General features: G+C 36.9%; 12 protein-coding genes across 23 annotated transcripts; 8 read left to right on the top strand and 4 right to left on the bottom strand.

Moving 5' to 3' along the window:
- The first annotated feature begins 2,161 nt into the window (after nt 1-2,161).
- Nucleotides 2,162-8,692, top strand: si:dkey-191g9.7. Of its 2 annotated transcripts, none has more exons than XM_043256391.1 (3): nt 2,162-2,339; nt 4,477-5,010; nt 6,196-8,692. In XM_043256391.1, exon 3 carries the CDS (start codon nt 6,203-6,205, stop codon nt 7,535-7,537), a length of 1,335 nt encoding a protein of 444 aa, XP_043112326.1. In that variant the 5' UTR covers nt 2,162-2,339; nt 4,477-5,010; nt 6,196-6,202; the 3' UTR covers nt 7,538-8,692. The 2 variants fall into 2 exon arrangements, with proteins under 2 accessions (XP_043112326.1, XP_043112325.1); XM_043256390.1 differs by having other exon boundaries at nt 6,193-8,692.
- Nucleotides 8,693-9,225: 533 nt separating this feature from the next.
- Nucleotides 9,226-11,965, top strand: sprn (shadow of prion protein). Its single transcript, XM_043256017.1, has 2 exons — nt 9,226-9,377; nt 10,919-11,965. Exon 2 carries the CDS (start codon nt 10,930-10,932, stop codon nt 11,326-11,328), a length of 399 nt encoding a protein of 132 aa, XP_043111952.1. The 5' UTR covers nt 9,226-9,377; nt 10,919-10,929; the 3' UTR covers nt 11,329-11,965.
- A 341-nt stretch (nt 11,966-12,306) lies between these two features.
- mtg1 (mitochondrial ribosome-associated GTPase 1) lies at nt 12,307-14,760 on the bottom strand. 2 transcript variants are annotated; one of them, XM_043256014.1, is made up of 11 exons: nt 14,490-14,760; nt 14,008-14,072; nt 13,831-13,935; nt 13,638-13,724; nt 13,480-13,536; nt 13,316-13,406; nt 13,169-13,230; nt 13,005-13,101; nt 12,834-12,915; nt 12,619-12,731; nt 12,307-12,539 (listed from the first exon to the last, which is right to left on the bottom strand). In XM_043256014.1, the coding sequence occupies exons 1-11, from the start codon at nt 14,590-14,592 to the stop codon at nt 12,442-12,444; spliced, it is 960 nt and encodes a 319-aa protein (XP_043111949.1). In that variant the 5' UTR covers nt 14,593-14,760; the 3' UTR covers nt 12,307-12,441. The 2 variants fall into 2 exon arrangements, with proteins under 2 accessions (XP_043111949.1, XP_043111950.1); XM_043256015.1 differs by lacking the exon at nt 14,490-14,760 and having other exon boundaries at nt 13,831-13,931; nt 14,008-14,055.
- Nucleotides 14,761-16,362: 1,602 nt separating this feature from the next.
- Nucleotides 16,363-20,031, top strand: elovl6l (ELOVL family member 6, elongation of long chain fatty acids like). The gene is made up of 4 exons (XM_043256016.1): nt 16,363-16,582; nt 16,677-16,808; nt 17,801-17,952; nt 18,225-20,031. The coding sequence occupies exons 1-4, from the start codon at nt 16,488-16,490 to the stop codon at nt 18,650-18,652; spliced, it is 807 nt and encodes a 268-aa protein (XP_043111951.1). The 5' UTR covers nt 16,363-16,487; the 3' UTR covers nt 18,653-20,031.
- A 2,908-nt stretch (nt 20,032-22,939) lies between these two features.
- mxtx1 (mix-type homeobox gene 1) lies at nt 22,940-24,705 on the top strand. Its single transcript, XM_043254663.1, has 3 exons — nt 22,940-22,958; nt 23,172-23,356; nt 23,968-24,705. Exons 1-3 carry the CDS (start codon nt 22,940-22,942, stop codon nt 24,703-24,705), a joined length of 942 nt encoding a protein of 313 aa, XP_043110598.1.
- A 2,971-nt stretch (nt 24,706-27,676) lies between these two features.
- On the top strand, nt 27,677-34,903 carry tspan14 (tetraspanin 14). Of its 2 annotated transcripts, none has more exons than XM_043255337.1 (9): nt 27,677-27,821; nt 29,645-29,731; nt 30,595-30,645; nt 30,852-30,998; nt 31,233-31,403; nt 31,565-31,690; nt 32,189-32,242; nt 32,671-32,784; nt 33,047-34,903. In XM_043255337.1, exons 2-9 carry the CDS (start codon nt 29,651-29,653, stop codon nt 33,113-33,115), a joined length of 813 nt encoding a protein of 270 aa, XP_043111272.1. In that variant the 5' UTR covers nt 27,677-27,821; nt 29,645-29,650; the 3' UTR covers nt 33,116-34,903. The 2 variants fall into 2 exon arrangements, with proteins under 2 accessions (XP_043111272.1, XP_043111273.1); XM_043255338.1 differs by lacking the exon at nt 27,677-27,821 and adding an exon at nt 27,922-28,592.
- On the bottom strand, nt 33,200-46,981 carry sh2d4ba (SH2 domain containing 4Ba). 2 transcript variants are annotated; one of them, XM_043255336.1, is made up of 9 exons: nt 46,730-46,981; nt 44,665-44,908; nt 43,503-43,662; nt 43,114-43,261; nt 40,939-41,077; nt 40,168-40,462; nt 39,467-39,594; nt 38,093-38,313; nt 33,200-36,568 (listed from the first exon to the last, which is right to left on the bottom strand). In XM_043255336.1, the coding sequence occupies exons 2-9, from the start codon at nt 44,837-44,839 to the stop codon at nt 36,476-36,478; spliced, it is 1,359 nt and encodes a 452-aa protein (XP_043111271.1). In that variant the 5' UTR covers nt 44,840-44,908; nt 46,730-46,981; the 3' UTR covers nt 33,200-36,475. The 2 variants fall into 2 exon arrangements, with proteins under 2 accessions (XP_043111271.1, XP_043111270.1); XM_043255335.1 differs by having other exon boundaries at nt 44,665-44,882.
- Nucleotides 46,982-96,728: 49,747 nt separating this feature from the next.
- On the bottom strand, nt 96,729-340,507 carry LOC122357079 (pro-neuregulin-3, membrane-bound isoform). 3 transcript variants are annotated; one of them, XM_043256271.1, is made up of 10 exons: nt 339,335-340,507; nt 338,434-339,203; nt 185,324-185,453; nt 134,495-134,568; nt 118,363-118,389; nt 113,033-113,135; nt 111,766-111,892; nt 107,120-107,229; nt 104,277-104,456; nt 96,729-99,822 (listed from the first exon to the last, which is right to left on the bottom strand). In XM_043256271.1, exons 2-10 carry the CDS (start codon nt 339,128-339,130, stop codon nt 99,252-99,254), a joined length of 2,019 nt encoding a protein of 672 aa, XP_043112206.1. In that variant the 5' UTR covers nt 339,131-339,203; nt 339,335-340,507; the 3' UTR covers nt 96,729-99,251. The 3 variants fall into 3 exon arrangements, with proteins under 3 accessions (XP_043112206.1, XP_043112205.1, XP_043112207.1); XM_043256270.1 differs by having other exon boundaries at nt 338,434-340,507; XM_043256272.1 differs by lacking the exon at nt 104,277-104,456 and having other exon boundaries at nt 338,434-340,507.
- Nucleotides 340,508-347,339: 6,832 nt separating this feature from the next.
- Nucleotides 347,340-453,019, bottom strand: ccdc172 (coiled-coil domain containing 172). 3 transcript variants are annotated; one of them, XM_043256416.1, is made up of 8 exons: nt 452,894-453,019; nt 452,043-452,128; nt 450,492-450,608; nt 450,069-450,234; nt 449,252-449,353; nt 449,044-449,146; nt 447,271-447,358; nt 347,340-347,472 (listed from the first exon to the last, which is right to left on the bottom strand). In XM_043256416.1, exons 1-8 carry the CDS (start codon nt 452,940-452,942, stop codon nt 347,449-347,451), a joined length of 735 nt encoding a protein of 244 aa, XP_043112351.1. In that variant the 5' UTR covers nt 452,943-453,019; the 3' UTR covers nt 347,340-347,448. The 3 variants fall into 3 exon arrangements, with proteins under 3 accessions (XP_043112351.1, XP_043112348.1, XP_043112349.1); XM_043256413.1 differs by lacking the exon at nt 347,340-347,472 and adding an exon at nt 423,752-424,103; XM_043256414.1 differs by lacking the exon at nt 347,340-347,472 and adding an exon at nt 446,246-447,120.
- si:ch1073-126c3.2 (uncharacterized protein LOC555816 homolog) lies at nt 443,379-446,097 on the top strand. 2 transcript variants are annotated; one of them, XM_043256417.1, is made up of 7 exons: nt 443,379-443,433; nt 443,612-443,776; nt 443,883-443,971; nt 444,107-444,221; nt 444,479-444,591; nt 445,547-445,661; nt 445,826-446,097. In XM_043256417.1, exons 2-7 carry the CDS (start codon nt 443,740-443,742, stop codon nt 445,999-446,001), a joined length of 645 nt encoding a protein of 214 aa, XP_043112352.1. In that variant the 5' UTR covers nt 443,379-443,433; nt 443,612-443,739; the 3' UTR covers nt 446,002-446,097. The 2 variants fall into 2 exon arrangements, with proteins under 2 accessions (XP_043112352.1, XP_043112353.1); XM_043256418.1 differs by having other exon boundaries at nt 443,415-443,433; nt 443,673-443,776.
- Nucleotides 453,020-456,530: 3,511 nt separating the features above from the next.
- On the top strand, nt 456,531-517,360 carry gfra1a (gdnf family receptor alpha 1a). Of its 3 annotated transcripts, XM_043256318.1 has the most exons (10): nt 456,532-457,128; nt 457,680-457,982; nt 458,511-458,594; nt 467,685-467,822; nt 504,302-504,653; nt 506,605-506,714; nt 507,809-507,943; nt 511,405-511,610; nt 514,395-514,439; nt 515,177-517,360. In XM_043256318.1, the coding sequence occupies exons 1-10, from the start codon at nt 457,089-457,091 to the stop codon at nt 515,318-515,320; spliced, it is 1,557 nt and encodes a 518-aa protein (XP_043112253.1). In that variant the 5' UTR covers nt 456,532-457,088; the 3' UTR covers nt 515,321-517,360. The 3 variants fall into 3 exon arrangements, with proteins under 3 accessions (XP_043112255.1, XP_043112253.1, XP_043112254.1); XM_043256320.1 differs by lacking the exon at nt 457,680-457,982 and having other exon boundaries at nt 456,531-457,128; XM_043256319.1 differs by lacking the exon at nt 467,685-467,822 and having other exon boundaries at nt 456,538-457,128.
- A 582-nt stretch (nt 517,361-517,942) lies between these two features.
- apcs (amyloid P component, serum) lies at nt 517,943-518,958 on the top strand. The gene is made up of 2 exons (XM_043254667.1): nt 517,943-518,083; nt 518,238-518,958. Exons 1-2 carry the CDS (start codon nt 518,026-518,028, stop codon nt 518,906-518,908), a joined length of 729 nt encoding a protein of 242 aa, XP_043110602.1. The 5' UTR covers nt 517,943-518,025; the 3' UTR covers nt 518,909-518,958.
- Nucleotides 518,959-523,522: the final 4,564 nt, after the last annotated feature.

Here is a 523,522-nt window from a genome sequence, read left to right as displayed (position 1 = left end):
TGTATATTTTTGTAATAAAAAAGAAAATGTCTTTACTATCACTTTGTCAATTTAACAGTCTCACTGTATGAAATAACGTGATAGTGAGTTATACATGGATGATGTAGAAAATGCCATTGTCCTTTTAGCCATTTAAACAGAATTATTCTACATAACCACTAGATGGAGACAACAGAAACATTACTTTGACCAGAAGGCGGGCTGTCACTGAAAATAGTGTGCGTTAACACTTGTTTGCAGCACAGATCTTTTCACTGGCCCTAGGGAGAAAATCTTCATTACCTCAGTAAAGAAAAATCTAGAGAATGAGTTCAGTAATTATCACTTTGCTGTCTAATTTCGTGTCATCTATCTATTTGCCATTCATGCTAGCCTTATATATTAATTAACTTGCGTAATGAAGTCAGCGTTTCTATTTTTTCCCCCCTTCGTTAAAGTGGTTTGCTTGAAGTGTATGCTGTGTAATATTCGGACGGCCATTTCTTTACTCCCGTTTGACAAATCTTTTTCTGTGTACATGTTTGCATTAAACAAATGGAGGCCGAGTGAAACATATGGGTAGTCTCCGCAGGAGATTGGTACTACAGGCCACATGCCCAGAGTTCATCCACTCTCATCTGTCCACATTACACAAGCCACAGCACCCAGCTGAGCCTAATCAGTGTGTCCCTTCATCATCCACTGAGTGGACCTCCACCTCCTACGTCACAGCAATAAACAACCTCATCGTAGTATGGAAAAACGACCGTGGAAGCCAATGGCTACCAGGAACTGTTTGCCTACCAGCATACTTCAAAATAAGGCGGTAAGCATAAAAAAAAGATTTGAAACGAGGTAAATAAATGATGACCGTGCAGGCACATTTGCCGTTGCTCGGTGAAGTTTCAAAGCTGAAATCCAGTCACAGCAATAGGAAAATAACAAAACGGCATTTCTGGATGCATCTATTAACAGGGACATTTTATGATATTGTGACATGGTCATGAAATTTTAATTATTGATTTGTGTTCACTTTTTTTCCAACAGGGATATCTCCGACCAATTTCGCGACAGACTGGGTTGTTTGTTTATACATCACTATGTTGTTGACAATTTACAGTACCATCGTGGCCACAACATTACGCTGTGACTGCACCTTTTGGTTTGTGTCTTTTTAAAATATTAGATTCTGACAAATTCTACAAAATATAATATTAAAACCTAAAACAGTTTGTTATAAATAGTTACAGTGCAATCCCACAGTAAAAAAGTTTTTATAGACATACTTTAAATTGCAACACCGGTATATTCCTGTTTTAAAATTCACAGAGCTGGTACTGGATACTGCTGAACAGGAATTACCAGGCAATTCAAGTAGAGACCAAATATTGATTCCAAACCTCAAATGTGAGATATGAACATGCTGATTTATGTTAATTGAAGGAAAGCAGCTGAGCTGGTTTTCCTGTCCTTGTGGTGCATTAGAGAACCACAGCTGTGGCACTCATGTCACGGCTGTAATCTGTCATTGCTGTATCTGAAGCATTACAAATACCCAAAACCCGCACAGAACAGGTCTGAATGAACACTGCAGCTCATTCCAGGAATGCTGTAAAGGCTATAACGTCAGAATCTATGTATTTCAGCAAGATCATCCTATTTCTTTATGCTTGCTGTTGTGGAACGTACATGATTTTTACAGATTACAGATCACGCGGAGGTTAATCTGCTGATGCTTTAGTGTTCCCAACCTAAACAAGAACGCAAAAGTGACGAAGGAGAGAGATAAACAAAAAATGACACTTTGATCTGTGTTTATGGATCAATCCACAGAATCTGCACATTTCCAGAAAACTGATAGTTATGCACAAAAAAGTACTCGGCCGAAACACAGCTAGAGCATTATATATGTACTGCAGTACAAATACTTTACATACAGTGTCTGACAGAATATACTACAGTTTAGCAAAAACTCTCCTCCGTTTAAGTGATGAACTAATACATTTTAATTAGTTTGACTTTACAAAACCAGAAGCACACGTCTGCAGTGTTTATGAAACTGAATCATTAGGGAGCACTGGCACTGACTCAGTTGATCTAAAGTTGACACTTTAACATCCAAAGGTGATAATGTAAATATGCTGGTGTGGGTGTGACTGGAGTTCAGGTAGGTGTGTGAACAGTAGACAGGAACAAGTGCTCCGGGGAAGAGACAGGGAACAATAGTGCCCTTTGGAACCGCCATGACTCATGCTTGAAGCTTTCATATCAGAAAGTTCAGAGTCCCATTAAAGGACACCTGAGACAGGCACAAAAAAGTCATCCAGGACCAACAAAAGCACTGATTTCAGCTATGCCAGGTCAGTACATAAAGATCTTGATCAATGTAAATGATTAATTTTCAAAATAAGAAAATTGAGTGACGGTCCATATAATATCTAGATGTGTTTTATCACTGAGCCTGGTTTAAATAAATGTAGTGCTACATTCTTAATGATATAGATTCAATTTAAATTATATTTACTGTTTCTGATCATGTTGATACTTAAAAATGCATTCAAGTGCTACACACTTTCTGTTCATTTTCATATAACTGGTGTGGGTGCGCTTACTGTAAGTACAAAGATCAACAATGGAACATTTTATTGTGAAAATTATGAGTCAAGTGAGCTTTAATGCTTTTTCTTCTGCTTGCCTATAGACTTGTTGTGCATAAAATATATATTTATACATGAATATATTTGCCGTAAATGATTAGGTGTATATATCAACACCTTTTTTTAATATTTCTGTATTCAATTTTAACCCATTTCGTAAACATGTCTATTATTTTGAGCATTTTTTCTCTTGTAAAAAATACATTTTCTCATACCGAGTCACTGAATGGCTGTCAGCAGTTTCTTTGTTTATTAGACACAGCTACATTGCTTAACCTTGTTCCTATCTTTTGCCCTTCATTGCCGGGCCAGCATTGTTTTCTTATCAACAATGCAGCTCAGAATACACTCTCTGAGCATGTTGCGGCTTTTTTTTCTACGTCTTACAGAGCAGAATTTGAAACTCTCTTTTAATAAGGTCAGATCTCCCATTTTGCCGGAGCGGAGCTTGGTATTGTGATGTTGTTCTATAATGTGAATTGTCAATAAACCTATGAAATTGTGTCAGCGGCACAAGCAAAGCCCGATTTCATTTTGATAAATGGACATGTCGATAGTAGCCACATCCGTCTTTAACGCTCCGACAAAAGGAAGCATCAATCCTCAGACAAGACTGATGATTGGTGTCCGCTGCTTTGTGCCTCTTGGTCCATTTCTGTACTTAATCTGTGTGCTTATGGCCACATCCTTGTCCAGATGTTGAGTCTTAGGATTCTCTCCCTCTGCACAGATAGATAGATATATAGATAGATAGATAGATAGATAGATAGATAGATAGATAGATAGATAGATAGATAGATAGACGGACGGACGGATGGACAGACAGACAGAAAGCAGAAAGATAGATAGATAGACAGACAGACAGACAGACAGACAGAAAGATAGAGATAGATAGATAAATAGATAGATAGATAGATAGATAGATAGATAGATAGATAGATAGATAGATAGATAGATAGATAGATAGATAGATAGATAGATAGATAGATAGATAGATAGACGGACGGACGGACAGACAGAAAGCAGAAAGATAGATAGATAGACAGACAGACAGACAGAAAGATAGAGATAGATAGATAGATAGATAGATAGATAGATAGATAGATAGATAGATAGATAGATAGATAGATAGATAGATAGATAGATAGATAGATGGACGGACGGACGGACAGACAGACAGAAAGATAGACATACAGACAGATAGGTCTTCTTCTCTCCTACTAGCCTTCTTTCAGTAGTATTATAGTGGACAGACAGATTATGGCCACCATTTTTGTTACAGATTACAGAGCCTGACAAACACTATTTCAAATCTACACTAAAGCACTTATATAGAAATCTCTAAAAATAATTCAAAGAGAGTGCTAAATTATATATCCTCTGTTAACTAGAGCACCCAGAAATCAAGAAATAAACTGATGAATGAACAGCTGAATGAACTGTCTGCCCACAAATAACTCTCAGAGGACCAGTGCTTATTCACACTTTACTGCTGTGATCCCGTGCTAGTGCATGGACATATAGAGAGACAATACGTAATATCATGGTATCACAATAAAAGAAGAGTCATCTCAGCCCCATTGAGAAATGTTGTTTCCATAGCAACAGGGGGAGAATGATGGTTAAGCCAGAGAGACCTAGAGAGGGAGTGGCACTGATTTATAAAGAAAGAGGTGAAAGACAGAAACACATTTCCACTGTGATTGTGTGTGTACAGTCATTTGCAACAGACAGCGAGGACATTTAAAGGGACCAAGTGAGGGAAGGAGAGGTAATTCAGCCGCCCATCCATTCATTTCCTTTACATTCATTCAAGTGTTTCCTCTTTATTTTCTCTCAGATGCATGAAGTGGCATCAACGCCTGCGGCTTAACCACCGCTGCACCTCCTCATCTCCATATTCTCCTCCTCCTCACAGTATCCAATCTCCTTCAGCCCTCCACCACATCACACATGTAGTCTTTCCCCACAACACCCACACAAACACAGGCACACACATTCCTTCTTCCTTTTCTCTCTTTCGTATACACACACACACACACACACACACACACACACAAGCCCTCCTGCCTAGGGATTTGAAGATGTGACTGAGGCTGGTTTGTAATCAGATGAAAGAAGAGTATAATCCCGAAGCTCCCTCCATCTTTTTTACTGCTGGAGTGGGGATGCTGAAGGAGAGGACAAGGGCCAGGATGGGTGACGTGTGACGGAGAGATCTGTGCCGACGGATCCTGCCTTTATAAGGACCTAGACTGACGCTGCACTCTTAGGAGTCTGGGATGACCGCAGAGATCACTGAAGAGAGAGTGGACGGGTAAAGACCGGGCAGAGAGGACATCAAAGAGAGCTTCGTCTGTGACTGGGACACAAGGTAAGCATTTCATTTGAAAAATTGTCTGCCATTATTTCTCTTGCGTGTGTGTTCGTGGATGGCTTTAGGTTTGGAGTTCTCACCTAGACAGGTATTTTTGGATTTAATGGAAAAGAGATGCACTCGGCCTTTAATGAATTAATAATGAGAGGCTGTTTCATCCCACTGTGTCTAAGTAGCACATTCCTGTCATGTGTGACATAGAAACTTCATAATTCATCAAAGATATTTGAACTATGATCAAAGATTGTAATAGAATTTTAATTGAAATATTGAACACGTATTAATGTTGCTCGCTATATTTGGTGTTTTTGTTTTGTTTTGTTTTGTTTTGCTAGTAGATTACTTTCTCACCTGTTGACAATTTATAACCTAAACCAAAGCAAAGGCTGGAATAATGTGGAAAAACAGTCTTTGACCCACTTTTAGAAAGCTGTACCAAAAGGTTTTTCACAATTTTTATCCTGTTTCAGAATAACAATGTTTCAGTTTTAGAATAACAACGACATATTGTAATGGATGCATATAGGGACTTTAGAATGGGAGATTAACTCTTGTGGGATTGAGTCCCTTGTTGCTAGATATAGTTGGTTTAGCAGACATTTCTACCCACCCCACCTCTCATCATGCAAATAGTGTTGCCACTAACTCGTTACTGGTCCAGCCTGACCAAAGGTTAAACATTTGGGAGATGTAATATTTTATGTTTATTTAAAGAAAAAGTCTTTATGCTCACAAGCCTGAATTCTACACTTATTTAATAAAGTTTAAACTATTTAAATACATTTTATTCTATTTTATATATTTTAAAATGTATATTTTCTTCTTGTGATGAACTGCCAAAAGTCTTTACATGTGTCGCATGATTCTTTTAAAATCATTCCAATACGCTGAATTTTAAAAACGTTTCAAAGAACAGCTTTTATTTGTAGTACAAATCTTTAGTGACATGTTTTTACTGTCACTTTTTTTTTCTTTTTTAATGTTTTTACTTTCAATCTAACCCTTGTTTTTATTCTCTTTGGTAACGCTTTATTTTTTATGACATTCTATGAGTTTGCAAGTAAAAACACTCTACTAATACATTAATGAGAATTAGTCGACATCATTCTTACAGTCAACAGAATTTCCAAAAAGGACAATCAAAAGTTTAACTGATATTTTTTTCACATTCAATTTCAGCAGATATCCAATGGCAGAGGCTGGGCGCACTGTGTCGACCCCTTCAGACCCTGTCACAGCTGAGTGCAGTTCAGCAGAGGTGAAGTCTGGAGATGTACCACTGAAGAGCTCCAATGAAGCATCACACTCCCCAAAAGACCTCAGAGACAGCAGCCAGATTGATCAACGCACTTCGAGCGGTCGCTGTATTTCCGAGGCCCATGTGTCTGGTGGTGTGTGCTCACAGCCGGCGAACCATCAAAATAAGCACACATGTAGGGGTCCGCTGACAGTGCACAGGGAACATGCCTTATCTCCTCACAAAGTCCTACAAGACCACAGTCTCTTATCAATACAAAGAAGCCACTCAGACAGCTTGCAGATTTTTAAACAGGCCGCAGCTTCTCCTCTCTACTGTGAAACGGGTGCGTCTTTTTGCCAAGGACGAAACCAGGATGCGCAGTCGTTTCCTTCTTTAGTGTGTAAACAGGCCATGCCGCTTCAGCAGAACAATACGATGACCACGTCCACCAGAGCAGGAAGCAGCGGATCGGGCAGCCCAACTCAACCAGCCAAGCACGGCTTCATTCAGATCTGTGAAGTCATTCCAGAATCCACGTGCCCAAAATTCGAGGAAGCTGTTTGTTGTAACTCGCACTTCCACCATGGAGCTGTCGAGGACACCTTTGCGGCATATTGCCACCCGCAACCGATTCCTGCCCCGGCCCAGCTGATTCCGCACTTGATAGGAATGGAGGAGAACTACAAGGGCCAAGTATCAGCAGGCAACCTGCTCGCTCTCCCTCGGCTCATCTCTTCTGTCAGCGAGACCGGATTGGACGGCAAGCGACTCCTCCGCTGCTGCAATCCGGACTGCTCTTGGCCTGCTCCGCTCCGTCCAATCGGCGCCCAACAGTGGGTGGATGAAACGTCCAAGAGGGAAGCGGGGACCATGACCGCAGAAAAGGAACTGAGAGATGTAGGAGTGCAAGTAGGTCAGGACTCTGAGGAACAGCCCCAGCACGTGTTCCCAGAAGTGTGCCTGGTTGAGGAGAAGACGAATGCGAGCGGCAAAGCGCCGTCAAAGAGTCAAAAGTCTCCTGTGAGGGAGGTAAAATGGGATGCGGAGGGCATGACCTGGGAGGTGTACGGAGCCTCGGTCGATCCTGAGGAACTCGGCCTCGCCATTCAGAAACATCTAGAGATACAGATCAAAGAAACTAAGGGAATAGCGGCAAAGCTCACACGCCAGAACACAACAACATCCCAGCACAGCTCAGGATCGACCCAGAAGAGAAAAAAGGGGTTGCTGGGGTTTCTGCACCGCCCGGGCTGTTGTTCTCGCACCACCGGTGCAGTGGACTAAAGGACCCCAAAAAGACATTTGAAATATTCAACCGCCAAGTAAAGATTAAAAATAGAGATTTTTTTAGCAACTGTATCTTCTTTTTCCTTGTATATTTTAGAACTGGGTAATACTTTCCAAAAAAATCATGTCTTCCCTTACTTTCTAACACCTCACGTAAACGCTGTAGTAGTTTGCGCAGTAGATTTAAGAACTTTTTATAATTTAGAGTAAGATTGTGGGCTATTTTATAATAGTTAACTGCTCTTTGGTTTTTGTTTTCCCATCAGCAAATTATAACGATTATGACATTAAGTTCCTGTCTTGCATTATTGTATGTGGAATGTCCATTAAATGAAAAGATTTTATTGTATAAATCTGTGGAAGCACTGTGATGGGGTAAAACACAGTAACTGTGGCGCTATCTGCTGGTGAAAGCGTGATAGTTAGACCGAGGGTATCAGATCTTATGTGCAAATACTATTTACAATACACTATTTTTCAAAAATTTTGGGTTTTCGGAAATAAATTTAATATGTGATTTGGTGCTCAAGAAATATTTATTGTAAATGGTTGTGCTGTTTAATTGTTGTCAGGATTCTTGACTAGAGAGGTCAAAAGAACAGTATTTATTCGAAATAGAAATCTTTTGTAACATTACATGTCTTTACTGTCACTTCTGACATCCTAACTTAATGAAAGCAATGAAAGCATCTATTTCTTTCAACATATATGACCCCAAGCTTTTAAATATAGCGTATATTAATATTGAAGAATAATATTAATGAAATGTAAACAGTAAGATATTAGATGTAGCAGGTGACCTAATTATTTCAGTTCTTACTTGTAAGTACATTTCAATATATATATATATATATATATATATATATATATATATATATATATATATTATATATTTCTTATATCATTTCTGATCAATTTCACATTTAATGAAAAAAATTGCACTTGATTTTACTACAGCATCACATAAACGGTTATTGGGAGATAACAAAGAAGACAGATTAAAGTGTATTCGGAGTAACACATTTTGACTCTTGAAAGTAGAATAAGGTTTGTTGAGTTATTTGTCAAAAGCAAATTAAATGTCTCACCAGCAGCATTGTTTTCATTGTTGTATTCTGTAACAATAAAAGCAATATGGCACTTAACTGAAAACACTTTTTGTGTTTTGATGTTTTTGTGACCACATCTTAATTATCCATGCATAAGTGCTTTCTATATTGCTTTACATGAACTAACAACATGGTTTCATTAGCTTCCTTAATGACTCTGGTACCAACTCCGCCATCCATTTTTCCATATGTTTGTGCTCTTCATCGTCCACGTTGATAAGCAATACATTTACAGGCAGATGACTGAACATTTAAAGCATGCACCACCTGAACATAGGCTACAAAAAAATCAAAACATGGATTTGAAACTAGTGCCTAGTACACGTTCCTTAATATCCACTTTGCCTTGACAAAGCCTGCATATCTATACATTAATAAATATTTAAAAATGTACACAGTTCGTAAATTTGCTCATGTCCATAGACATTATTTCCAAATTGCGTGTCTTCAAGCATTTTTAAAAACTAGGCAGTATTTTAAGATCGTTCATCATTTTGAAAAGCTTTTAAACAACGCAATATCCAACGCATTCAGCTGCTTTTCTTAACATTTTTTTTTTTTACTACAGCAGCAAACCTGATGACTACACCTGCCATGTTTTAATTCATCTCCAGCAGCAGCGCGCATTACGAGCAGTGCCGCCTTACATAACGCCTGCATTTTTATTTGATCTCACACATGATAGTGAGACGTCGCGGGATATTCTGCGGACACGGACGCTATCGGAGGTAAGTACCTCGACGTGGCTAAAGATGCAAAGATTTCAACACGCATGATGACGGCTAAACCCAACAACACACGTACTACTACACGGGCACGAGACCCCACAGAAACGCCTCGTGTTCGTGCGAACATCAGTCGACGTCGCGTGAAATACAGTCGTGTTATCAGACGCGTCCGTGTCTATCCTCACAGGAGCTGCGTGTGATAACAATGGGTTGAATTTACGTGTTCTGAAAAACCAAAATCAATTATTGATACCGTGACCATTTTGAATTTATGACCAAGCAAACGCTGTGCATATCGTATTTTATCCTCCTTATATATAGTATTAAGCGTCCTGCGTGTATTAATAATAACACAAGATCAAGGAAATATAGTCTTCTGGCCTCTCTGGCAGATATTGCGAGCCGTGAATGGCTGTATTTCTAGTGACCTAGTTGGAGAATAGCCTGATTTACCGTTTCATCGCTTCGTTAAACAGACTACAGTAAATTACACGTTTTTAAAGCACGATTAAAACTACATTTATTAATAATACGAGCTCATCGGCCATCGGTATATTTTTATTTGGTGTCAATGTTGTAGGCTGTCTGCACGTAATGGGTAGGCTAATCTAAACTTCTTGAACCCGAACACATAAAAAAATACCAGTCTTTGTTAAACGCTTATCTTATAGTTTGCAATTTGATACTTAAGCAGCCCTAAGTAGCCGATTCATTAATGCATGTTTATTGGAAAAAAAGCGATCTCTAAATGAAATGTTATGCATGTAAAAAAGTGTTTTTTTTAATGTATGCCTTTTATTTAATTTATGTTTTTACCGTAATAAATGCTCTGAAGAAAACAAATAATAACGACGAAGATACCCACACAAACACTACTAGGGTAAAACAAGAAAGTGAATCTTTAAGTATAAAACACATGTAATACATTGCAGTAGAATTTAATTTAGATAAAAATATTTTAAAAAATATTTGAGAGTAAAATAAAATAATAATGGTAAGCAAAATAGTTTCTGTAGCATTTTAGATTTTTTTTTCCAGTGGAAGTGGCATTATTTGCACAGCAACGTTCCCTTAAGTTTAGAGGTGTAATCAATCACATGAACTATGCACCATTTCCACAAAGTATGACAAACAGCAGTCTTCAAATACTTTTGGGAGTTTTAAATATTTTATCTAATGCAGTGGTTCTGTTTCGTGATATTCCTCCAAGGCCCCCTATCGACCGAAACATCAAATGCCCCATGATTTATTTACTTATTGTTTGATTATTGGATACAGATTTTAAAAGAAAAAAAGAAAATGTTTTTGAGTGGTTGAAATAAAATGTCTTACGTTTGGCCCGTTCGAGCCATTTTGATCCCCCCTAAGCTGGCAGTTCCCAGACTTCCGGGCTGAAAACCACTAATGCAGTGTCAAAGTAAATTTTAAGTGGGACTTAAAGTGTCCAAATAAAATCGGGAACCACTGTATATACAAAAGATGCTTAGCAGAACCTTTACGTATATTCAGAGAGCATCTCCGTGCTTTTCTTCCATTCTCAGGGTGATCCAGAATGAACAGGGCTGTTGCCACCTGCTGGATATTTCTCCTGCTTTCGGCATTCCTGTGCGATCAGGTGATATCCAAAGGTGGCAGGGGAGGAGCCAGGGGTTCAGCACGGGGCAGCGCTCGAGGAGGCCGGACGTCCCGCACCCGTGGCTCCCCCGCTGTGAGGGTGGCAGGGGCGGCGGCGGCCGGGGCTGCGGTGGCGCTGGGAGCCGGAGGGTGGTACGCGTCGGCCCAGCGTCGACCGGATGACAGCTCGGAGCATGGAGATGATTCCTACAGTAACAGAACAGACTGGGAGCTCTACCTCTCCAGGACATCAAACGCAATAGCGCACGACTCCGCTGCCACTAGATTTTCTGCCTTGCTCTTACCAATAAACTTTGTGATGTACTTTGCCCCTTGATGCGGTTTAAGACGGTTTGGCACAGCTTAATAAGCTGCTCATGTATGTTACTGTGCAACACCGATGTTTAATAATGTGTACTTTATTGCACAACAAAGCAGATACGAAGATGAAAGGAGGATTTAAAACATCTCTATTTAGTTTAGTAGACATATAGGTTCTGAAAGGTTAGTTTGCTTCAACAGAAGCATTAGTATCTATACAACTATAGACTACTTAAATTATGCTGGTCACATCATGTACTGGATGGCAAAAATACTGTGTTATTGTTGTGCTGCTGCACTGTTGGTAAAACTCCACTGTTCTTGACATTCGCGTAAACCTTTTTTATATGAACCTTTGTATGTTCAATAATATTTATGTTCACGTTTAACTAATAAGTGTATGTAGATCGAAGAGGTATGCTGTAACACATTTAGAATTAGAAAACAGTATTTCTAGCTGTACCCGTACTCCCCATTGCTTCCGGTGTGAAAATGTCCTCTTTCTACATCATTTATAAATGACTTGATGTATTTAAACAATTTTGTATTTCCAGTAGAGATTTTTGATAACCCACGAAAAATGTGAATGCGGTGTGTATTAAGTGCACAGGTGTTTTAAGAAATTAAAGAGGTTTTATTTATATACGTGTTAACCAGTACACAAGCCCTCTTTTCCAGCTGTTGTTAGATATACTTAACAAATTATGAATTTTAAGCGTCAAAGCAATTGCCAAATATTCTATTAAAATATCTAAGTTTGGGGAAAAACAACAAAAAACAAAAGCGACGTGGTATTGAAGATAATCAAATTGTTTTGTGCTGCCATTTGACTGCTGGGTTGAAATATTTGGTTTTCATATAAAATATACCAATGCTGTTTCAATAAAAATCAATAATTTATTGTACCTTCAATTCCAGTTAAAAAATAAAAAATGGTACATTCAGTGCACCTTTTCTGATAAACTCACAATAAAAATAAGACATGCACCAAACACCTGGGTCACCACCTTTTAATTAAAACATTAAAAGTAATAAGTGCTTTTATGTGCTCAGTGTCCAGTCTTGGACGTACATCGAGTAAGGTCGAGCTTTCTTTGCAATAGTTACACATCAGCTGTTTAAAACACTGTTAATCAAGCATAACTTTTCCAAGTTGTCCTCTGCGAAACGCTCTGATGAAATCATAGGCTGCTGCGCTGTAGTCTGGCAACTTGACAGTGATGTTCCCTAAACGAATGATTGTACATTTAATGATTCGTTAATAGTTTGAAATAAAATGAGAATCAAGGGGCTTGAATGAACTCACCAACTCCAGTGATGGCCTTCACACGCCTGGTCTTGCCGAGCTTCACCGCTATACACTTCAGCACATGCTGGATATCATCGCAAGGCTCTTCAAGACTGTACTTTTCAACGTAGCTACATAAAAAAAATTGTCACAAGCGTTATTGATTATTCTCCTATGCACTCAGCTTTGTAAAACGCACAACAAATCCTTGCTTGTCGATTTGCTAAACCTACCTAAATCTTTCCAGTCTGTTCAGTGAGAAAAGCAGATAATCTGCTATGATATCCTCTCCAACTAAATGGTCCAAAATGGTACCTATTTGTAAAAGAGACACCTTACAATAAAAACAATATTACAACAACTAAACATTTTATGATTATTTTCCAAGACGTTTGCGGACTTACCACATAAAGCAAGTTTCATGCCTGTCTCTATGTTCTCTATTCTAGGTGGAAGGACTCCTGGGGTGTCCAGTAAATGAATTATGGGTCTCTCACAAACCTAGTATAAAAAAGAAAAATTAATAATAATAATAATAATAATAATAAACATTTAAAGCTATTAATACCTGAATTTTTGTCAGAACAGCTTTTGTAATTCCTGGTTCACCTCCTACTTTTGAAGCTTTACCTGATAGAAAGAAAATTTAACATTTAGGCCTTGTTTGTTTATTAAAATCAACCGACTGTAAAAGGCAAAGGCACAAAATAAACACCTTTTTTCAAATATGCCCTCCTTACAGCATTAATCAGAGATGATTTACCCACGTTTGGCACGCCAATGACCATGAGGCAGTAGCTTCTGTCCTACACAGAAGAACAAGAACGTCAAAAAACATCAAAAAGCTAAAAGTAAACTACTGAAATAACTGTAACTAACCTCTTCTCTGTGAAAACGAGACCCACTTTCTATCAACTCTGTCACAAGAGGAACAATCTGAAACACCAGACATCGAAAATTAGGTTTAAAATGATAATGCGCTAGGTTTTCCTGTCTTTTATTTAGAAATATCTGATGTAACATCTTATACTGCTTACCTTTTTTAGATTCTCATCTCGTTGTTTTAAACAGTCTGTAAACAAAACATTCCTCACACCTTCGCTTTCCAGCTGCTTCAGAATACTCTGGCAAAAATAAAAACAACAGCAATATTGTTTTTATTTGCACCTCGTTTAAGCATGCGTGTTAATGGAGTATGAAACAATAATGAATCAAATAAGACCGCAACACCTGCTTTTTTGACGTGTCTGCCAGATCCATCTTGTTCAGTATAAGTATGTGTGGCCGGACGTCAAGGCTCTCTTGAAATGAGGGATTTCTTCCAGAAAAGGGTATGTTGGCCAGTTAAAGAAGGTCTTAGAAAAATACTGTTTAATCCTTTTAAAATGTCTAAAATAAAAAGGATATTCTAGCATCATGGATCTCTATAATGCAATCGACCCTCCTTAGACTGGCTTTCATCTGCTTGAGTCCTAAAAAAACGAAGAGGTCACTACGGTGAGCATATATATATATATATATATATATATATATATATATATATATATATATATATATATATATATATATATATATATATATCTTCAGGACAACATTTAAATATCAAGAGAATAGATTCAGGCCCAGTTTCATAGACAGGACTTAGCCTAAACCAGGATTAGTAGATCAATTAGGTTATTTTTTTTTAATAAACATGCCTTAGAAAAATGATTTAAGTTCATTTAAAGTTTCTCTCAGTTGAAACAGTTTATTTACATTTTAGTCTAGGACTAAGCTCAAGCCTCGTCTGTGGGTTAGACATCTACAGCACTTGTTTAGATTGGCCCAAACGAGATAAACAGCGAAAGCTGAATGATTTGAACACACTGGTTTTAGCACGAATCACGCACCTTTAGCCATATGCCCAGGGAACCAATGCGCCACCTCCAGCTCACCAAAGTCAAACGCTTTCCTGAACTTGGCGGCATTGAGTAAAGAATGAAAAATCCTCATCGTAGCCGCTCGCTAGGGCTGAATACAGGATGAATGCGCTCAACCGAGACAGCTACTTGCTAACAAAATGGTATAAACAGAGACTTCTAAAGGTTTTAAAACAATGTAGCACACATCACTCTCCTACAGCTGCCATATTTCTTCTGCGCTATGAGCATACAGGAAGAAACTCTAGTATCGCCACCTAAAGGATTGGCGGGGGACAGACAGCAAAACCGCATAGATACTGTCATACCATTATAGCAAAAATATATTATTTTGAAAAACTTCATAACAACTACCGTCTCATTGTTAACTATTTTATTGTTAACATTGTTAACTATTTTTTCAATTTTTTCCAAAACATGTAAAAGTGGGATGATAAATAGCTTAAACCGCTGGCCGAAATAAATGTAGCCAGCTGAAATTCTGTATTACGCTGATAATATAATCTTCCTCAGAGCAAGTCTCGTGTAAAACATATTCCAACTAAGAGACCCTTTATTTTGGATCTCTTGAGTGCTAATGATTGCTGCAACAGTGTAGCAATAGCGCCCTCGCGCGCCGCTTGAAAAGTGAAATTTGGTACGATGTAGGGTACATATTGTTACATTATATGCTAAAATTCGGAATCTAAGAAAATAATTTCAGTTCATCAGAATATGTGAAAAGGGAACTGGAACTGGAAAAGCAGAAATTTTAACTTTGCAAAGGCCAATAATTTCAAGATGTTTGGATTAGGAGGGCTAAATTACTCAAAATGAAATAAATATATATTGTAAACTTCCGCATCAATGGTACAAGATCGGTTGTTCTTTGACATGTTTTTTCCTAATATTGTTGTTGGTAGTATCAATACGATGTCATGTATTTTCCAGTCGAACTTAGCTCTCGCGTGAGTGACAGGCGATCCGACCAATCAGATCGCGAATATTGTGTGCCGCCGTTGCCGTCCGCCATCTTCGGCCTGTTTCCATAGAATTTTACGTTAAAACGGGCTAAGAAAAATCGACTGAATTGAAACTTTTTCAATGTGGGCCAACTAAATATAAAGATGTGGCGGAGAGGTTTAACCTGTGCTGTTGTTGTCTGCTACAGTAACGTTAATAAGCTTAGGAATTCCGTGAACTTCGCCCGGGATCTGTTTGTTGATCTGCGCTCATCTGTTTTCAATGCAGCTCTTCTCACTCATTAAACTACAACAGGTCCTTCACTACAAAAAGACCTACACTCTAAAGTGATTAAATGATGGCGCCATGTGCCAAGAAAAAAAGAACAGATTGTTTTCTATGAGCGTATGGCGCCATTCGGCGTCTTCCCACGGTGCTCGAGACACTAGTGAGCGGAGGCCTTTGGGCCTGTGCAGCATTCCTAATAAAATATATAAGAAAACGTGTCAAAGACACAACAACTGATCATGCACCAAGCTATATTTTTTCAATTAATTAATTAGAAATGAAAAATACATCACTGAAGTTATGAAAACTAGAACTTAAAATATTTAATTGTAACCATAGTCGCTATTATTTGCATAGGCCTGCTGAACTGTAGCTAATTGGTTTTCATCACAGCTCTGGGTATGGCTTACAATAACGAAACCTCAGTAATTTCAATCAGCTTCTTCCTCTCTCTATCTATATTTTGTATACAACGCATAAAGACCGCTCTTTTGTCCACATCGATATTCGCGAAACTGTATTCCATTCAGGCGACACAAAACTAGGTTTTGGCTGAGAGTCACTCCCTAAACCCCACTATAAACTCCACCCTGATTTACATACGACAGGTGTGTGCACAGGTGTGCGTTTGAGCTCGACTCGTTAACTGGAGGCTACCCTGCCGAGCGGACGGTAACCGGAACGGACAGCAGCTCCTTCTTCACTTTTATCTCGCAGTTAGCTGTAGGCGACTCAAACATGAACGCGACTGAATTTGACTTGCCGCTGGCCGAGTATGATTTCGAGCGCCGCTTTGATGAGAGGTTTGCTATTGAATGGATGCAGGACAACTGGTAAGAACTGTTTTGATTGGTAATTGTCCGTCGTTGAGCATGAGACCAGTGCTTGGAAGTCCAGCGTAATTTTTTAATGCTTTGTCTTTTTTAGGAAAACGTCGTTTTTGTTTGGTGCCGTGTATGTAGTGCTCGTGTTTGGTGGGCAGCACTTCATGAAGCAAAGACAAAAACTTGATCTGCGTAGAGTCTTACTGCTGTGGTCCCTCAGTTTGGCCGTCTTTAGGTAAGAAACCGAACATTAGTTTTTAATCAGACTTCTTTTTTCTTCTTCTATCTAATTAAATGTTATGACCTAGCGCTGCATTTTTTAAAAAAAGAATAAATAAATAAACCCATGCAATCTGAAGATACTCGCACTTTTAGCGCACTTCACATATGATTGTGTGTGATGGTTATCACAGTTAACTATAAACAAAATTTTTTTGCATACATTCAATCAAATACAACATAAAAACACTTTTGATGCACTGCAGTTACTAAATATAAACAAAAGCCCACAGAGAAACAAACCATCAAGAAACTAAACATGAACTTGAATAAATTGAAATGAAAGTGCGAAAAAAAAAATACTAAAATGGCGTTTAAGTGCACGCACAGTTTTCTTATGACATCTGAACCATGATCAAAGTGGTGCACCTTTGCATCTTACGGTGTCGTGGAGGTTTCGCACCAGTTTTACTTTTGCTGTTAGATGTTGGGTTACATAACATATGGTTGTACCATTAGGAAACAATATCTATTGTTAACTGCAAAAATGCAGTTTGAAACACGAGCGTGCCAAAATGCATGAGATTTATGAAGTCTTCAGCGGCTATTGTTTCAAGTTGGGTTTGGTTTCATTTGGAATGGGGGAAGGCGTCTTAGTCCCATCTTGAAAGGACAGAGATGACGGCGAGCACAAAGTAACTGTTTGTGAAAAGAACAATAGAATATTGTGATCGGACGCCAGCAGTGACCCCTGGTCACATGTTCTTTAGATCTCCACAGCAACTGGACTTTCACCACCTAGTGAATGTTTTGATATTGATTTGTTTGACACAGAAACTGCCTGCTACCATAGCAAAGTTTCTATTTGACATGCCCAACATACAAGTCTTTTCTCCCCCCTACCCCCTCCCCAGAGTTCACTAGGTCTCCTTTGTTTATCACGAAAACCATCGTTTTACAGCCACGATGGACGGTGTTCTTGTACAAATCTTGCTTTTTATCTTTCAGTATGATTGGAGCGGTGAGAACCGGGTGCTTCATGTTGTACATTCTCCGAACCAGTGGTTTTAAACAGTCTGTTTGCGATCAGAGCTTCTACTACGGGCCGATAAGCAAGTTCTGGGCTTGTGCTTTTGTGCTGAGCAAGGCCCCCGAACTAGGTGAGCCTTTTTCCTTATTCATTTATTTTGGGAGCAATCACCAAAAATGACCTTGCTCTGTTGTTCCAAACCGGAAGATCATTTGAATGTTATAATGAAAATCAGTGGAGTTCAAAACAACATTGGGCCTCACTGACTTTTATTGTAAAAGACCCCAAAAAACTGACCCGTTTTTGTTGCTAAAAGTTGACACAGTTTTCTAATAAAGTTGGTTATCTTGTGATTCTGCGTCTACATTCCATCCCCTTTTACACGCATCCTCGCTTTTTCAGGGGACACCATGTTCATCGTCCTGCGCAAGCAGCGGCTGATCTTCCTGCACTGGTACCATCACATCACCGTGCTGGTTTACTCCTGGTATTCCTACAAAGACCAGGTCGCTGGTGGGGGCTGGTTCATGACCATGAATTACACCGTCCACGCACTCATGTACAGCTACTACGCGGCTCGAGCTGCTGGACTCCGCGTGCCAAAACCCTGCGCCATCATCATCACTTCCTCCCAGATCGCTCAGATGGCCATGGGGCTGGCAGTAAGTGCGCTAGTGTACAGATGGATGCAGGACGGAGATTGCCCTTCTTACATAGATAACATAGTGTGGGCTTCACTCATGTATCTCAGCTATCTGCTCCTCTTCTCTTCTTTCTTTTATCAGTCTTACGTAAAGGGTTCAAGACCCACAGGCATCAAAACCGAGTGATCTACAGCTCTGAGGTTTAAATACGAGGCTTTTATTTCTGATGGTTTACCTTGTTAAAATGCATATGTATTTGACGTTTTAAAGGAAGGTGAACAATGAAGATGCGCGTGCAATTTTATATTTAATTTTTTTAAATAATAGCTATGTTTCAGGGCCATTTTTTTTTTCTAGTTGATATTAGCTGAGCAAAGCGCATCAAATACAGCTCTTGATTTTGCTGCTGAAAACTTAAATGGTTTTGTAGAGCTTCTACTCACTCTTTGCACATGGCCTGAGCTTGGCTGAAGCGTAGGGTGTATGTTGCAGCATGTGCCAAGTTCCTAATAATCTGCGCTCGTAGTCAAAGAACAAGCTTCCTAATCTAAAAGTACAACTTGAGACGTTTTAATTTGGCCACCTTTTGTAAATTTTCATCCGTTCTGTGCACGCTCTCTTGGGTGTTGCTTGTTCAGTGTTTCCACCTCATGATGTCACAGAAACATGAATTATCTGTGCTGACTGGTTGGACTGGTTTCCAGACATTTTAAATTGGGCATTTTTTTGACTGGAATTCTCTAGAAGGACGACACCCATGTTCTCGCTCTCATTCTGTGCGTGCTTCTGTCATGAGTTCACTGCGGCTGACATTGAAGTTACAGCATGTAAAACCAGCTTAGGAACGATCGATTTTTAAACTCTTGTTCACCTTTTGATTAATGCATGGGTCATTATGAAATGGTTCCTTTTTGCGTTTTTGTGGCTGTACTGAGTTCTGGATTGGTGCTTGACAGAACCGTTAACTGTCCTTATAATGGTGTTTGTTACCCGAGTCATTAGTAATGTGCACAGTTTTATTTATATATTTATATCCGAGTCACATTTGGGAGATTTGGGGTATTTATTTTCCCACTGCAGTTGCAATGAAAAGGTTTCTAACTAAATGATCTTTTAAAAAAAGATATTGTTTTATGTGATCAAGAGCAATCAGAAACGAATGTAGTATCATTGGAAATGTTGCTGCTAACGTCCAAGATTTTTGTTGTTGTCTGTCCTCTGGTCTCTCTTGTCTGTTCCTGTTCAAGACTGTGAAAGATTTTGTCTATCCATTTAAAGGACATTTTGATTAAGAGATTTTATGATTTTTGTCTTAAAATGTTGAAGATGGCAGCCATATGATTACTTTGTTTTATTAGGAACATAAAAGGTGAATGTGCTGCCTCTAGCTTACGTTACAAGGTATAGACATACTTCTGTATTTTAAAAAGGAGAAAAATGTAATGTAATAGCGCTGAATGTAAATATTTATCTTTCCTGTCTCATCACCTGTACAAGTTCTTAGCTCCTATGAAGAATGAGTTTTGTATTTATTTTTGTCATTTAAATAAAACTGTTTCTATAAATTATTTGTTTGAGTGTCATTCTGTTCAACTTTTCAGCTGACTGGTTTTCCAAGCTATGCTGGCATATTTTCTGCATTAACACATGCATACTTTTGTTACCTGGAGGTTTACATATTTTCAGCTCTGACTGTGATGGATGTAAACCTAGATGCGTGTTGCTGTCATTTCCTTCATTCTTTCAGTTCAAGTGGGCCATGCAGTCCCTTTTATATATATCTCTTTAGAAGCCTCTTCAGAAATCTTATCTCCCATTTTAAGTCTGAAGTTTTATATTCAATAACTTGACAACAACACTCTCTATAGAAATATTCTGGACTCATTTTTCCACTAGCAGACAAAAATGTGGCTAGGCACTATAAACAGAAATACAATGACCTTTTTCATGAAGTCGGTCAGTTACTTGCCATCATGTGACACTTCTCGTCGCCCCGCTGAATTATGGGTTAAGTGACTTGCTCGTGTTCACAGCAGCGGAGATGGTGTGAAATTGAAGTCTTATTAACTCTTAAGTGTCTGGTTCTTCTTTAACCCGCCGCACGCGTATATGAGCGATGTGTTTTGCCACATAAACCTGACAGAAACCACAGGATTATTTTCATACTTCTTTTACATGTGAAAATTCAGCACTTATTTTATTGCCTAAAATCATGTGATCTGTAATATTTGAATGCGTCTGATTTTAGAAGGCAGTATCAGCCAGAAATCATGCCACGGTCCTAATTCTATTAAAGCTCAATGCTGCCACCTACTGTTCGACAAATAGAGCAGAAGAGCAAAAAGATAAAGGAATAATTCACCCCAAAATAAAAATTCTGTCATCATTTACTCACCCTCAAGTAGTTCCAAACCTGTATGATTTTTTTTTTTAAGCTTTGAGTCACCCATTATATTTTTTCCCCTATTGAAATCAGTGATTAGCAGAACAGCCTGGTTACAAAATTAAATATATTCCTTTGTGTTTGGCAGAACGACTATCGTTGAAATATGCATAATTTGTCACTCGTCACTATATATTTCCCTGTCATTATACTGTACAGTGCTTTGATGCAACCTGTGAGTAAATGATGACAGAATTTTTTGAATTTTTTCATTTAAAGTTTCAAATATGGAAATAATGATGCAAAGAAAAGTAACTCTTTGTATAATTGCTTCTACATTTCTATTAAAAAGATTATTATTGTTTTATTATTATTATTGGCAATGCCATTGGCATTCTGAGCTCCCCAAAGAATGTTGCCAGGTAATTGTATACAAACAAAGGAAAACGCTCAGATTTGCACATTTATCTTAAAATAACGTAAGTTGATTGGATTTAGACTGCAGCAGAATGCAGTATCGGCTAAGAGGGTGTGTTTGATTAATGGGGGGATGTAATGCTACTTGTTTTCTGATAAAGAAAAAACAACAGCAACTGCAAAAAAACCAAAACCAGAAATACATTCAATACATACATACAGTAATACATTCAAGTCTTGTCAAATTATTTAAAAAACCTTTGAGATCTCGCATCTTTTGCATTGAAACTTTATTCAGCAACCTTTATTAAATGACATCAGAATACGAAAAAAGATCAGATTATGAACCTGGACTTGTCTTAATTTCTAGTTAGCTAACCAGATAGTTTATTGTTGGGTATATTTAACTTGTCGGATATAGGCATGGTTTATTAATTCATCCTGGAAACACCATCAAAACGATCTTATCATCTACAGTATTTCATTTCATGTTAGGCTCAGAAAGGTCCCTTTTGTGATTGTAGGGTTCAGTGTGCAGCTCATCTGCATTGACAAGCTTGGCGGCCACCTTGACTTTGAAATGACTGTTATCCCCGCCGGATCCTCTCTGGAGCAGAGCGAGCTGGAGCGACAATACTCAAACATGCAAACTGTCCTATTAATCATCGCAAATCGCTCTCCTTGTTTTCCCTGGTTTCCAACCGTGTTTCTTTTATGTTTCTTCTGAGAAGAGATCAGTTGACACAAAGAGATATGTCCATTCACAGCCTTTTGCTTGAGCTCATGTTAAGCGTGTTGTTAATGTCTTAGTTGGTTAATATTTTCTTGGGTCTGTTGTTTTACTGATTACAGCGCTTGAATGGAGGGCAGTTAAGGAAAAGTCGCAATTCATTTACACGCTTTTCCAATACTTGTAATTCTATACAATATGTTTGATTAACGTGCCGAAACAGTGCTTCTGTATTTGCATACAGTCTGTTTTTATTTTTAGCCTTAGCATATACGGATATAAAATAAAATATTAACATTGTTTTGAATTACTTTATAAAAATATAAAAGTTTGTAATTCATTTATTATTCATATTATGTTTAAAATGGTAAATGCAAGGCATAACCAACCAAACAATAAAAGAAATATGATATGTAAAATGTGATATGACGATGTGATATGAAACGATGAGTAAAACCACAGGCAAGTAATATGAAATTCAACTTGAATTGTGTTTTTAATGTAACGTAAGCTGAAATTATTTGTGGTTATACTCTGGATATTTTTTTTTGCATACATAAATAGCATGTTAATAACCAATACAGCTAATTTGTCTCTCAAGATTTTGAAAAGATATTTGAAAAGAACGCTTTTTAATGCTAGTGCTTAGACAAAGACAAAAATACAACTTTTTTCTCACAAAGATGTGTTTGAACGCTTCATATTTTGGGCTGGCCTTCAAAGAGTGTCCCTCACATCATTCCCGTTTCACATAATAAGCACTTCTGACTGGGGGAAGTGGGGGTGAAAGGGGGGTCATGGGATAGGGACACAGGTATAAAACAGTGCTGAAGGCGGTCAGAAATCATATCCCCGAGGAGCATCAAACACAACAGACCTTCACTGGCAGCCTGAGAACCCTGTAACCCCTTTGGCCTCTAAAATTTGGCATTAAAGACACAACATGTGGAAAGACAGTATCGGTAAGCGTTACTGAATGCTAAAAGCTTTGACGCATATGCAAGATCTCTTAAGAAAAAGCTAGTTTTTCCAAGCTTCTGCGTCTCAGACTGTTAGTTTTTTGTATTATTGTAAAAAGTATTCAGTCATTGAATTGACAGCGTGTTACTAATATATTACACTTTTAGTTTATTTTGCACTGAATGAATGATGACACTCATTTTGATCTTTTTCAGACGCATCTGCTAAAACATCTGGAAGCGGTGCTGTAGCAAGAAGCGCAAGTCGCAGGAAGAGAACAAGCTTCTCAAAGGAACATGTTGAGCTTCTCCGTGCCACATTTGAGACAGACCCTTATCCAGGAATCAGCCTCAGAGAGAGTCTCTCCCAAACTACAGGCCTACCGGAGTCTCGCATACAGGTGGGTTACGCACTCAATTTACTACAATTTAAAAGGGTTATAACGTTTTTTTTCATTTTCATCCATATAATGAGAGCCAGCGGGGTCTAAAGCAACACCGTACGCTGTTAACTTATAATATACATTTTTTAAATGTTCTCTTTTGTGTTCCACAGAGAAAAAAATATATATGAATACAAGTTTGAGACATTTATTATCTTTTGAAACTACGTACATAAGGAAACATTCCCCTTTTCTCGTCTTGTATCTCTTATGCATTTGCAAAATGAGCGGATAAACATAAAACCGGCTTAAGTGATATGCTAATAAGGCCTTATATGAAAACATACAGTTTGCTGTCGCTGATACCAAAAATCAATATCTGAGATGACGTAAGTTCTTGTGTTTATCTGCTGTTTAGTTTAGAAACCATACAACCTGTAAACAATAGACATACCAGGCGTAGATAACAATCCTGACTATGCCACCATAGCTGCATGTCATCTCACAATGATTAACCCGAATCTTTAGACAGGGAAGCTCTTATCTGTATGCGAAAGATGGTTGAGTCTAATCTATCAACTGTATTCTTATGAGTCTGACCCTCTCTATCTCGATGTCTCCGTTCGCAGGTATGGTTTCAGAATAGGAGGGCTCGCACGTTGAAATGCAAGGGTGGAAAGAAGCCGCTGTGGCAGTCCGAATCACCGTATAGTGCAATGCAGAATTCGCCGCTTCAGCTACACTCTTCTAATAGCAACAACAGCGAGTCTGGTGCAGGTGTCGGGCCTTTGTGCACTCCACCACCAGCGTATCCCAATCACATTAAGGAAGAAATGGAAAGGGATGGACTTTATGGATGTGACACTCCATCTTCCTTGTCAGTCGGCGACGATTCCGGCTACTGCACCCCTTCATACGGACACCATCAGGCCAGAGCCGTGAACTCTCACTGCAGCCCTCCTTTGCTGAGCCCAGAGCATCAGATACCTTCAAACTGGGCTAACAGGCATGACAGGAGGTCACCTATGAGCTCCACGTGGAATTCATATCATCTTGACGCCTATGGCTGCAATCCCACCTCCATCCAAGGCTTTTTTTACTCTCCGTCTGAAAAACGCAACAGCCTTCAGCCGCTGACCCCTGTTACCCCAGACTCGGGCTGCTGGGAGGGTGGTTTGGAGAGAACTCCTCCAGCCGCAGATAACCCAGACGTTCAGAGGATGGAGGAAAGCAGGATTCACCACGGGCCTCTGCCTGAGCTGCCGGCCCTGTCCCTACAGGAGATCCTGGGAGAGCTGCAAGGAGACTGGTGGCAGGGTGAAGGACTAAACAGCCAATCTTCTGAGGACAAGCACGTGTATGGCTGAATTGTGCTGCGTGCAATCTATTTATGACTATTTATTTGATGTATTTATTTACTAAAGATATGGATGAACAATAATGTATTATTTATCTGATCTGAAAGTAACAACAAAAGATTTCAGATGTTTTAATTAAATGTTTTTTTTGGCCATTTTGATATTTATTTAATGATTATTGTAAAAATCTGATTATGCAGCTACATACATCTTTATTGACTTTGTTTAATTGCTGCACTTGCATTTAAATAAAGATGTGTTTCCCTATATGTTCTTTGAAATGTCAGATTTGTATGTGATTGTTCTGCATATGCTGCTATCATTTTTTTTTCTTCCTTTAAATAACTTCAGTGCATTCAGCGAAAACACTGGAAATCATCAAGCTATACTGAGTAATGTTGCACAACATTTTTTTTTAATGCATGAGGTGAAATATTTCTGCTTGATACTACTGCTTTTCTGTTCTGAATCAAATGTATACACTACAATTCAAAAGATTGAATTTGGTAAGATGTCTTAATTTATGTTTATTTATTTGATTAAAACGCACAAAAAATAGTCGTGTTGTGAAATATTACATTTATATGTGAAATATTACATTTTAATCTGTAATATGTGGATTTAATATGTCGATCTGCTGCTCAGGAAAAAATTGGAAAGCATAATTTTTTTTAAATCAGTTTTTTTTAAAAAGAATTTTAGCAATAAAAAATCTGCTAAAGTATCATAAATGTCTTTACTGTCAATTCTAATTGATTTCAGGATTTCTGTAAAATACAAGTATTAAAAAGAAAAATAATAATAGTAATTTAAAAAAATAAAAATAATACAAAATTATATATATATAAAAAAGTGAGATATTATTCTCTTCAGGCAGACTCTTCACAGCTGTTGCTGGTCAATACTATCACTTTCCTAACATAAATCAGAAAACAGCAACATACCTTTTTTTCTCTCCACTTTTACTTGGTTTCAGATTTGAGACAATAAAAAATCTTGTTAAAAATATTTTCTGAACAAGAATTCTGTATTAACTTTTAAAGTACTTCTTATTTGTCTCTTTAATTGCATGTTCAAAATGTGTATATTTGGTATCATAATAGACACCACCCTCGAGCGCTCCACAAAATGCAAATAGCATTGTACAAATGTCAATGCATTCAAAAGATCCGTAATAAACTAATAAATATTGATCTCGTATCAATAGATCTGGCAATCTCCATGCACTGGCTGCTTTTACGTGGCTTGCATGAATTCATTTGTATGTGTGGGGTGGGGGTGTTTTTAGAAAGAGTAATGTAATAGAAGGAGGAGATAAGCGATTTGCATAAAATGAACAAGACCTGCTTGCAGATCTTTGATCAACCAACAGAGACGATTGGTTTGAAGAAGGATGGAACTAGCACTAATTAGGTTTTGTGCTGTAGTATAAAGACTCGCATGATCAAGATATATTTATTGTACTGTTGGATTGTTAAAGTCCAACCCCCCTTGGATTCCTTGGATTCACATCTGGACTGTATAAACAAGGGATTTTATTGTGCTTTTGCAAATCCCTGGTAACTAAAATATGTCTCCGTTATCTTCTGGAGATGTCTCCACACTCTTGTTCCATCTGCAGGCCTTGTACACTTGCCAACAGCACTTTCTCTCCCCATAGGTTTTCAAGTCTCTACTCTTTTCTTTAGAAACATTCCTGTCTATCTCCGAACAATATAAGTCACGGTGCAACCAGCTGAAAGCCATGTGGAGCTTTTAGACAGTAAAGTATGGTCAACAAACCAGATACTTCACAATATGGTGGTAATTTACACAATTTGGATGCAAAAACGGGCTTGTGGGGAGTAGTATGGGTTATTGCGCGTTCTTTGTTTTTAAAATGAGTTTTTATCTGTAAGCTGTAATCATTTACAGAGAATTGAAAGTGTCTTGGAACTAAACAAAATATGTACCAAGTTGTTTTTCTTTCTTTTTTTTTCCCCATTGCGTTTTGTTATCCCAGTTTTGTTAATATTTTGTGTCACAGTGCTTTGGTTTCCTACAGCAGGATGTGCGACTTTTTTTTTTAAACATTTCAAAACAATAAACAAGAAGGAGGAAATGGTTCTTGTGATACTTCTTTTCCTTTCAAAGAAATGAAATTTGATGTGTCTCATACTGCTAAGTGCAGTTGTTTCAGTCATGTTGGACGTGTGTGAAAAGAGATAAAAGGTGATAAAGAGAGTAGGAGGAGCAGTAGCAAATCATTTTATGACTTACTATTTATACATCCTAATTTAGACTAAAGAATAGCAGATGTGGCAAGATTACCCTAAACCTGCATTGCACACATAAAGTAGTTATATATTCATAGGAGATATTACAATGTTTATTATTATTAGCTATTTTTAGGCTAGGTTATTTATGCTTTTAGGCCTATTATTATTACTACTACTACTAGTTATTACTATAATAGTTAATGTCTTGCTTAAACAGTAGACAGATAAAATATAATAGTCTAGTAAAATAAAGTGACTCACTAGATATTTATAAAATACTGCTTGTCTTCAGTACTCAATATTTGCTTGTCTAATAAATCGGTTGAGATCCCCACTGAATAATCGTAAAAGAGATTGGTTTGTTTTTGAAGTTCATTCCTCTCATAAGATGAAAGCAGGGATCCGTAAAATTACGGCAAAAAGACTGAGAATAGTGTACATAACTGTAATCAAAATACACTTCGAATTAAATCAAGCACAGGAAAACTGTTACTCTTAAGTGTAATTCGTGTATTGTGAAACTGCAGCTTCATGCTAAGGCAAAACAAATGTGATCTGCATTCTTATAATTTCCGTTTTACCAGCGTAACATTGCATTAAGTTGTGTAGCATTAGGCCGTGTGTTCATACCGAATTTATTTTACGCTTACAGTCTTGTGTACACTTTCACAACTCATTTCTAATCTTTTTAACGTAATTTAACCCTCATATGCTTCCTCGATGATGTCTCACACTCACACGCCAAGTCTTGAATGCGTGTGTGTGTGTGTGTGTGTGTGTGTGTGTGTGTGGGGTGGATGGGTGGTGTGTTGGAGTTTTTCAAACTGTAAGTACTAGGCGGAGGCATTGTGTGACATAAACAAAGAGGTAAGCCTTTCAGATTGCATAATTTAACTGCTTATTTATGTATATTTCCCAACACCCGATTAAATATTTTTAAAATCGCCAATATACTGCTTCGCTTTGTGCTTTTTTATTGTAAATACGTAAACGGACGTGAACTACCGAGCGCTGCGTTTCACGCAGAGATACGGCGCGCTCGCGCACTCTCCTTTCTTGTAAATAAATAAAACTGCGGCTTATTTTGACTTGCTGTAAAGATTGTATTTTTTTGTACGTTGTACGTTTGTAATAAGTAGGCAATTGTGAGTAAATTATGTTTTGACAGGTCTTGAGATGGTAAAGTTTGTTGGTTAGCCATATTGTGATATCTAGCTATTGGCATTGTTCTAGCTTTTATCGAAGAAAAACAATTCATATTATCATAGGACTGAAGGTGTTCTCTGCATTAACTTCCTAAAATCTCTTGAATGAGAATATTGAATGTTGTGGTAGACTGAGAGTTGCCTTGGCAGCTGGTTTTATAAAGTGAGCTGACAACTTTGCTAATCAACTAGCCACTTAGCTAACTAGTAAGAGGAAGAAGAAAGTGTAGGGCAGAGCTTGTGAGCCATCTTGTGTGTATTCGCTTACGATTTTTCATTATTGGATGGATGTATTTTATTGTAAGTTGTCTGTGGGGCATTCAAATATCCCGAGCCCATACCTGATGTGATAATAAAAAGAAAACAATTGTACACACGGATTTTTACCCCAGAATTACAGAACTGAACGTATTCGGTGGTTTGCAGCTGGAAGGTAAATAATTAATTCATAATAGGAATTATTATGATTACATAACACTGAACCGGGATGTTTAACCAGCTGTTTTATTATTATTATTATTAATGTATTTATTTAGCGAGACTTGTTTACAAATAACGGAAGCAAAATCTCAGTTCATATAGTTTTCTCTGTATGCTGCTGGTTAGTATTAGGGCATTTAATTTTCTTAATAAGGAACGGTTTTATTAATTATCATAATCATGTGATACATTAATCAAGATTTTAGGTTGTGAAATGTGAATAGTAGATGTTGTACATGAAGTAAAGCAGGCATTCCCAAACCTTTCAGTCAGCAGAACAGTTTTGATCTGAATGTTTGCTAGTACTCCATATGTTTATTTGAATGAATTAACAACATATCTGTGGTTCTGGTGTCATTTAATGGTCCCAGGGCATACCAGTAAACATGTGTAAAGAAGTTAATATTTTGTAAAAAATTATTTTTATTTGTACATTCATGTTTATCCACTTATGAACTACCCGCAACTACATACATGCTACATAGTTTTATGTAGACCTCAATTTTTGCTTGTAAAAAAAATACATTATAACAATATACAAAATATATTTATAAAAATGCTTTTTCTGAAAACATTTTATTTGTATATAATATAAATGATACAAAATATAAATGTATGTACATGTAAATATTTAGACACCACAAACACACCTTTTATTAAACACAAACTTTTATTAACTTTTATGCCATCTGTATGCTATTAATCGAGTTTAATCATTTAACAGCCCTTAAATAGGAAGTGTTTTCTTAAAGAACCTTTACCAACTTTTAGGGAAGTTTTTTTTCTTTCTTTCTATAAACGCACAGGAAGTTAACTACAAACTTTGGTCTTTTATTACTGGCATCGACTTGACATGTGGTGAACTGTGAATTTTGTAATATAACTCTTGTGCAATCCACTAATCCTCAGGATGTGACGTATTTTGGCATATATATTTTGGAGAATACGATAACGGCTCTCTAGATGTGTTACTGTGCTAATCTCAAATGTTCTTTTACGTTACAGAAGAAAATGCACTATTACAGATATGAAAACGCAGAGGTCAGCTGTTGCTACAAATACCTCATGTTCAGTTACAACATTATTTTTTGGGTAAGCTGATGTTTGATGTTCTTCCACCGCAAATCATGTTTAAATGGCCACCCTTCCACTTTTAACATTAGATAACATCTTTTTTTTACAACTCTTGCTCAGATGAGATGATCTGTAGACCGGCCCCACATTTTACGATTACTTGTTCCACTTAGTTTCACACTGTGTGCACAGATATTTCATACTTTCTGTGTTTTCGTTACTGGGTGGGTCATTTTGTAGCAAGTGAACACCCACTGCTGACACTTCACATATCAAGAGAAAAAGTCAGCCAGATGACGTTCGAGTGTTCATATTTACGTCAACAGGAAACAGAGTAACTCTAGCGTATTGCTGCAGTAGTTTGTCGTGTCCTCTCTGGGAAACATGGGAGGTTTCTGAGATAACCGCTTGTAACCTATTTTCCTGTTTTCAATACTGAACATGGCTTCTGTGAAACAAGTATTGTTATTATTGCACAGTGTGTTATAATTATATAATGACCTGTTTTAGATATGAATTATAAGTCTAACACTTTATTTTAATTTATCGTTATCCATACTTTAATTCACTTTAATTCACTTAATTTTAAAGCTTTTTATCTGTAGTATGTTTATAAACTGTATAATGTAATGTTAAAATTTTGGGGTTGTTAAGATTTGGTTTGAAAAATATTGAGCTTACAAACCTCAAACGTTTGAGTGGTTGTGTATTTCAACTTTATTAATGCAAACAGTGTTGCTTTTTTCAAATTTCTTGGTATTCTAGACATTAGTCACATCTGCATCATCTAAACACACATTCAGTTGTTTTGTCTAAACTTGACTATTCTATAATGCAACGTTTATTCATTCAATTCTTCCTGAAACTCTTCTGGTTCTCAGCTGGCTGGAACAGCATTCATTGCAATTGGCTTCTGGGCCTGGAGTGAAAAGGTAAGTAGACACTTGTTAAACTTCCTGTATCAGTTATCAAAAAATGCAGAAACGTTGCTATGTTTTTGATCTACTAAATGCAGAAAGATTTTATTCAACATCATTAAAAAAACTTATCACCTTCAAACTTTTGAATAGTAGTCAGCATGAATCATCATAAAATGGTGTGAGTTATGTGGCTGTGAATGTGTTTTTGTGGCTCACAGGGTGTTTTATCGGATCTGACACAAGTTACACGTCTACATGGTTTTGACCCAGTTTGGGGGGTGCTTGTTGTGGGCACAGTCACTTTCATTTTGGGATTTGCTGGGTGTGTTGGAGCTCTCAGGGAAAACATCTGCCTCCTTAAGTTTGTAAGTACTCATTCGATACTGAAGCCATCACATATGTTGGTCAAGTTCTAAAAAAAAAGAAAAAGAAAGAAGTTTCCAAAGGTAGTTTTTGCATGCCTTGCAGTGCCGGAGCTGTACAAGATTAGATCTCTAATGATGTGTTAATGTTTCCAGACATAAAAATGAACATATTATTATACTGTCAGATTATACAGATTTTTTTTTTTCTCTTTGCATCTTGACCTTGTCTTTCAGTTCTCTGGAGTCATCGGCTTCATCTTCTTCCTGGAGTTGACGGCTGCTGTGTTGGCGTTTGTGTTCCAGGGCCAAGTTAGGGAATGGATCAATGATTTCTTTTTGGCCAATGTAAAGGCTTACAGGGAAGACATTGACCTGCAGAATCTGATTGACTCTCTCCAGAAACTGGTGAGTCTAAGAGAGTTTTTAAGTATAAGCAAATATTATTAAATAAAATTCATGCTATGTACTCAATTTGCCATTTTAAATGTAAAAAACTATGCTTCATCACTCACTTTTCCATGTCTGTTTTCAAGTATTTGCGTGTTTTGTTTTATTTCTTTCCGCAGAATCATTGCTGTGGAGCTAAAGACCCCAACGACTGGAATCTAAATGTGTATTTTAACTGCTCAACTGATAACCCCAGCAGAGAGAGATGTGGAGTGCCCTTTTCCTGCTGCATCAGCGACCCTGCTGTAAGTTCTTCTCTTATTCACAGCAGCACTCCACAGAATAAAGAGATCTTTTCAGCATGCTGCACAGTCGTAAAAAATACTGTTTAAAAGAACCCATTGTGCTTTAAAGTCAAGGGCCAAGCATGTGAAGGACTCCCTCTGTTCGTGGTGGCCTTGTGCTCACTGCACGTATGTAATACCTAAAGGAATAGTTCACCCTTATGGCATTCTAAACCTTTATGACAGGTGTATTTACAGATGCTCAAAGAATGTTTACTTGTATTTTCACTTTTTAAACTATTTAACTGCCATTATATTATTAAACCGCTAATGTATTATTAAAAATGTCTTCCATGGAGCAAAAAAGGCATGCGGTTTTGTAACAACGTGAGACAGAGGAAGTGATGACAGAATTTAGATGTTCTTGTGAATCCCTTTCAACATGCTAAATGGTTCATATAGACCCTAAAAGTACAGTGAATATATGCCTTTGAAGGAACCTATGGCTTTTCTTTACAGGATACAGTGGTGAACACGCAGTGCGGATATGATATTAGAATGTCTGCCACACCGGTAAGTGCATTTTGAACAGTTGTACTAGAAAGACAGGTATTCTATTATTTGTCATTGTTGACCAAAGTTCTGCTTCAGTAGACGTTTCCTTACAAATGTTGTAGAGTGAGTTCTGCAGAAAGTGGAATAAATTAAAACACTTGTTAACTTCTGCGTGCCAGAAAATGTAGTAGTAAATGTTGAGGTTTTTAAAATTGAAGTTCAGTTTCTCTGATGGCAGCACTAATCTCTGTCAGATCGCATTTTCACGAATGTGGCACGTGTACAGTTGTTTTGTTCTTCTGCTCTCCACTCATAATCATTCTCTGTTTTTGCTCTGTTGGCAGTAGGGGAAATTGCATTTGGGAGAGCAGAATACCTGCAGAGAATAAACTTGTATATTGCTGCTATGTAGATGTAATAAAATGCACCATTTTCTTTTCCCCCAGTCTCACTGGAGCAACACCATTTATGTCAAAGGATGCATGATGGCTTTAGAGGAGTGGCTTCCACGCAATCTGTACATTGTGGCTGGAGTCTTCATAGTCATATCGTTGCTACAGGTATTGGATGTACTGGGGAAAAAAAATATTTTACAGCTAGATGTCACTCTCAGCACTTTCATTTTCCACAAAGCAACCAAAGGTTTAAAAAAAAAATCTAAACTACATTTTAAATGGTTAAAGTCATTTAAATCACGCTAAGCATGATCATTAATCATTAAAATGAAGTTGTAGGTCCTGGAAAGACATTTGCATTTTTACAGTATGTGTTGTTTGGAAGTTCACCTCAATGTAATGTTGTGTCTTGTGATTTTGCTTCTAGATGGTGGGAATCTTCTTGGCAAGGACACTGATTGGAGACATTGAAAAAGTAAAGTTTAATTATTACTGAGCTCTGATGTAACTGAAAGGGAGCTAAGGGCAATGGAAAAAGACGTGGATCTACATTTAATTTTCTACGTCTCTTTTTGTGGAGAAGAGGACTCTACACCATTCACTGGACCACCTTTTCAGCAATTCTATAGACTACATATTGAATACGCGGCTGCCTAAGCTCAGTTGGATACTGTCACATGTGTGCCTTGTCTCTTCTTCAAGTTTACCTCCAGTCCACTCCCTATTTTTATTCAAATATTTGTTTTTTTTAATAGGACAACCATTAACCAAACATTTGTATTTTTGCGACCACTATTAACCAAGCGGAGTATACTTAAGTGGCAACACGATGGGACCATAACCTGTAAACTAACCTGAAGTGTAATTTGTTATAAGTGGTCAACCAAGCTTTGATTACTGAAATGTAATGTATCTTACATGGTCCTGTTACATACACTCCAAAATCTTATGCGTACTTATTTGTTGTTATTGGGAACTGAATTAAGAATTGGTACAAAAGCACAAACTGGAACAAATTTAGGATGTTTTTTTAGAAGCATGTTTATTTTTCCTTGAAGATGAAAAAAAACGTGTCCTCTCACAGTAAAAAGTCTTATGAAAGAGAACAGTTTCACGCAGTTTTAACTGCAGTAAACGCATATCTTTTAATGTTTGTTGAGTTTTGTTGAATTTATTACTTAAGTCTTTCCGCGGACAGAAGGTCTGCATTTAATGTCAACCGCAAAGAGTGCAGAAGAAAATGATCAGGATCTGACCGGAAGTACTCGCATGTAAACGGAACACATCGGGAATACAGCTGCTTAGAAATCAAATGCCAGTGAGCCGATCCATTAGATCCTAAATGATAGAGGTAAGATACATCAGTATGTATCCTTTATATTACAGTAAGCAACTCATATGTGCTGTTATTTGTTCATTCTGTTTGATCATTTTTAACAGAATGTCTCACATTTGTAAATGGTCACTTTCTGTTGGACCTCTGCTTAACTTTTAAGATTCACTGGAAATTCACGTAGTCACCATATGGCTTATACTGATGTCAACATTGCCTTGAGATGCCAACGTTTACCTCCTTTTTTTCTACTCTTACTTCTTGACTTTTTTACGAAAATGCAGATTTTTGTGCCTTTTCTCTGGCATTATAAGGTTTCATAAAATGTATTGTATACCGTGTTAAAGCTGAATAGAATCATATCCATGATTAACCTTTTTTTACGGGTGCTTAAAGAATATTTACTTGTGTTTTCAATTAACAATTTAACTGCCAGCACGGCACAAACTACTTAAAATACATACCATTAATAATATTAATGTCTTCACACTTGAATTAGCCAAAAAAAACCCAATATGCATTCTGACATAAATGCAAACACCTGCCCGTCTTCACTCTTTCTACAGCCCAAAGACTTATCATTTTGAAGTTCTATCTTAGTATACTTATATGACATGACCTCTGAAATCTCATCAATGCAAAAAGAAAATTATTTAACAAGAAAAAGAAAGCATTTAGTTGATCTTTTTAATTCAGAGTGCACTATTTTATCCCTTTTTGGAGTGTCTGTCTGTGCCACTGTGTAGTGTTAAAGCTTAATAGAGTATTTACTAAAATGCAGTACAGTTTCCCTGACTTTGCTGCAAGAGCCTCCTTTTTTCATGAAGGGATGTTTTTTTTGTGTTGGATCTAGATGTTATTTGTTGTTGGATAATTGTTGTCTTTGTAAATATTTTCTGAATTCTTTTCAGCATTTTTATATTCAATAAAAAAAAAAGTTTGACATTATCAGCCACACTGTCTTTCGTCTTCTAAATGAAAAATGCTGGTTTATGAATTATGCTGGAATTATATTTTTAAAATCTTTATCCCATTCATATTTATATTTATATTCACATTTAATCACAAATACAGTTCACAAATCATTCTAATATGCTGAAGAGATTCCAAAAAGCCCTGATTTCTTTTTTTCCATGATTCTAAAATGAATAGAAATAGAATTTGTCAATTTTAAGTGTCCTTGCTGAATAAAAGTATTAATTTAAAATTAATTTAGAAACGGCTTAACCTGGTGGCTGATAATCCTCGTTTCTAGTAACGCTTACTATCCCAATCTAGTCCTGTTCCACATATTTTTGAAGTTATACGTGTTGCCAATATCTTCTTGCCCTGATATTTATGCACTTATACAGATTACTTTCCTTCATAAAGAAACAATTCATTGAAATAATCATGTTGTAAAAGTATGTTTTCCCAGAAAACTGCCTGGAGCAGGGACAAAAAACAAGCCAAACTATGTAACATAAAATCAGCCACCGATCAATCAATGATATCCGAGCTTCAGACTTCAGACAGGTCAGAAAGCTCCATTTCTTGAGAAAACCTGCAGTGAGGTACATTTGCCACGATCCTTGTGCGACTTTTCAGCCCATAAAGCTACTTATTTAGTTGCTGCATTTTCCAGTTCAAGTGATTTACAGCACACTAATTACAAGCAGAGTCATCCTGGAGAAACCTGGGGTGTCTTGCTCAATGGTGATAAAGCAGAAGCGGGATCTTGGTAACTTCGCCATTTCACGGTCACCTCTACATTAGATTGAATGCCTTTGACAATCCGTCCTAATAAAAAGTCCCATTATGGCCTTTTCTGGCAGTGCAGATGGAGTGGGAACATATTGCGAACAAATAAAAAAGACCATTGACCCTCTGTAGGATGATGTGCACATTTTGCTGGGTAAGAAGAAGTATAGAAGATCCGATTTCTCTCAGTGGAAGATGGCAAAAGCTACAATACAATAAAAGGATGGACTGAGGAAACAGTCTTTTCCTGTTGTTAAATCAGACCTTCCTTAGTTAAACTTTCTCTGGATGCATTGTTCCAGTGTCCACACTGGTTCTTATTTATCTTATCTTACGCCTCAAAGTTGTGTCTCTGCTTCACATAACATGTTTTACGAAAACCAGAAAGCTGCGTATTTTCCTTAAAAATCAGCACAGAACGCAAAAAAGGTTTTATGCATCTCTGTATACTTCGTATGTTCTGCTTCACGTGACACAATTTACCATGTTCAAAACCAGATTTTGTTATTTTTAATCAAACATCAGCGCAGAAAATGAAAAAAAGTATCACAAAGGTCTACCTAATTAGTATGACCTGCACCATTTAACAGATTCGCAATGTTTAAATCCTTAGTAAATAAATTTGCACAGGAAAAAAAACAACAACTTTCCGTTGAGGCCAGATCATAAGGCACTGTAACTCAGACGCAGAACATGTTATGTTTATTTTTGACCATGTTCTTTTAAATGCAGTGAACACCCTGCTACAGAGATTCGCCTCGGGAGTCTTTAGCGTGCAGGGAGTCACAGGAAAAGCCCTCCGAAGTCCACAGAGGGCCCAGTCCGCTTGCAGGCCTCCAGCAGCAGCTCTTTCCCTGTGGTTGTAATGATTTCCTCCTGAGAACAGACAGATGTTGCCATTTTCCAGCGTACTGTTCATTCTAATAAAATGAGCACGAGATTTGAAGACTGTTTTCTGATACACAAACGGCTGAAAATGATCTTATGCTAAAAAGGAGCTTGCTGTGTGTCATTCGATCTATTTTACATATTCAAACTCTTGTCAAACGTGGCCCGAAATAGCGAGGGCAGTCTTGTTTCCAGCGCTGCTGTGTAAATCTGACTTGCTTTTTTATTCATTCAGTGATTGTCATTGAATTCTGCGTGTTTTTCTCTCGGAGCTAAACCCGTTGTAATTTTCATATATATGTAGACAGGTTCTCTACAGTGTTTTTTTATTTATTTTTACCATATTGCAGAGGCGTGAAGCGGGAACGCTTGTTGACAGTTGTACAATGTCGCCTGCATTTGCATGTAACTAATGTCAGAGATTTCACAGCTTGTGACTCCAACTTTGACAGCATTCCAGAAAGTGAAATACGTATCCATGGTTACGCGGGCTATGCTGAAGGTTTGTGCAGATGCCAAGGCAAGCTCTCAGCTATTGAAAGTTGCTTTAGTACAGATTACATTACAGTGTTTGACTCCTAATCCATTCCTCAAACGTTCTGATGTTACAGCACTTTTAGAGATACAGAGACTTTAAGATGGACCAAACTTTAATCCTGCACATGCTGTCATGTATCTGGGCATCAGAGCTTCTCCACAGTAAAAACGTCGCTGTGGTTAATGCTGAACACTTACATCTGAAGCTACAAGCCCTAAATTGCTGCACAAGAAAGTAACTGTTCATTCCCAAACAACTAAAGGCAATTTATTGGCAAAGGCACTTTCTGTCATCATTTATTTACTTCACAATACGTGTCTAAACCTTACATTTTTCATGGCAAATGATAGGATGTTGTTTTACTTGATTGTGACATTTGCTTAATAAAACCCAGCTGCCAACGACTTTTTTTTTTTTTTTATATTTCTACTGAATTGTGAACCAGTTCATACCCTAAAAATATAGGCTACCTACTGCTACTCCATCAGAAAAATGTAAATTCTCTCATCATCTAATCACCCTCATGTCACCCTTAATATATAGCCAATGATTTCTTTCTTCAGATGAATATTAATAAAGATTTTAAAAACTAAAACATTCCATCACTTTGAGTGAGGGACTCCCAAAACTGATGTTTAAAAAAAAACCAAAAAAAAAAAAAAACACCCATACACACAAAAAATTACATGACAGGGATACTACCCCAGGAAATAATAAAAAAAAAATCTTTAAAGAGTACTTTAATCATGCCTTTGTTAATTGAGCCTTGAGCCTCACCCGTTTAATTTCATTAGACACAAAAGAGCAGTCTGGACACGCGCCGCTTCGGAACAACATGGTGAGAAAATTGCGTTATTTTCTAATTGTACTTATTGTAAGCGATTCACATAAACTATTTTAAAGTTTTATTTTGTACTTTCTGAGGCAAAAAAACCAATTGCCCCGCGTGTCCCACACCCTTACTGGTCTTTTACCTTGTGGAAGTTGATGAGGTCGGCGAGGGTGGCATGACGGTTTTGATCCACACCCAGAAAACTGTAATAGTCCCCAGAAGCATCGATAAGGAAATGCTTGAAACCGCTGGCTGTGCGATAGGACAGTGTGTAGCCCCATATCCTCTCACTGACCCGTACCAAGAAAGAGCCCTCGGCAGCATTCATAAGCAGTGTCTCTGAGTCCTCTCGGGAGATGATACCTTCAGCGTAGACATCACGAGAAACCGTCAGCGGAGCAGCCTTATAAACATTGATTTTGAATGCTGTTAATTATGTGTGCGCTAATTTTAAACTGTGGCCTGTTTGCCCAGTGTGTTTAAACATTAGCTGTAAGCTAATTTGTATGGTTAAAATATATTTCTTTCAAATGCAATAACTTACCGAATAGCGCTACAATTAAAATTCTAATCAAGTACTTTAAATATGATTTACTACGTTAGTCAACAGGTCAAAATAAGCGACTTTATTACAAAGTGCGCTTAATTATAGTCATTATAGCTTTTGAAGTACGCTCAATACAGTTAAGTAAACTTCTTTTTCCACGTGGATAACAAATTAAGAGTAGTTGTGTAGTTATTTCAGCATTGTTTCCGTTGTAATCTTGTTATCTCTGTAACGGAGTCATCAAGTGCCAGATAGAAAGTGGTATAGTATGTTTTTTCCATGTATCTCTCCCAGCAGTGTTGGTGTAAATGGACACCGTGGCTTGTGTATGTGTGTGTCAAGGGTATGATCGAGTGTGCGTCTGTTCTCCTATCTAGACGCATCTATTCAGAATCGCGCAGGCTGATGTGTGGCCCACATTTCGTTGGAGTTTCCGACACTCGCAAGCCTATTAATCTGCTCTCTTGTCATTTAACCAGGAGTCACACACTGTAACCCATTCTAACGTGACAAAGCTGCAGAACTCATGCCAGTAATTAGCCTAGCAAAGCCGTTGAATTATTGAGCACTCCCCCTCAATTTCTCTCTACTGTCTGTCCGTGTACAAGTAGACGCAGACACACACCGCCGCTCTCCATCTGTTGGTCGGCTAGTTTCTGGTTTCAAAACAAGGGCTGCATATTCCACACTCCATTTCTCTCTCCTTGTGGATCTGGGTGACAGTGTGTACAAGAGGGTAAAAGGGCAGAGATCTGTTATCTGCCTGAGAGGTGCTAGCATATGTCTGCTTCGCTGAAACTACTCTTGTTTTCCACTTGCTTGCGGGACGCTAGTCGCCAGCCACATTCTGCAATTAATGCTGACGTTGGAAAGCTATTCATGTCGCACACAATTTAACAGGTGATCATGGATTTTAATGCTTCGTATCGGATAACGGGAGACACCAGAGAGGTCATTAAGGAACCTTACCGTGGAACCACGGTGCGATAGCGTTGCTATTCCGTTCGTGTCCCGCTTGTTTTGGTTTCTGCTCTTCAGTGAACCAGAGAATAACCATTTCCCTGGAACTGGGCCGTGGTGTTTGCATCCATGCGGGGCTAATGGGAAAGAAAAGCACTAATTTACAGAATTACACAGTTCTTGATCTAAGGCATTCTTTTGAAAGGACCAGCCTAAGATGGTTTAGTGGTCTTAGATGGTCTCCCGATCAACAAGGTCTGGTCTGCCTATATTAGATCATGTAGGGCTGGATGAGCAGCTAAACCAACTGAACAATCCTGGTCTAAAGCTTCTTCTTCAGTAAGGACTTTTTTATGCACACATATGTAAGCGATTAAAATTATATTTCTACTGCCATATTGTTGTTGTATGATATTAGAGACTTTATATTAGAGACTATATTGCCAAAAGTATTCGCTCATCTGCCTTTAAATGCATATGAACTTAAGTAACATCTCATTATAAATCCATAGGGTTTAATACGATGTCGGTCCACCCTTTGCAGCTATAACAGCTTCAGCTCTTCTGGGAAGGCTTTCCACAAGGTTTAGGTGTGCGTTTAAGGGAGTTTTTGTCCATTTTTCCAGAAGCACTACTATATTCAAAGCACTTGAATATAGTATATTCTATATTCAGTGTCACATACTGTAATTTCTCTACAGAATGGTTACCTGTCCATTAGTGGTTGTGCTGCTGTTGTACTATGTCTGCGGCTTTGTCTTCGCCGGTACAGAGGGGGTTCTGCACGCTGAAGGCCGGGCCTGGGACGGACTTCATTGCCAGAAACAGGACTAACAGATGGTTCAATGAAAGTGCTGTGTCTCCGGTGGGATTGTTTCTGGAAATGGCCACTCAAGCCAGCTACATGACCTTTCTCTATAGCCCTAAGTGACTGACGCTTATACTCATCTCTTGCCCAGCGAGCCTTTCTTGTCATCTCCTCATCAGCTTCTTTGGAGCGACGTACTAAAGAGAAAGAAATGGAAAAAATAGATGATTGGATGAAGAAAAAAGATATATCGCATGCAACTTTAATGGAAAATCCAGCTAACTTATATAAAGCTTATAAATGCTGTGGAAAGTGGGTTTTGGTGCAGGTATCTGGTTTCTAGTTGGTCTAAGTTAGATTGTCTTTGTCTTTGTAGCAACAAACTAGCTGCTATACAGTTATATTAGAATGTTGACTAGGTAAACTAATTGAACATTGACTAGATAGTTAGTCAAGCAACTAGTCTCTATCTCTATCTCCCTGTCTATATATATTTGTATATATAAACATGGTAAATGGTATTTATCAGGTTACATTTGATTAATTTTAATTTACTTTTTTTTTTTACATTCACACAACAGGCTAAATAGATATTTGTAAATGTTAAAAAGAGACAGAAGAAGGGGGATGACAGATGAAAAAATGTAGATGAAGCAATAACATCTTCACTCACATTGTTCCTCCCACTCTTTGTCACGTTGTTCGCTTCTTTTTTGTTCTTGCTCAAGGGACATATATAGCTCCTTCGCCCTTTTTTCCTCTGCACGCCGTATCTCCTCCTCTTCCCTCTGTCTTTCCTCTTCCTCTTGTTTCTGTGCGAGAGTAACACAGTTTTTTTTTTTTTGTGCCAGAGAGTGTTGACAAATCAAATGCACCTCAGTCCTTACTTAGCCTCAGTATGTTGTTCTAACTCTTGCAGCACTAATGAATTAGCACTAGTGGCTCATTAGATGTGTTGAAATGGAAATCATTTGGTTGAATAATTAATCCTCTAGGACACTAACATGTGGCAGCATGGTTGTTTGAGATACTTAAGCCATGTAATTATTGGCATAAGGTAATTACCAATGATGCGTTATCTGAAAACAGACACTCCTTGTCTAGTCCAAAAAAGATGACTGCTGTTTAGGTCATGAAAGTTGCTATGGAAAATATTGTTCATTCTTGTTCATTTAGTGTGGAGATCTTTGTCTTTGAGTTTGCTGACATAGTTGATCTTTATTGAAGTGTCTTCGCAAATAACCGAAGAACGTCTACCTAAAACAACTTTTAAAAGTTTCACCCATTTTCCTTTCGCTCTTTTCTTTACATTGTGCCTCAACAGCCTTTTTAAAGATTTCTTAAGGAGTATTGTGAGAGAAACACTTCAAAGTTTAATGACTCAGCACTTTCCAGTAAGAGGGATGATATGTGGGCTGTGATAAATGAGCTCTTTAATATTTGACAAGTTTCTTTAGAAGGTCTCATTACCAGGCCGCAAATCATGGCTAACCATCAAGGCCTCTTTGGGAATCTGCAGTGTGGATATTGAAAAACGGTCATGCCGTCACACTCGTCTGCCCTGACTCCTCCTACATTCTGCCATTTTCTTTTCTTCCTCTTTGAAAAGATATTGCCATCAGTGCAACTTCTGAATAACTAATCCTGAAGCACTGGAGATGACTTTAGGATCTTATCTCAAAGATTAATAGACTCTGCCCTCGCTTTCCCACAGCTAAACATTCTTATTCGTCCTTATAAAGTTGACATGTTTTTGACTTGTCACAGTACTATGCATCTAGATTTTGGGTCAAAGACATCATTTTAAATATGCCTTAAAATATATATTCACATATATACAATGGTATATTTTCTTTCTTTTCTTTAAAGTTTGATATGTTTTGGAAGGCATAAATTAAAAAAGTGTGATTCAACAAAACTTCACTGTTAAAGAAGTTGAAGTTAAAGAAGACCCATGACATGAGAATTTGACATTCATCAGTTTGTGTCATGTCATGTCATGTGACTCCCCAAAAACATATGATATTTAATAATGAAGAATTGTAATAAAAATAAAAAAAAGTTCAAGATGTGTTCGCTCAGATGTAGATGTAAGCAAATAGTATTGTATAACATGTTTCTTACATTTGAATAAGTTTCTAGAAAATACTATAAAAGTACTCTGAAACTAACATTAATTCACAAGTACGTTTTTAAATGCTTGAAATGTGTTTTAAAGCAGGTTTTTAATAGATTTTTCCTATTAATTTTCCTGTGCGCTCTTATTTGTTATCGATCCTTTTTAACGACTGCTTTTCACAACAACCAAAAGCAGCTTCAGCATTGTGTAATACATTTTCCGTTTCGTTTAGCCTCAAAATGGGAAGCAACTAAGACATGACAAAACAAAAGTCCATAGTTTTAGGAAACTAAAAAAACCCCACTCGGCCTTGGTTTTTGTCGTTGATGCACTAAGTTGCCCTCCTGTTGGTTTCAGATTGAGTATTGATTGCCTGGTTGTTTTCCTTATTGTTCTCTGTCTTTCAAAGGGAGGTAGAGAGAATAGAAGTACAAGGCTCACCTCCACATACTGCAGCTATTCCACACACTTACCTAAATAATTTACAGACACTTTGGTGGAAAACAACATCCACCAAACGAATGTTAGGCCCTGAAGGTGGACAACATTGCAGGTCTCCAACAAGTAATTGATCACTTGACTCCTACTGCTAAGTTAGTCCCCTAACTTTCAGGCAGATGGTTTGGATCTTTGTGGAACGCTGGCAACCGTTTTATCTTGCTGAGGCCAATTAGTGCATTCTCATTTTGCAGCACATTTAGAAGTTTGAGGGTTTTGTTGATCAATCACCTTTAGTTTCTCCCGTATCCGTTCCTCCTCCTGTTTTGCTGCCTTCCTGTCCTCAGCTTCTTCCTTCCACTTTCCTGCAACTAAGCGTGCTTTTTCCTTTGTGATGGCATCTCTGAACTTTTGCTTTATTTCTTCTTCTTTCTTTCGCCTTGGCAGAAAATGAAGTGGAAAATCTTTTAATGAACCAGATTGAAAAAAAACTGAAAAAACCCCAAAACGATTTAAGTTTAGAGGAATGAAATGAATTTTCTATATAAACAAAATCTTATATTTCTTTGTGGCACTCTGATGCATGATGCTAAATCTCTACAGGAAAATATTTAATATTTTATGTTTTTATTTTGGAAATAAAAGAACTTTCTAATCTAGTCAGTTGATACAATCCTCACCATAGCTCCTGGGCTTCTAGCTGAGCCTGTCGCCTGGCTCTCTCCTCCATCAACTCTTTGACAATCATCTCATATGATTTGTCTCCAGGGGCGTCCCCCATTACCCAGACCCAAACCTCGCCATCTCTTCCCTGCAGCCACTGTACACTCTTTCTGTTTTCTGGAGACAGTGATAAAGGCAGATGTGAAACCAGACTAGATTATATTTTAAAGTGATAGTTCATCTCAAATTAAAGTGGTCATCATTCACTTACTCTTGTGTTCTTTCAAACCCATGAGATTTACATACATTTTAAGCAATTTAGAGCTTCTGTCCATTCATAAAAAGTCTTTGTACTGTTTCCATACAGTATTTGATGTGCTCAATGTGTATATCAATGTTTATCTAAATAAAACACAGCCTAAATTAAATCTGTATCTTATGTAATCTTATGTCAATTGATTATGCTTTTTTTAGATGACTTGGATTAAACTACAATGTTACATAACAGAACTATGTTACATGCAAATAAAGAAGATTTGACACAAAGAGTGTCAGTAGAGATGTTGATATATTCATTCGCATTTTGTCAATAAAGCAAGATTTTCTGCTAATCAAGAAGCCGCTTTACTGATGAGATGTTCATGAATATATCAATGAATATATCGCCCAGCCCTACTGTTAATATGTTGTTTAGCTGTAAGTGTAAAAATACATTGCACAGACAAATATAAAAAAATTATATATTTTTATATATTGCTGTTTTATTACCATATTGACACATTCGTTGCGTGAGCTCAGAAGAGAATAGATGAACAAGAATAGCACAAATTAAACTAAACAAACTAAATAGGTTAGTTTTACAACAGATATATAGGACGTATTGGGCTTTAAAATAATGGCCACTGTCCCACCAGCATTACCAAGCTTGCAAGAGCCAGGAAAAATATTTTAAAAACTTTCTTACGCTGTTTTGGACACTAATTTCTTTAACGATTTATTAAAAGTAAATTGGGGTTTGTTAGATTTTTCAAAAGTTTTGAAGAGTACAGTAGCACACCATGAGTGTATATTAGCACTGCTAGAGTGCTTGTTCACTCTTGGGATCTGATAGAGCACTCGGACTCAGATTTGGCAGACACAATCTGATTACATGAGCAAAGTTAGCCTCGCCAGACTCACCATCTCTTTCCTTGGTCAGGGGTCTTTCCCAGCTTCCTTCTTGGCTTTCATGCTCTGTCCATCGTCGCACCTGCTCCTGACGTATTTTGTAGAAAAGAATCTGCTTCTGCTCCTCATTTAGTTCAGCCAGAAGCTCTGGATCTACAAACATGTCTCTCAAGATCTGTTGCATCATTCTGGACTGCCAGAATCTCCTCTCCAGGAGCACGCTGGGAGAACTGCCAGATATATTTGGAGCAGAATTCTTTGAGTCAAACAAGGTGAAGAGTTAACTACCATTTCAGGATGCTTGCCTGGAACAGTCTGCAACGTTTTAAACCTAAGTAAGTCTTCAACTCCAAATGCCATGAGACAGTAACATAGTTTCAACTTTATTCATATTGACTTTTATGTGTTGGTTTTATGAGAATTTTTTGCTAGTTGTGGCAAAACATTTTGCAGGTTGTATCAGAATACAAGTCACAAACCTACTGTTCAAAAGTTTGGAATCATTATAAATTGCAATAAATTGTTACTTTTTGAAATTATAACTTAAAAATTTAGTACCAAGTCATGTTTGTATCCACTTGTAGTTTTAAACGCTCCTGTGTGTTTTTGTGCGCATGTTTTGGTTTCAAATGACAAAACCACAAGTTTACATGTTTTTTGCAGCATTGAGCATTGTAGTCAATTACAGGTATCCCTGTGGAAAACAGTGGCCAGTCGGAGGTGTTTTCCGTAGGTCAATCAGAATTGTTTCATAGGTTTACACCTTTAGACGCTTGCAGATCTACCTAATAAAATCAGAGAGAAAAAACGCATACACACAGTGTAGTTGGCCATTAATCGACACAATTTTCTCATGCGTAAGCTTTGTCACTTTGTCACAAATAAGAGGTTTGCTTTCTCTACAATCTCTGCATAATCCATTGACAATTTGAAAAGCTCATGTGTACTATTTCAAGAGTGACAAACAAGTGTAAAAAAATCAGATAAATTATTCTGTCAGTCTTTGCTTGCACTAGCTATATCACTTCCGTGCAGTACAGTGCTAAAATACATTGAAATTATTATAAAATGATGATTTTAAAGTCCTGAAAATTAGTGAGTGAAAATGCAGCTATTGAGTGATCCTCTGCCATCATCTACTCATCCATCCCTCCTACTATTTTATTTTCATTTACCATTCTTTGTTATTCTGCTCATTCTATCTATTTCTTTTTATTTGCCAGTATCAGATGTTATATTTTCACTAAAAGGCCAGTGTCTCAGAGTCTCCACTAAAGTAGATGAAGCTGGTCTGTGTCTGTGGTGAGTACTGTTCAATGAGGCTGCCAGCTGAGCTCCAGTAAGAGCTCGGTTTCTCAAACTTGGGACTCTGATGTGCTTGTAATCTTGTTGTACATCTGGGCCATCCACTTCTTACTTCACGCTGGTTAGATCCTGCCTTTCTTCTTTTAAAATAGTAGGGTATGTAAGAACCTCTCTTGAAAGAACAGCAGACTCATTAGTTTCTAGAGTATTTTTTGAAGTCTTTAAAAGCCTCACTTTATGATAATAAAGATTAATAAATAAAATAGTTATTTCATTTAAACATTTTGATAATACTTTACCAGTACACTTGGTAAGTACTTACATTTGTCACATTAGTTAAAGCATTTTGCACTTTAAGACATTTTAAATCTTTAATTCAACAATGATGAAATTGTATAAAGAAACTTTAAAATAGGAAATATTAGCAGATAAATGCTGTACTGTTACTTCTTTTTTGCTCTTTTCTTTAAACAATTAAATGTTACTATGGTGAATCGATATATAAATGTGATTCCAAACTTGTGAAAAGTGGTGTATTTTTAACGTTTTTATTCCACTGTATTCTTTTCATTTATCAGTTACAGAATACAAATGTTTTCTCAACATCTTAAACAAGAAATACAAAAAAGAGAATCAAATACAAAAAAGAACAAGTGTCATAAACTCTTAACAGTTGTTTTCTACACAGAAAATCAATAGCTATAGCATTCGTCAGCACTCTGCTGTCTGTGTTCCTAGGTCAGTCTTTTTCTGCATTATTCATCTTACTGACCTGCTCTGACTCCTTCAGATCCCTCTGTGTCCTGCCAGCATGGAGCTTCTCGCTGTGTCATTGAAGAGTCGAGCACAGCCAGCTGATTGCTGGTGAACACAGTGGTGCGGTATAGTGTCCCATCAGATCCATGATGAGGGTTTGTCTGGTTGCATCTATGTTGTGACGGGCCTCTGGTGTGCTCTGAAGGTCAGAAGTGTCCCACAGGTGAATGGACAAGCACTGCTGTCAACCTATAATGCAACTGGATCTCTCTCGCTCGCTTTCTTTTGCTCTCTCATCTCGGTGTGCAAACAGGCACACGCACCGAGAGAGAGAGAGAGAGAGAGAGAGAGAGAGAGAGAGATACTGCTAATGTAATTAGAAACCTCTCTGTTGTCCTATCTAGGGTTCATCTGGGCCTATTGCTCTCTTCATTAAGTCTGTCCTCCTGCGGTGCGCTACTAATGCCTTTGCAAGACAGACTTTGAATTATACTAGAAGAAAATATAACGCTGCTGGCTTATTTGGCATGAATTAATAAATGCTTTTTTAAATTGCTCATTTAATATCCGTGTAAAGCATCACCTTAAACACAGATTGAACGTAGTAAATCCTTGTGACTTGTATCTGTGCATCTGGAGAAATGACTGAAAGTGTGTTGGTGTATTCGAATAGTGTCTTAGTGCTTTTAATGTTCTCAGCTGGGCACCACAAGCAACCACATGGTGCATAGTTATCTCTCCTTTCGCTTTCTCTCTCCTTCCTTTATCTTTGTGTGTCAAGGTTATAGTTCCTTTTCAAAAGATCCTTGCGTGTTTTTCTCGTACAGCCTTGATGAATGTTAAACAGCAGTGCCTATTCATGCAAGTGTTTAGCTCTGATATATTTATTTAAATAATCTATTTTAACTGTATTTATATAATAGTGTAAGCCTATTTCTATGAAACTTTAAAGAAATGTTATAAAACTTTGATTTATATACTATGGCATTTTCACTTGCCTACTTCTCATTTTCAATTTTTATGAATGTTATAAATGCAGACAACTTAAAAACAATACTGATACTTTCCGGCGGGCAAAACTAAAAGTTTACACTCTCACACTAGCTTTCTCCTCTTCAGTACTTTTTAAAAGGTCAATTTATCTCCCAGCAAGCTTAAGCCCCAGGCATCAAGACAGATTGTTTTAGGTCCTTTCTCAGCTGTAATGACACATGAGATATCGACTAGCAGAACCGAATGTGTGGATGAGTGTGTTACACCATCTGTAGGTTTTGTGTGTATGTGTGTGTATCATCAGACGTGACTGGATGAAATTGATCAAGTGCTACTAGACTTGTGGGCCACTGGCACCAGAAGTTCTCAGTATAAGTAAGACCCCCTTGAACTCAGGGATTTATGTCTAAACCTTCTTGTTTCTTCTTCAGAGGTTTCATGACATTCCCATTACAAACTTGGCATATTTTTATAGGCCAGCCCGAAAGATAGCATCACTCTGCTTCTCTCTACTAACAACCCTTAAAAAAAAAAGAAAAAAAAAAAAGATTTTTCATTGGCTTTTAGATTATTACAGAAAATAAGTTTATGTGTCCAACAAAATCATGATGATGATCTACACCACTAAATACAGCACATTTATGAATTTTGAAGCATGAATACAATTGGCAGAAGTAAAAAGCTATACATAGGCTATAAACACCACCACCAACATTAAACTTCCAACACCATTTTCCAACTGAAAGCTTTAAAAAAAGCTTTCCATTCAAAGAGCCCATTGACTTCAGAACAATGGAACCGGAAAAGATAAAATGCTAAAGTCTTCCTATGTTTTGTCCCACAAAAATACATAATTCCCCTCGGACCTTAGCTCTGTTTCATATGCCTTTGAAGAGTCACACGCTACAGTTATGTGACATGATAACAGACAGGGGGCAGTGTTGAGCTAAAGTTAAGTGAGCCATTAGAGATTACTTGGTCTTTCAAAACAACACTAATCAAGAACAAGGCATCCAAACGGGAAGAACCAATCAGAGCCAAGGCTGCCGCAGCTTGCTTGGCACTGGTCTACCTGTCGGTCACAGTCTGCTGTCAGGCTTTGACTAATGGTGTCTGCCAGTCTCGTATTCACACTCTCTTTCGCTCACTCTGTTTCCCTGACTCTATTCTTTCTCCTTTATGTTGCTTTCTTCCCTCCAGTGACTCGTCACTCCTTTCTCCCCACATTTTCATCCGTCGTCCTTCTTTAGTTTCTATTCTTATTCCTTACTAATGCTAATTTATCTAACGATGGTAATAAAATGCCTGCTTTTTTTGCAATTAAGGAATTATAGATGAGTGGGAAAGCTTAATGGTGAGCTGCAGCAAAAATACATCCACCCTCAGACAGTCTCATGGACACAATCTCGTTCGTGTTTAGAGATACGCACAGCCCACCTGCAATGCCCACGTTGCCTTGGGCTATGCACAGCAGCACATAAATTAACACAACAATGAGAATCTTCAGTGATCGCATCTGTTGCGCGGTGGGCAGAAAGATGAAGGCTGTATGGATCAGATATAACAAGTAGAGGGAATTAAAGGACTGGATCAGACACGCGGTGAGAGAAGAAGACAGCAATCAATCGGGCTGTTTGAGTCACTCTTTACTGGTCCAGATAGATTTGCTGGGGTTATGACAGGTGTCCCTGTTGTGTGATCTCTTTCTCGCCTCCTCGCTCTTTTTCCATGCCGCAATATAGCTCTATTATAGAAGCTTAAGTGGAAGTGTGGAGACATGAGGATTGACATCGAGATTTCTGTGAGTGTCAGAGAGATGCATTGCCTTGGGTGGAGAAGTGCTAAAACATTGTTCTAAGCAGACACCATATGCACCATAAAATTATATGTATTTGTAAGTGGTATGCGTGTATACACACAAGCATTTATATAATGTTCATAAATATAGCCTCAGACGATCAAGCCAAGCAGCAGGGGTGCCTGTAATTTGAGTCAAAGTAAATTCCCCTTTAAAAAAATCCTCCTCCTGCTGTTTGTGTGGTACAAGAAGCCACATTACTGGAGGTTGAGTCTCCTCAATCACGGCAATTTGTGTCTTTGATATTATGTTCCAGAAATGTGTTTGTTTTATCATATCAGTACCTTTTTACACATTAAAGATCAATCAACTTCGTAAGATGCTCTGAGACATGAAGTGAAATGTGCAGAGATGAACATTTTTCACTGTGTGTGGGTGTTTACATGCGGCACGCATACCTCTCGAAATGTACAGCAACAGTACAGCTTAAAATAGGTTTCATAAACTTCAGAAAACATGCTGGAACCTAGAATATGTTGTGAAAGTACATAGAGTTTAATCCTGCATGATATTCTCAACAATGAATAAAGCTTAAAAAAATTATTCTACCAAATATTATGAAATATTTTGTATTTTACTACATATGCTGCAAGTAAGCTTTCGATTTCTATCTTTTCTACTTAAAAGAGATTTTTACTGATGTATTACTTAATGTATTTACTGATCAGAATGGACAGAAGGACAACCGAAACAACATGGAGCAATAGATGTGTGAAAAACTGAATTTAATACGAGGAAGATGAGGGCTTAAAAAACTATAACTTTTGATCTAAATAGGGTCACTTTGTTTTTATGACAACAGATATTTGCTTTAGTGTATTGCTGTATCCCTGAAATTCCTTCATTTGGCAATGCAGTGCGCTTCAGAGATTTGACACGCTTTCATAATGGTGCGACTGGGCTTGAGTTCATTTTTGTTATTTGAAGTCTCAGAGCAGCTCATCCTGCCCCCTCCCCTAATGAAACCACAGAGGTGCCCTAATTCTGAACATAAAACGCTCTGGATGCCATATTACTGGCTTCTCTAAACCTTGAGGTGGCATGTAATAGGCAAAGCCTATTGTCTTCTGTCTTGTCATTTGGCTCAATGAACAAAACAGACACTAGGGAGAAGACCACGCCTGCAACTCTGCACAGTTCACTCTCTGTTCTCTCTGTTTGAAAGGCGAAAAGATAAACAACATTAATATATAAAGCTGTTATTATGCATCTAGGGCACTAGAGTTAGTATGGTAAAAATCACAAGTATTCTAGTTGTTGTAGCTCCAGTATACAGGGGGATGATTAGTGTATAGTATGCTCGGCTTGATAGCTTGTCTTGATCATTGTTAGTAAGCCCAGTACAGATGTCGGTCTCACAGGAAGAAAGCCATGGCTAATCAAAGTTTTAAATAGACATAAAAATATAAACATAACAAAACATAATGAGCCAGTATTGAGAAGTGTACTGACAATAATGTCATTGTCACCTTATGCAGAACTTATGCAGATGTCAAGAGTTTATGATGGGAATGGGAAGGGGGCCAGGACCGAACCCTGTGGAACTCTAGTGTTATTCCCCCCATCATCTCAAGCACACAAGTCTTGAGCTTCATGAACTGCTGTCTGTCGGTAGGGTAATGTGTGATCCAGGCTATGGGAAGATTCACTTACATTGACGTGAATTTAATCTCAGGCAGAGCGATGGAAAAAAAGTACTATATAAGTCAACAAACAAAATACTGCCAGTTGTGTTAAACTTATTTAAGTGTGAGGTCGTCGATCGAGTTCTCGTCAACATCTATATGAAATAAACCTAGTTCTGGTCAATTTGAGAGATATTTCCTCATATGTCCCCCTCTGACAGGCAATTGACCATAATCTGCAGGGAGCTTTCTAACCATTAAAAAGAAACAGGAGAAAAATTAAGTGGAGCTAGAAATGACAAAATGGTGATCCTAATTCCAACCCATCTTAAACTAAGAGAGGCACTTCCTTCTCCTTTTAAAAAGCTATTATATAACACTGATTCTTACAGATGAATAATTATTTAATATGATGCAGTCCCTGCTCAATCTTTGACTGATATGAACTAAAAGTGTTATCTTCTGAGAGGAGAAGTCAGAAGAGGGAATTGAGGACAGGTCTGCATGATTGCCATTTTAATAGGGTCACCCCCAGGGCCACTGTCCTTTCAAATGCGCTTACTGCTCATCCTTATTCAGCCTGACTGCAACAGACACCTTAATAATCTGCTGTTAATGGTGCCCATTTATACTGTATCTCACCTGCATATGCATATTCACTTTGTCATTGATCAGTGCTCACGTAGCTGCTATTTTGCTAGAAACTCAAGTAGAAAATATATATATATATATATATATATATATATATATATATATATATATATATATATATATATATATATATATATATATATATATATGCATGCTCTACTTGAGTTAGTTAGAATAGTTCGCCCAAAAATGAAAATTCTCCCATATTTTACTCACCTACAAGCCATCATAGGTGTATATAACTTTCGTGTTACAGACAAACACAGTTTTTAAACAGAATTTTAAAAAAATTAATCCGGTCTCCTCCAAGCTTGGTAATGCTGGTGGATAGTGTCTCTTTGAAGCTCCATAAACTGGATATATCCTGTATATATCCACCTGAATCGATGTATGATGTAAGCTAAATTGTGTCAGTGCTCAGCCAAGAAGAATGCGCATATAGCCATTGCTGAGTTATAATTTTTTAAATATTTTTGTTATAAAAACCCATCAATGCTTCAGAAAATGTGTTAAACCCCGAAGGCATATAGGCTAGTTTTTTTGATGGATATATACGATTTATAGCACTTCGAAATAATGGCCACTATCCACCAGCATTACCAAGCTTGGAAGAGCCAGGATACATTTTTGAAAAAATCTGTGTTTGTCTGAAAGAAGAAAATTATGTACACCTAGAATAACTGTACCTTTTTTTTGACAACCCTTTGTTTCATGTATATTGTCGTAAAAAGCTCTGTATTTTTAATAATTCTATGAAGAATAGCTTTGTCTCAGCAATCATTTTGATTTAAGAGTGTAATACAAAATGTTTCCCTTTTAATATAAATGCTGTTTTGATGTTTTTTTTTAACTTTATATTCATTAAAAAAATGTGAAAAAAAAGTTGTTTTCCAGTACAACTGTTTTTACTGTATTTTTAATTAAATAAATGCAGTCTTGGTAAGTGTACAAGAAAAATCAATCCAAACCTTTGAATAATAGTGCATATATCCGGTGGAAAGACATAATTTCAGGTTCCAGGAGCTTTCATTGAGGTGAACAGAAGGCACTTCAGGCACTTTAAGCACTTTAAGTCATCACTATAGTAGTTACAGCTCTGCAAAAATCATGGCAAGTGATCTCTTTGGTGACACGCATCCCACTTAGGTTCAAGAAACTCTGTGAAATTGAGAAATGTTGGTTGGACTGTTCTTACCAAAATGAGCGAAAGAACAGATTGAATCCATTTAAGGTTTTGGGAGGTCAAGCTAGGTATCATCTTCAGTAGTGTGTGTGTTTTTGTTTGTTTTTTAAATTTGCACAGACTTGCACTGATTTCATGAGTGTGGCAGACCGCCAGTGGGTGGACTTCATTCTGGATGAGATGTCTAGTGTATAATTCAGCCAGTAACTGAAACTGTAAGACTGAGACAAGGAATATTAATGTACATGGCTGGCACCTAACAGGTGGTAGAACTGATTATTGGAAGAGGGTAATGAAGGGGTATATTTCTTTTGACAGCTCTCTCTGAGGCTTTCGAGATGTCTATTAGCGGTTGTCTATGTTTCTGTGAAGCAAATGATGAAATCTTAAATGAAGTATGGTGTACATTCTTCAATTACAGGGGTACTTGGCTTGTAACGCAGGCCTGAAGCTTCCTGTGGACATCTGTTGGCGCTCACTGATTTGTTCATTATGAATTCAATTATTTTAGCGCTTTATATCGTTAATGTAGAAAATTATTTAATACGGTTTATTGTTTTAATGACTTTTATGGAGTTACGCTGTATTAATTAATGAGCTAAGCAGATTTCCAGCACATCGTTTTATGATGTCTGTGAATTATGGATGTTCCAAAGAAAAAAATATGCAGAGGATGCAAATAGATGCTGGTCAGATGAAGTTTACGAAACGTCGAAAAGGAAAAGCAGTACTGTTATTGTTACCTTGAGTGCATCTTTTACTTTTTCAATAGAACCATCATAAAAACGAGTTTCATCTTCCCTCAGCAGAAATTGATTTGTGGGAACAGGAACAATAGGAGGAATATTGCATTTTCACCCGTTCAGACAGGTCAACACAAGGTCCCCGGAAAGTCTTACAAACTTTTTCTCAGGCACTGTAGGTAGTTTGTGATACATTATGCTTTGTATGGAGCTCGTTCGTTCTCACATCCCTCGTTTTACCGCTTTCTTTTTGCAGGTACTTTTTTCCCCCCGTCTCTTTAGAATAAAAAGAGACACTTCTGAATCAAGAGACTGGCTCTTGCTGTTAGTATGTGCATTTGCAATGTTGCTTAGCAAGCCAAATTTACCACAAAGAGTTGCTTTTCCTGCTGGATAAACAGACAAGAACAAGAAAGACTGATGACTTTTGGCAATGAAATATTTAAGTCATTATGGGTTTTGTACGTTCACAACTAAACAGAAAGTGATAACTGCATGTGTATCAGCTCTGACACAAGCCTCCCATGGTCACAGAATGCCTCAGAAAAAGCAGACAGATTTACACAGGCGGATACATCTCGAGGGTAATTGCAGTTTTCCGGTGACTAAACGGATCTTGACTACAATTACAACTCAAATTGCCAGCGCTTCTCCGAGGCACACTTTTGGATTTGATGCAAAAAATGAAACCTCAATCACGGTCTCCATAATGGGCTTGACATATGACTCTCTGGCTGGGAACCAAAGGCTTGTGTGGTAATTGTGACCCAGGGTAAAAGCTGTTCGTGTAACTGAAATTGCCTGGACAATGTTAAAGGGAGGATTAATGGCGAATGAGTGAATGGTCATAAATATGAATAGCGTAATTCTGCATCTAAACCAAGTACAGACAACATTTGGGGTGGATTAAAGTTGTTCTAAAGCTTAAAACCAAAATGAATTAATGTCTTAAGACAACTTTGATGAACTTTTGTGATCCACTTTAAATGATGACTACTTTGAATTAAATGAATATTGCTATTCAATTTTTTTTCAGTGTTTTATTTTTTATTACCATGGCACACATTTCAATTAAGCATTAATGTTATAAGCAATATAATATAATATAACAATATAATGCACCATAAACTACCTGATTTTATTACATAAATGTCAAAAAAGTATCGGCACAGACAATATACTTCCCTTAAAATACATTAAATGAACTATATATTTTTAAATATATAAACAATTTTGTCTTTTTTTTCTTTCTAGAGAACAGATTAATAATCTCCATCAATACACATTCTGACCTCATTAACTTAATAGTACAAACAGAAGAGCATTTCATTCACATATCTCACATAGAAATAACAAGAACACATAAATGGAGCTCACATGAGATATGCATGCAATCATCTTCAAGGAGATGAGTGGATGGGGCTCTTGTAGCTTTGTGAGAGGAAAAAATGTGCCCTTCGCATCTCAGGCATCACTTACAGCACCATGGCAGATTGCTGAATGATGCATTTTGCAAAGAATGTAGCTGGAAAACATTCTGCTTCAAAATGGACAGAGTCAGACATTTCTGATTCGACTATGTTTAATTTTGCTGAAGGTTTTATATAAATGAGTCCTTTTTGTTTGGGCAAACCATTTCAGAAAATTGAATGGATGCTTTGAGGCTCTCAGTCACAATGACTCATGCAATTAGCAGCTACGAGGGATAACGGAAATGGAATTTGTTTAGCCTGCACATCTCCAGTCGCCCGTCTAACTTGAACTGTTATTCAAGGTAAAATCTGAGACCAGAAAATACCGACAATGAAGACAGCTATTGAAGTTTGAAAGGATGTCCTTTTCCATTCACAGGTCTAGTTCAATGCAGCCCATTTAGGCACAAAATGCTTTTCATATTTCCTGCGAGGATCACAGGGTCATGTTGGTATATTCAGTAATTTTTTAAATGAAGATCAATACAACATTTGTGTGATTTTAATACATCAGGAAATACAGTATCTTAATGACTCACAAAAATTTTAAAAGAGATACAAATCTGTTCTTGATATTTGATCTTTGGTAATCCTATATTATGTAAAGTATATTCTGAGTCTTGCTCTACACTGTCTAGGTGTGTGACTGAAAAAACTTTGAGCCCTGAAATGGTGTCTTTCATTGATGCAGTTCGTGATGTTTATCACCAGAGGCCACTGTTTCACTGCTTTGGCAAGAATGAGGCGAGTTCATACCTAAGCTAGTGGCTAATTCCATGCTATTCAAATCCTTTTATGTTTTAAAAGTAATGTTCTTCAGTATTTTATGAACATTGTGGCTTTTTATTTACTCATGCAGTGTAATTCATAACTGAGCATAATGTTTTAATCGGGTGTGCATTCTGAGATGGTCCTTCAGGGTGGAGTCCTCGGACATGACAAGGAAAGACAGTTCTGTCAAGATAAACTCCTTCAGTTCTATATAACATTTTTTTATTTTTGTTTACCACTTAAAAAAAGGAAAGAGAAGACACAGAGAAGACTTGTGGGTATATAATAATCTGTCTAACACAGCACTCTATTTACATCCCATAATACAATACATGGTCAAAAGTATTATTGCTGTGAACGTATTTGACTGTTTAGCTTAGTGCGCAAAATCAAGCAAAGAGCCACAGACATCACCTTAGACAAACAGAATATCAGCAAAATGGAGGGAAGCAGAAAGAGCTTAGTGATTTTCAGAGTAAAATGGCACCGAAAAGCTTGACTAGCCTGAACAAAGCACCAACCTAAATCCCAGTGAACCCCTTTGGGATGAATTGAAACACTGACTGTGAGCCAGAACCTATCACCCAACGTTTGACCTCGGTGATGCTTATGTGTCTGAATGGGAGCAAATCCCTACATCCATTTCCCAACACCTTGTGAAAAACCTAAAGGGGAAAAGCTTTGATGATTTTAAATTTTTAAAAAGATAGTTCACCCCAAAATTCAGTCATTAATTACTCACTCTTATTTCATTCAATTCCCTTTAAGACCTTTGTTTCGTCTTTAGAAACAAAAAATGTCTTACCCTGCATAGTCAGCATCACATCTATTAAGAGTTGGTTCAGGCAAAAATTAAAATTAGCCCATGTTTTACTCACCCTACATTTTGTAACAACGGCATGTGTAAGAGTAACTGGAACAGTAGGTTGAAATAATAATAATAATAAAGAGTGTAACATTCTGGACACCAACCACAATTTATATGTAAAGCCTATTTTACTGGCTGCTGCTGTGTAACATCAGAGTAATAACATGGTAAGTACATACTTAATATACTTAACATTCACATGTTACTCGTGTGTAGTTAAGCAAACATTACAACTGTAGATACGCTGTACCGATATGTACTTACACTATGTCCACATCTAAAAATTCTGTACATGTTATCTGTAATGTGGAATGAACTTACTGCAAAAAGTTTTCTACAATATATATAGAAACGTAGTTAACTTCAGTTGATTCTGTTGTTTTTGTCACAGATGTTACTGGTTCTTGTAGTACCCCAGCAATCAATTGGCTAGTTATTTAACAGCCCCTTCAACGGTCTTACTGACCGTGACAAGTGCATGGTCTGCAGAATAATATGAGAACAGTCATACGAGCACCAGGTTGGTTTGCGGACATTTGGCTGTAGTTCACTGTGTTCTTCCAACAGGATTAATGTGCCAGCTGTGTCACCACGGTGGCTGCGCATTTGCTAGTGGAAGCTGGACAGAAGCGTGACCATATAGAATGATATGTTTTAGACCCCAGGCAACACTGGCTTTCTGTACGACCGAACCTGCTGTTTTGAACAACAGGGAACTTTAATGGAAGGAGTCACAAATATGAGCTCCCTTATAAAGAGCTCTTGTTTATAACCTTTAGAGAGTTCTGCTACCTGATCCTTCAAAATATTCAAGAATAAAGCAACCAATGATACTTTCTCTTGATGTATTTTATACAGAGGGCCCACAAAACCTGAGGGTATTTGAACACTTAAGTCACACTTGAATTATTTATCAAAGCAAATGTCAGTGCTAACAAGTGATACTTGACATTCTTTCAGAATTAACTTCCTTTTTTGTGGACAGGTTGGCAATTAGGATTAGGATTAGAACCAATCACAAGTTCATTCGTTTCTCAAGGTTGCGATCAGAAAGTGTGCAAATTGTTTGATTTTCATTTTCAATGGTAAAGCTTGTTTTGTTTTGTTTTTTTTGTCAGCCCTAATCTTTTGAATGATAATGGTTAATGATTGAGTGGAAGTGTGATTCTTATGATCAATTTCAGAGTCTTTACTTATTTCTCAAAGGAACAATTATAGATTGTCCTTCAGTTAGATGAATGGAAAGGCCTTGAAGAAAGCATTAATTAAGTCAAAGCATTTCTGGGATGTGCATAAACCAATGGCATACATTCAGAGATTTACCCAAATAAACCTTTCTACTTTATTGGATTGCTCTTGAACGCTAATATACATGCTTTCTTTTGATGTAGATTGCTGCAAGCATGATTGTTTCACCTTAAATTTTAAAACAATGATTTTGCTAAATAGCAGATTTTGTGAGCTTCCATTTTGGAGAATATTTATCAGATGAAGCCGCAATACACAATTCATTATAATTAAGCATGGTTGGATGTTTATGTTAACAGGACACAAGCGTCTGTGATTAAGAGCTTGCTTCATATTTTGCACTGTTCAGCTCACACAGGGCACTTTTCTCATTTTGACTGTCGGCAGTAATTTTATTGATAAACCCATCTGAGAGAATAAAGGGGTACAATCCATCTGATGTGTGACCCTTCAGTTAAAAGTATCAATTTACACGAAAAATCACTTGGATGATTGCGCTACTCAAAAGTAACTTACTTTACTCCACGAAAAGCTAATACTAATATTGTCAGCAAAGTGACAAGCAAAAAACGATCCAAATCTCTGTTGTTATTTCCACTTGCAGCATGAGAGCATTATTGGAAATTCCTGCTGGGCATGATTTCGCTTTAGTTGTTCCTCTCTTTGCTTGAGAGCTCCAAGTGCAATTTTGTGTGTTCTCATGTTTCAATCAGAATAACAGATTGAAATCATGACATGACCTGACAATATAATTGGGATGACATCGACTCTTTTTACTTACAACACTTAGATACAACACTTAATAATGTTTTTTAACGGAAGCCATCGCAGTATCATTATGACCGTAATGGGACTCAAAGACGGCTCACAAACAGTCTCACAGACAAGCCTTCCATTTACCTGAAAGACAACAGACACCCCGCTGAAATAATGAGGGATATTTTAACCAGAAGAATTGGGAAGTAAATGGGAAAAGTAAATCTTTCAGGCTTCCGTTTCGTCAGGCACAAAACAGTATTTCCAGACAAATATTTTTTTTATGTTATTTGGCTCTTATTAAAATTTGTATGTCCTTGAAATTTTTTCATAATTAGTCAATGCATAAAGTATACTAGTTTCCTATAGTTTTGAATTATTAAAATTATGAAAAATAATATGCACGGTGGCTCAAGACAAGTTCAAGACAACGATTTAAGTATAAATTTATCTTTTGGGTTAGTAACTTTTTCTTTAAATAAACTAAGTGAGATTTTGTGAGGCATTTAAAATAGATAGCATCAGCATCACATCTATTAAAGATTATCTTACAAGCAAATGGAAGCTGAGCCCTGTTAGGGAATTCTGAGCAGTTGTTAGTCATGGCTGAACACACAACTACTACAGGATCATGCTTCATTACGACAGGGTTGGGAGGTCAGTATATCATATTATTTCAGCATGCACTCTTCTGTTGTCTAGAAAAGAATATAAGTAGCATGGACATAGCTAAAATTAAAATGGACAAATGTTATGCATAGTTTTTAAGAGAACTGATTTAAACATCAAATAGTTCAGACAAAAATGAAAATGTATTGCCCTCAGACCAGTCAAAAGTAGATGAGTTTGTTTCCCGTTCATCAACAGATTTGAACATATCTGAAATTTAGCATTACATCGCTTGCTCAACACTGGATCTTTTGTAGTGAATGGGTAATAAAAAAAAACTGATAAAAACATCTCAATAACCTGTCCAGTACATCAGTTAATGTCTAGGGAAGTGAGAAGCTGTTTGTTCATAAAAAATAAATCCATCATGAAGGCATTTTATCTTTTAACTATTGTTTCTGGCCAAATTACAAGTCTATAATCCATAATAGCATCTCCTCAAGTAAAGAAGTCTATTCCTTGTTTAGAATCCATCAAAACGTATCCATCACAATGTGACTTGGGCATTTTTCTAAATTTTAGGGTTAGAGGACTTCTTAGACAACACTCATTCAATGGTGAATTGTTAAATCTCTCCAAATATGTTTCGATTAATTAGTTTCTATGATTTTTCCCTGATATGTGCATGTTTTCATTGACCATATGGACTGTAGAGCCATATTACTTATAGCACCGTATACATATTCAGTGGCAATGGACGAAATTTCCATTTTGTGCAATACAGTAATTCTTTGCTGTTAATGTCAACAAGTTTGAATTGGTTTTGAAATATATAATGGAACATAGCTTTAGTATAAGCATTTTAAATGGTTGTATCCAGTGTTCGTTAAGATGATGGATTATAAAAGTAGCTGCATAATGACAACTTTCAGTGACTGCACAGTTTATTCAGTACAGCAGACACAGTCACTTTCAGTTATTATGACATCTCCTGTTGATTGCTGTGGAACGGCTAAAGCAGAGTGCTGTCAGATTCACAAATATGGCCATAATTTCTTTTTTGATCAAGCAGTTGTACATCATCACTCTCTAAGGCTCAACTTTGATGAATTTCAGTAAGCTTAATTGAGATAAAAAGCCATACTGAGAGAGTGTGATAATGGTAGAAAGGATGTTTGTGGGATTCTACAGAGAAAAAAAAAGATGTCCTTGAGTTGCTAAAGCATAAATAAATACACACACACACACACACACACACACACACACACACACACACACACACACTATTAATTAGTTATTAACATGCATATTACATAGTATTAAAAGCATATTGGCTTTTTTTCATTCTTATAAAAGAACATATTCCTACATACATCTTATTCTGCATGACCGTATTTTAGATTTTTATATAAATGTTTTGAACAATTCACTTTCGGTTCTATGACATGCTTGAGTTGCAGAATATCTGAAATTTCTTTGATGTTAATATTATTAATGAATATGTGGAACTGTCAGGGTGTCTGCACATTCTTTTTGAGCCTGATCACCTTTAAACAGGCTTCGTCTAATATAATCGTTTGTTTCATGTTTTAGGTGTTTCAACCTTTTTGGTCTTTGTGACAGCAAATTACTGGGCTTCTAGTTTTCACTGGAACAAGGACCACCCTCAGACCTTCTTAGAGAAGCCTCTAGAAGGTGCACCAATGTTGTGAAAAAAAGAGACAAAATGGGTTTTTCAGATATTGAGAAGCACTGCTCTGAGATCAAGTCAAAAAGAAATGCATGTCTGTACGCTTGAACATGACCCCTTGGTATCACTTTTTGATGCACAGGGTACCCCTTAAACAAAATTTTTCGACATGCTTTAAATAAGAAACCCTGGCGCCAATATGCCAACAAGAGATACTGGAAATTTTATCATCATGATTAAATAATTTATTGGGTGATTTTTCATTGTTAACATTCACAACAGTTTTATTTATATTACATTATTTACAAATTTATGAGCACGTAACCTTACCCCCGGCCCCTAAACCTACCATTTGTCAATAAAACACAAGATATAACAGCCAGACACAGCTACCATCATTATTTATTCAAAAAGGATTAATATTCCAAGTATTCTGAGGCAAAAGGATTGATTTGTGAGAGGATTAGACGTGATCACTGTCTCCGTCCACTGTAAACTTCTTTCTGTTTGCTGCAGTCTCTGTGCGCAAATGAAAAAAATGCCGCCAGAAGAAGCCTTACATCAGCCTTGGTTGTGAAATGCCACTGGGTCTCGTGTGTCTCGTGACAGATCCCGTAATGCTGTTGTGAAATGCTATTGGCTCTTGTATGTCTAGTAATTGATTGCGTGATTCTATGGGACGTAAGTTTCTTTTTGAATAAGATTTGAGCACATTAACGGAGCGGGATCATTTTCAGTGATTAAAACCTTGTGTTTTGCTCACTTCTTCATCATACGGCTTCCAAAGGTCTTGAAATGCTTTTACATTGCAATGGTCAGTTAATGATGCAATAAATACACATGAATGCACTCATATTTGCTTGTGTGTTTTATATTGGTCAGAAGTGGGTAGGTTTAGGGTAGGGGTGGTGTTAAAGGTCCAGTTAAAGTATACATTTATATAAAATGTATATGTATATTTTTTACAAAGACATGCAGATCATTAAATTAAGACAAACTATGATGGCTTTCATGTCGAAAAATGTACTGACCAAGCAGCAATATGCGACGACTGTGTGAGAAAGTGTTATCTCATGAGCCTTCAGGTGACTATAGATTTCACCACATCCCTGTGTAATGACATTCCATCAATAGTTGCTGCAAACCTTTGGGAGTGCAGTGCCCCGATGACTAGGGAGGACTCAGTGGATCTAACCCCTCTTCATTTTAATCAGCCATTACCTGGCTAATGGGGCAGGGAATTGGACTCAACATCAGCTCTCAGTCTATTATGCCATTACCATTTCTGCTGTTTGCCTTACTTTTCCCAACTTCCTTCATGAGAAGCCAACATATGACCCCGTGTGCTGCCAATTGAGGAAACCTTTATGCATAATTAGGGTGTTAAAAATATGGTGGGATTAAAGTATTCGTGGATAAAGCCTTTGTTTTCAAAAGATAAATCTTATGCTTGCCCAGAACACATTCAGTCAGAAACATTAGTACTGGGAAATGCTATTACAAATTAAAATAACAATTTTCTATTCTAACGTATTCTAACATCTAAAATGTCATGTATTCTTGTGATAACAAAGCTGAATTTTCAGCAGCCATTACCTCAGTTGGTGTATGTATTATTATCAGTGTTGAAAAATGAATGTCTTCTCAAAATCATTTTTCACAATTTGATTAATCAAAATTAAAAAAGAACAGCATTTATTAATATAAAACTTTTACTTTACTTTTTACTTTGTCTTTTGCTACATTTATTCAATCTTACAGCATTCATTTCTTTTAAAAAATTCTTACAGACCACATACTTTTAAACAAAAGCTAAGAGCATTTTGAGGCAGTTTTCCTTAAACTGCAGTAAATATACGTAAGCTTTTGGAGTTTTGCAAAAATGTTGGCATTGGCAAGTTTTTCCAATGAACTATGTTTGACAAAATGAGTCTCAGTGTCAAGGCAGGAATAAACTGTTTTGCATGTACTGAGCTTCCTCTTTTCACCCATCATCATTTAAATCTCTCATCTTCTCTGATGTTGCTGTGGTGTGTGTCTGTCTGCCATCTTGGATTACAACCAAGCTGCTGCATTTGAGATTTCTTTGACAGCAAGCATGCAATCCAGCATGCATTTCATAATAAAAAATCTGCTAAAATTAGCCAGACATGATATCGCACATAAATAAAATAACGTTTTAGAAGAGCGAGTTTGATTGTTGCCTCATTGTTTGTTTGTGAATCTGTGGGTGAAATTAAAGTAGCATATAAAATAATCATCATTTCCGAAGCGCAACTGCAAAATATGGTTAAGTTGCAAACCAAGCTGAGTTAGGTTTGTTGCCCCCAACACTGACTGAGACAAACGTCCATATGTAGATGCGTGCGTGAACAGTCATTAATGCATGTGCTTTCGCTGTGGTATTTGATAGATTGAATTTCTAGCAGAGATAGGAGCTTTTGGAGAAGCTAGCTGTTTGTGGAGAAGTAGGCTGACAGGAGAATTGTGTAAAGATGGACACTACCATTCATCTGCATTAAGGGCTTGTATTAAAAAGCAGCGATTCGTCTTCTCTTTTAGCTTGGAGCAGAAAGAAAAGGAAAACATAGTCTGGAGAAGAATTGATTTTGTAGAATAAATGGAGCTAATGTGCTGTAATATTTATCTCCTCTTGATTAACGAGCCAGTTGGTGGTGGTGAATAAACTTAATTGAATGTTCCCCCACACATCTGCATGCTTGTATTTCTCTCTCCCGAGCCCTCTTTATCTTCAGGACACTGACTCTCTCTCTCTGTCTGTAGATGAGGGATGATGGTCCGGTATTACTTGCACTGGCGTCATGTTGAGCTGATGTGCATTTCGAGTGCCCTCCCACTCACATGAAAAGTGACTGTAATGAACTGATCTGGCAACCTTTAATATGATCTCTCTCGCTCTGGGTTGTATTTTGTACTCCGTCTCTTAATCTCATGCAGCATTCAACAATTGCGGTACATTTGAACTAATTTCTGCGTATTCTAATCGGGCTTCCTTCATTTTGTCTTGTGATCAACTGTCTTTGATGTCTTGTGTATAAAACAGTGATAACCACGAAGAGAGTGGTTTTAGATTTTTGGCTTGCGAAGTTAGTTTGTAAAATTTATATATTTCAGCACAGGTTTCTGTAATAAATCATAATTTATTGCAGCTAACATTGGAATTTGTAATGATAAGTCGATTTTCACATTGAATCTCCAAGATAAAGTAATTTGAATATTTGCTATTTTGTACCTTTGTTTTAAGTACTATACTGATAAAAATACTGATACCGATGCCTTTACTATTATTTTTTACATTTATTTAATAATTTCTTTTTAATCTTTAGTTTGACGACCCTGCCTTTTCTTTTTCTGCCTGTTGGAGGCAGCGTAACATTAATATGCGTGTGTTATCACTGCTAATTAAAGATGTTATGGCAGAGTGTATAAAAGGTGCTCCTGATCTTTTCAACAATACACCCTAAGGTGGAACGTGGTTCTCCAGAGAAGTCCCTTTGTTTGCTTATTCCTTCCTCATTGTTCTTTTTCATTGTTCTTGTTCATTTATCTTTGGATTTAATCTTCTTTTTTATTTCTGCGGATAAAATTAGTCATCATAACAGAGGTGTGTGCAGAACCACATGCAGCGTTTTTAAATTCTGTGATTAAATTCCCCAGAATTTGTAAAATATTTTCTTGTCATGTGACGTTCTGTATTTTTCAACTTTCTTCACGTCCATTTTTGTTCACAGTCTCTTCACGTCCATGTTTGATGAGCGCCAGGCTTTTGCTCCGGTTGATTTTCAATACGGACAGGGCTACAGGTTAAAGAGTCTAAAAATAGAAAGGACAAAATGTATCACTAAGTACAGAATGAGCAATGTTTTTTTTTTTGATACTGCAGTTTCAATAAATGTTATTTTCAGACGGTTTAAGGAAGAGGAAGGTATAAGGTATTAAAACTGCAGTATATTTCATAGTGAGTCAGCCTTTGTAAGATCAAGGAAAATTTGATTCATCGTGATAGGACCCCTTTAAAGAACCTGGTTCCACCTTGAAGTCAAATCAAGGATCTACAGAACAGATTTATGCTGAAACTAGTGACATTCATGGATTCTGGCTGTGTTTGTGTCGACGGAGCTGATAAAATCAGTAATTAACATGTCAAAAATGTGTTGATCCAAGTTAAAAATGAATTCCAATTATTTTGGCTCACCAGCCGCCTGTAGCCAACACGAATGCCATAGCGTGCTTTCCAAACAGGACGTCTTATTTATTGCGTGGCTGTGTGGAAACCTGCACGTCTGGAGAGAAGGTTATTATGTGAGCATCAGCATGTAGTGCAGCAGGGTGTCTGAATAACCTCCCTTCCCACCTTCATAATTAGAGGCAGAAATGAGGCAGTGGAGGCTCCGGGAGGGCAGAGACCCCCTACTTGTCACCACGGGCACTGTGGCTCAGCCATATTGTGTAATAATTCAGTTTAAGAGAACTTATAATTAGGACCCGTGGATGAAGATCACAAAATGGTGCTAGTTCTGTTTAATGACAGTATGTGGTGGTGCATGGTAAAGAGTTTTATTGAATTTCCAGCTTTAGAAAAATACAAACGAAACCTTTAAGCTGTTAAAAATCAGCTGCAACCACTGTAGACGTGTTTAAACACTGCATTATAGAAATTTGTTATAAGGTTCATACTTGTAACAGAGTATGTTACGCAGCTGCTTATGTAACCAAAAGATTGTCGCATATGTGTTGCAGACTTTATATAACGTAATTATAAATTCAAGTACACAGACATAAGCTGCTTAAAGTGTATCAAGACTGTACATCAAGTGTACTTCATGTGTATCTATACTGTACACCTTAACTAGCTTCACTAGTTTGATTTAACCCATTAGTACACAGCTTAAATACATATAATACCTTTCTAATAACATTAAAGAAACATAATATTACACAAGCTTAGCCCACGTAAAATAAAGTGTTAAAGGGATAGTTCACTTTGAAACTAAAATTTGAAGTTTATCAGCTTACCCGAAGTGCATCTAAGGTGTAGGTGTTTTTTTTTTTCTTTCGATTTTTAAATCAAACTGTCATACAGTATAATGGTCGGTATAGGGAACTTTCTCTATGAAAGGGAAAAAAACATGCACAGACAAATCCAAATTTTGGATAACCCATTGTAACGATATATTGATGACCGAAGACACAAAACAAGTGGGCTGCATTTATATCATTTTTTTTCCTCTAATATACCTGAATACAGATACTGAATTTCTCTGTTTAGTTTCTCTTCAGTTAGTTTTTTCATTGAGCTTCAGCTACAAATCATGAATTCAAAGTAACGCAAGCTACAAGATTGCGCTTCCTAACTTCTCCTAGTTGTGACTTGAATGTGAAGAGAAAATTTTTAAGGATTCAATAGGTCAGAGGCATTCTATCATTTTCAGTAAATTTCACATGCAGCCGCTTCACTACCCTTGGCACTTCTCAGATGGCACTTCATCTCAGATTTCTCTGTCATAAACGATTGTAAACGAGCCTTTGATCAATGGATTTTGTCTGGTGATTGCATTCCAGGAAGGACTTATTTTAATCATAAGTATGAGAAATTAATCAGCCCCGAAAATAAAAGGCAAAAACTGGAATGAGTTCTCACCTGAAAGCTTTGATGTTTCCTCCTCCGTGTCTCTGAGAGTTCAGTCTGCTCAGTATTCCTGTCACCCGCTGTACATTATGTCTGTCTTTGCTGTTATCCTATGGCTGATCCTGTGATTCAGGGGAAGGAGAATGGGGAACGCACTTAGGATTTTAGATGAGTTTCACTGTCAGGACATCGGTCAATCGAAGGCTTCGCTCTGACGGGTCTGTGTGTCTGGCCTTCCCCTGAGCAGTCGTAAGCAAGAGATGCAGTAAACTTTCCTCAGAGTCAAATACATAAGCATACATTGAAGGTGCAATCAGTTTTTGCATGTTGGTTTTGTTCGATATCGCTGATTTTTTTATATTATTTGTTATCATCTAACACAAGGGATAGCAGTCGATGGCGACAAAGACTTAATTGTAAGAGCAGTATTTTTTTGAAGAATGCATTTATGTGATTATAATAACACCAGGGACTTTTTCAACTCTTGATTTGTAATCTCGACTATTAATCTCAAAATTAATAGCCCGATTAAATTCAACGTTAAATTCACTTAAGCATCACAGCATTGATTTTTTTCCTTGACAAAACTACAGAGGTAAGAGGTTTCATTTAAGCTGGTCTATTCGTATTGTATTATTTTAATTGTGTTATTTTTTTTAATTGGCCAGCAGAAGTAGCATACATTTATTTTTTCAAATATTCTTAATGCAATTCTTTATCCTGAGTGTAGGTTAGATTCTTGACAGTTCATGGGCACACACTGTGGTAGTTAACCATTCATTAACCATTCACAGACAAAATTTGCACAGAAAATGACACGATGACTTTATTTAGATTTTCACTGTAACTTTTATGTGCAGCTTTAATGTAAACCATTGTCAAGAATTCTCAGTATTCCCATTTGTAGAATAATGTATGTTTTTTTTTTTGAAAGCTTATGTTCCCTGAAACACATTGAACCAAGCCAAGGCTATCATGTGCATGTTCATTTCAGATGTCTTTTATAATGCTTTTCCCCCCATTCACTTTTGTTTTGCCTGTTGTAATCCACTTTGGTCTTCAAAACTAAAGCTTACCTGCCCTTTTGATTCATTAGAGCGCTGTAAAGAGCTGGATCATAGATGGAATTCTTTTTAATATTTTCATTTACTCAAAGTTGTAGTCGTAGTAATAAGTATAACAGAAACCACAGAGGGCAGATGCATTCACTCAGAAGAGAGAACTTTATCTTGTCTAAATGCTATTTTGAAGGAGTTTGATGAACATGTCTTATTTTTATGGGCCTCAAGGATCTATCCATAAATCCTTTGATTTCCTCAAGGTGAGATGATGCCCACAGGATGTGGACCTCATGGTCAAAAACTGTACAGCCAAATGAAGTATAGAGACAAAGACCCTTCCAGGTGCGCTTCAATAAGTGTAACCCTGTGATGATGATGAAAAGCTTTAGTTCAAGCATCATCCTCAACATTCAGTGTGCTCGCTGAAATATAAAGGCAAATCCTTGTCCTTCATTTCTCTTTCTCAAATAGCCAGCTTGATTGTTTGAACTCGGAATCATACCACTCGATGTTTTCAGTTCCATTACTTCTGGCAAGAATGAGACCATGGTCTAGACAGAGAACAGTAACCGGAAAGAGATCTCCCAAGCGTGTTTGTCTTATTGTGTTCAGAATCATTTTAAAATGGCTAATTTAGCTTACCCAATCTCACGAAAGTGTGTATAAATAGTACGGCAAATAAAAACGGCAAATCGTGGTATTTATGAGCAAAAATAGACTTTGGCGTGTATATGCTATGCGATGGGTAAGATTAGGGTTGTGATGTAGATGTGCATCACATGTATGTGAAAACTGCATATTATACACACGCCAAAGAATTTGAAGGCAGGCTTTATTTTACGGTTCACTTCTTGGTATTAACAAATCACTAGTTAGTAGTTAGTGAGTATTTAGTAATTATTAGTTAGTAAGGTAGTAGTTAAGTGTAGGTATTGGGTAGGAATGGCTATGTAAAATATGGTCATGGAGATGTTGTGTTATATAATATAGTATGTAATCATGCGATCCCAGAGAATGCATCTTTTACTTATGTTATATGCACTATAAATCATGATTTTGCACTATTTCTGTAAGGGGTAGGTTTAGGAGAGGGTTAGGTGTGGTCATTCGTATGAATAGCACCTATTAAAAAATGTACAAATTACTCTGAGATCAACGGAAAAAGCTCATTCATTATTGTTACGCCCACTAGAGGGCATGTTACTTTAAAGTGTCACAAATCCGTGTTATGAATTTTCATCCATTCGCCACCAGAGGTCAGCCCTGTTACAATAAGGTGCTTGCACAAACAACCAATCCACTTTTTTCCTGAATGCGGAAGTAAACCTATGGGTGAGGCTTCCAGTTCGTCAAAGCTATAGGTAAAAGATGAGGAAAATAACGATGTGCAGTAAATGGTCAAATGTTTGCACTACAAACCAGTGTGCTCATAATTAAGACAATGCATTAAAATGACATTATAAGCCACTAATTTTCAATATCAAGCAGCAAAACTTTCTCAAAACTTTTCTTTTCTTTTCACTAATTATTTACCAATTAAGCAGAGCAACATCTTGCCAAATGCTCATGAGAAATATTTTCACATCACATTATTGCATGTCAGCAGTCCAAGCAGCACTGGATAAGTCTCTGTATTCTCTGTGACAGCAGCCATGTCGTACAACATGAATTAGATTAATACTTGTCGTTCGGTTGTTTTCATTTGCAGACACACTTACTGCTTCTGAAAAGACTTTCATGCTTGATAAATCACGTTATGGGAGCAATCGAAACTATTTCCACTGGCACACCCTTTTTTGTTTTTTTTTTTGGTGGCAGTCCCCAAATTGCATAAATAGGAGATTTGTTATTTTGCTGATTTGAAATGTGTTCTTTTTTTTGTGTGTCTCTAAAGCAGGCTCTCGGAGTCTGGGGTAGTTGATAATCCTCACAAACCACTCACATAGACAGGTAAAAAGCTATAAGTAATAGGCTTTTTTAATTTGAAGGTAACAGCTTAAAGCTGTTTTTATTATATGTAATTTATTGGTGGAAAGTAAGGAAACAAGTTTCCAAACTCTGACAAGAGCTTGTCTCTCACCGAACAGGTGACACCAGCACAGACACTGTTTGATGAGGCTGAGCTAATGGGGTCCTGTGATGTATAATAAGACAAATGACTTTGCCTCTCACTGACTTATCTCTGCTAATTATAGATAGCCCAATATTAGCTTTAGTTTTAATGTCCTCGTTCCACAGGAGTTGCTCTCCATTAATTAACAACCACTTTGGATGGATACAGCATGTGTGCTATGTTGTGGGTATACGCAGCATTAGTGTTTGTTGTGGGTGGGTGATTTTTGAGAGAGCAGTGTTCACTTGTACAGATTTGCCTGAGCACTGGGACCAGGTCTCAAGCCGAAGTTTAGCTTAAACATTATTAATTACAGCGTATTATTGTGTCATGCGAGTTCCCTTTTCTTTTGGCTTCTAGACATCTTATGATTAGACTCATTCATTCACCTTGTCAGAAAATAATAGCCTTAGACCAACATCAAAAAGCACAAAATTCATTTTCTAAGAGCATATTAGAAATATCTGCTTTGATGAATCAGATTCGGTTTCTTTGGAAATGGCACAGATGTAAGTTCTGTGCTTGAAATTTACTGATCTTTTGGTGATAATTATAGGTTGCGGGTAGAATGTAACACATGTCTGGCTTTAAATGCTTCTGTGGACACAGACACAATCTATTTATGTGTGACAACAAATACGAAATTAGGTTAAGTTAAAAACCATTTGTTAATGAAGTTGAGTTCTTTCTTTAAAAGCTTATTTCAGTGTTTAGATACTAAACTATTTTGTTGTGTATTCTGTTTAGATGATGAAGGCTGACACGGTTGACAGATTTTTTTTTCTATGAGAAGAAATACAAAAATAAGTTGTGTCATAAGATCTGATCTCAAAAGTCTAAGCCTATTTTTCATTTATTTAATAATTTTTTTGGTAACAATTCCTGACCTTAAGCAATCTATGGCTACTTGGTACTTTTTAAACATAAAGTAATGCGTTTCTGATATATTCCTTGTTATTACTGCTTCAAGGCAGATCTTATGAAGAAGAAACAATTGAAGCATGAAATTAGCTCATGCCATCTACAAGAAAACGTCAATATAGACTCCAAAAATTAAACCGGAGGATTGGTCTGGGTTGGCTGAACAAGTGGAAGAAGCAAAATAACCCGATTCAGTTTAAGAACAATTTAAAGACCATTGCTGGAGGACTTAGAGATTGCACACTTGTTTTCTTATCTCCTCAGCCAACCCATTGGTCTTACCAGAGCACAGCTGTGCACAGACAGCAGAGAAAATTGTGACTCTAAGAGCATCTAATATAAAGTTAGCTCTAGCAAAGTTTATAAAGGTCTGTAAGTCACAATTACAGTGTTATCATGATACAGTATCGTCACAATTATTTACCTCTGCAACATGTTGTATTGTTTTCATTTTTCAGTTCTCTAGCAACAAATGGCTGCAATTTCGATTATACAGATTAACAGAAAAATAAGTACATTATAAAATGTTCTTTACACTTGTCACTTTTATTTTTAAACCAGATAGTTAATTGATTTGTTAAAACTATTTGTCATAATATGATATTACATTTCCCGCTATATGCAAATAGATATGCATTGCGTTATATTTATTTTCGGCCGATTTCAAGATCAAAGACCACAGTAGGAGAGACAGCGGCTTTAGCACTGTCTCCAAAACAAGTGAAATGATGAAGAGTAGTGAGTTTCATTTGCGGCAATTTGCACATTGGCTTGCCGAAGAGAGATGCTCATTTCTAACGGGCCATATCTGTGGAGATGTGTGCTGCAGTACTGCAGTGCCTAAAGCAACAATAGCACGCTCTCACACCTTTAGTTTTTGCCATTTTGGCTTCAACAACCAGATGCTGTACAGTCATAGTTGCATCTAATTGCATCTTACCCCTTTAAGCACAAACATTTTTATAAAGCCTGGAATGTTTAAACATTCATATAAATTCAGCAGTCTGACAATATGAAGAAGCATTTACAATGCATTCGAAGAGCAGAGACAGCGTTTGACTGCAAATTGTTAGGAGCTTGCCAAATAGCAGTCTGCAACATTGCACGTATGACTCAGCCAGAAAAAAAAAGTATATTGCAATTACTACTCATTGATTCTGTGCTTAATTTATATTCAAATGACTCGAGACAGTTTTGTAATTGCTTCTCTTTCATTGTTCTGATCAATTGTAATTTTGCACTTCTCAGATGTATATCGAAAAATAAGCAATGTATGTCAAGAGCATTTGCCACATCTGCTGGCCAGCAAAGTCTTTAAAGAGAAATTGTACAAAAAATGTATACTAATATATTTACCTATACTAATATAACCATATATTTTTCCACCATGATCAACTGTAAAATGTTTTACAACGTTACAGGCCTGGCTCCAGCAATATTGCTACGCACGATCTGTTAACATACAGGTTTAATGAAGATATTTATCTATTAATTAAAAGGTGACACATTATTTTGATAGTATTATTACTTTTGGTAATGATTGTCACAGACAAACTGCATATTGACAACTGCAATTATCAGATTTTTTTTATCTGTAGTAAAAAAATTTTTTGTAGTAGTCACTATATTTATATTCTTATTCAAAGATCACCTTGAATTGCTTACACAACTGTACTCCTTGTTTTCGTTTTAGGACAGATGAATGCTGGCAAAGTGCAGCTACTTTTGTGAAGAGTGTGGCAGGAATTGTAGCAGGAATAAAAGCTTAAAGCTCCTTCTGTGAAAATGAATCAAAGCTCAGGCTGTGAGAGTGTCCGTATCTCTATTACCCTGTCTGTTCCCTGTCACATACTCTTTTAGTATCTTTCACTGTCTCTCACTGGCTCAAAGAGAGTATGCTGAAGTGAGGGCTGTCATCACTTTTTTTTTCACCTAGCTTCCTAGAACTAAACACTTTTAATGCTCAGCTTGACTTTAATTCAGAAGAAAAAATCTCAAATTGAAATGTGGTCTGGTCAACAGTTTTTTTCTTTTAAACATGCAATTGCCATCTGAAAGTAAAACAACATGATATTTGTCATCTTTCATAAGTCTGGAAAAACTGTAGTAACTGTATGAAAACATTTCAAGAATCTATGTAAGAGTTAATTTGCAAAATCAGATAACTCTTTTTTTAACTTTGCTTTGGATTTGCTGACTCGGTCTATGTTACTCACACTATTATTCCAAACTCTTGGAATTGAAACTTTGAATAGTTTTTAAATAGACTTTTGGCATAAGTCTGGTCCAGTTTGCATCTCATTCTGGCCAAGAACCACCCACTTAGACAGGAAAGAATCTGTTTGACCAACATGAAAAAGGACCGTTTTTATGAGCTGTTTAGAAAGCGGATTTACCTGAAATAGCAATTAGCTGAAAAAGTGATTACCAAAAGTAATATGCAGAGATTATGGCACCCACATTATGCAATTTAGCTATTTTACTTGCTCTTAAGCGCCTCCAGCTAAACTCAGTGATCTGATGATGACACTAACCTGAAAAACTTTGTCAATTTGTGACTGGTTCTTCCTCAAAAGCGATCACCCAGAACCTTGTTAACACAACTTTGTTTCTTATGTGAACTGGTGAAGACTATGAGCCAAGAATAAAATATTGGAACATATGTTGCTGTTTGTTTGTGGAAGGAAAGAATGAAGGAAAGGAAAACGTCCAGACAGAATTATGATGATAATGTCTAATTTATAAAGGTAGATCCACATAGAAGGTGGGAGGAATAGATGAGACTGATTTCCACTTTGCTAAGAGGGTTATATCCTGTTTCCTATTGAAGCAGATGATGTAGTGGGAATAAGACGTTGACTGCTTTATTTAGATTGGAAGAGGGGAGATATGTATGCTAGCCTGAGTAACACACAGAAGGAAGTCTCATTGTCTGAGACAGTCAGGCTCCTGCAGTGCCCGACATTCAGGAACCTGCTGAGAGTGTGTCAGCACATTATTCACCCGGCGTATAGCACATCCCTTACAAAATGCATGTGGCAAATCATAGCATATGCATTTTTGTCTTGTTTATTCAGAGACAATTTATCTGTTTAACCATTTGTAACATATGCATGAATCATTGAACAGCCCTGCAAGCAATGGTACGTCTGAATGTAATCACAGCTTAGTAAGCTTCAAAGCATCACAGAGAGTGCCTATTGATTTGTGTGTGTGTGTGTGTGTGTGTGTGTGTGTGTGTGTGTGTGTGCGTGCGTGCGCGTGGGTGCATGTATGCATCAAATGTATTGGCACAGGACAAACAGGAAAATGCATAGAGCAGCTAACCACAGGCCAATGGAGGATGCAGGCCAGATACCTGCTGCTATTTACAGGCAAATTAAAACGGAGTTGTGTTGAATATATGTGTTTCATTTATAATACTGCACACAAGCTTAAACATACTTCATTAGCAGTGGCTACAACCCCTGATTACAGAAATGTTCACAGCTTTCTTCTCACTTCAAATTATTGATTTCTTTGTGTCAGAATTGTGCTTTGAGCCCATTTGTGTGTCATGGATTTTTCTATAATCATTTTAGTTATGGTTAATTTTGAACACAACCTTTCAAAAATAAAACTGTGATTGTGACTAGCAACAGATCGGCTTATATATATATATATATATATATATATATATATATATATATATATATATATATATATATATACACAATATATATATATTCTTGCTCTAGACTACAGTTATGTAGTCACTGTCCAAGAAAGCTTAAAATATGTGCATGATTTCAGTCATAGACTCCTATCTTATCTCCCTTTTATTTTGTTCCTTCCTTCCTTTCTGTCATATTTTACAAGGCCACAACACTATTATTTTAGTAATAAGATTGAGAAAGAACTCAAAATAGGATATAGGTGTATAATAGAAGTGCTTTTCAATCTTTTCAAAGGGACACAGGTGAAAAATCCTATTGTATATTATCCGGTTGACCTTTTCAGTCTTCAAATTCCTCTTCAAGACAAAACAACTGAAGTCATGGTTTCTGAGATCTATTTTGTTTGAGTCTTAGCAGATCCTGCCCTGTTCCATTCAATCTCCTCAGCCTTATGATTTTTGAGATGGGGGACGGGGGCCCGTTGGGGGCTGAAGGGTGTGACGTTAAAATGCTGAATCCTCAGCATAACCATGTCAGCTGTACAATGAATGTCGGAAACATCTTCTCCTAAAGACATGGGCAACATATATTTATTTGTTTGTATAGGCATTTTTTACAATAGTATTTCTCAGTTGTACAACTAATCTTTAACAATGGTTGAATTAATTATCAGCTCTGCTAAATTTTGTTGAGGTGGTTTAATGCTCTTATGGATTAATGCTCTTATGCATGTAATTCCATTCAAAAGAAAAGCATAATCCTATGGTTTATTCTTTCATTCCATTAGTTTCTCATCACGAGTATCTGTAAACTTTTAATTAACTTCACCAAAGATTACCCCAGTTAAAGCTTTTGAATGGTGCATTTGGGAGAAAAACAAAGATATTTTGACTCTCCCCAGTCAGGTTTCCAGCGCATTTGATGCATCGTTGCCATCGTAAGCAGAGTAGAGGATGTTTCCTACAAGCTCACGTGCGGTTATTATTGCGGTGTCATGCCGCAGTCCCATCAAGATGGAAATGGCATGCAGATGGGGTCCTCCCATGGCTATAGTGTCATTAATCTAAAGCAAGTTACAACGTCTGGGGATCAATGACTGAGCCATACGGCCCTTTCATCAACGTCGAGGCATTTAGATACTGCAACATTCATAAAGCTCCTGACAGCCTGGCGTGTTTCAAAAAAGTGATAAAATCTCTGTATTGATGGCGCTTCTCCGAGTGCCTTATTCTCAAAAATACATGAATGAATAAATGATGGGATATGAAACAGTTGGAGCGTATGGCGGAATAAGATGACAGTGAAGAGCTCCGAGGTGGGGCTCATCTATACACTTTACGACAATAGACATGGAGTTCATTTATTTAAGCCTCTAAGAACAAATGTAGGAACAAATTGAAATATGTGATGGAAAAGTAATAGGAAATAAACAACTGAAATAATGTATAGTATGAGTATGAAATTGACATAATTAATGTAGCTCAGCTGAAATCTGTCTGATGGGTTTACATACATCAGACTGAAAACGGAGATAAATATTATTTGTTCTATCTAAACAATAGAGCAAACTATGAAAGCCCTCCTCTGCCACATAACATTTTATCTCACAACTCAGACTTTTTTTCCACACAGATCTGGGTCAGAATAAGGCTTTCTTTCCGAGAAGTCGGAATGGTTAGATATAAATCCAGAATTGCAATAATTATGACTCGATATCTTGTAATTCTCAGAATTATGAGAAACAAAGTCCAAAAGAGATAAAAAGTCACTCTTACCTTATCTGCACTACAACTTACTAAAAACAATAACCATCAAGCTGTTTAATCAGTTAATATATTATTAAAAGCTAAAATGATCAGATTATCTGATTAATTTAATGAGAGAACAAATATTGATCTGCAACAAATAGCTAAATTACTAAATCACTGAAAAACCTGCTTAAAATTTAAGCTAAAATTGGTTAAATTATTTTGATGAGTACTGAAATAACATATTCTATCATGATATTGATTTTGCAGTGCACATATTATAGCTCTAAAGATCTTTTCCCTAAAGATTGTAACCATTTTCCTTCAGGATGAGACTTTTTCCAGCTAATTCATTAGTGCTGTTTCAGCTCTGCACTTGTCTCATGTTGAGGGTGCCACAAGTCTACTTTCATCCGTTCACTAGCAGGTATCAGGACATATTTCTCCCTGTAGAGAACTATTGATTTCTTTACTGACTTCCCTTTGCTTCGATATTGATTCAGTGGCTTAGCTTGAAGGTGTTTCTATAGCAGTTTTATTGTGTAACCTTTGTCAAAAGCATTTTATATTTAGATGGAAATTCATACAGTGCCAACAAATGCCACATTAAAACCTCAACACCGCTTAAATTACACAATAGAGATAAAACTTCATAAAAAAAGATTAAATCCTTCTCTTAGGATTTCTGCTGGAACAAAAACTGGGTCTCAGCAATATTTTGTATTACCTCTGTCATGAGAACCAAGGATATTTAATAATAAAAAATGACACTTCATAACATTTTATTGCTTAAATGCAAATTTATGCTCAAAAATGTTGACATGCTCTGGACGAAAGACTTAATAATAATCTCATGTCTCCTCAAGACCTTTCTGCTCATATTTCTGTTGTTTCTGCCTGTCTCTTTACCTCTCTTGTTCAAAACTAAGAACACAGATGCATTACAAAGAGTCTGTGATTTACACCAGCCTTCAGCAGCACCGCAGGCTTCACTGCTTATGACATTTTCCTCCACATGGAGAGATGACATCCATAACAACGACGCAGAACTGCGTATAAATCGTGACAAATAAAAAAGGGAATGGTAAAGAAGGTGCAGACACTGATAAAAAAGAGGTTGCTAAAATTATTACACATTGAAAGTGCATATTGGAAATGTATTTGCAAAATATGAGTTTCATGTTTCTCGTATTGACTCTCTGACTGTCACTCAAGCAGGAGAGTTGAGTGACTTTGGAGTTGTGCACTTTGGTTAAAATTCAAATTTTTGTGTAAATGCTGTCATTTTCTAAGCAACAATGTGACAGGACCATCGTGGATAATGTTTATCCTTTTCTTGCAGCCTTAGTGTGGATGTTTTTGGCAAACCTCTAATATATGCTTATATACACGTATATTTCCAAAATTTATGTTTCGTATATCGACCTAATGGAGAGTTAATGGGTTGATAGATAGACCTCTTTACGCATAAATTGGGTTAAATCTAGAGTGCCACACAGTTTATGATTTTATGAACTCTGCCTCATAAAGGCAAGGGGAGATGTTATTGTATGAAAAATGAAACAGTTTCATGAAAATGATTTTGAGGGGGCAGATTGGTTCACTGTGTCATTTATAGTGTTTGTATAGGGCATGGCAAAAAATTTTAGCAGATCAGAAAAGGCAGAGCGCAACCGCTGGGTTCCAAAGGTAAAAAAACCCAAACAAAACCCAAACAAACAAAAAAAAAACCCATTGGCTTTCTCTGTAGAGAAATGGATTTTTAACAATAATGTGAAAAACTTTCAAGAAAGAAGTACCTTGAGCTCCAAGGTTGTTTTTTGTAGAACCTACAAGTCAGTGTGATTTGACAACTTTTCTTTAAACTTATTATGTTGTTTAATAATTAAAGAACTGAATTCACAACCCTGAGTCTTGTCACTTTATTTATTTTGGTGGGAAAATGGATTTGGTATGATTTTTTAGAAGTAGGTAGTTTTAATGATTTAGTAAAACTCTTTATTGAAGATTTTGAAAGACCTATTGAGAAAATTAATGGGAAAGGTACTTTCTTATAACCAAGATTACTAAAAGGTGAGCTGTCACTTTTGTGCTCTCTCTCTTTTTTTTTTTAACAAAGGTACATCTAAAGCCTTTTTCCACCCTTGTAAAAGTAAAATGAACACACTGTATTCTCAATTTGGGCTTTGCATGTACGAGTGATAATTGATGACAAACACTCTCAGATGGAGATGGTTTTTTTCAACAAGAAAGCAATGTTCATGTATTCAATAGGAGTCTGAAGAACATGAGAGGGATAAGAAATACCATTTTTGTTGGTAAAAGGATTGACCCATGCAGTCTTTTTTGGCCCTGGTCGCAGTGTGACAAGGAAATGAAGGGCATCAAGAGAGGTTTGTTTGCGCTCTTGTTCTCAGTTTAACAGAGGCGGGGAAACTGTGGCTGGCAGGCTGAAGTTGAAGGAATAGCTAGTCATTGATTCGACAGATTACATGACGCATGGTGCTGTGGCTTTGTAGTATCAATCATAACAGTGGTTGTAAAAGTACAATTTGCTTTTCGACTGGTTTAAAGTCTAAAACAAGGCAAACAAAAACACCTTTCAAAAATGTGCATACAGAGAGTGCTTGCATTCAAAATCAAAGACACTGCACTGTAAAACAACGGCTTGTCATTAATAAATACTAGGGTACCATATTGGTTACCTGTGATATTAGAGTTTTTTTTAATTAATCATGGGCCAGTATTAGATATTTAATTTTGCCAGCTCAGATTTATTGAAAGAAATATGGCTGTAGTAACAATTTTGCAATATATTATTAGTGACACTTGAAAGTGAAATGACCAGTGAGTGCAGCTAAAAAGCATGTTTAGTTTTATCCAAAACAGACGAAACAAGAATTTGGCAGTGTTTGCTTTGTTGTACACATTGTGACAGTGTGGAAATTAAATGTCTGGCACGTTGCGCCAGAATTTTAATGCTCAGTTATTTCTAACGTTTCACAAGACTCATACCTGAGTGGTCTACAACGTAAGCACAATGCTGTACCAGGTGAGCCACCAAGCATGTTTACTACATCAGAAAACATCATATGAAGCTTTGATCTGATTTAAACTTCAACATGTTTAAGTTTACACATCGTACACTATGGTAAAAGTTACTGGTTTCTACAAAAACTCATTCTTCAAAAGGTATAGAACATGCTGTGAAAATGTGACTTCGATATCTTTAATATTGACTGACTAAGACCGTGTCAAAGATTAAAGTCATAGTGAAATTAATGGAATTGAAATCAAACTTTGATGCTTGTTATCTCATAATTAGATTTTGAGAGGGTAACAAATATACATTTATCATACTAAAACTGTTGCGTTTAGCAAGATTAACATTTTTAGTTTGACAAAATAAATAAAATGTTAATACTAGCCATTAAAAAAATGATCAGCTTTTTGATATAGGTTGGAATTGCAATGTTGCAATCCTAGTAAAAATCTATATTTAAGTCTAATATTGTACATTAATCTACTTATTAACTTGGTAAACCGGTAATTGGGGTTTACTTTATTTTGATGGTCCCTCACGAACATTTTGTTGACAATAAGTAACTTTGTACCTACATGTCAACTAACTTTCATTAGAGTATAGTAGAGTATAGTAGACTGGTAGGGTTAGACTACAATAAATTGGCATGTTCTTGAAAAGTTACCTATAGTCAGTAGAATGTCTGCTGGTGGATCATCACAATAAAGATTTAGCAGATAATAATCAGACAGTCTACTTATACTCTAGTGAAAGTTAGTTGACATGTAGGTGCAAAGTTACTTATTGTCAACAGAATGTTCATAAGGGACCATCAAAATAAAATGTTACCGCTAAGTGCATTAAAACATGTTTCATAAGCACAAGAAGCATGTAGATTAGATCCATTGTGTATTATATAGATTTAGATACAATCCAGTAGTTTTTCAACGGGTGACCATTTGTGGGCATGCTACCATATGCATATGTTAGCTGTTTCTTAGGATAGGTGGGGTGTGGGGCAGAGCTCAAGTAGGTGTGCAGGGACTAGTTGCTTATGACAGCTTCTGCTGAAATGGCCTCGCATGAGATTTTTTTCTGGTTAATCCAGATCCCCTGTTGAATACATCTAAGCACTTGGGGTGACGGGAAAAGATGCCTCCCACAGAGGGTGGTGCCATCATCCTGAGTCATATTAAGAAGCTATTATATTAAACCCCAGGGGGTCTCCAAATCAAACAGACATGAAATTGAACTTGTACTTGCAATTAATTATCTTCATTCCTTTTGGTTATAGGCAGTGTTTAACACATTCAATCCAGAACTGAGTGTCAGTATGGCAAAAAGTCAGTGGCTAACATAGCTAATCTGGATCCACCTGTTCAGCTGGTCTCATGGCATAAACGCATCTTGGTGCACTTTCTAGCGAGACATGAAATATGTACCAACAAGGACGTATCACTGCAGTTTCCAAAACAAATGAACACTAGAGGCAGTAAAACACCTTTTATTCATTGTCACTTAACAGTTTTAATTAATAAAGCGTAAGTTTCACATAATTACTTAACTAAAATCATGGTATGACTTCAAAATGTTATTACCATGATTGAGGGTTTTGAAAACTGATGCTTTTGAACGTTAACATCACACATACCCAGCTTCATATCTATTGGGTTTTATAGGCACGCAAAAACGGTGTTGCACAAAAAGCGCACTTTGGACTAGAACTTTTGCCACTCAAATATCTTCATTCCCATATAGCTAACAGAGAAAAGTGGAAGGTTTAAGTTTGTTCTCTTTGAACTTCAGTTGAATTAGGGGTCATTCAGACGCTTACAACACATGCGCTTGTTTGATCTTCAGGTATGTCACTCAGAAACACTTTGTAAGTGCTAATATGCGAATATCTACGGTCTTCCATATAAGTACCTCTAAATGCGCAATTTTGGATAATAAAAGTTTATTAGCCAAAGACCACTTTACGCACAGTGATGTACTGCCGCACCCCCTGGAGACTGCACACCTGTCTGCACCTGCCTGCAGCCTTAACTGAGAAGGTGGAACAGCTGAAGAACTGTATGAGAAAGCACCAGCGTGCCAGCTCTAAATCCTCTCTGAATAAAAATTGATAGCACGGTGCTGTTTCTCAAATTGACAGCTGAAGCAAACAAAACATGTCCACTCCCATCTGGCACAGACTCCCACTGAAAGTGGACAAGAACCACACTTTCTTTCCCTGTTAACAAGCAGTGGAATCATATTTTCTTCCACACGCACAGATGGCTTGTGAGTTTTACTTAACATTAGCACCGTAGGATGCTGTTCAACAGTGTATCAGAGATCTGCATCAGAGAACTTGGTATTATCTGACCTAACTTGATTTGAGTTATATTTAACTTTGCACAAGATTTGTGTGAAGTTTATACAGACAAAAATAAAGACATAACTAATAGCTCGGGAAATATACACTTGGAGATAAAAAAAAAAAAATAAGGAAATAAAACTACTTATGTGAGTATTAATCACATATAAAATTGTGTGTTTGTCTACATTTTAATACAGTATGTTTGTGTAATAGTGACGCAATGAAACATATTATTAATTGACCTCATTTAAATGTGATTTTACATAAAAAAAACTGAATTCATGTAATTAGTAGGTTGATTTATTGTATTTATAAATTAATAAATATGTAAGTCGTCATGTGTATTTAACACTAATTTCACTTAGACAGATAGTTTAGTGTGATTTGTGGTGTTTGAACTTTAGTTAAGCTTACAACAATACTAATCAAAATGTGACCCAATCTTATACTAATAGATACTAACTCTAATGTGAATTAACCTGTTTAATGCTCATTATCATGTCTTCATCAGTTCTAACATGTCTGATTGACTGACTTCAACAGATCTCTTGTTTTCTAGTCTGGCTTGCAGTGAGTTTTGCTTTTAAGGAGCTACAGACAATCACAATAACCCTGACATCAAGTCCAAATAGTCAAAAAGCCTTTCAGTGAGGCTGTGTTGCTATAGCAACCTGTGTGGTCTTCATAGAGAGAAGTAAAAGGGGTTGCTGTAAAACTCAACTCTGACTGGCATCCAAGCCATGCTGAATTCTTTGGCTTGCTGTCTGTTATCTGTTTAAACAAGCAATACAATTAACCTCTGTCCTGCATGCACACGATAATAATTCAGTATTTTCTGAATATGATGCTTAGTCTGAGTTCAGGTTGTAATTTTGGCTATTATATATGATATTTTTTCTCATCCTGAAAGACTACGTATATCTTTATTTCCACCGCATGTCACTCACTTTCAGACAAGCAGAGCGGTTGCTTTTCTGACATAGCAGACATGCATTTTCCACTCTGTTACACTTTTTTGTTTCTGAATCTCTCAGATAATTTCAATGTGTTTTCCAGACTTGCTTCAAATTAGTGACAGTTCGCCCAGGGATTTGAGAACCCAGGAAAAAGTACAAAGTAATGAAAAAATGTGAAGCAGAAGGCGAGACCACATCCCAGCAGATTCAGTTACACAGGGAGAAGAGCTCTGACAGGTAGAATGTGTGGAGTTTGATTGCATTGTTGACTGAGGACTGAACTCTCAGTGGAGTGTTGCTTAGGCCGCGTAAAAAATGAAAAGGATATTTGCAGAAGTGTACATGTATGAGTACTTTCTGCTCTGTGAAGATACATTTTTAAAGCATTTCACAAAAGGCTTTTTAATAGCTTATTGTTTTGACTGTGACTCAACTGGTACCCATACACATACTAAGACTAGAGGAGCTTTTTTTCTTTTTCTTTTTTTTTCGATAACTGTCTCTGTGTGAGAATATATGAATCAATGCTTGTGTAAAATCATGAATTCTAATTTTGAAGAACTTTTTTCTTTCTTTGTTATTAATGTGTAAAACATAGTTACATTTACATAAAGTAAACATTTTTAAAGGTTTATTATGCTGACCAAGGCTGCCTTTAAAATATGATATTGTGAAATATTAGCAAATTAAAGTAACTGTTTTATTTTAAAATATTTAAATATTTTAAAATGTAATTTATTTCAGAGATGCAAAGCTTAATTTTCAGTAAACTCTAGTTGCCACGATTCTCCTGAAAACATAATATTATGTTCAAAAGAATGTTTTTATTTGAAAGATTTTAATTATTTGTAACATTATAAACATATTTATTGTTAATATTATTCAATTTACTGCATCCTTTCTGACTTACCTCACACTTTTAGTGATAGTGAATATATATAAATGTTAAATGTTTTAAAAGTGTAAATCACTTTTCTTGAATAAGCCCAGCAAAACAGCAGCTGCTGCAAAAATATCCATTTCAACTATTAGTATAGTGAACACTTTGACTTTTCACTTTCCTCCAAAGCTTCCTTCCAATACTGAAATGAATCAACGATCTTTTTCAAACACCATGGAAATGCAGTCCTATATGGATTGCCATACCTCCTCTGTACAATACATCGAGTGCCACCTTTGCACCTTGTTGGCAGAATTCACTCAGCAGCTGATGGAAACGACTGTGGTTAGCTGACTACAGTGTCTGTGTACCCTCCACAGATGCCTCTACACCTATGTGGTGACCTGAGATCACAGCAGAGCTCATGGTCTGTCACACCCCATTATGTCAACAACTTACCACTCCATATGGTTTAATAGGGTCTCTCTGTATCTCTCACCCTTCAGCTCTAACACAAACAGAGGGGAGGGTAGGAAACGAGTAAAGGGGTCCTGCTCCACTATAAGGGACTGAACGCATGCAGGGACAGTAAAGGACATCTGAAAGTGTCAGATTTAAGCATTTTTATGCGTGACGCATTGTAAATGATCGCATTTAGAATATGCACCGCTCATTTATATTCCAGCTATTTATTTGAATTCATTTCCAAAGTGATAAAGCGAACACGTTTTCAATAATTTATGATGTTATTCACAGCATCGGAATACTGTATAATTATTTCTTGTAGCGTTTCTTTAAAAGGGCACCTGATGTAAGCATTGCATCACCCGCAGACATTAACTGAGGTCACTGCTCACAATGATCCCCTCCAAACGTCTTTATTGTTGCGTTTGTACCTGATTCGACTCACTTTTAAAAGCTTCCAGAAGTTACCCAGGGTTCTTTGCAAAGCCTCCAGTGACTAAAGCAGCAATAAAAAATGCTCTGCCTGAGGCAGTGAAGGTGCTTTGCAGTTTGAGGTGTGGGGGGAACAGCGGGTTTGGATTTCTTTTCACTTTAACATGAACTCTGTGCCGGTATGGCTTTGGTAGAATAGTGCATGGATGTCTTTTGTGCTTAATCTATAAATACGTAAAGCTCTGAGCACCCTAAGGATGCCAGGAAGACTAACGAGAAAGGATGAACTGTTCATCTGGTGCTACTCCAGACACTGCTGATGACCACCACCAATAAAATCATATTTGAAAACATATTTGTTGAGGATTTCGAGGTAATGAAGCTGGGCCGTGGTGGACACTGGTTCCGTCACTATGGTGACAACTCATATCACACCGTGTGAGAAAGAAAGATTGTACTAAACTCAGATGCATTCCATGGGGAATGAGGTGAAGAGGATGTTCTTAAATAAAAGATTTCCCAGTGAGAGAAAGGTCTGTTCATAAGAAACGACAGGAAAACATTGCAGCTACCACAGAAAACGAGAAGAGGATTAATATGATATACTACTTTGATTACAACGGATGTAATGATTATTATTTAGATAATTATTCCATAATGATTATTTTAAATAATTTATTAAGCTTATTTAAAGAGGAGGGTGTAATTACGTTGCACCGTACTCATTTGAAAAAGTAATTATTCTAGATTAAATCTAACAGTAAATCTAAACACTCGTTTCGTACATTGTGCAAAAGAACTACCGGCTTGTCTCAAAAAATTTAAGATTTTGCCAAAGTCTCTTTTTATTATGTGGAGTCCCATGACTAAGTGAGTAAAAATAAAATATGAGTGGAAAAAAAAGGAAAATGCAATTAATCAATATATTGCCCAAATCTCTTTTTATTGTGTAGAGACAAGTGACCCTGCACAAATCAGGTGATCAGTAAAGCACTCGGCTCTGAAACACTTTAAACTGTGAAAACACTTCATTTTAGAGTAGCCATCTTAATGCCCACTACAGCTACTCTGGCGTTCAGAGATCAAAAGCTATCAAAAGCAAACCTGCTATCACCACACGCTGTGCAGCTGAAGCTGAAGGGCTTTAGGAGAACCCGCTCCAACAAGACATTTATGATGATATAATACTCCAGGATCTCTATATAGCGTTTTTACTACACTTTTTTTTTTATATTTGTTCTTTACTTTAGAACAACAAAGTGTTATTCTCATTATTTTCCACAGCGTGCGTTTGCTTTTCATCTGTCTTGCTGTGTTCTTTAGTCTTTTTGTGTTTGTTGTTGTTCAGATTCACTCAGATTTTAGTCCTTTTCAATTTGTATTTGAATATGAAAAAGCACATCCTGAAAAAAAACTGCGTAATTCACAAAAAAAATGTGTGTGTGTGTACATACTTTTTTAATTTATTAAAACATATTTACAGATATCTTTTGCTTTTTAAAAACAGTCAGAATTCTCTGTTCTCTCTGAAATGCATCCACAGTGATTTTAGTGATATTGCACCTTCGCCATCAGGTTGCAGTTTCTATAGTGGTGAACACACTGTGAAAATAATCACCACTATAATGGTTCAGAGACAGTTAGAAAATTACCATCATTTGTCAGCATCAACAGTTGTAATCGATTTGGAAGCTGAGCAAAGAGTCACACACACACACACACACACACACATGATATGTGACTAGCTTTAAAAACCAGCAGCATACAGAAAAGCTATTCATTTTCTCCATATCCCATATTTCCACCAATAATGCAATTTGGACACTTCAGAGACATGTTTTTGATATTAAACCGTCACTGTTAAAGGCAAATCACATAAAACTAAAACACCCCTGATGGAGATTTAAATCAGCGACAGGAAGCAATGCATTATTGTGGAATATTCCTCAAGGATAAGGTTGGCTCTGCCACATTGCAGTTGTTTTTAATGTATCCTCTTCATCGTTGTTCTTTGTGATTAATTCAAGAGTATTACATCTCTTATCTCATCTTGCATACTGTCAAACAACTGTATCAATCTGCAACACTCAAACAAGAAAAGAGTCCACTCCCCAAGTGCACGCTACCATAAACAGTGAAGAACAAACCATTATCATGATCCTGATTCTCGGCAATTAAACACGGTGTTTGACCATGAGCCTCATTATTCTGTTCTAAACAAGCAGACGGCAGTGTGGAGCTGAGTTGATCTGAATAAATCATAGAACAGTACTGGTAAAGATGCCTTTCATCTTTTCGTAATCCCTGTTTTCGAGTCCCTTGGGCAAGTGGGGATGTAATGAAAAATGCCACGGGCTGGAAGCCGACATCACAAATGAGGAAACACATGTGTTTGAGAAAAAGATAAGCATGGACTTCAGGCATATGCTTTTAGACACCAGTATACACACTGACTTTACTAAAAATAAAGCTTCAGCACATTTTATTTTAATGTTAGAAAAACATGGACGTGAATAAATAATAATTACAGATTAATTTTTTTTGGCATACTTTTAAAAAAAGAGAACTAAGAAATTAAAAATTATACTTAAGTGCAAGTTGAGTGTAATTGTTTCAGACACATGTGAATGTTATTTGTAATTAAATGGAAATGTACAAGTATTAAATGCAGTTAGATAACAAAACTGTCTGAACAATCTGTATAAATAAAGGTGACTTGACCTGATCTTTAGAATCCTTTTTGACCTGTTTAAGTGGTACATCTTTATATGTCATTTCATGATTACTTCTATACTGTTGTTAAAACATGGTTGCACTGTCAAATGTATTGAAGAATATTTCTATTTAAAGTTGTCTCATGTACTTAAAAATATTTGCAATTAAGAACAGAAAATATATAAACTTTAACATTAAATATTAAAAAACAATTCACAGTTAAAATTAAAAGTACGCTAGTCTGTATGTAACTTAGTATCTCCATCAACACATCAAAATAAGTGTACTTGTAAAACTGTCACTAAGGAGTATTTTGGTAATCTTGACGATTAATCAAGTAGTACGATATTTTTTTGTAGTAATAAAAATAGACATAAGCCAATAATAAACTATAAATTAACTTAAAATACATATATAATAGCAACAAGGAAATAAAAATTGGTTTATTATGGCAATATGCTTATGATTTTAATATTTCATGTAGCCTTTTAAAAATGGTCTGATAAGCAGTATAATGGATTCTCATGGTATTTCTCTTGAGGTATTTTAGTTGGCACAATGCAACCGCGACTGTCACGTTTGTGGTTTGACGCAGGAAGGAGCACTTGAGAAGTAAAATAAACTTAAACGGATTTAATCTTCTTAAACGGGCAAAACAAATACATACAAGCAGTCAGGACATAAACCACGTAGGGCCATCAACAATCAGACCAACGTGAACTGAAAACACAGGACTTAAATACACAAGGTAATTGACTCAATTAACAGGGAACAGGTGAAGACAATTATACTATAAACACGAAGGGAAGGTAGGGCACAGAGAGCACATGGCACGAGACAAAAACAATAACACAGTCCAGAGACGTGACAGCGACAGTCCTACTGTATTTTGTAAAATACAATTTGACATTACAAAGTGGCATGACATTACTTACAGTATGTTAAGTGTAACAGTCATGAAAGTCTAGTCTCTTTAAGTTTCTGAAAACTTTTTTTTTATAAATATACCTTTAAGATTTCATACAGACAGAGTTTTCGGAAGACAGGTGATGTCAAACAGACAAGCAGTGCTCAAAAGCTTGTGAGCAGCAACTGCAACTGGGAAATGCCACATAGTGAATCACATCCCTATCTGAAAACCAGGAATGTATCTTCCCTCAGTCCCTCAGGTCCTGCTTCTTTGTGGAAACTCCAGTAGGACTCATCTCTATATCCAGAGGTGGTGGTGATCAGTCTATAAATTCTATTTTCAGTGCTACTTAATTGACACTGACTTTAATGAGGAGGTGTAGATTGTATGGGTGATTTTCTTATCATTAAAGTGCTGTAAGTGATGTTAGTCATTTCACTAACTTCTGCCAGGCTTGAGTGAATTTAGACCGCCCCCTCTCCCTGTCAGCAAACCTGAATGCTCAAAGTGACTGACAGCCAGAGAGTGTCTCGAAGTCTTCTGAGTGGCTAAACAATAGCTTCCTGTGGTCACATTCATTTTTGCAGTTTTAGAAAGCCTAGGGCTGTCACAACGACAAGTGTGATATCTCTGGACACCTCTTTCTGCAATATCTGTCAGGTACTTGGGACATGTTCTGTGCTGCTCCATAAAAAAAATGCAACGGTGCTTTTATGAATCTGAATGAACTGATGTTCCTGGAACTGAACTTGTGGATGGCGGGAAGTCAGTGAGTCTGTATGTTCAACCAAATCCCCTTTCACAAGGGTTACTTCAATCATGTGAGAGGACTTCTGTCATCCCTCTGAAACATTAATTTTACCTATATGTTTATTAATTTGTAGACACACCAAACTGATATGAAGAGCTTGCAACGAAAGCCAACCGTGTTGTCATCTCACACTGCTTACATCTGTGCTGAAAAGTTGCATTTGAACACACAACAAAGACAACAGCCAACGGCCAACTATCACATACATTCTACGACTGATTATGAGGAAATAACCGTCTTTTTTAGCAGGTGGCAGTAATTAGAAAACTAAGACTGCGAATATACAAAATGCAAACAATACAGCGCTTAATTTGAATATAAATAAATCAATGAATCATGTCGATCACTTTCTTCATTCAGATGGCTGCGTTATTGTAAAAAATATTGACCTACTGAAATGTGAAATTAAAACAGCCTTCTTTGTGACTCATCTTGACTTTGTAGTTTATACCCTTTTCAGTTTAGCTTTTCTTCTTGTGCACTGGTTCACTGAGATGAACAGCCAATCAGACTGTCTCACGGACTGGCCGATGCCGACGGTGCGGAACACACTGCAAAAACCGAGCTGACAGGCACGCAATGATGGTCCGGCATTGGCCGTCAACTTGGTGTGGGCTAGCATTTACATGCCGAATTTTTGATCTCTTTTGGAACACAAAAGAATATATTCTGAAGAATGTTTTTAAACTGTTTTATTCACACAATGAAAGCCAGTGGGGTTCCAAAACAACATTGATAGAATACCGTTGACTTTTATTGTATAGTTTAATTTAATTTTTATTTTTTTTTTAAACAACTTCCACAGAAGAGAAGGCAGCATACAGGATTGAGGGAAAGTAACTGTTAGCTGAATGTTCAGTTTCCCTTTAATTTTTCCAGGGGAAATGTACAAGTCGAATCTCATCCTTGAAATCATGGTCAACAAGCAAAGTATGTTTAGATTTTCTCTAGAACTATATAAAACTTGTGAAATTTTGAACATATTGTGCCAGTGGATGTTTATTAATTTAACTAAAAAAGTTTCCTACAAGCAGAATTAAAGAGTTTGTGTAATCCTAACAGGAGTGGGATCTTAGCTATCTGTAGATTTGAAGCCGCAGGGTGAGATGGTCTCTCAGACATATTCGATAAAATCATATATTTTGGTGAGTGTAGAGAAGTAGGGTAAAACCGATCTCATTATTAGTGTGATAATATGTACTGGTCTAGCATATTGCATGTGAAAGAAGGCCGAAGTGTTTAATAAAGTTAAGAAAAATAAATTCTCCATATGTAACAAGGATTGTAACGCACAAGTGACCCCGGTAACCACCGACAGTCCGATTCTGACTTACAGGTGTTGGACAATGAAACTGAAATACTGGCCAATTTAGTGTTGGAGGTTTCATTGCTAAATTTGATCAGCCTGGTGGCCAGTCTTCATTGATTGCACATTCCACCAGTAAGAGCAGAGTGTGAAGGTTTAATTAGCAGAGTAATAACACAGTTTTGATTAAAATATTGCAATGCACGCAACATTATGGGTGACATATCAGAGTTCAAAAGAGGAGAAATTGTTGGTCTTGCTGGCACATCTGTGACCCAGACAGCAAGTCTTTGTGATGTATTAGGAGCTACGGAATCGAGGGTTATGGCAGCATACCACCAAGAAGAACGAGCCACATGCAACAGGAGTAACTGTGGACGCAAGAGGAAGCTGTTTGAAAGGGATGTCCAGATGCTAACCTGGATTGTATCCACAAACTTAAGACTTACTTTGGTGCAAACAGGAGAGTTAAGGTGAACATTTAATTCACCAAAACTGTCAGTCAGGAGCTCCACAGGGTTAATACACATGGCCATGCTACTATAGTCCAACCTTTGGTCACTCGTGCCAATGTCAGATGTCGGTTTCAATGGTGCCAGCAGCGAAAATCTAGGGCTGTGGACAATGTGAAACAAGTATTGTTCACTGATATGTCCACCTTCACTGTCTTTCTTGATGGTTTGGGCTGCAATATCATGGCATTCCCTAGGAAGAATGGCTCAAAATCCCCCTGGTCACTGTGCAGGACTTGTATCTGACTTGTATGCTGTATTGGCTGCAAAAGGAGGCCCCTAAACCATACTAATGAACCATTGTTTCAGTCTCTTTGTCCAACCCCTGTATATCTCTGGGTAGGTGAGAGTTGCACTAATACTTTTTTTGAAAACATTTAGAAAAACCAGAAACCAATCAAAAATGCAAAAATAAAATGGCTATTAACATAAGCTAAGTACGCAGAAACACAAATGGCTTGCAAACACTAAAGTGGTCCTTCTGGACAGCTGTGTATCAACACATTCAAAGAAGCGATTGCACACACAAATTGAATTGACTGTAAATTGTGCAACTGCTATATAAGGATTTATGACCATTTAACCATGCTGATATTTACATATGACAGTTTATGAATCAGCAGGCTCATTTGCATCACAGATGCTGTGGTGATTCAATGTTATTCATAAAGAAGGGTGCAAACTTGATTTACGCCCTTGGACCACCCACAGATATTGAGGCATCAGATGAGTAATGGAAGTGATGGAAGATAAGAGTAACTGAGTCAAAAATATTTCAACTATGGTTATGTCGTTGCTCAACTTTGTAAATGCGCTTCTTTGTGCAATCAGTGAAAGAAAATCTACACTACACAAAGTAATGCTTGAACACACCTACTCGTCCTTTGCACTTTTTTTTACCTTACTATGTGCCATATTTTAGGATAAAAGCAAATTACATAATATTTTCATCATTTGATATAAGGGGCTTGCCAGTAAAGTAACGAAACTGCACTTGTCCACTTTATCTCTGCGTTTTGAAGCATGATTTCTTCTCGCCATTTCTCCCGTTTCAGATGATCAGAACACATCAGCATTAACTGGTTTACACAGTTTTATTTGTGACCCAAATTAAAAATTTCTAATTGTCTTTAAATAGCAATTCCCTCTCATTTTTTGATTATTAAAGAGCTCTAATTATTGTATCTAAAATTGTTCACGATGATGTGATAGATTAGCTTAATTATGATGACTTCACTGAATATGCATAAACACAAGGTATAAGACTCTGTGCAGTATATAATAATATAATGACTCTACAGTCAAGGCTAAAGGGTGTTATTATGCATGAGGAGGTAGAGGGAGGCTTCATTGCATCTTAAACATTGCAAGGAACTGCTTCTTCACTGCTGTCAACACAGTTATGTGATTTCTTCATAAGTATGTTTTATATTATTTTGCATGAATGGGTAAAAGACAGTGAAAACAATCACACTATGAGAACGTATTATTTCTGTAGTTTTCAGCACGACCCACTGAATACAAGTACAGTATATACCTCCAAAGCACTTCAAATGGCAAAAAGAAGCCGAGACTTGCTCTGCCAAAAATCTATATTTCTCGAACAAATAAACTTAAGGGGAAGCCAAGCAATTTGTTTGAAAACTAATTATTTTCGCAATTTTCTTTGATGCCAGGAGTCTCAGAAATTATGCAGTTCACCTGCAAATAGAATTACCGAGCATATTAAAATACAGGTAAATCTTTGCAGGCTTAATACTGGAAGACCTTTAATGTCTGTTTGTTTTTTTCAGTTTTCAGAGACAGCGAAAGCTGGCTCACTTGGAATTTTGTAGTTGATCCGAAATAACAATGCATTATTCATATACTAGTTCAGAGTGTTGCAGCATTGTGCCTTTACTAATGCATCCATTTATTCTGTTTGAAAAGCAGCATGAGCATGTTGTAGATCAAGCTTGAAATGTAAAAATTTGAAAGTGTAAAACCAACGTAACATCATGATAGCTTCAGATTTGTTGTGCAATTAAGTAACAAGTTTTTACGCAAAAATATATAAGATCTTGCAACACTTCAATAAGATCACATTAGAGTTAAAATGCCTCAGATGGTGCAGTCACAGCCACTGCCAGTGTAATTTATGCATGTAGCTGCAGTAAAAACAGTATTACAAACAAAATTGCACTCACTGAAGCCACATCCATCTTCCCTTTTTGCAATTGTGTTGTCAGTATGTAGTGATAAGCACGGTTAATAGTGAAATACCCCTTATTTGTGTCATTCTGAGAAGAAACCAGAAAAACTAAGACCCATGAAGCCTGATCATTACTAATTTAATTGAGTAGCCACAAGTACACAGTAAACACTTAAAGCAACTCATGGTTGTCAAATTCAATTAACTGTTGTTTCAAGATTAATCTTTAAGTCCAGTTTTGATACTTGAAACTGAAATAGCACAAAACCATTGTGCAAAGTCTGCAAAAATAAAAGATTACATATGAACAGAAAGAGCAATTAATATGCTAGAAAGAATCTGCCTACTTTTCAACATATTAAGAATATGGCATCTAGATTCTCTTATTCAGAGAAGCTTATAAAAGTACTTAGGATCATATTCAAGTTCACACAGATCAACAGATGGCAGCCATGCATTTTGGCTACAACCTACTAGAAAATAAGTGCTTCCTGTGTGAAATGTAAACATAAACAAGTGCAATGAGCATAATAAGCTTAATATAGCTAGTACACAATTTAGTGAGAATAAAGTACTTCTGAAAAAATTGATTCTCGTCCAGTGTCACACCAAGATTTTTGGCTTTCTGAGTGGGTGAGATGGCTAAATTGTCTATTGAAATGACAAGGTCTTGGCAAGGGTGCTTGTTGTCCAGATGAGCAACAACTCGGTTTTTGATCAATTCGGCTTCAGATGATGGGTGTTTATGCAGGCAGAAATGCTTGGCAGACATGTAGTGATTCATGATGGTATCTGGTTGTCAGAGGGTGGAATAGAGAAAACTAATTCAATATCATCTGCAAAAGAATGATGGGAGAATCTATGAGAGCTAGCCATGAGTGATGACTTTACTAAGTGGTTTGGTGTGAAAGGGGGTATGAGTGCTGGTCCCTTTGGAACTACAATGGTGGAACTATAGTTGGTTTGGAAATAAAGCGGATGCTTTCTGTGATATCTGGTGGGTTCTGTTTACCGAGTTCACTGGGAGGAGTATTTGGTGATTCATAGTAGGGCTGCAAAATAGATTTCAATTCTGAACTGTTTAAATGTGTGACCAGACTTGAAGGCGATGGGAGTTAAAATGATTATGTGTGAAGAAAAAACGAAGTATGCACAGTAACCCTGATGTCAACTGACTAAAACAAATTTTGTGCATTCAGACTTGATTATGTTGCCATGGATGTATTGTTTGGGGCAGGGTAATGAATGTGTGTTGGATATCTACAGCACTGGATGCTGGACTCGTTTCTTGCATGTGCCACGGCATGAATAAATCATGCAAATCACAGCCTTATTGTTTTACTACTTAGAACTTTATTTTCACTGCCGTTGTTTGTTGTTGTTTTTTGAGTTATGTGGCAATGACTGCATCTCTTTCTTTCATGGTTTGATTTTTACTGTCACTATCATTGTGTTTAGTGTGTGGAAAGTTAAAGATGTTGCTTGTCGAATTGAAATGTCTTCATTTTGCATGTCCCAAGATGTTTTCTTCTGCAGAAATCCTATATTAGATCTCATTACTAAAAAGCATTATTCTGAATGTGACAAAAACAGACTAAACTACATCACTGTGACCCATTAGCTAACCATTAGTTGAGCAGTGGTTTGCGAGGATAATCTGTCTCTGTTGTGTTCTTCAACAGTTTTTGAAGCGATTGGCTTTCCCATGGAGGTCATGAAAAAAAAAAATAATTTGACTTTTCTCAAATAAGCACTTAATATCAGTTTATCTTTTATTATAGCCTATGTGGCAGTGATTATCTGTTGGTGTTCCACCATTGTGCCAGAAGTTTTCAACCCCCTGATGTAATGCTTAATGTTCTGAAGTGGTCTAAGATTTTCAGACATTTAATGCTTAATGCTGACTAAAATGAAAGGACTCGTTGATTAGAAATCTTGGTTATAGTTAATTCACAAACATCAACAGCTAAAAAAATAAATGGCAGTTTGGCTGGCTTCAGTGTAGTTTCTGGGAGTGGCGAGTGCGTTTTTATTATTCAGCAAGGAAATAAATGTTCAAACACCCACAACAAGGTTATCCTCTTGTCAACAAAACCTTCCCTTTACGGTTTCTTCAGCTTCTACACTAAGGATTTTCTTTGATAGCGGTCACTGTTGACCTTCATGACAGCCTCATGTTTCAGACTGTAATCATGCTCTGCATCGATTGCCTGACTCTCACAGCAACAGCATGGACTCAGTGCATCAGGGTCTGCCGTTCCCCAACACTTCTGGGACTGTTCAAGGCTGTTGAAATTAAATCCTGCTGCTTCTACATCTCGCGACTGGTGGTAGATATCATATTGGACTGTGTGGAAACAATACAAACAAAACAAAACAGAAAATCTTTCCTCCTTTCAGACATACATTTCTATTTATATATAATTGGGTTTTTTAATCCCTTTTATTGACAGTTGCAATAATAAATGCTCATCTCTACCACCAAAATAATGTTTTTTTCTTCCCAATCATTGTATGCTGCTCTTCACCAGCAGGGGGCGAACAAAGATTTGCTGCAAGTCTTTCTCATTTACGACTACAACCCCCCCTCCCCCCCAGATTATGGATTATGAGCTCATTCATAATGTGCTTAGATGGCTGGGTAGAGCGTTTTCATTCATTGAAATGACACTAATTCAGATTATTACCATTTTTCTGAGTCGCTTTGGCACACTCCTTGAATCATTCTTAACACTAGCAAACCAGTAAGGGCTTTTCTTGAAACTGAACCACACAGCGGATTACCAGCAAAAGTAATTTTCTCAAAATCTTTAGTCTCAAAAGTAAGTATTTTTGTCAATAAACACACCGGTGCCTTCTGTTAGTGTTCACAAATAGGACAATCAAATTGCTTTTGTTTAACAAATTGCCCATGTTGTCACATCTAAGTGTACTCTTCCTGATGTAAAGGTATGCGAAATGCTGCACTTTTCAAATATGGCATTTATCAATTTTAGTAGCACATACAGTACAAATTACTGTATGTGGGTTACTGATTGCAAGGGACTAGACAAGATTTACAAATAAGTATTTACAGGTGATCTGACATCGAATACAAAGCCATTGCAATAGAGAACAGAAAAAGACAAAAGTCTTTAGCACTCTTTGTGTACACGTGTGTTACAGTATGTATCTGTATAAAGTATATTCACGGTATAATTTAAGTGGACTTCTGTTTCTGAAACATTACAGTACATATACAGTATTACCGCACAGTGTTGCCTTTAAGGGCAAAAGGCTGTTTTGTTTAGCAAATTACCTTTTTTTGTCTATAAAACTGCTTGAGAAAACTGGCTATGATCACTGATCTAAACTTTATGTTCCCATTTCTTTTGTGAAATTCAAGATTTACCTGTGTAGTTCATCAATTCAATTTCATAACATATCTACATAGAAATGTACTAAAAATATCCTAGAAATAGTTTATGTAAAGATACATTTTTGCATCTAATTTAATTTAACTAATGCAATAAATGTAGATGTTTTGTGGAGTAAGGCTATTTAATAGAACCTGTGTAATGATGATACAATATAAGTGACTGATCATGTAAGAAACATCAGCTGTATAAAATGTAGTATTAAACAAAATTAGCTTAAAAAATTAGATTTTTTGATTATGCAGTTTTTTGTTTTTTTTAAGAATTTCAATTACGATCGTAGAAATGTAGAAAAGCTATGAAGAAAAACGGCAATAAATATTACTATATAAATAATACTAAAATAACACTATTTTAATCTGATGATTTATATTTAATAATAATTTATTATTTCATTAAAAAACACTCATTCTAACATTAATTAACACTGAAGATTCATCTTTATTGAAAAAATAAAAAAATGAACTAAATGAAAAGAAAAACTATTTCAATTGGAAGGGCATTAATGCAGTTTCTCACATACAAGAATGAACAGAAATTTCATTTCTCGATTTTGAAATTGCACATTAAAGTACATCAAGGGGCTGTTATACAGAACCATGAAGTTTCGGTTGTGCTCGTGTTACACCAGTTGCAGTTTGCGCATTCTGTCAAAACATGTCTTGCAATATACTGTCTTCTGTAATGAACTCACACACCTTACATTCTGGAATAATGACAGCATAAATTACCATACATTGTAATTACTGTGCAAAAACAATTTAATATACTTAAGCACTAGTGTACAAAATATGGTCCAACTCGAATTAAACTTTCTTAAACCATTTCGACTGAAAGGAACATTAAGAGCTGTAACAGATGGACAGTTTATATATCTGCTGCTATGACCTGCATATGAATTAGTCTGCCGTTTTATAGATCACTTAGCAGTGTGGTATCATCTTTGTTGTGTGTGTGGCATTTCTGGTCATCTACTGTATGGCAATAAAATGAGATGCACATAATTTGAAAAAAGAAATAACCATGAATGCTCATACTAACAAACATGCCATTTTAATTGGTTGAAAAAATACAAAATGTCACAAAAACAAAACAAAAAAACAAACGGCTCAAATCAAACTGATGCCTGCTAAATAAAGTACTAACTCTGTCATGTTTTCTAATATTAAAATTGTATTTGTTTGATAAAGAAATAGAACTTTAAGATCTAAATCTATCCTGTCTTTCCCTTACAGCAATATTGTCACATTACTTCTGATGCATGATTATCTTGATAGACATGCCACCCCACTGCAATTCACTGATGAGGTCAGTGCTTTTGCCAGGGGAAGTTGTTAGACGAAGTGAGAGTCTTATCTGACTGCCCTTACAGCTGCTTTCTGCCACAGGCTAACCTTTACTTTGCTTTCTTTTACCAGGAGATGTTTCATTTCATCTTTGCCTTGAGTTATGGCTGGCACGGTAGACATCTGATGGTGGGCAAATGCAACATGCTTTGAAGAAGGTGTAAAAATCAAACTACAGGTGGCAGTCTTAAGATAGATGCTTGAGAAGAAACAACAGCACATAAAAAGTCAATTCAATATAATGCAGCCATTGAGCATTTCTCAGAAATGGGTCTATTAGGACTGATCTATAAAACTCAGCAGACCACTCATGTGTTTTTATGCCAATTTGGGTTGAAATCAGCAGACGTAGGTCAATCATAATACATTTTCTTCTTCGTGGAGCTTTTTCTTTAAATAATTTGAACTATCATGGCTTGGTTCTGCAAAACAATACCATCAACATGCACGACTGTGAATTTGGGGTCTGAAAAAAACCAAACAAAACAAAACTAAACAAAAAAACATTGGAAACAAAAAAACAGCTTCACTAAAGATTTGTTGTTAATTTTTCTTTCTTACCACATTTGGTTGTTAATTCACAGAAATATTATGTCCCAATTCAAAGGTAGCATACAGACTCATAGTGACTGCTGTTTCCGCCCACCTTCCCAGAAAGCAGCAGATAATTCCATAAGAACCAAAACTGAAAAAAAAAACCCACAAAAGCTCCTTGTGTTGGCCAATCCTGCTCTCTGTTATCTCCTCAGTCCATCCAGAGAGGTGCCGACGGTCTGTTTGTGCATCTCGGGTGGTGTGCAGTACGATGTGCTCTGTTCCATTAGCTTATCTTTACTCATATTCAAACCCAAATGAAGAGTGAACGCACCGAGGCACAGAAAACAAAACGCAGATTGCTCCACAAACGGACGAACACATCAAATTCTTCCAATCGATGTCTTGGAGGCAGTGCTTAACTATCAGTTACCTCATGCCTGGATACGATTAGCGTTTAGTCCAATTGTAAGTTTAGTCCAATTGTAATCCACGTTCCACTGTTTTCAAAGGCAGATGGAGCCATATTCCTTGGCAGGATAGAGGACATTGACTGGGACGGTGATAGTAAACACAGCTGCTGCAGGTGCAAAACACAAGATTGTGTGTCGGACAAGCTTAGATTGACTGGAAATGAGTGAAACGAGTGGAAAAACTCCTTTTTTATAACTTTTTTTTTTTTTGAACCACCAAGCATCGAGGACGTGGAGCTGATACGTTACAAAAGAAAGTTTCTCATTCCCATATTCCTTTATTGTACTTGGTCACCAGTTTGAATTCATATATTTATATCCATTTATATATATTTATGTATATTTTATACAGTTAAAAACACCATGGAGATGACAGACTATTTGGTTTCTTTTTCTAAGTTTCTCCTTAAATAAATGCATATAAATAAATTATCTTTTCACATGTTCGAGACTGTCACTCTCCCACGCTTCCACCCACAGCAGGTCCTCAGAAATTCAACCGCAGCTTTCAGTGGTATCCCAGTGTTGGCGGGAGTATTCTGAAGCCCCAGGACACTCGGGACATTTGTGGTTAGTCCTGTCAATCCCTTCTCATTGGCCAGGCTTTGTGGCATCTTTGTGCGTGTCTCTGGGGCTCACTAACTGAGTCTCCGTAGGCCCAAAAGAGGCCACTCCCCCTTGTCCACCCCCATTTGCTAAAAGGATGCACACAGTCTCTTTGGCCCCCTGAGGGACAGAGCTACTGATGTCCTCCTGTTTCCTCTGGGCATGTGCTAGCGCTCTGAGCTGTTCCTGAGCCTCATCAAGAAGTGAGGCCACATCCTCCCGTCTACCAGCCACACGGTTGGAGACCGTTAAGTTGGACTGTTGTTGATCAACGGCCGAAGCTTCCGCTGTGCTTTCTAGAGGACTAGAACGACTGCTTCCAGCAGTAGGGGCGGTTTGCATACACGAGACCTCATCCTGGTAGGAGTGGACAGAGGGGATGATTGGTATAGAGCACGGACGATAGGGAGCAGGAGGACTTTGGCTAGAACCACCCGACCTGAGGCTCCTAGCGCACCTGTGGTCTAAATGGCTGCTCCAAGATTTTGAGGATTGTGAGGCTTGCATATTGTAAAAGGAATCCTGATGTAGGTCGTTACCTGGGCCGGAGAGGTTCCTGTAGAGACAGAGAAAAAGATGACAGACTGAAATATGGGGGATTAAGGAAAGACAGGGATATATTGAAAATGATTAGAGTGCCAAGAAGGAGGTTTGTTGAATCTCAAAAAGTATTGATACATATTCTGAAAGCCGAATAAAGCTCAAGTGGGTAATTTCTGTGTCTGTAGCATCAACAAACAGAATTTTCAAAGTAATGACTGGTTCAAACAGGTTCCCAAATACTCTGTCACTCTTGTCGACAGAAAAGTCCCTTTTCAAGGAAAGCCAGTTTACTTACTGTAGCAGCTATACTGGCAACACCACCTAGAATCTGATCTGATTAATACACTTTTTGTTATGAATTGCATACTTAAAGATCTCTGCTAGGATACAAGGACACATTTCATAACATAAAAACAAGAATTTGACCGTCTCAGCACAGCAAACAATGTGTCTTATAATGTCTTACATAATTTATGACAATTTTATATGGCATTTTTAAAGAGGCATGTAAAACAAAGCAAGGATTTTTGTACATTTTGAGACTATTAAATGTTGAGGAAATAAAACAATTACTACATACTCAGGTATCTCAGGTTATTAGCTATTCAGCGTTTATTTGATCTGGCTGGTAGCCCAGTGTCTTCTCTGGCTCATAATCGTTTAGTTCAGCTGGGCATTAGCTGGTTTCCTGATTCAGAACTTGCTGCTCCCATGGCAGTCATTCTTAAGTTAATCTTCTGACGATTTGCATGCAAAATTCTTTTAAAAGGGATGAAAGCAGTATTTCCATCTATCCAGACCTTTGGTAAACTAATCTCTCAATTTAGGAGCAATCGGTATTGTTCCCCTGATTCATTATCTTTGTGTAATAATTCATAATCCCTAACAAAGAATGGCTTTTCTCATAGCATCAATATTTAACCAAGCACTGCTTTTTCTGATAATGACCCGAGTCAGAGTTAAGCCTCAATCAAGGGTAGGCAAATTGTCTTATTCTATTTCTATAAAACAGACGATATGACAGCAATGTCAAGTATTTCCACAGGCCATGGATCATCATTCCTGGAATATCAAGATTTGGAAACAGTTAAGGATGCATGGGTATAGCCTGAGTTTGTGAGATTTTGCTTAAGATTAGAGATCATGATTCAACATAATGTGATCACTTATTGAAATCCTCAATGTCAACAGAAAAGAGAGCTTGTTTGAAGGCGGCTAGAAATTCATGTGATTTTCATGAACTCCTGCTGTCTGAGCACGTCTCTCCAGTAACCCTCTCTCCAGCTCTCCTCCAGTTGCACATATCAAGACCTTTGACTTTACGATGAAAAGTCTGGTCTGCAACTTATTCTGCCCACAGAGAGGAAAAGACTGTCATTTAAGGGTGGGTTTCCCTCAAAAAACAATGAAATATGCATAGACTGGTACATTTTCTTTGGCCTACCTCAGAAAACATGTTAGATGGCTGCTGCCAAAAACATGCCAAAAACAGGAGTGTGTTGTGCCTTGTTTACAATGTGTAGTGGTGCTGTTGAAGAGATCACTGAATAAAGTTAGTTTTATTTTCTTTGCAAACAAAAAGTATTCTCATAGCTTCATGACATTACAAATGTACCACATGGACTATTTTAACAATTTGTCTTCTGGGCCTTGTACGTGGTAGCAACCTTGCTGTCTATGAAGGGTCTGAGGGCTCTCAGATTTCATAAAAATATAGTGTTATCCAAAGGTCTTATGAGTTTGGAACGACATGAAAGTGTCTTTTAATTAATGAAAGCATTGTCAATTCATTTTAAAAATTATCAACCAATCGGATTGAAAGCTTGCCAGATTGAAAGAAACACTGTGGTCTTATAAATGCAATGCTCTCTGCATCCCACAAAAAGACAAGCATCTCCTTCTATTTTAATTGTTACAGTGTAAACAAGCAGGAAACATCACTTTTGAGGGTTAGTTGGTACCGTCTGAAGAAAATGATACTGCTGTGCCACTCTGTGCACACGATGATTTATAACCTTATTTTTTGCAATGCTGTTAGTCCTCATCGTATCACGTAATAATTTCAGATACCTGCACGAAATGTATTAGGCTGAAAGGAAAACAGCTCGAAGGGTGTCATTGTACTGGAATATTTACTTAGGGCATGTTTTGAAGTATAATGAACAGCCTGCATCTTTGAAAGCCTCGTACTGAAAACACTTTAATGAGCAAACATTCGCTGCAAGAGAGAAATGCAGCTGATGAGGTCAGGCTTTAGAGCCGACTTCAGCTGCTGGGAAAATATCCTTGTGTCGCTGATCAGATAGGAGGTACACTGCAAACTGCAAATTTAAATCCTCCATTTAGTTTTATACATAACGGCAGGGCTTAATGTGAGTAAGCAATTATAAACGTCTATATACTTGCTTAAGCACTCAGCTCGAGGGAAATCCAGACGACCCAGAGGGGGGTTGACAGGTACCTTTCTATCTAAAAATACTTGGAACAATAACACCGTGTGAAATCTGTTCCCTGCGTAAGCCATTTTAGTGAGATAACAGCACACTTTCTGGGACGGAAGGAATGAGACGGCCAAGATTTTTTTTCTGCTGTCATATGCAAAACAGTTCTATCTCTGTCTCTCCCTTGCTCTTTTTTCTGTCACTCCTCTCCTGTCTCGCTCCCACTCTCTCCTTCTCTTTCCTGTCCCGTATCCCAGCCTGTCTCTATGGTAACAGAGCTCTCTCCGGCAGAGGAATATTCTTATGCAGGCTGGAAGGCTGGAAATAGGTCAGTGCTGAGACCCTGTTGGAGATTTTAAGGCGAGGTGGAGTCTTCCACACTACAAAGCTATCCTGTATAGCAAACGAGGACTAACTGGGCCAGGATAGCCTATAGTGTATGAGGGTTGATGGCTGGCCCATTCTAGCAAACTCATCCAGGACTGCCCATTCCATTGATATATCACTGGCTGTTTAATTGGCTATGACAGTGTGGTTTTTATTAGCTGTGCTGCTCCTGGAAAAGGCAGCACTCCCCAGTGCCCTCCTGTCTCAGTGAGTCATGCCTGCATACAGAACTTCAATAATAGAGCTCAGACAAGCTCGCTTGTTGCTCTTGCAGCCTGCATAGAAACAAAGGCATATGCACACCACTGAAAACTTGGGAGCAATTATAAAACGAGCTTTATGGCAAAACTTGGGAGCAATTATAAAACGGGCTTTATGGCACACGCACACAAAACTATTAAAGAAATACTCTTGGTAAATGTATTTTAGCATGCATTAAAAAGCCAACCCTGCAAGTGACATCCCACCAATCTCAGAAACATGAAACTGAGTTTTATAAGTGGCAATGTCATGCTGTAAACTTTGCACTTCGGTGTTGAATTCGTTTTGTAAGTGGAGATGTTATTTTGGCAAAATTAGCCCTTTTCTAAATGCTTTTCTTTTTATGTATTATTTTATGTGTTGCTGTTTATGTGTATCTTTTCTTTTGTTTTCTTTTCTTTTTTGTACATCCATCTGTTACAGCAAGTACAAAGCTGGTTTAAGGTGTTGGAGATGAATCAACTGTGTTATAATGCCATTAGAATGAATAATTGTATATTGTATATTAGAAATGCAATGAATAATGTAAATCAGACCACCCCCTTCCCCAAAAATACACCTAAGAACAAGCTTTTAAGAATCTGTTGTTTATGAATCAGTCTAAAGCTATTCACTACAAAGAACCAGCTCATAATAGTCAATCGTTTATGAATCAGTCTAAAACTATTCACTACAAAGAAGCAACTTGAGTCATTTGCTTGTGAATCTGTATACACTGGTTGAATTGCATGTTTGTTTTTGCAGCTCAATAGAAAGACATTTCGTGTCATTATTTTTTGATACATAACATTTTAATAGCATCACACCGAATGCAGACTGTGTGCTCGCATTCACAATTCCAATATGAAATATGATTTCTTTTACTGTGACACTGAAGATTCGGAGGTGGTGGTATAGATTTAGCAGCGGGGGAGTGCTCCTGCTGAAAAGTGGTGAGGGAAACACTGATACGCAGAAAACAAGCAAACAATTAGATAAATCTTTATATATTGAACCCGGAGAAAACAAATACAGATCTAAGATGCAGCAGCAGAAACAGAAAAAATGACAAAGGTTAAGTGTAAGAATGGCCTCTGCCTTGGGGGTTGTGTGGCAGAAGTGGTTGTTTAAAACTACAGATTGGCTCATAAATCAGAGGATAGAGAAAGCAGACAGAAGGGTCCTGATAGAGGCAGAAACCGACCACCAAAACTGACTCACATGCACACCACCAACTCTTTGCATGCAATTTTCATTGCATTAATGCATCCCATCCCTCAGAGAATCACAGACTAGAGTTAAATCCATCGGGTTAATCCATTGGGTAGGACTACGCGCAAGCATTAAATAATTAGCATTAAGCTCATTGACCTGTAGCAAATGAATGTTGCTAGCTAACCTTCTCACTGACTCCCTCTCTGAACTGTCTACTTCCTGGAGATGTTGGTAGGCAGGACCAGAATCTCTCGATCCACCAATGGCATTGAGACATCCTCTGGTTATGGGCGGTGTTCTGCGACATGCAGGTCGAAAAGCAGAACGACTCCTCTGATCTGGACTATGAGAGAGGGAAGCGCTCCTGTAAAATAAAATACATACTTATCACTACTGGATTTCTGTTATGGCTAAGGTCATTTTGATGCCCAGAGAGAAACAATACAAATCTGTGATCAAGCGCACGTTTACTCGGGAGTAAATAATAATAATACGTTTGCGGAGCTTTATGTCAGAATTTAAAGCATCAGAAAACGAATGATAATAATAATTAATTATTATTTGTTTTTTTTTTTACATTACTGAGGAGTTCAAAAAACAACCCACAAACTAAATTAAAGTTAAAAGTTAATAAAATAAAGTTAAAGAAAAAATGATCTATTTTACATAAATACAGTTGTGAATAAAATAATAATTAAATGCACCAACACTGACATTTTATAAACTTTTATATACGTCCTGTTTTTTTTTTTGGAGACGAAATCCTTGAAAATAGCAAACATGACTGAACAAAGCAAAGCCTCTATACTAAAACTAATTTTTTTTTTTAGAGATTTTCTGCCCCAGTCATAGAAATCCTTATGTTAGAAATGCTTTACGCTCTCACTTTCTCTCTGTCTCCATCTGGTGTGCTGAATGTTTTACAAAGCAGGACGTGTTTTCATAAAGCTTGCCGAGAAAGACACTGGGAATAAACAACACTCAGGAATGCAGGATTTAGTCTACACACCTGTTGGCTTCATAAAAAATTATTTTCTAGATGTATTTCCTCTATCATTAAAAAATGGAGCACAATACCAACGAGTCGCCTTGTTCCCAATTAGATATTTATGTGATACTGCTAGGCAAACTACGGGGCGATGTTGTACATATGTTTCCACTGAATGGGGCCACATTAACATAGAGATTAATTGACCTATCAGACCGATGGCGGTAAGGAGCACACATTTGACTATTTGGTAAAAATAGCCTGAAGAGGAATTCATGCTCGATTTTAGATGAGCCTCCAACAGAGCGATAATTCACTGCATATTTAAATCCTTCCTTACCCCGAGTCAAGAGCAATCAGTTAGATTGTGATGATCATTTGAAGACATGAGCATTTGGGGAAGGGTGGGACAGGGGGCAAAAGGCTGTTTGCAAACAAATTACATGTCATCACAGAAAAAAAAAAACCTATATATGATTGCAAGAGTGCACTGAGCCACAAACAAAAACAGAGTGGAATCAGGGCTTAACGTTTAGATTGGGGAAAGTATAAGGCTTAAACAAGGCTGAAAGGATTTGTGTCTCTCCTATCACAGACCATTTTCACCCCTCCACACATTCCAACTCTTCTCATTCATATTAAAAAACATTCAATAAAATAAAAAAAAAATAAAAAATGTAATTACTCTAAAATGTCCAAATATGTCAATTTCAGTTGACTAAAACATCTTTTTGACCAATCCCATGTTAACAACTGTTGCTGACTATTATTTCAGACATGCCTTTTTGACTTCTAGATACAATTTTACAGATATTATTACAAAATGCTTAGAAATGCTGCTTCTAGGTCACCTATGATAATGAAACTAATTACACAACGTATGTATCCAAATGCTCAACATTTGTATCCAAATAAATTGTATGCATTTTGTGGATGAAAGTGTTTTTCCCTCATTCCTATCAATGGGAACATATCCAACTCCAAGGTAAATTAACTTGATACATTAAATTAACATATTTTCTTTCATGCTTTGATTCGTGTTATTTTCGTTTTTCTAGTAATTAAAGAGTTTCTGAATGTGTTTTGTTATCAGTCAAATACACTTTGAATGCAAGTTTATAATCATGTTATTGTGCAACAGTTTCTTTAATAAAAAACAGCATATAAATCACTTTGCAATGTCATAAATCATTCCCACCAATAGTATCCAATTAACCTTCAAATTAACCATTTAACAATTGTACATTTTACTAAAAATCACACTGCTCACAGAAATGTCCAGTTCAATTGAATGTGATGTTCTGTAAAGATTTTTGGAGCTCGGCAAGTTTAGATTTATTTTATTTCAATTTTTTTTTTACTTTTATTCATCAAGTTCAAATTAAATTGATTGAAACTGACAATAAATGCATTTTTAATATTACAAGTTTTCTATATCAAATAAATGTTTTTATACTTTCTATTCATCATATAACCTTCTCAAAAAATATTTTCAACATTGATCATAATAAAAAATGTTTCTTGAGCAGCAAATCAGCATATTCAAATTGTTTCTAAATGATTATGCTACACTGAATTCACTGAAATTCTGCTTTGCCATCACAGTAATAAATACATTTTAAAATGTAGTCAAACAAAAAACCTGCAGTAATGTTTCAAAACATTACTGTTTATGCTAGGTTTTTTTTGGGGTCAAATAAATGCAGCCTTAGAGAGAAAAAACTCAACATAAAGCTGCCATTTTGTATTGCTCCCCGAAAATTGTTTATAACAAGCACTGAGCTGGAAAATTACATGACCTCCCAGTGAAATTTATTTCCATGTATTGCTGCTCTGCTATTTATATTGTTACAGACAAGCATATTAATACCAATTAGAATTATTACAATTTTCTCACTATAATTAATTGTACAATAATTACTAGGTGCACTGTAATGGATGGAAATGTAATTTTTTGCATGGATTTCAAAATGCATTGTTACAATAATCGTTGTCAAAAGTTCTTTTAATGTCATTAAATGAGCTTGAAAAATTCATACCTGGGGTGTTTCACTGCCAGTGTGCCCTGTGGATTGGTGGAGGCAGCAGTGCTTTGTACGAAAGCAGACTCTCGAACATGCGGTGGCGAGAACCTTGTGGGCTTATAATACTGCAAAGGACACAAAAAGGAATACACATGTTAAACATTCTATATTTTATTCTATGGGCAATGCTGTTCGCAGTCATCTAAACTTTTAATTAATACGTTTTCAGTCCCAGTTGGATAACGTATCCAGCATGCAAAAAGAGCTCAGGCTTCTGCTTGACTCTTCGCCTCGATTCTTGTCTCTGACAAAGAGTCAGTGGCTGGGGTTCCACTGATGTTCAGATAATCCAACAGACCTCTATGAAACCTGCAGACAAATCCAATTTAAATTTCACACCTTGAAAGACTTCCTCATAAAAAGCCATTTCTGCTTCGGGCAGAATGCACACAATGATCTAAATGTCAGAGAGATACTTAATCTCCTCCACTATCCCACCTTCACTCCACAGTGTCGAGTGGAAGAGAAGAGAGAGAGGGAATGTATGGGAGAAAGAGAACTGATGGCTCAGAGAAGGGCACTAGAGTCACTCTAATTGGATAATATAGCACTTTCAGGACTATGTAAATCCAAGAAATGTCCCAATAGCTTCCTCTAATGGAACTCGTGTGGGAACAATATGTGCAGCACAGAACAGACCTTATTGTTTTTTCTGCTTTTACTTTCCTCATTTACGTTTGGCAGATGCTTTTTTCCCAAAGCAACTTACATCGCACTCAAAGTATACATTTCAACAGTTTATGCATTCTTTGGGAACCCAGTCCATGACTTTTTTTCGTTGCTATATCGCCGCGCTCTAATGTTTGTGCTACTGGGGACACTGAAACTTTATTGTGATTGCTTAAAAATATGCAGTGTATGTGCATAATTTAGTAACTCATTATGTTCTGTTCTGCAAATTATGGCTGAAAGCATCTTTACAGTATATGATTTGAATGCATCATGTAACATCCCAGCCTACAGGACTTTATTCATTCGTGATGTAACAGTAACTTGGAGGAGACCTCTTGTGTCTGTGAAATATTGACACTGTCTTGACAAAGAAATGACATTTGCAGTAAGCTTGACATTTTTTCAAACCTGGGCTGAAGTAAGATGACAATACATATGTGAAATGTAACCCACGCTCAATACCGTGGGCAATTTTACTTTTTTTTTCTACTCCATTGAAATTCGAGTGAGTCATATGTTTAAAAACACTTACATAAACCGTAATACTTTAACTCAAAATTAAAACTTGGTCTTGATTACTTGAGCCATTTATATATAGTTGACAGACAGTGAGCATGCTTTGTTGTTATGTTGCATCCATCTCTTGCTCTATTTAAAAATGAACCACATGTGTTTTAGTCAGTCACAGTAAATGTGCTATTGAAAATATCAGGTGAGTGGGAAGGAGCTAGAGAGTAAGAAGACAAGGAGGAAAAGAAAGAGTAGCAATAAAACTGTGGGAGGAAGTGTTGGTAAGACATTCTGACTAATATCAGGTTCATGTGAATTCAGAGACAAACTAAAAGCCAAATATTCAAAGAAGGTATGGTTTGTTAAAATTGTCATTTTATAGTCCATGGTGTGCAGTTTGAAATGAACAGTTAGTTCACTGTGTTTTTTACTCAAACCCAAACAGCCATACTGCTTCACAAAAGCAAACTCATGACTCAGAGCACTTCAAAAGTCTTGAAAATCATTTCCCACAACAGGTCTGAAAAAGCTGTCTGATTCATTCAAAGACAGAAATGGTAATTTCTGAATTTAAGGTCAACCCTTTATCACATGGGTAACTAGTATTAGAAAAGCTAGAAGCCTATCATTACCGAAGCAGTCAATTTCTTTTCCCTTAGAGATGCACTTTGACCACACTCAAAAGAACCTGTTCAGGCAATCAAAAATGACTTTATCCCAAATCTTTTGAAAGCACGTCTTTCTAATCTTTGAAGATGCATTTTCTTCCTTTTTTGAAGCACAGCCACCTACATTTCCAGAAAATGCTTTTAAACAAACAGGCTTGAATAGACTACTTAGCTGTTAAATTAATCAGGTGAATTCAGCCAAAAAATCCTAACATTTAAAGAAAAAATACAAAAAATTTTATATATAGCCTGGATTCCCATTTTTAAGGCAACAAGCAGGTTATACTGGTTTCTAAAACATGTTGATGTTTTATTGAGGGTAATTCACAAAAAAGTGCTCACAATCTTGAACCATGCAAACAACAAACTGCTTAAAATGTGTGGAAAAGAAGGTCATCAAACTGATACTGAAATCCTATCAATGCATCTGAGGAGCAATACGCAGTGAGCAGGATATGTGATACCACATATCAAAAAGTAATGGGCATATTAGAGACAAAGGTACTATACAAAATAGCTGAAAATTGAGACTTATAAAAGAGTAATCCACAAAAGATTATTTCGAAATAGTACTGTAGAGACCACCTCAGACACATATGAAAGCTGTACGAGTGAGCTCCTCACAGCATGACTTTGTTATACAGCTAACGGGCGAATATATTGGATGTATAGGCAATAATGAGCTATTACCACATGTCTGCGTTCAAAGGTTTTTGATGGAGCTGCTTTGAACAGAGTTTCATAAGGCTGAAAGCATGCTGGTTAGGAGTATTTTAGTGTAATGGATGTTTTAATTTAGCCTTAATGACATGCAAGACCATCACTTACTGAGTGTGTGTGATCTGCATGATCTGTCCAAAGCTACTGTCGAAAGTAATTGTTTTAAATGTCACTGAAGGAGTTTCTGTGGTAAATGTGTTACATGTGACGGCGTTCGGAGGGCTGTGAATTGTTCTTCTTGCTCAACCTCATGTCAGCTGCAAGTCAACAAATATTTCACACCTATAATAATCAGAATCGTTGTGGTATGCAGGGGCAAAGCAAAATTCACATTTATCCGGCGCATCTTGCCTAAAATATCATTCTAGACAAGGCAAGCTGTGTGTTACCTGTGTATTAATAAATGCTTGTTTATATGCCCATGGGCTGAACTTTCAGCGAACGGTGCACAGGAAAGAGCGAGATGCTTATAAAATATATATATAGTAGGAAAGGCTGACTGAATATGGGATGCGATAGAAACATATCTTACAGACATTGCTACCAGAGGTTTCTCTAATGCAGATATGTAGAACTCCATGCTTAATTCAAGGCAGTTCTAATGATTACCGATGAAAAGCTGTTTTCATGGAAAAAAGAACTAACATCATGTGTCAAAAGCTGGTGTATCCTTGTCACTGGACTAGTTTTGATTGCTTTGGCTGGCATTTGCATGCTTTCTGACAGTGGCCGATTGCTGTAGAGATTAAACATCTCACTGGGTTTGAGTGACATTTAAATTACCACTGTGTTTGCCATGCAAATAGCCTGTATCGGCTTATCTGTGATGGATCTGCTAGTTGGAGTGATTGAGAAAGTGATGAATATTAACCAAATCTCCCAAAAGGATGCAGGAAAGACAACACACTGCCTACAGTCTCTAGGACACTGGACTGGCACACACTTTCTAAGCTGGAAAGACAAAGAATGATGCAGTAATCACAAACCCTCAATGATGGACTAGCGTGACTACCATTATTAGTGTGTCTGTCCACAGAGACTTGCACACCCTGAATAGCTGTGACAGAGCCTTGTTACAATGAGCTGAGCGATGTAAAGCATCAGCTGCTCTTGCGTCTAATTGCCGATGAGCAGAAAAGCAGGGGATGTGACGGGATTTGTCTCCGAATCCTTTTTAACATGAATTTCCAGCGATCACGCCATAATCAGATAGCACTTGACTACATTAATGACTCCATGAGTTTTGTAGTCTGACGATATTCAACTTCTAATATTCGAAGGTCTTGACATCTAATCTGATACGTGGCTAAAATGTCATTTTTAATGCTTTTCTTTCGGAATTTTAATAAAGATCCTATCAATATAACATACCTAAAAAAATAAGAATGTTCAGGGTCCTGGAGTGGGTTCTGAACCCTTTTTTTTAGCTTTTGGACCATCTGCATGCTAGCTAAAAGTGAACAAAATAAATAAATAAATGCATTAAAAATATAGTATAGCCTCTTTTTGCAAAAGTGGAACAAAAATAATCATGACGCTTCACGCATTAAAAATGTATGGTTTATCAAATCCTTTTCTAAATGTGAATGCTCTTCACACTTACAATGCCTGCCAATAGAATGTAGTAAATCCCCCAAAATTGGTCTGCCCACTAAATCTACCTAATATAATACAATATGTAGGATGTGTTTTTAAAAACTTTTATAAAATATTAATACAGGTTATAGGCTAAGCTAGCCAACAGATTGGCTCACAATAAGCTAATGATAATAATCATAATAATTACGCAATCTATAGCTTTAGGTTATATATGTAACAAAAAAAGGACCCATAATAACAGTTCAGATGCAACACAACATAAAGTGTCCTCCCCAGGCTTTCTGTTTCAATAAGCAGTGAGTCATCACAGAAATTAATTTAAAGTCTGATCACACTAGTAGAGACAGACTAGAAGATGCATATAAAATCCACTGCCATCCAGGTACAAACCATACATTAATGTGAGGTATAAAAGGGGCCAGGGGTGCTTACTTTCTGGAGTTGCAGGCCTTGCTGAGGCCTAAGGCTGGGTTTAGGAGCCAGGCTGGAAGAGTTGAGGTTGTAGTTTTTCTGGCTACGGCTTTCTTTTAAGTGCGCCTGGAGCTTTTCCCTTCTTCTCCTGTAGGGGGCAGCATAATTAGATAAGAATCCAAAATACCATAGGCTATGAGGATATTTATTTACATAAACACACGAGCAGACTCATTCACATGCAAACACATCACCCATCATCTGTAAGAATACGTTCTGACAGTTAAGACAGCCAATAGTTATTTTCCGGGGAGATAAAATAATTACTGGTGCACTTAAATGTCACTACATCATTGTTTGATTTTTCTTCTGTCAGTTCGCTCACTCATTGTATCATGTGTTGTATTTAAATTGCTGGGCTGTTCCGCACACACCCCTTCTTGCTTCAGAAGCTCTGACTTGCAGTCAGTTGTTCTTTCTGACGCTTATCTCAACTCATGGGTAAAATATGGATATATATACTCAACCGCATAGATCAGATCAATCGCAATTTCAGTGTAATGTGAGTATTATTACCCTTTTTCTACATATGCCTAGATAGTGCAGAATTTTGAAGCATCATAGATAAATTTGGCCAGATTACAAGGCAGCAACACATGCATCCATTGCAGCATATATATATTTGCAAACTAAATAAGCCAATATAATGCTTCTAATTAAACACACACAAATAGTTTGAACTTTTTCTGTAAAAGAAATAACACTTTTAAAATTAGATGCGCTTGTATATTCAAAATAGGGGATGAACAAAATGAAAAATGTTCCTAAATACATTAATTAAATTTAAGTACAAAAAATAAGTAGGCAGCTCACTAGAACATCTTTTGCATCTTTTAACAAATGCATTTTTAAATACACACAACAGGCAGCTCTGATGAGTTAAAGGGGGTAAACAGTCATCTTGGGCCTATAATGACTGTGAATATATTTGTCTCAATTAAATACTTGAATCAGGCCCTTAAAAGCTGAATAGTAAAAGCACCAGCAGCAGAGCATTCAATGCATGCCATGGGCCAAAAATGTTTTAATTCATTCCTGTTGGAAAAAGTGGCCAGTAGAGCTGAGGGTGATTTTATGAGAAAGTAATTACGTCCCAACCTCCAGTCATTATGTTTCTGGGTTTCCATAGCAGTCGCTCTTTCTTGTAGCTTGTTATATTGTGCCCTTCTTTCAAATGATATGCTCTGGGGAACAGCTCAAGCTTTGATTAATTCTGAGGTCCACTTACTTGTTCCGACAGTACAGAGCCATGCAGAGGGTGCCTAGAAAGCTGATCCCCATGGCGATACATGTGATAGACATCACTTGTCTTTTGTACACCTCCTTGCTCTCTGTTGGGACAGAAAAAACAAGGGAGACAAACATGAACAAAACATTCGCTGCTATACAAAAGCTAGTTTGTAGCACATATGCACAAGCTGCATCAACAGAGAAACAATGACTGAATTCAGCACAGCACTAAAGATTTGATGTTGTTATAGAACTGGCCTAGAATAAGAGAATAAAACATGGCTGGCTGCACTACTGGGAGCTTGATTATCCAAAATGCTAGTTTGCAATGCGGCAAAAACCCCTATGTAACTGTCAGGAAGTCATGAAACTGAATGGCTGGAAAGAGGAGAGTAATAGATGTTGTTATTTATTTATTTATCTTATGGGGATGGATGGTACAGGACAAGTGTTTAAACCTAAATGGACACTATTAAGTGTGAAAAATCGCAGCTGTCATTTCTCATATGAAAGAGTAAATCACGCTTGTCTTCACAACTGTTAATAGGCAATCAATCAGATTATACTCAGACACAACACACTCTACAAGAGCCGCCGCTAACTTCACACTGAACACATTGGACTATAATGAATGTGTCGCCTGCATGACTGTGAGTCTGACTAGTAATAAAGCAGTCGTGAGCTTCACAAGGTCAGACCCAAAGCAGTGTTAACCTTGCAGGTGAAATTAACACGGTAAAGTCATCATGGCTACCCAAAGTAATATCATACTCCCTTGAGTGCATTTTAGTAACCTCCCCAGGCAGTTATTTTATATGTAAGTAATACAGATCTAAAAGGATAAGGACCAAAATCTATAAAAATACAAGTCAGGATTGTGTTTCGGTAAAGCTGTATTATTTTAATCAGGCAGTAAAATCATGCATGCAAAAAATTATTATTTTTTATTTTATCATCATATTGAGTTCACTCATTCATATTTCCATGCGTGGTCACCCTCCTCCCCCTTATAGTGTCGCTGGTAAAATACATATAATAGATTATCCAATGTATAATCACGATTCATATAAGCCCGCTAACTTGCAGAAACGCTCAATAAATGAAAGTGGAAAACCTTGTGAAACTAATCAAGCATTGCTCAGTTTTCATTATTTATTCACTGTCATGCTTCACAAATTGACTTCTTATTCCCATGCCATTGTGTGTCCATCACATAATTAAAGTGATTGGAAACCCTGGGATGCAAAAAGCATAAAAAAGGCAGGAGGAGAGATAAGAGGAGGTGGGATGCATTATCATATCCTCTCTCCTACACATTACCTCATCCTCTTCCACATATCATTGATCCTCTCAAAGAGAAGAGAGTGATGGGTAAGAAAAGTGGGGTGTTATGTTAATTTATCCATTCTGCTATTAAAGCCCATGCTTTTACACATATCATCAATGCTCTTGAAAAATACAAGTATAACGTGCCTACATACAGTGCAAGGAAAAAAAATATTTCTACCTCAAACTGAAAACTCTATCGTGCGGAAAACACAATACTGTTTGATTTTACATTTATGCAGTACATTTGATTAATTTTAAAAATTCAAATCAGCAGCAAATAGTAAAGATGATTTTTTTTAAACACTGGAGTCTCATTGGTCAGCTTCATTAATGATAGGTTTTTCCACATTTAAGAAAAATATATTTTTTTGGAAAAGCATAGCAATGATCTCAAGTATCTATGGTAATTAGGGCAATACTTGGGGAGCAACACGTAATTTATCTCAATTGTAACTAGTGCAGGGCTGTGAGAAATACACTTGCCTGCCATTGATTAAGGCACCCACAAACAGAAAATGTAACCAAGACTACAAGAAGTGCATCCTACTAATGACACCCACTGCACTCGATATAAAACCTTCAGTCCTCAGCACATCACTTTGCTTGAGATGAATATTACTAATGACTATTGGAGTAAAAATAATTCCAGTTCCAACAAAAAACCCCCCCAAAAAACAGTTATTGTGTTTCAGCACCAAATCAGCATATTAGAATGATTTCTGGACAATGTGATACTGAAGACTGGAGTAATAAATGCTGTAAGTTCTGCTTTGCATCACAGGAATAAAATAAATAAAATCTATTAAATAGAAAAGTTATTTAAATTATATCACAATATTACTATGTCTTTAATCAAATCAATGCAGTATTGTTAAGCATAAAACCATGAAAGCTTTTAATGGTATTATAGAGTGTATTATAAATACACATTGTTTATAAAGAGACACTCCTAGATAAATAGATAGATAAATAAATAAATAGTCATTATATGAGTTCTATAGATTTAGTTCCATCGCCCTGACAGTTCTGTCTAGACATTTCTTCTTTGACTTGAGATACGCACCACTGAGTGACAGCAAAGCAGTAGAATCTGCTGGTTTTCTTTTTATCTTTACACATCGGTACATAGAGCTCGTCTTTTTTTGGGGGGGAAGCATGCTAAACTGTCAGGTTTGAAAGTAAACAGAAGTATGGTATTTTTCAGAAGTAATCAGGTTTGCGTGTGACCTGAGTGTGCACTTTTTTTTAGCAGAGGTACTGCAGATTTATTTATTTTTTTACCCTAATTTATAACTACAAAACATCTACTGTAGGGGTTTAAGACCCAAGGAGAATTCACTAAACATCGGAGTCATATTTGTGCGAAACCTTGTGTATTATGTACAAAACACCCACAGTCCAGCATAGAATGTGAATCTGCAAATGTAAATTAACCAATTATTCTTTTCAGAGCAAACATTCATCCTTTCTATGCAAATCAGGCTTATTATAAAATGCATGCTATTTGCCTGGCATAATTAATATTTTACTATAAACTTTTTCAATTTTTTATTTAGAAGAGATATTTGTGTACATTTTCTTGTGATCATGGCAGCAGTAATTAAAAAAGGATGGAGAAGATCTTTATAAGCGGCATCTATTCAGACACAAGTTGTTGCAGTGCTGTATGGTTCCAGCAAACTATGCCAGCGGAAGTCATCTACAATATAGCACTTTGGGAATTGCACTATGCAAACAGCACCCGGCACTAATTTTCTTAGGCGCTTTTGTGCTGTTATCTGCTTTGAAAAACTGCTTTAGTGAACAGGTTGTAAAACCTTATAGACAGCAAATGCAAACCAATGATGAGATTAACAGGCACAACTCATTTCTTGTGAATTCCCCTTAGAAATGACCCACAAAACAGCTAATCTATAGAATTTACATTTGCATCATATGACTGAATTGTAACATGGTTTACCCAGATAAGATTCAGTAGTCTATTTAAAAGGAAAATATCTTATAAAATGAGGCCCATTGAAATCACCCAAATCACCCAAGTAACATTATGTAGATAGGCAACGCATTAATTATAAATAAATAAATGCTGTGCATCACGTGACCGTGCCGCAGCATATGAGGTTCTTTGAGGTTTTCTCAAAGAAAACTTATCGTGGCAAATATTGTCCACAAATTATTTTTAAAGGAACGGCAAGCAAAAGTCAGAACTACTTTAATGCTGAGTCATGTTACGTATTCATAAACTCACTGGTTCTGACCTCTTTCCAGATTTTTACTACCTAAAACCAGAAAAAATTGGTAAATTGCCATTCTCACCCCGAAACATCTGCCTTTTTTCTGTACTTCTGTCATCTCATCCCTGTGCTCGCTAAAGGAAAAGCCATGCTCGGTATGTGGTCTTAAAAGGCCTGCAGGAATCACTCTACTCTCTTTTATCAATGTAGTCCACTCATTGCCTCTAACGTTAAGAGGAAGTGACACTGACTTCACAGGTATCACTCTGAGCTCTGAATGCGTACATGGCAACTATCAAACCATCACATAGAAAATAAACGCTTAAACAATGTCTTAAACAAGCTGTCACGCTCACAGCTGTGTGAGATAAAGCAAGGCATGAAAGCATGTCTCAGCCTTCATAATGTTCTTTTTTGCAGCCGGCAGAATCAGGCCCCGTTTGAAATCACACACTTCATGTGGTCTCAGGATGTCCACAAGGCTGTAGGGTGCCCCATTTGATCTTCAACAATTCAGAATTTATTAGATAAACAGACAGAGATATAGACATCATAAAATGAAATGAGTTGCTGGGAATTCAGTCATTAACTTGATGAAATCAGGTGCTCTGACCGCTCTCAGCTTGTCTACAATTGTGCTGACAGAAGTGAGTGCATCTATCTTGTAGAGTTTGGCTGGACAAAGAGAAAAAAGGAAAAACAATCGAAATCCAGATATCAAAGTGAGTGAAGAGCCGGCCCCTCTCAATCAGGAACCTTCTGGAAGAGGGCCGCTACAGGCTTCAGCAATGGAAATTGGAAATCAACGTGAACAAAATCCATCTGCCTGTTACCCTTCCTCGTCCATCGATCTACAGCTCTGGGAATCATCCAAGCTCTATAATCAAAATACTGATAGGCAATTCTCTTTCTAGGGCAAAAGATGGTGCCACAATAAAGTCGCATGAAATGCCACTTAATAATGGGGTAAAAAGTCGAACGTGGAGTAATTTGATTAGATTATGTCATGCAAGAAATAAGCGTATTTGTATTTGTGCAAAAAACTAAATATTCGTTATTGCACACTCAAACTCTCGCCTAAATATGCAAATGTCAATACAAGTTACTAACTACAAATATGTTACAGACACTGAGAGTGTTACCTTTAAAACTGTGACAATATGAATTCACCCTCACTGTCTCCTGTCACTGTCCTCTCAACATTTCAATGCCGTTTCCAAGGAGACCAAAGAGCATTGGAATTCTGCAGTGGAATGCAGGCGAGTGATTGGAGGAGAGGGAAGAGTAGTTTGAGAGCAAATGAAAGGCAGTGAGACAACACCTATGATCTCAAGCGTGTGCATTTATAATTTACTAACCACAGATTGCAAAGGGTGTTTTTTTGTTACAACAACTACTTTAAGTGCATATCCCTGCACCACAATGCTTTGGTAAATAGCAGAATAACTTCTAATCCTGTCAAATGTGAATGAAGCAACCTTATGTTTTCAATGTTACATCTCTACAAATGTGAATGCATTCGTGAAAACTCTGGGGGTATCTTCATAAGAGCTGTTTGTTGTGAAGAGTCAAGAAGGGAAAACAACATTTTAGCCCACATACAGTGCACAGTCAAAAGAAATAGCAGGAACGTTCACATTCAAACGCATGCAATGAAAAGAAAAGCATGGCTGCACAAAGCAGATACACAGCCGCCTCGGCACATAGAAACTCTGTAAGCATGATTCATCGTTCTGCCAATAAGAAAACGCTTTCTTTTTCTTACCCATGAACTCAATGCCCAAGTGATCCACTGCTCCGGTGAAGATAGAAGAGGGCAGCGTTGAAGGAGTAGGGAGGGAGGAAAGAGAAGAGAGAGAAATAAATGTTAAAGACACTCATTGTGCGCATTCTATTCTCATTGCATGCATAGATATTGTGGGTTACTATTTACGTAAGAAAGTACTGTGATAGCTATTTGTGTGTACAACTTATTATGTAAAGTGAAAACATGCTGAAGTCTTGAGCGAGTTTTCCTTTTACCATTCGCAGATAAAACAATACTATATATTGCTTTCATCTGTAATTGTGGATCAATGTCTGGAGTTCATTCAAAAATATATGATATTCGTGAAGGATTTCTTTGCTTTGGATCAGGATGCAGACCAGCAACAAAAAATGCAACGTTAAATCATTTTATTTATTAATATTTTGTTCTTTTATTTATTTTGCCCCTCTCACGCACACATATTCTACTTCAATGAGAATAAGAAACATAATAATAATAATAATAATAATAATAATAATAACAATAATAATAATAATAATAAGAGAAGAATAATATATACTACAGCTAGCAATAAAATAAATAAAAAAAAAATTATAAATACAATTAATTTCTTAATACTTTACAATACTGCTTCAGGCAAAGCATCATTTGAAAAGAATATTTAGATACTAAAACATTAAAAGGATCTTTGCAGCAAGAGCCTGATTTAAGAAGTGTTCAGGGTATAAGTTGATATATTAAGTTGTGCGATCACTGATTTCATGATATTATTGCCTGCGCCCCGTGTACAGAGTCTGAGCATATTCTAATGTCTCCTGTAAATCAAGCCGCAGGAATACATCTTCATTCTGTCAGAGAATTCCCAGGAGCTTGGAAAATGGAAGCTGTGCTCCTTCAGGTATGCTCTGTCGCAGATTTAAGAGTGCATGACATTTATTTTTGCCTCTCTTTAATGCAGTGGAGTAAACAGTATGAAGTCAGAATACAAGACTGTATCTCCTGAGGATCTGCGAATGTGTTGACAGCAGTAGGATAAGAACCGAAGCTCTTACACAAAGACAAATATAGATACCATTTCTGTGTTCTTTGGTCAGACTCTTAAGATTTTACTCTATTTCTTATTTATGAGAACGTATCCTTCTCCTTCTTCCTCATCGTGCCGTCAAATTTGGCTAATTTGACTCTGGGAGTTTGGACGATTGTAAAGGGCTCTATAAAAGATGTTGCTTCAGGTGAAAAGATTCAAAACCTCCCACCTGAATCTGAAGTCTGACAGGAAAATGACGGCATAGTTAAATTTGGAAGGGAATGGTAGTTGCAGTCAAGACGTATGTGTGTTTGGTGCCCTTGGGAGTCTGTGTTTGGAAATGCCAACAAACTCATCAAATTTTCCTCTGAATCTCCTCAAAAAACTGTCAGCATCCAACAACAGAAATAAACATAACCTGTAGGCGTGTAAGTCTCTATAACATAACACTGTGAGTGGTCCACAGTGAGATGTTCTTCCATCCATAACAAACACAGGGCTTTTTTTTGCATCATTGGCTCCGTGCCGACGATTCTGACCTATCCAGGAAGCGATATGGCTGGAGCGTATAGTAGTGGCTGTGCCTTGATGTCATAATGTGAGCAAAGACAGACTGTGAGGCAGGTGCAGACTGTGGGGTTTCAAGCCCATTTACTTCCCCTATTCAAACGCACACATGCAGACGGAGCCAAAAATAAGACCTTCTACCTGTCTGGAGCTGTTTGTTTAAAGCTACGAGCCTTTAGGGAGGCTTTCTCCTTCTAAACTGCCCTCAAAACAACCAAGGACTCAAACACCCTAATTGCACACCTTCTGTTACCGGCTACTCAGAATAAATGCCCAGTCGCTTGACTTTTACCATAAGTGGCTCATATATTACAGTACCCAATCGCTGATTTTACACGCTGCTCAGTATCTCAGATGGGATCAGTTGTGTCCCTGAGACAAGAAGGAAGACAGACAAGGCTACTGGTACTTCTCTTGTCGTCCTTGAGAAAACACTCATATTAAACCGCCCCAGCCACAGGATCACTGGAAATGTGCCTCAGATTGTGCTTACTGTCCCTTGAAGTCGACCTGGGACGAGGGCTAGCGATGAAACATAAATCTACTGAATGAGACTGTCTCAGGTATTTATCTGTCGTACTGTGGAGGAAGTTTAAACACTCTTTCTGGAACTCGGCAGTATCTGTCTCTCTATCAAGGAGAAGTGAGGCGATTGTGCTCGCTTCTTCTAAATGTAATTGCACCCTATAGCCTTGTGATGCCTTGTAAATCCTGAGGCTTAGTGTTATGCAATATAAGAATAAACACTGCTAGACTAATGCTGAGAATTATGACTGTTTTTCGTTTTTTGGCTGGTAACCATTGTAGTTGTCTGCAAGTCTGTTTGCTTTGCTCTGTAGCAGAGAGAAAACCTGTTTTATTCCTGATGCATTTTACATTTACATTCCTATGTCACTTTTCATCAAACTTAGCAAGCATCCATAATGTAAGAATTTATCACTTACCACTTTTATTCATACAGGTGAATTTAGTTCGGGCTCAGAGGAAGAACTATCTTATGTATTCTAATGCTGTTTAAACTAGTGCATTTTTGTTTTAAAATGCAGAACGTTTGCTATGGTATTATACTCTGACGTTTTCCACCCTCAAAAATGGAAACTTTTGAAAATGCTGCAGACCTTGCGTTTGCATTTCGGTGTAAACGAACCAAATCTGAGACTTTTGAACACATTCACACTGCGACCTTGTAAACAATAACGTCATGCTGATTGTTATATACCCATAGATACTTGACTGCTCCAATCACGTACTGCAGATGTGTCTGCCATCTAAAAAGGAAATCTACATACACATATCTGTGGTTGTACCTGTCTGAATGGTCATGTGACGTGTGTTTGTATGGATAGAGACTTTCTGAAATGCAGTGAAAACGCCAGTGTAGACAATGCCAGTTTTCAATTTATAATACCATTTTTTTAAACTAGTGTAAACAGGGCCTAAGAGCTACAGAGAATATAAATACATCTAGTATCTGCTAAGTCCAATTTTAGATAGAGAGAACATGACCTCCAATATTAAGGTCTGTAAGAGCTGATAAAGGGCTTGGTTGAAGGGTCGCAACATTGCCAATCACAAGATGATATCGCTTTATCTCGAGGAGGACACCTTTCAAAATCTACGCTTTGCAAGTGAGAACTTGACATCTCATCAAAAAATAAAATCTGCCTTAGAGTTGGGGGATGGGACAAGGGTGTCTTGTCACTATCCTCCTTACTCTCACTCATCAAGCAGAAATGTGTCCTTCAGAGTTCTTGAACCATGTCCTTGACTGTGTCCTTTTAAGCTTCCCCAGTCACACACACGCGCACACACACACACAACCTCGCTGAGCCTAAATCAACTACTGTAGGAAGGCGTTTCATTTCTTCCCTTTCATTTTTCTTTTATTTTGTCAGCAGACAGACACACCTCCACTGACATCTCCCTGTCAGAAATAAGATGGATTCCATTTTTCCTGTGGATTCCATTTTGCCAGTCCCAGACAAATGTTATACGCTGTCACTTTCAGACCTTAAAGATGTAACTTGAATATGACAATGAATAAATTATTTACTTCAAATACTCTGTGATGTTCAATAGTGTCTCCTCAGCTACTGCACTGATCATCCCTTTCTTTACTGTCAGCAAAGACAGGTTCTTGAGTTGGCTATAAGGTTCTTTGAACAGCATTTTGGTTTCTGGGTTCTTTAAAGATTCAGTACATAGATATAAATTTAAAAAAGTAAATAAATCTAAGTGCAATGCAGTGGCTTGATGTAGTCTATTCTGGAAGCGTCAAAGCTGCACATTACCTCGGACCACATACCAGACCAGACCAGGTACATATGGATAAAAACTAAATATAATTAGAGTAAAAAAAAGAATATTGACTTGAAAGTCAGAAGATAATACATGCATCAACTAAATATATTGAATTAGAGATTTAAATTCTGCATGGATGCATTAAACTGATCAAAGGGGATTGAAAAGAGATCTTATAATCTTACAAAAGATTTCTATTTAAAATAAACTCTATACTTTTGAATGCAATATGTTACGCATTTTGTTGCTATTTATTGATCTTGTGATACTAATAACGCTGAATATTAATTTTACTTAGGATAAAAAAGCAGTTAAATTTCAATATCATTTCATATTGTTTTGGATGTTTTTTGGATCAAATAAATGTTCCCTTGGTGAGAAAAGACTTCACAAACAAAAAACAAACAAGTCAGACAACCAGGGAAAAAATGAAATAGTCAGCCAAAAACAGAAAAGCAGTAACAGGTTCTTCCAGCACAGACAACACAACTGATTCTAATGGGAGCGATTTAGTTTTTTCGCATTGTGATGCACCACTCACCCTCTCACCTCACAGGGGTCATGAACGAATCTCTCAGTCTAAGCTAACATGTCTATATTAGCCTGTATCACACAGCAAAGAAACAGAAATAGAAAGGCAACGATTTTTTTCTCCACTCTTTTCTAAACTCTTTTCAGATATTGACAGCAATTTTAGACATTCACACTCAGTGAGCGTACAATTACAATGAGAAGAATAAAAGATGCAAAGCACAAAGAAACGATCAAATGAGATCATAGGATAAGAAAGGAAGATCTTCCTGTGAGTAAAATACAAAGCAGGAAGGAGTACATTGAATTTTACTGAATTTCCTCTGATGTTCTGTTAGAAGTGTTCTGCTTTTCTCCACTGTTGTTCTCTGGTGATGTGATGCCGAATGGAAGGTTTCCTCAGCCAGATGGCAGCAAACTCCCTGAGCTCCAACTAGAAGGTCCTGTAATGCACATTCTGCTCAGTGTAATGGGTGAATTAGACGGCTGATTAGATCTATGGGTTCTTTACACTTCACCGCTGAACTTATTTTGACATTTCCAGTGAAACAGAATTCGCTAATCATTCTGTCTTCAATAATGAGATAATAACGATAATGTCATAATGTCATATGCAATTTAAAACCAGTGAAAACTGAACTCAAAATGTTTCATAGATTTTCTTTGATGAAAAGTGAAATGAAAACATTAAGAATCCTTAAATGTTACAATATACATAATACCTGCAAAATACATAGTTAAATATTAAACATTTACAAAATGTTGCAATATGCACACTACCATTTTAAAAGAAATGAACACCTCTATTCAGTAAGGAGGCATTAAATTGATCAGACATTGAAGACATTTACTGAATAATACTATAAAAGATGATATTTCAAATAAACGCATTTTTAAACGATAAATAAATCTTGAAAAAAGTTTCATGTTTGCCACATATTAAATTTCATTAAAACACAATATGTTAAAACAAAGGCAAAAAATATATAATTTAAAAATAGTTATACCGCCTCTTTTTATTTAATTTTTTTATCAAATAAATGCAGTCTTTGTGAGCATAAAAAATTTGAATTTGGATGTTTTTTAAATGTTATCATTCAGTGAGTCACGATAGTGAAAAGTGAGCTTCAAAAACAGCTGAGGCAGCTCTCTGTCTAGGTTAACTCCCAGTGCACCGTAAGTCATGAATTATAGCTCTGAATCTATAAAATACAAAACAACCATTTCTAAGATTTGATTTAAAGATGATTTATGCAGTGGTTGTGTCAGAATCTAATCTTATCTTTGAGCAATACTACTCTATGAGGCTTAATGAGACCCCACTGAGCGACTGTGCATTGTTAGCTCAATGTTAATGCTTTACCTAGCTGCAGAACCTTTAACACAAAACTAAACACATTTCTGCACTCCTGATCCGAAAAGAAAGATGTAAATGAACCCACGAGAGACCATAAACTTTCTACCCATAGAAAGCCTGAGGCTACAAACGACCAGCTGAACCCCATTTACTTACACCAACAGCATCTGAGTCAATGGCTGGATGAGTTTTGGATGCATATGTGCATGTGAGCTTTCACATGTGAGTGGGTGGCTTTGAGAATGCCAAGGCAGTAGATTCACATCTAAAGTAGAGAAAGCCCCTGAGCAGTCTAGGAGTCATTCGGTTGTACATCCTTGGAATACTCAACCAGAATGTTTTATCCCAACATTAATTAGTTGTAGATTTAAAGATACACTAAAAGCTTAGGAAGCAATGCATAGATTAACACGATAAGTGATTATTCATGAAGAATACTGTGCATAATATAATGAAAATTCCAATATTACAACCACATCTGCTACATTTTCTGACTATATGTGAGCAAATTCATTTCCAAACCTGGTTTCTAAGTGTTACAAATGTGCACTTATCTATAAATGTCACATTGATGATAAATTGGGGGTTTCCTCAAGAAAAAAAATGTTTTTCTCTCTCTTTCCTAAGACACATAAAGGTCATCTCTGGTCTTTATCTGATCACCCCCTCCTGTTTGCTCCTCCTCCACGCAGTGAAGAATTAATGGAAAATGCAATGGATATCTTCGAGATGGTCTGCAGACTTCAGATGTCCAGTTGGGCTCCTGCGCCACAACAAGCAACATGACTGTTTTTATGAGATCTGCCATTTTAAGGATGATCATAAACTACAATAACTCTCTAAAAGAAAATGGACAATAACAAAGCCTAATCAAATATCTCCACATCCCGTAAAGCTGCTTCTTTCTCATAAATGTTGGAAATTTAATACAATCTAATTTGCTCATAATCTTGCAGCTTGTGCATAACAACATGTACTATTATGCTGTAAGCTTTTTCAATACTCTTGTCCAAGCCTCAGATAAGTACAGTAACTATAGAGTATGTTTGAGTTGGGCAATAATACCTATTCTGAGATCATTCTCATCTGGTTTTCACTGCATTATTCAGTGTCTGCCATTATAATAACTTTAGTGATATGAGGCATCTGTGACGTGAAATCAGCTCTCATCACACCAAGAAAACCTGCTGGCAAAGATACAGCTTCAGTTTTATAACCATAATCAATTAACAAAAAATAAAACTGGAAGAAGGAGGAAAAAAACAAAACACATTCTCTCCATACTCTCGTTTTACTGGATTTCCTTGCCCTTTTCTCTAATATAAATAATAATTACAAGTGAAAAATATCAGAAATGGTCACACTGGACTGGCTATGCAGTCACAGCTGGACAGAGAAAGTGTTTTGCCACCGTGCTTTACAAATCAGAGATTAAAGTAAGCTCCTGAAAGGCCAGCCACAATGTTCACCCAAAACCCCCTCCTGCTTTCACTCAGAATGCCACCGAATTTCACACACAGACTTTGTGGCTCCAAAAAAAGAGATGAGTGTGAGATATAGAGGATGACAGAGAGAAAGAGTGAGACGGTGAAAGACTTTGTAAAAGGGAGGTGTAAAAACTAACAAAAAAAGCTTTTTCACACCAAATGCAAATGTATTCTAGTGAAATATTTCTAAGGTTTTTTCAACCTTTTTTGGTCTATGACCCATTTTTTAAGTTCCAAGATACATTCAATCCTCACAATGGATAAGCTATAGTCTCAAAGACAGAAAATTAAGTTGTAATATATAAGAAAACAGTTTGCCAATTGTATAATTATTGACTCTGAAGCTGTAACAAATAATTTGGGCATCCCTTCATTGGCACTCATCCTGTCTAATGGGAGGATTGAGGGTTGTGTGTCGCACTGCAGCTTGTCAAAGTCCGACATGATAATTAAAAGCGTATTCATCTCATCTCCGCTGTTCTGGCCAACTTGGAACAATATTTGGTCCTGCAAAGTAATGTAATCAAGAGCGCAGAGTCCTGCTTAACACAGTGCTAGCGAATGGTACACACATCTTAAGAGTATTCAGTAAATGAAGTTTATGCATATTCAACTTTTTTGCACATTGTGAGATGTGTTTGGATCTATATATATATATATATATATATATATATATATATATATATATATATATATATATATATATAGATCTATGCAACTCTTCTTCTGCTCAATTATTTTTATCACTGGTGGGGATAAAATGATTAGTGAAACGTGCTATGAATTTCCATTTTGAAACAAATCATTCACAAAATGCGCTTTGAAATCCCGTTATGAATCAAATGATTCATGATATGTGATCTGAGTTTCGAATCCTTTTGTGACTCAGTTGTTCAATTAACTATGAGTTTCAAAAAGCTTTATCATGGTTTTATCATTAGTTAACAGATCATTCTAACATTATGCTATAATTAACTTTGGAGAGAAAAGAAAGCTTTCAAAAGTACCCGCCCTCCGTGTTTTTTTCACAAATCGCACCCGCATATATACACGCACACACAGACACCCCATATGCATCTTTGGTGAACCAGTGAGGGGCTGTAACCCCAAGGTTGAAATCCTCAGCCTCAGAGATAATTGAATGCCATTACTGGTAAACATCTTCTACATCTAGTTTCGAATAAATACACCGAAGCACAAAGCACCTGCAGCGCTAATTTCACTTCATGAAGTCTGTCAGGATTTTATCTACAAGTTGTGTGAACAACAGACCCTATTAGCGTTCAGGTAAGAGACCTAATAAAAAGTTCACTAAAAGTTCACCAAAGCTGATGAGTCAGTGTTACAGGTAGACTCCTGCAATACCCACCTGCCAATCAGCGTTAGGGTATGATGTCAAACAGCACTTTACCTGTCTTTCTCTTTCCGCGCATTTGCAAGCAAATGCACATACACGCGCACTAACACACCCAAGGACTGACTAACACACGTCTTTGTGGGCACACTGGATGTGGGTGACTCCTCAGTTTAGCTGCCTAAGGCTACAAACGGTCTCAAGGATCTTTTCTCAAGCTTTTGAGACAGTTTCATGACATACCAGTAGATGACACAGCCAGAAAAAAAAGCAATGTCTAAATTGGACAGCTGTATGCGATGAGAACAGGCAGGGCCATGGGATCCCGACAGTCATGAATAATGACTATAGCGGGTGCAAAATGGTCTCTCACTGGCTCATAGGTCATGTTCAACCAGAGCTATACTAAGGATATGGGTGAGTAAAAATGATTTGTGGCCTGTGGTCTTCAAATAGGATCAGAGGAATCTATGAAAAGCAATAGGCCATGTTTAATATAAAGGATATCTGTTCCTATGCTATTCTATATCTCCAAAGCGCCTTCCACAAAAAATCTTGAGTTATGTTAAACAAATGCAGGCTGGCTATGTAAGTTGCACTCCAATGTGAGCAAACAAAATTAGAAGTGAGTACAGCTTGTTCACATTTTATACAATCGTTACACTGTATGTCTCCGTATCGAGCGAGTGTATCACACGCTGTCAGCGTCATCAAATGTGCTACAATGAGCCATTAAGATATCCATTTTCATCAATCCACTACCATTAAATCCATACAAGCATAAAGCCTTCTGCTGAAGCGCTGCCGTGACCTTTATTTTCACTTGGTGGTCAGTATTACCATCAGTTTAAGCAGTAACAATGAGACATTTGCCGTAACAACTGCCATTACAAGTGAAATGGCAAAGTTTGTCCAGTATTCTGAGGTGGAAATGATCATTGGATACACTGAGACAGCTGGTGGACAGACGCAGCAGGATAGAACCAATTACTGTCCTTTTCTCCTCCCTTCCCTTCTGTCTTTACTTTCCTTTGCTATTCATGTTACATCAGAGTTACAAAAAGTCTTTTATGAATCGCCAGACAGACTGTACCTGTCAGCGCTATCTCAGCTCCCCATTGTTTGTCATTGTGAGGATGATGCTGTGGTCCTCCCAGGGAATTATGGGTAATAACGCTGAAGTGCTCGTGGCTTGTGAATAAAGGTGAGGAGAGGATGCCTATGAGGCTGATTGACAGACTAAGGGACACTGGGGAGATTGAGAGGCTTAGGAAGAATTATTAAAGGAGAGCCTCATAATGTTTAGACACTAAGGAGGCCGGAGGACTGACAGAATCCAGCACTGTAAAATGAGAGGAGGAGGTCTGCCAGCACTGACAGATCTGAAAAGCTGCAGTTGTGTGTAAAGACCTTGAACAGATGAGATGAGACAAGATGAGAGTGTTAGTTACAAAGAGCAAACTTCATAGTTTAAACTTTCGGAGATATTGTGTGATAGAGGAGATTCTGTAGAATCAAAGAATCAGATGAAATGAAATTGTGGACTGGGCCATTCCATGATTCCATTTTCACAAGACATATTGATATTCATATTATTCGTGTAATATATTTCAGTTACATTATAAATAAATATATTTAATATATTTGAATGCAGTTGTTGTTGAACAGCACTAAATATATAATGTAATTTTCACAGAACACCCTCACCTGAGTACCGAGTACAGTTGCACCTTGTCACCTCATCAGTCAGTCACAGCACAAAAGCACACGCCTCAGTTTCCTCAATGTCCGATCTCATATCTACGACGTGTACTTCTTTTACTCTCACTCAAAGATTTCTCTGCCTTTCCTTTGCTTCGTGAGCTCATCACCTATTTTCCTCCACAGTCTCTGTTTCCTCCAGAGTCTCTGTTGAGGTGTGTGCTGTTCATCCCTCTGTGTGTGTCTCCACGAGCTCTGGTGACCGACGACACCTGCCCCTCTCTCTGGGGAACCCCCTGGACCAAGTATACCCGTTCAGCACCCCTCTGCTTGATAGTGATTTGCCTTCCGGCTAATTCCGCAAATATAAACCTCTGTTTGATTCCAATCCTGTTGCGTGAGCCTGCTTCTATTACAATAATATAATATAAATATTATTGCATATTAATGTTTGCATAAGGAATATATGGTTCCTTTTAATTGGGAAGTTAATCAAGAATAAATTTGGAATTGTATCTTGGCTTTAAACTAAATCGAATCCCAAGGTATCTAAAGTTGCTTGTAATAGTGAGTGGGTGACATTTCCTGGTGATTGCAGAGAAATTATATCGGCTCGATTTACATAATCTTCTGCACAGAGATTCACGTGTGAACATGATGCCACTGTCTTTGATAACTAATCATGCCTGTGACTTGCCCTTTAAATGAAAAGTTACAAAAGGCCAATAACACTGTCATCTAGTCAGAGAGGCTGAAATAATGACAAGAACCTCTTATAGCTGAAATCATTCAAATATCAGCAGCCCACTGGCTGCGAGAACCCTCTCTAATCAGCAAGTCTGACAATTACTTACCCCCTCTCACCTGCTGCCTTTGGCATAGCCATCATCACAAAGAGACTGCTAATAACCACTGACTCACTTTTCAGTAAACAGACACTGCGATCAGCAGGGAATCTGGGCAACCAAAATGAGGGATCTGTTCTCGTAAAGCTTTGAAATTAGGAGGAGGCCTTCAAAGTAACAATAACAAACAGATAACTCCACAAATAAACAGCAGGTCTCTTCGGAGGCGCGTGAAATTGAGAGCTAATAGGTCGCTGTCAATCAAACAGAATAGAAATGTACACGGCACAAAGTGGTGGTGTGTATTAAACCCTGAGTGCATAAATCATGTCGTACATGATTGCTGTAAATCAGATGCATTGAACACTCTTGACATTTGCCTGAATTGGTGCCAGATGGATGCTAAATTGAGTTATCACAGGAAAATGCGAAAAGATGACCGTCTTCAGGCAGGTAGCTAATAGAAGCTTAACAGGTTAAAAATTAGCTTCGCTACATGCATTTTATTCTCAGCCAAGGTACGTGAAGAAGAAAAATAGCCCTTATAACCCTTTCTACGTGGCGTGTTGCCAAGGAGACTGTAACATAAGAGAACACAGTGAAAATCAGCATACAATTCACATATTGTTCATTATGAAGAGGGCTGACAAGATCTGGATCTCACTGTAAATGACCCATCCGAAAGCATTACCTCAGACCTGGATTAATATTTTACAAGTGTGAACAAGCAGAATTGCACAGGGTCTCAACAGATGAATTGCAGCAATCACTATAAAGTTTCCCTTTACGCTTGTGTTATAATTCCCCCACGCTGTAAGGTAAATTGGCTTTAGCGACTGCAATCCATTAGCATGTTGCCCCAATGATACCGCAATTCCCTTTTGCCCATTTTGTGTGATGATAAAGGCAAAATAGACACCTAATCAAATAACATGCACTTTTTGTTCTGGAAAAAGTCAAACAACGAGGAGAAATATTTATGCAACGAAAAGGTAAGATACTTTAATAACATTTTGAAACCATCAGTGCGTCAAAGTGCAAAAGTTCTGAATAGGCAAAATAAAATTCATTCTTATTTCTAAGCCACAGGGGTGGCATATCTGTACAGCTCGTAATGCTTGGCTAAAAGTAGTTTCCATTTCAGTCAGAGAAAAATTGACTAAAATGAATAAATGTTATATATAGTTGAAGTATATTTATGTTAAAATGCAGTAAAAATGAATACTGCTTGAATTTTACTGACTTTTATGTGGTAACTGTACAAAAACAAAGATGATCAAGAAGGGTGAAAAGATAAAGAACTAAATTGCTGGGTTCATGTTTTTCTTTTAATCTCTTTAAATGCACAATAGCAACTGATGCTGCAAGAGAACATTCACTAATGTTTTAAGAGAAAACCCTTCATCCCGTCCTATGTAGTGTGAAGGAGTGAAAGGCATATTTGACTTTATAGTGTGTACTTCTTTCCATCAAACGGATCAAGAACTGACGGTAGATCAAGAAAGTACGAGTTATTTTAACTTAAACTACAGATGAAAATGAATTTGTTTCATACAGGAGGTTTTGATCTTGAAAAAATCATATTCAGAGAGGTCAACCACAGAGACGTGCATGTTTCGTAGCATGTCTGTCATTATCTTCGAATGGAATAAAAAGAACATTTCATTCTTCATAATTCACTTCATTTTGTAATGCAGACATGTGGTGTTTTATCTTGCAAAGTTTGGCTTTGGCTGCTCGATTATTGGTGCTATCCAGAAAATGACTGTAATAATTCAGAATATATGTTCTGCTTGACCCAGGGTCAGGTGCTCTGATGAATATACATGACACTGTGAGACATATTCAAATGCAAGCAAAAGGCAGAAAAATGCAGATAAAAGAAGATCTAACTTCACCTTATTTTGTCCTGTGAACGTACTAGGAACATAACTATTCATAAACTGAAACTCTACCCAAAAGAAATTATATAACTACAGAGCCTCCACCTAGAATTACCCCAACCTCAAAAAAGACAATTCAGACAACATTACATCTGAAACTACAATTTTAATAAATGTGTTTTAACAAAAATATACTGCTTTCAAACCCTCAGGCTATCTAGCCTCTTAGGCTTTTACTGTAAGTGCATTACTACAAATGCATTTCCTGTTCTATTTGACAAACTGAGGGATGAGCTAAAAAATTTGTAATAACCCACAAGCCACCATTTTTTTTTTACTTGAAGCTTAACTTGAATTGAACTCAAAATACTTTTAGTCATGTTGACCTTTGAAATAAGGTCTTCATGAAGTTTAGATTTTTAGATTTTTTTGAAATATAATTGAGCTAAACTGAAAGTAAATTACCCCAAAATAATATTTAAAGAAATAGATCACCTATGCAAAATTAAAAAATCTTTTACTTTTAAAAACATGCCAAACATGCAAAAAAAAAAAAAAAAAAAAAAAAAGTGGTGCTTTTTCTTTTCCATAATAACAGCAATGTTGTTTGGGGCCCCAGTGAATTTCATTTCATGGACAGAAGAAATAAAGTCATGCAGGCCTGGAAAGACATTAGGATGAGTAAATGATGACAAAAATCATTTTTGATGAAACATTCATTAGGGTGTAGTTATTGGTGTAATTGTTACCCATGAAGAAAATCATCTAGAGGTTAGAGGAACAGTGACACAACGGAAAGGGAAAGAGATTGAGAGATGTGTGATAAAAGCCTTGGCCGTGTAACTCAAGGACACCTTGACCCTGGGTGTCCCTGCCTTCTCTGAATGTTGCTTTTAAGAGCGCAGGCACAGGAGAGACTCTGGCTATGTGTGTGCCTGTCCTGTCAGTGAACCCATTACTGGCATCTCAAACTTTAAACGCTGAAAGCCTGTCTACTTTTGTTTCTGAACTGATGAAGATTGTGAGAATCTGAAGAGGCAAGAGCACCATCTGAACAGAAGGGATACCAGTGAGATTACGGAAAATTTAAGAGCTTTTAAAAGCCCAGTAAGTCATCCTGTGTACGTGACCTGTACGTGTAAGGTCACATGTATAAAACGATGTGTCGTGTCTAGTTGGCCAACATAAAATATGTGTGCGGCTTTTATTTCACAATAGCCATTTGTCACGGCACTAAATTCTCCTTCAACAGAGCTATTATTGTCTGAATTGAGTGGTAAGCTCATTATTCACAATTTGCTGTTGTGACATGTCTGAAATTGGTTACTCTGCTGTGCTTAATTCTATTTTTCGTTTGCCCAATAGGTGGCTCTTCGTCTCTGTGCCAAAAGTGATAAGAAGTGGCTAAGACTTGGCAGACTTGTGGAGCAAATCTGTGCCAAACTCTGTCAGGGTGCCATTCAGAAAATTACAGTGTTGTTCATTAACCTTCAAGTGAAGTAGAAGAAACAGAAACAGACCAGAGCAAAAAGATTTTTATGAACAATGCCACAGACACTAATGTATGTCATCATGCTACCGGGTGACTTTGTTGGAAGCAAATCCAAAAAAACCTGCAGCTAATTCATACACTATCAACAACCATGTTTAAAGGACTGCTAAATATGCTAAAATAGAGCCGCAATGTATTAAATTGAAGTCATTGTCTTTCTTTGCAACACAAACATGCGTTTTTTTGTATGTAAATGAGGGTTTTGGAATTGGATTGCATTTATGGAGTGATGCTGTATAGTTCTAGTAAAGTATGTCAGTGGCAGTTTGCCGCATCCTCCACATCCTAAGCTCTCAAAATCAGGCTTACAAGATGAGAAATTGCACTGTAACCTGATTTTTGCAATTCCTTTAGACAACTGGAAGCATAAATAAATGTAAGCTTAAAGAAAAATACAATGTGTGCGTATAATATTTTAACACTTTTTCTCTATCTTCTAATCTGCAGAAATATGAGTTTTTGGCTTGGTATCACAGACAGAGCTTAGACTAAGCCAGGATTAGGCCATTGTTCAATTAGGACATTCAAGCATTTTGTGCCTTAGAAAAAACATTACTGGTGCATCTTGAGAAAAAAATACAAAGGTAATGACATGTTTTAGGAAAGTGCATGTTTTCAGATGAAACGGCTCAGACTTCCATTTTAGTCTGGGAATAGACTTAAACCTTCTCTGTGAAACCGGGGGTATGTGATAAAACAGATCAATGTGCTGTACTGATACCTTCTCTGGATATAAAATATGAATGTTATCCTGTGATACGTGGGTACATGAGTGTGGATGCATAGTGTATATGTTGGTTTTTGTTCCGTACAAGGGTGTGTTCTTTACATTCTCAGCTGGTAGGATTCACCAATGTGCATACAGCAAATTCTTAAGCAGCACATTTTTATCTTTCATAATAAAACGCCACTGATAGATCTGTACAAGAAGGTCAACAAATAGAACCCCTCATAATCATGCTCCATTTGTGACTCATCAAGTGGGCTTACTTAATGCACACAGCATTCAATCACTACCTGTACATGTGTGCTTTTTTGTATGCATGTAAGAGAGTACACACTCACTGCCTTATTCGATAAAATGCTATACATCATTCAGAAAAGAGACATTCAGATTTGGTAGAAGCGTATGAATATACAACCATTAGCTGAGTGGGCGGGAAAATCTAGAAATCTGTTCCTGTCAGGAAAATACGAAAATGTTGTGACACTTTAGTAATGACAAGGTTTCTATGACAACAGTGCCTGTAAGACTGCAAACTGCAAAGCGTTGTTGTTATTGGCAAATGAATGCATAAATGCATTATGGTTCACAGAGGTTAAGCATTCATTTGGGTTAGAAGCTGAAAGTTATATAGCCATTTCTCTCTATTCACATCAGTGACCCTGTACACTAATTTCAAAACAATTTCAAAAGGGCTGTATAATCCATGGTATAACATGTGGTATTTTCTGTTAACTTCAGCAGAGTTGTATGCGTTTACAAGCGTCTGATTTATTAAAGCAAAATGCAAGTTCACTCACTTGGGTCAGACAGGATGGAATCGGTCTTGGGCAGGAACTGGTCACAGCGAATGCCCTGGAAACCCTCTTTACACCTGATTTGGAAAAAAGAAAGAAAGACACAATTAGTAAGCAGTTTAACAGATGCTTTTATCCAAAGCAATGTATTTTTATGAGGTTAAGAACCGTAATTGGCTTGTTCATTGTGGGGAAAAACAGCTACTTTTCGGCTAGTCTGATGAAATAATGAGCATTTTAACATTTCTGGACTAACCCTATGAAAAACTAGCAGAAAAAAAAATATTGCTGAAAAATCAAAGCTATTTTAAAATATCAATAAATACCAAACGGTATATGAATGATATTAAATTAATACCCTACTGTAATCATGGCAAATGGAAATTAATTTTTGTGGTAATCAACACTGTCCCAAGTGTTATTGATTCAGCTTAACATAAATTAATCCTGGAATATTACTTTAAACCACTTGGTCACTCCTCCACTCTAATTAAAACACTTTCAGGGGCCAGGCCAGTCCCTGTGCAGTTGATAACAATGAAACTTCTAGACGTAAAAAAGCCAATCAGAGTGAAAAATGTTCGAGGGTTTTCTGGAAATCAGATGGGAAACCCAGACGTGCCATGTCATGCATCTGTTGCAGATGGCAGTAGATTGATTTGGAAATACATGGGCACAGCGAGTTTGCAGATTTTCTACCTCAGCAAAGCCCTGACTGCTTGAATAAGCTCTCTCGGTGTTCACTAAATATGGAAATGAAATGCTTGTCTTTTATATATGAAATATGTATGCCATGTCCCTCCCAGCCAAGCTGTTTGCTCTCTCTCCAGCTCTCTTGCTCATGTAACTGCCCATGTGTTTCTGCCTGTCTCGCTCTTCCTCTCCCTCTCTCCATCCTGTCATCACTTTATCCTCATTTTTCCCTCACTTCTTGACTTTTCAAAGACACTGGAGGCTAATCCCGCTTTCAGCTGGTTGAGTCAGGAGAGCAATGTGACAAAGAAAAATGTCCCTGGCTCTAAATGGCAGAGTACAAACAGAGCATATGCATATGCCATGCGCACGAGCCTCGGCAGATAGCATAAGCCTTTGTTGGTTATACAGCGCATTTCATCCTTTTACAGAGGATCAAGAGCTCAATTTAATGCTGCATATTGCTTAGGCTGTACGTTTCCAAGTTTTCAACTGAAAAATAAATACATTTTAAAGACTCTTTTTTTTCTTTTTTATATTATATGCAACATATATAAAATTGCACATTTCATTGCATCAACTGCTTTCTGAGATATTTATAGGTAGAGTTTGATATAGTCATTTGCACACCTGTTCTGAAACAAAGATATATAAATGCATACTAAAAAAAGGTAACATTTTACAATGAGGTAATGTTTGCTAACATTAATTAATGTATTAACTAACATAAACAAACAATGAACAATACATTTATTGCAGTATTTATTAATCTGTATAAACATTAGTTAATGAAAATGCAATCTTTCATTGTTCGTTCATGGTGCATTAACTAATGTAAAAAAAAAAGAATATTGTGATTAATTGCAACCAAAAGTAAACATTTTCTTTAAATAATGTTTGTGTAATGTGTATATTTATTATGTATACATAAATACAAAAGCATGTATATAGATAAATGTTATGTTTATATATGAAAATATATGTTAATAAATCTAAAATATAAGAATATATAAATGTATATGAATAAGAACTATGTAAATATTTTGTGTGTGTCTTTATATATACTTAATAAATAAACACACACACACACACATAATATGTAAATAAAACGTTTATTCTGGATTTTATTTTGACAGCACTATACACACACACACACACACACACACACATATATATGAATGCACAGAGTATGAATGCTTTGTGTGTGTAGTATTTTTACAATGCACCTGTTTCAAAGAAAAGTCATAAGAAGAGCTGCTCTTTGGTTTTTTAATTGAAATAATAAGTGTGCTCAGCCACATTATGAATTATAATATAGCTCGGTTCATTGGTCCATTGGGTCAGATTGCTTTCTTACCACAAGCAACCACTCTAGGCTACCTCATTCAGGCAATCTTGGGTCGATTGTTTAGGTTTGAATTCGAATGTGATTGCAGTTTTCATATATGCCAAAATGAAGTAAACCAAGGGAGAAATGCGCCAGATTCAGAAACAAATGCTCCAATCAAGCCAGGTGTGAAAATGTTGTTTTTGCTTCGCCAACAACAATAGTTTGAAACAAATTTGTAGTATACTAACTGCATCATAAACAGTAGTGGTGTTTTGTCCCTAAATGAATCAGTATTTTGAATAAATTAATTGAATGAATGATTCAATAATAAAGACTGTTGCTTGCATTCTTCAAGAATGCTAAACATTTTTTTTTTGGTTAATCAGATGAACTAATTATTTAATCTACTCAAAGACAGGCACTTGTCGCCACCTACTAGCATAACGTTAATTTGTAATTTGTAAAGGATTCATTCCCAACACTAACGGACAAACTGACAGTCAGTACCTCGCAAACGCAACAAGCACAGTGATAAAAACAGTGAAAAGTCCCAGTTCTGGCTAACTACATTGTATAATTCACTACATTTCCCAAGCCTCAAGTTCTCTGAAGTGAACAGTTTTCAGTGTAACTGCCTTTCTTTTCATCATGTACAAACTAAGCACTGTTACAAATGTGTTGCTGTGTTCATGAAACAGACTTACTTTCTGTTTCGTTCCATTTTTTCCCCCTTATTACCAGAAGAAGCAGCGAAAACTGATGAAATTGAATAATTTGGAATACATTTGAATAATTGTCTTTTCCCAGTCAAAACCCCAAAATCCTAAGCGTGCGAACAGCAACAAATATTCATTGGGCCTCATTCAAGACACACAAGAAGAACAAATTTCGATGTAAATTGTTCATAAAACCGTTCTTACGTTAACTGGTAACATGCCAATTTACATAAGCATGATTTTACGAATGATTTACACAGAAAAATGATAAAAGACAGAGTCTACTATAAATAGCATCACAGCGCTATAATTTTTTACACCCTTGTCAAATCTGATGTTAACAATTATCACTATAGCAGAAATCAGCATAAGACTAATTGAATGTAACTGTCATACGTATCGCTAGTAAAGATTTTACACTAATTGCACACAGGGAGCTATAGAGGGCTGCGAGTCAGTAATCAAATCAGCAGCGCAAATGGGTGACTCTGCGCTTTACATAGCACATAGGTCATGCCTGAAGGATCCGTGGTCAATTAATCTCTCCCCAATTAATGCGTCTGCAGGCAAGTAGAGCTGATAAAGATCTGTGAGATAAGAGACTAGTGCAGTACAAATTTACAGAAGGAGGATCATTAAAAGAGAGATCAAGTGCTCTGGCTGCATTGTGAGGAACAGTCATTATGGGCACAGTATGAGCTGTGGCAATTGGCAAACAGTGGCAATTAAAAAGTGGGGAGTGGAAGGAAAGAGGTGGAGGTGTGGAACTGTACCCAAGAGACCGCATTTGGGCCACTTGCATCCTTTTATCTCGCCCTGCACAGATATTTTGTTCACAGCCTTGATTTATGTGAAAAGATGATACATGTTTAACGCAGTAGGAGGCTTCCTGTTGCTCAGCATACGGCCAAAGCGAAGGCCTTTTCTTTCGTACAAAGCTTTTTTTCCTCTTGTGCGCATGGCATAGTGTTTCAGTTATGGCAACATGAAATACTGAAACACCTCTCGGCCTGTTGTGACAATTTCTTTTAATTGACTGGGCTACATTCAGATCTTTTGTTTCTAATGTTCTGTTCTTGTTCTTTACTCCATGGGGCCTTGTCGTGTTACAGGACCCCCTACGTGAAATCATTAATTTCTTCTGTATAATATAGGTCTATATGTAAGATACGTCACTTTCATGCTCCTCCCAACCCTCTAATTTTCCTTTGAAATTTTGCAATAGAATATTCTCGGAGACCTGCGAACGAAAATGCTAATATTTCTCAAGGACCCAGAATGTATTGAGTGTTGCCTGGCTTTTAATTAGCGCCACACTCATTAATTAGCAGGAACAAATGGGGGAGGGGGATGGGATGCTGGAAGGAGGTGTAGATCATTCTAACTAAGAGGCAGCTTTACAGGCACAGATAAATATAAATACCAAGCCTCCAGCTGTCAGATTTTTGCAGAATGTGAGAAGAACATGCACATTTAACTATGCACTGCTAATGATCAGGCTTTGGTGTGTTTATCACAACCAGAAAACCATGTGAACCCATTTATGGAGTTCATAATTTCATAATGGAAAATGCAACAGACAACAGTACAGAAGCAGCACGCATAAATACCAATTAAAGCAACCTGATAGTTTATCACGAGAACCTTTAATTAAAAGGAATGAGATCTGGTGTATGTTCCCAGGCTACTCACATAGGCATTTGGAGATTTAGAGCAAGTTACTGTGTTTAATCATGTTATGTTTACTCTGGCTTCTCAGCTGTTCTGTTTATATGTTGGAAGCAAATCATAGCCTTAGCCAGCCTGGACAATTGCGGTATATGCATTTATTGTTCACACGAAACTGTAATTCCATCAGAGAGTGGAAGCATCCAGATAACCTGTATATATTTACATCAACGGCCTTTTTGCAGGTTATATTGTTACATCAGCAGGCTGTCTTTATGAATCCGTAATAGATTCTTTCACATTTTGAAACAAGCAACTGTCTGCATGAATGAGCCACTAAAATATTGATTCAACCAATTAGTTCAAAAACGATAATTCAACAAGGAACAAAACAAGGGAGGGCATTTACGAGCAAGTCAATGAATCATTATCTTAACAGATTTGTTCAAAACACTGATTCATTATGGAACACACCACCACTAAAAGGTGTTGCTTGGAAACGCATGGCATTTGAGGTTTTGGTGGCTTAGCTAAATTAGACAAAGTAACTGGAAAGAGTGTATTTAAATCACACAGTCCTATTGCTGCATTAAAGCAATATCCCAGTAATAATAGTCATGTTTTCTATAAATATCAGAATTACCTGCAGAACAACAACAGCCCGTAGGTGATGGCAGGAAATTAGATTAAGCTTTTGAAAGCGATCTTTGTGTATCTCTTGTCTTAAACAGTAAGCAGTATTTGAAAAATGTGAATTGTAGAAAAGGCATCTAATTTAATGAGGCAGAAAGTGAGGCAGCTTTTGTTTAAAGTACGAAGTTTCTTATGTACCAAACTTTTAAAAGCACTAGGAGGGCATCGATTCACATTGAAGATCTGACATTTGAGAGAGCCAATATCCTGGACCTCAAACAAAGCAGAAACTATGGATTTCCTTTTTGTAACCTTTGACCATTTTTACATGATCCTACCTGTGGCCACTTTCAATATGCGCACAAGACGACGCAGAGTCAATAGATGTTTAGTGGTGTAAAAGGGTATTTACATGCCAAGCCATTTCCCAAGCCCTAAAATCACGCTCAAGCAAAGACCAACGTATATCGCAGCAACTTGTTCTGTTTAAACTATCATCATCACACATCCACAAGGCATCATCCAATGAGCCTGGCAGTGCACTAGTGAAGTATCCATTATCTTTAGCACAGAGGCTAGCATTCACCTGCTGTGATCTGCTGAATTGAGTGAAGAGAACTGTGAGAGGGTACAGGTACTCTGAAGTGCTCTCAGAGAGCCATTTTCTCTGTAGTTTTGCACCCCTGGTCAACCTGGCAGTATGCGGGAAAACGTAGACAAGAGAGAGACTCTTAAGAACATCTCAGGCATCTCTGTCACTTGCCTTTATTTCTGCGATTAATGTAAATGAAAAGGTTAGTTTTACTGTGCATGGAGCTTGAGAAAAGTTTACATTAATATTCATTCTTATATTTGACTTTGTGCTATCGGTTTTTGAATATTGACTTACATACCTCAGTATAAATGGCTATAATGCGCTTTTATTAAGGAATTGACTTATGTTAATACAATATTTGCTCTTCAATCTCTGAGTAAAATGATTATCCCTCTCCATGATATTCAGCCTTTTTCTTTCTTTTTCGTCTTGACCGCATTGGTTCAGCAATAACCTTGTCTCTGAGCTGATCGAATAGCACTTATTAACACTGCCAGAACAGGGTCTGATTTCATGTTGGCTGTCTGAAACCTACTTTCAGACACTGGCATATGCACTATCCTCAAATGATGAAAGTTAGAAGATAATAGGAAAAAAAGGGAAAGTAATTCAGATCCATTATATGTGTTCAGGAACTGATATGTAACACGATTTAGGGAAACTACAACCCAGGCTTTCTGAGAAATAAGTGCCTTTTCTTATACTTTTCGCAACATGTTCAAAGTGAAATGTCTGTCCCACTTTATATTAGGTTGTCGTAACTGCTTTGTATTTACATCAAAAATAAGTACAATGTACTTATGTTCATTGTAAATACAAATAACAGTTTTTTAATATTTGTGTTGTCGTTACACGTTACATGTAATTACTATTATAATAACAGTAAATAATACATACAGTAATTACCTGCAAGTAACCCTAAATCAAACCATACATATGGCTGCATTTAATTACGTTCATTGTTTGGTAATTGGCACTAAAAGGTTAATGCTCTGTTACATTTGAAACTAATGTAGCACCCTAAACCTAACCTGATATTGGCAACAAAAGCAAATGTAAGATAAAATGCATATGCTAAAGCAACAATGCTATTTCAGCTTGCTTCCACAACTTTTTAATTCTGGTTTATCAAGATGGCTGGATGGAATCACACATGATTTGTACATGAGCCCTGCAACTCAAGTTCAACACTGTACCAGGTGAGCTACCAAGCAAGTTTACTTTTGAAGAAAAATAAAAATGTAGGCAGAGACACATTTATCCAATGAGCCTAAGTTGCTTTACTCTTATGCAGGGATAAACTGTGATATACTGACAACCTATAAACTATATACCTAGAAACTATCCTTTACCTGTACCCTTAAGTAAAGAACAATGCTGTCTTGCCTAAAATAATCCTGGAAATATATATCACTTTTGCTCAGATTTTTTCCCAAATTTTATATTTATCAGAAAACTGTGTTGTAAATTTGAATCTGCACAGATTTTAAAAATCAAGTAGTGCATTACAGCCTTTAGGTATGCCACATATCATTTGTACACAAGAATGTGTTGACCTCTCTTACTCCCTTTTTTTTGTCGGCATGGCCTCCTTAAATAATTTACATTCTGTTGTCAGCAACCCTGAAAATAAAAGATAGCGAGTTGTCTCGCGTTCTTATGCTCACCTTCGGCTGACCCTCCTCATTTCAAAACACGAGTGGAGATGCATGGAAAGCTAATTCCTCTTTTTCCTTCCTGAAGAAGTGTAAGGGCCTCTTCTAGCAGCTTGACTCAAGCTGTGCATGCACTCGTGTTTATGTTGCCATCAACTTCAAGTCTGTGACAGGTGTTCTTTTAACTTTTAACATGCAATTTCAGCGGATGCCGGCAGATGTGAGAAGAGGCGAATAAAATGAGATGACTATTGCACAACATAAATCAAAGATCCAACAGAGGAATCCAACAGAGAACATACGGTAGAGTTGAAAAGCCTTTTTAGCAGCTTTGCTCAAATCTACCCAGCCACAGCAACTTACTCTCTATTATGGTGTATATACAAATAGCTAAACACCATGACATACTGACATAAGGTTGCGACATGTTTCCTCTATTCCTTTATTTGGTAACCGTACTGCAGGGGATAAGCTTAAAGCAAGTTCTCTACCAGCATGAAGAATGAATGGAGCCACTGGTAAATACAAAACTCAAGCCTGCCATGCTGTCACCGGAGTTATAAGACCGAGCTAAGGAGACAGACGATATGATTTTGTTACCTAAGCTGTACAAAAAAATTGCTGAATGATGGTAAATAAACCCTTAACTTTCGAAGGTCAGGTTCAGTTGCATCAAACTTTTTGTTTGTTATTCAAGGGTTACTCCACCTCAAAATGAAAGTTTATCATTAATTGCTTCCCCCCCCATGTCATTTCAAACCTTTAAAAGCTTAGTTGGTACTCAATTTAAAGAAATTCTGGATGAAAATCAGGAGTCCCACTGACTGATAGTAGGGAACACTGTCAAAGCCCAGAAAAGTATGAAAGACATTGTCGAAAATAGTCCATCTGCCATCACTGGTTCAATCATAATGCTAGGGAGCTATGAAAATACATTTTATAAAAATACATTTATTTAGCAATTACTTTCCTATTTGTCTCTTCGCATCACCATAGAGCCATTTTGGAGAGTATGACAGAATTTAAAAAATTGCAATTTTATTAATGACAAAATATTCATTTTGATGTAGAGTAACGCTTTTACCACACAGTTCTGGTGAGTGCTGAATTTGGTAACGCTTTATTTTAAGGTGTAAAGCGTAAAATAAAGTGTATCAAGATTGTACTTAAGCGTACTTCATGTGTATCTATACTGTACACCTTAACTTTGTTTGATTTAACCCATTAGTACACATCTTCAATAAATGTAACACCTTGCTAATTACATTAAAATTACAGAATATTACACAGGCATAAGCTTAAAAAAAAGTGTAACAAGATTGTACTTAAGTGTAATAAGCCGTGTAACAGACTCGTTCTGTAACATGTGGAAAAAGTAGCTGCCTACATAATTGGAAACTTAAATTTTTACAGGCTGCTCCATAATTTAGTTACCTGATAAGTACATTTTATTTTATGTAAGTTCAATGGAGACTACTGAGTACCTAATTAGATAATTACTCTGTATTATGACAATATATGGACAAAGAAAAAAAATCAGATTTTTGAAGAAGCAAATGCAATTTTAAATAAACTGATAAAATATCAAAGTCAAACTTTAAGCGGCACAACAGTTTTTCAATGCTAATAAATGTTTCTTGAGCATAAAATCAGCATATTATAATGATTCTGAAGCATCATGTGATATTAATAACTGGAGTAATGGCTGTTGAAAATTCAGATTTGCCATTACAAGAATAAATTACATTTCTTTTAAATTTTAATAATATTTCACAATATCACTGTATAAATTATATATTTCCATCGTACGGAAAGAGCATATGACCTTTTGCCCTCTTCAGTATGTTGCTTCTGGCAGTACCACAGTTCTGCTTTTCTCTTTATGTGTATAAAATTGAGAGAAATCTAGACCGCTAAGGCCTAGGTACATTCACTCCAACATGTAACAGAGCCTGACCACAGTGTGAGCTCTAAATACATGCAAGAGCTCCAGCCGCCACAAGTGTGATGTGACTGTTGATACACCCTTTCAAAATGAAACGCCAATGAAAGCTTGATAAGCGAAGCATTAAAATTCCCTGCTTATCACCCAGCCTCCTCCAGAGCATTCAAACACCTTTATAACCGGTCCTCTTATCTCTGCTTTTTAAATAACGCTAACCACTGGCATTTTTTTTTTTTATCAGATTAGATTTTTCTATTATTTATTTTAAGTAGTACCATGAAAAATGCCACTTCTATAAAGCATTTTGTCAAGTGGATGTTATCAGTTTAGATTTCGTTGAATCTAATCTCAAGTGATGCTAGTATGTTATAGTAAAATGTCTTGATCCCTTTGGTGTACTTGTTTGATGGATTTGATTTTGACTCAAGCTGTGAAATCAGATTGATCTAAGGATCTAAACACAGGCGTTTCAGTGATCAGTGACAGCGTAGATCAACATCAGAGAACATTTGAGCTGTATTTAGATTTAGTTAATGGAGACAAATCATACTGTTTAAAAACAAATATAAAAAAAAATATATATATATATATATATATATATATATATATATATATATATATATATACACACATATATATATATATATGTGTATATGTGTGTTAAATATATATATATATATATATATATATATATATATATATATATATATATATATATATATATATATTATGCATTTATCAAACTCAGAAAATGTATCAAAATATATCACAAACTTTTAAAAAACAGAATATACTGTAGCAGAATGACTGGTTTGATGCGCTTTTCTTGTCTTGACAAAAAACAGTAGTAATAATAATTATTTGCATTGGGTTAAAACGAGAGAAAAAAAAGCACAGATTTTCCATGCTCAGCATGCTGAGCATGCTTTTCAATGATGTGTGCAAATTATATGGTAATAAACTTTGGAGTTGAACATTTTTCCTCCTTTTATCTTTTTTCATTGTACTGTAATTATACATGCATACACAAATGCTACACAAGAATAATTATGACTCAGTGTCTCATGTCAATTGCTGTTAAATGAAGCCTCAGCACATTAAGTCAAGCAGTAGTGAGAAATGAGCTTAAAATAACTTGTATGTAACAGAACAGTCTTGTGAACAGCGTTTCAGTCAGTGTTAATTACAGCACAACATGTGTATTATAATTAGAAAGTTTTTACACATTTAATGCAGAAGTAATTTATACATCTGGAACGGTACATCAAGTTGGGAAACGCAAAACAACTTTCACAAAGCATGACGTTATAAACAGTTTTCTCAAACTGTTCTTTCATTAAAATCAATCATACAAAGTGATCGTGTAAATTCAATAAATGAAATACAAATACACAAAAAAGGCAACACTTTACATATACAAAATGTTCTCATGATTTTCATGATTTATCAATTAGATTAATCATTTTAAAAATATTTCTCAGGTTGCATTTATGAAACTTCTATGCAATTATAAGATCTAAGATTGAGAAAATGTTAGTAACCAAACAGTTGCTGCTAACCATTGATTTCCATAGTATGAGGAAAAATACCATGTAAGTTAGAAGATTAAGATTAAATGAAGACAAACATTTTTAGGTGAACTATCCCTTTAATTAGGGCAACTCATGAATCATTTTAAACAATGAGGTCAACAAACTATTCGTGACAACAGAACCAACAACAACTGTGCAAATAAAACTGGCAAGGAGTTAACAAACAATGCATATTTTTTTTAATGCTCCAGTGCACAGTGCATTCTGGGAAATGGTGAACTGGCTTATTTGAGTTAGGTTTATCCAACTCAGCCTCTATGACTCCTGGATCAATTTTAAAAAGCAGAATATGCTGAAAGCCTAGTTTGATGCCTAGTATTACTACAAAAAAGTAGTAGTAATAATAATAAACATACATTTAATATTATTCTTTATTCTTATTATTATTTTACCTTTTTTTTGCATTCACCACTGGGGGGTAAAAAGTTTTTCAAAGTTTTAATCTTGACTTCCAGTTTGATTCTAAGAAGAGCAGGGAAACTCATTAAGGTGACAGTGCAAAGCAGGGAAGAGGGTGAAATAATTAGAACATCAGAAGAAGACACTTACACAGCTGCTCTAGCCTGCCTCGGGACTGGCTCTGCGGTTTGATATTAATTACAGGCACTCCAACACAGACACGCAACACACACACACACACACACACACACACACACACACACACACACACGCGTACGTATCTTCACACACTCCACTCACAAACATCTAAGGCACCTTTCTAAAATAAGAACTGCAAATTCATGGTCTTTAGGGTTTCAAGTGAGAGAAAAAAGGAAAGTGTGTCCTGGGAAAAGACAAGCGAGGAAAGGAAAATTAAAGCAGTCTGTTATGTGGACTGTGTTTTTCAAAAACTTCACACACTACTCGAAGGCCTTTGTAAGGTATTTTCCAAAAACCATCCTGCTCATTCATCCTCGTGTTAAATTAGAAACATTTTTAGCTTTTACGTTTCAATGATATCAAAGTGTGACCTGTCTGTAAAATATGAGAGCCAACGTCCAGAAATTGTTTGGGGATGTTTTGCTTCATTAGTCTTGGTTTGAACACAGAACATTTCTGCAACCAAGCTGATTTTTTTAAAAAGTGTTAAAACTTACCACAATCAAGGAGTTTATTATTCCGTCACTGATCCCAAAGTTGTGAACAGTAGTGTATTATAAATGTATAATACACTACTGTTCAAAAGTTTGAGATCAGTAGTATTTTTAAGGTTAATGCTTAGCAAGACCATTCTGTATTTGACCACAAATACAGAAATCAACAGCAATATTGTGAATTATTATAAGAATTTAATTACATTTACTTGATTTTAATATATATATTTTTATGTATTACTGTATGTATTACTGTGATAACAAAATTAATTAATTATTATTATTTATTTTATTTGTTTACTCCAGTCTTTAATGTTGCACTATTCCTTCAAAAATCTTTTAAATATGTTGATTTGATGTTAAAGTAACATTGTTACTATTATGTAACATTACTTTTATTATTTAAAAAAATTCTGAAAGCTGTTAAAATATGAAATATGAAAATATGAAAATATTATTTGAAATATGTTCTACACAAAAAATATCTTCACAAGCATTTTAATGCAAACTTTAGAACATGAGCATATTGTATATCAGGAAAATATTTTGTGGGAACAATTAAGTTGTAATTAAGAAAAAAAATATTGAATTTAACAGAATAAGATTTTATTGGTTTACGCTATAAAAATGGATTTCGATTTTTTTAAAGTAGAAATTTAAAAGGTTAAAAAAATGGCACAAAACTAAATTTTTACACAATAGTTACCAGCTTTCGGTCGTGTGACTCCACATGAGCCCTCGAACTGTACAACGGTTTGGGGGCGTAGTAAACCAACATCACAGATGAAGAAGGGATGGGAAAGAATCGTGGGAGAATAAAATGTGTGTGTGTGTCAGACAAAGAAAGAGTGGGGGGATAAAATGCTTGAGTTCCCTGCATATTGCCTGGGTGCTGGTTTGGCTGGTGCCAAGTGAGCCCAGGCTCCATCTGGCCATGTTAGTACAGGCCTCTGAGGGGAGAACTCCACTGATGAGTCCCTGTTCATTCCAGCACTGACAGATGCCTATGGCGAGAGTGAGAGAGAGAGAGAGAGAGAGAGAGAGAGAGAGAGCGGCAGAGAGAAAAGAGAGTATTTCTCATTACCTAACTAGAGCCAGGAACTTACACAATAACTCACGTGCCAGCTTGCGTATTGATGGGCTGAAGGCTCGGCCTCTCTGACAGAAAAACAAAACAAAACAAAACCAAAGAACTGAGTGAAACTTGGCATGAAAGTATTTCGCGGTGATTGGAAAATATCTACCCCTACACCTGATGGTGCATGAAGGCATCAACCATGACAAGCGTCGGACGCAAATGCCCTGCTGAAACATCAAGCGCGCTCGCACTGAAAGCCTGATTCAGCAGCAGCTGTCACGTGTGTCAGGAGAGAGAGCTAGCTATACAGCAACGCTTGGGGTGACATCATGAACAAGCAGGAGAATATCTTATGAGGAAAACTAAAAAGATAAGTGTAACGCGGCAACTTCTAAATCAATGATTCAACTCAAAAATATTGACTTGATATCACTGAATCAACTCGATTATACAGTATGTTACGATTTACCTTTATTTGGATTTTTATGTTAATAATTTACATTAATTAACATGAATTTACATACATAGAACATAGCACAAGTGAAACAAATGTAGGCTATGCAACAAAAGATTTCCACTTCAGATAAATGATAAATGCTTTCTAAAATCTTTTTGCTTTTTGAAAAAATAAACATTTTCAAAAAATCTGATTTTGTTTTCAAAGCAGATAATAAGAAAAAATAATATCGACAGATTTCTGAAGAATCACTTGACAGTGAAAATTCAGCTTTGCCATTATAAAAATAAACTGCATTTTAAAATATAAACATAGGAAACAAGGTATTTTTAATTTTAAAACTATAACTGTGCTGTCCATGTTGAACTATTTTCAGTTTTTACGTTTTAATTAAATAAATGTATCATTGAAGACTTATTTCAAACATTATTAATAATAATCTTTCAAAACTTTGGAACAGTAGTGAAAATTCTTTATTTCAAAGATGTTTAGATCTTGAATGTCTGTTTTTTTAATTTTCTTTTAGTCAAAGTTTTTGACCAATTTTAAATTCACAAAGAGCATTCCAAATCCCTAACATTTTGTACTTTGTACAGTTTTTTCCCCCCTTGAATAATATCAAAGTTCTCACTAGGACTTAGCTCAAATATCTTCAAAGCTAAAATGGCTTTACTGTTTACTCTGTAAGACTTCCTGGTTTCTTGCTAGCCTGCTAAGAAAAATCAGTCTGCCTATCTATCCGCACTGAATCACACGGAGGTCAGTGTGGTAAATGATGCTTATTATACAACCATGAGAAATTGCTTACAATTTCTGAATATGACTAGTGACAGAATGAGCGTGTAGGTTAGACTGGACGCCAAAGAGATGGATCCAACTGTGTGGGGGTTTGCTATCTGGAATAGCTCCGTTCAAAATCTGCTCTGGTCCTGAAGTGGGCGGTCTGCTGCTGGTGATCCACTCCATTTGAGTGGGCCGGAGTCTCCCCTTCTGCTGATGCCATGCTCATTATCACAGCTCTAAAACAGCCGGTGAACATCTGGTACTGGTAATGCAATCAAATGCATACTGCCCCACACTTATATTTACCATAGCTTGTGCACTGATATCTGGAATAAGGACATGCACAATGAGAGAGAGAGAGAGAGAGAGAGAGAGAGAGAGAGAGACAGAGAGAGAGAGAGAGAGAGAGAGAGAGAGAGAGAGAGAGAGAGAGAGAGAGAGAGAGAGAGAGAGAGAGAGAGAGAGAGAGAGATTTTGAAAAGCTCCTAAATAACATGTTCAGGACAATTAATGCTTAAAACCAGCAGTGTCCTAATATGCAGACATATAAATTATAGACCTGTTATATAAACAGAATAGGATTTAACACATCTTGAATAATTAAACATAGAATAAGTGTAAATAAGAGTAAACAAACACTAAGAGCCTCTGGCATCTAAAAAACCGATGACTTAAACTGAGACTATTTGCATTTGAAATGTAAGGAATACAAACAAACCCCATCAAAAATATATATTTTTTAGAACTTTAGATCTATCTATCTATCTATACATACTGTATATATATTTATATACACACACATATTTTTAATATTTAATTTACTTATAAGCCAAAGAACATTACGTAATGTTTTTTTTTTATAGTATTACACTGTGTTCTGAGAAATGAAGTCAGACCCTCAAGTTCCATGCATTAAAAGTTTTCGAGGTCCATTATAAAGGTTACATATACGCACAATGGTCATTTGTACAACTTAAAATACCTGCTTTATCTTTGCTGTAAAATTGTGGCTAGACTTTCTGCACTATGTAGCAGCTCATACAGGTACACTGTAGCTATTTTTATTTAAATGTCAAAAGCCATTTTTGGGTTCATCGTCATATATTCATTAAATAATGTTCGTTTAAAATAAAAAGGAACAGCACATTTTAATATGTAGCTAATCATTTAAATACAAGTATGTACACAGTACAAATACATTGTAATAAACGAATAAATACTAATTTATACAATGATTACATCATTACAGCTATAGGAGGCAACAGCTTACTGCCTTTATAAGTGACTGAATTGTTCAACTGTGAGAATAAGAGTGTGAAAACACTCATTCATTTAGGAATGAAGCAAGTGACTGGCTACATCCAAAATTACATACTTCCCATTAAGATGGTGTGCAAAAAAAACAGTATATATAAAGAATAGTATATCTGAATTCACGGTATTTGCAAATATGTGTGTGTATACATATTGTATATAATATTCTGTATAAATTGTGTACATAAATAATTATTAATCTAATGAATGACAACAATCATTTTGTTAGTACTATATCTGATAGAGGCTTAGCAGATAAAAGATGTTTTCCAGAAACCATCACACACAGCTGGAGCTTAGTTAGCGGTCAGTTAGCGGAGCCATTGTTAGATTCAACAGAGAGTCACCTACACCTTTTCACAGTTTTTGACAATTTGGTTGCTTTTGGTGATAGCAACTTTAATATTTGAGTTCTATTGTAACTTAAGTGCTGTTGACTGTGTCAATTACATTTACAGAGCCACTGATGAAAACCTGTCAAGTCTGCTTGTTTTTTCTTTTTAATAAATAGGTTTTTAAGAAAATCTGTGTGCACTCTTCAAAGCCTTTGAGTGTACATATTTACAGAAGAGGTGCCAGGATGTTTAGCCTCAACATGTTTTCATGAACTAAGAGCCCTTTTTGATATTCATTTACAGACGTAATGGGCAAGAGCAGAGCTATGTCTTTACAGGCACTCCAGAGCAGTAATTCAACAAAAGGCACATAAATACAGATGCTAGTTAAGAGAGGGATAGAACTTGTGAATAAAAAAAAGGTAATAAAATGAAATGTTCCTTCCAGTCCAATCCCACAGCGCTATGGATGTGTTTATATGTTCATATCTAAGCCTTTTTAGGCGTTTTTGGAAATGTATCAAAGATAATTTACACTGCATACCTGGGACTTATTGCCAATAAATGTATTCCTTTTCAGTTGCTCAGAAAATATTACAGTAGTAAAGGTTGTTTTGGAGAAGCGCCAGCAAGTAAAATTAGACTAGTATTAAAAAGCAGCTTAAAACCCAAGGGCTGTTTACTGCCAAAAATCTTTGTGTGAGATTTAAGTAATAGTCCCAACATCAAGTATTCATCAAAAAAAAAAATTATCTAAAATATTTTTTTACACCCCATAATAACAAAAATATATATAAATAATTTGGTTGCCAGGAAGCAGAAGACAGGGTAGAGACTGTTTATGGACAAATCATAAAATGGCAAGCAATAAAATGTTTCCTATGGTGCATTAAATGGATAGGGTCTGTATGCTATAGTGGACTTCATATTAATAAATATACAGAGAGTGCTGAACATGCAAACATTTCCATCAAGATAAAAAAAAAGCCTGGTTTCACCTGAGCTTTGGGAATTTCACAGAGAACTTTGAAAGGCAGAGGGCAAAAATGAAGGCTGCAACCTTCAAACAAATAAACAAGGTTGAAAGAAAAAGCAGCACGTTCTATGGTAATTCAACTGTTTAGTCAAAGCCTTTTTATTTCAAATAGACTGAGGTGAGCAGATAGAGCAAATAAAAGAGTGCTGACCAATGTTTATTCTCCTCGACTGATACCAAGATGAAATGCCCTTGGTAGGCATATGCCCTCTCAGCTCAGTACATACAAAACAACAAGTCTGATTCTTTTGTTGTATTGTTAAAACTGACATTCTTGTCTTCTAAAGTCTGCATGAAAAAAATCTATTACATTCATCTGCCGAGGTTCATTTGCTCATGCTGTAGCTCCGGTTTCTCCTTGGCCTTCTGTTTCCCCAAGGAGCGTCTTCCTCACTTGTTCTTTGAAATAACCTTCTGTCTAATGAACCAGCATGACCTTAGTCGGGTTTAATTAAATAATAAATGGCCGGATTCCTTTCAGCCGAGTCTCTGCGCGGTAAGAAGCTCTGAAGAGTCACATGAGCGCTTCCCATGACTGTTTCTCATTCCTGCACCAGCTATCCAATAGACAGCGACTAACACAACACCTATAAATGCCTTTATGAGCACAACACTATGAGCTCAGTATTGATGTGGGTGGCTGAACTAATGGAGCTGCCCGGTTCCTGCTGCTAGTAACGGCGGTTGTAGATTTAAAAGCTGCATTTATTGGTATCCGTGTCAAAATCCGTTCCAAACGAGGTGTAAAAGTTTAATGAAAAATACAGTACAATGAAAGTGTTATAGTAGAATCAAATGGTGAAGTAAAAGTTTTGACAAATGCTGCTGGCACAGAAAGCTGCCGTTCTGTTTAATATTTTATGTGTGTGTTTGTGTGTGTCTGTTAGCAGTGTGCTGCGAATCTCAGAATGCCCATTTTGCAGCTGAAGTAGCAGAAAGAGATTGGGCTTTCTCTAAGCAGCTCAGAGTCCTATTGCTGCCCCGTAGCCGGATTTCCAGCCCTTCTCAAATGTAATGGATGAATGGAGGAGGCTTTGGACCCGCATGCCCTGGCCAAACACGGCAAAAGGCCACCAAATCCCCACTGAATGACAGGCCAAGTGTTTTGAGACTTGGTCTCAAGGCTATAAGAGCCTCCGAGTCTTCTATATTCTTCAGCCAAACAAAGCTAATGCTAAGGTTAAATCTGTATTGCGGTGCATATCTGTAACATTTATACCACTTTAATCTGCAGTCTGAATAAATAGTGTAAGCAAAGTCATTTTTTACCTATATGCTTTAGTTTTACAGTGATCATATAAAATGTGGTGAAAAAGCTTAAAAAAGATTTAACGGAAGAAGGAAATAGTAAATTTCGCCAGGTTGGATTTGATTAGATTTCGATTTTAAAGTGTCCTTGTTATACATTACATGTACTTGCTACTATAATAATAACAACAAAACATACATAATTACTTAGTCAAGCCCTAATTGTAACCCTAACCATATAGTAAGTGCATGCAGTTTATTAATATTAATATTAATATTAATATTGCTCACTGCTTAAATGTATAATTACACTGTAACAAGGAAATCAGTGTAACCTTTTTTCTTTTATAAATACACATAAAATATTTTAAATATTTTAAATTCATAATTCCTAATCAGCAAGGATGCTTTAAAATGATCAAAATTGACAAATGCTGCATACTAATTTATTCATTAAAAACAGAAAACAACTGAAATTTGTCATGTATTCAGCATGACTTCACAGGAATAAATTACTTTTGTAAAATATTTTACGACAGAAAAATTTCATTTTAAATTGCAATAATATTTCACAATATTAGTGATGGTTTCGGTGATTTTGAACAATTATATGCAATTTTGGAGATCTTTTATAATTAATAAAACCCAATTAACATTAATAAAACCCAAATGTATAAACGGTTGTGTATTTGCATTATATTATATTTTCCAATATGTCAAGCTCACTTAATGATTATAGCAGCTGACTTAGAATGTAAATCAAATCGGTTAATTTAAGCCTGGCTTCATTAGTGTGCCGTTCTCTTCTGTGGTCCTTACAGACCACTGAACTACAGCTCTACTGATATATTTTTTCTTTGCTCTAGCCACCTGGTAACCAAGGAAACAACCTCTGTACCATATGTTTCTATCGACAAATCAGTCTCTAGAAATGCGTCCACCATCTTGTTACTGTTCCCTTTATCTGAAAAGAAGCTGCTCCTACACAGTTAATGATGTCAGTGGTCACAGAACTCAGAGGCCACAGATCACTACACTGCCAATAATGTGCTTATCAGCTTCAACTGGTCAATCAGAAGAGATTTGTAGCTGTAAATGAAGACCTTAACCGTATTATAGGCAAATCCACTTTAAATGGAACACATCTGACGTGCACAGTGATCTATATCTTTCTCCAAGGATAGAGGCATTTTTTTTCTTAGTCTATAACATTACTGAACTAAATTTATTTGGCTTCAATTTTACATATCCAGCTTTCGAAGACTCTCAGTATGTACACAGATAACAGCGAATGCCAAATATTTGAAGACCTTTACCCATAGCAAAAGAAAAAAAAACCCACTGATCTACAAAAGATAGTTTTCACTTGATATTGAAAGTGGAAAAGTGGAAATTGAAATGAAAATGTAAAAAGTAATTATGAGAAAATGAAATCGCATTGTAAGTAATAAAGTCAACCGAGAGAAAAATTACATATATTACAAAATACAATTACCTTATTTATTTTAGTTTTTCTATTTATTTATGTATTTTCCTTTATTGTAATAGGACAGGTGGGGGGTGGTCCTTTTACTCAGGATTCAAAGTCAGGACCCCCGTAGTGTGATGACAATGTATATCAGTACGCTGCCCACAAATTATACAGTTATTTAAAGCAGAAACGAAACTATAGGGCATAACATAAAAAATGCTACAAGGCATAACATAACTTTCAATACATAAGTTATGAGATTTAACACATATAAACCCATTACCCAATCAGAGACATAACATTATGCATGTAAGAGTTTGTGAAGACGCGGTGAAACTTGCTTAGCATTTTCTGAATCCATCATAATGCATCATAAATGACATGCACACATCGAACCACATGGATTTTTGTGCCTCAGGTCTCCTGAAATTTTCTCTTCGCTGCTTTAAAACACTGCGCGTATACAGCGCATATAGCATAAGTATCTATTTACATGCAAATAAGCAGTGTGGGGATCTTCTCTGCTTATCTGTATTATGTATATACAGCTCATTCATGTCAAAGATCTTCACTGTTGTGTTTTACTTCATCTCAGAGCAGGAAGCAGGTACCTGGCGCAAAAATCTTGAACACAGAATGGACTATTAGTTGTCTCACCTTGGCTAGAGGGTTAACAAAAAAGGATTCAGAGAGCAGATAGGACAGGAAAGCACGTCCATTCACAGGTTAAGCTCCTCAACAGAATTATGATTTGTAGTTACTTTCTGTAGTCATGGCAACAGACCCGTAAAGGCCAAACAATCAGTCAAAGCAAGTATAATAGAGGACAGTTGTGAGCCCCCAGAGAGGAAACCTACAGCCCTTGAGCTGATTGGCAGAGACAAGGGATACAAAGCCAATTCTCTGGTCAAGCAAGCGGTTGAGGATTTAGACAGAAAAATCCTCCCATAACTATGACCTCTTGGGCCACGGAGGGGTTTTATTTGCATTCGTCTGTGGGGGTTTAGCGTGCCGAGGATTTGAGATAGTGCGCTGAGAGGCAGCATTGTTGCAGAGGGGGCTGTTAATTACTAGGATTAATTGATGTTTTGATTTACGTGTAAATAGGGGAAGCTGTCAGTACTTGACACCCAGGGAGAGATGGCATGAAAGTGGATTAGCGTTGTAGGAGCACCCAGGCTCTCATTAAGCGTGAGAATTCTAATGTAATGTAATGAGAAGCAGCTTAAGCAGGCTAATGCTCGGGCTAAAATATTAGCTCCTTTGTAGCATGCTAAAGTCATTACCCACATTGCTGTTGCCATAGTTACGGTAAGACAGGTAACTGTTGCGTTACCCATGCGAGATGTTTTAGAAAATACAACGTGATGGCTGCGGTGCACAGAGAGGCCACATAAGGAATCTTCCAAAGAAAAAACATGAAATCTCATTTTGTGGAACAAAAAATAAAGCAGGGTGCACGGGACGCCCCCACAGCCTTCGCTGTGCAGGTGGGCCCCCAACCCTATATGTGGGAGCCCCTTTACGGCATTTTGCGCCAATTGGATTATGGTTACACGGGCCTAGAGCTGTTTTTATAGCCACATCTAAACTGTTTATGCAGACACACATAAGAGGTAAAAATTAATTTGCACACATTCACAATCACAAACTTTGCTGTTCTGTGGGAAAAAAAAGCTATATTTAAATATATTTCACTCTGTGAGTGATTTGCATGGGGCATGAACATATGTACATATGCTTGGCTTTGGTGGACAAGATCTGTTGCTGTGGTTGCAACTGTCATTGGGCAAGTACTAGGATTTGTGAAGCTTAGTTAAAATAAAATACATTATAAGGGAACATGGGTCATTCATAATTTTGATGTCAACTTTGCACTATTAATAAACTGTTAACTTCGACTATTGCCTCAATAAATTCCTAGTTTTCTGTTTATTATTTTTTAGTAAGGTAGGTTTTAGTTTCGGTATTGGGATAGGGATGTAGAATGTGGTCATGCAGAATATGTGCTTTTTAAGTACTAATAACCAGACAATATGCTAACAAAAGCCATACTAATAAGCAAGGTAATAGTGAGAACTGGAGTCTGAATTAAAGTGTTCCAGAAACATGACCCAGCTGATCTCTACAGGTGGAGCTAGGGAGCAGGATGGTAAAAAAACACCATTTAGACAACAAAATAAATCATTAAATGAATTCAGAAGTAATTCTGATTGGTTACTGCCATGGTGTTGGAAGAACCAATTGTTGCATGACTGAACTGTGGATATATAATCAGTGATAAACAGATTACTTTTCTGTCAAGTTAAACACCTGCGCTGTCAGCCGACTTAAGCAGATGTTCTTAGCTTTCCAAAAACGTTTGTTTTTTTTAGAAATCTTTTTGTGTTATAACAGCACTCCATCCTGGTATAATACTTTTGCTGTGAAATGACTTTCCTCAATTATATCAAATTATATCTGATTGTTTTAAAATTGAAATCTCCAGCGTTAACAAACTGTAAGCAAAGTTTCAAAGTTCCTAAAAATAATTTGGCATTGAGAAAACAAACAAACCATTTTTTCTTTCTCAAAACGGGCACTTGGGAATTAAATTAAATTAAATTAAACTGTTTGTAAGCAGGGCCCCCAAGATGCAGTGTGCTGTTTTGTTGTCATAAATGAATATAATCATCTAAGGCCAAGTAATAACAGATACCTGTCCTGTCGCTTTAAACACCCCTTGCTGACGGATGACTTAAGCAGATGTTGTATTTCACATTGTAAAAAATGTTTTTTGTTTGTGTGTGTGTTTATTTATTTATAAGGATTTTGACTTTCATTTCAGCGGAGTTGAGAGACACAGGAGTCCAGTAGAACACCCCCTGTGCCACATCTCTGACACCTTCCAGTAATGCTTAGAGGTATAGTTATGCTACATGAACAGCATGAACATCTGCCTTTCACTGCCCGGCTGAGCATTAACAAACAGCAGAACAAAGGGATTGTGCTGAGGAAGGAAAATGAATGCTAGAAAAGACAATGAAATGCAATCAAGGGCAAAATTGGAGAATGATTCAGTGCTTGCTGTGCTTTCCCAAGTGAACAAAGTAAAGGCTTTAAATCAACCATAAACAATGTTTTTTCCCCCTAGTGGATTCATTTAATGATTGGATAAATCCATATGTATTAAACATTCCAAATATTTTACATGCTCCATAACAAATGAAGCAAAATGCATTAAAGAGGCTCGCATTTCTTCTGTAGAAAACCAAAAAAATGTTACGTTTGTAGGGTCCAGTATTGTTTTGGGCCCGCTGATGCAGCAAGTTAGTCCAAAAGTGAAATATGTAGCATATGGATCAAGTAACTAGTTTAATTGATTTCTGACAGAATCAGTCTTAATACCCGCTCAGTGAATGTTTAGTGAGAATATCTACAGACTATATTAAAACATTATTCTCTCGGTCATAGATCATAATATCCTCATAATACCATAATACTCACTCAAGGGTCTTGTAACAGGCGTGTAGCTCTAGTTACGCAATACTTTATTAACTACGCTAAACACATAAACTAGTCTAACCCACACACTGAGAGTTAGGAGGGTTAAACAGAGTGAAGGATAACAGCATAAAGTTATGGCAGTATTTGATATTCGGCAGATCTAAAGCCTGGCGGAAACATCAGTTTCTTAGTTCTTACAAACTTTTGTAAAAAAGAGGTAGGTGATTATTATACGTATCAATTAAGAAAAATAAGTTTAGTACTTGTACATCTTGTCTTTTTGAGAGTCCTGAGGCAACTGGTTAAGCCTCCAATTGATTTTTTGATGTGGTTTTGTTGACTAGGCTGCAGCCAGGCACAAACTTAGTGGCTTCTCTTCAAAGCTCAGCATCATCTTCACCAACTTTTAATTTTGCAAGAAGAATAATTTCTCTCTGAAGAAGAATCTCTGCTGCGCTCTTTTAGAGCATGAAAATATCACACCCTCAGGAGGTAAGTGAGCCTATGAGGAATTGTACTTTCAGAGGAAAAGTTTATGAGCCTTTGTCTTCTAGCAAGGCTTAAATATGAAATTTAAGTGGGTGATAAAGGACAAACCTTCCAGATTCTTACAGCACTAAAATGTAACAAAGCAAGCTTAATATAATGTAAATTAATATTCAGAAAACTCATAGATACGAATATATGCTATATAATAGATGCTATACGTTATATGCTGCCTTGATTAACTACAGTAAGCAATTAATTTAAAGAGACTTCGGATTTCAGAGGTTTTAGTTGCAGTTTGAAGAGCAACAAGAGAGAGAACAAATTTTAGAAACTATCCTTTTATTAAGAGTAACCAATTTAGAATTTTCCCAATATTAAATGGAAGAAAATTGTGGTTGTGTTCAATTGTTATTTTGGATCCATCCATTCAACAGGAGCCACTACCAGAAAAAAAAAAAAATCTAGTTTTGTTTTCCAGGACTTTGTTTCTTGGATACTGTAAAAAGCTGTGTTAAAAATCAATTTACCAGGAAAATAATGTTAAATAATTCAAACTAAAGGATATTTTCAAATCAGACAAAAAGAAAGGAAAAAGAGAGCAGCAGCAGGTGTCATATTGTTTAAGAGCACATGAATATTTGAACAGGACCACCAACTTTGCTAGAGCCGGCCTCAATATATTTATTTAATTAGTGTACACAGCAGCAATAGCAACACCATTCTCATACTAATTCGTGTGTGTGTGTGTGTGTGTGTGTGTGTGTGTTTTCTATCCCTCTTTAAGTACATTGTCGACCATAAGCTGATGGACAACATTCTAACTAGTAATATAGGGGAAACAAGATATTGAATATGCATATATATATATATATATATATATATATATATATATATATATATATATATATATATATATATTTTTTTTTTTTTTTTTTTTTTTTTTTTTATTATATTTTTGGCCTAAGTTTTGTATTTATGCATTTATGCATTTCACCATTGTTTTGCTGTTTAAATTTAACAGAAAGAAGAAAGAATGTGAACACAATGCTATTCTTCCAGATTCATTTCCTGTTTTCTGATGCTGTCTTCCCAAGTTTTTAATTTCCAACAAATATCATCTCCAGCAATGATAAAGTGGCAAGGGAGCAAAACAGAAGCCTTGAGCTGGCTATCACCCCAGATAGAAGTGGAATACGTCCCTAAAATCTGATATTGTGGGAGAGGCTCATATCAAGAAAAAATGTGATGCTCTGGCGTCAGCATATCTGTCCGTGATTGGGTGGAGAAAGGAAAACAATAATAGGATTCTCAGCTTTATATCTTGAAGATTTTAAGATTGATGTTAATGGCTGAGTGTGATGCAACTTTATAGCAGGCCGCCCTCAGCCAACAACCCAGGGAGAAAAAAGAGGGACAGAGAGGCACACTGCAGAGTGTTTAGAAAGAGAGAAAAAATTATATTTTTATTTCTAAATGCCAGTAAAGGAGATGTGTCCGTAAGGCAAAGTCACATTAGTGTCATGTGAAAAACTCCTCCACCTTCACTATCTGCTCAGTTCTTTTCTCTCCCTCATATTTGTTCTGCATATAAAATCAGTTTATTTCTGGCCTGCAAAGCAAAAGTGCCCATATCTGTATCAGTGCTTTATGAGAGCTGTATTAGCGGAGACTTCATTATTTTTATAGCACAATGTCTCTTTCAATACTGAATAATTAAAACATTTTATGCAGTCATATTTGACTCAGCGTGAGACTTTTTTAAATTAAGTATTAAGCTAAATGTCTCATTCAGCCAAAGTATTAGGGGAGAAAGATGCATTAATATTACTAAAAGTCTAAAATCTTATTAGATGAGCCACATTTAAAACCATTGTGAAACTGAATGTACACACACCTGCAGCCGTTAATTGAATGCTATAAATTACCAACTTTGTTTTTTACATTCACTCAGACTCTATCAGATGCAGCGATTATATTAAAAACACCAAAAATATGATACAAGTAACTAGGAGACTAGAAACTCTATCAGATGTTAAACTCTCAACAGATTTCAAACTCGATCAGAAACTCGATGAGATGCAGTAACTGTAATAAAAACACAAAAAATTCAATACAAACAAGCATTTAGAAGACTAGAACAAGAAAACAATAAGAATAAAAATGAATCTGTCTTAGTTTAAATACAAAACATGAGACAAGCTGGAATCGCATCAGAAATATAAATAAAAATGCTGACGTCAAAAGCAAAATCAGCTTTAAAAATGGCCTCTATACTGTAAGGTTGGCTATATGAACTCCTCTGAGAGTCACCGGAACAGTGCAATTCCTCATGTTTTCCTCATGGACCACAAAAGCTTTCTATTTAGTACGTCACATATTGTTGTAAATTAATATAGAACATAATGACACAGCAAGTTAACATGTCGAGCTAAAGAAAGACTGTAAAGTTTACAGTCAAGTTCAACGTAGGCAGTTTACTGATATATAGAAACGAAAGACTGGGTGAAAGTTAATTTAAATATGCAAATCAATGTTGACTTTTAACTCACTTTAACTGGAAACCTTTTTTAATTGTGCTTGCATTATTGAAAAACTATTTTCCCATTTAACAAAGCTTCGGCACAATCTGTATTATATAAAGCGCCGTACAGTTTAAATAAAAGTGACTTGATATGTAAAGACATTAGTATAGTGCTTGGAAGCATTACTGTTCACATTTGTGATTTCACGGCTTGGTTGGCCAAATTTCCTTAAAATTGAAATTTTTTTTTATCCATGGAGCTCATAATTCATCAATCTGGAAGCCCAGCAGTAATGACAGTGAGCCACAAGGACATTATTAACCCTAAAAATGTGAATGCGAAGAGTTCACAGTAAGTGTCACATGCTCTTTTACTTGATATTTGGTTCACTGACCTTCAGCGAAAACTGTGGCTAGTCCAACGTACAGAAGTCAACTCTACTTCCCTAAAAGAAGATTGAGACTATCTTAAGGTCAGGGCAAGGGCAAGGTCAAGAACACGGCCACAGCGTATGAAAGGGTGAGCTGCAAGAAACTCCAAAAATGGCTGAAAAGAGTGTGCGAGAAAACCCTTAATAACCAAGCGTCGTCAATTACATACAGAGGACATGGCAGCAGACTGAAGTCATTTGTTCTCCATTTCATTGTGTGCTTGAAAAGTGATCTATTACAGCTCTTTGTAGGGGAAATGCACCATATTACATACCTTTCATCTGAGACTGAAGGGTTGTATGCATTGTCGTCTCAGACGAATTCCCAACTGAAAGAGCTCTTTAAAGTCCACTTGATAAACTCCTTAGATCAATACTATAATAGCTGCAGAAAGAGCCAGGATCATAAAATATTTACTTTACACCCCTTCACCCTTGCAAGGCCATAGCTGTTTGCCTCACATCTGAAGAGAGTGACACTATGGGAAAAAGTTTGTGACATTGAAGCTTAGTTTCTTCGCTTGATTTTAATTGCAAGGACGGACAGAGAGGCCTTTGACTTCTTTAAGGGGCTTTCAAAGGACCGCTATGTGAAATTGATGCGCTCTGCTTGCTTCAACCCACAGGAAAGGCTCCCAGAGACCTTTCATTCCCTTTGAGACCGAAGAGGGCCCTGTCCCTTTTGGTGGTGTAATTAGAATAATAGCCATGTCAAAACAGGAGGAAGTCCTTTCTCACGTGGATGTAATCCCACAGCAGTACCGCCAGCCGACAACAGGAGGAGGTGTGGAGATGGAGAAGAGTAGGAGAGCAGGAGAAAGAAAACAGTGCGGTGCAGGATGAAGGAGACAAACAGGAAAGGAACAGATGAAACAGCAAATGAACAAACAAATCACGGCTGAAGTCAAAGACGTTAGATATATTATTGCATTACATTTAGAAATTACATGAGGCTGTAGACTGTTTGTTTAGTTTGTCACAGGCCTACAGTCCACAGGAATCCATTTTGTGAGAGTTGCATTGTTTGGATGCTTAAAGTAGTTCACAAAACTTTTTTTAGAATTGTCTTGAGACCCCTGCGTTCTGTCTGTACTGGAAGACTTTGAAAGCATTTGTTGTTTTTACAGAGAAACGCAACTGTAAAAACCTGCCAATTGGTTAATCGCATGTAACTATTTACCCTAACATTTACAGAGAAAAACATTTTTTCAGGGTGGAATTGTCAAATTCATGATTTTGCAAGTAAAACTCTCTATATAAGTTGGAATATATTTATAATGAAAAACTTTGTTTGGTGGCTGTAAATTTAATTGCGAGCTTAAAGAGGTAAAAAAACAAAAACAAATGACAACAAAAATCTTCTATTTCTGGTTATAAAAAAAAAAAAAAAAAAAAAAATATATATATATATATATATATATATATATATATAAAAAAAAAAAAAAAATATATATATATATATATATATATATATATATATATATATATATATATATATATATATATAAATTCTATGATGAAAAATTAACATATGAGTAAAAACATTTGTGTTTGTCATAGCCTAAAGGAGAAACAGTGAAGATGCAAGTGTGAGGGAAAAGCACAAGAGAAAAACTGTAGCAAGTAGATATAGATAAAGCTCTCATGAAAGGTGGGGGGGGTGGGGATTAAATGAATATTAAATTAGCCTTGCATATCGATCGCACGGCTGCAGCTGAAATGGCCACGCTGCATATCAGAGGGATTCAATTACAGTCACATAATCGCCTCTAATTCCCTCCACACTCTGAGTAAGACAGACAGAGCAGCAACCTGCCTTATTTTCCTTCTGCCTAAGAATATCTTAAGAAATGTATTCTGGAGCATTCGGATATATTTTCCACTTCTAAAACAACACGGCTAGTATTCTACAATGACCTGAATGACTCAGAATTGTTATCGATTTGCCGGGTCATTCCTGTTATGCAGTAGCTTTCAAACTTCGCAATGGTTTTCCAAAACAAAACAAAACAAAACAAAACTGCTAAATAAAGAGTCAATGTTATGAGGGAGTCAATGTGAAATTAAAAGTGATTTTTCTATACCATTTACTGTAATTTTGATGGCATAATTCAAGGATAAAGTGTTTGTTGATTCATATTTTGCAAAATGGCAGATCTGTAAATTAGTTTTTACCTTTTTTTATATTTCATATTCAGATTGCATAATAAAAAACAAAAACACCAACTCAAACCAAATGAGTGAAAACACCTTTTAAAATTCCAGACATCCTCTGTCTACCACAAAACACTTGAAAGAGACAAAACAGTCTATATTTGGCCACTCAATTTAAAAAAAAAAACAAGCAATCTTTCTGAACGTCCTTCGTCATTCTCATCCAATTTCCTCTCATCATTTATTCATTAGCCATATTTATTTAGGCAGCAAACCCTTATAGGCCGATCAATGGCTTATTTACTGAGACGGGGGATCTTAGGGGCCACAGTTTTATTAAGGGCACTGCAAGTCAAAATTAACTAGACTCTAAAATGAAACCAATAACCAAATGGATTAGGGATGAAGTAATTTGGTAGTCAGTGAGCAGATGACAGCACAGAGCCAGGGGTGAGGAGACAATATTGGACAGTTGTCACAAACACAAGCATATTTTCTCTCTCATCTTCCTTTTGGTTCAGTACTTTGATTTATTTATATTTTCAAACTTTCCCAGCTTTTGACCAGCAAGATTAGCAATAATTCATGTACATGTTTTCAAACCTTTGAGTTGCAAGGTTCATTCATGGCCACATAATCACTTTCCATCCCTTAGGCTTAATGTGTCCTCCGGTAGAGGGTTAAAAAAACCCCAGTTACTCTTTAACCTTGACTACTTCTCTTTTTCTTTCATAAAGGCTATAAGTGTGCTCAAATATGCATATATTCACACAAACACTTGGCTTAGACATTATGCATGTGTTTATTTAATGTGTATATATATATATATATATATATATATATATATATATATATATATATATATATATATATATATATATATATATATATATATATATATGTTAAATGCAAACTCTAACACAGTAGTGCGATTAAGTGCATGCACTTAGATGGGAGAGATACATAACATACATAAGTTGAAGCAAGAACATGCTTTTTCCAATATGGAAAAACTGTGGCATTAAAGTATGACTGTGATACTAATGTATATCATAACTTAATCTCTAATTAAGTCTTTTTTTAGTCATGTCCAGCATTTTAATTTTGATTAATTTTAATATTTATTATCTTGGTGCTCCTGTAATTTTAACAGAAGGGCAGCAAGCAGCATTCATGTATAAAACACAAGAGCATTACTTAGTCCTAAAAAATTCCCATCTCTCTCATTACTGAGTTTATGATGTCTGCTAAAGTTTAATTAAAAAAAAAAAATTCTTTCATCTTCTACTCAATGTTCGTATCGGTAGCAAAGCTATGACAGCAGTTGCCAGGCAACTGACTTGAGCTATTGTACCTTGAACAGTGATTTTCAGGATCTCTGCAATAATTTAAAACAAGAGACTTCATTCTGCACATCTGGTTTAAAAGAAGTTGTAGGAGAACTTTCATACAGCTCGTTGCACATTTCAGTCTTTATAAAAACATAGCACATATATGAGCTACACAACATGACAATGTTATCAGGCTTCTGAACAGCTGGAATCCTTATCTCCATCCTCTATCAATAAAGTGTGCTTCACATATGTTTAGGGCTAGGTTTGACACACAATTTGATGATCTGGTTAGATTCTGACACACACGTTTTCTATTTGAATAAATTTTCAGTTCAGTTTGATTCAGTATTGATTAATCTGGATACGTACATGTAAAATAATAAAATGTCAGTTGGTATTACATTGTTTATGTCTTTGCATTGCTGAAACCCTGATTAATTGATCACATAGGACATCCATCAAGATGTGGATTTCGGTAAATTATACAAATCTTTCTTTTAACATACCTTTGGATGATTATTCATTTTAATTTTGTGTTTAAACTGGTATTATAGCAGAGGAGATGATCAGTTCACATGCAGGTCAAGCTACTGCTTCCCTAGAACTGTAAAATCTTGATTAATTATGATTTATTGGAAGGGATGTGCACTACAATGTTATGACATAGCAAAACAAAAAAGACAACATTGAAATGAAACGTTGGCAACTGCCTCTTCAAAAAAAGGCAAATTCTGCATTAAAGGAGTGTTATGATTGTCCTAAAAAGATTATAATTTTGTGTATTTGGTGTAATGCAATGTGTATATGTGGTTTAAGGTTAAAAAAAACGATTCTTTTTACATTACATCACATTATTGTTGCTGATCTAAGTGTTGCGTTGCAGTGTGCCATATAAACCTAACACCATGTCTGCATTTGTGATTGAAGAAATGACTAACAACAAGCACTACTCTACACTCCTTATAACTATCGTTTGAATAGTAAGCAGCAGATTCCTTACTTACAGGTTGTGAGTCAGAAGCGCCAGACTGTCCTTGCAGAGTTGGAATTGTCTCACTTTATAGTCTTTGTGCACAGCCAGCATAGGCTGCTCTGAACACACTCTAATATTTGCTTTGAATGTTCCAGTGCCTTTTATTGCCTTTACAGAAAAAAAAAATAAACCAAAAAAAACCCTGTTGCCTTATAGCACTTATATATGCAATAAAGCCACTCCAGCTCCACTTCTGGTTTTTCATTTTTCCACTCTTTCCATGCTAACTGATAAAAGAAACCCTGCTCTGAGCGATCCTGAAGCTAGAGAAATCACCAACACTTCAATATTTAAAAAAACAAAAAACAAAAAAACACTCTTTGCTCCAGGCAAAATCGCAAAGCTCTACTCGGCAATACTCACAACTCACAAACACCAGACAAGCATATTGATACGAACAGTGAAGAGTCCCAGTGTTGTTATAATAAATGTCAAACCTCACGGAACACTGCTTGTCCAATTCAATTAGAGAAACATAACTAACTTGTTTAATTAAAGACAGCACAAGGATATCTCTGGTATGGAAAATAAAGCAACGGCACAGAGCCATATGGTGACAAGTGAGAAAAACAATTTCATCCATTTAAATCTGAGTTTTTACTTTAACAAGCCATCGCCAGAATAAGTGACACAACATTTTCTACTTGTTTGGTACTCATCCACATCATTCTGATTAGCTGTGATCTTGATGTGTTGCACCATATTTTCTCTTTTAGTGTGGACAAACAAATTGCTTGTTGCCAGAATCTTGTCGGACATGATGTAACAGACATAAAGGAAGCAGGAATCGAAGTGGAGGGGAAGAGAGAAAGAGCATGGAGAATATCAAACCCAGAGCTGGAATCTGTGATCTTAGCAAGCCATAGCACATTTGCTGTTTAATCAGTGCAGCAAAAGTTTCAGAGAAAATGAGAAACAGACAAAAAAAAAGTTACAGCGAAGCAATCAAAAGCAGCACATCTTCTGGAATGAACAGAAAAACAATGACTTGCTGATATGTCACATTCAAACCCTGATTGCAACTACCCCTATATTGCCATGTCAAAGGGCTGAAAGTATCTACCAAATACTCCCAGAACATAATTCTGCAGTTTTATTTTATACTTCCATAACAGTGATGTAAATCTCCATAACTGAGAATACAGTGATATTATGCATTAAAGATATATTTAAAGCAGCTGCCGATGCAATACGTTTCACTCCATTGCGAAGCAGTGTAATCCGATTTCAATTCAGTTCAACACTGTTAGATTCAATGCAATACGTTGCAATGGAAAAGAAATACGATGCTAGGCAGTTCAACAAATCATAAGTGACTTCCAACGCCTCGGTCTTCAAAGTGTTGTTCGATGTCATATTCAGTAGTGTTAATGGGACAACGCTCTTAAAAAGAGTTTAGAGTGGGAAATGTATGTTAAAAATATCAGTCACAAATAAATAAGTAATAATACCTCAACTGAAAATAATGAATACACAAGAATAGACCAACGTGTATACATTTAATTTGTTTATTTTCCCTCTTTATTGATGCATTTCGATATGACCAGAATACTACGAAAGAGTGCAACTAACATACTGTGGTGTACAGAAAAAAAAGTGAAACGGTTGAATATGATGTTATAAGATAAATAATAAAAGCCATAAAAGAATCCATAATATGCGACAATACAATAAAAAATGAATTATTAAAAAAAGAAACAACATTGGACAATGCTATAGATTGTAAGCATTACTGCTCTTTATACTGTATGTTGACAAGCACTGCGGCAGAAATACTATATAAGCCCACTGCTGCTTTTGTAGCTTGAGCAAATAATGCTACAGATTGGCCCTCTTCATTACATTATTTCCCAATAGAATAACCTAGTGACACACAGTATCAGGCTCCCATAAGTCCCTGGAAAATATGACACAAACAATGGTGCTTAAATTGGTATACGAGGCCATAATTACATGGTGCTGTTTGTACAAGAATTAAATATCCTGAGAGGCATTGAGCAAATTACATGAATCCACACATCTTTCTAGAAGCCTCTGGTATAGTAATTATGCCCACAGACATCTGTTGTGAAATGGGTTTTCATATTAAGCTATAAAGTATGTTATCAACCTCATGTATGTTACCATAAATACAGATAAAACATTGCACAGTGCTGTGCTCAAGATCCCCGTGCAACAGACAGGAGAGAATAATCTATATGTGAGTATAGTGTGAGCTTTCATGTGTTTAGACACACAAGTTAATGGCTCAGGAGGGTTTAACTTCCCTCAAAGACGCTCAGATTTATTAAACTCATTGCAGGTCATTCACTTTACCTCTCACCGCATCGATCTGCCCTTTTACATCTCCATAAGCCTCCATGCTGTACACTAATAAGGAGTAATAAAGTTACTTTGTCACCACAGTAAAACCTGCAGTCTTTGTCCAGCAGCTTAAGACCATGCAGTGAAAACAAGCAAACCCCTCTTGACTGCTCCTTACAGCTAAGTACTCTATCAAAAATAAAGTGATCTATAACATAATAAGACACAAAATGATGGTGTAACTTATGTAAATACACAGTAAGAAGAACCTCAGGCACGTAACAGAAAGTCTGACTGCATTTTTTAGTACAAGAACGTATACAGCCGTGGCAAATAAAAGAGATCAGTTCGTTATTTATTTATTTAGCAGTTTGTGAGCGTGGTAAAAAATTAACCCTGAAGTTATGAAATTGCAATATACTTTGTAAGATTTTTCACAAGCATATATACAGACAAACCGAGTTGTACAATCTAACACTGCTCCTGTTATGTCTAGTCATGATCTCCCTTAAGAGAAACAAAGAGCAGAGAACAATTTAATGATACAGTAAAAGGTATAACATAACGGCGTATCATACAGAGCCTGCTCTCTCTCTCTTTCTTTAAAGCATCATTAGGCCATTGGCTACCAATTTACTGCACTCTCATAAACATTCTTGCCAGCTGAGACGATGCAACATGGCCTAAAAGAGATAGTTCAACCCACCACAAAAATTCTGATATCATTTATCAATACATTCTCGTGGAATTCGTAACATGAACAATCTTATTTTACAAATACAAATCATACAAATTCATATGAAATCGACACCTTTAAAAATAATTACATTTTCTCATAGTAACTGGTTGTCTGGTTAGATTTAGACAGGATAAAAGGCTCAGTCACTGTTCAATCGCATTGATTTTTTTCTGGAAAAAGGATGAAATAAAAATGAATGTTAACTGAGGTGGTTAGTTCATTACCTAAAATATAGATTTTGTGTTGCACACGAGCAAGTAAGTCATACAGGTTTAGAAGAACATGAGAATGTAAGTAAATGATAACAGTTTTCATTTTGGGGTGAGATATCCCTTCCCCATTTCCTGGAAGTGAAGTTTCTTCTGTAATAAACCTAATGGTTTTATAATTATATCAGCAGTTGCACTGTTGGTGAAGAGAGATGTAAAAGCTTTCAACGCCTGTAAACTCTGGTTTAAATTCTTTGAAGGGCAAAATTATTCTTTTGATGTACTACCAATAGTAAAAACTACAGATTTTTATTATTGTTTTTGTTCTTCTTCATATGTATTGCATAACATTTATAATTCTTTTTAACAGTGTTTAATCATTGTGTACAATTAGTGGTCATATAAGGTGACCGACCTTCAAGGTAAAGCATGCCTCAGAAGACTCATTTGCTGACAGCTATCTGAAAATGAACTCATTCAGAAGCGTGAGGCACAAATAACCTCAATTTAATACGCTAGAAATGCATTCATTCACATCACACATAAAGTAGAAAGAAGCTGTGAGGCCAAGATTTCATAACTGTTCTTCATTCTGTTTTACTAATGTATTTTTAATGGCAGAAACAGATACTGTTACCACTTGTGACGCATTTGAGCTATTATTCTCTTTTTAGAGTAGAGTGGGTGAGGAAAACTGAGAGGCGTAATTAGGCACATTTAGACTTCTTCACTTCAAGCTTATTCCACCAGCTAAGCAAAAGGACACATATTTCTGCTGTTTCATGTCTTGTCATTGGGTCATTATTCTCTGATTTGCTCATATTATTACAAATGCTCTTCTGGATTACACAGGCTGTGGTCTTTTTATGCCTTGTTAACAACACAGATGATCGAGAAGACTCTGGCAAGACAGAAAAAGTGATGATGTGTAATTGTCAGCGGGATCTGTCTTTAGGGTCACACCATTGACATTGTTGTACCCACATGCTTTACCGGCAAGGAAATCCATTGCAGTAGGCCCTGCGCATGTCAAGAGAAAAACAAAAGTCCTGACAGATGTGGAAAGCGGTGAGATGAAATGAGCCATATTTCAATGCGAGGTGAGAAACTGTGTGTTTGTTTTCCAGCCGTGTCTGCAGGCTATTGCGCCACCTCTGTGAGCTCTTCAAATCTCTGTTGATTCTATAAATTCCATTATGTCAGTCTGCTTGGCCTGCAGGTTTGAGGAAATATAACTTAGGCCAGCCTGCTATGCGGGAACGGGTGCAAGGTCGCTAGTTTTAGCAACTTTCATTCCAAAAAGAGATCTGGAATCGAGCCACGCGTTTACCCGCCAGTGTTAGTGGTCAAAATAATATCGCTTATTCCCTGCGCATGGAGGAACCTTAAATGTTTTTCGTTTTCCTTGAGGAAATGTTTAAAACAAATACAGTAGTTTTTGGGTGTATTGTTTGTACATGTCTGTAGCGCAGACAAAATTGGGGCCAAAAGGGCTGTTCAAAATACATTGATTTATATCTCAAGGCATAAAGCGTGAGTATACGCCTTATTTAGAAGCAGTTTTATGCGCTGAACGACCAAAATAAATATAGAAGAGTTCATTGTTAGTCAAGAAGACTAGTCAGAATAGCATATAAAACAAAAGATTAAACTAAATCCAAACATATATACTGCATTTGTGTGTATTTATGTATACACATAATAAATATACACAAAACACACAAATACAAACATGCAAAGCTTTTATTTAAATAGCAGAAGATTATTATAATAGGTAAGTTATCAAGTTAATTTCATTTAAAATAAAAAAGGAATGTATATAGTAAAAAAATAAACCCTCTAGCCCATAGCTCTCTGTGTTTTAGTTCTTTTTTGCAGTCTTTTTATTGTCATGGCAACAGTTCAATTACATTGTAACAGAAAATAAGAGATTTAAATCCTTTAGCTTTGGAAAACAGAAAAAAGCATTAAAGTTAGATGAATACAGTTGGTGTTGGTAGGAACAGAGCGGTTCTGTGAATCAGACTCATGAATACGCTTGATGTCCTGTCGTGTTCGTGAATAGAGAGGTTTTGTGGTGGGGTTCAGTGATGGATGCCAAGGCTAGTGGCGTGACATGCTTGCCATTACTCACAAGCAATGAATTCCCGGGTTTGAGTTAAGACAGAAAAGATCCTGGACTGCATCAAAAGCTCTTCAGTGTGCAATAAAGCAGATGCCTCTCTAGAACAAAATGAAAAAGAATGACACAATTGCACTGATGTCCCTATATATAAAGATATTATGCTTTGGTATTGGTGTTTGCTAACTCCAATTTAGCTGATGTTTGATCATAGTTTTGACTGCATTTGAAGTGAGTTGAAGGTTTCAATAATCACACACAACTACTTCCACTTCCAATCCTCTTGAGAAGCAAAAAGTGATTTCAAAATATAGGAAGCGATAACGCATCCACACTAGACAGGGCTATTGTGCTGTACTCTCACTGATATAGTCAGGTTAGTGTGTTGAATATATATGAAAACGCAATGAGATTTTAGTTATGGGAATGCCTCAAACCGTCTTTCATTTCCTCTCATGAACTTTCCAGATACGACAAATTGTTCTGCATATTGCATGCAGTCTGGGTACTCTGCTCAGATTCTCTCACATTGATGCTCCATTATTAAGTGCAATAGGCATAGAGAACTAGAGCTTGATGATTTGCAAAGGGCAGTGCTCTTATCAACACTTAGTGTCATGAGGATCATAGAAATATGATTTATTTGGCTTTTAAAGGGCTTCATCCAATTAGAGTCAGGTGAAGTTGCTTCCATACAAGTTCTCTTTATCTAAGTCCTTTGAATACATACGAATTCAATAATGGAGGTGCTGCTGTTATTGCAATGCAGTGGCATCCTTTGTGCACTTCATATAATGGCTCAAAGGTCAAATCTTTCATTATGTCGCTTATGCATTCATGAAGTATGTTAAAGACCGGACTTCTATAGTGCTCGGGCATATTATGAAAACGTATTATCACTAACAGCGATATTGCTGTAGGACATTGAACTAGAAAGGGAACTCATTATGAGCAGTATTTTGTTGTATTTAATATAAGGCATGCAATTATTTATTTAAATATCGAGTCTTTAAAGATTTAAATAAAAGTAAATGCAATTTCACATGCGGTTTTTACTTTCATTGTTTTCAATTTCACTTCAAATTCAATAAATTCAGCAATTGTATTGGGAACCTCTTTTTAAATTCCAATTCAGTTTCTGAATTTAAATTGCAAATGCTCATAGTATTACCGTTTAGGATTATGCGTAAAGTTGTCAAAAGTTTAAAATAAATTCCGTTAAAACCTGAAGACCTTGAAAAGTGTCACTATAAACTCTCCTTGGAGAAAAAGTGTGCATGAGTGTGTCTATATGAGGGTTTGTGTGTGTCTGTCTGTACGCTTATTCTCAACAAGCTAAATAATGGGTTCAGAATAAAACGAGCAAATAAACAAACATCTCTGGTGCAAGGTACCTTGGCAACAGCTCGCTGAATCGCTAAGAGATGTTGACATGATGCGAGAGGGCGTTGAGAGGCAAACACCTGCATAGGGGATTTTCAAAACTTTTAAACTGTAAACATTTAACGCTTGACAGGTTGAAGCGTTACTAAAGCAAAATATCTATAAACCCAGAATACTTAAATGTGTTGCGATGTCTCCAGGCTATTAAGAACAGCAACTGTTTATTTTACTACTAAGGGGAAGCAACTTTACAGTTCATATCGGAATGCTGAGAGCTGAAGTGCTTTCAAGCAAAGTCTGAGATGGAAAGAAAAATGTAAAAACAGAAATGCAAAAAGTTGAAAAGAAAATGTCAGAGCTGTGGCATAATAGTAAATAGCCCAGTGGCATGAAGAAGTTTTTAAACTTTTGATAACATATTTCAACATGATGATTATACGAACTCTCATAAACCTTATTTATGCCAACAATATGCATATTACATATAATTTTACATATAATAAATTTACATATAATTTATTAATTATAATATATATTACAATTTACAAAGGAAAATGACAGTAAACGCCGCCAATTTGAAATTACAAGAGAAAATAAATACATTACATCTGAAGAACAGCACAAAACAAATCATCTAGCAGGCAGTTGGTTGTCAGTAAGACGCAGAATAACAATTACATCATCAAAGTGAGACACACTGACAGATCTATATTGTGCAGGAAAAAGATGAATACAACTTCCCAGATAAGAGGACAGGATAGGTAGATGCTGAATGCCCTCTAGACTCCAAAAAAAATCAATATCATTCTTATGTGCTGAACTATAAATAGATTGATAGATAGACGCAAGCAGAGACAGACATGGCTAACCTTTCAGTGACATACTACTTTAATAGTAATAGCTCAAATGAATACATTCATCACTGTATTTGTCCTTGGGGTTAGCCATGCAAATCACTGCAGCCCTAAACTACATCTGGCATTACTCCTCTACTTCTGATTCCTTTTAAATCCTTGTTTATGATTTTACCTTTGCTTTTGCATTTCTGCGTTGCTGGAGACTGTCTCATCTAAAGTACATCTCTTAATAGCAAATAACATTTTTCAAGGTTTGAAGGGGTTTTTTTTTTTGGGGGGGGCGGCCAATGGAAGCCTGCCCACACTTTTTTTTTTTTAATTATCTTTTCATTTGCCTCTGATTTAGTTATTTATAGAAGAAAATCACTGTGCTTTTGCATGGTTCTACACAAACGAAAAACGAATTTGGGGGGAAAGAAGGGTTCATTTGCATTCATTTGCATGCAATTAGCATATCAAACTTCTTGACTTGAAAGGGATGCCTTGCTTAGAAACTGTATTTCTCTCACCCTCATATACACCAGCAGCTTGGGGGTTATGTTACTTTGTTTGCACATTAACAAAGAGGTTTCTCATGTTATTTGTGTGTAATGCACTTTCCCATCACCTCTCATTTTCTCTCTTGGCCCGTCAGTAAAAGCAGATAGCGGTAAGACTGGGAGATGAACAAACCCGATGTGCCAATTGTCAAGTTTCAGCGAATGTGAGTGGCGTTATTACAGTAAATGTGTGTGGATATGTAAATGTGTAGGTTAGTGACTCTTTCTGATCAAACCATACACTAAGACTTGCAGATGATGTTTGTGCAACAAATTGCATTCACTCATCTAGGTGTATTGTGGGTTATTTACTAAAAAAGAAAAGGGTGATAACACCTAGATTAAAATGCTCACTTGTAGTATAGTCTAAATATCAGGGGTTCAGAGAGTTTCACATCACAATTTCTGTACTGAGTGAAATAATTTATTAGAGTCAATCTGGTTTCAGGAGGCTTGCCTGAAGAAGTTGCAGTATTCTTCACACTTCCACTGAACTATGTATTTATACAAAAACAAACCTCTTTTAACTAGCTCTGTCAAATCTGTGAAAACGAAATTCGCACAAGAATAAGAGGTAACCAGATGGTTTGGGAATATTTAAGGAGATCACAAATGATCAGTATTTTTAGTAATTTAAGCAGTTTTAAAACAATCTATCACGTTTTGCGTGTGTAATTGCGTGTGTAATTGCGATAATTGCGTGTGTGTGCATGTAATGCGTGTTAGCAGATTGACAGTATAGGATACATTTACATATGTTTCAATCCAAACGCATTTTTTGTCGCTCAGTATATATTAGAATAATGCCTGTTAAATTATTATGTGCACAGTAGTTTTGGAAAAGACTTTCAGGCATAAAAAAACATATTTGCATTGACACATTCTTTTTTTATTTTTCTTATTCATATAGGCCCACCCCAAATCAGATATTCACTAAGAAAAAACCTGCTGGAACTGCAAGATACACTATTTTGTGCATCTGAACGACGTCCTCAGCAGACCCTATTAATCAGACCTTTTCTTTTTAGATTTTCCAAAAATTTAATGTGTGTTTTATACGCTTTTTTCCTCATGGGGACCTAAACAACGTCCCCACAAGGTAAAACATTTACTGGTATTCCTATCCTTGTGAGTGTGTGTGTGTGTGTACCAGGTGCACACACACACTCACAAGGATGGGAATACCAGTAAATGACCAGCACACGAGATCTGTACATTTGACCCATTCTTTACAGCCGGAAAGAGGAACTGCACTTTGAATTGTACAGGTTGCATGCATGTTAATTGGAAATTCCCTGCTATTTATCAGGCAAAGCTAGCTAATACAATTGCACAATTATCTTGTTAAACCATATTAATTAGAAATAACAATGGAGTCAACACAAATCAATTGAAACTTCAAGAGGTAAGGAAATTGCATTCTGACTGAACTCTTGCCTTGGGCGAGAGCGGGGCTAGATTAACAGAGTGATCCTAATCATGACTTAATCAGGGAGAATTATTCACTAAAGTGGGCTTTAGAGAAGGGCTGGTCACGATCAAAAGATCCCACCACAGCTCTTTGGCTTACTGTGAGAGAGTAAGAGTTCAGCAAGTGGTTAGAAATGAATAAAAACACAACAGCACACTTAAGGTAGACAATTGAAAATGTTCAGTTCTGTTAATCATCCTAATACTTCTCCCGTGGTGCTGCAATACCCAGTGAATGGCACAAAACAGATACGTTTGGACTGACTCACAAAGAAATCATTCTAATGAGTCTGTTCTTTCTAGTGAAAACCATACAGTGAAATCAGCCATGATTTACAAGCTAGTGCTTTTTAGGAAATCAAACATATGATAATATGCATGGCAATATGATTCCTGAATGAATGAATTCAGCAAATCAAAAACATAGGTTTTTTTAAATTAATCCTAAAAACTGTACAACAGGAGTGGGGAATGTTGATCCTGGAGGGCTGGCGTCCCTGAAGAGTTTAGCACACCTGAACCAGCTAATCAAGGTCTTTAGGATGCAGGTAGGTATTTTTTTCCTCAGGGTTGGAACCAAACTCTACAGAAGAGTGGTCCTCCAGGATCAACGTTCCCCACCCCTGCTGTACAACCAACTTCCCTAATTAATTATTCCAAATGATCAGTTACTGAACCATAAACATGCAGCAAAAGTTTCTTTTTAATAAATCAAAAACATTCTGCAAAACAAGTGTAAATTCCTGCCCTTTTTTGTGACTCATACTCATAATATGATTCCTGACTAAATGATTCTTATAAGTCATTTTTAACTAATCACTGCACAACCTGTAAAATTATAATCCTGAATAAAGGATTTCAATGAGTTTTCTTTTGTAAATCCAAAACATACCACATAACCAGTTTAAGACTCCTTAATCAATGATTCTAATCGAGTCATTTTTTTAAAAAATCAATCATGCACAACCAATTAATATATAATATAATTCAATTCCTAAAAAAAACTAAATATATAAAATTAAAACAGATTCCAATGAGTTTTTTAGTAAAACGTAGCCACATAACGCACAACAAGTGTTTTTCCTTCCCTGAACAAATGATTCTAATGAGTTGGTTCAAACGGGTTGTTCATATGACAAGATTAGTTGCTAGTAGTACTTCATAAAAAAATAATGAAATATGTAACAACATTTTGTGTTTGTTTAGTGCTGTTATTTAGCTTACAGTTAAAGCCAATTACTAGACCGCATTCATGCTGATTTTAAAAAAGACATCATTAAATAATAAGAATCCCTAGCCTTTCGATTCATCTCCTCAATTTTGAGCGCCCATGCAAAACATGCTACACATTAGGATGCGGTATATATAAGGCAGAGCCCTAAGGGTGTGTTGGATTACTAGCACGCTTGTGAAATGAGCTGTCATTTTGGAAGACAAAGTGCACAAAGGTTGAGTACATAATGTTTTTCTCTTATTCTCTGCTTTCTCTTTCCGCTGTCATTGTTTGACTGAAACATACACGCATAAGAAAACTGAATGATTTATCCACCAGCATAAAGTAGATTGCACTTCACATCAGAGCTACAAAAGTCTCCTACATTTATCATGATAAGCGTTTGCTGTTAACTGGCTGTCCTTAAGGAAAATGTAGACCTTGAGAACAAGGCTTTATAGGACAAGGCTGAGCTTTGGCTGTTTGTATTGTTCCACTAGATCTTTTATCAGGGCTGCATGGAACAGAGTTTGTGGGGGCAACTGAAATATCTAAACCCCACATACGGTATAGAATAAGAGAGCGCTGATTGGCTGACCGCTGGTGAAGGTAATGCATCTGTAGCAGAGAAAATGAAAAAGAGAAAAGAAAATTATTTCATTTAGGCTTTAGAGTCTCCCCTTCACAAATCCTCATGCATTTCCATTTGATGCTGAAAATTAATGATTTTTTTTTTTTGTTGTTTTGGTTGAGTAAGGCTGCGGTTTGACATGCGACAAGTGCTTGAAATGAATTATGAAACAAAATTTACATTCTGATTCAAGTGTGTGTGCATGCGGCCTCCTGCACGAGTGATTGAAATTACAAGTGCCTTCAATTTCCAACAATTTCAACCTCGTTAAGAAGACGCTCACCTGCAAGAGCGAAAAATGAGCCCTCTAAAAACAGAAGTGCTCCTCTGCCATCCAAACCTCTTTTCACCACTTGTTTCCTTTCTTTCTATCCTTGCAAAATATCTCTTATCCTCTCGTATCATTCGGCACATTTTCTTTCAAACCATCCCACATCACACGTTTGTGTTCTCCACCATATCGCTTGCAGATACCCATGTCTTTACCAAAGATCTCAAAACCTTTCCCAGTTTTCCTTTCCTTGATATTGCTCTTACTGTGTTTCATGTCTTCTGTTCTGTAAGGGCTCTTTATTATGTGTCTCTGTCTGGCTTAAGAACATTTACTTTTTCTATTTCCAGTCCTGCTTGAATTTCCCAGCTGTTTCGCATATAGATACCACTTCAAATAATGCATACTGACATGCTATAATCCAATTAGAAATGCCTATTAAAAACGATCCATCCACAGCAAAAAATTAGGTGTCGTAAAATACTTTCCTACTATACTCATAAAATGATTTTTAATTTATTCTTGATTAAAAACGTTAAAAAAAATTATAAATCATCAAAACACTAAAGACATATTCATTTGAAATTTTTTAAATTAATTAAATTATATATTTTTTTAAATGTTCAAAATGTTGCTATGTAGCAAAAGAAATACTACGCTGATATGATTAACAGGTCATACAGTAGCTGTAACTGTAAATACAGCTGGAACTGCAGAACTATCTATTTTATAATAGGAGATCACGGCTTGGTCAGATACGCCAAACCTTTATCCAGTTCTGGAAAATAACATTGGCATTAAAATGTGATAGAAACTAATTCAGATTCATTTTACTTTTCTTTGCACTTCACAGCAGAGCTATCTAACACTCTCTTTTCCTCTCTATCCCTCTAATCTGACCTGCCAGAGCATTGAGTCTCAGGATAGCTTCTCATGGATGAAGTGCTCTGAAGCGGCGTAAAGAAACTCTTTTCTCTACACACAGTTATAACTTTTACCTTGGCAGATATCACATCATCGCTATCTTATTCCATAACATGGGTGGATGAACATCACATGGAAACCTACTGTTGTGCTTCGTTCAGCATGGGAAGGTCATGTTGAGCCTGATAAGAGGAGGGCTTTTCTATGCCTCAGAATTGGCACAGAAACATCTTGCCTCATCCACAGTGGCAGAATCTTCAAAGGCAAACGTTATGTGTATCAAATAGTGTAGCACATTTAGTGAAAAGAAGGCAAATCAGAGGAAAGCACTGCAAAACATCTGCTGAGGTTATAGGGCTGTGAGGTTAACGTAATCTTTTTTTCCCTCTCTAAATGGCCAGTCCAGTGGGTGACAGCAGTCTACCTTCAACTCTCAAGGCAACAGTGGTTGTTGTAGTATATTATAGCAACATAATGGCCGAAAGGAAAGGCTAATTTTTTAAATGTTTGTATTAGAGGCATGCAAAGCTACTAGAATAGATGTCCTTTTGGGGCTCTATATGCCTCAAGCATTGACTAACAGGATCCCCAATGCTGCTAGTTGGGTTCTTGAAAAGAACGTTCACAAAACGTTTTAGTGTTTAGTGCTTGATGTTTTTATCTCTAATAAGGTGAACATAATCATCTGGATTACGTAATCAGATCCTAAAAATAGCACTTGTAATTAGATTAAATAGCATGCTGCTTCTTATTATTATCATCTATGTAAAAAGAGTGGTGCTGATTTATAGTTTTGTGGATTTTTTTTTTTCAGGATTCAAAACAAACAAACAAGCAAACAAAAAAAAGCTGTACTCTAATTTGAAAAGCATTTAAAATGTATTTTCCTATCCTAACAGTGGTGCTGATTTATATTTTTGTAGAAACTGTTACTGTATTTTTTTTCCTCAGGATTTGTACAGAAAGTTCAAAGAACAGCATTTACTTGAAAAGTTAATCTTTTGAATGAATGTACATATTTATATAAAAATAGATATAACGATATAAAATGTACTCTCACTTTAAAATGCAATTGAAACTTATTTTCCTATCCTAATGGTGGATGTCTGTGTAGCATTGTTCTTTTCTGATGTTCATCCCCATCAGACACATTTTTGGGTGCTGATCAACCAATCAAGAGCCACTGCATCAGATGTAACGTTCTCTAGTCTAACAAAATAGGCCACTTGTCGGTGAACTGGACCAAAGACTAGAGAAAAGCCTTTTATAATGTCTGGGGAGCGCCAGCTTTCACTGTTCCGGATCAATGAATTGCAAATTGGAAGAAAGAGACACGAAAATGGCTTCCATCTTTGTGAATTTTCCTCTCATTGATTCTAGACTTTCGGCGGCAGGCATTTTGTTTCATATGATGAGTTGTGATGTTTTAACAATAAAATCAGTATCACAAGCATACTCAATAATACATCCATTTCTGTTTCTCTCTCTCTCTCTGCTTATTCATGAGACAATGTTTGTATGCATATTTGACAATAAATCTGCTTTGCATGCATTCATAATCCCTCCCCTGACAAAACCCATTGCAAATGCTCCCTATATTTGCATCATAGCTTCAGGCTATAAGCTGTAACCACAAAATTCACATCCAATTTAAAACCTTACAACACCACAGCCCATTGAAATTAATCTCACGATCTCGCTCCCTCCCAACAGTCCTCTTAGACCAGAGGCCTTTAGCAGAGCGGCCATGGCCCTTCAGCTGCAGTGATATTGGCAGGGGGCTTCGTGAGGTCTCAACTCGTGTTTCGGCCCCATGTGGCGGCACACTGACAGGTGGGATTGCTGCAGTGTTGCTGTGGCAGTAGAGGCTTACCGTCTCAACGCTAACAAGAGTCAAATACCCAGCAGCCGAGGAGAAATCCAACACCGACCTCCAGGATAGGATAAGCGAGCAGTGACTTACTTAGGCTTTGGCAGTGCCAGCTTGGCTGATTCACAGATTTCCTTTCATTTCTTTCATTTCACACCTTCTATTGTTCTTTTATTCATGCATCTTTTTCAGTATCACTATAAAAATACGCTGTATGCATGTCAGAACTCGAAGCTTTGTCTACAGAGAAAAAAGATCATTTATTGAAACAAAGATGCAAAAACAACCTGTTCCATTTCTAAAACTTTCTGAGCATAGACTGACACACAAGAATACAGGACTCACCTAACCCCACCAAAATTTACATACACAACTTCTATTTCGTATTCACTTCAAATTCTACTTAAAATTTAGGCTTTTTTTTGTTCAACTTTAGCAGCTGTAGAAAAAATGGATGGAAAAATGGATGGGTTTCAAGCTTTATATATCTGAACTGAAAAATTACTGGATGTGAATGACATGTATTATTAAAATAATAAAATAAAAAGAAATGTTAAATTTAAATGTTAAACATATTTCAGGTGCTGAATTTATACCTCACATGGATCTGAACAGGTTGTGTTTTTATGTCTTAGTGGTCGAATTAAAAAAAAAAAAAAAAAAAAAAATCGGGGTTTTTGTTATATAAAAATTATGTATTTATTATTAACTATTATTTGTAAGGTTTTGCCTCAAATTAAGGAATTATGGGCAATATTTATAAATAAAACTTTTTGCTGAATGTTTTTTTTGGCAGATTTAGGTCTATCATGGATTAAAAAACGGCAACAAAAATGGTCCCTGTTTAAAAAAAATCTATTCAGCTGATTCAATAAGAAACGAAACAAGTGCCTGTGTCCCAATGTGCATACTATCCATCTTAAATTATATGTGATATTAGTAGTTTTAAATACTATTTAGGGAGAGTGGATAGTAGGCTATACACATTGGGAAGCAGGGAGTGAGTCCATCTGAATGAACGGTTGAATCACTGGATCACTTGATTCTTTCAAAAACAGATTTATTCAAGGAACAGAACACCATGCTGCTCTGAGCTATTGTGTAAAATTAATAGCACAATTTTTTTCTTTCTTTTTTGCGAAGTTGGATAACGTCAGCTCACCTATCGTCTCTCAGTCCCTCACAGTCACACACAATATGTCAGGGGAATGTATCAATATCAAATCATACCTTCTGTCTTTTTAAACAACTTCAGAAACATGTTGCGCAGAAAATGATGAAGATTTGCTTCATCATTTTTGGAGTATTTGGGCGCTTGTTACATTAACGAGTTCTCAATGGCCAGTCCTAACATAACTACAATTTTAACATTTCATGTGCATGATAAGTTTCATGTAATGCACAAAATTAAACATTTCAAAGGGGATGGTAAGGGGGATGGTCATTTTACAGAGGGGATGCTTTTTGTCATTTATTTCGACAATGGGAAAAAAAAACCCTCAATTCGAGCACTGGCGACAGCACAGGTGAGGAGGCATTTTTTCTTTCCAAGAGTTAGTAGAAAGCAGCCTGTCCTCCAACAAAAATAACGACCTTATAGGCTCCCTGTGACTGGGTGTTATAAGCACTTACTCTGTCTGTTTGTCTCTCAAAAAATGAATCGCTGTTGTACTCTCAATTGTAAGTCGCTTTGGATAAAAGCGTCTGCAAAATGACTAAATGTAAATGTTTTGCACCTTATACGACCTATATTTACGTTTGTATGTTAAGTGCCCTCTAGCACACGTAAAAAATAATGACAGTGTTGTGTTGCGTCTGTCGTCATGAAATGATGTATGACTGTCATTACCAATCAAAATGTGTGTTTTGTTTAAATGCAGTGTGTGAGTGTGTTCTTTACACCGATCTCACAGCAATTAAAACAACGGGTGTAATTCATACGAATGACTACACCTAACCTCACACCTAAACATACCCTATTACAAAATTCCTGCAAAATCATAAATTATAATGCGCATGTACGCTCACAGGTTTCAAACTCATGTGTCGAATTGTATAACACAATGCTCAGATTACATCGCGCATAAAATAGTACAAAACAGTGTAGGGGCCACACAATGCTCTGATGGGTCGTATTTCAGATTTCAGGGTTATTGGTTGGAGGACATGTTGGTAGAAAGACAAGACAGTGAATCATAGATAGACTTCTCACAGGAAAAGAAACCGACGCAATAGAAAAAAATTTAGAAGCAGACCGAGTGGCTTTCTGCTCTTTTTGATGTTTTGAGAGGGACCATGAACTGAATTTGATACAGAGAGAGAAGTGGGCAGTGTAATTTAAAAGCCAACCAACATATATTTTCACCATCTAAAAATGGTTTTAATTCAGTTATTTCTATCCTTTGCTGTAGTGTGGAAATATCAGTTTATATATCCAGATATTTCCAAAACCAGCCAGTGCTCAACACAGAAATCTGATCTCTGACTAAATCCAGAAGAGGCAACGTCTCCAAGATGTTACAAAAGCAACCTGAAAAAGTATGTGGAAAATGTACCTAGGGCACAAGCTGCTTTTAAACGCAAAGGATGGTCACATCAAATGTTGATTTAAAATTAGTTAATATAAGTTGATCGACAAAGAAAATCATATATTAAATATTTTCGGTTTTTGACAGCATCTTCATTTTATAGTACTTTTACACAAGTGCCTAAAACAGTACTGTTGCTTTGCAGGTAGATCTTTTGAAGCAAATTTGATTTAGTCTGTCTCAGTTGGTTCTGTTTCTTCATGTCATTCCAGACAGATTGGATGATGAAGAGATCAGATCTCTGTGTGAAGCACTGGTTGTTGTCAGACTGCTTGTGCAAACAAACTGTATTATTATAATTAATAGCAAAATGAAAATTTGGAAATGTAAACTGATATTTCCTTGTGAGACACTACATTCATTCTCTGTCTGTATTCCTAATAATCCTTACCAGGACTGTGATAACATAGGGTAATGAAGAAATTCTAATTTTGATTGATCATACAAAAATATTAACTTTGATGGGCCATAATGAACTTTCAATACTTTGAATCCCCCATATGGAGTTTAAATCTGTCAGCTTGAGTCATGGCTTGCTCCAACAACTGCTAAAACACATGGTTGGGTTATGATGAACAACCGTCCTCAATTTATGTAATCACATTGATGTGTATATAGGTCTACAGACCAGATGAAGGAGCTCAACTAAAAATCCACATGCTCTATGAATCTAGGTCAACAGACACAAAGGGATTGTTTAACTTGGAAGAGCCAAGAAAACGGGATTCTCTACCGGTCATGCCTATTGCTCATACATGCGCAAGCAGAGTTATTTTAATCATTTGATATCCTCGTAGTAAGCAGCATCTACTGGTTGCCATGTTGTGCCTGTTTTAACACGGTTTTGACTCCCTCCCCCCTCATAGACTCACTCGTGTTTGGAGGACATTGTCTGTACATGGTACTTATAGCTTTTAGATCTTTGAACACAATGGTACCCTTAAAGTGATAGCACTTCAGCAAATTGGTGAGACCAAACATGAGCTTATTGAGAAAGTAACTGGTTGCACAGTTAAAACACAATGCTTTATGTTCAATAAGAGCCAGTAGACGTAAAATGAAGCACATAACCATCTAATGTAACATGTGTAATGGGTTATTGATGCAGCACTGCATATCTAATTTTAATACAAAAACTACACTGCCAGACTGTGCTAGACTCAAAAAGGGCAGTCAGTTACAAGCAGCCAGGCTTTTTATTTAGATATAATGATATAATGGTACATGAGCCATTAGTCAATCATTACATCTAGAAAAAATCAGGGCACACTTACAAAACACTATTAAATCTATTAATACAATAACACGACACTCTTCGGGTGAACTAGATGCATTCACTGGGGGGCACAAAAAAGCATCAAGGACAGTCTGGAGGAAAGAGCAGTATATAACATGCTGAAAAGCAGGGGTCTCAAAACACATCTAAAGCAGCATAAAGCATCAATATATAGTTTATATAGACTCCAAACACATCAAATCAGTGCCAGTCACTTTTTGTTAGACTAAAAGCACAGATTTACGCAACCATGAATCATTCAGGTATGCAAACTTCTTGATTTATCAATAAAGAGTGGAATTCAGCACAAATTGCTTAGCTTTATGTACAGTAGATGATTAAAAATGCAGTGAAAAGCCCTGCCATGCAAATAGATTTAATAGCCTTATCTTTCTATAGAATCCACCCTCTCCAGTGAATTGTTCCTTTGAGACCATCATCACCTTGTTTTGAGGAACAGACAGATGCATGGATGTCCTTGGCTTTAAGTTGGGAGGGAAGAGCATTCAGGGAATTAATCAGAGCCAGAGCATTTGAACTAGCTAAGCTTCAGTCAAATAAATGGGCCACCTAAAACAACACCACCAATTACCACTGATTAAAATGAGGACACTTGGCTTCTGCTCCTTCTTGGCTCTCCAGTTTCAAACATGCAATGTCTCTGTGTTCCATTAGGCAAATGAGGAAAAGACTGCTCATGCAAAACCTACAGCAGTGAACCCTCACATCCAGGAAATGTTATTCGAAATGGTGCTCACGCTTCGTACAAAAGGTGAACACATCAGTGTCAGAAATTCTCTGCCTCCATTTTGTGAATCCTATATTCAACCTTGAGAAAAAGCCCACAGAGCCGAAACAAGCCTTTAATGAACTTCTGCAAAGTGCCACTTTTAATTAGCAGAGAAGGGACCTTAGACAGCTCTCAGGCTATGACAAAGCTGTCATCGTTAGCATGACTAAGAGCTTCATGCAACAGCGAGAGTCCCAGAGAGGAGGGCAATGAGACACAAGAGTAGGAAAAAGGAGGTGGAAGAGAAGAGAGAGAGAGAGAGAGAGAGAGAGAGAGAGAGAGAGAGAGAGAGAGAGAGAGAGAGAGAGAGAGAGAGAGAGAGAGAGAGAGAGAGAGAGAGAGAGAGAGAGAGAAAAGGCGAAGACAAAAATAAGAGAGAGAGAGAGATTTACTGGCAGATTGTTCCAGAAGGATCATTCTAACAGAAAATGGGACATGGAATTGTCATCGGCCTGAAACCGAAGAGCCTCCCATCCGTAGTGATTCTATTTATTTCTTAAGCGAACACTAGGCCGACCCTTCCCTCCATTGCAGAAACAGGAAGTGCAGTCATACCTGCAGTGTTTGTGTGGGCCGCTCAGGGTCTCGATGACAAAACACTCCCCGTCATTCAGACAATAGGCCAGGTCTTTCTCCTGACACGGCTTGAAATGCTCCGATTTCAAAGGCGGTAGAGTTGGTGATGCTGAAGGATAAAACAGAAAAGAGGAAAGAAAAATTATGCCATGCAACAGATTAAAAGGATAAATCTGTCAGCCAGGTGAGCAAAAGGTTAGCAAGTCAGTCAGAGAGATCAAAAAAAAAGTGAGGAAATCTTATAATATGGGGGATAATGTCACATATTTGCATAATGTCACATAATAGCGTAGATGTTATTTTGAATTTCATTATGACACAAAAGTTAGAAATATCTCTAACACAATGTTACACAAAAAATTTACAGGTTTGAAATGACATGAGGGTGAGTTCACCCAAAAATGAAAAATCTGTCATTATGTAACTAGATCATAACATATGTTTTTTAATATCTTAGCACATAACCTACCTATTTTCTATATGGATTACACCATTTTAAGCACTGCCAAGAAGTACAAGAACTCTGAAGTACAAGAACTCTTTTGGTAGAGTATTTCATCACCATTAAAATCGATAGCTTTCAACAGTTTTCCTTTCACTGTACTTGACAATCTAAGACACCTCCTCAGATGACTACCAAAAAAACCCCAAAAAAACAAAAACAAAACACAAGCACACACTTTGAAGCAACATCAAAGATCATCAAATAACTACCAGATAATGCAAGAGACATCATCTATACCTTTCTGAAACAGGCAACCAAATGTCGTCTTATTACTCTGCTAAATATAGCTTGTTATTACTTCTTGTACAGTGTGCATGAATTTGTTTTGCTCCTGATCCATTACTGAAGGATGATGAATGAGATCAATGAAGTAATCACTCTCTCTGGCTTCTTAGAATTAATACAGGACTCTACTATTTGGGAAAAAAGACTTCATTGTGATTAATGACGCTAAGTATACTTTGCCAAAGCCAACATGGTAAGGTAACCTTGCACTTATTACAGTCCTCACAATGTTTGCAAGCTTGCCTGAAAAGTATGCCTGAAAAACTTTGACTCACAATATGACAATATCAATAGCATAAGAAGATTTTTTATATATATATATATATATATATATATATATATATATATATATATATATATATATATATATATATATATGTAAACCGTTTCATTGTTTTTGTCATTCTATTATTATTATTATTACTATATATCCATATCTAATATTGCTGTATATAAAACTCAACATGCATACATACAGGCAATATATACGACAATATACACAGCACATCTCATTGAGATACTATTACATAAACATCATGATTTTCTGTAAAGCTGCTTAGAAACAACATGTACTCTAAAAATGCTATTCAAATAAAATCGACTTGCCTTGTTTCTTTGCACAAACATTCAAACTACCCTTGCATTTGTGAAATTAATTACAAGTTGTCATGATTAATTACACAAATTAATTGCATATATCAATATTTGGTAAGAAAAGCCCCCAGTTGCCAATGACTGTGGAGTAAAAAAAAACAAAAAAAACATTAACATTAAAGCTTAAATTACTTATAGAATTTATGTACGGGTCGGGGAACATGATTAATTAAATTTTCTAGAATTGCAATATACACATCAATAACTAATTAACATTCATTTTGCGCAATTCTTTTGCAGTCACTAATAACGTTGTTTGAGTATCACCTGCGAAAGATATCAAATTCACACTCATTAATTTTCAGGATATTCATCGGGTCCTTCGAGGCTAATTTGGCATGCGTTCAGGCTGCCAGGTGACAGAACGGCCCCGAGAAGGATCTCAGGACCTTAATAAATAAAACTATAAATGTTTTTAATAAAAACTCCCTTCATTTTCCAATAATTGCATCTGAATGCATAGCCAGACCTTTTGACAAACGGCTGTCGAAATCAATGCAAAGCGCTTGTGCTTTGTGTTCAAAGCAAAAACGGGTTGTGCAGTGAACAAGATCTCCATTAGTCATCCCTCAGAACACTGATGATATTGATAACAGCTTAGTAGACCATCAGCTTCATTACTGAGCCCTTTTCTTTGGATTCACAGAGGCTGCTTTCCTGCAGACTGTCAGTTTTCTCTGTCAGGAGGTGAGATAGGGCCAAGTGTCTAAGAGATTGGAGATCTACTCAGACCCTGACATCCCCTCTATCTTAGTTTGTTTCCGTGGGCCGAGGCAGGTGCGGGGTGTTAAGGGATGGGATTCCCCTGGGCCAAGCACTGATGCCGTCTCTCAGATGTGACATTCCCCCAGAGTGCCTGGCGGCTTGACATACAGTGAAGGTCACAGAGAATCGATTAGCTCAGAGACAGCAATACAGAGAGACTCTGAGGGGACAGACAGAACGCGAACAACACTCTCAGAGTTAGCTGATGATTTATGCGTGTCGCTGAAATGTTAGCTTAAAGAGATAGACCACCCAAGAATCTTTTAAATATACTGTCATAAGCACTTCATGACAAGACGACCAACCAACCATAAATGAATGAATGAATGAATGACATTAAATCATATTTGCATTTATTTTTTTGAATAAAGAGTACGCACAGAACATTGCATATGTTGGCAGATTAATGAAATATGTTTAAATACAGAGCTGTGTAAATGGCAAATATCCTACTGTCGAAATGGTTTTATATAATCAGTGAATGATCTACAGCAGATAAAACACCCTTTCATGCATTTAAGAGCCTTGACATATCAAGCTGATGCTTAAAAGACTTGCAGCAATTTATATGGAGACTAACCGACCTTTGGCTGAAGACCAAGCACTTGGTGTGTCAAAATGTAACGCTTTTAAATAATTAAGCATAATCACATGATCTGCTGTGTTGTGCAATTTAGGCTTTTGACAACTATTTTTCAAGAACCCAGTATCCATGAGTCAGTTACTGTGTCCAGTTGTGAAGCTGAGCCACTTGATCTTCCCTTTCTGTCACAAAATGTATCAAAAGCTTGTGACATGAGAGAAGCAAGTCAACAAAATAGCTGCTTATCTATGAATACTCATATTTGGCGAAATGTCAAATCTCCGATGGAGCTTCAGCAATCCAGCAGCAGAAATTTCCTGATACAGATCTTTTCAAAAACAGATCACAGTTTACAAGCTGAGGCTTCAGTAATTTGTTTTATCAAAGTCGTGATGTAGTGAATAGCTGTGGCCCTGTCCTTGTAGATTTGAATTCCCTCATTACAGAGCACTTGTTGTTGGCTAGAAATGTCAGACAATACTGACAATCTCTTTCTGGCCATCTCACTCGTCTCTCTCCCTCCATTTCTCATCTGAATGCAGAGGTCAATGGCAATTTCCTGTTACTGAAAGAGGACCACCTCCCATGCCATAGTTCTCCAGGCCACTCTGTGCTTTCGGTCTCTCCGTTGGCTGATAGGCTCAGGGCGTTCTTACTTTGGCCAGTCATTTACAGCGGCCCCCAAGTCCCCCACAGCACAATGTTCTGGTCTGCTGCCACGCCAAGGTGCAAGTACAGAGCAGGGCCAGTAGGGAAAAACACAGGGAATAAGTGACAGCAATGATGGATGTGACCAGAAGAAGAGGCATTCAGTGGAAAACAATACAGAGAGCAAAGGAAACTGGGAACACATTTTCCCAAAGGAAGGGAAAAATCACAAATGGGATCTTTAATGCTTCTTTCAGACAATAATGATGACATTTTAAAAATTACAGTTTTTTTTTTTTTTTTTTTTTGCTGAAGCCTCCTGCATTTCACGTTTCTCTTGAGTTGAAGATTATTATTATTATTATTATTGCTATTATTATTATAATCTCTAACTATTCCGGTATATCCAGATCATACTTAATAAGGGTCACTAGGGGGTGCTAAAAGTTCTGTGAAATAATAAGAAAAGTTGGCAAAAAATATATTTTTTTAAATATACTTTTTAGGGTAAAGTTATTATGCACTTATTAATAAAGCACATAGTTTGTACTAGTAATATTATCTGCATATCAGATAATAATCAGATACTATTTTGGTTTCTAAATACTAAATAAAAAAGAATTGTGATTGTTATTCAGTTTTTAGCAGTAAAAAACAAGTGAATAACACAATTAAAAAAAACAGTTATTAACACGCAGCTAATTGTTACATTCAGAATAATACTGATAATATACAGATAATATTGCACAAAATATTTATCTCACACAGTATTAATAGGATGTCAGATGGCAGAAAACATACAGTTTATCTGCCCATATCTCAGAAATCTTTAAAGTAACCCTTAAAATAGTCATTATATTTTTTTTTATAATAAAAAAAGGGCTAATTTTCAAATAACAGCCCCTCAAATGCACATAGAACAAGCATCCATGCCATGTAAAATGATCCTCTCACTGCTAGCAGAGATATGCATGAATGCATGTTGTGCCTTATCCTGTCCAGTACCTGTACGATAGCCACACCCAGGAGCCTGATACACATATCAGCACACAGTATGACGCAGGACTGATGCTAGCGCCCTCAAGAGTTATTCAATAAAGATAGCAAGTCTCCTTCACCCCCTCCTCTTATGTAACATCATTTATCTGCACAATAAAATCAGTTAAGCACCCAGCATCCTATCAGGCATAAAGGCTGACCACAGCTGGTGTGGTACATATGTATCACTGTGTGTCCGTGTCTGTGCGTGTAGCCCTGTGGTGAAGCACACTTCTCCCTGCTTTATATTCCGATCAATGGCAGTCATGCAGTGGAGTAAAGGCAATCGATGGACGGCATGCAGGCAAGCTGATACACCAAAGGATACAGAGCTATGTATACAGAGCACAGTTAACCAACAGCGAGAGAAGAAAGGAAAGAAGCGAGGGAAGGAGTGTGCAATATTCCTGAAAATGACGGCTTCAGACATGATTTGGTCAAAAAGATAGTCATTTTTTAACAAACGTTCTGAATGCAATTTGAAAAGCAACGTGGCAAGCATGTAACTCTCTTTCCCACGTTGATTTGGTTTAGAACCACAACAGGGTGTGCATTAAAAACAAGTATTCTTCAAATGAGTAAAAAAAGAAAATATATTAAAAATTGCATTCTCACTGTGTAAGACTCAAATCTCTTCCCACCCTGTTTTAGTTGTGTAATCAACATAAATACTGTATTATTTTTAAATAATACAAGTGTATTCATTTAATAATAATTGAGATGACAATAACAACAACAACCAACATCATGTAACTCATCTCATGTTGATGCTGTTTAAGCATCCAGGCTAAAAGCCACAAAAACGCATTTAGAACCCTATCAAACACCCGGTGCAATGCAGCTAGTTCCAGCTCAACGCAGTTTTTTATTTTCCCATCCTGCTCCACGTTGTTAAAATTGCAAAAGCATTTCCGCTCATGGGCGTGCTGGTTTAAAACAGAGGTGTGGTCAGGCAAATTGTTGCTATTTTGCTATTTTGAGGAACAGAAAATAGACCGACCCAATCCTGGTCTAAAGTCTAAAGTGGGCCATTATGTCTTCAGTGCGCAATCACTTTTCTTGTTACACACAGGGACGAGCAGCAGCACACAGACATGACGAATATTAAAAATTAAAGGATTACATTTAAAATGAAAGAATATTATTGTGTAGGCTACATAAATATAAAAATGTAATAATAGATAGTCATTGCGTGTGTCAGAATTTGCTCATGCATAAGCAGATTCGCTTGCTCTCTGTCAGTCTGTGCACTTCATTTTAGTCATTTAAATAGCAAAATTGTTGTTATTATTATTATTATTGATAACTGCAATTTTTTTCCTCACTCTAGTTTTGACAACATATATTTTAAAATAATTGTACTTTTATAATAACAACAACAACAATCATCATCATCATCATCATCGTTGTTGTTTAAATCTTTTTTTAATAGCTTTAGCAAGGGACAATTGCCTATTGCTAATTTATTGCAATTCATAATAATTCACAATTAATATTTTTAACTGCATGAGGAGCATTTAAAGCTGTTCTCAAATTAAAATTAATGTGCCAAGTCGCTATGTTGCCTGGCAACCACAAACAGTCTACAGTTAGTCTAATCACAGATAATTCTAATAATTATTAACAAAAATTTCACCTATTTATTCAACACTGGTTTTTATTATCATATTGATATTGCTAGCATTTTAAAAGCAACTAATCAGCTATAACACAAAGTAAAGCAAAGCCTCTGGTGGCTCATTGCTTTAACATCACTCAGAGCCTAGAAATGGCGTCTATCTCCTCTGCTTGCACACACACACACACACACACACACACACACACAAATTCACATACTCACAATGGCTGCCGTGAGTCGGGTGTGTGCTGTGCGCTGCTGCATTGCAGATGTTTGGAATGGCAGTGGAAGTCTCTGCTGTGACGGAGGACTTCTACACGCACTGATTAAACTGACTGTAATGTCTCGCATGACACGTGAAGCGCCTGCACGACTGAAAAGAGAGCACTCTTATGTGAGGAAAATCAGCCGCTGCTAATATGATCTTTAATAACAGAGAGTCTTATGTTACTTTGGGCCAGCATCTCAATAGCTTGAGCCATCAGCTCTTTGTGGGCAGACAGTCTTCAGTGCCCAGCTGCTGTAGGACAAGAAAACGGATCTCTCTGTGCGTTATGAAAACACCCCTTTTTTTGCAGTGCATCTCAAATGCCTGCTCTCTCACTTCTTCTCTCTCTCCAGAACTCAGAGCTGGTGTGAGCTGGCGCTCATCCAGTCTAAACATAACCCTCTTTTCATACATTCTGTCCCCTATCACTCGCTCTCTGTCCGTTCATCCATCCATGCCATGCTCTCCTGGCCCCGGCCCAGTCCAAACAGCGTGTTCTGTCTTGATTAGCATTTGGGGTAAATATCCACAACTCCAGTCCCACTGCTAAAGCGCATTAGCCTCTTTAACAAACAAACATGCCAGGGAGTCTATGAAGCACTCATCTATAGGTGCCAGGATGAAAGCAAAGCTGTTGGGACCCCAACCTTTCGAGCCTTTCTCTCACTCTCACTGTCCCACTTCCAGTGTTTCTGTCTATTTCATCTGCTGGCTTTGTAACGCTTGGCTTTCATCATAAAGCACAGAATTAGACAACCTTTCACAAGAAAAGCTTGACTAAACATACATTTTGGCGAAAATAAATGAAATGCGTACTAAGTACAAATCGCTGCAGTTGTACTAAAAGTGTGTTACAGGCTCAACATACTTACAATAATCCACTGGCTTAAACATATACGATTATATTGCCTCATGTCATATTTTAAATGCCATTTTATCTGATTTGAAAGTAAAATGACAGGTTTTTTATGCTCATCAAGGCTTATTTACTCAAAATATAAAAAAACAAACAAACAAAAAAACTGTAATATCGTGAAATATTATTACAATTGAAAATAACAGTTTTTTAATATATATAAAATAAATGCAATTATTCCTGAGGGCAAAGCTGAATTTCAGCATCCATCACTCCAATTGTATGTGTCACATGATCCTTCAGAAATCATTATAATATGCTGAAAATACTTGTCTTTTAAGGAAACTGTGATGAATTTTTCACGGTTCCTTTACTGTCACTTTTAATCAATTTAATACACCCTTGTTAAATGAAAGCAGAAAATTCTTAATGTATAGAAAATGTATAGTTTCTGTCTGATTGCATTTTTTCTTTTCAGTTAAAAATGAGTTTAAATACGTAAAAATATGTCATATAAATGAAGGACCTCTCCCATGTGTAACAGGGGATTCAGAGGCGAGCAGATCCATGTGCAGGGCTTTATTAATAGATCGTGGTCAAAAACAGGCAGGGTCAAAACAGTGGCAAACAGGTACACAGAGGGCAAGCAATATAAACAGTTCAGTAAGCAGGAACGGAATCCAGAGGGTTAGATAGGAAGGAAAATCCGAAAAGAAGTCAAATCCAAAACTGCAGGCAAGGGGTTATTCTGAAATAGATGGGCAAGAGGTCAGAACACGAATAAAACAAACTAGGGCTATGAACAGATAAAATAGTCTTAAACTAAGAAATACGAGATGGCTCTGTATCGCAGCTATCACTTGGAAAACAATAAACACAGGACAATACTCGTCGTTGAATAATGTCAAACAAATAAATGTTTCATATGCTGTTTATAATGAATAACAATGGCCTTATTTTGTGTTTGATTTTTTTAAAGTTTAATATATAATTTTAAAAGTACTTATTTTTCTTTTTTGTTCTGTTCTGAATAGCGTTAAATGTGAAATATTTATATTGTAGAGTGAGGGAAAGAGGCTATAATGTTTATTCAGTGCCTTGAAAAGTATTCATACCCCTTCAGGTTCTTTTTTTTTTTCTTGTTATGTTTCTGCCTTATGTTAAACTTATCTTAACACGGGGTTTTTAACATCTTTGCTAATTGATTAAAAATAAAAAGCTAAAATGATTCCATTGCACAAGAGTCCATACCTTTATCTGGGACAGCATTCATATTGTTTGTATATGTTACTACACTTGAAGGGAACCTGTGACAAATCGAATCGAATGGGTATAATTTGGCTCTGATAATGCATATCAGAGCAGAAACCATTCGTTAAGGTGAATAGAAACTGCCTGAAGAACTGAAAAACAGGTTGTTTGCTCCAAGCCATGCATCTGTGGAAAAGTAACAAAAGTTCTGCTTCACTGAAGGGTCACAGAAGCATGTAGTCTTCGTAAACCTTAATGTAAGAAGTTTGACACAGACTCTTCCTTGATCTAGCCTCCTGGCCAAACTGAGCATCTGAAGGAGAAGGGCTTTAATTAGAGCGGTGACCAAGAACCTGATGGTCACTCTAGTACAGCTTCATGATCATATGTGGAGACAGAAGAAATCTCCAGAAGGACAAAAATCACTGCAACACTTCATCAATTTGGGCTTTCTGGCAGTTTGGTAAGGCTCAATTCTCTCATCAATTAAGACACACACAGTTATGGTGTACGGAGTGTAGACTGATGTGGAAAAAAGTAATTTAAAGCAGTTCAACATAAGGCAGCAACATATCCAACTGTGAAAAAAAATTAAGGGGTATAAATACTTAAGCATGGCACTGTCTTTAGGAATATTTCATTAAACATATAAATTACATAAATTAATGTAACAAAATTGCTTGCAATTAGAAGGTAAACTGACGTTTTTGTGGTAGAACAAAATTTGTCTTTCTCCTTTGAGATCGTTTCTAAACCGGGTTGTTTTTGAGAATGATATTACCACAATTTGTATCAAAGCACAATCATTTGTGTGCTGAGATTGACAGCATACGAATGTTTAATGAAATACATGTGATCTCTGTCATAAAACTGATTCGTGCACATGGATTATCGCTCATTTCTACATTAGATTGAAAACGAGGTCCAATGTGTTGTGACCGTCCAACCTTATCTGTTCTTCTAAAACATCTTTGAAATTACCTTAAATTTATTCAGATACATTTTCCGCACTGTTTGACTTGACTTTCAAAGTGTTTTGTAATACATAAAATTGCAAAGCATTTGTATTTATATTTCCATCATATACTTTATAAAATATCATGTGATGCGACCATCAAAAAAGTACCCTTTTAGTTCAACTTTTACTTTGAAATCCATTCAAACATAGGACTTTGCATTTTATACCAATTTGCTAAGGACCCACTGAAGAATTAAGCAGGTAAGTCTTTTGAGAATTTTGAGAAAAACTACCTTTTTAAGGACTGGTATGTAGTTCCCACATTTGGATATCACATGGTAAAACATGAAACAAAAAAACAAGAAGAAACATTATGTTATTATACATTTCATAGTAGGAAGCTAGCTTGTTTTATTTAGGTGGCCAATTCTGTAAATTTTGACTGAATTTGAAAATGTCACGCGGTACGACCAAATATCATGTGGTACGACCACTGCAGATTCTTTTCCATTATAGATATATGTCCCAGATTGCCAGATTTATATACATAAAATACTTGCAATACAATGCAATTAATTCAGAGCATGTAATTTTAGCTTTAGTAATTTATTAATAACTATTGTAATTTATTCTACCAGATTACACTGCCATGCAAAATAAAATAAATGCTCACAATATAGCATGGTAAATCTGAACCTGCAGTCAAACACAAACTCCATATGCCATCTTAGGACCTGAGCCAGCAACTTCCTGCTGCACTGAATTATATTCTGATGTCTCTTTAAAAAGATTTTTTGATATAAGGTATTTGTGTTATTTGGAGTGACCGCTCATCATGTTGCGCGACCAATAGCAATAAAAAATAAAATATCTCAATTCTGTGGCTGAAATATGAATAACTGCTACAGTATAGTATGCTTACGTGAATTGTACTTTTAAAAACTTTTAATTTAGTATCAGTTTTATGAAAAAAATAATATTTAAACTAAAATTAAAACTCTGAAATTATAAAACAAAAAAAAGATCATTATTTACAAAAACTCAGATTAAATGCGATGTTTCTAAACACTTTAATTACAGAGAACCTCTAAAAACATTAATCCTGTTAAGGAAATTATTTAATTTAAATATGAATCACGGTCGCACGACATGACATTTTTTAAAGGCTACGACCAATTAATTTAGATGAAACACTAAAAACACTAAAATCATTAATGTTACATTTTGAATATGAATTCATGTGTACACAGCATTCATATATTTATTTGCTTATTTTAAATCCATGCTGTAGAACTTGTGTCCAGATTTAGAGGTATTCTGGCTGCCAGTCATGCATGAGCAGAACAGAATTGGGACCCTTTGCCCTTATCTGAACCTTCATTGCGTAATTCGTCTCTTCCCTGACAGAGGACCACATCACCTTTCATTTGAAGAGCTAGGTGAGTGGTGCTTGTGACTAATGCTGAGATACTGTTGTGATAGACACAGCTGTAAGTGAAGAGCAAACCAAACTGTACACCTCTGAAAGAAAATGTCCTATCTCTGGAGTATGATGTGTGCTCTCTAAATGTCACACAGTGCGCTCTATGCACACAGAGACAGGTGGCACTGCAAACGATTTGCTTTGTGAGGGAAACTGGGAGCTTTTAAAGGGGAAACACTCCTGCTAATTAAATCATAGATTGCTGAATAAAGTGCATTTTGAGAGCATTAAATATGCTCTATTATCCAACAATGGGAATTTTCATTGTGCATTATACCAAAACGGTTAAACAAGATGAAACGTTAAAACAGCGAATTGTATGCCAGATGCGGCTGTACCGTACCCAAAAGATAATTTCCCCTTTTCAGATTAAATGTGACATCACGTGTTAATTTATTTGTGCCCCTGTATAGCATTTTTTTAATGCCTGATACAATTTACAATTAGCATAGCCTAAGTACTGATGTTACAGTGAAGATATTACCCTTCAAAACTCGCTGCTGCCAAAAATATGCATCATCAAGCACTTTTACTCTAATATAACAGATACTATTATCCAGTGGTGTAGGTTTCAATTAAACCTGGGGGTAAAACACCACTTGTGAGTTGTGCCATGAAATCTGATCATTACAGCTTTACATCCAATATCGAGGTTTCAGGCTGTTTATGCGTAATATTCACACCCTAGTTGGTTTTCTCACCAATGCTGCATTTATATTAACATTTCAGCAATGCAGTGATATATCATTCCAACAATAACTGTTTTCTATTTTGTTACATTTTAAAAGCTGAATTCTTAGCAGCCATCACTTAGTGTTACACGATCCTTTAGAAATCATTTTAATATGCTGTTTTGGTGCTGAAGAAACATTTCTTACTATCATTATTGAAAACAGTCGCTAAATATGCTTAAAGAAATCATGACTCAAAGTTTTCATGATTACTAAAAACTACAAAATAAAAGCATTAATTTTAAGTCTTGTCTTGAACACTGATATCTGTCTTATCTAAATACAGATATACGAGTGACTCAAAAATTATTTTCTGGGTTTTTTTGTAATTTCAGAAAACCATGCACTCGTTCTCTAATCGATGAGTCATTTAAAGTTCAGCATCACCTGCGTGACTCAGAAATTCTCACAAATCCTGTTGGTGCTTAATTTACTGACATCTCCCACTAAATTCAGTATTAATTACATAAAAAGACAAATGGGTGAGAGTGATAGTTCACTTCTTCCTAAATACTGAGGGTGGGAAATACTCCCAAAAACCACACAAAAACGTCTTTACTATTATTAACACAAAATCATAAATTTGGAATGATATATAATATCGGCTCAAGAGTGTTTGAGCACCAGTTGTCTTCGCACAATCATTCAAAACAGCGTCAAGTCATTTACAAGATGTTTGTTTTTCAATCAATATTTCAGGGCTTTTGATGTTTTTTTTTTACATATTGATCTATTGTGAATCCTCTCTCTAGAGAAACACACATCATAGGACTATATCAAACTGAAAGACATCAGAGTGTCAGTATCTGTGTAAAAGCAGAAATCGTTCCTATAATCTGCTAAAAATCCTCTTACGCTGTACCTGGTATATGGCTACGAGATGACACCGCATAAGAACAGCATATCAATTGCGATCCCTCTCCACCTATCTTCCTCTCCCTGCTCTCAGCACCAAGCATACATCACTGCGATTTCCAGGTAGGACAAAATACAGTGTCCTGTCACCATTCATAACAGGCAACACCTTAAGGAATCTTTCAACACACGTTCACGACTTCTTCACCTTCCCGAAAGCATCATCAAAAATGACAGAGGAATTTTTCTGTTTGAGCACACATCATACCACATGCTATAAGCTCTGGGCGTGAGAGGCTTTATTTGACTGGAAATGTATAGAAATGTAAACATAACACGTTTTATGCAATTTTTTTTCCTTTCGCTGTAGGATGCAAATGTGTCCGATTGTGCAGTTTGGCTGACATGTGAGACATGCGGACGTCAGCCAGAGGCCATGATGAAATCATCCTAACAAATCTGAGAGGAAACCGAGTTTCATTTCATCACCTCCATAGTCCTTCCTGAATTCCCTCACGGTTGTGTTGGCTGTCTTCGCATGTGAGCAACAGCGTGAATTTCTTAATTAAGCTCAAGAGGAAGTTATTACTTTTGAGACGAGCACAGCTCTGTACTTACTGGCATTACCTCAGTCTCTTTACACATGCGATTATAGCAAGATGGAAAATGAGAGAGAAAATTAGAAAATAATAGGATGTGTGTTTTCTGTTGTCGTTTTTTCTTCCTAACAGGTTGCGTAAGTAAAGGGAGCGCTGTTTTTTTTTTTCTGACGGTAATGTGGAACAAGCATTCTGGGGCTCTTCTGATTTAGGATAGGAAGTGACACATGGAGAGGTACTTGCTGTGTTGTGTGTGGAGATAGTGTGCTGGATGATGATTTGTGCTGGCAAACCTAAGGACTGGGGGGAAGCTCTGCTGCAGCAGAAAAACCGCTGTTTCCCAATGTGTAAAAACCAGCACATCTCTGCGATAACAGCTCTGTTTGCGTGAAGCGAGAGTTCATTGAAGTGCATTCTGGGATACGTTCTCTGAGGAGCAAGAGAGGGAGGGCACATGAGCTCAAAGGATTCTGTTTTCATAGAAAAGCAGCAATCCAATAACAGGCCTGCCGTATATGTTCTGGATTCTATATAAGATGGAATGGCAATTTTTATTTATATTCAAAAACACATTTCGACCCTAATCACTTTCTGGTCTGAATGTGCACCAGTGACCTCCTACACAAGCTTGAGTTCACTGAACAATCAAAAAGAACACAATGAAATAAGGGTGATGGATCAAAAGCAATAAGCTGAGATTAAAAGTTCAGGTGGTGGTTACATAAAAATGAATATAAAGCAATGTAGGTCAGTCTTACTAGCATGCACCAACACGTCACTCTTATGTTTTCTCATTTCAGAGGACTCAACTGGTTCACACGAGGCTAAACTTTTCAAGTATGGTAAAAGCTGTCACTCGACTTCGTGTCATGTATATTCAAAGTCTTCTGAAGCCGTACTATTAATTTAGGTGAGGAACAGAACAACATTTAAGTCATTATACATTGTCGTCTCAAACATTCACAATTTTTCTAGGCCAAGATGCATTCTGGGTCGACGGAATAATATATTCATAATTAAAACATACTATATAATTAAAATGTAATATTATCATTATATCATATAACATAACCAGGTCATGAAAATAGCAAAGAAACTTTACTATAGAATCAGCAGAAAAAGAAGACATAGTGTTTGTTAAATCTGTTTATCACATGGCTAATCACAATATAGATGATATACAGTCCCTTTATAACGTGCATTTGAGTTGAGTACCAATGCAAAGTGATTTAAATTATATCATAAGTATTAAACAAGAGGCAAGTGCCAAATACCTCTGGCAAATGTCCTTTCCCCTAAACGCGAAAAGCCATTTAACAACTTCAAACAATCTCAAGCATGAGCTGCTTCATTTTTGATAAGGGGCGAGATGAAATCATTTTTTTCTCAATTAGATTTTCTTTCTACTCTCATTTCTGCGTGAGAGATTGGGTGGAGGCTGACATGTCTCATGCTTTCTAAGTTTCTCCCTCCTGAGCCCTGATTCTTGCGTGAGGCAAACAGAATCTTTTAACGCAGTGGCTTCATTACACAGAATTATGAATCTATCAGAAAATGTGATCAAAACAATCTTAATGAGACAGAAGATTTTAAATATGTGCTGAAGTACTACTAATACCATGAGCAGATAATGAATTATATCTACTCTATCCGACAGCATCTGAAAAACGAAACATGCATCTAAAATTGCAATACAGGTTTTAAATAAGGGTAAGGCCGCGTCTGCTTCAGTTTACGTTTTTGCGCCGTCTACTAGCTATGACAAGGAAGCCTCAGACTCTATGTGTCACGCTGGCAAAGGACAGCAGTCACCAAAAAATAAAACAACAAAGGCGCCTGGGAAGCTGAGACCTGAAACAGGACATGGCTGGCGGGGAATTATGAACGACAGCTGTGTACCATCACTTCCTGCCAACATGCCTTAAAAAAGATGTTCAGTGATCCTGAAGTTTTTCGGGAAACAAGCAGTTTGTCGTGTTCTCATTTTGCAGCATTCCAGTAGATTCAAGGAAGGATTTGACAAGGTCTCCCGTCACTCAATGATCATCTTGACTTGACTCACTGAAGGGCCATCCTTACTAACTATTCCCAATCAGCCTCTGAACCCTAAAACTGGGGTTGCTGTCAAACTGCTGCACTTGGTGTTAGGTTTCATTCTCATCCACTGAAAATACAGCAGGAGTTACATAAAAGCAGAAACAGCCTTGGAAATGTTTTCGGTGCTTTCTAAATGGGGACCTATTATAGATGGTTAACTTTTCAATAACAACAGGAAAATCCCTAGTGAGTAGATTGTTTTTGTTAACAAGAAAAATATGTCCGCTGCGAAAATCAGACAGGTATGAAAATGCAGTTTTATTCTCTGCCAGCAGCAGACGCTTTTGGTGCGGCAGAGATATGGGTTTCCTCTGCACTCACAAACACTGCTTTATCAGACATTATAGCAGCATTGGTAAAAATTGGGCTAATTTAATACTCTTTCTGCTGGACGTTTTTTAAGGCCATGTGGTGAAGCTACCCGAATAATGTGATATTTAGCCCCAGGAATGCATCTTTTGTCAGATGAAAAAAAAAGTGTTTTTACCCCCAGACCTGATTTGGACTAGTTACGGGTTAGTTTTGAGCAGCAATTGGGTGAGTTTTGCTGTCAAAACATGGCAACCCTGTATTACAGGCGAGACGAAATGAAAAAGACACTAAAAATTTTCTAAAGACAGTCAGTATCCTTCGAAAATACAGCGACACAAAAACACCCGCACCGCATTTTGATTCTGAAAGGTGCAGTGCTCATGTTTATTCAACGAAGTCAAAGCCTTTTGAAAAATCAGTTTGAGGCGGTCAGTTTTGATATTGTAGCTGGTCACCACAAATAAATAAATGTATGGGAAACACATCCCATAGCACAACAATCTGAGCCTAACTTCAGTCTACTCATCACCTTAACTTTAAATGCGTTTGTAGTCGGTGCCACTAGCCAGAATGATAAACAAACACAGTTCAGGCCAGGTGTGTGCAGCTGATGAAACAGTCTATGGACATCTATTGATGTTGTGTTATATATACAATGTAAAAAAATATATATAATAATTCCCTAACCTTAAACCTAAACCTACATAGGATGCAACCTTTGTCACATTTGCGGATGTTGTAAATCCATTTGTCCTTTGTCTCAGAAATAGCACAAGCGATCAGAATACAGTATGACAGAAATAGAAAGCAGCATCAGTTTACTGAAGGGATTTGATGTTTTGCTTCACTTCGTATGCAATGTAGACAAAATCGCTGATTATAATAGGTTCTATTGTCTTTTGCCACCTTTGTTTTTATTTTTATAATGTCTTTATATACGAGGACACACCAAAATGAGAATATGTCAGATTTAGCTCGCTTCTGGATACAAAACTTACCATTGTGAATCTATGTCTCTGTATTGTGTTTTTTCTGTTTCCCTATACAGCTCTCTCTCGTCTTACCATTTTTCTTGTATGCTGTGAAAATCTGATCACCTAAAAACACATATATATATTAATGTTTTAACAAATTTCAGGAAATTTGAGAAGCATTGCAAGTTGATGCTGCTTTTCAACAACAACATACAACAAGCACAGCAGGTGAATTCGGCTAATGTATTTTCTTCTTATTGTTAAAATGGGCCTATACAACAACAGATGATTTTATAGCTCAGTTCCATTCACAATCTTTCCACAGTGGACTGGAAGAGGAAAAAATAACAGTCAAATTCACTGTTTGCTTGTGTTATTTACACAGCTGTTATTGATTTAGTCACATTTGGGATGTCAGGGCGAGTTTGTTCCTCTACTTCAAATAATCAGTTATTTTATTTTAACCCTTATAAGAATGATAAAAATATCACCCTTATTACAATTTCATCTACCAATGGTTTAACTCAATTTCAATCAAAAATGCCTCACCAGTTATATATACACATGATCAACACATTCGCTTAAAGTCAGTGTGAACCGGAAGTTTGTGACTGATTTTATTTCTGTATTGTGGCGTACTTCTGAGAGAAACGGAATATTGAATGAGAAAAAAGAGGGAGTGGCTTGTTTTTTATTCTGCAAATTGATTGGATGTAGTACAGTAAGCATTTAATTCAGGAATGATCACTGACAGCTGGAGGGGCGTGGTTAAGGATATCACGCTCATGCCCATTTTAATTTCACGCAGACTTTAAAATAATGAAATAATGACATGCATTTTTTTTTATGCACTACTTTTCTAGCGCATTTTATGGTTGGGAGATATGATGGTTGGTTGCGTCAGTTCCCCTCTGCTGCTTTTCTTTATCATGGCGCTGGGATGATTTAAGTGCAGAAGATAGAGAGACTTGTATTTCTAAAGGAAGCCCATAGGGAACTCAAGAGCGCATGCCTGTCTTTGTACCAGTTGGCAGTTCAGGGCTCAGAGAACAAAACAGGGCTAAAGAGAGTGGAGCAGCGCCTAGAATCATAACAAGCAGTCAATAACCATTATAAGCTGATAACAGTCCCCATGTCCTCTGTGACAGATGTCTTTTTTGAACAGAGAGCCACAGGGGGACATGACAGGAGCTAAGAGTGTGGCAACAAAAATAACGGGTCCAAGGAGAGCAGGTCCAAACGGACCACAGGATTGTGGTGTGACTTTGTTGTCTGTGGGTCAAATAGAAAGACCAGCTTAATATCCTTAAAATAAGCTGTTCAACCAAGTTGAGCCCGTCATAAGTTCTGCACATGTCTGTAAAGGGTTTCAGAGTGTTTGGGAAGAAATGGTTATGAAACGTAAAGTTAAAACTCTGTAAGACTTTATAGTATATGGACCAATTCTACTACTTACTACTACTGCATGCCTATTTTTAACATTTATTAGTACTTATAAATATTCTGCAGTACCATATTCGATAATCCTACCCAATACCAAAACTTTACAAGTACCTTGCTAACTATTAATAAGTGGGAAATTAATAGTTTATTGAGGCAAAAGTCACAAAAATGGGACGTTTATGTGCTAAAAAACATTCACAGACGAAACCAAATAAAACCCTACAGCTCGTGACGATACATTGTGGTTTTAAGACATGAAACCATCGGTCAGTGCAAAAAACTTAAAAGTAGTTCTATCATTTTTTACCTTTTATACACCGCAATCTTTGGCTGTCCTCAGCTCATTCACATCCGCCTGATGTGTCAACGTGCTCTGGCACATAGATCCTTACGTATCACGGCCCATAGAAACTAATGAGGCATCTATATATAGATATCTATGTACCAGAGCACTGACTCGTCACGTGCAGGATGTTTGGAAAGTTTAGTAGCCATTGACTACCATTATATGACTGACAGACTGCAACGATTTGAGTTAAAAAAACCTTTTAGTTGCATACATTTTGGATGCCCCTTGTGTAAGCAGATAAACAGCTCATTTGAATTATTAGGTGAACTGTTCCTTTAAAATAATTAGACCCAAAACTAGTAGTAACGAGTAAAACAGCTCATTAAGCAACAGGTAAAGCAATCACTATTAAAGTTTGTCAGACTGTAAAATCTAATTCGATGTAATTCAAATAAATACCAAGAAAAGGAATAGGAATTGTGTTACTATTATCATCTTTTTGTACTTGTAATAAAATAACAAATAAAATAAAAACTAATTTGTAGTGTTTCACTGACTTCTTTAATCATCACAATGAAGCACTTGATTAACATGGAAAAAGGAAGAGCTCATTGATGCTCACTTGCTAAAACACATGAATAGAGACTGATTAAAACTGGATAGCTAAATGAAGTGAGTGACACAGAGAGATAGAGACTATAATTATACTTATAATAACTTATTGCTGTAGACATTAAACTACATAACAACAAGAGCCCAGTGACAAAGCCAGATGAGAGGTGAGAGATGGTTAGAAGAAAAAGAAAGCACACACACACACACACACACACACACTCAGACCCACCAGAAACGTGCAAGCGGCATACTCTTTAAACCGTCTTCTCCCCTGGAGATTCAAGTTATTTATTTTCCCAGCATTCCCATCATCAAATCTCTCTGTGAGCAAAGCCTGAGAAAAATTACCTCTAAATAATTCCAACGGTCTTCCGTAGAAAGGTTAATGAAGCAATTAAAAGTCTCTTTGGAGAATTAAGAGGAAAGAGAAATCAAGAGTGATCAAACAGAAGTCAGCAGACTCCGCTTCCTGCTGCCGTATCAGGCCACAGGTACACACTCACGCCTGCTGTGCAGGGACACGGAATGTTTCAGTGACATCTGAGAAGTTTGTCATGCGTATAATCTAATAGAATTAATCTGATGTCATTTCATTAATTGTATATGAACATGTTCGTATTCATTCCAGACACCGATTAGATGAGAATTTAACACCGATTTAACCTGGACGTCAGAGAAGTCTGGAGGTGACGTTGCATGTTTGGAAGCATGTAGGTTGGATCTCGAGCTGATAATATAGCAACTGTATCATGCATGCAGTATGCAGAATAAAGCCCCCAGATTGAGAAAAAAAAAGCTGTAATCCACAGAAAGTAAAAACGATGCATAAAAGCAATATGGATATTTAGAATGTGCTTTAACCTCTGCCCTTCAGAAGCTATTGAATTTGATTGCAGCTTGATCTCTTTCTCCATTCATAACATACAGTAGAGCCTATACAAACACATACAGTAGTTTGTGATGTAATAGGAGGCTGCCACAGCTGGTGAGCCCCCTACAGAGAGTTATAATTAATCCCCTGTATGGGGCAGCCAGGTCTCCGACTTTAGAGGAAGGAAATGGGGGACGTCCTAAAAGACTGCAAGCATCTTACAGCGCACACACACACAATCATCAATGAGGCTTTCGTGTAACATTTCACATCCTAAAAAGATGATAATAACGGTCTGATTCCTGCTGATTGATATTTAAAGGCTGAGGGTGCTGATTATTTGTAAAGTTGAGAATCTTCTGAAAGCAAAAAAATACTAGTACTCAGTCTCCTTTCTTAAGACACGTTGTGCATCAAAGCCCCGTTATATCTTGTCCTGTTGAGCAAATCTGATTTTTCCCCCCTCTCTCTCTCTGTCTGTCCTAATTCCTAAATTAAATGAAATTACTTATGTCACAGAGTGTCATTTTTACCATGGGCAACAAATATAAAGTATAATAAAATATGTCAGTACAGCAAGGGACACAAATGTAAATAAGCACAGAATGGAAAGGTGGATCAGCAATATCTTTTTATATATTTCTTCCTAAAGCAGATGAAAAACTCTCTAGACTCACCAGGTAATGTGATCAGAATATGGAGACACCGCAAATTAATGAAACACTTTTTTTTACAGAAATATAGCACTTGTACATAGAAAAATATAAAATCATATTTGACATAATAAAATAACATTTGGGCTTGAAAAAACATGCTGGTGAGTAAACGAAGACTCATATATCTAATTTTTAAATGAGATATCCCTTTTTTCTACACATACCTTCATGCAAACACATATTCATAATCACATGCAGGTAATCTCTATCTTTTCAAACAAATGCTCTGAAATCCTCTGGAAAGGACTTGTTTGATCTTTTAAGTGACCTTTACACACATGAAGAGAAAATATCTATCCATATAATTATTTGCAAAGCTTGCTCCATTAGCATAGATTTACCAAATACAGACTACTGATCCTCTTATTTATTTATATATATATATATATATATATGAGTGTGTGTGTGTGTGTGTGTGTGTGTATATTATATATATATAATTTTTAATGTTATCTTTTTTCTCTTTTTCATATGTCTTTGTAAAAGAATGGCATCCCACACCTCTTGAACCGTTGCTATGGTAATAAATTAATTCCACGAGGAAACGTTTCATTCATTTGATAAGACGTATACCTTGAAATTGCTTCAGCAATACCTTCCTACCTTCTGTGAAAGTTAAAAGCTTCAGGGGTTAGGCTCAGATTGAGGACACTGCTAGGGAAATGATATAGCTATATTAAGTGAATGTGTGTTGAGGACTGCTATGTTGCTAACGGAACATGAGTTTAGGATACATATTATAAAACAGGAAAAAAATTGTGCTAATTTATGAGATTAATTAAAAGTTAAACTCAATTACATACAACATATTAGAAAACTGACCTAATTTGACATTGCGTCCTCCTGATTCTGTTGTGTTCTCGTTCTGAGGAACAGTTGTAAACAAAAGAGGTTAATAATGGCTAATAAACGTGTAGTAATTAGCAATCTTTGTACGATGGGTTAATTAATATTGTAAGTCTGACATATCACCTTTAAACACAGCGCGGCCGATGACAATATACAAATGGGCTGCTGAAATTTAAATGTTTTTTATAGTATGTATATAAACGGATGACAAACAGTGTTTTAAAAAATTTTATGCATGTGGCTTTTATGTTTGTATAGGCACTTTTTCAATTTCCCAATTACCGAATTACCCAAACATAAAACAGAACACCTATTTAAAGTTACAGATGTGCGAAACGCAAAAATTGTGAAAAGAAAAATTTGATATTTGGAGGTAAACGTGATCAAATTTGGGATTCGTTCCGATAACAAACATTTAAAGTTACGGAAACCATTAAACCCTGCAAACATTAAACAAGCCACAATGCAATACTCCAAGGGCTGTATGTACGCTGCCTCATCTAGCTCCTTGACTAAAGAGCTGTATGCTGCTGGAGTAAATGATCGTGTTTTGTTGATGTACTAACATGAGTCAACGCATTAAACGCCATCATATTTGTAAACATCTTAGTACAAGCAAGGGCATTTGTATATGTTGAATACCATAATCATAATTACTAACTCAAGCATGTATAACAACTCAATCTAGTAAAGCCAATGCATAATGTAATAAAATTAAGTGCTCAAACGGGCAATTTTACATTCTCGATTTAGTAGTACAAACACTTGTAAAATAAGTGGGTGGGGGGGAAAGGGGACATGTTTGGCATAGCTTGATCAAATATTAATGACTGATGATGGCAGTCAGCGTTATTAGTGTTTTTTTATACCTAAAACTTCAAACGGTGACTGAAATGGAAGCATTAACAAATTGGTGTGAGAATCAGCTCAGTGGAAGAGTAAACAAAGAATTTTATGGTTGGATTTAGGTTGGGGTCATACATGTTTGCATGAGGCAACTTGTACGATTTCTTGCGATTTCACCATCATGGCTTCTCATGAGTCCGCACTGAAAACATAACGCCTGTGCTGAGTGAATATGAAAATATTGTTTTGAGCCTTTGTTTTCAAGTCTCTCAGCTCTCGGTATACTGTGAATATATGCATTTGATTTGCGGCAGCATAGAGCATCAAAGACTGATGGCCCTCACGGCTCTCTGACCCAGACTTAGAAGTGACCAGATACAAAGCCAATAACTAAACAGGCAGGCAGGCAGACAGACAGATTGACAGATAGATAGAGAGATAGAAAGATTTTTTTTTTTTTTAAAAAAAGCATATGAATAAATGACAAAAAAATATATTTTATTTCAATATTAAATATTTACAGCAAAACAAGGGGAAAAAACTACTGATCAAGAAAAGATTTTCTTTTCAGCAAAATGAACAGAGTGAGCAAGAGAGCGAAACAGACAGATTCCTAGTATCAGTGTCAGGAGCCAGCTGCAAATGAGTGTATCTTTCATCATGGGCGTCATTCAGAGAACAGCGACTCCCATCATCCTCGTCTTTAACTGCTCCCTCTCTGTCCTCTCTTTACCTCACACCGCCTCATCTGACTCACACGAGACATTATTCTTTCAGCGCGGAGAATGAAACGCACAGATGTCACACACTCGCATCTATAATTGGAGTGCTGATTTTTCGCACATCATCTTTGCAATCACTAATTAATGCTGCAGCCATGCTTGTCTTCCCCTCTCTCTCTCTCTCTCACGCTCCTGGTTCCCCAGCAGGAGAGAAGGAGCGCATGATACCAGGCATGGCATATTGAGGTCAGAGAGTAAAGGAAATGGATGGAAGGGAGGGGATCTGAGTGTAAGCAGAGATAGGAGTTGATTGAGATGGTCTAGAAAGGTTTTGATGCATTTTTAGAGCTGTGAGCAAGTATGGAAGTCAACTATAACTGGTTAAAGACATTTTCTTGCCACACCATCTGCACTCCACACACACACACACACACACACACACACACACACACACACACACACACACATACAGAACTGAAATGATCCCTCCCTTTCTGTTTATTCCACTGGAGAAAATCAATAGCTATACTATTAACTAGGGGCCTCAGGGTTGAAAATCTGCTGTGCTTATGTGGATCTGACAGTAGCAGATTTGCCTTGATTCAATTTGCCGTTCCCTCCTGTGGAGCCCGCAGAACAGAAAGGCTCATCTCACGCAGAAGCCATTCATCCATAACCAATGCACGGAGGAAGAATGGAAAACATGCACCTAGCGTTCAAAGCCCCTTACATGTCTGTCCAGCATCAAGACCGTTTGGAAGTGTGAAAGTGGGTTTAGAGAGCCGCTTTAAGCTTATAAAAGAGAAGAAGAAAATGTGTGAAAACGTAGTAAAGAAGGAAGGCCAAGAGCCTAGTTTATCTGTGGATGCATTCACTCGACGAGCTGCTCTGGGGTTAGCAAATACTCCATGAATAGTATAAAGTTTGCTTTCAATAAAACGAATAACGCATATAGTAGTTTTCATAAAGTAAAGTTTGATTTTAATTAGATATGTATTGTAATATAATATAATATAATATGATATTTATCAAGATTTTTTCTAAAACCCTAACAGGGAGCTAAAGGTGCCTTCCGCAAAAATATCAATTAAAATCCCACAAAAATGTTAGAAATTTAACAACTCAATGCTAAAACAAGTCTTTAAACAAAAACAAATTCTCAACTTTAATACAAATTTTAGTGCTAACTTTACGTGGGTAGTTGATAAAAATAACCTCTAATGCTGAAGATAAACCTCGCTTATGCGTTTTGTAACTCTAAGAATGAAGATACATGTTTCTCATGTTATTTGCACGTTAAGTTTTTTGTTGGTTTTTTCCCTACATTTTTGCGCTGGTACATCATGGGACACAGTCAGCTAACCACAAGCACGACACACCAAAAGTATAAAACATTTATAACATATAATTTTATAAGCAGTATATTAAAATTTTTTTACGTTGCATTGCTAAATATCACACAAATATGGCTTTTAAACTGTATTAAAATCTCAACAATGGGTTTGCACAAACTTAATTTAAAATACCCAGACAACAAAAAAGCACATTAAATTGACAGTAGTTTGAGTTCCTGAGCACGACAGTCAGCTTTTTTCAAGGTTAAACAACATTTGCTGTATCTTATTCATGGAAAGCTATGTTTGGGACCTGAGCTAAACCATCAGCTTAATAGCTCTAGATCAGAGTTTAATATCTGAGCCTCGACTTTCTTCCATTAGTCAGTTTAAGTGACTCCGCATCCGAACTGTCCAGTCCCTTTGAGGCCGCGCTGCTTCATTATTTAGTAACCTTTGTTCTTTTGCAGGGGGATCTGGCAAGCTCTGATGGTCAGAATGATCTGTTTCTCTGCTGTTTCACACTAGGAGTGTTTGTTTGTTTTTGTACATGCAACGCTGCAGTTTATCCTGCTGTGTTTGCACTCTCAGGATTATCGGGTTGCCTCTGGCAGCCATCTTGCCTGTGAGTGTAGCCAATAAAGGATCGGCGGGTAAGCAGAGATGTACAGCACATGCAGAACTGCATTGTTAAATAAAAAAAAAAAAGTACTTTTCCATAAACGTGTAAACACACCTATGCTAAAGCAGAAGCTGGCAGGATTCGTACATGTTGGTCTGAGAGTAAAACCTGCACAGCATTAACAACCGCTTATGCTCAAAGGTCTTGCAGCATATATATACCTGCGTCATTCAGATATATCCTTCAAGCACATAAACATGAAGGACTGTTAGAAGTTACTCCAAAGAATAGTCATACACAGTCAACACTGCCAATCATCTTAGCTAATATAATAATATAAGATAATATAATTTAATATTCATTAATAAATAAAATAAATTAAATTAAACTACATTAAATTACTACAAAAAAAAAGGAAGGTCAGTTGTTAATCAAAAATAAATATGCAAACACTATCTTTTTCAAAAGACAGATAAAATGCCAATATGAAGCTTGCTGCAATTCAGGAAATGATGTTAATTGCCAGATACACACATCTCTTTTCTTATTGGAACATGAACACACAAATCAAAACATCAATTAAACATTTTTTCTCTCATCATGGGCGGTCTGCCAATTTATCTGTTGCACGAGTGAAAATAACACCTCACGAGCAGGAAACGCGTGTGAGCGGGACAGGGAGGGAAACGTCTGCATGCATGTTGACAGCGCCATTCTGCAATTATTGCTATAATTAACAACCATCATTATTGTATAACAACACTCCTCCCATGAACCCCCCGCTGCAAGCAGTGCTAAAAATACCCCAAAATAAAGGTGAAATATGTCTTTGCATCGATTAATATGCATTTGAAGGTTGATTCACTCAAAAAAGTGCAAACACTATTCTGTTTCTTTAAACATCTACACACCGGCCTGACAACAGCTATTCCCGCTCAACCAATGGAATGAATTTAGGAATTTAATATCTGTTTGGCCAATCAATGAGAAAGGAGGATCTTTTGGAAACTTTTTCAGCTTGGTGACATTTCTGTTGCACAGAAATCACACACCACCTCTACCTGATATTCCATGGTGTACAAATACAAAATGTGTAGGCACTTGGGTGATAGTCCTCTGAACAATGTGTTAGACATCATTAGTCATTATAAGCAGATAACAGTTAATGAACCAAAACTTGACATAGTGAAATGATTAATTTGTCTGAAGAGCAAGAGAAAATGTATTAACAAGCAGTTTTGTTTTTTTTTCCTTTTTGCTCTCTAACCTTATCTATTATAAAAATAATTCTTTCTTTCTTCTTCTTTTTTTCAGAAGATATTGTTACATGCTATATGAACATATAGACAACTTTACATACAATTCTTTGAATCCATTAAATGTTTTGTTTATTATTGTTCTTTATATATGTAATATACATACCTAAAACATTACCATTTACAAGTTTGGAGATGGTAAGATTTCTTTTTTTGTGTTTTTGAATTTTTTTTTTGATTGGAGATACAGTAAAAACTGTAATACTGCTGAATATTAATACAATTTAAAATTACACTATTCCAGTCTTCAGTGTCCTATCACCCTTCAGAATTTGTTCTAGTATACTGGTATAGTATTAAGTGGTGCTCAAGAAACATTTCTTCTTAAACTGAGATATGTACTTTGCCAGGATGTCTTTGCTGTCACTTTGATTAAATGTGTCCTTACTGAATAAAACGATGTATTTTAAACAGCGAGCTAGAATTAATAACATACATTTTGCACTTCTTGAGTTTTGATGGTAACGAAATTCATGCATACAAAGACTGCAAATTACTTATATTAGCCCCATCTGGATATAATTTTAAAACATTATTTTTTTCATTTAAAAGGTCCTTCCTGGCCAAGTTTCTCCAGCATTTGCTGATAAATGAGAGTCCCGCTATGGGACTGTATTTTGGGCATTGAGCTCAGCAGCAGGACCTTCACACAGGTTTAAAAAATCTTATATATTTAGAGAATTTGCAAACGTGTACATATGCTAAACTGAACATAACATAAAAAATGTTTTAGTTGTATACCGTCAGTCAAACATGTTTATCTAGATCTGTCTATCCAAACCTACACGTATGAATACAAATGAGATCTGGCACAAACATATGCTGCCTAATTACTTCTTATCATGCAAACCCAGGCACAAGGATCTGTCGAGTGTTTGGGCATCGATATTGAGAAAATATTTGCGTTGTGAATTTATTCACCTCTGAAAAGAAATTAATGGCAACATGCATGCTAATAAATGTTACCACAGATAATATCCCATAAAGTGTTACATGAAACAAAAGTTATGTTTCACTGATTAAATATGGCATTTATCACAGAATATCAACATCGAAGGGAAAGATATTTCACACTTCAATTATTTCAAAACTTGTTTTGTCTGCATTTTCTCTTCAGTTTCTTCAATGCAGATTTAAGCATTTCTGACAAGAACATTAAACTTTTCCAACTTTAAATTAAATTTTAAACTATCGAATTGGATCAACAGGGTAGGAAAATAGATTAAAGCGGATTAACAAGCCACAAATAATGAATTGACCAAATGAGGAAGTGATAAAAGGCCTGCAGATGGAAGGAGAAAACAGGAAAGGGAAGAGCAGATGGCTACTGGCATAAACACAGTTTGATCTAAGAGAGTGAAACATGTAGATCCACCTGGACAAACCGCTGAATGGATGTGACCTCAGACACACACAGAGTCAGTGCTAGCAGGGGAGTCCCTAACAGCTTATATAATAGGTATATACTGCATCGCTCGAAAAAGTCAACATATGCTTGTTTCAACTTCATGTTAGATTTATTTGAATGTAATTAGATATTTATAAGATGTAAATAAATGAAGCTCAACAAAAATAAACACACACAGGCAATTTTATTTTGGAAGTAATTAATTAATTGCGATTAATTGTTTGAAGCCAATATATATACAGTGCTGTGAAAAATTGTTGGCCCCCTTATTGGTTTTTTATTTTTTTTGGCATGTTTTTCACACTTGAATGTTTCAGATCGTTATTCAAATTTTAATATTAATCAAATATAACACAAGTAAACACAACATGCAGTTTTAATAATAATAATAGTTAACTGAGGTTTATGAACACTGAGATCCATTTCTCTAGACTCCTGATTACTTCCACAACTGCCTGAAGTGAAGTAGACCGAAAGAAACTTTAAAAGCTACAAGTCATGTTGAGATCCAAGGAAATTCACGAAAAAATGAGAAGGAAAGTAATTGAGATCTATCAGTCTTGTAAAGCTCAGTCTTCTAAAGCTTTGGGACTCCAGCAAACCGCACTGAGAGCCATTATCCACAAATGGTGAAAACAGGTAACAGCGGTGGACCTTCCCAAAGCAAAAAGAACATAAAGTAAGAAAACATCTTGATGATGCCCAAGACTTTTGTGAAAATAATCTGTAGACTGACGAGACAAAAGTAGAAATTTTGGAAGGCGTTTTTCCCATTACATCGGCCGTAAAAGTAACATAGCATTTCAAAAAAAGAACCTCATACATAACAGTAAAATACGGTGGTGGTGGTCTGATGGTCAAGTTATGTTTTACTGCTTCAGGACCTGGAAGACTTGCTGTGATAATTGGAACCATGAATTCTGCTGTCTAACAAAAAAACCTGAAGGACAATGTTCATTCATCCGTTCGTGACCCCAAGCTGAAGCGAACTTGGGTTCTGCAGCAGGACAATGATCCAAAACACATCTCCGAATGGCTGAACAAAAACAAAATAAAGAATTTGTCCTGACCTGAATCCTATTGAGATGCTGTGGCATGACCTTAAAAAGGAGGTTCATGCTGGAAAACCCTTCAATGTGGCTGAATTACAACAATTCTGCAAAGAGTAGTGGGCCAAAACTAAAGTTGGCCCAACCAGTTATTAGGTTGTTATTACAGGGCCATGTGGGTATGGGTTTTGTTTTCCTTTTATAATAAAAACCTTGACTTAAAAACAGTTTGTTGTGTTTACTTGTGTTATCTTTGATTAATATTTAAATTTGTTTGATGATCTGAATCATTAAAGTGTTACAAACATGCAAAACACACACACACACACACACACACACGCACACACGCACATATATTAAATTTATTTACTAATGAATATACACAGTACACAAACATGGATATTGTGTAGAAAAAAAAAAAAAACCTTTTATATTGGTTGCGATTAATCACGATGGATGGACAACTGTTTGACACAAAAAGATAAAAATACTAATTATATATATATATATATATATATATATATATATATATATATATATATATATATATATATATATAATATTGACAATATTTATAAGATGTAAATATATTAAACTTAAAAAAGAATTTTGCAATGCCTTTGAGCAATTTTCATTTGATAAAAGACAACTATTCATTTTATAAAACTTCACTTCCCTTTTGTTACTGATCATCTGGTGAGTAATGAAGCAAACGCATGATTAATGTGAAGGTTACAGTTATGTCAAAATCTTGTTTGTTCAGTCTTGATTAATTGTAGCATCTCAACCTCTCTCCCACATACACTCTCACTCACGCATCCACAGATGGCATTAACAGCAGTTGGTCAGTGTGTTGAAGCTCGTTCCTCCATAGGCACTATATATAGACGTGATTCTTTGCAAGCTGGATTTGCTACGAGGGCATGGTTAGTCCTGCCCACTGTAAATGGTATAATTAGGATTCTTTTCATTTGCCTAGTCACACGCTCCCTTTCTGTCAATAATTGGATTTTGAAATGCATCGCATCAATTAAAGATTGAGGAATATTAAGGAGAGGTACCTAAAAACCTGCAACAGCAACCCTCATTAAATGGCAGCTGTCATGACAAAAAAAGTTTTTTATGCTAAGCTCAATATAATTCATAACGATCTGGTGAGTCAGAGCAATTTAACGCTGCAGTATGGCAAATTGCTATGATGTTTTGTAAAATTAATTTAGTGTAATTGCATTGATAGCAAGGAGGTCAAACTCAAGAACATGTGACAGAGGCATAAACACATTAACAACACAATAACATGATGAGGCTGAACATATATTACCTCTAATGCATCCACAAGTGGACAAGCACAGAAACACACACAAGCATTAAGTAGAACACTATGTATTTAAAACAAATCAGCATCTCTAAATGTCAAATATAACTCTTCCAGAAAACATCTGATGCATAACTTCCCTTCATAACACGGTTTTTACGCGGTTCCATTCTCATATTCAAATGTTTGCCAATCTTTGTATTTATTATTCACAAATTTGCATTCTAATAGAAGCAATGTGAAATGCTGAATCTGGTGTTTCAATTGATACTGATGAAAGATTAGCATGGTTATGCATCTTTATGTCTTAAAAGAGGCAGCAAATCCCCACAGACAACTTCCATTTGGGGTGTGCTGCACACAATAGATGGTTTCAATAGACTTTCCTGCTGAATAAGACCTTGAACGCTTCTTGAACCCATCCTCGGGAGATCATTTATAAAAGTTTGGGATCAGTAATTTTTTTTTTCTCATCAATGCTGTATTTATTTAACCAAAAACATTAATACTGTGAAATATTATTGCAATTTCTAATATTGGTTTCTGTTTTTAATGAACTTTAAAATATAATCTGTGACATTTTCATCAGTCATCAGAAAACAGATAATATATGCTGATTTATTATCAGTGTTGAATCTGTTGTGCTGCTTGATTTTTTTTAAATCTGCAATTTTATTTATTTATTTTTTTTATCTTTGATGACTAAAATGTTAAAAAGCATTTCCAGTTGTTTTTGTTCCTATTGAAGGCACCTTTAATATTGTTTTCCTTTATTTTTATTTTTGCATTTATTGATTATTATTGCCATATTTATTTACATTTTTCATGTTGGACTAATTTAAATTCTTTCAAGTTTTAAACAGCATACTTCTGGGAGGCCTGTGCTATATTGAGCAACTGATGTTAAGATAAATGGAAATGCATACGAGTGACTTTATAGGAAAAAAAAACAAAAAGCAGAGGAAATAAAAAACAAAAACAAACTTCAAAACCAGACATCACTGAGCGGACATCAGGTTGTCAGAGCCTGAGGTAAGCAACAACAGTCGAGTCATCTTAGGAGAGACTGGGATGTCTCAGATACATTCTCAGAACGAAGTCAGATATGTTCTAGTTGGATGACATCAATCCAGAATAAAGCAGACAACGATGAGTGCTGCTATAGAGTCTGTCGTCTGTGAAAAGCTTCAACCCATTTCCTCTGACTCAGTCTCAAAATGCTCTTTGCTTTAAAAATCGCAATATAAACCACAAAGAACTGTGGGGGTACATTAGCCCTCTTAAAGCATGAAAACAGATACAATAAGCAAACAATCTGACAAAGCCAGTGGTATAATATGAGAATACAGAAATGCTCTCAATTTGGCCAATTGTTTGTGCAAGTGCACAGCTCTTAAGACGCATCTAAATAGACCTTGTGTATGCATTATAAATGGGCCGTGTCGTTACACTTTATGTTCAGAGCAACGTGACGCGGAATCAAAATGGCTGAGCTGTCCTTGACAAATAGGCAAGAGTCATGAGATCATGCATTATTGAGCGGCTATCGCTGAAGGTTTAAGGCAGCTGAAAGCTGGGAATCTCCAACGGCAACACTCACAAACACTCATAAATTGGTTTCTTTGAATCTGCTATGTTCAGCTCACTTCCTGAATCTTCCTGCTGTTTACCGTCTTGCACTCTGTTGAGCCTGAATGTCAAGACAGGGCTTTTCAAACAAAAGGACCCCAAAGCTATTATTTGTAATTGCATTAAGCCTAAACAAATTATATGTTTATGTGAAATAAGTCAAGTAAATAAAATAATATTATGTGGAGAACATTTAATAAGTTAATATTATATATATATAAATTATATATCTATATATATATATAAATTATATATCTATATATATATATATATATATATATATATATATATATATATATATATATATATATATATACACACATATGTTATTTGTTAATAAAAATGAGCTATACAAAAAACAGTGCAATACAACAAAGCTACAACAAAAGTTGCATGTACTAATGTTAACAAACACAATTTGTGATTTTAATAATGCATTAGTAAATGCTGAAATTAGCACTGATTAACATTAATAAATGCTGTAGAAGTATTGTTCATTCTTAGTTCATGTTAACTAATGTTTGGTATTGTAAAGTGTTAGTGGATACATATACTTTTTTTCTTTGTTTTCTGATAGAAACCATTCCTAATCACAAGGAATAACACTATATTGATTCACAAAAAGAATTAAATCCTTAAGTTTTAATTTTAGTTTAAAATAATTATTCCTATTATTTTTTCATTGCTAATGATGTTTTTTTTTCCTCTAAAATTTGCTTAAACTCCTCCCAAACTAATTATGAACATTTACATATTTTTCACTCAAACAATAGAAAAATAGTTTCCGATTTTCCACCTGATATATGCCAGATCACGCACTTCTTCTCTTCACATCACTCGCATGCAGGGATCTAATCCTATCTCATTTTATCAGTTACCTGATACAGGTGTGGACTAGAGTTATCATGCTCAATTTTACGCTTGACAGTGAAGTAAAAGTATCAGTAAATCAGGTGCTTTGTAAACAGAAATGATTTGTCCTTTTTTAACCTTCTCTCTACTGTTTCTTCCTTTATTATTTCTGGTATTATAAAAAAAAAAGCACCAGGGAGATTTGACACATGGCCCGCTTGCACATGACCACACATGCACCTTTAACACTTATTCAGTACATCCCCCACGGAGATCTTTAATGCATCACCTGACAGCTTCTCACCGCCCCATGTTTTAATCAGCAAAGAACCCCGCTCCATTACAGCTAGCTGATAGGCAGTCCAGGTAATTGTCTGAAAAAGAACCCATTCCGGCCTGCTGAAAAGAGAGAGAGAGGGCTGAAAATGGCTTAAGTGTTGCTGTTTTTCCAGAACAAAGCCAGGCTGAGTGGCTTGTTAAATGCAGTCTGGCCTCTTCGCCGGGGCCCCTGTAGATCTGTGTAGGAGAAGTGGGACAGGGGTTGGAAACTATAACAGCAGCACAAGGACAATATGAAAGCTTTTCTCAATGAGCCGAGAGTCTACTAAGGGCTTGAGGACAGAATGTGGATCAATGCACTGTAGGGCAGAAGCCCGGCACTTAGACTCCTCCTGCCTGGTTGTATTGTGTTCATGAGTGGCACGCTTCACGAGCATGAACGGACATTACAGACGCACTCACAAAAAGATCAAGAAACGGGGAGGTACCTGGAGTCAGATGCAAAATGTGTTTCTTATCGCTAACTGTGTGATTTCAGTGTCCCCTTCATGCCATTGTGTGATGCCTTTTTCCAGTAATGAAAGTCAAGGCTTATGGGGTGTTTTGTTTACTGCTTGTTTTATATGCATGGAGCCAGTGGGATCATTTTAAAAGCCCCTTTCCACAAATCCTTGTGTTGAGCATTATCTAACGAAGACTTGAATTGAAAACCACCTTCCTGCTGTGAACTCACTTCAGCAGCTGTAATTTAAGCCTCCAAACACAACTGTCAGCACTGTATCTGAAGAACACACAGAGGCACAACAAAATTAAACCCCTGACACCCACTCACATACATACAATCACAAGAGAGCAGAGTCAGAGGTGCCGGACAAAGATGGCACCATAAAATATCTGAAATACTGAGTGACATTTTGGGTCAAAAGCTGCATTTTCATTCAACTTATTAAGGCTGGCTGGCTCACACCGCCCCAACAAACAATTCTGGATTAAGAATGTTGTTGCGCAGCAAAGCCATTGTTATGAGCAAAGTCAAAATGATCTCTGTGTTCGCACGAGGGTGAGGCTTTTCATTAATTTTTTAGCCTTCAGTATTTCAGTAAATAAATAAGTAACTTTTGAACTTATGATATGAAACGAACATAGATATTTATGATATAGCATGTTAGATTAATGTTATTTTTGAGTTCAGATTTTTGGGGATTTTTTATGATATTTGGCTTCAGGCAAATCCTTAATTAGGAAACGCAACATACTGAAACAAGAAACGCTACGCTGACCTTAAGACAGCTGAATTCTTATCTATTTATTGTTAGAAGAGTGTGCAGTCCACTTTACAGAAGACAATGGAGTCGTTACGGGAAATGACTGTATTGTCACATCCAAGAAAAGCGACTTCTTGGTTTTGAGCCGCATTCAAACCATGGCCAGAAAAGAACCATGGCTCAATGATTAAGAGTAGGCAATGCCATTAATGCATTGATTTACAGCATATTTCAATGCATTTAACACTAAGACTGAAAGCGCACAAACGCACGCTGACTGTCAGACAGCTAAATACTTTAATGAACCCTCAGCTTCATTTGACGAGCATTACATTAAGATCCATGCTCAATTAAAAAAAAAAAAAAAAAAAAAAAAAAAAAAAAAAAAAAAGACTTCCTCTCATTGAATCGTAATGTTGTGCTACCACTTAAGAACGCTTTAAATTTTAGGTTTTCACTCTGTCTTGCATACAGCACTAATTTGGACATCGTCACTGTCACAGAACACTAAGTTAATTACATGCTCTATTACCATCGTCAACGCCACCATTTTTATCACCGAAACCAGTTGAGTTTCACCACCTTTGGGTGGCAAAGGCAAAAGATTTTTATATATATATATATTGTGTCCTAATTTAAATTAAGATGTCAAATCTGCATCATATTTGAATTAACTTGCTAAAATTTTTAGAAACACATAATTACATTGATAATTACAGACAGACAGAGAAAGTGATTCAGGAACAGGACTGGTCACCCCTGATCTACATAGATATTCTTTAAATATTCATTTAAAATGCAGCATAGAGAGGTTGTAACAACAAAGTAAGAGATATTTAATTTAGGAAGCACCGTCAATCTCAAGAGTAGCTCCTTTAAAAAGTCAGACCACTTCTGTTTCTCTAGTACTTGTCATGACTATTCAATTATGCAACAAAGACAGAAAATAGAGAAGCGGTGTTGAAAAGCAAACAGTCGAAAACAGTCTGTTTCATTAAAGGAGACAATATAAGTAAATTAAACATGATTGGAGATGCCAAAATATTTCTGGCTGCATATCCGAGGTTAGACACAGGCCACTTCTGAAATCTTTCTGGACTTCATCACACCACACAGCAATTTTAAATCCTAGCCAGCTCGACAAACATTGCACATTACAGGTGTATTTATTGTTATAAGGTCTGGAAACCAAGGTTCATGTCAAGGTTGTTTCCTTGAATATACTAGAGAAGATGACTAACTATTGAATTGAGTCATCGTTTTGAGATTCATTTTCTCCTGCGCCACATGCATCGATAACAAACCCACCTTTGGGAAGCTAAAGAGAATTGAAAGAGAAGATGCTAAAGATAATTGAATGCTTAGACTATATAATACATAACATGCACAGATGCTGTATCATTCTTTAAGCCATGATGCATTAAACTGGTAAAAAGTCAGTAAAACATTTGCATTGTTACAAAAATGTATTTTTTATTTCAAATGATTTTGTATTGACTTTATTTTAGTTTTCTTTGCACACAAAAATTACTTTGTAAAATTACGGCTCACCCCCCATGTTACAGGTTCTTTTTGAGCCTTGACTGTGCTAGCATCAGAGAGATCTCGAAATTCATAAAATAAAAAAAAATATTACCCAAAACACTATAGTCTACACTGTAAAAAAAACAATCGCTGTTTCAACGTGAAATAACTTGTGAACCCGCTGCCTAAATTCTTTTTTGTTGAGTCAATTTTATTTAATAATGCACTTTCATTAAAAGACAACTAAAATATTTTGATTGTTGAAAATTAAAGATTTTGTGGTTGACTCAACTTTTCAAGTTGAAACAACTATTGTTTTTTACAGTGTATATTCCCCAAACATTTCATTGGTAGTGTATAAATAAGAGGTATAAAAATATTCCAATAACGTTTTCTACTCTGGCCTTCCATTCCCTGAGACCCCTGTTCAGCTGTCATAGTAGTTTATGTACTGAATCAAGAGTGTCTTTGTTTTGTTTTTTTATCTCTATTGCAATACAGCAGGAGAGAATCACCTTGAAATTTTTTTGTACTGTTCAGTTATTTTTAGCCGTGCGGTAAGAAGCTGCAAAAACATCAGGATCCAGCTGTGAAATGCACAAGTTCTCATGATTGCGTACTTAGATGTGGGCACTGACTAGCGTAAACACGCCGCTGTAGATGTACAGCTATTGTAGCGTGAAGGTAAAGCGTGAGCTCTTTATAACCCGTGCTGAGAGCTTATCAGTTTCAATGACAGCCGACAAACAAATGCAGTCGTCCACTCAGCACACCAACTCGCATGAAACAGATTGAGCGAAACAAGATGGAGACACGGTTCACCAGTTAGATGGCTTTTATGGCCGTCAAACATCAACACGGTTTAATCGATTCAAATTGCCAGTGTGCATTTGTCATTATTACAGCACTGTCCCTTGGCACTGCGGCACGGAATTGTTTGTTTGAATGAAGGGGTCACTGGGCACTATAAAGGCCAGAGAGGCCGTAGTTAGCGGTGTCTGCTTGTTACCGATGCAAGTCATTAAGAATGAGAAACGCCGCAAGATCTGTATGCATGAAGGATCATTTGCACTAACGACGCCCACGTTCTGCTTACTTAGCATGACCTGCCTCAACATAGCAGCCGCTGAAATGGTGTACGCTTGGAAAACTAATTAAACTAATCGCAAAAAAAAAAGAGCGTTCATGGGATTCAATGCAAACCCACAAAATAAGACTGTGACATCTTCTCTACCTTCTGGTCAAGGTTTTGTCTTACGATCACTTTGTGTTCCTGTGAAGAAAAGTCAACAAACAAACGCTTTTAGCCATAGGATATTATATTGTCTTGCGTTTTGTTTTCAGAAAGTTATGTTTTATTAATGAACTTTGCATTTTAAATGGAGGTGTAGTTAATTACAGTTAATGACATGTTTAGCCTACGGTTCAGAGTACAACAGCGCTAACTACTGAAACGAGAAAGAACTTGTGCGTCATACTATCTCCCATATAACTACAAACCGTACCACACATGCCCAACACCTGTTCAAAATCAACAACAGGTGAAAAACATATCATTAATAAATTATATTATTTGTGCAACTAATTGCGAAACCAATTAAAGGTCAAAGATTTAAAAGAACTAAGCAAATTAAAACATGGTCATCGTAGAAGTGGTGTATTATATTTGTACTCAGCGAACAGCATTTTTAATGCTATTCATTTTTAATATAAAAGATTAATTGACATGACAAAAGACATTTATCCTCAGCAATATGTTTCAAACCTGTGTTTTACCATTCAGGAATTTTTCACACTCTGAATTGGGGAAAATAATGCATTTTGAAAGAATACTTTTATTCCGAAAGAAAGCGCTAAATTTTAAAATGATTTCAATAATGTTCTAATAATCATGCAACAACATTTTCACATAAATGTTAAGTAGCATATTTGTTTAATTTTAATTTTTTTTTTATAAAAGAAATGCTTCTTGAGCACCAAATTGGTATATTCAAATTATTTCTAGTTTTCACTTAATCATTTCAATCAATTAATCAACTTTATTTTTTTATATTTATACTTATATTTTTTCATAAATGCAGAGATGGTCTGGGTAATCAAATCAACGAGAATCGCTAAAAACGCTGTAATCTTTTCCGCATATTTTCTTTTAACTGCTATTCTAAACTGTAATAATAATTACACTATATATATATATATATATATATATATATATATATATATATATATATATATATATATATATATGTTTAATGCCCCTAAACTTTTGAACAGTAGTGTAAAAAAAATAAATAAATACAAAAGTAAACTAACACCTGAACCTTCTGTTTGCTTGTTCGATAAAGCTGCTCAAATCCAAACTACCACCTAGTTTTCTTGTCCTTTTATATCCTCCTGCACTTTCAGGCCATGGGGATCTAACAAGTGATGTTTCTGTTCAACAACCTAATCTCTGTAAACACAGAACCGTGAGGAGGTGGAAGGCCAGCTAACGTTCACTTTTAGTCAGTGACTAGAACCTCTACTCTGGCAGGAAGTTCATAATGACAGCTTTCAAAGCACTCAAACAAAACATACACACTCAGCAGGAGGGGAAGGCATATGACTCAAACGATGTATAGAAACAGCTGCTTTACCTTACAGAATAAAGGTGACAGAAAAACAGAAAACTCTGAGGAAGTGGGAGTATGTAAATGGTGTATAAAAACAACACTTTATTTACATATATTTCCGTATTACTTCACATTTGAAGCTTTACTTAGCAAGGACACATGAAGAACAAATACTGGATTGAATCGTGACAATAAGAAGCAATAAAGCAACAGAAGTGAGGACTATTGTTGTGCATCTGTCGTTTTTCTGGGCAGCGATTCAATGCTGACTAAATGGTTGAGAGCTTTTTGGTGTAAAACCTGTTTACAGTGTTTTTGGTTCTTCATATTTATGTGGCGCTCACTGAAGCTAGATGCAGAAAATGGCACGATGAAATGCAAATCTCAGCTCGAAATGCAATAGTGTTGAATCAAGCGCTGCAACTCCAAACGAAAAACTCGCAATAGTGCCGTCTATTTCAGTGTTAAGGCACAATTTGGTTGGTATTATATAATGATACATAATTATACAGTCCCCTCAAGGGATGCACTTGTTATCTGGAATATGCAAGTAGGGAAAAGTTACTCAAAACCCCCCCCAAAAAACATTGTAGCAAAGTAATCAGGCTTATATCAGAAGAACTATAAGGTTAATATAACTTCCATTGAGATGAATGCATACGTTAACATGCATTTTCTCAAGTTGTTAAAGAGCTTCTTGTATGTTGTGAGCAAATACGGAATGGAAGCACCCTCATGTTGTGATAAATTGCGGTGGAAAGTTGTTTAGTGCTTGGTGCTGCTATACTGTGTCACTCTAAGCGAGCGTCATGATGCGACAAAACTAGCAGCGTGTCAGGATAAGTGCTCCCATTATAATCACCGAAGCTATTTACTTTGTAAGCGTGTGCTGTCGTCTTATGAGCTGTCGCACAAACCGAAACGGACGCATGAACGTGATTAGTGGTGCTCGCTACAGCTAGCGGACAAAACATCTATGCTACCGGAATATCAAAGAGACCTGGGTCGGTAAACAACCTTCCCGAAACCACACTTACAACATAATACAAACATCATAGCAACCACATAGCAACACCCTATAGAATTGCGGATGCAAAGGTGAAAAAAAGGACTGCGGATGTAAAAAAGGAAAAAAAGCATCTTATTCAGATTCTCAAATGAATACAAATCTTTTATTTATCCTGCATATTTGTCCCATGTCCAAGAAATGCGGCTTTAACGGCGATGCCGCTCACGCTGTCTTTCCCAGGATACCGCTCCACCGAGAACAAGCAGACATCTTTTCATTTATACCGGTGGAGGAAAATAAACAGTGCATGCATGTGTGAAGACGTGCAAAACACAGAGAAAAGGAGGAACATTTTCGGTAGAGGGAAAACTGAAAGAAAAAGACAGATACAGTGGGGTTGAAAAATCTGAGAAGACTCTGAACATTCTGGATTCAACATGCAAGGTGTGTTTTTATTTCACCTTTTTTTAACCAGGGCTTAAAAAAAGCCTGATGGCCCGGGGCAGATGTGAAAAATGTTCAGTTGACGGATTTGACACTGCTCATGGTGAATGTTTATCATTTCCACGAAAACCATCTCTCAGACAATGTGCGAGACCCATTTCGCATCTTTTTGCGCTTGAACTGAAAAATTACACACAAAACTGTATCCACGAAAACAGTTGGCTGTGGCTCTTAATGTTTACCCCCATTGGCTGAATAATTCAGCAAGGAGACACTAAATCAACAGTAAAGACATTTATAGTGTTTATTTATATAATACTTTATTTTAAATAAAAACTATTACTATGCTATGCTATTACTATAACTATACTAATATGTCACAGTATGCATAGATATTGAGTAGCACAACTGTTTTCAATGGTGATAATAATAAAAAAAAAAATCCAAAAAGTTCCAAATCAGCAAATTACAATTATTTCCGAAGGATCATGTGACACAGAAGCCTTGAGAAACGCTTTGCCATTACAGAAAAAAAAAATAAAATTTTAAGACAGCATATTTAAGACAGCATATTTGAGAATAATACAGTTTTTACTATATTTTTGATCATCAACTGTTTGAACTGTAGTGTTTATATAAAACACCCAAAACACATTTAAAACCAAAAAGCTTTCAGCCATTTAGTCAGCATTGAATCGTTGCCCAGAAAAGCACTTTTAGAAAGCTACAAATGCAAAACAATCGGCCGTGCGCCGTCTATTCTGAGTTACCTTGCGTTTGCGATGTTCTGCATGACTTAAACGGCTCACGCAGACTACTCGCTTCTCTTAGAGCTGCAGATGAAAAGCCCACCTTTAGCCAGTCAAAATGCAATAGCCAGATATCAGCATGGGACATGTGCTAAATGTGATGACCGCGGTGCTGAGGCAGACAGGGTAAATGGTCAGTTTGAATGAGCTTCAGGGGAGAGACGCATGTCAGAGCCTGTCACAGCAATGTAAGGGGCGCTTGATAAGTCACAAAGTATGTGTGTGTGTCTCTTCTCCACCTTCACAGAGACAGCGAAATGAGCATGACGCTCCATGTTCTGACTGCCTGACTGCACCATGCAGCCGGCATGTCAATCACTCCTAAAACTCTCCAGGTCTTTTTGATACGATCCTCACAGTCCTCCAATACGAAGCTGCATCATTTGCAAGTCTGCAAAAAAATGTATTTTACAAACTGTGACCATTAGCTTATCGCTAGCAACTCTCAGAGTTAGCTTTTGCCTTCGGCTCAGATATTGTATTGTTCGTTCTACATAAATTAAATTTCCAGTTCAAGTACTCAATCACTTTTAAACTATGCCCAACAGGATGTTGTGTTTTCCTCCCACAAGTGCTGTATTTACACGATGCCTCGTGAAAGGCAATTACAGACAAACTTCCAGCAGTCTCACCACTAATTCTACAGGGAGACATTTGATGGGGTAACAAGTCCCCCTTTAGGAACTTTTTGGTACGTGTTAATATACAGAAATGGGTTTTAACATGCTGTGCAGAATAACTTTTTAAAGGAAATAAAGGCAAACATTTGCAAATTCATCACAAAATCATCCTACTAATAAGATAATACTCCCCACCTGGGGCTGTCTGCCTTCATTAAATTTTTTTACAGAATAAGTGAAATAATCTGACTTAAAAAATGTCATTAAAATTAAAGTTTGGTGTCTGTAAGATATATTTTTGGTTGTTTGAAGATTATTAAGGCTACATTTATTGGATCTACAATAAAGTAAGAATTGTAATTTTGTGAAATATTATTGCAATTAAAAGTTTTCTATTTATCTTTTTCAGTATATTTTAAAATGTAATTTATTTCTATGATCTGAATTTTCAGCATCACTACTGTATATATATATATATATATATATATATATATATATATATATATATATATATATATTATTATTAAACAGAGATACAATGAAGTTCAAAAGAATTACGTTATTACGAATAAGTTACTATAAATGCTTATACATATCAGTTCTGAAGAATCTAATGCATCCACGGCTATGTTAAACATTTTACACAGTCTGTGTACATTTTGAACCCATATAAACACACCCACGTCCAAACAGTGATATTTCCGCATGGACCCATTCAACCCTATTTTATTACTATGCACTGGCTCTAGTGGTCTAATAGCTTCATACACCTGCTGCTGCAGTGAAGCTGATGGGTTTCCTTGGTGACTGCACCGATGCTAATTAGCAGAAATGGTTTGCTCCGCCCCCTCATAAATGATTGATAGGGCACGGCCAATCAGGGCCAAGAGTAAAATTCCTTAAAAATCTTCTTCACAGTCTATCATATCATCTACCTATTGAGTTGTCTCGTACAGTATGCATTATTATCGGCCTAGAGAGTTTCTTGTACAGTCTATTGTTGTAAATTATATTTCGCAGTAAGAAAGAATTCCTGTTGCAGCCGTTACATATGGTAAATAAAAAAAATAAATCTGGAGCTGGAGCGGAGATTGCTGAACCATTGAAATAAGAACAATAAGTCTACAGAGAAGATGAAAAATCCCAGTCTATAAATCACTCATAATGATGACAATGAGCATAGCGGGTGGATTGTATCGGTTACTAGATAAAGAAAAAAGGGAAAAATATAGAGGAAAGACAAAAGCACACACATCGAATGCTTTAAATGGAGAAATCATTTAATGACTATCTCAGGAAGATGCCAGCACCTCAATCTATGACTGGAGGCTGTTCAAACTGATGGAGCTCAAATGAATGTTTGAGAGGTGCTATTAGTGTAAACGTTATTGGCAATGTGTCAATAAACGATGCTTAAATCTTGGTATAAAATTGAATGAATAATGTGTTTACAAATGACAACATTAATTTTCACACATAGCAACTTCAAAACAAATAAAACATTTCACGTGTAATTTCAGGTGGGATGCTCTGGATGCACTTAAGCCACAAGAAATGTCCTTGCAAGAGAGAGAAAATACAGTGTGGAGAGGTAAAAGCCATGAAAGGAAGGTGAGGTAAAGGTGAAACAAATGGAAAATCTGCCAGCCGGGTCAGAGTGGTCACTCTTAAATTTTTTTTTTTACATTTTACAAAAGAGGCTCAGAATTCATTGAAAGCAATACCATAAACAAGTTCTTTCTTTTCAAATCAGAAGCTTCTTTAACTATCCTCATCTATATCATCTATTTTTTATTTAGGGATTTACATAAGGAAGGAATTACAAGGTTTATGTTTTTCTTATTATTATTGTTTTTTGTTTTAATTTTTGTGCAGATTTATTTAACATATCTGTTATCATTTACGTGTACAAACATTTCGAGATTTAGAGTGCTCTTGCCTCATCAAATATACAAACTCAAGCTCAGAGACGCAGCACTGCCAACTTTACTAAACCTCTACACACATGCATGTGTTATGATTTAATGTGAGATCTGTTTGCTCTTAACTTAGAGAACCAGAGAGCTGTGTGTTATTTCTCCTGCATGTGTCTCTCTGTTAACTGCAGTTGCTGCAAGACACTGTTAGAAGGTCATAATGTTTACTATGAACTGTTGTCACTGCCATATCCGTCCTTACACCAGCCTACCAGCAGAGGACACAATCACTGATTCACTGAGCACTTATCATAATTAACAAGACTGGAAAATAAAATAAAATAAAATAAAATAAAATAAAATAAAATAAAATAAAATAAAATAAAATAAAATAAAATAAAATAAATAAATAAATAAATAAAAATTACATTAAATTAAATAAAAATAAAATAAAACATTTTATTGCAATTTAACCATTGTTCTATTCTAGTCTTATTTTTTTATCCATTTACTTCATAAACTAACAGACAAAAAGTTTTAAAGGCTGTACATGTTTGTCAGTGCCACAGTTTCACTGAACATTTCACATTTCTTTAGTTTAAAGCATGACCATCTCGAAGTTTGAAAGTTCACTAAACTCTTCAGCTGGATAGTCTGAAAACTTTGATAGAATGAGAGCGGCATGAGTGAACGTGGAAGTGCAGAGAAAAAGAGAAAATGTGCAGGATCCAGAAACGTGGAAGGTGAGTGAAAGGTTGAAAGAGAAGAAGGAAGAAATAAAGATGAGAGAAGGGGTGTGATTTTATTCTGGAAGAGTGAAGATTAATTCTACCTTCAGACAGCGGAGATGCTATTAGCGGAAATGTTTCAATCCATCTCTATGGGAGGACGCTTGCTGCGAAAAGCCAAGTGGAATGGCTTTGAGGATGGTGGAAGAGCAAAAAAATGAAGGTGACAGTCCTCTAAAGCCCTCTCTTAGGTCTACTAATAAAATCTAAAGTCCCCAAGCAGCCTGGCCTGCAGTTTCCACCGCCGTCTCCATAGGCCCCTTGATGGCCTCTTCCCAGATTAGACCTTGCCACTCATTTTACTTGCTATTTCTATTCCGCTTTACTACCATCTATTTTCATATTCCCTCCATAAAGTCACGTATTTCATTTTAACAGCTTTTCAAAAATATGATTTCTCTCTTTAAGCTTCTGATTATTTTCTGCTATTTTGCGCATCTGCTTCACATCATCTCTTCAAACCTCTCACGGTTCCGAGCTTAGTGAGATTTTGATATTTTTTCCTCTCTGTTCGCTTTTTCTTCCTCCTTCTTTATAATCTTCCCGCTCCTCGGTTAAATATTCATGAGTATTAGTGTGTGGTCGCCCGGAAACAGACTCTCATTAACGTGTCATGCGCATACTAATGAGCTAGCTTAGCAGGACTACAGGGCCGACGGGCAGAGGAGACCAAGAATATCTCACATGCTCCATGCGGCCAGTCGGTGCAAATTGTTCAGCACTGCAGGAAATTAGTTTTTTTTTCTTTAAATAAAGTCTTGACGTAGGTGAAATTTTGGGATTCCATTCAGATATAACTGGCCCTTGTAGTAACTTTAAAACTGCAATATTGAGACCTATATGTTTCACAACAATATGTATGATTAGCTGATTTAATATTAATAGCACACAAACTACTCCAATCTGATTTGTACTTTAAAATTGCAACAGACATATGATATGCACGCCATGTATTGTAATTAAACAGAAGGCCAAATCATTACTTAAATTTCATAAAAATGTGTCATGACTAATACGCAGCCCTTACAAATAATAATTATTACAGAACATTTTAAAATTGTATAGTCAAGACCTGTTGGTTTCTATTTACACTAACAATACATTATATTACATATACATTTACAAAACTAAACGATCAAAAAATCTACTTGTTTTCTGTAAATAATGTGTTTTGCAGACGACATGTACATTTAAATTATGTAAACTTAATTTAAAAGACAATGACACTTTTTTCGTATGTAAAACGTACACTGTCTACAATCTACACACATTTGTTCATACTTTTTTAATGAACAAAACTCAGTTTTGTTTTTTTACACAGCTTTAAATAGTTTCCAGAAAATTTTACAGCCAATTCATTTTGTAAAATACCATGCATTTTCTTATAAATACAGTATAATATTACTGTAAATGACCCAGTAACTTAGTTATCCAATCAGCAGGCCTTCTCGGTTGTGAAATCTTCATTTATACCCACCTACTAGCAAATGCTTGCATGAAAACAGCTTACGGTGTAGATGGCACATCAATGTCTTTATCTATGATTATCTGCTATTATTGCCCATGAATAAACATAGGGCTTTACATTAATGAGCTATCAGCTTGTTAACCTTTGCTGGTCTCATTTAGATTTCTGGACTGAGTGTGTATGGCTCACTAACCCAGCATTGTTTTGGATTAATTAGAGGGCAACTGGTAATTCCCCAATGTAAAACAATAGAAGGCATCAGATTCATATAAAAATACAGATATCTCCCCAGTGGCAAGGGGTGGAAAAAAAAGAGAAGTCATTTAAAATTACATGACAAGTACATGACATCTACAGTTGCAGAAAGAGCAATCTATAAAGCATAGAAACATATCTCTGAGGGATGCAATGAGAGAGACCTGGCTCGGAAACACTTGAGTGGTCAGAATCTCCACCGCACAGTTCATTTCCATCTTTATCTCCTTCATTTCATCAGTCTTTCCCTTTCCCCCTTTTTCCCTCGCTTTCCAGTCTCTCAATCTCTCCCTAGTAAAAGGGGCAGAGTTGCCATTTAAGACCAAATAGAGTCCATCAATAAGTTGTCACGGGGGAGAGCCTTTGTGATAAGCCATTAGGTTGGGTTTCTACCCCATTTCCATCCATACTATCAGCTGTCCGCCCTTTACGGTGGCTCCAAAAGAGTAGCTTAACACCTACACATTGATCTCTATCAGTCTTCAGTCACTTTCTAACACCGTTAAAGGAAAAGCACACCATTAAATAAAAATTCTGCCATCATTTACTCATTTTATGTGCTTTTCACAAACACAAAAGATGATATATCGAAGAATGTTGCTGTCTGCACAATGAAAGTCAATGGAATTATCCCTATAAACACACTTTCACCATCTGAGAAGGGTCTTTCATTGAAAATAAGCTGTTGCCTTCAATAGTTGTTGAGGTTATCTGAGAACAGCAATGCATTGTACCACCCACATACTGTACTATATACAAATACAGACAGAAATAAAATATGCTTACGTTAAATAAAGTTTCTTAATAAGAAACCCTGATTCTTTTACAGACAAACCAAAGGCAGAAAGCAATCGTGCAAGCTGAGTGAAGAAGAGATTAGCTGTAGTGAAAGACTGCTAATGCTAAGAGCAAACACAGATATGCTAGTTGTAATGTTATGCAACAACTCATTATGTTACAGTACATTGAACGCTAATGCACACTGGTATTCTGGGGGGGAAAAAAAAGCATATTGAGGAAAAGAAATCAAGTAAATTTCACACAGTCCAACTTTTGTGGTAATGTGAGAATATATTGGCAGTGTTTATCTATTTCCTAATGTGCGCAAAAACAAAACAAAAAAAAAAGCTAAAATAATGACAACTACAGACTAGAAGTGCCTATCATGAGCTGCTGCTAAAAACATAGTCTTTGTTTATCTCATTCGAACGAAGAGACAAGGCAAGCCAATTTGAGTTTTGCAGGCAGAAAGGTCAGCCCAATACATCAGGGTGATGTCTGGTTGAAAATCGAGGAGCGGAAATATCAGACTCGCTGCTAAAGTGTCAAACATGGCAGCAGGCTGCTGTAAAACAGGACTGTTACTGCACCACTGCTATCTGTAGAACAGGCATAATGTATTAGTCAGCCACAGACACCAAATGCATATGTGATCACAGCAAAAGAAAGAAAAAAAGGTAAAAGATGCTACTGAACCATGTGTTACCATATTGATATTAAGTAGAATGCTCTCACTACAAATGTCAGGCAGTTCTTTAGAAAGATTATTGGAAATGAAATCAGCTGTCTCTCCTGAGGGTTAGCACATTGAATTTTATACATGTAGTCTTAAGGGAATGCAATAATGGATTGGGAATGACCCGGGTACGGCAAAACAGAGTCAATAAAAACTAACATTGCACTTGCAACAATCAGTAAGGTCAATAAAAATCTCTTTTTTTTTTCTTCTTCTTTTAACATGCAACTCACATTACCAGCTGTCAAACTGATATTTGTAATACAAAAAAGCCTTTAGCTTGAATAAATTGATCCCAGAAGATTCAATCAGCTAGAATAATTTTTAAACTTGACAAAATCTGAAAGGCAAAATAAGCACAATGGTGTTTTACCAAGCCAGACGGCAGATTTGCAGTTGGTGACATTGGAGCCATCGTCCCTTCGAGATCAATTTTCCAGTTTTGTCTTTCTGCATGGCACAGTTAATTCACAGACCAACTTGAATGAAACCACACATGCGCATCCCTCGTGCTAAATGCATTTCCACTGATCACCTCACGGAAGAAAATGGGCATTGTCTGGAGATTGTCTGGAATTATATGTCTGTCCGTCAAGTTATAAGAAACTGGACATTATCAAACCATGCTCCGCTTGCAGACTTTAACCATGGCACCACACCAGGCAGTTATCCAAGCACTGATCAATGACTAAGTATTGCCGGCCCCGCTATAGCTGCAGGAAAACACAGACTAATTGAGGACTTGGAAGGAAGCCAGGCAACAAAATTTGCACAGTGATGAGATATCCTCTGCCATAATTCATAAAGTGCTATTGGCGTGGGGAAAAAAGATTGACTGGTTTTCAGCTGTAAACATAGATGTGGCGCAGTTTGATCTGGCGGCATGATTTGGAGATATTTCTCACCCATTTGCTTTCTTAGTCATTAATCAGAACAAATGTTTTACTGATGGCCTTCCCATTATGTGTAATTTAATCTCGTCTTTTCTCTCAATTCCAATAGAAAATGCTATTCGGACAGAGAGAAAAAGAGACAGGGATGAAAAATTCAGTCATAATCTCTACTCTGCAATATAAACGGCTCATGATATAAACAGACTCTATTGCCGATGACAACAACAGGCAGATTTATATTCATCTACAATGAGGGACAGGATCTCCCGCCGTATGGGAGTCTCACAAGCCCTCTGTTCACTCATGCAGATTTGAATTACAAGTGCACCAGAAAAATCTGTTGGGACAGCAACAGGAAAAAGATATTAACTTACAGCGCTGATTCCAGAGCAAAAACAAACTTAAAAAAAAGGAAAAAACCTCAGAGGTGATGATGGCAAGATTAAAGGGTGGCAAGATGGCAAGATTAAAGGGTGGAGGAGAAATATGAATTGAAAGGAAAGGGGGGATGACAAGGAAATAAGGGATTAAAGAGAGAGACAGCGGAGTGAACGAGAGCGAGAGAAATAGAGATAGTGAGGGAGAAAACGAGTGATAGAGACATGGAGAGAGATAAGCAGCAGAGCGAGAGAGATAAGAAGAGAGCGAGAGGAGTGGGTTGATGTGATTTTCTCCACTGAACTGTCTGTTCTGTTTTTCATTCGCTCTAATGTAATTGCCCATAAATCATTAATATTATTCCACCGCCTAGCCAGGAGCCACACATCCCAGAGAGTGTGAAGTTCTCCTGATCACAAGGCAAAAGCCACGCATATTTTTCTCTTTCTCGCTATCACACGTAAACCTTAAAGACTGTCCTCAGGCTTTCCACCGAACTCAGAGAAAGGAACATTAACTTATCTAATTTAGCAGTCACGGCCGTTATTCAGATAATCAAGACTTATTTCTCGTTGAAAACAACAAAATGATCAGTTCATAACGGGGGGAATTGTGGGAATTTCAGAGGGGCTCAGCCACGAGCATATGTGGCTCAGAGGAATATTTATCAAATTTTAATATTCATATTATCTTTGCTCCGGTGTCAACGTAAAAATAAAAAAAAAGTAAATGGGAAAACACAATTTTTGTACGCTTCTGAAAGAAGTCCTGAGCCTGCACTGCAACTCATACCACAAATACAATAATATTGTGAAATGTTATTACTGTATTGTAATAACTTATTTTATACATTTTAAATGATGGGAAAGCGGAATTGTTAGCAGCCATTACTCCAGCCTTAATTGTCACATGACCCTTCAGAAATCATTCTAATTTCTAAAACAGTACGTAAAACAGTGTGAATTGAATAGGATGTTTCTTATACTTTTTTCTTTATCTCCCTCAGGAGCCACGTCAGCAAAGCTTGGCGTGATTTCAAGGTAGCCTCCATCATTCTTGTTCATTGGATGAACACAAAATGAAAAAAACCAAACCTTTCTCTACAATCTCAGCAGGATCTCCAGCCTCAGTGTGTGGTAATGTAGGCATAGTCTAAAGCAGAAGTGCAGAGCATCTATACGTGCACACGGCGGGGAGTCTGGCTGTGGAAAGCTGATTAGACTTATTTAAGCATTTTAAACAAGTATAGCGCCACAATGGGGGATGCACACCTTAAGGATTGTCATTTACCTATAAAACAGAATTCTAGGTAGGTATGATGCACAGTACTTATAGCAACAGATTTGTATGTTATCGCAGAGCAATACTGTTAAGTGCTATATTGGCTATGACCATTTGCCCTTTATGTCTTCAGAAAACTCACTATATTTCATATGACTTATTGTGTCTTTTCTTTTCATTCTGTCAATTTTTAAATTTGTTTTGACCTTGGAGACACATCACCATATAAGTGAAAATCTGTTTGGGAAATAAACTGGTCTTTTATTATTAGTCATCACATCACAAAAAAAAGAAAGAAGAAGAAAAAAGCAGCAAGTATACCTCTGGTTTTAATATGTTCGCATTATAGGTTGCATATGCTATGAATTATATGTTTTTTTATATATTGCACTTGTTATAAATTATGTGTTTATATATTGAATCATGACATAATATTATATAGACAAAATAATATAAGCAATAAAGGCTGAATTTGACACTAAGGTTTGACACTAAAGACTGCTGGGAATTCAGCATTGCCATCAGACAAATAAATAACATTTTAAAATATATTAAAACAGAAACATTACATATAACTATTTTAAAATAAAACTGTTATTATCATTTGTAATAATATTTCACAATATTACTGTTTTAATATATATACATATATATTTTATTAAATAAATACAATCTTAATTTAAAAAAAAAATAAATAAATAAAATAAAATAAAATAAATATAAATATATATATAAATATATATATATATATATATATATATATATATATATATATATATATATATACACATATATATATAACAATGCAATACAATGCCCAAGGGAAAAACAATGGATGTTTTCAGTGGGAAAAACAACGGATAAAAATAAGAGCATGACAGAAAATGTACAACCCGGCCCGTCAAAGTGACGGATGATGATTATCTGCAGTGCATCCGCGGGGTTATGCTATATACAATATCCATAGCACTGATTTGTCTATACAATTCAACTCAAAAGGTAAACGTTTCTAGACAGAGCCGCTGCTCTGAGACATAGATCTAATAACGTGTAAAATCTCAGATAGGCCGTGTCTTGACACCTTGTGGCGAGAGACAGAGAGCTAGAGCTAGAGCTCCTGCCTCTCTCAACAGCACTGAAAAATATCCTCTCCATAGATACAGAAGCACACAGATCGATATAAAGGCTCATAGAAGAAACATTGAACCACTTCTGTACACACTCAGATGCCTCCTTCTCATCCCCCTCAAACACACACACACACAATCTCACATTAAGGTTACGTGCTCCCACAGTCTGTCCAACTGCACCCTCTCTCATGTGTTATCCTCGCAAGGTTCACAGGCTCTTCCTGCAAAGTATTTCTCTGCACGTGCTCCTTTTCACCCCTGAGATGCTGCTAAACCGACATGAATAATGGTCTTTTCACTTTGCTGCTGCTTAAAGACAATACAGTGAGTATACGGTGAATATGTGTGGGAACACATGGAAGATACTATCACACAAAAAGTTTCTTTCCGTCCCCACCATACGTTTTTTGCAATTATTTGGCTTTTGTTTAAGCTGAAAATACAGTTAGCTGAATGATGGCTGATACTTTGGAGGATGTTGGCATGTAGCAGCCGAAGCCTACTAGCTCCCATCAAGCTCTGAGGCCTCTGATCCTAACTTACAAATATAATTGGAACACCTCTACAGGGTTAAGTGGGTGTAAAGAGAGATCATCTCCACAATGCTTCCATTTTGCAGCGTCAATTATGGAAATCAGCAAGACACAGAATAAGACGGCCTCTTCCTGTGTTTCTCAAACCACTCTCTTTCACTTGTTCAAATTCAGTTATCAAATAATTGAATTACTGCCCATACATACGGAGCACCTAAAACGGTATGGTTGTGAAATAATTAAATTAAATTAAAAAGCAAATATTTTGAGTTCTCTCGCAAAGCTTTTGCATTCCCCAGAGAAACTTTGCATTCCCTCTCAAAACTTTTTTACGTTCTCTGGCAAAGACATTTACGTTCTCTCTCAAAACCAGCTGAGTTCAGACAAACTCTTCCTGGTTACTTTACAGCTTAGCCAAAGCTCATTGGCTATGTTTACACGCAACCAAATAATCCATTAGTAATCGGATTGATGGCTCAATCGGACTGAAAAGCCTTCATGTAAACACTTTAATCGATTCGACTGAGCTCGATCCAAATGAAATTTCGATAGGATTGGAAAGAATGGTGAAGCCCTTTTGTAATCCTGTCAAGAGAACATGTAAACACTTGATCGGACTGAAACCTGAAACTGGAAAGTTCTGTGCATGTGCAATGATGTAGAAATGGCGCAATGATGCATGGCGAGCTGTTGTTTTTGTAGAAGTTATATAAATGACTGTCATCCAATTCTAAACTTCTCCTTCCACTCATCATCTGTGAATGTCTCATCAGTCCTCACTTTATACTCTCATCCACAGACAGCTTGTTTTGGCCATTTGATAAAAAACATGATTAAAACATGAAGCATCTACTGCATGTAAACACAGCCATTGTCTCTTATACAAAGCGACCTTTTTCTCTCTCAGTCCTTTTCTTTGCTAGATGTCATTCAGAAAGAGCTCACTCCTGATTAGAGTGGAAATAGGTGAGTGACTGCTCTCACAGGTTGACAGAATTGTCTTGAGTGGCAGGGAGACACCGTGGAGTCATTTACTCTCCCTGCAAAATGTAGGTCGGGTGAGTGGTCACAGACAAATGAGATGAGATCTATGTGGAGGAAAAGATGGATCAGGGTCAAAGGAAAGGTGATGGGTGGATAGTCAAATCTACTTAAAGGAGGCGGGGAGTTTGTGAGAAGTGCAGGCACACAATACATTATTTAAATGAATGCGTGGATAATTCATGAGGAGCATTCGTCTTATTTTTGAGACAATTTGACTAGAAATATGTAATATGTACATCTCATGGGTTGTTTGCATATTTGTTTTTAAAGGACGTCACGAAAGCAACTGGGGAGCACTGAACTGTGAAAACCCTTTAGCATAAAAGCAATCAATCACAAGATTTCCAGGGATATCAACCAAACAATCATATTGAGTGCAAACACCAGGATCCTATGCACTAACCACCAGTAATCCAGTACGACCAGGTAATCTCATCTGATATAATGGACCTTATTATTTATTAGGGTTATTAATCGATGAATTAATCAATAAATTAATCAAACCTAGTATTTAAAAAACAAAGATAATTCATTTGGATCATTGTTTACTTTCAATTGGATAAATTGTCGTTATACTTCTATATCACTGAACACATGTCTACCACTGGTCTACAGTTTACAGCAATCCAATTTACAAACTAGTCTACAAATCTGTAAAATTTAGGCCTGTTACAATATAGTCATATTTCACAGTATGAAGAAGTCAAGTCAATTTTTAAAATGCATCAATATTTAAATAGTTCAGCTTTAATAAAAGCATTCTAATCTTTCTGTGTTGCCTACTTTCTGAACGTGTGACTTGACAGGTTTTGGCTCAGCAGTAATGATGAAATGTGTTTAAAATATATAATTAACTGCATTTAATTAATGCATAATTGACAGGTCTACATGCTATAGATTGCACCCTATTGATAAGGGTCAGTATTTTTGACATAATGAAGAATTACTAGCACTGCCCACGCAAGAAAGCAAAATACACCATTTAGTGTAAACATGTTTACATCATTATCGAGTTTGGATGTTGCCCAGTGAGTCTGATGCACACTATCAAACTATCACAAAAGCTACGTGAAGCATAAGTTTTACTGCAAGACATAGAGACCAGGTTATTCTGATTATACCTTCTTCAATTTATACATGAGTTAAAGGTATAGGTAACCTAACAATTAAAATTCTGCCATTATGTACTCATACATTACAAGAAACGTTACCAACATTCTCCAAAATATCTTCTTTTGTGTTCCACAGAGCAAATAAAGTCGTACAGATTTGAAATGACACGAGGTTGGTAAATGATGATTTTTACTTTTTGGGAAAACATACCCTTTTACACTTACTATGGAATTCAGATCTGAACGCTAGATGAAAAAAATAACACTTATTCATCGATTCACTAGATATCTCATCTCAATGCACTAAGTACGGCTCTATTGAGCTCTCAGTTCTGACCGAGAGAGCAAAGAGCTCATGTCAATGACAAATACAAGCGCTACAGATAACTTTGAGGGAAGCACTGACCCATTACTGCAGGAACACTATCATCTCCATGACCCGCTGACTAATGAGATCATTTTGTACTTAACTGTGTTGTCATGATTTATTCAGGCCGCTGTTCAGGTGCCCTTAAGAATCCCAATATGTGTAGAACAAGAGAAGTTACCACAATGAATAACACAGAGAAAGAGAGAGGTTAGGGAATCTTAAGTTCATTTACATGCCTAATTTCACTGTTATTGTCGCTAGAGCCATTGTGACTCAATAGAGACCATAAATGCTAATTTAAACGCCACCCCGATTCTCCTTCTAGCCATCTCTTAATGCATATGTTAATGCCTGTAACACAGTTTAAAAGGATAGTTCACCCCAAAATGAAAATTGTGTCATTTACTCACCTTCATGTCTTTTTAAACTTGCAATACTTTTTTTTTTGCTCTCTCCTCTGAAAGGCTGCTCTCTAGGATTGGTAGGCGTTTGTGTCCCTGCCCTCATTTCTACTCCAACTCCAAAGCTTTCAGCGGACACCTGTCTTCTTTGAAGGTCCGCTCCTCCTGCTTGCGTGACCCCTCTCTCGTCGCCGATTGCCTCACGTCCCTCAAGTGTCACCCAGTTCAATTTCTCATCAGGCTCTAACAAAACCTCAGTGGAATGAAAGTGTCGTTCTCTCGACTCACCCTCTCATCTGCCTCTGACTCTCCCTTAGAGAATCTCTGACAGGATTGTCTCTGCAGCAGATGCTGGGACGAGGCCTCCACCAGGGAGAGCAAGTTAATTTCATAATTCACAGTTCGAAACCATCAGGACTCGTTTTAGCAACAGGGAGTTTCATCGGGAATGAGGATTACTGTGGTGGAATTTGGCAGCTGCAATTCTTTTATACAGCATTTCCTCCTCTTTTGTCATTCTGAAAGTGGGTTTTAAACAGACAGTTCAACCAAGAATTAATATTAATTTACTCGCTCTCATGTTGAGTAGATAATGTGAAATTCCTAAAAAAAAGTTTTGTTCATACAAAAACATTCAGAATAAATGATTGAATATGTATGTATTTATGTATTAACTCGCTTGCTTGCTATTTTATTAGCAAGAAAGCTTTTAATAGATTAAACATTGTTGATGTTTTTAATTAAATAGGTGCATTAAATATCTTACAAATCCCAAAATGTACACCACCATATGGTTTCTCTTAAAACCTACTCTCATATCTGCTGAGACAAACTTTTACTTAGGCATTTGGATAAATCTTAAGCTAAGAGTAAGGATGGGGTTGACCTCGCTGCTATGGATGATGTAAGCATGCTTACCGACTATGCACACGGTGATTGGTTGATAGGAGAGAGGAGGAGTTTCTGTCAGAGATTTGGTCATATAAATATTGTAGAGAGCAATATTATGTTGCCATTTTCAAATAAAGGTTTAACAATAAAAATGTTTATTGCCACATTCAAATAATGATTTTAAAATGCAAGCTAAGTGCCTCTAATTAAACAATTACGTGTTCAGCTAATTGTCAGCCGCTTACATGTGTGCTTCTCTTAATCAATTAACAGATCTGCATATACACATTCTCTTAATTAATGGAGTAAAACAATAATGGCTGATTGTAAGACTTGCACACGTAAAAAACCAAAACCAAACTGGACGCAGTAACAGCTGTTACTTCTTACCAAACTGGTTAATGAAACAAGGTTAGAAACACAGAAAAAAACGAAGTTGGGAAAACCTCAGAAACCAGACGTGATACCTTTTTAAAAGCTCATTATCATCAAATGTTTCTAAAATGTTTTTATTACGAGGCACATCGCCAGCAATAGCCATTTTATGACAGTCTGGGATTTGGTCTTAGTGACTTAGGAGTCCTCTTCGCTATTTCTAAAGATGTAAGAGCTAGTTTTAGTGCTAAAATGCTTAATGAAATACTCTTAGAGGAGTATAGGAATGACACACCAATTTTTTCTTTTAGTTATGAGGTACTTTTAGATTTAAGATGTTTTGTGAACACAGGCCTAGTTGTATAGACTATTTATTTTTACTATTGTGTGTGTGTGTGTGTGTGTGTGTGTGTGTGTGTGTGTGTGTGTGTGTGTGTGTGTGTGTGAGCGTGTGGGTTTACCAGTTGCGGTCGCCATTAATTTTTGTTGTATGAAAAAGAGATATTTAAACAGGCAAAAACATATATTCAAGATTTAAAACAAGATTTAAGAATAGAAAGGGTCAGAAAATTATAACAGAACTGTCCATTTTCTGATTATTCTCCCTGTAATGGAGTCACACACAATCACACAGACAAACTCCTGCCGTGTTGCCTCTGTCATTAATTCTAATAATCTCTTCACCTTTACTGCTTTCAAATTTCCTGTCAGACTTGACCTTCCATCTGTATCAAGGCCTGGCATTTACCAGCTCCTTACTTGCATACTTTATAAACACAAACAAGAAACCAGATAAAGAGCGACTACATATAATTATTAAACCTCACAAATTCTGCCAGCGCAATACATTTGTCCTGCAAATCAGGACAACTATGCTGCAGCCAGAATGGCCCTTAAAGCTATGGATGTGTGTGTGTGTGTGTGAAAACAGGACTGCAGTGTGGCAAAAGCTTCCGATAAGGATAGAGAAGTTCCTGTTTAAAAGAGGCACTGAGGAGCCATTTATCTCACACCGGCCTAAGTTCTAGAGACCAGAAAGTCAGTGCCACCGTCTCTCAAGACAACCTCTTCTGTTCACTGCGGTGTCTTCAAGACATAATGGCTCATTGGGGAGATTGAGGTAGCTGAACTTTTGCAGTACGGTACCGTGACTGTTTTTTATGCCTCTATTTATGCTCTGCTAATGATAATTCATTAAACCAAAACTAGACCACAAGGACCGGCCAAATCAAGCATGTACTGTTTCTGAAGACATTATCATGCAACTCACATGCAGGCACACACGCTTAGACATGCACGACTAGACCTACATGTGCAATCCACAGATTACATGGCCAAGCACACAGCTCTTCCTGATGGATGAGTGTCGGCTAGAAAAACACGCTGTAAATATTCAGACCTCTGTCTCATTGGAGTCGTACATTTCAGAAGCTTCAAATACTTCCGGATTGCAAACATGCCTCGTCTCTCTCTTTTCAGGGTATTTCATCTGTAGAGGAAGTGTTTTCCGAGAGATAATTTCTGCAGGTATCACTCTGTCATTTGTCACTGAGCGCAGAGGAAAAGCACAGTGAGAGGGAGAGAGAGAGAGTCCTGATGATTTGAATTGAAGAAAAACACTGCAGAGTGACCGTGACAACGCGGTAATTAGTAGATATTAACATCAATTAATTATCTCGTGACTTGAAGGCTAAATCATTAACGTCATTTGGTTTGAGAAGTGTTTACTGAAAATAAATAGGTGAAAAAACACCTTGCAAAAGTTTTGAATTTCCTTTCGTGCGGCCTATGCATTTAGGTATGCATGTTGCCTGCATTTTGTGCTGCATGTGACTAGATTCGATTATCATCAGGTGTGAATGCATAACCTCATTAGAAATATTTGACCCACGTTTATAAATGACATGAAATATTCTTCATCTGGAGGTGCCTGTTAGCAACAGAACAGAAACAGAAAATATGTTAAAACAAAACTAAATAAAAAGCAAAAAAAAAAATCATATAGTAAATATTTCTAATTATTTTAATTTAAACATTAACATAGGTCGATGTTTTGCCATACAAAAATATAAGACAGTGTTTGATTTTTTTTTTTTAATAAAAGGATCTGGCAACACAATGCACAGAACTAAATTCCTGCAAAAAAACATTAATTTCATAGTGTAGTTCAAATCTAATCACATATTTACTGACATACCACTCAAGACTTATATAAAATTATATTAATATTTATTTGGAGAGCTATTTTTGCACAATGCACCTTTTTCTATATCAAAGAGATTGCTCACCACAAAATTAAAATTGTAGGTGTATATGACTTTCTTCTTTCTTTACCAAGCTTCGTAATGCTGGTGGATTGTGGCCATGATTTTGAATAAATCAGATATATCCTCAAGTACTGTGTAGGAAAACTAAGCTATACACCTTTTTTCACTTAATTTAAATAGCATCTAAGTGCTATTTGCACTTTTCAATATCACTATACAAAAGGCAAATTAAAAATCAGCTGGAGTCTCTAGCAACCATGCAAATGTGAGAACTACAATACCAGGGGAATCAAGTAGTCGGGTGAGTGAACAGCTAAACAGCAAAAAAAAAAAAAAAAAAAAAAAAAAAAACCCGTGATATGGATGGGCTCTAAATTCTCCTCAGGTCTACAGTGCCAAACTCCGATAGAAGGATGTGATGAGCATCATTACCTGCACGATTAATGAGGCGTGAGATGTGCCGTGTCTATGTTTCTTTGTATAAAGATATTACCGTTGCCAAACACTCCCCCATCTGTAACGCACGGAAAGTCCTGTCAGTCTCCGTTGGTGTTTATGAACCTCTAATGCTTACACACAGCAGAGACTCCATTTTAACTTCTGAGAAGCATCAAAACGCCTAGATTAATGACAGGATACATTTGCTGGAGCGAAGCCATCATCACATACAGAATGCTGCGAGCATAAAGCCAGCTAAAAATATGCTCGCAGGCGCTGTTATGTTTTATCAGCTTCTGCAGACTGCTGGGGAAGTGCTAGTTATAGCTAAGATGAGGACTATGGATGTGTGTGTGTGCCTGATGCATATTTTCTTGTTTCTTGTCTGGCCTCCATTTCCAGTTCATGCATTTATGTTCCCAAAGAAGTTCCCAAAAGCCTACTGTTAGCGAAGCAGGTGGAGCTCATCTTATAATTGCTCACCAGAAATGAACCAGACAGAAAAACAGACCAACTTCATGCACGAGCATAGTCTTCAACCAGACTGAACTCAAGCAGAATCATCCCAGCATCTCCTGCTGTTTCTGTCTAACTCCTCCTTGACCATCTGTCCACACAATGTTCTGTATCCATGTATAAACTGCACATATCTGTCTATCTACATAGACGTCTTGCCGTATCTACGTGGGTTTGCGTGCACATCCATCTGCTCATCCATCCATACGTCCATCTCTCTATCCATGCATCCATTCTCCTTATTACAGGAAAGCTTCATTCATCATTCATCCGCTTCCTTTACTCGTCCACTTCCATCCACTCGTCTCTCATGACCGTGTGCGTGAGACAGAGAGGGTTAGTTACAGTTATCGGGACAGGTGTGAGGGATGAAAGAGGCACTCTCAGCTCCATCCCTAAGACTATTCTAATTTTAGCTCACCCTGCAATGCAGGTGATGCACAGTTTAACTACCTCGCTGAAGCACATACACACAATGACAGCTCTCCTCTCGGCACTGTCAGAAAAAAGAAAGGGTAGCGTAGTTTGTAGGGATGCACTGATACCGTACTTTAGTGAGTGAATACATGCACAGATGCTTGCTTTGTGCTACTTGCCTGTATGTTTGGTTATGCAATACAGCAGTATGGATGGTTGGAGGCATTGTTTATTATTCAAACAGGAGCATAATACAAATAGTTTTGCATTTCTTAAATTCATAAAACATCATTAAAACACAGGGGTGCACAAAAGTTGTTCGATCTGGTTCTCATGAGAATAGATGGATTTGGTTGGGCGCTTATCGTGTGACCAGTTAATCAGTTAAACTGAATTATAAAACATAAAAATTAATGACAGCAATGAGAGCATTATTGCACTTTATTTAGTTACAAATAAAACAAACAAAATAATAAACGAATAAAGTGTTACGCTATTATATTTTACAGTCTATTAAAATTTTTATTTATCCTTTTTGAAACAGTTTTTTTTTTTTACATGGTTTTTTCCACATAAAATCAGCAAGATTGTATTTTGGCTGCTTGCCAAGAAATAAGTACACTGCACTGCCAGTTTTAGTGCTGCCAACTTAAGTGCATCTGTGAATGTCACAGTTTTGCATTTTGCTCTGAAACCAGCAGCATATAGCCTAGATTTATGCATTCAGTTCGAATGGAAATCATATAAAAATATAGCATTAATTATAGCATGCAAATTAGTAACATGAATTTATTTACCCAGCCTAATTTTTTTGGGGCACTTGTACACCATTTATTACACTTAAGTTAACATATTAATATAATCTATAATCTACTGCAAATAATAATAATAATACTTAAAATGAAGATGCAGTTGTCATTCACCCCCATCTACAGCTTTTTTTTTATAATGTTCTTACTTCAGAACATTCAGTTCTTGAATATCATGTAATCATGGTTAATTAATATATCTGTACTCTACTAGTTTCTATAAATAGAAAAGGCGGTACCTCCACTTCTATAACTTGAAACGAGAGACTATTTAGCAAGTCTCCACATCTTTTAATGGCTCTGGTACAGTGCTGTGCTTTATGTCAAAACTTGCATCCTTGATAGATTTCTAATGTTTTTGCATGCACAAAGTATTCATGCATCAAAGTAGGGGACAGATGGGTTAAATTATGATTTACATATCTCATGATCAGCTACAGAATTGACAGTGCCCACCTCTATATGGAACAGGCTTTGTTGACGGTGCCGCACAACACGACCTATGTGGCATGTCGAAGCACAAAGTGAATCACGGCCGTCTCGTCACTCTGGCAACACTCGAAAAGCCGGAGACAGCAGCGCATTGCCCATAAGACGAGCAAAAAATGAAACAGGCTAAGGTTAATTTTCCCTGTGGTGTTTAATACTGCTTTTTCATTAGAAACTGCTCTCTCTTGGTCTTAAAAATAATAGGCCGCTGTCAGTCCTTTTGATTACAGTGAGTGAAATGCACAGTTTTTTGTGGTCATAAAGAGATTTGATTTTTGCCCTTTCCTTTATATATTCATGACCATTCTCTGACTTCCATTAGAAATGAATGATTTATTCTTGTGAGGCTGCAAGTGAAATTTGGCCCAATCATCTGATTTTCTTATTTGAAAACCCCTCTGGAAGTCACAAATGACTTCAAACCATCACAAGGCTTTGTCTCAATATATACCTTTTTCCTTTGTGAAAGGTAAGGTGGAGCCCTCATTCTCCATCAGCGATGTCTGAGGAAGATGAGAGGTCTTATCCGTCTTTGAAGGATCACGTGGCAGCAGAGACAGAGGACTGCTGCGCAGCTCCATATCCTGCCTGCGGGGCTTGTTTCCAGCTCCGTTTTGCTTGGCTTGCTGTGATATTTCAGCACTTGGGATGTGCATGACTCTCAATGACCCATGTCTACAAAAGTCACTGATGCTATCAACCAAAATCTAAATACTGAATAATACAAGTGCACAGTGACTAGAGGAGGGGAAAAAAAAGGGCAGAACTAAAGGGATAAATAACAGAGGCCAAAAGAGGATGAAAAAAGATATGGTTCTCATTCAGCAATCTTTGTGATATGAATTAGTTTGAACCGATATGTAGACAGAAACTGATTAATCAATAGGTTGCCATATAATTGACTTTAAAATTAGGTTCAAGTACAAAGCCAGCATGTTTTAGAAGTACATATTCTTATACATGTCTAGAATTTTATATTTATAATAAAATATATCAAATATGTATCTTCATATAATTTTAAATTTTAATTAGTGTTGGGCAACAATTAATCACACCCGAAATAAACGTTTAAATAATTTGTGTGTGTTCTGTGTATATTTATTATGCCTATATAAATACAAACACATGCATGTATATATTTAAAGAATATGTTATGTTTACATGCGACTCTGGTTTAATGAAGATATTTTGTACATTTCCCACTGTAAATATATTAAAACTAAATTTTTTATTGGTAATATGTGTTGCTAAAAACTTAATTTGGACAATTTTAAAGGCAATATTATAAGTATTTTTACAGATTTTCAAATAGTAGTATCATATTATATCTAAAACATATTTTGGACGCAATTAATTATGATTAATCATATTAATCATTGCCCAATACTAATTTAAATTTAAATGTAAAAAATATTACGTATATAAAATTATACTATTTAAGCATTAAATCATATAAATATAGCATTATCATATTAGCATACTACTATTATGATCTATATTACAACATTTATAAAAAAACCGCACATGACATACAGGAAAAAAATTGTAGGTGAAATCGTGCACACAATTGATTATTTCATACCCTCAATGTACAAATTGTGCATACAATTTACTAATTTGTTCTTGTGATTTGCTAAATTGTGCAAATCACGGTTGATAATGTTTATAAATCGAGTGAATTAATTACTAAATCGTGTGCAAGATTTAGCAATTCGAGGGAATTAAATAATAATTGCATATACAATTTAGTCAATTGTGTGCATGATTATTATCTTTTTTTAGTCATGTATCTTTTTTTAGTCATGCACTATTATTATCAAAGTATATCAAAGTATATACACTCTCTATGATCTTAGAAGGTCTCAGAAAATGCGTGTGCGATTATTAGGGAATGGAATCATTTGGAGAGAGACTGATTCATAGAAAGAAGGTGGCCTAGACGTAAAGGAACAGATCAGTTTATAATCAATAAAGGAAAACAACTGTATTCGACCTGCAAAGCAAACCGACATCATCCCTCCAGGTACTGAAAGCGGAAGATGGAGGAACAGAAACCCGAACGGCTTAGTTCAAAGCAAGGACAGTACTCTCCAAATGACCAACACCTGGGAATAAAGCATCGCCAAAACAGGGAACATCAATATTCAGAGAATAAATGCTTGCCACTTCGTATTACTCATCCTGTAGCCTGTGTAACTCTGGGGAGTCTCACCGAAACGTGCTGGGAAGAGAGAAGGGATAAGCAGCATCCGTGATATCTGTTTACGGTGTGGGCAGATGGCTCTCTAATGCATGGATGGGCTCGGAGCCCTGGAGTTGTGAGTCTTGAGCCCGGCAGTTTGTTTTACCAGCAGACCTGTGGCACCAGTATTCAGCTTTCATTTAGCTCCAGTGTTGTATTCATCTGCAGCAAAAATAAATGGACGAGTGGAAACAAACCAAACATGCGATTAGCGTAGCATGCGAGCATTGGACGGATTGTGTTCAGAGAGCCATTGACTGAAGCTGGATGTCGCATGCAGTTTGCTGTTTGCTTGTCGTGTCGTCTGATTAGATCCCAAAGAAATCTTGAGCAAAAGCCAGAAAGAAGAGAGTCTGTCGGAGTCAGCAGTGGCTGGGAAAGAAGGTCATGAAATGGCTCATTAGCCAGAAGAAATAAATTATAGTACGAGAATAAAGTTAGGAAAACACTAAATAAGTCATATTATATATCAAAATATGCCATCTGCATTCCTACTGCTTCTTCATCAGACGTCATAACAGCTGTCACACTTGCAGGACCGTTTCCAACAAATCCTGGCTTGCTGTCTCAGTCTGATCCAAGACTGATTATTTCACCCCTTCACAAAATAATTCTCATAATCTCTAAACTTAAAAAGGCAAAATCATGACAAGTATGCAACTCAAAGTAAGAGCGACAGAAGTGTTTGGTCAGCAGACAATAGCGGAACTGAAGAGATTCTCCCAGGAACACTCACGCTGATGCTTTAGATGCCATTCTGGCCTCTCTTTCTAGATTCAATTAGTCTCCGCTAACTACTCAGAACAGGAAGTAATACTTTTTAAATCAATCTTACCGTTCTGCAACCTCTTGCAATTTTGAGAGCCCTCAGTTTTGTTTCTCCTTGCTGTTGAAACCAATCCCAAAAGAAAACATTTACTCCAGTTAGTTTGGGACTTAAATATTCCAATTTAAGATAACAGTTTTAGGTTTGAATATATTTGAAAAACGTATTAAAAAAAACACCAACACCATTTAAATTATTGGTAATTATTCCAAACTTATGGATGTTCAGTGTAATTTTAAAGGGAATGGTGCAGCTGAAGGAGGAGAAAAGCAGAAGGGTTTGTGATTGTTATATAAATCACTTAAAAACACATTCATATACCACTGAGAATCTCAGGGAGGGTGGTCCAGCTGTGCTTTTGGAAATCCAATTGACTACATTCTTACTTGATTTCAAACTCACAATACTTTCCATGATGGCCTTCATGTGTCCCCTTGAATGCCCCGTGCGGATCACCGTAAGAATTACAACACTGCGTTTTTTCATTTATATAACTCACCACTGATGATTGGGCCAAGATATTCTGTGCCATTTAGAATTGGTGTTATTCAAGCACATTATCATGCAATTACTGTGCTCTCCCTCTTGTAAGACTGTCTAACAATGAATGCAATCTAGCTTTATTGCTCCCATCATTAGTACCCAAAAAATAAGGTCAGGAGCTTCAGTGTACATATTAAATAAGGACAAAAAGACGAAAGCGAATCAGTCTCTCATATGCATGTCATCATATCAACGCCTTCAGTGATGACTCACTTCCTATCTGGCGTCTGCTGAGCATGTCTGGGCATGACATGGGTCATATGATGTGATGCTTCGTATGAGGGATGATGGGATTAGAAAGGACTAAAATTGAAAAAGGCACTGGTTCTCAGAAAAGGGCGCAGAGATGATGTTAGAGCTGGATGCTAAGAAGATTAGGGAGTGACATTATTTGTATATTGTGGCAAAACAGTCATAGCTGAAACGGCAGGAGATTACTTAGTGTGTTTTTGCAGGGGGTGGTCAAAAAGGATGCTTATCGCACACACGCGAACATGACAAATACACATAGAAGAAGCTATGCAATGACATATGTCTGCCTACATGCTGAAGACTAAATCAGAGAACGCTGTTCTTATATAAGGATAGTAGTTTGATCCCTCTTATCGTCCTAATACCCTGTGTTCGCTTCTGCTTTCAGGACATGAACTTTTTGGGAACAAATTTAATTAAAGGTTTTTTTTAGGAAAAAAAACTGCATTGTTGGTCACCCGCATATATTGCTTGTCTCCAGAATTTACTGGTGTCTTAACATTGGCTTCTTAACCCTGCAAAAAAAAAATCAAGAAAATTTTTTACAAATACTTTGCCCAATACATAAGATATATATATATATATATATATATATATATATATATATATATATATATATATATATATATATATATATACATAATATACAATATACTGGTACAATGGTACCTAAAATATTTAAATATTTTTATAAGTTTTTATAAGTAGCATGGGTATATTTGTAGCAATAGCCAACAATGTGTCAGAATTATTTATTTTTTAATACCAAAAATCATTAGGCTATTAAGAATCATGTTCCATGAAAATATTTTGTAAATTAACAACCGTAAAAATATATCTAATTTTTGATTAGTAATATGAATTGCTACGGACTTCATTTGGACAAGTTTAAAAGTGATTTTCTCCATATTTAGATTTTCTGCACGATCATATTCCAGATTTTCACGTAGTTGCATCTCAATATATATATATATATATATATATATATATATATATATATATATATATATATATATATATATATATATATATATATATATATATATATATAGATATATATAAAGAAAAAAAGCAGCACAACTGTTTTTGGCTTTAATGAGAAATCTTGAACACCAAATTATTCAAATATAATGATTTCTGAATAGTCATGTAACACTGAAGTCTGGAATAACGGCTGCTGAATATGTAGCTTTTCCATCACGGCAATAAATTACACTTTAAAATGTATGGAAACCATCAACAGTTAAAACAGCTGTTGTGAATTTACATTTAAATATTGTAATATAGCCTACGTACAGGTTCAATTACATTTAGATGGTCCTCTGCCCCTCTAAGTCAGTGGACACTATCCACCATACTGAGAAGTTCTGTATGAACTCCACCTAGGTCAGCATGCTCTAGACCTCATGCTAACAAAGCCAGCTAGGACCTGTCACAGTGAACCTCAGAGGGCTCAAAGCCCAGCTTGAGTCCCTCCCTCGACGGCTGCTTCCTGGTACAACTAGGTGAGGAAAGGGGAGAGGTAGTCGACAGACCACCCCACAGGTGCTCCCCTCCTGCCTTTCTGCCAGCTGGGGCTCCAGGGAAAGGCATTGCCAGAGACCAGAGACTTTCATATGCAAATAAGATGCAGCAAGAGACCTTTCTGTCTCCTAACACACAGTTTTTTCTCTTTCATTTTTTTCCTCTGTCTCATGCTGGAGCAGAGCTCATAAAATCCTACGCAGGCGGCCACATGGGGTGCAAAAATTTACCGCATTACAGGAAAGCGCACAACATCAGTGTCACCATTCTGAATTCATTTGCTTCCTGTTATTGGGTGAATCACATAACAGTTCTACAATAAATGCCCTTTATCTCATGGTTGTTCCAGCATGACTGTGTCATCCTATGAGTTATTTCGGAGCCGTTTAATGTAGCATTTCTTAGCAACAAAGTAGCAGAGAACTAACGTACAACACACACACACACACACGCAGACAAACTCAGCTTGCATTCACTCCTGTCTCTGACTCACAGCTGTACTTTTTTGATTTTTAAAGCATTGACAGTAGGACAAACTTTTCAGAGATCAGCTATTTATCTGTACATGGCTTGCATTTTTCACTTCATCTTCTTTCGCTGTCTCCTATTTCTCAATCTCCCACAAATCTGTGCAAACACACAAGTGTAAATACACACCTGCGAGGCGCTGTGCCTCATTCCTGCCCATAAAAGGCAACTCCCCAAACACACACGCACACATACAAACTCTCTCGCTCATCAGTGTGACTCTTCAGGGGACGTTCTATCCTCAGAGCAATATTCTCTCTTTGCTGAGATTTCAAACTGTGAAACAGCTCTGCCGTCTTCAATCAAAGGAAGCCCTGATATGAGATGGAGACGACACAGCTGTCAGATAGTATACAGCAACCTAATGCATTTGGTGATGGTCTATCAATTGTTGAATTAAGGGAAAATTGTCATTTTCTTGTTGTCTTCATGTGAAACGACTCATATTATGCGTTAAGACTTTGATGCAGATGAAGTTGTAGTCATTGAGCTATTGCCATTCAATAAAGCTCACCCTTGCCTTTGGCTGAAAGAAATGCAACACTCTAAATTCATCACAATTTCATTTTCATTACTTACAATGTGTTTATGTGCACCTGCTCTACACAATAATTCTTCTTCTATGATAAACACCTCATACTCTCTCTAAATCAAGGCTTCCAGGAAAAATTATAAATTCCAACAAGATAAGATACATGTGGTGGTTTACATGTTTTAATACAAAATACAAAATGTCGAAAACAAAACGTTTTAAGGGTTTTTGAGTCTCTTATGATCACCAAAGCTACATTATCAAAAATGCAATAAAATGTCACATTTAGTAATTTTTAAAATACATTTTTATTACAATTAATTATTTTGTGATCATTTTTTATTATTGTTGAAAATGGTTGCACTGCTCGATAATGTAGGAAAATCTCACATATTTTTCAGGATTCTCTGATGAAAAAAAAAAAGCGATTATATGTTGCATAACAGCTTTACTTTTGCTTCTGATCAGTTTTTATGTAGCATTTATGTATATATATTAAGTTGAACATCATCTTACTTAAAAGAGTCACATTTGAGTCACAAGGTTGTTAGCATGAAATTAATTTTTCAAGCCAACAAACAATCTAAGCAACATCATGTCATTACCTCCTTCCGGTAACTTCAAAGTCACTGAATCATTTACCACCATTCAACACATTTGTGCTGAAAATGTAGTTGTTCTACTTGAATGAATTCATAAATCTTGTCGCAACTTGCTGTCTGATACATATTATTGCTGCAAGTACTCAGATCTTTATAATGCATTCACGCACAAGATAATTTGCTGAGAACAATGCCTTTGATTATGATTCAATACCTCAACTGATTATGAATTTCACTGGAGGTTCAATGGCTGATTATGTTTAAGTTAATAAGACGTTCTATAAGGTGAACCAATTAAAGGTTTACAAATTCATTCATTTAAAACACGTCTGTGGGTGAAAAGTCGAATTTAATGGAAGCATATATGAGAGATTACCCTTAACCTCTTCACTTTCCCTAGTTTATAGTGTTATAGTTTGTTGATTGTTCATTCATGTTAAACAATACATTAAAGCTGCATTCTGCAACTTTTGGCACTCTAGCGGTTACTCTTTTTTTTTTTTTTTGTAAATTTCATACAGTTTGAGCACAAAAAAAAAATGCGGAGCAGCTTTAACTAATGCTAACATATGACACTTTATTGTAAAGTGTTACCCAGTTTCTCTCGTAAAACAGTTTGCATCTTGGCTACCTACAATACATTTGAGTTTGCTTCCCTACACTGTCGGTTTGTTGATTTTACACCCAGGAAGGGAGGATTTGGCAACCCAGGGAAGAGAAATGTCCCAAGAATCAATTAAGCAACTGTAATCCACACAATCCTGTTGGCGGGGAGTAACTCTGCATCACCCATAATCTGAAGCTTGAACAATCTCACAGTAGTGGAGTCAGTATCTGGCTACTTTGAGTCCCAGTTAGCCAGTCAGTTGGCCGCTCATAACTGCAGGGCAGAGACTGCATTCACAGCCCTGCGCCGCAAGCTCGAGGGTTCAGCCGGCGCCTTCATGCACGAAAACCACCTCCAAACCACTTTCACGCTCTGGAACCAACAAGCTGGGTGAAATTGGTTCCGTCAGCATCGGCAGCGAGACGAATGAGAGGGTGGCGGTGTGGCAACCAAGTCCGACGGACCAGGAAACCGCAACAGCCCAGAGACGTTTAGGAAGAAGGAATCATACAGGCACGCATATACTGTATAGACTCACTCCGTGGCTTCCTTTACCAAATTGACATTTCCTTTTCCTAGCCTGTAGGCTGACGCCCTCGCTGCATTGGGGAATAAACAACTTTTTATAGCCTTTTAAGCAGCTTAATTCTCTGATATCTGTAACCTCTGATATAGAAGTGGGTGGATGGCCTCGCTCAGACGTCGGGTGTTTCGTGACAGAACAAGATCAATAGGACGACAGGATTTCTCTCTCGTCTGACAGTCATCTTCTTTCCTCAAACCGAAAAAAGGCTTCTCTAGATTTCTCTGTTTTTGACAGGTGAAGGAGAGCCTTCTGGAAAGTCTCTGTAAACTGACACACACTCGTCTTGTATCCCCTTTCCCCCCCCCTCTCTTCCCAGGAATCTAAAAGGTTACAGTCACATGGGGGCGGAGACGGAGTGAACGGCGGAGCAAAAGTTTCTTGAAAGCATGTCACTTTATCTTGCCAACACCGGCTTTTTTTAGATCCTCTTCTTTTCTCCATCTGCCACTGATGACAAATCTTAAAAGGCAAGTGACGTGATACGAGGACAGAAAGATGGAAAGATAAAGAGAAGTCGCTGCAAAGGCTGAAAAGAAGAGAGTGGGACGAGAAAGATCCTCTATTTATACTACAATCCACGGTGGCAGTTCACCGACAGCGCTCGGTTTGGCTCTATTTCTAACGTTATTGCATTTTAACACACCCAAAGATTATCTTCCCCCTTCCTCTGATGCCCTCAAACACCGAACGTTCAGTGCTAACAAGTTTGTGAGTGGATTCCAGTCACGATGTGGCGCCTCGACAAACACCTCTTTCATCACTTCTTATTTTAAATCCAGACACACTCTCGCTCTCCTTCAACAGATAACTTCATGCATAGAGTCTCGGGGCTCATCAGCACCAATCAGTCACTGCACAAACTGCCTCCTTACCCTCCTTTTCACCTCTTACCATAACACAGCAATCACCCCATACCATGACAAGTTAAGCCCCGATATCCCCCGAGCAGCCATTTAGCCCCGCCACCTAGTAGAGAGATTACCCTAGCCGCCGATCGACATTTATAAGGCAGACGGAATGAGGAGTTTTGACCCAGTTGTGGATTACAGCTTTTGTAATACATTTTCATCAAAGCGCTCTTCAAACCTCCGCGCAACCCCTGCCCATCGTATGCACTCGGGATCAGCAGCATGAAAGGTGACGCTGTTGATTCAGTTCACACTTAAAGGCCTCTGTTCTAATTGACTCTAAAAGACCGTGAAGCATCTGACATTAATCTGACCTACACTATGAGCTGATATTCATATTTTGCTATGGATTGTCAGGCGCACATAAAAAAAATTCAAAAATAAAATTCTATTTTCATACATTTATAAATCATATTAAATTATATATATATATATATATATATATATATAGAATGTTTTGAGCTTGCTTGGTTGAACTAGTTTACAAGTTGTGTCTTGGTACATTTTTGACTTGGCTGACACAACCTGAACCTTTGTGGATTCATAATCATTGTCTTGCTGTGTGTCCTACATTCTGCTCATCTCAAGCTCTGGATGTCCCCTGCGACAATGTTCCTTCAATGCAAAGCCCCAAAGAAAAGATTCTTTTGGTAGAACACACTGTTCTGTTTTTTTTTTCAAAATACAAGAGATCCCTGCAGTTCCACAGTTGCTCTTTGTGACTTCATAAACCTTGTTTCTGAACCTGTAGGCACTTGTGAAAGCAGACAACCCAAAGCAAGCTCCTCACATCAAACAATCAAACAGCGCGTTATTTGCGTCTTGAATGACAATACATATGAAAAGTATAACACCCAGTGTTTAAAGAGAATTTTAGCCTTTTTTGTTTTCCGGTCTTTGTTTTACAAGAACGGGTTCATAGCTTTTAACATTGATTCAAACTATCACAGACAGAGCTACTTATATACATTCAGAGTTAGTGGAGTGAATGTAGATGAAGACAAGCTCACATTTAAGGAAAAGTTCATACAGAACAGAAGATAAATGTAAACTCTTCACAAAGTTTGTGACTGTGTTTCTCTGCTCCTTTGACACTAGCCTGACAGAAGGAAAGGGAAAGAGAGAGAGAAAGAGAGAGAGAGAGAGTTAAAGACAGAAGTGAAATCCTTTGAATAGCAGCTCTTACTTGACTTATTATATTTTTCAGTGTACGTTCTTTTGAGAGATAAAGGGCTTCCAGGAAACTGCACCTGTTAAAAAGTTTTTTCACAAGTTCTACATCACCAATGGCATATTCCAACTATTGTGTCATGCTTGTCACATCCTTGTGTGATTGTGCATATGTGTCTGTTCTAATCTGTATAAAGCTGTAAAATACAGTCTGAAACCTCCAGTATGTGCCTTTGTGGCCAACTGCCACAGAGACAGATGAGAGGGCTCTTTATCTCAGAGGAAAATATAGGCTCCAGAGTTAAACTTACCGCAAAGACCTATTTAAACCGTCAATTCCTTCTTTAGAATTACCTTACAAATGCACCAGAAAAACAGCAAAGATATATGATGCTGATATATGCATCATTTTCTATTGGGTTCTGAGATTTTCAGATAAGATGATTAATATGGAGAAATGATAAATAAGTATGTTTTCAAAAGACACGTACAGAAAATTTAACAGTGTCTTCGAAGCACACACTCTAACAATAAACAGCGAAAAAGGATGTCAAACAATGTTTGTACTTACAGCAGCTCTCATATTTTTGACACATCTCCTCTTACTTGCTGTTACAGTCAAATAATGGAAAAACAGCACTTCTTTACTGTTTCATAACAAATACATAGCACCGCCATTAATGTAGCAGATCAAAAGTGTTGTTTACTGCCTTCCCTTCTAGTGTCTTTGGATAAACATTGACTGGCCTTTAATTATGTTGTGCATCTTTGTGACATTTACACAAATTGATAGCACTGAAGTTCACAAATTGCAAATATTAGAACAAATATGCATTATACATAACAACAACAATTATGATAGTAGGACTAATCTTTTTAAAAGAAATCAATAGTTATTTGGCATGAATATATTGAATATACGGTCAAACATAAAGTAAAGAGACATAAAACATGTTGTTCTTACTAACTATCTTGTTCTAATTAAATATCTTTACAAAATCCACAAATTATTAAGCAGTCTAATATAAAATCTATCAAGCAAGCATATTGGAATGATTTTTTCAAGGTTCAGGTGACACTGCTTTACCAATTTATGGCAGTTATTTTACATTACGATATTGCTATTTTACTGTATTTTGCAGCCTTGAGAAAAAGACAATTATTTCAAAAACATAAAAAAACACAAATCCCGAACTTTTAAATGGTTTTTATGCACACTCACATATGTGACCCTGGACCACAAAACTATAAGGATCAATCTGCTAGATGATATATATATATATATATATATATATATATATATATATATATATATATATATATATATATATATATATATATATATATATATATATATATATGGGATACAAAAAATCTTGACATAAAAGAAAAATCATACAATGTATTGTATATGACCCATACAATGTATTGTTGGCTATTGCTAAAAATAAACCCATTGTTTTTATTACTGTTTTTGCGCTCCAGAGTCACATATACTGTATATAGATATTCACTGCCATTAATTCAAATTTAACCCCGGCCAACTACACAACCATATGTACATAAGTGTGTGTACACTTGTCCAAGTGCTTGTTACACAGCCAAACTGTCAGTTACTAGACTGAAAATGAGCACTATGGCACTAAGACAGAATAATGAAGGTCATTGAAAATGACATGTATCATTTCCCTCTCCATCTCCGTCTCTCTCTGCGGAGATGCCGCATGACAAAGCCTCGGGCCAAAGTTAACAGAGAGACACAGTCCAGAGAAGACCAAACTGTCATAGAGAAGAGAGTATTTCCAAACAAAAGGGACAGGGTTATAACTTTACAGTTTCTGGCACACGTCCATGAACTTGTCACATATGTAATATTTGAGTTTGATATGCTTTTTCCATACACCCTACAACAGACCTAACCAAGCTATTATGCCAACAACATGTCCTGCATTTGCTTGCAACAGCATTGAAGGACCCTATAGCTAGCATTCTGTTAGGTGATACAATAGATTTATGGGTAAAAAAAAAAAAAAAAAGTATTCCAACATCTCAGCTGTGCAGTCGCAAGCACATTATGAAAGCAGCTGAGGAAAAAGTGCAGAAAGAGGAAAGAACATATTTAACATTTCAACTTTCTATGGTGGTGGGAAAAAACACATTTTCAAACAAGCTACTGTGAAAACCACATTTCCCACAAACAACCTGAAGCAACTAATCTCAAAGCAAAGACTGTATCTCCAACAACAGCTTTGTGCTCAGACTGCACACAAAGGCCAAAAACAAAAGTCAAATATTTTGCTTTAAGATATAAATGCTTCAATATGTGGCACTCTGCTTTACAGTCGATTAAATCAGAGAGACTTACCTGCATTTATCAAGAGCAGCAGCGATCCAGTGGTGGTCAATGGGGAAAGAGGAGAAAAAAAAAATCATTAGAGAAAGACCTTCAAACGTGGCTGTAAAAGGTCAGTTATATACAGTAGGACACTGTCAAATGTTCTAGATCAAATTAATCCAGATTTTTAAAAAATCATGGTCAAAAATGTAAACATCTAGGAAATCTAAATTGAAAATTGAACATAAATCTCATTTTAATGGGCTCAACTGGCTCATAATTAAGCTGTGAATCATTATTGATTATAATTCATGTTAATGTTATTCAAACTTTAAGCTCCTTTGAAAACCAAATTTGGCATCAAACCCCAAATTTAGGCAGTAAATGAAATCATCCATTGAAGCGGCTGAGCTTTCGCCTAGTTTACAGACACACACACACACACACACACACACACACACACACACACACACACACACACACACACACACACACACACACACACACACACACACACACACACTAATCAAAGGTTTACTGAACCACTGAGTTAAACTAAAATGTCAAAGTGCTGCCTGCTGGTATCAGCATTAGGTTTGAAATGGTTTGATCTGAGCACATGTAAAACAAAACTTTGCTTTTGAACGTGGGTGAAGCCTACAGTATGGAAATGTTGCAGGAAAACCCTTGACAAGATCTAAGAAAATTCAGAAATAAGAACCTTATTATCTGAACAGCAATGTGATTAAATGAAAAACAGAAGGCAACTTTTTCTTAGGTCTTCTGCTTTTAGATGTCTTTTCTGACTGGAAGACCTGAGTCATTTCACGTCCCTTCTAGTTACTTCTGAAGTCAAGTCTGTTTTCAAATTTGTCAAGGCCCAGAAGTCTGCAATAATCTGAGCTGTCCTCTCCACAACTGTGTTACAACAATTATTGTCTCGTTTGTGGCTATTCAACTAAGGAATTTTAAGAGAAACATCTAAGACAAAGCTAACAGTTAAATGAGGCATAACTGAGAAATCTATTGTGTGTTGCGAGCTTTGAAAGCTCAACCTCTGAGCACTAAGGTTTTCTCCAGGAAATCGAAACGATGCCTGAAATAAGCACTTATCGCGTACATCGAAAAACTTTGAATGCAAGAACCCTTGCACATGTGGATGTAGAGGCAGGACTGAGGCAATTCTGTGAAGACAGCCAGACAGAAAATGAGATTACATATGATGAAGTGTAAGGGATATGTGTCAGAGGAACGAAAGCGCAGAGGGAAAGACAGACAGGTACAAGAGTACAAGAGAGATACAAGAGAAGATACAAGAGTGGAAGAACGAGAGTGGCTATTTACAGCATACAGGTCTTTGCTGTTTAATGCATGTGTAACTAATTAGTAGAGCAAGGGTCCACTGGTTTTGACTTTATAATAAATAGAAAAAAAAAACTGGTTCCAAAAGTAGCACATATAACAAAAAAAGTATACAGCTTTAAAGCCGCACAGATATGACATGCATACAATCATGTATACATGTAAATATACACAAGAAGGCATGATTTGCATTGTACACTCTTATTTTGTTCTACACTCTAAAAACATGTATAAAACCTGAATACTTTCAGTTGTTTATGATTTTCAACATTTTGGGTTTCTTACTTGTTAGGGGGCTGCCACCCTAATTTCATCAAGAACCATGAGTGACTCTAGATCCTATTTAAGGAGGTTCAACCCCAGTCTTTCATCCCAGACCCTTTAAAATCTGTGATTGCCTTAGACGAGCAATTCACTTCTCTGTCACTCATCTGTGAACCACTCTCCATTACAATGAAATAACAAAATGAAATGCCATTCAGTGTGCCCCTTTTAGTCACATACATGCATTGACATTCAGCTACAATAATAACTCACTTTAAAAAGCATTCAAGAAAGGTTTGAACCTTTGAACCACGCACAAAAACTCCCGCCAATAGCATTCCTTTAGATTCAATATGGCTGAAATCACGCCTTCGATGAATAAATACTGTAGCAATTAATATTTCCCCTTACTGCTTAGTTCATTTCTTAGCTATATAAAGCATACTGTATTTCACTGAAACAGTGAAAATTACTACGGCCAAACATAATTTAGGAAACAGACCTCCTGGAACTATAATTGCATAACCACTGGATTAAAGATTTCCTGAAAATGATAATCAGATTTGTCTTTTCACAAGAGAAGCAGTGCACTCTCCTTGTCTCTCACTAACAATAAAAATAAGGGCTTGTGAATGTTTTCTAAAAGAGCAGTAAAACTGAAAGTGTACTTTACTGAAAGTAACTTTTCTTTCTGTTGTTGACTTCTGTGGCTCAGCTCAAATGTGCCGGCTGTGGCGTGGTCATAGGCACAGATGGAATCTTTCCCAGAATTCTGTGGAATGGATGTAAACAGTTAAAGGGATAGTTCACCCAAAACTGAACATTCTGCCATTAATTACTCACCCTCTTATTGATTCAAAGCCACATGCCTTTTGTTCATCTTCGGAACACAAAATAATATATTATTGTCTTTGTAGACAAAAAGTATTCTTGCAGTTTCATAAAATTATGGTTAAACCTCTGATGTCCCAAGGAGTATATTAACAGTTTGACTATATTGGGCTACATTAACAATTTTCTTTTTATGGATATTCAGAAAGCTTTGGGAATTCATCAGAAATCTTCATTTGTGTTCTGAAGATGAAAGAAGGTCTTAAACTAACCCTTTCACTGTGTACATTAATATGAATATGAATATATATAATATATATATTAATAATATATATAATCTAAATTTATAAATTTATATATATACAATCAAGAAGTGGTTATGTGGTTAAATGAAGTTATTCCCCCTCATTTTAAGGGCTGCTATGCCCCATGCAGCCTGGTCATGCAGACAAGATGGGGCACACAGGCTCTTAATGAAAATGTGTCTGATTTGCGTGACAAGATTCTTACATTACCAATTTAGAGGGAGATGAGCCATCCCACTTCATGGGTGTCATGCAGTGGGCACTACATCCCCCTCGCCCTTATCACTTCTCTCTTGCCCTCCAAATATGAGCAAGGCGCCGGTGAGTACGGCAGTTAGAGGGTTTAACCCGGTTAGTGCATGGAATGCTAATTACAGAGTTAATCCCAGCGAAGCTATAAACACACATTCATTCACCAGCAGGAGATGGGGTGGGGAGGGGGTGAGGCTCCCATGATGAACTGATGGTTACAGCCCTCATCTGCTCTCTGATGACTTTTTAATCTGTCACTAATCACTGTGACATAAATGTGACGGCACGCGAGAGAAGCAGGGAAGGGGCAGGGGATCAGAAAGGGAGAGCAGACCGATAACTATCGTGTGCAGCAGTAATGTTTTAATGATGATTAAGGCATAGCTTGTTTTGGTTCGCTATGGAGAGCTACACCCCACAACCCACAAGTGTCTTGAGCAGATGCTGCAATCATGTGAAACCACCCACAGGGATGAGGAGAAGAGGTGAGAGAGACGCAAGGAGCGATCAGGCCTCCAGGAATGAAACATGAATGGGAATTTAGTTTAGTCTTCAATTTAAGGATCACTTTAAAGGAGTCACAGAAGCTCTGGTGTTTATATAGCAGCAGTCGTGTCATTTTTCTACCAAAGTTTTCATTCTCTGACACTAATAAGGCTCATTTCCACCTACAAAATGAAGCTGGAACCATTCTGCAAGCCTTCACAGAAAAACAATAACAATTTTGGACCAGAAAAACACAAATGTCGGGAGCTGAAGTCATCAGAACAACAACAACAAAAATCTAATACGCAGCTAACTAGATCCCATTATAATCAACAAAGCTGTCTACACTGAAACAGCTGGATGTTGTGATGTGCCACACAATCATTTGACAGACGGTTCTGTTTCGTTTTCCAGACCACAGCAGCTCCAGTTTCCTTCATAGGTCTAACACATGGATTGTTTGCAAATATATGTACACTCTATAATTTATCTGAAGTTTTGACCATCAAAAGCATCTTATTCTTTTTCAACAAAATTCTCCAAACAGTACTTATTGTAGTTATATATGCTTATTTACTATTGCTATAGTTTTACTATAGTTTAGCACTTATTTATTTCAGTTAGTTACCAAGGCAACATTTTTTTCATTATTTTTATTTAATAATAACTCCAAACTGAGAACAGCACCATTTTGGGGGGGGGAAAGGCCAACAAAATGAGTTTGCAACCCTACATGAGACCCTCATCAGCTCACCTTAGCATAGCTAATCTACATCTGAGTCACTATCAAATACAAGCAGAATCTCAAATACTGTATTAGCAGAATCTAGAATGTTCCACGCTCCTGGGCAGCTCAGCAGAGAGGATGTGTCCACACCAGTTGTGCGGCTATCTCTCACTTGCTCTGAAGGGGTTCCATATCTCCCTCATTTCCCACAGGAGCAAACAGAGCCTGGGCAGACCAGTCACCTTTGATATGAGGCACTGGCCTGGGCTCCAGCGATGGCAGATATCTGTAGAGATATTGTCAACCTAGCCATCCAAATCCACGCCAGGAACTGGCAGTGGAGTTAAACATGGCCATGTAGAGGCTGGGTCTGGGTGCCAAGATGGCTGCTGATTCTACTCCAATTTCCAGCTTCTACACCAGGGAAGAAATAACTTAAAAAGTTAAATGATTCTAACAATATTTCATGATTTTAAATTGATATAAAAATATGTGACAGAATGAGATTTGCATGCTGGCTAGAAATTAAGTCACCTGAATTATGTGATGCCCATTAATGTCTTCTATGATTAAAATTGATATGCAAATCAAATTTGTTCATAATTCATACATTTTCAAAAATATACAATGTCATTGAACTGAAATTAATCAACACTGAACTGACTTGGGCTAAATAATGACACTATTGTCTTCAGTATTTTGGATTTGATTCATTTTTGAAGTTTGCAATATTGATTATGTTACTTTCCTGTTTAACATTTGAAACAATTTCTGTATGCACCGCAATAAAAACATTTGTATGTATTGCAACATTAAATATTTGGTTTAAATTTTATATTTCTTATTTTTGCAATAGTGACACAAATCACTACTGCTAACAAATGAGCCAATATTTTTTTAAATAATACATAATAATACATTTCTCATTCCTCAAAATGCGTTAACATTGTAAACGCTGATGTTAACTTTCGAAGTGTAGCAATACACATGATCTAGCTCAACCACAATTACCACAAAGATAATGCATGCCAAACAAACCTTTGATTTTTGTAAGTGAGGAGCATGGATTAATCAGCCACAACAGCACCTAACAAGCATAAACCAGCCAGAACCACTGAAGTTCACGCTGGTCTTTTCAGCAGAACAACCGAAACAACAACGCATTCAGATTAGGAATACTACATTTGACAACAACTTTAAATAGCATGTAATTGCAGTTGGAAATCATTGCTGAGGGCGCAGAGTCTTGCTAATCTGCGAAAGCATTTTGTTTCTAGGTCCAGGGCTGGGCTGTGTATCTTGAGAGTTAGAGGCTGAATGTGTCTGATTGGTGAACAGGATCAGAGCTGTGGCAGCTGCCTGTGAGGCCTCGTCTCTGGATCCTGTGGTAATTGGGAAAGGAGTTTGTTTGAGAATTAGTACTGCTCACCAGGGAGCAAACAACCTCTAGTGATAAACAAACCACAAAACCAGTACACTGAAAACAAGCAGAGAATACAAAGCAGGAAGCCTGGCGAACACTACAATACAGTCCGTGTGTGTGTGTGTGTGTGTGTTTGTGAGCAGCAGAGCGAAGAGGGGCATCAGTAAATAAGTGTAGAGCTTTAGTTAGATGGTGTGTGTTACGTATGAGTGTGTACAGGCGCAGGGTGCGTGTATTTCAGTCTATCCGAGCCTGTTTATGCTGAGCAGTGGCTGTGCTCAGGTGTCCCAAGGCACTTAATCTTTTCATGGATCAGCAGCTGTGTGAAAACCTTACCAGCATACACTAGTGTCCCCAATGTACGGCTGACACACGCACACTCACAGAGTCACACTCTGATGCACTTCACACAGGTAAATAAACGGATAAATTCCACATCATGAGCATTTTGTGTGCTGCTTGTCAGCTAAAAGCAGGTTTTTTATTTACAAAAAATGCATCTTTTAATGTTGCATGACTGTGGCCGATCAATAAAAAAAGCCCGCTTAAAGTAAGAGATTCCACTTAGTGGCTAGCTGGGACAGGCAGATCTTTTCTATCTACTCGATATTTGTTTTATTCGCTAGCAATAGTTATTGTATTTAAAGTAACAATGAACAATCATTGTTTGATACATTTATTAGTCTATATGAATGTTTTGGGGTGATAAGATTTTTGTATCGCTTATGCTTGCCAAGGCTGCATTTGTTTAATTAAAACAAAACAATATAAACCGCGGTATTTGCTTAATATTATAGTTATTGAAATATTAAAATGACTGTTCTATATTTTAAATATATAAAATGTAGTTTATTCCTGCGGTGGCAAATCTGAATGTTCAGCTGCCATTCCTCGTCTTTATTGTCATTGTCGTGTGTGTGTGTGTGTGTGTGAATAGGAAAATAATTAAACCATTAAAATACAACCATTTTAATTTATGATTAATTTATTTTGTCTTTGTTGAATAAAATAATTTTCTTAAAGTATTTACTGACTGCAACTAAATGTATTGTTAATGAAAATTAGTTTGAGATATGTGGAAACTAGTGTTTTTAGCTTTTAGCATAAAAACAAAACAAAATGAAATGAAATAAAAGTAAAATTCTAAAATAGGTGAGAAAATGAGTGAGAAAATCTCAGAGAGTGTGTTGCAATCTCTGCTTCAAGAAATCCATTATAAATTGCTGAAACAATAAGCATAGTTTTTCATAGCACAGTATAGCATAATTTTGAATGATGGACATTCTGATGTCCTGCCAAACACCTCAACTAACAAAACCTTTTCAACCAGCTTTAACAGAAAGCCCCTGCTAGTCCACTAGGTTCAACTACATTTTAAACAACATTCCCAAGCTGGTAACCCTTCTAGACTAACCATCTGGCCCCAAAAATTCATGCTGGTCCAGGCGGGGAAAGGCATTTATTGCGATACGACGCACACACTTTTTTATATAATAAACGAACAGGAAAACCACCATCATCATGCGTGGTAAATGTCATTTTATATAATTTGATTTTATGAGTTGAGTGTAAGACTAACATTGGCGCCACTGTAGACTGACCATCGTAATTACACTAACCCTCACAGAAGCTGTGCTTTTATCCTCCCTTCCCAACATGCTCATCTCTTTCTAACCGTGAATTCATAAGCGTGTGCTTTTTTTTTCATTTTGGTCATTGTTTTTCTTGATCCATCACTCCTTCTCTCTCTCTGTTCTAGTCTGTTAGGCAGGTGGGCCTTGGACTCCTGGGGCTCCTATTCAGTCAGAGGAGAGAAGAGCAAGAAAAGGCTTTGATCAGACATCAGAGGACAAGACTAGCCAGAGAAAAAGCCCATAGATTCACAGGCCCAGGCGGACACATGCGCTGCTGGGTGCCTCCTATGACCTGCACATCAATGAATAGAAAATTAAGAAGTCTGGCAGACACAATGATTTTTTCATAGCACCAGAACTGTCAATGCCGATGCAGAAGGTTGCTAACTGATAAGCAACTTTACATTAAAGTTTAATTAGATCCAAATTGGCCTTTGTTTATTTACCAGCTCTAGTAACCAGCCTAGAGCCAAATTCTTGCTTTTTGTAAGCTAAAGCCACATGTTTATCGCTCCAGATGTTTCTCTGGGGAAGGCGGCACATTGCGCATTTGGGGACAACTCAACAGATGGAGAAAACCAGCACCAAAAGAATAGAGATAGAGATGTGACTAGCAAAACACAAAGACTTTTTTTTTTTTTCTGGAGCACAGGAGACTCAAACTAGACTAGACAAACCAGACTCTCTGATCTTTCTCCCTTCTTCCTTCATCCTTCAGATCTCCTAATTTTTGAAAGCAGGCTCACATTTGAGTGTGTGAAAAGGAGGGCGTCTCAACCCCTCTGTCTGTTAATCTTCATTAAACTTACAAACCCCGAGAAAAGCAAAAAGGAATGAAGCCTAATCTCCTTCCTTGGTTTTAAAATATTTAAATCACAAGCAAAAACAAAATATATTGAAAAAACTGCTGTCTGAAGAAGGAAATAGTCTTCGACGGCACGCCCACAGTCTGTTCGATGAACTTCTGATGCATGTTGCACACGGAACTGCCAAGAATGATCTAAAAATTCAGCAGTTTTCATGAGAGGGAAAGTCAGAGTGGAAGAGTAAAAAGTAATATTATGTTTACAAGGACGCAATTCAAGGAAACTATTCATTGGATTTGCCAAAATTTGCTACGTAAGTGGTGCCGTAAAGCTACTGTATAAAACATAAGTGGTGCTGTAAAGCTACTGTATAAAACAAACCATTAACTACCACTGTAGCCTCAATAACTCCTAATTTGCTGCTTATTGATATTTAGCAAGGTAGCTGTTAAAGGGGTTCTGCAACCCAAAATTTAAATTTTCTTATTGATCATTTACCCACATGTCGTTCCAAACCCGTACAAGGAGTTCATCCTCAGAACACAGTTTACACAGTTTGCATGTCCAAACATGAAATAAAATTTCACTAAATAATTCAAAACAAACAACCATCTAAAATCATTTAAAAACCTAATGGCGGTAGGTATAAAGGAAAATTTAGACCTATTTGTCCGACATGAAGGCAGATAAAACCTACGCGAGGAAGATGGCGGTTTAAACCCTTTCTGCAGAGGATGGCTAAGATCATTAACAATCATCTTGCTTGATACAGATCGTTCAAATCATTCAAAGTAGTGGCAACAATCCTACCACATACTCTAACAGCACCAGCCCCCGAATCAAAAAGTAAGAACAGATTCAACAAAACAACAATAAAATATTTTAATTAAAGTACTATCCACATTGAACCTACTAAGCCTCCTTCATTTTTTTTTTATAAACTCGTTATTTTTTTCCCTTTCTATACAAAAAGTATTCTATTTGTAGCTTCATAATATTACGGTTGAACCACTGATGGCAGATGAAGCATTCAGAAGACGTCTTTCATACTTTTCTGCACCTTGACGGTCGTAATTGTTTGGTAGTCAATCATAACTTCTTTTGTGCTTCGCAGAAGAAAGAAAGTCTTAGAGATTTGGAACAACATGAGAATGAATAAATGATAGCAAAATAATTATATTTGTATTTTTCATAAATCATCCTAAAGGGAAGGCGATACGTGAATGGAAACTTATCAAGAATGGCAACTGGCGTGCAGCATGTGCATGCTAACATCCCTGTGCATAATTTACAGTTTAAGTGAGAGACAGAGAGAGAATGTGTGTCTGAATGTGTGCTTTTAAACATGCACACCAGCATGCTCACCATTTCTCGTTATGCTTTCTTGGCAGAACTCTGCATATATAAAGTCTTATCAGCATGTGAGGAGATAGCTGGGATGGTTCGCGCTCAGCTTCTTAAGACAATTCCTCCACACCGACAACACACAATGCATGTGATTTACGACCTTGACATTCCGATGTACCTCATGCCACCCTAAGCAACAAACACGGCGGATGGGGGCGACAAGATGGCGCCCTGCCTCTTTTACGACATGACATATCACCCAAAGTCCTTTCTTAAAACCTGACAGTCTTACAGTCAGCGACACCATAAATCAAACCAAGTCGCTGTAACAAGGAAGCAGAGACATGACAGAGAAAAGCACCCTCTAAAAACAGAGAGCACCATCTGCTTCCTGTAGTTTGGACAGTTTGAGAGGATTTGTGTGAGAAAGAAGAGAGACAGAGCAAGCTGTTTGCTGAGGGAGGTGAGAGCACAAACTGAAGCATGGTTTGGTCTTAGCAGAGGGTTTGAGCAGGTTGATTCACTGCAGGACGCTGCATGTTCAACTATCTTCATGTTCATTCTTACAGTGCAGTATGTACAGTAAGTCAATTAGTATCAGAAAATATCTTCAAATATTAAACTCAGCATAACAGGCGAATACATACATACACACATTAACACATTAATGTGTATACATTAACACAACTCTTAATCTTTAAACAGATGTTAGCATATTTGCCAGAAGAAAAAAATTACAGAATTAAACATTTACACCATATTTTATGAATAATTTTCAATTGTTCATTTTAAATTGATAATGATTATATTTATATGTGTGTGTGTATATATATATATATATATATATATATATATATATATATATATATATATATATATATATATATATATATATATATATATATATATATATATATATATATATATATGTATATGAAAATATACAGCATTTTGTCAATTTGACTTTCATATTCACAATCAAGTTCATCAAGGTGTCATCCTAGATCTAACACTTTTTTTTTTTTTTTAATTTGATGTAAATAAAGTTATAATGTATGAAGCTGAAGCGTCTTTTAAGTTAAAACTGAAAGTGTATTTAAGAAAACCTTGCATATAACCTTCTTAATTTTGCTGGCTTCTGCAAGCATGTGAATGCATACTGCATCAACGTTTTTCATCTCATTACTTATCCTGGTTTCCAAGACAAAATTGTAAAGTTCGAATTAGTGAAAAGGGAATACGGAAAGTGTCCCTTATAGGGGAACTAGGCTTCATGTTTATGCAAGCAACCGCTTAACAAAACCGATTTCATTTTCATCTCATCATATCTAAATAATGCAAACATTCTCATCAAAAAGCAATGCAATAATCCACGCAAAGTAGCCATTTTGATGCAAACAAGGTCTCTAAATAGCAAATGAAACTGCAGTCACCAACAAGCCTTTTTCCCCAATGTACAAGAATGCTTATTTTTGACTCTAGTGTGCATTAGCATTTGAATAGAGGTGCTACTGTATAAAGTACTGTTTGAACAAGCTGATGTCCATGTTAAACCAGCATACAGTCAGGAATATTTTTTTTTATTTTATTCAAGTTCCTCAAGCATAGAAAGCTGAAATTTTTCTTATCTCTTTGACAGACGCAATAATGGAAGCAGGATTTATTGGAGTTGGCAAGCACAGCGTCTAACGCAAGAGCGGCACTTTCTCTCTTTCGTCTCTTTTCCCTTTAAATTCCCCTTCTGTGGGCAATTTCATTTTCTCACATAGTCTTTGAAGTTGAAATCAAGGTCTTCTGCATACGCCTGTGCCTGAGCTGGCTGAATTGATTCCATGTTGATGAAAGATTGTTCTTTTTAAACGTCTATGTGTGTGTCTGCGTATATCTGTAAGCGCGTTTATCCTTTTGTTTATTCATGTGCGTCATTGTGGAGGTTTAATCCGAAAAGCTGTGCTGTGTTCTCTTGTGGTGGAAGAATATTAAGAGATAACTGAATGACCATTTCCCTTCACATCATTTACCTCCCGTACCGCTGAGGATGATGTCACTTAGTCTTTAATCAATTATTTGTGAGTTGAGTCGAGGCCTTCAGGAGATTACAGAAAATCTGCACTTAATTACTAATTACTTCATTAATACTGAAGATTAAAAGGAGATGAAAACTTTGAAGTAATCAGAGTCTGCTGCCATTCAGAGTAGAAGGTAAATGGCTGTTTAATATAAAAGTGAAAGGAAAAACTACATTTAATCACACACTTTGAGAATGCCTAAACGCCTGATTTCTTTACTAATTACTTTAAAAAGCAATAGAAAAAGTTTGTGGGGAAAGAGAGCCCTATAGGCAGGAGTGAGCGATATTGCAAAAACACCGCAATCACTTTTTTTCAGGAAAATGACAATTCATGGTTTTATATCAATTATTTTTCACGTTGGTTTTACTATTTCCAAGTTGTCTTGCATTTTTTTGACTTGAGTTTTGAATTTTGACTCAACCGAAAGTGTTTATATGTCAAAACGTGCGTTTTTTACAGCATTTGTGCAATCAGACACAAAATATGACAGCTGTTTGAAAAGTTTATGCATGTATGCAAGCTTCAGGATGTACAGTATATCGTGTCGGAGAACTGATAGAATGTGTAGACATTTTAGTCATCCAAGATTAAAAACTGATATTTCCAAGACCCTCAATACTGTCTTTGTGGTTATAGAAACAGATTCCGAAAAGCTAAATGTAGAAATGTTTAGATAGAGAGAGAGAAAGAGAGAAAAAAATCTTAGCATTGTTTACCATTGTTTTTATATCAAACGCTCTGTGTTCAGGGATATGTTAATCTAAGTCCAGGCAAATTTCCAGGAGAAAGGAGCAGAATGATTCATTCTGATTGCAATGTCATCCCTCCAAACAGGGCCACCATCATTGGTGCAAAGAGGGGAGAATACATTCAAATGTGGTTTTGAATTCAAAGAATTTGTAACAACTCAATGCCATTTAATGATGCTAGGGGACAGACGATTGTAGAAGCCCCCGGTGATATCAACCGATGTTCATTTAAGAGGGAACTATCCCTTTAAGGCAGTGCGAGAACATGAGCATTTAAAAAATGTTAATTAAAGCACTCATGCAATTATGACCTCGGGAACTGCAGTAACATCATTTATTTCTTCCATCCACTGTACCGCTGTGAAATCTAGAAATAATGTTATTCATCAGTCACTGCACTGGAGAAATAGTGATGCAAGATAAGGACACTACAGCAAGCCTCGATATGTTTTCGCGAAACATATACAACAGGTAAACACCTTGTTTTCAACGCAAAACAGCAACAAAACCCAGCGTTGTGTTAGCACTAACAATCAGCTGCAGCACACTGGCACATATTCAGTTTCATACCATTCCAAAGCTAATAGTGATAAGCCACTGATGAAATCGGGCCTTTGCCCTTTGAAGGCAAAATAAAAATGGTGTATCGCTGCTGGCCAAAGCGGATTTTGGACTTCACAAAGCTGCCAAATCAGCGAACGCGCGAACCTCTTGAACTTGTAACAGAGGCTTGTTACAGTTGTTAATCAGCTATTGACAGAGCTCGATAACCGGCAGGACTGGCAATTACCCAGATGGCCTAATCAGAGAGCGAACGCACAATTAGGGCTTTAAACCGCTAAACCAAATGTGTTCTTTACCTTCAGTTCTGCTTTCTAGCACGCAAACGCTGACGTCAGATGGCCCACTAACGCTGCTGTTGAAAAATTCAAAAAGTCACCGCACAGCCACTCTTTTCCTTTACTCTTTTTCAGTCTAAGAGAGCTTTTTTGCCCCATCTTTCACTCCCTCTTTCATTCCGGCTTTTCATTACTCCTGCACTCTCTCATAACAGTGGCCTTATTGCAGCAGCACAGTGGAAGAGCACAATGGCAGGCAGGTTTTTGCTGAGTCAGTTAACTCGGGTGTTTGTGTGCAGCCTATGCGTGCAAGTTTATGCGTGTGAAGTCAGGCAGGCCCAGGCAACACACAATGACTCACTATAGATGGGAAAACTATTACCGTGCTATTTTTAGCCACCAAATAGATGCTTTATCAACCCCACCACCCCACCCCAACCCCTTCCTTCTATTCATTTGGCCAAATATTGGTGCAAGCGCGCAGTGTTTTGCAAGCACTGCAGTGTGGCTGCCGGGATGTTAATCAATCGCAAAAGGCAGCGCTGCGCAGAGTGAGATTCAATCTGGAACATGTCAAATGGGGTGTCAAGCAGACCAGGTAGACTTGTCACAAGCACATCTGAGCAATCTCGTTTCTGAACAACAAGCAACGAACACTGAGGAAATGAATACGAATTTCTCCATCCATCTCAATATTTAGCAGCCCTATACGTTAGGGGTGTGCAGCGAAGCCATTATCTGTAAATGTATTGGTTGCAATGACAAATTTATCGGTTTCTGTAACTATATTCTGACAGAAACAAGTGAGCAGGGCTTAAACCAGTGTGCCTGAATCGAAGAAAAAAAACTATTTTTAAATGCAATTATTCCATTTACGGCTTCTATATTGCAAACATGCTTGGTATGATTCATAACAGTCTTTCCTATAATAAACTTTAAGCAAAATAAATATTACAAAATTAAGTAATAGTAAACAAAATGTAAAAAAAAAAAATAAAAAAAAAACTTTCATTGTAAATATTAATGTAATAAATTATTATCTGTAACCTTTATGTGCATAAAATTGTAAGTGTAAAACATATATATTTATTAGTGCTTTCAGTGTTGTGTTTAGTCCAAAAATTTGAATGAGTAATTTTTTAACCAAAATTAATCGTTTGGTTTGGCACAAACGTTTTGGGGTGCAGTGGGGTACAGCGAACCAGTGTTGCCAGGGTCATGGTTTTCCCTCACAGTTTGGCTAGTTTGAAAATGTAGTTGTGCATGGGTGGAGGTTTTTGGGGTTTTTTTTGGTTACTTTTACAGCAATTACTATATACATAATAAACACACAATTACAATAGGATATAGTTTGTATATCATTTTCTTAAAAATGTGATATTTTATAATAATGAATAACATCTCAAAGGCTAATTTGTACAGCCATACAAAGAGCATATTTTAAAAACAGCAACTGACAAAATTCCACGTGATCAAGAAAGGAAGTTATTATAAACACTCAAAGGTGGTTAAAAGTGAGTTTTGCATAAAAAAATTTACTATTAATTTTTATAATTGAGTCTCATGTAGCATGATGCTAATGTTAGCTGTAATGCAGCTGCAGAACAGGTCCAGTTCTTCTTCATAATGCATTTTGTCAAAATACTGCATGTGAGATCGCAAGAAAATGTTTTGTTGTATTTAGAAATTATTTTTATAATAGTTGAGTAAATGTTTTATTGCCAGTATAAATGCTGAAAATAGCTGTATGCCATGCATTTCTTTATTTTAACACATTTACAGGTTTTTAAATTTACATGGTATATTAAATTTGTGATTTTATATATATATACCTGTATGTAAAATTACCCAATTCAGCCGTTCAAATTTTAGTCACATTTGCTTCTTATGGCACTATAATTTTAGATTCAGTGATGTATTACTGAGCTTACTCTGATAATCAGCAAACCATTCAGAAGAACTTCTTATCCGTGCCTTTATCTTATACCTCAACACAGGTACCCATTCGGACCCCGAATGTCCAGTAAAAGGCAGCATTAAAGGGTCCTTCCTAGCCGGCTTGTTACTGCTAGTCTACATTAGCGGCAAATGAGTCGTGAAGAAATGGCCTTTTAGACATTAATAGTGAGGCCATCACTAGATAAACAAGATCCTCTGTCGCTACATGAGGCAAAAGCTGAAAAGCTAAACCCATATGCTAAATGAGCCGCCAAGGAATGTATTACAAGAAAACCAAGGCAGTGTAAGTCAAAGATTCGAAGAGGGGGAGAAATCTTTGATACATGCGGGTGTTTCTGCATTTTTCCCTCTCTCTTTGAGCACATGAAGAATGATCATAGTAGGTCTGTGGTGGCGAGGATTAAAAAAATGAATGCAAAGCCCTGCATGGTCTATGTCTGCTAGCGCTTACATGAAAAAAAAAATCTGCAAAACGGCTCGGATTGAACTGACATACAGTGTAAAGAATATAAATTAAAAAATCGTCCAATCACAGAGGGGTTACAAAACACCTCCAAGATATGACCATCAAAAGCTTACTTGAAAGAAATTCCATGCAATATCCATTACTAGGAATCCTACCGTTCAATAAGTGCTGATATTTCTTGGAAGACACCTGCACCTCAGGAAAGAAAGAGAATACGATATCTCTAAAGTGCTCTTGTTGCTTTTAACTGAGACTGATAAAACTGGATTAGCTCAGTCAAGGTCACAAAACTGTAATGTACACCTAGTGTTTGATTAAATAGGGCCCACCAACATAAAAAGTGTGATAGACAAAAAGATGTAAGAGGAGTCAGCAGGGTGACTGGAATAGATATATATTGTAGCCGTTTTGTAATTCTATAGATAAATGAAAACGATCTTAAATGCATTCAGAAGAGGTCATCTACTATCTGCAGGTGCTCTGTGGCTTGACAAAATTACATATTCAGGACTTTTAGGTTTCCCTACCAGTCAAGGACAAGAATAATGGGGTAGCAACCATGGTCAAAAATTAGTACTGGCAAACTGACAAATGCAGGCAACAAATGCCTTTAGGCTACACCACATAATTTTCTAATCAATCCTGACTACTTTCAATGGAACTTCTTTTTCTTCAGAACACCTATGTGGCAACTCGCTGTGCAACACACACACAAAAAAAATCTTCTAAATAAATGAAAAATTCAAATGAAAGAAAGTTTGATGTGTCTTGTTGGTGACCACTGCTACAAAGCTTATATCTACTGCTTGATTGCATGTATAGTCCCAAAAATGTAAACTGCTGTTTCACCCAGGTCTTAGTTCACCCCAAAATTAAAATTCTGTCATTAATTAAACACTCTTATGTCCTTCCGAACCTGTAAAATGTTCTTTTATCTAATCCGTGCTTCAGATACTTAAATCATCATGAGCATTCCAAACAAAGTGAAAAGGCTGTAACTGGGGTTATACAGTGTTCTGCCTTGGATTCTCCGAGGCTTTTCGGAGTTATGGTTAAGATGACGCATTATTTCTAGGAAAAAAAAACAAATTGATTCAAGATACTTATACACATGATAAAGGATGTCTGGAATATCCCAAAAATAACAATAACAAATTTTCGACCAAAGTCAAAGTTACTGTCTTTTGCCTTTGCACGTCAGTATAGAGGGTCAGAGAGCCCTCAGATTTCAGAAAAAAATATCTTAATTTGTGTTCTGAAGATGAACGAAGGTCTTACGGGTTTGGAAAGACATAAGGGTGAGTAATTAATGAATATTCATTTTGCTATGAACTATCGCTTCATAAGCGTCATCCGAAGAATGACTTGAATGTCATGGCCGGAATTTGTATCCAGTAAATTTCCTCTATTCATAAATCATAATCAAGTGTGGCAAAATGTTACTGCGGTACTTAATCCAGGGCCGCATCTCTTTGCACAAGTCCCACAAAGGTACAGCATGACATATCCAGGCCACCATTAAGATGATGACTATCTGCCTCTGTGCCTTTGGACCTACCGCCCTTCTGAGCAGCTCATCTTCAGTTTCCGCTCGTCAGTCGGCACGATGAGCACACCACACCCCTATTGTTTCACACTCCACATGAATACTTTGTATTTTACTTTAAAAAAAAACTCCAAAAAATGGTCTCCCCCACTCCACCCACATAAGAATAAAGACACAGAACTGCAAATTAAATTCTACAGTCGCAAACTTCTGAAATCAACCATTTGCAACATGTAATTGAGGAACAGCGCACAGTCCAAACGAGGCAACAATGACATCATCCACAGTGTTAAATACTGAGCTCACCGCAATAAGAGCCATAATTCCAGCTGAGCGGACATCTGTTCACTGGCTTCGCTCTGAAAGGCAACGCAATAGTGTGCGAGTTCGTGTGTTTAGAAAGATTGACTGTGAGGATGGGGTCATGTTGAATTGTGCAGATCATAAAACTTGATCTGTGGCCTTTAACTGTCTCATTCACAGCCAGAGTTTGTGAGCATTACGGAGTGTGGAGCAGAGTTGCACTATTTGGCCCGAAGCAAAAAGTGTTTCTTTTTGAAAGCTGAGCATCAGAGTTTCCTTTCTCAAAGATCGATTTGATACCACTCCATTTTGAGTGTGTTGCAACTGCACATCAGCACAAATTCCTCACGCTTTTCACACATTGTTAGCAGCATTGTTAACACATTCTAAAGAAATTAATGATGAAAAGAGTGTAAACATTTTTGTATGATTGAAAAAGACAGGATTGCTAATTTCAAATTTGAAAATGAAAAGCTGAGAAATACGTCATTGTCTCCTGTAGTTTAAATTTAAGTGGGCTGGCAAGATTGCTGTCACTCTGCTCAGTTACTCCCAGATAAATAAATAAATAAACATTCTATCAATCTCCATATGTGAATATTGAAAAGAAGAATGAGAGTAAGAAATATGCTGTAGATGCATTCACTAAAGGGACAGTGAGGGTGTCATATGAATGCCCTTGACAGCCAGGACATGTCTGTCTCATTAGTATAGGCTCAGTCAGGCCAACTCCACCTCAACTTCAAAAATGCCTGGCTGCTAGGCAGCGTATAATAATACCGGCAGCTACTGCTCCAATTGTTGGAGTTGCTATGGAGACCAGGTCCAAAGGTTTCAGAAGTCAAGAGTAAGCTCCCTGGATCAAGGCACCTTTCTCGACTTCTGGTTACATTTCAGCACCTCCACACCAATCACTGCATTATGTGCAGTCACATGACAAACAAGTATGATTGAGTTACAACCGTATTTTTGGTGCCATTAATGGGTTATTATTTTGTACTGTACTCTGAGGTCTACTTATAATGTTATCAAGATTTTTTTACGTCAAAAAACATAATTTAGAGGTAATAAGCTATTTTTTTTTCTTATTCTTTCTCATTAGAACGTTCTGTTTTAATAGGTGTGGTGGATTGTAGACTCGAAAGTGAACCCCCACTGCTATGATTGGCTAATAGTTAGTTAAACACATAAATACTCAGTACATATCAAACGATCTGTAATAACAGACAAAGCAATAGTTATCACATAAAACAGTTACTCACACTTGTGTTATGCAACATGGTATCTAATATAGTAGGACAGCGTTGTCTTTTATTTTTAATCTTTGTGAAAATCTTTTTTTCAAACTGTGCGTTGTTTGTACTTTAATATGCATTGAAATGAAGTTAAAAAATGACCAACTTCTTACTGACTCGGTCTGGCACAGTGATGTAGATAATAGATTGACATTCCTTAACCTGTCTTTTTCGCAGACTGGCTTCAGTATAAGCTGTTTTTAGCCTAAAGAGAAAGTTTTGAGTTCTGCAACTTACAGAATGTTTTTTTTTAAAGCACAATGACCTCTTATATATCAAAAGTTCAAGAAAATTTGATTTCTCAGTTTATGATCCTTCATAGAATTACTGAGGGATAGTTTACTAGGAACAGCTCTGAAAGGTCTGCTTTTCATGTTCACCATTTTAGATGTCATGTTCCAGGGTGTCACTAGCAAAAGCTTTGCTTTCACATTTGTTTTTCTGTAATAAGTCATGTGGAAAATATATTTCTGTTTCTGTTAATCTATCAATTCTTTAGGAGAACTATGGGATAAAACTAAAGGCCAAACAAAAAAGGAGAAAATGAAAATTGATTTGAGGACTGCATTTAATAACATTAACACTTTAGAGGCCAGCCATTTTGACCCCTGGTTTAACCACATAACATGTTATAAAAACTAAATTAAAAGTACATTGCAATACCAGACTTAATAGCAGCTGCATCACTGTACCACCAGTGTGCTTATTTCATTCAATATGCTCTTAATTTAGCACCTTAACAGCTGTCACATTGTGTCCAGGAATTACTTAGCAAGCCAGAGAGTCATCATTAGAAATTACTCTTAATAAATGGCTTCAACATATCAACCAGCTTAGGAGGAAATTTAAGGCTATTCATTATTGTTTACTGACAGTGACAGAGCTTCTCTCTGCAGGTGAGCACAAATGTGGTATTAATATCAATATACAGGCAACGTAATATTTGTGAAGAATAACTAATCATATATAAATATTATTTATATTCTTTACATTTATCATTCTTGGCCTTCATTGTTTTCTAAATCACATTGGTATGTTCTCCAACACGTTTCAAAACACTGAAAGCCTAACAGAATACTGAATGAATAGGAGAGATCGGTATTTCCATAACAAATATTTCAAAAGTGCTAAGAGACACCAACGTTGCAGAGATTTGGCAGAAAAAAACAAAGATCAAACACATTTAAAGCTCACAATTTTGAAAGGTATTATATCTGATTTTGTAGTATCTTTGGCTCCTCCACAGAGTGAACTACATACATTTACGGCTTATATTTCTCATTAGTTTGCTTCTTTGTTACTTTTAACATACAAGTTACCTCAAAATTATTTTAAGCATTGCAAGAAAAAAACTAATAAAGCCTGACCAACAAAACAAAAATCACATTTTGAGGAAGGGAGGTGCTCATAATGTATGAAGTATATTATTGTAACCAGAACTGCAATTTTCAAGATCTCTGACATATCCAAGACATAGATCTTTCGTTCAAATCTAGAGAAAATCAATGGTTTCGTTCAAGCTGGCCATATGAACAGCCTGCGGCATGCTGTATATATGCTGTAATGGAAAACCGACATTAAAGGCCAGTACCACAGGAAACAGATCCACTGGAACAAACTGGCACTGGAGGCAAACACTGAGCATGGGATCTCGTGCAGTCTTCCCATCGACTGCGCTCACAGGACAGCTAATATAAAATGACTTTGCTACAACTGATGTCCACTCCGGAAATGAACTAGTTCTGTCCAGCTGGGTGGAAACCCTGATGATTCCATTAACTGAGAGGGATTGAACTGTAATAGAAACCAGTACTGACCCACTGCAGATTCTCTATGAATGTGGCAGTTGTGACACCGCATGTTGCTTGTATTCCATCATGTTTGGATGACTGCTGAGACAAAAAAAAGCGACTCTCCTGAAAAGTGCACAACAGAATTGTGTTACAGTCAGCATCTTGTGTGTTGAGTGAAGGCCACAAGTGTTATTAGAATCCCAGTTTTATTACAATCACAACATAAAGATTCAGAGACCACAATTACGGCTTAAATATATATGCAAAAGCCCATTTAGGTCAAAGGTAATTCCTCTGTCTCTCATGACGCCTAACAAAAGTGCTTCTAGAATTTAAATGTGAAGTGGATGAATACTGATGCAACACAATTCCCAAATGTGTTGACTCAACAGATTTGTTGCAGGTGTGTTCTTGTACGGAGTAGTGTCCTCTTTCTTGCTCTGAGAAGACTAATATTTTAATTCACTCAGACAGCGGATCTGTTAATAAATGTGACTGGAATGCACAGGTTCCTAAAACCTTTCTATCTTAAAACTTAAGCAGGTGGGGTGAAATTTGAATGCATGATGCTTTTTTTTTCAAACCAGTTAAGCTCAAACACTGCCCATCTAAAAAGATTTAACTGTTCTTGTCAATCAACAAATCACGTCAATTGCCTATACGACACACTAACTGTGACCTTACAGACCGAGAACACCAACTAAATTGGTTAACTTGTTTGGACAAAAAAAGAGAGGAAAGAAACATTACCCCATCATTAAACAGACAAATGGATCTGCATGGAAAAGGTAACCAGAAATGACAACCCTGGAACAACCTAGCTTAAAGATATTTTCAGCAGAAGCATAAAAAACGGGAGAAGCAGGAAGTCCGTGAAACAATAAATCTAAATTGATACAGAGAAACAGTAGCCTAAAGGTAAACCTTGAATTAATACCGTCTCACTTAACTGGTAATGAGCATTCATTGTTTTCACTGTAAACAGAGTACAGCTGGGAGTACAAACATGTTATTAGGGCTAAATAATTCAATTCAAATGCTAATCACTTTAACGTGAGGATTCAAAATGGCTAACAATCCAGTGATGTTCACTAAGAGTTAAATGCCTGAGGACACTGCAATAAAACCAAACCAAAGAAAAGACCACCAAAACACTAGTGTCCTTTGAAAAAAAACCACTCGCTCTCAATTTCATCCCCTATCCCCATCCCTACAAAAAAAAAAAAAAAGTCTGAAAGACCTCTAGCGCTTTAAAAGCTAGTCACCTTTCACAATCAGCACTTGAGATTCAATTAAAATTGAAGCGGCGAGAAGGCTAGCGGCGATGGCGGTGTGGAGGCAGAAGCCTGAATCCTTTGCTGGGTAATTACACAAGGTTGTGTCAGGAGAGGGGAAGCTTTGGAGAAGCAGGGACAGGTGTGGAGAGAGCCAGCATGGCGTACTGACAGTAATTGCTCTTCTGAAGGGAAAGAAACATAGGAGAACATGTGTAACTATGAGAGAAACAAGAGCAGTCCAGATGTAAAAAGGATGGATAAGGCTTGCTATTACATACATCTGGAAACAGACCGATACAGCTTAAGCAGGTTTCACAGTGTTTGTGTATTGGGTGGAGCTTTCTGTGTGATCTCATTCAAAAATGTTCTACACCAGGTGCTCAAAAAGCCCTATTTTTGTGGTGTAAGCAAAGCATCGCGTAGGTGTGTGCTTGTTTGTATGATAAAAAGATATCTTCATACTAGAACTACAGTACTGTGTGTGTGTTTGGATCTTATCCACCATTCAACAATTTCCCTAGCAGATCTTTGTAAAAGAACGCCCTTCTCAGAATATTGTGCCATCAGCTGAATGCAAGAGAGCAATGGGAGACGCGTTATCCAGTGTTACATTAGAATGGCAGAGCTGTACTCAAACAATGAGCCAAACTGCACAACAAGCAAAGAGCTTTTCCTAATCTCATTTTAATGACATATGCTTTGCTGTTACGGCAAGCCACAGGAGTCACAAACGCTCTCTGTGAAATAAAAAGTTACTGAAATAAGTCACTGGAGTATGAGATGGCCTAGCAGTCACTCCAGAGTTCAGAGGAAATTAAAATCAGGTAAGAATGGCTTATTTAAAGTCATCTATACACTGCAGAAAGAGGAAATAAAAATAAATAAATAAAAATCACTTTAAATTTAGCATCATATGTTTGCAAAGCTTTTTCAAATTAAATACAACTGATTAAAACAATCTGAATTGTCAGCAATCACTACTCTTGGCTTGAGTGTTTCATGTGTAGGGTATCAGAAAGAATCAGACACTTTAAGATTCCATCAGAACATTGCAACATGAGGAGACAAAATTATACATAGAGGCCCAATACAACAGATGTGATAAATGTGTCCAGGAGACCCTGGTGCCACAAGGCTGAAGTAATCTTAGTCAACTCTTTCACAGGACAGCTTGCAACATTAACACAAAAGAACACTTACTGATCCCAATCCGAAACCCCACTCAGGAAGGATATTAGGTTCTCAAGTCACAGAATGGCAATGTATAGATGCAACAAAATCGTCTTAAAAGGACTTCTGAGCAAATACTCCCTAATATGTATAACACCATATTATATATATATATAACCCACACATTCAATTGCTATGTTCTAAATACTCATTGTGTATGTATTTTGAATAACTATTGAATGGTATTTGTGTTTAGTATGGATTAGTACTCCCAAACGTTCATGCAAACAAATAAATCAAATGCTACAAGTATTATAAACCCAGACCTTGAGACGAAGACTATCATGAAAAAGACTATTTATTCTATATGAATCTATTTTTCTTTTTTTTTTTTGAGGTACATTTCTGAATGTAATAGTGACTTGCAAACGAGGAATGCAAAAATTTTAATTTTGGAAGTAACATGAATCATTCCTCAAAGGTGCAGTAAAATTAATTTTGTGGATCCAATTTGGTGGCATTCACCTACTACACATTTGGGTGGAACACAGGATTGTAGGGAGACGGATGCAGATCTGGCAGCTGTTTTATGTGCAAATATCAGTGCCTCTAACTTGACGCTGGCAGCTACTGCTAGACAATAGACTGATTTGAAGAAAGGTGTAATGTGGGCTCTCTCAATGATGACCAAATACACCACTGTGGTCTGGATCATTTACACTGTATCAAGTCACTGTACCTTAAGGTGTTCACACTTAACGCAGTCTTATGCTTACCAACACAAGATGCTGAGAAAACCATAAGACACAAGGCAATAGTACAAAACATCTATTTTGCACATGCTTGCACAAAAAATAATAATAATTAAAAACCAGTGCAGTGGAACTCAAATACACGCTTTGTGTAAACCGGCCAAGACCTTCAAATGTCCTTGCCGTATGTATTCTGCAGATGAAGAACAGTGTCTTCTGCCGCACTAATTACCCCATACTAATTAACTCACGAGCTCTTTCAGCCCCTTACATAGTCGTATAGTTGTCTCATGTGAAATTCTAGAAAATCTCCTACACAAGCGCCACAAAATAATTATACAGTAAGTGAAAGTAGTGCATTAGTATTTGTCTCATTAGCATTTGTCTCAGCACTTATGTAAATATGCTGTGAATATTATGGAACGTTACTGAAATGTAATGATGAAAATTGAGACATTGTAAATGGAAAGTTTGTAAAACCAACACTTAAAAAAATGCAAAGTGTAAAAAAGTTTTAAAGGTCCAATATATCAAATATTATATTACAGAGCAGACAGATATAGTAGATACTGCACTGTGGATAGATAAATAGATAGAGAAACAGAGAGAAACAACAGATAGATTATTACACTGCCAAATAGACGGACGGACGAATAGACAGCTCGACAGACAGGAGGTTCTGTGCTCAAGTGATATGGTGCACATGACCTTTGCCCTTTTCTATGTAGTTAACAAGATATGTGGGAAGAGAAAGTGGTTGCGGGAAGAGCAAGATAACCTTTGGAAGGGAAAGCGGGAATATCATAATGAGTGAAATATGATGTGCTCTGTTGCCAGTAGCTCTGGGTGAAACAGACAGCAATATAAACAAGTGAATGATGAAGAGATGAAAAGGAAAAGTGCGACTGCTGAGGGGAAGAAAATCACAAAAGACAGAGGGATGGGGAGCCTTCTAAAGACCTGCCAGAAAACTTGCTACTTCTCTTGCCATTTAATCTGTGTCAAATCACCGTAAGGGTATAAAAAGTGACCTGAGCAAAAGCCATGTGTCAATAAACAGACAAGAATGCTTCTGTAAATTGTAATACAGTACATATAGTGCCTTTCAGTTACTGGGTTTAGAAAGTTGGAACATTTGAATCAGTGCTTTGAAGAGCCCGGCTTTGAAAAGCTGTGAGGCACAAACAGCTTTAAGATTTCAGATGATGTGAATGTGTGCTCTGAGGACTCTAGAAGTGTATCTTCAGCAAACACAGGGAAATGGGACCATCCCTCCTCAAACGAGCTTATTTTCCCCCTCTACATTGACAGTGATGCCTCTTAGTACAAACAGAAGATCCTAGGCTCATCCTTCAAAAGTGAAGTAACAGCAAACACTTAGCGGCCCACTCCTCACTAAAGGACAGGTCTTGTATGAGTAAATCAATACGTCAGTGCCGGGCCGGTGAAGCACTAGGGTTTGGTTTTGCTTGTCCGTCCAAACCAAGTTTAGCATTGACCTCGCATACTGTGGTCAACGGTCTAAGGAACTGACTACGTTCACCGCTGTCTTTCGGGTTACACATCTGTGCAAAGTTGCAAACACACGCACAAGCGGGCTTTCCATAGTTCTAAGCCTAAAACATTAAGCCTTTCCGAAACATCTTCTCATTTTAAACTAAGCTGCTGGCTTTTTGTAAGCGTATTTGCCATTAGAGGAATCTGTAGGATCGCTTAAATTGCCAGCTGAACTCAGACTCTTTGAAATAAATGCAAAAGTACAATTTATTCATGATTTCATGAAATACTCATTGCGAGATTAAACAAGTGGTATTTGCTCATGCACACGCTGACTGTTTCTCAAAGAGAGCAAAGAGAGGGTTAAACCACAGTATCATTAGCTATTCCCTCTTAGAGCTCTGAATGAGAGATCTGACACCCCTAGCTGTACCGTAGATCATCACTTAATGCAGATGTTGCATCATAAAGGATGCTGAAGGTTAGATCGCTCTTTTGTGTTGTTTGCTTTGAACATTTGGGCAAGTCAGTGTTATGGCTTTTAGTGATAAAGAGAATAAGTTACTCAGTTCTGGTGTCTCTAATCTTTGAAAGACTACTTCAGCCAAAAAATATTCAATATTTTCATTCAATTTGTTCCAAAACTCTAAGATGCTCTTTCTTCTGTAGACATCTGAAAGAGCTGCTTTTTTTGATTTAATGATACTCAATGGTCAGGTAACTGTCAGTCTGCCAAAATTATAAAAAGCACCCTAAAGTACTATTAACAATAATTAATACGAACCTACTACCTTAAGAAGTAACTTCTTCAAAATGTGGTGCAACTAGCTACAAAGCATACAGAAATCAAATGCAGACGCCATCATTAAAGAGATAGCTCACTCAAAAATGACATGTTTGTCATCATTTTCTTACCTTTACATCATTCCAAACCTGTATAAGTTTCTTCCTACAGTTGAACAAAAAAAATATTCTGAAGAATTTAAAGAACCAAACAGTTGTTGGTCTACTATGGAAGTCAATGGGGATCATCAACTATTTCACTAGCATTTTTCAAAATATCTTCTTTTATGCTAACATAAGAAAGAAACTAATACAGGACTGGGATGACATGTGGGTAAATGATGGCACATTTTTCACTCTGGGTGAGCTATTTTTTTTAAAAATAAAGCTTTCCAAAAGGTTCCATTTTTGCTTCTCCCAAGCAACCTTCAGTAAACGGTTTATAAAAGAACCATTTGAATTAATCTAAAGAACCTTCTTGCCACAGTGCAGTGAAAATGTTCCAATCACGGAACAACAGATGTCAACAAAGAACCTTTTTTTAAGATGGCATTTTGAATATATGTAAACGTTTCATGAAAGGCACAGGCAAATGCTTCAGAATCCTTGCAGTACAGTTCCTAATTTGAATAGACAATAATTATGGTGCTATTTCTGATTCAGACCTTTACAGTCAATTGAAAGGAAAACGGCAGCATCTATATTCTACAAGGAATTTTCAGACACATACTTCTTGTGTTCTTTCCCCAACCTGTGTCACCTGCCGCAGAGACAAGGGCACAAGGAGACAGTGAACCTACTCTGGTTGCAACTTGGTAACTTTAGTTAGGTGACAGATGGGCCCAGGCGACCTTGCCAGGCTTGGTTCCGGTTCAGGACAGCACGTATCCAGTTGCAACACATGTGCCGGCAGGTATGTACTGGAGTTCTGTGATAGCTTTGTTAAGAGTTTAGGTTCAGTTACCCTTATTGAATGTCGATGGAAAATAAAGCCCCCAGAAAGCACAAGAATGAGAATATATATATAATTTTGAACCTCTCTCCTCTTTCTCTCTGCATGAGCGTGTGACGGCCAACAAGTAACAGCAGACAGCAGAATCCTTATTGATCTGGTCTGTGGCAGCGAAATAGCCCCTGTCAGCACTAAATCCCTCTCCCTGTCACTCTTACCTTGGACAAGCAGTCCCTCCAGTCCCTCCCTCAGGAATATTCATGAGTGTGCGAGAGACTACCTGAATGCCAAAACGTCCGACATCAGCTTTTATCATCAGGTAGAAGCAAACACTTTCACAGGGAGACAAAGAAAGTGAGTTTTACTGGTTTCTTGAATGCATTTAGACATATGCCACGCTTATTATTATATGAGCTTAATTGCATTAGACATAAAATAAACGCAATAATAAAACAATTTTTTTTTTTTGCTTAAAAAGTTTTTTGTGCTATCTTTATATATTAAAACAGATACTATTTGGTTTAATATTTGTTTGTCTAATCACGTAATGACATTCATGCGGCTTAAGTGTCCAAATACATTTTGCAGCCACCGTACATTTTAAGCTCATTAGTGACTGTGAAATTTATGCCCATGACAAATCTAATGTTATTTACCCTCAAAGTTTTTTTTCAGTCGAAAGAATCCAACTCGCCTCTTGGTGGGCTAAGAATAACTGCCATCATCTAAATATTACATTCATGTACAAAATATTTTATCTCCTGCCTTTCTGTGCTCATCATGATTCCAAATGTAAAACAAGGCATTGATGAAAGTTGATGTCTCCAGGCTCTCTCCTTCCCTCTCAAACCCTTTCCATCTCATTAAGTGGTGTAAAAGCTTAACCAGTGGTAGTGGTACAGACTTGCAGATCTCAGGGGATGAGTGTGTGGGGCGAGAGTTCTGTTGGGTACGAACAATCAGGCAGGAAGTAAATGCAGCAAAAGATATAGGGAGAGGTTTACTGTATACTGGCACAAGCTGTATTATTGCCATTAATCAAATTCAAACAGTACTTTTTAACAATTCATGTACAAACACACAATTGATTTATTCCAGATCACTGTCACTCAGCAGCATTCTGAACATTATTCATGACTAACAATAAATGAGATACTGTAAAGTAGTTTTGTCCAAAAGAGTCCAATGGCATATGATAATACTGGACTTTATAATATAATTCCCTAGCAATTTCAATAGCCTGATTCACGTTGTCTGCTACATCATTAAAATGAATGACCCGTTCATGATGTGATGTTAAATCCCAAACAACATAGGTGATTATCTTACCAATAATTCTTTATGACCATCCACTTTACATATTATCATATATCACAACAAACTAAATTCAACGTGGCTAAAAAAAATAAAAATAAAAAGTAAAAAATGCTCGGTTACACTTTATTTTGACCAGTCCACTGTAGACATTCTGTTAACTACTTTGCAACTTTATGTCTAAATTTCATTTTTAAATTAATTGTCAACTACAGAGTCAGTCAAATAAGTTGATACATACTTGCATTTTTTCTTTGCGCATATGTTTTATTGGGGACCAATCAAAATAAAGTGACAAAAAAAATTACTTTACTTTGCGCAAGTATACAAATGTATGTGAATGCTTGGAAAACACACTTTAGGGTACTGCGCAAGCTGCTAGTGCTATTAAGTTCATACTAAGAGGGCAATGGAGTTAAATTTATGTGTTGCCAAAAATCTATTCCATTCCTGACAGCTTCTACAACCATTTTAATAATAATGCAACCACCTCAAGCATATTTAAATGAAACAATACATAACTATTGAAACCTACACACCTGTTCGGAAATAATCGTTCATATTGTAATTCCATCTCGTACCACAAGTGGTGCAGAAAACACTTCTCCGAACATTATTTCTATTAAGGAATCTCAAGATTATTCAAGCTGAAGGCTTTGTGAAGAGCTAAATTGGTGAGTTGGAACATGTCAAAAGAAGTGAGGAGGTGTTGAGCTTGCTACCAGGGTCTAACAGATAGCAAGTCTTGCAGGTTTGTGACAGGTGTTGCATGATACGGACTCTGAGCTGTCATTAGAAATGAGTGTACTGTCATGAGCCGAAGTGATGGCGAATATTAACTAGGCTTTACATGCATAGTAATAATGCACTACATATTATATGATAATTTTCTATTTAAATATAATTAGACAAAAGATATGACATGATCAGAAATGACGAAATAATTAAAAAACCCTATTAGAATAAAATGCATTCAACTTAAAAGTGCCGTAAGCTATTTTTTACAAAATGACACTCAGAAAATATCTTCTTCTGACAGAAGCTATTGAATTAGGTGTCCTGAAATATCACACCTGTCGCTGTGACAACATGAGGTTCTGTAAACTGCAAAAAAAGAAGAACTACTATCTTGTCCTCAGTAGGTTTGTCAAATAATAAAATAAAAACCTTGAGGTTCTTTCAGGCGGATTTATTTTGTTGCTTTACTACAGGCTATTTTTTAATAAACACCGTATCCGTGTTGCCAAAGGAAAAATAGACTACATAAATACAGTCTCCAGACATTTGGGACCAGTCTTATCTTTGAATAAAATCTTTTTTCCCCAACCCAACCATCTCACACACAGCTGCTTCCATTCACCATGCTGATATCGGATTCTTTTGTATTCTGTGTATTTGACAACATTAAGATCCTATCTGACAGCTGCTCCCATTAGAATGCTTCATTATTCAATACCCAAAGCAAACAATTCACTGTGCGAAGCCAAACAAACTCAGGATTCTCTAAATCATGTCTCGATGTAAACATGTCGAGAGCTGACAGATATCCACCAGATGGACACAGCCAGGCTTCACATTTTCTGCTTCAAAAGAAATTGCCTAGTTTCGGAGAAATTAGGGCTAGAGGTTGGAGGGTTCAGGCCTACTCATCCATGTGAACACTTTACAAAAGACCAAAGATGCCTCAGCTTTTATAGACCGCTGTACCAATAAATGAAAAGCTTAGATCCATTGTTGCTTGCCAAAACTAAAATATTGAAGGGTTCTTTCCCCCCCCTCAAAATTCAGAAAGACAGCGAGACTGTTGGGTAGAGAGGAACAGAAAAGAAAAGAGTGGAAAAGAGCTCCCTTAAGCTCAATCACAGCAGTTAAAATTGAAATAGCCGGCAACAGCACAGCTCCAATACCATCTAACTGCGGAAATGCCACCATATATTGAGACCACAGACAGTCTACGCACCGCTGACATTTCAGACACTCTTCAAAAGGTCAACATAAACCTGAAAGGTACAAATAAAAGAAATGAGGCAAGGTGTAAGGTCAGTGGGGTTAAGGTAGGTAAATGCAAGAAGTTGAAGAGCACAAAATGCTGAGCATTACAACACTTGGAAACACAATCAATGCTATTGAAATTCATTTATGACTTGGCTATGTACCTGCACTGACTTTGAAGACATTACGCGGAAGTCTACACATTTCACATTTTGTTTACAAATGCATAATCAGCCACAGATTCTGAGAAAAAGTTCAAGCATCCATTGTTTGCAGGTGTTCCGCTTTTGACCAGTGTATACAAAATACACTATAAATTTTATTACTTAAAATACTAATATATATACACTATAGTTATACACTAACTTTTTTGAAAAGTAAACTAAATTTGAAATTTCTATCACGTTCTGTCACATTCTAAAATAGACATTTTCACATTTTTTGCATTAGTTAATAAGATAAAATAAATCAATAAAGCTCAATATCATGCAAAACTCACAAAAATCTTTATCTATCTTTATCTTTAAAAATCTTTATCTTTATCTATTTTCAGTCATGTCTTAGCATAACTGATAGATAATTAAAATTGAAATCAAATTCCATCACTTGAAATGTATGATTATGTTATTCTTTGTTTAGATTGTCAGAGTTTTAAAACATTTAGCAAATGGATTTTTCTGATGTTCAAATTTTAAGAAAGTTTGGCTCGGAAACAAGGTTTGCTACTTTGTAGATAAAGCAGCAAAACTTAATTATGAATGTTTGCTAAATGTTTCCCCAGTGAATTTTAATGTGACCTTGTGAAAAAAGGAATAAAAAAAAAAATCTACTTTGAAAACACACACACACACACACACACACACACACACACACACACACACACAAAAAAGTCAATGCTTAGCAATGACAGTTGTATTTGCTAACAGGTGTGACTCTTAACCATCCAATTCATACATCAGATTTCAACGCAATTGAAATACCAAACGTGGGAGCAAGTTCTCAAACTTTAAAGACGTTACAGAACACAATGTTACTCGTGTTTAAAAAAAATAACTATTGCTTTGTAAAAGCAGCTATTTAAGACTGTTGTGGAGCCAGCAACTGCTCTCTTATGCAGAACGGCTGGCGACTGCTCAAACCCACCTGCAGTTAGTCCTGCATGCTGTAGATGCATTTAATCACATTAGATTTAAAATGAACATAACCCTGTACAGCCTATAATATGTAGGTCACCGAGAGGTCTGTGTGTGGCAGATCTAGGCTGAGCATCCGGCTCTAATTGGATTGGAGGCTTTAGGTTAAACCACTGGCACCGTCAAGCTCAAGGTAAATGACTCCCATAATCTCCCGCTGGTGAACAGCCCCCGTGTCAGTCAGTGACCTCAACCTAGTCTATAAATGACAGCATTAGTAATATTTTGACTCCTTGAGCTCCTCATGTGTGATTACGCTATATTAGACTGTTGGCCTAATCGTGACCTACAGCTCAAAGAATCCATCACGTCTGTGATCTTCACGCACAGACAACCTGTTCTGCATGAAAGTGTTTGTCACAACATATTTCTACAGAACCTTCCCACTCCCCAGACCTTTCAGATCTACGCACCCCTCCAAAAAAACGTTTATTTACAATAATATATAAACACGTACAAACATGTACTCAAATGCCTGCTCGTTTTTCGCACGCCACATTAAAGCTGATGGCTGGCAGTTTCAAGGGCATTATCAGATGCAGTGAATGGGCTATAATGCGCATCAGGCTGATCCAGAGGAGACAAGTCATTTGTCTGAGTGACAGGTACAAGCATCCCCTACAAACCAATCAGCACTTCAATATAAAGCCCATGTTTCATTGTATAACAAAACCCTCAGGATGCACTCAAGACTACACCATTAATGAGAGGAAGTCACAAAACTTGCATAAAATGACTTTTTCAATTGAGGCGCAGAGAACATTACTGTTAACACTTCTCGAGGTAATGAGGTGCCAAAGATTATATAAATTAAAAATGGTTCTTTTTGAGAGAGACTCTAAGAAAGTAGCCATCAGACAGGGGAGACATAGAGACACTAAACCTGACTATATAAAGTAGATAATTTATTGAAACTGGTCCAAGATCGTTCTCAAGGTGAGGAGGATGTGGTCATACCATTGTTGATCCTCACTACCTAAGAGTATCAATTAACAAAACACAGATGGAACACTCCTGTGGTGTCCCTGCTAGTAGCTTTTATTTATTTGAGTTAGCTTGGCAGACATTCTCTGACTGGTGCGAGTTACTGTTGTCAAGGCAATGGATTTGGGGTTAAGCCAGACACCCAACCAGGGAGCCATCTTAAACTGAATAGCCCTGAATAAAGCAAACCTATCCAAGTACGGACTGTAAAATTACATTTAATGGAGGTCTGAAGATGGATTACTGTACAAAATAAATCCAAGTGTACGAGTGACACTGGAATGGTTTACCTCTTAACTCCAACCCAGTGACCTACAGTATTAAATAGAGACAGATAACATGCGCCACTCACAAAGGACATGATCTTATATACATATATAGGGTTAGGGTTGTGTATATAGATCTCAATTATTGCTTACAGGGTATCGCATCCTTAGTTTAGCCACTTTCTAAAATGAAACATTTCTACCAGCGTAGACCTAAATACCCACTTAAACTTAAAAAAAACAGCACAGATGGAAGGCAAGAGCGCATCTTTTGTAAACGTCTCCTTATGGACAAAGACTTTAAAGTGGTGCAATAAATGAGAACATGAAAATGTCTGAGCAATGACTTCGAATCTTGCTAGGTATTTATTTTTGTGCATTTATCTCAAATTAAAAGCATGCATCTGGGCTTATGGCCTGTCAGTCTCACTCTGCCAATCCACTTACTGTATACACTATAGACATTCACATCTGGCTCTACATCTGGAGCAGCAGATCTAGTGGTGTGTGGGCTACACTGTGAGCGGACCCTAAAGAAAAGGCTGGCAAATCACTGGACAAATCACAGATAGAGCTGTGCTGCTGTGGAAGTATCCTGCTGGGGTCACAGGATTGAACTCAAAGAGAAACCCATCCATGTCTGTCTATAATAAATAATCTGTCACCGGGGCGTCACCCTCACAAAAAGTACACTAGTATTGAATGTTAGCATTATTAAGAAAGACTTAGTATTCTGATTTGGTCATAGCAATTATAGCAGGCATAGCAAATTCTTTGTTTATCCAATATCATTTTTTCAGGAATGTATACACTTTGTATTTAAACAGCAATGTAATTTAAAATCTAATAGTGGGGAACAAATATTGGTAGAAAAACAATCCCATGCTAATTACTGCATTTAGTTATTTGTATTAGCAAACCATTCACTGTAGAGAATACAATGGCTGGGAGCTGTACAAAGGTTTTTGATGTGTTGGATTGTATAAGTAAAACTGAATGTACCTGAATGATGAAATAAGCATTTAAGATGTTGAGTGAGACAGGGGGAAAAGAGATAACCTCTAAGTTCACCTTATAATAATTCAGTAATAGCAAAGAGATTTGAGAATTTCCAAAAAAAAAAAAAAAAAACTTGTAAAAAGGTAGCCCAGCACAATGTGCTTAGCATCTCTGCTCATCTGCTTTCAAAAAAATTAAAGGCAAAAATGTAGGCTATATAGCATACTGTAGATCATCACAATTGCTTATAATAACATTAGTAATAATAATAATAATCTTGTTTACCTTGTTAGAATGTGAAGGAAGGGAGAAAGAATCTGTTTTTGCCCCGTTGGATTATACCTTCGACTGGCCCTTGCCTTTTCCTGGACTATTCTTATGTTTTGCTTGTGCCGTATCCGTCCACTGTTACTCGACCCTGCCTGTATTTATGACCATGTCTTATAATAAAAACCTGCAGATGGATCTGCATATCTCAAGCCAAATATCTCAAATATCCTGTTACAATATTTTGTCACACAAAATAATTATATTTAAAATAGCATCATACGACCCCTTTAAAATATCTTTTTTTTTTTTTTTTTAATTTGCACCCGGCAAGTGCAGGCATGGATATTTACTGACACTGATATTCAGTCTGTTATAATTATTTGTTTATTATTACACTTTTCCCAGATGAAGGGACTTCAAGGGAAGTGACAGTAATACCATGTATACATATGCAAAAAAGATTTGTTTCCCAGTTTTCTGTTTTTTTTTTCTTAGTGCATCTGATGTTGTCTCACTGTTTTCTTTAAAATAACTTTTTTCATTAGTATTATTAATAATCATAGATCCAATCTTGTATCAATTTTGTCCTACATGTTGTGTGCTAGTTAAGGTTCTAATTGTACTTGGCCTGCTTAATGTAATAGTCTAGACAATATTGTCCAAATAAGTTCCCCTCTCCTGGTTTCATCACAGATTTCATTGTGTTGGCCTACTTGAGCTGTACAAACACTAAATCAATTCCATTTTTTAAAATAACAATAAAACTGCAATAACAGACTGTTATGTTATGGAAGGAATGATTTGAAAGGGAGAGCGATGAAGGAATGTTGTGATCATTCTAGCGTACTTCCCACCGCTACTCCTGGCAGTGGTGCACAGGAAGTTTATTTCTATGCAGCGTTGCCCTGGGGACTATACTGAGATTGAGTTAGAGAGAGTGTGTGCACATACATACACATGTGTGACAGGTCTCTCTTCCTTACTGACACTTCTATAGAAGACATGGTCTGCCATATTAAAGCACACTCTACAAGATCTGAATGTCACTAGATTCTGCCTGTCAAGGTGAATCTGGAATTTTCTGGAACACAAGGGATTTATAAAGACAAGGTGCTGTAACTCAGAGACTTTAAAAATCACCCGACAGAAACTTGTTACATCTCATCTCAGGTGGGTTTTGAGGATATCTACTCAATCTGCTTGAATCCCCCAACAACAGGATTTACTGCTGATAAGGGAACACAATAAGCCTGGCCAGTTATAAGTGGGCTTTGGCTTGTCAAATACCATGAGCATTGGAATGAAAAACAGTGTTCGTGAAGCTACCCATTGCAGACATCTAATGGGACGCACTACTGCAGGTGGGATGTAATACACAGTACCATAAATCTTGTAATTGTTTTTCAAAGAGTAGTTAAATCAGCCTAATTTTGTATGCAACAAAATGTCCATATCCACAAATCAAGCAGCTTTCTGTTAGTTTTCTTTCACTCAGTGTGCTGAATTCATGATTAACTTGATTCGTTGCAAAATCAGTGCTGGAAAATCGTCTGGCCCTATAAGAAATCCTAGATCGCTTGATTTCCTCTGGAAAAACATAAATATGAACTCACCCTCAGGCAGACATCTTTAAAAGAACATGTGCATTGCTCATCCATGACAAAGCTCATGTATCCAGACATTAATTTGCTGGGTGACAAGAAACATTATTATTAAAGAGGCATCACGTATACATGTGGTTGTTCGGTATTGATGCTCTGATTCTAATAAATGCAAAATCTCATTCTATATACAAATGAGTGTATCTATTTTTGTAGTGATGGAAACTATATGCCACCACAGAATTCCGTAAAAACTAATGTAGTCTATAGCAAAAAAAAAAGCAAAACCATCTTTAATTTGCTAATTCCGCTTTGAATACAACAGCTACTCAAACTTACTTATCTGTATTCATGTTAACAGCCACAGCACAACACAAGTTCTAAAGTTAAGAATTCAACCAACACGGGTTCAGAACTGACTCATAAATTTCATACATGGCTATTGCTTCCAAGTTCACTGAAACAAGGATCCATGTCCAATGCAGTGGTCAAAACAGATTTAGAAAATGAGAAATTACTCCATAAAAACTAATGAATGACGATATAATGAATGACTACATATAAACTAATCACAGACACAGACAACAATGAAATCACAGACCAGCATCTGTACATTTTAAAACTAAAAGTTGTCGCCCTGTAAAACAATCACCATTGGGCTTCAGTTTTACTGTTTCAAGTGCAAGAAAAAACAAGCATCAATCAATAGCAGATTTTTTGATGTCCTCAATAACACTTGTTGACTGTGAAATCACTGTCATTATGGCATGAAATGTGTGAATGGGATGAAGGTGGACATGTCTTGTGGTTTGTTTGCAAACATGTTGAAATCACAAATTATGTTTTCTCATAACACCCACCGAAACAGCCTTGGACACCAATATTCAAATATATTCTCTGAATTTGAGTCGATCAGAAATTGAAGTTGGAAATACAGAGGGTGAGTAACTACTGCTGCCGGTACTAAATGAGGTGTCATTAATTAAATTTTGACAAATCAATCGCCTCATTAAATATCGTTTTTGCTCTTACAAAATAAACTAGGCCTTTTTTAAACATGTTAATTTCACAATTGATAAAGCTGGCTAACCATATTACTTAAGTAATATTATTATTATTATATACAAAGGGACTCCCAAATCCCCAAACTTCCTCATGTGTATAAATAGTTTTTGAATTTAACGATTGACAAGTGACCATTATTGCTTCACCTAAAGTATTAATTGTGGTCTATGCAACCATTAACAGCCATTCAAAAACTACTTTTGATTGAGAATATGAATTAGCAGTTGTTCTTTCTTTTCAGCTGTCATTTCCATAATGACAGACACATGACCATTAAAAGTCCATCTGCACCAAGGCTTCCTATGGCTGCCATCTTACACAAATTACTCCTAATGGTGAATCCACATCCTCACATTTCACCTCTGCCACTCATGTCTTCTGGTTGTGTGTATTAATCTCATTTGAGCTCAGACTGCCTGGCCATTTGAGGGCAAGACTCAGCAAGATGGGGTCAAAATGTGTGTGTGTGTGTGTGTGTGCCATGTGAGTGTGTCAATAAAAATAAAAAAAAAAAACTATAAAAAAAACAAGCATTACAAACAATAATAATCTTTCTACACCAGAGCCACATGCAAACATACATATTGCTTTTCTTCAATTTGCATTGTCATAGAGCAAAATGAGGTGCTGTTAAAACACTATCTTTATTTTTGCTCAGTGATTAATGGGTCTTATGAGTTTGCAGTGTTTAATTCTCCTACTCTGATGATTTAAAAAATGTGGCATCAATAAACATGAGATGCTCAAACTTGTTTAAAAATTGAAAGCAAATTAATAAGTAAAGGTGAGAGAATTGAATTAGTGCTTCTGCTGCTTCCCAGAAGGAAGACGATTTGAATTGCAGAGTAAGTTATCTCCTAATCAAACCACTCAGCACTGCTGGCGAATCGCTGTTTGTCAGAAAGACACATGTCCACCTGGAGGGGAGTGGATTTGTCCTGGATAATGCCAATGCTACTTCACTCAACCCCAAAAAACATCCTTTTGCTGTTTGTTAATGGCCATCTGGATGTTTACGCACTAGAAAGTATAATTCAAATAAATAATACAGTTTATATTTTATGAGGTAAACAGTGACTGTCTGGCTATCGATTAGATGTCTGTAAAGTGATCGTTCATCCAAAAATGAAAAATAACATATGATTACTCCCTCAAGCCATCCTAGGTGTATCTTCTCTCAGACAAATATAATCAGAGTAATACAAATAAAGAAAAAAATTCCAGGCTTTATAATGGCTACATGGCTGTTAATAAACCATATTTATAAACCATATTGTAATGCCTAGCTACCACTAATTGTCGTACATGCATTCACAAGGAAGGATGATGCAGGTGTAGAGTAAGCTCCGGTTAGAAGTGAGGAACGCTGAAGCAAAACAAAACACCAGTCATGAATCTCAAATAATAAATGAGGATTTGTAAAATGTCTGAGGACTTCGATATAAGCCAAGAGGAGACTGGTTTTCCTTTGCTGTAAACAAAGGATTCTCATGGGATCTTACACTACGCCTACATCATCCGCTGGAACTCAACTCTCTCGTGGATGTGAGTATGACAGTTAATGGAAGTTAGAGATTATGGCTTAAAAATATGGATATTGCTCTTACACAAATGTTTCTCTTATTAACCCCCTGGAGCCATGTGGAGTACTTTTTATTATGGATGGATGCACTTTATTTTGCTTCAAAATCTTGACCACCATTTACTGCCATTATAATGCTTGGAAGAGCCCGGACATTTTTAACATAACCCAGACTGTATTCATCTGAAAGAATAAAGTTATAGAGGATGGCTTGATAGTGAGTAAATCAATAGGTAATGGGTTAATTTTTGGGTGAACTATGCCTATAAACGTTTGTCCTATAACAACAAACTCATTCATTTTAGCAAAATGAAATTCATTATGCCCGCCATACTGAATATTAACATGGATGAAAACACGTTTGTGAGGGATGGACCTCCAGTGTTTACAATGGCATAAGCTGTATAAAGGTCACAGACCACAGTTTAGTGAGTTGTTAAACAACAGTACAGTCCATTGAACACACTGTACTTCTAGCCTTCACAGCCTCTTTTTCATTCCTGTCAGAAATTAAATACGGTGCTACACTGACTAAGGTCTGTGCATTGCTTGCTCTACTAGATCAGAGCTGTACTTGTTTAACACTCTTGGTGCTACTTCAGTTTTTCTGGCTGCGTATGAGCGATGGGCTTAATTGTGAAAAATACAAATGGAAGGCAATTGAAATGTAAATTTTAAGCTGGGGTGCAATTCTGCTTCTCAAAAGACATAAATGAAAAGAAAACCCAGACAGCACTTCATTCACACAAGGGCTGTTTAGAGGCAACATGTAGCATCTTGGGTATTTATCACCATAAAGAAGGTACATAATGCCAAATTTGATGTAATTGCATTACAGGGTCCAAGACAAACCCAAACTGGCGACACCATTGAGAGAAGCTAGGAGAGATTGCTTTTAGAGCAGCTTGCTAATCTATTTCTCGGCCTTTGGGCCCTCCCCTGAGGACTGTTGGAAGAGATAAGGATGTAGACACCAGCACTCTGCTGATTTACGGGCAGCCAGCAGATGAATCCCTGCGGTAACGTCTGAGCTGGGGTCACCAGTGATAAACTCGTAGGTAAAATTACGGCATGGGGAGACATAACACTATATGGACAGAGGAATGTTCGGAGGTCAGCTTAGGCCACCGTGACAAACAAAACATTATAATGAAAATATGGAGAAAGAAAGTTCTTAACCCCCCCCCATCGATAAGGCAAATCCCAGACTAAAATGCAGTAAAAATATCCACACTTTAAAATTTTCACGTCCTGTAATGTTTTCTTCTAAGGCATTTTTTTATAAAAGCTATAAAATGAAATAAAATTTGTAGTCTGCTAAAATCTGCTCTTTGTTGTTTACCGACAGCTGATTAATGGTTGTTGCGATAAAATTTTTGACAAAATTCTGGCAGATTTGCGGCAGTCGTCCAGTGTGACTTCTCCTACGATGAACGTCAAACTGTCTCTGTTTTTCAAGACAAGCCATGATCAGAATTAATGTTAGAGATTACTTCTATCCTCCATAATCTCTGGCGCTTACGGAATTCATAGTGTTTGTTGCTTTTGCTATGATAAACATTGGTTGTGCCACTGTTTTAATGTAGGTGTGTAGTTCTGGTTACATTATTCTTCATAAATACTTTTCACGATATCCAACATTTCAGCCCCTTTGTGCAATGCAGCTTTCAGTTACTGAAAATTTATAATCATCTTTTTTATACACACGAGATCCTACAGCATGATCATTAGTTTGTACAGTCTGACGAATACAATCCTAAAAGATTTTTTTAAAAATCTAACTCTGCGTATTCCTGGCTTAAGGTAAGCCCCGTCTGTAAAACCAGGCTTGGATTTGGCAATGCTTGGTATAAATGAATAAAATGTAATGGGAGAGTTGACCCAAAAGACAAAAATTCTGTCCTTTACTTCGTTATTCCAAACCTATATAATTATACAAACCTAACATATACACACACCCCAAATAGTCGACGATTCAATGCTTCAATAGGAGGAACTTGTTTCTTAGGGTTTCGCTGGTGTTTAATGTTAACAATTTTCTTTTCAATATTTAATCAAAACATTATTTACCCTATTTGTTCATTTTTCCTGTATGTTAACATCAGTATTTATGACTGTTGACTCCTGGTAATGTATTTTGCCCCGCCCCTAAACATGATTCGACTATCAATTGACTATCGCAAGATTCCAACTCGACTACATAAATCCCCTATAGACATAAAAACCCCTATTAGACATAAAAGTGTGATTTTACTATCAAAATGCTATCAAAATAAGGTCATGCCAGCACAGTTCATTTGTTTATCACAGCCGATGTTCTGTTCTCACTGGCAATGGTGACTACAAATTGGAGAAGCTACAAACTATTATTTACAACACACCACCTCAGCAAACAATGAGGGAGTAATGGTCTGTCTCCGGAAGACAAGTGTGGCGCTGTTTTTCTTTCCACAAGGGTGAATGCACCAACGTTTATCGGACATAAAAATGGCCTTTCAGCCAGAAGCACGAGGAGTGTCCGTCACCTCAAGTCAGAGGCAATAAGCGGCATTCAATAAAACGTTAGCGCAGCTCTGCTAAACTGCTTCCCACTGAGATATTTTCTCCTGATGTTTGTCCTGAGGTCTAATTTCTTCTAACTGCCCTAATCCAAAGGAATGAATGTCTGCTTGCGGGTACTCCAGCATTGATTACAATTTTCTCATTTCCTCTCCAGAGAAGTTTGTTTACGAGGAGCGACGTATCGTCAGTGTAGAAATGAAAGCAATTCACTTTAAATCAATCTACAGTGGCTCAGCTGCACCCAGATCTCAACTCGCAGTCATTTGTTTCATGTCAGCTGAGCAATCCGAATGCAAAAGATGCAGGGAAGGAAAAAGTGGAAGAGAGAGAGAAACACGGCAAGTGTTTTCTGGCTCGATACATCCGCCCAATGTGTGCCAACATCGCAATTAACTCATGTGAGGAGATTTTTAACCATCACATTTTTCTTAACTGAACAGAGAGGCAAGCACTGTGCACTGTGACGGCAAACACTGACTTTCAATTCCAGACAGTCTTTCAGTGTGTGTTTAGAAAATCAATGTCGTCCTTTTGCAAATTTGATGGGACTGCAGCAGAAGGTGTCAGAGGGCGCTTCAGAGCTGTGTTAAAATGAAACCAAAGGTCGGCCTGTGAATAATGAAGTGCGCTGAAATTATGTTTCTTGTGAAGAAGGGTCAGGCAGTGGGAGTATCATGTAAAGCTACAAAAGAGATTCAGCTGCTGCCATAGAATGCCACACGGTTGGGTAAACATAGGTACATATTCGATACAACTTAATACAGCAAAAAATAAAATAACAAAAACCTAATCTCTCAAAATTCTAGCACCCGTGACAAACCCAGGTTTTTAGACACGTACATGAATCCATTCCTACTCTTGAAATATGTAATCATGGTGAAGAAATGCTATAAACACTTCCAAGCAGCTGACATATTCTTAGACTCCTCTAATCTACATCTACCTATCCATTAAACATGTCCTGCCACTACTTTAATAGTGCCTCAGCCTCAGAGTCTCCAGACAAGATGTAGCTGACACAAGCGCAACAAGATAAAGGTACATAATGCATTTTGAAGTCATGAGCTACCTGCTCATAAAGTGTGCGTGAGAGAGAGAAATAACAAAGCATGTTTTCATTTGTTCTGATTAACCAACTCTGAAAATAGCGACACTGTTACAGCTGTGGGATCCCAGCAGTTACCATAGATACCATCTTTAAGGAGAAGGAAGGCGGCGTCTTTGTCTCTAGAGCCACCGTAGTGACCACAGATATTCATCGGTGAAGAGCCATGAAATACCTGGCAGAGAGTCAGAGTGTGTCTTTCAGAGACAAGATGTCGTTACGCGGATAAGCTTGTGCCTCTTTTCACCACCCACTTGATTGGCTAAATCTGAGCGCTGCACTTTAACGCCTCTCTAATCACTTAGACCCGACAACATGTCTGATTTATCAGTGGTGGTCGGACTCAATGCAAGGCTAAAAGACACATAAATGTTTGTCTGCTGGACATTTTAAAACAATGGTTCTAAACCTTTTGACCTGAAAGCCCCCACTAAAAAACATCGTATTTCAAATCCCCTGAAAACATAAAATGATAGAACATAACAGAACCATAACTATATTTCCTACATTATAAATATAAACTGGGAGTTTAAAATTAATTTCATGATTCCACACATTTCTAGAAATCTATTTCCTTCCAAAAAACAAAACCCAACAAATAAATAATTATAATAAGCAAATATAGTAATTAATTTTAAATGAACGATAATAAAATATTCCTAAAACTACAAAACATTATCATAAATGCAAGATGCATTTTCATCTACTAAGCAATTTTTGCAATTATGTTTAACATCATAGTTTAAACAACATCAGTGATTATGGAACTGTTTAAAATGTCTGTTTTTGTCAAAATTTGGTTGGCTAGTTATATATATATATATATATATATATATATATATATATATATATATATATATATATATATATATATATATATATATATATAAAAAAGACCAGTATTCACATATATACTTAAAGTCAAACATCTTTCTTTTTGATGCTCCAGACAACCAACAGTATTTGTTTTCTGCTATGCTTAACAGAGACATCTCTTTTTCACCTTCATCCTCCTATCTCTCCATTAGTGAAAAGCAGCAGGAAATGGAGAGTGGGTATAACGGAAAGGTCAACTTGCTGATGTAGCTCTTGACTGATGGGTCAATGTCCGGTTGCCATTCTCCCACAGCTCACCCAGGCAGGCAGTGTTTAGTACATGTGGTGTTTGTGAACCATGCAGACAAGCAGGCAATCGGTGTATATACATGTTATAGATTTAATCTCTAATAGAGGCCCATCTGTTCTGCCACTACTGCGAAAGGGAAAAGAGCTTGGCCATCCCTCTTTTAGAAGAAATGGCCTCTAATCGCAGATATCTCACTAGGAATGGTATGACTCACCTCCTGTTCTCCTCACTCTCATGCTTTTTTCACTGTACTTCTCTTGTATCTATCCTTTTTCTTCCTTTTTACAACTGCCAAACTCCTCTTTCATCCTGTCAAGTATTCCATTGTCGGCTAATGTCAGGCCTGGGAACCAATTCGCTTGGTGTCTCTCAAGGCCCACAGAGTAAGTGAACAGCAATCTAGGAAGAGTGTGCCAGGAAGCCCAGATGAAAAAGCCTGGCAGAGACGTGGATGTTGGGTCTCAAAAATGATAGTTCACCCTGCTTCTCTGTCAACACCAGACTTGTGTTGCTCAGGGGGCACCCGCATGGATTTTAAATGCAACTTACACCCACATGAATTGTCTCACACACATATGAACTAAGAAAACAAACAGTATGCATGCTACGATTCAAATTATTTACATTTTAATGAAACGATACAGTCAAGCAAATATAAGAGATTTTTTTCAAGAACATACATATTTAGCTGCTAAGATGTTGTCCTGGCTTGAAATGCTTTATATGCTCTTCATCTCAGCCATATCATCTTTTCTTTGTATTCACAGAGCCAGAAAGCACTGGATAAACATGATTGATAGACTGTCTTGTTGATATTACAGTTACGTTATGAGGCTGATGAAAGACTGATGAGTTGATTATGCAGTGCCTCAAAGAAACACACAGCACCCCACAATGCATACATCAACCTACTACTATTAAAGCTACTATAAAAAAATGGCAAAAAAAAACAACAACTACGTCCTTGCAAAGGTCTACACCTCTCCCAGAACCCTGTTCACTTTTCCATATTACTCTAAACTGGAGCTCAGCCAAAATTCCTCTGATTGGCTCATGTTCCCGACCCACCATCTGCTCTTCTCCACAACAGAATACTTTGAGGATGTTGGGAAAATATACGTTTTTGAGTATCACGTACATAAAGGACATTATAAGTAATTCTCAGGTTTGTTCTAAATACTTCTTAGTTTCTACAGTATAACATTTAATTGTATCATTATATTATATTTATCAATAAATAAACGAATGAATGGATGGATTTAATATATATATATTTCTTTTAAGATGTTTTGAAGGCACCATATTCCTTCCCCTCTCCGTTACTCACAGTTTCCTTGCATTATTGAAGCTCTACATATTGGTCATACCTAAATATGTCCAAAGTTACTGTCTAAAACATAAAACTTGATACACTCACAGAAACCCCTAAAGAAGACAAATGATAACTATAAATAATGAAATTGACTGAATGAAAGGATGGTAATTTGCAAATACTTCCAGGTAGGCAAGATAAATTACAATTGTCTGCCTGTCCAAGACAGAGGGAGAAAGATGAGGCACAATATTGGCGTATCACCATGCGCCAACCAATAGGCAAACACCTAAGCAAGCAACACACCATACTAGCAACAGACTGTAATAACACAATCTCGAAAGAATTTGCTAGAGCATTTTTCCAAGAGACAGTAACAAATAGACAAAAACTCATCTACGTGCATGAACATCTACAGTCCACAACTTTCATGAAGGACATGCTTGACAAAAATTAACCAACTAAAACCATCAAAAGACAGTAAATTCTAATCTTGTGTACGTGCTAAACTAAATGAATAGTAATGAGGTTATAAAAAGCCGTTCTCTCAGGCACATGCTTCATGCGCTATGAATACTTTTAAGCAGGATGTTTATGCTGATATAACAAACACACACAGTGATGCATGCTCTAACTTTGGTAGAGCAAAAATTAATTAGCTATCTCATCCTAGTCTAGACAGACCTCTGCACACTGAATTTGCAAATATTGCTTTGAATTTAAAGGGACAGTTCACCCAAATATTAAAATTCTGTCATCATTTATTATTTTTTCTTTCGCTGAAGACACAAGAAGGTATTTTGAAGAATGCAGATAACCAAACAGTTACCCGCATGGTCCTATGGAAGTACAATGGAAATCAGAAACTATTTGGTTACATTCTTCAAAATATTATAACACACTAGAGGAAAACCACTAGAAGGTTGGAATAATTTCATTTAGAGATAACATACATTTGGAGTATGCAACTGGACCTTTGACTCAAAACCTTATTGGGACAAAGCCTTGTGACAACTAGCCTCAGTCACATCCACACCACATTAAAGACCGCATCCAAATAATATGCCAAATCCATGGCATCTTTATCTGTCCCTCTTCCTGATGTTTGGCACCCACTTCTGTGGCACCCATGTAAAAGGCACTGTGTCCCTCTAAGCATTGCCTGAAAGCAGCTTAACTTGCTCACTGCCAGCTTAGTGGTGCATTAATGCATGAAACAGCAGGTCATTCTGTACAAAAAAGAAAAATGAAGACAGAAAGTGAGAGAGAGGAAAAAAAAAGGAAAATTATGGCTTATGCATGCACATGCGCTCGTATGTGCCAGATGTCGACCAGACATTCAGAGAGAACAATAAAGCCCATGTTTGTATTCCATACAGGTAAATGGATGGTTTCCTCAGTATGCACTTGGCATAGTGCTTTTCCTGCCTTTACGCGTCAGCCTACTAACACCGGCACTTAACCAAGCCTGTGAAACGCTCTCTTTAAGGATACATAAACAGGTAGGTATGCGGCAACTCCCTGGTTTGTCATTATGCCTAGATAGACGGTCCAAGGTCTTTGTAGAGAGCGGAGGAACATTGAAAGTATGCCGTGTTCACATCCCTAATGAGTTTATAAAGTGAATCACGGCCAGCTCTTCCCCTCTAATGGAGCTCATAGTCTCGGGCTGATGATTTGCGGATGTGATTTCCTACCACAGACCTCCACATATCACAAGAGCACTCTGGATATATCCATGCAGGGAATGGATGGAGGAAGCAGAGCAGCACAAATGTGACGGATTTAAAGACGGTAAAGCCACGGAGCCTGAGATATGTGTGGCTACCCACTGTTTTTTTTATTTCTGGACACTCGGGTGGTCCGACAGTAGGCTTGTCTCCTCGCTAAGATCAACAATTCAAATCCGCGAAATACCAGACTTACATTGGGTGCTCTAGGAGGATGGATGAACCAATCGAGGGTAACTGCATTTTGGTTGTTGCAGTAGTTCCCATGGCAATGAGAAACCTGTGGGTGGCAGATGAATCTAGAGGAAATAGCAAAGGCCTTGACAAAACAAAAAAGGTGACTAGACCCGAAAAGCTTTGGAAAAATGATATGCTTTCTAAGCAATGGGGGCACTCTGAGAACCACGCAAAACGGTTAGTTGTATTGTGAGCAAGCAAGCAAATAAACAAATAAATACTTGGAGCTAGATGTGCAATATTCTCAAGTTTTTACTAAATACTAATGATCAAATATAGTATATTTTAAATTTTACTAATAATTTAAATGTATTTGTTATATCATACAGCTGCATGTAACTGCACAATTCTGACTTTTTTTCTCAGAACTGCATGTTAGTATTTCCAATTCCAAATTTTCAAACAATAGCAAATTTATATGCCGCAATTCTGATATTTTTTTCTCAGAATTGTGAGATATGAGCTTGCAGCTGTGATTTATAAAGCTATTTCTGAGGGGGAAAATGACATATGTGTATATATATATATATATATATATATATATATATATATATATATATATATATATATATATATATATATATATATAAATAATTTTTGTAATTATATTGCACAATTCTGACTTTATAACTTACAATTACACGCTTATGTCACACATATTCTGCCCATATTTTGGAATTCTGATTAATATTATTTCTAAGGGGGAAAAAAAGTCAGAATTGTGAGATAAATAGTCGCTATAACCTTTTTTTACCTTTAATTAAGTGGTAGAAATGGCTTCCGTAATAAACATCATTACTAGTACATTAAGTACTTGAGAAAAAGAGGAAGCACATGCGTATTTACTCACACACATACATAGACACACCTTGGCATACATTTCCTAGTCTTGGCTGGCCTGACAGTATTCCAGCTGTGAATAATGTCCTCAGGAGCAGAGAGCATTTATCAAACTTGCACACAAACACACCCAAAAGTATTGTACACACGTTCATCTGCTTGCCTGCAAACCATTTGAGTAAGAATAAAAAGTTTGTAGGATAAAAAACTAATCTCACTTGCAAGAGCATATGAAAATAAAAAAAAAAAACGGGTGGACAAATAATCTTTAACTTTGAAGTCTATATTAAAGACTGAAGACTAAGTCAAAATTAAACACGCAGCTGCAAAGATGAATTACATTCAGCTGATTGCTAATTAGCAGTATGTTTTGTCCTTATAAGAGGTCTGACTATCAGTAATTTGATACATGAATGTGCAAAGCATTTATACTCATGCCGAATGGAAGTAGACATAAGCTTAACGAACAGCAGGAAATTCTGTACATCGACTGCGCATGCAAACAGACATAGGCCTGAGGAGGTGCCACAGGATTTTAGAGCTCATTATGGTTGACTGCAGAGTGGCGATTTGGAGGGCTGCCATACAAAAGAGAAGTGAACATGCTCCCCAGGCAAATGAACACACACTTATACTATTTGTAAGGTACTCAAAACCCTTCAAATGATGTTTAACATCCACTGTCCAATTAGATCAATATGAGGTGCACTCCATTCTCAAAGTTCAGCTACGGCGAGGACATCAGTCGACAAAGTGCACTCACGTTCTGCCCACTTTCTGATCAAAATGTTACATTTTATCTTAATTATTTTAGAATCCATGTTGATTCTTTAATGCTGCATTTACATGCATTTTATGACATTATATCAATTAATATTTGTCATCTATTTCACAACTTAATTTTTGTTAGCCATTCCCATGCTGCATCTCTTATGCGCTGCTCACCTGTGCTGTATAAAACAGCTTAATACTGAATCCTTGAGCGATGCAATTGTATTTTCATGCCTGGTTCCTGAGGATCTGACCTCGCATGGCTATGTGAGTCTCAAGTCTCTATACTATTAACCTTTTCAGCACTAAACCTGCATTAATGCACACACTCATCTACCTGCTCTCAAACCTGCTTTCCTCCATGATCCTGTACGCGTGTTGCACTCTTTATTTACAGCGCTTCATTCACCAAGCAGTACAGGCATCATTTATTACCGCTCACCCTGTCAATCAAATTGCAGGCCTTCGTTGCCTCAGCCAGCGACAGACTCTCAAAGTCTGCAGTGCTGAATGTTTAGCATACCAATCAGCAGTTCTACTCAACACAAGAAAGCAAGGTACAGATAAAGGGAGGGATTTTCAAGGAAATCATAGATGAGACACAGAGAGAGCAGGAATGAATGAGGGTAGGGTAACTAAGAAAAAAGCAAGACAAAGACGACATGCGCAGACATAAACATGAGTCAAAAAAAACCTGTTAAAATCAAAAAGTTTTGATATGCAAAAAAAGAAAGAGGAAACTACTCCATTCATCAGTGAAAAAAAAACAGGACATTTGTCTACACAAACTCATGCAGGGTAGAAAAGTATGGCAGAGCTCTGGGCTTGAATGCTACCAGACGAAATCAATGCCGCACAACCCGAGTCTCCTTCCAGCCTGATTCCATCAATACTGATGCTTGCTGAAGTAGCACACCTCAGAAAAGACACATACGGGTCAAACAGGACGCAACGTTTGATTCCTTCTCTGTCCGTGAAAGAGAAATCAGCTCGAGGAACACCTGGAGGTTTTTCATGATTTAAAATAGACTTGAACTAAAACAATCAGGGAAAGATGCCTCGTGCTATGATTAGGTTTTAGCGTGTGCATTTGCGTGAAACAGTTTGAAACAACGTCATTGAGTGTTTCAAGCTGAGAAATAAATAGAGTCTCAGGATGTGATGAGCTAGATAGATGTCTAATCTCTAATATTATTAGTTTAAATACAATGGTCAAAATAAACCACAACGTCATAATCTACAGAAAAAAAAGTATTTGCCTACAGTGATATTTCATTGAAACAATATATTTGTTTTAGTAATTTAGTAAATGAATTTGCATTAAAGTTGCATTAATCACAATATTCAGCTAATTTATTAAGTTTTTTGGACCAAAGACATGTAATGTTTCAAAAGAGTTTAAAGAAACACTTAACTTTTTTTTGAAAATAGGCTCATTCTCTAACTCAAAAGTTTTTTTTTGTGATTATTACATTGGAATGATAGTATAGGTCCTAGTCGTATCAGCCTAAAAAACTGCAACTTTTCATTTTCCGTTAGGCTGAGAAAATGATGTGACTACAGAAGAGTCAAGTTTTAAATAGGAAAAATATCAAAACTCTTTGGAATGAATATATTTTAGGCAACCTGGTCTCATAAAAATAGGTACCTTTGTGCACTTTTTGTGCAATACTGTTTTTTCAGTTACCATACTGCACATTTCACAACGGTTTCAAAGAGAAATGTCCACTGAGTGGTGCTAAAACACAGTTCAATACGTGGGACCCTGGCACATTTTATTACGTTGATATTGGTACATATTGTTGTATTTTTATTACATTGCTTCAGGTACGGTTTTGAAATATTGGACTGTTGCTAAAAGCTAATGCTCTATCATGTTGAAAATATGCCCTACACCAAATCCAACCCTAAACTTACCCGATAGTGTTCACAAATGCTAAACTACCCTTTGAGCTACCGAACAAACGTACCGTCTATGAAAACCCATAGATATGAAGCTGGATGTGTGTGATGCTAATGTTCAAAAGCATAAGTTTTGTTGTGTTGATGTCATAACATTATATTCTTAAGTAATTGTGCAAAAATAATGCGTGCAAATTGTATGTATTTATTAAATATAAATGTATTTATTAGTGCGTATTCCGTGTCTTTAAAAAAAAAATGCACCCAGGTACATTTATGCCAGGTAGGTTTTAGAGCTCTTAAAGTTTACAACTCAGCATATTAATACTGTATGTTTAATGCGACCATTTAAAAAATATGTCAAATCTGTTATATTGCTACAAGGAAACACAGACGAAAAAACCCCCTCTTTAAAGTCTTTTGGGGTTTTACTTTAGGATTCAGTTGTTTGCAGCATGTTTTACAGCATTCCCATTTGTGTCTAGTTCTCTATAGAAGAATACTTTTATCTAGGATCCTGCAGGAGAGACAAGAACAGGTAGTTCAGGCTCACACATCATTAATTAAGAGCGGTAGCTGCAGGCCATTCATCCCAGTGGAAAAAGAGGAGGGACTGGACCACTGCCATCTGCAGAATGAGAATGCAGCGACAATTGAGAGAGCGATCCACACATGCATTCACAGAGCAACACTGTAGCTCAAAGGATGTTAAGCACAATTGGACGTGTGAAATAAGATCAAATGTCAGCGTGCATAAGAAAATGAAAAAAGCTATAATTTGTCATTATGAATCTGGATTGTTATTCCACTGTTATGCATACATAGTGTATGCGTGCAATGAATGAAATAAAAAAAAGAAAAAGAAGAAAATGTATTGGTATTATACACTCTAATAGGAACTGCTGTGAACCTCGTGAAAGTTGAAACGAGTAAAGAGAAACAGACAGTTATTGATGGTGAGGTTGACAGCTGCTGCCTGTAAGCAAGGAGAATGTGAACCAAAAGCTTTTCCTTCAACTTTTTGCTTCATTCAATCATTTCTTCATGCACCAATGAGACATTAACCATGGAAAGTGTTCTCAGCAGCTCTGACCTGCTGTATAAAAGCAGTCACAGCGTGTTTAAAACAACTTTTACACTCTTTAATATGTTCACTTTACTACATCAGCACTAACCGCTTAAGCGCTTGTGCCGGCAGAGACCAGTGCCTCTCCAAATGGCCACTTTTTCTCTCCACCTCTGGAATGAGAAAACAAATGGGCCGTGCGTAGGAGGAATCTTCCGAGAGATCATTATTAAATTATTGAATCAGTCAAGGGTATTTAAAGTTTCATGGCCACCCATTAGCATCTTCGAGAGAAGCAGATAAAGCATACCATCAGACTCACACAAACAGGAGTTAGATTGAACAGGGGAGCACGAAGATTACAACGCACGTAGACAACACTTTGCCTGACCTACATAGCAACACCAGCCCACTACATTCTAAGCACAGCCCTCTGTGAGGAACCACATGGGCCGACTCAAGATCCCATGGGGATAAAGACAGACAATGTACAATGGCGCAACACACACATCATATAACCGACTCTGCGTCAACCACTGCGTTCTAAATTGAACAGAGACGCAGGGTGCCTCGCACAGCACACAAGAGATTTGGGTCGACAAAGGAGAATGGGCCGCACTCGGAGAGGAGACAAAATCACAAAGGGTAAATGACAAATAAAGAGTGTCCTGGATAAAGAAAGGAAACATATAATTTTTTTCTTATATCAAAGAAACAGCTTATTAGAAAGATTTTTGGAGAATTATGAAGTCTGAAGTAATGCTTGCTGAAAATCTAGTTTAGACATCACAAGAAGAAATAGGGATGCACAGAAACTGGGCCAAAGGTCAAAGCGCAAAGCACAACCTGTGCTTTTTACTGTTTTGTCTGTTATTTAAAGAAATCAATTAAAAACTATATATATAAAAAAAAAAATATATATATATATATATATATATATATATATATATATACACTTAACACTGAACATTTGTTAACATTCTAGAAGACGATATACCAACAAGGCAAAATGTAAAATATTATTTTTTGCCCATTTTAGGATCCCTCATGTCATCGCCTGGACACTGAAAGAGTTTTTTTTCTTGCTATTTCCATTTTTGGTGCATCCCTAATACATTATATTTCTCTGTATGTCGAAATAGGAAACAGTTATAATAGATGGTAATAATTCATTTTTATTGCATTTTGATCATATAAATGCAGCCTTGGTGGACATGACAGACTTTTGAACAGTATATTCTCAAAAAACAAATAATCAAAAAAGAATAGACTGTACAGAAATGAATCTAAATAAATATCAAAATTGATTAAAATTCAAAACCAAAAATGTTCATTTATCTCATCATCAAAATTGCATCATTAAACCATAAGGCAGCAATAGAAATATTCCAAATTAGTTATATTTATTATCACAGACATGTTAAATTAACATGGACTCCAGGGCCCCTAGTGAAGTATGATGGGATAATTAATGTGGAGACATGTCTGGCAGTGACAACAGCGGGATATCGTGTCAGAGTACAAAACAGAAACCTGTTCAGACCACATCCTAGACAAGTATCTATTCTCTACACAAATTGAGAAGCTCTCACTGTTCACTTTCAGGCCATACGGTTTTCCCTCAGAGGGCTGTGCTGTGTTTCAGCCTCTTTCTGTCGCTCTCGGTTTCAGGGTTTTTTTTTTTTACCCCTCCCTCTCTCCTCCCTCCAGCTCTAACTAATGGGCTGTGTTAAAGAGAATTCCTCTCTTTTTTTTCATAGAAGAAGAAAAACTTCTCAGAACTCTGAGTTATGGGCCATTACGCCAGGCCTCTGTGGGGCACGGGAGATGCCCTTCTCCTTTTAACCACTGCTCCAAACGCCCTGCTGAGTCTCACGTCATATCTGTTTCCTGGATGAACTGTGGAGAATGCCTGTCTCATCCAGTTGCACATTAGCATCAGCGACAGACACACCACAGTGTGAGACTCCGGCTTGAGATGAAGCTCCTGCACTTAAATTTCTTATTCAGGGTTTTCACAAAGCGGATTTGGAATGTGCTATCAGATTTACACAGATTTTCATAAATCTTTCCTTTAAAGAAGTGCGGCATGAAGTAAAAGCCAATAAAAGTTTAATTTAAGGGGGTCATCTTAAAGAATTACAATGATTTCAGAATCATATTTTTAGAGATCAAAGTTCTATTACAACGCACAGTTGATACATTCTGGGTTGGTAAGATGAAGTCTCAGATTGTATTTATTACCGTATAAATCAAAATACTGAAAAAACTGTAATACTAGCAAATTGTAACGGAAGCAGACTGACACGGAAGGTAAGCATAAAAACATAAACGGTTTATTTTGCAGAGTTGAGTTCGGGGATGCGGATGGGAAGTTTCACAGGTGAGTATACAGTTCGTAGAGTTATTTCCATGGATCGGTACAGTGAATTAATGAGAGTCCTTTTCTCTGTAAGGAGCGAATTTATTTCCTGATGAAATTAATTCCCCCGTGAAGGCAAAAATTGAGGAACTCTCGCAGCACACATGCCATGCAATAAAGCAATAAAACCTGGGGTCTGGGAGAAAGAGCATTTGCTCATCTGCCCCTTCACCCATCCTATGGCCCAGGTCACTGAGTGTCAAGAACTCAAGTTACAATACTTCTATAATCTCATGGTTCTGATGGCAAAGCTGATACTTTTGCATCAGTCTTCACTGTCAAATGCCCCTTCAGAAATAATTCTGTTTTGGTGCTCAAGAAACATTTTATTATCGAAATAACAAATTTTCATTTTCCATTTTCAACAGTAACTTAATGCATGCTTGCTGAATAAACACATGAAATTCTTATGAAAAAAGTTAAATAAAATATTAATGGAGGCCCCAAACTTTTAAATGGTAGTGCATAACTTTTATAAAATAAAACGTGTGAAAAAGACTACTTATTGAAACTTATTGAAACTATGCTGCAAAAATGTCTCATTTCACATCTTTCAATTTTTTTTTTACTTTTCTGACATAAGTGGACCCCTGGGGGGAAAATGAATGACAAATGCATGGCACGACCTCTTTAAAGCTCTAGAAACAAAAGCGACTAAAGTCATTGATGGGGAAGCAATGTAAGGAAGTGTGGTACAAGGAGTGCATTATTACAATTCTATAGGGGCAGACGGATGGGCAATGGTAATGGGAGCTGACTGCATGAGGCTATGTTTGACTTGGGATGTCACCTGGGGCAATTAAACCATATCTAGTTACTGTCAGAACTAGAAAAAAACAGGGAGGAAAGAGAAGTTATAATGATCTCCAGAAATTGTAAGGTATAGCCATAAATATACAATGTGTGGACTCATTTTAGTCTGAATCGCATCCTGTTCTCTCCACACTCCCTCCTGGACCACAACTGAAATATTCTGGGTCTTACTTTATTCTTATTCTCAATCAATATGCCTGCAGCCATTTTCCAAACAGTGCAGCCCAGAGAAAAGAGAAAAAACTACATGTGACAGTGGGTAAATTAAACAGTAATTGGCTTTTAGAGCTCAGCTCAGTCCACTGAGCAGGCAAATCCTTTTTTTAATCATGGGTATATAAACACACAAACGTGCACATTGCTGCACCTGTATTTCTAGCAATATGTTTGCACAAAACTCGCATGCATATATGCATGGCAAGTGCACAATACATTTTTATCACATTGCGGTGATAAATAGCAGATGGGCAACGACACTATCGTTATAATGTTATCTATATTATAATGCAGATTAAATTTAAAGGAAATAAAAGCAACGTTTAAAGGACATGCATATATTAAATACATGCATGAAAACCATATATTATAGACTATAGTGCAAAACAATTGGGATGATGATGACTTGCACCGACAACAAAACGTGTTTTTTATAGTAAAAGAGATGTTTTATTGTTGTTAGCAGTAGTAGTAGTAGTAATAATGATAACAATAATAATAAACATCTCTTGTATCCCAGAGCAAATCACAAAGGTTCAGCACCCCAGGGTCTGGACAGCTCCACAGCATTCTTTCAGCACCGCAGAAGACGACAGCTCCCTATTGCAGCGCTGTTTTCAGCACTGGAGGACTGTGACAGCTCCAGGCCTCCTGCTGTTTCAGCACCACAGCCTGCAGACAGATCCTGACACTGAGCTCTAACAGCATCGGGCAGCTCCTAGTGAGTGTCCTCTCAGATGAGTTATTATTCTCCCCAAGGAGGGGACAAATCTCAGTTTAACCCTACGAGACTTCTTTCATATATGCTTTTAAGCTGTGAAAAAGTTGATCACTCTTTGCTAAAATGTATGAATTCACAGTTTGAGAGTGATTGATACACTCTGAACTGGTCTTGTCTGCTTAAGTCTGCTGAGGGCTGCTCTTCAAATGGATCAAATGACACAGAGGGAGCAGGGATTTAGAGACAAGGCCAAACTCTTCAACAAATGCAGCTCTGGAGCAAGAGATTAGCATGCAGAGCAAACAGATAAGAGGTTTCTCTCAGCGGGTGAGCAAAGCATGTCTCTACAAGGCTTGTGGAAGAATACAGAGACATGGCAAATTACAAACAGCAGCCAAGACTCTCAGGATCTTAGTGTATGTGGAAAAACAGGATGAAGAGAGACAGGTTTAAATGCGTGTGCATGAGCAATTGAAGGAAAAGGGAAGGGAAGGGAAGGGAAGGGAAGGGAAGGGAAGGGAAGGGAAGGGAAGGGAAGGGAAGGGAAGGGAAGGGAAGGGAAGGGAAGGGAAGGAATGAGTCATGAGGACAAAATGAAGCCATGAAGATGCAGAGGAGAGCAGAGGAGAGGAGAGGAGAGGCTAATCTTCATCTATGCGAACATGAAATGTGAATAAACAATTGTACAGTCAACATTCACTATTGTTTATGATCAATACCAATTTGTCATGTCGAGGCTCACAGAAAATCCTGAGAATCCCTACTGGTGATGTGGTTGTGTGGTAGTGTTGATGTGTGCTCATCTCATAAATACCAGCATTCTGAGATGACTTAAAGGCAACAAGAGACACACACTTAATCCTCCAGCAGCTCAGCAGCCTCCAAAATATTAGAGGACTGGAGGTCAGGATTTCCCACAGTGGAAATCACTCATGAAGGGATGGGAAAAAAGACTATACAGAGAAAAGGGGGATATAAAGGGCAAAAAGAAAGGGATTGAGGAGAGAGCTGGGCCTAAGACCTCAAGCAACAGCAGTAGAAAAAGTAAAAGGTGTTTCACAAGACATGAGAAACTGTTTATCCCTCTAAATCTTGCGTCCGGTATAGTATTGGTACTTTAATGCAAAAGAAGGCCTTTCACTTTGTCATCAAAGTGTCATCCCCCACCTTTTCTGCATCCCACTCCACATCTAGAACTTTCAAGAACATCTGTGCATGCTAAACTCTCCCATCTGAAATACCAGGCATCCACCCTAGACTGTTATGGACAGGCGTCTCCAAACAAAAGCAGAGGCTCTCCTACGCCTGTTCAGTTCAATCTGTCATTTTCAATTCATTCCTTAATCCCTCTGGTCTCTACACTTCTCTGTGTGCTCCCTCTAGTTCTCATGCATTCCAAATGTCCTCTCCAGCACCCCGATCCCACACCAATTGTAGGAGACAAAGACAGTGTCCCCAGTGTCACACTTAAAAGCAGAGATTCTGTAATCAAATAAGCCAATCCGGGTCTTTTTTAATTCTCAGGTGAGCAGGTCGCTATATACTGTATACTCACACCATATTTAATTTTTACTGCATATTTTGCGGAAATATTAACTTCATAAAACAGTTCATAAAACATAAAACAATGGTATGGAGGATCATATTCTCACGCTATACATTAATGAGTCACTGCTATAAACTGCAGTAAGGATTTCACTCAGTGTCACTTTTTCTTCATCACAGTTTTCTTGAAGCAGGACTATATCGATCTGGTTCCTGCCTCAAAAAAAAAACACACCATCAAAACCAGACAAAAAATTTGTGATATTGTCACTTGACAGTTGCCAAGTTATTCTTTTTTGTGTGACTCATCCAGGAAGACGTGAGAGTAGTGTGTGGTACAAATAGATAGACATTGATTGCTATGCTTTGCCCAATGAGAGCAATCTAGCAAGGACAATGCCATTTCATACTGACCATCTTCTGATTGCACTTTCATTGTACGGTGTCCGCTTTTGGAGAGAGGCCCCTTTTTTCATTATTTCCTCCGCTCTCCTCTCTTATTCATCTAGATTGCTGAGCAAACAGTGTGCAGAATGCTAAAAAACTTCCTTCAATAAGCATTTCCATAATACTAAGATTAGACTCTACCTTCATGAAGATTAGACCTGCTCTCCAAATACAAAATACAGTTTTGACATCCTAGAATTAATCAAAATAATTGTAATAAAAATGAGGTAAGGGAGAACTACAAAGCACATTTATGCAATAACAATTTAAAAAGTAAAAAATTACAAACTCACCAATTTTATTTCATCAGCACAGCAAACTCTGACTGAGATTTCACACTTGTTTTAATCAAAGACTGTTTCCTCGCACAATTTTATGTGATATTCTTTTCTAACAGTTCCAGAACATTTTGGCACATTTTAGTCAATCTTCTAGCCATTGTCTGAGACATAATTAGTCATTATTTTATTCTAATCATTTACTGAATTTAATCAAAACTGAGTGCATATGAAAAAAGGCAATACTACTGAACTGTGAAACACAAGAGGCTATTAAATGAAAGTAAATATCAGTAACGATCTAAGGCTTTGAATATAGAGGACGCCACCTGCATCAAGTTATTGTGTGATTCAGAGTTTTAATGAATCCTTACCTATTAAGCCTGATAAAAGCTGAAGCGGCCATAATTAGCAAGAGATTAAAAGATGAAAGTATGTATGGCTTAAAACTAATTCCATGAACATCAACAGTATTTATTCATTGATTCAAAGAGCTCAACGGTAGGCCAATATGTGAAAAAAGTGAAAGAAAGCGCGAATCATTCAGCCTCACTTTGCTGAAATCTCCAATACTTCTCCAACACGATGGAAAAAATTCAAATGAAATATGTCCCTAAAAATGGTCTTATTATTATGAAAAATAAATATAGTTGTGTTTCTCTCTTTCTCTCTCTGCTGCCTGTCATGAATAGTACAATTCAAAAGAACAACATTTAATTGAAAATATAACCTTGAAGTATAATATTTTATTCACAATTTAATTTAATACACCCATGCTTAATGAAACCATTTATTACTTAAAAAAAATTCAATAATCCCAAACTTACAAACAATGGCATATTATAACATATACATTTCAATGTCGCTAAACATTGTCAGTTAAAATCAGAAAAAAATCAATTTAGGAGGCTGTAAATTAAAGTAACTACCTATCAATGTTATATCAGATTAAAATTTCAATTATGCGACGCCATTAATATTATATTTCTGAAAGAATAGTAAAATTGGAATGTTGACCTCTTGCAATCACATGAACAAAAGGACATTGATGAAAAAAGTCTGATTGACACAGATGACTTAGATGAGCACTCCTGGAAAATGAGGTACAAGAGCTATTGGATTCTAGGGTTATAAAAGAAAAAAGATACGGGAGACAACTAGCAGTAATTTTCAGCTTGAAGGAAATTTGCACACTTTAAAATAGAATTCTGTGCCATGAGTCTTTGATTATAATGATGGCCATCACTTATTCCACCTTTACTTTGATCATGCGTTTGAAGGGCTATTTTCTACAGTCTAATCAAGGCTGAGTTGCAAGCTTCCTTTAAACAAACTGTACAAAAGTTGTGTGAATACATAAGAAAATCAATGACTACCAACAAGCAGCAGCTTCAGAGAAAACATCACAGCAAAAAGATCCTACACTCAACCTTTAAGCTGTCACCGTTGATTAAAGGATAGCTGAAGAGATATGAACACAAAAAAAATCTGGGAAAGATGGGAAGTAAACTAAGCACCTGCCTAATGAGAGAGAAAGGGAGCAATGACCAATATTTGAGGTAAGCAGAAGAAGAGAGTAAAATAGGACACGAAAACACCAGCCTGGATTCTTCAGTGTCTAATTAAAAATCTCAGTGGATGCAGGATGTGTTATCTTCTGCTTTGTTGAGCCAGTGCAATAATACGTGCGTATAGTTTTGTGTAGAGATTGATTTCTGTGACACCCTCTGAATCCTTCTATTAAATAACGCCATGAGCTCGGTCATAAATAGTCACGAAATTCAGATGCAACCAACGAACAGCATATAAGAAATAACTGACGTGCTCAGAAAGCACTGTGAATTTTTGGCTTATTAAAATTTCCGTCCAATGCCAATGATTTTCAGCACAGCTGAAGTGTCACTTCTGTTTCTCTGCGGTCTAATATAACATATCAATACATGACCTCCTGAGGCGAATGTCACCTGAAGGGGCAAGACCAGATGAAAAAGGCACCGTTCTCAGGCTAAGAGCTCATTAAAACATGTCAGATGTCACCATTAGTGCAGACGTCCTTTTGTGTCGCAAGACTGTGTGCAACGATATGCTTGGCATCGAGAAGGAAAATTACCTTTCAGTTCTCTTCCAGTGACATATTTTTATTATTGTAATGGGGTTTGTACAGATTTAATGGACTGAACCTACATATGATCTTTCAAATGTATGACAGTAAAAATACGAGTATGTGCTAAAATGTGACACGCTCTGTCAAAGCGAACTGTAAGTTGTAAGAGCCCATTTTTGACGAAGAAAACTGTCTGAAATCATGTAGCTGTCAATTCAGACATGAGCACTACATAACGTCTCTACACCCATCACAGCTCCTATTTACTACACAATTACAACACAAATGAGCATCAAATGGGATGTTCAAAGCCACTGGTAAAAAGATCACATCTCATCTAATCACACAAGCCATGTATCAAATGCAAAGAAGTCAATAAAGTAGCTTACACTGCATTGCACTGAAAGTCGCTCTATGTGCAAAGCTTTATGAAGTATCCTAGTTTCTACAAAAATATTAAGCAGCAGAACTATAGTAATAATAATAATAATAATAATAATAATAAATGTTTCTTGAGCATCAAATTAGCATATTAGAATGATTTCTAATCAGAATCAGACACAGACAATGACTGCTGAAAATTTTGTTTTGCCAGGAATAAATTACATTAAAATATATTAAAATAGAAAACTGTTACTTTTTACTTGTTACTAAATTGTAATAATATACTTTACTGTGAAATGTCTTTTGGTTGAAAAAACATCGTTTTTTTTTTTCCGTCCGAAATCAAAAAAACCAAAAAGTACGAAAATAGTTTTGAATCTTTAGAGGCCTAAAAACAAACAAACAAAAACAACAAGTTACAACAGCCGTCATTTCAAAGATTACATAAACAACATAATTATAACTTTAGGAGTCTCCTTTTTTTACTCAATGCATAAAAATGAAGGGGCGGGTCATAAACTGATAACAAAAATACATTGTTAAATTTAGATAGTAGACTATAAATCTGAAAACCGTCATGTCAGATGATTTACGTGAGTCGCAGTAGCCCATGGAATAAAAAAAAAAAGCCGATTTGGGGTAAGAATTGACAATGTTTCGCACTCATTCCCTCGCTGCATGACTGCCAGCCACCCTCCTCACTCTGCTGCCTGTCATTCCCATAACCCTTTTTGCGACAAGTCTTGCGCACATTGCTGACTGGCATATGGATTCCATGGTTACTGCATGTATTACACAGGCAGTGTGATTAGTTGCCATGCTGAGCAGACACCTCCGATTGGTCGCAGTGAACAAGATGTAGCTGGCCCATTGGTCAGAATCACAGCTAGAGTGATACGAACGCCAATTGGCTACTGCGGCTTTGTAGGGCTCTGTTACTGGTCGGAGGTGGTTCGGAGGAAGCTGCTGCTGTACAGAGGATGATATGAATACTTCAATAGGTGTGAGACACTAACAGGTCAGGATGCATCTTCATCCCTCAGTTCCTTCTCCTTGGCTGACAGAGAGACACAAAAGAGAGAAAGAGAGAGAAAGGAGGTGGGGGGGAGTGTGCATGGAGTGATGCGCTGCAATATTTATGAATGATTCAGTGTGGATCTAATTGGGAGGGGCACTGTCAAACACTCCAGCTACACACTAGCACACTTACTAAACACACAGCCATTGAAACACGCTTGTAGGAGGACACAAAATCTTGTATCTCCTTCATATAAACACACACACATAAGCACATAATAAAACCCTGCAGCTACCTCTGTCTGAGAGCGCCTGGCCTTGCAGAGATTATTATAAATTTACTGTGTCCTATTTTCCCTCCAGAAACTGTGGTCACAATGTCTGGAGGAAGGCTGTTCACTTTGAAAATTTTTCATTTTCTCCTAATTCTACCCCCACAGGTGTAACGTGAAAAGTGTCCTAGTAAATTTAGGCAAACTATGCAAGTCTAGGAGAAAAAAAAATGCCCCTCATATATCATAGAATTAGGTAATGTGATTTTTTTTTTTGGAAAAATTATATAGTCAATGCGACTAAAAAAATATAAATAAACGCATAAACAATATGGCTGTCTTAATTTCTTCATTTTTAATTTTATTTTGGTGAGGAAACCACAGGGAACCCACGAAGCCTCTCTTCTGTTGACAGCAGCCGATTTATAAGTGCTTGGCATTACAAGTTTGGAAAGACGGTTGGTGCATGCTGTGTTCCCAAATGCACATTTATACGTGACCCAAATCCGGCGCAAATAGAGTTCATGTGGAGCAGCATTTACTGTGTCAATCTGAGACGCTGAAAACGCTGGATCATTAGCTGCTCCCGTATAAATCAACACAGTGCCATGCTTATCTCTTAAATATCTAGTCCAGCGGGTGCCATCACTGCTTTTGTGTGGGGAATCGATTTTTCAAAAGGAAAACTTAACTAGATCTACCAAATAAAAATCGAAAAAAGCCACCAAAAAAACATTAATGTTCAAATACAATACTCTTTGATATTAACATTACATTGAAAACACCCAGAGAACAGCGATAGAACGTGAAAGCCATCGCTCCTTTTCATTGTTTGTGGCGATCTCACAAAGTTCTGTTCAAATCGATGACTCTCTTTACACTGCACGATCACTCACAACTATTCACATCGTGTGTACACTACATGCTATGATGAGAAGATTTGCAAGCCCGTATAACAAAACACTCTCCTTTAATCATGATTAAAAGATGTGCGATCTACCAACGCTGCCTTCGCGATCGACCTATTGGGCACCCCTCATTAAATCACAGCCTTTGCAATTTGATCATTTTGACGGATGACATATCAATTAAACGGATCTCTGTAACAGTTCCTGTTAAATGCAATTAAAACCGCAATCTACGGTCAGCCACAGTATTCGCACAGACAGCTTATATGAAAAGCGGGAAGCTGTGGCAGTAGCAGATGAATTGAGTTTACGTCATATTCAGCTTCGTAAGCATCTGTCAGTTTGTTGCACAAGAACATAGCTTACAGCTTAATTTATTTAGATGAAAACTCAAATAAGATTGGTTCTCACAGTCTGGAATGGTATAATTAACCATAATCAAACAATGTAAGGAAGGAAATTAGTCCACATCCTTCGTAATCTCTCACTATTCAGGGAAAAGGCACAGCCTTAGCTTTCTGAGAACGAATGCACCCTCCCATCAAAGGATTTGATGGAACTCACCTCTGAATAAAGCACTCAGTGCTGGCCAAGTATTTTTCCACAGCGCGGTTTCAAGTTCATTTATAAAATACAAAGACCTTTCAGAGCTGAATTCGCCATTGCTCACAATTCTAAGAAGATCACCAAATACACGAAAGAAAGCAGCATGCTGTTTGCCGCCCTGGGACTTAAGGTTTGATTTATTTATTTATTTATTTTTACTTTTTTATTGGTTTTGGAACTTATACTCGGAGATTTGAAAGCCACATGAAGGTACTGCTGACAGCACAGCTAATAATTATAGCATGAGGTGCTAGAAAGTAGTAATATAAATCAAGCTGACTCTCCCTTGACAGCATTTTAGTTTAATAACTACCTATGGACAAGATAGATGTATGAAAATGGCTAGTGTTGATTGGTGAGTCTCTATGAGGTCAAACGCAGGACGAATGGATGGTAGCGGAAACGATGCACATGGAAAACAGGCTGATATAGAAATGCTAATTTCCAGTTCTGTTGGGCTTAACTTTCAAGGACTTAACAGCGTTGAGGAGGACGATATGGACAGTAAATGCAAATATCTTTTAGTTTATTTGCATTAAACATTGTGTAGATGATGCTACATCACCAGGAACAATGAGCCAAAAATAAGCCCATGAGTGCCAGTTTAGAAATGTACAATATGTTGAGATGGGCCCATTTACACCTTTCACAAGAAAAATATAAAATTATGTAGAAGGCATTAGTATGCTGAAGTGAACATGATCTGATTCTAACTTGCTCACCTGACCAGTCCAAACTTAATGCAGTGACACAAAAGTGTTTTATGCTCAATGAATCTCTACATTTGGGCATGTTCCCCCTGCTGACTGCTGTGAATGCTGGGAGATTTGTGGGCTGTGGTTTCCAGCAGAGTGTGGGACAGGGTGTGATGAATATCAGCAAAAACAGCACAGAGCCTTAAAATTTATCAAAACCCTGCAGTGCCCAAGAGCTCATGGAAACGTTCTCCACATACACACCAAAAAATTCTGTAATGTTGGAATTGTACATGAATAATAGCATACGACAGCATAATATTATTAATAAATAACCATTCTAAAGTTTGGGGTAGGTAAGTTTTTGTTTTTTGTTTTTTTCATAAAAAGTATCTTATGTTTGATACTTAGCTGAATAATAGGAATATTTTTTTGAATTACCGAACAAAACACAAACTGCACTGGATGAAACTAAATTTGATCAAACTAAACTCAACTAAACAGTTGTGTATTATTCGTATTACATTACAGTATTATTATTTGCATATTTATTATTATGCATTCATTATTATGTAAATAGTAATGCTAATAAATAGCTACAAAATGTAAAATATACAGATGAACAAAGTTTGTTTAACCCACATTCGAGTCAAACTAAACGGAAAACATCTTTTAAAAATAAATACATAAATAATAAAATTGAAAAAAAGACAAATGTACAGAATCAAACTGGATTGCCTCACGTCAGATGTAATATAACTGAATCGAATAAACAGAAATGAACTGAAAATTGAGAACAGAGGAAAAGTGACAGCAAACAGGAGATTCAACTAAGTGAAAGAGAGACTGTGGGAGAAAGTTGAATCGCTCATCATAGTGCGCACTGGCCCTCCGTAGAGGTCGGCTACTACTAAAACTCTATGGACTCAGAAATGGCCCACCAAAATGCAAATGAGATCTTGCCTACTCTGTGCCACAATGCCATTCAGAGATGCCCTCATTTACACGCTGCCAGCGACATCGTTATGCTTCCTCAGTCGCTGTGTTCTGGAAAGCAACGCGCGCAACTGAGGGCAGAAAATGTTAGCAGTGAGATGTACTTGAAATCTCATGTTTTCATTCTTGGTGTTGTGGGACTAAGCTGATCAGGGATGATTAGATGCCCTACTTACGCTCTCTTGGCGCTGCTCAAGACCAACCCTCTCCAAACAAGTCTGGTTAAAATATATAGACCGGGAGGAAGGGAGTAAGAATGAGATAAAGGAAGAGTGGAAAAGGATGCTTGGCATTTGGCCAGCCACGATGGCACCTATCTGTGGGGAACACCATGGAAACCGAGCGAGGGAACAGGCGCTAAGCCTCTTAGCCTAGATTTACATGACGTTCAGCGTGGCCCTGTGAACATGTGCCCACCTCCCTGGCACCCTGACATGCTCCGTTGAGGAAGATAAGGCTGGAATTAGATAGCAGTGATACCTATGATAAGTGTAAAACCAGAGACTGAGATATGAGTAGCGAGGGCTTTAGGTAAGAAGCTAATCAAGCCAAAGTGGTGGTTCCAGCACATTGTAGCTCTGCTGCGCGTGAAAAGAAAGGATGTACAGACTTATCTCACTGGACGCATGCGCTCATTCCTTTCTGTAGCGTTTGTTCAATCAGATTTCCGTCAGCCCGTCACTGTAAATAACACACATTCATTCTACTACAAGTGGATACTGATAACGGCTTTGTAATTTGTTTAAAGGGCAACGGAGACGGACAGAACCTGCCATTCCTGTCATGCACGCCACGGAGCCTTTTCTAGAAAGAGCTGTGACTGACATTTCTCTCGTCGTGCTACATCTGCTAATAACCGGCGTCTCCTGACCCATGACCTCTCCCCAGGCACTCATAATAGAACAGGGCGATGCGAGGTCAAAGGCCAGCCGATGGGAATCTCTTCCTTACAGCATGTAAAGGAGAGGCTGAGAGTAACAATGAAGCTGAGGCAACCATTCTGGTTTTAGTATCCAATCTACGCCGCTCAGAAAAGACTAGTGCGCTTGCGATCGTATTAAAAAGAGCTTTTTATTTAATGTTCCCTGTGATTCTCGGCTTAAATGTAGGCAGATAGTAAAACAAGACAACAGCGCTATAAAACTACAGCGCTATAAACAGCCCCAGGAAAAAAACTGCAGCATTTGCCTCATGAAAAATGTAGATGTGTCAGTTCAAAATAAATAAAATAAGAAAAATCTAACAAAAAGCCTGTCTAGCACTATTACACGAAAATATAAAACTTAAAAAAAAATTATTTAATATTGCGTAATATAATAAAAGCAGAACAAAATAATAAATATTGCTATTAATCATGTTGACTGATGTGTATGTAACAAAAGATGAAGATGAAATAATAAATTAAATAAGCAAATACATAAAAATATACTATACTTTTAAGTCATTCTGCCTTAAAAGTATAGTATTTGTGAAAAATCTTCACCAGTGGTATCTTCATCAACAATGTAATAGTCATTTCAATAACTACAATTAAATGACAGCCATAGAAAAAAAAAATAACCCAAAGACAACTGCAAGAACACAGGTACAATAATTCCTCTTGAAGCCAAAAGTGTTGTGGAGGTTTTTGTTCTTCAGTTTGCAATTTCCCCGCTCTGCTCGGAGGAATACTGCGTTCAAGGACGACTGGAGACGAGAAACTCATCAGAAATGTTTCCTTTTCTCTTCCATCCCTTGTCTCTTTGTCGCATTTGTAAGTCAAGCACCACTTGCACACGGCAATGATTAACAATTATGGCCATTAGAGAGTTGCATAAGGTTTATAGTGAAGGGGCTAATCTAAACAATTGTAATCAAAATATCAAATGTTTGTCAGAGGATGTATATCAGAAACGCATCTGGATTCAGACTGAAATGACAAAATACTTGTTTAATGCAGGAGCTGTTATCGGTAAACATGAAAAAAAAATCTATTATCAAAGATTATAAGGGGACTTAATCTATGAGGGGATATGATCACAGAATTATTAGTCGACAGCATCTTTCTTTAGTCTCAAGGGAAACTCAAGGTGTGCTGATTCTGATAATTAATGTATAAACAATAAACAATTTATTTAATGCATGCTGAAAACATCTGCTGAAAATTCAGAAAATCTCTGTAAGAATATTGCTGGTCTAACATGTAACATTTTTAGCTTGTTTTTTTGACTCTACAGTGCTTATGAAATCATTAATGTCACAATGTTATTAAAGTTTCAACGAAAGTTATAACAACGTGTGGCAACGGAACCTAGCTCTGGATTGATCAATGCAAATTACATTCATATCTCTTAACCTCATGAGCCTCATTCAGAAGCTCAGAACCTCAGCTTTCTTTTAGCATGAATCACTTTTGCATTTATGTTACATAAAGTAACCTAATAAGGTCTGAATTTGCAACGCACGCACTATAGATCAGCACGGACGTTTTTCGTTGTCCTGTGAGGAGGGGTATCCACCAAAATGTGTTCCGACACATATTAAGCCCTGATAATAATATTCATATTCATATCGCTTAAACTTACCAAACACAAATGAGTCACATACAGAATTGAAAGCTCTCATTCCCCCCAATGATTATCATTATGCAGTTTGTTTCATTGATCTAACACATTAAAGATAATAATTATCAAAAGTATCACTATGACTGAAGCTAGCTCTGAAAACAAGGTAACATTTATGTCACATTCTTGCTCTGATTACCATTTCCTTGTGCAGCAGGGTTCAAGGGGGTGAAGGATGACTTAAGTTTCTAAATACTGCACATTTATACCTAAAGTATTAAACAATAACACAAACCTGAACTCACACCTGCTGCACAAATTATTAATTAGCTTTGATTATTTATTTTCCCAGGAGCTTGTCAGCTTGTGACTGACTAATCTATGCTAATGTGTTTCTATAATTGACGGCATGGGATGATACCGCCCCTCTGGAGGGCTTTGAATGTGTGTGCGTGTGTGTGTGTATGTGTGTGTGTTTACATGTTTTCTACTTTTGTTAACATGAGAGATGAAGTTGCTCATCATACAAGGCTGCCAAACAAATCCCTCTCTTTTCACTACAGGCTAACCTAACCCAGGAGCATTTTAACTGCATAACGGTTATGATGGGAAGATTTAAGATGTGAACTATTACAACTGACTGAAAGAGCTGCAGTAAAAGGGCATGGCATCATCAAGCAGTATGACACTGTGACAGCCCTGTCCCTGCAGAGAAAGACTATCACAAAGAAGCACTACAGTCAGCGCGGGGCACACGAGTGTCTATGTCTCCATGTACGAAAGTGGCCTTCTTTTGTATCCCACAGTTTACACACAGTTATATGCAGCTCTGCTTTGAACATGAAAGCATGATTTTGGGTCTGAGAGAGTCGCTGCCATTCACTGTTTTTCCATGCAATTTAACAAACCCCTGCCTTATGACTGACAGACTAGAGAGGAAGGGGAGGATGGAGCCTTGTAAAGAAGCTATAAATGAACAGAGACCTTCACTATAAGCACCACAAGGCAATGCAATATAATTAAATGTATTAATGGCACTTTTTTTTTTGAGAGATCAACTAAATTTAATCACGTTTATGCCTAAGCAAGAATATACTAGTTCGATAAATAATATTACTACTAAAAATGAAAATGCCCATACGCACATCGCAAAATTGTATGTTATCATCCATTAAAAAAGCAAAACACATAATTATTATACACACGATTTTAGATAAATATGTGTACAACCATTAAAAAAAAAATCTATTATATTCAGCAAGGATTTATTGAATTGGTTTACAATATTACAAAACATTTCTATTTAAAATAAATACAATTTTCAACATAGATTTTCAAGGAAAGCCATCCAAATCAGCATGTTAGAATGATTTCTGAATGATGACTAAGCTTTCTCCACACAGGAATGAAATATATGACACTATAAAATATATTAAAACAGGTAAAAATATTAAATCGTAATGATATTTCACAATGGTATGCATTATAGATGGTATGCCTTGAGACTAAGCATTAAAAAAACATATTAAATAAAATAAAATATAATTAAAAAGTAGCAGTTTATCCATAAACTCTTTTTATTTCATTATTATCGTTAAAGTTTTCTGTTCAGAAAGTTACAGTGCGCTTCCATAGCACAACGAACCATTAATAAAAAGATTAGGAAAACCTCATCCTATTATCTTTTTTGAAATGATATGTATATTATGCTACTATAAGATGCGCTGTTGTTCTGCAAGGGCATTCAATCAAACTAAACGTGCATGAAACATGAGCAATGATGATTGATTTTGTCATTCACCATTACAAGGCTCCAGTAAAGGCAGCTTCTCATGTGTCATTTATCTTGTTTATCTTTTCTCTCACACACGCGGCACAGGGATCTGAACATTGCAGGTACTCAAAGCACTTATCAACTCATCTCGTGAACTTATTGCTCCCATTTAGTGTGGTTTTCATGAGATGAGCTTTACACTCTACGCACACAAACACATATGGACATTTTGCATGCTCGCTGTCTGTCTGGCAAAGAAACTAATGCATTCATTAATCCTTCATAAGTGTTTGCTTATGTACACACACACAGTTACACAACGCACCACTAGTGTGTCTCTCTCTCTCGTTTACAAACTGCAGCCATCTGTATAGAGATTATTACCAACAATTCACACAGAAAAACTTTTTTTTTTTATCTATCCTTCCACTCCACTTTCCCATCTGCCACCCCACGAAGGCCACCTGTGGCCACAGAGAGCATGATGAACAGACAATGCCCTTCACTAACAGCAATCGCACACGAATATGCCTTCAAACTCATTACACTCAGATTCATTAGTTCTAAGCGGGGCGATTTTGTTGCCTTTTTTAAACTCGTTTAACGATTATGTAACAAGCCAAAATGTCAGGCTGATATGGTATTATGCAAATCCGCTGTGGTTTTGGCCTCATGCATATTTATAACATCTCCTCTTCTTCGGCTAATCACAGGCTTGGATAAAGGTCAGGGGGAGGGGTCGCCAAACAGCTGGTGTTTGGGGTGGCCGTCCAAAACAAATACCGATATCCACACGCGGCCGAAGTGGTAAAAGGTGGGTGGCAGCGCCGCCGGCTAAAATACATAGATTACACAACAGGTAGCGCTACACTATTCAGTCGAAACCCTGCAGAAAACGCCTTCGGAGGAGTTCAGAGAAAGCGCTGCCCATTTGATTCTGTCAGCATTAAGGCTGGAGCCTGCTTATTCCCCCATTTCCTGCTCTGCCCTGGTATCGCATTTCACCACCATTACCGGCAAAGGCCGGCCATCTGAGAGATCTGTCGTCCTCTTCCACCATCCATCACTCCGTGGCCCCTGGTCGTACACTCCATCACAAGAAAAACAAACACACAAGAGCACACACATACGCCGACTAACAGAGCAAACTGCAAAAGGCAAGGCCGAAATATCTGACAAACGCAAACAACTTTCTACAACCTGCTTAGAGGCTGTCTATCCATGACCGTCTGGTATACTGTGACAGACAGGTTCATCTCTCTGATTGGGCCTATATCGAGCGGTTGTTGCCCCGGCAGATACGTTCGACAGCGATTAGCCGAGAATCTTGTAGCACAAGGATTACTGTCCATCAAGATGCGTGGAAAATATTTCCAAAACAGCCCGGAAGAGAGCACAGCTTTAAGTGTCGCTAAAATATACCACATTAAAGCGCATACAGACCAAAGGCTGTCATGTTTGATGTCGCTGTAGTAGTAAGATAAGGTGTTTTCATCATATAATGCTTTGCGCGCATCCTGCTGAGATCAAAGTTGCTCATGTGATGGACACGCCATACACACACAGTGGACTTTGAAGAGGGTTATGCAAGAGACATGTCGGACACTCCTGGCCGTCTATATGTGTATCATCGGGTGGTGAAAAGAAATGTGCATTAATGTGTTTTAATTCACTCTAAACATACTTTTCTAACTCCTGTCAGGGGGGACCGATAACTGGCAGGCTGCTGGCTGAATAAAGGACCGTATATCACCCTCTCAGTAACCCCAAAATAATTTGATTCAGGTATCCGAGCACTGCACCTCCGTCTGAGAGCCTTCCTCTCCTTAAAGGTTAATAATTGTTTGGATCTGGACGCCTGAGGGTGTCTAACACTAATGAGGGTGAGAAAAGTTCAAACAGCTCAGAGAAGTTACCAAAAAAGTTAAGCAAAAGAAAGACAGAAAACATAAATCAGTCCTCATATAAAGACAAAAGCTGCAATAAATCGTTACAAGTAGAAAGTAGCCGTTCTCTTCAAAAGCAGAACCTGGTTTTGCCGAGTGTGACATGTTCCTGGATCAACATCTGTGTTGACCTGGAACAACATTGCGATTAGCCAACACTTAGCCATCAGTGTTTGGTGCTTGTACATCAGAGTCATTCATCTATCATCTATTATAGAAATTACTCATGGGTACAGTTAGGTTTAGGTGTAGAAATATGGTCAAGATTACATTTTTTAATTCATATGTAGTGAACACATCTAACTCAACCAAAACAGGATGTGCGCACATGCACACAGTGAAAGGTCAGAGCACAGTCGCATCCATAATAAAAGTCAGCTAAAATTAAACACACTCCTATAATTCAGAATTTGAACCAGACAACAAAACTGTAGAAACAAAACAAGAATGTATGAAAATGTTTTGTTGTTGTTGACCATAGATACCATACAAAGCACATGCATTTTTATCTATTAAAAGGGTTATGAACTCACTTATTATTTGACATTCTGATATCCACTTACGATGTAAACAATATTTTTACATAAAAAAAACAAAAACATCAAAAATACTAAGCTATTTTCTTTTATCACTATTTTCCGACCGCCCTCATTGGAGATCTCTGTTTGAATAGGATTTTTGGACTGTATAGTTGGAAGTAATTACCCCATACTTGCGTATGTTAGACAGCCAATGTCCTTTCTAGATGCATGCACAGCATCATCTTTTAGTTTCGATTTTTCTAAAAATTCTGTTTAATCGTGCCTTGTTTATCAAACAAGAAACCAACCGTAAAATGAAGTGAAAAAAGGACCAGGTCAAAATAGCTAAAAATACAGTTCACACAGTTAGCTCTTGTCATTTACCTACTATGTGCGTGAATCGGTGGGTGGGGTGATCAGTCAGTGGGGTTTTTAAAACAACGTTGCCCCAAAGGAAAGTCATACAGCTCTGGAATGAGGGTAAACAAATAAATGACATGTTTAATTTTCTAGGTGGACTAACCCATTAAAGAGCATTTGTTGAGGTATTAAATAACACTTGGACTTTTAGCTCCCAAACAGAAAGTGGTTTAGAGAAATGCATTATTGAATTGATAAGATAAAGGAGCAGCAAAGTAGCAAAAGAGATATTTCAAAACCTGGGTCTTGTCTCAGAATGAGAAATGGAGTGAGACAGCATCTGTCTCCAGTCGGGTGGGTGCTGGTCCTCATCATACGCCTGCACATTGGCATGTGCCATAGGAGCTCACTGTGCAGATTGCTGGAATTTGTCTCCATAAATAAAAGATTATGTCTCTAATCTGTAATAACTCTCTCTTCATATTTATTTCTATCACTCCCTCTCTCGCTTCAGCAAAATGTCCCAGGTCTCCTCGCTGTCACTGAGATAGATACCAGACACATAAACGCTACTTTTCCAAGAGGGCCACCACTTCTTTATTTCAGTCAGTGAAAAGACCACTGATCCAACTGCCAAGGATGTAGTGAACTGCTTTCCTGTGGAGAAAGAGAGCAAAAGACAACTCTTCCAACACTTTGAAATGACAGGACTCAAAGCATGAATGGTGAGCTTTAAAACAGAGCATTTTCTTTTACTAATGTACTATTCGCTGTCTTGCCGAGGCACCCTGTTGTTTAAAACGCTTCCTTTTCCCGTAGAACATGTATCCCATATCTTCTGGCATATCCAGTAATTGTCAACGACTGTAAATGTATTATTATTATTATTATTAGAATTGTATTGATATTTGGAAGGGAAAATTTAAATGGCAAATGATCAGACACTGCTATTTTACCTCATTCACTCGACAATTACTATTATGATCTTATCTTTCACACAGAAACTCTTCGGTTCTCTGCACTGAATCTTAACTTCTCTGTCTGTCACGCGTTCCAATCGCTCTCTCAATTACTCATTTAACACAAAGCCAAATACAGTCACTTCGATATATATATATATATATCGCCACTCTGTCACTCAGGAAATGACAGCTAGTCAGACGCAAATGAACTTCATTCTGAACCAGCGTCTCTCAAGGTTCCTCTGCTACTGTCAATCATCTCATTCACGCTGCCTCCATTTTGTGTCGTATCAGAGAAATCCTGTCTAAGCATGAGCTTTCACCGATGATGCTGTGAATTTCTGATCTTTCCCAAATGGAGCAGAAATTGAGTGGAAGGTGCAGTTCATCCCTAACTTGACACTGTTATCATTACCCTTTTTGCTGTCCTCGCAGAGCTTGAATGACAGATAGAACGATGCTACTTTCTGTGGTTGCACTATTAATTATTTACAGAAAAAGTGTGTTTCTGAGCTTAAAGCTGTAGAATATTTCATGTATAATTTAAGACGTTGTCCTACATGGAGGGATAGGAGATCATATAGGCCACTAAGAAGGTCTTGAGGGGCTCATCGTACGCAAACCATTCACCCGTCAGCATAAGAAAGCAGCAGAGTAGGTGGACAGGCCTACTTTGTGCTAATGTAGTGAGACAGTGGGATCTAGTTTTATGGTTTTATAAAACGGTATTACTGTTAGGCTGATGATCCCCAAAGTATTCCACTAAAGAAATCGGACAAGGTCGGTTAAAGAGAGCTCATGCCACTGAGAACATTTTCCAGTCATTGGCACCAAATCTGTGCGCACAGAATTCAGAGGATTGAGACCAGATACATGAGAATAATGTTTTCTGAGAATATGTAACTGTATAAGAAGTTTTCCTTCTTCAATGACTTATTTTCTCTAGATTTAAACCTAAATCTCTGGGGGTTTTTTATGGTTTACTGTTATTATTTTTATTAGAACAAATATCTGTAATAATAGAGTAAATACAGCTGGACTGGTGCACTACTATATACTATGTATAGTGGTGATTATTCCCAAACAATTGCATCCGAAATAAACTATTTTGTTTACATAATATATGTGTGTGTACTTTGTATATATACTAGGTATATATGAATAAACACATACAGTATATATTTTGAAAATATTTACATGTATTTACATGTCTGTATTTGTATTCATATAATTTATTTTAGATTTAAATATATGTATTTATATATAATTTTTTTTTTTTTTTTGGACGCAATTGCGATATAATGTATATATATAATTAATATATATATATATATATATATATATATATATATATATATATATATATATACTGTATATATATATACACACACACACAAATTAAAGGTATATGTTTTATTTTTTTATTAAACCTCCTTGCTTATTCCTATCTCCCTCTGTGTAAGGAATCAGCATTTGATTGAGGTAAAGAATAAACAATTGTTTGGTTTGGAGCGGACACTTCCAATTTAAAACCTAACTGACATTTTAAAATGATGTACATTAAATTCTACATTATGCATATTAGATCTCATCACCACAGCAGTCATTTATGATTCTGACTCACGTCTACAGTATGTGCGGAGTCAGAGGCGGGAGGCAGAAGCTCAGTGGGAAACCATCAGTAACATTTGACAGGTGGCTGAAACGAGAGAGAGGCAGCACTAGGACTGACGTGTTCACCCCTGCAGATGCCAGCCAGATCTGATCGGGAAGACGACACATATGGCCTCTAACGGTCCGCATCCGTGCTGACCGCTCCCTCGAACATACTCAGACACTCACCGTGGGAGCGCTGACCGCACAGCCTCGCAAAACGCTCGCTCCATTTCATCCATTCATCAACCTCGGTATGACAAGAAAATGTGTGTGTGTTTGTGGGGGCATGTGTGACCCCTCTTTAATCTGCCATCTGAGCTGAGAGTGTGTTGGCTGGATGCTGTCACGGTGTGTGAAGCCATGTCCTGAGGTGCAGTGTCCCTGTGACAGATCTGCCTCGATAACCGCAAGGGGATAAGGAGAAAGCAAAAGAGAAAAAGGCGAGGGAGAGAGAACTAAATGGAGAGCACATGGAGCACATTAGCCACCAACCATCATTCTAAAGGAGAGATAGAATGGGAGAGAGCTAGGGTAAGCAAAAAGAGATTGCTCTAAGCAGCCTAAATGAGTTCAGGCATAAGGGATCATGTCATGGCTGCAGGATCGTTCCCTCAGGGCTACGAGAAAGACTTCCCATAATGCAGCTGCACTGTTCAGACAGCTCTGATACACGCGCAGCCTTTATTCTTGTTTAGTCAAACTAGAGTGGGAGAAACCAAATCTCTACTTTGACATATTTAGTCAAACTACATCTGTCAAACTAGTGTGGGAGAGCAAATCATGTATAGCAGGCATTAAGGTATTCCAAGTAAGAATGGCGACACCACTGCTTCATTGAAAAAGAGGAAATCTACAAGACTCAAAATGGAGCTGGCAAGAAAACATCCTAAAACAAAGCCTAGCCAATTTCACGGCGCTATTATTCTACCAAATTCAGGGCTGAAATTGAATTATTATGAAATTGTTTATGACATCCAGTGCGCTCACAGAGGACGGGGCTCTGCGGCTCCTCAAAACAAGCCCAGGAACAGAGGAAAGTGCTGTGCATGAGCAATCAGACCTGTGACACTAAAACTGATACCAGTCAAAGTGCTGAGAGTCACAAGTCTCGTAGACAATCACACGTGAATCAATACCTCATAACAGACTCTGGGTGTGTGATGCACTCTTTTATCCCTTAGGTAGCGCTGAAAGGGGACAATGCAGACCAGCCACAAACACACACAAACATACACAGCAAATGACTGAAATAGATATGCAGAGGAGTTATTTTATGGGCCACTGCAGAAGAGAAGCCTTGCTAAGTGTGCAAATCACCTTCTTTAAAGTTAAAGGTAATTCCAAGGGCTATTTAATTTGCGGACATGGTTTACAGTGATGCTTTGAATAAATTGGTACGGCTAGAACAATACTTGCCAACAGGCCATCTTTATTTAATTATCCTTTGATCTGGTATTACAGTCACCTGTGCATCATCTTATACTGCATGCAGTTGCTGACAAATTAATGCCCCTGTATGGCCTTATATTGTCTTAAATTTCAATTTTGAATACTGTTTTTTTTTTAGCATAGTTATTTAGCATTAATGTGCATTCTCTGCCACCTCTGAAGAGTCTGTGTATATAATAAGCGCCATTACAGATGCAGCTTCTGAAAACAATGTTATTGCCACGTTGTAGCCTTAGAAGTTCGCGTGTAATAAATATAGCCTTGATTAAAGATTATTTTTGTAGTACTGCTTTTCTCATTTAATACAATAATTGTATCTTTTGGGGGTAATTTATAAGACAAAATTATCATGCTACTAATGATAAATATAAATCGAGACCCCTATTTCATTTACTTCCATGTCTTGCTTTAAATGTACTATATTATTACGGTGGAGAGTTAGCTAAACATCTTCCTACAGCGTTCTTTCGTGTTGGCAGGGATATTTCAATGGGCTTTAAGCTGCAACGGTAATAAGCAGGATTCACAGTGGGGTTGTGTTCCTTTATGCTGGGCTGTATTTTTGGGCTGAGAGAAAACATTGTTCCTGAACTCTGATTGGCTGAGCTTCAACAGAATGGTTTGTTGAGGGTTACGGTCCTCATTTGTCATGCCAGTCAGCTCTATTTAAAGTCACAATGTGGTATTAGGCTGAAAAGCCTGAACACCATCAAGTGACCAAGGCAACCCGCCAAAGCAACTTGATATTTGTTTGTCCACAGATATTAAAGGTTTTGAAGTAGGCCCGCAAAAGCACAGGATACAGTGAGACAAAAGAGTATAAAGAAAAGGAAAGCAGCAGAAAAAAAAGCAACGGACAAAACAAATGACATTATACATAATTAATACAACATCAAAAAAATATATACATCTAAATTCTTAACAGAACACGAAATTACTTGACAAGCAAATTATGACAGATAACTTGGTTTCAGAGTGTGCATAATATTAGTATTTTAAACTGATTAAGATGATGAGCGCGGAAAAGAGTAAGTAATGTTGCAATGTGAAGCATGCACACAAAAAATAGCATCAGTCTGTGTCAGAAAGCATCATTAAGACTTAATGCAGCTATTAGTTAATTGAATTCAATGTCATAAACAAGTATCTCTATCTTCGCAGAATCAATGAAAGATCTATTTTCAAACAGCGCTTATAATGATCCTCTATGTGACTGATCTAGACGTCCGATGCCTTTGACAGAAACGAAACTTGTGGTAATGAAGACGAAGCTTCCTCCTTTAACATTTGCCTCCAGCATAGCTGATGAACAACTTATTGTTTTCTTAAACATCCAAAGCATCTTTTATCATCAACGGTTTAAGCCTTTCTCCTCTGTGGTGTATTTGTTACCCCAGAAAGGTGGCAGATTTAAGATTCAAGATTGCACTATTTGGTGCACTTCCCAAATACGCATTGAGGATTTTATAATCGTTACTGGTATTTTCTAAAAGTCATCCCTCATGCAAAGACATACACAAATTATGATTACTGGACAGATTAATGATTAACAAACTTATTTTTGCATATATGTAAAATACATTTTGGTCATTTTAGCACCCCTCAGTGGACATTTCACATTTCACTGATTACTATAACTGTGTGAACTTTCTGCTTAATATCATCACTTTATTTATCAGAATATTTGCAAGTGCATGTCAACTTGTTCTACTAATCCGAAACCTATCCTAACAGTCTACTCTGAGAGTTAGTAGACAAGTAGTTGCAATTTAATGAGAATTAGGAGACATTTAGTTGACGTGTAGCGACAAAGTTACTAAACTTTCTAAAGTGGACTATCAAAATAAAGTGTCTTTATCTTCATAGAAGTCATACAATGATATGAGTGTAAGCAGTTTAAGTATTATATTAAATCATCATATTATACTAGGGAGAAAATAATGCAAATTATATATGGGTTGACTATAAGTAACATTTCCCCCTGCAGAGATTCCAATCCTGGCACATTCCACACATTAATATGCTGAATCCAGTCACCACTGTCTGCTTTCATCGTCCTCTCCTCCACCTCTATTTATAAAACTCTGCACATTTCTCATCCCTTTCCCTGATAATTTTTCAGCACACCCTTGTCAATTATTCACATGCTCTTCTACATATTGAACATGTTTCTCTTTCTAAGCATTAATATTTAAGGCTTCAACTCTCCTCTAGGAGATCTTAAAAAGATAAATCAAAGTGGCATTTTTTTTAAATAGTCTCATAGTGAAATTAAGCTCTAATGGCACTGGAAGGCAGCGCTTTTATGGCTTTCTATTAAAACAGGAAATAGACAGACGAGACGAGGCAAATAAATCACCATCTTAAAACATTCTTAACGATTTCAGGTCATTTAACAATGATTTAATGTCAGAATCATCAAATAATTCCAATCTCAATTGTATTTCAAGAGCAAACAGCGGTACAGTGCAGTGAATGCCCCATATAGTGTGGTACTGTAGATGACACAAACTAATCCTCCCAATCAGTCTGATGTTACAAAACAAAGGAAGAATCAATGGTCATTAAATGGCAGTCAGCTGGAACCAGGAATCGTGTCAGGCGGTTTCAACCAAAGCTGTTTTCACTTAATGCTACAATTGATTCTGCAACTTTATAATCGATCACATTGAGATATGGCTTTTATACGATCATTTCATCGCAAGGTGCCCCCAGCAACCCTAATTAGCTTTGGTCTTATATGAGCTGCAGTACTAACAGATCCACGGCAGCAGCGTTGGACCTTCCACTTCATCATCTAAAAATAACTAACTAAAGTGCAAAAAGGAAAACAAAATTACCAGCCACTCAGTTCACCATAGCCAATCTTGTAGAATAATATTCTATGAAAACAAAATGGCCTCTTTACCTGGAAAGTTTTTAAAGAAAGCTCTGTTTCTAGGCTTAATATCAAATGTGGTTAACACTAATGGGTTTTAAGTCGAGCCACAGCTGTGGGCTCTCAAATGCATTTGGATTGCAAATGGTTTAGTTATCTTTTTCTCTGTGCTATTGATAAAGATAGGCAATTGTTGCTTGGAGACATAAAGGATTAAGATATCCTCTAGCAGACAATTGCAAAGGTAATGAATTATTGTACAACCAAAGTATTCGATAAGGGCTTGTTCAAAGCCTTACGACACCTCATGAAACTCATTGGTTCATTTTTATTACTGAGAGTTGAGGGAGGTCTACGTTTCTATGAACAGAGACTCTTTGTGCTTGTAAAAACGGTCAACAGTAAGGATTTTTAAGCAACATTATTATATTTGCAAGATTTTAATAATTATGCAAGCAAATTATAATTATACAAATTATAATACTGCCTAACTACTGGAAAGTTATTGGAAATAAGAAATTTTAATTAGTACATTTGTGTTTTAATGCAGTTTTCTTTCTAAATGATGATTCTTACAATTATGACAAAACCTCATAACCTCATAAACCTACATTGTTTCTCATTTTTACCCATGCTATTTGTGGGCCATCCTTGTTGAGCCCTGAAAACGGACAATAACTGTGAAAAAATTTAGCTTTTCTAATTTGAAAACACAGAAAAAGTCAGGTAAATTATTTTTATTGTAAAATCTCTGTATTCTAAAATTTCTTATGAAACTCACACAGAATAAAACAGAGCAGGTTTTCCAAAATCATTACAAGGTAAGTTTCCTAAAGACTAATAGTAGATGTAACAGTAGCAGCTTCCATGAATGAAGGTAACTTAATCTGGATTAAACATGGAGAGTAAAATAATCTCATAAAGTAGTGAGGCATGACAACCTCTTACTACCTGACACTATGATGCAACATCATCGTCTGAATTCAAAGATAGGGCCCTTCAAAATTGCACAATACTCACAGCTCTAGCTAATAAACACTACTACTAAGAGTCACCGTAATCCTTATTTCAAGTATTCAGACATAATTCCAAACTTCATAAATGTCACTGTGCACAGGCTGTCCAAATGAATGTGATTATTAATTGTGAACACATATCTGTCCTAGCATTCTGACGACTACAGTAAAGGCATTATAATTCCAAAGCAGAATCCCATATGGACAACATACCTTGGCATCAGGTAATACTATGAGCAGGTGCAAGCAATCAGGCATGATGACGCATTAATCAATTTATGCATGCACAGACAATTAAAATGCCATTGAAGTTACACTGGGGTGTACCATTAGCACAAGCAATACCATTTTATTTTAAATTAACAGCAAAATGTGTAATTTGCCATTTACATAAATCTATGGAAAGTATGACACCAATATTGGACACATCACTTGAAGCTATTCCAGTAACCCAATATGAAAAGAGAATCAGCAAATGCAGAGCTAAAGGAGACATCTTCTGATGTTCACTAAATGACATCCTGATATATCCTGATAATAATACACAAAATAAGAAAAGGTAAAGCTTTATACACTATTGCACCTATGAAATTCTCTTTATATTTCTTGATTCACTCCATCATATTTTGAAACACAGGGAGTGGTCAGAGTCACTGTTTGTCATTAGTGCATCTGCCGCTCCCTGGCGACATGATAGACAGGACTACACACAGCCACGATGTCATGATTTGCACTAACACAGTATACACATGCTAAGAGTACCCTGCAAATCTACAAAGAAATAATAATACTAAAAACAATCTGATCACCAATAGCCCCCACCAGAAACAGATCTGCATATCTCTTGCCAATACCAACACTAGCAAGAAACAATCAGAAAGTAGCAAACTTACGTGTCTTACGGCTGACGTGGGTTCGACCAGGCGTGGTCACGTGCCTCTCCGTGGATGACTGCTCCCTGGTCCACATTTGGGTGGAGTCGTTTAGAACGGCAGGGTTGGAGGGAGAGGGGCTGGAGGTGGACGTATGGACAGTAGACGTTGTGGTAGAGGCCACGGTGGTCGTAAAGGTGGGATTACGTGTGACAAAGCGTGTAGAGGGGCTCTTCTGCGTCACCTGGCTGCCGGATGCACCACCACCCCTAGGGGGAACATTCGGAGGAGTTCCCGTTCGAGTCCTGCTCCGCACCACAGTGGTGACGGTGGGGCTGGCCGAGCTGACCCCTCCAATAGTGGTTGTGGTGGTGGTTTCAGATCCCTTCGGAAAAGTGCTAGGCTTGGACAGAAAGATGGGGTCCTGGCCAATTCCCTTGGCGTCCACCAAGTCAGTAGGCACGTAGTCCCGCACAGAACCCACTACAATCCATTTCAGCAGCATCAGACTGAGCCCTAGGCCTATGAAGCCAATGAGAAGTGGAACCACGCAGAGCCAAGTCTGTTGGCGGGGCCAAAGGGCACAGCTCCCACACCTTAAAATTCCACCACGAGCAGGGGCCTGGGCTTGTTCACGTCCACCGGAGCCACCTCTCCCATCGGGCTCCTCCAGTACCATAGCCCCTGAGTTGTTCACTGTTCCAGAGCTGTCACTCATCTCGCCTGTGGCACGGTAAGGGTTAACCCCACAGCCGGGCACTCGGCAGACATGGACAGCACAAGGCGAAACGCTGGCAGGCAATGCCAGACATTGGAAAAAAAAATTGGAAAGTAAAAACCGAAAGAACACAGAGATAGTTATGAACACATTAAAGCAGACAAATCACATCCACACACAACTAATACACATACACACACTCACAATCAGACAAGCGCATACACCCAATAGAATTCCGGAGGTAGAAATCTCAGCGATAGCAGAATCCGGTAAAAAGGACAGTCCTTTAGTCCAGTTCCACCAATACTTCCAGATGACTTCCAGCTCGTCGTAAGATCAATAAAATGGTACAAATGTTAAATAAAGGTGCTGAGCAAAGAAGGTGGAAGGAAAGGGAGGAGTGAAATCATCTGCATGTTGACTCCGAGCACCAGCCGTTGCAGCAGCACTCTCTGTCGTCAGATTATCAAATCCCTCTTTTTGCAGATGACACCACCATTAGATTTATCCTCAGATCCCGTACTTCCATTCATTGCAATATTTGAAGGTAGAGTTCAGTAAAAGTTAAAAACTGGCTCATATTTTTCCTCTCTGGCTCCCTCGTTCTTACCAATTCCTTTTTCAAGGTCTTAATCTGACTCACGGTCTTGTATTCGAGAGCTGAGTCAGCTATACATATCCCAGAAAGCTGGTTCCCTCACGAAGAAGGACTCGGCGTTGACCGTGAAGCAATATGTCCCTTTTTCCTCGACCAAAGCTCACTCTGATTTATAGCATCCTTAAGGGAGCAAGGGACCTGCAGCACAGATCCCGGTATGTGCAAGCTGAGCAGTAAACCCAGCAGAGGAGGCAGTGGCAGGTACAGAGTTGTCCAGGAAGAGATGGTGGAATTGTCAAATCCGTTAGCAGTACAAATCCTTTCAGAACAGCATCTGATGAGCAACCCACCGCCGTAGAGTAAGCCGTAGATATCGTGCAGAGCAGCGGGCGTACACTCAGCCTCTATCTACATTCCTCCACTGAGAGAGCGCAAGAGAGAATGAGAGAGAGAGAGAGAGACAGAGAGAGAGAGGGGGAGCGAAGCGGAAGGATAGAGGGGAGGAAGGGAGGGAGGAGTGAGCTTGTCGAAGACGGACGGAACGAGAAAACGAGGTGGGTTAAAAAAAGAGAGAAACAGCGTGCAGGTTTTCCATGAGACAACATTCATCCATTCCTCATTACTGTTGTGTTTGTTTTGCCTGTCTGTTGCTCTCTCCTAGGGCTGCCATTTCTAAAGCGTCCGGACTAGCGCGTGTTCCCGCTCTAATCTCCTGTGGGATTTTACAGCGGCTCAAGCCTACGACACTGCAGCCAGACACATACACAGACAGCCTTCTACTCTCCCCTACTGCTGATGCCAGGAAAGAGAGAGACAGACAGAGAAAAAAAGAGAGAGAGAGAGAGAGAGAGAGAGAGAGAGAGAGAGAGAGAGAGGAGGCACTGCACCTGCTCTCTTCACAAGAACATTCCCCACCCCTTTAGAGAGAGACAGTGAGAGAAAAAGAGAGAGAGAGAGAGGGAGGGAGGGAGAAACAAGGAGAGATAAGTACAAGTTGAGAAAGCATTCACAGCAGGATGAGATAGAAAACGAGAGAAGCAGAGGGCAAGAGAGAGAAAGACAAGATACGGGAAAGAAATAAAGAGATCCGTGTCAGTGCTCTGTGGTATTAGCAGAAAAAGAGATTACTGACTGCTGTAAACAAAGTGAGTCTCAGCATCTCTCTTTCAGGACTGTCAATCATGCAACCAGCCCCTCTTCACGTCTAAGGCTCGAAGTAAGAAACCTGAGCTAAATTAATGGATGGCACGAATTAGAAGTCGTGTGCAGTGTCTAATGGGTGATATTTTTTAAATCGACTGTTGTGCATCACAAAAGGGTTGTAATTAAAGGGAGTGGATAACACTTTCAACAGAGATGCTAGTTTGTTTCCTGCTGGTTCTAACTTTAAGGAGTATTTAAAATTTTCTTGTTTATTCTGTGCTGGATGATATGACAGCCCGTTTGGATTAATACTGACACCTAGAGGCACAGATGTGGCACCGATTGCCAATGTAAAAACTTGCCATTTCTCATGAGTCACGCTTAGTGACAATTAACAGACGAAGCATAATTACATTTCCATGATGGCACTCCCACAACATGCTAAAAAAATGCTGTAAGTATGTTGTAAAGTTTGAATTAATTATTAAGATTTTATTAGAAGTAAAAATAAAAACTAATATAGGTCATCTTGGATTCTTTCACAGCAATAAAAACTATGTTTTATATTTAGATTTTTTTTCCTTTTGCCTACATAAGTAAACAAACTTGTCTTAATGAGGTAAAGTGCCTTTTTGCTTCATACACACAATGACTCTGACCTCACTGTGAACATTTACAACATTGTGTGCATGCTATAAAATATATTGATAAAAATAGTCACTATTTTATCAGGAATTTGCAGGTGCAATATGAACACTGCAACGTAAACATGATCACAATTCATCAAAGGTAGATCAAAAGCAAACATAAATGTGGGCTATTCATTGATTGAGCATGAACCGCTCTGAAAGCATGAGCATGTAGAATATCCAAAAGCAGCCCATTTTTACTTTAAAACATGAAGGACTCACATTTATTTAAATCGCTGCCTAAAGTAATCACAATTCCTGTTTTTTCGCTACTATATTTTAGACCTCTTCGAATGATTTTTCATTTAAGATATGTAAGACTTTTTATGACCTTAACATTAAACAGCATTTTTAAGGATGCACGGAGACTCAAACTTTTATTTTTAATAAGCAGAAATCACTGAGGGCACCTTTAAAGAGCATACGAGTGAACTGTTCCAACACAAATGACCTAAATCTAGTATTTTGCATTACAGAATAACAGGAGTAAATCCAATCCATTTGAGACAGAAAAAAAATCCTTCAGCAGGTAATCCCAAAAACGCATTACAAGTTAAAGGTACAAAAACACAAATAAAATCATGTTCTGAGCCCCATATTATTTTTTGTCTTAAGTAAAATATGTTAGGCAGACAAAATGGCATCATTTTTGATTATACACAAGCTTTAGAAACCTTGGAATAACCACCTTACTTTGCAAGGCGGAAAGTAAGCCATTTTCTGTGAACACACAAATTATTAGCCGCAATAGGTAAAAAAGTATAATAATAGCAAACCAATTCAAATTAGCATAATAAATAGAAATAATATGGAAATAAATACAAGTATGCAGTATCTAGGAGCGTAATGGGCTGTTTTGTACAGTTAAAATGACTAGAAGCAAATGACACTAGAACCTTGTACATTCAAGTTACAAATGACCACACATGCTCTTGCATTTAAAACAAGATGGATAGCAAAAGATGAATTTTCTGTTAATTTTATGGTGGTTGTCTGCCTCTATAAATCACATAAAAAGTATAAATCGCAACAAAGCGTCTAAGCTTAAAATGTGCTTGTGTATTTTTCTTTAATAATGCAGAACAACTGGAACAACATGTTTCTGAATAAATTACGACTATAAAGAGAGAACATAAAAATACCCTATGTCCATTTACTCTCAGCTAAAGTATACATTTACACATGTAACATTTAATATACTCAAATGACCTTTTCTTGTAGTGCGAAATGATGTGCCCTTGATATTTAACTTTTTTCACCACTGCCATAAATCCATAGTATCAGTAGCCACTTCAGCGAGATCAAAACTGTCACTACAGCTTCTGTAGAAGCTAAATCTAAATAAAAGGACATTCTAGTATAGTTTTAGCAAAATATTTGGCCCAGATCACATTTAGAATGGCTGGTGAGGGCCGATTGGCACAAAATTGCTGCGTTTTTTGCACATTGGGCATTGCGGCGCTTGCTGTTATATTTCATATTACTTCTCTTCCAGCCAGCTGTCAATGAAACGATAACCTGGCATGTTGATGGAGACAAGTCGATGCAGAAACAATTTCTTGGGGCGCCAATCAACCTGGATGGAGTGAGCTGTGCAAGTCAGAGTTCAAAATTAACACGTTGCCAAATAAATATCTCACACTAGCAACAAAACTCAATTTTGCAATATATTTTATTTAAAAAAAAAACCCCACCATCACTAAAGCTGCCTGTGACAAACTGATCAGTCCATTGTCTCTTTTTCATCATAACTGCATCTGCCATAAAAGCATCAGAAACTTAGTTTAGAATTCAAGTTACTGATTACTTTGTGTTTGAATAAAAGCAACACCGCATTGCACACCAGCATGACTACTAACTAACAATTAAGTAAATTCACCTGTGAGCCAAAACTGCTTTTTCCACACATTTGAAACTAAGCGGGAGTTCATTTTGAACCCTGTGTGGGGTACTATGTGTTCACACAACATCAAAACAGGACAGCAGCGTACTAATTTTATCCACCCTTGCTCTAACATCCTATATTCCCTTAAGATTATCCCGCTAAAGGCTTTGCTTCTGCTCAGCAGAGACGCTTTATTCGGTGGTGCATGCTCGACTGGCGAGTGCAGCTCCGAGTGAATGTTTTCTCAACCAGCATGTATCTAAGCTAATGCTACTCATTAAACGACTGACAGAGCTGTGTGTGTTTCTACCTGTCTGATTTAGGATGCATCAACCTGCCAGTTCACATCAGCTCAATGATTAGACCACTCCTGCCGAGGGCCACATGCATCCCCACGCATATGAATACGTGCACACACTCGCACTCTACATCTCCCTCTCTTATGTCGCACATCTACACTTCATCCTTCCACTAAACCCCATTTCCAGCCTTTCTTGTTCCATGTTTTAAACCCCAAAGCCGTACGCCCACACAGTCCTGTTCCTAAGACTGAGGAGAAAGCACTTTGTCTGTCAGGCACTCCTGAGAGCCTATAAAAGCCGAAGCCTCCCTGTCCAAAGGAAATGAAGAAACACAAAAACACAGCTGTGTGCCACCCCAGTGAAAAGCACCAAAATTAAGAATATGACGGGTAAATTCCCACTATTCAAAGAACTCATGCAACCCTCCACAGAACAAAGGTCAGCCATGGTCACATCAAAACCAGGTCTCTACTTTAAAGGGATAGCGCACACAAAAAGAAGATTCTGTCATCCTCTCACCCTCACATACAATTTAATTTATTTCTATTGAATTCTGCTTTACCACTAGATAGATTTAATATATTGAGTTTGACACCAACAATAACTGAATAATAATTTGATACTGAATATGCAGATTACTGTATTCAGAATTACTTGTACTGAATTCAGATTTGCCATCACATTAAAAAAACATACACTGATTCTGACAATAACTGACTAAATACTAAATAGGCAGAATACTAAATTCATAATTACTTATAATGAATTCAGCTTTGCCATCACATTAAAAATATATGTAATATTGATTTTGACACCAAAAATAACTGAATAATAAAAATAATTTGATACTGAAAAAGCGGATTGCCGAATTCAAGACTCATACTTATATATTTACTTACATATTTAAAATATATTTAAAAAGTTATTTTAAATTGTAATACAATTTCACTATATAACTGTAGAAAAAATACAGCTTTATAGATTTTTTTTGCCGCCTTTGGTTGTCGATAAAACTAAGGCATCACTGAACAGCATACATCAGATCTTTTAGTTCATATTTGAAAAAAGTTTACTTAATATTTCTTTACACAGAATCATAATTTCGATACATTTTCCACTGGTTTATGCAATATGCAATAACTCACTGTGCGATCATCTCTGTATGAATGAATGAATGGTGGTTTTGTTTACTACACACACATACTGTAGCGCGCCGCTCGAGGTGATTCAGCGTCTGTCGGCTCGCTAGCCGAGGACATAAATACTTCAACAGCATCTCCAAAACTTCACGAGCTTTTTACTGTTTCATTTGAGCAAAACATCACACAGAACTGCAAAGCCGCTCGTGGAAACTCTCCAAAATAAAAGCATTTTACCTTGCAGTACTGCTACTACCAGGCTACTACTAAAATTATTTCAAAGTAATGATCAAACAACATTTCTTCCATGTTTTCATTTTGAAAATAAATCCCTTTGTTTGCTAAAAATTAGATTTTCAATCATTTAAAGATAAAGTAAATTAATGTTTAATGCTTCATTTGATAACTAGGGACACAACAGAATTTCTGAGAAAAAAGATGGTGCCACCTCCACCTCCTTTTCTTGTTTGCTGGTTTAATTTTCTAATAAAGTGTTTTTAAAAACTATCGTTTAATTGATCGACTACTGGCAAGTGCAGTCCAACCTAGTTATCGGTATCAGTAAAATTTAATAGCGGTCGACCTGCGAACGCTCACATAAATATGCATCTGAATGCTGATAGGAAACATTCCCAATATCCTCCTTTACCCACACTGTTGCCGCTGAAGTAGATTTGATCAACATTATTCATGCTATGCCATGATGGTGGGACTAAAAGCTAATTACACAGCACTGCAAGTCTTCTCTTTAGAGATAGTAAGCATACACAAAATAATAAGCAGAAACCTCTAACACGGAAATCCCAAATCCATGTGTGTTTGGGCCAAGAGAGATCCCTGGTGATATCCATACGTGGGAGATTACCAGACACTCAGCTGTCCAGATGAGTGAGGGTCTGTGTTATGGTGGAGGTGATTAGGCTGAGAATGAATGTGAAGGGGTCACAGATGGAAGATCACATGGTGAAGATGAAGGATTAGAGTGAGTCGACAGAGCTTTAAAAAGGTCATTCATCCAGTGTTGTGACATTTTCTGCTACAGAATGACAAAACATTATAAAGGTGGTTGAGACAGACACAGGAACCGGAACTGGTCGTGGAAATTGATAAAGAAAACAAAAAGCACGCACACACACACACACACAACATGTGTGTAAAGCAGTTCAGAAGGTTAACACAATGCTGTGACTGATAAATGCATACAGAGAGAATGAAGCCAGTCAGCTAAAGGTCAGGAACTGTGCATTTAGGAAACACGGTTCTTTGTGAACAAGAGCAGCCTTCAGGTTCACACGAACAGACAACCAAACACACTTCTCCATCCAGAGAGGTGACAGAAATCGACAGGCTGCAAATGAGCAAAGTCTTTTCATCAGCGAGTTTTCAAAACATTGGCCCCGAGGGGACAGGACTCTAATGACTGAAGAACTCCCACAGCGACTAGGATACATGAATGATGGCGTGTAAGATGGACCGTTGTTGGCTAGGAATGTATTTGCTGGCTTTCAATATAATCAATATAAAACTATGATACAATGATGATCAGAAAACACCAGCAATCTCGAACGGTGCTGGGTTTTTTTTTTAAGAATGAGTAGTAGTAGTATATTTTTATTAAATTTTCATGGCAAAATAAATAAATAAATAAAATACATAAATATATATATATATATATATATATATATATATATATATATATATATATATATATATATATTTTTTTTTTTTTTTTTATTATTATTATTTTTATTTATTTATTTATTTCTAGCTAAATTATAATAAACTTTGGACAAATCAAGAGGGACAGTGATGAGCCTTTTACTGTAGCATAAAGGAGCCCTTCCATGCCAATCAGAATTTGTTTATCCCAACCAACAGTGATTACAACAAGTGGCACTTTTGTCTGTCACTTGGTTTATATTTCTGTCACACTTAACAGGAGAGGTAAATCACATTTATTTCGTCTGCAAAAACAAAAAAAAAAAAAAAAATGAAAAGATGAATTAAAAAGCACTGGATCCTACTGACAATATATACAGAGCTTTAAAACACCATAAAGATAAAATATATATATATATATATATATATATATATATATATATCACATTCTTAATTTATTGCTGCTTTGATTAAGATTAAGTATATTAATTAAAAACACTTATATTAAAGATACTTAATTTTTACTTTTTTTTTTGAGATTATACACCATTAAAGTTTCACGTTCAACTTTTCAACTTTAAGGTCCTCTGTTTGCTATTGTACTTGTGCTATTGTACTGTTTGCTATTTGCACTGGCAAAATACAAAACTTTGTTACAAAAGCGGTATGGATTAACTCAACCAGACCAGCACTGACTTCATGTTTCAATCGGAAATAGTCAACACAGAGGAAAACTGTGCTCATTAAGATGCTTCATGGAGGCTTTGAGAATGTGTGTGTGTTTTTACCTTGCATAAACAGTACAGTCTTCAAAATTTCTTCAATCCTGCGTCAATCTTCAAGGACATGTTGTCCAAAGCACAGGGCTTCACATGATCACAGAGGAGATAACTCAGTGTTCTTTCACTCCCGCTGAGACAGACAACACTGTGAAGAATAAGCAGTTTTTTATTCCAGCATATTACACACACACACACACACACACACACACACACACACACACACACACACACACACACATACTGAATTCTCCTGTGATGCAGGTGAATTGAAAGCAGATGGTGCAATAAGTGCATAACAGTAACATTAGTTATATATAGAACAATGACTTTTCCCTTGGATTTAAGTGAAATTATTAAGATACCTAACCACCATGATTTAATTTTTTTTGTTATTTATAATGCATGGTTTGATATGTCAAAAATAGGTGCAAATATGAATTTATTTCTCCACAAATTCATATGAAGGCATCTTGAAAGATGTCTTCGAAAATGTTTTGTCAACTATACAGATAAAACTTTGACTTGATGCTATTCAGGAGCAAAAATCAATTGATTGTACTCTCCAAAAAGAGCTGTTAAATTCAAGTAAATTTATGGTGGCTGATGTGCTAAGCAGATCTACCTCTTTGGTCCGTATGCTCTCAGAGGCATAAAATCTTTGTTGCATCAGAATAAAACCCTCAGCTCTAGGTGCTGTGGCAACAATAAATTGGGTCTCAATTAACTCGAAAAAACCAGAAATGGCAAATTCCCACTAGCAAGGTAAATTACTATAATTAAGAAAAAAATCCAAGGAATGCAACATTCAAGCTTTGTGTAAACAGTCTAGTCTAGTTTCAACATACACTTAAGCGTAATTGTAGAAGCTTGTTTGGTTTACAAATTAGGTCACTGAATACTACCAGTCTAAATAAATTTCAAAGGTAATCAACCATCACCTACCTCTTCAAATCTAAACTCTCAGCTAACTTCTTGGCCCCATTTTAGTTTCGCTATCTTAATATATATCCGTATATTTCTACAGTTATTTTTAATTGACGCAAGTCTTTGTTCTTTCATTCGAACACTGATACACACGGTGTATCCGTGAGTTTGCATATGAAGCCTACAAGCCTACTGAAAAATATTGTTTGCCAATGTATGAAAAAAATGCTCTAATGACACAGGTTTATGGCTGAAAATCATGTGCATGTCAATTTGAAGGACATGTGAAAATTAGGCAACGATAAAATTCCATAAACTAAAGATGTAAAATGAATGAATAAACTGGAAAATGGTATCCAACTGGATGTCCTCATTGGCACGGTTAAATTAAACAACAAGCGGATGCTTCATTAAACTATTCACGCCTACGAGTCCAGGTTCAGTGAGCTCAGTTCAGTAAAAAGTTGTTTGCTGGCTAACTCATTCGCTGCGTCTGCTTAACTGAATATGTGACATTAACTAAACATAATAGTAGCCTAAACTGCCATATGGTTGGCACTTTGATGTGTACGCTTATCTCTGGCTGATTACAAAACCTTACACCTACATACTGAATTTATCACCGAACCAAGAGTTTTCTGCTTTGAAACTATATACTGTAAAAAACACTGACGTTATACAAATAAACTTGCATTGAACTGAATGGAGGGACCAAATATATATATATATATGGAAATGTACTAAAACCTCTGTACCTCACTCATGTCATTCATATAATACAAAAATATTTTTTTTTCCTATAAAGGGTTATGACTGTCATGCGTGAGGTGCTGCGCAACAGAGAAGTCAGTCAAACACTTGTTAAAACATCAAAGCTAAATTGATTGATTCTAAGTTCTAAATATTGGCAAAAGGATAAAACAATGCAAAAAAACACTGAAAACTGGCCAAGAGATGGAGCTTTAGTATGTCGCCCAATGGTTTTGGAATGGAATGGTAACTCTGCTTGTATAAATATACAATGTGAGGTTAACATATTTGAAATATATTCATCCAGTGGCAGTGTAGGGAGATGCATATCTTTATTTGTCCACAGTAATGCCAACAGTCTACTCATTATATATTGATATGTTCTACTTATACATTTATATCATTCTTTCTTGTCCCTCAGTCTTTCAGTAGGCTACACATCTTCATGTGTAAAACAGAAAGGCATGTATGCCTTGTTCTTTTAGTCTCCTCATTCTGTGTTAAAAAAAAAAAAAAAAAAAAAAACGACAGAAAAAGAAAAAGAAAATTGACTATAACTGACTCATTTTTGGGAAACTTTTCCAGTTCCTTAGTTTTCTTTCTTTTTGTCCCTCGTTCACCTCCAGAAATTTTCTTCAGCAACATTCAGTACAGAATGTTCTTGCCAACTGGGAGAATACAAGCCTCAGATGTGTTTGTGCACAAAGTGAATGACGTGTTTCACACTTAAAGAGGATAAAAAGAACGAAAGTCTGAATGTCTCAAGGTTGGCAAGGCATAAATCAGATTCATCTGTAACTGGAATAAGCTTCCAATGGCTTTTTTGTGTGAAAAAAAGTTGATATGTAAATGTCGCTATGAATGAGATTTGATGGAGTCATGAACTGAGAAGTCGAAAATCGACATATAAGAGGTCGTTGTGCAATAAAAGCATTCTGTAAGTTTCAGAACTCAAAATTTTCTTGGTAGTATAAAACAGCTAATAATCAAGCCAATCTAACATAATGACAGGTTGTGCAATGTGTCATTTTAGATTTGCACATGTAGTGTAAATAGCAAGAGAGGATATCCTAAAACATATATAAATATCATAAAGAAAAAAAAACTAAAGAAACAAGATCCAGTGCAGTGCCAAGGTTTTGGAAAAACAGTCAATTGCCTTCCTCTGATCTCAACATTAGGAAGGAGTGGATAAACTGTATTTTAATGAAGCTCCAGACCACGTCAGTAAGACCTTGTTCGCTTCATTTTACAATGGATTTGTTTATAAATGAATAGACACAAACTGACATCGTATTTTTCATTACGTGGTTACTAGTGCTATTGATATCTTGGTAAGTACTGAGCATTTATGCGATTTTGGCCTAAAGCTGTGTTCATCTATGAATGATGTAGGCTTCTACACAATTGTTGTAAAAAATTGAGGTGTAAAAAGCACTCAAAAGTTTTACTCAAGTGAAAGTAAAGATACTCTGTAAAACTTTTACTCAAATAAATATACAAGTATCTGGCCAAAAACATACTTGAGTAAAAGTAAAAAAAAGTACAACCTTAAATTGTATTCAGGTATTGAGAAAGTAGAAGTACTTTTTTTTCTGACAGGTATAGGGAGAAAATTAAACAAAACGCAATGTCCAATATTTGCAGTGCAGCATGTAGTGCAGTTCTTTTAAACACTTTTTTGGAGATCTACTAAAATTTGACAAAAAAATTAAATATAATAATATTAATAATCCCCCCAAAAATATTGATTATTTTTACATTTTATTTGCATTCAGTCTTGTGCATTTAGCCAATATATTACATAGCTAATGACTATATAATAACAGAAAGAATATTGAATAACCTTTTTTGAGGGAAAACACATCTTTGCCACCTCAACACGCTTCCTCAGATTTGATGGTGAACTACTGAACCCAGATATTTATCTGATGAAAGACATAACTGAAGTAGAAATGTGTGTGTGCTTGATGCATGAAAACAATGATCATTGGTTCTCACATCAAGCACACACGTTTGAGCTTATGTTTGCCATGTTCAATGTGCATAAAACAAAATAAAAATGCAATATACTTTTTAGGTTGAAATAAAAGTGTAAGGAGTTATAAGTACTGTTTATTCTTTAGAAATGTAGTCAGTTTAAATTGTACTTGAATAAAGTAAAATTCACCCCAAATAATACTTAAGTACAGTAATTGAGTAAAATTACACAAGTAATTCATACCACTGTTTACTTCTGAGTCCACAATCCAAAGAGAGAGTTTTGATGAGAGAGGTCAAAACAGGACATAAAATAGCTTATTACTTCTAAATTGTGTATTTTGATGTAGGATGTCTTGAAAGCATTATAAGTGGACCTCAGGGAACAGTGCAAATTAAAAAAAAAGAAAAGATAATGACCTATTTACAGAGGTCAGCTTCAAATAGTAGAAAACTACAATATATTATATTATATATTATTGAATAACTTAATGTTTCCAAGTTCGTCTCTGTTGAGGTGGTTGATGCCATATACTGTACATGACAGACAGATGGTCTTGCTTATGTAGCTTAGATGGATAGATGGATAGATGGATAGATAGATAGATAGATAGATAGATAGATAGATAGATAGACAGACAGACAGACAGACAGACAGACAGACAGACAGACAGACAGACAGACAGACAGACAGACAGACAGACAGACAGACAGATAGATAGATAGATAGATAGATAGATAGATAGACAGATAGATAGATAGATAGATAGATAGACAGATAGACAGATAGATTTGTTTGCTGGCTTGTTTTGGCAATGGAGAAGAATAGATTTAGAGTAAATCTGGGCGCTGAGCGAAAGTTTACTTCCCTCAGTGAAGCTGTTCAAATATGAATGAGCTTTTAAATATTTCTATTCCGGCTGTCCAAATCTGGGTTTTTGCCATCAAACATTATTCCATTTTCTCTTCAACTCACTTATTCAGTCAGTTACTCGCTTGCTCACTCTTTCAGTCACTAGCTTGCACATTCATTGGCTTACTGACTCGCTCTTTCATTCACTCACTGTGCTGAAAATAATGAGAATCTCCTCACTGTTGGTGTCCCCTGCTAAGGAGTGTGCTGAGGCTACAAGGCAGCGTCACCTGCAGATCTGCTCATTAGACAGATACAACACACACACATAGCGTGTAAAACTGCACAGTCTCTCACAAAATGCACATATACACAATCCGCAAGACATCTCCAAGGCACAGATGAGAAAGGAACAAAGTCCTTGGTTATGAATTGATTCAAAGCGTTACGTTAGATCTGAGTATAGTGTAATTTTGGTTATTCACAGCCAAGAGCTCAATAGCATGTTAACAATAGCCACATGCTTTTGGCTATATAAATCATTCAGCAAGGTCATGGAAGACTGAATGAATTAGCAATAATTTCAAACTGTTTTATTTATCTGTATGGTACTCTTGCAGATGCTTGCCTTTTTTAGAAAAATACAATGTACTAATTAGAAGGTCATTTACCCAAAGCAATCTGCCTTTAAGCGTCCGGCTCTAATATACAACTGAACTGCACTTGGGCTTATAACCTTAAAATGAACAGACCAGATTGTCTTCCACGTGTCTGCCACCATGACAGTACTCTTAAAGGAATAAGAATGATATGTGATAGGAATATTACAACATACATACAAAACTGCATGGTTTTAATGACTAATTTGGACAGTAGCTAAAAATCTACTACTAAATCTACAAATCTACTATTAATGATGGATTTGTTTGTTACAAACAGATTTTGGTTCACAAGAAGGAATCGTGTGGATTACTTTTATCAGTATATGGGTAGTTGACATAGTCAATGTGTAATTTTTTTTTTTTTTTACTTTTTTGCTATGTCACACCATAAGACACAGTCCAATTTTTATTTGTCAACTACCCATTTGCAGCATCACTGTAAACATTGGCTGTATCACTGGAGGGTAGGACCTTTTTGTCTTTCACTGCAAATTATAGCTCAAAATATCTATCAGATACATTACTGAGTTTCTGGGAAGCCAGAAGAGCAGAAGGGGTGAAAGGATCTGCCCAGTCTCTTTCTGGCTCTTTTTCCATATTCAGAACCCACAGGAACAACACAAACATCCAAAAAGCCAAGTTTTGTGTTGACATTTATTTTTGTGAGACCAAAATATTCATAACTGCTCTAAATAAATTAGCAAATTTATTCCTAAAAGAATAGTTCACTCAAAAATTAACATTTTGTCAATATTTATTCACCTTTAAGTCATTCCGAACCTATACAGTATACGTTTCTTTCTAATGTGGAAACCCAAAGAAGATATCTTTAAGAATTTTGAAGAACCGAACAGTCGTTGGCCCCCACTGACCGACTGAACATGATAAAGCTGCTTAGACTGCCTGAAAAATATCAAAGGAGAAAGTCATGCGAGTTCGGAGCAATGGCAGAATGCGTAAATGAAGTCTGAATTGCCGTTTTTGTGTAAAGTATTCCTGCAAAAACTTCCACATCCAGATCTCACAAGTATAATTTCGAGGTGGATGCAGAAGTGGTGACATTTTTGATAATGATGGCTGAACCAAAACTGTCACGTCTGTCTAATTTTGGATGCTTGAGAGATGGTTCAGAATCACTGTAGACTGATCTCATCTCACCGGGGTTCTTTGGGTGTTTGACTTAACAGCAGTTGTTCCTCTACTATTGATTTGCAGACAGAAGACACGGTTTGCATCTGAATCTACCAATGGAACTGTGAGTGAGAGAGCGCGTCTCTTCTGATCCAAACTAGCACTGCTCCTCAGGGAGTTAACATTTCTCTTTCAACTGTTCCAACAGTCTGTCTCTTGTCGTGTGTATGTGTGTGTGTATGTGTATGTGTTTGTGTATGTGTGTGTGCATGTCCCCCAACCAAACATTGGTTCTGTCTCGGGGAGCTGGAATTGAACCCTAATCTCCCCTGATGACGGTACACCACTTTAAATTATTTATAGAAAATTCCCCACGCCAAACTCTCATTTGCCATTTTCTGTGTCCAGTTACTTGAGGACAAGGACATCAGAGGAACAGTCCCTGCAGGAGAGCTCTCTGCCTGTCAACTAAACTGAAATGCCTATCATGGGCATGGACATAGAGGGAAATGTTGATATCCCTCAACTGTACCTTCTAGACTATTTGGCATTAAATCAGCTGTTAAAAATAAGAGAGGAATGTATTATGCACATAACAACGCATTTAAAAAAGCCTGAGGATGGTTGCTGGCCACTTTCACTCATGATAAAATATTTAGATGAGGTTGAACAGGCATCATTCAGTAGCACACCAAAGACAGACAATGACATCATGTCAAACTAGTTTCTCTAATTGCATTTTCTTATGGAATGCTGTGGACTTCGCCCGCTTTTCTTCTAATTAGATACGCTCAATATAATAATGGTACATCCATGCACTGTATTGCTGACTGTCAGCTCTTTCTTAGACGTGCAGGAAGGTCAATATGTTAATGATTTTGATGGGAGGCAGTACGTGCACTATAGGATATCACTGTCAACACACGCGCACATACATGCTTTACAGCTAAAAATAATAATAAAAATGATAATGTACGAAGTGTATAAAAGTATTTTGATGTAAATGTGTCAAAAATCTATTATGTATACGAAACATAAAATATAACGAATGACACCCTAAAGGTTATTTAAATATTAAACTGTTCATATCAGTATATTATTTTTGAAACATTGCATCTGTTGTTGTTGTCCAAGAAAAATGTCCTTCACCAAAACCTTTTTATGGGAATATCTGCAGAAACACTTTCAAGGCAGCTTTAAAAGACCATTTGTGTCAAAACCCCTCAAAGACTTGCCTTTAGCGCTGACACACAGGGGAGCCTTTGGCGCCGTCTCCCTTTCACTCTGCAGGCATTTCCAGGGCCAATCACCCCTCTATCCCTTATCGAATGAATGAGACGGCACAGCAAAGATGATAAACCATCACTTCTACACTCTTCTTTTCAGTCTTCCTCATCAGGTTCTTCACGAGCCCTACTGCCTTCTCAACACGATTTATACATTATTTAGTTTGTAATGTTTAAAGCATACACACTGTGGCATTAGTAATGCAAAGCAGGAGACAAATCTACCCCAGCGTCCATCACAGGAGAAATGAGGGTGATGAAGGTGAGAGAGCCAGTCTGCCCTCTATTTCACTCTTTTATCTATTTATAAATACGCAAGCCTATATATATACCCAACCTGTAAGGCACGAATAACCTTCCAAATAAAACCTTTAAACTTTTTCTAATTCATCCATCTGTCCGTAAGCCCGTCCCACCTTATCCCACCTTATAAAACCTCAAATTTTCAATTTTTAATACTATTTGAAATTAGGCTGCCAACATTGGCATATTTAACAAGTGCGCTTCGTTGTGCATGAACTGTATACTAAATAATTCAGTAATTGCTTTGAAATGTTTACAAAATGGACAAGTTTCTTTTAAGGGACCTCTGTCCCTCCTTCATGATGTCAAGCTCTGTCTGCTGGCCTCTAACGACAACAGAGGAGCATTTGTATTACAGTCTGTCCACTAAGAAAATCATCTGCAGTTCAAAGACAGATGGCAGACAGATGGAATATATTCTCCAGGAATAATGATCACAGGGGACACCCTGATTTCTCAGCGTCAGCATTTCCACACCCCAAAACTGCAAGTGAGAGTAAAACATCTGAAGTCTCCCTAGTCTGTCTCACTAAAAGCCTGACTCGCTGCAGCACTTATTTGCAACAGGATTTCAAAGATGGTGAAGGAGCGCGGTGTTTATTACCATATTCTGATTCATTTGTCCTTTTCAAAACTCTCTCTTTTTTTATTTTACAGTATGAAACGTTGATCATTATTTAAGACAGCAAAGATCTAGAGATGTAATGTACCTGACGATACCGTGGGTGTTGCTTTGAACTAGCGATACTACCTTCAAATGTGTTTGTATCTATACCTCGCCTCGGGTCTTTCTATTTCTCTTTGCTTTCATCCGAGCAAACGAAGACACAGAATCCTGAAAAATGAAAGAATGAAAGAGGTGACAGAACAAAACGAGTGTGAGAGATTCACATTCCCCCTTAGGAAGTACCTACGTAGCAGCACGTCAATGAGAACCATTAGACCGCAAACATTTATTACTCCGATGAGCGATTTCTATTTCCACTACGCCATTTTGTCCTCAAATTGCATTCTTTTTCCTATTAATTTTTTCATGATTACCTTTCTTTTCTTTTCTCCTCCATTTCCTTCATCTCTTGATTTACTTCAGCTTTATTTCCTACTTCTGCAACATAAGTACTGTGGACATTTTGACAGTTTTGTAAATACTATACAGCTCTGTTGACTCTTTGAGAGAGGACGGAATGGAGGCAGGCAAGTATGACATCACCGATCTGCTCACTGTTAACCTCCAGTGGGTGAGAGCAGCTCAACAAGCAGCCTCTAACAGCCCTGCTTACTCACGCACAAACACACACACACACACACACACGCACGCACGCTCTCACACATCCAGTGACATTCTAGTTAGCAGGCGTCTTGGTTAAGATGGTGGGAAACTTTCAAACACACACCCACAAGCATCAGTCGGCAGGAGCACATGCTCACACTCTCATGCAGAGGAAGAAGAGAGATGTTCTGGCAGATCGATCTGGTGAGAAGAAGCAGACACCGAGATTCACAGAGCGCTTCCTCATAGATCACAGGAGCTCTCTCCATCAGCCTCATCTCACATTCGCGCGCTCGCATTTCCAACTGCCATCCCGTTTGATAGATTAACGTGTTAAAACGAGATCCGAGATATATATATATATATATATATATATATATATATATATATATATATATATATATATATATATATATATATAATCCGACGGGGATGCAATAAGATGCAGAAAGGGGAGAAAAATAAAAATGTTTTGCTGCTACTCAAAAATGAACGAATGAGGGAAAAAAGACACATGATGTATAAGTCACAACTGTACACCAATAGGTCATCATCTCAAACAAACAGAGCGTTGTTAGAAAGGCAGCCAGGCTGTTCTCAGAGTCGGGCTGTTTCAAAGCAGCTGTGATAAGGCGAGTCTGCGTGAGGCCGATTATTCCGCTGGGCTGAAGAAACAGCAGCTCTGGTACTTCCTCTCCTTTTGTTTACCTCTAAACTGCCCTGTTTGCTCCGGTGCTTAAACTAAGATATGGAAATGACAGCAGAAAACCGGCAAACAAAGTGCTTTATTTGTCCAAAATACTGGGCCAAAAAAAAAAAAAAAATGAAAATAACAGAAAATAACAGTAGATTGTGGAATAACAAGACAATATTTGCAACTATACCAGATGATTTAAGTTGGAAGTTTGCAGAGCTTGTACAGCAAGGCGGAATTCCTCAAACATAGCATCTCTTTTTTCAGTTTTATATATATATATATATGTATATATGAAAAAATTATAAAACGCACTGGCACAATGATATTACATTGTGCCTGAAAATAGTGCCCAGCAATTTCAAGCCCTGAGTAATATCATTCCACCTGCTACAACCATGGTTAGGCAGCAAAGTTCCTTTATCATTACGTCAAAATGAGAGTGGAGTTCCTAGTCATATCAGCCTAGAAAATCACAACATATATAACAATTTTGAGCGAGATACTAATGTTCTAATCAGATTCAATGATCTATGCTAAGGTACAGCTAAAATTGCCCCGACAGACCCAGAGATCGGCTGAACGAATTCAAAAACGGTAAAATCCAACAGTTTCAACTCCAGAGGAGTTGGAAATTTTGCCTATTTTCGAAAAAAAAGTGGCATGTTCCTTTAAACTTATCACTTTCACAATACTGTGAATTATTTTATAATCTTTTAAACATACCGAGAGAAACATTGTCAGTTGGTGCTAATGGGCGGTGGAGGTCTGTCTGCTTTAAATAACAGGGTGGATAATTCTTGAATAATTTTGTCATGCATGAAAAAATTATAAATGTTAAATGAGAACAGACCTTGCCAACTTTTAAATTGGCATCCCCTAACATTCAAATTATATTATTTTCTCTTAAGTATCTGTCACTGTATTTTGTTGTTGTTTTTTTAAATAGAACCTCAATGACAAACAACACAGGCATGTATAAATGCAACCTGAATACTGTTTATTCTTTTTTTGACATGTGAATTAATTACACTTATGTTTATTTTTTTGTTAATTGTGTCAGTGCAATAATGAAGTCAGAATCATTTTTTTGCAAAACATTTTACATGAACGTTTGTGATCCGTCCTTGCCTAAAACACACGCATTGTACAAAGAGATGCAAACGCACCGCCTTCAAAAGAACAGAAGCAAATCCAAGCAAAACAAAGTGAGAGACAAAGTGAGTTCATTGTACATGCAGAGATATTATGCCTCAGCTCACAATTCATTTGGTAACTCCCAGCGTGCTGCGGTTAGGCTTGGTGTGTTGTAAATAAGTAACACTCTATTAGTGTGTATCTCAATAGAATACCGTACCTCTCACAGTTGATGTCACCTGAATGGCAGGTCAACGAAAACATGCTGTCAGCGCAGGAAAACAGCCAACAACGAACTCCAAATCACAGTCGAGAGGGAGGCGAATGACATCAGATCTCATGTTTTATTAACGCCCGTTTATGCATTTCACATTTTCTCTCTTTCAGAGGGGCGGAATACCGAAAAAGTCTGTCTCTCACCGGTTACGGCTATAAAACAGCTGGGCAAGCCGCCTTTATTGCTGTCTGCCCTTAAAAGTGACACATTCATTGCGCCGTGCGGATCATCGTTTCATAAAAAAGACACACACTGACACATACATGTACAGATGACGCAGACAGAAGCATCCACGCACAGAACTGCCCCCACACGCCGATACAATCTCCAAATGGAGAGCAGAAAAATCACTCGGCCAGAAGCAGTGGTTTTAAAGAACTGCTGAATTATGAGGCATGAAGAGCATTTGAGTCCTGTCAAAACTAGCACGGCCTTTTACGGTGACGTCCTGACTCGGGCTGGACAGCGCGCCGAGGGTGGTTTGGACCAGCGACTGCCTCTGTGCGGTACCTCTGGGGACAAGGGCTTAGCCCGTGCCCGTCTCCCTCCGTCAGATCCCACCCATACTGAGCCAACAAGGTCAGCTGGGGGGTTAAACTCCTTTTGGAGACTGTAAAGTGCCCACTACATCCAAGTGGAAGAACACCCCCTCAAGACCCGCATGTGGATACGGGACGGTGCTCAGTTAATATCAGCTTTGTGAGAACACAGCACTGTTAAATCCTATCTCGGCAAAGCAGGAGGGTGGTGTTGGCAGACATTTAAGGGACATTTGGCAGGTTTGAGGTTTCAGAGAAAGGAAGGATTTATTTACACCTCCACATTCATGGTGATTCAGAATGATCATTTTCATTATTCTGACTATAATGCTTATTGTTATTGTTATCAATATAGAGCGTGCCTTGTGAAATTCATTGCTAAGTAACAAAGCTAATAGAAAATGGAGACATTAGTTGAGTGAGTCAATAAAGCTAGTGTGAATTTCAAACAATCAAAGAGATTTAAAATGTTTACCACAGCTACATATTTATGTTAAGCTGTTATGCTTAAGGTTATGTAAGTTATTTGAGATCCACTGTATGTCACTCAAGACTTCAGTTACTTATGTTACTGTAATATTGTCTGTAATTATCATCATCATCATCTCTGTTTTTTCAATGTTGTGTTTACTGCAGATGTATTATAGCTACACAATTATACATATTATATAAATGTTCTGGATTAAATGCAGAAATACAATAAATATATAAACATAAAAATGAATTAATAAATTCCAGCACATGCATATATGTTTATTATAGTAATATAATAAATATATTGCTAAAAGCATGAAGCTTATTTTTATTATGTATCTTCCTATTATTAATATTATTTATTAATTTCTACTAGTATTTCTTATGTCTTCTCCTTTTCTTCTTATTAATTGATATTATAATATTACTTTGTTATTGTATACATGTTCTGGATTTGTATATATATATATATATATATATATATATATATATATATATATATATATATATATATCAAATTAAACAGAAATCCAGAACATACAATATTTCACTAAATATAATGTTATGTATTATGTATGTGTATATAAATGAATTATTATTTAATGGTAATCATTTGGCATGGTTACTGTGGTAAAATACATATACGTATGTTTATACACATGTTCTGGATTTGTAAAATGATCTTAAGCAGAAATGCACAAATCAATCAATCAATTAATTAATTAAGATGCATGCAATGACACTGCATTGTGAAATAATGTGAAAGCCAGATAATATCATCATCATCATCATCATCATCAATACCCTCGGAAAAAAAAGAAAAGGAATTAGTAATAAGCACTATGAAGTTACCGTAATTTTGGCAAAAGGAAAGATAAAGTTTAATTATCTACGGGATCCCTGCGAGCTGCATCTGTTCTATTTCCAATGCAGGTGTCAGCAGCCATACGAACACACAGGGCTGCCACAGAGCCATGACAAGCACAGCTTAGAAATGGAGCAGAGAGGTCCACTGTCTGTGTGTGTGTGTGTGTGTGTGTGTGTGTGTGTGTGGCATATTTTGATTTCCCAGGAAAATTTCCATTTCAAACGGAAGCCTCAAGGGATGAAGACAACCTGCAGCAAACACACATACTTGGAATTTCAATAGGAACCACAGCAGAGTCACAGACAAAAATTCTGCTCCACTAATGGTCACGGAATTTAATCACGTCCGGAAAGCAAAACATCTCGTATATCTCGTACAGTAGGGGCCTAAAACATCTCCTCCCTAAAATCAATACCAAAAGCATAGTGTGATTGTGAAGGATGCTGTTTTTGCTGTTAGACTTAACCAAGTACTTAAAGGTATACGCTGTAATGTCTGCCAGTCAGGTTTTAGACATAAAAAGGTGTAGTTTTTTGGAGAAATATGATCACATGATCAAATTATGATCACATATGATCACATTTATTTGTAGTTTATTTGTAGTCATATCATCTCATTAAACAAATTATTAATAAATAACAATAAGCCTGTTGTTCTACTGAAAAAGATAATCAGTAATATACTTATTTATAATTCAATACTTCATATAAACTAAAAAAAGAAGTACAAAAATAAAAACACGATACAGTTTTAAAATTCACTTAAGACTGTTTAAATCATCTAATTTCAATATTTTCCATGACTGACTCCAATCATTAGGAACAAATCTGCATGCAGAGCGGCCAAATGCAATATTTTATTTTTGAAGGATGTAACTAGATGATCGATATGTCCCAGAGACATTGTAGAATATTTAGCAAATAAGCTGGTGTCAGACCAAGAAAGATTGTGAGTTTCTCACCTATATTTAACAGAATATATTACACCGATGAGTTCTGTAGGAGAACATACGGTACGTCTGACAAAATATCTAAGCATTCGATGGCGCCTTTACATGCACTTCTGTACACACATAAGGGAGAATGATCATTTATGCAAAGAATATTTTGGCAGACAAGCTGTCAAAAAACACATATCTGGATTTCACCTTTGCCTGTAGCTTTTTGCTAGGTGTACGTGAGCTGTGAAGTCAAACACCAAGATATTTGGATATAACAGTGTCATTGTACCAGGCTTTGGGTAGATACTAAATCACGTCACTTTCAAAAAGAAGTCAGAGAAAAAAGCTTTTGTTGAACCAATCGTTTATCATATCATATACATTAATAATAATGAATAATTCCATTATTATTTGAACACACTGCACCCTATAGAAAAAGTGATTATTAGTACTAACAAACAGCCAAAATGCTAGTATTGTGCATGTTAATAAACAACTGCTTAATAGTGAGAATTGATTCTTAAAATATGAACAAAACAATTGATTTCAATTTTACTGCATATCTCGTTTTCCAACCATAGGAACAGATTATGACACGTCATGCCCTGGGCACTGATTACTCCGGGGTCCTTGGCACAGATTGCCTGCTTGTGTTTTAAAACAGCTAGACATAGCACAACAGAACTGAACAGAAGGCACATTTATTGGCATATTAATCTCCACACACTGACACTAATATAAACACTCAATACCCCTGTCCATATGTAAATATACTTGACGTCGTATAGGGATGTGGACAAAAGTTCACTTTTATTCATCCTTTACATGACCCGTCAACGGTGGTAATAACCTCTCAGGAACGTACAACGTTCATTTGACATGCAGTTTCACCCGTTTATACCCACCTGTCCCTGTGATCTCGTGTTATGATGACTGAACTTCCTCTGATGTCTGAATGACAAGCATCTCCTGCCAGGAGACACCACAGGCAGTTTGGATTACATACATAGACAGAAAGAGGGAGAGAAAGAAAAAGAAGGGTAGAAACATGCCGTTTTTTTTGTTCACTTTAAACAGATGAAGCTTCATTATACCATTGTTTTACTAGAGTTTCACTGACTTTTCTCTTTGTTGGACTCTAATGAATAGATTCTGCTACTTTGTGTTACTCATTACAGCAAAGATGTGAGCAAAATTTCACTATGCACATGTCTTTGAAGACCGGGACTTCATTAATGCATATTACCATAGAAAACTTCTGTTGTTAACCACACAGAATCAATTCATCTCTAAAGGAGGACAAGCATATTGCAGAACACTCACAAAATAATAACGGTTATATGAATAAACATGGGTGATAACTTAATATGCTAATTTAAGATAGATTTGATTCTCTTATACTTCTGCTTAAAGCTCACTAAAGCTGCATTTGTTTCACAAAATGTACCGTACAGTAAAAACAGTAAAGTTGTGACATTAAATATTTAGAATAGCATTACAATTAGGTATACTACAAGTGTTACGTCCAAAGTAATTGGGCCATATGATTTTTTTATAAAAGCATTCATTTCTTTGGGGAAAAAAGCTCAAAAGCTCAAAAACAAACTTTTATATGCCAGTGTATATTTTAGAGGAATTTTGTCTGAAATATGAAACCGAATATTTAGTGGATATTAACTTTTCACAGAATTTTTCAATTTTCAATGTTAATTTACAATATACAATTTTAAAATGAGCAATATTACGAACAAAGGAAAACAACTAAAACAAGCAGTAACAAAACAAAATCAATTGAAACATTATCAAAATCATAATTCAGATCACGGACTTTCATCGACAGCTGTATTCTGGCTTCTGATCTGACCTCTTACTCGATGTATGATGTAAGCTGCTTTCGTAGCGTAAGCTCAGAAGAGAATAGACGAATGAGGATAAAGCAATATTAAATGGCGGTAATGAATTATGAGTCAAAAACAAGAAGTAAAAAAAAAAAAATTGTCATAGATTTCACTATAAGAACTAATCCATTCAGAGGTTAGCTAAGAAGCCGGAACTCGACTCTCTCACGAACGTGCATACAGCCATTGCCGGAAGTCAGTGATCTGAGTTATAATTTTAAAAATACAAATACTTGTTACAAAACCTATCGATCTGCTTTAAAAGACATATGTTAACCACTTGGAGGCATATAGGTTAGTTTTATGATGGATATTGTGACGGGAGGAGCTAACCACAGACACAGTGGGTGTGGCGTCAGGCCTTAAAAATAAAAATACAAAATAAAGTGTCTAGAGAAAAGGGAAAGTGTCCAAAATAAACGGGGGAACTGGTGTCCTTGTCGTGCTGCAGGGGGAGTGCAGGTAGGGCAGTGTTCCAGGGGGAAGGGTCCAGGTAAGGGGCGGAGTCCCTCTCTGGTCCGATGGCTCGCTTCTCTGGCGCTTCCCTCACGCACCCTTCCTGGACCCACGAGGACACCAGCGTACATGCAGGGGGGAAGAGGCCGGTCTCTCGAGTAGAGGCGCGCTTGGCATTTAACTGGGGCGGTGACTAGGCTCGATACACTTCAGGTGTGCCTCGTCACACGCCGTCAGACCTGTCCAACACCACGCCCCACCACTCACACACGCCCACTCCCGTCGGGAGCCTGGTGAAGGGCGGCGAATAAAGGACGGGGTGATGGTGACACTCAGTCGACTCGTCACATTCCCCTCCCCAAGCATAAACCCCGTCAAGCGGTCGCCGCTCACACAGGAGTGCTACCTTCCTCAACCAGGCTCCAGCGGTCGGAGTGGGCGGAGCAGGGATTCCTCTCCGGGCAACTCCCCTCTCGCACCGGGACAGACAGAAATTAGTCAACAAGCTCAACCAGCCTCTGGGTAAATGACAGCAAAAGCAAATGTCACTTACCCCTTTTGGTGGCTGGTGAGCCTGGTGAAGAGCCGTGAATGAAGGACGGGGTGATGATGACAATGAAAGTGAGGCGAGGCAGCCGAATCGTCACAATATATATGATTTATGGAGCTTCAAAATAATAGCCAGCATTACCAAGCTTGGAAGAGCCAGGAGAAAAAAAAAATTCCCTGAAAGAAGAAAGTGATATACACCTAGGACGGCTTAGAGGTGAGCGAATTATGGGCTAATTTGAATTTTTAGGTAAACCATTCCTTTAACGGAATTCCATAAGTTCCTATAAATTCAGCTTGAATGCAGTTATGATCTACTATCTTCAATCGCAGCCTAAACTAAAATGTGATAGAGATAGTAGAGGAGACAGCCCAGACACCAGGATATTGAATTATGTGCTCAGACCAAACGAGACAGGACAGAAATCTGATGCACTGCTTAAGAACACAAAACGCCTTCTGCCCTTAAACACAAGAGGCCTGTGAAGGAGGAATAAACAGATTTAAATGGATTTTCATGTTCATTATGACAGCATCCACTGCTTCTAAAACCCTGCAAAAAGCACAGGCCTTTACTGCAACGCAAGATCATGGTAAGCGGTTACATAAACTCAGTGCTGATGTTTAAATATAGTATTGGTGTCTAAGTGTGTACTTGCAGTTGTTGTGCTTGTGTGCTACTCTGACCCTCCTCCGACAGCACTTCCTGAATCTCCACGGACAAGCAAGCCCATATGTAGAGCTTTGAAGTTTGAGAGAAATTAATTACTGTATGCACACAGACACACACACACACACACACACTACAGTGCTTTCTGAAGAGATACAACTACAAAAAGATCAGAGGGAAACATACAAGACGTAGTTCCCACCTTCTGCCATGATCAATCACACATAGACACACGGTGACTTGCACAAACTTTTGCACTCACACACAAGTGAGGAATATTCCTGAGCATTTGGAGCGCACGAACAGAAGACGGCGCTTCATTACTCATCCTGTCTGAGGCTCGGATTGGCCCTGCGCACCCATACTGCCTCCCTGCAGTGCGCTGAGGAGAACACACTTTCCACCACCTTTGTTTCTGTAGCATATATTAATGATTTCAGCAGTAAACTCCCTCCCTTAATACCGTGACCCGGTGATTCACTGATGGCTCTATATGGATCAGATCAGAAGGTCTCGCATCAGAGGAGATCCACGCTTAAATAACGCACTAACGCACAACTACAATGATCTATAACCCTCGTATCATGCTGCGTGTGATGCTCTGGTTAACTACTACTTTCATTCTCCAGAAAAAGGCCCAGAGGGAGGAATGTTTCTATTTGACTGCAAATTATTCTAAAAAGCTACTTAATACAAAGTGACATAATAAACATTGCAATTTTAGATTACTTTATAAAATTTCAATAGCTCACAACACATTAAATGACTAGATTTAGAGCGCTCTACATGCACTGACACACAGAAAGAGGCTTTTTACAATTGAAATGAGACATTTTGGGAAGTTAGACAAATCACATTACATAACACACTGACCCAAATAAAACTGAACTTCCATAATGACAGGAACAACAGCAGCTCAGTGTGTTTCCCCCACATAAGAGCTGAAAATATTGCATATGAAAATGTTAAAGGAATAGGCTATTACAAGTTAAGCTCAGTTGACATGTGGTAAACTTACAAAGTACAAAGTAATGAGGCCAATATTTGGAGGATTTAAAAGCAGAAAAGTGATGCTTTAAATTTTATTTAAAAAACCCACTTCTGTTAAAAGTGCTTTACAGCTGTCATTTTTCATAATTTCATAATTTTTACAGTTATTTTAGGATCTCAGCCGCTGTGTTGTCATGGCAATGAAAATGTAATTAGATATACAGAAAAAGGGTAGTATGTGATATATTAACATTTTTAAAAGTACAAATATTTAAATACTTTTTTTTTTCATTTAAATGTGCATGTTGTTTACATCACATGGATATACTATTGAAACAATCAGTATTTTAACATTTATGGATTAGTAATAAATTATAAGAATTAGAATCGATACAAAATAAAGGATACATTTAAGATGAAAAAAATGAATAAGAAAACCAGCATCCTGATATACCCAAAAGCAAAACTGGTTCAAGTGCATAAGTTCCAACCTATGTATTCATGCTTTTTAAAATCTACTTTCACTTGTTCCTTTCTGTGTCACATCCTCCTTTTATTTGACATTCGGTAGGGTGAATAGGATTACATGGCAATCGATTCGCAATTACACACAATTAGACAAATTAAAATATCACAGTAGCTAGAATTAAACCCATCTGATTGACCGAAAACGTCAGGTAATTAGTGTTCTTTCAAAGACTAGTGTTTGTTGTTCCAAAAAGCTATTTGGTTCACTGCCAAGTAAGATATTAAACACATCAGCATGTCCACTCAAGGGACACAGCTCTCTTTTCAAACTTCTAATGAAACTGGCCAAGGAGCTTAACCACAGCAAACATAAGTAACTATGTCAGCAAGAACACAAAGTCAATACTTTTTTGCAACAGGCCAGAGGGTCCTGATCTGCATAACCAAAATCAAAGCACTTTACCACAGCCAGCTATTAGGAAAGTGATCATGTATATCCAGATGCTTTAAATGTATTACAATTAACTAACAGCTTCTGAAACATGGTCTGCATTTTAAAATGGCTTCATGAGATCTCTTCGAACAAGCAAATATACAGGAATCAGTTTGATTCAATGGCCTTGTTTGGTAACATTTCATTTCGCAGTCCTTTTTAACATATTACATGTACACGTACCAAGAAAATAATAATAAATTATGCACACTTGCATGCAAGTAACCATAAGCCTAACCATAACCGTTTAACACATACCTTCTAAAGCAGATCATTTTTAACAAGTATAAACTCAAATCGCTTTCGCAGTAATAATGCATAACCTAATTTTCATTTTTTGAGTGTACTATTCCTTTTGTGGTGAAGTGGAGGCATTTTCCATGCATCCATTCATATATTCACACCAATAGCTGTCAGTATAATGTCCAACAACACAGACACTACTGAGACAAATAAAGCCAGATAAAAAAAAAAATGTCATATGCATGAATTAAAAAGTTTGATGCATTTGTGTTCAATGGCGAACACAGTGTTTTCTTTTGTGAACATGTACATTTACAGCTATGCTTCGCTACGCATTTGAAATTTACTGTAGGCATTTACAGAAATGTCCTTAGAAGAAAAACAGTACAGTCTCTTCTGATTCGCATCTCACTTCAGATGGTCACCGTTAGCAATGAGAGGCAGTGTCGCAGCCACTGCACATGTTGATAATCAACCCAAAAATGTCTGCCCTTTTCACCAGTCAAATCAACATTTAAAAATCTAATACACTAAAGCATCTGCTTCAAGTACGTCTATTGACCAAACAGGAAGGCTAAATCCAGGCTGGTTATGTAATATCTCTATGACTGATCACATTGCAATATTCATCTTTTTGTGTTCGTGACAACAAAATCAGTAACGATATAAAGAGCAATCGAGGGCACATCTGATCAGACAAAAAACCGAAGAGCTGCTTATGTTCTTCGTGTGGTTTTATGAAAAACGCAGTCACTGTGCAGGCAGAAAACAAATTAATCTTGCAAAAACATGAAACAAAAGATTGATTCCATGAAACCCAAATACATGCAAATGATTTCACCTCCATCACCTCCAGGTGATGTAATACGCAGTGTGCGGTATTCTGCAGTCGAGCACTGGTTTTGGCAGTGCTAGATTTGTCAAATCGTAGCAGAAGGTGGGCTATTTCTTTTTCCTCATTTGTCTATCTGTACAAATGGAAGCTCAGAAACGGGTAAATAAAAGACCCAACTGAAGGATTCGGAAGAAGATTTTTTCCATTACACGCAAATTCAAACAGATGTCCTTTTGGAAGAGTCGAACGCAAACACAACCTAATACCCCGTCTTTCCGTAAAAAGCCTCTTCATTTTGATTTGAGGCCTAGCACACAGACTACATTGATCTCAGAGATGCCACCACACAAGTGATGTTTTCCCACTCAGGTACATATAAAACACAACCGCATGACTCAACTGTTTCCACTCAAATCTAGCCGTATCAATCCTCTACTATTACTGCAGCTTGGAGACAAACTGAGTAATGGCTGCAGAGATAAATGCAGAGTTGTTGCTTTTCCTTATAATAACAGAAGCTACGGTCCACTCCGGGCTCTGTTTTGTCCTTGAGTTGCTTTAAAACAATTTTTTCTGTCCTTTTCAGTTGTCGCTTGTCAGAGATATTTTTGTTGCACCGGGATCATTTTGTACAATCTATCATAGTATAGAGTATATGTCCAGTATATGGATGGGTAATATATAGCATTAGATCATCCATTGATAATGAAAGTACAAAGTATTGTGGGTACGACAAGACCAAAATGCAATGTGTTGATTATATGAAGGGATCAAAGCAGCAGGAAATATATTTAGTTCATTATACACATTCAATTTAAGTTATTACTGAGCACAGAAACACCAAAAAGTCAAAGAACAAAAAGAGTCTGTTATTAGCAGTAATGCCAGAGGATTTAATTACTTTGTGCATCTTAACTGTATTTCGACCCAGTGCCCCAGAGCTTAGCTCTGATAAAAAATGTAGTGATGTGTTTCCACCTAAAGGCATCGTAGGAAATGTGTTTTTTATCAGAGAAACTAGGGTTGAATCTCTGGGCAGCTGTCCTTAAAGAGGTCACATCATGACAAATCAAATTCACCTTGATCTTTTGAGATAACAGAGATTATTGTTTGATGAAAACATACTGTAACTTTAAAAGGACAGAACTTCTCCCCCGTCCAAAAAAGTGCATTTACTGAAACTGCTGTAACTGTTAAAACAGTTTCTTCTATACTCCCGCAACCTTTTTTTTTTTTAATACATGGCCATCCACAGCAAAAACAATACCTACAGTATTCAGTGTTTAGATCCAGAATATGAAGTAAGCAGGATTGACATTGTCAAAAGCTGACAAAAGGAGCATCTTATCTACATTTTTTTTTGGATTGTTTCGCAAATGTCCAAAAAATGCACCTATACATTTAATTAATTGCAACTTCTTGAGGCAGTAAACACAAACAACTTTTATTCCTTTTCAAACGAATTATGAATTCAGGCGCAGATTATCAAGTAATAATCTTTATATTGAGCCATTCCCTATGCAATGGAATTGAATGCTATGACCTGAAAAACTTTTACCATTACATTTTAATGTTTGCATCACATAAACATCTCTATATGTAACATGCAATAGCACACTTGCTCATTAGCTCACCTTGTACAGAGCAATCAGTTACCAGTTGCATGATACACTACTCGCAATGAAAGGGCTCAAACTAAAAATGGTTGTTTCAACAAATGTGTTTTTATATCATGATTGCATTTCTTAACACTATCGGTTAGGTTTAGGGTAAGATGATATGCAATTCTCAAAGAGCATAAAAATTTTAGCACCATTTGCTGGACAAAAATGCATTTTGTGCCGGCATACGTAGGCATGGTTTTACAACGAGCCCGTCTCGATGCTTCCTCCACCGTAAGAACTAATGAAAAAAGCAAAATGGGGGACATCGTGCCAAACATTGTGCTGTTCCTGATTGTGTGTAGCACCTCCCGCTCTGCAGATTCTTCTAAGGGATCCGGATGTCAAGAATGAGTTGCTACGGTTAAAGTTAAAGTCTTTAAGTTAAACGCAAATTTCAGTGCACAAATGAATCACTTTCCAAAGTGGAAGCCCATAGCCATAGTGCAGTGATTTAGAGGTGGTAGGAACAACTCACCTCTGGTCATTACCGGCAATCAGCTTAGAGACGAGTGCAGTCACACTCCTCTCCCACACTCCCCATGGGAGTACAAGCACAGTGGGATGAGAAAACCGTGTCCTCTGAAGGGGGTCTCAAACATACCATCTCTCACAGTCTGAGGTATAAAGACTGACACACCAGGACCCCTTCCAGAGGAAAGCAGAGCACGTACAGAGATGTAAATCAAAAGCAGACATTTCCTTTTCAATTCTGCGACTTCTTCGTATTCTTGCGTAACGAATAGATCACATTATAAAACACATTTCCTTTACTCCCTCCTGCCTATGTATCGTTCATTAGTGTAAGCTTTCCATGAAATAATCATATTTGAATCAAGCACACAGCTAAGGTGGTATAAAGCCCGTTCGTCACCTCAAACACACACACACACACACACACACACACACACGAACAAACACACCTCATTTCCCCCAGACAAAAGGATTAGTCTACAGAGCATGATAAGGGTGACTGCACTAGGACAACCTCTTCCTATTCTCTGACACATGCACACATTCACTGCAGCTCTGTCTCTCTCATTTCACACCTCTGTGTCTGTCTCATGGTGTCCAAGCGTCCTCTGGCTCTTTCTCCGCATGCCAATGCTCCAGAGACATACAACTCATACACACACGCGGCGCCTGACACACATCGCGAACTTAAACCACAGACCACAGCTGATTGTCTAGCTTTGAAAAATGCTTTTGTTAAAAAGACTATTGCTGGTTTTCTCTCTGTGAGTTTTGAGCTCAGGTTTGTAACTTGGATCTGACTGTGCTGATCAGACCGGGCTTGCTAACAATGCCTGACAGGAACAGGAAGTTCAGTTTCTCCAAAGGCACGATTTGATTTGATTCATCTTATCACAGGTCAACCAGAGAATGCGGGTAACATGGTGTGCAAAACAACAAATTCCTGGACAAATTTCAGCTATACAAATACAGACACACCAGATGCGTCCTGTCCATTAAAGCATATTTTCTATTGTACCAATAGAAGTGATGTTGTAAGATTATTGTGGGTTTAAAATTGTAGGTTGTAGGGAACAAAAGTAGAGCAGTTTCTATTACTGTACATGTATACAAACAAAAAATGTCTGACAAGCAAACAAAAGATCAATCGCGATTTACTTGGTTTGCTTAAGAAAAAAAGAATGTCAAATCTTGAATAAAACTACATAATGTTGTAATTTTAAACAGGAATGCAACATATCAATCAAAAACTATGAAATATTTAAAACAATCTTGTGAAATGTGTTTTATGCTCACCATTAAAGTGAAAACAGTGTAACAGTAAGATAGTATTAAAATATTAATCCAATTTAAAACAACTGTTTCAATTGTAATATATTCTAAAATCTAATTGATTCCTGTGATAAGAAAAACATTATTTCAGGCATCCAATATGAAAATGGCTAGCCTGTTATATTTTGTGGGAACTATAATACCATATATCTCCCGTGATTTAGGGATGATTAAATGATTAAAAATTGTAATAAAAGTAACATTATTTTGTTTTTAACTCTCACTTTTGACCATTTTATTGCTTCTTAAGATTTTACTGAAAATTGTAAGAACTACTAACTCCTAAGTATCTTCTTTCCGTCTTTCTGAGCCACTGATGCTTAAAGCTAAATAATCATCATAATAACAGTAATATATAAGGTACACGTTGTTTCCGCCATCCTGACCGCCATTTGTCACGCTTACAATTACATTCTCAGTTTATGTGCAATAGAATTTTTCCCTCTGTTTGTTACCAATATGACGGACGCTGAGTTAGAACTCTGTAAGGGATGTGGGCAGGAAGGAGCGAAGGAGAGATCAGCCTCTCTCGCACTCTCGCAAACACATTCTGATGAAAAGTACATTTACGAAGCAACACTTTGGCATTCAAATAAAGTCTCCATCTGCCATGTCATCAATTAGAATAGCGTTCTGTCCTGACTTCCCAGCAGACACACTAATAATATACATTAAGCAGCACACGTTGAGGGATGAAATTAGAGTTAGCCCAATTCACAGCCTGTCCAATCGTAGAGATATTTGCATACTCGGGAAGGTCTGGTTTGCAAAGAGCGGCCCCTGTGCTAAACAGATAAGGACATTAAAGCACCGGCGAGCCAAGGCTCACTCCCTCTTCCCTCATTAATATTTTCAGGCCTTTTCATCTCTTGGCTGAACCGTGTATCTGGGGAGAGAAGTATTAAACTTATCTTCACAATTACCACTGAACTCAGAGAATTGTATCATTTCTCAAAGTAATATAGCGCTGAGCTGCCGGAGAATTCTCGTGAGCTTTTATGCACGTTCCCGGACAATAATACGATGGTATGCAGCAACAGGAAAATATTAGAGAGAGGATCACTTCATTACTCTAAACTCCCATACAGCTCTAGTACACTGATGCTGCCTCACACACACACACACGCTACGCATTCGCCTATATTCTGTACGTAGCATTTGCCCTGACGTAATGCAAATGATGTATTTAATTTGACAGAGTCTTGCTCTTCTAGAGTCAATACGACTGCGAATAGCTGCTGGTCTCAAAACACACTCCATTCGAACACCGACTGATGACGCCTCGGGAACCCTTTTAGCTTTGAAGTGGAAAAAAAGGTTTCTCGTCGCTTCAAGCGTTGAAGTAGTTCATGCGTGCAAGCGCATGTGCATCTGTTGTTGTTCAGTACACTATAAGCACGAAGCTATGCCGCAGATTTGTTTATTTGTCTTTAACTGCGCCCCATTCGCCGGAGATCACCCAACGCGGTTCCCGGTGCATGCGCTGTGCTAAGACCCCGTTTTAAAATGGAAATAAAGCATTAATTAAGCCCTAATCTCCGCAGCTGTGACTGGGTCTGTTCCTGTTTGCCTCTAGCACCATTCAAGGCAGTCTGAGAGTCTACAACACTTCATCTTGCTGTTTTTGCTGATTGATTAAAGATGTAAGGCTGATGTCAACAATCTGTCATTTCACTCTCTTAGATCTTAATAGTGCAGCTGGCACCAAAGAACGCTTCTAATCCATCTCTTCAAACGGAACGCAGAAGTTTGTCTCTCTGGCAATGCCCTAAATTGGTTTGTTTATTAGACATCACGACACAAGAAATTTGTTAATTTCTCTAATGTGGTGTCAGAGGCACTCAATATGTCATCTGTGTTCCCAAATTATCTCTTTTTGGAGTTTGTTACAGCTCTATATATCGTAACCTTTATTGCCCGGACTAGTGAATTAAACTCCGAATTAAATTTGTCATCATTTAGTCGTTCCAGAAGAAATTCTGGAGGGTGTAATAATTGTTATTACAATGAATTTGATTTTGAAACAACCAAGATGCAAATTAAAGCTTGATACATGCATATGTCTTCTAAAGTCTTCTAAAGCGAGCAAATTATTCTTCTGAATCTGAATCAGGTTTACAAAAATCACACTGAATCCTAGCTTTCTCCAGGGTATTGAAGACATGTAGAAATGACCAAAAATAAGAAGCCTTTAAACATTTTTAACACTTTTTTTTTTAGATAGTGTGTTTACTTGTTTGCTGTGTACATTAATTTTCCTACTGAATTATTTTTATTTTGTGCATTAATCTTAATGATTTGTTTATCCCGTCTTCAACTTTTTTTTTTTTCACACAGTGTTTATCTTCATATCAAAATGAAGTAATGAACCAAGACAGACTTGCCATTTCAGAAAGAAAAACAAAATGACACAAGCTTCCTCCCTGACTGAGTCATAGTAGGAACATTAGTGAGGTTTGAGAGACACACGAGCAAAAAAAAGCAAACATATGCATTACAGCTCTCACAAAAAATAAATAAATCTCAGAGAATGGCAGAATCAAAACTTGCACAATCCCTTAAACATTTCGTTATTTCAACTAGAACGTCTATAAATCTAAATATAGAAACAGTCTTTTTTTAACAGAACGGACCTTACTTTATTTCTTCCAGCACCACAACGTCTCTGTGCACAAACAAGAGCCATACAGAAATGCCTTACCTAGTCTGATGTGCAAAAACTGCGTCTTACACAAAGCCCAGACCTGAACCCCAGTGAAAACCTTTGGCATAAATGGTAAAAACTTCAGCACTTCAGAAAAAGGGTCAGTTGTTAACAAGTAACTGTGCGGGAAGTAATAGGTAGTACTACACTGACACTTAACTTAATACTGTTAACTAATAGATCTTTATTAGATATTTGACAATTATTCAATCAAATTATCCTCATTAAGAACTACTTGTGAAGTATTACCAATTAATAAAGAAAGATCCATTAATTACTTATCACAACAGTAATGTCTTAAAAGTAAACAGTTGGGTTGTTTGTGAAAACTCATTTATAAATCTAACATCCCCCAAATCAGCAGCTACAGGTCTTACCAAAGGATGTTCTCTGTTTATTTAAAAAAAAAAAACAGAATAATAATACAAATTATAATTCGCTTTAAAATGTTAATAATTAGGAAGCTATTTAATTAGTTCACAATTACTGTATTTGCTCTAGTTTGTGTCAGTTCAGCATAAGACTTACCTTTAGTGTCAGTAAACTTTTCTTGAATATAAATAATGATGTTCTCTTAACAAAAAAACAATTCCCTTAATGAAGGCATTGACTGCATTTACAGTATCATGTGTTAAGAACAAAACTGCATATTCCAAATCACAGTGCCTGATAAAAATATCACTAGTGCCTCCCATAAATGTTTGACTGTCTGCTATGCGTCTGATATAAAATATGTTAAACTGACTTACTAAATTACTTAATAAGCGGTCATGGTGTTTTTACTTTAAAATGACGGTCCAGATCACTAGTACTTCCTGCAGACTGACAAGATAACACTTGAGTAATAAGTTAATTATTTTGAAGTGAAATACATGTTATCCCTTCAGTAATTACTCACACAAAAATGACAAATTTATTTTACATTTTATATCTGACGCATATAGTCCTCTGCAGTCATACATCTGTGTGAGGCATTAGTGACATTTTACCAGTAGGTCATTTGAAATGGGATATATATCGAACTAATTTAATAATGATCTTGTCAGCATCACTTCCTAATTATTAATTATATAGTATTGTTTTAGTTTGAAATAAACACGAACATCTATCCTAAGAAAAGTACTTTTTTACAAAGAACCCAATTGTTCAGACTTTACTGTTGTGATCAGTAATTAATAGGTTATTGGTCATATAGTTTACAATTAATTCTCAGTGAGGATATTTTTATTTAATGATGATCAAATATCTAATAAAGCACTACCTTTGTTCTAAATGTGCTACTACTTACTGCTTAGTTAATCTTGATTCAATATCAGTTAGTAAATATTAAGTTAAGCGTTAGTGTTGTTCTACCTATTATTTCCAGAATAGTTTACTTGCCAACATCAGACCATTTTTTTTAAATGCTACCGCATAAATCGGTACCCAGCTGTGAACCAGATCCTATGACTTCAATACAAATGCTTCAACTTTCTTTTTAAACTGTTGCTCTTCTTTACATTGACATATTCTGTTGTTTTCATCGTTGTCCTCTGCTGAAACGACTGAGCCTTGTGGAAGTAACTTCCTGAGGCCTTAGAGCAAGCCAGAAAGGCGAAACGTTGACATGAGTGCTGGGGTTTCATTGTTGGCGGGACAGTTAACAAATGACAGCTGCTAATTTGCAGTATGCTGATGTGGTAATTATGGCCATGATTTATTCTGCGGTCCAGGCTGCCTCTGTTAGACAGAGGATACCCTTTAGGGCCTGGCTGGCATTTAGCCTCATCTCTGTGAACAGTCCATATTGGAAGAGAAGCAGATTAGTGGAGAAACATCTTCATCAGGCTGAGCAATGTCAGCGAGGACACGGCAGGAAATAAACACCATTCTGTAGTGGAGTCGGTCGGTCACGGATATTAATCGTCAAAGACTTCACATTAAACCAGAAGAGCAAATGTTTACTTGTTGACGACACAATCTGTAATGCTGGAAAATGTCACTTGCACTACAGAGAGCAGATTAGGTTCAGAAACACATGGGAGGAGTCAATATACGGTAAAAGGATTTCACAGGTTCGTGTAATCTATAGGAGTAATGGAATGAGACAATACGAGAAATATTTCTTCTTTACTGCTGTAGAAAAAACATCATATTAGACTTTGGATGTATTACTTGAAGCAAATTCCAAATCATTTTCTTCATGACATAGAATGCTGTACATTTCAAAAGGCTGGGGGAAGTAAGAATTAAATTTTTTCCCGAAATAATATTTCCATCCAGCAAGGACACATTCAATTGATCAAAAGTCACAGCAAAGATGTCCATTAAATTACAGTTTTGTCAGTTGTATTGCAATTGTACAACTTTAAAATAAAATCACAATTATTGAGCAAACTGTTTTGATAAACATTAATAATAAAATAAATATATCATGAGCAGCAAATCTGCATTCCGGAATCATTTCTAAAGGATCGTGTGACACTCAACATTAGATTAATGGATGATGAAAACAGATTTTTGCCATCGCAATAATATATTACACCTAAAATAGATACAGAGTTCTTGCTCTAGGTGGCGCAGTCCGATGGGTCTAACTCAATCTGACCTAATGACATAATTAACACAAGGCACAGCTGATAGCCATTGAGCTCAATATTCAAATTTCAGTTTTTTTGTTTGTTGTAGCGTTTTGGTCCCGTACTTCAGAAACCCTCCACCTTCCCCAGCTCCACCTGTATATATATCTGCTATGAACGCTATGGGGAGTTATTCATATGTGTAACATGTGCAGCAGCTGTATCGACAGTAGCAAGTCTTCTGTACTTACTCTGTCGCAGCAGCAGCAAAAGCAGATCTATTCCACCAAGACGATATATAATAAAATTTCACATTACAATGGCAATGCCTGAGAGAGTTGTCGTGACAAAAATAACTGTATCTCTTATTAAATATAATTTAGAATAAGAATATGGTAATCATATAAGAAAATATATCCATGTACTGTAAAGCTCTTTTTTTTAAGGGATATAAAATTATGAAAAAACATCTAATAATTTCACTCTGTATTAAAAATCAAAATAACTAAGTTAAGTTTTTTACAGAATATTAAAGCTGTTTTATCACTGTCATGTAGCACTGCACGCTTAAAGCATACTTTAATTTGGACATTTCTTTTTAAAAAACACCAGAATTGCAGATTAGGCTATCTACCATTTATCACAGGCGATCATCCCATTCAAGCTCACACTGGACCTGACATGAAGAGCAAACACAAAGCACCCTGTACATTCAAATGAAAGGAGGGACTCGCAGGATGCTGTCAGAGGTCAGAAGGCCCCCGGACAAATTTAGTCAGGAGTAGCTGGCCATAGAGGTGGAAGACTCTGTTCACGGGCCCATCTGCACTGAACACCTGCTGGCCCGGAGAGCAATGCTAATGAACTGATTTCCCTCTCTGTGTCTTCATATTTCTCTCTCTCTCTCCATCCAGAGCCAGACATATGGAAGGGAGGGTCCCGGACTGTGGCCGGGAGAGCAGCGATTCTGCCAAACAGCAGTGTAAATCAGACAAACGCTCCACAGGTAACCTTCAGCTCAGCTCAAGAACATCGACTCAATCTGTATACACGAATCCTTTATTGTCGGCCTCAAAATCAAATAACTCTCACCCAACACTGACTGGGAAATTGCTACTTACACTCCCAGGGCCTTCACTTGTGCAGTCTCCTTCAATCTGCAGGTTGGCTTTTTCTGCTTGCTGGTGATTCCAGGAGCAATTTTTAATAGAGGCTTATCAAGGCGGAGAGAGAATGACTCTGACATTTTCAATTCTCTCTACGCAACACCAAGAGATGCTCAAATTTCCCAAGGTCACAAAGCCGCCCTCACAGACAAGACCCGATCAAGAGTGAGACACACACACACACACACACACACACAGAAAGAACAAACCTTAGACAAATAGCTGGGAGACAACAAAAAACTCTCTTTTTCTCTCTCTCATTTCTCCTTTTTATTTCAGGCACTTCATCACAGTCAGAAAAATCTGCCTCATAAACACTCACATAAAAATTTAAAGGCTTGTAAAAAACAATTTAAGGCTGTCTGATTTCCCCTCCCCCAAACCCAATTTCTCTCTCCCCTCCTTTCTGTTTCCACAGTCTAAAAACTTAATATTCATTTCATTTATTTAGATTTTTAGGCTAACATTCTCAGAAATCCTTGATTTTTCTCAGGCTACGTCCTCAAGTTTCATTACAATTAAATGGCATCAGACCAATCTGAATCTGTTGTGATGTGAACTTTTGCTACATCGCAAATCATCACATCGCCTGCAGGTGGGTCAAAGGCCTTTGCAATATAAGGGAATGTTCCAAGATCAATTCATGTTAAGCTCAAACAACACATTTGTTGCATAATGTCTATTACCAAGTAAAATAAACTCATGGTTACAGCACTGCACTTCCAATGGAAGTAAACAGTGGCGGCATCCGGAGGGTTTAAAGGCCAACATGTAAAGCCCATACTTTAAGCACTTACATTAATTCTGCTCTAAAACATGTATTATTTAACCCTATTATTTAATGCCTTTTTTGTGAAAGGACTGCTGGTCTAGGCAACTGAACCTTTATCAGTGACGTAATGTTTGTGGAAACTGCATCATCGCGTGCTTGTTGCAAGGTGTAGCAGATGGTTTTGTGCTGTTAAAAATGTATGCATATATTAATTCAAAATATGCTGGAAGTCAATGAGGACCAGCTACTGTTCAAGACATTTGAAAAACTTGAGGCTAAGTAAATACTAACATAACTTACAGATCGTCCCTTCAAATTTAAAAATGTAAGAATACTTTTAGTATACTTTTGCTGATGTAAGTTGTGGTGTTCACCTTGTGTTTTAAGAAGTAATACATCGACACAATTAAAAAAAACAACAAAGTGGCACCAATGTTGCATTTCATGCAGTGTGTAATGTAGCTGTATGTGAATGTAAGTGGTCTGCAAAGCTGTAAATCCAAAAGTGCACAATAGATAGTTGTTGTCTCCCAAAATAAAGAATCAATTCTATACAGTCTGAACGATTTGTTATTAGTAATTTGAACCCCTTAAATATTCTGTGACGTCTATCACTGGTAAAACATTTTCATAATGTCCGCCAATTTTGTATGTTGGCCAACAACAGACAACTTGATCATGCCCAAAAACATGTAATTTTACTGACTACAGCTTTTTTACGTAATACACAAAACCATCTTGAAAGATGATTCGGTACAGGGTATATTTGAACCAGCGGCTCTACTGAATCACAACCTGTAAGATAAATTATAGATGCTTATATTTGCATTGAGCATTCAAATAGAACTATGGCAATGGGACTATCTTTTCTGAAGCTCTGTATGGAGTAGACCAATCACAAGAGACTGGGCAGTTTGACCAATCAGAGCACAGTTGGCTCACACAGAAAGGATGTGTTTAGAGAGAGACTGCTTAGACACTTAACAAAGCGGCTTCAAACAAATTGTTTCAGAATCTCTGTAAAATGAGGTGATATTAAACACTTTTTTTTTTTTTTTACCTTGCATGCATGTATGCATATTAGGAACCTTAAAAATGAATTTAAATTAAATTTCATTTATGGACAACGGTGGAAGAGAACATAATTTCCCACAACCTGTTGGATTTTTAAGAATTGCAAATCAGTACCTTCCAATTCTTGTCGTTCCAATTCATCTCATGGATTGAAAAAGAACCCATTTTTTAATTTTGAAATTTAACTCGACCCTGTCTAAAAACACTCCATTAAGGAGTCTACTGAGACAGGAAGCTCTGTTATGACAATGATATGTAAGCTTGTCTATCAAAATGTCTCTCAGCCTAACTGGTCCTTAGGGTGGTCTACAGTCAGCTTATGAGAGCCAGAGACACACTGGAGGAGGACTGGGAGGAAATGGATTATAACATTTGGAAATCCTCAGGGAACACTGGACGAGATACAGTGAAGACAGATGAGAAATGGGGGAGAAAAGAAAATGGGGGAAAAAAGGTGTCCAATGGCTGGAACTGAGACTGCATAAACTCTGTGGCATGATTTAAAATCCTCCAGTGTTAAATGAGCCTCTCCGCTAAAAGCTGTCACCAATACTCTTTTAATGGACATGCCTATGGACAGCCCAGAGAGAAGGAAGTCCCAAAAAGAATGAAAGTAATATACTCAGAAAAGCTTCAAGCGGTTATGTGCAATCTGATCTACGATCATTCACCACAGCAAAGCAAAAAGGCAGAGAGGGACTAAAACCCAAGGGTGAGAAGAATGGAGGTCTGGTTTAAAAAGTATCACACTCCTGCACACATGTTTATGTGTAAGTGTCACATCAACACAATTAACCAGCTTTCCATGAGCCTGGAAGAGACTGCAGGCTGCCTTTGTCATGCATTATTCACCCGCACCGATCATTAGAATTAATCTGAACCCTCGCATATAGCTGCTACTCCCCATCGGGCAGCCATCTTTACTGAAATCTTGAGACGGCACAACGACAACATCCATTGTTTGATACGGCTCTCTGTGGAAAACTAGATCCAGGCCTGATCTCATTCTTTATAATGCATGATCTTGCTTTCATTGATCTTACTGAGGATATTTACAAGCTGTGTAGTCCATAATGTGTAGCCCAGTGAAAGGTGCAATTCGTAACTGATGCTTTCAGTTTTGTTCCCTCTATTTTCAGATGTTTTCATGTATGGGCTGTAGACAGAAAAACACAGACTGAAAAGATATTATATTATATTATATTATATTATATTATATTATATTATATTATATTATATTATATTATATTATATTACATTACATTAGGTTATAATGTTTAACACTTAATAGAATAGACGCACTGTAGAAGGCATCCCACTTCATTTAAATAATAATTTAAATTATTATTTAATTGACCATCAGAGTGTTTATATTGCTTTATAGGAGAAACATTTTAATGTACACATAAAAACTAAATGTGTTTTGATATGAAAAATAAGAGTTTATTTTCATATAAAATGACATTTTGCGTCATCTAAATAAAAAGGATCTAATTACAAAATGACAACAAAAAAATGCACATTTTTACATTAAATTATATATTATGTTTCCGTCAACTTTCACGTGGCACTGCAAGCCAGTCTGGACTTAATTCATGCAGAAAACTGAAAGAATACCTCTGAGAGTCTGTGTGCACTTTTACAATACCTTTTAATATGCTCCTCATTCTGTCATCTCCATAAAAATAAAATAAGTAGCTCATATTCTCATCTGCGTGCCATCATTACTTTTTTACAATAATGGCTAAAAATATTTGGCATTATGCGAATGAAAAAAATGAAATAAAAACGAACCTGATGAACTTTTAAGTTTGAAATGCTTAAAGTTATAAGAAGTTTATTGGAAAGCTATAAATATAAACTAAAACTCTTGGAATCACTCTCAGGCCCTTAAAACAAACCTATATCTGCTTATGCCTTTTCCCTGATACAGTGTATCAGAATTAACAAGAAGTCTATCTGGTAGGAACAAGAGTAGTTATTTATAAAACTGTAGTATACTGGCTCTCTATGTTCTGCTTCTCTGTGCCTGCAGCAGATTGTTACATCTATGTCAGTGGAGTTGATTTTGTTCAAGCCCTAGAAGCTGTTGACTTAACATCTTGTTAGCATCATGTTCTTCATGTCATGTTTTCTTTATGTGCACTGCAGGCTGATGAAACATTTCATTCATACTGCAAAAAAAAAAAAAAAAAAATGCATGCTAGAAAAGACAAAAAATCTGAAAAATGAGTTTACGGCAACCTTGTTTCCCCTAACAAAACATTCAAGAGATCTTTTTAAATTCCTTTTTTTTTTAACCTGTCCCAACTTACCAAATCAGATCCATCAATAATAAGAGTATATATGAGCTGTATAAAATACAGCTGCATATAAAAATCTGCTCTAATTGGCAGCGAGTGTTTGAGGACAGACAGGAGGAGCAGGCGTGAACTCATAAACAGACACTGCAGGCAAAAGCAGAGAAAACTAAAAAGGGTGATTGGATGTCAGAGAAGGACCGATCCCTTGCGACACAGTACATTCTTTGGCTCAAGGTGAGGAGTAATTGCAAAATAATCAGTATCACTTTCAGGTGCCAAAATTGGTTGCAGACACACACTCAGACTCGCCCTAGGACGCATTACTCATTACTTTTTCTTTTTTTCCTGTGTTTCTGTTGCACGGTGGCCCATACGGTACTTTCATGACGTCCAAGTCAGAAAATAAAACCAAGGCGATCTAGAAAAGCTCTAGCATTCTCATTAATCAGTTCTCTAGGAATATGACTTAGTGTTAATATGAGTTACAAATGATCTACAGTCCATCACTCATCGCACTCATACTGTTTACTAATTGTAACTACAATAATGCAACTACTCATAAACAGTTGTCAGTGGTCCTCTGGTGACCCTTGAATGATTCGCAAATGAGTGCTACACTCTGTAGTCCTACAGACAGCATGGATCCGCCCATGATAGAGTGAGTAATGACTCACCTAAAGAAGACTGAAGGCTGTTTGACTATAGACGTCTGATTTATAGTTTGCTCACGGTCGATTGATGATGGACGAAATATACACACTAACCAGAAAAAACTATAATCCTAATTTATGGAAATGTAATGGAAATTCCTTATTAAGTTAAGAAGATGAAAGCGGGGTGGGTGGGGGTCAAGAAACAGAACATAGCAATAAATTTAACAATGCCATTGTTCTGCACTTGACGAAAATATAACACCGCTTTACATCAAAGGTCTATACGAAATTATCATACGTATGCTGATGATGCAATTATATAAATGCATGCTAAAAGTAAAAAGCAAGATGCAGAGGAATTATCAGCATTGTTAAGATACCTAACTGGTTACTTTTTTTCTTTCTTTTTTTTTTTCCAAAGACTGCAAATAGAGATCCGGATCTAGATGTTACAGTTGCAGGTAAAACGTTATCAGTGGTCCATGGGTATAAATATTTAGGTATAATACTTGTTTCACGGCTCACATTAATAAACAAGTTAAAAACGTTGGGAGTAGAGCAAAATTTCATTTTAGACATATTAGGAATAATTTAATCACTGAGGTCTCAAAGATATACATTAATAATATGATCTTTTTACACATGAATTACCAGTTGCAAACAGACAGGTGGGTACTTTAGCAGGCTTTGAACATATTAGATAAAAGGATTCGTATCATCACTATGATTAAATTTGTAGCTATTTTACTTGTGTACAAAATATTTCATGGTATGGCCCACTTTCACTAAATGTATTGGGAAAAAATGTAATTTCTTTACTAGAAACACTATTAGAGAAGACACATAGGAGAAGAGCTGGGCAATCGGCATACCTGGAATACTATACCTATAGAATTGAGAAATAATCATTAGCTTTTTTTCTCTGAATCTGTAAAAGAGTGATTGTTGGATAATCAAATATATCTTCATATTAATTTGAAGTCTCTTTAAAGTAAAAGAAATTAAACAGAAATTTTTTCTTCTGGTTTAATAATCTTACTGCCTACTATTTAACAATATTCTCAAATTAAAACTATAACAAAAGCTGACAAATTGATTTAGAATTTCTGAGAAATGTCTTTGTTTTCCAGCAAGGTGTTTTAGCTACACAAGGGAGACATTTTGTTTCATCTTGTGAATACCAGACACTTGACAGTGCACCTTAAATGTAATTAACTTGTTCTTCAGCTGAAAACAAATGGGGAAGATTTAAATCCAATAAATGTCATTCAAAATGTACCCAAAGCCCAGCTTTTGTCAAAAGATGGCTGAAACACAAATTCCAGATGCATTGTGTTTTCCTACAAACAATCTGTATTCAAATGCAAAGTTGTTCATTGCCTATTATACTTTATAGAGAACTAAAATGAGTGCAATGCTGGGTCCTTTTGCACTAATTTTGGTGGTGTATGCACACATTATATTGCTTGGCACAAAGAAATGCGTGTGACCTCTGCATACCTCGCTATTTATTGCATTTGTTTGCATAATTCTGTGCTTACTGTCCTCTGAATGGGCAATGAGAGACTTGCTCCAGATATTACTTTATCTACATGTTTCATTTGGGAAGACATGAATGTGCAAACCGAAAACCTCTTAAATGTCCATTGTGTAGCATTGCAGTGACTAACCATTCAAATTTAGGCCATCAACACTTTAATTTGCAGCAGGATTGTCTTATTGACGTCATACTCAAAAAGGCACAGGTTTGGTGCTGCATCGTTATAAAAATGTCATTTTTTATTAGCTGGAGATGTATTCAGCTGTGTCTAAACATGGTTAAATCTAATCCATATATCATGCGCTGTGTGGCAAGCTTTCTACTTCCTTCCTGCATCCCCTGTTGTTTGAGTGTGTGCTGTCAAATGCAGTCAATATGACGGCATTTTAAAAAAAGAATTTGGCTCTTTCAGCCACACAGTGCCATTCATCAATTGTGACTATTATATTTTTAATCAAGAATGAATAATCACATAAACGCAAAGAAAAGCTGCTAAAACAAAAACGACTGCAATGACTTTGATCGCAAAATACAAACCCAGCATTCAACGGTCCTCTACACCTTCAAGCATGTGTCCTGAATCTTGATGTTGCCCATATAAAAGAACTAAGCGTCTGTGATCAGAATGCATTTAAACTGGACTGCCCTCCCATACACGCTCACGGTGATGGCCAGTTCAAACCAGACACTGCTACACGCCAAACGTCTGATTCAGGATTGAATTGAGAATGACTTTTAAATTCCAATCAACTTACCGAATTTGAATTGATACAGAGAATAGGATGCAATTTAAAAAAGGTATGGAAGTAGAATTAAAAAGGGACAGATAGACAGAAAGGTGAACAGACAGGCAATTCTGCCATGCTACCTAATTATGAAGTGGAAGAATATCTATACTGACTCTCAGAGATACAAAGCAACTATATACAGGCTCGTTGTGCACAGTCTTGCCACTGAGAGACGCAGACGCAGGAAAACATTGTTTCCCAGAGAGGAAAGATTGTGTGCTCACTGTTAGACAGATAAGGTTGAGACAGAGGTGCACTTCCTCCTTCACTGGCACAAACTCAAAACAGCAAGAGACATATACATGGACCAGTTCACAAATCACATAAATAACTTCACAGCCCAGACAAAGCATGACTAAATAAAACTAATCCTGCGAGAGGAACAGACAGGAACACTAGTTGTGAGATATGTGTTGACATGCCAGAGCCTGAGAGACGGTGGGTGAATGTGGTTAAAGTATGCTTATCCCAATATGCTAGCCTAACGTTATTTTAGTTGCCAAAATGACCAAAAAGAAGCAAGCTCTCTTGAAACAAGCCCACCTTTTGTTCTTTTGAGAGATGAAGGCTATTCCATACATTACTGTCTTGAAAGAATAGAGAAAACTTGATCTAAGCAGGAGAGAAAGAGAAGAGGACTGCCCAGATGCACAACAACTACATCAGAGTCTCTAGTTTTAGAAACAGACTGTGCTTTTAAGCAGACTTTCAAAGAAAAGACAACATCTGATACTCACAAATAAGGGTAGAATGGGCAACGGAACAAAGACAAGATGGTAAACCATGAGAAAAGAGTATTATATGTGTGGATGAAAGATTTAGGACCTAAGTTTGAGGTGTTGAGACGTTGTGAGAACAGTTTGATCGGTTTAATCCTGAACACTTTGAAAGTACTTCAGCAGAGACTGAATGCAACCTGCTGAATGAATAATTTTTAAACAAAAACAGTGTTTATTCGATAGAAATAGAAATAATCACTTAACATAAGTTTTGATTACTAATCATGGATGAATTACAATAGTATAAATGCACTCTTAAAAAACAAAACAGGTAGATTGCATTTTTAAAAATCTGAATTTCTGAAGATTACCATATTTTCCCAATCTAAAAACAACGAGCCTTTGTTTCATAGCTGTGCACATGTCCTGATTAACCATAACTCATATTCCGTTCCGGTCATTGTGCTGTTACTGCATGATAAATGCACAACCTGGTTTCATAAAAATATGTACTTCTGTGCACGTTTTGTGAAACACCGCTTTAATGTACCATACTGCACGTTTCGACACTTTATTGACTAAAACTAAATTTGTGTGAAAAGGATTGAAAGGTGTTTTACTGCCTCTAGTACTTATTGGTACATATTTTGTGCCTCGCTAAAAAGTGCACCAAGGTACGTTTATGCCATGAGACCAGGTAGTCAATACATCATATTAAAATCATACATTTTCATACAGAGACTCAACTGTAAGTCAGTTATCTGCGGAAAAAAAAAATTCAGCAGGCTATTGCATGAATGCTTTCAGGACCTCTGCGTAAAGCTACTGACAGCTTAGGCATTTGAATGTAGCATTAAATGCATGACAGACTGTAAAAGGAATGGGATGACACCTTTCATTTAGGTTTGCCCAACTGGCACATTACTGACTATTCTCTCAACAAGGCCCATTTCGCCATAGCAAGTCAAACATAATGCTTTCCTATAACCTCGGGTAAAGAGTTAATAAAACGAATGTGCTTTTCACATGTAGTTGAAAGATTTATATAGACAGGATCACAGCGCTGACAAGATTAGACATATCACGCTGCTATTTAAGATCAGTAATGTTAGAAAGAGGATGGAGGTGTTGACTGACATCAAGAGTGATCTTACCTCTCCACAACATCATCATTTGCTCGCAGATCGATAGCGGTGTATATTTGTATGCGTGCGTTTCTGTGCACAGGTTATTTATTTCCGAGTAAACAGTAGAAAAGTGGAAGTGTAGGGAGCGGGAGACCTCAGACACCAAAGCATATTTAAAGCGATGAGTTTTTCGATAATTAAATCAAGGCTAGTGGCAGCATGGGAAGAGACCTCTCACGCAAGAGTCACTGCCTATTTACTGCCTATTAGTAACCGTAGATCACCCAGAGTCTCCTGTTGACTCACATACATTAACACATGCATTCTCACCATATTTATGGCCCAATAAATGATACTGCAGATTGGAAGAACGCCAGAGCAGATATTCCGTATACTTCAAATGTTTAACACGTCCAAACTGCCAGTGCTGTTTTCATCTCACCATGAAATATGACTGGTTCCCTGATTGTGACGAGAGTTTATTTCCAAACATCTTCCTGTGTTCTTTCACGCTGTGTGTTTCCACTGTCTGTAGACTATATTCAGAGATTTACAACTAACAAAATACGACTGTTACGTGACTGGGTCTTTCTTTCTTGGTTTCTTTCTAAGAAAGAAAAAAAAAATGAAAGAACTCCCCCTAAAGAGATATTAGACTATAGCTGTTGTGTTATTTCCCTTGATATTTATAATACCAGTTTTCTTTCATTTCTCTTCACTGCAAAAAACTGAATCCAGCAAATATGGTCTCTGCTTTCACAGAAACAAAATGGAATCTCGGATTCGGTGTGCTATAGTGACATAACAGATTCCCCAAGTAGGCAAAACACAAAATTTCCTTAAAGGGGATGAAAAAAGTTACTAACTAAAGGGATGACAATCAACTCATTAACTGACGTTACGCATTAGGATACAACGCTTCTCAGCCAAAGATGTGTTTGTACACCAACCTTACTGTATTACAGTAAGGCAAGCCCTAGTGCATTTCCTGAATGAGTTACTGAACTTCCTGGGTCTACAGGGCTAAAAAAAATGGCGATTATCATGAACGGAAAGGTTACGAGACAATATAGATCATAATGTGTATGTGTGTTTGTGTGTGCATATATGTGTGTCTTTGTGTGTATCTTTTTGATCTGTTAACTTAATGCCATTTCAATTATTCATAATTATTTACAGGTGAAAGAATATGATATCTGAATGCAATTTGCTTGAAAATGCAGTACTTTGATAAAAATGGACTACTTTTTTTTTCAGTTTTTTGACCAAAATGTTATGGTTATGCTTTTAAGTAATGATAAAACAAACATGAACACTATAAAGATACAATAAAATGGAATAAAAGAGTTTGAAAGCAGAGGCTTGGTTCTTTAATTTGATTCATGTATGCATACCAAAAAATATTCTGAAGCCCTTATATATATATATATATATATATATATATATATATATATATATATATATATATATATATATATATTAATGAGATTTTTAAAGCTAATATAATTATTTATTTTTAATTATTTTGCATTCTATCACTGGCCTGAAATTCATGACATTTCTTATTAGGAAATGAATGTAAACTACTGTTTCAAACAGCTGGGCCTGCATGATTTGTTTTTTTAATTAATGCTTTTATTCAGCAAGGACATAAATTGATCAAAAGTCACAACTAAGACATTCTTTCTAATGTCTTAATCTGATTTCGAAATAAAATAAATGCTGCTGTTTCAAGTTTACTTTTCATTAAAGAATGCTGAAACAAATTTGTCACAATTTTCAAATAAATATCAAGCAGCACAACTGTATTTAACACTGCTAATAATAATTAATGTTTCTTGGGCCCAATCAGCATACAGTATTAGACTTATTTCTGAAGGATTATATGACACTGAAGGAAAAAGAAAACATTAAAACATTATTGTTTTAAAGTGATCAAATTAACGCATCCTTGGTAAGCAGAGGAGAAATTTAACATTTTTTAAATTTAACATTTGAACAATAGCAAATATTTTCACAGAATTTAGATCTCCCCTTAAAAATAGAGAATTCTTTAAAATCGTTAAATCAACAACCTTATTTAGAATTCATGGAATAAGAATGAACTTAAGAGTCCAACCCTCTCTGGTTCCATATGACAATCCAAATCTCTTCTTTATCCTGAGATATCTCCTGCCAAGAAATGTCCAAGTGTGTCAGTGCATCTCATATAGAGATTTGTGGATTTCCGATTTCCTTCATGTAAATGTGACCTATATTGCTTGTGTTCATCTGGCAGGCAGCTCCACATGCTCCGGCAGAGCTCCCACACCTATGTTCAGTTCCTCACACTTACAGTACACGCTCTCACACTAAATGCGCAACAGTGAAAAGCTCTTCAGCTAGCATTTTTCTTAAGCTCTCCATCGCCAGTAGCACACAATATAATCCAAGCTACATATCTTACAATCAGTACATTAAATTCTACAGTTATTGATTTAAAAAGTTAAGATAACTTGGGGTTTTGCAGATGCAATCAGTCAGATGTATCTGGAAGCATATTGATAATGTAGTTCACACCAGGAGCATGTAATTTAATTATGCTCATTCAGTACGGGGGCCAAACGGCCTCTCTGCAGCCATAACCACAGACAGAGAAGACAGATGGACGAATTGAGTGAAGATGATAAAAGGAGGTATAACCCTATGTTCTTTAAAATAAAGAGTTTAATTGAAAACAAAAAAGGGCTTGATAGCTGTAGCTGAAATGCTTGTACGTTGCACACATAATGGTTTCACGTCATTTAGTTAGTAAGAAAACTGTCATTTTAAAGGTTCTGATTCTATGAGTTACATTAAGAGTAAAATGGTCAATGCACACCTTAAAAGGAATTTAATATTAAAGCCAACGTTGCTGCCAGATTTACAGCCTACAAGCTAGGCTAATAAATTATATTACTCAGGAAAGAAGAATGGTTTTTACTATTAATACATTTAATATATTATTTTTTAATATTCATGCTTTATGCTGCTGCCAGTTTCTTAAAGCAATAAATTAAGCAAGGTCATGCATTTACCATATGTTTAAGTATTATAGGTTAAAGGCTTTTTTGCTTTGAATCTTGTCTCTGATCTGGTAAAGTCGTGGCCTCGTGGGGCTCATTGCTTTAATGTACCGTTGCTACTGAAGAACTAATAAATCAATAAGCTAAAATATGTATAATGTCAGATCAAGAACCACAATCATACTGTATGTATGATTCTTTGCCCATATTCCTACCACAATTGCCCTAGAAAACCAAAAGGAAATTAAAACATTTGTTCTTACATTATGATCATTACATTATTTTAAAATATGGTTTAAAAAATTATAGAAACTGCTATAGTACAATAAATTTGGAACAGTGGCAAAATAACGGCCGCCATATACAAATGTAATTAATTTAAATAATAATTTCCTTTGTTTTGCTTCATGCTTCATTTTCAGTAAGAATATATTGCCTTGTTTCTATCTTTTAATTTTGGAAAAAAAAATAATGACAATATTTCAAGGCATTTACCCATAGCAACTTAACTAAAGAACACTAGTTGTTGATAAAGGATTGTTTGCCAAACGTACTGATTAAACTAGTTATATGTGTTATTTTAACTAATGCTCGAAATACACTGCACGATTTTTGGCTGTCGCAGCTGAAAGACCGGCAAAACACGGTGATTTCTGATTATCCACGATTGATTCACAATGCCAGTGTTTAGCTGTGAAAGCCGTAGTGCATCTCGGGCTTGTATTAAAACGCATTTTCTTTCATCTAATCAAAAGCTGACAACATTAAATACAGGTGTAACGGGATTCAAAACTTTTTGAGCTTGTCTATTTTTTTATTCACACCCAGAAGTAGTCAAAAGCGCATTCACTCAACATTTACTAAAAGCTGTAAACGCTGTTCCCATTTATTGTTTATAATTAGTGTAATTAATATCTTGTTGACTGGTATTTGCAGCATTTTTAAACGCCGCAAAAAAATCATGCCTTAAACTATTTTGTGCTTAAAATGGCAGCAATTGTTGTTGCAAGGAGGCGGCACCGCAGAGAACTTCAGCGAGGGCGTGTGGTAGAAGGGAGAGGATTTTTTCCACACGTCATTAATTTATTTGGACTGCCAGAAGAACACATTATTCGGAACATATATCGTTTGCCAAGCCATGTTATTTTTAATTTGCTTCAAGAAGTAAAAGACGACTTGAAACCCTCAACTAAGAGTCACAGCTTCTTGCAAACCTTCATTTTTTGGTCTCCAGTTCTTTTCAACGTACTGTGGAATCTTCATTTATTCATTCTTCATTTGTGACTACATTAATTTGCGCTGCACTTAGTACATTGCCTCGTTTGCATATCGACCAACGCAATGTGTCTGTGTTCTTTAATTTACGCATTGTTAGCAAATCACCTGCAGAAATGTCCATGCCCGTCGCTGTTGTTTTGGAATTACACTCTCACGCTAATTTGCCCTGTTTAGAAAAACTGGCCACAGGTATAAACTGGGCCGAACTCATCATTGTTATCTATTAATCATTCGGTATTTGAGGCATTGCTCAGCTTGTTCTACTTCTCCCTGGCAAGAGCCGGGAAGTGAAGTCCATGCTGGCTCATCTAATTCAGCTGACCTCCATCATAACAGAAGCAACAGAAAGATCTGAAATACTGATCATAAAACGAGATTTAATGCATATGATCAAAGGCAACATACAGGACTAATCCTCTTTGAGAAAGCACTCTGGAAATAAAACTAATCCAAACTAAAGATAGGGAGCCATTAGATCAAACATAAGGGCAAATAGTCTATTTGAGGATAAACAAGGATTAAGTATTAAAATTTAGGACAAAAAAAACGAAAACCGTACTTTGCGCAATGCTTGGCTAACATGCTTAAGTGTGCTGTGCTAGTGCTATTAAGTTCATACTAGGCGGGCAATAGAGTTACATTTCTGTCAGATGCATTCAGCTAGCTACTAAAGCTACTGTTTGTGTACTTGTGTTATATAATCAAGTATTTTGCTTAGTGATGTGCACGGAGAGTCATGTTGTCTAATTGATCATGTGATTGCACGTATGAGTCAAGGGTTGATAATGAGCGGCTTCTACGCTCAAGGTTCTAATAAGTTCTTCAGCTTCTAAGATGGAATTTCTTCTTCAAATAAATCCGTTCATCTGTTTTGTTGACCGGTAAATATCAACGGTTACTGCTGCAGTCTGCCAGACCGTACCAAATAAAATACACTGATGTATGAAAGCAGCCAAACAGAAACCCAACTCGAACGCAACACAAGCTTCAGCCCCCAGACAGTGCAGCATTCAAACACATCCTACACACAAACTAACACTTAACACAGAGCTGATCAACAGACGTGAAACAGCGTATTAACATGCTTACCTTCTGTCTACTTCAACAGATTCTTGAAGGCGGAACAGATTTTTCTCTGGCTGATGCACTCTTGCAAACAGATAAATTGGCTTTTTATTTGTATTTTACAACTGGTCGCATAAAGCAGGTATTTGCTTTCGAGTGCTACCGTCAAGGACGGCATAACGTTTTGTGATAAAAACACGATAAAAGAGGGTAATGAAAGCAGAATTTCATTAAATCTACCCCCATTTTTCATGTAGGAAAAAAAGTGCGAGAATAAATAGGGAGCGTTAAAAGGACGCTCTTAGCTGAAAAGATTAAAACTACGTAGCCTGATTTGCTCCTATATTTCCTCCTCTTTTGACATTGTTGAAGTGTCACTTAAGAGACCAGTGACAAGAGAAAGCCGATGTCCTTGCATTTCATTTTCCTGAACAGCACCGCTTCCGGAATGATTTCAGTTGCTCAGTCTGGTATGATTTTCCAAGCACTCAGAGGAAATAAATGCGTTTTATTTATTTATGCATTTTCAAGACAAAATCTGAAGACCGTGTTAAAGTCTGACGATGAAAAAGCAAAGTCGCCACGATGCTGAAGTTTGCCTGGGACAGATGAAAATTGAGTCCAACACTCTTGGCGATGGGGGTCTTACTGGTAACCGGGGGGAACAGATTGAGATTTGAATGGTTTAAACAGTAAGATATATGACCTGCGCTATAGGAAATTTTCATCTGAAACTAAAACGAGGGCAGTGCAATAAATGTGAAATGAGATGCAGAGCCTGATGCTGTGTACCCAGTGTGTTCTCTCTGTGGCTGTTTCTCTATTGTAATTCCATCTGTTGTATATTTTAATCTCTTTTATCTATTCATCATTGCCTTTAACATCTTGGTGGGAACTGTGAATAACTGAACAAAGTAAAAACTAAATTGCATTTAGCATTTGTGTCAACAGTATTATCTAGCCCAGAAACATCACAGCAAATGCAACTTTTGGACATGCATGACATGTTCATGTTCAGTAATTCTAATTCAGGGAATTTTATAGCATTTTTCACAAGATATATCACTCTAACAAAGTGCCTTACAAACTCCCCACTGAGAAAGCCAAAGGCAAAAGTGTTAACAAATCTTATGATGTTTGAGACAGCATTTTTTTTTTTTCTCTGATAACCACGCAGTTCTATCTCAAAATTCACTTTTTTTTTTATCCTCACAAAAATATTAAATAAGAATGAATTCCGATGTAAACCCCAAATTGAGATTGCAATTGTGAGATATAGCCTAGAAATATGAGTTTATAAGTGTGACATACAATAGTTATTTTAAAATTGTATTCATTTGTTTTATAATTATTATTGTTACTTATTTATTTTATGTTAATTTTTGTTAAATGTAAAGGGAGGAACCGAGACTGAGGAATTTCAACAACTAATTACGCAAGGAATACATTAAGAACAATAACAAAAACCTCCAAACAAAATGTAACAGTTACTTTTTTTCTCTCTCATTATAAACAGGAAAGTAGAGCTTCTACAGAATCACATACGCAACATCTTTGTTCATGAAAAAGGAAAATAACAGCTTTCATAGTCAGCCTGACAATAGGCAAACAGTTCCCGAGTAATCTATAATTCCTAAACAGCCTTCAGGATCCATATAAACATTACATGAATCATTCATTTTAATGTTTAAATATATAATTTTGTAGTGCGAGGGAAGAAAAGTAATGCATTTTTACACAAGAGGCCATTTTCAATTCAAACAAAACATGTTGCAGCAGCTATAAACACACTTGTGCCTGTGCAAAATTCCCTCATAAACAACTTTGAGGTGAAAGAGGACACAAGGTCAACTGAAACATTTGAGTGACAAAATAATGAATCCTCGTATATAGATCTAGAAACACCTTTTCGATTCTCAGAGGGGCAACTCTCCCAGAAAACTTTTAAACGCTTCAAGTATATAGAACTGCATATTTTTTGACATATCAATCCAATCATTAGTTTTTTTTACTCTAGAGGCAGCTCCACCTCCCACAGCTATGAGGCATGCTAGCATGCATTAAATGAATGACTGATTAGCATCGGCAGCATGCAGATGAGCAGAAGCTGCTCTGAGACTCGACTGGGCCAGAAGGCAGATGTTCAGAGAGATCAACCATTTCCTACATCTCCCCTGCATCGAGTAAGAAAGACAAGCACCGAGGCCTGATCTGTGATTTCGAACAGGACTGCAATTCTATTTCGATTCATTTTTCTTTAAGGCATCCAGTTTGTGGCTTTCGGTTTGTGACTAGCTAATCGGTTTCTGGAACTGACACGTGTATGTTATGGTGCATTTTGCGCTATTGATTTATGACTCGATGTCTGTCCTAGTATTTTCCCTAAGCAGATATTTGACGTCTCCATTCTGTGTCAGCTATTAAACAAATAGTTGTCAGAGAGCTTCTAGAAGGCAACAACAGAGATCTCAGAGGAAGCAGAGCATTTGTACTCCTGTGAGCTTCCAGCTGAAATTAAACTGTAACTAGATGCGTATACTGTGTGTTTAGATGTTTAGCTAATTATTACAATTATATCCACTGAGTCCCAGTTACACAACTAGGAAGCGGTATTTACTGAAAAGCGAACTGCTAGACCTCGATTTCTACCACATTTACTAAATAGCAACACTAAATTGTGCATTTTAGCATTATTAGCATGAAAATGGGAACTCGTTCAGCCATGCATACGAAAGGAAATGGACAATTTATGCTCCGTTATACACATATATGAGCTCACAAATAACCTGATTTCATTTTCGAAAGTGAAACCCAGTGAGACATCGAGTAGTTTGACAGTGCACATAGGCAGATAACAACTTTCCCTCCATTGCAATCTATTATGCAGTGTATTTTCACTGCTTAATTCCCATTTCCAGCAGCATAAAGTTGGCATAAACAACTTGGATGAGTACCCGGAGGCCTGGATAAACAGAGTTTTACAGTATTAAAGATCTCCTTTGATAAAATCAAAGGTCTCTAGTTTACTGTAAAGTTTTTGAAAAAGTACTTGGTGATGCAGTTTTTTCCTCTTTAACCAGAAAGTACAAAACAGCACATATATCATCAGAAGTTTGATGTGAATATTTGAATAACTGGTCCTGGAGATTATTTAAGAAATGCACATGTGCCCAGATTTGCTCCTGAATTAATGAATTAAATTGAATGTTAAACATTAAGAACAAACTGTGATGCGATGAGGCAAGCGAAGGCAATTTTTTGAACTGTACTGGATAAATTCACAATGGAATTTTCAGATAAGTCAGAAATTATTTATGATAGCAGGTAGTGGTAGTTTATGACTGTTCAAATAAACAAATTTATCATGGTATATATAATAGTATGTAAAAGAGTTACTGGTCTAATTTTTTAATAATTCATATTCCTGCTTCTGATCTGCTTTTGCAGGGGGACATCGGTCAAAATACGAATTGACTTTTTAAAACGGAAAAATAAATGGAAAGAACAAAGAAATGATTATTCGTTTATTTATACGTGTATATTGGAATATTCAAATAAATGTGCATGGAACAAAACTTTTGGAATTAAGGTTTAATAATAATGCTTGTTTTAAGAAATGCATAGAACAAAAAGAATTAGATTCAATAATAAAGCTCCATTCACATCTGTTCTTCACGAATGAAGATCAGAAACACAAGCTCATACAAACATAACTAAGAGACTAGAAAAAGCTAAATAGAAAAGGCAGATGACTAATATGGCACCTATATATTATTCATCTCTGTGTAATAGGCAAGGGCTAAAAACAAGACACATCAAACACATACAAATCAGAGGTAAACCTCGTAAAATAAAGCACAGGTTACATCAAACAGCGCAGGACAAACACAGGAACAACAGAAGGGTTACACGTACTCAGAGAACTAATTAACACACGCTCGAAAACAATCATGGAAGGATCAACGACCACAAAAAAGACAAAAACAACAACAGGAACGTCAAAATAAAAGCCTGTCAGGAACAAGATCAGAAAGCACTAGATAAAAAAAATGCCGTAGGAGCTACATCCTTTATGAAACTCTCTTTCTCATCCTCGGTGTTCTTCAAAACATGATTTGGACCCTCAAACCACATCAAGTCTATTGTAACATATATATATTATAATAAATTCATCTGACATGTTTTGTTTCTTTTATGACTAACAATTTAGACAGAAATATGGCAAGCCTAATGAAAGTGTCCAGGTACCCCAAATTCAATTTGTTTACAATCACACAAACACAGTTATAAGCATCTGCCAGTATCCCCATATGTCTGTCTCTTTCTGTGTGAGCAATATCCAAGATGCCTATGTTTTATTTCATTTCATTTCTCTTTTCTTTTCTTTTGATTCGCCTACTGCTTTGATTTCCACAATGCTAAAGTTTGTTTGATGACTAAAAACAAAGCTGGTAGGGGAGAAAGGTAGAAACCTTGCATATTACAGGGTTTGCAGAGCCTCTACGACAACATGGCCCTGTCAAGGGTGCGCTAAAACACGGCAGATTCATTTTCACTTTAACATTGCGCATATATTGTTGCAAAGACAGTTGTAATCAACCTCCCCGGCATTTCGGAGGCATATAATCTTTCAGGAGATGATTGCAACTTTCTCGCACAGTGGAAGTTCATCAGTGTTTCGTTCGTATTATGTTTTTTTTTCCCCCTGAATAAATATATCTGTTAGGTTTTTAAGTTTTTTGTTTTTACTGTTAAAAATGAGGACTAAAGTGATTTTATCATTGCTGACTCACAAATCCTAGCAGGTGTTAAAATATTCGTTCTTTTCCAGCTTAATATGCAGAGACAACTATAAGTAAGCAATTTGTAGGTTTGTTTCCCCAAAAAAGCAAACACTGCGGTTCTGAAGCGTTATGAAACCTTGCTTAGTTTCCTTAAACACAGTAACCAATAGACTATAATATTCGGTTTCTGAAAAATAAATCCCATACCTTTTACATTGAGAATCATTTTTTAGCTACATTTTTATCACCGAGAATCAGTTTGATTGTTTCTAATTTTTTATTTATAATATCCTGGTGAAACTATAAGTCACCATTAGAAACTTACATATCTAATTAACACATTTGATTTTGTTTTTTACAGTCTTTATGTCGATTATAACTTTTTTGGTCCAAAGTTTGCAATGCTGTGATTCATTTCGTAGCTGTTGGTTTGGTTCATAACTATTAAAAAAATGAATGGGAAAAATACTTCTGTACAAAAAAAAAAAACACTCAAAAAGTGGACTATACGTGTTTGGTTGAACAATAGAAAATGGGTGTTGTTGGTGAGTGGGGGAAACGTCAAGATAGCAATTTTTGTAATTCACTTTTTTTTTGTGATGCTAATGGTGCAGAAATTGCATCCTTCGCATTAAAGGTTATTGTGATATTGTAAATTGGTCTGTTAGGCTGCTGGTCACAGCTTAGCGATACCATATTTAGCATTTGATTACATCCTACGTCTTCCCTCACAGTATTCATGAGAAAATATGTTCCGACTGCTTTGTGTTCTGATTGCTGGATCAAAATAGCAACTCTATGAGACTTGTTCTGTAAATATTACCTGGCAACTAAATTAAGGTCCACAGAGCTCCTTCTCTCATGCTATTGCTTCTCAGCACAATGTATGTCTTAGCAAGTGTTGGAAAAAGAAAAAACAGTTGTCAAGGAGCGACCTGTGAAAAATGACACGGCTGAAAATAAACACAAGAAGCGCGGGTGTTAACACGTGCTCAAAGGTGGAAAAATCTGTTGGCTCCTGTGAACAAGCAGCACAGCTATACACTACAGTGAATACTTGCAGATGCCAATGCCACGCTCATCAGATGCATGATCAGATTTTCAAATAAAATGTATTATTTTACGATTAATGCCACAATTATTCAGAAAATAAACGGTGCATGCAATGCCTGATCTTTGCAAATACACCAAAGTTTAAAAATCCTGGTACAGTACTACACTACCCATAAGCCTGAAGCAACATTCTCCTATCAGAGAACTTGTGTTACCATGGAAACAACTGCAATCTCCACAATAGTGAAGTTTTGCAGGATAACAGAGGCTACCTATTGGCTTTCTGATAAGAAAGTTCTTTAAAACAGAGCTGATTTGAGTAATTTATACTTCACACGTTACTTTTTTTCTTTGTAATTCAATGTTTTATTCATCATTGAACTGGGTGTACTTCTGGAAGCCAGGCCGGGTTCACTGTTGTGTGAAAGTGCATTTGTTGTTTGCTAGGACAGACACTGCGCCTCTTCTGTTCATCCAAAGATACCCCTCTGGAGGAAATGGTGACTCTTATCAGGACAGATTCTACAGGCGAGATGATGTAGGGAAAGGCAGATCACTGTTGATATGAGACTACGATTATATTTAACGTGCTGCAATGACCCTGCCTGCAGCAAACTCCACACAGCGAATTAAATAGACATAAAGAGACGAAAATAAGAAGACAGCTTCTGTTACCATGGAGGTATACTGTCGGTTGAAGAAATGTATTTATGTAATACATGACCACAAAGAACAAGACGAAAGAGATGGTGAGCCAAAGAGAGAGAGAACGAGAGAGAAACAGAAGGACAGGAAAACAGCGATAGAGTGCTTGAAGTGTCTTGGACATTAAGATGTCTGAGCTGTGCTTAACTTCCTCTGTTTCTCTTCTCAGACGGAAATACACCAAAAGAAGGATTACAGAACGATTGCTAGAAAAGCGCTTGGCACTCAAAGTCATTGAATGTGTATAAAGTGAGAAAAAAAGAGCATGCGGACGCGTATTTAAATGTTTGACTCCAGTGTAAACGGCACCGCGAGGCATCCATTTCTATTTCCTGTTTGAATTCTACTGAAATCTCCCCTCCTTAAGGCCTCATCAAACAGAACATCGTCCAATGTGTTTTTGCGAGAAAAAACACTCAAAGCAATAGAGAGACTACACTGAAGAGAGCAAACACAAGTAAAATAATCTTTATATAATCCCTGATTCTCAATATAAACCCTCATATATACAAAGAAAACGTACATGACGCAAACTGTAATCTCTCTACTTTTTGATTACTTTTAGATTACTTTTGACTTAACCGTGGTCAAAATATATCGGGTGATATATATTTTCCGTTGTCTGCTGAAACGGACACTGCTGTTTATCCAAAGGTATCTCTCTAGAGAAGGATTCTTCTCTAGAGGAATAAAGAATAAATAACATTTGGTAATAGTGTACTACAGCAGTCCTGCAAAAAAAAAAGAAAAGCTGAGTGTTGCCAAGCGAAGTGAGACAAATGGTGAACAGTGTAGTTCGACTAAATATCGGTACTCCTGGGAAGCTGCTTGACCGATTAAATTAGTGGACTGGAACTAACTGTTGAATAAATTATAAATGAAAGTTCGCATTTAAAATTACACAATTAAAGTCAGATATCCTGCTTGCTGTATTGTCATATATATGGTTCAAAATGTCTGCAATCACCATTTCTATTTTTCTTTCATTTAATTTATTTTCTCCCGACATTTTGCATTGTACTCACACTGCAAATAAATGATTTAGATATATCAGCACCATTGGAATACAGGCTTGATCAAATTTCCTGTTTGCCCTTCACAAAAAGCTCTAAAATATATACAGCGGGATCCCACTAGTGATATATTTATATTTTACGAATTGATTGGTATTATTTTTTTATTATTATTACTGAATTATATAAGTCTGATCATCTAAGTGTTAGAAGGATTTATACATCATTATCTAAAAGCTGAATAAACAAGCTTTCTGTTGATGTAGGATAACAAAAAAAATCTAAATAACTAAAGCTCTTAGCAATGCATATTTCTAATCAAATTGTACATTTTAATATATTTATGGTAAGAATTTTTTCTAAATATGTTCATGGAACACGATCTTTACTTAATATCCTGATGATTCTTGGCTTACAAATATACCCCAGCAACTTAAGCCTAGTTTTGTGGTCCGGAGTCACATTTGAGTAAATAGCTGAAATGTGAATTTGAGGCTTGAGAAAATCCAAAGAGCATCTTGTGCTTCAGTGGAAGCACAAAGTGTTACATGATCCATTTACATGTTTACTTATTTGATTAGTGACCTAGAAATGGTTTAGAATTAGACATACGGCATATCTCATAACATTTATTTACTGTATTTTAGTTCTCAGAATCCTAAAGCTTTGTTCATTTAGAAATAGATAAGATTTTAAATCCCACATTTTATATAGAACAGTCTGAAGTTATGCTAATCATGCCTAAACGTTAAAACAACAGGCTTCACACTGCACTGCTCTCTCTTCACATCTCTCTCTCTCTCTCTCTCTCTCTTTCTCTGTCTGTTATTCTCCCTCCTTCCCGCTCTGGCACATGGATAAATGTAGAGAAAGAGAGGACTTTCAAGGTCACTGCTGCTCCAGGGGAACACTGGTTCACAGTTACATCAGCTCTGCAGCATCATTCTACACTATCACTTTATTCTTGCCCGCGTCTATTTTTTGATAAGAAAATCAGAGCGAGCAGAAGCAAGAAATCCTCATTCTTTGTGAGTACAGTGTTCCATAGAATGTTGTTTTAACAATGAACTACAGCTGTTATGATCAATAGATCTTGATGCTACACAGCTCAGCCTTTATTACACACAGAGTAAAGTGATTACTTTGACCACTGCTACAGCAATGGCTGCAATAAGCTCCATGCTTTGACTAGGTCAGTTATATGACACAATCTACTTATGTATTTAAAAAAATCTATGATTCAAAATGTTGGGGTGGTAAGTAATATTACTGATTAGTTATATATATATATATATATATATATATATATATATATATATATATATATATATATATATATATCCTCATATATGTTTATGCCCCTTCTGCTCAATGAAACTAAGCCATAGGGTTATCAGGAATAACAATTTTGTGAAATATTATCACATTTTTAATTAACTGTTATTACAATTATGTATATTATATATATATATATATATATATATATATATATATATATATATATATATATATATATATATATATTAGTTAAGTGTTAATAGTCTCAAAAGATTCAAAAATCAATCTAATCTGCCGATTTGATCCATTGATAATTACATTATTATCAATGTTGAAAAAAGTTGATTCTTTGATGAATAAAAAAAAAAAAAAATAGAAACACAATGCATCCGTGCTAAACAAAATGTTTCATCTAAATGATTTTAATGTAATTAATTACATCTATTCAAACATCAATTTGGGCTGGGAAATTACTAAAATATTGTATTTTGGGGATGGATATTGAATTTGGAATAGAGTTTAAATTGCCAGCAGGTGGCGGAAAGTCACTGTCTTAGTGAGTCATTCAGTCATTCAATTTGTTCAAATAGATGTTTCATTCAAAAATGAAGCAAATGACTCTCTTTAATTGAATTGATCTTGGATTGATTACTCAATGATTGTCTCGCTGAACACTGTTATATACTTTTTAAAATCTTGCCACAAACAAGTTTTTGTAAACAGGGTCATTATTACACCTTCTGGTGTTTAGAACACAAGTCCCATTTTCAGCTTTTTCTGAAGGTTTTTTTAACGGTACACTAATTAAGCCCAAATGTCAGAACAATAGGCTTCTGTCCACATTGCTAGTGGGGAACTGGTGCACTATCTCTGTCTCGCTCTCTTTTTGTCTCCCTTCACCCAACTCTCCGTGGCACTTTGATTTATGTAGGAAGGACTCTCAAGGTCACTGCTTTCCCAAGGGAGCACCGAGAGGTTCATAGTTACATCATGCCGAAAGGATCATTCTGCGCTATCACTCATTTCCTGCCTGAGGACTATTTTTGTTGTGGGAATTGATTAACTGGGCAAATTTGATAAGAAAACCAGACAGAGCAGAAGCAAAAAGGGATCATACTGTGAGGGCGCTGATCCATAGAATGTTATTCCCGCAAAGATCTGAAGACATTAACTCTTTACTGGTTTTTAATTGAAGAGCAAATCTGAAATATAACAGCAGAGACATTAAAAATCACATTAAATCTAGTCTATGTCAAGTTTTAACATGGGTCAACATGGTCTTGACATAGCCAACGAAAGGTATAAGAACTATTTTTCTCTTCTTTTCTTTGTTTGCATGATCACAACTCCATTACAGCCAATGACTTAATGATGTAAAGGTGTAAATGGCTACATTGCTCCCAACACACCGAATCCAATGTTATTAAGATTACAGATGATTTAATGAGCTCATCCATAGGGTAATCAATGTTATTAAAGTTAAACGTATTGATGTTTTCAAAGGTCTTGCAAATGAAGTTATCAATTACTGAATGTCATTGATAACTGAATGACAGTTATCAATTATTCTTCTTTATTGGGCTGACTATGAGAGTATGAAAGGTCATCACTAAGATACATAAATTAACCAAAACGACTAAATATGTGCACATCATGTGAGAATGTCATATTATACATATGAAGTAGCTGTTGTTGTTGTTTTCTAGAGAACCAACCTTGTGACTGAGAGTCCCATAACAATTTTTCATTTCATTGATATTATCAGTAATAAAATGTTAGTAAGCTGGACCTGAGGACTTTATTGATCACTGCTGCTATCTGTGCAGTTGGGCCTAAACTCAGGGCCTTTGCCATCTCCACACAGCGGGAGCCAATTCTTTATTGCTAGACAATGGCTATAAATAGAACTAACTATAAGCAGTTAGCTCAGGAACCACTGATATCATCGGTGCTTGAACAGTAATGCATCAGTACCCACAATATAGGAGACGTGTAAAGAGTTTGAGATTGTGCATCACAATAAACTGTTTTGAGAATAAAGATTGAACGCAGTGATTAAAATGTAACAATTGACCGCATTGATTCATTTGGATGGCTAAGTTACTAAAAATATTAAAAACACACAAAAGATTAGTCACTCATTACTTATACGAAATGAATTTCTTGACCTAGTTTCAACACATCGAATCCAGATCTCCAAACGCAAAGACATTGATTGTCCCTACATTTGTGTCTAGTAATTTATTCTGAATTAATAATTAGGAATCAAATTAAATCACTACCAAAATTCAGATTTTATGAGGCACTGCATAATTTAGACAAGAATCACATATACAGTAGCTTTCACAGGTTTGGAGGATAGCATTGACAGTCTGACTGTTCATGTTCTGTGTGTAAATATATTCATATGTACCTTTACACACACATGGTGACTGCAAAATCGATATCGAGTTCTAAAAAACAAGATAATTTATTTCTCTCTAAGCAGGTGTGGTGTGTGTGTTTAGGTGTTGAGCAGATGAAAGTGTGAAGGCAGGTGAAACATTGCGAAGACAGACACAGACAGACTGTTTCCCTCAGGTCAGAGAGGAGAAACAGAGTCTTTCAAAAACACCAGTAAAGCTCAGACTGTGAATAAACTCAATAAAGGAAGATGGATAACTCCACAGCTCAGAGACATCAAGGGCCCCACATACTGCAAGCGAAGTAAGAGGTCACAACCAGAGAAGCAACAGGAATGGATCTGAGTTCATTCCAGTAACGAGGAAACTATTATGTGTCATTATACTCACCTCTATTCGAAACCCCTCAAGAGCAGATCTCACGGATCTGTGAAGGATATGCATGTGGGTGGGTGGCATGCGTGTGCGGAAATTTCTGCATGTGAGGATGCATATGCAGTTTCGAGAAAACACTTTTCATCTTCTTGGTAAGAGGCCAGAGTCCCAATGCAGAGCCAAGAAGAGGCTTTTTTTATTCGCTTGGCACTTGCTGCAGGTGACAGAGGTCTCGGTAATGCGAAGACATGCTTTTCCCTCACTGATCACAGCATGGAACACAGAGCTCCCTTCTCCACAATCTCTTTCACACATTTTTTGATGGAAAAAAATGTAACTGGGGCACACTTTTCACTGCCAGACATTCTGGACAGCTAAGAGCAAGGTCAGGACCAGCCCTCGCTGCCTTGGTGAAGTTTAATGCATTCAGGCTGAATCAAACAAAACATTGATATCATTCTGAAGCGCACTTATTACTATATCTTGTCCCTCAAAATACCATTATTTGCTACTAATCTCTTTGCTACACACTAATGTTTAAAAGTCTTGAGTAAGATTTTTTTAAAAATATATACAAAAAAGCCTCAATAGTCTTCAGATAATGTACTGTATTAGGAAGACATTTTGCTTGTTTGTGTTTGGGCACACAAATTAGTCCATGTCCTCCAGAGACTCTTAGCTTGGGTGGTGGGCACAAGCGCAAGTCCAACTCATTTGGCCTGACACCTGACTGTAAATGTTGCGGATTGTTCCATCTGTGCACTCTGTATCATGCTTCCTGCAGCTAACAATGTGGTGAAAATCTCTGCTGAAAACCTTTTGGACAGTGTGACAAACAATTGGTTTTCAAACCCAGCCTTGGACGTCCCCCAACACTACACGTTGTAGATTTTTGATGCATTCACCCCGTTCACACTGACAGATTTTATCACTGGAAATCACCAGGTTGCTGTAAAGTTTGTCGCTAGTGGGCATTCGTGCTGCTGCAACTTTATTGGAGGGATACGAACATGGCCATAGTCTAAATCACAAAATGCTGTTCGAATTCCATCCTAATCTGACAGGCAATCAGTTTTTTCTCGCACAAAAAAAAAAACAAAACAAAAAACAAACATTCAGCAGGAAAAAGCATTTGAATATAAATTGCAGCAGTGTGCAATGCATCATGTCAGAAACAAGACAAACTATTATCAATACATTACTCAAACTCACACAGAAATTCTGACACGGTTTTACACACATCGTTTCTTTATATAGGCAGATACAAATCATATAAAACTGTGAAATCATTCACACTAATAACGTGTCCTCAATCTTTCTGAAATTTGACTACAACATCTGACAGGAGACAGATCATGTGAGCTCCAGTATCTTCACTCCTATTGGTAATCGCCACAATCACGTCGCTGCTCGTTTGCATTAAGCTAATCTTTTCTCGTGAGTCATGAGTCACAGTCGCACATAGTGCAGGAAAACGCTACATTTAAATAAAAATAAATGACTTCGTGTGACAAATGAGACATGTCACGGCAGATCCCAGTCAGTATGAATGGCCCTTTGAAACTAATAGTTCCGACTCAAATTTTGAGTTGCGCTTTGAGAAGCTGACTGAAATTACTTCCTAAACACCCGCAAATTTCTCAACTCATCATGTTGGTGTCAAATAAAGGACACGTCCAACATGTACGGTCTTAAAGGAACGCCCTGGACGGTGGCATAGGCTGAAGAAATGGAACATTCTGAGCGTGCCGGATTTAGTTTTAGCACTTTATTGCTTTAAGCGGTCTTGTTTCTCTCGTGTCAGTCTAGGTTAGTTGTGAATTCAGAGTCCCTTTTGTCTGTAGCACCTTTCCGCTCATCCTCAAACCTAACTAATGAGCCAGATTACATAAGAGCACAAGTGTCTGAACGCAAATGACATGCTAAACAAATGTAAACAATAATGAACACCCAGGTTGGGATGGAGATGGAGACAGACTCATTATCACGTCCTCAGCCTCAGGGATTGCGGATGACAAGGCCTGCTTCTGTAGGAGCTGTGCATATGCATGTACGTTTGTGTTCTGCACAGCATAAGCAATGATTAAGGACATTTTTCTGCAACCCCTTCAGCTGTGATTTATTCGCGATACAGCACTGTCTCAAAGACCTTACTGCTTTTATAAAACGTTTACCACACAATAAAAAAATATATATGTATTGAAGCTGAAGCAAGTTCGTTAAATGCAGTCCTGCCGCTAAAAAATAGTCCCTGACAGCAACAAACGCAAGAGATGTTCCGATCACGCCTCTCATCAAATGGAGCTTAAATAAAAACAGAATCGCAGAGAATATCATCCGCACCATTTCTTTTTTATCACCATATATGATATTTTCTCACACACATACATCTGCGTATCTCTCAGCTTGTTTTAGACAGACTGACGAGACGCACGAGAAACGTTTATTGGACGGGGAAGCACGTGTTCTCAAAATTAGATGAAAGATGCAATATAACTCCTGCAGAAGTCACTCATACTTCATTAAATAAACAGACATTAATTTAGCCGAAATACTTAATACATGGATCAGTTTTATGCTGTATTATTGATTATGTTGCTAACGGTGGTTGCTAAGGTTGTTGCCCAGTGATACACAAAGCGTAACTAACCATTTTATAAACGCATTATTATTATTATTATTATTATTTTTGCTGTTGTTGCTATTTTATCACAGCCTCAATGAAAACCAGAATATATATATTTTGCTGTTGGTATACATGAGATTTTCTGTGTCAGATCTGCATTTAATGTAAAACAAAATACATCTATATCATGTACTTTTTCATGTAGGCCTGACATTATCTGGTTCCTTGGAGGGTGTGTGTGTGTGTGTGCGTGTGTCATTGTGCTTATCTGCATGCATCAGTGTCAGACAGACAGGCTCTCCTTCTTGCGACCAAGGAGAAGCAATTTTCTTGCATGTTACGTCGCAAATCAAAGATCTTCATAGTAATTGAATATGCGCTGATCCCGATCGTGCAGCTCACTGTAGGGGACTGGGAAGTGGGGGTCTCCTCCGCGTGTGTCTGTGTGAGATAGCATATGAACAGTAATGAGAGCAGACTCTGAGCTGGCTCGCGCCGAACCGATCATGCTGCTCTCCATTTGGGCTGAGAGATGGAGGAGATTTAACCTCAAAACAATGAGATTTAAACAAAAGCTTTTCAACTCATCCACAGAGATGCCTCATGCATTTTTGTTATATCTGTTCACAGAAGAAGAATGTTGTTGCATTATTCATGTGAAAACTACATCTCAGCTGTATCAAGAATATGAAAGACAGTTCTAGGCTGCCTAAGTGTAGCGCCTGCTGTTTGAAAAGTGGCTATTCTTCAGTAAACAGGGAAAATATAGGGGCCACAATGAGACGATGTAAAAAGTAAAAAGCTGTCTTGTAACCAACTACGTTGTGATATTACGCTTCATTTTTTTTCCTTTCCATAAACTTGTGACTTGAGACATTCAGACAGATATTCAAAAATGCATATCCCTCTCTAAAGACCTCAAGTCCTCCTTTTGTGTGATGTAACACCGAGATCAGTCAACCAGTGCATACTGTCGGTTCACGAGGGATCATAATTTAGAACGGTTACAGTATATCGCCAATGGCAACCAGCGAGAACTGAAGGTTCTGTGCAGAAAGTTCCCTTAAGAACAGCACGTCTAGCTCTTGTTCTTCTCCGACACGCTGTCTGTCTTGCTGCGTGGGTCAACATCACGGTCGTACTGGTCTTTTATCAGTCATGTTGGTAGTTCTGTGAGGCTCGGGCATTTGTTTCTGTCTGTCAAGGTTATCTTTGAGTAGGTTTTGAGAGCTTTCGCTGTGCTTCAGCTGAAGATAATGAGCTTGGAATAGTGTAGGTGTAAGTTTTCCATACAGTCTGATTTTTCATCAGAAACATTTGGTTCCTGTTATATAAACTTATTCTGTCATTCTCTCTTTACATGTGAAATGCACTAGGTTTACATACTGTAGATAACTGCGCTTGTTATATTGTACACAAGTTTGCATATCTTGGTTCTTAATAATATAGTGTGCTGCCTCCACGAGCATCCTCGACTGTTTACAGCTTTTAGTCCTCAGCTGCGCCGAGTGCCAAAGGTGGACCTCGACATCGCTGAGCCACTGTGGGGAAGACCTCAAATGTGTAGGGCATGCTGGGAAAACAGAGACATTACAAGAACTAGGGTATTCACAAACGGGCACTGAAACAGCTTATACAAAGGGCATTTAACAAACGTGATCAACTAAGGATTATTATTATTATAATTAAATATTTAGTAACACTTTATTTTAGGGTATCTTGCTTATTAGCATGCATATTACTAAAATATTAGCCATTTATTAGTAGTAATTAAACACATATTAATGCCTTGTTCTACATTCCTAATCCTACCCAACACCTAAACTTAACAACTACCTTACTGTTAATATGCAGCAAATTAGTAGTTTATTGAGGGAAAAGTCATAGTTAATAGTAAATAAGTGTTCGTTATTCTAAAGTGTTACCAAATATTCATTTGTATTTACAGTATAAAATAATTGAATTATATTAATTATATGTATAATAAAACATTTTACAGAACAATGTTGAAATTACAATAATATTTTTCTTTTTTTTCTTTCACAAGTTAAACCATAGAGTACTATAGCATTATGCAATGGTAATATTTCTAAATGTATTTAATTCGTATAATATAATTATTGTTATTATAACATTTGCAGTTTTGCAGAACAATATCAAAATTGCAACAATAATATTCAAGCCTTTTTTTTTTTGTTTTCGAAGGTTTCATAAAAGTTTTAACATATTTATAAATGCAATTTACCAAGTGGAAATGGAAAAAAAAAAAAAAAAAAAAAATCTAACACAAAATACGATTGATCAGATAAACAAATGATCTAATTTTATATACACATTTAGATTTTTCCTTGTTTAAAAAAAAAAAAAAAAAAAAAAAACATCTTCGTAATGCTTGCGTGTCTGACGTGTCATGCTGAAACACTAAATGGGCGTTTACTTCAGAAGTGGGCCCTTTTTGTGATTGAGTGGTCCCTGCAGGCGGGCCACTAACAGCCGGTCTAGAGATGAAAGCTTGTCACTCACACCTCTCAACAATGACAGGTCACAATTAGTGTGCAGCTTCCAGCAAAACCACAAAGGAGCCCATGTGAATGACGCACCCACAAAACCTTTTAAAGTCCAACTCACACAATCAACACAAATACGTGTACACGTCTCCTAATATATAAGCCTCCTCCCCTCATTTTTCTCCCTCTCAGTGAGCTGAGAAGGAGCTGCTTAATCCCGGCATGATTTATTTGAATATGGATCTTCTATACCTCAGCACTGAGGCCTGAGAGCAATTACTCCTGAACAAAAACCTTCCCCGAGCTGTCACACATCATCCCCGCAAGCGGCCAGAGCAATTTATCTGCCTTCTGCATCAGAGATACTGACACTGCAGTCATTCCGCCCGTATGAAAAGTGTGTTCTTCACATATCACTTCATTTGAGCACCACACACTTTATTGTTTGACACCCGATACAGATTGCATTACAGATATTGTGAAAATAATGAAACCTTTTCATTTGATCACCTGCTTTATGAAACCGATAGCTATTTTGAAGCGCCGGTGGCTTGACGGGCACAGTCACATATGTCACGGAGACAAAACCAATTTGATCGCGTAAAATCTCAGCCGCGAGTCATGAGGTTAATTTGATGTAACCGATTTAAAGTGCCGGTGCTGAGATGATGGATGCTGAAGCTCTGACAGAGATGTAGAATGCTGAATTAAGCATGCTATCCGTCTTGCGAGAGATGACACTGTCGTCATGACCCCCCTGAGAGATCCTTGACACAGAACTGCCCTTCAGAGCAAAAGGGGATATTCTGCTGAGAGCTTCCAGAGCTAACTAGAAGCTACAATAGTTGTGACGCTTCAGACGGATTGACAAACATGTAGAGCTGAACTAAAACTGACTTATCAGTCAGATAGAAGTAAGTTAATGAATGAACGTGCACTTGAGAAGCAGTGGGTATGAAGTCACAGGTGCTGATTATCTACAAGTTTATTTAAAATGTATGTGTATATATATATATATATATATATATATATATATATATATATATATAACACATACATACACTACTGTTTAGGGTCAGTAGGTTTCTTTTTTTCTCTTATAATAAAATAATACCTTTTTCAGCAAGGAAACAATAAATCAAAAGTAAAGAACTTTATGTTATGAAAACTTTTTTTTTTTTTTAAATGTCATGCACATTTAAATACTCTATTCATCAAAGAATGCTGTATCAAGGTTTCCTTCAAAGATATTAAGCAGCACAACACTGATGATAATAACAATAAATATTTCTTGAGCAACAAACAAGAATATTAGAATGATGAAGAAACACGTGACACTCAGGACTGGAGTAACGTTGCTGAAAATTCAGCTTTGCCATCACAAGAATAAATTAGGTTTAAAAATATTAAAATGGCAAACAGTTCCACAGTGTTAAATCATGCATTTTTGATAAATTAGGAGAGTAAGAGACTTCTTTCAAAAACAAATCTTACTGATCCCAACTTTTGAACATTAATGTACAATTAATAAAATATAATTTGTATTTGGGTCAGACGTTATGATGTACGCATCAAAAGAAATTCACAAAAGTGATCTTAGATTTATAGAAAGCACATTAAACGTGAGTAAAGTGTCTACTTTTAAGGTTTCAAAAAAGTTTTTGGAGTATAAAATTTGCCACATTTGTCACATTTTATTCTTTTAAATGCGTAAAAAAAAATCTTACTGACAAACGGGCAGAACCTAGGATAGCAGCAAATTTAAAAAACAATGTAAAATCACAACTAATTAATATTTGGTGGGAACTCATTAATCTTTTAATGTTTTATAAATAGCAAGATTTTTACACTGAATGGGGATGGGTGGGCTGGGAGCAACAACAATTTAAAGCAGTACACTTAAACCCTTTTTTTGTCTTTGACCCATTTATATAATAGCCAATAGGTTCTTTGTTTTTATTTTTGTATTATTTTATATATATATTATTTTTAAATAGTAATGATAATAAAAAGCTGCTTTTCATAATTAATGTTTAAAATTCACATATACATACACACAAATTCTAAAGTATAAAAGTAAGAATAATACTATTTCATAATAATAATAAAAACTTATATTAATATAACAATACTTTGTTAATATTAGTGCAATAAAATATTATGGGTCCCAAGTCAGGGGTAATTTCAGGGTCAGTACCTAGATATTACCCAGTTATTGTAATTACTCTAATTATTCCATACGTGCAGAACTGGAATCTAATTTAAAGTGCTACCTAATATTGAATACTTTTCTATTAACGGTGCTGTAATTTGACAACTTTGCATAAAAAGCATAGCTTTTTTTGATAGTGTTTATTGTCAAGTGTTGCTGTATTAAGATGTTGTAAGAGGTCATTGAACAACACGCTTGAATTCCAACAAAACCGATCAATCTAAATTAGGACTTCATTTATTCCTGCCATCAATCAAGCCCAACCCACACTTCTCAGCTGTAGAAGCCAAACGGTAATATTTATTCTACCTAGCACAAGCTGCTGGAAATCAAGAGGCAGGTCTAATAATGTCAGAATCTATCTTGGGCCCAGAATGAACACCCGCCAAAGCAAACTGCCTTTGAGGACTCATAGATGCATTCAGTTGGCCTGCAAATTGCTTCAGCAGTGTTGTCAGTCAATTTGGCACGCTCGCCCGCGACTCTAATTGATGCTGAATTTCCATATTGGTCACATCTGTGTAACAAATGCTATTTCACTCAAAGTGAATAGCAGACGAAAGAGAAGGGACAGGAGGGGGAAGGGGGGGAAAAGAGAGAAATAAACCTGTTCTTTCCAGCGGAAACACCTGTGAGACGAGCCACTGAAAACACTGGCATTTCGGTGACTTTAAAGTAAGACAGAACGTCTGGGCGGTGTTTCACTTCAACATCCTAAACCGTGCACGAGTTAATTACTTTGCACCTGCTACAAACACATTTGCGATTAGGCTTCTATTTATAACTTGCAAAATAACAATAAAAACCTAAAGTGTCTGTGCTTACGTTACGAAAAACGCTTCGGTTTTAAGTGAAATGCATTTAACTACTGTATATGGAGCGTGTGTGAAATCTCAAAGCAGGATTGACGTCCTCGGCGTCTGTTAGTGATGAGCGGATACGCTTTGCACGTGTAACCTAAGTGCCACCAAAATGGCAGCGATGCATTTTTAATGGCAGCCAGTCGCTTGGGTGCCGTTCTCACAGTGTGCGCTTCAGTGTCATTGGGCCTCCGGCAGCAACATGATTTCTGCAGTCTGCATAACCTAACAGCCATAATATATCCAGACTCGATGAGCGAGATCGCGTCCGAGCTTGTGTATTTACATTCCAAGCCGAGGGGTCCGTGGCAAAGAAACTCATCAAAGGATGGAGTCTGATAAAGCACTTCATTTGGGCAATTAAGCCAATGATGGATTCAATTAAGCCCTTTATGAGTTCAGGTGGAGCGGAGGACTGCGGGGTCCCAGCGGAATGGATTTGGGTATGAATTAAAGGTAGGAAGAGCTGAGGGGTCGTACTGTGCATGCTCAGGCTCCTTCACTCAATATTTAAAAAGAAGGAGCAAATTAACTGCTCATACCTTCATCTGGAGGTTTATCCTGCAGCGGCCCGGCTCAGTGACAGATAAGAACATAATGTGTCCCTGCTGTCTAATAGCAAAATGGCTGCAGTGTGCTGTGCTCTCAGCTACACTTTTTGTATAATTAACCGTCTGCGCTGGTGTGTTGTCATACACAGCCACTCAAGAGATTAAGTCGCTAAGATTTTTCTCCTATGCCCAGTAAGAAAAACACAACAAAAATAGTAATGTTTTGAACAACTATTGCAATTAACGATAACTGTTTTCTTGGGAAGCTATACAGTTTTATGTTTCTTAAATCAATCAATAAAACAACAGGTAATTAGATTTTTTTTCAATTCACATCATAGTGAGTAAACGGTTCACAATTTTTTTAGCATTTTAATAATTTAATTTTATTAAAGTACTATATCATTACTATTTACATTATTATATAAGTGTAATAGTATTATATATATATATATATATATATATATATATATATATATATATATATATATATATATATATATATAACTATATATATATATTTTTTATTTAGTATTCTGCAACAGAATAAAAATGTTATAGATCACACAAAAAAAGAAAAGAAAAGGAAGCTCTTGTCCATTTATGCTTAGGCACCAAGTTTCTCATCGCTGCCGAAATAAAAGTCCTGATGCTGTCAAAATAATTTCTGACACTTATCAGCCAAAAAGAAAAAAAAAACTAATTATTGACCAGTGTCGATACTTAATATCGACTAATACTACTGAAAACTCACATCTTTCAGCAATACCTGACCTCATAAAATCCATGCCAGTATATGCCCCTTGTTTATTCCTTCGCATGCATGTACTAATTTGAACACTCCCTGTATATTTTACACTGTCTGTTTGTCTCTCTAAAAAAAATCGCTGTTGTCAATAAGACTGATACTAAAATAAATCCAAATGTAAATGTAATATCTAATATACTAAATACTTAAAATCCATGCCAGTATATGCTTGACCATAACACATTTCATTATAGACTGATACTACAATCTCCAAATGATATACTACTATGTAAGCTTGCTCACATTTATTATAGCATTAAATATATACTGCATATTTAGCACACAGTAACATCCACAAAATACACAGTAAATCCACAAAAACTCCAATAATGATAACACTAAGAATACTACCTCTATTACACACAAACAAATTAGATACTGAATAAGTCATGCTAATTTTCATCATTGTTTGGAAAGCTATAATCATCCACAGTAATAAAAACAAATCATTTTACAAAACATGCTGCCAAGCTGAGGTATAAAAGTGTTGTATATTAGCCCTGTAAATGACGTGCAGCCTACTTTGAACAAGCGTCACAGAATTAAAAGCGGCGTCTATTTGTCCGCCTGAAACATGCATCTGTGTGGGCCTCTTAATGGATAACCCTGGCAAGACACGCTTGTTTGGTTTTCTATGTGAAAGTCGCTGTGTCTTTGTGTTGGTGTCATTAATAGCTGGCATATTTCCACCAATTCAGAAAAAGCAGGATTCGCTATAGAGGACTAGTTATTTGAAGTGTATTATTGGTGGTGTGTGTTTTTTTTTTTTTTTTTTTTCTGGCAGATTCATCAGGTGTTGATGAATAGAAAGTGTATTATTTTAACATACCCACCCATATGCATCCTGCTGAGGCGGCCATACGCCACGGCAGGGATGCTTTTTCAGAATTATTAGTGCCGTCTTTGAATCGACACAGAAACTTTAAAAGATATAATACTTATGCAGACGCTCCCCTTGCCTAAAAAATGGCTTCCTGGAGTGGTGCCTGTGCATAAAAATGCTACGTACAGATAAGAAAAAGAACTCATATGGACACCGAATTGAAAACGTAGAGAGAAAGAGAAAGGGGGCTGACAGTAAGTGGGAAAAAGTGAGTAGATAGAGTCAAAAAAGAGTGAGAATAAAAACCACAGACATGTAACAACCCTTATGCTCATCTTTCATAGTTGAATAAATTGCCAGCCATTAACATTTGAAGGCCACCGTGTTTTTCTACTCGGTTTGATCTCACCTCGAGGACTCTTTGACAATGGTGACAACCCACGCAAATATGACAAAGAATGCACTCATTAAGGCAAAGCCATGTGGGAAATGGAGAAAAAAACACCACCTACCGATGGCAGAAAAACAAATAGACACACACAATCAATTATGGAGATTTCAGCAGACAAGAAAGGTCAAAGCAGGAGTAAAACAAGCCGCCAGAAGGATGATGAATCAGTCACTGGTCATATGCTGTGGACTCTCTTTCTCTCATGAATGAAGTAGAATGATTGACTGCAGCACCAAGGAAATTGGTGTTAGCGTATGCTAGTTCTTAGCTTTTACTGCTTAATAGGGCTTACCTGTCTACTGACCACTGAAAACACTGCTCCTCGGTGAACACAAATTGTGGCACTAATGTGGTTGACTGCGTATGATTTATCACCCGTGTCATAATTTCCAAGTAACCTTGAAAAGCATCTGCTAAATGAATATATGTAAATGTATTAAAAAAAACAGGCTGACATTACTGCTATACAAAACTAGATGCATTGTCATTGTTCACATTATTATGGAAACACCAAAATGTGATAAATTACAGACAATAAATATTTTGTACACTAATGTTTGAGGTCGGGATGATTTTTATTGTTTCAATGATGTTATTTACGCTCAGCAAGGCTGCATTTCTTTCCTTAATATATTTTAAGATTTATTCCTGTGATGGAAAAGCCATTACTCCAGTCTTCAGTGTCACATGATTCTTCAGGAATCATTTAAATATGCTGATTTGCAGCTCGAAACTATATTTATTATTATCATCAAAACAGTTGTTCTGCTTAATATTTCTGGGAAAATAGCGATACATTCGCTTCAGGATTCTTTAATGTATGTAACATTCATAATAACAGAATTTATTTGAAATGGACATTTCTTCCCTTTTCATCAGTTTAATGTATAAAAGTGTTAATTTTTTATATTCATAAATGAATAAACTTATTCACCCTGTATTTGTGAGCGGTACTTTATTTGCATGATCATTTTTATATAGGCAGTATTTCAGATTACTACTACAGTACCCTCAGAAGACTGCATCAAATATTTTGGACACCTCAAAAACTAAAAAAGTGAATAAAGCTCAGCCTCGACTATCACTGACAAGCAGTGGCGGATCCTGGCATAGGCCATTTATTAGTCACCTAGGACAGCATGTGGCATAGCATGTGTATTTACAAATGGCTGTATTTATACATAATATACTATATGCAACCTGGAATAATAAATTACACCATGTTTTTTCCTTTAGGCCAGAGGAGGACTGGGACTCCCACAAGAGTTTTGTTTGTTTTTTCGTCGTTATTGTCACCTATTAGAGTTTTGGATCTCAGTACGGTCACCTCTGGCTTGCTTAGGTGGGGCTTGAAAACCGTAATAAAAATGATACCACTGCATTCTTGTTTATAGCTGAATTCTAACTTTTTCCATAATCGATGAACTTCACACCACCATTGAACAACATTATTGAACAAAAGTGAATCACCGCTAAACTTACTCAAGTTGAACAATCACGCTATTGTTTTCTGTTGAGCTGTTGAATTTCTTTCATGGCTGATTAATTTCACAGCATTAAGTTATTTTGCTGTTTACTGCTGTGAAGATGCTTTGACAATCTGTATTGTATGAAGCGCTGTACAAATAAATGTGACTTGACAAGTCGTGACAACAAGTTGCGTGACGTCACCATACTGTTTTGCATCAGCAGTTTGAATCATTTGTCAGTACCAATGATTCATAGTTGATCGTTTCATTCTCTTTTATAGCAAGGTAGAATGGGATGCCCAATGACTGATGTCGCCTACAGCAACGTGACTGCTTGTGTGCAGCGTGTATTTCAGCATTTCTTTTCAAAAATCAAGGACAGAATTTTATCTTAGAAATCTACATCATCTATAAAAAGAGAAAAAGGCCCCCTTTCTTTGTATCATGCAACATGCACATGGAAAAACCATGAAAAAGGTGGTTGTCAGATTTCTGTCTAGGACACAGCATTGCAGAATTTCTGGTCTCCACAGACCCAGGTGATTCTTAGGCAGTGTTGTGTTCGTCACCTCTTTAGGTCCCTGACACTAAAGCCAACAGCACCATCTGCGACCCAGTCGGCTTTCCTGCCGCCACTGGACATAGATCTGTACTGACAGGCTGTGAGCTGGAGTGCCAGTACCTTTTTCATCTCTGGAGAAGAACATCAGTGGACAGAAACACCTGTTCACTCCTCTCTTCTCCCCAGGGAAGTGTCTTTGGTTCTTGGGGGAAGAACTCCACTGTCTGTCAAGCTGAACCTTTGGAAACCACCAGCTGCAAATGATAAACCACAAAGCTTTTCCCAAATAAGGCCACCGAGGACGAAACTTTATCTGTAGGAGTATTAAAAGGGCACTAGAATTTGCATTTTCGAGCCACAAGTTCCTAAAGGAATTACTTAGGGGTTTTAGTGTAGTGGATTTTCATTCATGAATAAAACAGAGTCTGTTCTACAACATCAATCACAACATTATTATACGGAGAAATTTTAAAGCTTTTATATTAAAACGCAAGTTGTTATAAAAGTGTGTCCAATTTACCTACTGACAAACTTGCATCCTAATGGTAGTATCAACTGACATATAAAAAAAAAAGAAAAAGATGTTTGTCAATTAATGAATTGTATATTTTTCTCTATTGTAGTATCAAGATTATTTGTGTATTAAGATATTCAGATATTTAGACTTTTTTTTAAATGAGTCACATTCTTCACTGAAAAAAATAACTTATGAATGGAAGAAAAAAAAAGATTATGCTTTGCAGGAGCAATATTAAGGAGATAGATCACCAAAAAATGAAATTTCTGTCATCACTTACTCTTCCTCACGTCGTTCCAAATCTGTATTTTTTCATCCGTGGAACACAGGAGATGGAAGAGGGATGAGAGGATTGTGATTGTAACTGTCAAGCTCCAAAAAGCACATAAAAGTAGTCCAAGAGCCTTGTGTGCCATATTCCAAGTCTTCTGAAGCTAAACAATAGCTTTCTGTGACTAATAGACCATTATTCATGGGAAACCATCTCCTCAGTCATTCACAATCTGCCACATTACTGATACACGAGAGAATGTCTTTGTTGATATAAGCACAGTGGGCTACACCACAGAAGGAGAAGGATGCAAACAAAACAAAATGCACAAACTTAATTGGTTCATGTGTGTAAAAGTGGTAGTTTTGAATTTGAGGAAGTGATGAGATTTCAGAACTAGTCTCCAGTGCCTTCCTTAAAATACCTCAGCATATCCAACAATTGCAAAATGGCACTGTTACATAAAGCTTTGAACAGTAATAACCTGAGCTAAAAAAATTCCTAGCAGGTTTATGGCAGTGGTAAGAGCTGCATTTTTTCGTATTTGCTAGTTAAAGCATGAAATAAACATAAATGAACATCAGAAGGTATTTTATTTCAGCCGTGGAAATACACAACATATACTTTCTTTTTTTTTAAGTTTAAGTCTACTGAAGTTAATCTGCTCTCCTGTTTGAATTGTTTTGGTACTTTGATTGGTCAAGATTGCCTGTCAATCAAGCTCTCTGAGAAGGGTCAATTACAATATCAAAATTCTGATATTATAATCATACAGCCCTATCAGTGGCTCTAAACTTTCTGCAATCACTAGACCCGACTACATTTTTACAATCCTCAAGAATCGTTTAATTTGGAGGGCTTGAAAGATAATTCAGTAAGCTTTTATTATTATGAGTAATTACTCAAAGCTGAGATGCACTGAAGTGATACTCAACCCAAAAACGAAAATGCTTTCATCATTTACTTGACTTTTGTCATACGAGTCCATATAATGCAAGTGGACAGCATCCAAAAAACTCTTCCTAAACCATGCAAAACAATCATGATGCAAACAAGCCCAGTGGATGGATCAATGCCTTCTGAAGCAAAATTATATTAATATTGTTTTGAAGTCTTAACATGATATTTTTCAAGTAATTGTGTGAAAATTATGCTTTATTATTCAAAACTCTGTAAATATGTGTGAAAAGGAATAAAAGTTGTCAGAGTTTTTCTATTTCTAGTGTTCTTATCTTTTGAAAATGGCATTGATATGTACTTATTGGTACGTATTTGGTGTCCCACTAAAAAGCATGCCAAGGTACATTTATGCCACGAGACCAGGTAGTTTATTTTCCACAAAAACTTTCTTTGTGAAGAAACGTATGTACTGTGTATCTGACCAGCATGAGAGTGAGTATATATTTTGTCCAATTCGTAGGCATGGACAAAAATATTATGTAATAGTCCAACAACAACAAAAAGTTTTTTTCAATCAACTGTACCAAATACCTGATAAAACCACAATGTGAATTCTGGCCACCGACAAATCTGCGGATTGATGTTTACAACCAACTAAGGAGGCAAAGAGGATCTAAGGTCCAATGTGTATATTGAGGAGTCTAATGGGTCGGACAGAGGAGCAGTGAATGAAAATGGCAGACAGCTCTACGATCTGGTCTGTGAAAACAGATCTTTACTGTCAGTGACACACTGGACAGCGCCAAAGCAGTGATTATGTAAAAAGCGGTACAGTTTAATCTTACTAATGGCACACAGGAGGACCGCTGCTCTGACAAGCTGCAGGCATGGCGATAATCATGACAAAGCAAAGAGGAAGTGAACGTATCACAAACTCGTTCAAACAGACACCCACATACAGAAAGACAGTCTGGAGCGTTGTGACCCCTGCGTTCACGCTCTCCCTTCACAATTTGAAAGTTTATGTCTCTGTTGCTTTGTGCATCCTCCTCCTGCATCTATCTCTTTCTGCAGGAGCGGGTTATTTTTGGTAGTGTGCACAGATAGTTGAGGGATTATTGCAGGGCTGGGATATGCCTGGCAGACGTGAGAGGCGAGAAATGAGGGAGAGGAGATGGAGGAGTGAAGAGAACGATTGCTCATTCACTCGTCATTACTTTGTGATTCGGGAGTCGAGGTGGGCGCCGACACTGCCAGGCCAGAGTGGGACGTATCACTACAGGCCAACGACGACACAATAGACACAACGCAGCTAAATATGTTTGTCACCCCTCTACGGATCTCTTAACCCTGTTCTGTACGTAAAGTTTTATTATTAACGCGAGCGGCAACTGCACTCTGCAAGTTATTACTTCACTTGAAATTGTGTACAGAACCGAACTAGGACTCTCTTCTCGCCACAGCTATCCAACTCATACGTTGCAATCCAGGGCGAGCTTGCTGTTTAGAAGCAGCAGCTTAATGAGCATGAACAAAATATGGCACCTTAATCGATGGTGATTTCTTACAAAAATTGCCAGACTATAATATGTCTCTGGTCGCTAATAGTACTAAACCAAACAGGTCCTGTATTCCATACACACACCAAATGATTATGGAGGATATTAACTTTTTAAGCGCATTTAAATGCACTTGTAACTCCCAAAACTCAGTGCTTATGTGGCCAACGAGAACAGCAAAAAGAATTAGCAGGAAAAAGCAAGAATTTCTGTGGAAATTTATTACTGTCATCATTTATATTTCACAGTTTTCACCATTTATACAACTTTATTTTTGTGTTTTCTGATTTCTTGTAACTGGTGCATTATCTCAAAATGAATATTTATATTGTCATCCCGAGATGAAACCAGGCTTGCATAGAGTTATTGGAGGGCTTAAGTTTGGGTCAGGGTTAAGCAATTAATATTTTTATTCAGCATAACTGCATTAATCAGCATAACTGCATTAATTAAATTGACTAAAATAAGAAACCAGTTATTTTACATTAAAATGATTATATTTTCAAATATATTGTTTTGTAATGTATTTTGATAAAAAAATGCATTTAAGTGATCCCTGTCTGAGTCACAATAATAGGCAAAATGTATGTTTACACAAAGAGCGCAAATCATGCTATATGCCATTACTGAACACACAGTGTAAATACTCTAAGTACAGGGTAGGAAAAAGTATATGAACTCTTGGCTTTAATAACATGTTGACCCTGCTTTGGCAGCAATACCCTCCAACATTTCCTGTAATTGCGGATCAAACCTGTACAACAGGCAGGTGGAATTTTTCTTTTTACAAAACTATTTCATTTGAGCAATATTCCCTTGGTACCTGGTCAAAATCGCTCAGCTGAGGTCAGCCCAAAGCATCTCAATCCATTTTTCCATGGCAAATCCAAGAGTTCAGATCCTTTTTCTGGCAACTAAGGCACATAAAAGAGCAGAGTGAAAAAAGGTAGAAGCATCTATTTCAGCAATGACAGGTGTAGGTTTGCTAGAACCATTGCAGGGCATTCAATTTGTTGCTGTTGAGCTACTCCAATTTTAATTTGGCTTTGTGTTTGGGAATATTATCTTCCTGAAAAATTTACTTTCTTCCAGGCTTGAGGCTTTGGAATGAAATAGGAAAACTTGCAGTATTTCTTTTGCACCATCTATTCCTTCTTCTACATTAACAAGATGCCTCTATCCTGAAAATGAAACATAGCCTCACAGCATGAAAATACTACCAGAGTTCATTGTGTTTTATTAGGTGTGGGGCAGTGTTAGATTGCATATATATATATATATATGTATGTGTGTGTGTCTGTGTTTTTGTATATAAAAGCGACTATCTGTTAACCCTGGAACATCATTGTAATTAACCAAGTTTAGTCTTACAATCAGTCATTCGTCTTTCATAATGTTAGATTTAGGTTTAGGTGTAGAGATATGGCCACACTAGTGTAAATAGGGCCTGTGATTAGTGACGATTCTAAAATAAATCAAGAAAAAAAATAATAAAAAACAACAACAACAATGCATTAATTATGGCACTGAATAATCAATGACAATAAGAATGATCAGAAGAGTGGCCTCTGTAACTCATTGGGCATTACTAGTTTCATTTACAGTATCAATATAACAATGATTAAAACAACTAAATAATATAATTATTTCTGTTTTGTAATACAATACAAAAACTACACTGTGAAGCAAAGCAGCTTTAACGTGATTTAAAAAAAGAAGCATAATACATTAGAACACATGTATCCACAACCATGTGCTCCATACTGTACTTAATCAATAGTGAACAGCCAAAACTCTTATTTCAGGCAACCCGCAAGGATGATTGTCCTGTAAAGGCAGGTGTATCCATATAAGCATTTACATGTAGTTCCAGCAGGAACACAAACTGATTTGCTCTTGAATGAGACCTATAGTAAGTCCCCCGAATCAAACACACCAGTGAATATCCTGCCCTGTCTCTGACCTCGTTTTCTGCTCCGAGTTCTAAAGGCATAATTCATGCCCTGATCAATCTGTGCTAAGTGCAGGACTGAAGCATTTAATCACAATCATTCCCAATCATTGCTCTGCATCTTATATAATGATGGATTGTGTGAATAGCCGTGAAACACTACATTACCGAGTAAACCAGTAAGGCTGATCAGAAATGGGTGCAGAATGGCTCTCAGAGCGGCAGGACTGAATGATTATCAGGGAAATTGAGAAAAAACGCTTTAATCTGGTTTCAATATTCGCTGCACACTCCTCTGCTGCCCGGTTGCTGTCTGGGTGGTGATTTTCACATCAACACTCCACCTCTTTAAGAAGTTCGTTCCGGGGTTTAATTCATGGCATTCTCTGCTGCACTGCTGGAAACATGAATTAGTCTCTCAGAGCCCAGAGATTAAATAAACTAAAAAGTGTACTTACTGCAGGAAGGGAAAGAAAAAAAAAACAGGAAGGAGAAATGGGAAAGAGTGGGAGTAAGCCATAGGTGCCGTCAATTAAAACATCAAAATCTCTATTCTGACCTTTTCATGACTGTAGTGTGCCCTGGTAGACTCAGAGAGGGGAGAAATTCTCCCTAAATGTGTTTTCTGTTCATTTCCTTCCACCATCACCCATTCCATTCTCTGAATTTTTGGCATGTGGCTGAAATCTGAATCTTTCCACCTAATTACATTGCAGCCTGCCATCAATCATGTGTCTAATGGTTTCAAAGTCCATGATTTGACAGTTAGGACCGGCACTTTTTGTTTGTCTTCTCCTTCCTGTCTCTTGCAAGATGGGGTGTCATAAATCTAAAACTTTTCCTCCCTGGTCCTCATCCCTCCTTCGTACTTTCTGTCATTCTGTTCTTTCCCTTTGAAGTTCCAATCATTTCTGTTAATTGAAGTAGGGTAGGGAAAAGTTTTAGGATGTATGGCTGAAAAAATCCCAGAATTTACCTTTGAATCACATATATGACTATAAATCAACCAATTTCTCAATTTCTTTTTTTTTTGGTTACTTTTTTTTAGCAATGATGCATTAAAGTGATCAAAACAGTAAAATGTAGAAGTTATTACAAAAACATTTTTATTTGAAATAAATGTTATTTTATAATTTATTTGCAATACTGACACTGAAGACCAGAATAATGGCTGCTGAAAATTCAGCTTCACCATTAAAGGAATAAATTATATTTTGGAATACTATTTTCACTGTATATTTTACTCTATAAAATTTCTAATTAAAACAAACAACAACAACATTAAAAAAATTACTATTAACTTAGAAACTTGCTTTTGAATGAAAGTGCAAAGACCTACATAACATATAGTTTATTTATTTATTTTTATTAAATCAAATGCAATACATACACTGAAAGTACAGGAATTTGGACAAGCTCAAGACATGGCCCAGAGTTCAAAGCTAAAACTCAAATCATGACTCCACAGAAAACAACTGTCCATATTTCAACAGTGGACTGCTATAAGAATATCATGTACACACTTGGCATATTATATATATATATATATATATATATATATATATATATATATATATATATATAAATAAATTAAAATCTGAAATTTATATCCATTTTAGATTTCTTGACACATTGATGTCAGTCATCTTCTAGAAGTGGATCTAAACACTTTCTAAACGCTGAGTCGTGACTCTCTGGGTTCAAAGCCAAACCTTTCTGAGGCAAAAGAAAAGACTCAGGTTTGTCATAAGTGGACTATTGGAATCCACCCAAACTGAAGGACAGTCAAAGGTCTGCTTTGAAGATAAGAGGCTGCAATTACAGAAAGCAGGAGGGATCATTTAGGGACAAATCGTGAAAGTCCACCTTCCGCACAAAGGAGAAGGTGTTTGGCGCTTTTAAAACTTAGAGCAAACCTTGCTGGCGGGGCCGATTGTTTTAAATCTGCACACGTACGTTTCACAGAGTGCCAAAGCTTTGAGGTCGACCAAGTCTCTCCTCTGAGACGAGACCCCAAACATCCTCTAAATTAGAGGTCAAGAGAGAAATGACATCAGCTTCTTTTATACAGCACCCCTCGTGCCCAGCAAACGACATCCCACTGCGAGCAAGGCAGCTGGGGTCAGTCAGAGAAACAGCAGTCTGATTGAACTAAAGAGGGAAAAGAAAGAGCAGGAGATGAAGAGAAAGCTGTCGAGTGCCATAAGAACTGTAATGAAGAGGGTGAGGGTTTCCTTTATCACTGCTTTTAAAACTCTTTCTATTCTACCAAGATGCCCGTATCAAGTATGTCAAAGTGAGGGTTAGTGATTTATCCTTTCTAACTCTCACGGACGAACGCCTTTCCGCGCGTATTGTCAGTGTATTTACAGTGTATACCGATTCAGGATATGTGTAACTTGAAATATGCATGCGTTTTCCTTGAGAATCCCATCAATACGAGAGACAACCTTTCATCTGAGCACTTGGAGATCAGATACAGAGAACACTGCAGATCAAAACAGAAGTTTGAGGGAGGTAAGTCAATGGATATTTAATTTACGTTCAATTCCTTCTCCCCTGTGATCTCCCTCCACATTTCACACAATTTCATAATATAATAATATCGGGTCTGATCTGTGTAAGCCACAGGCACAGAATGCTCACAGACACGTTCAGTGGCTTGACTGTCTTGCTGCCAAGCTGCAGGAACACTGACTCATAATACACACTTGTGTTCTCTCACTCGCACACAAACACACAACCATTTTTTTTTTTTTGTTTCAAAAGTTTTTGAAAGTCTTAAAACCGTAAAGTCTGCAATGCTGTGCTTACATATACAGCAAAAACAGTAATATTGTGAAACATTATTAGAATTTTTTATGATTCTTTTCTATTTTAATATCAAGATGACATTTATTTGTGTGATGGCAAAGTTTTATTTTCAGCATCATTACTTCAGATTTTTCAAAAATCATTCTAATATGCTGATTTGGTGCTCAAGAACCAAACAAAAGATCTTACTGGCCTTTTAAATGTAAACATATATAGGCCTTCATGAACCTAATAATTCTTTCCACTGCTAAGTAAATGAAAATAATTAGTATAGCAGTAAATTCTGTTGCTAAAACTGTTATATGTTATATTGGCTGTGTCTCAAAACCTAATGAGCTGACTCACTTTCTAAATTTAATGGCCTGTTGTCTGCATAAACAGCATTTTAATTAAACCACAATGTCATAAGTGTCTCAATTAAGACATACCTTATAGAAAGAACTCATCTCATCTCATCCCTATTCATTAATAGGCATTTTGCGTGTGTGCCATGCAGTATACTAAACTGCACAAGACTCATCTGATGCTAAAGTCAAAGTCTGTCAGTAAACTTCAGCATGAAGTCACTTCAGCAAGCTCTGGGAAGCTATTATCTATCTAAATTCGTCTCGTGATGATGCAGATTTAAGCACTTGATCAAGTAAACAACATTGATGATCCAATTACATGCGATATGATTAAAAAAGTCATGTATTAAAACATAGCTGGTGTTTATCATCATTGCTGTAGAGTGTTTGAGCATCTACAGTGAATCTTTTAAAAAAAGACGTTAAATATACCTGACGCTCTAACCTAAATTTACAATAAAAGATCATTATTTACCATATTGAGCATTGTGGAGTTCTTCTTGTTGGGCCTCACAGTAGATATTTTATATTTTACCTTTTCCAGTCAGTTGTCATTGAAATGGCACCCTGGCATTTTGATGGAGACAGGACATACGGATATAATTTCTCAAAGTGCCAATCACGTTTGGTGTGAGATGTGCAGCAGCGTTCAGAAACCCTGCACTGACCACTGTCATAAGTATTTCAAATATATATTCAAAATATACACACAGATAGATAGATATATATATATATATATATATATATATATATATATATATATATATATATATATATATATATATATATATATATATATATATATATATATATATATTTTTTTGGGGTTTTTTTGTTATTTTTGTCCCTGTGGTAATGGAATCAGTCAGTTGTTTATATTTACACTATATACATAACCCTCTGAAATGTTTGATTCTGATCGCTTAATAGCAGGTTCCAAGAGGTCAAATACAGCTCATGTGTTATAAAAGAACACATGATATATATTATATATTATTCTTTAATGTCAAATCTCAATTTTCAGCTGCCATTATCAGTGTCATGTGATCACACTAATATTCTGATTTGGTGAATTTATATACATCTATGAAATTCATTAAGCAACAAACAAGACGCCCCGCTTTTCCAGAGAAAACAGAATTGGATCTCCAGTTACAATTAACCTTTAATCTAAACCAAGGGTGCCCAAACTTGTTCCTCAAAAAGGCCACTGTCCTGCAGAATTTTGGTGCATTTGGTGTTACTAGATAACAACCCTCGAAATGATGTATTTCTATATGCATAGAATAACACACAGCATTCTAACATCAAATTAATCCGAACATCAATAGCCTTATTAATAAACTTATTTATATAAGCAAACTATTAGACATCAAGCATCCACCTCAGAGCAAGCTCTAAACTAGCTATTATTATATCATTAAATAGTAGCTTGTTTATTTTCATGTTAGATGATGTGAGGTGGAGGAGACATTTAATGCATCTCAAATGTTCTTCTTGTTTTGGTACCTAACGAATGGGAACAGATGTTAGAATGGGTTCTGTCATTCTGGAAAGACATTGTGTGTTGTTATTTCGAGTTCAACTAGAACGTGATCACGTTTTACAAATAGATTTTACACTTCACACGATTGGGAATCTCTTAATTACAGTAATTCCAGCATGGTGTGAAAGCATCTTTAAGCTTAAACGTTAATGAATCAGCTAATCAAGTATTATTGTCCAGCAGGTGTGTTGAAGCAAGTTAAAGCATACCTCAGCGGGATGCTGGAGCAGCACTGGGCACACTTAGTCAAGCGCACTCAAAATCTGAAGGATTAAGAAAAGCACGTTTTGCAAATACAATGCAGAATTAGACGGGGAAAAACAGACAATTATAAGAGAAATCAGAAGGTTAAAGAACAAAACAATTGAACTAATTTCTCAACTGAAAGCATAACAGCCAGATAAGGAGAACACTGTGCTTGTGAAAAACAGATGTGTGGGCACTGTGATAGAGAGTGAACAAAGTGAAGAAAACAAAAGAGGAGCAGAGGAGAGGAGGAGGAGAAAGGAAGAAGAGAAGAGGGAGAGCGTGCAGTAATTACGTCCCTCTCTGGGACTGAGCTTCAGAAAAGCTGCAGGATGCTATAATTCTTGTCTTGATGATGATTTAAAATCTGCAATTCACCGACGGCCTTCACGATACGCTGGAGATTTTGCCTCGGTATAGCCAATAACCGCTATATAGCCGCCCTAATTAAGATGCAGATGCGATCTCCATGTGCAAAAACAGTGCAGTCATGCGACAACCCAGGTTCCTACACATTAGCGTTTTCTGACATCTATTACCGTGCTGATGTATTCAGGTAAGACTCGCAGCTTGAGCTCCTCCTTTTTAGCTTACACTCGCATGTTTGCGATGAAAACAGGCTGTCCTTCCAGAACAAAAATGATAACATTTCATAAAGTCCACCGAAGCCATCGCTGTAATAAACCCGAAAAGAAGTTCATTATTCAAAAAGGAGATCAGTTCAGCACAGACCGTTTTCGTGAAATAAATTGCAAATATAGTGCAGGAATGAACTAAATAAATTGAGAATGGGCTGAAACACTCACTGTGCGACCGGTAACACCTATAAAAAATGGCAGGTATTATTACAGCTCCACAGCCTCGGGAAGTCGCATCTAAGGAAAAGAGCTATAATGTGAGAGAATGATCATGAGTATTAAGATAATCTATAATGAGGCAGATGAAGTGCGTTTCAGAGACGGCGTGACTCAGCCAGACTTTTGCACTATGAGTGCATGACAGCGAGCCCTGTGTGGCCAACTCTCTCTCGTACCGTACCACCAACGCACAACAGCTCTGCCTCTTCAATTAATGAAGAGGAGGAGAGTCATGCCGCACTTAGTCACTATTCATTCCCATCTCATTCTGATGAATTCGCCAGAAATGCAATACCTTTAATGATGGAGGCTGTGACACCATAATAGACACTAGCTGGATGCGAACACACTAAAATGACAACATTAGGGGTGCTTGAGGAAGCTATGATGGAGCGTTTGACGGATGCAAAAGTGCAGGCTGTGAAAAGAGTGGAATCAAGAAAAATACAGCAGGAATGTCATACAGCTTTTTTTCTTTTTTTTTTTTTTGGTTGCATGACAGAGCATCAGCTATGCCTCGCTTCTGTAAACCCTACCAATGCACCATAGTCGTCACAATCAACAGATTCGCAGTATGTTTCCATCCAAAGACTTGCATAAAGAGTATGCGCAAAACTGTTATATTGCATAAAACATGTGGGAATAAAGCAGTTTCCATCAAATGAGTCGAACTGGGACAAAAACGTCACTTCCTGGTCAACAGTATCACTAAATATCAGTAAGAATATAGGAGAAGGCACTGAATATAATCATTTTCATATATGACATACAGGCAAATTAGCCTGGTTGAGCCTTAGAGCGGTCTTACTGAACATAAAAAAATGAAGTCAATGCTTTTGAAAGCAGCTGCTATGGATGTCATGTAAGACAGTTATTATACAGAAATACTTTTCAGAATGACCATAACAACATATAGCTGCTGTGTGAATGAGATAGTTCAAGGTAATGCTGCATCATGCGCCAAGTCGCATGATTTTTCAATGAGCACGGAGGAATTTATTTGGTAAATGTGCTTCAATCGTAGTTTATGTAGTTCTTTTTTTCCTAAACGGAAAAAGAGTTTATCCTACTCAAATGTGTGCATACGTTTTTGATTCACAATTTTAGAATTTATGCACAACTTGGCATCCCCATCCAGAGGTATTTTACGCAATGTTCCAAAATGCGCAAAAAAATAGGTGGATGGAAACATAGCTAGTGTTACCTGAAGCAGTGACACCTTCAACAGAATGCGAATAAATAAAATAAAATCAGTAAACAAAAAATTCTATACAGGTTTATGCATAATATACATTAAATAACAAATAATGTGTAATGCATATTATACATGGCATACCTTAGGTAATATCTTGTATTTAAAGACAGTGTTCATCAATAATGGCTTTAAAACAAATGTAATATTATAAGTAGCACTCCAAAAATAAGATAATTATCATTTTAAATGAGTAAGTCTTGAGTGATTTCTCAGTAAATATGTTAACTATATGTAACACCTATAAAAAAAATGGCAGGCCTACTTATAAGAAATTAATGCTTTTCTTGACTCTATGCGTATTTAGAAGCATTTTAACAAATACACGAAATCTCAAGATGGACTAAACAATAGGAGACACAATTGATTTTCTGTTCATTGTCTGAACGATGTTCTTTTAGAAGCATGAGAAGCAGAGAAAGGGTTTCTTCATAAATGATAGAGCACACACATATGATATATATGAAATTAAATAGATTAGATAATGTAATCCCATACACTGTTAATTTTTCCTACTATCTCTCTCTCCACACTAATGACTGTGTTTACCATGTTGACATCCAGCTTGTCGTTATGCAATCTGGCAGGTCACTTTTAAGGTCTTTAAATGAGTCTCTCCCGCTGTCTCTTTGAATACATCCTCATAATGAGTATTTCCCTGAGTGAATCACCGAGGACCAGGCATGATGAAGTCAAGCCCCAATTGTGTGTCCTGTAACCGGTCGTATTGGGACACAGCAAAGTACTGACAGCCAGCCCAGAGAGAGCCACTGAAATGAATAAACAAAGCAAACTAGGACACCCCCCGCGAAATGAGTGCAAAATAAATTTCCTTTTTTGTAATAAGTGTCTGTTTTCCCTTTAAAACCACATATAAGTATGTAATAAAGTCTAGAGTAATTGAATACGTGACTTGAATGAGGAGGGAGAGGTAAGAGAAGAGGAAAACAGAAGAGACCATGTGAGGTGGAGGAGTCTTGTAACACATCTCAAAGGGTGTATCTCGTTATGGTACCTAATGAAAGGGAATAGATGGTAGAATGGGTTCTGTCATTCTGGGAAGCCATCTTGTGTAACCACATGGAGTCAGTTCTGTGTGTGTGTGAGAGATAAAAACACTTACACACAATACCGCCCTCCCTCACAAGAAAACATGACTTCCATTTGAAGCTTTATGACAAAAAGAAGCCATAGACACACACGATATTCTCCCTTTGTGTAGATGGTGATGGATCTATCATCATTAGTTCTATCAATAGTAATGAGTGTAGGGGAGTTTCTCACCTTCAGCAGAGACTTGATGAAAAGAACAATTATGTAAATGCTGAGAACTTCATTTCATTTGAAATTGAATTATAAAACAGACAGTTCTGACTCTAACATCTGACTAGATAAACCATGGTTAAAACGGGGCTTAGGGCCAAAATATTTATGGATGTTTTCACTACCTCCTGGGGCTGATAGGTTATTATAAAGGAGGGGACCTCTTACAACTAAGACAGTATTGAAATGGGAAAGTGGAAGTGAATTTAAAACAAAAAACATACATCAAACTTAATATGAGGTTTATGTTAAGTATTCATTAGATAAAAATAAATGTATATTTCAACACAGTTCAAAACAATGAATTTTAAAGATCACCAACAACTACACTAAACACACAAAACGGAAAAAGTAAATTCTTAAATCTTAAGAAGTGAAAAGCTCCAAGGCTTACTCCACCCCAAAATGAAAATTTGGTCTTACCCTCATGTTGTTACAAACCCATTACAGCTTAGTTTCTCCTCGGAACACAAAGATGTTTTGCATGAAAACCGGGAAGCTTTTGACTGACCCATTGACCAAGTAATAAACACTGTCAAGGTCTAGAAAAGTATGAGACACATCGTCAAAAACAGTCCATCTGCCATCAGTGGTTCAACCATAATGTTATGAAGCTATGAGGATACTTTTTTATGCAAAGAAAATAAACTTTATTCAACAAATACTCTCTTCTGCATCTCTCTGTGTCGCCGTAGCGCCATTTGGGAGAATGTCCGCTGAACGCAAACTACGTAAGCTCTTCTGTGTCATCCAGCGGATATTCTCCAAAACGATGCTACAGTGTGGCAGAGAGACACAGAGGAGGAGGACGTTTGGAACGGCATGGGGGAAAGTGATTGATGACACAATTTTCATTATGGGGTGGAGTAACCCTTTAAACTGAAAACCATCACTACTGGCCAAAATACCAGTCCATAACCCATAATACTTCCTCCTGCGAAAAAGTCCATTCCCTGTTTCACGTCAGAACCCAATTACATGCTTGTTTATAACCGTTTTCGCTTCTAAACCATGCTTAATTCATATGTGAAGTTAAAGATGAATTTGTAATAAAGCGTGTCCACATAAAACATGTCCTTCAATGGCTGAATAAAATACAGTGGTCTCAAGATTCTCAAAAGGATATACAAATTGCAAGAGCCAAAACTGTCTGTCTGAGAGTGCATGTCGACCAGCATTTAGAGACATAGGGCACATTGCATGGCCCTTCAACTGGCAGGTATTCAACAAATAAACCAGTCCATAACCTTTATTGCACAAAACTATCCCAATTCTCACAAAAATGGAGATCAATGTATTATGCATGAAAACAGGAACATTGCTCACAGCATGCGATCTGAGAGACTGACAGTAACTGTCTTGAAATTTATTACTGAGTGCGGGGAATTTGTTACACAAGCGGTGTTTTGATGGCTGTAGTGGCGGCTCTTTAAAGGGGATGAATTTAGAGATGAAACTTCGCTGACAGTCTAACAGCACGTTAAAGCAAAACACACTCTCTGCACGCTAAAACCCTGCTGAAGAAGCTGCATCATTAAATTCATCCCATTTAAATTCATTTTATGATTGCCATTTGAACAGTCAGCTTTCTTAACCCTTCACTGCCTGCGACCAGCACGCCCTATCAATTAAAAGAAATGCATGCATAAACGTATACTGAGGTTAGGTTAAAGGATAGTTCACTCTCAAACGAACATTCTGTCATTAATTTCTCACCCTCATGTTGATTACTATTGAAATTACTAATGCCTATATTAACAACAGACTGGATGAAAGTCATCAAAAATAGCATTCAGAATAAAGAGAAAATGGTGCAGAAACAATTATGAAGCAAAATGTTTAATTATGATGCAAACCACAGACATTCAGTTTCTCTACCATCCACATAAAGAGGGTTTCGAGCCAGTATTTGTATAAATATCTGATATGTAGTATGTATTCAGGAGAGATATTATAAGAACTGACAGTCATGTCCAAAAATACCTAATTCCAAATGACAACATCCATGCTGATTGGCTTGTTTTTCAATAAAGCTTGGTTACAATTCTGATGAAGAGAGGTGACCAACAAGCATACTAATGACCTGCTTTACATGTGTGTGGGCGAATGAGTGTGTGTGTGTGTGTGTGTGTGTGAGAGAGGGAGAAATGGATGAAGAGAGGAAGTGAGAAAGACACTGAGAGAAAGAGAGAACGTGTTTGTTTCTAGCAGTTCCTGGCCCTTGCTCTTTCCAAAAGGCTCATTCGGACTACAGACACTGCATTGTATTATAGCCGGGAAAAGTAGGAGAGATTCTGGACTCGAGAGGATTCTTGGATCGTCGCTTCAGGGAGTGTTGTACTGGCAGGAAATAGGCTAACACATGATGGGACAACAATAATATTGGATTGATGAGACATTTTGCCCAATCATAGATTTTGCAATGCATTTCAATGATTCATTTCTCCAAGATTTGTAATGTGGGGGAGAAAGAGGGTGTGTATTTGGGGAAAGCGGTAATGCAAGGATCACAGATGCCAGATCCACGCGATCGAAAACATGGTGTGAAGTGCTGTACCACACTGCCACCGAGAGGACCGTGTGAGAAGCGCGGCATGTGTCGTTATCCTTTCCTTTCACCAGCAAACCTTTCTGCAAAACACTCGAAAATGCTTCTGAAAAACTATTTAGTATGGTGAAAATCACATCACTTCAAGCGTTCCTTCAGCGTCTCCTCCAGTGTTTAATAACGTTGTGTTGTTGTCGCTCTAATCCTATTAGCGGAGGATATACATTTCGCTTTGAATCGCAACTTTCTCTATTGCCTTTCCTCTGTCTTTCTCTTTCAGTGCAGTGTGTTTATGCTATGTGTTTGTCTAGTCGGTTTTTCACCAGCTTACCTCCTTGGCAGTTCAGTCAATAGGCTGTAATGAAGGCTGCTTTCATGATTGTGTCAGCTTATTTCCAGTGATGCCTATAATTCGAAGTAATGACTTTCAGCCTGTTGATTTATTGATTAGAGTGATTTGAAGCTTCAAAAAAACCAAAAAATTAATAAATCCAAAAAAAAAAGAGAAGCAAGAATCTGAACAACATTTCTATATATGGCATGATACGATATGTTTGTAGAGATGTGAATCCTACATTTGCTTTACATTCTACATATGATTTATTATGTAGTGTACTAGTCGTCTACATTAATACACATAATCTACATTTCAATTGTGCCAAGAATCAAAGACACTCAGTACAAACTAAGATAGATCTGTGATGACTTTTTTGTGATTTAAATAGAATTAATGACATATAATATATACATTATATAATGTAAAATTTTATGTCTAGAAAAAAATAATCAATTAAGATAAAAATCTTGAATACATCTCTTCTGTGATTAATCATATTCAATGTAATAATTAAAATATTGATGTGGCAAAAAAAAAAAAAAAAAAAAACTACACAATATCCCTTAAGTCTCCTCATGGCTTAGTATAAATAATAATAATAATAATAATAATAATAATAATAATAATAATACTACAAGTAAACATTTGATCTTTGTAAAAAAAGACTATAAGATACTCTTTAATAAGTATTTATTATCATAAAATAATATTCCTGTTATAGAATTATAATAATTTTTTTTTTGTATATGTCCATTTAATCAGCAAAGAAAATATTTTAAGAATTTTAACTCGAAGCTTACACCACTTGACATTTTCACGTTATTAAGCCAAAGTTTGTGTTGAAAATGGCATGAAGAATTAATTATCCTTTTCTAAGAAATAAGATTTCTCCTTTTCAAAAAATGAAGCTGAAGTGGAGTTGAAACGATCAATAAAGATATATATGGCCTTAAGGCAATTTATCAAACCTGAGCAGTATTTTAAAAGGTTGTTGTGCAGTAAAGTGTTAAGCACAAATCATTAATCAAAGCAAATGACAGAGAAAGGCTAGAAGATTATTGTAATTACAGTGTCATCAAAATAGCTAAAAGAGAGATGGAGTGCTGGGAGTAAAGGTAACGGGTATTGAAACGTGAGGTTTTGAATAGGCATAAATTGCTCAGTAAAGTAAAATGAAATGTAACCTTGACATTCAAACATTATAAACTGTAATAAAATATCTTTGGCCATTCCGTTCCAGGACAATACACTCCTGCCTATTAGTAAAAGGGCTGTTAGTTTTACAACGTACTCATGAACAACACTTTACAAAAAAAGCATTGGAACAGACTCGTGCTGTGCTTTTACACTAACTTTGTTGCATAATAAAAAAAAAAAAAAAAAAAAAAAAGAAAGAAGAAGAAGAAGAAGTGGTTTCTGGAAGTACTTTTTTAATAGCAGCCATAGAATATTACAATTCTTGCAAGTGGAATACTAAGCACAATTATTAACCTGATCATCATTAAAACTAATCTGAGTGAGGAGGGGAAACACATTCTCATTCAAACGGCTTATTATAGCTTTCATGTAAAAAAAAAAACAAAAAAAAAAACTGAACAACTGTCTGGATTCAGTCAGATTCACTGAATGGAAACTGTCAATATGGGCAATGAAATAAATACATGTTACCTACATCAACTCATTCTGTTCTTATAGTGAGAACAAAACGTTGTATTGTAACAACCCTGGAGCCAACTTGCACAGTTTTTGATGCTCAAGGGCAGAATTGCTATGCATAGTGTATAAGAGAAACCTTTAGTTTTAATTGAAGCCGCAGTGTATCAACACCATCGGTGCTCTTACAAAGCTTTGAACCACTGACCCTAGTATGTACAGACAAATACTGCACAGTGTCTTCATTCATTTGTTCACAAAAAGCAACCAAAAACTTTGTCTGAAAAACCAGTCAGTTTTGAATCTGTTTTTCCTAAATGCCTCCGTAACAAAGACCTAGTAATCTCTGAAAGACTTCTGTAGTCCCACAGGACAAAATAAGGGTGAGTAAATGATTGCGCATTCATATTCGGGTGAACTATCCCTTTAATAATCATACCGCCACCAGCTTATATTTCAATTCCATTTGCACGGCTAAAAATATCAAGCAGACCATTTTGTGGTCAAAATCAGATCTCTGTATGTAAGCCTATCCCCTCTGGTATTTTCACTCCACTTACATGCTCGATCACCAACAGAGTCATATTTTAAACATGCAATTGTTTTTAAAAGCATAATAATCCCACTTACACAAGTTAATTACCTCTCCACAATAGTATATATTTTTCGATATCAAAGAAAAATGCAATCAATGGCTCCATTTCTACAAACTATTGGGTACTCTGTGAGAAAAGCTGCTTTCATCTCAGATCATCATTAGAGTGTTACATTCATAGACCCCTGCTGCGTCTAAAACCACCATATAGTTTCTCCGTATTCTCTGTTCCCACACAGCATGCCGTCTCTTGCCTGTTTTCCTCCTTATCTCTCTGACCCTGAACATGACATGCTCATTCAGTAAGTATGAATGAATTACATGCATAAACCTACACCCACACCTCGATAAGAGCTGTAAGGTAAATCAATATTAGGAAATTCTCTACTATATGCGATGCAACATTGGAAATAGTGGAAATCGCATTTAACTTTAAAGGATGAGTATGAAAATAAGAGGCTTTTCATGATAAGAACAACTCTTAGAACAGGAGGAGTCCCTGAGGAGCCATTCGCATTTTGAGCTAAGATACAGTGTGAGGCCTACCTGGGCCTGCAGGCAGAGAAAAGCAACGCCATCTGTGCTCATCCTGTCCATATGTTCCTGATAGATACCTTCATTTAACATGGGTAAAGACGGTAAAGCAAAAAGAGTTAGAGGGCAAAACACTAGGAAGACTAGTGTTCTTTCCACTCTTTTGAGCTTAAAGTTCAGATGCCATCTTCTAAGGTACAAAAATGAACATGTCTCAAAAAGACAACCCAGTCATGCATGTAGGGACATTTGTGCAAAATATCACATTGCTTCTTTCATGTTTTGTGACACTTCCGAAATGAAATGGCTAGTGAGTGTTCAGTTTTATGTAAAACAGATTACCATAAGCAATATTTGATTATGTTGGTTATTGTATTTTTCGTGGCAGTACCGCTATTTACTACATCAAATGCTTCCACAGACATGCTGCTCTGAGCAGGTAAGAAATACTACTCCTGCTGCACATATAACACATATGAAATAACCCCTGTATATAACATATACGGAAACACCACTGCAACTGCTACAGCAAACTCATAGGCTGCTGATGTGAAAGAAACTAGCTGAATCATGTGATTAGACCTGAGTTTGGGTCTAGAGTTTAATTACAGAACTCTGCATAAATTAAATATTCGACAATATTCGATAAAAGCTTAATTCTATATTACATTCCAAAAAACGGCTCATTTTAGATGCTATGGGACAGGATCACGACACCAGCATTGATACTGTTTTTCTGTGCAATGAAGTTAGCTAATCACAACAGTGGCTGATTCACGAGAAGCCTTAAAGGACCTGCACCTTTTTCCACAAATTTATGCAAGATTTAATGCCATCTGTGAAACAACCATGCCATGTTTGCCTTGCTTCTAGTTTTTGAGCTGGTTATGTGATGCAAACATCAACCTGCATTAGCATACAAAACGTGCATTATGGTAACTGTGTTTTAAGGTCTGTGCACTGTGTATTGTGCGAGTAAACACACAACTTATTCAATAATCTTCCCCTATAGTCACAATTTAGATCACAGAGCAAAAAGAAAAGTTGGTGCCATTCGACTGCCTCTAGTATCCATTATAGCTGGAAACTGCAGTAAATTGCATGTACATTTATAGAATAGAACTGTTATGAAAGACTTGTTTTTTAAAAGATTTGTGACTATTTGTGAGCTACAATACCTGAGTTAGGTTTACAGTGGTTAAGGACAATGCGCATTTCATAGCTGTCAAATGTCCCATCATGCTTGCATTTCCTTTTTGCTCTGCGCTCTAATGAAGAATCCAATTAAAGAAGATAGTGAAGTGTGCCACAAGCCAATGACTGTGATCACATTCAAATCAAACCTCAGAGAGGAGAGATTCTCTTTTAGAAGTTAAAAATGTTAAAACAAACTTTCAGTATAATATGCACTTGCTATGAAACTATATAGTCTTTGGGCAAAGAAAACGGTGTGTCCCTACCAATTTGCAGAAACCTAGATTCCCCTATCAGGCAAATTTTCTTACAAAAGCCAAGCCACAAGCCAGATCTATACTTCTATAGTCTAATGGTGTAAGAATGGTTCTTAGAATGGTATCTTTCTGCATAGTCTGGTCTATGAACCACACCATTCATTTGGCATACCTGTATTGTAACTCAAATGACGTTAAAAGGTCGCCCTTGGTTAATAAAGTAAAATCCTGACCTCACACCTGTCCAGATTTTACATAAGTGGTTTTACTCTGACAGTCATCCCCAAAACACCAGACTGACAGATGTAACCGACGGAGGTGCATGTCAACTGAGACCTGCTGTGATTCTAATAAGAACACAAAAGCAATTCCCCACAATGATAATAGCAAAGGGCATGCCCGTAACAAAAAAATATGGTGCTAAACAAACAAACCCAATCAAATTAGCAGTGAGAGACCTCAAATCACCTGCTGCGAGCAATGCTCCCATTATTATATGCAATCTGAAGGTCTCTATGAGAGTTTTGTGCACATTACTGAGATAGTTCAAAAATTACAACTCTGACGTCATTTACTCACCCTAAAGTTGCTACAAAACTGTATGACTTGTATGATGTTTGGTAGGGGTTTCAGTCCACATAGTGCAAGTCAATGGGCATCTAAACTCTCTGGAACTCCATTCCTAGTGAATAGTAATTTATGTTTTGCAAATCTCTAATTTAGAGAATAAGACAAAGAATTGCATTATACAGTGCATTACTCTGACTTTAGAATAATAGTGTTCGTTCAACTTGCTTGCACCACTGGAGAGAAAACCCCAGCCTTTTCAATTCACATAAATAATGTCAGAGGTTATAAAAAAAAATTACTAGATGAAAATATAGTCTTTGGGTATACTGAACTGGGTCACTAAGCAAGCTCCATTATACAGTGCTCTTTAGGCGGTGTAGCGAGGTCTGCAGATGTCTTGCACACTTGCTGCACTATATGGATGATGCTATGTTGAGATAAGGGATTACATGTGCTACAATGTGTATGCATCAACTCTCTGTCTGGCTCTCAAGCCACATTTGCCTTTATTTAACATTTAAACCATAAGAGCCTATGCGACACTGAAGGCTGAATTAAAGGCTGCTGAAAGTTCCGCACTGCTAAATTTTAAAATGCATTACAATATATATTAATATAATTTGGAAGTGTAAAAACATTTTACAACATTGGATTACTATTTGTACTTTTTCATCAAGTAATAGTGAGCATTATTTTAAAGGTGGAAGGTGGTAATGAATATTGGTTGTACAGCATACCAAACTAAAAACTCAAAGCTAAAAAGAGTTAGTAGGACAAAAAATATGATGCGACATGAAATGAGCAGCCAATGAAGCCATAACCCAAAGCAATGGCATTTCTGATGGAAAGGGTGTAAAAGCATCAAGGACACCGGTGACATTTAGAATTAGGAAAACACTAGGGGAGGATGCTTAACCAGCCATTGGCTAAGGTGTTCTGGTGTTGAAATGCCAGCAGCATATTTTTTTCTCTCTTTTCCGCCATATTCCCCACTTTGAGCCAAAGCAGCTGTGACATAGCCGTTTTCCTGGTTTTTTATGACTTTGCACCACTCAATAAGCAGAAAATACAAGATGCTTAGAAAGCCCAAGGGTGGATTTGACTCATAAGTTAATCCCGAAGGTGATTGAATCTTACCTGGAACAGTTGAAAAATTGTCCTTGCCCTCTTCTTTCATTTTAAATTCTCATTAAACACTAACATGAATCAATCCATAACAGCATAAGTTGTTCTGAAAATTTCCATTGAAACCAGTGCAAACATTAGATAGACTACTTGATGAACTCAAAGTTTCTAGCATCTTACCAAATTGTGCCGCAAAGCTATCCGGCTGCATTTAGAAGAAGGAAAAGTTAAAGTGATATTTATTGTTCTGATCAAACAGCAGAACATTTTCCGGGAACATTTAAAATCTTCTGCTTCTATGTACATTGTTATACTTCAAAAAAGTAATTCATGCCTGAATTCTGGAAGCTCAACACAGAATAACAGTTCCTATTTCATTTCAAATGTTTAAAAGACTAAGCTCAAGGTCTGAAAAGACGGAGTTGCTCTTTGACTGAAGGGTGAGAAGAGTGAAAATAAAGAAAACTCCTCACTGTCTTTCTCTATCCCTTCCCATGAGTAAGGCAGTCTGTGTTGAGGCATCACGAACCCTCATTCCTTCTGTTCTATGCCAAGACTATAAATACCATGGCCCGTGTGGAGGCCTTGCATCAGAATTTGCCCTTGAGCTCCTCTATCCAAGCATACATCAGAGAAAGTTTCCAGCTGTGGGGTGTATTGGATAGATTACTGCCTGGGACCCTCTATAACAAGGATTGGCCAACACTCGGTCCAAGCCAAATTCCCAGCTACACAAAGTTCTCCTCAGAGTATACCGCTTAAGGCATGCTATTAACCAATCCCTCATCCCTTATACTCCCTTTAAAGCGTCAACTTTCACCTCTTTTCTACTTTTCTCTACACACATAAGTGAACACGAAACATTAAACATATTACCATGACAGCTCCCACTGTTTTGTATCTTAGAAAATGCAATAAGATAAGTGCACATTCTCTTTATACTTAATAATTATTCCAAAGCATTGTCTTCTTGCTGCCAATCCATCTTTAATGCCATGCGAACCCTCAGTTGAAGGTACACTTTCTCATCCATTTTAACATCCTCCCTTCAATCTACAGTAAGTCTGTAATGCCTGAACTTGTCTAACTCTCAATCCCACAAGCAAAATCAAACCAGTTCCTTCATACTGTATGTGTTGAAAATCACAATTAGTCAGGTTATTAAAAAAAGAAAAAGAAAAAAAAAAAACTGCATTTACATAACAGCATCAATATTAGTATTCATATAGTACTGATATTAAAATGGCTTACTTTTAGGGTTGCTAACTACACCAAAGCAAATCAAATTCTGGAATACACACACACACACTCTTATATACATATATGAGTGACAACAAAATTGTTTGAAAAAGAACAGGCATTAGGAGTAACAGGCATTAGCTGTGAATCCATCGGTCTAGAATGTACTTTCCACAAAATAGAATAAGAAAAGCTCAGAGCAGTACCTTTTTTTAATGCTCTGTCACAACAGGTCAATCAAGTGCTTACTTATGGCATAAGGAGAAGAGAGAATCTAATAGGCATCTCGCTCCATTCTGACACTGTTATAGTTCATTCAAATTGTCCTATTTACAACTATATAAAGAGTCAAATTAAAACTATAACTCAAGGCCATAATGTCATACAGATGATATTACTATAGATGTTGGCCGACATGTGCGTATTGTCTTTACTGCTAAAACGTACAAAATATCAAATTACTTTTACCGGCGAAACTGCAAAAACAGCGAAGGACAATAATGTGTAATGTGACAAGCTGCGTCTAATGTTATTTTATTTGAAATACTTAAAACGTAAAACCCCAACAGATTTTTATTCCTCAATCTGTCTTCGTGTAAGACTTCGAGGGGCTGACTGAATCTGTACAATCATTTTTTGTTTTTAAATATTAATCCATAAAACCCCCTTGGACGTTTTAGCATGAGCAATCTCTTTTAATGGGTAAACCTCCACGGTTTCAGATGTGACAGTGAGTTGGCGAAGGTCCCAGATGCTCAAAGAGAACATCTTGTATGATTCCTAAAGCGCTTGAGCACTTCTTGTCTTCTCACAGTGATTTCTTTGTATTACCAACTTCCATTTAATCTAAAAAGAAGTCACTGAAATGAGAGTCAAACAAAACCATCCGAGCGCACGGATATAACATCGTTTGAAAAACGTTATCTGTGTATGTAGCAGTTGTGTATAAAGCAGTTTAGGCAGCAGTTGTCCTAACACAACAGATGAAAAGCATTCACATTTGTCCCACTGCCAGGCTCACGCAGCTAAATGCTTTAGACTGAAAAAAAAAAAAAAAAAAAAAAAAATTAAAAACTGATTTATGCTCAGTAATTAAAATCAAAATAAAATGCAGCAGTTCTGCAATTTCTCAAGTTTAAGCAGCTATGTTTTAATTTTCTCTTTTATTGTTAGACATAAATCCTTTAGTTTGAAAGTCATTACTAAAATGCAAAATGAACACAACCCCAATTATTCGGCTGATAAAGAATTAGACAGGAATAAGCAGCATTAAGTGCTCAACAGATGTTATGATCAATGGGATGTTCATATCCCACAAACGACAGAATAGAGACACTCTTTTTTGTCTGGCAGACCACTGGCTAGGCTTTAAATGTTTAATAATGGAAAGCTGTGCTTAAGCTGCTTTTGTGTGGAGAAACTTAAAGAAAAGGTTAGGAGATCACAGCAATATAATCATAGCTTCCAACCCTCTTAAGCCATAACAGGAGAGCTCTCATTAAAAATGTATTCACCCTCAAAGACACAATGAACTAAAGACTCCACAATCAAGTAAAATGAGTTTACTTAAAGCCTTTGTCATCGCTGTGTACTGCAGTAATTAATCCTCAAATTAAACAAATGAGCAATTAGAGGAGAAAGTAATTATTATGATTTAATTTGTTTGAGCGAGCAGTCCTTTGAGGCATGATTTAATGTTTAGGTATTTCTGCGGAGCAGAGTATGTGAGCGGAGCAGTGTAATTTTGAATGAAGCGACGAGTGGATTTTCTCTCGATATAATGATGTTATACCAAAAGAAATTTGTTTATCCTTTTCAAGTGAAAGCACTTGATTTAAACAGGTCTACCTTGTGAATAAGTGTCGTGTTTGTTTAAATCCTATACCTAATATAAATCATGCATTTAATCTTACATGCTACTTCATCTGATTAAGAACGACCAGGACAGGGATCCGTACGTGAAATAAATGATGAAAATGTAGGTTATGACAATATTAGGCCCCATTAGCTTGGCATGATGTGGTAGTTAAAAAAAAGTCAATACGTTACGAACAGAACTGTGATATTTGAAACGTACTGGAATACTTCAGCCGCGGAATGCTGAATCCGGAGCGGAGTGATTATTAAACGCTCGGAGCGCAGATGAAAAATTGTTGCCGCTCCACTCCGCTCACATATTCTGCTGCAGAGTGAATATTCATTAGCCCAAAAGGAGCGCTCCCTCTAGCGAATTATTTGACAATGCTCTTACATGCTTTCACTGCCAGAAACACACTAATACATTTTAATGTAAACTTACAATTAATAAAAAAGGAGATCTGCAAATGGGGAAAATAAAGCCCTTCAAATTAAATTACGATTAAGTACATGTAAATGAACACTTCTAGAACCGATTTTCTGTAAGAAATGTGTTTTCTAATTGTTTTTTTTTTTATTGCACTATGTTCAAAGGTTTGGGGTTTCTACAATTTTAACTTTCTGAATTAAGTCTTATTTTTGCCCAGGCGTCATTTATGTGGTCAAAAAACAGTAATACTGTGAATTATAATTAAATGTAATTTCATTTTAACAATATTTAATGTAGAACTCTTTCATTTAGTATGCTTCAAAATGTAATGTATTCCTTTAATGACAAATTTTTAGCAGCCATTGCTGCAGCTGACAAAGTCACATGACATGATGTTTCCGTAAATTCTTTAATGAATGGATGATTCAAAAGAACAGCATTTCTGGTATAATATACTACTATAGTACTGCCTGCAAGTTTCTGGTATAATAACATGTAAGTAAATGGGGACTAACAGCAGTTTGGTTACTCGCATTCTTTAAAACATCATTTTTGTGTTTAGCAAAATTATATGGATTTGGAACAACTTTGGGGTGAGTAAATGATGTCAGTTTGGGTACACTATACCTTTAAGTGAATGTGATAAATATTGCCTCGACAGTTGGTTACTGTCAAGGCAATCTAGTTAAACGGCAGGGACAGGAAGGTATCAAAGTCTAGGATGAAGCAGTTAACTCTAGAACCACTCTGACTGAAAGTGAGTGAGTAAATATTCTACAAAAATGCAGGGGTGCGAAAAAAAAAAAACCTAATATAACAGCAACAAAAGAGTTATGAAGTATAGCTAACTAAATGTGTTTTTTAGGAAGAATAAAATTAATGATATGAACTAAACTAAAATTAATGATATGAACTGTAAACATTTTTTACAACAGATGTGTTGTAATTTGGTCAACAAGAACATTAACCTCTGATGCAATACGTTTTCCCAAAAAGGATGATTCAAAGGTAAGCACAGCACAGTATCTTTTGCAACAGAACCAACAACGTGAAATTTACAACAATGATCAGAACGTGGAAGCAGCTTTGCTTGTTCTTTGGTAAGCATCGTTCAGATTATTTCACACAATGCGCGCTGAATCTTAAATGATTGGATTCTTGTATCTCTGTAAAGATTACTGGAGATGTCTTTGTGATTTTCTGCAGCATTTCTATTGACTACGGCTCATGGAAATAAGAATTCTTCCTGTTCTTCCTCTGAATTTACTTATGAGCAGATTGACAAACAGCTTCAGGTATAGAATTAGCTACGAGGCAGGCTCAAACTATCCATTTATGCACAAAATGTTGTTTTAATAAAGGTCATTGTTAGCTATTGCCGGTACTTATAAATTAAAATTATATTTTTATATTGTCCTCTCTTTATTCAGGATATAAAAAATTGTTTTGAAACAGTATCTATTACATGGACAGAATACCAAAAGGCGAACATTTTTAACCAACTACAAACACTGACTGATATTATCCGGAAGCAAGAAAATGAAGGTAATTCAATTAAGTTTTAATCGTTAGCATATGCTTAGTTACTGATGTTTTACTTAACAATATAGCCTACAGACTGTTTTTCAAACTTCAATACAGTGCAATATCACCTCATATGTTTTATGCTGCAAACACAGCACGGCACCCAGGCATCAAAGGTGTACCATATGCCACTACTTTTAAAAATATAGTTGAAAGACCGTAAGTTAAACGTAGCTAATATGTATGTCTATAAAGTAATGAACCGATCCACTTCACAGTGTTACAAAGGTTACTGCCAGCAAACTGTCCAGCTCCAGCTGTGCCGGAGGATGGAGGCCTGCTGTGTGCATCTGAGAAGAATAAGACCTACTGTAAACCTATGTGCAATGCGGTATGTTGTACATTATTCTCATTGCTATAACAAATTGCAAAAATGTTTATTTATATAACAAAACAAGATTTTGTGTGCCGAGATTTAAACATACACGTTTGAATTTAAAATGAAAATAATGTTCTGTAGTTTAATGCATGACTTGCATAAACTTTCCACTAAAGTATAAAATACACTGAAATGCATCCACAATTGCTGCCGGTCTTAAGTCAAATTCTTAAATTCATTAAATCATGAAGTCATAAATTGTGCATGCACTGCAAAATTTTTCTCCCAACAATTTTGAAATATCTAAACATCCTTATATCAAAATACATTTACTGGAGGCTGGAAATGAAGATAGGTATGAAGTCTTATGAAAATTAACAAAATGCTTATGCTTAAAACAAGAATAAGTATTTGCCAATGGTCAAAAAATAACAATTTCCCCTTTAAATCAATTTTATTTTCCTGACTACACTTGCAGAAATTAGTTCTTGTTATAATCTGAAGTATTTTTAATGTATCTTTTAAAAAGACTTACCTTGTCCTTTTGTCATTTTACATCTCAAGTAACTGTATCTTGATCTAAAACTCTGCAAAGAGTATATGCACTTTTTACTAAATGTTTGCAACTGCTTTTTTTTTTATCACTTTTATATAGACTACTAGACAGGCACTTTATTCGAAGTTTGTTTAATGTGAAAAGTAGTGAGAATTAAAATGTATAAATAATGCTAACACATAGTGTTCTACAAACAGGTGTTCACTAGAACAATTACTATGAAAATTGGACAAGCAAAGACTGCGAGTGAGACTAGTTCCAACAACAGACCTAACTCACTGTTTCATCAGCACCTCCCAGTGGATAACCCAAGATATTGACAACAAGCCTGCCAGTCCTATAGGCCACACACACCACTATCCTGAAAACAAAACGTTTACTCTTCTGCATTTAATCTTCCAATGCAAACAGGGTTATGATTTCAATTTTCTAAGAAGATCAAGGGTGTTTGAGGAATGCGGTTCGGGAACGCAAGGCAAGTGGACAACACAGTTCATCGGTGGCAACATCCTGGCTAAATGCGACAGTAAGCTGTGAAAACATTACACATGCACGCGTGTTTAAATTTGACTATATTACATAGACATCTCTTTACTACTCTCTAATGTAAATCGGGAATACTCTAGTACTACCTGCAAATATGTTCGGGATGAGTTTTTTCTTACATCTCCCATTAACTTCTCTCTGCAGAGTCTCCCACTGCAGTGTCAGGAGTCCCTTCTGCCTACTTCCCTGAGGGCCAGGACTGTCAGAAAATAAAGAGCGATGAACGACTAATGGGGAACATCACAAAAATCTTCCAATCAGAGCTGGTTATGGCAGGTATTAAACCATCACTAGAGACTTCCGGTCTTTTCTGTGGCTGACACAGTGGATATTCTGTGCAAAGTGAATTTTACTAAAGTTCCCGGACTTGAGTCATGTAAGTGCAAAAATGTTAATAAAATGGAAACAATGGAAAATGTCACGCTAAAGGAATTTCTATACATGATGTAACAGCTAATGAATATTCATAATGACAAGTCCCAGTACAGAAATACCCTAGTAGATGACAAGGGTAAAATAGAAAGGGCCAACTAGCACAGGCAGCATCATTTACAAAGAATAGTTTATTTATTTCAGCCTATTTATCGTTTTATTCAAAGTATTAGCGGTTCTAATTGCTGGGGAAGAGATTTACAAAATCTGCAGACATTAGTCATGTTTCTCTAAGCGATTTTACAGTATACATTTAAATTTGCTCAGACAATTGAGAAATAAAGCAGCTATTACTAAGAGAGCTTCAGAGGATTTAATTTCCGTGGCGGGAGTAATCTTCCCATTGGGGTCTATGGCGGAGACAGGAATCAGACAGATCAGCTTAATGGCAGATGTGCACCAGTCATCCAGTCTTACCAATCATAGCCTGAGGTCAATGATTCTGTCCCTGTTCATTTTAAACACAATTGCTTAATGTGCAACATTGCCACCACGCTGAGAAATCAAGTGTGATTTTCTTTATACAGCCAAAATAGCCAATTTCCATTTTTGTACCAAACGTTTAATGACGTATTTAATAACAAAGCAGCAGCCTATTTTGGGGAATTACATGAACACAATTTAGTCTATTTGTAAGCATAGATACAAGCTCATTTAAATGTTCTCTTTGCGATGTACAGATGCAACAGAACCACTAGATGTCAGTGTTATCAGCGTTTTTGACAAAACTGCAAAGTGAACGTATAATATAGAATCAGTGCCTTGCCTGAGATAAAGACAGGCATCTAACGACAAGGACATTTCTACTCTAGAAAGAGCTAGTTTAGTTAAACTTTTTAGCAAGATCTAAACTATAGTTGTTACAATACTATTTAAACTGTACATGAAGTCTGTTACCAACTAAATTGAATCATTTCAAGGCAAAATATAAGTGACGGTAATATAAGCCAACAAAACACAGGGTTACTGAAGCACTCTCAACACAAAGTTCCCTTCTGTGATAGTTTCTGCAAAGAAAAAAGGTTTTCTTCATTGTATGATACAAAACACATTCCTATAGCATGTTCCTAGAAAGCTCAATAGCATCCATTTCATCCACTGTGCCTAAGCTGGGTGTAAGTAGACTGTAGCAGTGTCAGTGTTTGAAAAGTAGTTACCAGCTGCAGGGAGCGAATCTCAGAGCTGATGGTCTCTCGCAGAAGCTCAAGCTCTTCTTCTCTGTACAACTCCAGCTCTTTCTTGAGTCTGAATGGCACACACAGGAGAACTGGTCACAGTTAATCAATCATGAGGCTCAAAGCTAAATGATATTACCAGCTAAAAATGACACATTCGCTCATCATGTCTTTTAAAGTCATCTTTTTACACTTATTAATAATAGAACTAAAAGAATAGAGAAAGACATACTTCCTGAATGATGTAAAATTGAATAAAACATCATTTAATCATTGTTTTTTGATCATTTCTTTTGAATGTGTTGAGAAGAGAATTATTACTGTAATATGTGTACTTTTTTACATTTATTTAATATATGTGTGTGTGTGTTTATTTGCAAAGTAGTATCAGTCTAAATACTAGTTGTTTATAGACAGAGTGATATAAATGATTCATATATTCATACATCAATTCATATTCAGGAAAGTGATTGCAGGAAATTTGCACATATTTTCAGCAGAGCCTGAGGGGTGTCTCTGCTAAAGCGAGCACAGTAAAATCCTTAGCACAATAAAAGAAAAGCAGACATCGAATAAGCACATATTCACTGAGTACGGAATATAATCACAAAAATGACATAAATGCTAATCTATCTTCCTTTATCAGGCTACAACTACAACTTTGAAAGTAAGGCTAAAATATGGCCACATCGTGTATGCCATACACTACAATTTTGTCTGTATAGTAAAGAAATGGCTTGCGGGACCAATTAAAACTGAATATATACTGTGTCAATGTTTAACTTTTTATATAAATACATAATTAAACGAGCTACTTTAGATTGAGTAATTGCTCTGACAAAAAAAAAATGTCATAAGCAAATCTATTCGAAATGAGATGTTTCTTGTTCCAGCTTTAAAGGAATTAAAGCAAATCAACATAAAAAATAAGGTTTTGTTTGAATGCACATTTTAAAAGTGATTTTAGCATTTACTAGAGTTTGGCACAATCACGTTGTAAATTTGAACTCTATTTTACCTATTAGCTCTGACCTTCGAATAAGCAATGTGAACAAGCTCACTAAATATGCTACTGGAAATCAACTTGGAGGTCTGTTTTCAAAACATTTAAGACCGAAAACATCTTTACTACACGGAAAGGCTTTAGTGATTTATTTAGCAAAGTTTGAGAAGCGGAGTCTCTCTCGTAACTTCCGCTTACATAAACACAGTTCATTTCAACTGACATGTGTTCGATGGCTGATGATCAATCGAATGGAAAAACCTCTTGGTGGGGGTATGTGTTTAAGCGTGATTCATGACTATATAAGATAGGAATGAACACATCCTGAGCTTAGCAGCGCTGTCCCGAAAGCCTCATCCTCAGCACATCCTGTGAGCTTACACAGCCTGTCCTATTAATGAGGAAGATTTGTGCCGTGCCCCACACACTACCCCCACGTATGATTTACACACCCCAGTGGAAGAACTTTCTTCCTCAGACCGACCGTCTATCGATCCTCTTTCCATCATCACTTCCTTGCGGGGTGCTGATCTGAAGGAGCTGTGTTTATCTCACTCCGGACCGGACATAGTAAGCAACATATCAAAGACCTAATTAATGGAATGGACCTAATGCTGCATTATTTACACACGGTGAAGTGACAGGAGGAGGAAGACGGAGAGATGGATGAAGGGAAATTCAGCCATCTTCACTCACGCTCTTAACGGATCATGCTATCACACTGACATTACGATAGGTGATATCTTTCTTGCCTAATACAGGTGCTGTCTGTCAAGGGTTTCTGACGGACCATGAGCCTCTCTGTCTTCAAGCTCTCTGTCAGAGCCACTGCTTCCTTCAGTGCTTTCTCTGCATCTGCAGATGTATAGAAAAGTAAAGGGATGAGAGGCCTATTTTGACACATGGATATTTCTAAACTCTGTCAGAGGAAGTTCTCATGCGAGCAGAGCCTTGTTTTACCTGTAAGCTGTGATTGTATATCCTGGAGCTCGGCTTCTAGTGATATCTTCTCTGCCTCCATGGAGCTTAGCAAAGTGTTCTTTTGCTTCAGCAAGTCCATCTCTGAGGAACAGCAAAGGTGACAACTTAAGTAACCCGCAGGCAGGTGGTTAGAGCTACAACAAACAGTCTTTTGAAGAACAATGATATCTCTGTGGATGCCTTTCTGAATACAAAGCTTTGTTTTCACCTTCTTTGTACATTCTGATATGCTTTTATCTAAACGTGAGAAACAACATTTCGGCACATGGCTCAAATAGTTTGCTTATGGGTGAATGATTTCTCATAGCTCAAAAAGTAAGTCAAGAAGTATAGTCTAAAATAAAATATAATGTTTAGTTACATTTTCCTTAACCATTGACTTAAGAAGTAATAAGAAGGCATTTAGTCGATTGAAAGTCTAAGCAAAAAAAATGTTACAAAGGTTGTTCAAAATGTTATAGTGTTATTTTGAACTGTTTATTAATCATGTAGAATCCTGTAAAAAAAAAAAAAAAAAAACACACATTGCAATTTTCACCAAAAAATTAAGCAGCAAACCTGTTTTTAACATTCCAACGTTGTTTCTTAAGCATCTATTTAGCATATTCTAAAGGACCATGTGGCACTAAAAACTTGTTTTTCCCCCAAAAAAATTCTTGACATTCTGAGACTTCAGAAAATCTTAGCAACCATACATTTTTGAACATCACTACACAAAATAATGGATATTTGCCTGATATTAAAACCCTGTATTATGTGCAAGTGCATTAAATGCATTTGTCAGGTAAATGTTCACCTTTGTGTAGAGTTTCAGCTTCCAGCTCCAAGCTCTGGATTTTAGATAGGGCTTGGGTGTGAAAAACAGCATTTCTGTGGTTAATTAGGTTGAATTCATTGTTGAAAGTTATCATCTCCTTCAAGAATTTCTCTCTTTCTTCTCGGGATTCTCTTTTCAGCCTGTCCTGAATTTTAAAATAATGAAAAGTCTATTACGCAGCTTACCAATAGTACAAAAGCATATTTTAACACTTCAACATGTGCATTATAGTGGATGTTGGATAATGCTACGTCTGAAAACGTTATCAGTCCACATGATGGTGACTGTTTTCATAATATTATTTCAGGCTTAACTTTGTTGGGTTTCAATGGAGTTTGTAATAAAAAGACGTTTTTTACAAAAATAAAGCAATATAACTCCGGTGTGGAAGGTTGGATGTACCAGGTTTTCTTTGAGATCTCTCTGCAGTCCGAGGAGTTCCTCTTTATGCCTTTCCAGCTGATCTTGTCGCTTAGTCATCAATGCAAACTGCAGTTGTGTTTCAGCCAGGAGCTGAGCCTATGATCACAAATGAATCACGAATTTGATCAGTATCTTGTGTCAGATGGTCCCCAAACGAAGCATCTCGCGAACTAAACTTTGCATTCACATCAATGAGATTTTCTAACGGACTGCACAAAGACTTTGCAGCAGCACAGGATGTTGCTTATCTGCCGGATCAGTGGCTTCAGTGCTGTTTGTTAAGGTAAGCTTATGTCATTTTGTTTGTAGGTCATTCTGTAATTGGCATAGCATTGCCTTTTGAATTCAAGTGTCTGCTTCTCTCCTTTTACCAACTCAGTCAAGTGTGAAAGACATCAAGGATCCTTCAGGTAATTATTCTTTACCAGGCTTCGAAGAATGCAAGCAAATTACGTCTCGTAATTACACAGGATGCATTGGTCTGACCAAACATATTAATGCAGAAAATTAGACACGTCTTCAGTGACATTCACTACCTCAGAGGTCACTCAAGGAGTCTGCGCTAAAGGTTTTAAAGTTGCCACAATGTACAACGGATTCATTTTGAAACTGCTATAAATCCTCAATAATCACACCCGAATGGTCTTCCTGTTCCATAGGCATTTTTGCACTTCACATTTATTGTTGTTTGTATTTCGTGTTCTTGCACTTATTCTGTCTTTGCACTAGTTTGCACACTGGATTTTGCACTCTACCTCCTTGCTGTTTGCACTAGTCTGCACACTTTGCACTTTATGTGGCTAAGACACTGTCTTAGCTCAGTATGGGAGTTTTTTTGTATTGTGTGTGACTTTATGTAGCACCAGGTCCAAGAGAAACGTTGTCTCATTTCACTATGTACAGCACAGCTATATGTAGTTGAAATGACAATAAAAAGCCACTTGAATTGACTTGACTTGACTATATACATACATTTTATACAAACACAAATCTTCACTGCATGATTATCAATTTATGTGGAAATTACACATCTGGAAGTTTGCACTCAGAATCCTATGGTCCATCTCTGCATTGACCTCAGCATTCACACAATGACCTTTTTAATCAGATGATTCAATTGCTCATTGACATACTATGTCTGACATTGGTATTAAACAAACCGTATACCATATGTTTGCAAGGTTAATTGTATTTTTAAAGGTTTTTCAACAATAATACTAATGTAATCTGAAAGAAACGAGATTGATTTTGCAGTGCCGCTTTGAATTGATCCACTCCATTTTAATGTATCCTGTCCATTAGATGAAGTGTTTTAATCATGAAACAGAATGCGTTTTCACAGCACCAAAGGATATTAATACTGCATATCAGCTTTCTGAACAGATAAACTTTAAGATGAGTGACAGTGCACATCCTGTGCTGGGTGGCAATATTTATGTCTCGAGGTAGGCCTATATACGTTCACATAACACTTAAGAAAAGTGAAAAGGGATATTAATCTTTTCTAATCTTTTTAAAAACCGGGAGTACCTTCTCATCCAGTTCACGATGTGCTTCCTCCAGTTTTTCACGTGAGCAGTTTATTTTGTCCTGTACACTTTTGATGGCAATTTTAACTGAATGGGCAAAACAAAAAACCAAAAACATTTTCTAACAATACAAGCTTAATTGTGTGGAAATGTAAATAGTTAATGTGAATTTATCATAGCGATGTTTCTTCCGAGTTTAAAAACACTCGCGAACTCATCTCAAATTAACCGTTAACTACCTGATCTGCTGTTAACTGTTACCTTCATGAAGCTGCTTGATATTTTCTGACACCTGCTGCTCCGTCAATAAAATTTCCTCGTAAAGAGTGTCTAGGCTCATTTGTAGTATTATAACAATGACAATGAGGGCGGAATGGGAAAGTTTAGCTTGTAAGGGAAGTGTTTTTGGGGGGGGAAAGCGCTTCAAATAAACGGAACGCTGATGACTGGTCTACTCACGCGATGCGCATGCGCAGCGGCAACGGTCTCCAGTTTGTCTTTTTTCCTCAACGCGATGAGGCTAATAACGATGAGGCTAATAACGAGGAGAATGTTGCACTAGTGATGCAAAGTTCTATTCGTTTCTGCGCACCGGTTCTTTCTATTTTCGACAGTTCGACTAACTTAACCGGTTCAAAAAGCCGATTCGTATCTTCGGTAATCCTCGGCAAACCTCGACGTTGGTTGAACCGGCTAATTCGGCTCTTTTTGAGTTGGCGCTACTTCTACGGAGATAGAATTGTTGCATAATTCCAAACAAATAGATTATGATCCACGAATAAACGTGCAGAAATGAATCTTAAGAGTTCCATAAACACGATTCCAAGTCACAAATAAAAAAATTATACTTACAAATAAAAAACTTTTTTTTTCTTCTACTAAAAAACACTTTGCCCGCCATTTATATGTAAATCGCGTCCTGTGCATTTGATTTTTGACACGCGTATTAGCTCTCTGCGCATTTGTGAATAGTTGCACATATTTGTGGAAACATTTTTAGCGTCAAGACACACACTAATATACAAATGCATGGACCCCACCCCCCTTCTACTTCAGCCAATCAGATACCGGCATTAATCGTTGCATGTTCGCTCCAACCAATCGTTTTGCCTTACATGCAATGCGGGAACAGCGGCAATTCTACGGTGCCTGGGAGGCGTCGTGCTCGGTTCAGTTAGTTTTGGCGTGCAATCATGTCGTGGACACGAGCTCTTTTTGTCGAGGTAACATGGCCTCGAGGCGCTATGTTGAGGGAACAGCATCCGTTTCTCGTGACCACGACTTCTTATGCTGAGGGAACAAAATGTTTTTCTCGTGGCATAAAATAAATAAAATAGGCCTACAAGAAAACATTTTTATCCATCCCACGGCCCTGCTAGTTGTGTGTGTCCATTAAATGATCTTCGTGATATCTTTCATAATATTTATATATCATTATCATTACTATTAGACTATTGTTATATTTTGTATTAGTTTTCTCCCCTTCATTTCGAACTCTTTACATCATTTTCTAAATGCCAATGAAGTTTAACTATGCTGACTGGAATTTTGAATTGAACATTCTGTGAATTAATAATTGTTTATTATTAATGTATTAGTAATATTAAAAATTAATAAAAAGTGTTTACAGTAGCCACTTGCAAATTATAAGGTACAAAATACTAGCATAGGGAAAGGGATAGAGGTTTAAAAGGGGAAATAATATATTTATATAAAATAAATGAAAAAAAATGGTCCTAACTAGTTATAATAATAATAAAAATAATAATATACACATGGTAAATTAAATATTTAATGTTAATAAAAATGCTACGCTATGGTCGGGCAGGTTCGTTTATAAACTTGTGGCAAGAAATTAATGTTGTTCCCTTAACATAGCATCTCAAGGCCACGACATAAGTCGTTACCTCAATAAAAAAGATCTAAAAAGATCACAACATAATATCCCATTCCCACTGATTGTAAGGCATAAACTTGATTAAGTTGACCAGCACCACATGGCCGGTATCTGATTGGTTAAGTAGAAGGTTGGTGGAGTGCGTCCATTTGGGGGTTAGCACGTATCTTGAGGCTTGAAATGTTTCAAAATCCACAAATTTACAAACACACAGAGAGCTATCCACAAATATGCTCAGGACACCATTCACACGCAAATGCCAGGCAATGTTGTGTTTGTAGAATAAGAAAAACATTTGCAAGTCTAATTTTACATATTTGTGAATTTAATTAATGTTTGTGGAACTCTAAGATTTATTTCTGAATCTCATTTTATTCATTTTGTGAATATGCTTGGTTTTTGGCAATTGCTTTACATTTATTTGTGGATCATAATATATTTATCTGGCATCATGCAACAGTTCTCCAAATCTCCATATACTTTGGCTGTGCATCCTGCGTCATCAGCAAGGAACTAAGGTTTGATTTAGTTTGATTTGAGAATCGACTCGAAAGAACGATTTGTTCAAGAATCTAACATCACTGGTTTGCACTATAAACCATCACATTTAAAATAGATCAAAATAGATTTAAAATAGTACATTAAAATAACATGATGAGACACACCAATTTCTACTCTAACATTTAGGCCTTTTTGTACCTTATATGTGCAACATTAAACAGTGTGTTTACACGAATGTTTAAAAATGTATACCACATTAGATGGTTTGTCTGGTGGTGTAAAGATGGCAAAAGAAGACTATTACTTCAGATCAAATTCAAAGCTGCGCTGACCTTATTGAGAGCAGAGTAGATACTGACAGTGTCATTAACTTGCAGGCAGTGTCTGACTGATAAACATCCTTGCAGTGGCCTACCCACCGATGTTTCTCCGGCAGATGTGTAGGCTTACCTAGACACATCACCTGTGAGAAATGCATAAGCCCATGAGATAGCTCAGTCATTTGGCCTCCTAAACTAACAGTTTCATTCATCACCAGCCCACTTCGAAGTGCAATTTAAACTGTCAGTCTCCCTATTGTTTGGCGTTTGTAAGCACCGTCCGTAATCAATAACTTTAATTTGGTGCCATTCGGTCCAGCAGTATTTGTCACGTCATTCTTTACTTTCTCCAGTTTCCCAGACGCTGCCGAAAAGATTGGTCTTGATTTGGTGCCACGCGGCACATTAAAGTGTTCTAGTTTATATGACGGTGACTATATCATTTTGACTTTCGTTTGCAAAGTGAGTTGTGTCTTTCAGACTTTTTCTTCAACAATCAAACTCTTAAATCAGAACGGTTTCATTTGTTGTGTGATACGGCGCGAATCAGGCCTTGGCCCATCCAACAAACCATTCAACACCCACCAAACACAGCTGTACGGCCCACCTTAAATCTTAGAGCTGGAGCCAGGCCTGGTACAAATCGATTTAGTTATTACAATTCAGATAATTCCCATTGAGAGAGAGAGAGCCATGAGGTGAAAGGAATATTTCAAATGATCTCGAACCCTGCTTGTCATCGATGGCCTGTAGAAACCCAGTTCTCCACTTACGGTTATTAGAATGAAATGAACTCAGGTTAATTGAGGAAAGCATTTAAACCACGAGAAGCATGACTCTTAATTGAACAGCTGTCAATAGAGTTATTGATCAGAGCAATTGATCCTTAATTATCTACGGGCATAAGGATAAACGTCAAAAAATTCTCATGTAATAGTTCATCTCACTGATTAGGAGAAACGGATTTAACATAGTTAACTGTAAAGCCATTAAATAGTAAAAAAGCATTAATAGGAGAGAATAAGTATGTAATTCACCAGCCTTGTTTGTTTTTACAATTTCCACAGTGACAAATTCTACATTCGGAGCATTTTTTGTTGTTGTTGTTTTTGTTTCTTGCATCACCTGGTACAGTTAAGTGTTTTATTTCACTTAGCATTTATTTAAAATAATTGTTGTTATTTATTTATTTACGTATCTATAACTAATGTCCCTGATGTGTGTTTATTTAAAGTTAAAAAAACGTTCACCCTGTCTGAACAGGCACAAGCCCCTAAAAACCATAGCCTTAGCTTAGGTTGAGATCCACTGGTCTGGTCATTTCATTAGAAGGATGCTTGTACGTACCAACAGATGGCGACCTCCACCAGTCTTTTAATAAGAGATGAACTAACGGGAGCGAGATCGCACAGAAACTTTATTTGAGAAGGAAAGATACAGGCCTACCATACTAACTTTTCAAATACTGTCATTTCGTTAAAGAAAAAAAAATGTTTCATGACACGATAACCATTTTAACGTTCTTAAAACGATCTTAAAACGTTTTTTACTTAATGAGAAGACTATAGTTTGACTTACATGGCATGTAATAAATATTAAATATTTACATGCATCTGGATAGCCTACTTAGGCTTTGATACGCGGAACACTACGTGTAAATCGTTTAGCCTGCTTGATTCCGCTGGAAACCCAACGTACCAGCGCCATACCGGAATAATCTACTCCTAGCAGGGCTGTAAAACAATTCAGACCAGTCCAACCACCATCTACAGGTCGGGCAAACAAACGCGCTTTCAGCGTCAGCGGTGGGATTTCTTACACGCACCCACCGACTGACGAGAAACAGAACGCAAAAAACTCGCACAACCCTGTATATAGTTAGACAATAACAGAGCGCAATAAACACGATAATAAGTTTCGGAGCGGCAAACGTCTTTGTCCCGTTGCCCGCGCCGCACGCAGATGCGCTGAGCGCGCGCTGAGTCGCGCGTGCTTCTCGGTTTGGGTTACAGCGCAACTCAACGCCACACTGCTGTGGCGCGCTCAGTCGCACGAGCGTATCTCGAGAGCCGGAGTTTAATTCTGCTGCCTCGCGACTCGTTTTCTATCAGTTACCCTGCCTGCGAGTCTCAATTCAAGAAACCGTTTCGTATCGGTTAGTGACAGTTTTGGACCAGGTTACGGAACATTTTTTTTTCCTTTATATACTCTGGATGTACATTGTGACCGACGATGTTTCAATGGACCTGAATGAGAAAGGATTATTCTTTTCATCGTCAAAACAATAAATTGCGCGTTTGAACGAACTTGCCCACGGATAAAAAGCGCAATGATTTTCGCAGCGATTTACATCGTTTTACCGCTGTTGGGTGAGTTTTAACTTGATTTTACGCATTCGGTAAATGTTATAGTAATCGTTTTGAACGCAGGCATGCAGTGTTGCATTTAAAATTAAAACTCAGATATCACCACAAGACCACCAGAAAAAAAGAGTTTTTCATATTTTAGACTTTTTTTCTTAAATCTGTCCGATATATGGCCTATTCTATATGATGTTACGATCGTTTCATAACTAGGGCATATATTTGCTTTTGCTTTTGAGGATCAGCTCTGTTTTACTTTCCACTTAAGTCTGCTTAAATCCCCTTGCGTTAATATTTTAATCCCCGAAGCACCGCAAGTTTATTAAACCCTTACAATCTCGAACAATATCAACTTGAGAAATGTTACGCAAAGTCGTTTAAAAGGGCACAAATAAAACAAATACGAATGAGATCGAAATATCTTGAAGTTTATTTATTATTATACTTTTAATTACGTCTCTTGTTGACGATCTGGAGTAGCTCAGTTTGCTGAAGCGGTTTCAATAAAACGAGGTCCCTACCCGCGATGTGATTATTTCTATTGTCGTCCCCCATAGATGTGCTGTTATCTGCCGAGGAGTCTTACTTTACTAGTTCAAACCGGCTGGACTGCGTGAAGGCGAACGAGCTGTGTTTGAAGGAGCCGGGATGCAGCACAAAGTATCGAACTATGAGGCAGTGCGTGGCGGGGAGGGAGACCAACTTCAGTATGGTGACTGGAGTGGAGGCGAAGGATGAATGCCGGCTTGCGTTGGACGCGTTAAAGCAGAGCCCTTTGTATAACTGCCGCTGTAAAAGAGGCATGAAGAAGGAAAAGAACTGCCTGCGCATCTACTGGGGAATCTATCAGCATTTGCAGGGTGCGCGGACTTGCCTTCTCCTAGTGCACTGTACACATATCACACAAGGCTGACGGCGCTTAGCCTCACGCTGCAATGTAAAGTTTCACGGGTCACATTTTTTTCTGACACTGTTTATTTTTAATACTTGGCGGCCACTAATGATAAGCCGAGGAAGTTGCTTTCCTGGGTTCCGTTATCAGATAGGGTCACTGTAAATGCCTCCATTAAAGTTTACGGAGTGTGAGGTCATCTGATGCTTTATGTTAGCCTATGTGTGTGTGTGTGTGTGTGTGTGTGTGTGTGTGTGTGTGTGTGTGTGTGTGTGTGCTGGAGGGGGCTCGACTGACCAGTATAGCTAATCAACCAGAAACTGGCTCTGGAATTGTAAACCAGTCCAATGAATCAATGACCCAAATACCAGCTAACATACAAGAGAGTTTACAGCTTCATAGTCTGCCGCTTTTAATAATGACATTTACGACGTGCTTAGGATTTCATAACTGATGTTGAATTTAATTGTTGGTATGTCGTTTATTGATATTACAGGGAATGATTTACTTGAGGATTCTCCATATGAGCCTGTGAACAGCCGGCTTTCTGATATATTTCGACTCGCTCCCATCTATTCAGGTAGGATGTGCTTTTGTTTAATCTGCTTAATTTGTCTCAACAACAAGTGGATCAAATAAAGACTGTTAGTGGAAAAAGTGGTTTGGTGTAATTTAAACAGTGGAAATGGTACTTTCTCCAATGTCCTACTTGTTTTCCTCCCTCTTTTTCCTCTATATGCCCTTGTGGATGCATGCAGTCTTCTGGTCTCTGATCCTCTGGATCTTGCATGGGGAGATATAGTTCTGAATGTTCTTGGTTGGTGCTCAGTGAACCATTATAAATGCTGTACACTTCAGCCAACTCTAGGGGCAATGCAATAGCTCGGTCCGGTACTCGAGGTGTTGCTGATGTGACAGTAGCATTTGAATGCGTTTTATTTGGGGGAGGGGCTGCAATGAAGTTACTTTTTATATACGGCTCGGGATGCAGAGGCAAAAATGTTTGTGAGGGTTGCAGGGGTTGTGTGTATTTGGCCCGAGATGCTGGATGCTGGCTTGGATCATCCTCTAGGTGGCAATGTTGTCCCCTACTTCAGCACGGAGAGGGCCCTAATAAAAAATTAAAAAAAGCGGAGATGCGCTGTCAAAGGTGTGCACAACAGATGGTGACAGAAAAGGTTTAACAGCACCAGACGAAGTCAGATTGAAACTTTTCATTTTCTGCAGCAAACGATTTCCTTAACATTAGACTCAGAGCTGGTAAAAGCAGAACAACACTTAATTCAAAGAACAACTTGCATTAAAATACATTTAAATCCTTCTTGAAATGCATGATTTCTGACTTATTAAAAAAAAGGTAGAATAAAATCATTTTCATCAATAAATATGTTCTAATGAATATGTTATTAATAAATGTTTAAACAATAAATTAACATTTTAGGAACATTTACTTATAGATAATGGATAAATGACTGCCAGCTGTTACTGATTTGTAAGCAAAAAAAAAAAAACTTGAGAGGAAACTTAAACCCTGCAAATGCGATGTCAATGGTAAGTCGTGTCAATCAAAATAATGAAAGCGAAGAACCACAAAGCCTGGGTAGAGCTTCCCTTAGGGAACCGGAATAAGGTGGTAAACACCACAGTAATTAAAATAACATGTACCTTGCTACTTTTCCCTCCCGCTCTCTCTCTTTGTGGCGGTGAGTGCAGAAAGTTACGGAAGAGTGATCTAAATCTGAGGGTGCTCCTTATTCCCTGTTGGAAAGCTTTTTACGTTGATTGACGGCTGAGTTCCACGGCAAAGAACAGGCCAAGCGGAGAATCAGTTCCCCACCTACATGGGGATTTATGACACAGACACTGAGAAAAAGCAGACTACAGTCTTGGTGTCTGGGAGTAATAGGTCACAGAGTATTTATCACTTCCTTTTTAACAGTTTAAAGATTAAAGATGAATTTTTATATGCAGTTTACATGTTTAATTTGTTTGGGCTGATTTAGTTGCATTGTGTGTTTGTTTTAATGTGCTGGCTAAATGTCTCGGCAATATACTGTAGTTATGCTTATGATAATTTCGGGCATTTTTATAACTGCATTTAATTTGTCTGGCCTGTAACTGAACCTTTGACTTTAAATATATAATATTTTATATCGATACTGTAGTTTTCAGTACCTTAGACAATCATATTTACAACTATAAACTTCACAAATGAAACATATCTGCGCTTTTTACCTTTTACATTTATGAACATTTGTTTTTGAAATCTCACACTTGATATATTGTTCATGACATCACTCACAGCATATTTTAAATATAAGGCTAAAATAGCCAGACACAAAATGTTATGTTAGTGTCATGTTCTTCCTTTATAAAACACAGCTGTGCTCTATTGCGGTGTTGAGCGTAGTTGTGTGTTGCCTGTGAAATACATACTGAGTCCTCTCCCCCTGTCTGTTTTCCTGCTGAGTATCCTGCTGGGTTTTACCTGTATTGATGTCTGCTCTCCACTCGATTAAATGGCTTATTGAATGCTGCAGGGCTTCCTCTCTCTTAGGACTATTGCCCCTTATTTGCCTGAAGTGCCCTCATATGCCTCACTGCCAATAAAGCAAACCCAAAGACGGGGTGATGCAGGGGTCAAAGTTTCTATAGTTTCTATGGCAGAGCTGCTGCAGATGGATTGGATTTGCAGGTGTGTCTCCCAAATGCAGATGTCTTGCTTCGAAATCGCCTGAAATGTCAACAAATAAGTGAGGACAGGGAAATGTAAACCGTTTAGATGGAGAGTTGACTGAGATCCGGTTCCCCTGGCGTGAATGAAGCTTTCAGGTGTTTTTACATTTTTCATTGTCGTTGACGTTTAGGTTATTTAAAGCCGTAGGAACATATGTTGAAAAATGTTGGTAACCGAACCGTTTCGGTTCCTATATATTTAGATTGTACGGACAAAAAATAATACGCAATATAATGGGAACTGGTTCGGGTTAACTACATTCTTCAAAATATTTTCTTTTATGTTCTACTGAAATAAAATCATACAGGTTGGGAAAAACAAGGCTTAGTAAACGAAGAAAGATTGGGAGAACTATCCCTTTAAGACGTCTGGAGGGAAAACCAGAGCACTGGCTTTCATAATGCAACTTATTCTGGTCTTTTTAATAGCGGTAGCAGGTTTTAGGCGCGATTATACAAAACCTTGGAATAGGGACATCGTAACTGGGTGGGGATTTTCCACTACAATACAAAAACTGCAAGGAAAGGTTGTAAATAGAGGGAATTAGTAAGTAGGAGATGCACTTAAAGGAGTGAAAAAAGCACCACGTTTCACAGCTAGTTTATTCACACTTATTTGGCACTCTCTTGTCCTCTGATCTGAGTTGACTTTGCATTACCTCCACATCATTAGGCTTTACGCAGGAGGAGAACCGAGAGGAACTAAGCGCCTGAACCCTCAGAGCACCCTTTACTCTCCTATGCTGAAACTCGTTCTTTTCTCTGCAGTATCCGTTTCTACCGTGTTCTGCTGCAGAATATCTGAACTTGGCCTCGGTAGTAGTAATTTAATCTTGTTGCGAAAGGAAATAAAAATGCACAAGTTTGAAAACAAAAGCCATTATCGTCATGCAGACGCATGGTGTAAAATTGGAAGTTTGTTGATAAAGTCCTTGGCAATATCAGCCAATTGTCATTTAGCGTTCAGTGGCCCTGTGAAATAAATGGGGCCGGGGGGAGAATGTGACACAAAGTGTAATAGCCAGCCTGCTATGCTGCTTGAGTTGGCTGGGCTGAAATTGCCTAAATGATGGGGTAGCCATGAGAAAAAGAATAGGACATCAAACAATTTCAGAAAGCGTGGCTATGAATAAGGATGAGACTCTGTATAAATTTGTTGTTCCGTGGCCACTCTGGAGTGCTTTTTGTTGTAACAACTGTTTGGCTGCCATTGAGGAGATATGAAAGACATCTAACACTCAGAATGAAATCTATCCATCTGTGTATCACCCAGTATTCTATCTGTCTGTCTGTTTATCCACATTCAGTGTGTTTACTTAGCAATTTTGATGTTTCGTGGTTAGCAGAAGGTTTCTCTTTGGCGTCAACTTTATGACCTTCCAGATTTGCCGTGCAACGCTTCAGAAGATCCCCCGTACTGGCATGATGCTGTGAAGCTGTCAACACCTAGCTAGTGCCGGAGCGGCGCTCAGTTAATCAGTTCCAGATCGAGAACAAACCGCTTCACAAAGTACGCTGGTTACCGTAAACTCACCATGACAGCAGAACATGAACATAATTCATGTAAGATTATAGTACGAGTATTCTGTAGTGTGGCTTTTTAATTAGCAAGTATTTAATGTCGACAATGACATGCCACTTCTGCACAGTTCTGCCGTTTCCACGCGCTGCCGATCCAGCATTGCTCTCCGTTGCACAGGTGTTTGATGCTTCTCTTCACACAAAGCGCCGGAACTCGTTTTATTTCAGCAGGAGTGGGAGCACAGCACTTGGCAAGCTCTCCTTAAACGATTCACCCTTCGAAGTCAGCCTGCATTCCCCACTATAAAAGCTCTGCACACCGCGGTGCTGTTCTGGGAAAGTCCATCACGCAGTACAAAAGCCTTTCATGTTGGCAACTGTACGCTGACCGTGTTTAAGCAAGGACTGTTAGTGCGGATCAAAAAGGCCAAGGAAGCATCAGGCTATCATTTCCCAGCTCCCCTCTCTCTATTTTGTGGGTTTTGTTCTGCTAAACTCTCTTCTATCCTCCTGGAGCGAGCTGCTGCTCAGGGAGACTTCAGCTATGAAAGCTAATCAATAGCGAGCCATGTTAAAATAGAAACTTGAAGCTGTGAGTACAAAAAACCATCGATTTTTTTGTTTCTCTCTTTTTCCTGTCGCCTTAGCTCTTCCATTTAGATGGATCAGAGGAGTGTCTGTCCGTTCTTAACGCTCAGGTGTACAGTTGCAGTACAGTATAGGACATGTTAAGCTCAAGCGAAATGCAAAGTAGTTCCATAACAGTAGTCTGACGAATCTCAAATGGCATCAGTGAATTCAGTTTTTCACTGTTTCAGGGAATTTAACGAATATATATATATATATATATATATATATATATATATATATATATATATATATATATATTTATTTATTTATTTATTACTTGACACATTTTAATTTATAAATTTTTTTTCATTACATCAATTAGAAAATATTAATTCATTTAGAAATGTGATAATAGCTTGGATTTGTTTATTTGTTTTTTCATATGTTCATATTAAAGCGCAATGCAATTTTTTAAGCGTACAATGCAATTTGTATTTACTTTATACAGTAACTATTTTGTACTGTTTCGGGGAACAAGATGATGTCCAGTATACTACCATTGATCTCGTCATTGATTTCGATTAACAGCATCCCCATTTAAGAGATCAGCTCTTCCCTGTCAACACTGAACTTGTTATTGGCTACATGCCATTGATGAAGTGTAGAGACGTGCAGAGAACATTTAGGGCTTTGATGGAGGACTGAGGAGCTCTTGAGGGAAATGTTAACAGACTGACTGTACAGCATGATGTCAACTAGATTTTATGTGACACAGAGCTCATCACATAACCCCATCACATCCAGTCCACCATCTGTCTTTCTGCTTTCTGGAGGTCAAACATTCTCCCGACGGTGAGGGAGATGGTGAGAGAAAAGTGGAAAGCTAAGAAAAGTGATTGATATCCACTGACCTTGACTTCTAACCTGCAGGGCCACACAGATGAAAAGAGAGATGATAGCAGAATGCTGGTGGGACAATCTGCCTGTGCAATTCGATGTATCATTTTGGGCATTTAAACGCTTTCTATGTTTATTTTAGAGTTTCAGAAATTGTACATCACCAATATCTGATACTGCGTATGTCTGTGTTTCAGAAACTGTAATAGCTGTGGCAGCATATTCAGCTGTGCTACCAAAGACTGGCAGTGAAAAAAGTTTTTGCAGATTTGCAATTTGTTGAAGTTTTTAGTGTTATGGCAAACCCTGTACACTTTCATCATTTATTCATGCTGTTGTTTTGCTCTCCTCTGAGGCACAGCATAGGGAAATCAAACACTCTTACTGATAACAGCATGAAAAACCAATTTCACTTAATTGTAAATTGTTTTTCTTCTAATATTATTTGAAGTTAAATATGTCTGTATGCGTGTGTGTCAGTTGTTATGATACTGTCATGATTAAGTTATATATATATATATATATATATATATATATATATATATATATATATATATATATATATATATATACATATTACAATAAGTGCATTGTACCATATGATTAATTTAAATGTACATACTAGGTAAGGTTTACTTGAATAAATGAAATAATAAATTTTTAAATAATATTTACATTTGATTGCACTTTAATTTCAGCTTTTATTTTTAGTGTGATTAAACAACATTGGTGTGCGTATGGGTGCAAATACATAATGTCTACTGTCCAAAGACAAAACGCAGTAACTACACCAACACTAAAACAGCAAGAGAATAAAAATAATTACAATTAATTGAATATTGATCAGTTGATTCTCCTAATTTGAGCGTAGTTGAGCCAAACCTATCTGTCATAGGTCGTAGATCGGACCCAGTTGAATCATAATTCAGTTCTGACAACGTGTGAAGTCTTTGCATGCCAGTATAAATACAAAGAGCTCTACATGTGGCGGTTGTGTGTCTTGCTTTGTCATCTGAGTAACGCACCACAGTTACAAAGGCAGGCTGGAAGATGTAAAGCTCAGAAGCCTGCAGGCTAATAACGTAATCTAACACAAAGCGTTGACCGGGTGCTCTGGCTGGCCGCCCCATGCTGTCCAAAAATCATTTAGTCAGAGGTGACCAGATCTAAGGCCTGCTGTGGTCTCTATGATTGGATTGAGAGGTGGGGGAGTGATTCATCATTGTTAATAGACACTGCTGACAGCTGGAATCAGTAGGGGCGATGTCTGTGCCAGCTCCAGCCTCGGCCAGTCACCACAGATGCATGCAAAATTTACACAATTACCACAGCAAAAAGTGCCAGTAAGGGACCAGGTAGATGGGGCAAATGCATAATTACTCTGTTTTTAAACAGGTGGGAAGGAAGCACACAGGAGACAGTAATAAATTGACTTTTAGGAAGCAGTAGTCCTGTAAATCACTCCGCAAAGACTTATAAACAGCTGCTAAACAGCTATATGCCGGCACTTACAATAAATACATACTAACTAATCTCCATTTTAGGAAAATATTAATAAAATGAATTAATGAAAAAAGCATACTAGTCAACTCAATGTTTATCCTGATAATGTGTTTTCTAATAAATAAAAGAATTAAAGAAATAGTTCACCCAAAAATGAACTACACGACTTCCATAGTAGGGAAAAAAGAAGTCAGTGGTGACCTAAAACAGCCTGGTTGCAAACTTCTTCTTCTTCAAAATAGCTTCCTTTGTGTTCGGCAGAACAAAGAAATTCATACAGATTTGGAACTACTTGAGAGTGAGTAAATGATGACAGAACTTTCATTTTTGGGTGAACTATTCATTTGAATGTAAACAAAATGCAAATTGGAAGCCTTTCATTAGTGGTCTCTGACGTTTGGACCCCAGTGTCGGTGGTGTTGTCCAGACAGTCGAGAAATATTGGCTTTGAGTGGAAATCTCTTGAAAATTTCATCTGTCGCTTTCAATATAATGAGGAATCGGCTAGCACAATCTCACCAAGACCTCTGGTTCACCAAGGATTTGGCAAGCGCTTAGTGGGAAAGCAACAGAGAGGCTGGCGGGGCATGAAAGAACAAGTGATAGAAAGGATGAGAAAAGTTGCAAACGAATGAAAGTTGAAAGCCATGGGGGAAAAGAAACATTAATACATGATTTTCATCTCAGCATGCCTTCGACTCTTCTAATCATGCCTTTGCTTCATGACCTACAATTGGACCAGACTAGACGCACCGCACTTCCTCTCAAAGCATCTCTGTTTTATTCTCTCTGTTCGACTAATCACAGCTGCTCTTCACAAACATTCAGGACCCACAAAAAAAAAAAGAAAAATAATTAAAGACAAAACAGCTGCCCTGGTATCCAGCTGTTCCTGGCTGTGTCCCAGTCTTACAAATGATCAACCCCCCTCACTCATATCCTCTGTTGTGCTCTCATTTCACTCCTTTTTATGCTAGAAATATAAAGTCAAGTATAAAGGCCTCCCACGTTCACAGCAACATCATTAATTTACCATCAATCCAAGTCACAATATTTCATAGACTGCAGAGTAAATATATTGCTATTGTTGCCGAATTGTAACTCCTAGAAAATCAATTTGCTGTTTTTAATGTTTATATTTAAAAATATATTTTTGATTTTTCACTATGGGTCTTTATGGGAGCGAGTATCTCGACAGCACACAAAAGCATCTCGGATCTTCTTCTGTTGCCTGTGTTGCACTGCATCCAACAACACGGACCTACACTGTGAAATGTTTCAGTTGTTACCTTATGTGATACTGAGCACGCGACACTGAGGACTCGAGTAATGGCTGCTGATAATTTAGTTTTGCCATCACAGGAATAAATTAGATTTTAAAATGTATAAGCAGTGATTTTAAATTGCAATAATATTTCACAATATTACAGATTTTGCTGTATTTTGATCAAAATGGTGTCTTCTTTTAAAAATCACACTGACAGTTAACATTTATTTCTGTTTGTGTAACCAAATGTAATTAGTTTAATTTAGTGGTTTTTAATTGTAGTTTTGACTTGAATAACATTTCATGTATAAATAAAATGCATTTTATTTCATTCTTTTTTTATCCCCCAAGTATAATACATTTGCCATGTTGGCATTGTCGTGACATCAACAAAATTACTCTTCTGCACATTTGACTTCTCTTACTTTTCTTCTATGGCCTCATGGGATAGCAAAGTGTCCTTGTTTTTGTTTTGTTTCATAAACACACTGCAGATTTGGACATACTGCTTTTGACATCCTGTATATTTTTAGGAAGTACATATATTCAGATGCTGGGTTTGGACTTCCTGTGCTTGCTCTAGTTTTGTTTAGAACTATACTCCCATAATTCTCTTTTGTCTCACCTCTGCTTTATGTTGATTCCCCCTGTTTTAACCTTGCCATCTCCTTTTCTTTGCCTGTGAATGCATCTTCTTCTCGTTGTTGTACACAGTCTTTGGGTCCTTTGGTCTGACGAGCTCCCTTATTCTTTTTGTTGGGTGTTCCAGGTTGTCAAATCCTTTTGTGCTTTTTCCAGCTTTGTATTATATGGCTTTAATCTTGTTTTTGTCTCTTCGCCTCCCCAACGTACAGCTCTTGGTCTTTGTGTTTAGCTGAGCATTGTCTGTTTCAGATGTGCTGTTAATTGCTCTGCAATGTGATTGATTGACTTTGAATGCAAAAATGACTTTCATTACTACGGCAGCAGAAACATTCCATTAACAAGATCATATGTATCGCAGTAGCATCTGAAGATCTGGAAAAACAACTAGCTTATTCTTCTTTTGTTAAATCCATTTAACAGAACCAATTAATATAGCCCACCATATGTTCTTCCTAATCTCACTTGGCGTCCTTTAGAATAACTTTCGCTTGAGTAAGTGGAAGTTACTGAGTACAGTGAGTCTCTTTGCAGAGGGAGGGACTAATGGCAGTCCCTGGAGCAGTCCCATCACCGTGGCCCCAGGGAGAGGGTCCCAGGGCAGGTCAAGACAACTTGAACCCCAAGACCCCAGTAGAAACAGAAGGGCTCACCCAAACTGGGCTATTCTGGGTAAATACGTCACTAATACACACTGAAAACGACGGAGTAAGTGGATGACTGTGCATGCTATTAACAAAGTGAAGCTTTCTCCAATGTGTGCCATGGTTTTGAGGTTTGTAATGTCTGGGATTTGCAGTCAGGAGGGTTGTGTTCTTACTTTTCTGTAGGTAGCTGATGGGAATAGAAAAAGAAGGTGAACGGATTAAAAGAATTGTGAGGCAGCGAGTTCTGCTGAACTGAGACAAGAATTATGAATATGAACCAATGCATATTTGCAAAGACACTGTTTAAATTTTGCAAGGTCTTGCAAATAAGATGAGCAGACTCTTGCTTTTTAATACTAGGAAAACATTTAGTTTCCCTGACTCTGGGAACATCTTTTTACACTTTCTTGAACGCTACTACTGAATACCACTAATGCGACAGATTTCAGTTTCATTACTTATTTGCAACTGCAACCTAAACATAAATTTTGCAATGAACACCATTCTTGATCACTGAAAATAAACATGTACCATTAAAAAGGCATAATGGGGTATCCATGAGCTCATTCAGCTAAACAGGTATCGCTGTCTACCCGCCATCTGTTTGGTCACAATATTTTCCTATTTGGTCACTCTGGATAATAATGTCTGCTTATCACCTTAAGTGCAAATATGAATTCAATTACAGTAGCTACTCGTTTCACATTAAACTATTTTAGTCGCAACATTTTCAATAGAAATGTAACGTGAAGGTTTAAACAGAATGTCATTTTTTGTATACATAATGCTTAAGAACTGTACACTGAGATTTGGTGTTTTCAGTTACACAATGTGTGTGTATCTCCCCTGAAGCAAGTCAAGTATTGGCCAGACGTTGACAGAAACTACATGACTATTGTGCTCTGCGTGCTATTTTATTTTCAAAGCAAGCATATGAATCTGGCAATGGAAATATGAGTGCTTGCTCGGACATTCTCCATCTCCTCTCACACCCTTTCCATCCATCAGCACAACTTGCCAGAAACAGCAAAGAAAGCTAAATGGCATATGGTGAATCATTTACATGTGGTAAACAATGACCAACAACAGCTCGTCAATTACTTTTCTGGACGACTGGTCGACTATTAAACATGAGTAGTGGTGTAAGCCCTGGGTAATTCATTCATTTGGCATTCTTTGGGTCACAATTATTCAAGAACCAAATTCGTGCAATTCTTATGCCTGTCTGCCAAGAAAATGAAGCCAACTGACAGAAAATGTTGCATAGTGATATATGAAAATTACACACAACTGTTTTCTTTATTCACAAACTAGGAACAAAGCTAGACCTCTATGCCTTTGGAAAAAAAGAGCTCTTTATCTCCCTTTCGGAGTAAACAAAGCTGTAAAATATAAAATGGAATATAAAGTGGAGATTAAGAGGCTGGAGTTTTGGCTCTGAGTGAGACCCCAGCGTTCCTACAGGATGAATAATTTAAGCACCTGCAATATTGTGTGTGCTGCAGAGGGGGGCAATTTCCCTCTTGTACTACTGAACAAGTGGCGCTCATTCCCTTGGCCTCAGATCCTGTTTTCTGAGTGCCACAGCGGACTGATTTGTACCCTCACTGTTGTCATTTTAACAAAAAAATGACAGATAAATGCTATCTGAAGAGTCTCTGGCTGCCTTTTACCTGTTGAGTCGAAACAAATGGAAAACTCAAGCCCTGATTTTAAATGGTATGATCTCTTTTCTAAAGCTACAGAAGTGGGTGTGTTATTGGCATACTGCGAACTTATGAAAAAGAACACACAGAAATGCAAAGTCGTTTAATATTAAACCAACGCAACGGTGACAAGAGAGCTTGAATATGGAAGCATTATTCAGATTATGTCTGGAATAGCAATTTTCTGTACAATGAATATGAATGGAAGACTTGAATTAGTATGCTGTATGTGGCAGGGAACGCCTCAGGGAAACATGGATGCATACAGGTACACACACACACACACACATATACACACAATATCAACTCTCAGATGGAAATTGCCAGGGCACAGGTACAGAAATAGGTCAGAAAATCTAACCATTTCCTATTTAACATGGATTACGGTGCTCAATTAACCATTCAACAGCAATTAGAGAGGTCATTGTGTGCTTTTGCTTTTATTGTTGGATAAAAACGTATGATAATTTAGTGCCTGATGTGAGGTGCTTCAGTTGTTTGCATGATAAAAAATGGAGCAATTGTGCCCTCAAATCCTCTTCAAAGAAACAAATGTCATTGTGAATTGTTTTGCATTTGTCCAGTTTCAAGTTAAAAGTAGTATTATTGAGATTTTCAAATATTATATATCTATTTAGTAGTTAATTATTATTTTTATTATATATAATTACTTTTATATATAAATACTTTATTTTAATTATATATAAATACTTTATTTTGGAGTTTTCAACTGTAATTACAATAACTCTCACAATGACAATAAAACAAAGAGAAATAATAATAACAGTATTTAATAATAGTAATAACGAAATTTGTCTTTAATAAATACCCACATAATTTTTAATATACCTGATTATTTTTTATGAAAAATTACCTTTAAACCATATGTATCGTAAGTCTCACAATGAAAATAAAAATAGAAATAATAATAACACGATTTAATAATAATAATATAATAACAATAATAACAAAAAATATCCATTAACAAATATCTCACGTACATTATTTATTTTTTCTGCTTAATCACAATGTTTTCTTAATATACTCTTAACATCCCTTACAATTTGCTGCAACACGCAGTGTACCTGGAATTTAAAATTTCCCGCCCTTCCCCACCTGCTTTTAAAGTATATTTCCTCAGACAGCTGTATGTATTATATGATCTTCACTGTAGTTCACTAAAAATATCCATATTTAAATTGTAGCCAAATATATTAGCATTCAGAGCCTCCAGACCAGGGGCCAAGTAAACACACAGACCAAGCTGGGTAATATTAATACTTTTATTGAGAACAGTAGAATAGAAATGAAATTCATCTCATTTGCATAACAGACAGTGCTGTTGAGGCATTGGTGAATGTGCTCAGCTCTGCGTGAACATTCCAAGCTGTTTACGGCAGGATAGGGAGGGGATTGTTTAGCCATGTGGCCCCTCTCCGCCATGCTCGGCGCCTTTCATGTGCTGTTGATTTAGTTCCTGGCCGTTTGTGATCGGTACTTAGAGGCGGGATGAAAGCAGGAAGCAGGTCAGCGAGCCCTCTGCGAAAGAGCCCGGAGGATTTGCATGGCCCAGGCCCAGTCATGCATGCATAATCACAGCCACTCGACAGGTGACTCTGGATAAAATAAATAAATATAAAAAGGCCGGAAAGAGCAGGCTATTCCCGGAGACCTTGAAATTATGTTCCAGTTTTAGAGCATTAACAGGATCCAAGCTGGCATGGCAGCTGGCCTACAGGGGAATAGACGAGGGGTAATGAAAGTGTGGCGTGCGCTTTGGAGAGCCGTCTCACTGCCACCGTTCCAAAGTGCCAGTTTTTTAACTAAGAAATAATCAGCTTACTATACTATTATAACAAAACAAACAACAAAAATTGCAACACACACACACACACATATATATATATATATATATATATATATATATATATATATATATATATGTTAGTGCTGTCAAATGATTAATTGCATACAAAATAAACGTTTTTGTTAACATAATATATGAGTGTTTACTGTGCATATTTATTATGCAAATGTAAATAGAAACACATGCATGTATATGAATGTGATTAATCATTTGACAGCACTAATACGTATCAGTTGTGAGTTATCACAAGAGTCAGAGATGAAAATTGATTATGTCTTTTATTTAAAATGAAATGACTGTGTTCACCCAGCAGGACTGTGGAGCCAAATAAAAGACATTAATCTTTAAATGACTGATGTCATTTAAAAAACAAAAAAACAAAAACAAAAAACATTTAAATTTGGCTCATATTTGATGAGTTATGACTCTGCTATACAGATATTGATTTTCGTACATTTTTGTGTGTGGCGAAGCAGATATGATTTTATCTAGTGCTGTTTTTGATTTTTATTCTCTTGCATGCACTGACTGATATTGCTCGTTCACTGAATTGTCTTCCTTCAAAGACCACAGCACAAACCCATAGCCTTCAAGTACGAGTAGCGAGTCGATGACTGTATCTGAAATCGGTTCTTATACTCTCATTCACATTTTTCCACTAACACAGACCACAGTAAATTAGGAATGTCGAGCAAATTTGGAGACTGTGCGCACTGGAAAGACTGTAGACACTTTTTGGCAAGACGCAGAAATTCATTTGCAAGATGCTCGAAGTGTATCAGTGTTCATCGTTTGAATTGTTATTGTGGTGCATTTATGGGATAGAAGCGTACTCAATAATGTCCACTACGGTTTCAGATAGCTAGGTGTGATTTCAGACACAGACAATATTTTGAGTCTGAACAAACTGCATGAATCTAAAGTTGTGAATGAACAGAATCTTGTTATGGGCGTATCCAGCATGCACTTAATTTTTTTTGGTCACGCGAGTCAAAATAACGAATTGAATGAATGAACGTGTATAAAATTATACTTACAGCCTCTTGTAAACAAACATTTTTACCTAAGTTAATGATTTTTCGCTACGTACCAGCCTAATAATAACCTGCGCCGAACGCATTTCAATTATACGTTTTAGTAAATAGATTTAAAACTCATTTGGATGAATCTAATCTCCAACCGCTAAACCACTAATACTGGTTTTGTGGCAGACCTCTAGGAGAGCTTTTAGCGGTGAAGTGCTCATGCCAATCCCTCCGTTGTCCTAATGTGAAATAAATCATAATGTTTTACCATTTTTTCGTTCTCTCAGCCTGCTAACTAGTAATTTGGCAATCTCCTTGACTTCCAGCACAAGAAAATGTCTGCCAATTTGTAAAACGCCATTTTCCCCCTAGCAGTTTTCTTCAGTGGCATTCTGTTGCCCTTAATGGCATCATTTCTCCAAACAGGCACTGAGCAATCCATTTCACTATTTAAATGTTGTTTTTTTTGACAGGCCCCTTTAAACAAAGCAGAGCTGATGAAGATACCGCTGTCTGTGGGTGGATACGGCACAGCACTAGTGAATGCCGTCTGTCTGAATGCTCTAAACTTTCATTTAGTCGCTGCCTGCTGCCTACAGTGCTGTCCAGGTTTTCACAGCTTGTACCTTATACATTATTCACCAGGTCTGATTCAACGAAACCTGAGAAGTCAGGCGCATGAGAGAGGTAGCGAAAGAACAAGGGAAAGTGATAGAGTGTGTATAGAGGAAGTGGGCGGTAATAGGACCTGTCTGGTGTACATCTATACATGTGTTTGCTTGCGTCTTTCTTTTAAGCATGCATATAGAAAGCCTGTGATGTGTGAATTTAAGTGAGGGGATGTGACTCATCAAAACATGTATGTGTTGTGCGTGTGGTGCATGTTCTTTTCATTATCAACAAACCCGACAGACTGAAAATTTAAAGGGATAGCTTACCATCAAATAAAAAGATTCTGTCATCATTTGCTATGTTCCAAATTTGTATTCATTTCTATTTTGGAACACAAAAGATGTTTAGAAGATTTCAACTGTATTTAGGTCCAAAACCACATTGGTTCACCCCTATATTTCCTTATTTGTAAATTTGTAAAATTATTCATAATTAATAATAATACTTTTGAGTGTGTAGCTGAAGAGTTGGCAAGCTTTGGCACATACTATCTACCACAACATACAATTGTTTCTTAAAACCATGTGCTAAATTGTCACTACAACTCAACATCAGTGAGAAATAACGAGGGTGTAAAAGCACCTAACCTTGATCAGAAGCCTAAAACAGATATTTCCTGAACAATTATCCCTCAAATCTGATTGGCTGATTGGAATGTTGTTCCAGGATCAACAAGGATTTTGATCTAGGAACATCTTGTACTTGGTGAAATCACGTTCACCTGCCTTAATGGCCAAATATATCTGTTTTGCTACTATTTATAGTCTTTAAAAAGGTCCATATTATGTGTTTACATTTGTGATAGGTCGTTAAACTATTTGTTCATTTTGAACGAATCTTTAATGTGACTCGGGAAGAACGAGTCATCTCGGGGAGTGATTCATTCATTCGCGCATGTGCAATATCCTATAATTACTGTACTGGAATTACTTTGAAACACTCGGGAGATACACTAATCAATTCTCTTTCCAGATCATACTGCATTGCTTATAGGGATGTACGTATTGATCCCAAAGTATCGATGTGTCTAAAGTACTGATACTCAAATAAAAAATATTGATACTATGGTGTGTTTTATTCACCAGTAATTCTGTTCATTTAACAAAAAAAAAAGTATGCGTACCATATGCATTGAATAGGATGAATAACTTTTTAGTTAGCATTTTATGAATGCAGCTGCCTCTCATTGGCAGTCCTTTATGAAAACGAACCATGGTTTTACTGAAGTAGCTAAAGTTACTGGTTCAGCTACCACTGCAGTAAACATACTTGAACCATGTGTAAACTAAAATATAATCCAGTAAATTACAATTAAGGTGTTCTGAATGTTAAAATGCATTTTAAATATAAGGGTAAGCAGGTATCATTAACCATTTTATTCTTATAATTTAATAAATTTCATAATTTAAAAATTCAGTTTAGAAGTATCGTATCGGTATAGATATCCACAATACTGGCCTCGAAAAATATCTGTATCATATCGAAAACAATATAAGTTTTGTAGTGTTTGTTGTGTGATCAGCGTTTGCATGAGCAGTAGATATGTTCAGGGGAGTGACACGTAACATTTTAATAGTTTGCTAAAATGAAAGAACTTAACAAAATGACTCAAAAAAAAGATTTGTTCTTTTTGCTGAATGAGACTCAAAGGCCAAAGTAAATAAAATGATCTGAACTTCTCATCACTGGTTTACATGCAGTTTAAATATAACACAGATAGCATTTAAGCATTTTTTAAATCAGGTTAAATATCAATTATTAGTCCACACTTATAAACAGCTGACCATCCGGTGACTTCTGGCATACTTTCTCCAGCACGTTATGCTTTGGGACATTTATTCTAATCTCACAAACTAATTAGGATGGATACCATAGACACTTGGATGCCAGACTTAGTGCCCCAGCGGTATGTTTTGGGTTCTTAAGCTGGCTGTGCATCTGTCTGCCTGTTCTATAGCCTGTGACATAAGAGTCTCTTCATTTCAATCATTCATGGACACACACACACACACACACACACACCAGTCCTGAATAGACTGTGTGCCTGCCTCTCTGGCGTGCCGCTCTGCTGACTAAATGACAGGCAGAGCAATTTTCTTCAAACGCTTCCCTGTGGGCAACGATTGCCCTAGGCAGAGGCCTTTTGGCTTGTAGTCGTAAACCCAGTACTGTAGTACCGACACAACTGCCCCACACCTGCATCCACCTCTTTAGACCACCCGGAAGCTCACTGTTCACCCATCAACAGGGATGGGGAAGAAAGTGAAGGAAAGAACAAACTCGAGAGCCTGGTTTTGCTTGGGTTCCTCCTTTAATTCTCCTTCCCTCCTAGCGGTAGGTGAGTCACGGCAGCAGTATTACAGACCAAATCCCCACAGTGTGATGAGGAGGGATTTACTGGGCTGCTTATGAGAGAGACACACCAGACTCTGTGCTTGAGTTTCAGATTTACATACAAAGAATGGAGTGCAAAGGAAACAGCGGGTCTGAAATATTAGTGATGACTTAGAAATGCCCCAGCAGGTTAAGTGCAACAGAGGCACAGTTTAATATTCATAATGGGAAAAGCCAGCCTGGTGGCTTAATAACTCTGTTGTTATTACTGATTTTACCCCTCGCTTCCTTTTTATGAGAACATCTCTGTGGATGTTCTATTGTATTTTGCATTGTTATTTCTTTGAAAGTTTTTAGAAACTGGAAGTGTGTATGTGTAACAGCTTAGATGTCCTAGCTAATATTATATAAATGTTTTATATTACTATTATCCAACTTCAAACCGCTTCATTTGCATGCATCTGGCTAAACAAAAATTGGTTCTGTGGCACTAGAAAATAATGCAAGCACAGAAAATACACACTTCAAATGCCCAAATAACTGTCTAAGGCCTAATGTGACTAGAGGTTATAAAAAAAAAACTCCACAAAACCAGCATTTATTTTATTTTAATGCACAGATAATCAATATTACAGGAAACTACAGATCACCCATTAGAAATGACAAAATTCAGACTAACTAAATTGTCAAAATTATCTCTTAACGTTATTAAAAAAATCTCTTTCACTATTATTGTGGAATAGTGTTACAAACGAAAAAAAATGTAAATGTATTTTAATATATTACTTTTAATGGGCTATCTTAATCTATAATTTATTTCTGTAACACCAAAGAATTTTCAGCTCTCATTACTTTAGTTATCAGTCACATGTCATAATATTAAATAACATTTTTTTTTAAATCTAATCTAATATTGTGCAGTTGTTTTGTGAAAACAGCAAGATGTATTTCAGGATTCTTTTTCAAGAATAAAATGTTCAAAAGAACAGCATTTAGCTGAAATAGAAATGCTTTGTAACATAATAAATGTCCTAATGTTATTTTTGATCAGTGCAGTGCATCCTTTCTTAATGTATCAATCTCTAACACACACACACACACACACACACACAATCACACTGATCCTAAATGTTTGACTTGTACTATGTGTGTATTTACTTAACCATATATTGGGGACTAATTTGAACCCAAAATTGAGCTAAACCTGGCAAAATTTATATAAAAAAAGGTCCTGTTGGGGATGTCTTCATTAAAAAAAACGGGTTTAAAAATAAACTAAAGTTTTCTCTAAGGGGTAGGTTTGGGGCGATATATGCTTTGTCCGTTATACAAACCATTACACCTATGGAATGTCCCAATTTAGATAGCTAAGTAAATGTGTGTGTGTGTGTGTGTGTGCGTGCATGTGTGCATGCATATTAGAGAAGTGAGTAAAAACCGGATTTACTTCACTAATTGGCACTTTACTATGAGAAAATATTCAGGGCTTAAATAATTTTGCTACAAGTCAGATTTGATTGAAAGCAGCGTCTCATGTCAGACTGAGTTTTATAAGTACAATAGCACATATGCTGTCTCATGTGACACCAGCGGGGTTACACGGGTGAGACTAATTGGAAAAGTCTGCCCTGAAGCATAGCAGCAGACTGGCTATGTGAATGTGAGAAGGGGAATGAAAGTACGAGTTCAGGTTTCAGGGGGGACTGTATCAGACGACGCACCTGTTCTCCCCTCTGAACCAGTGCTGGTTGAATGAGGAGGGTGGGTCATGTGTCCGTTCACCATCTGCTGTTGGCTTAACTCACAAAAAACACTCTCAGTACACTCACTGTACCATCGCTGTGCAGGGACTACAAAATAGTACAATGAAATGCTTTATACAAATATTCTAATCAATTCCATGTCTCAGATTTGATTGTGAACGTATTTAATCTTAATCTCCGCCTCAGACAGTGTGCCCACATACCACCCACAGTTCACTGCCAGTCTGATTCATACTGCATACATAAATGACAAGAGTGCAGTATAATATACAGTAGGAAAAATGAATATGCATTTTGAGGTCTGAAGATTAGCGGTGTTCTTTCGGTACTGTTTTTAACGATTCATTTTAAGTGAGCATGTAATGAAGGCAAAGGTAATCTAAATGCAAAAATGGATAAAAGTAGCATTCAACATCAGCCGATACCAATATATAATAATAATTGATATCCTAACCTACAGTATACTGTTATTAGCCATTACTGATAAACCTGCCTACAAACCACATCAGATCTTTCTCAGAGTGGGTGGCTTTATATTTGTGGATTTATATATGTATGTCAGGCTAAATGAATAGAATTATTCATGCAATTATTACTATACGAGAGCATTAATATACATTGCTGTTCAAACGTACAGTAATTGTTTTATTCAAAAGAAATTTTAACTTTTGTTGAGCACGGACAAATGAAACTGATCAAAAGCGACAGTAAAGACATTTATAATATTACACATTATAAATCTTTCCATTTTCTTTTCATCAACAAATGTTGACAAAAAGTGGCTTCTATAAAAATATTAATAGCAGAGCAGCTTATGATACCAATGATAAGAAATGTTTTCTGCACATTAAAATAACTTCTAAAAGATCACGGGACACTGAAGAGCTTTGCCATCACAGGAACGCATCTAAAAAGTAATACATAAATGCAATAATATTTCACAGTATTACTATATTTTAGTGCACCAGAACACACTTCAGTATTCACTTTACGAGACACCAGCAACATCACAATTCACCCACTGATTCGGTGGAACAATTCAAGACTATTGCGAGAACACAGTGGCTAACTGGTGGAAAAATGTCATTTGTGTCTCTCTGCCTCGCGGCGTTAGCTGGTGAGATGGACACTGAGAGGCCATTAGCAGCTGGGAGATTGGGATCGTGTGAGAAATCAGTTTTGAGGTGAGCGTTAAGTCCGCAGGGACTGATAACCGTCGGTCTGCTGAGAGGTTTGTTGTTTGAAATTAGAAAGAGATGAGTTGTTGAGAGATTGACTTTAACTGTGGGTGTTTAGCCAGTCGAATCAGTCCGCTGGTGTGTAATCTGTTCAGGGGAACGTTTCATCAATCAGTTTGCATTCTGTCCTGCAGTTTTGTTTTTCCGTCTCTTTCTTAGAAACATGCGCTCACTTACACTTTGCACATCATAAGGTTTGTAAGTCAAATAAATCCCTCACTGCCTTTCGGCCGTCTTGCATCTAGATTCCGATCAATGGGGCGACAAAGATTGATCTCCCAGCGGGTATGGCTTTAATAAGAGCTTTACACAAGCAACAGATGCAGAATTATGGACTTTTGATGCCCAGTGTGCCTCACAAACACACGCACAAACATTTATTTTAAAAGGAGTAATTGCATGTGTGAATATTGTGGTATGTATTGAATTGTGTTGTGGTTGATGTTCACAAATAGATATATTTTTGGCGTAATCGGTGTGATAATTTCATACACTTGCATTTACCGTGTCGGTGAAGTTATCAATTGATTTCCGTATAACTCACATTCATTATTTGATACAATGCCTTCAGTTTGTCTTGATATGTTCATGTGATGTTATATGCACTCAACTAAACCGGCTTCATACTCACGAAACAGCTTTTGTGGGGTTGTCCATGAAAGGGCACTCTGCTAATAACCTTGTGATATCTGCCCAGCAGGGGAAAGATTAATAACGTGTCATAAACCAGAAACCGAAATCTTCATATCCACATCATTATATGACGGCTCCCTCATCAATCATTTAAAGATCTTATGTTTGTAGGTCAAATTAATGTTTTTCTTTTTTACATGTACCTGGATGTATTGTTGACGTTGCAACAGTATTTTGAGTAAAATGTAAATAAATGCAGATTTATTTATTTTTTTCCTTTTATTTTACATTTTAATAACATTTTTAAAATGCCCCTAAAATGGCATGGTTTTAGTAAATATAATGAGATGGGAGGAAAAATTATACTCCAATGGTTTTGACTTCTTAAAATGTATTGCTTTCCTCTAAGAAACCTTGTGTTCACTCGCAAAAACAATTACATATAGATTTCTCATTAGAACACAATCATTTTGCAGGAGAGTAAGCAAATGTTTTCTGACCAAAGGTAAGGTTCCCTTAGGGGAATGCAAAAGTTTTGCATGAGAAAGGAAAGGCATTAAAATCTTTTTTTCATTACCATTAAGCTACTTTTAAATATGCTTGAAACAAGACACGTTTCTACAATATTGCGTAAGATATTAAGGCTTCTTGTCTGCTAATATGTTGTGAATTAAGTTCGTTTTGAGCATAAATCTAATGTTATGAGCTTAAAACAGAAAAATGCTAATATACTAAGAACAATAAACTTAATTCAGAATATACAAGCCTTAGTATCTTAAAAAGTTTGTTTCCCTAGCAAATTAATCTTATTTAAAGGATAATTAGACATTCTTGAAAGCTAAGACAAAAATACTGATTAAAAATCTAATGTATTTGCTGTAAAGGAGTCTCTTTCTTTCCTATATTCTTCTTCTACACATTCTTAATAACTTCTCCATGCTTTATACACAGGCAGCAGAAGATAGGAACATTGATTTTTTTCTCCCCCTATGAGCAGTATTTCAGTTGTAGGGGACACGGAGAAGAAGTTGTGCTTGAGAGAAGTTATGTATGTTATTAAGGGGATGGCTGTGCCGGGCTTCTCCTGAGAGCTGAGGGATAAAGCTCTTTTCAGCACAAGACCTGATGGAGTTAATATCACAGCAGCTGGAGATCAGCCCTGCAGGCGGTAAGCACGTACATGCATTTCTGTCGGGTAATTATAGTTGGATGGCAGGGAGGACGGCCGGCTGGGTCTGGTAGCTCTGTCGCTGGGAGATGAGGGACCCTAAGCCTCGGAGGCGTCCATCCTCAGGATGCCTAAGCTTTAGCCCGCCGTTCAGCATTCTGCCTCCAGCGTCCTGTGTTTATATGGAAACAGGTCGGCCGTGTGCTGGGGGTGGGCATGGGGGTCGGGGCTTAGTGGAGCTGACAGTCGGAGACAACACAATTACACAAGCTCATACACACAGGCTTAGCCAAAAACACATTTACCGTCACGCAAGCACACCAACAAACAAGCCCGCACTCAAAATTTGATTAAAAACACCCACTGCAGGCACATGCAGACGACGTACTGTGGTGACAGTGCCATAGCACTTCAATATACACTACAGTGATCCCAAAACATATTAGCACTCCTAAAATGTCACTTAAAGGCGTTAAATGAAAATTCATGTTATATATTTTGTAAATGCGTGTTATAGATCTTTTGACATCCTGATTTTGAATCAAAACCTTCTCTTCCCATGAAAGAACAGTCTCTCTAGTGACATATGCCGGACAACTCCAATTATTTATTCATTTTAAACACCACTCCTTTCATACAATCAACTGTGAGTTTGATTTAGACCTGCCTCCATCCAATCAACAGCATTACAGTTGCAATACAATTATGTAAGTCAAATCAACCACTCACTTACCGATATTCTTTAAAACATAAGGGTGAGTAAATGAGTAAATCAAAATTTTGGGAGCAAAGTTAATGTCCTTACGTTACATTTGCATTTACAATTAAATTTAACCAACTAGTGTAATTCTTTACATTTGATATAAATTATAAATTTAATATTAATTTAATTTAATTCTATTTTATTTTATACCTAATGGTACATATTAATACTTATATATTAATACCATCATCCTAAAGTGTATATATTAGGGTACAACCCTTTGGTACAACCTCAGGTATAAATATATATATATATATATATATATATATATATATATATATATATATATATATATATATATATATATATATATAGTGCTCAACTGATTTGTTATTTCACTTCAGTTATTTCACTGTCCTTTAGCTCCTTTCATCTTGATTTTACATATGAGACCTATTCAAGTCTATCCCTGTCTGTCTCTATCATGCAAACATCATTCCTGGAGCTGATCTCTGTCCCAAATGGCACGAGCACAGACCAGCCGCCTCACTGCCTCACACAAATCCTCCGTCGTTAATGGTGGTTTATGGTTTTTACTGCTAATGCGGGGGAATTGAAAGAAGGGCCCCCGGGGTGCATGACTGGGCCTCTGGCGATAGTAAAAGAGCAAATGTACATTTTCATAGGTTATTAGGCATTGATTTTCTGCGGATTAAGAGGTCTCGTAACATTAAGCACTATGAATTTAAAATGCACGTAGTAATGCTGTTATCGGCTTAACAGAAGCATACGTACACGCTCACACATGCATATACTATCTTTATTCTTTTTTACATGCAGGACTTGCTCATTCACTTTTCTCTTATGTTTTCATTTCAGCCCACATCTAGTCCTTTTTGTTTTCACCGTCTCTTCTCTTGTTCTGTGGTGTTTACTTTTCATTTTCTCATTATTTCTATATTTTTCTCCCCTCGCATTCCCCGTGCAACCATTTTAGCAGTCTGTAGATGAACCTCTCTCCCAATTAGCCTCTCTATTATCCCAGGCTCTGTGGCTAAACTGCAAACATTGTCTTTGTCCAGCACACACTTCTGTTGTTGTTGTTGTTGTTGTTAATATTGGCAAGTGTGGCTGAACGCTTCATTGAAGGGCATCCTACAGTGTGACTGACAGAATGAGACTAGACTGGCACGTCAAGGTCAATCGACTGTTGTTTTCGTCTGTTAAATCAAACAATCTGTATTGTTCTATATACAATTCACAGTGGCATCAACCAATTTTAATTTGGAATTTCGCTCTGGTGCTGTGAGCCAAGGCTTGTTTATACTTGTGGTACACAAGGGCATTTGGTAAATAATCCACAACTGTTCTGAATCATACTTGTTGAATGACATGCATTGTAAAGCTGGAGTGTCGTATGAGCGCATTGTTTTGCCTAGAGAAACAGGCCATAGAGCTACAGCATGCAGTGTCTACTATGAAGGCAGGAACAAACAACCCCCGCTAAGATGTGCATGTATTAAGACTAATTTAAGTGTTTTTGTTAACAGGACTGTTCACCCAAAATTTTTTATCTTGTCATAATTTGCTCAATGTAAACATGTATAATCCCCCACCTCAGCATAATAAACCATTTTCAATGAATTTGTCCAAAAAAAAAAATGTCCTGAACGCTTCATACACGAATCTTCAGAACACTTGGAATATAGTTTACGACTCCTTTTTAATTCCATGGAAAAAACTTTACAGGTTTGGAACATCATGAAAGCGAGTAAACAATGATGTTTTATTTATTTGTTTGTTTTAAGGTGAACTGTTTCAAATTAGGTGAGCCATTCTTTATTGAATTTGAGTCACAGCGAACATAAATATAGTTAATTCATGTCATACACAATTAAGTGAATAATGGTATCTCTTGTAGAGCAGTAAACAGACTGTTATTAGAAAAAAACTTTGGGGACTGATGGTGGTTTGTGGGGTTAAAACGGGGAAGGGGTGCATACGGAATTAATTATGTGTTCCCGGACCAACTCAACCCAAATCTTTTATAACCAGACAAAAACCTTACTTGTTCTCTCTCTCTCTAATAATGATGTGCCTGAAACATTAGGAATATCAATACATTAAAACAAAGCTATGTAAAGCGGTTTGTAAGATTGAACCTAGAAGCAAAATCTCCATTATTTGACATCCATGTGTTTATTTATTTGGTAACCACGTAGCACATGTCAGTGTCCTGGTCACCCTGTCTGGGTTGGTTTTAATGACTGTCTGGCTGTACATTATCTTGTACTTGAACTCCGTATGAGGGTCTGTCCTTCAGTGGCCGAACAGTATCAGCGCTGGTAAATAATGAAGTCTGTTTTTCTAGAAAAGAGTCAAGTTGAAACAACGGAGGATGAATAAATGAAAGAATATCTGACATCAGGTTCAAACACGGCACTGCACTAACTCTTCATTAGTTTTGTAGGCCAATGAAAGACTCCCATTCTCTGTGGATTTTGCGTCCTTAATTAATGTGCGCCTCCTTTTAATGTTTATGCACATGAAGCCATTGTGCACATCAGGAGCAGTTAAAAGCGAATCCATTTATTGTTGCTCTCTCTCTCTCTGTCTATCATATTTAACAAATAAAAATGACAATGAGCGCTTTGCTTTAAACAGTGCCATTGTTACAGCTTTGGCTGGACTGAGAATGATAATGAAATACAGGTTCTGGGATATTTGCTATTTTAAATCATGAAACGGAATTATTCAGATAGGCATTTTATTATGATAATTACACGGATTCACATACAAAAAAAGATGTTTTAGACTGCATGCATTTATGTAGTGAGGAGAATACTGATTATTTAAATATGTAACGAACAGTGGGGAAAGTTAGCCTAGGGTTTTAAATACACTATACAGTGTGCTTTGATAGATAATGAAGAATACATTTTCCCATTCCCTCCACTGTTCACGAATCAGTTTAATAGCATGTGCAGGTTTTAGTGAGGAACGAAACGGGTAAATAGTGGAGTAGGGATTTGAATAATAATGTCTGTCTATCCATGTATTTACACTAATAAACAGGACTGGACAGACAGCTGGAAAGGATTTACGGCTATAAGTTGACAAACATCCGGATGAGATTATAATTCATCAAAGATTATACGTAGAGAAAAACTGCAAGTCAACGCTGCATGTAACGTATAGATTTCCTATAGGGACTCACTGTTGATTGTCTATGACCTCTTTGCAAAAGATGCCATATTGATGCATCATAGTTTTCCCAGCAAAGGTTTAGCTATGAGATATTTTAATAATGTGCAGGTTGACTCATGTAATGCATTTTCAAATATGGTTTTATGAGGGCGAAAAAGGAGATTAGATTTATAATGTATTATAATCACTTGCCTTGGAGATGTTTGGTGAATTTTCAAAATGAATAGGGCATTTCAGAATACCTTTTATTGCAAGTTACTATGGCAACAAAATGCTGCGCATCCTCATAAATCCTTAGACATTATGCAAGTCTCCCCCAAACCCTATTTCCTGTGTTTATGGGGTGAATCATTTTGGTCTGTGCACGCGCGAATATGTGTTTGTGACTTAGAGGAGAGAAATCTTCTGGCTTTTGCTTGCTACAGTTACTCCTGCATAGATATGTAGTGGCACAACCCACTTTTCTAAGCCCCTGCTAACAGGACGTAAATGTTCTCACAGATGCATTAACAGCAGCGGCGGAGTTCCAGCTTGTTGTCATCCAAACGCATGAGTCAGCAAATCCGTAAAAAAAGTTGAACATTTATTCCACAAAGCAAAAACAAAGTAATCCAAGCGTAATAAATCTTGAGCTGTAGCCTATTGTGGCTAATACCAATTAAGTTAGGTCACGGCTCCACTTCCAGATTTTTCAATCACAAGTAACTCACAGCAGCAGCCGCCAGTGGATAACAGAAGTATTAACCTTAAAGGGATAGTTTACCAAAAAATGTAAATTCTGTCATCGTTTACTTTTTTACGAGTATCAGAACATTGTTTTTTATTTTGGGAAAATTAATTTAGCAAATGTACTGATTGCTCTTTTTTATGCAGTTACATGCAAAGCCACTATAAAAGTGTCATAAACGTCAATTATATGATCATTGTGCTTTATTTCAAGTCAAGTGGTAGTGTTTTATGAGGAGCAGACTGATTGAATTTTAGTCAATTATTCATTCATATTATTCTTTATGATCAATCGCTTGGGTTCTTTTCAATAGATCGATAAAAATGGTTCGCAAATCAATAATTACCAATTGCTTAGTTACTATGAATCAAAATGACTTTATTCAGTATTTGTAAACAATTCAACTGGAAAATGCCTGAAAAATTAACTAGCAAAAATAAAACTATGGTTTTATACAAATCATATGGATCACATTTGTTTGTTTGTTGGATTTTTGGAGCCTGTAAATGACAGAATGTTATTTTTTTGGTAAAGTATTTCTTTAAAAATTTGTACTTATATAACATAAAAATATGTTGCTTTACAAACAAGGTTGGCATACAAACAACAAAACTTTACAATATTGCTCATTTTTAAAACATCATTTTTAAACATGCACTTAGTCACAAATCCAATTGCAAAGAAGTTTTCAGACACAATAATGACAATTCGTGTCATTAGGTCTTTAAGAATATCTGAATATATAGTTTTGTCAGAAGAAAAGGTGTGACTAAGATACTTGTTCTCTCTTGTGCTTTTGTTAGTTCCAGTTTTCTTTGTGGGTGAGTGGTATTTTGAACACTGGGTTGATGCTCTGCGATCTAGACGTGTTTACATTCAAGAAATCTTGATATGGCATATCAAGTATTCTACATGAATGCAATTAACACATTTCCTGTATTTTTTCCCTTAGATTTAGTATCCACGTGTTGTAACCATGCGCTCTTTTCTTGTTATTTTTTTCTTTTTTTTTCAAGTTAAAGCTGATGTGTCTGAGCTCAGGTGGAACACAAACAGATTAAGAGACATTTAATTCACTTGAGTACAGTCTCTCTTGCTCTCTTTACCTCTCCTGTGCACCTCCTCTGTTCTTTTTTCCTCTGACTCCCTGGACACAGAAGAGTAATGGGAACACACACTCCATTTGTTTCCATTTTTGCCTCATTAAAGCACATAGCTGTGAGCTTATCCTGATTACTCAGAACAGATATCCCACAATGCCACGTGCAGGTCATGTGTGTCCAGTCCCTCTGTAGGGATCTCTCATAAAATCAAATTGGCTTCGGAGTGAGAGCAAATTAACTGGGTCTGAAGACACTAAAGAAGGCTTCACCATTTATTTTAGCTAATTTTTAAGGATCCAAAATCCTATCTATCTATCTATCTATCTATCTATCTATCTATCTATCTATCTATCTATCTATCTATCTATCCATCCATCCATCCATCTATCCATCCATCCATCCATCCATCCATCCATCTATCTATCTATCTATCTATCTATCTATCTATCTATCTATCTATCTATCTATCTATCTATCTATAGCTTTGTAATGCATAAACACATGCATTAACCTTTACACTTTTTGATTAATGAATATGTTTGACAATGTTGTCATCTAATCTACAACTGGAGGGGAAATCCATGACTAAAACCACTCCACCTTATCAGTGTAAGGAATGTACAACATTTAGATAACACTTCATTTCCCTGCATCTGGCCACCCTTTCCATCATCTACAGGTCGGTACTAGTGTCAATGGATGATTGTTTTCTTGGGTTTTTTGACCTGTTGAAACTTGCAGGTTAGCTCTTCTTTCCAAACACCATGTCAGGAGAAGTGTTGTGCTGAAAGACACATTTCTTTCCGGGCCTGTAAACGCTCCATCACCATACTCCACATTTCAAACACTTCACGCATCTGCACAGCGTCAGCAGCTCAGCAAACTGCATCAGCTAACCAAAAAGCTTTCAACAAAAGCACCGTCTGATGCACTGCAGGCGCTCCCTTGTGCGACCTCAGTCCTCGCAGCCCCAGAGTTGGCAAAAGGAGACATTGCAAAAAGAAAGTCTATAGTAAATTACCCAAATGCTGTCATCAAACCCCAAATATTGCATATAGCACTTCCTAATGTATATTCTTAATGTATTAAATTCCTTAACTCGAAAGAGAGATCAGAAGAGGTCTGTTCAATTCAACGTGTTTTTTTTAAATGTTACACAGACGCAGATTGGGCTCATGGGAAGTAAACGGAAGCAGGTGGTCGCTGTTTTTCTGTGGGGTATGTGCACATTGTCCTCGCACACCTGCCTATAAGCTAATCAAAAGAGACTATTTCTTCCCAGTCGTCTATTTCGTACTAGAACCTTTAAAAACAAATCCAGAATCATGCAAAACTTAATTGTTTTTAACAAGCAGAAAGGATTGATTAAGCCTTAAGATAAATTATGGGTTTTAAAATAACCACGGCAGAGCTGCAGCCTGCCAAATGGATTTTGCAAGTGCACTAAAAGATTTCAGGTGTTAATTCCCCTAATTAAGATCACAAAGAAAAACGGAGATTTTCTTTGACACGCAGCTTACATCACTACTGAGAGACAGAGATGTGAGGCACGGAGGGAGAGTTTGTATGACCTTTGACCTCGAGCAATGGCAGAGCGCGTCATTCATGAACGGGTTTAAACTCAGTGCATCACACTGATGCTTAGCAGGGTGTATCTTCATCATTCCACACCAGAATAGAGCCATTAATTACAGCCGCAGAGACAAAAAAAATTATAGCCTGGCACTACTTTGCACAGACCTGGGCAGGGTTCTAGACAAACACATGCAAACACACTTCTCAGAGCAATGGTTAAAAACCTGTTGGAGGCATCAACCTGGCACTTAATTTTCTCCCAATACCTCACAGAGCATACGCCAGCTGTTATGAGTATTTAAAACAAGTCACACACCGTTAAATCATGGCACACGTTATTTATGTTTTATTTTTCTTTCCCTGAGGTCCACTTATAATGTTAGTCAAAGTAAAAATTTCTTTGTGACAAGGTACTGTATACACTTACATGTTAAAAATTTCTGTAAGCCATTACTCCAGTCTTCAGCATTAAGAAACAACTATAAAATGCTGAGTTGGCACCCAAGAAACATTTTTGTTGCTTAATATTTTGGTGGCAACTGTGTTTTTTTGTTTGTTTGTTTTTCTTTGTCTCTCGAGAATTTGTTAATAGAAGGTTTAAAAGAGCATTTAAGTAAATGTTTGATTAATGTTTAATTAGTGCTTAAATTAATTTGTTGTGATTAATCACATCCAAAATAAAAGTTTGTTTACATATTATATTTGACCCTGGAGCACTAAAAATGGAATTTGTGTCAAAAATACATTGCATTGGTTAAAGATATATATTGTTTTAAATCATTAGGATATAAAGTAAAGATCATGTTCCATGAAGATATTTTCTATTTTAATTTTTTTTGTACCATCAGATTCCAGATTTTTAAATAGTGGTATCTTAGCCAAATCTTGTCCTATCTTAACAAATAATACATCAATTGAAAACTTATTTATTCCAAATATTGTGTAAATCTCAGAGTAAAAAAAACATATATGTACACACATATATGACATATATATATATATATATATATATATATATATATATATATATATATGTGTGTGTGTGTAAATGCAAGCTTACATTTGACTAAGTATAGAGTAGGTATATAGTAATTTAGTAAGTGTATACATAAGAATATATCAAGTATACAACACTAATTTTGATACATCCTGACTAAATACATTGTTAAACGTGATACACAGAGATTTTTGTAAAAATACCTCTTATTTTACACAGACCCTCTAGCGCCCCCTTGTGGCCCCCTTTTAAGTGCTGGGATTCCATTTTGACCCCAGTTTAAGCCTGTACACGACCTTTGTGGCCCCACTTGGAAGGAGAGTTTGTATTCCGAAGTTACTGCACATCCGATGTGCATGCTCATGTTGTGATTTTCCGAGCCCTCACTTTCATTATTAATAAACCCTCCCCTGTAGTTAAAAACTTTCTAATTAGTCAAATGAGGTGTTGTAGAACACAGCTGGAACAAAAACCCATAGGACATCAAACCCCTGGGGAGATGAGATGATCGCCCATGTTCCAAGTCATCAATGGCGCTCTGGAATCAATTATTGCTGGAAGCTCTTGCGAATGGCTCATGTGGCACTGCGTTGGCCTTTTCAGTCGGTTGGAAAGGGGAGTTGGGTGACACGTTAAGTTGTGCCTAATAATTCTGCTCTCCAACCGGAGTGGAGTTATTACATGAAGCACAGAAATCGACTTGTTCTTTGATGAACACAAATCTTTGAATGTGTCCTGTGGTACGTTCATTTAGCGGCGCACTACCAGACTATTGATCGGCATATGAGTCAATTTCTCGCGTTCTGGCTCAAAGCGATTGCTGAACTACACATTTCTTCCATCACGCAGTCCATTACAGCAGGTCAGGGCTCAGCACTAATGCAAAATCACCAGCGTACAGTCACACTCCACACAGGAGAAGACTCAAGCCCCCAGAATTCATTCTTTATAAACTTCCCCCTTTATAAAATTTCCTCTTTCTACTGCTAAGCACTATGCTGGTCTTTAAATATACATCACAGGGTTCAGGCACTTAACTCTAAGTACAAATCAAAGTCCTGGCACTTGTCTTGTAATGCTGCGGAGAGTCCAGACTGTGACTTTAATCTCCTGTCATCCAGTTTCCTTTAGACTGAAGTTTGTGCTGTCAGACAAGCTCATACTAAACTCATAACTCGTACTAAAATGTCTGATCTCCTCCCTCTTCACTATCAAAGGACAAATGACAGTTCTTTTTCCTGAGGGAAAATACCGGTTTCTTTTGATTATAATGGAGCCACACTGGAAACTGGCTACCTTGCTGATATACAGTCTAAATTGATAGGAAAGCGTGACCTGATGAGCAGGAGCCCACAGAATTTTGCATTTGCATATTTCACAGAACTGAAATGACCTTTATTCTCAGAGCTCTATCGTTGTGTGTACGCATGCGTTTGAGATATTTTGGTTTATTTGATTATGCTTAACAAGAGTATGGTAATCTCAGCCTCATTTAACACATTTTACCATGTTCAAATCCATTTCAACCAAATATTCAGCAGAGAAAAAGCTTGAAAAAGTCTGTATATTCCGTCTGGGCTGGCTGATAAGTGATGCAATAGCCATCGGCTCTTCAACAGAACTTTGCAGGACATTGTATTTATTTAGTTTTCTAACTCCTTAAGGCTCCATTTAGCTGGTTCTCGAAGTAGCAGGCAAACGCAAAGGGCACCCTGACTCAATCTGAGCTATGAGCAGTGATCCCTGGCGTATTTTTTCACCTTTGAGAACAACTACTTCCTTTCATCCATAACCAGGGCTGTGCAGTCAATCTGGTGCTGGATAGTTGGATCTCATAGTATTTTACTGCTGTTTTGATTCTGTGTGAATGGTCTCTCGTAAGAGGTTTATGTGGCCAGAAGAAAGAACCTGCTTTATTTAGTAGTAGTTAGAATGCTGGATGCATTACTGTTTAAAGATTTGGTGTCAAAACTATTTTTTTACACTTGCCAAAAAAATAAGGAAATTAATTCATTTATTTGGCAAGGATTCATTCACAGAAAATGCATTTATAATGTTACAAGAGATTTGTGTTTCAAATAAATTATATTCTTTTGAACTTTCTAATAAAAAATGTCCACAAAAATTTCGAGCAGCACAACTGATTTTGATATTGATAATAAATAATACCTAAGCACCAGATCAGCGTATAAGTTTGATTTTGATCGAACAACATAGTGGCTTCTCAATATTTAGTTAATTTAAAATTGTAATATTATTTCACACAGTACTGTTTTGCCGTATTTAAAAAAAAAAAAATAAATGCAGCCTTGGTGAAATACTTTTGAACAATAATGTGTACAAAGGAATTAAAAATCATGTAAATTAACAATGAAAGGTCATATTTCATTGATGTGATGACTTGCTAGTGTGATTCTTTAAACGGCAAATGTTATTAGCTAATAGATGATAATTACAGATGGCAAAGTTTGGATGGACGCTCAAAAAGCCAAATTAACTTATTAAACCTATTAAATTCAATAAATAATTGTGTTTGCCCTTTGGGAACATTTGCACACTACTAAATATGATCATTTAAATCTATTTTGTATTCAAAAACATTTATCATGTTTATCATCAAATTGCTAAAGGATTGAGGAGGTCATAGAATTGTCTTGCAAAGGAATTGGCCATGAAGTCTTGAACCTTGTTTGGTATTTTACAGCATTAATACTGTTCATCTATTAATGCATGGATATAGGAACTACTGCGATTCAGTTTTTCCTCAAGACTGTTAATTCTTTATTTATGGCTGTCTGGGTTTCATCACTAACACTCACACTGAAAGATTTCATCATCACATCTTCCCCGGCTATTGATTTTCCCCTTCGTTTATTATGAATGTCTTGTGTTTCTTTTTTTTCCTGCTCTGTCCCTTCGCCATCTCTTCATCTCTCTCTATCATAGTCGGAGCTACATGAGTGATGGATGTAGTCATTCTCATTGTGCTGTGGTTTATAGTCCTGTAGATAACCCACCAGCGTGTCCTGACTGACCTCCATAGTAATGGGTATTAATGAGAGGTCATAAAGCATATCGGCCCTGACCACAGTAAAGTATGCCGCCAGAGGCCTGACAAACCCAGACAGGCGACTGTTTCAGAGTTACATCCTCTCACATCTCATGCAGCCCCATTAATTATGTGCCATGTCTTCATGGAAATGATGGAACGAATGCTACTGAGAAGTGCACAGTGGTTATTTTCATGGAAAGCATGAGCGTGAAGTTATCTCGCACGATCCCTCGTGCCAATATGCAAACTCAGAAAACAAAAATGGGAATCAAGGTGAATGATTTACGTGCACAGTCTAATTCAAATGCAATCGCTAGTCTCTTCTACAAACTATCATCAGCTATTCACAATAGAACTTAATATCAGCTTATGCTTGGATGATGCATGCAAATGATTATATGCACCTTAGACTTGTGATTTTAGTATTACAAGGCAAAAAACCCCACTGCGGTGCTAGTGCATGGCAATGGTTTTGTGGCTCAAATCATGACCATCGCTAATCCAACTAATAAAAGAGCATTTTCAACAAACCAGCCTTGCTGTGCTCTATGAAGCCCTCAGACAATGCGATTAAAATGTTGGCTTAATGTTGAGGAAGCGCACGCTGGTGTTTCCAAATAATTACAGGGGAAGTTATCTGGCAGTTATTGGCTCTGGAACCCCTGTGAAGTCATTAGGTAATCTCATTAGGTAATAATGACCTCATTGGCTGGTTCCTATACCTCCCAACTAGTGTAAGCGAGCAGTTTGGGAATAATCAAGACCAGGGTGCTGTGTGTATCTGCATTGTTTTTGGCTCACCCCCCCCATCCATTTCTGTTATACTTCGGTTATTTAAGTCAGATCCAAAATATCCAGACTCCAGCAAATGTGACATTGAATGAAACACCAGCAGTTTTTAGCGTTCAAAGAAGCAACAAAATGCAGGAGAGAGGAACATGTTGGTGTGTTTGATGTGAAAAAATATCTTTGCAGCATTGCTGTTTCTTTGAGGGCAGAGAGACAGATTCTCCAGAGACCCCACATCTCCGCCAATTAGATGTGAGAGCAGTGAAGTGCTTCTCTTTTCCTTTTTCTTTCTTTCTTTCTTTCTTTCTTTCTTATAGGGAAAATATGATTAACCAATAATCCTGTAATGGCAAAGCAGAATTTTCCGCAGCTGTTATTCCACATGGTCACGTGATCCTTCAAAAACCATTCTTATGTGCTGTTTTGCTCAAGAAACAGGTGAAAAACAGTTATGCTATTTGTGGAAACCATGATATTTTTTTCCCTAAAGATCTTTTGATGAATAGAAAGTTCAAAATATATTCATCATAAAAAACTATGATCAAAAGCTTATGATATTGTACCAATATATCACACATTACTATACTATTATTTTGTGTCTTCATTCTCTACCAGTCTCTATATGTTGCTTTTTCCCCACGTTCCTGCCAAGCCTAACGGTTTTTGCTGCGTGATCCTCAACTTTACCTGCCAGAATTGGGAGAGCAGTAGTCATCCATCTTCAGGGCATATTTTGGCACAGTGGATGTTAAATTAAAAACATATAGCTAAGAGAACTGGGTCATATGCACTTTAAGTGTTGAAGACAGCGCTTAGAAAATGAGCATCATCAATCACTGCAATGCTTTGTGAATTCAGCATCACTACAGCCCAATTATAAAGGTTGATAGACTGGAGACAATGTTTGTTTTTCAGCAAAATGTAAATTTTTTAACTGTAACCAGAAACTGTGTTGATATAACGTCTGCTTTTAAGTCACCTTATATTAATCACTTAATCAGTTCCTGTAGATGATTATAGTGCTTCAGCTGTCATTTACTTGTTTTCTGGGACAATTCAGCTGAAATACTATTCTTGTCTTTCTCATTAAAATACATGCTAGCTATTATTTTTTTTGTTGTTTTTAGTTGTTATATGCAACCATCTTGTGTGAGTTTATATATTGGATGTTTTCCGCTTTGAGAGTTCTTTATTTCGGGTGTCTGAAAATCCCTTTAGATGTATAAATCCCTGTCGTAACCTCTCAAACTGAATGAAAGCTGTAGTTTTCAGCGTTTAGAACAGACTGTTCATTTCCTCTGCATGCTTCCTCTGATTGGCAGCTGACATTCTGAGCGATGACAAGGATGGCAGAGAGAAATATCATATCACTGAGATAATAATAGACCATGGACTCTTAAAGCCGTGCAGAGAACAACTGAGATTTTATTCTCTGATGACTTTTGTACCGCTGAACACAGAACACCACCAACTACTAGTTACTTATATAGTTATTTCAAGTGGTGGGGCACTGATTTATATAATTATCCTCTCATATAAAATAGGCATTTATCATTTTTGTATAATAACACAAGAGAGTATATATTTTTGTTTAATTTGCAAACATAAGATTTTGGCATAGAAAGGAGGAATGGGTAGAACTGTATATTTTCTATAATCAACTAGTCAGTGGGTTGTCTGACCAACTAATTGACTAGACTGTCTAAGCCCTGGATAATAGGGCTGATTAACGGTCCTCACAAAAAGCACATTCATGCCTTAATGAACAGCTAGATGGTGTGCATTCAAATGTAACCAAATCCTTGAGGTCCAGAGATGTGCTTTTTCAATGCATGTTTTCGGTTTTATTGTGAACGATTCATCCATGTATGTGCTTCTTGAACCAAATATATTTAAATATTTTGGAACCAAATATTTAACAGATTTTAATGGACTGAACTTTTTTGGATAATCTCTTTCACTCAAATGTACATCACAATCTGGAAGATCTGTCACTACTTCTGTTCATTGCAGCTATTTTTAACCTGACACAGCATCTTGGCACACAAAAAAAGCAATACAATGGTCAAATCTCTTACTCATGGCATGTTAAGTAAAAACAGACTCTAAAAAAAGACATACTACTCAAACTATTCCAACCTGGTATCCAACCAGTCTAATCTTTTGCCAGCATCTTGTGATCAGTCTGCCAGGCTTTCATTCAAATGTGCATTGGCTAAATCACATCATTCACACCCTTATAATGTAAAAAAACCCATTTAAATATGAGGCCACTTGTAAAAACGATTGCCGTTATTGATTTTCCACAATTAACCTCACCTCTCAAATACATCTCTGTATTCCTTGAGCTATTAAATGATCTATTAAAACCCATAAATATGAAGCTGGATATGTGTAATTATAACATTCGAAAACATCAGTTTACAAATATCCCAGCATATTAATATAGTTTTGAAGTCATAACATGATATTTTTCAATTAACTGTGCGAAAATTACACTTTAATAATTGAAAATTTGTGTGCAAATGAGTAAAAGGTGAAGTTTTTTTAGTCATTTCTTTTGGAAACTGCAATGATATGTACTTGATGGTACATTTTTCATGTGCAATGTTTATGCAAGACGACCAGGTGGAACTATTCAGTTGGTGGATCAGCCATCCTGACCAATTGCAAACAGAAAGCAGATTACTTTTAAAAGGTTGTTCACGTCATTAGCATTCATACCACACTAACATGATGTGAGACAACATGTTAAATCATGCCGTTTGTTGCATCTCACAGCTACATGTTGCTTTCTCATTACAAAGCCCCTGGCTCTGCTCTCTGTACTTTTGTTAGTGAATGCAAGCGGAGCGAACTTGTATGATTTAGATGTGCAGCAGACGCAGATGACTGCCAGTTTAGATAGCCGCACTGATATTCCACTCCCACTGGGTTTCCGCATTAGCTCAGAGCGATCTCTCGCTCTTCTGGCCCTTTATGAGCAGTTCAGTCAGTGGGCGCCTTTTGAACGTGACTGCTGTTAAAGTATTTTCCCTCCCACATCGTTCCCACTCTCTTAGTGGATTCACACACGAGTAACACTGACTGATGCAAAGTTACTTCACTTCAGCGTGACCTTTGACTCGTACAGTCACTAGGCGGTGTGATAAAGACCGCAGCGATGTCCGTGACGTATGTCAAATGTCATAAGACTGGAGCTGTCTGATGTCTCACAAGTCTCAATAGTAGTTTTAGCTGTCATTTTCAGGGCGCTTGGTAAGCCATGCAGTTCTCTGAGCTCCAGAGCAGATGGCCCCTATCAGTGCTGCCAGTTTTGATGTAACGTGTACGGCCCAATCAGAGCCAAGCACTGCTGCTTTAGCCTGATTGCACTGTGGAGGTTTAAACTGCACTTTAAGCCTCTGGCAATAGATGCACTTTCACCAATTTTTTTTTTTTTTTTACCACCCGGGGTCATTCTGTCTCACTTTGGCAAGTTGATCGATTCCAAATGAAATGGAAAATTATTCAAAGTCATGAAAGCAGCAGGGCTGGACCTGAAAAACTGTTTTATCACAAGCTGCCTAATGTAACTCGGTAATGATGTTGTTTTCAGTCATGTTTATCAAGACCTGCAGCTTTTAAGTTTGTGCAAACAGCATCTCCTGCTTCGTCGTGCTTAGATGGTCCTCCGTCTTTCTGTTAACATTGTGGGACCTTTTTAAGTTGAGGTCAATCAAACAGACAGTAAATATTTCAAAATCATTTAAACATATATTATGATTTTTTTACATTTAGTTTATGAAATCAACTGGGGAAAAAAATAAGATATTTATTTAATGTATTATTCATATGAATCTTTTTTTTAAATAACTTTTCGGGATATATTTTTTTCCTTTTAATTTTTCTTTTAAATGTTAAGAGACACTGTTTAAAACTTTGGGGTCACAAATAATTTTAAAAGATTAAGGTATTAAGGTCAACATTGATAATATAAAATCAGCACATTAAAATGAATTCAGAAAAAATCAGTTTTCACCTATTTTTTTTCACTAAAATAAAAAGTCAATTTAAATTGTAACAGTATTTTCATTTGGACCTCACCAGTATGAACATTGACCACACATTCTTAACACTTTCCTGCTTAAAAAATTAATACAAAAAATAATTTCTCTATATTATTTCAATTTATTTGTAGATGGTACAAATAAATGATTCAGCAACATTCTGTTTGCATGCTCTATTTCATCACTTCCAATCATGGGAAATAGATCACAGCTATCCTATCTCTTGCATTCATGCAAATACAGCAGCAGGTCTAATGATTCTCACTAGTATAACTTTCCCTGAAACGGATGTCTCTCAGTGCGCTGGTACTCTGGGGCTAGGACAGTATATCTCTGTGACAGGCTAAGGGGGAAGGGGGATGCTGTGCATATTAATGCCTCACAGATCATGTTTGTGTACAGGGCCGGGATCGAGCAGCCAGTCTGGGCCATGAATCCTCATCAGTCGAGGGTTCTGGCAGGATGGTGATGCTAATGCTGGAGGGGGTGCGTATGTGCGTGAGGGATGTTAACTTCTCAAACAAACTCCCATTTTAGTGAGAGTGGAGATACAGTATCTGACATGGCCAAAATAAAATATCCACTGCTTCTAAGTCCTTCAGGCTAATCACAAAGCCAAGGAATCAAATGCTAGTTTATGCAAAATTACGCAAACTGTTACTAATAGAAAAGATCATATTTTCTGAGCCAAAATCTCCTTGGAAAGTCTGGCTTCCTTAACAAACTCTCCATTACCCGGGATTTAGCCGGTCACTGCTGAAACCCAATGCATCCTTATGAAATCTTTTAGAGGAATGTTCTTCTCAGAGAACATGATACCTTGATCGAAAGAGTGAGGAGAACTAGAGAGGGCTTCAGGGATAAATTACAGAGGTCTTGAGTTATAGTTTCATTTGCTGTTATTACATTGGAGGATTGTTTGTGGAAAGAGAGAGTTTAATAAGTGCTACAAAGAGCCGAAATATAAAAAAAGACAGGGTCATCTTTCCAGCCATTGGGCTTCTCTGGTTCACTCACGGTCAACAAGGAAAGACGGCTCTATGATTCCACCTGTATAAATGCCAAGCTGTGTCATAAAACTCTAGATGATGCTGGCTCTGATGGGTTGTTAACACTAATAGATGATATTCACAGCATTAAACTACTTGGCCAAAGCTCACTGGTTAATGTTGCAAATGCAGCCAATGAGCTTGCTTTACAGTAGAACAGTTCGCAATACACTTACAGAGTTGCAATACAATACAATATTTACTTGTAAAGCACATTTAAAAAATTGACCAATGTGCTGTACAGAATATAACCTCAAAAATAAGATGAATAAAACAAGACTATCTAATTTAAAACACAACAATAACAAAACAACAGTTAAACCAATGATAAAGGGGTATTAAACGCGAGGGAATAGATATGTCTTCAGAACAGACTTAAAATCACAACTAAAGAGGGGTTATCTAGTATGAAGAGGTCAACAGTCAGAGTTGCAAAAGCTTGATCACCTAAGTAAAAGGGTTACTCCACTCCAAAATGAAAATTTTGTCATTAATCACTTATCCCCATGTCGTACCAAACCCATAAATGCTTTGTTTGTCCTAGGAACACAATTAAAGATATTATGGATAAAAACTTGGAAGCCTTTGACTGTCTCATTGAATACCACTTAATAAACACTATCAAGGTCCAAGAAAGTATGAGAAACATCATCAAAATAGTCCATCTGCGGTTCAGTCTTTACCTTATGAAGCGACAAGAATACTTTTTGTACTCAAAGAACATAATGAAATAAGGAAATAAGGACTTTATTCCATTATTTTTCTCCTCTGTGCCTCTCTGCATCACCATAGCCCCATTTTGAAGAACATCCGCCGGATGCAAACCGGTCATGCTCTTCTGTGTGAGCCACAACACAAGGATATGTGTATTTGCAATTTGAATGAAAACAGCATATCCCTGTGGCGTGGCTGACACCGAAACACATATGCTTTTTATATCCAGCAGATACTCTCCAAAATGTTAAAATCAATGTGTTGACCAAACCTATATTTAGCGTTTGCTGCTAAAAAGCAAGTAGAAGCCAGTCCCGTTTTAAGTTCCAGTCGTGTCTGATAAATGAATATGCTGGAGTTTGTTTTTGGATGAGCAAGAACGTTTCTTGAAATCCTCCCAAAATGTGGTGAGGTGCTGTTTGACAGTTGTTTTTAAGGTTTTCTTACCCCAAGACTCAACTATTTTCTGCAATTCTCCAGCTTCGGTCACTGGAGAGTCTTTAGGCACTCAACCTCTCCTCACCATGCATTAGGACAATACAGAAGACTATAACATGTTATGTTGATTGAAAACTCGTAATTATTGCCCTGATGTTGGAAATGGTAACTTTCACCGCTTTTGCTCCTTTTTTAAAGCCACTTCACTAATTAGTAAAGCTCAATTATCTTTTGCTGCACATCAGAAATGTAATCTTTGGTTTTTCTTATTGTGATGGATGATTAAGGGAATTTGGGCTTTGTTTTCCCTTCTTTTTTATTTCTGTGAAACAGAAAGCCATGGCTGGATAATTTCATGTTCATAATCACCCTGGAGTGCTCAAAATTGTGAATATGAATGGGAATACACTTCAGAGATATTTTACTCATAAAAAATTCTAGGGGTGCCAATAACTGTGATCAATGTATATTTGAGAAAAAAACATTTATTCCACAATGATAATCCCCCCCCCCCTTTTTTTAATTCCTGTTATCCAATGAAAAGTTAGATTTTTGTGATTCTTTTAAATAAAAGATCAAAAGGACTAACAATGCAGATGAATTGATGAGTGTAAAGTTCTGGAGAAAGACTTAGACCAATTAGACTTTTTTTGGGAGTTGGGCTATTATGTCCCATTATTTATCAGTTTTACTATACAATGCTTCTGCTCTATTTACATCATTATGCTTGTGTATTTAATTTATATCAGAAAGAGGCAGATACTGTGTCCATAAGGACTGCAGAGGACTTTGTCAGAGCCCCTATAGAACTGACAAATTAAAGCCCATTATCAAACACAATCCTTACCTAATATTATCAAACACTACATCTGTGTGACCGCAGGGAAAAATAAACCTGGACACACACCAGCAGTCTCGGTCGAAGAATTCGCTAATGTTTTTCATCCTTTTAGTCTCATTACAATCTTTTTTCCATAATTGTCTCTTCATTTACTTTCTCTGCAGTCCAGTGACTGACAATCACCTGAAGACAGATAGACAGTTATAGAGAGGGACTAACACACACACACACACACACACACACACACTCAAGAGGACATCAGATTCTAATCACGGTGGTGTTTTAATCAAATCCTCGACCTCTCTGCTAATCGCTGGTGACATTACAGTTCCAGATAAAGTATGATAGGAGTGCGTCGGCCTCCCTTCCTTGTTTCACTGTACATTTCCCATTAACCCTCAGGTGAGGCTTTTATTAGGATTTAATCAGGCCTCAGTTGCCTGATCCTGGAGAGAAATTATATTAAAACAGCTCAGATGAGAGACAGAATTAAACGTGTGACTATGGTGCCTTTGCTCTCATTTTATTAAATTGGAACATCTATATTCTTTGCATTTCTAAAAACTGATGCTAACATTTTAGATCTTTTGGGCTTTTATTAGATAACAGAATATGGGAAAAATATGGGTTGATTTTAACATTTTGTCAGAATATGCCATGAGAAATGAACTCTTGACATCCGTGCCGTTAGCGCCTTTGCATGGTGATATTAACTGCTCATTCTAGTTTATTTATAATCATAATGACTTCCTTTAAAACAAAAGGCAAGTCTTTAGGTGCCCACAGTTGGATCACTGCCATACTGGCTCAAGGAAAGAACAGATGGATGACAAAGGTCCAAATAAAACATGAGAAGCAGATCTGTAAGCACACTCCAGGTTTGTTCCAATAGTATTCAAGGTCATTATTCAGACTGATTCTCTTGCTAATTGAAAATTAGAGCCAAAAGGGGAAGGAAATAGGAGACACTAATCAATTTGAGGCTGTATCAGAGACGGCACACAGTAAGGGAGGGGGTTCCTGCTCTACCTTCCAAGCCAGATGGTCAGTGTGTGCGAGGTGTGTGGTGAAGGAGCAGCTGATGTTAGTGTTCGAGAACTTGAAACATGTTCCTGCATTGTGGTACCTGCTAAATTATCTGTCTATGCACTGTAATTATTATCACTATCATACAATTCTTTATTATTAAAAGACTAAAGTAATTATTCAGCAAGCATGCATTGAATATATCAAATCACTTTATACAGTGCTATGAACATTTTTAATTTTAAATAAACGTTCTTTTGAACTTTATATTCAGTAAAAATCTTGAAAAAATGGTATCCCTGTTTCAGCAAATCCAGTATAGAATGATTTTAAAGGATATTAATATAATATACAGCAGTTTAAAAGAAACACAATATTAGAATATTATAATGCACAATATTAAAATGTTTACTTTATTGTTTAATTAAATAAATGCAGCCTTGTTGAATATGTGAGACTATTGAATGATAGCGTATATAAGACCATTCATTATTGAAATGTTATTAATTTAAATACATTTACATAACTGTTTGGGCATGTCAATGTTTTACAAATTCAAAAAATAAACAAATAAATAAATACTTGCAGCTTTATATTAGATTACCTATAGCTTATTCTTTCTACATGCAGAGAATGAAAAAAAAAGACACAAGTCAAGGTAATTTACATCAGTGGAAGTTATTGCTCCCACAATTTGATTTAAACCCTGTATTATGTTATTTTTATGAAATTGCCAGTCACCTATTTACTCGCCATAACAACTTGGTGCTCATGAGTGTTATATGGATTGTGTGTGTGTTCGTTTGTAAATTGGTCAGTCTCTTCAGTGTGACATCGGGTACTAAGGGTTCATACGACAGGTGAAGGATCCAGACAGCTGTATCTTTTCAACCTGAAGCCCTTTGTGCCAAGCTACAGAATAGGTATTTTATTCTTGTCAGCCTCGGGGCATCAGATCAGAGGGGCACATCGCGCACACACACACACGGGCACACACACACTGTCATTTTTTGATGATGTCATCTGACAGTAGTGGAATTCAGCAGTGAGGGAATTTTTATAGCTTTGAGTGCCTGTGTGAAAGTGTGTATGCATGTCTGATGCTCTGACATCGCACTGTTTATGAATAAGCAAGATTGCAATCCACTTTTTCTTCCATACACAGATAAGCACCCCTTCTCGAGAGAGAGAGAGAGAGAGAGAGAGAGAGAGAGAGAGAGAGAGAGAGAGAGAGAGACAGAGACTTTTCTGTGCTAAAGGGTTTGAATGGGCAGATGTTGTCTGGGCAGATGGACTTTCAATACATGCTTCTGTATGTGTGTGTGTGTGTGTGTGTGTGTGTGTGTGTGTGTGTGTTGAATTACAGTCCAGACGGCTAACAGATGGAGTGGAGCGGTGTTGTTTTACATTGTTCTATGGAAGGTCAAGGGGTCAAAGTGCATCTCTGGGAGACATACTACTGTTCAAAAGTTTTCAAATGTTTTTTGAAAAATGTCACATAAGCTCAAGAAGGGTGCATATATTTAATTGAAAATAGAAAAATAGTAATATTGTGGGTCGATTTAAAATAACAGTTATCAACTTTAATCTATTCTGAAATGTACATAAATTCCTGTGATGGAAAAGCTGAATCACACTAAGCTGATTTGCTGCACAATAAATATTCATTATAATTAGTGCTGAAGCTGTTTAATATATTTTTGTTGAAATCTTGATAACATTTATTTAAAATATAAACCTTACTTTTTGAAAGTTCTTTATTGATGAATGTAATTCATATTTGCTGAGTAAAGCATTCATTTCATTTGTTAATTTAAAATGTCACTGTCCTCAGACTTTTGAATTTTATTCACAGTCATCACTATGTCCATCACCTTGTTTTAGCATGCATTTTGAAGTATCACATTAGAAATGAGTGATGGAACCACCAAATTTTGAAAGAGGTGTGAAAAAGGGTTAATACAAATTATGGAAAATGGTAAAGCAATAAATTCCTCCATGCACAGCAGACATCCACGAAAGCAATTACCACATGCATTGCGTTTTGTCTGCTTGATTTGAGGCACAAATTATTTATTATATGAAAAGTATTATATTCAGTGAGTTTTCCCATTTTTTTTTTTTTTATATTTAGTGCCACTTTATAGGGAAGCGATGATTTTCTTCTCTTTGATTCGTGAGGTAGAAATGGTGCTTATTTGCAAATGTTTTATGAAACATTATTTAATTTTGGTTTGAAGCCTGGCCACTGAGCACTGCTTTATGGTTTTCTATATATCATAGTGCAACATTATCAGTAATATATCACCAAAAAAATATGAAAAACTATGTACCACAACAAGGATGTTGAAGAGGAAGAATTAAAAAACTTTTAATTGAATTTCAGAAGCAGAAATTGATACTTTTTGTTTAAAATATATAGCATCTTCCTTTGATTTGAGCACTAATACAATGAAAAGTCAATTTTGAATCCATGTTCACTTCAAACCTCCTTTTCATTACATATGACCAGAAGTTATTCATGTCTAATAGGATCAATTATATGTGTATGCAAAATTTTCAAAATTGATTTGAGGTTCGGGTGCGGAATATTAGAATTTTTGACATCAATATTTTAGAATTATTTCACCATTTACATTCATTAGCACTAGAAAACCTACTATCCTTTCTTTCAGACATACTGGCAGTCATTTTAAGGCGGATATATTCAGAAACTGATTAATCTTTCATTTTACCAAGTAGAAAAAAACTGCTGCTTTAAATCTTCCATGTAAATCCGGGGATACACTGTGTGATTTTCATCTGATTCTGAGCTGATTTCTGAATAATACAACCATGTGTTTACTTGCAACTTATATTGTGAGCCGTCAAGTTTTAGCTTGACGATGAAACATATTTAAATCCTGAGTTTTGGCTTAACATTGCAAGCGATTTACACATACAGTGAGAGCTGGTATTAAATAAAAACATCGCTGAAATTGCACAGCGTATGGCCGGCTTAACTGCAGCGAAATGCAACAATCATACAGAGATAGCGAACAGGTGGCTTCCATACACCTTAGTCTAATCCAACACGACTTACTTGACTGAATGCCATCACTTCCTGGCGCTAGAGGCTCTGAGGATCCTCTCAGGCCTCCTTAAAAACAACCATTTTATTAGCACTGTCCTTAAGCACACACGCATAGAATAACACATGCACACGTAAGCTCCACCCTCGCTCTAATACAACCCATGTCTTGTTTTTAATTGGCTCTCATTATAATCCAAACTGCTGCTGTAGCTCAGCAAGTCTCCAGAAATGTTAGTTAATTGTGGAATGTGTTAGAAAGCCAGCAATTACCCGCAGCTGACAGGCGAGAGCAGAGCCGTGCCGGCCGCTTTGATGACTCCCCTGTTCGGCCAAGATGACTGTTTGTTTAGGCTGCAGGGATCCAAAGGGATGAGCACCGTTCCGCTTAGCATAAAAAAACAACCTAAAACTAAAAAAAAACAGGTTCCTTATAAACAGTCTCTGTGTTTTGGAAGACCTGCAGAAACGGGGATGATTAATTCACGTGTCCGTCAGTGCCGTAGGGTATTCAAATAAAAGATTTCAGAGCTGTGGATAGTATCAGAGTCTTTTTTCTTCGTCTTTGTTCATTTCTTTTTGGATTTATTTAATATTTATCAACAGTTTTTTACTTTTAAAAGTTGTTTGCACTTCTTCGTGTCAATTTATTCCATTTTTTACGCACACCCTCTCTCCAAAAAATATTTACAGCACACACTCATCTGTTTTCAAATGAGTTATATTGTATTTTATACCGTGCATCTTTGTCTGTGCAGGTGAGCCAGCGCTAGCAAAGGAGAACAACTGTCTGAACGCAGCCAAGGCCTGCAACCTAAACGACACCTGTAAGAAATACCGTTCGGCTTACATAAGCCCCTGCACCAGCCGAGTCTCAACAGCTGAAGTCTGCAACAAACGAAAGTGCCACAAAGCCCTGCGGCAGTTCTTCGACAAGGTGCCCCCCAAGCACAGCTACGGTATGCTCTTCTGCTCCTGTCCTCTAGGAGATCAGCTGGCCTGTTCCGAGCGCAGACGCCAGACCATCGTTCCAGCCTGCTCATACGAGGACAAGGAGAAGCCCAACTGCCTGGCACTGCAAGCGTCCTGCAAGACCAACTACATCTGCAGGTCTGATTTACAGATGGCAACTCAAAATATTACTCTTGTGAGCAGATTCTTAATATTGTTGAGGTAATGAAGTTAAATGAATAAATCAATACCATTTTACAATACATTTATGTTGGTTAATGTTAGTTAACAATATGAACTAACAATGAAAAAAATACCTCTAAGGCATTTAGGTTACAATTTATTTTAAGGTGTGCTTGCTGTTACAGTGTGATTATACATTTAAATAATGCATGATATGAATTAACTACATGTACATGCTATATGGTTAGGGTTAGGATTAGGGTCACTTGCATTATGCATAATGTTATTTTAACATATAAATACATATAAAGTGTAACGAGGACACCTTTAAAAAAAAAAGTCATATCAGAATTTATTAATCTTATAATGGTAATTTCAACATTTACTAATGCATTATTAAAATCAATAGTTGTATCTGTTAACACTATTTATTGGAACTGAGCTAAAATCAAATAATAGTGAACAGTTATATTTTTTATGAACTAATTTGAACAAATATTAATAAATGAAATTGCTCATTGTCGATGAATTAACTAACTTTAACTATTAAGACCCTATTGTATAATAATAGTAATAAATTAGTGAACTGACCCTAAATAATAACAATTGACCATCCATAATTAATATATTTTTATAGATTTTGTTCATATATTTGGATTCAAAATTCACTTAAATTATTCTAAGATAAAAAAAAAAAAAAAAAAAAAAAAAAAAATATATATATATATATATATATATATATATATATATATATATATATATATATATATATATATATATAAATAACATGCTATAGTAGTAATTCTATAAATTACATTTTACAATATTATTTACAATTTACAATATAATTAATATAATTTCTAATCTTCTAATACTAAATGCATTCAAAATATAATAAAATAAAATATAACATAACCATTTCGCTAGCAGTCTCAAACTGTAAATAAACACAAAGTTAAGAACCTTCTCTTTCTGCTTCTTACACACACTTACATGCAAATGCATCCGCACTTCACGCCAAAACTTGTCTTGTGTGCATTAACACGTAATGAGCTATTTAGAGGTGTTAAGAAATGCCTCACTGAATCTGAGAAGCAAGATCACAACATGCCATCTGCAGTAACACATATTCACCAACAGAGACAGACATAGCCATGAGCCGCTAAACTGCATCTACTGGGAAATAAAGCATTCATTAAAGAAAACACATCGCAAAGACGATCGTGGTGATTATTGAAGTCTAGCAATAAAAACTGCAGCCTTAAATCTGGTTTGTGCGAGAAGGAGGCAACCCCAGAGTCCGCTAAATGGCTTGTTAAGGATTCATTAGCACAACGTGGATGTAGTTTTGCCAAGTAAACGTCTTTAGGCACAGAGAGTGCGACAGCTAATGACCCCGCTCAATCAGAGGAGCCGCCGCTCGGCATTCTGGGGGCACACTCAGACACTCATACAAATAAATGAAATATACTTGCACTTGCGCTCCAGGTCTGTACAGTTCACATGCTCCATTCCGGTCATTTCTTCCTCATTATATGTCTTTCTTGCTGCATCCATCTGCTCTCATACCCATGATTATTTTGAAGCCAGGTGTAGCCCCTGGCTGTAGCAAGGTATTCGGTGGAGTTGTGCAGAGATCCCTCACTAGTCTCACACCATGTTGTCTAAGGAGACATTTATTTACACATTTCTTGTCCGTTCTTAACACTTCCGCAGACTGCTGCTGAGAGTCTTCTAACACTTTTACCAGCCAAGAACTGTGCGTCTAGTATGCTTTTCAAACATATTTGGAAACATATGTTTTCTTTCATTCGTAATGAACCGTATTTAATTATAAAGCGGTGTCATTAGTACTCATTGTACTAGAGTAGATGTCAGGAAGAGGTGAGAATTATGTAATATGAAGTGTGTGCGCGCTGTGTTTTAGGTCTCGTCTGGCTGATTTCTTCACTAACTGTCAACCTGAGCCCCGCTCTCTCTCTGGCTGTCTGAAGGAGAATTATGCTGACTGCTTGCTGTCGTACTCTGGCCTCATTGGTGAGTTTGCCCTGTAACATATATTTATATCAATAACATGGTCAATTTAATATTAGGCTCTTGGGGAATAGTCGCACTGTTAAAAATCAATTTATCACATATAAACCAGTGCTGTCAATAATCGCACGAAAATAAAAGGTTTCCGCTTACACAGTATATGCATGTGTACATTATTATTATGTATATAAAAAGATACACACATACAGTACATATATTGAAAATATTTATAGAAGTATTTCTATATGTATATTCTTTATTTTATATTATACATAAAATTATCTTAAATTTATGCATGCATGGGTTTGTATTTATATATAATAAATATACACAGTATGCACACTGTAAACAACAACGTTTAATTTGGGATGCGATTAATTGGGATTTATCATTTGACAGCACTACTATAAACAAAAATGATTTTTGAATTATGTTAATATAGTACATTTTATATTAATTCTGATTCATGGCGAAAGACACAAACACACACACACACACACACACACACACACACACACACACACATCAACATGTTATATACTAATGTATTAAATAGTACTGAGTGACTTCTACTACTATATATATATATATATATATATATATATATATATATATATATATATATATATATATATATATATATATAGAGAGAGAGAGAAAGAGAAAGCCTTTGTGAACACATGTTTGTTCTCTAGTTATTTCTTTGCATTTTGTTTGTGCTGGATGTCTTCCCAAAGTCGTGTGTGCAGCACACAGAAACAGCAGCTGGACACACGGGAATACAGCAGTGCAGCTATTAATCTGTGATTAGCTCCTGTTGTTGTTCTAGCAGTGGGAGACTGTTTCTCTGTGGGCTAACACTGTCACATCCCCACAGTACAGCTTTTACAAGGAACACTGCACCAAAATGATATTTTTTTAGAAAGCTCAATGTGAACAAGATAACGGCTAACCTGAAGATGTCAAGAGTTTAAGGTTCGAGGATTCTGACGTCTGCACAATCAGGCTTTTAAAAAACGTACATATTTAATCAAATTGTAATTAAATATGAAACCGATGCTTTAATTTTTAAAATGCGACATGTCCGTGTTTTTCAGGCACGGTGATGACCCCGAATTATCTGCGTTCACCCAAGATCAGTGTGTCTCCGTTCTGCGACTGCAGCAGCAGCGGCAACAGCAAAGAGGAATGCGACAGATTCACAGAGTTCTTCACTGACAACGCCTGCCTCCGTGAGTTACTCGTCCGGTCTGCTGATTTAGTAGTTCGTGTAGTTTGTACTTTGCGTTAGAGCTAGGCCAAACGTTATACATTGAATATAATTCAATATAAATTAATCTTGCGCCCGTTTTCCAACTGAAGTTTAAATGACATTTAAACTTTGCTGACTTAATGGTATCATACTTGAGTTACTACATACTTGATACTAATGACAGACTCTTTGGGAAACTTGTGGTAATATAAAAAGATCCTCCTCTAGTAAATGACAAAAATAGATGTAAAGATGTGAACAATCTGTCAGGCGCTCCTCACATAGCTTCTTTCTGTCTTGTGTTCTCTTCCTTTAAACTTTGTGCCTCCATCCGTGCCACTTCCGTCCTAACTGTCCATTTACAGTATCTCATTCTCTCTCTGATCTGGTTTGCTTTGTCCATCTCTTCAGACACCAGCAAGTTGTTTTCTGAGGCTTTTAGCTATCCGCCTGTCAGCCCGTTTTTACCTCTGCCTCTAAAAAGCCTCTTCCATCTTCCTATTATGTACACTTCTTTCTCTTACCCTTCCCCCGTATATCGTTTGCTCGCTACACTTACTTGACTGCACCCTGTGTTTTGTTTTATTCCGATGCACTCACAGAATGGCGTGAAAACGGACTAAGTGGTAATAGCGAGAAGTGAGCTTTCAGGGAGGGCCTGGAAGTCCTAAAAGTGCTACGAAAAATGTGTAGTACTGAAACAGATCCATAAAGGGTCAGTTTAGAACACGGGGTCAGGTGAATGCCACTACTCAAACATCAATACGCAGCACTTGAACAAAGTTTCTTGTGGTCAAATAGTTCAGAGCCTCGGTCAATGGGAATGTACAATTTGGAGAAAGAAATCTTACGATAGGTTTGCTGTGCTTCTTATATATATATTATATAATTATTATATATAATAATATATATATTTTTGCAATTAATTATATATAAATATTAAGTTAGATTTCATAACTAAGCCATAACAAAACAACTAAAGAAATTGAAGTATTCTGCTATTATACACGGTTTTTATGACAATATTATTTACTGTTGTAGTTGTGCAGTTGTTACTACTGAAAGTCTAAACGGAATACAAATCGTTTCGTGTCAAGACCATTTACAGGTAAGTAGTGAAGGCAAAAAAAAATTATGATAAACGTAAGAGAATAGTGACCTGTCAAAATAACCGCAGCAGGAAAAAACAGAGATGGTTTTCATTGTTGAAGAACGAGGGTGGATTCACTGTAGGAAGAGCATATCTGTGAACAGACTGAGCTTAATTTGATTTGTTTCTTTTAGTGCCGAGGGCTTTGAGGGGATGTTGAAGGAGACTCTTCAGGAGGTTAAACTGCTTCTTTACTGTTCTATCTTTCTTTCTCGCTCTCTCTCACTTTCTCTCTATCCCTCTCATTACCTCATTCTCTCGTGTCTCATTATGGGATTTCAGTGTTAAGGCATCCTGACAGTTCTGGGGGTTCGTTCCCAGCGCCGTCAGTATCTGGGTGTTTAGGAGGCTATGACGAAGCGCTTTGGCCTCACACCCTACACTTGCCCCTAAGCGTTATGCGTCTGTCTGCCCTTGGAACACGCCGTCCTCAACACAGGCCAGTGTTTCAGCAGAACAGCGAGATTGTTCAAAGGGTATTAAGTTGGATTTTTTTATTTAGTTTAAATACTCAGCTTCACATTAATACCCTTGCTTCCAGAGAATGGTGGCATTACTCAAACTTCTAACTGGAAGACAGCACTGACACAATAAATAAGGATGTATTTAAAAATATAATGGGGTTAAAAAATCTAGGATTCAAATCTAATTTAAAGATGGAAATACATTTTTATTTTAGAAAACAAAGAAATATGAGTAAACAAATAAATTATGCTCTATATACTTAACTTTAGGAAGTGTAGTTTTTTTCCAAGTTAATGGTCTTAAGTTCACCAAGCCTGCATGTAATATTTTGATAAGATGAATTTTCAGCAGCAATTACTCCAGTCTTCAGTGTCACACAATCATTCTGCAACAATGAAAAGGTAATACAAATGGAAACAAATTCGATCATAATAATTATAATAATAATAACAATCCTATTGACCCCAAACTTAATATGAAAACTGTATTCCGTTTTCAAATGTAATGTAACAATGTAAAATGAAAGGGTGCTAAATGTGCACTGCCGGAAAAACAGAAAAGGATGATGGTTTGCAGAAAAAAAAAATCACAAAAAAAAACAGAAAACGGTAGCCTGATATTGCAGTGCATTTTTGTTTCTTTGAAACCTAAAACCTTGTGGATATGAAGGTCTCCAGACATCAGCTGGTGGAGTGTAGAGTGGATTCACAGAACATGACTCATTGAGAGACATGCACATGAGAGGAAACTACACGATTCATCTGCTGAAGAAAATGTGTCAGGGCTCATAGACTCAAAACAACGATCAAAGCGCTCAGAGCCTGCGGGTCTTTTCCAGTATTTCCTAGAGAGATGGAGAGAAAGCTTCTAAAAATAGCAAACAACACATTCATCATGTGTTTGTTCAAATAATTTACATGCGAGTATGATAAAATTAGAAAAGCAGATTTAAGATTTGAAACTAAGCACTTTGAGAGAGGGCGGACGTTTCTGATACTACAGAACAAATGCAAGTGAAAACAACTACACGTACTCTACCAGACTATCTTGGATTTTGTGTGTTCACAGACACAGGCTGTTATTCGGTATTTGTGCCAAACAGTGTGCTGTCTGTATTGTTTCAGTGGAGATGGCAGTGAGAGCAAGAGCCTGTCAGAGGTCTATATAATGAGGCAGTAGATCCTACTTCTAAGAAAAACAAGAGTTTGGGCAAATAGTCTTTCCCAACCTTTCGTATGTTGAGATGCAAATACACATCATTTCCAGTCTATCACACATCCAGTAAACAAACAGCACATTATCTATTTACTATGTTGATAGGTCAGGTTTAATAAGTTAGTGATAAATGTGCAATCGCTCGTCTTATGCAACAGCACGGTACACACTGCTGGTCTTTCTGTTAAAACAATGATTGCAAATCACAGAGAAATAATTTTAAGGAGATTAAGCTGATTAAGCTCTTCATGTACAGCAACCTGAGCTCCTGTAAAAATAGAAACCACCTGTAATTTACAATGTATGAGGCAAGTTTTAAATACATTCAGTTTCATTATCGAGCATTTGTCAGTTCTACACATCGGTTATTTTGAATTGGATGTATTTAGGAAATTCTGAGCCACATGTAATGCATATCCAGTATGCACATAAAATTAAGGAATGATTTACAGTCAAACACGTATCTGAGACGCTAATAAACAGTCATACATCTCTGGTTACTTGCATGTTATGGTAAACATCTATCAACTTTGAGACTAAAGACTTTGAGACAAAACTAGTGTTTCTGTGTGCTGTATCGATTCTTAAATATCTTTGGTCTTTGTATGCAGGTAATGCAATCCAGGCATTTGGAAATGGGACAGATGTGAGTGTTTGGCAGCCAATGCCCCCAGTGCAAACGACCACCACTATGACAACACCATCCCAGAGGAACAGAGATCGAGACAGATCACCCAATGCCATAGAGCCAGGGACACACATCAACCATCTCAACCCGGCTGATAACTCCCTCTACCAGTTCTGCGGAAGCCTCCAGGTCAATGGAACTATTGCAGACATAGATCTTCAAGTTTCATTTATGCATTGTGGGTTGGCTGTATATGTGTGTGCGCCTCGGGGAATGCAGGGTTTTAAAACAGACGAGGTGTTTGTGGTCCTCATATGTTAGGAGTTAATAAATACCCCTGTTGATCTTGAAAACAGTGTTTTAGAAAGGGAATGGTTCAGTCGCATAGGCCTAATTTACATAAGAAAGCTATACTATATTATAGGTGATTGAAGTATTGAAGAAATTGAAGTATCTGTACTATATTATCAAGGTGAGCTGATGTAAGGAATGTAAGGAAACGCTACAGACAATGGGAGAAAGAAATTGCAGTTACTTAACTGTCTACCTATAGGTTAAATTAAGATTTAAAACATTACTAGAAAATATATGATTTTTCACCAAATTAAGTGTTAAAAAATAAATTAATCAGTGCTGTCAAATAATTAATCGCAACTATTTGCATCAATAATAAAAAAAAAAATTACATAATGTACTGCACATTTATTATAAAAATGACCTTATTTAAGACATTCTGAACATCATCTGCCAAGTCAGCAATTCATATAGATTATTTCAAAAGGAGCTTCACAGTATAATGCAAACCTCTTAAAATATGAAATAGATTCAAACTGTGCTGCAAAGCAGCTCGAAAAAAACACAATAGTGTCCTCATTCAGTTCAAGTCAGTTCAATATTCCAGTTTAATACAGTTTATCAATTATGAAATTAGATCAATTCAGCTATAAGCAGCTCTACAGAAGACAATAGAGTGGCCATTCAGGTCAGATCAGCGCTGATTAAATATAGCTTAAAAACAGTGTCGTATGATTCAGCTATAAAGCAGCTCTACAGGAGACAATAGTGTCATTACCCAGCTCAATTCAGTTTTCTTCTCATCCAGTAGTGTCAGCGCAGTCAAACTGGCAATATCACTGAATATTAAGTGTCTTTTAAACACAAACTTAGAAAGACAAAGACAAAACTGCACAAACATCGGAGACATCAAGCTCATATGGGGGTAATTACACATTTAATTAAATAGCATTCCTGTAGTTCAAATAATAGAGCGATTGCCAAGGTTACGGATTCGAATCTCAAGAAGTTGATACTCAAGAAGTACTGATAACATGTATAATTTGAATACGATCCAACTTAAGACCCACAACCTGAGTTAGAGTTGGCCGTATACAGCCTGTCTTTTAATTAGAAACAAGGATAATATATAATCACAGACATTAGGGCACACGCACGCAAATGCTTCCAGACCCAAACGCTCCAACAGAGAAAAGCGCAGCAGCAGGAGAAAGTGGCGTTAATGGGTTTACATGTTTTTGTATTAGCCTCGCTGCTAAAACATAGTCCTCTGAGGGGGAGCAGCTGTCAGTGTGAAAATGAGGAGAAGAACAGAGACAGAGAGTGCAGACTCATGGGATATGTCTGTCAGTCTTTCTTCATCGGTTACAAATGATCACAGCACACGCAGCTGACCTCTAGGAAAACGAGCGAGACGACTCCTGCTTATGAACGTCTCTGTTGCATATCGAACTGTTATTCTCTCTCTTGTTTAGAACCGAGATGTTTACCGGCAGCCATACTGTTTGCATCACCCTTTAGTTATGTGATAGAAAGGGTTTTTGCCTTTTTGAGTAAAACAAAAGAGCCAGATGTGCATTAACACCCTCAAAACAAAGAGACATATGGTAATACCTCATGTAAAAGCATGTCAAAATCCAAGTATATGGCATATTTGCTAAATCATTGAACAATCTGCTTCAACAGTACGAGAGAGATCTCTGGGTTCAGTGCGAACTCATGTTCTAAATATATAATAAAAGTGAGAAACTCTCTGCTTAGTATGCTGTCAAGTGATTCAGTGAGATTAAGGGCCAATTTCATAAGTTTTGTTCTCTTTTTCCATTTCTTTTTCTTTCTTTTGGACTATTAAAGTGCCATATCTTGCACTTTGGGAGCATTTTGCTTCAATGTAATTAAAACAGCACTTGATATGTACAGAGAACAATTATCCAACCTTTTTTTTTTTTTTTTTTTTTTTGCCCGCACATCACGCTTTCTAGACATTTTTTGGTTTATTTCTTCAATTTTAAAAATGTTTTAAGGGTGCTAGGCGCTCTGGGAGAAATTAATCATTGATATTAAACCTCAAATCTGCTTTTCGCCGGTCTGTAGATGCGGTTGTTTATAATGTTTCATGCTGTTCGAGGCACTGCTTTATCATGCTGGGCTCTGGCTTAGATTCAAGTCGGCTAGTTTCAGGAGGATACCGAACCGCCAACACGCAGGAATCCATTCATTATACTGTCACCAGGTCTCCTATATCACCACCGCTTCTCACTTTCTCAGACACACATACCTATACAACAAGTACACACACATAAGGTGGTGAAATCCATACTAACCCGTGCATTACTAGTGGGTTGCATTTAAATCTACCTTCAAACTGAGAATCCTCCAGTAAACCACCTACTATGAATAATATGATTAATATTAATATCTGCTTGCGCATACATTTAATTCTCTGTAGTTATATCGACACTATTTAAAAAAAAACACAATAGATTTTAAGCTTGTCAATATCATTATAAAGCACACTACTAATACAGTGCAATTAACAGACATAAAATCACAGCATTCTGGGTATTTTGTTATTGATTATCCGATGCGCATCCTCCAGCAGCATTGTTGTAAAATGTTGTCTAGTAAGGATTTACTTGGTCTAAGATGTTATTATTTCATTTCTTTTTTCCTTTTTAGGCTCAGAAGCTAAAGACAAACAACACAATACATGTGTTATGTGTGGTAAGTATATTTCTACTCATGCCAGAATTAGCACATCACAACCCATACAAATTTTCGATATGTCAAGTGCTATTGAAAGGATGAATCATAATAAAGGAAGGAGAGACAAAGCAGTAATTATCTCATGTCACATTGGCACCTTTCGGCTGAACTTTGACCTGGCACTAGAGGGCTCTTCCTACCCAGTATGCACATGATCTTTGCGTCGGGCGATGGCAAAATGTGAACATTGCTTATCTTCTGCCTTTTAAAGTTCACTAAATGTCATTGTACATAATAAAAGCAACATTATATGCTAGAATGACATTTAGTGTTGCAGCGGCAGTCCCAAACAGCCCTAAAAACTAGGACCTCTTTTCAGAGAACAATTTCATTGCTGAATCAAAGAGCTTTTCTAATCTCTCAGACATCTGAACCAATGTTAGGTAGTGAACTCAGACGGAATAGCATTTTTATTTTTGAATGAACTGTGAGGGTTTTTTTTTTATCTGTTTGGTTTTTTTTGCAAGGTAAAAGTCCTGTTTTTTTTTTTAATGCACTATGCTGTGCTAAAAGCCTTGAAAAGCCCATCACAAATACACACAGTTCCTTTTAGAAAAGTTCAAGGTAAAACACTATAATGGAAAAATACATTAAAATCAAATATCTGAACTGTCTGCCATATCTAACCACTTTTACGCTGGTAAGACTAAATGCTCATTCTCTTTCTTGCCTTTTCACTGTTGTGTTTCTCCAAGGACCCACAGATCGATGACCCCAGCTCCTCCAACACCATCTCCAGGAATTCGTCCACTCGGCAGGTGTCTCTATCAGGCCTTAGCTCTCTGCTGCTCCTGCTGGCTACCTCCTTGCACTGCATCTCCACCGTAGCGATGTTGTAGCCACCTAAGAACATAAAACACGGACAGTCAGAATTTGTACAAAGTCGATCGCTGTTCCTGGTCAATCTGTCGTACTCAGTACTCTCTCTTTCTCTCTTAGTCCCTCCCATTCCTCTCTCTTGCTGTTCTGTTTTTAAGAGCTTTTGTTGATGTTGTTGATGCAACGAAACAAAGTGGTCTTGGTGTACTCGAGTTTCTGTCTCTCCTTCCTACTGATTTTGCATCGGAAGATGAAACGTGAAAGAAATGCGAGAGAACCCTGGAATCATTGCAGCATTCCCATGTGATGTTGTGCAGTCTACGCACCCGCTGGTGTTTTAAGGGCCAGAAATCATAAGGACTCCTGTCACAGCAGTAGAGATTAATCTTATCTGTGCACTTAACAGTACAGCGTGCACTATCCATTGCTCACTGGCACACAAAAGTAAAACCAAGACAGAACTTAATTTTTGAGATGTGGTCACTGTTTATTTCTGCAAATTGTCTATTTTAACATTATAGTGAAAATTAGAGTGTCACTAATTGTGCTTCGCTGTAGTTTTTCTGTAGCATCACTGGCCCGTCTGTAGGTCAAACATATCAAAAGACATTTAAAAGATGTCTAGTCACAGAAAGCGAAAAGAGGCTTTAGAAGGGAGTTTGCTGGATGACCAGTAGGACAGTGAAATACATGAAGGAGCCTATTTGACAACTTTGCTCTGGTTTGTCATGGCGTGTCTGCGTGTAAATGAGTGTGTGAATGCGTAGCGCCATTTGTGTGTGTTTGTTTGAATGATCAGGGGTTGACTGGATGGATATGTCAGTAGAACTGGGGTCTACAGTTTACCGTAGAAAACATGGACCGAGGCCAGACAGCAGGCAGCTTGACGATGTGTCAGGGTTTTATGTTACAATTGCATACATAAGTATCTGTAAATTGCACATTACCACTCACAATGCTAAACCTTACCGGCATCCACGTATCTATTGAGTATATATTGCCTTTCTGATGTTGCTTTGACAGGGATTTTCATACTTCGGCCCCAACGAAACATGCAAACTAGTCATGTATGTATTATATACTGTAGCCATTTTTTGTACTGTATGTCTATACAAAAGTTACTGAAAGAGTCAGTATTGTGATCCTGCATCACAATTACTTTAAACTAGTGAGATTTCTTAAAAAAAATACCCAGAAGTCTTATATATGTCAGTATGAGGCATGTGCAGTTTAACCACCTCAGCGGTACAAGTTAAAAGAGTCTATGACATGCTGCTTTGGTTTATGTGGCATTTTGAACAAAAAAAATGTATTGTTGTACTCCATGTTATTTACAAGACATTTTAAGTGCTGCATAAAAAAACACTCAAACATATATATATATATATACTTCTACATGAACTATGTTTATAGAGCCTGCTATATTTGAATTGGGAACTGGTTGTACAATGTATTATCATATTGGATAAGGATGTATCCCTTTTCTCAGTAACTATATACACAGTATATATTTTTGTTTAGAGATTACAGTACAAATTGAAGACTTGCATCTGTAATTATCGCTGTCCTGTCCTATATCACAAGGAGATGAAGGAGATGTACAACAGCCATTTATTTACTATACCACTATGTTATTGTTTTATGGTAAGCCAAAAAGAAAGGAAAAAATATCTTATTTTTGTATCTTTTTTGCATTATGAGTTTATTTATTGTAATGTTGTCTTTTCTGCTGGTAAGCAGTACGGGAGGGAAAAAAACAAGCATGAGTGATGGAAATGCAATAAAGGCTATTGGATGCAGTTTGTTATGGATTCTACGCAGGCATTTTGTGGTGGTCTGCTGTATTTGGCTTTGGTTGCAACATTAAGTTGCAGTGAAGATGGGAGCAGGACAGTGAGAATGCCACATTGTGAAAACTATTTCTCTACATCCACATCTTATTGCTCCAGAGAATTTACAAATTAAACACAGGACTCTTCCACGATCTGTCATATTTCTTCTTAGCTTGTGAAAATGTAAAAAGTATTCTATGAAAACGATTAAAAATGTTGACTCATTCACCTTTGTTGTGTCTTGTTTTATTGTGGGGGATATGTAAGAGGAATTTAGCTATTTAAACCTGCAGTTGGTAACTTTTTTGGGTTCAGAATTTAGAAAAAAAAAAAAAAAGCAAGTACACCTACCATACCATTTTTTTTATTTATTTTTTTATCTTTTCCTGAATCACTATGTTATACCTATAATAAAATGTTTATATTCCCGACTATTTACAGTAGGCTGGTTCGAGAAGGTACTGCTTATCATAGACATCAACAGAGAGAAGTAGATCCGGCTACAATGTTCTTCTGCAACACGCACACGGTTCTGTATAGTATTAACCGAGCATCAAAAGTCACGGACTGAAAGGGTTACTCCAAAAGAAATTTAAATGTATATCTTTTAAAGTACCTTTTTTGTATGGAATAAAAACAAAAATAACGACTTCATTGAAAGATTTGGCACCGTACATTTGCTTGGATGTCTCAGCAACAGTTATAGTATACTTTTTCATGTGAGAATAAAAGTCAATCATTATTGCAAGATAAGTTTTGGCTAAATTGTGCAACTCTGCTCCTTATCTACACATGTAGCTGAACTGCTGAATCAGCACTAACATGCATGTGTCCTCACAACAGTGTTGCAGTATAAAAAGAGCAGCGTGAAGCCTCTCAGCCCAGAGAGGACCATGAAGACACTTGCTTCATCCGTTTTCTTTTTTGTCCTTTGCAGTTTGGCACTGTGCCGTAAGTATTAGCAATGTCATATTAACAATAGTTTTTAACATACAGAGGTCACCAAAGATAGGTTAAAAAGCGAATTTCATTAGTTTTTTTTTGTGCTTTCAATAAGCAATACTACTGTATAAGTGTTGAAAGTATCTTGTTATATTAACGACAGAGCTGAAGAAAGACAGAAAATGTTTGAGGGAGAAGGTCATCACATTCCCAGAGCTGTCCACCAGCAACTGGGTGAAGCTCCATCCGAATGAATCTATGGACCTGTCTGCAATCACCGTGTGTTTGAGATTCTACACTGAACTAATGAGCGCCGACCCATGTTTTTTTTCTTTGGCTACACCATCCTATACTAAAGACTTTTCTTTACGTTGGTTAAGTGTAAGCAAAAAGTACGAGATGACTATTCATAGCTCCCAGGTTCAATTCGATGGGTTGGCGTTTAACAATAATCAGTGGATGTCAGTCTGTGCGACCTGGGATGCCAAAAATGGTCTGGCACAGATGTTCGTGAATGAAGTAGCCAGCATTAAGAAGGCAGTGGGTCCTAAAGTGTCTTTTAAAGGAGACCCTGTCATCACACTTGGCCAGTATCAGACTGAATATGATGGAGGGTTCCAACATACCAACATCTTCACAGGCTTCCTGGCAGATGTGCATGTACACGGGCAAACCTTGACCACCCGTCAGATTAAGACCTACATGGAGGCAAAGAGCAAATACAAACTCGGCGATTACATTAACTGGCATAATCTGATGTACACCACTGCTGGGTCTGCACAAGTGGAAGAAAAACATCATGTAACATTCTATACCAAAGAAGAGCAGCAATAGTGCTCTGTTGAGTAATGTCATGAGAAATGAATAAACATATTGACAGTGAACTTTGTGCTGAGTTTTCAATATTGACCAAACAAAACAAGTCCAACTGATTTGAATTGGATTTTGGTGCAGTTTAATGATCAGCTTAAGTAAATCTGACACAGTGATCTAAAGTTTGTATGTATTTATGTAATACCCACATAATGACCAAGGGGCCAGGTAAAAAATATATATATATATATATATATATATATATATATATATATATATATATATATATATATATATATATATATACTATTTTAGAAAGTAATTACATGTTGGTAAAATTAAAAGGAGTAATCGGTTTCTCTTTTCTAGTGTTTTTATCAAGGTTGTTCGTGTACAGACGTGAAACGTGTTTCTGAGTTTTATATAAAGAAACACGAATAGCCTTCTAGCGTTCGACGGAGGTCGCAGCCAATGAGCTTGAGGCTTTTCAATGACATTTACTACAACGAATAAAAAGCAGGGGTGATCCTCACCATGCACAATTTAAACACTTTTATAGAAAATATTATAAGTATTAGTAGATCTTCATCTCGTGATGAATGTACAAATGTACTTTTTAAAACCGCACCTTATTATATATTAGCTACCCACTGTGCTAATTATATTTAAACTTACTTTAAAACACATAGCAGCGTATAGCAGCATGTAAATATTGTTCTATAATTCATTTTAATTGCGCAATATTTGTAACAAACGTTTTGAGAGTTTGAGAATTTGAGAGTCTTTAGTAAGCAGAATGACATTTTCCACTATACTGCACTATAATTGCACATTATTTGCTTAAATAGGATGAATTATAAACTAATGCCTTCCTTGAGATCCTTTTCTCAAAGACATTTCATCCTGAATCTTAAAAGAAATTTCAGCTGATTTTTCTGTTGTATCTAATGATATAAAAAATTAAGATCCTGTAATAACCATCTAACAAATGAATGTGACCCCTCGCAGATGTGCACAAAACGGATAATATTTACAAAGGCTTTGTGTGTGCACAGCTTTAGGGGCTGTAATAAGTATGGAGTAATACTATTACATTAGCATGCAGAGAGCTGGCAGCGTGGCTTATATTGGCTCATGCTGTGTGGTGTCAGGGGCCAGGCTCAGGAGCCCTCGGGCATGTGGGGCCCTAACACACAGCGGTGGGGGAGAACAGCTATCTTTAACACGGCAGCCCCCAACACCGCATCCATAACAGTCCAATAATGAACACCCACCTCATGCAAGTCTGATCAGTGTCTTCAGGCAAAGTTGGTGTCTTGAAATGCGAGGGACAATATGTATGCAGAAGATTGCTGCGTTTCTTTGATATGCGGTGTGTTGTTTGTTTAGAGTGGACTGATATGGTTGAGAGTGTATTTAAGTGCACAGGTCTCAGCAATCCACCAGCAGAGTTTGAAAATATTTTGCTGAAGATCCTAAAAGACTAAAGTGAAACTTTTGATATGTAAACAGTCTATTATATACTAACAGTATATTTTATCTGTCAATCAAAAGCTAGACACCAAGGGCCTTGTTTATAAAATGCATGGTTTCAGCTCTCTACCTTATAAACTTCTAATTGATGTCATTAACATGTAATAAAAACAATGCCAATCATTATCATTTAGAACAACGATTTGCAAAAACAGCTTACACTTTCAAAAACCAGCAATAGTTCAACAAATAAAAATAGTGTATGTCTGCTCAGACCCCATACTGACACTAAGCAACGTTCCAAGTGCATGCAAGCTTAATAAATGATACCCCAGTTCTCCACCTCATTTAAAAGAATAGTTCACCCAAAAAGTTTGTAATCAGGCTGTTTTGGGTCACCATTGACTTCCATAGTAGGAAAACGAATACTCTGTCAATAGTGATCCAAAACAGCCGGTTACAAACTTTCTTTAAAATATCTTCCTTTGTGCTCGGCAGAACAAAGACAATCATACAGGTTTGGATTTACTTGAGGGTGAGTAAATGATGACAGAATATTCATTTTTGGGTGAACTATTCCTTTAAGCACTTTGCTTCCTTCAGAGATACAAAAAGCTTTACCGCTGTTCACATATCTTCTTTATCTTGTCACTTGTGGCCTCTTCATTTCCCCCCCGTCTTCCTATTTTATTTAGCACACATGAAAACCACTTTAAGTTCATAGAGTTCAACTGATGCCCCTTTAAGGCAAGTCATTTCACTCGGGCAGCTATTGCAGTCATGCAAGTTCAGCTCTTGTCTCATTGAATGAGAAATCTTTAAATTCTCCGAAGCTAGTCACCAAGATTACGGTTAAATTAATTATTTGAAATTAAAGAAATCTCACAACGATTGTATCATAAATTTAGCTTCTTATGCTCGAATAGAGTTAAGCTTATTTTGCAGGCTACATCAGCCAGTGAGCATGTGCAGCAGTCCTAAGCTCACATCTCAGGGCACACGAATCACATAACACTGGAACTACGAACAAACTTTTATTAAAAGTCAGGAATACTGCATGTTGCACTTTGTCCCATTCATGAGTAATAGAGTGCAATGAAAGTAAAAATCCCATTCACTTTTTTTCCATAAAGAGATACCTTTGTTTTTATGCCTGATTTTGAAATATGTTTTACTTCAGATCAAAGTTTGTATTGTTGTGGTGTATCTGGTTGGTTTGGTTCATGGCTTGTAACCCTAAATCCCAATGTGAAAAAAATTTCTGGTATCTAAGCAGCTAAAATCAGATGGATAGTAATGCATTCTATTATTCTTATGGCTTCTGGTTTTTCATATACGGACTGCTGTTTGTGGACGAGAACAATGACTGACAGACAAAAACTGCCTAGAAGCATTCTAATTGGTTAAACAAAGAATCTCATCCCGTTCCATGACCACCGTTTACGGACAGTAAGGCTGTCATTGAGATTGCGTGTTATCTCAGGACAGCCATTTCAGTGATACATTTCATGAAGCGCGATCATTTTTTGCATACCATTCCATAAAGAAATCATTTCCAGCCCCTTTACGTCCACCCCTCCAGCTGTGTGTCTTCTCTTTGTCTAGTTTGAATGACAAGACAAACATTATCACCACCTGCCACATTCAAATGAAAAAGCCATTCATGGGAATTGAAATTTCTGCAGCGGATTTTACTCACTGATACACATCTGGAAGTGAGCTGACTGCAAAGTATTATTTTTTTTTTTGCTCAGAGCAGTTGTGGGCAGTATATACACACAGGCATAAAGACTAATTAACCGAATGGCAGAACGGTTATGGGAAAGTAGCTTGCTATTCCGGCTTCCTTCGTAATGAGGATGCGTGATAATCATCCCGAGTAGCTTTGTCATTCTTTTACGCACTCTGTTTAATCATCTCAACACTAAAAAACCAAACGGATCATCATGACTCACATTAGCAACCTGATGACTCTGACTGATGTGACTTCATCCCGGACACAATAATCCATTTACCATAATGGCGCATTGTCATTGTGGGCCGGTTGGTGAACAGAGAGCACTGATGTGGGCTGCTGTGAACGGAGCGCCCAACAGGAGAATCATTCTTCTCGCTATGTGGGTACATGTGACCCTTAAAACAACTGCAGGCTTTGTAGTCTGACTGCACCGCGATTGATCATTCACCATCAGACGACAACAATTACCAGACGCAAATGGAGCATAATGGTGTAAAGATTAAGTCTGGCCTACACATCAATCTCTAGATGAGAGGCGTCTTGACCACTGCTATTCAAAAAGGCAGAGGAGGGTTGATAATGATTGAGGGTTGATAATGCCACGATCATGTGAGGGGAAACCAAGCATGACTCACAGTGCAATTTCAGACACTTTTTTTTTATTTTTGTGCATTTAAAATATTCAACCTTTTGTACTCATTATCTCCTTGCAATATACACATTTCAACAACAAATTTAAGTAAAATATAAAGTATTATTTTATTTTAGTTAACATTTCATATATTTAAAGATGTGCCCAAGTTATTATTGAACCCTGTAACATTAACTTTTTAAGTAATAAACCAACTTAAAAATCATTTAAGTAATAAACCATATTGCATAAATCGTCATAGTCATCATCTAATTATCACACTTCTGTAAAACACAAGATCTACTATTTTTTTTTGCTAGTTTATCTTTACACTATATGTTAGTCAATAGGGGGCGATCTTAAAATGTTAGCCCTGTTGCTTCAATTATGTATAGAACACAGTTGATAATACAAATCAGATATCTCAATACATATCAGCAGTATATTCTATCTATCTAAGAAGCACTGTGTACTGTAGTTTTATGGCTCAAGACTTAAACTGTGAATCATGTTAGGTAGCCGAACATATAATTACATCCCAACAAATATTAATAGTTAAACACATTTTCTACTGATGTAATGTTTAAAGACTTGAAATGTATCACCCTTCTTTTTGTAGAATAACATAGACATGAAAATCAAACGTTCTGACATGAAACTCTAGATGGTGCCGTCTGCTAGGTGAACCTCAACCTCACGTTATGACATCATCATCACGCGGCGCAGCTCATTGGTTTGTTTCATAGCCAGTGAGCTTGCTGCATATCATTCGATAACTTGGCTAGCGCTTGCT

Source organism: Puntigrus tetrazona, chromosome 13, assembly GCF_018831695.1.
Source record: "Puntigrus tetrazona isolate hp1 chromosome 13, ASM1883169v1, whole genome shotgun sequence".
Taxonomy (NCBI): Eukaryota; Metazoa; Chordata; class Actinopteri; order Cypriniformes; family Cyprinidae; genus Puntigrus; species Puntigrus tetrazona.
Note: the sequence above shows the minus strand (reverse complement) of the source record. Positions and strands in the feature narration are given on the sequence as shown.

What these genes read in the sequence shown, in the direction of transcription:
- gfra1a (XM_043256318.1), top strand. Translation starts at nt 457,089, where the DNA reads ATGATTTTCGCAGCGATTTACATCGTTTTACCGCTGTTGG. An exon ending in AAGACCAACTACATCTGCAG is followed by an intron (nt 504,654 to 506,604) that starts GTCTGATTTACA and finishes GCTGTGTTTTAG; the next exon opens with GTCTCGTCTGGCTGATTTCT. An exon ending in CACTGACAACGCCTGCCTCC is followed by an intron (nt 507,944 to 511,404) that starts GTGAGTTACTCG and finishes CTTTGTATGCAG; the next exon opens with GTAATGCAATCCAGGCATTT.
- tspan14 (XM_043255337.1), top strand. Translation starts at nt 29,651, where the DNA reads ATGCACTATTACAGATATGAAAACGCAGAGGTCAGCTGTTGCTACAAA. An exon ending in GCTGCATCAGCGACCCTGCT is followed by an intron (nt 31,691 to 32,188) that starts GTAAGTTCTTCT and finishes TTTTCTTTACAG; the next exon opens with GATACAGTGGTGAACACGCA. An exon ending in TAGTCATATCGTTGCTACAG is followed by an intron (nt 32,785 to 33,046) that starts GTATTGGATGTA and finishes TTTTGCTTCTAG; the next exon opens with ATGGTGGGAATCTTCTTGGC.
- elovl6l (XM_043256016.1), top strand. Translation starts at nt 16,488, where the DNA reads ATGAACGCGACTGAATTTGACTTGCCGCTGGCCGAGTATGATTTCGAG. An exon ending in GAATGGATGCAGGACAACTG is followed by an intron (nt 16,583 to 16,676) that starts GTAAGAACTGTT and finishes TGTCTTTTTTAG; the next exon opens with GAAAACGTCGTTTTTGTTTG. An exon ending in CTCAGTTTGGCCGTCTTTAG is followed by an intron (nt 16,809 to 17,800) that starts GTAAGAAACCGA and finishes TTTATCTTTCAG; the next exon opens with TATGATTGGAGCGGTGAGAA.
- sprn (XM_043256017.1), top strand. Translation starts at nt 10,930, where the DNA reads ATGAACAGGGCTGTTGCCACCTGCTGGATATTTCTCCTGCTTTCGGCA.
- mxtx1 (XM_043254663.1), top strand. An exon ending in TACCGGAGTCTCGCATACAG is followed by an intron (nt 23,357 to 23,967) that starts GTGGGTTACGCA and finishes CTCCGTTCGCAG; the next exon opens with GTATGGTTTCAGAATAGGAG.
- LOC122357079 (XM_043256270.1), bottom strand. Translation starts at nt 339,130, where the DNA reads ATGAGTGACAGCTCTGGAACAGTGAACAACTCAGGGGCTATGGTACTG. An exon ending in CTTGGGCATTGAGTTCATGG is followed by an intron (nt 113,136 to 118,362) that starts GTAAGAAAAAGA and finishes CTGTCCCAACAG; the next exon opens with AGAGCAAGGAGGTGTACAAA. An exon ending in CTGGCAGTGAAACACCCCAG is followed by an intron (nt 104,457 to 107,119) that starts GTATGAATTTTT and finishes TTTATTTTACAG; the next exon opens with GAGCGCTTCCCTCTCTCATA.
- si:ch1073-126c3.2 (XM_043256417.1), top strand. Translation starts at nt 443,740, where the DNA reads ATGATCAGAACGTGGAAGCAGCTTTGCTTGTTCTTTG. An exon ending in AGATTGACAAACAGCTTCAG is followed by an intron (nt 443,972 to 444,106) that starts GTATAGAATTAG and finishes CTCTTTATTCAG; the next exon opens with GATATAAAAAATTGTTTTGA. An exon ending in GTAAACCTATGTGCAATGCG is followed by an intron (nt 444,592 to 445,546) that starts GTATGTTGTACA and finishes CAATGCAAACAG; the next exon opens with GGTTATGATTTCAATTTTCT.
- apcs (XM_043254667.1), top strand. Translation starts at nt 518,026, where the DNA reads ATGAAGACACTTGCTTCATCCGTTTTCTTTTTTGTCCTTTGCAGTTTG. An exon ending in TTGCAGTTTGGCACTGTGCC is followed by an intron (nt 518,084 to 518,237) that starts GTAAGTATTAGC and finishes TATTAACGACAG; the next exon opens with AGCTGAAGAAAGACAGAAAA.
- si:dkey-191g9.7 (XM_043256391.1), top strand. Translation starts at nt 6,203, where the DNA reads ATGGCAGAGGCTGGGCGCACTGTGTCGACCCCTTCAGACCCTGTCACA.
- sh2d4ba (XM_043255336.1), bottom strand. Translation starts at nt 44,839, where the DNA reads ATGATGCAACAGATCTTGAGAGACATGTTTGTAGATCCAGAGCTTCTG. An exon ending in GGATACGGGAGAAACTAAAG is followed by an intron (nt 41,078 to 43,113) that starts GTGATTGATCAA and finishes ACTCTCGCACAG; the next exon opens with AAACAAGAGGAAGAGGAAAG. An exon ending in TATCGCACCGTGGTTCCACG is followed by an intron (nt 38,314 to 39,466) that starts GTAAGGTTCCTT and finishes TCTACGCTGAAG; the next exon opens with GTATCATCTCCCGAGAGGAC.
- mtg1 (XM_043256014.1), bottom strand. Translation starts at nt 14,592, where the DNA reads ATGAGGATTTTTCATTCTTTACTCAATGCCGCCAAGTTCAGGAAAGCG. An exon ending in GAGGGCATATTTGAAAAAAG is followed by an intron (nt 13,231 to 13,315) that starts GTGTTTATTTTG and finishes TCTTTCTATCAG; the next exon opens with GTAAAGCTTCAAAAGTAGGA. An exon ending in GAAGGCCATCACTGGAGTTG is followed by an intron (nt 12,540 to 12,618) that starts GTGAGTTCATTC and finishes TCATTCGTTTAG; the next exon opens with GGAACATCACTGTCAAGTTG.
- ccdc172 (XM_043256413.1), bottom strand. Translation starts at nt 452,942, where the DNA reads ATGGCGGGCAAAGTGTTTTTTAGTAGAAGAAAAAAAAAGTTTTTTATT. An exon ending in GAGATCTCAAAGAAAACCTG is followed by an intron (nt 450,235 to 450,491) that starts GTACATCCAACC and finishes TTTAAAATTCAG; the next exon opens with GACAGGCTGAAAAGAGAATC. An exon ending in AGCTGAAACTCTACACAAAG is followed by an intron (nt 449,354 to 450,068) that starts GTGAACATTTAC and finishes GCTGTTCCTCAG; the next exon opens with AGATGGACTTGCTGAAGCAA.